The sequence below is a fragment of the Poecilia reticulata genome, chromosome 8 (assembly GCF_904066995.2).
Source record: "Poecilia reticulata chromosome 8, P_reticulata-male-v2, whole genome shotgun sequence".
NCBI lineage: Eukaryota > Metazoa > Chordata > Actinopteri > Cyprinodontiformes > Poeciliidae > Poecilia > Poecilia reticulata.
The window spans coordinates 2,572,423-3,149,138 of NC_088837.1; the positions used below are offsets into that span (position 1 = coordinate 2,572,423).

The 576,716-nt window shown below is 39.9% G+C and overlaps 14 protein-coding genes and 4 long non-coding RNA genes across 54 annotated transcripts in view; 9 read left to right on the forward strand and 9 right to left on the reverse strand.

Moving 5' to 3' along the window:
• Positions 1 to 510: 510 nt before the first annotated feature.
• On the forward strand, positions 511 to 110,257 carry caskin1 (CASK interacting protein 1). Of its 8 annotated transcripts, none has more exons than XM_008415294.3 (24): positions 511 to 1,494; positions 64,372 to 64,423; positions 70,385 to 70,482; positions 71,507 to 71,652; positions 72,721 to 72,816; positions 72,908 to 73,038; positions 76,433 to 76,541; positions 79,190 to 79,298; positions 79,404 to 79,498; positions 80,758 to 80,875; positions 85,478 to 85,723; positions 91,127 to 91,231; positions 91,876 to 91,994; positions 93,934 to 94,015; positions 94,450 to 94,559; positions 96,923 to 97,033; positions 98,616 to 98,717; positions 99,595 to 99,733; positions 100,151 to 100,303; positions 100,463 to 101,667; positions 102,518 to 102,829; positions 103,063 to 103,627; positions 104,829 to 105,333; positions 106,052 to 110,257. In XM_008415294.3, the coding sequence occupies exons 1-24, from the start codon at positions 1,401 to 1,403 to the stop codon at positions 106,146 to 106,148; spliced, it is 4,899 nt and encodes a 1,632-aa protein (XP_008413516.2). In that variant the 5' UTR covers positions 511 to 1,400; the 3' UTR covers positions 106,149 to 110,257. The 8 variants fall into 8 exon arrangements, with proteins under 8 accessions (XP_008413516.2, XP_008413518.2, XP_008413517.2 ...); XM_008415296.3 differs by having other exon boundaries at positions 512 to 1,494; positions 103,087 to 103,627; XM_008415295.3 differs by having other exon boundaries at positions 512 to 1,494; positions 100,151 to 100,294.
• On the reverse strand, positions 55,158 to 55,796 carry LOC145552434 (uncharacterized). The gene is made up of 2 exons (XR_014088482.1): positions 55,688 to 55,796; positions 55,158 to 55,617 (listed from the first exon to the last, which is right to left on the reverse strand). It is a non-coding gene; the product is annotated as an uncharacterized LOC145552434 (long non-coding RNA).
• Positions 110,258 to 110,787: 530 nt separating the features above from the next.
• traf7 (TNF receptor-associated factor 7) lies at positions 110,788 to 124,903 on the reverse strand. Of its 2 annotated transcripts, none has more exons than XM_008415306.3 (22): positions 124,756 to 124,903; positions 121,331 to 121,501; positions 121,016 to 121,067; positions 120,835 to 120,923; positions 120,598 to 120,714; positions 119,735 to 119,827; positions 118,352 to 118,385; positions 118,060 to 118,273; positions 117,840 to 117,974; positions 117,675 to 117,770; positions 117,473 to 117,594; positions 116,783 to 116,856; positions 116,199 to 116,247; positions 115,997 to 116,124; positions 115,817 to 115,899; positions 115,673 to 115,712; positions 115,475 to 115,591; positions 114,255 to 114,377; positions 113,044 to 113,163; positions 112,648 to 112,779; positions 112,348 to 112,467; positions 110,788 to 111,732 (listed from the first exon to the last, which is right to left on the reverse strand). In XM_008415306.3, exons 2-22 carry the CDS (start codon positions 121,439 to 121,441, stop codon positions 111,718 to 111,720), a joined length of 2,064 nt encoding a protein of 687 aa, XP_008413528.1. In that variant the 5' UTR covers positions 121,442 to 121,501; positions 124,756 to 124,903; the 3' UTR covers positions 110,788 to 111,717. The 2 variants fall into 2 exon arrangements, with proteins under 2 accessions (XP_008413528.1, XP_008413527.1); XM_008415305.3 differs by having other exon boundaries at positions 120,835 to 120,926.
• A 16,024-nt stretch (positions 124,904 to 140,927) lies between these two features.
• On the forward strand, positions 140,928 to 159,669 carry gng13b (guanine nucleotide binding protein (G protein), gamma 13b). The gene is made up of 3 exons (XM_008415307.3): positions 140,928 to 141,398; positions 154,278 to 154,404; positions 154,701 to 159,669. Exons 2-3 carry the CDS (start codon positions 154,307 to 154,309, stop codon positions 154,804 to 154,806), a joined length of 204 nt encoding a protein of 67 aa, XP_008413529.1. The 5' UTR covers positions 140,928 to 141,398; positions 154,278 to 154,306; the 3' UTR covers positions 154,807 to 159,669.
• Positions 159,670 to 179,670: 20,001 nt separating this feature from the next.
• Positions 179,671 to 199,744, forward strand: LOC103468512 (lysine-specific demethylase RAD23A). The gene is given in 10 exon segments (XM_081609630.1): positions 179,671 to 179,947; positions 181,879 to 182,040; positions 183,650 to 183,761; positions 183,764 to 183,863; positions 184,715 to 184,758; positions 193,063 to 193,190; positions 193,474 to 193,561; positions 194,611 to 194,741; positions 195,096 to 195,257; positions 197,120 to 199,744. Coding segments are annotated over 10 exon segments (1,107 nt in total). The 5' UTR covers positions 179,671 to 179,881; the 3' UTR covers positions 197,234 to 199,744.
• A 1,390-nt stretch (positions 199,745 to 201,134) lies between these two features.
• nfixb (nuclear factor I/Xb) lies at positions 201,135 to 400,701 on the reverse strand. Of its 22 annotated transcripts, none has more exons than XM_008415310.3 (15): positions 399,855 to 400,701; positions 380,006 to 380,089; positions 366,002 to 366,037; positions 328,675 to 329,206; positions 245,769 to 245,834; positions 243,066 to 243,140; positions 241,714 to 241,834; positions 240,481 to 240,516; positions 238,318 to 238,448; positions 235,035 to 235,109; positions 225,429 to 225,557; positions 218,168 to 218,343; positions 217,189 to 217,336; positions 212,331 to 212,422; positions 201,135 to 209,121 (listed from the first exon to the last, which is right to left on the reverse strand). In XM_008415310.3, exons 1-15 carry the CDS (start codon positions 399,855 to 399,857, stop codon positions 209,107 to 209,109), a joined length of 1,719 nt encoding a protein of 572 aa, XP_008413532.1. In that variant the 5' UTR covers positions 399,858 to 400,701; the 3' UTR covers positions 201,135 to 209,106. The 22 variants fall into 22 exon arrangements, with proteins under 22 accessions (XP_008413532.1, XP_081465750.1, XP_008413534.1 ...); XM_081609624.1 differs by lacking the exon at positions 399,855 to 400,701 and adding an exon at positions 384,894 to 384,968; XM_008415312.3 differs by lacking the exon at positions 366,002 to 366,037.
• Positions 387,100 to 391,357, forward strand: LOC145552436 (uncharacterized). Its single transcript, XM_081609631.1, has 5 exons — positions 387,100 to 387,441; positions 388,542 to 388,675; positions 388,900 to 389,046; positions 389,291 to 389,392; positions 390,162 to 391,357. Exons 2-5 carry the CDS (start codon positions 388,574 to 388,576, stop codon positions 390,465 to 390,467), a joined length of 657 nt encoding a protein of 218 aa, XP_081465757.1. The 5' UTR covers positions 387,100 to 387,441; positions 388,542 to 388,573; the 3' UTR covers positions 390,468 to 391,357.
• A 46-nt stretch (positions 400,702 to 400,747) lies between the features above and the next one.
• Positions 400,748 to 407,059, forward strand: LOC145552437 (uncharacterized). The gene is made up of 2 exons (XR_014088484.1): positions 400,748 to 404,794; positions 405,067 to 407,059. It is a non-coding gene; the product is annotated as an uncharacterized LOC145552437 (long non-coding RNA).
• A 53,206-nt stretch (positions 407,060 to 460,265) lies between these two features.
• On the forward strand, positions 460,266 to 471,649 carry gadd45gip1 (growth arrest and DNA-damage-inducible, gamma interacting protein 1). Of its 3 annotated transcripts, XR_014088485.1 has the most exons (6): positions 460,266 to 460,706; positions 461,525 to 461,861; positions 462,972 to 463,110; positions 463,737 to 466,075; positions 467,263 to 467,381; positions 467,505 to 471,649. XR_014088485.1 is itself a non-coding variant. In XM_008415332.3 (2 exons), exons 1-2 carry the CDS (start codon positions 460,306 to 460,308, stop codon positions 461,820 to 461,822), a joined length of 699 nt encoding a protein of 232 aa, XP_008413554.1. In that variant the 5' UTR covers positions 460,267 to 460,305; the 3' UTR covers positions 461,823 to 462,121. The 3 variants fall into 3 exon arrangements, 1 of the variants encoding a protein (XP_008413554.1); XR_014088486.1 differs by lacking the exon at positions 462,972 to 463,110; XM_008415332.3 differs by lacking the exons at positions 462,972 to 463,110; positions 463,737 to 466,075; positions 467,263 to 467,381; positions 467,505 to 471,649 and having other exon boundaries at positions 460,267 to 460,706; positions 461,525 to 462,121.
• On the reverse strand, positions 462,432 to 476,720 carry LOC103468513 (tetratricopeptide repeat protein 39A). Of its 3 annotated transcripts, XM_081609632.1 has the most exons (18): positions 476,496 to 476,720; positions 474,910 to 475,014; positions 474,333 to 474,464; positions 473,060 to 473,118; positions 472,801 to 472,868; positions 472,568 to 472,632; positions 471,734 to 471,833; positions 470,080 to 470,145; positions 469,882 to 469,990; positions 469,721 to 469,788; positions 467,876 to 467,935; positions 467,515 to 467,676; positions 467,320 to 467,411; positions 465,967 to 466,087; positions 465,773 to 465,884; positions 465,083 to 465,197; positions 463,757 to 463,873; positions 462,432 to 463,051 (listed from the first exon to the last, which is right to left on the reverse strand). In XM_081609632.1, exons 1-18 carry the CDS (start codon positions 476,528 to 476,530, stop codon positions 462,946 to 462,948), a joined length of 1,692 nt encoding a protein of 563 aa, XP_081465758.1. In that variant the 5' UTR covers positions 476,531 to 476,720; the 3' UTR covers positions 462,432 to 462,945. The 3 variants fall into 3 exon arrangements, with proteins under 3 accessions (XP_081465758.1, XP_081465759.1, XP_081465760.1); XM_081609633.1 differs by lacking the exon at positions 476,496 to 476,720 and having other exon boundaries at positions 474,333 to 474,818; XM_081609634.1 differs by lacking the exons at positions 472,801 to 472,868; positions 474,333 to 474,464; positions 474,910 to 475,014; positions 476,496 to 476,720 and having other exon boundaries at positions 473,060 to 473,083.
• A 27,376-nt stretch (positions 476,721 to 504,096) lies between these two features.
• Positions 504,097 to 511,585, reverse strand: LOC103468324 (uncharacterized). The gene is made up of 7 exons (XM_008415333.2): positions 511,242 to 511,585; positions 511,104 to 511,145; positions 510,990 to 511,010; positions 509,226 to 509,300; positions 508,932 to 509,015; positions 505,774 to 505,905; positions 504,097 to 505,654 (listed from the first exon to the last, which is right to left on the reverse strand). The coding sequence occupies exons 1-7, from the start codon at positions 511,540 to 511,542 to the stop codon at positions 505,374 to 505,376; spliced, it is 936 nt and encodes a 311-aa protein (XP_008413555.2). The 5' UTR covers positions 511,543 to 511,585; the 3' UTR covers positions 504,097 to 505,373.
• A 10,095-nt stretch (positions 511,586 to 521,680) lies between these two features.
• On the forward strand, positions 521,681 to 524,654 carry LOC103468325 (uncharacterized). 2 transcript variants are annotated; one of them, XR_014088487.1, is made up of 7 exons: positions 521,681 to 521,814; positions 521,908 to 521,949; positions 522,045 to 522,087; positions 523,309 to 523,392; positions 523,502 to 523,597; positions 523,849 to 523,980; positions 524,104 to 524,654. It is a non-coding gene; the product is annotated as an uncharacterized LOC103468325 (long non-coding RNA). The 2 variants fall into 2 exon arrangements; XR_014088488.1 differs by lacking the exon at positions 523,502 to 523,597.
• A 6,657-nt stretch (positions 524,655 to 531,311) lies between these two features.
• On the forward strand, positions 531,312 to 531,980 carry LOC145552438 (uncharacterized). Its single transcript, XR_014088490.1, has 3 exons — positions 531,312 to 531,503; positions 531,607 to 531,777; positions 531,886 to 531,980. It is a non-coding gene; the product is annotated as an uncharacterized LOC145552438 (long non-coding RNA).
• A 1,675-nt stretch (positions 531,981 to 533,655) lies between these two features.
• Positions 533,656 to 543,975, reverse strand: tspan34b (tetraspanin 34b). Its single transcript, XM_008415334.3, has 8 exons — positions 543,724 to 543,975; positions 539,007 to 539,081; positions 537,287 to 537,502; positions 535,351 to 535,425; positions 535,153 to 535,260; positions 534,933 to 535,064; positions 534,738 to 534,830; positions 533,656 to 534,121 (listed from the first exon to the last, which is right to left on the reverse strand). The coding sequence occupies exons 2-8, from the start codon at positions 539,061 to 539,063 to the stop codon at positions 534,062 to 534,064; spliced, it is 741 nt and encodes a 246-aa protein (XP_008413556.1). The 5' UTR covers positions 539,064 to 539,081; positions 543,724 to 543,975; the 3' UTR covers positions 533,656 to 534,061.
• Positions 543,976 to 548,795: 4,820 nt separating this feature from the next.
• znf653 (zinc finger protein 653) lies at positions 548,796 to 557,870 on the reverse strand. 3 transcript variants are annotated; one of them, XM_017306437.2, is made up of 10 exons: positions 557,587 to 557,870; positions 557,467 to 557,507; positions 555,921 to 556,238; positions 554,829 to 555,265; positions 553,919 to 554,096; positions 552,591 to 552,672; positions 552,383 to 552,494; positions 552,187 to 552,301; positions 552,000 to 552,099; positions 548,796 to 549,703 (listed from the first exon to the last, which is right to left on the reverse strand). In XM_017306437.2, the coding sequence occupies exons 1-10, from the start codon at positions 557,868 to 557,870 to the stop codon at positions 549,526 to 549,528; spliced, it is 1,845 nt and encodes a 614-aa protein (XP_017161926.1). In that variant the 3' UTR covers positions 548,796 to 549,525. The 3 variants fall into 3 exon arrangements, 2 of the variants coding, with proteins under 2 accessions (XP_017161926.1, XP_017161927.1); XR_014088489.1 differs by having other exon boundaries at positions 549,667 to 549,703; positions 552,187 to 552,285; XM_017306438.2 differs by lacking the exon at positions 548,796 to 549,703 and having other exon boundaries at positions 551,253 to 552,099; positions 552,187 to 552,285.
• An 81-nt stretch (positions 557,871 to 557,951) lies between these two features.
• swsap1 (SWIM-type zinc finger 7 associated protein 1) lies at positions 557,952 to 560,957 on the forward strand. Its single transcript, XM_008415335.3, has 2 exons — positions 557,952 to 558,434; positions 559,629 to 560,957. The coding sequence occupies exons 1-2, from the start codon at positions 557,952 to 557,954 to the stop codon at positions 560,169 to 560,171; spliced, it is 1,026 nt and encodes a 341-aa protein (XP_008413557.1). The 3' UTR covers positions 560,172 to 560,957.
• Positions 560,958 to 561,051: 94 nt separating this feature from the next.
• Positions 561,052 to 570,480, reverse strand: epor (erythropoietin receptor). Its single transcript, XM_008415339.3, has 9 exons — positions 570,153 to 570,480; positions 568,825 to 569,128; positions 568,588 to 568,723; positions 568,305 to 568,471; positions 565,269 to 565,420; positions 565,009 to 565,165; positions 564,113 to 564,200; positions 563,891 to 563,978; positions 561,052 to 563,780 (listed from the first exon to the last, which is right to left on the reverse strand). Exons 2-9 carry the CDS (start codon positions 568,916 to 568,918, stop codon positions 563,040 to 563,042), a joined length of 1,623 nt encoding a protein of 540 aa, XP_008413561.2. The 5' UTR covers positions 568,919 to 569,128; positions 570,153 to 570,480; the 3' UTR covers positions 561,052 to 563,039.
• A 3,533-nt stretch (positions 570,481 to 574,013) lies between these two features.
• The window catches only part of rab3db (RAB3D, member RAS oncogene family, b), a 12,624-nt gene continuing 9,921 nt past the window's right edge, over positions 574,014 to 576,716 (reverse strand). Inside the window, exons 3-5 of the mRNA XM_008415340.2 lie at positions 576,013 to 576,131; positions 575,629 to 575,753; positions 574,014 to 574,865 (exon numbers count right to left, since the gene is read on the reverse strand). Of these exons, the coding sequence (XP_008413562.1) occupies positions 574,678 to 574,865; positions 575,629 to 575,753; positions 576,013 to 576,131 (432 nt within the window). The 3' untranslated portion in view covers positions 574,014 to 574,677. The remainder of the gene's footprint in view (positions 574,866 to 575,628; positions 575,754 to 576,012; positions 576,132 to 576,716) is intronic.

The window sequence follows — 576,716 nt, forward strand, 5'->3', positions numbered from 1 at the left end:
TCAAGTGTATGGAACAATAGTTCCATACACAGAGATAACTTAAAACATAACTTGTGGAAATTAATAAAGATTTTATATCTGTAGCTGAATTTAAAATGTAGAATTGATTTAATACAATTTTGGTCTTCCTAAATTCTAGGCAATTTCATTTTTTTAGTTAATTATTTACCAAAATTTAGATTTTTTTGCTCTGTGTTGAGTACCGCATGCTAACTTGAGTGTCTATAATTTCTTTCAAAAAAGTATAAAATAGACCTGAACAAATGTAGTCATCATCCTTAAAAACAGTGGATAAGCCCTTTACAGTGGCAGCAAATGGGAATGCTAACTTAATTTTTCTTTTTTTTAAAAAGGAAATTCAATGATACAAGTGAGCTAAAGGGAAGCTAACCGCAGGTGATAAACAAGTTTGCTTTTCTAGAACATATCTGAGCAGCACTTCTGTAGAGGAAGAGCCACAAAGAGCCACAGAAACATCCAGAGAGAGAGAGCGCGCGCGCGAGCGAGCCAGAGAGGGAGATGAAAGGAGAGGCGGGAGAGGGAGCACCACGCTTCTGGTCCGCCCCCGAGTTGCCGCACACGAGCCATTTAACGGTACGAGCCGAGCCAACTGTAGAGCACACGAGCGCGTGAACGTGGCCCTTTCACTATTCCTGCCCCGCCGCCCCCTTCCCCCCCTCGCGCAAAAAAGAGGAGCGAAAATCACAGAGACTTCGAGCTCACTCGGAGACGCGATGGCTGCTGCTGCGGCGGCGGTACCGCTGGATTGTGTTTACGACCTGGAGCACGAGACTGTCACAGCCTCCAAAGGGAAGAACTCCGCGCGCGCCCGCCTTTGGAACGCACGGTCTTTCTTCACGCGCGGCGACTCGGAGCCCGTGAGGCTTCTCGCTACATCTCACGTCTCCTCCCGGCCGCTCGCTTGGTGAAGGCGGCGGTTTTTTGGGGGAAGTGAGAGCAATCACCAGACTCCAGGATAAGCTAGCCTTTTTCGAAATCGACGAAATATCACGCTGGAACCTTGAACAGCCCGACGGCGTCAAGTCCAGGCTCCATCCAGCAGCGCTGCACCTAGAGGCGGGGGTGGGGCTGTCGTGGAGGCGCTGGAGGTGGGGAGGGGAATCCGAGAGCATCCCTCCATCCCGCGGAGTCTATCCCTCTCTCTCTTCCTCTCGTTTCCGGCTCATTTTCGCCCCATCATATGCTAGAGATCTAAGTGTGTTTTGTGTGTGTGTGTGTGAGGGGTGGGGGGGTCTCATCTTGCCAGTGAGGGGGGGGGAGGGCTGGAGGGAGGCTTGTCCGTGGCCGCGGGAACAAGCGCCCTCCGCCTGCCGAGGCTGAGGCTGAAGCGCCGCTGTGCTTGAAGGATGCTGCGGGAGTAGAGCGGCTCCGAGCGGAAGATGGGGAAGGACCAGGAACTGCTGCAGGCGGTGAAGACCGAGGACCTTCTCACCGTGCAGAAGCTGCTACAGAGGCCTCGACCGGGGAAAGCAAGTAAGACACTCTGCTGCTCCGGTGCATTTAGTTTAGTTTATTATATTTTTTTCCCCTCAAAGATGACAGTAACTTCCCCCTTTTTGATCGCTGAGTTTGGAGCTTTTGCAATGACATCTGGATCATTTCAGTCACCGGCTGTTTGCCGCTGCAAGGCCGGAGTGTTGAAGATGATGGAGGGAGTGTGACAGGAGGGGGCGGGGGGTGTTCGTACGTGTATCACAAGAGATGATTGTAGTGATTGGAGACTGATAGCTCGTCCTGAGCGAGACCCCCGTGTAAGTAAGTGCACTGCACCAGAGGAAAAAGAGGGAGGTACCGCGACCATGTCTCTCAGCAGAGATAACCCGTAAAACCTCGTGAAGGTTTGAAACAGGAAGAATCATACAAAAAAAAAAAAAAAAAAAAAAACTCCTGTTATAGTCTGTACTGCAACGTTGCTCCGTTTTCTGCAACATTCTCTGGCGCGGCCCACTCCAAATGTGTGGGCAACGGCGGAGAAGAGGCCAGGCTGAGCTGCAGCTAGATCATTTTGTCAAGGGACTATAGCTGCTGATTCCCTCCACTGATATACTGCATCACTACCAGCTCAGGGATGCTATAATACAGGGCTGCAGTTGTGGCTCCGAATACTTAAGTACTCATGCAACAAGTGGCCTAATTCAGCATAAAAAATACAGCGCCTTGCCCAAGTATTCACACCTTTGGGAACTTTTCCAGATGTATTATTATTCTATGATCACAAACATCAATAGACTTTATTGGGATTTTTACTAAAGATGCACTTTTTTGTACTTTCGATGCTGATATCCGATAGAGATACAGAAAAACTGTGTTGTATTGACTTGAAACACTTTTTTTTTAAAACACAGATATAAATGTACTGAATTCACAAAAGTATTTGATAATTCTGCACCAGTACAGCTTCTCCTCAAGCCTGGGGAAACATGGGAAAGCAACTTTAATTTGTTCAGTCGGTGCAGTTAGGAGTAGAAAAGAAAATGTGAAATAAATGATAAAGAAAATGACAAAAACAAAAAGGTGGCTATTTTGATCAAACATGTAAAAAAATAAATCCAGCAAACCTTTCAAATGGTTCACAAAGTGCAATTAGGAATTCTACATATAATAAAATGAAGAAAGCATGATATATCAGAGCACAAAGCATAGAATTAGAAGGAATAGATCTGCTCTTATGGACCAGTCTAGAATTTTGTTTTTTTTCAACATTACTACTGATACGGATGATGGATCGGTGCATCCCGAATGGTTATGTGATGGAACAAAACGTAGTGCAAATTTACACAAATTTAAAACCAAAAACCTACTAAGAACATCTTATGAAGCAGTAGCCGTTCTGTTTTTTTTGGAAACAGCTCTAGCATGATACAACCCCAGACCTAACAAGACACAGCCGCCCATCTAAATTGATAGGCGAGTGAAAGAGAGCCTTAATCAGAGAAGGTACAGTGACGGTACAATATGGAGGAGTTTTCAGGTAGGAAAATCTGCTTTAAACCTTTAAGTCGGAGAGGTAACTAGAAAAGCTGATGTTGAAATAGGCACGAGAAGTCGAGTTTAAATTTGCCACAAGCCATGTGAGGGACACAACAATCATTCTCTGGTCAGACAAGAACAGAAATGAAGCTAAATACAAAATAAATCCTGGAAGAAAACCTGGCTGAAAGTGGAAAGGACCATAACCAGAGCTACAGCAGAATGGCTTAAAGAATATTTACGTTTTGGAAAGGTTCAGTCAAAGTCCGGACCTAAATCCAATTGAGAGTTTAAGGCAAACTTGAAAATAGATGTTCCCAGTCACTCAGTTAAATCTCACTTACCTTGAGCTAATTTGCATAGAAGAACGGGAACCATTTTAGTCTCTTGATGTAAAAAGCCGGTGAGGAGAAACCCCAAAATAAACTATTGGCTCTGGGGAGATTAAATACAAACACATGACACAAGTTTTAGATTTTTATGAGTAAAACATTTGGAAACAACCTACCAGTTTTTTTTTCCCACTACACAATATGAACTACTTTATGTTGGTCTATCACATAAAACCCCAATAACATAAACTGAGGTTTGTGGTTGCACCATGACAAAAGGGGAAATAAATTAATGTGCTATGAATAGTTACAGAAACCACTGCTGGCACAGAGGGCCTGACCCTTCCATCCACTTGTGTGAATTGTTCCAGTTTGGTGGTTTCACAGCTGCATCTGAAACTGCACTCACTCTGGAAAGTGTCCAACAGCAGGTGGGCCTCATTAGAATAAGAAGAGCTGCTTGTTGCTGATTGCTAATAACGGGGCGAAAATGTGGCAGCGATGTGTGGAAGGGCTGTAGAAAATCATCGCTTTCTCATCACTCATCGCTTATTTACATGCAAAGAAGGAAATGTTAGAGTAATATAAATATTTGGATTCACAAAGTAATTTAAAGTGTGGTGGCCCACAAGGGTCAAGACAATGCAAAAGCCACAATGGAAGTTACACTAATTCCTGTTCTGGAATAAAATCCATCTTAGCATAAATTTCACTTTAGCCTAGTTTTAATTTTAACATAACTTCAGCTTCAGTATAAAATTAGCATAAATTCAGTTTTAGCATAGCTTCCATTTTGGACTATATTTAGCTTTAACATAAATTCCAACTTAGCAAAAATTTTATGCTGAAGGTGAATACCTTCAGCATAAAATTCATTTTAGCATAAATTCCATCTTAATATTTTAGCACTCACTCAGCTTTGTTATAAATTCTACCTTAGAATTAACTCGGTTTTCGCATATAGCTTCCATTTTAACATTCTGTATTAGCAAAAATTCCACTTTCGCAGTATTTCAGCTTTAGCATAAAATTTGTCCTAGCATAAATTTCATTTTAGCAGGGCTTCAATATTTGTACAAATTCAGATTTAGCCTTAAATCTGGCATAAATTTAGTCTTAGCATAGCTTAAAAGCATAGCTTAAATTTTAGTGTAGCTTACATTTTTAGCATATTTAGCTTCAGCATTAATTAAATCTTGGCAAAAATTATGTTTTAGCATAAATTACGTTTTAACAAAAATTCAATTTTAGCATAAATTCAGATTTATTACAAAATCTAGCTTAGCATTAATTCAGCAAATTCTGCTTGAGCTAAACATTCATTCTGCCATTACTTCAGTGTTAGCATAACTTCCATTGTGACTTTTGCTGTCTTGTGGTTTTTGCAGCTTGTTGAATCTTCTGTTCCCCAAAAGAGTTGGTAGGGTCGAGAGTCACAGATAGAACCCAAATGTCTTTCAGAGCTTGGTGAAGCGCATTTGTATAAGAGCACATTATAAAACAACCTTTGGGCAAAATATAAGTGCACTTCGGCTTTAAGCCCGTCTCAGATTGGTGCTTAGTCCGGAGTTTTTATACATATGACGCAGAGTTGTTTGTTAAAGGAAAATCTCAGTGGATTGCAGAGCACTCAGAAAGCGACACAGATAAAAGCAACATTACATGCTGCTCGTCGGTGGTGTGTACTGTATGTCTGGAAGACTCATGCTTTCCCCATGCTGTCCCTAATTATTCAAGTCTTAATTACAAACAGCTTTTTAAAATGATCCCCTGGCTTTAACACTGAGGTTTACAGTGTTGACAGGGGACTTGGGACTCTGGAGCAGTGACTGTTACTACAGTGTTTTCCTTGGCTGGAGTTTAAAAAAAATCTAATTTTGTCACATTTCAGACATTTCTTGTTTTATATTATAAACCAGGAAAAGGTTTATGCTCTACTTTGAGGTCTACTGATCGTAGCCTCTCCAGCGGCTCCAACTGCTTCTCTCCCAACAAATGTTGGTTAGAAGTTAAAGTTTATTGATCTTTGAGAGGGCGTTCTTGCATTGTGATCTCGTTATAATTACATTAGTAGAAAATGGTCTCAAAACAACAATATTATCATTTATCGCGATAACCTTCTGGGTCAATTTATCATAAAGCAAAATTTGTTATTGGGACAAGTATAGGTATAACAACACTTTGCACCTATTTGATGATTGAGTAACTTGAAAAACAAAATAACAAGAATAAACATTTTTGTTGTTGAGCTCATTTTTCTATTTATTCAATAACTTTGCAGTGTTTTTGAATTGAAAATGTCGCGTATTTTGTCAATATATGATATATGGTTAATTGCGATAAATAAATTACAAACCCTTGAATTTGACTCAAAACTTTAATCGAGTCCCACTGCTACTTTGGAAATGTGCCATGAAATTTCACTTATGAACATGCTATACAATTAAATAAATAAACAAACAAACAAAGAATCAAACAAAAACACACATTCTGCGAAAATGGGTTCTTCCTGGTTCTGCAAATAACTGATGCTGGGTCACACTTTTAAGAAAAACTTTGAGAAAATCAGAAAAACACGGCAGGTTAATAATAGAGTGGAGCTGACAAACAGCAGGAGAGCCTAACACAGGGCTGCTGTTAACACGGACCTGTTTGTCATCCAGCATTAAACACAAAGCTTGCAGGACAGCTGAGTGTGTGTGAAGGCGAAGGTAAGGTTGCTGTGTGTGTGAGTCTGGCAGAGACCCGACCCGGCTGCAACTCATTTACTCCTTTTCTTCCCAGACACACGCGTTCACCTGCGTCACACGCACGCGCACATCTGGCCCCATCTGGAGAGCCGCCGTCAGTTTGCTGGCGCTCGGCTTGCGCGCACGGCCGAGGACGAGGTCGTCGTAACCGCGCGAGCGTGACCTCGTGTCTGTTTGTCCGAGGCAGCGTCGGTGTGTGAGCGATAGGACAGTTGGTGTAACTCATATTGATGGCTTATTTGCTGGATGTTTTTTTTTGTGTGTTTTTTTTAAAGCAGTTTGTGTAGAGCTGTAAGATTTGACTGCTCCACTTCTAAAAAAAAATGTTGTTTACAGCTCATCTGCCTCCTGAATTTTCCATCTTCGTAGCTGGCCTGGTTGCTGCTTCTCCCTTGGAATCACCTCCCTCCCCTTTCTCTTTTCTCCCGTCTTTTCTGCAATGATTTGCTAGTCCGGCCAAGGGACCAGAGCAGATTATTCCATCCACACCAGCGCACATTCACAAAGGAGCAGGCAGGGATGAAGCTTAACATGTTGTCAGCCACAGACTTTGTATTTGTTCGCTGTGTGAAGAAGCTTGGGATGATTGACACTTTATGTTTTGCTGTGCTATTCCGAAGTCCTTTTGGGTTTTTATTGTTTTGGATTCCGCTTGTATTGTCTCACATACTTATTCATGTTACAGCAAATTTAGAACGTAGATGTTTTGTTTTCAAAGAGTTGAATAAGGGCAGCTAAAAGCACACCTGTTGGTGAACAGGCATCCGATGATCACGACACAAAGCTCTGGAAGGAAGGTGTGAATTAGTTTAAAGCAGAGTAATGTTCTTAAACAACCTCACAGAGGACTCACCTACGGAAGCCGAGAGAGCGGACATTTTCTGTGTGTACGTTTTCCCAATGGTTTTCTCTAGGTCACAAGATGATTGGTGTGTGTTAAACCTGACTGCGTTTTTCAAATGCAGGCTGCCTGTAAAGGTATGCAAGTTTGTTTTCTTGCATACCTTCACACTCATAAGAGGATAGATGGATACCCAAACTGTCAGTGTATGAACAAACACAGTCAGCCATTATTGCCATGCTTTGTCTGACAATAATAATTAAAGTTATTGTAACATGTACTGGCAGTTCTTGATGGTTCCTGATGGTTAATTACTTTTCCATTAAGTTAACGTCTTATCTTGAGGAAACCATTGGGAAAAAACCTCCACGCTCCGCTTCTGTATAACACATCATCTGAAAACCGAAAGAGTTTATACAACAGAGAATAAAACAACTGCATTGTGTACATCACAAATATGACCTGTACGGAAGATTGACCAGAAGAAAGTCACTGTTGAAAGGCCATTGGTCTCCAATACATCCCTTTCGCTTATAGACAGTTGCTTGAGGGATATAGCATTTCCTGCAGTACTTTTTTAAAACAGTAGATGGAGCTGCAGATAAAATCTGTGTGAATTCAGCAACGGGTAGCAGAGGAAGAGTTAATAGCTGAAATGCTTGTGCTGACATCAGTGTTGGCAACATCTACACTGCTGCAGCATGTTTAGCAACGAGATGCAATTTTAGACTTGAATAGCTTTGCTAATAGGCTAACTCCTTTTAGCATAACTTGTACCCAACAATAATTTTTTCTAGCGTCCCATTGGAAAATGTTTTGAAACAATAATTAACCCCCAGAGGGTGAAAGAAGTGGCTTTGCGTTTGCAAATGTGGCTTGTGCATCAGTTTTATGGGTGACCCTAAAATGCAAAGGTTCTGTGCACAATCACATTTGTTTTGTAAATAAAATGATGTGTTAAAATTTGTAATGTTTTGAAATCTATGTAATTAATCAACATTTACACACTAAAGTCTATATTAAATATGCATTAATATTGAAATATATATTTATGCTCCTGTTCCATAAACTAAATAAATATATTGGACCTTTAGGTTGTTACGTAAAGTTTAAATAGCATCGTTCCCATGTGCTGCTCACAGACAGGTTTCGTTCAGAGATGGGGGAGGAATGGATCTTGCCGGGGTTATTTTTGTGGCACACGTCAACATTATTGCCACGCTTTGTCTGACATGCCACTACATCTGGAGCACCGGATGGAAATGCATAAGCTCAGAAACCCGCTCCTTAAGCTAAAAAATAATGCTAAGTAGATGTTTACCAGATGCTTCGGTTTCATAGCAAGACAATCAACTGCAGTAAGACTCGTAATTCAGACTGCATCAGAGTGATGATGATAAATGACCTGCACTTACATGGTGCCTTCTAAATTTGGCATTGTGTTTCTCTCGGAGCTTTTTATGGTACAAATCTAGCACACATTCCTCTACCAAGACTTCACATGGACAGACTGTACCGGCTTTGGGATTGGTGGAAAAGCACTCCATACCAGAAGCTTGGCCACCGATTTTGTGTGTGTTTCTGTGAAGTAGATTGTGTTCACACTCATAAGAGGATAGATGGATACCCAAACTGTCAGTGTATGAACAAACACAGTCAGCCAACATTTTTACTGTTGTAAAAACAGACATCAGTTATTTTTGTGACACTTAGTGACGTTAAAAAATAGCTTCAATGAACCAATAGAGTTAGAAACAAGAAGCGCACTAAAACAGGCAATGAGCAAAGCTAGTTTGTTAGTAGTTATTAGCATTAGCTTCTATGAGGTTTTGTTAATCTCAAAATTTAGAGCTTAGATCTCACCCAGCTCACCTTCAACTAAAAGTTGGGACATCAGTTGGTTATGCTAGTTGTTCTTGTTTTAAACATGCTAACTGCTATCAGCAATATGCCAGAAGCAAACTATTTCCTTGCACTTTATGAGCTTTAACACTAGAAAAACATGAACAAATAGATGTTGTACACTGTGGTAATGATTTGAAGGGATAGTTCAGAGTTTTATAAGTGAGGTTTTGTGAAAATTATGCTGCTTTTGTGTCTACAGTTATGTATCTACTTTTGATATGATTCCAGATGGCTGAAGCTAACGGCTAGTCCTTTGTGGGCATTCTCCATTTCCTGTGTAATATCTCTAAATAACCTCAAACTCCAATTGTGAGAAACATTTAGGTTAATATAAAAGAATTAGCAATAACTGATATGGTTTTATTTTTTGGACTGTGTTTATTTGATCACTATAGAAGACCTCTTTAAGCTAATTCCCACAGTGATTAGCTGCTAGCTTTAGCATCTTGAATTAAAAAAAAAATCTTAATTGACACAAATTCAAGACAGTAAGTGTTTAACCGCTTTAAAAAAAATGAACAGAACTTCCAACAATTCTGAACTACTGTATCTTTAACAATAATTTAATTCAGCGCTTTTGTAAAAAAAACAAACATTCTGTTATTTTGACAATATAAGGTAATTGCTGTTAGCAACACAAGCAAACCATTTCCCTGCACTTTATGAATTTAAACACTAAGAAAACATTAACAATTAGATGCTGAAATGTCATCACAGGTGACCTGTAGACCTGTGATGCTACGAGTCACTCTACAGCTCATTATTTAGTTTACTTTATCCATTTGTTTTTCTGACAAATGGAATCTTTAAATAGTTGTTAACATTCACCTGTCACAGCTTAGTGCTCTTGGTTAAGTTTCAAACCAACGTCTTTAAAATGTCAACGTTCTTAAAGCGTTTCTTCATTTTGAATTTGGACACCTTGTCTGTTTAGCGTACAGTTTGTGCCTTCCCAGTTCAATTTCCTGTCGGGGAACAGACCTTTTGGAAGACTTAAAAAATGTGTTTACTTTTCTTTGTAGTTATGTATTTTCGTGAATTATGGCAATAAAGAATCATAAAAACATTTTAGAGAATAATTTGATTTAGTTTTATATTATTTTACAAAGATTTGGTTCTGACTCCATTTGGGCTGGAATGATCTCGCTATGCTAACTCTTGCGTTACCACTAGCAGAATTGCTTAAGGTGTTAACTAAATATAATATTTAAAAAAAACAGCAACTGTGAAAGTGGCATGACACAAGCAGACATGCTCATGTTCTGTTATTTTCTGTAAATGTTTTGCTTAAGAATATCATCCCATCAATATCTCTTAGCAGTCTAAGCTGAGAAGCAGCCGCGCGAAGGATTGTTACCGAAACTGAGATTTATTCTGAAAGATTGAGCCTCGCTATATTAGAAAGGATAATATCTACAAGTCAGAGGAGTGGATTGGTTTGCCGTGGCTCCAAAACATCATCACTCTCTTCTGCTGCTGCTGCTGCCTTCGTGATTAAATTACAGCACAGATGGGGAGAGAGAGATAGACGCAGTCTTAGAGGGAGCTGGATGGATATTTTTGCTTTGGGGAAAACAGAAAAGTAGTTACAGAAGAGGGGGACGGGGGGGAGAGTGGGACATCCTAAACGTGAGAGGACGGGGGGTAAAATGTGGATGAGCGCAGATGGAGGAGGGGTGATGAAACACTGAATGATAAAACGGAGAATGAGGTGATGAAACAGAGATGTTAAAACGCCATCTTTTGCTCACACTTCTATTCCGATTGCACGCTGCTTTACATACCCCGCCTGGACAAATTTATCTGCATGGCTGATTTGAGTAAAAGTAACATTCTCATGGTTTATTTGGTCAGCGGGGGCATCTGGGAGAAGGTGAAGGAGCGGAAGGGGGGAGGAAAAGGGTGGAACTGGATGGGAAGTGGGACTGAGCTGGTGCAGATCTGACAGCAGGATAAGCTTAAGCACAAATACTTCTGTCTTGCACTGTCATTGTCGTTTGTATTTAAATGGATCTAATTTATTTGATTAAAAATACAATATTCAGTACCAGAGCTGCTGAAATAATAAATGATTTATGGCCAGAGACAGAATTTGAAATCAGTTTTAGATTAATGCTTTAAAGCTCATGGCTGGAATTGTAACTTTTTAACAGATAGTGAAATAAAATTTGAAGCTAGCTGCAATTAAGAAGTGGTTAGCAAATATTTTAAAGGGGCAGTATTACATAAAATCTTTGAGGTTTTCATTATGTTATAATGTTATTCTGTCATCAGAAATGCACGTGGAGTGTTGCTTTGATTCTATCATGCTTGTTTGAGAACTCCTTTAGTCTCCATGGTAACCATTCAGCTGTTCAAAACACTTCAGTGGGCCTAGCCCCGCCTCCCCGGGCAAAGCTCCTCCTCTGAGCCGCAGCTTCCAACTTTCTGAGCTTCCGCCTCACAGAGCAGCCCTCCCCCACTCAGCTCCTTCAGACTAGCCAGCAGCAATTAGCAAACACCTGATGGAACTGAGCATTTTACGAGCTACTTCTCAGTGTAACGCTGGTAAAGCATTGTTAAAGGGCTAATAGAAGAACCATGATACGATAACTTCCTGAAGGCGGAGTTTTAGAAGGAGCAGGAGTTTCTTAAAGAGACAGAAGCCCAATTTCAAGGCGTTAAATTAGGAAGTCAAATTTCTTTTAAGTTACATTTGATATATACAGAATTGATTGAGCTATAAAACGGCATTATGTGGCTGGAAACACATAATACTGCCCCTTTAAATGAAACTTTTAGCAAAAGGCAAAAAAACCCCAACAAAAAAACACAAGCCATGTTAATTAGAAGGTGATAACAAAGAGGGAAGAAGATCACCAGAAAGTCTGCTAATAATCATTTCAGCATGTTGGATCATGTGCATTGTGATACCGTGACAGCTCATGCCTGTTCTCTTTCATCTAGCTCTACTTTAGCTGTAGGGTGGATATATGGGGTGTGGGGGGACAGGGGGGAGGCAATTAGCTGCAGTGGGATGGAAGGGGACCGAGTGGCTCAGTCCTGATATAAAGACCACCCGCAAAACGAGGTGGGAGCTCCTTCCTTCAATCGGCATCGAGTAGAAAAGTGGCATTAACCCCCTACGGCTCTGATCTGCACACAAAGACACAGAGCTTCCCTACAGCCAGGAGCCAAGCATGCTTACACTAAAACACCACACATCGATACTCAACAACGTTAGGGAATCTTTTTTTATTTTTTTTCATTTTTAAGAAGCCATTTTATTCATAATAAAGTGTGTTCAGTCTGTGAGGGTGTGTCATCGCGTCTCTCTAACATCCTCTGGTGGAGTATTTCCACTCACACCCTGCTTTCATAACACACAGCGTGTTCTTAGTGCTGCGTATGAATGTCTGAGTAGCTTGTAAAAGCAGGAAATTATGCTTTTTTTTTTCTAAGGCTCAACTTCTAAACTCACACCAGCATGGGGCAGACAAGGTTTTACTGTGCTCCGCACCAGAGTCGGGCTGAAATGTTCCACCCAGCCCCACAGTGAATGCATTTAGCATCGCCGTGGGACTCTCTCCGAATGAATGCTGGGGTTCTGCTGCTGCTACGCGAGCGGCCGCTAAAAACAGGCCTGATGTGACACCGACACACCCTCGGGACACCGATACGTCTGAGAATATCCGCATGCAAACTAAACCAGACTAAACAGAACGGCAAAACTAAAAGTCGGATGACCTCCAGTTTATCAATCATAGACTGCTTGGTAAAATAATTACGTTAATAACATACATGAGCCGAGTGAGTGGAAGCGCCAAGAGGAAGCTATTCCTGAAAACATCGCAGAGTGCTTGGGATTGTCAGTTTTTTGAAGAACTGACAATCTGGTTTTATGTGCTTCAGGTATCTCACAATACCTTCTTTTATACTTTATGAATGAATTTAAAATGAAGTCTAACAGTGCAATTATAAAAGTACTGATTAGTTATAATAAATATTATTACAGGTGTAATAGTAATAGTAAAATATAACAATTATCCCAATTTTGTCTCTCTAAAGATGTCAAAATATAGGTAAAAGTTTGTCTGGTGGTGCTGTGGCACAGAAAGTGAGTATTTCCAACAGATGGGGTGCTGCGCTAGAGTGGGCGCCAAAATGATGGTGAAAAAATTAGTTCTAGCCTGTAATGTATCCACGTGATTGGTTTGCGCCCATGAAAGACATGTTATAGCTCAGTAAAGTTTGTCTTCTCCTTTCCACACGATTATATATTTTACAGCCTCATAGTTCTACTTTATTGCACAATCAAGTAATTATGTTACCGTCAGTTGTTATAAAAATGCTAAATATATCAAATGTGTCTTAAAAGAAATCTGACTTTGTAATTTAACACATTGAAATTGGGCCTCTGTTTAAGTAAAGTTATACTTAACTTCTAGATTTATTTATTTAGCATATGTAACTTATTTATATTGCAACCTAAACATGTTTTACTTCGAGTTGCTTTCAAAAATAAGCTTCAACTTTGTCCAATTTAATGTATGAGAATAAAAAGATCAGACTTGCTGATTACTGAGGTTGTTGAGTCCTTCTTTCATTTATTGCAGCTTTACAGAATTTTTAATAAGCCTTTAGTAACTTAAAGGCTTATTAAGATTAGAGGCGAGGTCACACTATGTGAGACATGTTTCACAAATGAACAAATTGGCATAGTCGCATATTTTATTTATTTGAGCCTTTAATAACATATTATGGGTTTAAAACAACATTGCAGTTTGTTGTATAAGCATTCAGCACTGAAAAATTAACAATCAAGGCAAACCCAACATATACTTTTATTGTTTTACTGTTATTAAAAACCTGAACAAATTTACAATTTACCCCTCAGCCCGTGCTGGTTGGTTGTGAGGTTGTACTATTGCCCTTGTTTCCTGCCTCCGGTGTTTATTTACCTGTATAATAACTAAACCCCTTCAAATGTATTTGGTTAATAAATGACTCCAGAAGCTGGAACTTTTTGTATCGAAACTTATATGTTTGCACTAGAAATATCAACATTTTATCAGCAGTCGTAAAAAAATATATCTCAGAGCTACTTTCGGCGAAACCCGTAGGCTTTAAGATATTTACAATAAACTATTCTATATACTCACCTATTAAAAACCATAAATAACTGTGTTTTGTGTGTGAGAGGTTGTGTGCACGTCCTTGTCGAGGGGGGCAATGATCAGAGTTCAGTAGTTGCTGGCCAGCAAGACAGATGTTAAGTTCGACCTTACTTGTGTGTGTGTGGGTGTGTGTGTGTGTGCGTGTGTGCGTGTGTGTGTGTGTGTGCATGCATGCGTGTGCATGTGTTTGCGTGTGTGTGTGTGATTCTACACACTGTGCATTTAGTTGAACAGATGGTTTGTCTTCTTTAAAAGCACATTTGCAGAACATTCCACCAAATACATCTGAACCTAACCGTTTGCATGTGCTTAACAGTTTGTACAGAATGCGGGGAAGTGTTTGTGTGCATGGGTGTGCGTGCGTGTATGCATGTGTGTGTGCGTGTGTGTGTCTGCGTGCGTGTGTGTGTGTGTGGAATCAGACAATATTAACTTCAGTTTTAATGCTTTATGTCATTGTTTTGGAAAAGACTGCTGGCTGTTCTAGTTTTAGTTGAACTATTTTCCTTAGTTGGCTGAGGAGAAAGAAAGGTACATTTTTCAGCTAGTTTTGAATTATTTCAAATAAAGAGACAGTTAAATTTAGTGGAACATTTTCTTGGAGGAAAATGTATTTAATTTGTTTAAACGTTCTAATTTATTGAATACCTAATTGAAGGTAGGTCTCTGCTATTTCTGAATGTAACTTTAATACCCCCATCACAATATTACCTACTTGCTTCATGAAAAAAGTGCTGCTCTAAGTAAATTAACATTCTAGCATCACCTTCTTACGCATTTGATTCAATAGCATGGAAACTGCAGCTAAGGCTGCAGATTAATTTACCGATTTTCCTGGTAAATTATGCAGCTGTTCTGTCTGCGCAAGTGAAGATTTGTGCACTTCAGCATGCCAAATATTGGAGTGGCAGCACTGGATGTGAAGTAATAATAATTTTGCTGCTGTAAAATGACTGTAAAGAGTTTTCATTTGTCATCATAAGATATTCAAAAAGAAAAACAAAGCTGTTGACCCCATAGGAAATGTAACTATCCTGAAGCAAAAGACAGCTATAGTTAAGCCAGCCTTCATCCCTGTACACATACCCCAAAATTGTGCTGTCATAAATGACATGCAAACTTCAAAGACGCTTGATGTGTCACAAAATGTACCTAATTTCTTAACTACACCCAAGTAAGAATCATTTTTAGACATACAAACGTATTTGTTGCCATAAGAAATTCTTAGGTTTAAACTGTATTGTCATCTAGATACATTAGATGGGCTTTTAAAATATGATTTATCTAGAAAGAGAAGCTGGTGACACTGCAAACACCCAGTGCTTGCACAGTTTGTAAACTACAGATGAAAGCAGTTGTGAAGTTGGCTATAACTGCCTTTATTGGTTTCATCAACTCATAAATATTTCAGATGTCGCTTGTTAAGTCTCTTTGTCTGACATTAACTAAGGTTGTCTGGTCAGATTTATTCTCTTGGAAGTCTGAATCTGCGTAAAATATTGACATGCAGTTAAAGAGGAAAAGCCAGCTTGTGACTTTGACATGAGCTCAGCTCTAGTCTCCTTGGGAAAACTTGATTATAATGAGTAGCTGTAAAAGGTCCTTGTCTCCTTTAATGAGGGAAAAATGGAATCAGACTGACTGAATGGAAGCAATGAGAGGCTGGGAAGGTCAGATTCATAGTTGTGTCTTTATAAACTGATAAATATCTCTTTGTGTGTTAACTTGCCACAGAGCTCATACCAGGACATTGGAGCCTTTGCTAACAGACTCAAAAAAGCACATATGTGGTCATATAAACACATTTAATTATACTGGCACTTGTTAAGTTATAGGACTTCTGAAGCTACATGACATGAGTCAGATATTTAAATTATCTGAAAGCAGAAAAAGCACAAAAAAAGTAGGGTTTTACCATCTCATGGTAAAGAGATGGGTACCAGATTTTCTTACAGTTAATTCCTTTGAACATTAGTAGGGAAGGATGAGCCGATGTTGGAGAATGTGGCAGCCATCATGATTTGTCTGCCATGGCAGTAGAAACATTCCTCCACTGCTGGTCTTTGGGGTGCTGTCAAAGGTGACACTCAACAAATACATGTCCAGTTCTACCATAAGTGTGTCCAAGTCCTTTCAGAATGATTCTTTTTAGGTATTTGGGTAGCCAGCTGGAAAGGCTTTTTCATAACACCTTTCTCAAAGCTTGTACTGTTGAAGTTGATTGGAATGGAGATCAGTCAGTCAGTTATGCGACTGACTTCAACAATAATTTCTCGAAGACTTGCAGTCTACCACAACAACTGCCGGCAGAAGTAAATCTTAAGTGTAAGTCCATTGTATCCCCAGTGGTTTTAGGTGTGGATCCGACCTAACCTGGTAAAAACCAGCCCCTTGTTCTTAGCTTTGCTTCTTACAAAGGGTCTGGACCCTCATCAGTTGAGAAATTATTGCTTCCTATGGGCGTAGACGCCCAGTGGCTAATTTTTTGCTGCGACGTATGTAATGAGCCAATACTTAATTCAATACTTTGAAGCGTGGCCAACACAGACTAAATAACTTTGTTCACTTCCTCTACTGTCATTGCCAAACTAAAGGCAAACTACAATTCTAAAACAGCGCAGAAAATCAATGTCACCGGTTGAAATTCTATCGAAGACATTCAGGTCAATTGGGGGAAATCCGAGACAGGGCCTTGAAAGGAGATGAGAATTGAGCCATGTTGCGTAGAAAGGCAATGGCCAGGCTAGGTCCGGTCTAGTTGGTAATACGATATCAATCCGTCAGGCTTTTGGTCAGTTCCAATGCCTGGCCAGCAAGGGGCACCAATGCTAAGTGAGAATAGTCTGGTCTGCCACTGGAATCTGTTCTGTATGATGCCTTGTTCATGGGGGAAAACCCCTGTTCACTTATTGCAGTGTTAATGGACATGTTGGCTCAAGAGTTGATTCAGCATTGCATATCAATGTGATTATTAAGTAACTCCAATCGATATAGTCACATCCGATGTTGAAGACCCTCTTCCAGGTTCTCTTCGGTCCCTGTTGCCCTGCTGGTGCTCTATGGACGAGGCGATGAGGTTTTTGGCAGCCTCAACCAGAGTGGCACAGAATGCTAAAAAAAAATTCTCAAATGTAAAACTGGTAGAAGATGTCGGACATTGATTGCTGTGTCCTATGGGAACACATAAGAGGAAGTATTCACAAAAGGGTTACAGTTGAAATAAGACCCATCAGAACTGGACCACAAAAGAAGAAGATAAGAATGGTCCGATGTGATCACTTAGGTATGCAACAAGGGTGCTTAGATATATTTGTAATTGGAGTAAGATGTATAAACTAGATGGGCTGTGAAGGCATCACACTAACTTTTAGCCCTCTATAAAGCATTAAGTGCCACATAACACCTACGCAAACATTATGACAGATGATGCATTATTCCTTCATGACAAATGTGTTTCCTGATTGCAGTGACTTCTTTCAGCAGGATAATGCAACCTAGCAACCGAGAGCTTTTTTTGACTGCACAATGGGGATGTAAGCGACATTAGGCAGGTGGCTATGTAAGACAAAACCAAACATGTTCAATGAAGCTTTTTCTGTTGCACACAAATATACATGGCAATTAATCATTATTTTCTTATCCCAATCTCATCAAGCTCTGAGATTGATTTCTTCCACTGTTATATAGATATGTATTATACAATAACTTTCCACAGTCCCTGCAACTCATTTCTCACCATTCTATTGATCTGTCTCTAAATAATAACATTCATCTTTATTTTCTCACATTTGATGTACATATTTCTGCTGTCAGTCTTATGACCAATAAGGTCTTCTCTCATTAGAAAGCACAGGCCCTTGTGATTCACTTAATTAATTCATTACATGCACAAACACACAAACGTGTGAGTATCTCAGTATGCTAGCATCTCATTTGTTTTACAGATAGTAAAAGAGTGAATCCCATAGATTCACTCAATTTCCCTCGTTATATTTGGTAGCCATTGTTATCTCTGGTATTTTAAAGATATTATTGCCTTTATCTGGCAGCGGTGGGAGGCCAATGAAAAGATTTAGGGACGCTTTAAAAAAATAACTTTCATACAGATGCAAATGTAGCTCAAATCAGGAAGTGCTGCCTGATTCTTGAAAAAAACCAACTACAGTTGTGGTAATAAGTATTGTCCATAATGTCTTCAAATGACACATCATTTTATCTAGACATATTTTTAAATTTCCTGTAAACTTTTAATGTGTTCAGCTCAAAAACAGTGGGTCACCACTGGACTGCCCTTACGCCCCTACAGCCAGTCTTAGCTAGTTTTCTAAGGTGTATTATTTTCCCTCACTTCCCAAAACTCTACATGGCTTTCAGCAAAACCTCCAACCTCCTTATGGGTTTCTTTGATGGTTTTCTTCTGCTCACTCTTCCGTGAACGCCATCTTTGCAAACCCATAGCTTGAAGTTGTTCTGTCAACAGATTTTCTGCAGCTCCCCCAGAGTTAGCATGGCATTCTCAACTTCTTTGATTGCATGGTCTCTATTTCCTAAGAAGGGGACTTAGAGAAGCATTTATTAGCAAATGCTTAGACACGCGAATACAAGTTTTACAGGTAAAAAAACAATAACATAATAACCAGGCATCATTCCTTCCTGTCTGTCTTTCTATGTGTCGATGCTTTGCATGTCTTGCTGTATCAATTCCTGCTGATCATTAGCTTGTGCCTCTCCCAGTGCAGCTCTTTCTGTTTCATTCCGGCTGTCGCAGCCCTCAGCGCCCTCTCTCTCTCCCCGGTTTGTCCCTGACTGCCCCATGAATCAGTCTGGCTGGCAGAGTGTTGCTGTCAGGGAACCGGTGAAAGTGATTAGTCATTCTGAACCCGGCCAGGATCTGGACGGCCCGGGTTGACGAGAGAAAAGCATTCTGGGATTATCTGCCAAAGCACCAGCTGCTCCCCCTTTTTGTTTAAAAAGAAAGGGGGGAAAAAGTTTTAATCTTGCATTTCATCTTCTTGGATACAGTTTAAAGGAAGGTGCTCCACGTCTGATTCCTATTTAGTCCACCTTCTGACCATATGAGCTGTCGACTTGGTTCATGTTACCTTTCCTTTGCTTTCTTTGCACCTTTTCAGCCACAGTATTGTCAGGGTTTGTAGCAGGACATCAAATAGTTGGTTTTCTCCACATTTGTTTGTGAACTGAAAATCCTTAAGAACAATTAGATTGATTACTAAAATGTTCTAGTCATGCTATAGAGATTATGAGTCAATTTGTTCTTCTGCTTAAATATATCAGCAGTCAAATGGGTTGTAATGAAATGAAAATGTAATGAAACTATGTACAAAATGTCATGTTTCTCTGGTCATTTTAATTGATATTAAAATCATAATATCAACTCTGGCATGAACAACTATGCTTTGTATGCTTTAATTTATAAGAATAAGAATTTGATATTAAGTAAATTCCTAAAGGTGAGCAGTAAGTTTCAGTGTGTTTAGTCTACAGTTCCTTAAAAAAATATTCACAGTTCTTTGCATTTTGGCATGAAGCAAAATGTAAGAAAAAAAAATTACAACTTGTATATGTTATGTTTTACTGAGATTAAGGTGATGAAGGAACACAACTTAACGGAGAATTGTACATAAGATGGCAAAAGGTCACAGAACACCAGTTGTATTTTGGACTAAACTTTGACTGGACCTTGACTTTGACTACAGTGGAATATACTTTGAAATTCCAAGTAGGATTTTTTTTTAAGGTACGTTATTAAAAAAAAAAAAAACCTGGACTACCCATTGATCGATGCAGACTATTACTGATCATCCTCTGCCTGTAGGACCAGGATATTGTTCCACAGCAACCTTGTTCTGCTCACAGACTAGCTTAATATGCTCAGACATGGCCAATGGCCAGAACAAAGGTTACAGCAAATATCAGTCTAATGAATCGACTGGACAGTTCTGGTGTTGGACCACTTCTCCTTTTAAAGTTTCTCATAAAGAAGCTGCTCCAATGGGTCTCTTATGCATTCAGTTTGTTTTCTTCAGACATTTCTGTAACAGTGCATAACGGTCTTCATAAAACTTAATACCAGTGTTCAGCCTTACATTACCCTGTAAAGCCTCTAAGCCGAATGTAATCTCCTGATTTAAGAGCAACCAGAACAACCTCTTTGACTCTGCTGTGGTTTTATCATTGCTGTCATTGATTTATTTATCTGTACGTATGAAGCATGACGTTTCCGTCCTTTCTGTAATGAACGCCACTGAGCTGCTCAGTACAGTACATAAGCAGCATAGCAGCACCATATCAACGTCCTTTGATCCTCCTGCTGCAGTGTGTTTGCATGCGACCGCGGTCCAATTAGGCGGCTGCACTGCGGCGCGTCGGCCAATGACGGAGAAATAGTGGCGCCTCTGAGCCAATGAGAGCTGCTGTTTGTATGTTTGGGCTAATGGGCCGCTTGCATGCAGCTGTGTAACACATGCAGCTCATGTGGTTTGGCTGCCCGTGCTTGTGGAGCTGCGGCCGGAGCCGGCACCCCCCGTCATCCTCCCACTCCCCCGGTTCTGGTCTCAGTTTTCTCTCATTTTGGTTTTCATCTGCTCTCTCTCTCTCTCTCTCTCTCTCTCTCTCTCTCTCTCTCTCTCTCTCTCTCTCTCTCTTTCTCTCTCTCTCCCAGTTTTCAGCGCCATCACCATGGCAACAACAAGCAGTGTAGGCTGGGAAATTTCTGGATCAACGCTGAATATTATTCCAGTTCAGCACTGTGGGGTCCGGTCACACTCTTCACCCCTCACACTGACTGAGTGTGTTATCATGGGATTACATCACTATAATCTGACAGTACAGATTCTTGCCCCTGGCTATTGTGCACTTAATCTCTGTTTTATCTTTTATAATGATTATTTTTACTCCTATTTTCCAGTAAAAAAAAGTCAACAATTGACCATATTTGGTGTTTAGCTTCCATATTTCCTATTTTATTGCTAGTTTACAGTAAAGGAAAACTCAACAAATTTCCTTGTTTGTTGTTTAGTCACAGTATTTCTTACTTTTATTCATATTTTGCAATTTTGCAGTAGCGAAAAGTAAAAAAAAAATTACCATATTTTGTGTCTAGCTTTTATATTTCCTATTTTTATGACTATTTTCCAGGTAAAAAAAAAAAAATCAAATCACCATATTTGGTGTGTAGACTCTATATTTATTACTATTTCTATTTCTATTCTTATGTTCCAGTTGAACAAACAAACAACCACATTTGGTATTTAGCCTCTTTATTTACTATTCTATTCCTATTTTTTTTAAATAACCTTATTTGTTGTTAAGCCTTTATAACTCCTACTTTTATTCCTATTTTTCAGTTTCAAGAAAAACTCAAAAAATGATCTCACTTGGCCTCTGTATTTTTTATTGCTAATTTACAGTTAAAAAACAAAACAAAAAAAGACCATATCTGGTGTTTTCCCCTAATTCCTTTCTAATAGTTTTTCTCCAGCTCTCTCTTTCATCCATCATCTGTCTGACTGTCATCCGAAGGCAAATTTCCTTTCACACACTTCTGCCTAATCACTCTTGATCTGGAGACGTTTATCTTTGTGTGTGTCATCTCTTTTCCAGTTCCCATCCTTGTCCTCCTCCCCACAACCCCACTACAAACCCCACAGCGCTGCTATGGTTGCAGGGCTGACTGCCAATGCATTGGGGGGGGTGATGGTGCAGGTCGGGTTCAACTCAGTGCCGCTGTGCATCCAAATCTTCCTCAATGGATTGTTTAATTGGTTGTTTTTTCAATCTAGTTTGGTGGAAAAATAAAAAGCAACTTCTTACTGGTTAAGGAGAGGATTGGGTTTTAAAATGTCCAACAAAAGAGTCAAACAAAAGAGGACTAATCAGCACAAAGCAGACATTACCAGCAGACAGGTACAATAAGACTATTGTTCTCCATGTAACTCTATCACACACTTTCCCTCTTTCTAGCTCTACGTCTCATTTACACACACTTTCACGCAAACACACACACGCACACACATGTGGTGCTTCGCTTTTCTCAGTCCGTAAAATCACACCAGTACACACGGGGCTCAGAAAGAAACTAGGACATCTCTGTTACATGTACACACACACACACACACGCACGCACGCACGCACACACGCACACACACACACACACACACACACACACACACACACACACACACACACACACACACACACACACACACACACACACACACACACACACACACATATACACAAACATATATACGCATTCTCCCGGTCAGCATCATTCCAGAGCTTTCCAGTTAGTGTGTGTGAACGGGCGAGATACAAAGAGACATTTAATAGGTTGACAAATCATGAAGAGGAAGAAGGGGAGAAAAGGGGTGACGTGTGCGTGCGTGTGTGTGTGTGTGTGTGTGTGTGTGTGTGTGTGTGTGTGTGTGTGTGTGTGTGTGTGTGTGTGTGTGTGTGTGTGGGATGGGGTCTGGTTTCAAAGAGCTCAATGTCCTTTTTAAACTGAGGATATATCATGTTTAAAGGCCCGCATCCTGAAATCACGCAGATTTATAAATTCTAATTAGACTGTCTGTATTTTGCGGCTGCCTGTTCTATCCTGACTATTTAAAAACGGTTTTAAGCGAAGCGTAAGAAGTAAACAGGAGAAGCACTTCATACTATAATAAACCTGTAGGAATGTGCCAAGACCCAGACTGGAGTTGTAAAAACAGACATCTGAGACTCGACATACACCTGGGGAATAAAGACTCGTCATTTGACTTAGACTCGTGGTGAGCGGCTCAAGTCGTTAGATGGTGGTTTGTTAAAATCTCAACTCTCGCATGTGATCTTAATTGTGTTTCTTATTTAATGGAAACGCTGCATTTGCGAAGTCGTATTTTTCGACAGTAGCTGAATATTGACAAAGTTTTGCGTTCGTTTGTAATGGAAACGTAGCTACTGCTGTCTCTCCAGCTGAAAGCTGCATTAAATTAGGTTGGGAACTTTAGAACTAAATAAACTTAACTTACCTTCATCTTTTTCTCACTATTATGCTACTGCATATTTCCAAGGACTCTTCTGGCTGGAGATATCTAAATAAATGCACTTCAGTTTCAGCTTGAGCTCATAGTAGACTATTGTGTTGAATTTCTCTCATATTTGTAGGACAGCATTAATTCTTGTCTCATTAGTCAGACTTAGTGGGTTTCTAAAGCTTCAGTTTGATCAGGGTAACAGCAGCTAGCTTTAAGTCACTACAAGGACATTATTTTACCACTAGCTCTGTATCCACTAGCATCCACTCTCAAACCACTAATGTAATTACGTCTTCTGTGGTGCTTTGACACATACTTATATCAACCTTTTTTCTTTTTTTACTTAATACTTTTTGGATGCAGCGAACTTTACAAAGATACAGCTTTGTCTTATAATGGAAGAAAACAGATTATTATTATACATTATATATGACATGGTTGGTGGATGCCACTGCATTATTGAGTCACAACCTCCTGAAGATACATGTTAAACATAGTAAATAGTAATCATCATTTGCTTCATTTTTTGGAAAAGTTGCAGGTTTAAACATAAATAGATGAAAGGAAACAAACAGATGTGACCTTGATTAATTGCAAAAATGAAATTGATGGTCAAACCTGTTACATTTTGTTTTATTAGAATGCCTTGAGCTTTTCTTAAGCACTTTAAATTGAATGTTTTCTGGATTACATGTTCAAATAACATGAACTTATCTACTTTAACAGAAATAAGAGTACATTTTAATAATTCCTCTTTCCCATTTATCCCTCTTCAAGGGGAAACTAGCTGTTAGCTGCTCATATAAATATATATGAGCAGCTAACAGCTATATATATATAGCTATATATATATTCTTATAAATTACAGCATACAAAGCATAGCTATATATATATAGCTATATAGCTATATATATATATATATATATATATATATATATATATATATATATATATATATATACTGTATATATGAGCAGCTAACAGCTAACTAGCTGTGTGTGTGTGTATATATATATATATATATATATATATATATATATATATATATATATATATATATATATATATATATATATATATATATATATGTGTGTGTGTGTGTGTGTGTGCGTGTGTGTGTGTGTGTACATGATTTAACTTGCTGCTGCTGAGAATGCATAATTTGACTTTATTAGACACCCCCATGGACTCCACACACACCGTTCACATCACCGTTCTCTTTCATGCATACAGATCGTATAAAAGTCCTAAATCTGATCATCTACATGTAAAAACTCAAGTTGAATTTTCACAAATGAAGTCTAGGTCAGGCGCAGTGCTGTAGTTACCGACGGTAGGCCTTGTGTCTGTTGGACTCGGTTCAGACCGGGGAGGGCTGCTGTCGGTTCTTTGTCTGCACTATTGGCTTCCTGTGATTGTAAATCTATTCCCCTCTCTCTTTAATGGATGTGTGCATTTGTGTGTGAGATCGAGAGTTCAGGGTGTGCCGAAAAAAGAAAAAAAGAAAAAAAAAGCCCTGAGAATAGCAGATCAAACTCATGACCTGAATTGATTTATCTCTCATGTCTGAGGTATGAGGTGGGTTCTAAGGTCCCAGTCAGCCTGTTTTTAACTAGATTCATACAACATTATTGTAACTTAATCCTCCCCCTTGTTTATTGACTGTTGGACTCTTTACTTTTCTACATTTTTAGGTGTAAAATACTATTCATTTTGTATTTTCAAAAATAGCATTGTCAAAATAATAAATTCAGGCACCAAAGGAACCAGAATTTCCTTTGGTGCCTGTAGTAACTACAGTTACTAGTCATTACCAATGACTAGTAACTGCCTTACACTAGTAAGACAGTTAAAGTGTCTAGTTTGCCTAGTGTAGCTAATATTAGTAGTATTTGTAATTAGCAGCTTGAATTGATATTTACTTGAATATCAATTCAAGTAAATATTTACTAATGGTGGACCCAGTCTGAAGCTGACAATTAGGCCAGAAACCAGTCAGAACCAGCGCTAAGCTAACCTGCTGACTACATGGCTGCTGCTGGATACATTTGCAGTGACCAGATCATTGTTTACGCTGATTAAAAACTATTTTAGAATATAATAAACCTTAATTTGTCCCCTAGTGGGAAAATTTCAGTGTATCAGCAACAGGCAGTTGGAAGCACAGAGTAATACACTAAAATAAGGACTAATGATGAAAATACTCTAATTGCTCAGCGAAATCAAAGTTGCATACTTCAATGGAGGATATAGACACAAACGGTCAAAAACAAATTCTGTATTTTCTCTAAAACAGGGCTACATTTCCTTAAATCAAAAATGAATGACTAATGAGTTGTCATTCACCTTTAAACATGTTGAACGTTTACAGGGGTTTGCTAGGTTATCAGATAACTAATCCAGAGACTATCATCTCTAGAGTTGCTACCCCATTCCTCAGCAGACTGCTGCACTGCTCAGTTCTAAGCTCAGTTTCAGTCTCTGAGGGTTCAGACCGTTTAGAGATGGGACAGAAAATCATCTTTTTACAAGGGCAATGTGATCAGGTTGTGGGCAAGTTGGCTTTACTCTAAATGGCTCTTTTTTTGTTTCTTTTTTGCCACTATTAAAGTGTTTTTAAATCCAAAGTCTCAAAACATTTGAAATATTATTGTTTCACTACTAAGTTTACCTGCTAAGAGAAATGATTATCACCATATCAATCAGTGAATGCTTAAATCCAAAGTTTTTAATCTTATTTGCTGTTTTTATTCTTCAGCTTCTCTTTCAAGTGCTCTTCCAGTCTTCCTTTGTTCCCTTCTTCAATCTTCATCTATCTGTTTGTATCCCTGTTTCCCAGCAGACAGACAGAAATAGAGCCGTGTGTACCAGCAGTCAACTGGAATAGATCCATAGCAGGATCTGACTACACACATAAACACTCACACGTTAGAACACACTAACACACGCACATCCACACACACACATGCACGCACGCACACATGCACACGCACCCACACACACGCACGCACGCACGCACGCACGCACGCACGCACGCACGCACGCACGCACGCACGCACGCACGCACGCACGCACGCACGCACACACACACACACACACACACACACACACAAAGGGATAGACCCTCTCCCTGGGCATTCTCTGCTAGACACCTGACATTTGCACTCTTAGAAGGCTGCGCCATCTTGCAGATCAAAGCCCTCCTAAACCGAGCCTTTCTGTTTATCTCGCACTCTTTCTTTACTCACATTTAACGGTAATTTGCTTCTTTTGAAACACATTATTCTCCAGTTTGGATTTTATCTAGCCGTTCAGGGTGAAGATTGTTCTTTAACGGCCTATTTTGGTGTTTGGTAATCTTCCTCCTGGCTGAGGGATGAATTTGCTTTAAAAAATGCAACGTTTCTACACAGAATTGGCTCGACGTGTTGTGTATATTCAGGTGTTTTGAATTTTGCAACTGTTTGTTAGCTGAGCATAAGTCGTTCTGTTGTTGGATTGTAAAGATCGTTATTACCTGCCCTATTCAGGCAATACATACTAGTCATGTTACCATCAGCGTTGTTTTTATGCACATTTTGCAGTATCTCATGCAACAACATTCGAAATAACTACCTCAATTTCGCAAAAACATTTTGACAAATACTTGTCAAAAAATTTGAAGAATAAGTTCTGATGTCTTTCTCTACGTCTCCAGGCAGCATGCCACATCGGCTGTCCTAGCTAACCTAACAGAACAATTAATGATGTGCAGTCTGCACTAGTTAGCGACCTCTACTTGCTGTTTATTACAGCTATTCGTAACGTCAACAGCTGACAAAATCGCACTTTGCGTAGCTTGGTAGATTCGCTCCAGACACAGCTAATTCGCATTTTCCCTCATTTTCTTTTTTGCGACATTTAAAAGGTTTCTCAATAGTCCTGTAATTGGCTGACGTTCTTTCTTTCTTAGCTGGAAATAGTTGTTACGTTCAATGCAATGTCAGTTATGTAGGAAAGTGAAGCAATTTTTCAGTAAATTGCATTTTTATTTTTTTTATAGAAACGAATACTTCTGTCCCTCAAATATATCTTGTATGACAGGAGTGTTCGTTTTTATTACCTTCAGTAATCTTTGCTTTGGGGTTGTTTTGAGCGATCAGCATGTGGTCTGCCGTTAAAGACTCTTCAAGCAGGAGTTTGCAGATGGTAAACAAATTATTGATGATGATCCCAGCTGCAGCTGGAAAAGAGGAGTCCTTCTGCTTTTGCTCATCCTCATCGTACATTTGTTTGTGTTTGCAGCAAGACATAAGATTTAGAAAAGTGCGCCAGAGATACCAGCATGACCCCAATGCAATTATGGAGCATGAAAAATCTCCAAAGAGAAAGAGAGAGCCAGTATTAATCAGTCAGCCTGGTTTTGGAGCTAAATAAGGAACCAGATTTGGGAGTCGCTGCCTCTCTGCTGAAACTGTGACTAAAATAGTTCAGGGAGTGATTTTAGTGATGTAAAACTTTCATGCGTGTCCATCCCATGTTAACTGGGTCCTTTTCTAAACCATTAAGACAGCAAATAACCACTGCGTTTAAAACAGATAAATAAAAAGGTTCACTTTTTAATCCGGCATAAATCCAGCCGTTCTGTGATGACCCCAGAGGTTTGTTGGAGAACATTGGTGATCATAAATCATCATGAAAATAGTTTAGAAAATTTGTGCAAAAACTTTGATATTCTGCTAAAAAATAACTCAGAAAAACACAGATTTGCAGTTGTGGTTTTTTCTGTTAAATAAGAAACTAAAATCCCAGACATGATAAGTCATTGAAAAGCATGGCGGCATCATCTATCAGCCAATCAGAGGAGACGCCAACATTTATCTACAACCTGCCACAGTACGTAAAAAGTGTTTCAATTTTGTTCAATGCAGTAATTTTGATACGACGGAAAAATCTACCTAATCACAATATAAAAAAATATTTTTTAGCAAAAAACTTGAGTTCTTTTGAAATCGACAACTCACAGTTTTCATGAGTTTACGTAAATAATTATTTACTAAATTATTTATTTATGAAAGTAACAATGTACATTTAGTTGTTACGTATTAACTAATTGCATAAACAATAAACTATGTAATTAATACTTTTTCAAACAAAAAATAATTAGTTATTCGCATACAAATTGTTAATTTGCATGTCAGTTTAGTTATCTGCAAAATGCAAATAACTCATTTGCATTTCACTAATTATTACATTACAACTAGCTACTTAAATAAAAATTTAAGTAATTGAGTAGTTAATATGTAATAACTAATTATATAAATGTATACTTCTGTAATTAAATATTTAATTATTTCACATTTTTTGTGAGTTTACATAGATTATTTACTTAATTATTTAATTATGTAAACTCATGCTTTTTTATCAGGTCAAAAAACTCATTAAAATTTTTTTAATTATGTAAATAATAGTTTACATATTTACGTAAACAAATTCAATTGCACAAATTTATATAATTACAATTTGCGCAACTTTACGATCAGTGGAAACGCAGCTTATGAATGCTCAGCTAAAAGAAAGTCGTTCTCTGGTAGTCTGTGATGTTTGCATCATTTGTTTATGGGATAGTATGTGCGTGTGTGTGTGTGTATGAGTACATAATATACGCTGTACGTTACAGTGTGTGTAAGGGGAGGGAGGATAACGTTGGTGCTGTGGTTTATGTCTTGGCCGTTTTCCAAAGCCAATTTCCGGCCTGAAAGGCAGAGATAACGCCGCGGCGCTCCGAACGGCAGTAAGAGGATGACTGGGAGGTCGCTCTGGAATCAAAGAAAACACGAGTTTAAAAACTCATCAGAAAACGAATAGGAGGATGACAGAGCGAACTAGAAGGGAAAAAAAAGGGTTGCGACTCTGGGAGAAGAGGAGAACAGCGTTAGTGCAGAGATCTGAGAGCAGCAGAGGATGGAGGGATGATCGGTGATGAGAGAGGAGGAGCAAGCAGAGCTGGAGGCGTGGAGGGATGGTGGAGGGGGGCCGCTGTGAGTCACGCCCATGGAGGCTGCACGGCCACCGGGGAAACTGCTCACTGGCAGTCCCAGGCATGAAAAGGCCTTCTGGATCTGGAGCTGTACAGGGAGTCATAAGGGACAAGAGGAGCAGAATGACAGATAGAGGTCAGAATAAATCTGGGACACCACCGTCCTCCTCTCTCCTCTCCTCTCTTCTCCTCTCCTCTCTGTTGAACAGAAGCATAAAACACATCCACTGTTTTCTGCGTTATTAACTCCCCAAGGTTAACCACGGTAACAGTAAAGATCCTGCGCCTTCTCTTTCTTTTTTTTCCCTTTTAATCTCAGTTTATCTCTTTGTGTTTCCGTATCACCTCCCCCATTCTTCTCCTCTCACTCTCTGACTTTAGAGAGCAGTCACAATATTCCTCCGCAGCCGGAGCCCACGCCGCCGGGGTATAATGGAGGACTGGAGATGAGAAAGGCGGAGGGAGAGTCTCATAGAAAAGATATTGACAGCTGATGAATAACTCAGCATACAGAAAAGCAAGAGAGGGGGTGGAGAGAGAGAGGAGCGGCAGTGGAAGGCACTGGGACTGTTTTCTCGCTAGCTTATTCTTGACTGTACGACCGGCACACCTGTGCTGTTATTGCGCTTCTACTGACTGGCGGTGGTGGTATCATGCTGTGGGGAGGCTTTCATTCAGTCATAAATATATTTCTCTTCTATGAGAACATATTCCAGTCATGAATATTTTGTGCTTGTAAATCAGATGCTGTAGTTGTGAATTGAGTTATGTAACCTTGTAAAATAAAATGGCCGAGACGTTCTGCTTTGTTCATGTGCAGATGGGAACGTGTGCATGTGAAATATGCAAAGTAATTTACATTTTACATTAGAATGACGCCACACGAAGCGTTTGGGTTTAAGAGGAACAAATAACTTTTCTCTTAGGTTCACCAACACCAAAGTTAGGTGGGCACAAATTTTTGGGCCGCATCACATTTAAAGCTACAGTATGCAACTTTTATGAAGAATATATATATATATTTTTTTTACATATTTGTAAAGGCTGTCACCATCTTGTGACAGTATATAATATGAGACATATAATCTGGCTAGTTCTCTTTTTAAAAATTGTCAATATTGTTGGCCACATTAAACCATATTATCATCCTGCCCTGTTCAGGTGATGTGTGCTGCTGCTTAGGCAAGTAATGTGTCTTATGGACGCTTTGAAGTTTTTCAGCATTTCAATTCAAAATACATTACAACAATCTGACTGTTGCCAGTGTTGTTCCATAAAGCGATGATCTGCCACAAACCGATCACCCTGATTTGCCCCTTGGAGCGACATAGCAGAGGTTTGTCTCACTTACCGTTCAAGGTTTAAGGGAGGGTTAAAATAGAAACGTCTACACCTCTGAAGTGTTGGTGTGTAATGCCAGTGATATACATTTAAGTTTGTTGTTGTAAAGTGAAAACATCTGAACAAGTTGAAGCAGTACGGATCCTTTTGAGAGGCACTTTATAGAAATCCAAGATTAGATCCTCTACACGTCTTACTGTAAGACTTCCCGGAAGGACTGGAGGTGATGTAACGTCAGAGTGTTTACTGGTTATAAGTGTTTAACCTTGTTTTTCTTCATCGTCTCCTTCCTCCCCCTCAGCCTGTACTTTATCACTTAACTGATCCCTTCTTCTCCCTCATTTCTGCTGCCAGACTGGGCTTTTGCTCGATGACAAACATGTGGCTTCAGTGGTGAAGGAGGGCATAATGACGCCGTGTGACTAAAACTGCCCTGCAGGTGTAGACGGTGGACCGGTTTTACCAGAGTTTTTCATTGGGTGTCTTTAGTGTAATAGATGACCAACCATGTGTTTGTGCAAGTCAGAAAACACGTCAACTAACCAATTAGCATTGTGAGTGATTGCGATGGTGTGTTTGTGTGTGTGTGCGTGTGTTTGTGTGTGTGTATGCGTGCTATCAAAGTGGAAATTTGCCTGGAAGTGGCAGTCTTTCTGGTGGCTTTGGGGCGAGCGGAGGGGAAGCTGTGGCTTGACGGTGTTTTAGTTGTATGTGTGTATGAGATGAGATCTGTGGGCTGTAATCACACGCTTGCCCTCAAGTCAAGAGTTAACTGTGGCACTCACCAAAACAAACACACTCTAGGAAACATGCAAATGCTTCAGAAAATGGGGGGAAAAAATAGCGTCAGAGATAAACTGAGTGAATACAAGAATAGGTTTTCAAAAGATTTTCTTCATTGAATGAGGAAAAACTATTCCCGACCTTGTTCAAAGAAGTGTAATAACTGTTGTGCACCCCGTAGTTACAACATCCGCAATCAAGGGTTTACCTCAACTGGCAATGCGTCTTTTTGGCCCAATGTTTTTTGTTTGATTAAAACACAGTGATTTTTATCCAACACTAAAATCCTCAGTCAGATGTAAGTAGGAGCTTTGACTTACTCCAAAAGTAGATTGTTGTTTTGCTGAAAATGGATGGATGAACATTCTTTCAAGTAATTGTTCCATCAATTACAGCAATTCGTTTAGATCACGAAGCATCACAATACCACCACCACGTTTGATTTCAGCTTGTTCTTCATTTCTCGTTACTTTTACACCAGATATAACAGGGCATCCAACTTCCAAAGAGATTTACTTTTGTCCAGTCATAGAATATAGTCTTGGTGTTTTATGGCAAATGTGAGACAAGCCTTTGTGTTCTTTTGGGTCAGCATTGGCTTTTGTCTTGCAACATTCCCATTTTTGCCCAGCCTCTTTTCCTAGAGTTAAATTAAACATCAAATGTCAATAGCTGCATTTCCATTGACCATATCATTGCATAATTTGACATTAAAAAAATAGATTTGCCCATTAGAAACACGCCAATTTTAAACAAAAGTTATGCCGCTAGCATGGAGTGGTTTTTCTCCTGTATCAGTCTGGTTTATTTTGAAAAACTGCAATGAAATCATTTTGTTTGCATCAGATGTTACATGAACAACAACCAGATGATGCCACTGGCACAAACCAAGAAGAAGAAGATGACAGGAAGTAGTTGGAGGATCACTGCGCTGCATTTTTTTTAAAAATTACTTATCGCACAAATAAACTTATTCTTGTGTGATTTTCATTGTGTTTCTAATTCAATGGAAACACCGCAATTGCGAGATTGTTTTTTCTGACATTAGCGTAATATTGACAAAGTTTTGCGCCCATTTGTAATGGCAGCTGGTGAAAGGAGGGCTTTTCACCAGCTGTGACCTCCTAGATGAGACGTTGATGTGCTCATGGAATGATTTTGTAAGCCAGTATGAACTATATGTTATTAACCACATTACTAATAGTAATGCAAAGAGTTACAAGATCAAACACTATTTCCATCAAGAGAAATAGTGTTTTGGAGGTGGTGGAGGAGCAATAATACCTCAGATTTCACCTGGACACCATGATGAACTTGAGACGGAACTGTGAAGAAGTCTATAAGAAAGTTGGATGGTATGAGTTATTTAATCTCTCTCTGGGATTAATAAAATCATTTTTAGCTGCTTTTTCCATGAAATCTATTTACTTCTTTCTCAATATAAAATCTTGACATCGGATGATAATTAGACTTTCTCAGGTCAATGGGCCACATCTTATCTGTGCCGGTATCACCAGGACATTTCACCCTGTGTGACTTTTTGTTCGTGTCTGTGTCTGTCTGCATCATTAAATAAAGTTATGACACTGATCTACATGAATGTGTGGTCTGGAAAAGTATCAATCCATTCAAAGATATTCATGATCTTTTTTTTTTTACAGTAACCTTTGCAAATGTCGACCCATGACTCAAACCTGTTCTAGTTAGGGTTGATGCTGTATGAAATGTTCTTCTGTAGTCAATCTGTACACTAGTCCAACAGAGCTGGGGTTGAGGTTATGGTAAGGCATGTGGTCGTAATGATTCCTGGAAAAAGAGGTCAGAACATGAATGATGTCAATGGCGGAACCCTTGAGACAAAGCAAGTCAATGATGAGTATGTGTGTGTTATCTGTGGGATGCGCTGTAAGGCCTTTGCACTTTGCTCCTTACCGTTCCACCGCAGGCAGCAGTTGGCCTCCAGCCTCCAGTTGATCTGTAAAGGTTGTGTTTGGCAGTGTTTTAGGGTGATGTTAAGTCCTGCAGACAGTGTTTGTTTCACTGCAGTTATTGTTGTAAGTCCTTGGGGTGTTTGGCTCTAGCGTCTTCGCACATCTGGAGTTTCGATTAGTGGCAATTTTCAAACGTCAGTACAGATTTCTGAGGGCTTGAATGCATAGTCTTCAGTCTTCAGACTTTAACTTGTCAAAGATTTTTAAAAATCAAGCATAATTTTCCTTCCATTTTGCAGTTTTTCTCTACTAGCTGTTGATTACAAATATAAAGTCCCACTTAGAGAAATTGAGGTTTGTTTTCTTTTTAACACAACAAAATGTAGAAAAACTGTTGGTTTCCACATTTTTGGTGGTAAATAATATCTTTGGCACCCCATGAGCCACTGGAGATATTGGACAATAAGATTTAGATCCATGTCCATTATACATATACACCAGGCTTGTGAATGCTGTATTGCTGTGTAAGCAGAAAATCCTCTCACCCTTATTATGAGAGTGAGTGATGTGAGTAATGCAGGATCAGCAGTCCTATTCTGGGTGATTTAGCACTCGCTGGCCCAGATTTGCTGTCAATTATCTCCCACAAAGTTATGATTTTTGGGTTTGAGACACAGCACCTCATTACTGGAGCTAATCTGCTGCTCTGAAGATGGAGAAGGCATCCGGATTACGCCTTGTGAATCAAGCATCAGACTCATGTATTTTCTTTCCTCCATGTTGTGGAGAATGCTTGGGGTTAGGTCTAGAGTTAGGGTTACCGTAATTCTTGTCTCTTGTGGTGGAATTATTGGTAGACTACAAGCTCCGAAAGCAGAAAGTGAACTATTGCGCATGGGATTCTGGGTAAATACAACTAAAATAAACGTGCGTGAGTCTATTGTTGGCAGGAGAAATTACTTGTTCCTTTCACCAAAAACAAATGAGAAATCCTACAACCACTAAAATTTGTCACCACTCCATTTTTGTTCACATTTCATAAAGAAGGAAGTGGCGCTCAGTGTCTCCTTTGAGGTTTTTGTGTTGTTTTCTTAGGGGTTCCTGGTGCAGCGCCACCACTGGTGAGGAGGTAAAAAGGCTGCTTAAAGGTTTTGGTTAATTTGAAACAGTGCAGCGTGAAAGCAAATGGTGGCAGCTGAAAATGTAACAATTGTTGCAACTTTGTTCCCAAATCGCATGGAGTCAACTGATCAGATGTGAAATCACCCTAGATTTGCAGGAAACGGGTCTAAAGAGAAATCATCCGACAAAGAGAACCCCATATGCTTCAGGATGATCATGATCACAAAAGAAGAAAATTGGATAGACAATGATGAATAGTTATGAAGAGAAAAACAGAAACCAGGAAAGCAACAGAATTCAAAGGAAAGCATTGAAACCAACCAGAGAAAGACTTTCCTACAGCTGACATATGGTCCCTATTGATCAGTGGGCCATGTGACCGGCCCCTGGGTATGTTCTGGTCCTGTGTGAGGTTCTTTCTGCTCGTAGTGCGCTGGCCTGGCTGTGTGGGTGTCGCCACGCTGTCTGCATGTCTCTGCTCGTTAAGTATTCAGGGATTGGAAGTGGCATTTGTGTCTCTACTTGGTATTCATTGGATTTACCATTTCTCCAGGCGTCCTATCTCAGACGTAAAATGACAAGCAAACTGCAGAGTGTGAGTGTGTGTTGAGCCTGTAGAGGACGAGGATAAATTGTTGCTGCGCGTCTCGGCCTGAATAACTTCTTGACAGCCGGGGTTTGGTCATCGACTTCATTCAGTGCAACAAGCATGCTGAGCTCAGTAACATGACCAAGTAGTGACCAATGGTTAGTCACAATCGCCTTGTCTAACCATCACTAGTTTACCTCCACTGAAATACCAGGAGACAAGGCAACATTAGCTTGTGGTCTGTAGCTAGATAGTAGAACAGGACTTAATGTTCCTTTACAGCCTGGAAAAGAATAGAATTTGATTTTGTTGTTTTTTGCAGCTGAATAAGTATGGAAAAAGAAACGAGGAGTATGGAAAATTGTTTGTATTCCCAGACTTTATTCTGTACTACACTGTTTGAATGTTGTGTCCTTCCTTCCTATGTTTCCTTCCTTCCTTAATAGTGAAATTCCTTGTTACTTTCCTTCCTTTTTTCCTTTATACATACTTCCTTGTGACCTTCCTCATTTCTTTCCCCATTTCTTTTTCCCATATCTCCTTTGTTCATTTTTTCCTTGTCTTTTCTTCTTACCTTGTGTCCTTCCTTCTTTCTTGTGCCCCAAACTTCTTTCCCGCTTCATGTCTTTACTTGCTGCCTTTTTTCCGACCATTCTTATGTCCTCCTTCACTTTTGTCCTTTATTTCTTTTTTTGATAGTTCTTTATTTCTGATGTCTTTCTTTTTGCTCTCTCTCTGTTTCCTAACTTCCATAATATCTTTGATTGATTGGTTGTGCCTTCCTTCCTGGTGTGCTACCTCAACTACGCCCTTGTTTTGACGTCTTTGTGTTGTTATTTCTATAGTCCATAACTATTGCCATTTCTTCTTCCCAGTCAGCCATGTTTGTTTACCCTGAACTCATCTTTGGTTTCAAGAGATTTTGCTAGATGTCTGAAATCTGAATGTTGGTGTGTTAAATCGTTTTGTGTGTGGTGTGTTCATCAAAATCAAATACTGTACGACCAAACCTGTTATAGCTGAAATTTTTTATCTCGCTTTTTGGGGACTGTCAGGTTTCAAAAATCTTTAAAATCTTGCCATGTGAGCCAGGCATTATGCAGTGTGAAAAAAGTAAAACATCAGTTCGCTGCCAGGAATTAAACCCACACAGACAATGTGAAAACGTCACAATGTGTTAGAATATTAACCATGGGAACAACTGGCAGAGCAGCAAGGTTACCTGCTTGTCTTCAGGAAAGCTCCTGCATTCAGATGTGTGCATCCATGTGCATGACAAACGTGTTAGCCCGTCAGGGAGATAACCTTGATAGCGGGTGAGAAAGCAGTTGCTAGGTAACTACGGGGTGCTGGTGTACCTCTTACTGAGGCAGCTGAATTGCTTCCCATCAAAGATCCGATGAGGGGTGATAATGGAGATGTAGAACACATACTTTATGATCAGTTCTCTCGTTGCCTGCTGTTGATTACATTTGGTTCTGTTAGATCTCAGTGGAGAACAGAGGTGATTGGAGGAAAGACATGACAGAGATGTTACAAGCCAATTGTAAACATGAAGGCTTAAAAAAACGCCCAGATTGATAAAAATTATGAAAAGTGTTTCCTTTCCATGATTAAACTTTGTTAATTATAGACAGGCTTTCTGCGTTATAATTTCTCAAATACAGCTTTAATCACACTTCCTAGTTGTAAAACGATGATTTCACATCATAACAAATGGCAGTAGGTAAAAAAAGTCAGAGTAAAAACTCTTTCAGCTGCACAGCATCTGAAACCAGAGGGAATCATTTTCCAAACAAGAAAAGAAAAAAAGCTAATTACAGCTGATATCTTAACGGATGTAGGAGACATTCCAACATGGTGGTGGCAGCATTATGATGAGACAGTAAGTGCCTGATAGGAAAATTGATGGAACTAGATACAGGGGAGACAGAGAAGAAAATTTGTAAGAGGTTGCAAAAGGCTTGAGACTGGGATGGAGGTTCACTATCTACCAGGTGGAGAACAAAAAAAAAAAAAAAAATCAAGTGTGTGAATACTTATTTAAGCTGCTGTAGAGTCTTTTTAGTAGCATGAGAAAATATTTACGTTTTTATTTAATGCAGACAACTTCTAAGAAGTTCAAAGGAAACTTAACACCATTGTTTTCCTCGTGGCTTTCCCTGGTTGCTCTCATCGAGGTTGGAAATGCCGCTCCAAGGTCAGTGACACGTTCTGTTCCACCCCTGAGCCCTGTGCTCGGCTCTCCTTATCTCCATTGCTCCGCTTCATTCTACCACTCTGAGATAGAGAGTCAAGATGCTGCCGCTGTGATTGGTGGAGGGAAAGCTTCAGTCGGGATGGCCTGCCGGAGATAATGTTGCTTAGATAATACGAATGTTGCTTCAGCAGGAGTTTAATTGAGGCGCGCTCTGGTGTCCATGGAGGCAGCCGCAGTAAGCTGAGTGTGTTTGAGTTGGTGCCCACAGCCGAGGTTAGAGTTTCACGGAGCGTATAAATAGGTTCTGATGAAAACAAATCAACCGTATTAAAATGAAACTACAGCTTTTATATGTAGGAACAAAGTCCTATAGCAAAATAGTGGCAAACTGTTTTAAAAATAGAATGTAACTATTTTTACATGAAAACAAATATGTTGTTACTGTTACTATTGCTGCGTAAAATATCAAAAATTGTTGTGCTAATTATTATTTTTGGATATAAAAATGTTTGTATTGATTCATTGATATTTTAATTCTGTTAAAGAGAGTGAGAAGATGCTAATAGCAGTCGTGGGCACCGCTAACTCAAAAATAAATGCTAACCCTAAATATTAGCTCAGCTGACAATAAAGTGCTACACCAACATGGTATGTAGCAGAAGCTAATGCTAAAGCACAAAATTCAACCATGTTGATACTCGCCATATTTTAAGGAAACGACGTGTTACAACTTAGCATGTCACCCCACTGGGGTAATTTGCTATTGTACAACAAGCAGTAGGTTTTCTCCTCCTGAATTTATTCTTTGAAACAGACCTTTTACTCACGGTTTCAGTTTTACAGTTGTTTAGTTTTACTTACTCTGTTGCTAATTGTGCCTTATTGACCACAGTAGTGCTTCGGTCAGAAACCACTCAGGATATTAACCGCTGTGTAAACCCACCTCAAAATAAACGCATGAATATCGACGTGAAGAGTTCTTAACAATCAATAAGCAAAACTTGAACAAAGATGTCAAACCTTATTTATTTGAATAAAACTGAAAATTTATCAACTGATCATTTACAGCCAAGCAAATAATGCTTTAGAATCTACCTGGAAAAATCAATTTAGGAGAAGCTTAGTGTGCTCAATGTTTTCAAAGTTAGCAACAATGCTCAGGAGCACATCAAAAAATTAGCTCTGCTACTAGCACATTAGCAGGTTAGCAGAAATGTGTCTACCACTGTAAATCAGTTTCCGTTCCATATACAGTGCTGAGTATAAGAATTGGCAACTGTTCACTGTTTTTGCCAACGTTTAAGATTAAAGTTAACCAGAAAAAAATTAAATGCAATTGCATAATCATTTTTTATTTATTAAGGGAAAAGGATATCCAAACCTTTGAAGTCTTTGCTTTTTTGAATGGCCCTTAGGGGTTTGACAGGTAGTCTGTTGTAAGGGTTCATAGGGCTGTTTCATATGAATACTACTGTATAATAATAGTACTGTATAATCCAGGGGATCGCTTTGTTTGTCTACTAAGCTTCCTGCTGTCCATCCCACTGGTTTTAACCTTCCCTTTGATCCAGCTCTCCCTTTTCCTCTCAGATGGCCCCGGATCCGTTCGGAAAGTCTCTCTCGTCTAATTCAATAACACTCTTCCTGTTTACCTGCTTTTCAATTCCCATTTATGTCAGTATGTGAGCAGCTGTGCAAATATGGATGGGTAGCTAAGAGCTAATCTCTCTGTCATCCTGTCCTATATTTGCTGTGCCAAATGCCATGGCTACAATCTCAACACACACACACACACACAAAGATGGAAGACTTCCTTATTTCTTATTCTCATTATCATACTATAAAATAGTGTTTACCTTCCTTACAGATTTCTTGCTTTCACTTTTTGTCACACTTAAGCTTTTCATATTATCAAACTTGTTTTGATATTAGACAACCTGAGTTAAAACAAAATAGTTCTCAAATTCTGATTGTATTCATTAAAAAAATTAAAAAATCTATCCAAACCATATTATTCCCTTGATAAATCCAAAATAAGTGATTACTCAGGCTTTTTAATTCAATGTGCTAAAATTAGTGAAAAGTTAGACCAGGACTTTAGCATGTTCATTTTGATTAATACATTTTGCAGCTTTTAACATGATAAAAATTCTAACCCAATTATTAGTTTCTTACATACAAAAGTCTCTATGGGTGTTTCTGGTACGCCCATAAATCTGACGCACAAGCGACATCCGCAGTCATCAGCGACAGATGACAAAGTTTCTTCTCTTGACACACTGGGGATTCATTCTGCTTGGATGCCGGAAAAGACTGTTGTGTTCTAGTTGTGCTAAAAATAGTTAGCTTATCAATGAAGCTATTCAAGCCTAAAATAGCTAAACATGTAGCAGCAGCACAGACATCCCCAAAGCTAACGTCAGCGTTCACAGTCCACATTTCTAAAGAGTTCCCATGAATGATCCCAAAACTTAACGTTTGTATCGTCCAGCTTGATTTTTGTGGGCAAACTAATCTATAACTTTTAGGTGCAGATAAAACATAAGATAAAAGGACAGCACAACTTTGGAAATACTCTTAAGATTCAACAGTCAGTAGGTAACAGAAGAGAAGGAGAAGCTAGTGGAAGGAGCAGAGGAGGGAAGTGAGTGGGAGGAGGAGAGGAAAAGGAGGTTAACATCAGGAAGGAAAGGGAGGAAGGAGACAGGAATAATAAATCAGGTAAAAGAGTCAAGAAGGTTCTTTCATTTCATTTTTTTTTCTGGAAGTCTTATCACACACTCCAGCAAACACACTGGGGATCACGGCCTTCACTCTTCCTCTGTTCTTGGGTTTTATCTTCCACTCCTCTTCCTCCGTCCCAGACACAGATGTGTCAGGATCGGTGATGTGTGAGGAAAACACACGGAGACGCATCTCCTCGTTATCTGTGCTCTCGTCAATCTGCGTGTGTGTGTGTAGAGTTAGTGAGGATGTGACGTGTGTGCTCACAGCGAACGAACGCAGCTGGCTGCGCCTCTGACTTCCTCCGGATTACCTGATCTGTTAGCTCACAGCCGTGTTGTGTTTACATTCTCTGCCCTGCTGCACGTGCTCTCCCATCAGTGTGTTTACACACTTCTGTATGTCATCTGATGACCAGTGTGGCAACATGCAATAATCGCCTGTCAGTCTCCCATAATGCAGCTGTGTTTTGAGAGAGCTGACCCGCAGCTCAACAGAGATGGGGTCGACCGCAGCGGTGCACCGATTGCAGTTTTTTGTTTTTTTTGTTGGAAAAGTTGCTAAGTTTTCCAACAAACTTAGCAACTGTTTTTAATCACACACTTTGTTATTGATGTATTTGTCCAGCCCTGCTCACAGAATAAATGTAACATTTTTTACATAATATTTATATTTGCATACAATTGATTAACACAAGAGGATGGACTGATTGCAGTTTTCTGGCTCAACACCAATTTCCTAAAAAAAAACAAAAAAAAACAACAACTTGTAAATTCCAAATATGACCCGTACCGATTTTTTTTGTTGATAAAGCCACAAAGTTGCTAAATTGGCAATAGTGACTGTTTTTAATCACACATAATGTTATTGATTTACTATATATTCCTGCTCACAGAATAAGTGTAAAATTTGCCCCAGAATGATGAATAATATCTATATTTGTATAAAACTGTTGAAAACCAGCGGTGCACTGATGGCAGTTTTCAGTAAAAGCCTGATCTACCGATTCCAAATTTGACCAGTACTGAATTGTTTTTGTTGGAAAGGTTGCTAAATATGGCAACAAAGTTGGTAGATTGGCAATAGTGACTGTTTTTAATTGCACATATTGTTGTTGACTTATTGTCCAGGCCTGCTCACAGAATAACATCCCAGAGTGATGAATAATATTTATATTTGTATGAAACAGTTTAAAACTAGGCAGTGCACAGATTGCAGTCTCTGGCCAATCTCCGATGTTAAAAAAGCCTGACCTGCTGATTACCATTTTGACTGATAAGAATATTTTTGTCTTAAAAGTCGCTAAATGTAGCGACAGAGTTGCCAACGTGCAGACATGACCTGATGGCCATCTGTTAGGGCAGAGCAAAAAAGGGACAGCGTCTGATTTTCCCACTTTCATCATTATGATATTTAGTGGAGTATTGAATGAGGTTGAACACAAGTTGCCTACATAAATGTCTCTTTTAGAGTGAGTGCTGATGGAAGGCGCAGTTAGACTGCTGCTCCACTGCATAAAAAGTAGAAAGCTGAGGTGGTTCTTCCATCGCATCCCAGTCATCTCCCTTTGTCGTTTTGATTTTTGCTCATCAATCCCTGCTCAAAGCCAGCTGAGGACCCGCTGAGAGGATTATTTATCCCTCTGACCACACGACGTGTCAGGATCCCCAGGAGGAGCTGGAGCTCAGGGAGTCCCTGGGGAAGCAAAGATCACAGTTTCACAGCCAAACTCTGAGACCTGGGATGACAGTAGAAACAACAAAAAACCTGGTGTGTCAGACGGCAGGATGTTCAATACTTTTAATACATTTATTGACCAGAGTACAAATCAAATTAATGAATAGTTTTACAAGAAGGTGTTTTGTTCTCTCTTCTTTTGCCCAGATTTTATATAAACCACAGCCATACAGTCATATAAATCTGCATGCAAATAAAAAAAAGTTCAGTTTCCAGTTTAGTTTCTTGTCTTCTCTTCAGGCAACTTCACTGAATGAAGGTGTGCGACAGACCTACAGTATTGGTTTCATTAGTTTTATGTTGAAAAATACTGATTTTAAAAGTGTTTCTACTTCTTAAAATATATTTTATAATTAATTTATGCTCATTATTTGTATTTTTTTTTCTTCATTTTAGTCGTTAAAATGACATTTTTACATAACTTTATATTTTTTGTCTGTCTGATGAATCATTGTAAAACATTGAACAAGACGTCCTGATCAATTACTCAGTACTTGCTTTTTACTCTTGCTTCAGTAAACATATATTACTTTTACTTGAGTAAAATATGTTTAAGTAGTGCTACTCTTACTTCAGTGCAACTTTTGTCTACTCTACCCACCTCTGGTTAAAACCAAATGACTTTATGGTATTCACTTTAGCCTTCCTGTTGTCAGATTAAAGTCTTGTTCTCTCTCGCTTTCTCACAGCCTGAGAATGACAAAGCTCATATGTCAGAAAACAAACTCATTTATTACATCACTTTGCTTCCTCTAGGTTCAGTTATAAACACCTCACTGCTGTTCAGTGGCTCATTTTAAATTCTTACTCAGTAGGAATCGTGTTTATCTAAAAAGAGTCTTTGTTAGCATAACCTGAGAATACTCATGTCTGGTTGTCAGGACTAATTAGGCAAAAAGATTTGCTGATTTTGGTCAACATCTGATTTGTCCATCTTTACTAGTGATGTTCACTATCTTGCAATGTATGGATGCACGATATATCGGCATCTACACCAGTATTGGCTGATATTTTTTTGACAAATCGGTAGTAGTAAAACGGGGCCGATATTAACAACCAATGTTTATGTTCATCTTCTTGTTGTTTGTGTATGTATTTCAGAATCAGAAAGCCTTTATTGCTATTGTGCAGAATCACGAGGAAATTTCACTCTTGTCTAAAGAAAGACAAACAGCATAAGATATGGGAAGACGGGTGCCTGAGGCTGCAGCCCATCGTGGGAGGAGCTTTCATTAGATCAGAAAATGAAACCATGAGATTGGAGGAGCGGGTTGGCAACGTGATATCTGTTCAGTCATGTGACAGTGGTGTCGATGCAGCAGAGGATTATGGGAATGTTTGACTAAAGAAGAAAAGCAATACAGACAATGTGGTGGCTTTTTCACATTGTCAACAGTGTATGGAAATGAGTAGAATACATAGAATATAATTTATCAACCATAACAGCAACATAGATGTCGGATATTAAAACTGATTATGTTAATATTGGTGCATTTTTATGGCGATATCGTGATGTAATTGAATCATGTATCAATGTTACAATTAAATGCTTTGACTGCAGATCATTAAAAAAGTACCAGGCATTCAGGCACTCTGTGACGTCATTATATTTGGTGATTTTTGTTATTTCATGCAGGAGAAAATGTTAAAGTACATGTTGTTGAGTTGCAAACAATGAGTTTCATTCATTTCCCAGCAGCTGGATGGATAACTCACAGCCTGGTCTCTATGCAGTACATCAAAAGCAGAAAAACATAAAGGTTGTTTTTGCTAAGTGGTGATAAGTTACACCGTCATTCACAAACATCACTGCATGCTTTCCTGATATCTCCAACCATTATTCTCTGCTATCCTTACATCCTAAAACGCACGCTGTGCTTAACAATCTGCACCTTATCTTTGCTTTTCATTTTATTAAATTAGACTAGAGGTCTTTCACCAACGCAGAGGTTACTAAACTCTCCATTCATTTCTCAGGTACAGACTGAACCTCTATTTTTTTATGTTTTTATTTAATTTATTTTTTAATTTTTTTGCTTGTTTGACTGAAATACTACGCAGCAAAAACTGAATTAGAATTGCCCATTTGTAGCATAAACGCTGTTGTCAATCCCCGGTGTGTTACTCCATTGCATTAATGTGCTTGTGTTTTGCTTTCTATCTCTGGTTCTAATTGCCTTCTGTTCTAAAAGCTCACTGCTTCCCTCGGTGTTGCTTTGATTTGGGATATGTAAAAGAAAACAAAAAAAAAAAAACTAAAACCGTTCATCTTCACCAGCGGAATCCCATCAAGTCCAAAGCTGGAGAGGAAGTCGATATCTGATACACCGCCTAAGGAGTTTATTGTACTAATCGAGCGGATTGTGTTGTGCTGACATCACCTGATCTGTCTGAATATGGGGACTTACCACCAAGTTGGAGTCTCTGAGGAGGGGAGCAGATGCTGCTTTAGACAGCTCATCTGGAAATAAGGATGTCACACTGTTTCTGTCACTCTCGTCACACTGATCTGGATCTGTGTGTGTGTGGTAGGGGGCATGTGATTGTGAATCCCTGTGTTTCGCATGTGTGTGGTACACTTCTCCGTGTGTAGGAAGATCTAGGATGCTTGTTACCTAGCAACCGCCTTTATAAAACCCAATATGTGTGTGTGTGTGTGTGCGTGTGTGTGTGTGTGTGCGTGTGTGTGTATGTCTGTGCTTGGGGCTGAGGGCTTTTCAGCAACATCATGAAATCAGCATTTTCCCAGAGTTCTGCTGCAGCAGACTGTAAATGTTGACTGGTTGAAGGTTGGTTCATCACAGTTTATTCATAAAAATTGGCATTATTTCATGCAGGTAACTTGGAGTTAGGCATTGGCAAGTTAGTTATTTAAGTTAATGCCTCAGAAATTTTCCAACATGCCATTCCCAGGGTTTCCCCCAGGAATCCTGCTGAGCCTGGCGTTACGGGCGCCAGGGCAGGCCACCAGCAAGCAACCGTGTTTTTGTATTAAGAAATTTTAAAAGCTCAAAAAAATTTGGAGGTTTGGGAATAATAGCTTGTGAGGCTAACAGGCAGGTACAGGAACAGTGCAATTAGTGTGCACTCCTTAACGCCCAATTCAATGCATCAACTACAAATCTAGCTTAAATTCATCTTTACTGTCACATTACTGTGTCTAAAAAACCCTTCAAAAAGGATTTAAGTAAAGCCTGGTGGCCCGCCAGGCTTGTACTACACTGGGGGAAACACTACTTCCTGTTAATGAAATGGGGGGCATCAGAGTTTTAAAAATAATGTTTTGAAATATCTTATTTTTAACTTCTACATTGGGTTTAACTATTAGCTTGTCAGTCTTGTCGTGAACCAGTGTCTTTCTTCACGGATGTTGATTGTAAAAGGTGATCATTTCCATTCAGTTTGCTATTTTATGGTCCAGTGTACTCTCAATGGGCAGGTGCGGTTGATCTCAAACGCGTCATACTAGTGTGTCACGTTATAACGTGACATCATATTAGTGCGACAACAGACCTGACACACTAGTATGATGCGTTATGTCTCGTTTTGTCAAGCAGCGATGTTTTTTTGTCCTCCAATCAATGGACTGTTGTGCGATGCCAGTAGCTCCACCCTAACCACATCGTACTGTTGTTCTATGGAGCTACAACTGAAGGGGGCCAGGAATGGTGAGGTACGGGTCGGTTCTACGAACCGCTTTCACAACGGAAACATACAAAACAGCATACCCAACTGGACAGGCCCATCCCGTACCGCAAAGTGGAAAGAAGGCATATTTGGACTTTCAATACAGCACTCTGTCAGTCTTAGCGTGTTACACACTAGTATGGGCCAAAACACGAACAGCAAAAAGAATATGTTAGAAATACTTTTCCGTCAAGTTTTGGAGTTTTATTTAATGTCTGTCACGGAGAACTAAAATAATCCATTACATTTCATGCATTCCATTACAGTGAAGAATGTGTTATTTAGGAGCCTTTGCATAAATAAAGGTGACCCATCTGACACCCCCTGTAATGGATTTTAACCCTGTTCAGTCATCCATGTCCAAAAAGCTCTAAAGGACAAAAAAACAGCAAATCAGACTTTCTTCAGATAAGCAAAGGTGTTCCCCAGGGTTCTGTTTTGAGTCCTGTTTTATTTATGTTTTAAATAAATTATTTAAACAAAGCCATGCAAGCAAAATTTTATTTGTCTGTGAATGTTGCAAAGTTGACTGGCAGAGAATGTGTGTGCTGTGCCCATCAACGCCCATAACACGTGATAGCAGAACGTCAGACTATTTTCATCATTAAAGGCTACAACTATTTTTAATGTTCAGGATTTTTACATCTAATGGTACAAAGATTGAAAGGGTACCACCTTACAAGGATATGAAAATATGTATGAATGAACAAATACTTCTAACTTAGTAAAGAAACTAAAAATTAAAATGTATTTTTTTCTAAATGTTTTATTACTTGCCAAAAAGCAAACATGGTTGAAGCTACATTTCTATCTGTAGCAAGCTGTTAGGGTTATATTCCTCTTTATTTTAATACCCTACTTAACTTCAGTTCCAGAAGTTACCATCTGTTCGTCTCCAGGTGGTTGCACTTGGATGTTCTCAGGCGTTTCATTTTGATTTTGGCAAAACTGAGTTTTCCCGCCATTCTGCACTCTCGTGGAATAATCTAACAAAACACTCTGACAGCTAAAAGCTCTCGCATCCATTATTAATTTCAAGAGTATCATAAATAATGCAGAGAAGGAAGAATAATGTAATTGTTTATTTTTTCTTGACATATGACTGTCTTTGAATATCCTGTTTCACTGTTTGTTATGGACTTTGAGAGAAGACTTTTATAGTTCTGATTTGTATGGTTGCCACGTTTTGGTCAGGCCTCACTTGGAAATGATGACACTTCGGATATTGATGTCGGCCCAAATTTTCAGATCACTACATCCCTTTTTTGTAGTCCAGAAAACGTAAAAAGATTAGCAGGAGCACCTGACAGTCATTAGAGTGACTTTAGGTGAAAACTCTTTCGGGAACAAATTGATTCCAAACTTCAAAAATGTGCAACTGCACAAATTCCTTCATCATCTGTTTCCTGTTATAGTGGCAGGTCGTTTGAGTGTGTGGGTGTTTTTTTTTTCTTTGTCCCATTTAAACAGACAGGTTTTTGGATTTAAAGCCTGAGAAGTGGGAAATTGAAAGTGAGCCGAATGTTACATCAAATTAGTTTTCAACTTGAATTGGAATTCTTTAGTCACAAATGTCGCGAACCTGCAATACAGTATCTACCCAGGTGTACACCGTGGAAAGTTCACCAGGAGTGACCCCAAGCGAGCGGACTCACCTCACTCACACTGACATCTGCTTTCTAGTTTAACATTCGAAGGAGAAAGACAGTGTAATATTCTAAATATACTGCATTCAAGATTTTGGGTCAATCGTTTGGCTCGCGGCGTTGTGACCCGCTTCCATCTAACTCTTGGTGAGCTAAATGGAAACGGCAACAGATGTGAAGCTAAATTACATCCAATTCCCATCACTCAGCCATTCCTGAGTGAGTTTGATCTCTGGCAGAACATTCGGTCCCAGAATTGATCTATCAGCCTACTTTTGCGCGTCTCTACGTTCTAGGAAAGTTGACTGGCAGAGAATGTGTGTGAATGCACCTCATGGTCACAGAAACCTGCAGTAATGAAGTGATTACATCCTGACTGCCGGTGTTCCCTGTCTTAATTGTACATGTGTTTATGTGTGTGAACTGTGAGCAGATGGCAAACGTGTGTGGGTGTGCGCATGTGGGTGTGTGTGTGTGTGTGTTTGGACGCGCCATCCAGGAAGGGTGGCTGAGAGGTCAATGGGGATCAAAAAGCTCCTGCAGTCAACCTGCTCAAACATACAAACACATGTCTTGGTCTAGTGGCTTTCTGTAGCCAATTGCTCCATGTTATGTTAAGGCTTCAGTCATGTACTTTATGGCAAGCCATCAAGTGTGTGGGCACTTTTATATATATATATATATACACACATATATATATATATATATATATATATATATATATATATATATATATATATATATATATATATATATATATATACATATTCAAAAGCTTAAAACCGGTTCTCACCTGGTATTCAGATAAAAGTAGACAAATTAACAACACATTATTAACACCAGACATTAAAATCTATCCTGATTGATCAAATCTCCTTACCTGTTTTACATGCAAATAAACTGCTGTTATCACTGTCTATTGAAGTTTCTGTAAATGACAAATACATTAAAGCTGCCAGCTGGGCATTTTTCCACAAAAAACAGCCAAACTTTCTTCACATGTAGAGTGTTTGAAAATGTACATCAGTTAACTCTGGAGGATGTGCAGAGCAGAGAGATAACCAGACTCTACTACTGGAGGAACGGCAGTAGTAGAGATAGTTACCAAAGCTTATAGTCAGAAATTAACATTTGTTAATCATTTTACATCTTTAAGGGACTCATGACCAGTTGAACATGTTGGCTTAAATATGTAGTAATTAACCTAAAAGATGCTGTTGGTGATGCATAAAAAGTATTTCAAAGATTGTTTTCCTCCAAGAGAGATCACCATTTTTTCAGCTGCACAATGCTTGCCTGGTAGGTTATAACTTATAGAGGACTGGAGCATATGAACTAAACCTGAGAGGTCAAGGTTGTGGAGGATGATGAGGGCAACCCATAGAAAAAAACGTTTGGATTCAGGCAAACTTTTTATGTGTCTGAAAGTTTTTATGAGCTTTTATACATTGTATATCTGCTGAAACAAGCTAACACGGTCAGCTTGTGAGCTACTGTTCACTATATTTGTTAGAGCTAACACCATTAGCAGTAGCTAGCGTGACATAAAAAAAATTGGAAGATAATGAATTAATGTTTAAAGTGTCAAAGATCCACTTTGTTAGCTCTGTTAGCTGGAGCTAACACCATTAGCAGAAGCTACCGTGAAAACAAACAAAAACGTGGAAGATAATGAATGGCTGTTTAAAGTGGGAATGAAGCATTTAGTATTTTTAACACACCATTATAATATATTTGACCAGAATTATTACCGTAAGCAGCACGAGTTGCCAGCTGGAGCTATTGCAACGTACACTCTCCTTTCCAGTTAGCATTTTCAAGCAGTAGTTAGTAGCAGTAAACGGCAGCTTTTTCACCCAACTCTCTTCTCTTCATCTGTTTTCTCCTCCTCAATTTCATGTCCCTTTTCAATTCTGCATTGGCTTGTAATTCAATGCAATCTGGTTCAAACTTAAAGGATTGAACGCTACTCATTGTGCAAAATTACTGGTTTAGCTGGACAAAGCTCGCTTTGTAGCACCCAGCTTATACCATCTAGCAAGGATACATTGCAGCATAAACAGCACAGCGACGACCGTGTGACGATATTTCATTCAAATTTATAAAAACTAAACAGGCTGCAGTATTTTCACTGCATTTTTCTTACATCTAAATTAAATGTTTCTCAAATAAAATATGATGTCTCACGCAAAGCCTCTTTCTGCTTTCGCCAGCATTATCGAGATGTTTTTATCAGCAGTCTCTCTATCAGAGCTCTTTATCAGCAGAAAAAAATGACAAGAATAGCAACATTTTGCACAAATTATTAGAAGGTTACATTCTTTAGAAAATTCCACAAATACCGTATTTTCTGCACTATAAGGCGCACCTAAAACATTCAATTTCCTCAAAAGCCGACAGTGCGCCTTATAATCTGGTGTGCCTTATATATGGACCTATATTGAGCCACAACAGGCCTAGCAACTACGGTAAGCAGCCGCCGACTTCATTTTCGCCCGTAGAAGAAGAAGCGCGCGGTGCAAGCTGGGATAGTTGGAACGCTGGTTTGTAATCTATTAATAAAGTTTGACGGACCTATCTACCTACCGACCGTCTAGAATCAGGTCGTCTGCAGGTCATTTAGCACCACGTTCTCCACAAACATGCTGTGCGCAAACGGAGACGGGTGACCATCGTCTGGCCACGTCCTGGCCCAGTCGCGGAAGGCTCTCCTTGCCGACCCGAGTCGGACTGTTTTGTTGACATTACCCTTAGTGCAGCTCCATCTAGTAGATGCATAACGTAACTCCAGCCTCTACTGTAGCATCTATTCTATGGGCCTTATAATGCGGTGAGCCTTATATATGAAAAAAGTTTTAAAATAGGCCATTCACTGAAGGTGCGCCTTATAATCCGATGTGCCTTATAGTGCGGAAAATACGGTAGGTGAATTTTTCCAGACAGGAAATGTTGTGACATTTTGATATTTGAGATCTTATGGATCATCTATCACTTATTGAAATTGTTAGAGACAACAGAAACATGTATCCAATTAGATTTATTTATTGTTACTGCTGAAGTCTGTAACTTTAAGAGACATTTCTCGGGTCTTCTGTTGAAAGGTAGGAGTTAAGACAACATTTTCTTTCATAAATGGGGAAAAAATATCGGTTCACTTTAGCAGCACAGGATAGAGATACATGAAGGCAGACGGTTGTTCCACTCCTGCCTGTTTTCAGTGTTTAATCAACTGCCTGTAGCGCAAAGGACGAGAAAATAATAAACAGGGAGAGAGAAATAGAAAGGTGAAGGAAAGAGCAAGAGGAGGGGAGAGTTTTGCGTTGTTTTCCACTCCCTTTGCCAGGGTCAGGAAGAGTGACAACGTACGGAGAGGCAAAAGAAGGCCAGAGAAATAAAAACACAGCTTCATGATGCTAGGATGCTTCTTCCCTTCATCTGTCTATAATTTAAGGGCTCAGACTCTCAAGTCACTGAACAGCAATTTTCCTTTTTGAAAAAAAAAATCATCTGTACTCAAGACTTAGAGATATAAGTGAAGAACCCATTAAGAAAAGCACTGATCCTTCTTCCTCCCCCGTGAGAATAAAATTAGCCTATTTTCACCATGAGAAAGAGAGCTGAGAATCAGCAGACTGTGAATAATCTCCCTTATGAACTCACGGTATCTTGCTTTACTCTCACCAACTGTTTCATATTTAGCATATGGATATTTCTGACCTTTTCTAGCATACATATACACCAATGCTTAAGAGGGGCAGAAAAAAGAGCAACCTCTGGGCTCTCAGGGATGTTTGTACGTTCCGTGTTGACTCATTGAAAAAGAACGATGTGTATAAAACACAGACAACCAATAAAAGCTACCAAGTCTTATTTAACACACACAGGCATTCAGAAAAGGTTCAAATTACTGAAAAGGCAGCCAGGATTAGGACTTTGCTCAGCTTTTTGTTATGCTGTTGAGCCCATTAAAATTAGCCCTTTGAAAACCCTGTTTCCCTCCTCACCTGTGGTGGCGCTGCACCAAGAACCACTGAAGGAAACGACACAAAAACCTCAGAACAAAACACTGAGTGCAACTTCCTTCTTCGCAAAATGATAACAAAAATGGAGTGGAATTACATTTTTGTGATTTCTCTTTGGCCTTTGTCAAATATATACATATATACATATACTGTTTGTTTTTCTTGTTGTATTTACCCAGACTGCTCTGCGCTGGCAGCATCACATGTGAGGTCTTTAACAAGGAAAGACAAACTGATCACAGTTGAACTTTAAGAATCGCAAATCTGTGATTAAACTATCTTAAGCAATTAAGTGACTATTTGACTCCCAGGAGCGGAGATAAGGAAAATCGCCCACGCTAGCTTTTAAGCCAGCGTTAGGATAGTTTTTCCTCTGTGCGTATTAATGCATGTTTAGGTATATGGCGTTTGAACTACTGAAATTCATGAGAAAAAACCTAACACAATGTAAGCTACTGCTTACTATATCATCTAGAGCTAACATCATTAGCAGGAACTAGTGTGACATAAAAAATGGAAGATAATGAATGGATGTTAAAAGTGGCAAACATCCACTCTGTTAGCTGGAGCTAACACCATAAACCCATTAGCAGGAAGACCACTGTGGGTATTAATTCATGTTAAGATATATTTGGTGTTTGAACTACTAAAACAGGCGGTTGTAACTGTTTTTAGACAGGGTCTCAAGTATTTGTGGATTTTAACTATTCGTGGGTTTGATACATGTCATATTTTGTGTTGGTCTCTCGCACAAAATCTCTTAAAATCCTTTGAGATTTATGGTTGTAACATAACAGAAACGTTCTATACCTATATGAATTACCTGGGACTGTGTGTTGAAAACTATTTGACTTTTTAGATTGTATTACTTCAAATGTAGTTTGGGTTAGGAGCTCACTGCCATCCAGCAGTCAGGCAGGTCTAGTTAAGGATCCAGGAAACCAGCTCATCCTTACAGTCACCATGTGACCCAGAAAGCTCCTGGTCTTCACTCATTTTTAATCATGCATGTCAGTGTGTGCAGGCTTCTCTGTGAATGATGTTACTCATGTGTGGCTACACTCCTTCATATGTGTGTGTGTGTGTGTGTGTGTATTGTAGTCTCCCAGCTGTTATTCTTGTTTAGACTTCTTGTACTGGAAGCCCCATTACTGGCCAAGCTGCTTACGTAGTCTGAAGGTACAAACGCTGAAATATTTATGACTAGAGACTCATTCTAGGCAACACTAACCCACATTCTTTTTTCAGAAATATTTTTAGTTGGTACTGTCATAAATAAGTAGCTTTGCTTAAAATTCCTGTTGTACTCTTCAGCAACTCCGAGCAGCAGCTGTTTCTGTGGATTCTGTTGAACTTTAGAAACTCGTAAAGACGGGGTCTGCTCATCTGATTAGTGTCCCCAGGAGGGCCTGTTTTAAATGTTCTTAATTTTTTTGGAGAACGGCGGAGTGATGTGTTGCTCGGTGGGTAGAGTGTGCTGTGGTCCTCTATGCGCTTGTCCTGGGTTCAGTTTGTGGTCTTGGGTCATTTGCTGCATGTCTTCTCCCTATCTGTCTCATCCATGTTTCCTGTCTGCCTACTGTACGATAAAGGCCACTAGTAGAAACAAAATCTTTAAAAACATGTTGTTTTTTTTATTTGGGAGCTCTGCGATTAGCCAAACTTATGTGAAAACTGGATCTTATCTACCGCCAGAAAGATTTACAAAAGTCAACAATATTTACCCAAATGTCGCCAACTTAGCTACTTTGTCGCTATACAACTCTGGAAAAAATTAACAGACCACTGAAAAATTATCAGTTTCTCTGATTTTACTTTTTATAAGTATATGTTTGAGTAAATAGAACATTGTTCTTTGATTCTATGTACTACTGACAACATGTCTCTGAAATTCCAAGCAAAAATCTACTATTTACTAGCAGAAAATCAGAAATGGTCAAAACAACTAAAAAGATGTGGTGCTTTCAAACCTCATATAATGCAAAGAAAACATTTAGAAACAATACTAATGTTTAACTCAAATCAATAACCATAAGGGTTCAGTGCAGTGGTCTCTTCATTTTTTTAAGAGATGTAATTAGCACCTTTTCAGCCAAAATAAAATCAATACCGGCCAAAATTGGAATTGATGATAGTCCAGAAGCCTGCAAATCGGTGCACCCCTAATTTGAAAGCACATCCTAGTGGGCCTAAGACTCAATGTTAGGACTATTCCCACTGGCTGGGGAAGACTTCCCAGACAGGCCGGAAAACCTCTGGAACCTGTTTTTTTCTGTGATATCTACAGACTAATTTCTCCCAAATTGCTACACGATTAATTGCCTATTATTAAATATTAACAACTGTATCAGTAAGCGTCATTTATCTACCCAGAACAAAACCTCCAACCTCTGTACTGCAGCTGGTAGCTGAAGGTTGACAGCCTTGTAAGAGTGCCGTCTGGCTCACTTACTGCTTCCTCGGTCTCCTCTGGTGAATCATGAACAACTGCAGACTTTTTTCTTCTTTAGCTCTTTATCATGCAGCCATCAAGCTGACTGGTTAGAAATAAGACAGCAGTCGAGATTTAAGCCGTAAGATGAACTATCCGGCTGAATCTGACATCTCTATGGTAATTTCTACTTGATTAGTTGGTTAAGAAGCTGTTTTCACTCAACAAACTCATAAAAGATGCCGCAAGTGTGCATTTTGGGATTGTGTGTTGTAACACATGACCTGCAGGGTAATCTGCACTAAGCAGCAGACCATCAAAGGTTCACTTGAAGGCCTTTATGATTCCTCTTGGTGTTTATGTGTAATGTGGACACCAGGGTTGTGGTAGATGACTGCTGATCACGATGCTAGGCGGTCAAGAGGTCATGGTCAGTGACTTGAATACAGAGCAAAAACAAAGGCTGCTGTGTGTGTGTGTGTGTGCACGCGCGCGTGCGTTTGTGTGTGTGTTTCCGTTTTTACCTTCTTTGGTAAGACACCAGTCATTGTGGGGAACCAAAAAAAAAAGCTTCTCCAGACTCTTTCAACAGTTTCTTCTTGCCTTTATCACAGCTTCTTCATCACACTTCAACATGAATGTGCGCATACGCAGTTGCATATCTCATACACACAGGATGCGTTATTGTGTGTGTGTGTGAGTAAACCTGTATGTGACCTATAGAGGACCATTATAACCATTTCTACCAACAGTTGTAGGTCTTTTATGGAACATAAGGACATTTTCCTGATACTCGTTTTTCCAAGTAGAATGTGCTCAAATAAGAAGGATTATTTGTTTATTAACACTGTGGCATGCCTTTAAACTGTCCCCAGTTGCCATGGTTACCTGCCGTTATCTTGCTGTATTAGCTAGTATTCTGTCACATATTCATTACCGGAATGCATTTAAACTGTCACTGGTTGCCATGGTGACCTGCCATTCACTAGCTAACATTCTGTCAGCGTATTATAACTGTTTATCACTATTTTATTACTGTTTATGAACTGTTACAAAATATTGTATGCTACATCAGTGATACGTCTTTATGACCCATATGCGTTACATGCAAGTAATAAATGACAAAAATAAAAAAGCCCCAAACATTACATGCTTGGAATATTAAAGCAATTTTCCACCCATCCATCCATTTTGTTCCGCTTATCCGGGGTCGGGTCGCAGGGGCAGCAGCTTCATTTTGTTAACAGCAAAATCATGAGCTCTCAATTAGATGTCGAGTTCCTCTAAAGAAGAAATCATATCCATGGTGTGTAAGCACACCAGAGTAGGGTTTTCTAAAACTGTACATTTCTTAAAAACTGAACTCATATTTCAGTCATTTTTGACTGCAAGAAATTTAGCTTTATTCTGGTTAAATTTATCCAACCAGGCGAAATAAAAATATGCTACTTTTAGGAATATTTTTACTATACTATACTTTTTACTTGAGTAATATGAAGTATCGCTACTCTCCCCCCCCCAAAAAAAAAATCTGTTTATTGTCTTTTAGATTTCAAAAGAGACTCACAAATGCACAGAACACCAAGCAAAACCAAAAGAAAACACATGAACAACTTAAACCTTCAAGGTGACAAACATAAGTTGATTGCAATGAGACAGAGTACTTAAACCCTTGTATGTCGAAATGGGGTCCAACCACCCCACACACGTAAAAGCTGTATCATTTTCCATAGACCTCTACGTTTGCCTCAGTCCTTGCACGCACCAGATAGGTATAAGGTGATGGCATCATCCCCCTGGATCTAAGTATCCAGACATCGTCTGATGTATAAAAACAAAAGCTAAATTTGTCATGGTGGATGTAATATTTCGAACCCACATGCGAGAACACGACCAGAAGAGACGATAATGAATACAATAATGATTTATTGAAGTCAGGGGAAGGGTGGTGAATACTGGAATGAAGAACCAGGTCGTCTACTGTCGATGAGAGAACAGAGTTAGAGGCTGCGTAGGAAAGGGATCCGGAGGTAAACAGAGAGGGCTTACTTGAGATGGGTGGATATGTGGCGTGAACTGGAAAACGTTGGAGAGCGGACAGGGATGGCGGAGTAGGTTCCGGTCTTGTACAATCCTTTCTCCGGTGAGGTTCGGACGTGGGTCTCCTGACCCGGAACACTCCGAAGGGGATTTCGCCGGAGAAGGATCCACGACAGGGAGAAGACGAGCACACGAGGGGTGGCGTCAAACCGGCAACACCGGTAGCGTCGGGGGAAGACACAGGAGGCAGGTGATCCACAACGGGGAGACAGACTCACACAGACTCGGGGTAACTGGTCTCGGGGAACAACGGGAAGACAGCTGGATATCTGACGAGGGAAACAACAAAGTTAGCAACAACGAAGATCGCAGAGGGCCTTTCTCTGGAGCATTTAGTACCGAGGTGAGCAAACACTCAGGCGATGAGACGGAGTGGCGCTGCTGCTTATATCCAGGGCAGGAGCCTTCTCAACGAGCTGCAGGTGTGTGCCCGGGTTGAACTCTGCCGCTTCCCAGGGGTGGCACATAGGTGACCTCTGGTGGATGTCCAAGGAATAGCGGCTCGGAGACCAGTAAATAATAACTAAAGGAAATGAACTAAGGCACAAACAAGGGGAACAAACACAGACCCTGACAAAATTAGCTAAAGTACATTCATCATTTATAAGTATTTATATTTTCTAAGAACCAAAAAAAACTTTTCCCATATCTTTTTGAACACACAATATTTACCCTTAATTATAAAGGTAAGTTTCTCCAAGGCAAGAAAGCTTGATAATGTAAACATTATGTAGGCATGCATGGTTTATAATGTTGACATTTCCTCTTTTGTGTTCCTCACCATAAATACTTTTGGTCGGGTCCTTCTGTCATGTTTTGTGGTGAAGGGGGAGAGGCAGACGCAGTGGACCCAGGTTGAAATGAAGAAAATTATGATTTTAATGATGTCAGAAATACTAAAGTCCAAAATCCAGGCAGCACAGATTGAGCAAGAAGGCTAAGAGCTCAAAAACTGGTAGTAACTGCTACAAACAAATAATAACCGATGACAGACTTGACAGCTGACAAGACCAGGACCCGACAAAGAACAAGGAACACAGGTGGGTTTAAATACACAGGAGAAACTAGGGACAGCTGGGGACAGTTAAGGGGTAGATAGGACAACAGGAGACTCAATTAACTGAAAACGACACAAAAACCTAAATTAACACAGAAAAAAACAAAACCATACACTTATTATCTGGCCCGTATAAAAGTCTTAAAGGCTTCCCATCTAATAGATGCTGTAGTCTTGGATTTATTAAGGGTGAAGTAATTGTCAATATTTTTCTCCAAATATTTCAGAAAGTTGGGCATTTGCAACCAGTGAGATTTTAATCGCCAAATAGGACTACGTCTAAATGAAATTAAGGGTGAAAATTTAAGGATGCTTAGTGAGTGGTCGGAGATCAATATATTTTTGTAGGCACAACTCTTAATTCTGGCAATCAAAGAATTTGAAATTAGGAAATAATCTATATGACTATAGCTATTATGTGACAAGAATATTCTTTGTTGGATTCTGTATTCTCCATAGTTCTCTTAAGTTTAGTTCAGACATAAAATGCTGTATAACCCATGGGTGGGACAAATCTAAACCTGCTGATTAGTCGATTTTAGGATCTAAAGTACAGTTAAAATCTCCACCAAAGATCACATCACCATGGAAAGCTGTAATAAAGAGAAACAAATTATTGTAGAAATCAGGGACTATTTCCTAATCTATATTAGGACAATACAGGTTAACCAAAATTAAGTTTTGGTTCATCAGTGAGACTTGGATTATGATGAATCTCCCAGCAGGATCTATGATAGCTTTTTTTAAATTATATACAAATAGGTAAAGATTTATGAATAAGAATTAATAATAATAAGAAAAAATAATAATAAGGCGTGTGATTACCGCGATGGAAAATCCTGATCTTTGCTGATCAGTCCAAAGTCTATATTACGGTTACGGATCGCAGTAAAGTTAGTTTCTAATGCGGTCTTCAACCGCGGATTGTCTTTTGTATGGACGCTTCATTACTTGCCAGCGCGGCGACGCTGTCTTCCAGTTTGCCAAAGCGGGACTTGGTGGAAAACTGGAGAAGGGAAACCAAGAAGATGACCGAGTGCTCCAAAACTGGCAGGAGGTCCAGGCAACCAGACTTGCAAGCAAAATCTAAAATGCTTGCAAGTGAGAATGATGCACTTCAAGCTCAGATCATGTCTCTTCGTGCAGAGCAAGAAAACACACAGCTTAAACATGAAGACATGAGAGCTGAGGTGCGATGCCTGGAAACAGTCCGACCGACTCAGACAGACTCCAGCGGCTTCGGATGAGCTTGACCAGGGCACAGCTGTGCACTGAAAAGCGACCCGAAGACCTGAAGAGTCTTTCAGAGCAGTTAGACGATCTCCTGAGCCAGTAGGACAGAGACTGTGAGGAGATCGAGTCCCTTAGACAGCAAAACGAGACTTTAACGTCTGAAAATGCTAGGCTAAGGGAAAGATGGACTCAACAGCAGAAGGAGGAGCAGCAGGAGACAAAGAACCAGGACAGACAGGGGCCAGTTTTAACTGTCCGAAACTTCGGTAAGAGGTAGGTACAGTTTTCCAGACCATGTCCTGAACAGGAACACTGAGGTACTGGATACCAGCGTGGATTTTCTAATCCTTCTGGTTGTTCTGGTAAAACTGGCCGCCATGTTGAAAGTGGTTCCAGAAAAACAGGTTGGAGATCGAGTACCTCAGCCAACAAAACACGACTTTAACGTCTGAAAATGCTAGGCTAAGGGAAAGAACACTTCAATTGTGTCTTTAATGTCTTGATTCGAAGTTTTAATCTCCCGTAGTTGAAATGAGTTGCTTCCATAAGGTTAGCTCCAGAAGTCTGGGAGCTAACGTTAGCCTCCTCCATCTGCTCGGTTTCCACTTCGCTGCTAGCGTCGCCTTCGGATCCTCTTTGCTGGCTTTTAATCTGTGTTTACTCGGCATCTTGAATTGAATCTCTAGCTTGTCCCACGGAGTTTGTACGTACGAAAAATATCTTGGCAGTGGTCTGGATGTCTATATACAGGGTATATTGATCGAAGCTCGAGTAAATCAGTGAAAGGTAGAAAAAACATCCAATGGATTTGGTGACTGTGTTGTAACGGTTGGATCTGTGGATTCATTTTCTTTGGTTGGGTGAAAAAAATCCTGCCTAAGATCAGCAGCTGTTAGCGGTCAGTAGCACTGCTGGCGGACATTTAGTGGAACAGGAGCAGAAAACTGACGTTTCCCCACATCAATTGGGTGGCACAGAAACCAGGATCAGCAAAGCGACCCGTTTCTCTGGACCAGTTTCAGCAGGTTTTCAGAGGGATACCAGAATGGGTTTAGTAGAGCCATTCTGGTAACCAGTACCTCAGTGTTCCTGTTCGGTACATGGTCTTAAAAACTGTACCTACCTTCTTACCAGCGTTTCGGACAGCTGAAACTGGTCTCTTGATCTCCTGGTGCTCCTCAGTCGGTTGTTGAGTCAATCTTTCCCTTAGCCTAACATTTTCAGACGTTAAAGTCTTATTTTGCTGTCTAAGGGACTCGATCTCCTCACAGTCTCTGTTGTACTGCCTCAGGATTTCGCCCAACTCCTCTGACAGACTCTGCAAGACTTTGGATCGCTTGTCAATGGACAGATATGCCCTTTTCAAGCTGATCCGAAGCCTCATGAGTCTTTGTTTCAGAGTCAGTCGAGCTACTTCCAGGCATCGCACCTCAGCTCTCATGTCCTCATGTTTAAGCTGTGTGTTTTCTTGCTCTTCACGAAGAGACATGATCTGAGCTTGAAGCGCATCGTTCTCGCTTGCTAGCATGTCGCAGTTAGCTTGCAAGACCGGATGCCTGGATCTCCTGGCAGGTGTGGAGCTTTCGATGATCCGTCGGAGATCTTCCATCAACTGGCGGAGTTCGTCGTTTTCCATCTCCAGTTCGTCAGGGGTCGTAATAGACGAACTGTTGTCCGTCAGCAAGCTAGCCTGATCTTCAGGCAGACGTTGGAAAAACATGGAAAAACAGTTTTCCATGTTTTTAATTGAATGAATCGTTTGTATAAAATGGAATAAAACAGGACTTCTTCTTTCTACTGTGTCTTCTCTCTTGGTCGCTTGTAGCACAAATGAGCTACTCTGTTGAATTCAGGAATAAAAGCAGTGATGTCACAGATGAGTGACATCACTGTCAAGAGAACGAGTGACATCACTGGTTCAGGTCAAAGCCAGTAGAAGCCTGTTGTGTGTGTGTGTATCCTGTATTTGATGCATTGTGGGGATTATTTTCCTGGCACATATTACATTGTGGGGACTCACTGCTCCCAAAGAAGAAATGCTGTTTTTGGGTTCGGGGTAAGGTTTTGGTCCAAGGTGTGAATTGAGTTTGGTCAGTTAGGGTGAATGGAAGTCAATGGAAGGTCCCCGCAAAGACAGCGAGACGAACGTGTGTGTGTGTGTGTGTGTGTGTGTGTGTGTGTGTGTGTGTGTGTGTGTGTGTGTGTGTGTGTGAGTGAATCCCTGCATTGAGCAGCCAGAAATAGTCTGTAAGGAAATCAATGTTCCTCTGCCAGTGGCACTGGGAGCTGTCTCCTCCACAATAGAAGGACTGTCCTGTTTCCTGCACCCCAGAGGGAGAGGGTGTGCGCGTGCACGCATGCGCGCGTGTGTGTTAGTGCGTGTGGAAAAAGAGAGAAAGCTAAATGAGGGTGAGTTCAGGCATATCTGTGCTGTATCCAGGTTCTGCCTCGTCAGCTAACGGCAAATATAAAAAAAAGGTTAGCGGATGAAAAATAATGAGGGTGAAGGCAGAGTCACGCTAGGTTAGCTTGGAACACCTGTATTATGAATCACTGGAGGAGATAGCAGGCAACGGCATTCGTGTGAAGCCATCTAATTGGTCTTGTAAGGGACCAACCTTCTCAGCTATTTTCTTTTTTCTTTATCATTGCGCTTACTTACTATTATAATCTTTCAGCTTATTACAGTTTGTATATTAAGTGCCAATTCACAACAAATGTCACTGCAAGACTCTCAGAAGCAAGAGATCTAGTTTACATACAATTAGACTCGCATTAACTCAGTCATATGATCAGGTTTGTTCCAGTTGCAGTAAAATGCAGTCAAGTTCAGTTTGTTATGCTAATTAATAGAAAGTTTTCCACCTAAGTAAAATCCTGTGATTTCAGTAATAATGAAATGTTGATGTGGAAGCGATTTAAGTTGCAAAAATAAAATAATTCAGACCTGGCTTAGACGTGTGCCTTAACACTCATGCTATGGTTGGCCATTTATCACATTGTTTATAATTTATTGTGAAAAATTTCTTATCATGACGGGAATTTGAATTTGTCGTCATGAGAAATCTGTTACCAGTGGTAAATTAAAACAAAACAAAATATGATCAGAAATGAGATTTTTACCATTGTCTACATCGTTTACTCCATGAGAGCATCGCTTAATATCAGTAATTTTGAAAATATGATTGAGTGCAGTTACTGTGTGCAGCTTAGTGATACAAATGATACGTTTTTAACAGATAGGAATGTTTTCCAAGAACAATAGTTGTATTTTAGACTGAATGAATGCTGTGACTTGAGGTCACAGCAAATTATTGGTAAAACATTTACCTATAAAATAAGTAGTAAATAGTTTCTCATCCTGCACAGTGGCGCAGTTGGTAGAGCTGTTGCCTTGCAGCAAGAAGGTTCTGGGTTCGATTTCCGGCCCTTGTCTTTCTGCATGGAGTTTGCATGTTCTCCCTGTGCATGCGTGGGTTTTTTCCGGGTACTCCGGTTTAATCCCATAGTCTAAAAACATGACTGTCAGGTTAATTGGCCTCTCCAAATTGCCCCTAGGTGTGAGTGTGTGTGCATGGTTGTCTGTCCTGTGTGTCTCTGTGTTGCCCTGCGACAGACTGGCGACCTGTCCAGGGTGACCCCGCGTCTCGCCCGAAATGTTAGCTGGAGATAGGCACCAGCAACCCTCCCGACCCCATTAAGGGACAAGGGTGCAAGAAAATGGATGGATGGATAGTTTCTCATTATAATTTTTATAGTTATCACAATAATACCACAAAATATTGCGATAAAGTTCTAACCGCAGTCCTAACAGGACTGCCCTGATCCTGCATGCGCTTTTGGAAGTTTTTAGAAAAGAAATTCTGTGGTTTCAGAAGGTGACGTCCTTCATTATTTTGTTGTTTATGCCATACATTTGAACACCTTTATTATTTGGAATCGAGAAATAAAAAGTTTTAAGTATGGATAAAAAAAAAAAAAAAGATTTCTTAGTATTATTGTTATTGTTATTCCCAATATTAAATTCCTCAGGTCAGAGTGAGGTGAAGAAAACGCTTCAAACCTATAAATAATTATTCAATACATAATGAAGGAATGGACGATGTGAACAAAGTGTGTTAACTTAGCCATTATTAAGACAAAAATAATTTGATTTGATTCATTCAAAAATTCAACATGTTTCAATGTCTTTGTATTCCTTCTTACAAGCTTAAATATTTCTAACGGGGGAATCGCATTTGATCAATTTCCAAAATAAAATATATCAGCCTTTGACAGTTGATTCTTTGGTGACAAATGCAATGTTAAATTATTAAAACTGATAATAATATTAAGATGAATATATTGAAAAATAACTATAAAATGTAGATGTGGTAAAGCAGTACTGGTTTGGAAGCCTAAGCTACAACAATGCAGTTTGTTGAGCTGGATGTTGTGGACTTGATGAAGAAACGTTTATTCCAGTCGTTAGAAACTTGAGACAAGACTTGGACTTCTGACTGCCTCTGTCATGTGGCGACAGTGAATATCAGTAATAAACCTGCAGAACCTGGAACAGCGTGAGCAGCCATCTGCCTAAATCAGCTGGAGCTTTGAAAAGACGGAGCAGATCCTCAATAAGCAGGTCAGGAAGTGAAGGAGGCAACATGAGGTCACAGGATAAACTCAACCTCAAAGGAAAACTGGCGCATAATTCTGACTGAATTCAGAACCTTACATGCTTTTCAAACATCTTTTACAGCGGTTCATTCTTGCTGTGGGAAAGAGAGCTGAGAATCAGCAGACTGTGAATAATCTCCCTTATGAACTCACAGTATCTAGTTTTACGCTCACCAACTTTTTCATATTTGGCATTTGGATTTTTTTTTTACAGTGCATTGGTGAACAAACAGCTCATGAAAACCAAAGAAAAAGGCAGAAAATTCAAGATTCAAAAATCTGGCCTTCAAAAAGCTACCAGATGTCCTGACTGCAGTTTGCCACAAGCCGTGTTATGAAACACGGTGGTGGCAGCATCATTTCAACACAATCAAATTTTTTTGTGAATTATTTTCTTTTTACCTGGTAGATTTGACATTTTTTACGAAACCAAGCAGAAAAGAACAAACTACTGTAGGTCAGGAAAAGACCTACAGTTTGTCTGTTGATAAACGGAAGGTGGAGAATTTCTTTACTTCTCTTGGTTGAATGTTTTCTGTTTTCCACCACTCTGCAAAGATACATGGACAATAGATGGATGTCTTGTATTTTGTGGGTCTAGAAAATAGTGTTTCGTTTATGTCCGGAGACATCTATGTGAACTTTATTCAAAAACCCTAGGGCCACAAACATCTAGAGCCTTTTTTCCAATGTCACAGATAGTTGAAGGTTTTTGGTAAGATACTGAATCTCTGTCTTGTGAAGTGTTTCTGTGAGAAAGAATCCGGAAGAACCAGAACCTACATGAGACCCTGATCCGTCTTTGGACCCCTGCTGATGTAAAGTAGCTCGTTCTCCAGTCGGTGTGTTTCTGCAGATCTTTTGTAATGAAGGACAGTTTTATGATGGTACCTGCTACCAGGCTGGCCAATATTTACATTGAGTGATTAAAACCTAGATTTTTTTTAACTCTGTTTAGAATGAAAGATAATTAAATTAAAGTTTTGCAGTCTGTGTCTGCCAGTAATACACTTAAGCTGCTTCGTACATTGTGGAATCAGCAGAAGTGAAAATGGGAGAGTGTGCTGAAAGTCTGCAGTGGTGACTTTCTGCCTGGTGAAGACGTGTGAAAGGCTGTGAAATGAAACGGGGTGGCATTGCATCACTCTGAAAATATCAGAAAGGAAATTCAGCTCTTTGGGATTGAATTAATGACAGATGGAGCGATTATTAGCCCCACTGCTGTTCGTAATTCCTAACAGGACGGCTCTTAGCCTCCAGACTTCAAGCTTCACGGTCAGGGAAGAAGGTTCAGTCTGTGGCCAAATGCTTTGAACATGATCCTGCCGTAAAGACTCCATGGCAAACAATGTTCAGTTCACTGGCAGAGTCCACCACCATTTTAGTTTTCGATTAAATTCCCTGGTATTGGTAACATGTTGACAGTGCAACGAATTCTACCAAACGTCCTCAGCGTCCTGTTAGCATTAGGTTTTTATGAAGTCAAGTTCAAAGTGCTTTACATTATAAAAACAAAATACAGTGGCCAATTATGAAACAAGCAATAAACATTACATTTTGTCAAATGCTATCGTGAAAATCATCACTTCACATCAAATATGTTGATCAAAGTTCAGTTTACAGCGAATCACAGAGAAATCTACACAGGTGGGCTTCAAGCTTTGGTTTTGGCAGTTTTGCAGTTTTCTGGAAGTTTGTTCCAGATATAAAGTGCATAGAAACACTTTGTATTAAGAATTGGAAGAAACTGAATAATATTTTGTCTGAAAGCAAAACATCTTAAAATGAACTAAATAAATGTAAAGATAAGATTTTTTTTTCTTTTCGTCTTATTTTGTGATACTGAAGTGACTCAGTGTTTTGGCAGCTTTGCAGTTTTCTGGAGCTTTGTTCCATATTTGTGGTGCATGGAAGCTAAATGCTGCTTCTCCATGTTTGGTTCTGGTTCTGTGGATGCAGTACAAAAAAACCCCAAAAAACAAAAAAAATTTTTTATAAATAAATAATACAAATTGTGTTAATTCTGATGCGTCTAACAGAAGAAAAGTTGATTCCTGTTCCTCTTGTGTTTCAGAGCTCCTCGGTTCCACGAAGAAGGTGAACGTGAACTTTCAGGATATTGATGGGTAAGTCAACGGCTCACTTTTCATCTGAATTTAACAGCATGTTCTACCAGCAGCATTTTTTTATATAAAAGATTCATATAATTTTACCCACATGTTGCTTCGATGTACAGATCAAAACAGTGTTTTGCTTGACATCTATGGTAAACATTTCCAGTCCACGTTGTTCGTTCCTTCTTTGTGACTGTATTCTGCATCCATGCGGTAGGCAGTCATAATCCTCTTAATCTGATGACTGAAATAACACAAAATGAAATTCTAATCTGTCATTTATATCATCTGCAGTCATTAGATGAAAACATTGAGCTGCGTCTTCATTGAAACTTCCATTTTAATCACTTTAATTGGTCATTTCTTTCCAAACCGCTTGTACAGAATTAATTGCGAGTTGATGACCAGATGTTTGCGACGTTCTGATGGTGCGGTGCAGAAATAGTAAACTCATTTTGCTTCCCTGATAGATCCGCTTGCAGCTCCGTTCTTAATGTGCGGATGCTGTTAATGAGTCTCCACCAGCTCATTCAGTTTAGGTTCAATTCCTCCTCCGGCTAATTATCTGGAGAGTCTAAGTGAACAAACTAAAACAGAGAGGGAAAGAGAGAGAGAGAGAGAGAGAGAGGAGGGATATTTATTACTCTTCACTCTGTTACAGTTACATGGCGGGCGCACGTCAAGTATATCAGAGGGTTTGCAGGAGCGCAGACGTTTAGACGTTCAGTCGCCAAGTGGTTTAAATCGCTTCAGCAAGTTAAACATCCCATTTTCTCTGTGTTTAGTACTTTAACTGATAGGAGTGTGAAGCAGGAAATTCTTGCTCAGATTTTGGTGTTTTGTATCAGTTAGTCTGTTTTGATATTAATATTAAATCTGGGGCGACTGTAGCTGAGTTTTTATTGACAATATAGTTGCGCAATTTGAGATTTTGAAATAGAAACAGAAATTTTGAAAAAAAACTCCAGTTTTTTGCTAAATTTTTTAGCTCTAGTGAAAATTGCAATGGAAATGCTTCTTCACATCATGAGTCACACGATCAACAACCAGATGTTGCCACTGATGGAAAACACGAAGAAAAAGACGACAGGAAGTAGTTGTAAGAAGATGGTAAATAATTTTAAAATTTTATTCACATGTGAATAAAATTAGTCACATGGGATTTTAATTGCAAAATAGTTTTCTTTTTAGCATCAGTGTAATATTGACAAAATTTTGTGCACATTTGTAATGAAAACACACCTTGTGGCTCAGTGTGTAGAGCAGTTGTTTTCCAGCCGGCGGGTTATGGACCTGATGCGCCTTTGGGCAAGGCACTTCACCCCCAGCTGCTTACCGATCTACGTTATCAGAGTATGAATGTGTGCGTGTTACTAATCGTGTTTTCATCATTGTTTTTTTTATGAGCATTTTGAAGTATTGCATTAGAAAATGTTGATAGGAAGGGCAAACCTAATTTACATGGCCTTATTTTAAACGTTTGCTCAAAATTTGCATGACCTTTGGATGGAAGTATAACTATCGTCTCATGGTGCATATACAACACTGTAGATTGTTTCTATTCCCTTCTCCTGACTGATACGTTTCTACAATTAAATTAAATCATTTTTTATCTTTTGGAGCCTCTAAGCAAACTATGCTTTTGGAGAATTGAGGGGAAATTAGGAAAATCCTTCCAGGACAGCTGGATGCAGTTTTGCTTTAACTGATGGCAGGTGTGAACTCAAGAAGATTATGTTAGTTTAACCCTTGTATGTCGAAATGGGGTCCAACCGACCCCACACACGTAAAACTTGTATCATTTTCCATAGTCCGTCCTCTACGTTTGCCTCAGTTCTTGCACGCACAAGGGTTAAGTATATTCACTCACTAATACCACTGTTGAGAGCCTGTTCATTATTTTCTAAAGCTTCTTTTTTCTATTGTTTGTAATGGAACCCAACCACATGTTGACCTTGTATAGGATGAAATATTTCTTTGTAATTTTTAAAAGCTCAATAGATGCCATGAAACACTGAATGTCTGCATTTGCTGTTTCAAGTGTCCCAATCTGGCCTGAAGAACAGGAAGCATCAGATGGGTTTGTGGAAGGAAATGGAAAAAGATAAGAACAGCAAGGGAGCGACTGGAAAGGAAGCGCCAGATGAGACGTAGAAGAGAGCTTTGTTGAGAAGCACTCGGACTTTCAGACGGGCCGTTTGAGAAGTGAGGCGGGAGAAGGAAGATGTAGGGGATAAATATTGCAAATCACGTTCTACAACTTGGCCAAAGCACACACTTCCCTGTACTTTACAAATACCTGCAGCCATCTGAAACGTTGGACGTTTTTTTTTTAATGGTGGAATCCCTGTTTAACTCTGGAGGGAACAGGTGAGTCCAATGGAGTAAGTGTGCAGCATTTCTTCCGAGGTTTAAACCTAGCCATGGAAGAATGCGTTATAGTCATCGTCATCCATCCTGCAGAGCAATACAGCTGGCAGTTTTTGTAAAGTTAGACATACAGTATACGGTAATCAGAGGAACTCTGGAGACTTCAGGTTCCCAGATTTCTCTGTTAAAGGAAACGATCTTTAGTCAGTTTGACACAAGTTGATTGGGGTCAATCGGTGTCTGGGTGTCCGTCATGTTGATATAATCAAACCTAAAAAAAACAGCCTTCTATTAAAGTTTTTACTCAACAGCTGGAGTTCAAAAGTTGAAGACGATGGCGAGGAAGCTTTCTGACTGCCTCGGTTAGAAACTATTTTTGGTTTTACAGACACTCTCTTACTTTTAATTGAGGTTTATTCAGGCAGAATTATGTAACCTCAAATTTTTTGAGCTTATCATGCTATAATGTTATTCCCTCATCAGAAACATACCTGCAGTGTTGTCTTGATTCTTTCATGCATGTTTGAGAAATTCTTTAATCTCCTGCGGCAACCATTCAGCTGTGCTAAACGCCTGGAAGAACGGAGCGCCCAGTCAAAGGGTTCCAGTCGGAACCTTTGTATGTAAAACAAAATGTATTAAATGTGTTGCCATTTTTAACTCATTGAGATGTATCTAATAAGTTTATCTTAATTAACGTTTTATAGTCCCAACCTTAATTATTATCTGTTAAGAGACACTTATGTTCCCTTTTGAGACAAACTTCAAGAGAACAAGCAAATTTGAAATCCAAATTTTTCATTGTTATGAATCATTTTGGCCTTAGCCCATGTTCTGCTTTACATTTACACTCTATAGGTGAAAAAATATCACTTTTCAAACAGAGTGCTGCAGAGTGTAGCATTGCTGAAGCTGTCTAACTGCGGTTCCTCCGAGGTTGCTGTCCAGTGTTGTCAGGATTTGTCAAGCAAACAGGCTGATGTCAGCCATTCTTATTTTTGCATTCGGTTGCTTCCGGTCACCAGACAGAGGCAAACCCAGAGAACGGCTCCATTCATCGCTCACTTGACCACTTCTTTGACATTTCCACCTGATAAAACATCTCCAGATTCAGTCAGTAGGAGCTCCTGTGATGAAAAGCCAAAATAAACATCTATGAACTCCAGTGTTTCTACTCCCTGATCCTTCCATCCTTATGATAGGATGTTACTGTCCTGAAAGAACGCCCTACAGCCCATCAGTGAAAAAGCCTGTCTCAGCAGTTTTCCCAGTGTTTCGCAATAGACACACAGCTTGATTGCAGAACTGAAACCTGCTTGTTAAATACAGTTAACAGCTGGCATTGAATTGGTTTGTCTTTCTTAAACTAAGGTACATCGGGAAGCTGTGACACATTTCACAAAAAAAGCAAAATACAGAAGCATCTGTGTGTGAAAAGCTATGTCCACCCATTCTGTTTTAGTGACATATGATTATGAGAGTATGTAGCAAACAGGTGCCACCAATCAAATTTATAGTGTGAGCGAACATCAAAAAACAGGACAGCGCTATAAATGCATGCATTTATTGCAGTGTGCCGTCCCGGAGCTTTCATTAACTTAGCGCCATTGTAGCCTCTGGAGCTGTGGCCTTACAGTCACTAGCTCCTACTACATACTAGGTGGATGGATATTACTCAGCCCCCTCTTCCTGCTGCTCTCTGTGCTTCAGATTGCGTCACTCCATCACATGTACAGCAGTCCTGACCTAGCTGTGTAGATCATGCATATAAAGCTTGACCTGAAAACAACTGCTGAGTTGATCACAACATCGTCTCTGTGCAGTAGCATTCTAAAGTCCAGCAGGAGGCCATCTTTCTGATGGCTAAACATAGCAGCAAATCTACAAAACAGAAGAGGCTCAACTTTGTGAGCCAAGTTTGGCTGAAAAAGCATTTGCCCCTTTCAGATCACTATGTAAGGGCCAGACACGTTGATGGACGTTAAGTAGCAATAAAAATAAAATAAAAACGATACTAACGCTAATCAGCAAAGGTCTACTTTTTATTGGTAAAAGTATGTCCAGACACTACTGTTATATTTTTGCTAAATATGAATTCAAAATGGGATTTTACTATGGTTACCATATCCTAAGAGCAGCAGTCTTGATACGTACAATATTAAACTGACAGGAGTTTAAAAACATTATTTTTTTTACTGTCACTTTTCATGAATGTTTGTTGGAGGCGCTTACATTTCTGTTTGCCAATCTTTGTCCTTGGGTTATGCGATGCCTTTTTCTCCTTATGCTTCTCATCATGCTTGCCCATCAGAGCTGACATGACAGTGCCATCCTCAAGCTGCAGATGCACACACACTCTCTCTCTCACACACACACGCAACCCCCCCCTACACACACACACACACACACACACACACACATGTTTGTATTTCTATCCATATTAGGACATTGTATTGACTTCCATTCATTTTAGTAACTGCATTTATGCTTAACCCAGACATTTTCCCTCTATTCTTAATCCTAACCTTCACAAAAACCTCATTGACACTTTACCTCTAAACCTAACCCCTGACCCTAAACAAGTTGGTTTACTGTATTAGGATCAGGTTCTGGTCCCCATGAGGCTCATCAGTCTTCAAAAGGTTAGTAAATATGCCAGAAATGGTCCTAAATAGGAAAGGTATAATAGTATACACAAGTTTGTATTTCTACCAGTATTGGGAATTTCCATTGACTTCAGTTGATTTTAGTAACTGAATTTATGCCTAACAGACATTTTCCCTAACCCTATCCATCTATTCCTAACCCTACCTGAAACTTAATTTATGCCTTACATCCAAATGTAACCACTAACCAAAAACAGCACTTCTTCTTATGGGGCTCGTGCTTTAGGCCCCATAAGGACAAGTGGGTCCTCACAATGTAGGTGTAATGTTAATGGTCTTACAGTGTATCAAAAACAAGACCACACACATACACACAAATCCTTGTGCTTCTATCAGTCCGAGGACTTTGTTTTGTTTTGACTTCCATTCATTTAAATAACTGCATTTATGCCCAACACAGACATTTTCTGTAACACTAATCACTACTAGTCTATTGCTATCCCTATCTAGTGCCAGACTAGTCCACCTAACCCTAACCTTAACCACAGTTGAATTCACACAATATCTCTAAATCTAACTAATAGAACTGCAAAGCAAAAGTGAAGATCAGGAAAACGTCCTCACTTTCTACAAATGACTGGCCTTTGTTGGTAAAAATTGTGATTTTCTGTATGTAGTACATATATGTGCACACACACACACACACCTGAATCCTGTGCAGAATAATACGCGATTCTGCTTGTGCTAATCTCCACTACGCATTTCCATCTCTCCACCCTCTGGCCTGTTTAACAGCTCTGCAGCAAAGACATGTTTGATCCCTAATCCCCTGCTATTAAATCCATTTGTCATGCTATCTTTGTCGTTATCTCTGACCCGTGATTGTATGTTTATTGTTGTGGATGAATGGATGTGTGTGGTATACATATTAAAAATTGTCTGACCCTAAGACCTCCTGATATTTTCTGTGTGCGTGTGTGTGTGTGTGTGCCTTCAGGTTTTCTCCCCTGCATCATGCAGCTCTTAACGGGAACCTGGAGCTGGTCTCTCTGCTGTTGGAGTCCCAGGCTGCTGTCGACATCAGAGACCAGAAAGGTATGGAGGAAACCAGCCGATGTACAAAAACTCTTAACTTATCAGTGCCTCCAGTGTTTTGCTGTTCCACAATCGTTCAAGTTCACAAAAAACAGAATCCTGCATCTTTTTATGCTAATACGTAATTGTGCGTTCATTGCAAATTGCCAAAAACATTGAGTGTAAGTGACTAACACCCACCTGTCTCCCTTAAGTCCACACTAAAAACAGCTACATGGTGTATGATTTATTGAGAAAAAGATATTTCAAAATTCCTTGCAAATGTTTCTAAAGTAACGCCAAAAATCACAAAAACAATCTCAAAATTTCAGAGTGACTGCTTTATGCACCAGACAAAGATGCATGCAGCATTCTACACATTTATTTTCAGGTAAAGATAAAAACAAAAAACTTTTCCTTTCATTACAGGAGCATAATCTGACACTGGCAAATATAAAAAAATCCATCCTTTAGTTTGGATCTGTTTCTTCAGTAGTAAAAAAATTTTACATTAAGAATTTATTAAAAACTCTCAACCTATTTAACCATCCTTCTTTGCACAATCTCTCCAGATTAGGCCATTGAAAGACAGATAAGCTCACAACATCACAGATCCTCCACCGTACTTAACATTAAGGTTTTCTAGATATTCATCCTTTGTTTTACGGTGCTTGTAGCAGAAAAAGTTAAACATTAGCCTCATTTAGCACTCAAGTATGTAACAAACTCCACATGTTTATGTTCATGATGGGGTGTCAGAAATTACTTTTTCCTGGCATCACACCCAAGCAGTGAGTTATTCCTAACGGTTGCTATGGAGATGTTTGTTGCAGTTCGCCAACACTGTTTGTTGTGACATCATAAATACGGATCTTGAACATACATGTAATTAAATGTCCTCAAATTAAAACTTAGGTTTTTCTCAAAGGATTAGTTTTGATACTGCAGTAAAATATCTATTTATTTCAAAGCTTTTAATCATATTTTTTAGGGACCTAAAACTAGAACTCAGCCAACATGACTTATGTGGCTGTTTGTGGTGCAGGAATGCGGCCGCTGCATTATGCCGCCTGGCTGGGGAAGGCCGAGCCAATGAAGATGCTGCTGAAGTCGGGTTCGTCTGTCAATGGCCAATCAGACGAGGGCCAGATACCTCTGCACCTATCAGCACAACATGGCCACTATGAGGTGGTAAGTGACACTGAAGATCAACCTCGGTGCTAACTAGCTGACATAAACATTCAAGACTGACAAAACAGAAATCTTTCTTCTGACTGCTGCTGAATTTTGCTCTTAAGCTAAGCTGGACTAGTCTTGAAAAGCATTGCCTGTTTTAATAGCTCACATATTTAATTAATATGGATTAATACACACAGCAGAAAACGTCTTAGCACTACCGTAGCTAATATATACAGGCTTCCTTATTCTGCACCCTTTGTGCTTTCTTGGAATTTAATTTCAAAACAGGTTGGTAATATTACCTAGCTTACTTAGCTCAACATAGCTAGCACTTGTCTTAAAACCCATCTACTTTACTTGATCTAGTTTTAAATTGTATGTTTGTTTGTTTTTACACTGTAAGAGTTTTAATTTTTTAATTTTTTTTTAATATGTTGTGTTTTATGTACAGCACTTTGTATCAGCTGTGGTTGTTTTAAAGTGCTATATAAATAAAGTTGGTATGGTATGGTATAAAAGCTCTTTCTCTTCAGCACTTTTGTTGCTACCTCACCACTATATCCACAGCTCTATGGCTAATGGCACCTCATTAGCCATAGAACACTTGTAAACATTAAAAAAGGAGGATTTTTGACCATCTTGCTGACCAACACTCCTCAAGCTAGTCCAACAAAAAAAATCAAATGGCTCTGAAATTAGCTAGTTAACTTAAGAGTGTGTAAATAAAGACGCTAACAAAAAACATTGCCTATTTAACAAAAAAAACAACCATGTGTAACTTACACTTTTATTACAGCTTGCTGATATTAGCTAACTTACTTAGTACAACAGAGCTAGCATAATTGCTCATTCAATACCACTCTTTTGTTCCTAGCTCACACTAGCAACAAATTAGCCATACAACACTTAGAAACATAAAAAAATTAGGATTTTTAACGGTCAGGACTTGTGAAAAAAAAAGACATTAACAAAAACCACATTGTTGTATGTTGTTTGGCAGAAATATTTGTGTTTATGTATCTTTCTGGTCTTTTTCTGACATGTTTGCTTGTGTGTTGTGTTTGTCATTCTTCACTGCAGTCTGAAATGCTGCTGCAGCACCAGTCCAACCCGTGCATCGTGGATAATGCAGGGAAAACCCCTCTGGATCTGGCGTGTGAATTCGGCAGGGTCGGGGTGAGGAGCTGTACTTCATTCTGTCTGGAGAACATCGTTGGAAAAATAAAACCTTTGCTAACTGGTGATCTCTTTGCCGATGTGTGGGTAGGTGGTCCAGTTGTTGCTGTCTAGTAACATGTGTGCCGCTCTGTTGGAACCCAAAAAGGGAGACACTGCAGACCCCAACGGGACGTCTCCGCTCCACCTGGCTGCCAAAAACGGTCATATAGACATCATCAGGTACGGATGTGTCTAAGATTTGAATGTGGAAAAATCTGGGATGTGTTTTCATCTCTTCTATGTGTCTAAGTGACTGAAAATTCCAACACATGGATGTGTTTGCAGATCCTCCATTTACGACATCTTGTCTTCATAAAGTAACTGTAAGATCATTCCATTCCACCGTGGTCTGAGCTAACGTTCATTTACGCTTTTGTGGAACTTGATGGCCTCAGTGTTTAGCACAGATCTTCAGGTTAAAGAAAGCAGAATGGGTCTGCAGCTGCAGATAAACTCCCGTCACAAACGTCGTTCTCAGCTGCAGTGAAAAATGATATGAGAGAAAACTGGGATGTAGAAAAAAAACACGAGAGAGGCAGAAAGGAGAAGCAGAGGGCGGCAGATTAAAGCCTGTCACAGCCGGTGGAGCAGAACCTTCCTTTCTAGAAGTGACACTGGTAAACGATGCTCAGTAGCCCTGGCTAACTACCTGTGGAACAGACACGCTTATAAAACGAAACACTTAAACAAAAAAATAACGAAACGTCGAACATCCTCAATGTTTGTTCCTCAATGTTTGTTCCTCAGCTTTTTTACATTTCTCTGGATAAACTTTTCCTCAGCCCTCTCATTTTGTTATCATAACTTAATGAATATTGTCATCTCATGTACACCTTCTGAATCTACTGCATCACATACAGTGTCTAAAAATGTTTTTACCAAAAAAGTCTCAAAAGCGTCATGTGTGAAAAATCTTGATGAAAGTTTTTAACTTTGCAAATTCAAAAATTTCCCAAATTTTCTTCTTGAAAATTTTGAGGTTAATTTCAATATGTCGGGTTTTTTCTAGCAAATTTGTGACTTTTCAAGCTGAGAAATTTCAGATTTTTCTTTTTTGGGAAAATTTGCTAACACTTTATTTAAAGGGGTGTGCATAAGACTGATATGACACTGTCATGAACATGAGGAAATTTTCACAAATATTTATGGCTGTTGTCATGAAGTGTCAGTAAATTTTGACACTTTTAATGCGAAGTTTAGACTTTTATTGGACTTTTGATGCAAGTTTGATGCAAGCTTATTTACCGAATAATGCAAAAGTTAACACATTTAATGCAATTTCTGTTTTTTTCTAACAAATTTCTGACTTTTAAAACTCAGAAATAAAAGGGTTTTTTTTCTTGAAAATATATTTAAAGATTTTTGGACTTTTCAAACTGATAAAATATGAGTTTTGTTCTCAAATTTTTAAAATTAATTTCAACAATTTTTTCTTGCAAATTTTTGACTTTTCAAACTCAAATATTTCCATGTCTTTTTCTAAAAAAAATAAAAAAGAGATTTTTGGTGGACATTTATTCCTTATTTTTTCCTGTCTACAATGTCCCTAACATGTGATGGTTCATTTTGTATTGAACTTTGATCCAAACGAATATGTTTGATTCATTTCTTTTATTGATTATATCAAAATATTGATTATTTTGACAACCCTAAAAAAGGCTGATAGTAACTATGGAGGAGCTGTAGAGATCCACAGCTCAGATGAGACAATCGGTTGACATGACAACCATTAATCATGGCTGATCTGTTCTTTGCTACAGGAAAGCCATGTGAAGTTTGTAGTTTACTAATTTAGAGAACACTGCAAACATGTGGAAGACGGTTCTCTGGTCAAATTAAATGAAACTTTTAACCTTTAAAACACTGTAGAAACTAATACATCTCATTCCTATTGTGAAAACATGGGGGGAAGGAGAGAAGTTTCTGTCCAAAAATATGTTGATTCAAGAAAACTAAAGCAGAAATTACAATTTCCCCAGTTTGTCTTCAATACCACTTGAACAGGTTGATGGAGCAGGTGCTTTTCAGGCTTCAGTGTTTTGTTTTGTTTTTTTACTTGAAATGTGTCAGAGAGAAAATATCAGACAAAGTCAGACTGGCAGGTTCCTTTTGCTTTCTGTTTTTGTGCCAGCTGTGTCCAGACTGAGCTGTCACATTGTGTCTAATGAACAGCGATAAAAGTTGCATTGATCTCCTTCTCTGATTCACAGCCAGAATGCAAATAAGCAAAGAGAGCAAACTTGGTCACATGCACATTTTATTCTGTGGCAACTCCTGGAGCCAAGCAGCGGAGCGAGTCTAACTGATGAACTGCAGGGTGTTAAATACTGCTGAACATATTTATTGGCAGCCCTGGGAAAAAATATCTTAAAGGGGCACTGTTATGTAAAATCATCTTTTTTGAGCCTTCCATCATGTTAAAAAGTTATTCTCTCATCTAAAACATAAATTTTATTGTTTTATGCATGTTTGACAAATCCCTTAATCTCCATGGCAACTCCTGGGTGGACCTAGCTCCGCCTTCGAGGACGAAGCTCCTCCTTGGAGCTGCAGTTTCTAAGCTCCTTCCCTGCTACTTCCTAACTCAGCTCCTCAGACTAGCCAGCAGCAATTAGCAAACATCTGGTGGAAATGTAGCTCTTTATAGGAGTTACTTCTCAGTGGAACGCTGGTAAAAACGTCATTAAAGGGTTAATAGAGGAGCCATGCTGTGATGACTTCTTGAAGGCGAAGTTTCAGAAAGAGCAGGAGCTTCTTAAAGAGATAGAGGCCCAATTTCAAGGCGTTAAATATCAAAGTCAACTTTCTTAAACGTCATATTTGATATACACAGCATTTTTATAACAACCAAAGGTAACACAGTTACTTGATTGTGCTATAAGATGCCACTATGTACCTGGAAAATGCATAACACTGCCCCTTTAAAAACCCTTTGGATTAATGTATTGTCTATTTCACCACCAGCATAAAACCAACGTTTTTAGTGAAGAACATTTATTCAGCTGAAGAAACAAAGAATTGCTTACTTTAAGATTTCCTGATATTTTAAAGGAGTAATGGATTCAAACGTTGTTTATAAGAGAAACAGGCCCACAGCATCACAACTCCTCCACCGTATTTAACATCATGCTTTTGGTTGTTTAATACGCATTCTGTGTTCCGCAACAAGCCTGCCTGCAGCTGGAAAATTCAGCCTCAGTTTCCTCTTGTTACCAAACATCGTACCACTGGAGAGTTTGTAAAAAAAAAAAAATCAATGCTTTACATTTTTCTTCCACCAAATTTCACGTTAGACGTAAATGTTTCAGAGTGTAATAAAAGAGTTGTTAATTTAATGCAACGTTGAAGATTTGATCAGGAGTGCCATCACACACCCTGTTCTGTTCCAGTAAATCACACACTTTCTCTCTCTCAGTTACCAGGCTGAATGGAGTCGGTTCATTTCTGGACATATTTTCCATTCATTTAAACCCCCCTCTAACTTTCTTTCCCTTATTTTCTTTTTTCCTTCTCTTTCTCTTTCTTTATCCATCTCTCTCTGTATCTCCCTCTCTCTGTCGCCTTCTGCTGTCAGGTTGCTGATCCAGGCCGGCATTGACATCAACAGGCAGACGAAAGCCGGCACTGCCCTTCACGAAGCAGCCCTGTGTGGCAAGACGGAGGTGGTGAGACTCTTGCTGGAGGTAAGCAGAACTGCAACACAATCCTTGAAAGAACTAGAAAACTGGGACTGTCCTGTCACACTGGAATAAAAAAAAAAGATTTTACTGAAGAAAGGTTTCACTTTTATCATTTTTACACAACATTGCTCTTGAAAAGTCAGTTTGACATTTTGCAGGTTCGGATTTGTATGGAGAAAAAAATGATTGGATTCCCAGACTATTAGGACAAAAACAAAAGAATTCTTCAGACAACCTGAGCACTTTTTAGATGGGTTTTAAAAAAAGTTGTATATAATTGTTTATCTTAATCTTTATGAAGATTTTAGGCTCAGTTTTATTAGGTTGTTTGACCGACTGAGATGCCATTTTAAGGATTTTCTGTGGAAAAACAGTCAAAAAAATCTCCAAACAGCTAAATACTGTAGTAAAGCTGATCTAATGTCCTAGTAAACAACAGAAAACATCGCTAGATCACTGTTCATACTGTTGGTTATACTGGATTTTATTTAGAGGTCTCAGGGTAAAGGGAGATGTAGAATATTCATTTGTATTTATTTGTACAAAAGCAAAATCCACTTGAAAACGACATATACGTTTGGTGAGCAAATAAAAGTGGAATAAAATGCATAATATTTTGCAGTTTTGATCCCATAAATGAGGAAAAGTTTGCAAGTTTTCCCTGGAAATATCTGACATTCTCTTAAAGGGGCAGTATCATTTAAAATCAACTTTTTTTTTTGCTTTAAGTCAGTTATGATGCTACCTGAAGTGTTGCCTTGATTCTTTCATGTATATGTGAGAAATCCTTTAATCTCCCGTGCAGCAACCATTAAGTTTTGTAAAACACCTGAGTGGACGTAGCCCTCCACTAGTCGGCAGCACTTAGCAAACAGCTGGTGGAACTCAGCTGTGCTCATTATACGAGCTACTAGAAAGAGCAGGAGGTTCTTAAAGAGACAGAGGCCTTTCTTTAAAGTCGTATTTGACATACACAGCATTTTTATAACCACTGCGGTGACATAATTACTTGATTGTACTATAAAATGACACTCTGTGCTTGGAAAACACATAACACTGCCCCTTTAATGCTGCTGCCTTTTTATGAACGCATGTTTAATAAAAATCCCTGCAGCTTCATGTGATACCAGTGAGTCACAGCTATGAGAGAGATTGTGCTAACGCCAAACGGCCTTCTTGTGACGATGACGGTTTAGCCCTGAAGGTTTAAGGAAAACAAGCGGCTGTATGTTGGGACGTCTGCAACTCCTCCGGCGTGAGAACGCAGCACATTCAGGAACCTGACTCTGAGAGGCTGTGAGAAGTTACCCTGCAGCGCCTCAGCACCCAATTCATCTTTGTTCGTTTAGTTCGTGCTTGATGCCGCAGACCCCAAATAAAACATCGCTCCTCAGCCTGCAGCTGAACAATCAGATGCGGTTTGTAATTAAGAAGAGAAGCCAGAGGGGAACGCGGTTCTGTTGTGCTGATGTCACCGAGGTGCATGCAGACAGCTACAGTTATGAGTTTAAAGCACAGGAGACGTTACACTTTTATTTTTGTTAACACAGCTATAGTGCAGTGCGAAAGAAAATATGCTCTGAGTTTATTATTGTGCATTTTGTCATATAACAGCTGCAAGCATCAATGTGTTTTATCAGGATTTGATCTCATAAACACACATAAAGGCAACATTTTCAAGCCACGTTACTCTGATACTCCCAAATAAAAGACGGTAACACTTTATTTGAAATAGGTAGATAGACAGACAGACAGACAGGTAGCTCATTAGACAGATATATAGATAGGCAAACAATTTATTCTTCAGACAACCTGAGCAATTGTTAGGTGGTTTTTAAATAAAGATGTATATAATTGTTTATCTTAATCTTTACAAAGATTGTCTATCTATCTATCTATCTATCTATCTATCTATCTATCTATCTATCTATCTATCTATCTATCTATCTATCTATCTATCTATCTATCTATCTATCTATCTATCTATCTATCTATCTATCTATCTATCTATCTATCTATCTATCTATCTATCTATCTATCTATCTATCTATCTATCTATCTATCTATCTATCTATCTATCTATCTATCTATCTATCTATCTAGAGAGATAGCATATATCTAGCTAGCAAGATAGATACAAACAAAACAAACGTTTATTATATTTTCAATTTACTTGCTTATATGTATAATTTTGCATATGTTGTCAATATTATGTTTTATTATTTTACATTATTAGTACTATTTGACTTCCTAACAGTTTTTAGATATAATGTTTAGAAAAACCCATATAGTGCAAATTAGCTTATGCTATAAGCAGCATGATACCAGCGTGGGACTGCTGTTTTATTCAGTTTCTCTGTGTTATTATTCATCTGTTCCCATCAAATAAACCTAATGAATAAATAACTAAATGAATAAATATGTAAAAGCCCTCCTCCCGAAACCAATAAGGGACAAGGGCATACAGAGGATGGATGGATGGATGGATGGATGGATGGATGGATGGATGGATGGATGGATGGATGGATGGATGGATGGATGGATGGATGGATGGATGGATGGATGGATGGATGGATGGATGGATGGATGGATGGATGGATGGATGGATGGATGGATGGAAAACCTCTAACATGTCTTGCTCTGCCCTACAGAGTGGGATCAACGCAGCTGTTAGAAACACCTACAGCCAGACTGCACTTGACATCGTTTACCAGTTCACAGCAACGCAAGCCAGCAGGGAGATAAAACAGCTGCTGAGGGGTGAGACGGAGGGATAAATCAGTCTTCCATAACTGCTACAAGAACTACAAAAACCAACATCTATTTCTCAAATGATAATGTAATTTGTTGTTTGTGACCTCCCAGATGCCTCGGCTGCCCTGCAGGTCCGGGCTCTGAAGGATTACTGCAACAACTACGACCTGACCAGCCTCAACATCAAAGCTGGAGACGTCATCACGGTAACACACGCCACATCCAACCCTACAGCATGCAGCACCAACACACTAGCTGTGTTTCCATGACAGGCGGGCGCAAAATATTGTTGATGTTCCGCTAATGTCAAGAAAACACAATTGTGACGTTTAAATTGAATAAGAAATGCAATTGAAAACACAGGTTAATAAGTTTGTTGATGCGATTAGTCCTTAAAATGCACACAGCTCCATCAGCTTCCTACTACTTCCTGTCGTCTTTTTGCGTTGTTTCTGCCAGTAGAAACATCCGGCTTTTGATCACGTGACTCACATGATGTGAAAAAAGTCTTTCCATGGCAGTTTTGCGCAGTGCAGAAATTTCAATACAGACAAAAAAAATACTAGTCACATCCTACTGCAAAAATTTTTTATCAACAAACTAAATGTTTTATAATGTTAAAATGTTTTTTAAAATTATTTCTATTGAGCAAGTTTAATTTTTTAATTCCAATTTCTTGGCCGATGTAAATGCAGCAACTTATTGCAGCTCACTGAGAATGTTAGAGCTGAAAGGAAGGAGCAGGACCTGAATATCTTCATAACTGGAATTTCAAAATAATCAGTTAACATTTATTGCTGTGCTTCTTGTAATAGAAAAATCTAAAATTTTCTGAGTTTTGAAAGTCAAAAATATTCGTCTTTTGAAAAGTCATGTTTTTTTGTTGTTGTTTTTTTCAGAAAATTTCTGAGATTAATCTCTGAATTTCAGAGTATTTTTGGTAAAAATGTAATCCTGTTTTTTCTATCTACAATCACCCTATTATGCCGTAGTGAAACCCTGATGTAAATAATTAATTTTGCTGAGAAATTTGCTTGATAGTGAAAAGGTTTGCTGTTTGGCCACTGTAATGAGAAATATAATCAGAAGGTGAGGCTTTTTAAAGACCCAAAATCTGTTGTAAAAATGGCCCCTTTTGTTGAGAATATCAATAAATACAAAAGCAGAGATGGCTTCAGCCTCTCCTGTTTACTACAAGCATATTTTACAGAAACATGTGCGCGCTTGTTGCCATCGTTCATAAATATTAATGAGAATTAATTCAGCCTTTGGGTACTTATTACAGTTGCAACGAAGCCAAGCTGCGCTTGTGTGTCTTTCCTCAGGGTCTGGAGGAACAATTAGGCTGCAGTGCTGAATGTCTCCAGGGATGGAGGCAGTTTAGCCTATTTAAAAAACAACTCTGTTACATATTTCTTCACATATTTTAACCTAAAAGCTGTTTGTTAACATTCACCCTTATCAGGTATTGGAGCAACATCCTGATGGACGCTGGAAAGGCTGTATCCATGACAACCGGACGGGAAACGATCGAGTGGGGTACTTCCCATCCACTCTGGTTGAGGTCATCAGCAAGCGCACAGGTGTGTGTGCGTGTGTGTGTGTGTTTGTGCGGATACCTTTGTGGGTGTTGGAGTGAAAGGTGTGTTAGACTTATTTTTAGATGTAAATGTGCTGACAGAATCAGAAGTCGGCCATATGACACATTTGGGCTGGAAATGGAGAACTACAGTGAGGAGAGTAGAATATCCCAGTGAAACATTTCCTGTCCTTTGTCTGAAAACATTTTCAGGTAGACTAGCTTTCAAGATTTTTCCTAAACTTTAGGCTATATTGTGCTTTCCTATTCTTACTTTTCACATTTGAATCATTCAGTTGTGGTCTATACAAAGTAGAATTGCGATGCGTTGGTCTGGATTCCTTGTTATTGCAGCTCCACAAGTCGCTCTTTTGCTCCTGTTCGACTCGTTTTGGTGTGGGCTCTTTAGATGTAAATGAGGTGCTTCATTATTCCTCCCGCCCCCTTCCAGGTCGCACTTCCACCCATTTGGCCATTTTTGTAGCTTGACTGCAGAAAAAAACTAATATCTAGCAGAACAGAAACTTTTTATTTCCAAATTGATCAGCAGTGAAAGACCTGTCAATCCAACCAAGCCAGAAAATGCTACAATAATATGACTGAACACGTCTTGTAAACAAAGCCTCAATGTTGTTAGCGGGTTAGCTAACGTTAGCGCCAAGAACATGAATGTATGTGGAGGATGTGCTCCCAAGACAAAAATGGATAGAAAAAAGCCTAACTGTTTATGTAATAATACTTTTCAAGAACGGTTATGTTCTCAAGGAGCTAACAGCTAGCACACAGCGCTAACATAAGCAGAAGGCACAATGCTACTCTGCTAGCGAAACATTGGCCAAGACATCATATCAACACACAACAAATTAACATCTTATATAAAGTTTGTTGTCGTTTTAATGTTATTTGCAGCTTCCTGTTGCGTTGTCTCCGTTGTTTCACAGACAGAAGGAGCTGACCCTCAGTCAGACAAAGGTTTTCAGCAAATCCTTCTTGATACTGGCAGAGGTTGCTGTGGCACTTGTCCTTGAACAAGGAGGACTTTACCCACTGATGTGGAAGCATTTACCAAAAATGATCTAAATTATCCAGGCACTTCTAAGAGGTTCTGATGCTGAGGGACAACGTAATGGACTCTGTGGGTTGATAAACCCAACAACTGAAAATTTTAACTTGTAACTTCAGCATCCTTGAATTTGGAAAGAACCAGAATTCTGGATTCACAATATTGATTAACTGGAAGTCGATGCAGCAGTTCTGCAGTGAACACTGTGATGTCATTGTAGAAAAAACACAATAAGGAACAGAGAAAACGCAATGGCTTGAAAAGTAAGATCTAAAGTCAATGTAAAGACATCCATCGGGAGAGACTAAATTCAACTTTTTTCCACTCTAAAAAAACGAATTTGGGACAATAATGGTTTTTCTAACTATACTGTACACTATATATTGTTGGCCTTCATGGTTAAATAAACTACCCTTTTATTGCAGCACCATTATCTCACTCTGAACCTCTTTTTCCATTGGGTTAGCCTTCTTCTTTAACACTATGCAAAGTAGAGGCATAATGTAGAGAGAGCGATCTGTTACCCTCCATTGGTCCAGATTCAGCTCAGCCCTCAGGGTCTCTGAAGGGTGTAGACCTGGGGATTGATGGCTGTGGACGAAGGTTGATCTTGTGTTTGATGAATCATGTCTAACCTGATGTGCATCATTGAGGTTTTATGTTTTTGGATTCTTTTAAAATCATTTGGATGAACTGAAATTAAAAGTTGGATTTTACTGAAATTGTAAGTGTTAACACATGGTACTAAGGTTAGGATGAGTTTATTTTAAGTCTTTTAGCTTATTTACCAGGGCAGCCAATAAGAATATAAAACTTGCGATCAAAATAATTGCTAGGATTTGGAATTGCTCTGGCCTTCGTCCTTGGATCTAAATGTATACACCAAAATGTTTGAAAATATTATAATAGTTTCTAATGTTATAACACATGTTCTAAAAACAAAAAAAAGGCATCACCTCCTCTGAAACAGTCCCCGGGTGGAACTGCAGAAGACGTGAACCTCAACCATCAACCAAACTCTGTCAAGTATAAAAACTATTTATACTATTTACAATAAGCACAAAAAGCAGCAGCAGACACCAGTCATCATTTCATTGGTTTAATGGGAAAACAGAATCCAGAAAGCATCACTGCTCCAAATACCTCTGAAATAAAGCGGATAAGTGGAAACAGAACATTTTGTATATCAACTTTTTAAAGAAACTTCTGGTGAAAGCTCCATATTTGACTCACATAAAAACATCCATCATCATGTGTGTGGAAGCTTAATTCCCATTATATCAAACTGTTATTTTGAATTTTTGTTAGGTTGCATATTAAACATCCATGCTGTGTAGCATCTTAGCACTGCCGTTCATCTTCTATGAATGAGCTCCTTCTTGGTAACTTCCGCCAAGCACATTCAGATCCATCTTGTCGTCTAGGTTGGACTTAGGTACGTCCACTGAGATGTTTTAAGCTTTTCTAGTTTTATCCGTGCGTTCTGCTATGTTTGTCTAAGTGTGTATATCTGTGGTTGTGACCTTTTCATTCACTGTTTGCTGTGACGTTCTCTCTCCTGGTAGCGTCCGTCTCTCCTGCTTCCTAATTTTCCACTGACTGCGATTCCGCACGAGACATTTTTAAATGTTTAAAAAAATGCATTTAAGGTTGGCAATTTTAGCTGAAATCCATTAACAACAGATGCGCTCAGCAAAAAGTTGTGGACAATTTTTTGTCTCTTGTTTTCAAAAGCTTTGAATTACCAAATAAAGTTTGTCTTTATGGATAAACGTAAGCATAATTTTATTTTGTCTTCTTGCCATAAGTGGTCATCTATTATTTATGTTAATATTCCAGCAAGCTTTAAGTTTCAAAACAAGGTTTTGCTTTTATTTTGAAGCTAAAACATTTGGAATTTTGTTTAGCTTCTGATGTTAGCAATTAGCACCCTTAGTGCATCATCATGCACTCCTCATTTTGTGGTGATGTCACTCACCCCCCCTCTCTGCACCTCTTCATACTGACATTGCCCCCATCGCTCATGTCTGTTCCTCCTCCTAATCTCCATCCCTGTGATTTTTTTCAGTGCTTAACTATATGTTCGCTACAGAAGTTTTGCTCCTCTACAAACTGAATGAACTGGAGTCATTCTGTTAACATTTCATTTTAAATGGCTTTATGCTTGTCGTTTTGTCCTCAGGCATTATTTTAAATAACTTAATGATACTGGACATAGCTAGCACTAAGTCATGAAAATAGCTAACATTAAGCCTGACATCAGTTTTTCTGCACATCTTTCTTTACATTTATTTTTCCATCAAATGACAATATGCATAATCATCCTGTTGCTTTCCCTGAAGTTACCCAGATGCATTTGAAGAAAATGCATTTGTCTGCTTTCAATAATTTCGCTGTTTTCTAAAATATGGGGGTAACCTTTACTGGCTCAATGAAGCAACAGTCTGTCCATACTAAAGACTCTGGCATCTGAAGTAAACATCTTTAAACCACATCACAGTCTTGTGGACAAAATTATGTTTCAACTGTCATGCAATTTTTAAGCAAACTTTTGAAATGCCGCAAAAAAGAACAAAAAAAAAGAAAATTCAAATTAGGTGTGTTTCCATCCACTGGTGTGAAGTAAATATAGTTTTCTCCTTTGTGTTGGATGTTTGGACTTTGCAATTCAAAAAAAAAATTGTGCCAGTAGTAACTGTTAACTTAACTCTTTTTCCCAAAATCACTATATAGATATAGAAGCGTAATTCTTTTTTTTTTTCGAAATTGTGGAAATTATTTTGAATGTTGCCGCTTCCAGTGCGATACAAGAAAATACTCCAAAAAGTTGATGGAAACACGGCTTATGTTAGTAGTCTTGTCCTACATTTGAGTGTATAAGGACGGACATTCGGTATCACAACATAAGTATTGTAGTTACACAAACATATAACCTGTATAAAGGGACACACCGTCACACATCCAAACTGTTAGGTTGAGGCCATTTTGGTTTTCTCCACACATTAAGAATGAATACATAGACACATTCTTTACAATTTCCAATTGTTTTAATGAAGGTGTTAATGAAACGCTATGCATAAAAAAGTTATTATGCTTATTATAAGTTCATAACATCTTTATAGAGATTTAAATCTATAGTGGTTTAAATATTGTGCTGTTATAGCAAATGTGCTACCATGTAAAGAGATAAGAGTAGACTCCTCATTTTGTGGTGATGTCACTCACCCCTCCCTCTCTGCACCTCTTCATACTGTACATTGCCCCCATCGCCCATGTCTGTTCCTTCTCCTAATCTCCATCCCTGTGATTTTTTTCTCCATCAGTTGCCTGCTTCACCTCCCTTCTTCTCTTGGTTTGATTTCTAACCTCAGTCTTTGTTTTTTAATTTCTATTATTCCCTCCTCTTTTTTTCTTACGTGTAATTCTCTGTTTTGTCGTTCGTCTGTGACGGTGGTTCACTGTTGGCTGGTTGTGTGTGTGTGTGCGTGTGTATGTGTGTGTGTGTGTGTGTTTCCGTGCTTCGTCACGGTGGGTGTTGTCTAGGTTTGGCCAGCACAGTCATTTGTACTCAACAATTTCAAAAGATACCGCTGGTTCCCCCGGCGACGGTTGCCCCTGCCAACGCGGTAGTCAACGGCAACGACACCACGTTCCATCAGATCCATATCCTGCCTCCACCGCCTCCTCCTCCACCACATTCCCATCAGCCACTGCTTCCACTTTTCACTTCCTTTGGGTATAACAGGTCGCCCGTGACAACCCCACAGGGAGACACACCCACTGCCCCAGGTATACACCCACTTTTCATTATTATTATTATTATTATTATTATTATTATTATTATTATTATTATTATTATTATTATTATTATTATTATTATTATTATTATTATGTGTTACTGATGAAGCTTTAATGGATGCTTTCCTCTTGTGTTTACTACAAACTTATCATGCTGAAACTGAAGTATCTTAATTGATCAATTCAAATTCCAATAAGTGTTTTAATATATTTTCTGAGAAGGCAGCCATTAAACTTTTCTGTTATAGATCATTATTTATCTAATTTTCTATGTTTGTCATGCTGTTTAACTTTTGTTCTTTACGGTTGTCATCCCCATTATTTAGAGCTTGGTCTACAAAAGACGAGCGGTTCTTAGTTTATGTATTCCATTATATCCCATTTGAAAGCATGCAATTAAAACGTAACATAGTTTAATTTTGATACTTTAGGTGTTAATGAGAATAAGGAGCTTTGTTGTTTTTATTAAACACTGATGTGAAGGTACATATCTTCTGGTAGTCTTGGTTTTTGTCCACCAAACAGCAGTTCCAGCGCTAAATCAGACCAGTTCTTTCTGCTGCCGTTGAACCTGATGAACATCTCTACCATCACTAAACGGTTTCTGTCTTTCCATTTTATAATCAAATGTACTCATTTTATTATACATCCAGAAACAAGTGTTGACCAATGAGATGAACATGTCTTGCTAAAGATTTGAATTACTTAATTAATTAATTAATTCTAATTATGTCAGGCACATAAAAAAAGAAGATATGGGTATTTGAATGTATGCACTCGGCAAACTAGGTTAGAGGCCTCAAAGTTTAAGAAACTGTAATAATAACTGAGCACATAGTTCCGCCCTGCTCCGCTCCTATCAATCACATATTCCAGATAATTTTCACTTCTCTCACCCTGTGGTTACAACAAATGACAGAATGGATCTGGAAGATGTTAAACAAATCAGGAGGAGTTCCACTGCTGACTCACATTATAGTCGAAAAACAAAAAGCATAAAATCTAAATTATAATAACATGTCGGGTTCATTTTTGGCTCAGACCTCTTATTAAAACTAGATGAAAATTAAAACTTGATTTAAAAAAAATGCATGCCACACTTTTCAGATTTGTATTAGTAATAACTTCACTTTTCTTCCCTTCACAATTAATAGGTACTTTCTCTTAAACTATTTAGTGAAATCACAATAAAATGCATTGAGATTCCCCTTTATAATGTAATAACGGCTGCGGATCACAATGATGAATCAGTCCATAGCTGGGTTAAAAGGTGATGGTAGCGCCATCTTTGGTCTAGCACTGGAACTGCTTTGGTGAAAATCCTGTACCCGCCACATCCTGGCTCATCTGTTTGGCGCCAAACATGTCAGGGTCAGAACTAATTTTTACAAAAATGAACTCTGTAAACATTTCCAGTGAAAAATTACATGATCACTTCAAAGAGTCAACAATTTGCCTTCTGCAATTCATGTTGCATTATCTTAACATAAATTTGAGTCTATCAGGAACCATTTATTCGGCTTGTTTATTATTATTTTTCACCACTTGGATTATTATTAGCTATCATTATTAGGATTAGAAACATGGAGGATGTTTTACCAGTTTCCCTGAGTTTGCTTGTGATTCATTTGAATGTCTGGATTTCCTTTATTTTTATTTACTTTTTTAATATTTTTTGCTCTTTTTCCCCTGCTTACCACCACTTCCACACACAACTTTATCCTGACCAGACGGTGTTTTCTGTTCTGTCCTCGTCTTGTGTTGTCGTCACGCTGGATCAGACTAACACTTCTACCCACCTTACCTCTGCACCATAATATGTGTGTGTGCGTGTGTGTATGTGTATACATGTGTGTGTATGTTGCAGTTATAGTGAGTCTGCCACAGTATCAAACCATTACCCTGTAATATCCATATTAGACGATACCAGTAAACTTGGCCATATAAAAGAGAAAAAAAAGACGCTTTCCATTAAAAAAGAGAATTTCTTTAGTTTTTTGCGTTTTATATGCTTTCGTGACTTATGAACAAAATATTCATCTTTGTAGACTCGCAAGTGCAAATTACCTCAATGAAAACCTGCTGCAGGGCTGCAAAAATTAACAGTTGTGAAGGTGTAAAGTTTCACATGTGGTGTAAAACATTGCTTTAAAAGTATCACCTATGATTTTCAGGTAAGGCATTGACATCTTATAACCGCCTCTGTTGCCTGGTTACCATTTTGTCACCTCCAAGAGAAAAAAAACTAATTTGAGAACAAATGGCTTTGTCTTATTTTAATTCAAAAGCGACGTTTGGATCGTGATTCAGGTGGAAGCGATGCTTTTCTGAGGTCACTTGGAGGAACGCAAAATGACCACAAGAAGGAGCTGTGTGATCACATGAAAGGAAATCAGACTTTATGATGTGTGTGTTTCCCTGGAGCGCTACTGGTTGCACATATAAACCATTATTAAGCCCTTAATGAAGTGGCCATAATGGTTTATAACACTCTCCAAATGCACTACAGCCCCATTCTTAAAAGCTCCGACATATATAATCACACACCAATGGATGCATTATATATGTATGTGTATGTACATTTTTTGGCATATATGTGTATATACACAGGTATTATATGTGTAAAGAATTGATGTATGCACAAGGAGTATATAAATGTTTTCATATATTTATATATATATGCTGTCTTTTTTTATGTGTGTGGGAGAGAGGAGGAGGGAGTGAGAATGTGTGAGGATGAAGATGTGCTGCAGAGGTAGATTTGAAACCTGCTGTATCTGCTATGTTCATTATGTCTGCACTAATTAGGGATCGAAAATCGTTGCTGTTCACTTCCTAAACATATTTTGGGAATTCAGAAAGATCAGACACGTTGGTCCGTTTCATGTTTTCAGACAACTTTGACAGATTACGGCACGCCGAAAGATGAAATTGTTTGTCTCACATTAGGGTATAAATGCATCAGTTGCTAAGTAAATGTCCTAACGAAGAGACTGGTGAGCTGCGACGGTTGGCCCTTAGTGGGGTGTTTTTTAAGGTATATTTTCCCACAAAGTGGGAACATACAGTGCCTTACAAAATGATAAGCTGGGGACTTCACAAACGTGTTATTTAAGAAGGAATGGTGAAAGGAAAGAGCTCAAAGAAAGTCAGATGAAGTTCTGTTTGACGTTTGCCAGAAACCGTATCAGGGATAGAGAACATGTGGCTTAGAAGATGCTCTGGTCAGATGGGATTAAAACAGATTTTTTTCAGCCTAAATATCATTTTTTAAAATTAAATTCTTGTTGGAATGTCCCAATCAAAGTCCAAAGTCAAATTAAGCTCCTTGATTGGCTGCTTTGCAAACTCCAGCATGTAGCACACAAAGTAGGATTGTTGTTAGACATTTCAGCTTCCCAAGCTGCATTTCCTTTTGAATATTTTAGATATACACGACCAAAAACAATTGTGAAAAGATGAATTTTCCGTAAATAATCCAATGTTATGTTTCACAGAAAAATCTGTGAATACTGAACTGGGAATAGGCAGGACTCAACTGTATATTAAAACTTTTGTAAGGAACTAAAAAAATAAATAAATAAATAGACTTTTACAGTAAATAACGGAGTTCTAAGAAAAATAATCCACTTATTTTGGCCCAACACAAGTTGCAGTCGCTAAGGAAAATGATTGATAGCCATAGCTATAACTGCACTGATGTTATGAGACCAGGTATTTTACTAGAACTCAATTGATGGGAGATCGGTGTCCAGTTTCTGATTATCACCTTTACCCTACGCTTAGCCAGTTCCTAATTGTCTTTACAAACCGTAATTATAAGTATTCATGATATTTTCTTCCTGATGTAAGCATTCATATGAGGAACGACTGTCTTTAGCATTCAGTACTGACGGTTAGCACAATTAGCACAGGAATGAATCTAAATCCATACCTTAACTGCGAGATTTCCAAACAACTTCCAACATTTCTAAATCCAGCATGCTCCATGACATAAGGAGATTCAAGGTTCCATACAATATTCCCATTTCCATACATTGTTGAAGCATTGCTACAATGTGGCCAACCTCTGTATTATCAGCTAAAGCTAATTCCGGACCATTCCGCTCCCCTGCCGATTAATCAAAACGGCCCAAGGTGGGTACAAATTAACGTCAAGTGGCTACTTTTGGTACTGTAAAAACATGGATTTATATCAACCAAAACTCCAAAAATAAGAAATGGTAAATCTAGCAAAATGACCAACCACCTTCTAAGGTTTAGCTCAATGTTGCAGCAACATGAAACAACAGCCGACATGCGACCATAGAAAACACAGCCAACAGTTAGCTAGCACTTCAGTGTCATATTTATTGAGTTTTTGACCAGTCCAGTCATAGCCACTAAAAACACAATCCTTCAGACTGTTGGTTCAGATACCAATGGCACATTTTTACTTTAATCTGTTTTAATAAATACTGGAAACACAAGTCAAGCTAACATTTGATAAATAGGTTGTTGCTAATAAAGCTGTTCATACCTAAACCTTGTGAGACTGTTCTCAAATTATGACAGACTGTTGGGGCCATGCTAAGATAAAAATAACATAATAAAGTTATAAATTTACGAGAATAAAGTTATAATATCATAAGAAAAAAAAGTTGAACAGGACTAGTTGAAATAATGCAACATTACAGTCATATTTCAGGAACAAAGTCATAATTATTCAAATTCAAATACTTTAGAAATACTTTATTAATCCTAAAGGGAAATTAAATGTTGCTGTAGCTCATTAATTCATATTCTTCAAAGAGTTATTGAAGTTAGTTACTGATATAAAGACATAATATTATGAGACGAAAGTTATAATATTACAGAAATCAAGTAGTACGAGAATAAAGTCAAAATAATACAAGAATAATGTCAATATTACAACAATAGCGTTGAAATAATACATAAATAAATTCATGTTTCAAGAATGAAGTCATAATACTATGAGAATAAAGTCATACAACTTAATTCTTGTAATACTATATAAATATCTAGTAATACTACTACATAGCATTACGAGATTAGTCGTACGAAAATAAAGTTGAAATAGTACAAGAATAAACTCATGTTTCAAGAAATAAGTACTAATATTATGAGAATAAAGTCATAATATTATGAGAATAAAATTTTAATATTATTTCTTCACATAATAATATGACTGTATTCTTGTAATTTTTTTTTATTACTATTATTATTTTCTCCATCAGGCTCAAATTACCCATCCGCCCCAATAAAACAAAATCCTGAATGTAAAAAATCTCAGTTGCTGCCGCTGTAAAGAGCACGTCTCTCTTTGGAAGTGAGCCGCTCCCTGTGCCACTTTAGGGGTCGGTTAGCGGTTAACGGTGGTGTTCTGTGTTGAAGGTTGTCGAGGCTCAGAGGCAAGTCCTCAAAGTTCTCCCACTCCATCCAGCGGGCCCCATGGAGGCTCCAACGAAGAGATCTGGGTTCTGCGCAAGCCCGTGGCAGGTAAATTGAGCCGCGTTGCGCTGAGCCCTCAACCTCTGACTCCTAAAAAGTCTGAACAGGGCCAAATAGTATCTGACGTCTGTTGGTGAAAAACCCTTCCTGCCCAACGGTCCCCACTGTTTGAGCCGAAAGAGGATGGTGCTTGAAGGCATTCAGATACTTTTTGACCTGCTCCTGACAGTTCCCCCCTCCCATGTCCTGCTTATCCCTCCATCTGAAGCCTAGCTGAGCTCAGTAGTCGTTTGTGTAGGCTGCAGGCATTTGCATCGGTCTACAGTCTGTGTAGAGAGCGAAAGACGAATAGAAGGAATAGTGTGCGTGTTTTTGATGAGCGTGGAAGCAAGAGGCATGTCTTTTTTCCCACTTTTGTGTTGGTCACTCAGTCATCTGTCTGTCCGTCCTGTCCATCCAACCACACGCTGCCCAGTGCATTTCAACGGAGAGTCACACCACGAACACATCAGCGCCGGATATCAGCTAAACCTTTGTCTGTGTGTGTGTGTGCGTGTGTGTGTGCGTGTCTGCTGTATGTGTTGGACGATACCTACGCGCAACGATTGGGCAATTGCATGGGTGCGCGATTGATTGCACATGTATGTTCCTGTGCGCGCGTGTGTGTGTGTGTATGTGTGTGTGCGTTTCAGGTGGAGATCGCAGCAGCGTGGGGAGTTCTGGGAGTGTGACCAGTGTAAGGTCTTCAGGCAGCGGTCAGAGCGCCACCAGCGCCGCGCACATCCTTCACGCGCAGGCCGAGGGCGTGAAGGTGCGACACACACACACACCATAACACACATCTGACGCCACAGTTACAGCTATAGTGTCTAACTTTTATAAAGTTTTTTTTTTTATATTTGCTAAAACGGTCATCATGTTTTAGCAACATTATAATATACCATGGATAAGTTGCTACGCTTTGCTGTTTCACCACAAAATAGTCTGCCATGAATGCTAAGGCTAGTTAGCATAGCTTTAGTAGTATCGTTAGATGACGGCAGATAAACAGTTTCCCTGGAACAGTAAGTTGTTTCTCCAACATTAAGTAGCTCATTGACAGTGCTAAGACCCGCCTCCTGGCTCTGATTGGTTGTTTTTGGTCGGGAGCGGTGCATTTATTCAGGGCACTAGTAGCTCAGGAAGGAGGTGGAATCTTTTCTCATATTTTCTGTCTCATATTAACTATCAATACATGGTGACAGTGTCAACAAATGTGGAAAAAAAAACAGATTTTCTGAAATGTTACATATTTAACCTTTAAAACTTTATAGTAGCAGTTTGATTATTTATATTAGCAAATTTGTAATTTGTCCCAAAAATGTGCACCAAATAATTGAACAGCATGAAAAAGCAATTGTGTTAAACTAGCAAATACCAGTTTTAGTAAAACTCTTTCCTGAGGATTTTAGGCTCTTATATTTCTGATTAGCTCAAGCAGCACTCCTAGCATAACTAGCTATCACCAACAGACTTTGTGTTTATTCTAGGGCTGGGGCTTTGACGCATTAATGTTGATGGCTATTTATTTAATAATTTAGCAGCAATAAGGGTTTTCTTAAATTTCATAGATATATTTTTGATTAAAATGCAATTAGCTGTGATTAATTAACTACAGACCTTGCAAATATCCCGATTAAAAATTTTTACTCTTGTCCCACCAAGTTTACTCTCTACAGAAGATAGAACATAGAGCCAACTTTGGGAAACTGAGAATTTTAAATGACAGGAAATTGAAAACTCAAAGAGGTTAAACAGCAGATTTGCTGTAAAACATTCAGAGCTCCTCTTATCTGCTCAAGTTGATCAATACAGCTACATTTAAATAAATCTTATATCTGCTGTGCTCCCTCTTAAACAGTAAACTTTGAGTATATTTTACTCAGGCGTGGTAATAACCACCTGGTTTGGTGAGACAGGGGTGTAACAGCAGCAGGTTGAATTTATAGCTCCCTGTACTTTCAAAAAATATAGGAATATGGCAAAAATACTTTTTAATTAGACTTAGACATATTTTCTGAAGGAAAAAAAAAACTTCTTTTAAGTCTGCTTTCCTCAATAACACCTTCACTGAAGAGTGTTTTTGTAACCATGACCTTAATGTTTTTCCAAACATTAAGATGACCTAATTTTTGGAAAAAGATTACCAAGTCGATGCTTCTGTAATTCACAAAGATGTAAAGCATCTGTGACACGGTGAAGAAGCAAAAAGGTTTCAGTGTTACATTGTTTAGACTTGGAGTACTGCTGTACACAGTAAGATCACAACATTCTCATAAAAATTGAATGTAACATAGTTACTTTAATGTGCTATAAAATGCCACTAAAATACCAAACTTTGTTTTAAATGGAAACTGACCAGATTGCTACGAGTCGTTGACTTGCAGCATTCACTCCTACTGGATGTAACAACAGTAGACAGGAGACATTGTGTTGTCGCTTTACAGCAATTCCACATAATAAACATGTATGTAGTGACAGTGGAGAGGAAGAACGCCCCTTTAACAGGAAGAAACCTCCAGCAGAACCAGAACCTGGCTCAGCACAAGCGGCCATCTGCCATGACCAACTGGAGGGTTGAGAAGACAAAAAGAAAAGAAACAGAAACTTTCAATGTGAATGGAAGTAAAATGTTAAAAGCATTAACTTGTGAGACAGCCTTCCTTAATACATGAGCTTTAATGAGTCTCTCTCTCCATGTGTGTTTGCAGCTTTTAGCCACTGTATTGTCCCAGTCTACAAAAGCCAAGGAGCATCTGATGGAGCAGTCCAAGTCGGTGGACCAACCTGCAGGTTAGAGGAAGCAAATATTGCTGAGATTTTTATACCAACTTGGGGAAAAAGGTGGAAACATAAGAATTAGGTTTAAAAAAAATTATTTTGGTTAGATAGCGAAAGCCTTAAAGCTTTGGCCTTTTACATAATGTCATCATATCACTTCTAAACACACACAGCTCTTGGCTTGTTCAGCAGACAGATGGCCAAGGCAGGGGATGTAGGAGGAAGTGTAGAACGGTATAATTGGTTCAGATTGTGTTTTATATCTTGGAAAGCAAGAATCTGATTGGTTGTTTGGTGAAGCAATCAGACAAGGCAGATATTTGAGCGTGAGGAGAAGGAGGGTAAAGGTCAGAGACCTATCCAGAGAAGTTATCTGTTGATGGACAGCGGCGTCCAAAGATTGGTTGATGGCTTGTCACCGGCCAATGATTTCTCTCCACCATCAGGCTCTGCCAGCTCCTCTAGGACGTCCAGCCAATCGGGCTGTCCGCTTCACGAAGCGCCGCCTTACGATGCCACGGCAACCAGGAAGGGGGAGGTTCCATGCGAAGGGAAGGTAGGACAGTCCTGATTCCCCACAGATTCAGTCTTCAGAAAAAAAAAAAAAGTCCTACTCAGTCAGTTGCCACCATGGGCTTCTAACTGCATCGTGATGAGGATGTAGCTCCACAGTCACCTCGAGCCCACTCGTTCACACACACACACACACACGCATGCATGCACGCATTAACACAACACACACCAAGATGTCCCAGCGGTTTCTCTCGCAGCTGGCTTCGTCCGTGCTGCGAGTTTTCGGATGCAGCCACGACACGGTGAGTGTGTGAGTGGGTCTCAGATGAATCTCTTCTCTATGATTCTAGCGTGTTTGTGTGACTTCATCATCCACTCCTTTCAGTTGCAGCTTCTCTTCTTTCATTGCAGCGTTTGTTTTCTTTTACCTTTGGAAAGAGTCTTAGAAGTCACTGCGCCACAGGCAAACAGAACTTTAACAGAGATAATGGTTATTGCTCGCTTGTGTGTGTGTGCGTGGATGTGTGTGTGAGTTATGGCAGGTGCCCAGGAATTGTGGGAGGACTCTCGGCACAAAAAGTGTGAAATCTGATCTTACACTGTTCAGAATTGGATGCCATTTTCTGACTTAGTGTTGATTTAGCTTCAGATCTAATTGCATATTATTATTTTAAGTTCTGAAACGACACAGCAGATTTTTGCTGGCGAATGTGTGCGTTACTCGCCTGCAGTATTTCTGTGTGCTGCTATGTAAGCCATGTTCTGATGACCATCTGTTAGCTACAGTGGAATCCTGACTCCTCGCTGGCCAGCCTCCCGATGCTCCCATCAGCAGGGAAACATGGCTGAGAGATGAGAGGGAAAGCCAGTCGTGATATATAGGGAGAGTGGGAGAGGAGATACATAACAGAAAGAGAAATAACGAGTAGAAATGGCAACTACAGATGCTGACAGCAGAAATGGACTCTAAAAACACTAATCAAGTCATTTCAGAACATCTTGTCATTTTCAGACTTGTGGCTAATACATATCAAATGATTCTTTCATTTTTGACTATTTTCTAAAAACTCAGAAGATCCAATTAGACAAGATCTCATTAATTGCTGAGAATACAGAAGTTTTTTTTTGTGTGTGGATTTAACAGTAGTAGTTCCATTGCCTTTGCCAATATTCTGCTAATGTTGAAAAAATACAATTTTGCAATTGCGATATTTCCACTTAGAAAGGAGTGCAGCTAAAATCACATGTGAATAAGTTTGGTCACACAGTGTCATTAAAAGTCATGGTGGCAACAGATGTAAACATGAGATATGCATTTTAGCCAGATACAAACTGGTATGACTCGTCTGATAACCCCCCCCCCGATTGACCATAAAATTGTAATTCTACAATTTTATGGTCAATGGAAACACAGGTGGTCAACAGCATCTCAAATTTTGCGTACATTTGTCTACAAACACACAAACATATCAGCTGCAGTTTTTTTGCAGTGTGTGTGTCTTCCATCTCTGCTTACAGAGCACACCTCTATCTACATTAGAACAGAAATCAAGTAGTTTAGGCTCATGGACTGTCTCTATATAAACATTAATTTTACTGATTGCAATTTTCTAGAAGACAAAGAAAGTTAGGTAGGCATGGGTAACGATTTTGTGGAAATGTCTAAAAGTTTTATCTTGAAGCCTCATAGTGAAGAGCACCTGGGCTGCATGGTGCACTTGCTAGCACCCCGGGTAACACAACATAAATATTATACTTATATCTGATAATGAAAACTGGTCCTTCTATACAACTACAACATATTTATGGCTGGTGTATCCCACTATGTAGAATGGTCTGTGGTTTGAAGACACATTCCCATTCCCTGAAGACACACGCTAACTAAGCTAACAGAGCATATTCACTTAAAGATTTGAAACATCTCTTGCTTGTGTTTCATATAAAAAAAATTGTTATGAAGCTAAATTTGACCCAGGAAAAGTTTGTTTTAAAGTTATTTAAAACTTTATCAGCATTGTTAACACTAATTATAAGTTTTAGAATTACTGCAGTCAGTCTAAATACCAAGGAAGAAGAGTTTGGTCTCTCCTCTTCCTAATTTTAAATTATTTTTCACTACATTGCCAAGAAAGCCTGCCTTGGGCTAATTTATCAATTTAGAAGGAAGTTATGTTAAAAGACCAGCCACTTTCTATATTTATCTAAATCCGTAGAAAACATGGTACCTTTTAACATTCATAAACTAGAAATGATCGCAGATTCGATCTACTAGCTAGACGTTGAAGTGATCATTCGGTAATAACTAAGGAGTGGCCGCTGTATGACCCCGTTTGGCTGATGAGAAGTGGCTGTGAAGAATCAAACACGGTGCCAGTGACCGCATGCCCCCTGTCTTCTCTCCTGTAGAGCTCAGAGGCCGTTGTCCAATGGCTGAGCGACTTTCAGCTGCAGGTCTACGCTCCAAACTTCCTGGGCGCGGGCTATGACCTGCCCACCATTAGCCGAATGACTCCGGAGGTAAGGCAACTGAACCCTGAACCCCAGAGAGCTCACACCCCCTGCGCCATGGACCATAGTGGAAACAAGTCTGACAGACTTTGCTTCGTGCATGCATGTATATGAACTCCTACCTTTGCAAAAATCTCATGAAAACAATTAAACATAGTTATGAACGTGACCCCCCCGATGTTCTCTGCCTCCTGTCACACCTGCCCCGGGTCATCTTTTGTTGTTTTACCCGTTAGCTGGTATTTTTCTGATTTTTTTTTAATTTTTCATGTAATGTCGTAGCTGTCATGATGGCACTGGCAAAAATAAACAATAAATCACACTTAAAAATCAAAATAAAGTCCATATAAATATTAGAACACTTGCAGATGAATTTACAGATTTATTTGCGTGAGTCAAATGTGTTCAAGCCAGTTTTACTTTTGCATCAAGCCTTTAAACCTCACACAAAGGAAGCTACCTGGCATGCTGACCTAACTTGCCCCTATTTAAATGACTCTTGCATCTAGCAGAAAGTTTGCCCACTTATGAAAATTACACTTTGACTTTTTTCAACACCACTGATCTTTGCAACTTGCAGACTGTGCAAAAAACATTTTGTCTGCTGAAACAATTTTTTCCCCACAAGAAGGATAAAGGATAAATATAATTACTGTCTGTACAAAAATTATGTTAGGGATGTCACAGAAGGTGGAATTCATGATCTTTTTTCCAAATGATTTTTCTAATCAAACAAATTCTTTTAAATGTATTTCAAAGATTACATCAAGTGTAATAGAAGCAAAAGACTCCTCCTGACCTCCTGACCTTTCCCTCACCTTCTACCCTGTGGCTGCTGCCTCCATAGCAACCAGAAAGACACTCCTCACCATGCATGCCACTATATAAATAATTGTCAGTAGTTCTGAATTATTTATATGTATATGCACTCTGTATATGCTGAAGGGTTTAGAGCTTAGATTGAACAACCTTTCTTAAAAAAGCTAAAGGATTCCATTAGAGGTTAGTTTTCTTGAGTTGTTTTATCCACTCAAAAATGAGTTGTACAATCGATGTGTGTGGGTCTGTGTGAATGTGTGTGTTGTTAATGTTTTTCTGTAGAAGTGTCTCCTTGTGTGTTTACAAAAACTACATATGAGTTCTGTCATCAGAAATCAGGCGAATCAGGACTTTTAGACGCTTCCTTTCACTGCAGACGTTTGCGCTCGTCTTCCTTTGCCTTTCATTTGATCTGCAGACATTTGCATCATCACGCTATTCCTACCAATTTCCAGAAGCTTCCATCAGGTGTCACGCCGTCCCATGTCTTTCCTCTGTGAGAATGTCTGAGTGACAGAACTAGAGAGAAGCACTGCTGGACTCCTGGACTGATGAAACTGCAATGCTGTGGAGGAAAATGCAATCGAAATAGGATCTTAACGCACTTTTGCTTGTGTGTATGTGGGTGTGTGTGTGTGTGTGTGTGTGTGTGTGTGTGTGTGTGTGTGTGTGTGTGTGTGTGTGTGTGTGTGTGTGTGTGTGCGTGGGTGTGTGTGTGTGTGTGTGTGTGTGTGTGTGTGTGTGTGGGTGTGTGTGTGTGTGTGTGTGTTAGGATCTGACAGCTATCGGAATCACCAAACCTGGTCACAGAAAGAAGATTACATCAGAGATCAACAAGCTGAGCGTCACAGAGTGGCTGCCAGAGCAGAAACCTGTGAGTAACAGCCTTTCTTTTGATAGTTATGTTTTTTATTAGCTATTTTTTTTATTATTTTATGCTTTGATGCTTTTCAAACTAAACTGATTAGATTGTATATTTCAACAAGGTTTTTAATCTGGTTACATAAAGGTTGTCATCATAAGTAGAAAGTAGCACACTTGTTTTCTGAACATAGAGGGTGAGGTATATGTTTTCATACTTTTCACATTACTTGTCATGTTACAACTAACAGCTTGGAAGGAACCAAATTAATTGGTTTTTTTAAATTAATAAAAATCTGAAATGTGGCTGGAATTTCTATTAAAAAAACCCAAAAAGTATTATATCTCTTATTAGCTTTCCATATATAGAAACAACATAAGCGCTGTAGGCTGAGTAGGTTTTGGTATTATATGGTATTACATTGTTAATAAGCCAGGGTTTTGTGTTTTCGTACTTATTTTTAGAATTTGTCACAGTGAATTGCGGCTCAATCAAAACAAAATACACTCACACAATGATATTCAAGAATAATGATCTAGATTGATGAATGCGGGATCAAGAATGACGGTCAAAAGAAAAGTTTGCAATAAAACTCTCACCCAGCTATCTGTTAGCCACGCCCATCTCTGGTAAATGACATGTGACCCCGCCCCTTGGTAATCACCTGAGGTGTAGGAAAACATGAACAAGTCGCAAAAGATTTTTACTTATAAAATAAAATTGGAAGCTGTGTTAATTTTTTCTTCCTCTTTACAATTACTGTATTGGCTGCTTTCTTTTGCCCCATCACATAAAACGCCAATAAAAACACACTGAAGTTTCTAGTAATATGACAAAATGTTTAAAAGTTAAACTGAGACTGAAACTGTCTGATCCACCATGAATCCAGAGCAACCTGGGGGAATGGTTGTCGGCCATAGGTCTGAGCCAGTACCACCAGGTGTTGGTGCAGAACGGCTACGAAAACATCGACTTCATCACGGACATCACCTGGGAAGATCTGCAGGAAATAGGCATCACCAAGCTGGGTAAGATATGTTAGCATGTTTCAACAATCTATGTTTTCATTCTGGTGTTTTGAAGACTTTATGCTGAGGCGTTCATGTACAACAGATCTCTGTAATCTAAAATAGGTACAAATATTGCTAATTAAAATTAGCATTGTCAATTTGCCTTATAGTATCTTAGTTTCAGCTGGGTGGCCTTCTGTAAAGGCTGTGCAGGTTAACCGGTTACTAAAGAGTTAAAGGAATATTTAAATAAGTAGGTTTTGTTCTTATAGTATTTTTATTAAACTGAACCGTAACGCCAAGCTCTAAGCACATGTTCCAAGATGCTGGGATCAGGTTGATCAACAATAAAGGAGAGGAGCACGACACCATTACCACACGGCTGCACAATGAGAACTTTGAGGTGACATTAACATGTTAATGTTCATGTTAAAGGTCACCAGAAGAAGCTGATGTTGGCCGTGAAGCGGTTGGCTGAAATGCAGCGCAGCTCAGATGGGCGGGGCTCCCTTCGAAAGAAGCCGCCACCAATCACACAGCAGCAGGAAGTCATCTCCATGGACAGCCCGCCTCCAGATGGTGAGCACGGTAAAAATAGATTTTAGTTTGTCTTAGCGTCTTAGTTTCCTTTAAGCTGCCTTGAGGTCTAGCCATCACAGAAGACACAAGGCCTTTAGAACAACACCCAATCACTCCTGTATCCTAGGCAACTAAGAATTACTAATGAAAATCTCATTCTCCTTCCAGAGGTCATAATGTCTCCAAAGATGAGTACCTTCCAGGACAGTGAGTTGAGCTCAGAGCTGCAGAATGCCATCATTCACCCAGGTCAAGAGGTCAGAGTTCAGCGAACTCGCACCCTAAGCAAGGACCATGATGACGTGATTACTGGAGGCGGTGGGCCGCCGAAGAAGGAGGCACGGACGGTGAGGCAGCAAAGCAGCCAGGGAAGCTCCTCGTCCCACAGAGGCAGCGTTTCATCGCAAGGAAAACACCGTCATTCTCACAACCAGCCAGCACCTCCCTACACACCACCGCACACACCCACCAAGACCAGGACTTCATCCTCCTCTTCCACCTCCTCCATTCAGAGCAGCGCTTCCCCACAGAGCAAAACCAAACCATCACCCCCGGCAATACAAGGGGAGCAACCTCTGCTGCACTCACACCAACCTCAGTCTCCAACCCACCGTGGAGCCCCGTGTCAAATCCCCCAGCAGCAGCAGCAGCAGCCGCAGCCTCAAGTTCAGCAGCATCAGCCCCATCCTCATCACCACCACCCACAGACGCAGGTAATGGAGGTCAGAGAAAGCCCACAGCAGCAAGTTCCACACCTCTGCCTACCCCCCGAAGCTGAACTGGAAGAGGATGAGGGAGCAGAACCTTTGGCCCTCAAGAAGAAACGTGCCCACAGCCTCAACCGATACGCCGTCTCAGACGGGGAGTGTGATGAGAGAGTAGGAGGTGGAGAAGGAGGAGGAGGTGGAGAAGAAAGGGAAACAGAAGTAGCAGTAGTTCAGACCTCTGTGACTGCGAGAGCGGACGGAGTGAAATATGCTACAGTGACCCACCGTGTGAGCCGCAGCCATTCAGTCCGCAACCAGGAAAAGACTGCCGGCCGCAGTCACACCCAATCCTTCGCTTTGCGTCAGAAGAAGAAGGGTCCTCCACCGCCCCCGCCCAAACGCTCAAGCTCTGCCATCTCCAGCTCCAACTCCAACTTGACGGAGGCAAACACACAGCAGCAGACACACACCACCACTGGGGGGATGCTGGATGTGCCTTACCACCAACAGCGGAGGGCCAGCGACCTGGGGGTCTCCGTGGAGACGGCTGCAGTGGCAGTGGAGACCAACAGCATGGGCAGTGTGAGGAGCATCGCTGCCATGTTAGAGATGTCTTCCATAGGGGGCGGGGCCAAAGGCATGGCACTGCAAAAGAATTACCTGCAGGTATACATCTGCCTCTCTATAGCAGATTACTTATAATGTTTTGGAAAAACATTGATAATTTTTGACGGGATTTGCCATGTTGCAACTGGTGACGGCCAGATTGGCTGGCAGTGGTGCCTTCAACATATTTTCTATTTCTTTTATGCAGGTAGAATCATTGGGAAATTTGTGACCCCTTATGTTGAGTTGGTTCCTCCTCCTTGCTGCAGGTTTATATCTGCAGCAAGTAGACGTATATCATTGGATCGCTAAGAATGAAGAGACCAAAATGTAACATTTTGATCTCTATCAAAAATTCTATGTGTAAGGATAGTCTGAACACACCATGGTATTCATTGGGGTTATGGATTACAACTGACCTTGAATAACTGAAATTTGCAAATACTTGAAAGATGCTGGAAAGATGCTTATATTTGCAGGTGTTATTAGTTCAAGCACCAAATATGCCTAGTAGAAACTGTCTTAACAATACCACAGAAGCTGACATCTTTCTTATCTCTGCTCTTTAGGGTGTCTAATCAGCACCAAGTTAAATGAATGGTGCTCCTGGATAGCCTGCTTTGCAAATGACAGCCAATAGCATGTTAAGTAGCAGAGCGTTTTGGTAATTCATATGGTCTATGAAAATAATCCATTGAAGTTTGTAGTTACGTGACAAAATGTGGAAAAGTTCAAGAGTTATACAGTTATATATACAATATACAAGATATATATATATATATATATATATATATATATATATATATATATATATATATATATATATATATATATATATATATACAAGATTCAGATTCTAGATCCTAAAGAACAAGTATGAAAACGTTTTAATCTGACTGCTGTCATTCAGGTGGGAAAAACCCGGGAGGCCATTGGTCTGGACGGTGAAGTGGTGAACCGGCGACGAACCATAAGTGGACCTGTAAGCGAGCTGGTGGAGGCGGCCAAGCGGGAACAACCGACTCCACTGGATTTCGCCCCGTCCTCCACCCAACCTCAACCTCAATCCCCCCCTCCCCTTGTGAACTCCTCCTCACCTCACCCTCCATCTTCCCCGGTCCCCTGCTCAGGAGGCAGTGGTAGCTCCTCAGAGAACCTTCCGTTCGCAGAGGAGGGAAGCCTCACCATCCGCCGCCAAGCTCGAGGAGAAGGAGAAGGACAGGTAACTATCTAACTATCTGTATATATACCTGTTTGTCTACTCGTCAGTCAGTCTTTTCTACTCTACATTATCTGCGTAATGTTCTAAAAGTCAGTGTGCTCTAATGTGCAAAGCTACAGTTGAAACTAAAGCGCTTGCTCAGCTTTTATTGTCGTTTCCATTTATCTTTGTTCACGCTTTGACTGTTTGTGCAACTATGACCTTTTATCATGAATGTATGAACTTTCCGTTAGTGTGTATTTTGTGTTTGTCTGCAGGGTGACGGCGACGCCTCCCGGGAAGACGGGGGCTTCACCCTGGAGGACACCCCCGAAGCCACGGGAACCTTAAAGCGACGGCCTCGCATTTCCAAGTCCCACCCCAATGGTTCGGATTTCACCCTCCAGGAGTCGTCCACCGTAAAACGGCGACCCAAGAGCCGCGACAAGGAACCCGAAGGCTTCGCAGAAATGGCCGCTGCCAATGGGGAGGTGGTTGGCGCCGGACAGCCCAACACCACGCAGCCGATGCCGTACCAGAACGGCACGGCCACCGTAAAACGCCGCCCGCCGTCTGAAGCTGGAGTGACCGAACAGCCGCAACCTCAGCAACAAGTGACCCCAACCCCCCGCAGGGACAGCACGGACCAGGGAGCTCCTGCAGTAAACGAAGCAGGCCCTATGAGGAAACCAAAGCCTCCAGTCTCCCCAAAACCCATTGTTGCACAGATAAAGAGACAAGGAGGCCCACAGACCCCACCACAGGCCGCCCTCAATAAGAGAGTCCCCCTGCCAGGGCCTGGAACCCCTGGAAGTCCAGGTACTCTGTGATGTACCATGCCGTGATTTTCAGAAGTTTACTTGCATGTCATTTTCATTGAGGCTTTTAATTGTGCATTACTATTAACTTTCTAACCTTTATAAGCTCCGTTTTGAAGCTGGATTATATACAAAAATATGTTTTCACATATTTGCTAAAACTGTCACTATGTTATGACCGGATAGCAAGAGAAAAATCAACTGTGAAAAATCAAGCTGCTCTGCCTTCTCCCAATACTAACTGGAGAAAGACATTGTTTGGTCAGAAACAACCAATCAGAACCAGGAGCAGGGTCTTGGCACTGCCAATCACCTTATGCTCACACCCTCTTCCTTGCTTTCTACTAGGCTGCAACTTCTCCCCTGCAACTATCCTCTTATGAAGAGGATAGTTGCAGGGTAGAGGCGGAGGAGCTTGATCAGGCTTCTTGGTGTCTTATGAATGCTTAGGATTGTTAGCATGGATTTGAAAATTACAGTTACCTGTAATGATAAGTTGGTAACGGTAAGTTGTTTCTTTGCCATTAGCATCGCTTACACTACCATGATTGACAGCAGTAAGACCTGTCTCCTGCTGCTGATTGGTTGTTTTTGACTGGCGGTGGTGCATTTCTTCAGATGGTAATAGTAGTTCAGGGTAGAGGCGGAGGAGCTTGATTCTTTTCACGATATCTATATCTAACGTTATACTGTCAGGACATGGTGACAGTTTTAACAAATACATAAAAAACTTTTTATTAAAATAAAAGTTACGCACCCGAGTTTTAAAGAAAGGACACTAAACCTTTTATGATAATTGGAAAACCAAAAAAATAAACAATTTTGGAACAATAACTTACAATTTAGCCTATAAATTTAGACAATCAGCGATAAATTTATGCTTCTGTACTAAAATATTTTATTTAAAAATTATTAAAATTGTTTATTTAATATTACATTCTGGGGAAAAAACTGTTGAATTGAATGATTAAAAGTCTAAATGGATTCAATATCCATAAGGTGGATCAGGGCTTATAAAGTACTGACAAGAGCTGTATTCTCTACGTATACAGCTTTAGCAAGCAGTGGCACTAAATGTTATTGTACAGCTTTTCTGCTTTGCAATGTTGATTTTCATGTATTGATTTTATACAAGAAAATTTTCACAGCACACATTCCTGCTTTATTCTCTTGAAAATGACTTTTTTCTCCTCTGTGTGTAGTGGAAGGAAAGAAGATCCCTCCACCGGTCTCACCGAAACCAGCACCCCCACCTACGGCACCAAAACCGGCCAAGCTGATCCACTCTATGACAAGTCCCGCCTCCCCAACCTCCGTTTCCACCCAGGTCAAGCAGCACTCTGTGGTGGCACGGCAGACCAGTTCACCTACTTCCTTCTTGCCGTGCAACACCTCCAACCCTCCTGTCGCCAAGCCGACAAGCCCTTCTTCTCAAAGCCCCCACACCCCGCAGACCCCCACCACCCCTCAGACACCTCAGACCCCTGCTACTCCCAGCCCTACCCCGCCGCCTGTAAAGCCCCCCCGCTCCTCCATTGGGGGCGTGTCAGTGGACAGTGGGATTACAGGAGGAGCTGTCACACCACAGGCCTCCACAACAACAGACTTTGGTGTAGACTCTTTGGTGCATCAGAAGCTGGAAGAGACGAGCGCATCCCTGGCTGCTGCTCTGCAGGCCGTGGAGGATAAGATTCTACGGCAGGACGAGTATGGAGCACACACACACTCATACATGGATTTGTAGTTTAGGAGACCATTTTGACTTCTGTGATGTTTATGGAGACATACCTTTCCCTTCATCTGGTGAACACAAATAGTATGTCAAAAAAAGAATTTTACCTATAAAATACAAATATCACTTCAAAAATACCACTTACTTTCAGAACATACATACATTTCATAAATGACATTTCACAGCCCTTTGAGGTCACACTGCTGATAAGTAACCTCATAATTTAGTTTTGTAATCCATGTTTTCATGCTTACACACACATCCACATGATAAGTGCGTGCATATGCACATTCTCATGTTAGATTTCTCCATTGTACTTCTATCCAACTGAGGGCTTTGTATTGACTTCCTTTCATTTTAGTAACTGCATATATCCCCAAATCAGGCAACAATAAAAACAATATTGAACTGTTAAGACATTCAGTAAAGATATTGCACTTTTGCGTTTTCAGACAGTCTGAGTTATTGGTTTTGAGTAATATATAATGGAATAATATTGCAATGTGTTACTGAATTTTCCAGGCTAGCTTTAACTACATTAGCTTGCTAGCTACAACGAACAAAACCTCTGAAAACCATCTGTTTCTTAGCAAGGCTGGATGCTTTATTGTAAAACCACGTCTTCATTGTTTATGGATATGAATTCTCTACTAGGTGCTGTAATCTTCTGCCTGTGTTTGTGTTGGCATCCAGCTCTGTGGCTGAGCAGAAGACAACGGTGAGCATCCTTGATGACATCGGCAGCATGTTCGACGACTTGGCCGACCAGCTGGACGCCATGTTGGAGTAAAACGGCAGAAACCCAGTCGGCGAATCTCCACGGCAACACTGCATCAGAACTGAATCAGACGGCACAAAGAGGCAACCCTCCTCTCTATCTCTCTCTCTCCTTCTCTCCATCCGCCTCTCTCCTCTTCGCTCCGAAACTGCTGTCCGTCCATCTGCCCAGAAGAAGCTCGACTCTTCTCTTCTCTTTCTCCTTTGCACGATGCAAAAAACAAAACAAAATAAAAACAATAAAGGTGATGGAACAGCAGCAGAAGCCTGGACAGAGATCACGGCACTGAAAAAAAGGATAAAAAGAGAGACTAAAAAGCTAAACTATCGGGAGAGAAAAAAAGAAAAAAAAACCCAAGAAGGATTAATAAAGAAATGTATCACAGTCAAGAAGACTGCAATCACAACGTGAGTCTTTAAAGAACTCCACATGAACAAACACTAATACAGATTTAAAAACCAACTGTGTAATGAATCATAGTACGGTATGTGTACATTCTAAAGCATGGAGAGTTTATATCTACTGAAAAAGTCCTGCATTAGCACAGTAATATATGATATATGCCGATAAATATCAATCTCTAGCTCTTTGATTTGATGTCCTGGTTCTGTGTGGAATGGTGACCTCTGGTGTTGTGATGATGTAAATGACTTGGTGGAAAAATTATTCTATGTGACCAAATTTGAGACTCTTGACCTCCCGATGGGTGTGCGTGTGTGCGCCGTTCGTGTGGGTGGATGTGTGTCACGGGAATTTTCAGGATCCCCGTTCGGTTCCCTGCGGTCGGATCTGAGTCGCATCGCCCCACATATGCACACACACATGTAGACAAGCCCACTCGCACACAGCAGAAGCACAACGACCCACGCAGCACATGTATGCATGCACACACACATGCATACGCGCAAACACACAAACTGGAACCTTCATAATATGAGCAAAATGGTGTAAAAGCGGGACCACAGCAGGTCATTTCGGGGATATGGCAGGTAGCTGAGAACTTAAAAAAAAACTTTTTTTTTTTAAAGGCAGAGGTAAATGAGTGACATTTCCCTTATTGTGTACAGTTGGATGGGTCTGAGTTGCCCCCAAAGCACCTTGTGAAGGTCAGCACAAGCACCACGGTCAGAGCTGCGCGTCAACAAAGAGGGCTTCAAAAACACTGCTGACCGATTAAAGTGCAGCAGCAAACTTCAGGTTCCACTGTCCATCCTGCTACCACAACTTCAACTTAATAATAATAATAATAGTAATACATCAAACTTACATAGCGCTTTTAGGACACTCGCAGATTTATAGATAAATCCAAAGCACCAAAACCTGCTCCTTCATTTCAGCAATTGGAATTATTGATACTTTAATCCCACTGAGTCAAAAATAAATTGAATGTTTTCTTTTTCTTTTTACTGATTAAGTGAATAAGTTTCACACTTTTTATACACCAACAGAAACATTCTGATTTAAATTTGAAGCGTGATACTAATTAAGGTGGTGAAATCATGACACCACCACTACCGTGCCTCAGGCAAGGAAAGCTTGTTACTGATAATGGTGCTTCGTATAAAGATCCACCAAAGAGAATTTCAGTCACCCGAAACAAATAAGCTTTTTCCAGCTGACCTGACTTCTCATTGGTGTTATTTGTAGTTAATAACCCCCCCTCCCCCTCCTCCCCCTCCTCCCCGGCTTCCTGCTCTACACTAAGGCACCTTTGGCTCAGTGAGAAGCACTATTCATGCCCTGACTTGCAAACACACCTCCACATCTTGAACTTTGCCACATTTGATCATGTTACAAACACAAATTTGAATGTGTTTATTGGCATTTATTTGATTGACCAACAGAAAATAGTGCACAGCTATGAGGTGGACAAAACAATGTGATGATGGTGGTAGCAGCATCTCATTGGCTTTTACCAACACACCCCAGCTATAATTTAGATCAAAGCATATTCGTCTGTCGGAATGACCCAATCTAATTCACAAAATATAAGTGACAAAAATCTGTATTAAAGGTTTAAGTAGCACTAATGCTTTTGCAAGATCACAATTCCTCCCAGCTCTTCTGAAACTCATGTAAAATATTTAATAATCCAACCAATCAGGCCTCAAAACCCACATCACCCAATTTTACAATCACGTTAAAACTAAAAACTAAAATAAAAATGAAGCTACACTGTACTCACCAACATTCCAGCACTTAACTCTTACATTTTCCATCCCACACGCCTACAAGCCCCTCATCTCGTTTCGCCATGACAATCTACTGTACCGCATCCCCATTTTTTACTGGTTACAACACGTTACCATGATTTTTGTGTAAATGAGACGGAAATCAAAAGGTGTTGGGGGGGGGGGAGCGTGAGCGACAGTGACCAAGAACTGCTAAGCATGACGGTTTAATTTCTGTTATATTTGACCAAAAAGAAGAAAAAAAAGTGCAATACTCCAGTATTTCATATGCTCCCCGGAAAGGAAATCAGTCTCACAGCAGCTGCACTCTTTGTCTATGAATAAATAATAATTCAGAGAATAGTTGTGGTATTTAAATTCTGATCACATAGAGAATATATATATGGATATTTGCAAAAAAAATAAACAAAAATAAGAAGTGTATTTATGATGTGTGTGTCATCCTGAAGAGTATTTTTCAAAGTAATCAGATCTAATCTGAGTATTCAGAATCAGTTTGCTTCTCCATGCTTCGGTGGTCCCAGCTAAATGAATCATTGTAGGATACCATGTTGGGTAATTTCAAGGAAGTGTTCTTTTCTATTATTATTATATTATTTTATTGTTATTGTTCTGCATACGTGTGTCAGGATGTGGCGATGTTTATATTACAAGCAATTCTTGTTGTTTACTCTTTTTTTGGTATGATTTATAATTGTTTTTTTGTCTTTCAAACATGTGCCTTGCTTTGTGATTTTTGGTCTGACTTCAATACAGTAGATGGGTATGTAAAGTACCAGGGAATCGCTCTCTTTTACTCTTCACTGTCACAGGTGCATTTGTTAGAGTCATGAAACTGATTGCTTCCTCATCTGGACAACCGGAAAACATCGCGTTGCACTTGGCTTAAGTTGGCTGCATGCTTCAAATCCACATTAGCAAACACAATTTGTCTCTGAACTTAAAAAGTCACTTGGGGAAAAATGCACACTTTCCTGCTAAGACTAAAGCGACTTCATCAAAAGCAACTGGCTTCCTAATGTAAACCTCTGACACACATATATGTTTATGCTTTGTGCGTCAGTTGCGCAGGATAACATACCTTGGCTTTTGGTAAATAATGCTTCAGCATCACTAGCTGTCACAAATGTACGCCAAACTTTGTTGAAATTCCTCTAAATTAAAAAAGAAAAACACACAAAAAAATGATCCTGTTGAATCTCAAAGTCCAGGTGGGGAAATAAAGGAAAATTTTAGTTTGAAAACTATCCAGGTGTATCTGTGGGCCAATGACCTATAACCCCTTGTGGAGTCGGCGTTGGGTTTGCTGCTTAGCGATCAGGTCTGACGCCTTTTAGCATGAAAGTGAAAATTCCCAGTATGTGAAATACTGAATCACCAGAGACAAATTGAGCTTATAAATGCTGATCTGCGGCATTTTTAAACTCACTCAGGTGTCGTTTATTAGAATCTGTTTAGTGCATGTAATAAATCCACTGGTTAATCGCTAACTTTCAGCCACTCCTTAGAAATGTCCCCTTTCTCCTAGTTTTGAACCTGTGCACCATCGCATCATAGACAAGTTTTGCCTTTTAATTTTTTTTCCCCATCTTCCTCGGTTTGGTCGTCTCTCATCTTGTTAGCGTTGTGTTACAGAGTGATGGTGTGGTCATGGGTTGAGGTCAAAAACAGAATTCTGGTCCATCTCTTCTTTCTTAAAAGATGAAGCTTTTTATTGGATCTTCTTTGCTCTGCAGTGACTGTGTGTGAATGCTTGAGAAAGGGCCAAAGTGTGTAAAGTGTTGCTCTGCTATCGATTGTGTGAAATCTGTGTGTGTGTGTGCGCGCGTGAGTGTGAGAGTGTTTTACTGATTGGACAGATGTGTGCTTGCAGCAACTGCATCTTATGGCCATCTGCTCTCAATAAATTAATGTTCTATATAAACATAACTGTGTGCTGTTTTGTTGTGTATTAGTAAGGAAGATTACTTAACTATTTAGTATTTATTTACTTGTACTCCTAACAGCGGTTAGCTGGGTCACTGGGTTTTACAGATAGCAAGATTTGTAACTAGAATAAAAGTGATGTCATTTTCTAAATCTGAAATTCAACTTCCTTAATTTTATAGATTTACAAGAATAAGTACAACCTCCTTTATAGTCAAAATAGGACTAAGATAAATACTTTAGTAGCCTGGGACAGTCAGGATTTGTATGTTTGGTGTTGTGTTGATTTGTTTTTCCTTAAAGAAAAATAATGGAGGCTGCAGGTGTGGAGACACATTTCACACATGGAAGAAAAAAACAGTCCACCAGGAGTTTTAGACACGATTACAAAAAAATCTAATTCATAATTTTGAGAAGTCAGTTTTGACTTTCAAATTCATAATTATGAGACTGAAGGTCCTGGTTTCAGCTTCCGTACACTAAATGGAGCCAGCTGTCAATTATATCCACCTTAAACAAATCAGCAGCCGTCAAAGAGTACAACCGTTTTATTGATCAGCGATCAAGTCGACCTTAAATGATTACAAGTTAAGACACTTTGTCTCATTCTTTCCTTCTTCTGTACCAAAGCTACAGTCAATATGAGCTGAAATAAAAACACTTTCAAAACGTTATAGCTAAAACGTGTAATATGCATGATCATATCAACAGTCTGTATTTCATATTCTTCGTTACTGTCAACCCAATATGGGTCCTCAAACATTAAGACTTGAGATTAATGTCTATCTCTGCCTTTGTTTAGTTTTTTTAAAGTTATTTACAGTTAACTACTTTGGTGGTGTTATTCTGGAGTTTGTTCATAATTCTTTGAGAACAGAAAGGAGTGTAAGACGTATCGATACAACTCTAATATATGGCACTCATTTAAAAAACAAAACAAAAAACAAAACGCCTTTAGGCTTCGACAGGCACATCACATGCATGAACAAAGACCAACGTTTCAGCTGTACAGGCGCTGAATACAACCTCATCATGGCACTAATAGATCCTTCACTCTAAACACATTGCTGTTTTATAAAGGCCGCTTAAAGAAAAAGACAATGCACTGAAGATGAAACCGATGCTGTTGACCACTTCAATGTTTGCAACTTGAGTGGTCGAGTTTAAAGTTTACAGTAAAAACCACAACATCTTCAAAAGCCACGGAAAAGTTTGATATCTGGAGTGAGACCGGTCTTTGAGCATCAGGCGTCGTTAGTAGAGCTCTGGAAGCGACGGGCGGGCGGGCGTCCACTTCCTGCTTTCTGTCCGGTTATGTGCGGCTGTAAGGCGGCCGGTCCGGTCAGACCCGGAGATGAATACGGTGGAGGGAGCGAGTCGTCCTTAGAGATGTTGATGGAGCGTTTTGGAGAAGTTACTGGAGCGTTTCGTCTGCTGGACGCCTGAAGAGCCGAACGGTTTGTTCAGCATGTCCACACCTGAGGCAGACACACGACTGGTTACTTTAATCCGTCCACTTCCAAATTCCAAACATTTCCAGACAAATTAGCTGTTTGGCTAATTTCTTTAGTGGAAGAAAATCATTTCACCATGAATCTTGTTGACATACTTCTGCTGAGGTGAAGAAACGAGTTTTACTGGACAATAAATTGTCCCAGAAGTTATTTCAATAAACGATAATGTTGTTTTGAGATTATTTTCAAGTAATGATGTCATAATAATGCAAGCACTTATTCTGAAAGATAAATAAACTTTAAAATCCTAACGAACATTTAACCCTGAAACTGGAAGACATTTTAAATATCCAACGTAAATAAACAAAACAGAAACAACAAATAAAATGAATCATAAAGTCTCTGGAAACAAAAATGTCCTTCAAAAAAGGTTTAGTTGAGACCAAAGCATCAGATTGAAAACATCCAGATCATTTTTACAGAGATCATTTTTACAGAGATCAGCCATGAATGGATCTTGGTGAATCAGATGAGTTTCATCAGGAAGAGGAAGCTGAAGCCTCAACAGAAGGAATCATTACCGAGTTTCATCATGAGGTTACTGATTGGGTTGCTCTGTGGCAGCCTGACTGGCTTTACCTTAACGGTGCTGTCCACCGCTCCGGAGAACAGGCGCCCCCTGGAGACGGCCAGTGCCGTTACACTGCCCTGGTGTCTGAGCAGAGTTTGGGTACAAATCATGTTGTCCATGCTCCACACCTGCAACACAAGCCGTCAAGTTAGAGTGTTTTCACAGGCTTCCACTTTAGCTACCTGCCAGGCTGTGTTACAGTCAAAACTCACCCTGTGTACTTCTAGCGCACGCACACACACACACAAACACACACACACATACACACACACACACACACACACACACACACACACAGTGTGACTCACCCTGAGGGAGCGGTCATAGGAGGCACTGAACACTTTAGTCTGGTCCGGAGTGGAGATGACAGCCAGAGCATAGACGGTTCCAACATGGCCGGTCAGGGTTCGGACCTGCTCCTTAGACTCAATGTCCCACACCTGCAGCAGACACACACCGTCAGCAACAACGTCTGTCACCCAACAGGTTCCAACGTCGCCACTCTGGTGCTACATTTAGCAACTTTTCTGACAAAAAGTAAATAAATAAAAAATTGATGATTGGCCAAACTCGGCATCAGCAGGTCTCCTGTTGGAGATCAGTGATCGGCCAGAAAACTGCAATTGGTTCTAATCAACCAAACAACATTAAGTCTGTGTGTGTGTGTGTGTGTGTGCGTGTGTGTGTGTGCGTGGGAGCCTTACATGGATGAGGTTTTCATAGGTGCCGCATACGATGTGGTGGTTGGTGACGGCGATGGAGTAGACGCTGCCCCCGCTGGTCTGGAGCACATGAACACACTCCAGAGAACGGATGTCCCAGATCTGCAAACAGAGTTAGACCAAAACTCAAACCAGTGGCGCAGCGTAACAAACCAGTAAAACTAAGACCAGTTGAACCAGTTAGTTTGTTTTACTGGAAGGAAAATGCAACCAAGCAGTGATGGACACATTTCTCTTAGCCACCAGGACGGCAGAGACATGCGTCATTAAATCAAGGTAAGGAGAGGGTTAAATAAGTGTTCACTTCCTTCTGCTTCTTTTCAAAAAGAAAAAGTGAATTATTTTCTTTGTTTTAAAAACCTATTTGAAGTAAATAAATAATAAAATTCCATCTGTAGTAGCTCAGAGCTGAACGTGTCCACATGTCCACATGTCTCCTTCTAAAGGACGGAATCAACTGGCCTGGTTATTCCCCCCAACAGTCTTCAACTAAAAAAAAAACACATCTCATGTTTTTATTGTTATTTGTATGGACAGAAGCTAAAATAAAACCACAGCCAACCCCCACTCAGATCTGTCCCTGGCTCATAACCATGCAGCTCCACCTGCCAAGCAGAACATTTCCAGACCGTCGGCCTGCTGCTCTGAAAGCAGAACTCAACTTCAGATCCACGTCTAACTGGACCCCATTTCAATGAACGGTGGAGGATAATTACATATGTTAACATATTAACATATTAATCACATCCTGGGTAATAAATGTCTACATTTATTCTTAAAAGTCAACCTAAAAACAAAACAATAATAAAAAATACTTTAATGCTGATGACATCTTGCTGATGTTTTTCTATTGCCTCCATGAAACAGATGATCTTTCTGAAGCTCCGCCTTCAGGAAGTCATCACAACATGGCTCTTCTATTAACCCTTTAATAAAGTTTTTACCAGCGTTTCACTGAGAAGTAAATCGTATAATGAGCCAATTACTGCTGGCTAGTCTGAAGGAGCCGAGTCGAGGGAGAGCTGAATGGTTGCCACGGGAGATTAAAGGATTCCTCAAACATGCATGAAAGAATGAAAGTAACACTCCTGGCATGTTTTTGATGAGGAAATGACCACATGACATAAAGCTAAAAAAAAATAGTAGATTTTCTGTACGGATTAGTGAGGTCACCTGGACGTGTTTGTGCGTACCTTGATGGTCTGGTATGAGCCGCTGTACAGGTGGTTCTGGGACGCCACCAGTGCCCTCACCCAGTGGTTCAGCCCCGTCAGCTCCTTCTTCAGCTTCAGCTCCGTCCCAACAATGTCCCACACCTGGAGAAACCAAAGAGACGCAATTAAACACAATGCAAACAATGACAGACAATATAAAAAAACAAACTGGAAAGACCGTTGTGAAACGAGCTTTAAAGGCCTGCTCTTTTACTGCTCCTTTTAATCCGAGTTTAGAATGAGTCACCAATAACTGCAGTCAGACACATTGAAACTATTACAGTGATGTAAGAGCAAAACCACGCAGAGCCTGAACCTGAGCGTGGACACGCAGGGCGCTGAGCAACAAGTCTGACTGAGGGGAGGAAGTTGTGCAACATAGGAAAGTCCCTCTGTAGGAGCAGCAACACAATGGCCCTCTGCCCCATGTCTTGTATCCATGGCAACAAAAAGTCAAGGCTAGACATATCCTGCATTCGGCCCAGTCACGGGAAAACTTGTCCACAATGTTCTTCTACTTTATAGAGTCAAAACTAACATTGATGGCTGACTGAGAAACAGCGTTAAATAACAGACCGTCATGTTTCCATCAAGCAAATTTATTTTTGGAATTTGAATTTACGTACTTTTATGGTCGAAGACGGAGCTACTGGATGATTTTCAGACTTTTACAGAAGACGTTATGGTTGATTTCTCATGTAAATATCGGCTAATAAAACCCTTAATATGGCCAGGTTCCCTGTGACACCATCACTGTAGACATTAAACATTTTGCAAGTCATTTAGAAGGTTGAATAAAGATGTAAATCTGTTATTTTTATTACTAAGTGGGCAATTTCTGACTGTTGTGCAAACTGGATTTTGTTTAGAGGTTTAACTTTAAAAGAGGTTTAACACCAATATTAATTACTAAATATTAAATGCCAGCCACACTTTTCAGATTTTTATTTGGAAAAGAAAAAGAAGTGTAATCCATGTACAACTCATCTCTAATCGTGAACTACTTACGTTTTAGGAACCTGAAGCAAATACATGGCAGGCTGTGGTTGTAACATGAGAAAATGTGGAAAAGTTCAAATGATATACACACTTTTACATTTGACCCTCGGATGATAAAAAGAAGTTGTTTTTTTTCCAACCAGCATGTCAGTAGCTCAGTAACTGATCCCAGGTGGGATGAACAGAGTCGTCCTCTGTACCTTTATGGCCTTGAGGGAGCCGCTGAACAGCATGTTGTGGGAGGAGACCAGCGTGCACACGGGGTTGTCATGGGCACGGATGGTGTTGACCTTCTGAAGGGTCTGGATGTCCCACACCTACATGACAAGCGAATGCAACACACACTTAGTTCCTGCTGGCTGGGATGGTGTCTGATGCTGGAGGTGAGTGATTCTTACTATGATGGTGCAATCAGCAGATCCACTGTACAGCTTGTTACTGTGGCGACAAAAACACAGCATGTCATATTGCTCCAAAGATGATGGAGCTAAAGGATCAGAAGGTGTGTGTGTGTGTGTGTGTGTGTGTGTGGGTTGTATTACCCCTGAATGCACAGGGCCAGCACGATGCCATCATGGCCTTCCAGGGTTTTCTGACACTTATAAGTAGTGCAGGTGTCCCACACCTGGACAGACAGGAAATGGTGCAATTCATAATAAAAAATCAACCCCAGTATGAATAAATAAAGGGAGGTTTAGTTTGATTGAAGTGGTATTTTCTACCTTAATGGTTTTATCAGAAGAGCCAGAGAAGAGCAGGTCGCCGGTGGAGTAGACACAGAGACACCAGACCGGACCCTGGTGGCCCACGAACGTCCCCTTACACTTGAAGATCTGCTGCGGGTCGTAAGCTAAGAGACGGAACAAGCTGGGTTTGTGTTTGTCTTTGGAAGGAGAGCTAAAGTGTAAGGAGGCGGATTCTTACAGCCGAGGATTCCCATGTTGAGCCTGGCGTTGATGTGAGACAGCTCGTCCTGAGGAGAGACGGTCAACATTAGATCGCTGCTTTGATTAGAGAAGCTTTGAGAAATCTTTTTTCCCTAAGCGCCGTCTGGTTGGGAAACATCAGGAGTCTTTCACATTTAAGCTAAAGCTATTCTTACTCTACAGGGAATGCAGACAGAGTCGGCTATTAGCAACGCTAAATGTGCTAATTAGAGCAGCTTAAAATTAAAGTCTCAGATTTTTCTTATACCAAATTTGATTTTAGTCAACTATTCTTCTCACTTTGTTTTCTTAAAAAGAAATTACAAATGACCAAAAATTCACAAACTTTCTTTCATTCTGGGAATTGACCTGAATTTAAAGTCTAAAGAAATAGGAGCCGTAAAACAAGACGCTATGATGCTAAACACAAAACACTGAGATACTCTGAAACCAAACGTCTTTGTTGATGGCAGAGCTGTGTAACAGCGACTGCTCTCTCCGTCACATTGCATCTGGTACATTTATATGAACCAACAAAACTTTACTTAAAAAAATGGTTCAGAAAATCATCACTAGACTTACGTTCAGCATGGAGGCATCTCTACGAAATTCCATCAGGTCCTCGCTGAGTTTACTCTGATTCTCATCCAACATATCTTAAAAACACACAGGAACACACACACTAAGACGAGAACAAATCTAACATTAAGCATCATGTCATCTACAGAGGAATTAGGACAGGAGACCTGATTATCTCTATGAGGAATTAGCATTAGCTGCATTTTCATTGCTAATGTGCACAAATCTCTGTCTATGCTCAAACAAGTTTGCAATTGCTTTGTTTCCATGAAATAAGAAATGAAATTAAAATCACACGTGAATAAGCTGGTTCATGTGATGAGTCATTAAAATATCATGGCAGCGACTGATGAAAACAGTTGCCAGGAGTTATATTCATAATTCAGCCATGATGCTAGCGGGGGGAAAAAGCCCCCAAACAAAAACAAACCATCATCCTCCTATCACTTCCTGTCATCCTCTTTGTCGTTTCTGTCAGTAGCAACACCTGACTGTTGATCACATGACTCGTATGATGCAAAAATGGTGTTTTCCAAAATTCATGTTTCGATACGTCTGAAAAACCTCATCCTGGCGCCAAAATGTATCAAGAAATGTGAGTTTATTCTAAATCGCCATGTTTCCATTAAGTAAATTTATTTTCGTTTCAATTTGCACGATTTCATGGTCAATGTAAACTTGGCGTCTTCCTACCAAATTTAAGCTCCAGGTTTTTCTCCAGCTGATCCAGCTTCTCAGACAGTTTCCCCAACATGGAGCGCAGGAAAGCGATATCCTGGTCCTTCTGAGACAGAGCCAGCTGCATCTCATGAAACCTGGACACGAACCCAGACAAAAGCTCAAACCTCTTATTCCACAACCGTTCAGGCGACACGACGTTTGGAGATGGGCTCACCTGTCGTCCGTCTGCTGCAGGAACTCCTTCAGACCCTCGAATTTGCAAACCTCCAGGTGGGTTTCGTATGTGTCCTGGTTGCCTATGAACGTGCAGCTGTTGGGAAGACGACATGTTGAAGTGTTTTATCGAATTCCCGCTGGATGGAGAGGTAAAGATGCTCACCCATATTTGGAATGCGGACATTTGATGTGCTCACACTCCTTGAGGTGAGCCTCCAGGTTCATAGTGAGGAGAGGGGGACATGAGGGGTTGTTGGGGCAACGCACCGGCCGGTAGTCGCAACTCGCCTCATGCTCTCTGCGCACAGGAGTTGAAAATGCCACTGAAATTTCAATCTTAAACGTAACGGAAAGCATTTTGCCAGACGTTTTTTGTTGCGTACTTGCGACAGGACAGTTTGATGGTGAAGGGGCAGCCTAGGGGGTCCACCTCATGGGCCCCGGGTTTACCGGCCACCGAGGCTGCCGGGGCCACGGCGCCGTTGGTCACCGCCCTGCAGCCGTATTTACAGTGGATGAACAGCTCGCCAATCTGCTCAGCGACAGCGATGTTGTTCACGACGACGGTTAGCTTGGCTGCGTCCACGGGGCACTTATCTGGGACCGGACGATGCCAGCGTTAAGACAGCGTGGGCTAACTAGATCGTAAAAGACAAAAAAAAACGCTGGACTCACCTGAAGTCAAGGCGCAGCGTCTGCAGAACGTGTGCTGCAGAGGGAGGAGAAAGAGGGAAAGTTGACATGTTTTCTGCAACCTCAGCCGTCACTAAACTAGGGCTGCATCGAGAAATCAGCACAGATTTTCCTCAATTTGAGAGATCAACCAATACTTACATGTAACTCTGTTAGTTATCTACCACCACAAATGTCTGAACATGAGCAAATAACAGTCACCTTACTGTTACCAAATTAGTAACTCTGTCGCTATATTTAGTGACTTTTCTATTTAAGAAAAGTCGCTCCATTTTTAAATTGGTATCGGCCAAAATAATTTTTTTATAGATCAGTGATGGGCCAGAAACTGCAACTGGTGTAAGATATGTACTGTGCTTCTTATTTTATTACAAATACCCACAAGTTTTGTTTTTTCCAATTACAAGTTACTATCAAAAGAAGATTTCAAGACAATTATCCTTAGTATCGGACAGGGTCATACATTGAACTCTTGTAAAAGATGCATGTTTTTTTCATGTTATGCTGATATTTGTGGAGAATTATGTAAAAATAATTTCCTTCCATCCATCCATCTTCCCAAACACACTGACCAGCTTCCCTCTCGCTGCTGAAGAAAGGCGGCCCACAGCATGATACCTCCACCACAGTATTTGACCTCGTTTGAACAGAGTGATCAGTTCAGTGTTAGTTTTCCACCACACACCACGTCTCACATGTAGGCCAATAAGTTCCGTCCTGGTTTCATGTGACCTCAGGTCGTTCTTTCCCACGTCTGCTGCGCCCCTAAACGCCTCGTTTCAACCTGCAACCAGGACTTCCTGTTTGATTTCTGATCGGCTTTCTTCAGCTAATGAGGAATCTCTGAAGGCACTAGCTTTTAGGGGTGTCAGAGTAAAGGGGGATGAATTTTTATCCCACACTTTTTTTGGATCTGAAAGTAATTTCAAACAATGTATTATTTGCCTTTTACTTTGAATTGGTTTCACAAATTAAATCAGAATAAACCAACCATGAAGTTGGATGCAATGTGACAAATTGTGAGAACGGCTGAATATTTCTGCAAGATGCATTTAGTATAGAACAAAAACAATATGACTTAATATGAAACATAGGAATAAGTCAATCTAAAAATGAAAAAAAAAAACTTAAAATGTATGTTTCAAAGAGAGTAAAGACACCAGGGTTACTGATGCATCTCAAACAGCATTAAAAATGAAAGACAAGTGAAAAATTGCCCATTTCTTTTTATTGAACTATCCAATTACAGCAGACAGAAGATAACTTTAGTTAATGCAGTAATGGAGGGTTTTTCTAGTGGTGTTATATTTAGCAATTCTTTATAAAATGTCATAAAAACACAGAAAAGGTGGAAACTAAACTCACCCCGCATGTTGTGATGACGGGATCCTTGAAAACGTTGCAGCACAGCTGGCAGCACAGCTTCACAGACGGCGGCTCAGCGAACACCTGCGGCTCCTGTTCACAGACACACCGTGGTTTGTGAAGGTGGGACAGCAGCATGTGACAGACCCCACATGTCTAAATACACTGAAACAACACATCTTACCAGGTAGTTTGGACTGGTTTCTAGTGCAAATGTTTTGGTAAAGTTGAAATGGAAAAACAAAAAAAAAAGAAAAACAACTTGCGAATAACTTTTCAGCAAGATAAAGAAGCTCGTTTTTTTAATTCAGCTCATTTTGAATATTGAAAAAACAAGTCATGACGGAGTATTAGAGCCTTACTTAGAAAAATGTGAAAAAAAACCCCTGTAAACTAAATTACAAAAATAAAGTCCTAAAATTACAAGAACAAACTTGTATGAGAATAAAGTTGTACGAGCAGAAAGTTGTGATATTATGAGATTAAAGTCATAATAGTATTATGAAAATAAAGTCGAAATGATAAGAGAAAAAAAAGTCCTATTTCAAGGATAAAGTATTACAAAAATAAAGTCATAATGTGACTTTATTCTGCTGTTATTTCGACTTTATTCTTGTACAACTTTATTCTCGCAATCGTATTTATTTTTTCTTAGTGTGGATCCATTACAGAGTTGTAAAATGTGAAAAAAATCTTCCAGTTAAACTAGAAATTTTTACCAATATTCAAAAGTTTTTGACTGAAAACCAGCGCCTTCATCTTATAAGTGCACAAAGACTTTTGCACTAGAATCTAGACTACAAAATACTAGGTAAGAATGTGTTTTTCAGTGGAAAGGTGTTTGCTCCAGGGTAACGACGTACCGTGTCTTCCTCCTCTTCGTGCAGAGAGAACGTGGAGCGCAGCGACATGTTGGACTCGGAATGAAGCGAGCGAATGGAAATGGCTGAATCAGACCGCCGAGGCGTGCCGATGGGAGGCTAAAGAGGAGAAGAGAGATAAACAGTCACGTACGTTACTGCAAAATGAAACGCAGGGAGGATTTCAACCTCAGACACCAGCTAATCTAAAGCCGCTCTGGGAGGGTGTGACCCGTTTACCATTCCGTCGTCGTCGTCACGAGGGGAGTACGTCAGAGTGCTGGAGGAGGACGGGGTTCTCCTGTGCTGCTTGTAGGTGCTGGAGCTCTCTGCTGAAATAATGTCAACACAGTTTGAACGTCTGAGCTCGGAGTAAGAGGCAGAAATGGGAGTCCAGGAAAGGCGGCGACTGGTGTCTTACCTTTAGCTCCAGAGGAAGAAAAGGTGGGGCCAAAGGTCGCCTCCATCATGTTCTGCAACATGAACAAGACAGTGAAGAGATGGGTACAGAGCAATGATCACCTTCCATCAGAACATATAAAACTCTTTTGTTCAGACTATTTTCTTCTATCTAGTTTTCTGAATGTTTTACATCTGGGAAGAAGGTAGAACATTTTCTCAGGCTACATATTATCTTTTGGATTTTTTTGCATTGTGGTATTGTTACCTCTGTTCCGGTTTTCTCTTTCACTTCTCCTAAATTTAAATCCCAAAACAAACCCAGGTTACATCTTACCCCAACACTCGAGTCTGCAGGGGGGGAGGAGGGGCTGCTGGAGATGGATGTTGTGGCGGCGGCGGCTCCTCCAGAGTACTGGCTGTAGCGGGGCGTTTTACTGCTGCTCATAACCCGGACGTCACACACACACAAAGACAGAAACACAGGCAGCCAGCTGGACTGCTAGGCCTGGGAAAAGCAGGAAGAAAATGAAGAGTGTTGGGTTAATAATGGTGGAGGAACGGAATGAAATCACATCAAACACAGAAACATCTGCAACTAAAAACAAAAACGATCAAACTGCACCAATTGCAGTTTTCTGGCCGATCACCCATCTGTAATAAACCCGACCTGCTGATTACGATTTGGGGCGATTTCACTCTAATTGTCCTGTCATGAACTTTAAAATGCTAACTGAAGGCTGTAGGTTTTGAGCTCAGGCTAAACGTTGCTTGTTTTTATTTTAAACTAGTTTTTTTGTACACCAGTAACCCCTTACTGCATGCGTCTTCACTCCACTGCACACTACACCAGCGGATCGGAGTTGTTCCTGAAAGATGGGTTTATAGTTGAGGCATTGAACAGGGCATGAAGCCAGAGGAGCGCACCAATCATACCGTTGGCCACTTCGCACACTGCAGCTGGTGCATCTCTGAAGTTCACCTGAGCGCCGATCGGACGCACCACCTCTCACTAAAACTGGACAATTTGGAAGGTGTTCTTGCAAAGCATTGACATTTATATGAACCCCCTGTGGGGACTCATTTTTTTGTGGACAATACTGCAACAAGGCAGGCATCAACTTTAAAAGCCACCGTAGCAGTCCATAGCAGGTCTAGCGACCTGGTCTAGCTTGTGCATGCTCAATGCAAAACGCAAATGGTGACGCTTTTAGAGGTGCAGGTTGAGCGTGCTGTGAGGATGCTATATCTTTCTGAACCAAAACTCCTGTCTGGTGTGTGCTTTTACATCTCACACATGCTCACCAAGTACATGTTCTGGCACCACATGGCTCTGTGTCTGCATTGCAGCTTGATATAGTTTTTGTATGTGTTCCCCGGTAAGCTGGTGGTTCAGGAGATGTCACACTCACACTGTAGTCATGGAACACGCAGTATTTTTGTGGCGCTACAATACCTCAAACTGCACCATATCGAATGCCTTCTCTACTTCTGCTCCGTTTGTCCCTGGCGTCCAGCGGGGACCTATGCAGTGCAGCGGCTCTGGCTCGTCATGCAGGGCCGGCCCACTGTTGTATGGGGACTTGAGAAGAATTTCACTTTGGGGCCCATCTTCCTGCTACGGACATCAGCACCACTAACACCATTTCAATATAGATTTAGAGGAATCTGGGAGAGTGCCCAGTTTAAGCTTAAAAGTAATCACTGATCATTCTAATATGGTGAGATGTATAAAAAAAAACAAACAGAGCTAAAATACTAAGATTAAACTACTAAGCATATTTTTTCCCCGTTGCCATGTTAAGTTTTACACCAAAAGCATATCGTGGTATTATATCGTTACCGCCACCCATCACAATAGATTATGTCATACTCTAAAGGTCTAGCCAAAAGCTGAAGCATCACATTTTATTCAGTTGAGGAAAACACACAGTTTGTACAATTATCTCCATGAACACAACAGGCACAGGACTGTCAGATGGGTAATGCCAACAGCAACAAATGCAGTCTGTAGAGGCCTGACCTTGCTTCACTGGCACAAGTACACTAATGTTTCACTTCCATTACAACAACAACTTGGATATGTTAATGAAAAATGTTTCCAGACTGTTTGAGTTGTTTAGTTTGAAGGCATTTGTAGCCTTAACAAGTTATGCAACAAAGGGCTAAGCATAAATGTAGCTGGAACAGGAAGTTCAAAGTTCAGGCAGTGTTGTTCAGTGATCAAGAAGAAAAAGCTGCAAAGATCATATTAATTAGGACCATAAGGTGTGTTACCATAGTATTTGTACGCTGACTTTGACATCTAAAACTTGACAATGTGTCATCATGGTGAAGGTGTGTTGAGAGGCAACTAATCTACCACTACAAAAAACAAGAACCACTTCAACCACACTTGCCGTTTTCTTTCTTTTTTTAATCATCAATTGTTTTCCTTCTCATTCCTATGACAGTTTATATGTTTGTTTGTTTGCAGGGTTTCCTCCAGTGTATATTCATCCTGGCGGGTCACCAGGATTTAATGCTCTCCCACAGGTCAAGTTTTCTTTGTTTATCTTAAATATTTTTTTATACATCAGTAACAGTAGCAGCGTTTCCATTGACATTGTACCCGCGAAATTTGACATTTCAAAAATAAATTCGCTAAATGGAAACACCTCAATTTTAACGGAATATTTGCGCACATTTGTAACGAAAACACAGTAATTAATCCGACAGCAAAAACGGATTAAGCTAGGTTTATAGTTGACGCATTGAAGTGGGCGCGAGGGTTTGCGCCGTCCCTGCACCTGCCCATTGGCCCCACGCGCAATTATTCCCAAATTATGACGCCTGTAAGTGCACCTCCGAATTTTTTTTAACTTTTAACATTTCTTAACCTAATAACTCGGTGGGCCGCTGGAGGACTGCCCTAGCGCCTCTACGTCCTGATATGTTACTTTCCTCACATCTCATTCTTCTAAAAAAACAACAAAAAAAACTTGGCGCATAAATCGATTAGGCTACACATGTTCAAAAATATGCAAATTAAGGAGTAGCTGTCTCAATCAAAAACCTGTAGGAAATGAACATTAGCAACTCTTAATATAATAAAGATTCTGTTGTAACAACAACAATAAAAGACGGAGGCTGAGTCTTGTGAGGCCCAGCCTGTCGGCCACATGTCGGCCACTTCGTGAGGAAAAGTGGCCGACATGTGCAGATCCTACATTCCAGGGCTGGATGAGGGCAAAGACAGAAACACAGGCATCAGGGAGAGGGAGGGGAAGGGTGACAGCGACCCCCAGACAAACCAGACAGTCGCTGATGTGTACAGAAAGGTATGCGGACTATCTGCCCCTGCTGTAACTGGCCGCAATCAAGATCTGTAATCTGTTATTGTCACAATCCTGGAGGTGAAGGGGAAAGAGGTAAAGGGGAAGGGGGCGGAACAAAGCGAAACACAACCAAACTTCTCTAGCTAAATGTGCAGGCCACATGAATATACACGCATTTAGCGACAGATAAGTCGTCAAAAAACACAATTTAAAGCGTTTTCACTGACCACTAACTTTTCACTAATGATTAAAAGTTGCTCGTCTTGACAAGCTAAGATGTGTTTGCTAGCTTAAGCAAGCTAATTTCTTCTTCTTATTAGCAATCACTGCTACTGACGGACTTTGACAAACTCTGTCAGCCACTACAACACCACACCAGTCACATTTTAGTCAGACAAAAGCGTTTTCTCTAATATGTATTAGTAAAAAAACAGTGAAAACCTGCCATTATTTGTTTCCGCAGCGACGCTCCAAGTCTGAAGGCGAATTCTGAAACGTTCCTCCTTTTTGCTTCACTCGCAGCTCCAGCTCTGAATGCCGCGGTGTTCTCTGGGAGGTGTAGTAGAACGCGCGCCGCTTTCTCTCAACGAGTAGCCTTAGCGCTGCAGTCGGACTACATTATCCATAATTCAGGATGAGGAGGTGAGTCTGGGCTCGGTGGCTGTCTAAATTGCGCAAACCAAAGTATAGCGTAGCCTTTCCTAATATATACATCTTTTTTTCGGTGCCGAGTGGTTATTGGTTCCCGGAGAAACCGAACCATCACGAGACTGCCTGCATCACCTTCTACGTCTAGCGGGACGGACGGACAACACGTTTTGTATTGTTGATTCCAAATAAGGGGGAAAAAACATTTTATTGAGAAAGTACAAGTATAACACATAAATTATGTTTAAACTCAAATTCATGTAAACTTGAAATAACAGTTAGAAAGGACTGGGACTGTAATAACTAAATATCAAGAGATGCTCGTAAATGAAACGTGCTCAAGTTTTCGAGTCGAACTTCAAGATGGCTGCTGCATAAATAATACTGTTTTAACCGTAAATAAGATTCTGACTTAACCCCTCAATCTTTTTCATATTGCCAAGTTTCCACAAAAAAAAAATCTGTATTTTGAGATTTTATGTGGAAAATCAATACAAAGGCTGAGAAGAGGAATGGAATACGTTCAATTCAATTAAAAAACACATTACTAGTAAGAGAAGGAGATTAAATGTAACTCATGTTATACAGTTTCTTTAGAGTTGTTGTCAATGCTGATGGCAGCAGTCTGTGTTACAGCGATTTTAAGAAGCCTCTGACTGAAGTCACTATATTATATAACAGTCTCAATTAGAGAGTGCTCAAGATTGTCTGTAATTTTCTTGATTTTATAAAAAACAGAAAACATAAAGATAACATTTGAAATAACAGCAAATAATGCTAATTGGAGAGAAGTAGAGGGAGGTGGTCTGTTTGTTCTTCAGCAGCTTAAAGGACTCGACACAAGGGAGACAACGATGCTCACTCTCCATTCATTTCCTACAGAACATGCACGTTGAGGGAACGATGCCTTCCCCTTCTCCAGCGAAGCGACCGCCTGACTTCCTGCATGTGAAATTATGTTCTAATGGCTGCGTACATCTGTCGACCCGTTTTTCCGCCAGGTCCGATGTGTTTTGGGGCCATCAGAGGATCAGGAAACATTTGCAGGTGTTTGGAGTTATTTATCTGAGAAGAGTGTGACTGACATCATCAGCTTTCCAACATAGAACCTTTTCAAAATATACAAACTTTTTGAGGGAGAATGAATGTTGTATTTTCATTTCACTTCGTATGAATTGAATACATACACTATGAGAGTTTCACTTTCTGAAATGAGTAAGAAAAGTATTTCATTTTTTCACAATAATCTAATTTTCTGTGGCTGTGAATTTGAGCTTACCAGTATGAGTGAGCCATAGCTTTACAAAAACTACATAAATTACCAATACTTTTTCCCACATAAATCACAGTACATGATGGTGGATATCTATAGATATAAAATTACATCTTTTTTGGGACATATAAACAATTACATTATATATTCATGTTTAATATATTGCAATATATGAAAAGTGGCAATAATTTGTATATTTTGCAATATAATATCTTGTATAAAATATGTATCACCAATACATGATTTCATGTATTTACTATGATATACTAGAAAATCAATCAATCAATCAATCAAATGTTTTTTACATCATTAAAAACTAAACAGCGTAAACAGTGAGAAAGAGAAATAAAAAGAAATTAATAAATAGATAAAAAGTAAAGATAAAAACATTAAAAACATTGAAGACATCAAAACCCGCACTCTAACCCTAATTTAGCCATAAGCAACTCTAAACAGGTGGGTTTTAAATGGGTCCGTCAGTTTTAATTTGAGATTTAAAGGCACCCAGTGTTTCAGCTGTTTTACAGTTTACTGGAAGTTTGTTCCAGATTTGTGGTGCATAGAAGCTGAATGCTGCTTCTCCTCGTTTGGTTCTGTGGATGCAGAGCAGAACCAGAACCAGAAGATCTGAGGGGTCTAGACGGTTGGTACACCAATAACAGATCTTTAATGTATTGAGGTGCTAAACCGTTTAGTGATTTATAAACTAACATCAGTATTTTAAAGTCAATTCTTTGAGCTACAGGAAGCCAGTGTAGAGACTTTAAAACTGGTGTTATGTGCTCTATCTTCCTGGTTTTAGTGAGAACGTGAGCAGCAGCTTCTGGATCAGCTGCAGCTGTTTGATTGATTTGTTAGTCAGACCTGTGAAGACGCTGTTGCAGTAATCAATGCGGCTAAAGATAAACGCATGGATGAGTTTCTCTAGATCGCGCTGAGACATAAGTCCTCTAATCTTGGAGATGTTCTTTAGGTGATAGAAGGTCGACTTTGTGACTGTCTTAATGTGGCTCTGAAGGTTCAGGTCAGAGTCCATCACTACTCCCAGGTTTCGGGCTGATCACTGGTTTTAGTTGTAATAACTGAAGCTGTGCATTGATTCTGGTTCGCTCCTCTTTAGGTGCAAAGATAATAACTTCAGTTTTGTTTCTGTTCAGCTGGAGAAAGTTTTGGCACATCCACACATTTATCTGTTCTAAGCATCTATTCAGTGATTGGATGGGTTCAGAGTCACCAGGTGACATTGTGATGTAGAGCTGTGTATCATCCGCGTAGTTATGGTAGCTGATCTTATTTCCTGTTACAACCTGAGCCAGTGGAAGCATATAAATATTGAAAAGAAGGGGTCCTAGGATTGAACCTTGGGATACCCCACATGTGACCTTTGACCTCTCTGATGAGAAGTTTCCGATTGAGACAAAGAAATCCCTGTTCTTTATGTAAGATTCAAACCCGTTGAGCACTGGACCGGAGAGTCCGACCCAACTCTCCAGTCGATTCAATAAAATGTTATAATCAACACTGAGGTCCAACAGAACCAGCACTGTGGTTCTCCCACAGTCTGTATTTATATGGATATCATTGAACACTTTTACAATGTCTCTGGAACATAATATTTTTAGAATATATTTCTAGTGATACTTTGGCGATATTTTCCTTTCGCAAAGGTAATCATCAAAATTACAAAAATTAAAGGCTTGAAATATTTCACTCGTGTGCAATGAATCTGTATAATATATGAGTTTCACTTTCTGAAATGAGTGACAGAAGATTTTCTAATCTTTTCTCTATAATCTATATATTTTTAGATGAATTCCATACAGTGTGACGAGCTGTTGAATGTTGCATTCATGTCTCCACAAGAGGGCGCCACTCAGCTAGATGTAGTCAGAAGAAGTGGCTAGAAGCTTCATTGAATGTCAATGTAAGTACAATACGGAGATATTTCACTTAATTACAACCTTGAAACTGAAAAAAAAGAAAAAAAAAACATTTTACACTTTTTTAAAAATGTATTAATTCTTACAGAAGTCCTTTGGCTTTATTACAGTAAGAAACATCAAGAAATGTGTCACTGTGCAGGAAAGGGTACACTAACTGTAAAGTAACAAACAAATCCTGAGAAAAACAAGGGATATGGGGGGGTAAAATCACCAGACAACATTTTATTTTCGCCACTTACACTTGAATATTGTTCCACATATTGTTTAACTTTCTGATTCAGTGACACGTTTCTCATTTATAAAACCAAATGAAATGCAGAGACAATCAAGATGAAAGGGTGCTTGTGTTCAGAACCAGAACTGTTCCCTCTCTGCTGGAAAAGCAGAGCAGACTTTTCTATAACAACAACAGCAGCGGGGCTGTGGAGTGCAGCTCTGTAGCCTGGAAACAGTAGGTGCGACTGAATAGATGCCTGCATGTACAGACACAGAGGCTGAGCTGTAAATAGAAGGGAAAGAAAAGCTGTGCTTGAATGTGGCCATTAATAAAAGATGCAGCTTTGTTGATGCGTGCACACATTCACTACACACAGACACGCACGGCTCGGCGTTCCATTAGTGGAAACCCATTCCATTAGTGGCTTTATCTTCTTTCTATGGGACAGCGCAAACTTGCAGGCGGGTCCGTCTCTGTCAGTTGCAGATTTATGTGGACAGGGGTGATCTTATTATTATTGTTTTTTTGCCTGTTTTGTTGAACATTTATATCCACCAAGGAAAGACAGGAATCTACATTTACTGTGTGGACAGTACAGTAGGTGAAGAATTCATCTTACATATTTTGTTTCCGAATTGGTCATAACCACAAACTAGTGAGATAGGACTGCAGCAAGAAGAAAAGTTAGGATTAGTTAGCATTAGCAGCAAAAAAGAGTCTAGGTTAGCAAAGCCTGGCAACAAAAAGGGTTAGCGTTAACAAGTGTAAAAGGTATAAAAGGTAATTATTAAATATGTGTTTGTCTTAGCAGTGTGTCAGGTTCACTTGTTGTGTAGTAAATTATTTTTGCATAATTATGTATTATCCTGATAATACATAATTTCTGATGTATTATCAGAAATTATATTAAATTTGAAGGTTCCATTATATAAAAAAACATATGCATTCCCATTTATGAAAAAATTTGATAATATCTGTTTATTTTGTTTGTTTTTTTTTTTTCATCTAAAAATAGTATAAATGATGTTGAAGAGTGTGATTTTGTTGTGAGGGATCATATAGCTTTTGGGGCTTTAAGCAACTTTGCTCAGCTGGACCAAAGGTAAAAATGACTAGTTGCTGGTCTAGAACTAAATTCAAATGAGAATCTGTGACAGGACCTGAAAACTGATGCTCACAAAAGCTCTCTGTACGATCTGACAGAGATTGAGCTAACTTGTGCAACATCTTGTGAACTTTCTTATTGTTGGTCTACCACATAAGCCCCTCCAGTACCCCAAAGGTTTCTGGTTTTTATTGCAGTGGGACTGAATTTGAAAAAGCGGGTGTGACAAATGAGGGTATGAATACATTTCCGAAGCCCTGCAGCCCTGCAGTCATCTCTTGTTCGCGTTTCATTCTGATGTTTGGAACAGCTGACGGCGTGGACAGGAAGCGTTGCCAATCTCTCAATGTGTAATCACAGAAGGGTTCAGAAGTGTGTCCGCCTTCGTTGACCAAACACTTGTCTCCCTTCTGTACAAATAAGCCTGCGTCTGACAGCTGAGAGAAGACGCCACGACACACAGAAAACCTTCGTCAAACGCGACTTTTCTTACGTTTATCTCGTCTTGACCTCTTGTTTCATTATTTCAGCTTCCCAAGCTGCGTTTTTCTTCAAATATCTCACATATGCTCTACAAAAGAGTCCACAAATGGACACGAATATTTAGCAGTCTCACTCCACAGAGAAACTGACAAATAGGTACATTTGTGAATGCTGAACTGCGGATGTGTACTTTCAATTCCTATCATCAAATTGGTATCATGCAGAATTATTTATTCTACCTGAACTTTTCCACAAGTCTTAGGTAACAGCCACAAATTTTAATGTCAGAATCACAGATCCAAAACTTCAAATGGTTTATTTTCTTGCTAAATGAAAGTGTTTTTAATTTAGCATTCGATTGAAGAAAACTGGAAAAATATTTAGTCTACTCTCATAAATAAAGAGAGAATCTAGGTCAGCATTCATTTGATGCTGACTGTATTTAAACAAATTTTACCAGAGCAGTTAAAAGCAGATTTGTGTGCATCACTGTGTACTTTAAAATATAAGTCAGTGAGAGGATGTGCTCCTCTTTACCATGAAAATATGAGGCAAACAAAAAACTTGGAAAAGATCATCAGTTTGTGTTGCATCTAACATTTTTGCAAGCAGATTTTAATTTTAAAGTCCTAATTTTATTCTAATTTGTTTAATTTTGGGGGGGATCAGAGCCACACAAAATCAGTCCATGGGCCACAAATGGCTAAACGAAATAACATAGCGAAGGATATGTCACAAAGGGGCATCTGAATATAAATGCAGGTCTTTCAAATTACTATATAAAAAAATGTTAATTGTAAAATTCTTACAAGAAAGAAAAATAAAGAATCAAAGTTGTTCACACAGTCTGAACATCATCGGCCCTCTGAACATTGCAGGAATCTAGAATCAAAATGCCAAATGTAGCGGCGGATTAGCTGGACATCAAACTCGACTGAGATCAGTTGCAGCCTTTCAAAAGCCGCTTATCTTTCTTTGCAAACGTGCAGCGCCGCCATTAAGCACACATCCAAACAACAAGCAGGCCAAAGAAAAAGCTGTACACACAATCCTCGAATCTGGCCACCATCCAAAACCACACAAACACACACACAAACAAACACACACGGTCACATTTGACCTGGATAGATACAACAGGGTGGCAGTTCGCCCCATTGACTGGGTCCATTAGGGGCCAAAGTGCAGCTTAGCAACATGCTGTACCGCTACAAAAAAAGACACAGTGGATTACAGAGGGACAGCCGGGTGGACAAAGGAAGAGGCCTGGTGGGGGGGAGGGGGGAAGGGGGGTGTGGGGCAACAGCAGAATGATGGAAACAGCTGGAGGGAGAGAAAGGTAGATGGCGAAAGCGCCTCCATTTTGTTGTTGCTGCTGCATTAAAAATAACTTTTTCACCGTGAAACCGTGGACTTATTCCTTTGTGATTTAAAAATATCCGACAAAGAACGAGGGGAGCCGCAGAAAAACGGCAAAAAACTTCTGACTCGTCATGCCGGGACGTCAGCTGAGGTCAGGAGCTCGGGCGCCTTTGGTGAAAGAGAGCAGAAAAGAATGATGAGAAAGATTTGAAGCTGGAATGGGAGAGAGAAAAAAAATCTCCCTTTATGGGACATGATGTGGAGGGAGGTGGTTATTTTTAGAAGTCACACACAGAGAGAGAGAGAAACACACACAATCCTTCCTCTTTAAATCATCCCCCTCAACTAAAATCTCTCTTTTTCCACCTCCATATGCCTGATGTATGTTTTTATCCGTCGCTCGGTTGGACGTCTGGAGGAGAGCTGAGGTTTCTGATGAGAACTTCTAAGAGGAACGTCATGAATTAATGATCGGTGCTGAGTAAGGACCTGTCTCTAAGTGCTGCTGCTGCTCACTGAGAACTCGCATCTGTGCGTGTGTGTGCGCGTGTGTGTGTATACACTGTCTGTTTTCCGGTTTTGAATAAGCCCCGCCTCCCTGCACGCAAGCAGAAGCAGTTCACTATTCATGGACTGATTTGTTTTTCAGTCAAATTCCTGAGAAAGAATGCTTCTCTGAAAAAAAAACTGCTTTTATTGGAGATGGATGAAGTACAGAGATTGTTTTAAATAGAGAAGTGAGTCGTTCATAAGAACATATTCAGTTGGATTAACCAACTTTACTCAGTTGGAAGCAATAAGGGCTCGGTTTAAAATGTGGAATAAATGGATTAAATGTAAAAAAAATAAGTCAATTTTTCCAAAGATTTGAACAAAACTATTTCATTTTAATCATGTTTGAAGGGAAAATGTCACTGGTTATTATTTTTCTGCATACATGGAGTTATGTTGCAGTTCCAGTAAAGTCCAATAAAAATGGCTGCACTTGTTCTGAATGCACCTGGATGATGTTACGCTATGCTGCGCAAACTTTTAGATTTTTAGTGTTTTTACTTCTTTCCTTTTACTTATGTGTAGCCATATTAAATCTTAATGTATTTATTTTTGTTCCCTTTTAAACAAATACATTATTAATCTTGATGTTACTAAAATTTCATTCACCACATTGAACACAAAGAGTTCTCATCCAATCTCATCCAGAGATTGGATGAGATTGGATGAGAGTGAGTGAGAGATTAATGATCTCTCACTCAAGAGATCATTAATCAAATATATCCTGCCTTAACTGACATCAGAATAATCCATTTGTGTAATTTCTGTAACAGATTAGATGTTTCAATAAATCTTCACCAGAACATTATTGCAAATGTATATTTACAGCAGACATCAGAGTATGCTTTCACTTTATTCATGCTAGCAGCTCTGACCTATGTTTGCAGAAGTTATCCAACATGCCAGCATGTTAGATAACATTAACTTGATCTACTTAGTAAGATAACTTCAGTATTTAGGTCAGAAATAGCTAAAAAGCGGAAGTTAGCATAAATGCTATAATTTTTGGCTTACATGAAGGTGCTGGGTAATATTTACGTAATCCATTCAATAAGTCAACTCTAGCTTTTGAGTCAAAATTGACTAAAAACCTAAAATTAGCTTAAATTATATCATGGTGTTAGCTAGAAAAATTAACTATATTAACTAAGTTCAGTAAGTAACTAATGAATTCACTTAATTCACTCAGTAAGCTTATTTTAGTTTTTAATTCAAAATTAGATAAAAAGCTAACGTTAGTGACAATGCTAACTTTTGCATGCAACAAAACAAAAAACAAAATTAAAGTTTTGAGAAAACAGTTGTTTTTTCTTCTTCACAACCTAATTGTGGTCGTCCATCGTATAAAATCCCACATAAAATGACTGTAATGACAAAACATAAAAAAGTTTGATGGGTATAATCATCGCAAAATAAATTCTTATTTATTCTCTTCTTCTAACTCCTACACATTTTTGTATTTTGTGCATTTGTGTAGCTTTTCCTTGGTTAGTAGCGCTTTGGGATCCTCTCTGTACTTGAGAGTAATTTGTTTTTTAAAGTAAGGATTTGGGTCTTTTTTTCTTCGCCTCCACAATATTGCCAAAATTAGAAACATCCTGTCTCAAAGGGATGCGGAAAAGACTGGTCCATGTGTTGGTTATTTATAGACTGGACTTTAACAAAATTTTTGTCATCAGGAGGTTCCAAAAATTCACTGTAAAGTCCCCAACTGCTCCAAAACGCTCCAGCAAGAGCTCTGAAGAAAATCTGCTAGAGATTACATTTCAATCAGCTTAGCCTTGCTTTATTTGTTTCCTGTAAATTGAAGTTAACATTAGAAATGTTGATCCTTACACAAACTCAATGTATTAGAATATGTGCTTGAAATCAGATACTTCCATATCCTCTATAAAATGGCAACCATGTTTAGTAATTTCGTCATTAAACCACACTGAGGTTTTCTTGTTTTACATGAATTAGAATTACCAAATGTAATTATATTTACTGAAGTGTATATATATATATATATATATATATATATATATATATATATATATCTGCATATTAACAATTTAGTTAAAAAATTATGTCATGGCTTTGAAAGGTTCAGATAGCTTTCAGTTTGTTTTCTCTTTCTATTCCCTTGATTGCTTCTATCATCTTCTCCTATTTCCTTCTTTCCCTTTAAATTTTCCCCTCCTTTCTCCCTTTCTTTTCTGTCTCTGAGTCCTTCACTTTTTAAATAAACCCAAAGTAATTTCTAATAAAGCTATATATATATATATATATATATATATATATATATATATATATATATATATATATATATATATATATAGCTTGTGGAAGGACACCTATATATATATATATATGTCAAGTGTTGAACCGAAAGCCATAATGCTCGGTTTATGTTTTTACAGGACATGTAAAAACAAAACAAAATCTGACTTAATTGAACCAGTTTTGTCAAGAGGAATGGGCCAAAATACTAGGGAAGCTTCTTGTCTGATATTCAGAAACAATTTAGAAAATACACTGGGTGAGCACCAGAAATGATCAGAAGAAAAGAAAAACATCTCAGACACACCAGCAAACCAGAACCATGAAACATTTGTGGAGAAGCTTGTGGAAGGACACCTAAAACGTTTGAGCCAAGTCAAGAAATTTTTCAAAGCTAACGCTACCAAACAACAACAAGGACATGTATGTCTGCTTCTGAATTTGAAGTTACAAGAATTTTACTCTCATTGTTGTGGTTTTTATTTTGTAAAGGCAGGTTTATTTATATAGCACGTTTCAGCAACACGACGGTTCCAGGTGCTTTATGCCATTAAAAACATAATACAGTAATTAATTATGAAACAAGAGACACGTCACATTTTGTCAAATGCCCCTCATCAAAATCATGAAGCAAATACACATCAAATATGTTTATCAGTGCTCCTCTTACTACTAATTAAAGGCAACTACAAACAGGTGGATTTTAAAGGAACTCATTGTTTCAGCGTCTTAGCAGTTTTCTGGACATTTGTTCCAAACTTGTGGTACATAGCAGCTGAGATCTTGATGGTGACATTAGTCCTTTAATCCTGGAAACGCTCTTCAAGTGATAGAAGACCGACTTTGTAATTGTCTTTATCTGTCCCTGACAGTTCAGATCTACACCCAGATTTCAGACCTGATCACAAGTTTGTTTGCAAAATGGAAAATATTTTGATAATCCTTGCTGATCTAAAGCAGGAAACCTTTAGAGTAATTTCCTGTCAGGAAGGGAGAAGGAATGGGTATGCGCCTGGTATCTGCTTTCAACTGTAGCTGTTCTGGAGCCAGACACTGCGTCTACATTTACTTGTGATAAAGCTCATAGTTAGGGTATTCTGGTACAAAGCAGCCAGTCAAAGAAGATGGCACCCCTTCCAGAAGCAATCAGGAGGCGGATTCTACCAATGACTGTTGTGCGAACGCATCATTAAAACGACGGTGGACATTTCTGAGATTCATTGTGATAAGGCAATGTTTACAGGATAGAAAACAATTACAGAGTTATCTAGGTTCTGTGTAAAAACAGACATAAATTAACAAATTACCACCGGGAGATGTTTCAAATTCTTTTGTAAAGTGAATCTGTCAAGTCTTATTTTTTATATGCCCACCTTGAAAATAATAATTAACAATAAAAGTGTGGAAAGCAGGACTGCAAGGAGAAAAGTCTACCAGCTCGGGTCAATAAAGAAGAAGGTGGTTGTCAAAATGATATTGGGACTTTTGAGAAATTCCATGTTTTGACTCAGATTAGAAACACTCAGCTTTAAACACACAGCTAGCGTCTTCTTCTGGTCATCAAGCATGCTCCTGTGGTTGCTGCCATGATATCATCGGAGTATACAGCAAATGACTCTCAGCCTGGATGGTCCAACTAAGTGTCCAGGCTGTGCTGAATCAGCAGATGTCTGTAAGTTGGCACCATGTCTCTGCAGATGTCTGGTAATATGAGAAGCTGGCCGGGAATTCAGTTTGAAGCCTTCGACTTTGATGAGGCTGCACAATCAAAGTTGTGAATGAAAAGTTCAAAAAGGAACATTTTGTCCCAGGGATTTGGCACTATATGATAAAGTTAATATCTAGACAGCAACTTTATGTAAAGAGGCATGTTAACTGCACTTCTATACCAGCTGTATCGTGTCACAACTGTTTTTTTGTTGTTGTTTTTTTCAAATAGAGCTCAGGACAAAATTGGTGCCGAGTGTATCGATCGGGTGAGATATGAGAGGAGGGTGAGAAGTTTACAAGTCTGGAAAGCTGTAGAATTAGATTTAGGTATTTTCTGTATCTGAACAAATACATCTCATTGTCTTGTTCCATTAATCAATCCATCCATGGAAAATGTTTAGGAACACTGACTTATTATGGGGTTTTTCTGTTGTAAATGTTTGGCACAAACAGACAAATTACCTAATCTGTCAGATATGTTGCTACGGATGAAATGAGAGCTGAAATACTAGCTGCATGAAAATAGCTCCTCGTGTTTCTGCACTTTGGTTTTAATGTTTGTTTGCCTGATGTTGTTTTATTACACACATCATAAAGCCCTGTTGAGATATTATTGTCATTTCCTCCCACCCTCATATTTTTTTTATGTAAAATCTTTTTTTTTTCAAATAGTGCCTGCTCAGAGATACTTCAGTAGCACTCTGGTGTATTTTTGTTACTATTTTATTATTTACAGTTAAGGCCAAAATTATTCATATTAATTTCATTTAGCCTTGATGTTATCTATCTATCCATCTATGGATTTTGGTTAGCTATTTTTCTAGCTAGCTAGATAAATAGATAACCAAACTATCTAGAGAGCCCTAGATAGCTGTCTATTTAGATAGATAGCTATCTATCCATCTGGCTAGATAACTTGATAGCTAGCTACTTAGCTATCTAGTTAGCTAATTAGCAGTCTATCTATCTAGCTAGTTAGCTATGTATAAATGTGTTTAATCCTACTTATTTCTGTTTTAGAAATGTTTCTATTCAGTGGTTGGCTGTACTATTCTGATCTCAACTGTCATCAGCTATAAGATGAAAATAATAATTAACAGAAATAAAGACTTGAGTCTGTACGTATTCAATCTACAATGTATTCCACTTAGTGAGTTGAGTCTCTCAATGTAAAGGATGTACACACGCACACATGTATAGTTTGTATTTCTATCTTCAGAAGGAGATTGAATCGGCTTCAATTCATTTTTCAATAAATTGACCCTAACCTAAACTCAGTTCACACCTTACTCCTAAGCCAAACCCAACCCCCAAACAGCACTTCTTCTTATGGGCCTTGGGTTTTGAGGCCCATAAGGTACCATAGGTCCTCACAACGTAAGTATTTGTTGTAAAAATTGGCCTTGCAAGGTGAGAAACACACACATGCACGAGCACACAAGCCTAAGCCTAGAGTCGCTTGCAACAAAATCCATTCATATTGGATGATTTACTTTATTGTGCTCAGCGTGCTTGCTTCTGGGAACAGAAGTGGTCAGGCACTTTCACAGAAGGTGTGAAATATCTGGAAATTGGCTGCTTCACTGAGCTACAAAAGCCTTGAAATAGCTTGTAGTTTCTTTTTTTTCTCTTTTGTCCATTGATTTCCAACAAGGGAAGGTCAGCAACAGAAAGACACTGCAGAGTCCTTATTCAATGTATAAAGACAGAACAGGAAGAGCTTAGAGACTTACATTTCAGTAGACGTAGATTTTACACTTCCAGTAACTCAGATTATTACATTAAGGTTAATTGCTGGATGGTCATATCACAATTTTCCACATAGTTTTGTTGGTTTCCATGAAACATTTGCATGTTCGCCTTGCATTCCTATAACTATGAGGACCATTGCAATCCGGAAGTGAAGGGGGCGCTATTTCCTACACTTCCGTTTTTATTTTCTTTTGAAATCTGTGATATATTTTCACCTTTAGGAAGGAGTTTCACTCTCAGAGTGTATTTGAACTTCTCTCTTTTATTTACTTCAGCGCAGCTCACAGTTTTTAGCAAATTCTGTAGCTTTCGGTGTACTTCTAAATCTGCTCCTTAGTCGCATCTTTTCGGGCTTGCTACTGCCTCTAGTGGCGTGGAGGTGGTAACAAAACTAATCTAATTATATTACTAAATCAGAAAACCGCAAAGTCTTTATTACTTATTATTAATTCTGGCATTACTGGAACAGTAAAAGATAAATTATCTTATAAAACAATATTTTTTTTCATTTTCCTAAGGATATAGAGCTAATTAAATGACAAACCATACTTTTATATATTATAAATAATATCTATATATCTCCATCAATTATAGGAGGAACAAAAGACATAAGGAGACATGAAAGACAACATGATCAACTATAATAAAAATACCATTCACAATGTATACGTAAGAAATTTAATTAAGCAAAAGTCAGTAACAAACAAATGAATTAGATACAGCAGAATAACAACCCCTGCGACAGACTGGCGACCTGTCCAGGGTGACCCCGCCTCTCGCCCGGAACGTTAGCTGGAGATGGGCACCAGCAACCCTCCCGACCCCACTGAGGGACAAGGGTGTAAAGAAAATGGATGGATGGATGGATGGATGGATGGATGGATGGATGGATGGATGGATGGATGGATGGATGGATGGATGGATGGATGGATGAGAATAACAACCCAGGTTGTTACAAGCAGGGTTGTTAAACAGGTAGAAGGAAATATTCACATTTTTGTTTTTACAGTGTCGTGTATATTATTGAGAGACTTTTTGTTGGTAGAGTCCTATTTATAGGAAAAAATAAGATGAAACTAATCAATCAACGAGGACATTTTCCTTCGACCCTAAAACGATAAATCATATTCTTGAATCACATTATTAGGCCCATCGATGGCGACGATACAAATATAGTAGCCTCCAGAAACTTTATGTGGCCTACAATGATGTCATGAGGCTATTACTCAATGTGCCTAGATGGAGATGTGCTAGCCATATATTTGTACATTATGCTGTTCCCACATGTGCAGCTGTGCTCAGGAATCTTATATATAAATGCATGTGTAGATTATCTACACATGCATTATCTTCCTCTTATTTTATCCCAGCAAGATTACCCTGAATTATATTGCAAATTGCAATCTTAGTAAATTCTGCTTTTAGTACAGTGAGATTCTATTCAAGATTATGGAATTATTGGCGTCACCATTTATTTGTGACTCTGTGAATAATATATCATGTTTATTTTTATTTTATTTTGCTTGTTTTTACCTTTTTTCTATTAACATTCTGTGTGTCCGAAACAAAGATATGATTGATTGATTGATATGATTGATTATCAATAATTTGTGAATAGAGCAAAACACTAAGCAAATGTTATTTAGTTTGGTGAAGAATAATTATTGCACTGTCAATAATGACTTCTAATAGATGTTCTTAGTTGCCAAAGGAACACAGTAACACCTTCATGAGCTCAGAGGTTCAAACTGATAAATAATGAGGATGGATGCTCCCTGCTAAAATATTTCTTGCCGTCTTTCATGTTCTTTACGCAAACAGTTGAGACAGAGTTGTCTTTGGTTTCACCACTTTTTACCTGCTGTTATACCTGCCATTCAGTTTCAAAGTATTCTTAAAAGATTGTCTGTTAGTCTGCAGCTCATGTGACCAAACCAGCTGAGGAGATGAAAAGTTAAAACTTGAGTTAAAATGTTGTTTTAACATGAATTGAGTTAAAGTTCAAGTTAGAATGTTAAGTTTTAACATTTTAACTCAACAACCTCTACCTAACTATAGGTTGTACACTGCCTCAAGCTGGATCTCAGACCAGTTCTTAAAGATATAGTCAGTATTTTCAGCAAAGTTGAGCTGACTGTCCAGGAATGACACAAAGAATTTAAAATTTGCCACAGTTTCAACAAGTTGGCCATTAAGTAAAACTGGAACCACTTTCAGTTCTCATTTATCTTACTAAATTAGCTCTACTTCCTTAAGAAAATGAAAAGGTGTGTTCTTTTGTGAGGGAATTGATCTTTTACTGTTCCATTAATGCCTGAATTAATAATAAATAATAAAGACTTTGTGGTATAACATAATTAGAATAGTTGTTACCACCTCCACGCCACTAGAGGCAGTAGCAAGCCCGAAAAGATGCGACTAAGGAACAGATTTAGAAGTACACCGAAAGCTACAGAATTTGTTAAAAACTGTGAGCTGCCGTGAAGTAAATAAAAGAGAGAAGTTCAAATACACTCTGAGAATGAAACTCCTTCCTGAAGGTGAAAATATATCACAGATTTCAAAAGAAGATAAAAACGGAAGCGTAGGAAACACCGCCCCTTTCACTTCCGGATTGCAATGGTCCCATTTCCAAATAAGGTATGAAACTGACAGTGGTCCGTCCCCGCCCCTTTCTGTTTGCTGCAGCGAGGTCCTTCTGAAAATCGACGGGCGTCAGATTTGAGCAGTTATTGGATTCCTCGAGCTAGACCTGCACGTTTGTTTTTATTTACCCAGAATGCCCTGTTGTAGTTCGCTTCCTACAGTTTGGAGAAGGTTCCGGTACACTTTGCATTCCTATTTGCATTTAAACCACACCACAGCTCAGCTTATCCGAACTGAGATAAGTTTATAGGTGGACCAGAGTTCGTTAGCTTTTTTGGTCAGAGGTCAGTTGCTCACTCACACCTCCTCAAACGAACTGATGGTCATTAAAACGGACTAAACAACACTGGTGTGAATGCACCCTTAGGCTATTTTGCAAAGAAGATCTTTAGGTACAAAACTGGTAGCTACGAGTCTCACTGTATGTTGCTTTCAAGACTTCCCTCAGTGAAAACCTAATGGAGCCGGTGTCCACATTAGGCAGGAACTAAGAGTGTGGCAATAAAAAAAAAATCTCTGCAAAGCGCAGAGAATTCAGACACTTTAAGGTCTGTCCGTCCTTTAAATTGGTGAAGCTGGTCCACTCTCCACGCGCATCCTCGGGGACCACACATGCACCCTCCCAGTATCTCTCCTCCTCCCACTCCCTCTCCCTCGCTCTCGCTTTTCTCTTTCTCTCTCAACACACACACACATAACGGACTCTCTCATATAGGAGGATCCCGGTAGAGAGCCGGAGATTGCACATCAGAGCGAGCACCGAGGCGCACTACTTCTTTAACTTCCTCCTCCTACACTCACACACACACACCTCAGCATCAACAGGAACCTACAAACAAAAACGGGCCAGCTCCAGCTTCATCCTCCTCCAGACACTGACACACTGCCCATCATCTGTTTCACTCCGGAAATCCTGCGGATTTTTTTATTTTTTTTTACCTTCATCTTTCTCTCAGCGGATCAATTAAGGCGCACGCACATTAGGCTGTGCTGCACGGGAAATTTAAAGCGACGGTGTGTTTTAGTGTGCTTTGTAGTGTGTGTGTGTGTGTGTGTGTGTGTGTGTGTGGGTGCTGCAGTGTTCACCTGCATCCTTGACTTGGAACGGAGCAACAGCCGCCGCCGGCGCATCAGTGAGGTAAGAGATGCGACCACCTCCGTTTACCCGCATCATCCCTTCACCGTTCAGCTCGGGCGGTTGTTTTATTCCTTATTCCTGCAGCGAGGAGTCTTTTCTCTTTGCGTGAAACGTAATATTGGAATTCAGTTTGATTTCCATGCTTGTCTGAAGGCAAACCGACGCAAACTCTGCGCAGGATTTGGAATCATTTAGGCGCGATAGTTACTTTTTTTTTTTAAGTGAATTATTGGTTGATGGGGTTTTTTTTCTATTTCCTGTCCTGCCCAGTTTCAGCTCCTCCACGATCTCACCTTGTCTGTGGGCCCTGTGGAAGCCACGGCTGTTACATAAAACTTACACTTATGTTATGTTCATCCTTTCCTTCCATCCTCTCTTCCTCGTCTTTCTCTTTGGCCTGAATTGTGAGGGGAAAACTCACAGATATGATCAAAATGTCCAGGATACACTTATAAAACAAACTGTTAGAATTTAACCCTTCATGTAATAATTTATTTAGATTTGATTGAATTTTACTTTAACTGATTTTTCTAAGAAGTTACGAAAGAGACTCCTAAATCTACTTACTCAACAAATTAATTTAATTCTTTTGACATAATTTGCTTAAATTCTTTAAATTATTCAAATCTTTTCTAATCATTCTGGCGTCTACTGACTTTAGAGTCAACAAGTAAACAGCTATTTATTACTTTATACTGGAATAATCAAATTGAAATACAATACTTTGCAACAATGCTCTAAACAATGAAACAATGTACCGTATTTTCCGCATTATAAGGCGCACCTAAAAACCTTCAATTTCCTCAAAAGCCGACAGTGCGCCTTATAATCCGGTGCGCCTTATATATGGACCAATATTTAGCCACAACAGGTCTAGTAACTACGGTAAGCAGCCGCCGACTTCATTTTGCCCGTAGAAGAAGAAGCGCACGGTGCATGCTGGGATAGTTGTCAGAATTCTGGTTTGTTAATAAAGTTTGACTGACCTATCTACCTACGGACCTGATAATCAGGTCGTCTGCAGATCATTTAGCACCACGTTCTCCACGAACATGCTGTGCGCGAACGGAGAAGGGTGACCATCGTCCAGCCACACCCCGGCCCAGTCGCAGAAGGCTCTCCTCGCCGACCGAGTGGGGTGTTGGTGGGGTGGGTGCGGGGAAGAGAGACAGAGACTGCGGCGGCAGCGTGTCGGTTGGTCTGTGTTACCCAGAAAGCAGTTGGGCACAATATCGCAATACCAACACCGTGAGTGAAACAATGGACCTTACCACAGGGGCTGCATTTCATTGGCCAATGCCCATTTCACGTCACAGCGCAGCTACCACGTGCGTGAACGTCTCACAAACACAAGCTACTGTAGTAAACGCATGCTAATGTACATTGTGGATTAGCAGACCGGCAGAAAGTTTTTGCGTCAAGACTCGAAAAAGAATGGTTCTCCACTGTCAGTGGGGAATCTGTACAGGCAATGTCGGGTGTCCTGATCGTATTTGTGGAACTAAAATTCACAGATTTCCAAAATGTGAAACGGAATGCCTTGCTTGGATCAAAGCTTGTGCACAACCGCATTTGCAGCTCAACCGTCATAGGATCAATAAGAACAAAAGATTGTGTGCTGGTGTAAGTATTATTGCTTTGCTTTCTTTGTGTTTAGTGAATGAAAAAAATAAAGTCAATAATAAACACATCCATTATGAAAACCTTTTAGCCAAGTACAGCATAATGGCAGTACCGATACAACTTCTATACCTTGAAGCCTGTCTGTTACACAGTCTTCCGTTAGCTGAACAGATCAATATGCAATGTGTACTGTATCTGACATACATTAAAGATTTTATTTTACCTGAAAAGGCTTTTTACTGAACTGTAATCTTGTTAGCCACTCTAGCACCGAGTACAGTGTATAAGGCCTAGGCACATTGGACCATTTACCAACAAGAGAAATCAGTGATTTCAAAAGTAACCCTCAAAACCATGAATGCCCGACTTACCCAGCCTTGCAAGAACAATAGGCATCAGTGATCTTGTCCACAGCTATATTTATCCTGAGGGTCTGAGGATCTGCTGTTTTCCTCATCAACCGGTAGCATTTTGCTGTGACACGCACAATGTTGGAGGCATCGCGTGGCTCAAACACCTTAATGCCGTCCAAAAAAGATGACATGAACTTGTTGGTTCCCCTGTCCATTGTTGTGGCTGATATTTTTAGAAAATCTGGCAGAAATGCCACACTAATCGACTCAGAAATACTCTGCAGAGTCAGTCAAAATGAAAGACGCCATGTTGACATAGAAACTAAGCACCGCAAGGCTTTGTTTGTGAGACATGCAGCCACGTGGGATTTTCGAGGAGCGTTTCTGGGCAGAGCTTGGTAAGGTCCATGACTGGGGCAGCCTACTATATAAAGTACTCGGGGACCACTTCTTTATTATTACACATCCACATTTGTACGGGACGGGTGGCAACCCTAACTGTAGTGTCTTTTCTATGCGCCTTATAATGCGGTGCGCCTTATATATTAAAAAAGTTTTAAAATAGGCCATTCATTGAAGGTACGCCTTATAATCCGGTGCGCCTTATAGTGAGGAAAATAGGATATATGACTAAATCCAGAACCATCTCCTTAAGTATAATATCATTCAAAATAGCTAATATTTTCTGTTGACTTTAGCTGTAAAAGATTTCAACTAGTTGTTTTTATTTTTTGAGTAAATCCTTCATTGAGCGTAATATTTAAACGGTTTGAACCATTTGTATTTTGAGGTCCAAATAAAAAAAATGCAAACCTTGTGAATCATCAACAAATTTGTGTCTGTGAATGCAAAAAAAATTATTTGACTTAAAAGTAACTCTAGTTTAGTTTTAAAGTGTAACTGCTGTAGGTTTACCATAATTTAATGGCTAGAAAAGAGACACTAAATCCCAGCCACAGCTCTCTCCTGCTCAAAGTGAGAGAACACGGAAGTTTGTGTCAATAAAATTCCTTTCAATTTTGCCGCCTTTCCATTCCTGACTATAGACACGTAAGGTGTAGTCGCTGTGGCAAAGATTTTGCTTGTATTGCTTAAAATCATGCTTACAAAAAAGATCTGCGTGTCAAAGGTGAAACACATCTTTATCCCCAAAGTGCTTTGTGGATAAAAGTAAAAATTAACAAACATTTTTATTAAACTAAGTTGTCTGTTTTAACTTTCATGTTAAAAAAGACCAAGACACAATTGTTTTGTGGTTAAGTCATAAAACTGTGCTGAAATGGTTGTTCTTACAAATTAAATTTGAAAACAACTTGTTAAACCTAACATGTAATGTTGTAACAATCCCTTTAAGTTTTTATCAAGTTTTAGGGATTGTTACAATCCCGAGAACGAGACAATACAGGATGACTTTCTTTTTCTGATTTTTTTAGATCTCTTCACACCTTTAGACAGCGCTTCAACTTTTCATATTCTGCAGTACAACTTTTACCATTTCTCTGTTGCTATTGATAGGGTGCGCTGTGATTGTGATGTATCTCAGCGTACCCCTAGTGATGCTTTCTGCCTCTTTCAGCATCTGAGCAACTTGCAGTGCCTACATTTTGATCATGTCTTGTCTGTCAGTCCGTTGACATTTTATCGTCTCTATCGGAAACATAAAATGCCAAACAAATGACTAAACAGTAGTTACTTGTTGCTAGTTATAACTCCTACTAAAACCCCTGCTAAAACGTTAGCAGGCGAAGCCATCCTGACCACAACTAGCTATTGCACACGGGACAGCGGTCATCTCAACGAGAAGAATAGTGATGTTTATATCGCAAGATCTTGTACGACCACATCTTGTTATACCTCTATCAATCTTATAAAAAAAACACAGCTAAAATGTGTTGTTCATCGACACCAACTTCAATAAGTTTATGCAGCACAGCAAATATAAGCTAATGCTAATTTTAGCTAATTTTAGCTAAATTTGACTATAGCATTACCTCTGTTACAAAACTAGCTAAAGCTTGATAAAAACTTAAAGAAACCTTCTCAGCCATAAGTCTTATGACAGTTATTAACTTATACTATGAATATTTTTTAATGATACGAACCATAAATATATCAGGCTTGACATTTACTTATAGACTATGTATACAGAAAATTACTTTGAGTCATCAGCTAACAAAGTGTACAAAATGTCAATCTGGTGGGGACATGAACATGGTTGGTACTAAACATACCTTGGCAGATGGCTCCATTTCTGACCAGAAAAATTCAGTTGCAAAGTGACATGGGTTGAAATGAAAAAGAGCCAATTTCTGAGCACTTTATGCTTATTTTGTCACCGTTTGTTGTAACATTTCCATTTTTTAATAGTTTGGTAACATTGTACTTTTTGGGGTTCAATTTGAAGTTGTAATTTTGTTTCTTTGTTGTAGTCTTTTAACACTTCAAAAAAACATATGCTTCTTGTATTATTTTATTACTACATTGAAGGTGTATACGGTCTATTTCAAGTTGTTTTGTTACACCATAAGTATTTAATGTCCTTATGAAAGTTTTATTACACCGTAGGCATTTTGGGTTCTTTGGAAGATGCTTTGTTATTTAGTAGGTGTTTCAGGTTCTTCTGAAAATGTTTAGTTACCTTGTAGACACTCAGGGTTCTCATGAAGGTTTTGTTACATTGCAGGAAGGATCTTTTAGTTGTGGTATTAGTAGCAGGTAATTATTTTGTCTTTGTTAGGGTTGTTTTATAGCACTTTATATTTAGCTAGCAACTCTACAAGTTTGTTCAGCTTTACTGAAACTCTTTTGTTGTGTCTGTTGTACTACATCTGTCCATGGTTATTCCCACTTAAGATATGGTTGTTCTACGTTTACGGTTTATCTTTTTTTCTACTGTTTTCTGTCATCATCACCATTTTACATTTGTGTTCATTCGATTGATTTTTTTCTTAGCTAGCCGCATTGACAGACTCTTGGTCTGCTATGCCCTGCATGTGTACTGCGACCTAGCATACACACATCATTCCATCCAGGCTAATTCCATATCGATTAGACTCTATTGACTAGATATGTCTGAATGCAGACTGATGTGATATCATCTGTTTTGGTTTTCAGGCGCTCGGTTCTCACCAAAGAGCTGAATAGATGAGCTGGCTTTAAAACCTCAAGCACCGTTTCTAAGCGTCAAGAAGTTTTAACCCTTAAAGTCATCTCCTTACCAGTTTAATGAAGAGAAACATCGTCTTTCTTTCTCCGTTTTCACTCTCCGCTGGTCAGAAGAGCTCTGCCTCTTCCTTTCTATTTTTAGCCTCTATTTACAATGCAGTAGCTATAGAAGCAAGAATATCTGCTCACTCTGATCCAGTCTTTTGTCTCTTACATCTTATTATTGTTCCATATTCTTTATTTTAGCTTCCTTTCTTCACTCAGACTCAGAGCTTTTCTGCTTCTTCCTCTTTTTGTTACCTGATACATCCCTCAGAGAACATGTTAAACCCTGGCAACACGCATATCCCCACACACGCGCACACACACACACACACACACACACACACACACACACACACACACACACACACACACACACGCGCACACACACACACACACACACACACACACACACACACACACACACACACACACACACACACACACACATGCACGCATACAGTAAAAAGGAGAGCTGGGAAGTTGGTAGAGTAGAGGGGAGTAAAGGTTAATCTCTGGATGCTCTGACCCAAATCACTATCTGACCTACATATCACCCCCAAAACAACCACCCCACTGTGCCCTCCTATCTGACACCAAAACTCAGATTATTGCTTTTAAAGCAACATATGCAGTAATACTGATACAAGCTATACCACACTTATACCCAACAAAAAACTGATCTAAGAGACCAAAAAAAGGAGGTTTATTAAATAAATTGTAACAAACTAATGAAAAGTCCAAGTTAAAGTTGCTCTTCAGGTATTCATTTGGTTTCTGTGACTTGCCCACAGACTCATATTTATAGTACTTATTTTGTTCTGATTGATTCACAGGTGTAAAATTTCACACCATAGTCCAATATTTAGTAACATTGCACTGATTTGCAAACTATTTACATATTGTTTTTAAACGTTCTTGAATGATGTCTTTGTCTCGTATTCCTGAAGTCTGGGCCTCCCTTAGGGATGGCATTATTTATCTCCTTAAGGCCTCACCGCCTAATAAATGTTAAAGACTTAAGGAACCCTGTGCAATCAAAAATTCTATATATTTTAAAAGAATTTTAAGCTGTACAGTAAATATGCGTGGATAAATTCTCAGGTGATTGGATTGTGAAGATTTTCAGCTTAATTGTTATATTAGGGGAAATAACTGCAATATGATGTTAGTAGTATCCATGGCTTCCGTCAAAATGTGCGGTGATGTATCTTTCATATTAATACCCTGTACAGGACTGCATTTTGTTATTATGTGGCTAAGCCACATTTTCTACATCCGATTATCAGAAAGACTTTTTGAGTGATGCTCTTTGGTGAACTCCATCTGTTCTTTGATACATAAATCACTTCATCCTCCAATCATCCGCCTTATTTCTGTGTCTTGTATGTATGGGCCTTTGTGGGACCTTAACAAAAAGGTGCTTTTCTAATACACATATAAAATCGACCTCCTCCTGGCAACCTTCCCAGTTCTTTTAGCTTTCAACTGGATGCTAGACTCATAAGCCTCTTCTATACAAAACTGCCATCAAAGAGCAGGAGTGGGTGTTAGACCACTGCCATGTTTACTTATGGTCTGACATAAGATGATTCCCATTTCTATACAAACTAGACTTATAGATTGCATCGAAGGCGTCAGACCACTGGCACAATTGAGGTTGGTGCCAGAGGACCACTTTGAAGAAGTGTGGTTGTAAAAAGTCCAGCAAGGGGAATCAGGTTTTCCACCATAGCAGTTACACTACCTGTTCCTTCTTGGCTCTATTAAAGAACAGACTCAGAGACCATAAAATTGTGCAATGGAAACTCGTCAATTTCACAAAAAACTCTCATTTTTCAATGAAAAGATTTTGCACTAAGATGAGGTGGTTTTTGTGGCAGCTGGTGATCAAAATGTGATCAACAACCAAATATTACTACTGGCAGAAAAACGAAGAAGATGACAGTAGGAGGACAATGGCGCGGCATGTTTTTTAATGACTCATCACATGAACAAACTTATTCAGGTGTGATTTTAATTGCGTCGCTACTTTAACGGAAACACTGCAATTGCGAAATTGAGGGCTTTTTTGACATTAGCGGAACATCGACAAAGTTTAGCGGACATTTGCAATGGGAACGCAACCACTGAGAACACATTCAGAAGTCCCAGTTTCGGGCACAATTTATATATTTAACACTACAGTCTCATGGAAGTGCTATAATGGCTTGGTTTGTATGCTACTGACTAAGAAGAGAAGAAGAAAAAAGGAACCAAAAAAGAAAAAAATACTATGCACCCCAAGATATTCATAGGTGACAGGGAACACAATGATGATCGCTAAAATCCACAAATAATTGAGACCCTGTCTAAAAACATTAATAACTGGCTGTTACAATAGTTCAGACACCAAATACTGTAGAAACTGCCTTAGCACTACCTTAGGAGATAATATATACAGTCTACATTGTCTCTGTTCTTGGAGGTGCAGCCAGTCAGTGAGAAGGAAAATGAATTTCAATCCTGGATTTGCTTTGTAAATGAAAGAGAGATTTTCTTCCAAAATTTTGTAGTGATGTTCCGGAAGACATTTGTGAATAGGTGAGTATTAGTTTGATCTGGCAACTTCTCACCAGGATATCAAAGCAGTTTTTGTCTCGAGAGATAAATAATCCAAATGGAGAAAATTTTTTGGAAAAAGATTCTTTAGTTTCTCGCCAGCAGATAACAAGGATACCATCGTCCGATTCCGGTCATCAGTCGATTCTTTGGGCACCTCCAATCTTTTCTTCATGCTGGGAAAACAGGAATCAAAGATTTTGAAATGTATTAGTATTGGACTGGAGATTCCCAGATGGCATCGCAGACGTTTAACTTCAGTACAGTTGGAAAACCTTTGAAGAGGACAGTTTGCTGATCAGATTAGGGTATTTCCTGTTACTGATAATCTTTTTAAATCCCACAACTGAAAAGTTTCGACAGTTCCACAAAGACCTCTCTAAACAAATCTTACACTGACTTAGTAACGGTGATCATTACAAGCAACTGGCTGGACCTCACTGAAAGAGAATGTGGAGAGGCTACTAATGCATAGAGTAATGGATTAACTGTTTCAAATGTGTGTAAATGCACAGAGAGCACTTAGCGAGAGGGCATTTGTAGAAGACAGCAGGAGACAGACGGACATCGGAAATTTGAGCGCAGTGAAAGGTACAAAGTGAGTCTGCAGCTGAAAGGAAAGCTGAATCGACTAATTATTTGGTCTTAAGCTTTACAGCGTATGACGACACTAAACCAATGACCCAACAATAATCTTTCCTTTATTAACATTGTGTTGTGTTTGAGGTGGTTCAGAACATGAATATAGGCAAATTTACATGGCTGAGTTTTCAGTGACTCGGCAAGTAATCTGAGACGGCAAGGGAGAAAGGACAATAGAAAAGCAAAGGGAGGGTTATATTATATACAGGTGGAAGAGGATGAAAGAGAAAACACTGTTTAGATACCACATCTTTAGAATTTCATACTCTTGTTTTGCGATCAAAAATTCAAACACACTAACACATTAATATTGTAATATTTAAGCTCCTCTGATGTGCAACTTTATACATTTTCTTGCATTTTCAATCCCTAGAAAGTCTGGTCCGTTTTGAGGCATAATCGATGCTGACCAAACAAGCAAACTCTGGTCAGCATAAAAACCTTTTCGCTCAGCTAATTTGAACTCTGTTGCGGTTCAGATGCATATGTTAACACCAAGCGGACCAGAGGATGCTCCAAAAGCAGGAAACAGACTATGGGGCACAGCATTCTGGGGAAATACAACAAAACAAACAAAACAAATGCGTGAGTCTATTGCTAGCAGGAGAAATGACTCGTTTTGCCAAAACCAAAATAGAAATCCTACAACTGCTAAAATTTGACCCTACTCCATTTTTGTTCAGATTTTATTAAGAAGAAAGTTGCGCTCATTGTCTTCTTCAGAGGTCTTTCTGTTTCCGTCCATGATTATTGGTGCAGCGCCACCACAAGCGAGTGGCTGAACAGGCTTTTCAGAGTGTTTAGTTCGTTTGACATGGTGCAGTGTGAAAATGAACCACAGCAGCTGAACATATAACAAAATTGCAGTTTTGAACCCCAATTTTGAATCGAACTGAATCTACTGGACAATCGGGTATAAAAATACTCCTAATGTCCACACTGTTAACCTGGGACTACTAATGATATTCTAAAATCACAGCGCCATCACGTGGCCTGGCATGTGGAACTTTTTCCCAGTCAGCATCTGAAACTACAGGAAGTTTCCAGGCAGCGTTCTCGTGTAAACCTAGCCTCAGAATCTACTGTGATTTCAGTGACAGGAACACGTGGGCAACCTGCAATGCAGCTAAAAATGTAGCAGAAAGTAGAGAAAAGAGAGCTCTTTAGATGCATATGGTAAATAAATATTTGCCAGTAAGGAAATAGGGGGTAAAGTGCTAACAGAGGTATGAAAGAGAAAATGATCGATGGAGTCAGACAAAAGAAAACATCCAGTCCTGCTGCTGTCTCCGGAGGATGCAGCTGAAATCTGATCTAAGGCAGGAAGTAGCCATCACTCTACCTCCCTGTCTGCCGAACACTAGAAGGAGACACACATCATGGTGTAATATTGCATCTGATGTTTTACTCCTATTAACTAAAGGACACACGCGACTGGCCTATTAATTCTCTGCTGTTTTAATCTCTTTTAGTCGCAGTCCAGCCTCTTTTGAAACCACTTTTTTCCTCCCTTCCTGTTTAATTGGATTTTACAACAATGTGCAAAAAAAGGGATCATCATTCTCTTTTAGGTAATAAGTAGTCACTCTTGTTTTATAGAACAGGAGTCACAGTTACAGCTCTGGGCTTTTTGCAGCAGTTGGCAGCAACAATAAAAGTTTTTATGTAGAGCAAATGAAAATAAGAATAATGGGAGAAAATCCATGGATTTGTAGAAAAAAAAAGGAAAAAAATTGTTCAGCACATTGTATCATTCTTCAAGTGATGGCTCAGAGTTTTAAAAGTGAGGTTCTGCTAAATAATGAAAAGCTGGTAATATCTTACCAGATAACTATTTATGTTTTTATTTGGTGTAAAATCAGACCAGAGGCCTAAACTGAGAGAAGTTCAAAACAATTTCAATATTGATTTATTGTTGTTATGATGATTAATCTCTCTCTTTCTCACTGATTATTTCTGTTTTTATTTTAATTATGTAAAGCACTTTGAAATGCCTTGCTGCTGAAATGTGCTATACAAATAAAATTTGATTGATTGATTGATTGATACTGATTAATGATGTTTTTTTTAAAAACTGTCCTTATCGTCAGGATTGCTGTTTTTACCATTTTCCTCAAAATTTATCCAATGATACAAATCTCACTTCCTTATATGACTGGCATCCAAAAGAAAAGTATTACAAACTAAGTTCTATATTTGTGCTTATGATTGCTGTACCATGCAGTCACACCCAAATCATTTTATTGTTATCACAATACTACCAGGAAATATCGTGATAAAACTTTTAAGTCCATAACACCCACCTCAAGTTTAAGATGAAAAAAAAAATGGAGCAGTTTTGAAACCATATATTTTTAAAACCAGTCATGTTGACTTTCTATTACTGGAAGGAAGTTTATATTTTCTTATCAGATTTTTTTACTGGGTTTTGTAGTTCTTTTCGGTCCAGATTAAGAGGGAATACGTTGGAAAAGGTAGGATGTGGCTGCTGAAGGTGTTCAGTACTTGACTCCCACTCGGAGGTTTGGGGTTTGAGTCCCATTGGAGACCTTCTATTTTTAGGTTTTGACTATGCCGGAGGTTTTGTGTGGGAGGAGCTAAGCGGGCAGCAGGACATTTATCCTCCGCATTTTTAGTTGCTTTTGTCTTTACCAGAGTTCTGCCTCAGCTTTAACATGGACTCAAATGAATGATAAAAACAATGAATTTAAAGATGAAAAATATGAACTATGAAAGTTTTTTTTAAATCACACTTCCCATTCAGTGAAATAGAGGGTAAATTCAAAGCTGCTATGTTCTGCCTCTGCATTCACTAAATCCTCAATTGCATAAATTACAAAGCCTAAAAAGTTGTTTTTTTCTGTGCTGAAGCATCTCAGTTTTTAGTGCATATGAGATCCCCTATCATCTGAAGCTCGCATAGATATGGTTGTGCATATTGTTACACAAGTAGAAGGAGAAAGACAAGAGGGGCACAGTGTTACTGGGACAGTTTAATGGCTACAGAATGTGGGTGTGGAGTGGGAACAGAAGTCAGAAAAAAAAAACAGCAGAAGAGGATGAAGGCCAGATTATTGTGAGGAGATAACCACAGCCATGTTTGGCAATCTGGAGTTTTCTAGCATGCTGTTAATATTTCTTTTATTGGTTTTTGATGTTCAGATTCATGTATGTTATAATCTTAAAAAGGAGATATTGTACATATTTTCTAGCGTCATTTTATAGCACAACAGAGTAACTATGTTGTCTTCAGTTGTTATAAAAATCCAGTACATATCAAAACTAACAAAAGAAATTTGTCTTTGCAGTTTAATGCTTTGAAATTGGCCCCTGTCTCTTTAAGAAGCATCTCACTATCTGGGAGCTGACAGAGTTTCATTTCATTTTATTTCGTTTATTTGTAGCTAAACAATAAAGGTTTTTTTGTCACTGTGCTGAAAAATTCCATGTATTTATTTTTCAATTATCATCAATACCGACTGATATGAAATGCTTATATTGCTTTTTTTTCTTTTTTTGCCTTGTCACCCAACCCTACAGAACGCTTTAATGGTTTGGAAATTATTACGTTTTGAAACCTTGGTATATACTGCAGTGGAAAAGTATTTGCTGTCTTAAAAAATGTATTTGATTTTAGTTTTTTTTTTGTGACACATTGAAATCTTAAGCAGATATAATACCTGACATAAGTAACCTGAGAAATACAAAATTCTGTTTTTAAATTATGTCAATTGATTTAAGTTATCAAAAGAGACATCAACGTAACATTACCAGCACCATATATGATTCTGTACCATACCATGCCACGCCGCGCTACGCATCTCGTTACTAGTAACTTGACTTGAAAAGTAGACATAAATTTCAATCAATTATTATCTTACATGTCACTGTTTATATGCTGACTTGATGCCTACAGTCAGTTATACTTTACTGACATCAAAATGTGAAAGACAAAATTGTCTATTAAAGAATCAAATCTAGCCACCGGATGTTCTGTTTGCCTTTCACACGTTTTTCTTGCCTCAGTAATCTCTCCAGTCTCAGTGGATGTAAAGGTGAGAGGAAGATTCGGTCACACATAGACTTCCATGGGAATTGGGACAGTGCAAAAGTACATGCTGTTCTTTCTCTCCTTTCTGGCAGGAAAATCCAAATGTTTTCCAGTTTCTCTCTCTATGTCTTCTACTAATCTACTTTATCATAAGTAACCCTGATAGAAAGAAATTAAAAGTGTTTTTATTTATAAAAAAAGAAAACAACATTTGAACAAGATTACTAAAGGAAATGGATTTTGTTTTCCAGTTTTTTATGGAGTAGCAATTGTAACTGCTCAGCAGGAAGCCAGTTGTTCTTTGTTGTGATCTTGCCGCAGGGCACTGATGTATGGAGTCGGCTTTCTGTTTGAACAGTGTGCTATATAAATATAACTCTGGTCTCATCTCTATATGCGCAGGTAGAACAACCATATATCAAGCTGCAGCCATGGATGAGATGGACCTGCCCCAGATGAAGAAGGAGGTGGAGAGCCTCAAATACCAGCTGGCCTTCAAACGAGAGAAATCCTCCAAAACGGTCACAGAGTGAGTATACAGGCCTCAGCTGCAAACCCTTACAGAGAAATGTCTGCAAGGTCTGACTGCACCATACCTGCATTCATACCTGTTGTACACATTACAAATGCCATATCATGTTATACCATATTGCACCACAACATAATATGCCATTCTATACTACCATACCATACCATACCATACCATACCATACCATACCATACCATACCATACCATACCATACCATACCATACCATACCATACCATACCATACCATGACATACTGGGAATAAAATAATGTTTTTCATTTCTTTCTTTCTACAAAGTTTGGTCAAGTGGATTGAGGACGGCGTTCCCGAGGATCCCTTTCTAAACCCAGAGCTGATGAAGAACAACCCATGGGTGGAGAAAGGCAAATGCATCCTCCTCTAGGGAGAAGAAGCATCCATCCTCCCAGGACCTCCCGTGTCAACAGTAACCCTACAGATGACCCCTGAATCCGACCCGGACTGTGAGGGCAGTGGCCGGACAGCGCCCAATGTGCCCTCACCATGAATGTACTACAGCTGTTACCCCCCACCTCACCCTAGACACATGCACACACACAACCACAAGGGCACAGAAACACTCACTGACACTCGCACACATCATCGCTCTAAACCTTGTCTGACTCTTTCTCTGCAAGTTTATTCCTGCCATAGCAATCTAGCATTACTATGATATGAGAGCAACAATCATTACTTGTACTACACTGGTTTGTATGAATATACTGTTTGATTATTTATTTATTCTGCTGCCATTTGCAATCTTGTTTTTTTTAAGTCCCACTTTAATGCGTTAGTCATGTGTAATACAATGTTGAATCACATTCTCACTGCCAGACTGACTGCAGGTCGAAGAAATGTAAGACTTTCATTATCATTAAAAACATCGTCATATTTACTTACTTTTAACTAAAATGAGAGATTTCCCAAGTAAAGAGGTTAGCAAAAGAAAAAAAATGATTAAAACAGAGAATTCACCAATAACAATGCTTAACAGTGAGTAAGTAACTCTTTCAATACAAACATTTGCTTTTATTTGTAATTGACGTAGACAGACATAAAAATACGAACAGCAGAGAAAGACCTTGTAAATCTTAGCTAAACGTTATCTGTTAGCAAACAGTTCAATTTAGGTCCAATCCATGCTAACAAAATAGTTTGCAGAATGGAGCATGCAAATGGACATGTTGAATGACCCTTTTCAAAGTTTGGAATAAAAAAGTCTGATTTGAGTATACTTGATGATGAAGTAGCCCAGTTCGTGCAGATTGCTTTCCAAGCAAGACCAACAAATCAGCCATTATCATGGGTTTTTGCTTCAGTTTTTTCTCCCTCTGCCACCATAAAATTCAACTGCAAGCTAGAAATTGAAACCATGAGCTGTCTGTATGCTAGCCCTACGTTAGGCGTAATGTTAGTCCTTTAAAATAATTGACTCCTCCTAGCATGGCATTGGTAATTAAACTTTTCACTAGATTTGTAAAATTTGTTTGGTTAATTGTTTTTGAGAAACTCTTGTTTTCTTTCCAGACTGATGGATGTTAGCAACATTATGTTTTGCTTTTTGAGTTCTTTTAGCCTAATTTGTGTTGTCAGAAAGGCACTACTGAAGTGATTTCTTAATGCTACAGATCTGGCAGTCATCACGCCTAGAGCTGAAATGAAGAAAAAAATATCTATTTCAAAAAATATCCGTAGAGGTGTAGTTTGAGTTTCAGTATAAAAGCTAACTTGATAATTTATTAGCTGTCCAGTCCTTATAAAATGTAACAGCGAAGCATACTGAAATACAACAAAATGTCTCTGGGTTTAACTCTGCTAGCATATTAGCAAAGTTAGCGTAGCATAAACGTGAAAGTCATGAAGTACAGCTTTTTTAAACAACAAAAAAGAATGAACTTTTGGACAAGTGAAATACAATAAAAATTTAAAAAGCACCCCTCACAAATTGTAAAAAGAAGTTTTGTTATAGCATTATATTTAGACACCTCACACTATAACTGTAGCCCCCTTGCTGCAGCACTCACAGTAACATAGTTTTTTTCTGGTCACCAAATTATGAAAACACAAGAGCAAAATGAGTCAAAATGACTGGATCTACAATAGCTGCCTGGACTGGGGCAGAGGGTGATTAATCTGCTGCTTTATACAGGGGCTACAAAACATTTTTACAATTAGTTAGGCTGCCCAAAATGTATTTCATAAACATAATGAAAACATTTGTCGTAGGTGAAGATATCATATAGAAACACAGCAATCAATGTAAGTGTAGCTAGCAGCCTGCTGCTTGCTAAGTGTGCTGCTACAGGTCCAAGTAGCTAATGTTTTCCTGTGGTGTAAAAATCTGACTTTTGCCCTATGAGACTGACAAGAAATCTCTTAAACAACCACTTTAGTTGTAACACTCTCCTACTGAATGTGGCTACTACAGCTGATTGAAGAATACCTCCGTGAGTATACTTAGCAAAGTTTGTGCAGACTACGCTAGCACCCAAGCTGCTTCCAAAACTAGCTTCCTGTTATGTATGACTGCTGCCCTTTTCAGATTAAAAAAAGCTTCATTTCAAGGACAATCATGATATTGTGATTTAGCTTGAATGTCATGACGCCGGTAGTTCTCCAAGCGTAGTCATAGCAAAGTGAAACTCTGGGTCTCTGGGGCGGGTTTAGGTTTCTGCTTCCTCTCATCCTGAACCGCAGCCCCTAAAGACCACGCACAACCGTGGAGACCAACACAAGAAACCTTTCACACGCATCCCTCCTCACATGTATAGACGGACCCCTTTAACTTATTAACTTATTTATTTATTTATTGAAGAGAACTTTCCTTAACCTTGAGCTTTTTTATATAGTTGCAACCTTTCCTCTTTCTGTCCTCCTAAAAAAAAAAAACGAATAAAAAAATAAAAGAAAATCACAACAAAAAAAAGCTTCACCTTGCCAGATCACCATCTACTACTGCCTTGTACACAGTTTCCTTAAAACGAGAATGTAAATATGTGGCATGAGGTTCCGACATCACTGCTGACCTCAGAGGTGGCCTGTGAGTGCATGTGACTGCAATCTTATGTTTATGTGTGCATACTTTCAGAAACAAATCTGGGCAAGAGGCTCCCATGTGGGCTGCGAAGCGCAAATGCAGCTGCATCGCACACGCGCGCACACGCATGGGAGGCAGAACAGATCTGCAACAACACACACTCACACACACAAACACAAATGCACGCTACTCAGTGAGAATGTGTACCAAGGGAGGCTTGGCAAGGACAACGGAGTCTGGACGCGACTTGGGACAGCAGAGCTTCACATCTTCTATGTACTGTAGTAAATCAGATTCAGTTTGTGTTTCAGCGGCTGCTCCTGGGAGTTTTACTCTACTTCCAAATGAGTTTGAATTATATTTTAACTTTTTTTCTTTTTTTTTTGCTATCATCAAGAGTTGCTAAGTAAGTTTAATCTACCCATGGGCTGTGAAAACATGTTTTACAGACCAAAAAATTGTTAGCCATAACAACAAAACTTTAAAAATAACCAGTTGTGTTCAAAGTGACAGGCCTACACAATGCAAGCAAGGTCAAAACATAAAGAAAAAAAATGCTATATTTGTTATTCTACAAAAAGTATCAGAAAAGATATGTTTAAGTACTCCAAGGAATTTTCTCTTCTGTAAAACGACCTCTTGACGCAAACTGACTCATGGTCCCTATGCAATAAATGGGCCAGCACCGTAATATGAGTAACATTTCCATACCACGACAACACCTACCGCGTTTCCATCAATGTTATTTTTTTAATTCTCATTTTAAAATATCTTATATGACTGAAACAGCAAAATTCAAAATAACTTACTCAATTTCACAAAAAAATGTTTTTACACTTGCTTGAGGCGGTTTTTTGGCTTTTTCAAAAAAAAGAGACAATGCGCTTGAAGGGAAGACAGAAGAACATTTGCTGATCCGTTCTGATGTAGCGAACTTTTACCTCACTTGACTGATCATTTGTTTCTGCTGTCGGCGTTTGCAGTTATTTCTCCAGACATCATGTAACATCGCAGATACCAGGTGACAAGACAGAACATTTAGCAACACATTCCTGAAAACCTCTCTCTATTTTTCTGGGACGTGTGGTCCATGCTAGTTCACAACCTCTACTTCCTCTTTACTACAACCATGTGTAGCGTTAATATCTAACAAAGTCACGTTTTGCGTAGCCTGGTTGATTCGCTCCAAACCAATAGTAATAAAAACGCCTATTTTGCTTTTTTGGGGTTTTTTTGCGACATTTTAAAAAGTTTGCTCAAAATTCACATGATAATTGAACGGAAACATAGCTACTGTCTGTACCTCCTAAACTCAAATAGACTAACTTTGCGTGGGCCTTTGTAATCTTTTAAACACATAATTTTTTTCAACAGTGATATTTGTTTCTTCATCTTTACATAAATGCTGCCTCTTTGATGCCATGTCAATAGTTGAACTCCACACAGCTTCAAAAGGACCGCTTTCAGTGATTCTATTGCACTGAGCCAGCAGACTGGCTGTTGGGTCTCTTGGTTTCTACTACTATACCACAGCTGCTAGTAAACTATTCGTAATGTGTAACAGTTTGTGAATCAGTAGTCCAGTGAAAGCAGTCATTGGACTAGTGATTGGAGTAGAAGTGTTGTTACTTTGAACACAACTGAATCCACAAAATGACATCTCAACAAAGATCTAGAACAATGTTCCTACTATGGAAGAGCTTCCATTGACTTTCAATTTGCTTCTGGGCTTCAGGGTTGTAGCCTTTGTACCGTCCATCAGAGTCCTACTGATTATGGTCTTCAATTCTGTAATTTAAAATAACTTTAACATTGAAAGGACTGAAACGTGCTCAGTCCTAAGGGGATCACATGGAAAAGCACTAAATTGTCTGGACTAAACCGACAAAAGACGTACATGAGAGGACTCCTGCCTCTGCCTGTCCCTTGTCTGTTTCACGTCCTGCTTCTGTAGCTTTACTTGTTTGGTTTGTTTTTCGAAGATCTGAACTTGGATGTGGATGTCTACTATTATAACATTACGACTGTATAAGACCTTGTCTAGATATTTAGCAACATATTCTATGTGGGAGTGCTTTGGAAAAATTATGCATCAGATCAAAAAGTCCTAGTATAAGAATGACAATGAGCAATAAATTATAGACCGTTTTTTTATTGAATGTTTTACAAAAACATTTACCTTACTGAATAAAGTAGAAGATTTTTAGACAATCTGGTTGTCTTGGCTGTTTTTTTTATACTATAATAAATTCCTCTGTTGTACTAGAGATCTGCCAGCTGACGCAGAGACGGCCCTCAAGAACAAACGAAGTCTGAAAACTGAGGCAGGATTTTTTATAAGACTTGTTTTCATCTTTCAGCAGGACAAAAGCATTAAACGTTCAATCAGGGTAACATCGAATTGGTTTAAATTAGAGATGCACGATGTATCGGCATCAACATCGGTATCGGACAATGTTAGTCGTTTTTTGAACATATCAGCATACTTCTCATAAGCAGACCCCGGTCAATGTGAACATGGTGGTCATGAAGTAGCGTAGGTGATGTGGTCGCTTTTACAGAGTCAAAATTTTATAAAAATATAGGATATTAGTAAATATCGGTTGGCCAAAAGAGCAGTGATAATATCAGACATCAATATTGGCTAAACTTTTTATATCAGTGCATCCTTAGATTAGATTAGTGCCTATCCGTGTGACAGAATAGCCCAGTCAAAGTCCAAACCCAAGTGAGGATTTATGGCAAGACTTGAAAATTAATGCTGACAGATGTTCTGCACCCAGTTTGACACAAGCTGAGCCAATTTGTAGAGAAAAATACATGCTGTACTTTTCAGAAATGTTAACGGTATGCACTAGATTGTGTTAGTCTTTCCTGTTCGATCCCGATAAAATACACGGAAGTTTGAATTTATGGTGTGACAAAATGTGTTGAACTTAAAGAGGTGTGAGTATCTTTTGCAACCACTGCACCCACACCTCAGATGATGGAAAAGGTAGGAATCATTGGAAGGAGTGACGGGAAAAAACGAGGCGGCTGAGAAAAATAGAGATTTATTGCAACTGATCTGCAAGAGTTCCTCATCTGCTGCAGCCGTCGTCTATATTTATAATGATAAATGTTTAAATGAATGTGTTAACCTTATTTTTACTGTAGTAGATCAAATGTCGACACAAGGAAAGACTGAAAAACAGAATGCCGAGCAGGAGAACAGACCACAAAGAAAGAGACAATGCAAACACTTCCTCCACTCTACAGCTTCTACAGATCATGAATAATAGAGAACAGAATATATGGAAGGACTTTTTACCTCCTGTCAGAACTTTTTGGTCTCTATTTCTGTCCGACTGAGGTTTTTTCTATGCCCTGTACATTCCTTACTCTTTACTCAGTGTCAGTCCACACAGTGGATTTTAAAATATGAACTGATGTAGCAAAATATAACCAGCTTCTATAACAAAAAAATGTGTGTAATAGATTGAAACATGTCATTCATTCCACATTTAATTTTGATGAAGTTCTCTCTCCTTGAACGTTCTTCTGAGATGCACCATTGTTCAGGCGAAAGGTCACTAAAAGACAATGTAGTTGACTTGTAATTTGACTGAATTTGACTTTTTAAAGTTGCATTTAAACCTTGTGTCACCAGCCAGGCTTTCTGCTCCATTGTGTAAGACCACCTGATACCAAATTAGCTATTTGTTCAGTCAATGGTTAAAATAAAATTTTTTAAAGCATATTCGTTGTTCTCTACTTAAAAATTCAAACTTCCTTTTTTCCATCATGAACTACTTTTATTTACATTAACTTTTTCTCCAGCAACTTCCTAAATGTTAGTGGATCAACTCTCAGAAAACGGATAAGCTAGCATCTGCTATCAGGTTTCTGCCTGCATGTTTAGGTCTGCTTCACTCATGAAACCTGCAGGTGAAGTCTGCTACAGTAGAGTGACTGTACTAGCTTATTTTTTTTTCAAAGCTGAGTCTGGACTGCATTTGCTTAAAACTGCATATCCAAATCTGTGTGAACTCGATGCATTAGCTCAGGTTTACAGGTTTAAGCCTGACTCCACCGTCTCTCTGCCCGGCTTTCTGACCAAACAGCTTTAAAGAGGAGCAGCGAAAGCTAACGAGGTGGATTAGCAGTGCTTCTAACAACTGATGATGTCATCCATTACATGATGCTGTGAAATGTTTCTACTGCCTGCAAAATGAGCTGTTAGCAAGTCAAGACGGTCATGTATGACATTTACTGTTATGCAATTGAAGTCTTCAGTCAGAGGCCTTTTCAGATTAGTTGCAAGACTGACAGCTGCCATGTATCCCTCCAGTCCACAGCATCACTATCCACAACGACTATTTGAAGATACTTGGATGATATGAGTTGCAACAACATTTAATTTCCTTTTGGGACCAATAAAGTTTTTTTGAAATGAGTTGAATTTAACTTGTGATCATTTTAGTCTAGCTTTAATGTGTATGTTTTGGGCTGTGGGCCTGTCTGCTTTTGAACTGCAGCCTAGATACATATTCTCAGATTTTTTTTTCAGAGGTTTTCCCGGTTCTTGTCTTGAGTTTGAATGTATAATTTTGATCTTGTGTGAATTTCTGAAAGTCCATAATAAATTAAAACTTTGAAAGAAGTTGATGATTGTATGACCAGTCCAGCCTGAAAATGCAGAGTTCAGATCTGCATTCCCAGATGGTTCACTTCTCAGAAAGAGAGAGAGACAGAGAGAGAGAGAGAGAGAGAAAGAGAGAGAGATAGTGGGAGAGAGAGAGTACGCCTGAATGTTTGTATTTGCATCCAAATAATCTACGCCATATTGTTTTCATTGCCAGATGAGCAAAGACTGAGAATACTTTGTCAATCTGATTAGTTCAAGTTTGCTTAAACAAATTTGAACAGGCTGTTCATCCAAATTTCAAACAAATTAGTTTTGAAAAGTTCCTGCCCACGTTTTGAATGGCAGCTAACGATGACAGCACAGAAACGACTGATTTAAAAGAGAGTAAATATATAGCAAAGTGAAGTTTGGGAAAGTTTATGTGTTCAAAGCCGTTCAAAGATAAAAACATAACACAACAAACAGAAAAGAAACATTACATAACAATGGCAAAATAAAGAGAAACAAAGGAAAGTTGTAATCCAGTCTAAAATTAATCTGTGTTCCAGTTATTATTAATCAAAGCCAACTCTAAACAAATGGATTTTTAGACCTGCTTTACTGATAAACACAGTAAAAGGAGACTACTTATATGTTTTATAGTGTCTTCTTTCCTCCTCCCTCTATCAGGACATACTTGGGAGGATATATGTTACATGAAAAATAGATATAAAAAACATTTACAATAAACTACACAGAAATCCTCTTTTAAGGTTGGAGGAAGACATCTAGATTCCTGTAAGGTGGGACAGCTAACTCTAACTCAGGATCTGTCTGTCTGCTTTTAATGGGTCAGATCCCCTCTATCCCTTCCACACACACCAACACACTCCCTAATGCACTCAACCCCCCATCAACCTCAGTGCTAAATCCTAACCCTGATTGTCCCTTTTCCCTAAAATCCTGAAACCATCACATCTCCTACACACACACACACACACACACACGCGCGCACACACACACACACACACACACACACACGCGCGCGCACACACACACACACACACACACACACACACACGCACACACACACACACCAGATTCATCCTCAGTCCGTTTCCCCATCCTGTCTGCAGTCAGCGCTAATGCATGGGTTAATGGCCCTCTAACCCCCTCTCCACTCTCAGATTACACTCTTGCACACACACACACACACAAATGCGTGCACCAGTGGATTTGTGAGTACACATTCTGGTCCATGAGTAGACTTACACACACACACGCACACACATGCACACACACACGCACACACACGCACACGCACCCCCCCCACATACACACACACCACACACACACAACGGAGGCACTAATGGCCTGCTGGTGCTCTACACAACCCTTCACGAGTGGATTAGGATTAACATTCCACCTGCAGCACACACGCAAACACACCCCAACATACAAAGAATGAAAAATGAGAAGCAATCGCTAATGAAAATTCAGCTGTTGGTAATAATCTCTGTCTCTGCCACACACAACCACACAAACAAAGTACACTTCCAGGTGATTTCTCCACAACTGATCAGGTGTGGTGCAGGAACTGGACCGAAGCTCGAGACATGTTGAGACTCATAATGTAAGTTTAATAGAATGGAGATGAATAATTTACAGGGAGAATCTGGTGGAAAGACACATGAGGCAAAGAGATACGCAAAACATGGAAACCTGGAAGTATGATGGAGGAACCAGAGGAGAACAGTGAGATAAACAAAGCTAAGTACTCTGAGGAAGTAGTGGGGAACCAGAGCAAAATGGAAGGCAAAGCAAAAACAAAGAGAATGGAAGAGGAAAAGAAACCTGAACAGTAACAGAAATGAATACTTAATCTAACAGAACAAAACCAAAAATCACAAACAGTCCAAATAAGTAAACTGAAACACGAGATAAAGTAAAATGGCAAGATATAATAAAGCAACAAAGAAACCAAAACAGAAAATATCTTAAGCTGTAGATTCGAAACACTTATCGATAATAATAGACAAGTTGTTCAAAAGAACGTCTCCGCTGTATGATGTTGCCAACGCTTTCAGGACCTGGATTGTTTGTCACAATTGTTTAAGATTGTTGAGTAGTTTGTCCTGTTTTAGTTTAGTGTGAAAATCTTCTGTTTTGTTTCATAAGACCAGAGATTGTTGTTTGTCCTAATCTGACAATCTCTAAGAGAAATGAACATCCTTCATCTGGCCACTTTACGATAAATGCAAAGTGGCACTGACCTTCTGGATGCTTCTAGTTCCTCAAGTTAACACTAGACTATCGCCTTAGTAACCATTGGGTTCTTGGTCACCGAGGCGCTTCTTCACCGATCTCACTTGGCCAGATGTAGGTAGGGTCCTGGTGGTTCCCAGATTCTAACATTTTAAACTAATGGAGACCACAGTGCATTCTGGGATGTTTAAATCTGCCTAATTATTGCTTGTGACCTTCCCCAGATCTATGCTCTGACGCAATCTGGTCTCACAGGTCTAATAACTGTCCCCATGACTTCATTGCTTGGTTTCTGCTCTGATGCACACTGGCAACCAGATGGCCTTAAATAGACAAGTGTGTTCCATCAAAAATCACGTTCAGTCATCTGGATTTACCAAAGGGGGCAGAGGAGGAGTGACATCTCAAGAAGAATCAGTGAAAGCAAGATGCACCTGGTTCTATATCAGAATGATGCTCAGATACTGATTATGTTTAAATGTTTCCTTTTATGTGTTTAAAATTCATGTCCCCCCAAAAAAAACCTGCCCTCGGATCATTTTTTTAATTGGTTTGGAGTATTTATACTATAATTATATTAACTTCTCTTCTTAATCTAAAATAAGGAACACCAGCAGCATCTCAATTTTGCCTTACCTTTTAAAGGTAAGTTGGTGAGTCTGAGCTCTACAGAGCAGAGCTACAGAGGTCTGTTTGTGTTTCCTCTCTCAGGTTGGCTATTTTTGGCCATCGAAGCAGTCCGTCTCCTCTCCGCTCTAGCTCCCTTTACACAAAATATTTTTCATCTTTCTCCGTCTCACATCTCCCAAAGGAGATGACCGACGGAGGATCTGTCTGGATGCCAGGTCCCAGAGATTATCGAGCTGATCTGCTGCAGCGAATGATTCTCCGGCCTTCAGGTGACCGCACCTCATCGAGGGTTAATCCTCGAGAGCTACAGCTCAGACTTCCACAAAACACTCTGCTGTATCCAGATGGAGCAGTCGAGACACCCAAACATTTTTACAAGTCTGCGCCAGCTCGGGTTAGTTTCAGTGGCTGACACCTCAAACGGCAGCAAGATTCTGGCGAACATTTACTGAGAGTCTGAGAGAGATGATTTTCTGCTCTATTGGTCGACTTTAATGCTCTTGGACAAAGGAGTAGCAGACATTCAGTCTGAAAACATTTATTTGGGAGCAAAGTTTTAACACGATTATATGCAGTGATAAACTTACAGAAAACTCATGAATATTAACTCACTGCCCAGTTGCTTGGCCCACAGCTCTGCTGCCGTTGTTCCCTCTCACTGCTCTCAAAGTCTAGTGTAATGTTCAGCCACACCAGATGGCCCGCAAACATAGAAAGGGCTGGTGGATGATAAGTGGCATTTCACAGCCCCATACTTCCTGGTTTGTGGAGACCAAGCCAGAATATTCCTAAATTAACAAAGTACATTAGACCTGAGAATGGAAAGTGAGCACTTTCAAGTTCCTGTTAGCATAACCACAAAATTCAGGAGGGGGGGTTGTAGCAAAAGCAATGAAGGTGCTGCTGTTTTAACACCAAACCTGGTATATATTGAGTGGAAAGGTATTTGCCACACATAAAGGTCCTTAACACTTTTTTTTTGTTCAAACAAAGGTCAGATCCTCAAGTAAATTTTAAAAATCAGACAAACTTAGACTGATTTCAGTATCTTAAATTTAAATGTATGTGAAAAGTATTTGTCCTTTAAAACTAAATGAAACTGGTAACAACTGGCATCATACATTGATGATAGTTGGAAATTGTCATAATTTTCTTGTTCCTGTCATGACACATACTGCTACTGAATCCTGATCCTGATTGCTCCAACCTCATCATCCTTATCACAGCCTTCCATATCTGACTTCCTGAAGTATTTTTAACCTTCTAAGCATCACCCTTGACTCGGTCTCGACCTCCCTTGGTATTAATCTCGACTTGGTCCCAAAAAGTCTTGGTCTTATCTGGATCTCGATAAGCACTGCTAGCTTACTAACATTACCAATCTGATCTTGGTCTTGACTTGCTCTCAGCCCCTAAAGTCTTGATCTCGTCTCGGTCTCCATACACTGAGTTACCTTAGTTAGCTAATGTCACTATTCTGGTCTTTGTCTTGACAGGCCCTGAGGTCTTGGTCTTGTCTCAATAAGCTCTGTTAGCTAACTAACGTTACCAATCTGGTGTTGGCCTTTACTTGGTCTCAGCAACTAATGTTTTGGTCTTGTCTTGATACGCTCTGTTCGCTAGCTAGCATTACCAATCTGGTCTTTGTCTTGACTTGGTCTTGGATTATGTGGTCTTGACCATTCTCCCAGTTTACCTATTGATCTCACATCCTGAGCAGGAATATGGCGACAGTGTAGAAAAAAAAACTTCCAACAGGAACAGATGTCCAGCAGAAAGTAGCAACAAAGCACAACCATCTACCTGGACAAGTTCACTTTAGGCATAGAAGTAAAGATAGTTCCTGAAACATGGAGAACCTCTCTGGATTAGACCACTTAGACTCAGATTAACCTTAAAAGTCAGCATCTGAGGAAGGCACAAAGTTCATTATGTGCCTTCCTCAGATGCTGAGGAAGGCATCTAATGAAGTTTCAATGGTTGGTATAAATTAATAACTAACTCTTATAAATTAACCCAGTAATAATCCCATTTGAGCTCTACAAGATCAATAATTTTCCATCAAACTACTCGTTTGTTCGGTTCAGATGAGGCGTGACGTCATCTTAGTGCTGAGAGAACTAGCAATAATATTATTTATGGGTTGTGCTAGATTACTGTGATCATTCTTTGTTCTGTATTTTGGAAATGTATGTGAATTCATTATGTTCAGGAGAACCAAAACCTTTTTTTTTTGTCTATAAATTGCACAAACCAGAGATGCACAAGAAAAGTATCAGAATCTTTGGTGCATTGCGCTGCTTCGTGCATCATCTTCCTCAGTGAAAATAGAACATGGTGGGTTGATGCTGTATTGAAGATTTGCCAAAGGACAGACATGTCAGCATTTATATGTGGTTAATCCATGTAGAAGTGCTGTTCCTCGCAGAGGATAATCCTGATAAATTTCACAGCCATCCATGTCTGCCTCTACTAAGATCATCTGGGTTAGAAAGCGACTGGTTGGGTTGCTTTAGACGTCCACTGTCCTCTGTTGACATAAATGTTCTCAGAAAAAAGACTATAATGCGCACAGATGAGGCTTTCTCCAGACAAACCCTCCAGTTGTATTCTGGAGGGTAAAAATGTATTATCACTTTATAACCAGAATGTTTTTTTTAAAGATGCCATGATATTATTACCTATGTCCCATCGGACAAGGATAATACAATCATGATGACGCAGAGAGCCAAAAAAAAAAACAACAAACAAGGGATATGATGCAGCTGAGTAACTCATTATTTAAAATGCAGACCCGGAAACAAGGAAGTCTAATGTTGATAAATGCTGGCAGCATTAAATTCTCCGTCCTCGTGTCTGCTGTGCACATATTGCTCAGATGTGAGGCTCCATGTTCTAAGACACGAAGAGAAAAAAAGAGGGTACAAGGAATGAAGACCCAATGTGTCTTATTATCCAATTATTTTATTAGCTGGTGTTGACTGGCCATTTCTCATACTCTATCCCCTACATGTCCAAACATTTTATCTCTCTCATGCTTGTTAAGCAGCATAAATGACATTTTTTTCTGCTTTTTGGAAGCAGCCAAAAAGGTTAATTAAATAAAGGTTGCATATCTTAATTTTTCACCCCCCTACATTATCCTAATGTGTATTTCTAATTAGCTACATTTTTACCTACAAAGTACCTAAAAAGTCAGCAAAATATCCTTTTTTGATTATCTCTTAAAAATCATGTAACAAATCAGTTATATTAGCAGAACTCAGCATTCATATGTAATTTTTGTAAATTTGACATTTGAAAAGTCATGTAGTTATGGAGTTCCACAAGGCTCAGTGCTAGGGTCAATACTTTTTACTGTATACATGCCTTCATGGAACACTGGCCAGCACTGGATAACTTCCATTGTTATAATAATGATACAGAGATATTCATATATTTAATAAATCCTGATAAATCCAACCAGTCAATCATATTATCAGTAAGACGTAGAGATATAAAAGCTTGTTCTGCTTTAAAATTCAGAAAAGATAGAGGCTGTTTTAGACTTGAGGTACTGGATGCATTCTGCTACTTCTCTTGATGGCATTATAGTAATTGGCCTCCAGAACAAATGTAGATGCATTTGGAGTTATCTTTGACCAGGACATGTTATTTTAATCTCACGTAAAACAAGCTTCGTAAACTTCTTTTGAAATTTTGCCAAAACCAGGACCATCTTATCCCATTATACACCCACAGTGTTTAAAGTTGATACAAGAGAGGAAATTAGAACTATTCAAGGAGACAATGTGAAATAAACAACAACTTGCTATTCAGAGCAGACAAGTATTCTTGTGAGAGACAGTCAACCCATGGTGACCATCCCAAAAAAAAACAAAAAAAAACTGGGATGACAAGTATCCGCTTAACTCTCTCAAAGCACGTTCAACTGCTCATATATCACAACTCGACTGTAGGACTTTTGAAACTCTGGAGGTGTGAACTGTGGCTGATGTACCGATTAGTCAGTTTCTGCTTTTAACACCAACCTTTGTGTCCATGAGACGAGGATGTCAGGGCTGAAAGACAGCCAGTCCCATTTTCTGATAGATGTTATTGTACACCTATAAGCAAAAGCATTTATGCTTTTTTTACACCTTATAGTCCGGTCAAGTGGTGGTTGGGGACCACGACTGCGACATTTCTTACATTTTCAGCTGGTACGGTTTGCTTTCATACTGCACTGTGTCAAACAAACCTTTCGAAAAAACAGTTCCCCCGCCTCACCTCAACTGTGATGGCGCTGCACCAAGAACCACTGAAGGAAATGACACAAAAACCTCTGAAGAAGACACTGAGTATGACTTCCTCCAATAAAAATGGAGTGAGGTTTTAGTGGTTGAAGGATTTCTCTTTTGCCTTTGGCAAAAGACCATGAGTCATTTCTCCCACTAGCTCTAGATACATGCCCTTGTTTTGGTTTAATTTACCCAGAATTCCTTGTGCAATAGTTTACTTTCTGCTTTCGGAGCAGTCTTCTATACAACACTAACACTTAGCATACATGTATGCATTCGAACCACACCAGAGTTCACGTCAACTGAACAGAGAGACCTTGGCTTTTAGGTGGACCAGCTTTTCTGGTCCGCATCAAAGTTCAGTTACGCATTTCCACAAATGAACTGGACTTTCTAGGCAAACGAACTAGAGTTTGATAAAAGTATAATAACCAAGGCTGGTGGAGATGCACCCTTAATTTACCACTGACATGAGAAGTTTGACTAAGCTACAGAAAAAGGTGAACGGCCATAGATGAGACCACTTCAATCCAACAGAGCACCTTTGGGATGGATAATGTACAGATTAAAATCTGAATAAACTATGATGCTATTATTTCAATACAGACCAATATATCTGAAGAATGTTTCCAGCACCCTTTTTCAGTCTCTGCCATTTAAGGCATTCTTAAGGGCAGAAGCGAGTCCAACCCGATACGACCTAATAAAGAGGTCAGTTGACCTGGTTCTCTCACTGTGCTTATTGAGGTGGATCTATCAGTGTAGGTTAGAATAGAGGACTCAGGATAGACACTAACTTGAGGGAGGATCACTAGCAGTTTCACAGCTGTCCTGGAAGTATTGCAGTTTATGGAGCGGAGATCAAGGATGTGCTTCATGAAGATCTTCATTAATGATCCGACACCAGCACTGAAGGACTACAATTGGCCTCATCTCTTTCCCTTACATGGTAAAGTTCAACTCTGACTCGCTTGGTGCACTCATCTCTCTCTCTCTCTCTCTCTCTCTCTCTCTCTCTCTCTCTCTCTCTCTCTCTCTCTCTCTCTCTTTTTCTCTCTCTCTCCCTCTCTCTCTCTCTCTCTCCCCGGCCTGACTTTGTCGCAGTCCCTTGTCCTCCTCTGCCCGTTTCGACGTTCCTCGTGTATAAATTAACGGCTGTGCCCCTTCCACGTAGTTTTCGTCTCCCTTCCCCCTTGTCTCTTGCCACCCAAGTGCGTCGGGAGATGTGGGTCGCTCAGGGGGCAAACTTCATTTCCGTAAATGAGGACAGAAAAAGAAATCCTGACACGCCGGTTAGTTAACAGCACCCTGACCCGCTCTCACCCCAAACACGCACACACGCTGCAGAGCGAGCCGAGACCTGTTTGTGGAGCTAATTAGCATTGACTCGCTCCGTGCGCGGGTATGTGAGCCCACGCACGTGTGTGTATGTGCTTTCCCGTGAGTGGAGCTGGGCTGCACTCAGTGGCCCAGTTTTGGCTGAATAAGGGAGAATATTGCAGGCCGGATGAAGAGGCAGGGGTTACAAAGGACAGGTATAGATAGAAGTGAGGAAACCAGAGAGTGGCGGCGGGAGGGAGGCGGCCATGCAGGAGTCGTTAACAAATCAAGCGCCCGTGTCTCTGGTGGCTTTAATGTGTGTGTTTGTAGATATGTTTTTTTTTTTTTTCCTCTGAGGGTGTCATTACCGGTTGTCCCACTCTCAGGGGAGCCCGTGTTTACACAGCATGGTCTCTGAGCTGTCACTGTGGGAGTCACGCATCCATAATCACCATGGCAACCAATAGATGCACTGTTTGCATTCGGGCTGTTTGGATGCTCTGAAGTCTGTTTTTGGCTGCAGTAATTCACATTTTGGGGCGTTTTTTTGCTAAACATTCCGTGTTTAGGCAGCTGCTTTACAAAGTTGAATTTGATGCCTGAGATGTTAAAGTTCTTACTCGATCTGAGACAATTAGCTTGATGGTTGCATGTAAATTACAGTAAATTGTTCAAAAAATTCTGTATTCTACGAGTCAGTTGAATACTAAAAGTCTTTTTGATACAATATAAGGTTTTTCCAGGTAGGCTATATTAATATCTCGTTAATGTGATATCTGAAGTTTTATGTCTTTATTTAGGATACAAATGAATGACAAACTTATGAGCAGAATGAAAAAATAAAACAGGTCAGTAATGAGCTTTTCATCTCTCTCCATTCCTTCTTAGATGTAAACAGAAACTTTCCACAACAAGGAAAGAAACATAGTCCAAAGTACAAACGATCAGCCTCTTCTTATGACCAGATTTTTGCTTGTTTCCATCACCCTAATGTTTTGCCCCTCCACAGGTTCTCTATCAGACTCAGAAGTCAAACCGTTGATATTATTTCCACTCAGAGGAAATAGGAGTGGTGAAGGTTTTGGAGCTCTCAAATTCTCACATCAAGAATTAGAACCCCACCGGGTTGTGTACATGATCGACTCATTGTACCAGTGACAGCAACAAGGTGCATTTTTCACACCCGGAGCAGCGTGGCATATCATGGCTATGCAGATGATAGCGTGCTGTGTGGGTGTTACCCTGCAGAAGAATAGAAGGATTTCTCTCAGAGGACACAGACACAAAGGAAAAGAGGAGGAGGAGTGACACAGTCAGCAGTTGCTCTGCCAGTTACTCCCCAGTTAAAAACGACTTTAAACACAGGCTTTCTCCTTCTCTTCCACAGAGCGTGTTTATGAGTATGTTCCCCCAAGATTTCAATGAACACATCAAAGCTTTCATTTTCCCTGGTAACATTACATTTCCTCTTTTACTGCTAATGTGGACAAAGTCATAGTGTCAGCTCCTTGACCAAATTCCTCTCTGACCTTCTTCTGATGCTTATGTAAGAGAAGATCAAGATAGTTCAAGCCAAAGCAAGTATTGAACATGAAATTCATACTGGATGTTGGTAACATCCCAAGTAATCCACACATTCAAAGAAATAAAAACAAATTAAGTCTGTTCATGTGGCTGTTTGTTCTCTAACAAACCTCTGAACAGTGTTGGGCACAGCTAGCTAAAAAAGTTAGCTGCGCTAACCTTAGAGCATTAAATATAGATATTAGGGTAACACTTTATTTGAAGGGGTGTGCATAACTGACATGACTCTGTCGTAAACATGACTTAACACCTGTCATGAACATAAAGAAGTCTTTATGAATGTTTATGACAGTTGTCATGAAGTGTCGTTCGATAAATAATGAAATTTTTAAATCAAAGTTGCTCTAAAAGTTGCATTGAAAGTTCATTAAAAACGCCAACTTTACATTAAATTATCATAATTTACAACATCATGCAAAGTTGGCACTTTTAATGGACCTTTAATGCAACTTTTAGAGCAACTTTGCATTAAAAGTGTCATTATTTACCGAATGACACTTCATGACAACTGTCATAAACATTCATAAAGACTTCTTTATGTTCATGACAGGTGTTATGTCATGTTTATGACAGTGTCATGTCAGTCTTATGCACACTCCTTCAAATAAAGTGTTACCAATATTAGTTTTGCTCACACTAAAGCTTTATGTCAATACAGTATTTAATAGAAGCTAATGCTAAATTGCTAACTTTAGCATTAGTATAAAGTTAGCTAATGCTGAGTTAGCTAATGATAACTTTAGGAGCATTAGCAGCATTACTACTGCTGAAGTAAACAGTAGCTAAGGTTAGCTAACTATAGCAGTAGCTAAAGTTAGCTATTGCTTTAGCATTAGCTTCCACTACATGTCAATGGCAAAACATGCATCAAAATACTATATCATCCTCAACAGTCACATTTGTTATTACCTGTCTATTTGTACACTTTGCTCTTAATGAAGCGATTATTTGGAACAAACTTATCACTGTTTTATTGTTGCTCAGTTTTGCTATATTTGTTGCTTATCATTGTTTTTTTTTGTCTTTGATCAGATCTGGCATCATACTTTCTCACCAATGTACCACAAACTACTAAACATATTCTTTACAATATGTTGGAACAAGCACAATTTAAAATCTTAGAAACTCACAAAGCATATTGAATACAATCCCCAGGAGCCCCCTTACTATCAGAACCAGAATCCAAAGTCTCCACTGTGTTTCTCTGCCGTGCTCTGAAACGCCCCCAGGGGTCCTGTGAGTCCTCACATGCATATGTTGGAGCTTTTGCTTTGGCAGTAGGTTGCACACAGCATTAAGCATTTAGTTCAGATTTCCCTTATAGCCATTTGGACCTTTGACAATACTGGAGCTCCTGTTTTATGCTAGCTCCTGCGCAGTCCGATAGTACCAAAAAGAAGCAGCTGTACCTTCTTTAAGAAGCAGAAACTCAAAGACAATCGACAAATCATGTCAAAAGTGTGAAGAAAAATCTTACAACACTCTTGTTCAAGATTTTCTTCTTTTCAGTATTGCAGCACTGCAGCAAAAAGCTGTTTCTAAAGAAAATAGGTTATTTTTGCCAGGCAGATATAAACCCTGCACACAAGAGCTCATATTTAAGTAGGTCTGTGTTTTGAGCCATATGCCTGTGAATGTGGCTTGTCTCAATAAAACATGGTGCTCTGTTGTTAATCTTTAATAGTTCTGTCCTTTAGAATTAACCCACATGAACACACATTTAGGGCACCATCCTCACTCTTGCTCACATTCAGCGTTCTCCCAGAAAAAAAACAACAACTGTATTTCAGTGGACAAAAGTATTTACTCACTTACAAATTTTTTCTCATTTTTATTTATTTTTGTTTTACATGTTATCTGGCAGTGTGGCACTCAGAATTGTGGTCAGAGTTCCAAGGTGAGGCTCGACAGATTTACTTTCACAAGTGGAGCATGATGGCTTTCTCTATGACGTTCCACTTGACAAATATACGTAACTTAACTTTATTTTAAATAAACATGGATGTGGAGATGGCAATACTGGGAAGAAAGGTGAGGAAAATTTTTAAAAGGAGAAAGAGTAGAGAAGGGAGATGAGGATAGAGAATACAAGACATTACCCTAGAAGTCTGCTTCTACACCTGCAGAAAGAGGAAAGAAACAGAGTATATAGAAATAATGACTACATCATTGACAAGTACATGGTACGAGCTAGTATAAGATGTATTTAGTAGCAATCCAACACATAGTGTATCTGAACACACTTGAATCTAAACACCTAATTTTGTTTTCACACTTTTAAATGTTTCAGAGAAACATGAGAAACTGTATCAATAGGACAAGTTGATCTTGGAGGTGTAACAACAAAAACAATAACCTGGATTGGACATAAAATAACAGAAATGAAATTAGTAGCTGGGAGAAAAGGACCAACATTGAGGGAGGCAGCAAATCTGGCAACGCGTGATGGATCAGAGGATGATTCCATGAAAAATTTATGGCTGGGAGGTTTGACTGGTGCTAACAGAAGGCACAGTGTATGCGCTAGGTATTGTGTGAGTGTGTGCATGAATATGTAATTTACTAAATGGCTTTCAACAAGAAAGAGGCCGAACAAAATCATGCAAACAGGAATAGGTTTCCTTGGATTAAATCAGATTAGCGTGGCAACAATTGTGGAAAGCTTTAAAAAGTCAGTGTACAATGGGCATATACGAATATATAGTGTGAGAAACCAGATCTGTTTCCTGTCCATTTCTCTGTTGCATAAGTTTCACTGAGTCCACCCACTCGCCTCTCCATGCGGCCCCTCTCTGGTAGAATATAACCCCCATGGATGCATACACAATGTTCTCTCCTCTTCCAAAGCTCCGAATAAACGGGCAAAGCGCTGACAGAGACCAACACATCCACAGACAGGCTGGCTGTCATCACTGAGAAAAATACATCTTTATTTTCCACGGTCCCTGGATCCCTGTCGCACTCTCTGTGCGGTGGGGTGACTCTGCCCCCTGCTGACAGCTTTAGAAAACTGCACCGATGAGGATTAGGAACATTTCTATACAGAATGGTTTTCAAATAGCCTTAACTTTCGAGTTAATGTTTGTTTTAGCTCTTTTTACTTTTTTACTTTTGTGAGGATTTACTAATAAATACAGTATACTATTTTTGAAATGTTTAACTATTTTATCTATTGTAAGACAACAGCCACCAATTTCAGCAGAATTTATTGGGCGTTTATATGACAAACTAGCATGACGTCATATGTTATGCTAAGAGCATATTATGTCTGATTTGCCCTGTCTCGTGAATATTGTTCAAACACCTGCACGTTGATGACAAAACAGATTGAAATATGAATGTTTATAAGTTTTCAAAGTTTGGGCTCTATAACCACTTCATCAATTTAAGGTAATGTTTTACATTCCCATACATTGTTAAACAAGTCCAATAAGATTCACTTTGGATTTTCACTGAGTTCACTTATCATTATGTAATTGATTTTATAATTTCCTGGAGCTGACATTTTAACTTTCCTCAAAACAGGTTTGAACTCAAATTCTGAAAAATGACACTATCTTGTATTATTGTCTCCATTGCGCAATCATATTATTTATATATTTTAGAAAATGTATCCACTAACATTGTTGCTTCTTCATTACTTACTGTTGCTGCTCCATTACAAATTAAAACAGAACAACCAGACTCTCTTATTCCTCCATTCATTCAGTTCATCATCTTCCAGTCTTTCTCTCTAAGTCTCATATTTCTCTCTCTTTTTTCTGCTCAAACACACCTTGAATCTGAGTGGATCCAACGTCTGCTGAAGGTGAAAGCTGATTGGCTGCTGCCTCTCTGCTCTGACATGTGACTCACAGGTCAAAGCTCAACCCAGTTTCTGTTTTCAGGAAGTGAATCTCACACAGTCACTGTGACCGAGAGCAGAATCAGCTGGACAGAGAAACTTTCTCCTGTTCCATCTGTCTGGATCTACTGAAGGATCCGGTGGCTATTCCCTGTGGACACAGCTACTGTATGAAGTGTATGGCATTTTATTGAAATTCAAAGGGGAAAATGAAATTAAATTGACCTTTAAGTTGATGCTGTTTTTATTCTCTATTCTTTAGATTTAGGTTAGAAAAATAAATGTTTATTGTTTGTTTGGCTTTCTTCAATAAAACAACTTGATTACTGAAAAACTTGAAACACTTTCTCTTAATTTTTACCACAAACTGTGAGTTTTTGGTCTAAAGTGTAGAAACATTTCCTTCAGATGCTGCAGAAGATCAGATTCAACCTGATGTTTACAGGAGCAACAATCTGACCTGAGTTAAAGTGGTTTACATTTAGCTTTAAGATCAGGTTCTGGTCCTGGTTCTGCTCCAGGAACCGGAATCAGTTGTCAGGACAACAATTTTGAAGTGATTCTTTACATTGACTTGGATCACATCAAAACCTTTTTTACACCTGGAGATCATTAAGTGCAGCAGAAAACAGACACATTCACCTCCACACATCACTCACTGTGAAACATGGTAGTGGCAGCAGCATGCTGTGGGGATGCTTTTCTTCACCAACAATCATCTAAACCTCTCATAGTTTTGAAAAGCCTTGATGCTTTGATGGAGTTTCAGCTTCCAGCAGGACAGAGATCCACACATCCAGCCAGAGCTCCATGAAATGGTTTAAGAGCAGCAAGAAAGAAGTCAGAGCTGCTGGACAGTTCCTTCAGTCTTTCTCTGGACTTAAAGTGGTCCAGTTCATGATCGCTATGCTAACTAGAGGAGCAAAGCAGCTTGATGAATTCAAGATGAGCACAGCAAACAAGATTTCAGAGTTATTTTAACTTATATTTTATAATAATGATTTTAAAAAATTGTCAGATGTTTTGATTAAGAAAATTACTATTCCAAATGTATCATGAATTTCTATTAATTCTTGTTACTACTATTGTTTTTTTTCCTCCCCCTAATCTGCCTTTCAGTCTTCTTAGGTCCTCTATCGCCCTCTGGTGGCAGCTCAGTCACAATGTTCCAAAGCTCCAAATAAACAAACAAATTGCTGACTCAGACAAACATCTGCAGACAGGCTGGATTTCATCACTGAGAAAAAAAATTAAATGTCATATTCTACTCTCCCTGACATCCTGTTACAGAGGCTTAAAAAAATTCATACCTCTTGAACTTTTTCCATGTCTCACTAAAGATTCACCATGAGCCTATTGGCTGCATCTCTGATCAGAGCTCTCCTTGTTCAGCCTGGAAGTTTAGCTGAAGTTTGACTAGGCCTTTTCTTGGTCGGCTTAATGTTGTTCCATACTCTTTCCATTTCCAGATGATGGATTGAAAAGTGAGATGTTGTATTTTAATATTTCTCTGCTTTATTCTTCTCCAGGTCTTTCTCTCTGACCCATCTGCTGTGTTCCTTGGACTTTATGATGCTGTTTGCTCCTCAATAATTTCTGAATTTCTGAGGCATCGCAGAGCAGCTGGATTTGTTCTGAGCTTAGATTACACACAGATGGACTCTGTTCAGTCAATAGCAATCATCAGGCGACTTCTCAGGGCAACTGGTTGCTCTCAGAGACAAGAAGGTTGAATATTGTTGCAGATGAATCAAAAGTATTTTATAACACTTCCCGCTAAAGAAGAAGACCATGCTAGCAGCTTTAGTGGAGCAGCTGAAGAAGACTGGACTCCAAGCTTCTGCTGCTGACCACTGCTATGCTGGACCTGAAGATGTGGCCTGTGATTTCTGCACAGAAAGAAAACTGAAAGCCATCAAGTCCTGTTTATTTTTGTCTGGTTTCCTACTGTAAGAATCACCTCCAACCTCAACTTGATGTCCCTAGAATGAAGAAACACAAACTGCTTGTGTTTCTTCTTTAATCTGACATTAAATAACATCAACTAAGTGATGCCGTTTTCTTCTAAATTCCTTAGATTTAGAGCAGAAAAATTGCCTATGGTTCTGTCTCATTGGCTTTCTTCAATAAAACAGCTGGATTCCTGAGAAATCTGCTATTATTACAAGAAATTGTGAGATTTGTCCTGCAAAGAGCAGAAACATTTCCTTCAGATGGAAATTCTGCGGAAAATGAAAAGCCAGATTATGTTTAGTTGATTAAAGATTCAACTTTATCAAGAGCTCCTCCTGTCTGAAAGGTTACTAAGGTTTCTTGAGCTTTTGAATTTTCTAAATATCTCTTTAAGAAAACTTTGAGAAATTTACGAGAGAGGTTCAAACAGAGGAATGGGTGGATATTGAACACATAAAAAGAAATCTTTATTTACTTTGACCATGTATAAAAAGTGTCTGAAAAGAAACTTAAGAAGAACAGGAATAATACTCAAAGATGAAAACCAAGACTTTCATATTCAGCTTAAGCTGCTTTTCCCAGTGTATTCATTATGCATTTCAGTCCAGAATGTGGGATGCTAATATGTCCATAAACATTTCCACATCTCATTTTCCTTCAAGTCACAATTTCTGTTTTTCCTTCAAGTCACAATTTTTGCACTTTTGTAAAATTATCTGTACAATAAATTCATTACTTCATTATTATACATCCTGTATTTTGCTTAGGAGGAGCATTTCTTTTTATCTGTAGAGAGAGTTTCATAACATGTAGATATCGCTCTCTGGATGAGAATGTTACTTTCTGGAGCAGTTTTTCCTCCTTTAAAGTCGACTGAATGGACCAGGAACAGACATACCCAGAAGAGGAACTAACTTTAAGGGCCGTTATTTCTTATGTATTTACATGCGTCGAAGAAAACAGTTTTCGCAGTAAAAGTTTGTCCAATCAGAATATTGATATGTGTCTGCATATGTATACGAATAAGTGCTGCATGACCGAGATCAGTGTTTGTGCACTGAGGCTTGGAGTTCAGGCCACACATTTCTAATGTGGTTTTATCAGGCCAGCTGATTTTGTTTCTCCTGGTCTTATGTGCTCTAAGGTGGCTTTTAGGAAGAAGTGGCTTCCATCTGGACGGTCACTATGCTATTATTGGAGAAAAACATTAGCATTGACTGACCTTTTGGGTGTTTTTGTTTTTATGTGCACGAAGAAAGACTGAAACAGCTTTAGTGACTATTGGATTCCTTGTCACCTCTCTGACCAAAGACCTTCTTTAATCACCATCAGTGGATAGTTCCGTTGGTTTCCAACTTCTTTCATTTCCAAATGATGGAGACCAGAGAGCTATTCTGGTCTCCATTAGGGTTAGGGTGAATCGTTTTGGTATCCCTCCCCAGATTTATGCTTTCATACACTATGTTCCTATCAAGATACAGAAAGCTGTCTAAAATGAATACATTCAAATTATATTATATATGTAAAAAAAATGATTCACAAAAGTTTTAAAAACAACAGCCAGAAAAGATAAACCACATTAAAACTTAAAATTAAAATGACATAAAGGATAATAAATAAATACATGAAGTTTTGTTCTACACGTGTTGTGTCTTCTCCAACTCTCCATATCGTTTCATTACTGTAGCGCTGCCTTCACAGTCCCGATTCGTAATCGCGTCGTTCTGCAACGAGATCTCGTGGCTACCAGCTCTGCCTCTCTCACTGCTCCACCAACTTGTCACCAAAGATGGCGATTTGCTGAGTGCTCATGGATACACACATTTGTCGGTTAGCTCCCATCTTACCCGAAACGCCAACTTTTAAAACAAACTAACTGCTTAGCGAAGCATCTGTTTCTCCATCGGAAGGAAATCTGACAGGACGTCAGCCGTCGCTACCATGCAGATCACGCTGAAAACACTGCAGCAGCAGACTATTCAGATTGAGATAGACCCCGAACAAACGGTGAGAGGCTATTTGCTAACTAGCGCAACTAACATTGCTAGCTGTATTACTTGTGTTTTAGTTTGCGGTGGACCATGCAGTTTTGAGTGGTTTGTATATTCGCGTAATTTCGGCAAAAGTGGGGCGTATTTACCGCACATTTGGCAGCCCTCCTTAAATTCCGAAACAACGCGACACCTCAAATGCATTACGGGCTAACTTTAGCAGGCTAATGTTGCTACCGTTAGCTTGACAGCATACCGACAAAGTCCCTCCGACGCAGCCATTAATGAGTTATTTTACATTTTAAGTTTGTCGCCTGGGTATGAGGTGGTTGTTGCTCATTTTGTACCACGACTTGATGTAGTTTTTTACCCTGAATACCAAATACTTACAACATGAACTAGGGGGACGCTAATGCTAATGCTTATGACTCTGCCAATTATGATTAGCTGTACAGCTAGCACAGTGGGAAGCTGGCTCAGTTTAACATGCTCTCGAATGTGGGGTGTATCATGTGAGTCAAATGCTAAACGACCAGTCGGCTTCTTTACTGTGATATTACTGAGAGTTATTCCTGTATTCGAACTTTATAGAAATGCTAAGCTGGGACTCAAAACTAAAGTTTTTATTGGGGGTAGGAAAAAAAGTCAGTCACTACTCAGTCATTTCAGAAATGTAGTTGGGCTGTTTTGAATGAGCCTTTAGCTAGCTTTTCAGTTGCTCTCGTTTGAAGAACTTTGGCACTAAGCAGAATGCCTTGTAATCAAATGCTTTTCTACTTTTTCCACATTATAATCCAGTGAGTGTAATTTTATTCAATTTTATATCATAGCCCAAGGCAAATTAGTGCATAACTGTAAAGTGGGAGGAAAATTAATTTTTTTTATAGTTTTCAATTTTTTCATAAGCAAATTAGTGGAAGGTTTTTATATTTGTATTTATTCTGATACATCTATGTCAAACTTTGTGTTCAGAATAATTTATTTTAATCTCAGCATAAAGCCAGCTGTTCTGTGAAACCTTGCTAGTTTGTTAGTGAACAAACGCCATCATGCAGAACATGGAGTACATTAGCACAGATAGAGCATAAAACAATATGTTCAGCTTTGAACAACTCATAATTTGCGGTTCAATCCATCATCCAAAAATAGAAATGGTATGACACAACTGCAAATCTGCCAAGCTATGTCTGTAAACCTCAACTAACACACTAGTTGAGGAAAACGTTTATCCAAGTAGCTCATGGTAACTCTGGAGGAGCAGCAGAGATCCAAAGCTCAGTTTTATTGACCAGGTTACTAGTCTCTTTGGACTTCATGAAAAACATTGTGTGGCTCAAACTAACAATGCCCGGTTGGGACAGGGTGCAGAGGTAGAGCGGGCGCCACATGTTGGCTACTAGGCGTACAACTCAGCCAGTTATTTCCTGGCTGAATACTGAAAAATAAAGGCCATTAGAGCCTCAGAAAAATATTTTTACAAAACCTAACAACTTACCACTTTAGTGCCAATCCTCATGAGCCTTTGCTCTGCAACTTTTAGATAAGTTACTGAATTGCTTACAACTAATGTCCTAATTATTTGGCTCGTGTGCTGAAGCAAAGACACATGTGATGGGGCCAGATACATGACAGTCTGGATTTGAGATGAGATGAGGGCCGAGGTTGACTTTCCAGCACGACGGCATATTTATGTTGGAACGGCCCAGTCAAAGTCCAGACCTAAATTACAATTGAGAAGGTATTGATTGAACAGGTGTCTTACAAATGCATAAAATATTTTTTTCCCTGCAGTATCTGTTTTCTTCTACTCACACATAACCAGAATAAAACTCCATGAAAGTGTTTGAAACGTGACAGAATGAACTGCAGGTCAGATGTTCAGAGTTAACAGAAGATTTTGGATCTGTGTCTCTACGGTCATGCGTCACGTCCGCTCTCTTCCATCAGGTGAAGGCCTTGAAGGAGAAGATCGAGGCTGAACGGGGAAAGGACAACTTCCCCGTTTCTGGACAGAAGCTGATTTATGCCGGGAAAATCTTGCAAGATGACACGCCTATTAAAGACTACAAGATTGACGAGAAGAATTTTGTTGTAGTGATGGTGTCCAAGGTGAGATTAGGGATTAATTCAAGGCTGATGGTTCATTTCATGCTACTTATGATGGTTAGAAATGAACATGGATTTTCTGGACTAAAAGGCTGCTTTAGCACAGCGTTCCTGTATAATCTGAGATTATGAACTATAGCGCTAATTATTCTCCGGATTTTGATGATAATGGGTAATTGAGAAATGGCTTTTGAAACTTTTGTGGATTTTTTTTTTTTTTTAATGCAGTAGTTTTTCCACAATGAGATTTATGTTCATATTTTTATTAATCAGCTGCCAGTGCTCTTGGTTGATCCAAAATGTTGTCACCAGACAGCAGAATGGTTTCTGCCCTCCCCACAGTGCCCATGTCTCTGAATATGCTGTTCTTCTCCAGGGCACAAGTTTATGGAATATGACTGAACTCAAACATAATGGCTTCCTGGTAGCTTCACATTGATTCTTCTCAAATCCATGACAATTAATTTGTGTTTTTTCTTTCCTGCGTTTGTTTGAAACAAAACATTTAACGCTTCTGTGATCACACTCCAACACTTTTAGCGTCCACTGCTGCATCCCTCTGAGAGACTTTTTTTTTTTTTTTTTTTACTTTTGACTTTTTAGACTCAGCTTTATCTCAATTTTTCTGGCCCATTTTGCCTAAAAAAAGAGCCTTTCTAATAATTATACACACATTGATATATGATGACCTATTTAGACCAAACCCTGCTTCATTACACAGATTTTGTGCTTAAGTTGAGTCATTATACCAGTTAGTATAGGCTATACAAAACAAGTTCATGACATTTTTTGCACAAAATTAATGATAATTTAGTCTTTGTTCTGCCTATTCTGATCTCCTTTCAGAATGAGCTGTTTTAGGGCATCTTGTCACTTTATATCCAAATAAGTTGCTGCTGGCCACGCCCCCCTGCCCACAGATCAGCGTTTACACTCACGTGAAAATGGATGCAAACACATTATAAAAGCGGACATCTTTGAAAAGCAGAAGCGGAGCCTCCCGCACAACCAACAGCGAGGCAGCAATTGGTTTCTGGATGGCAAGTCAACAACAAAACACTTGTCTTTTGCAGCAGCCGTTGTGCAGCAGCTTCACTAGGTGACTCGGCAATTAGGAGTATTTTTTTTTTTTTTGAATGGCTCATTTTCAGATACCATGTAGCACCAATTTGTTTCCAAAAAACAGCTGTTTGTTTTTAAAAGCTTGGGCTGTTTTTAGAATCAACAGAAATACTAAATGGAAAGCAAAAAAAAAGGCAAAATATGAATTTTGCACAATAGTTTAATAGGTCACCTTGAATCAATGACGTTTGTCCCTGTTGGACTTAGAAAATGTTCCTTATGATGACATGGTTAAAACATCACCTGGTTGATAATTGTGTTCACAGTATAAATGTTGTAGAAATAAGTTTGTTTATTTAGGGAACCTAGAGGTAAAACTACAATTCAAACACAATAAAGGTAGAATCTGCAAACAAACATGGAAAATTGTGACAAAAGTTTTGATTTTGTTACCAGAACTGATCGCTCTCGTGTGTTAGTATATTTTCTTTTTGTTTCAATTTAGTTTTCTAATATTTTTCTCTTTTGACTGTTTTTGAATTCATGAAAGGCTAAACCTGCAGCTCCAGCCTCACCGCCAGTCTCAGAAGCCCCCAAGCCGCCTGTACAAGACTCTGGCTCCACCTCCACCCCCGCCCCGGCTACAAACCCCGCGCCGGCCCCGCCCCGGCTCCGGCCCCGACCCCTGCAGCTGTCCCCATTTCCTCAGAGGAGGCCAAACCGGAGCCCAACACGGCAGCCACAGAACCGCAGCAGCCAGCCAGGTACAGCTGACGTGGAAGAGAAATGGGAACCATTTCACATTTCATTTCATTATTAAAAGAACTAATTCAATTTCCATGACGTTCTGAGAACGATATTGAGTCCTACCACGTTACCGTTCCACTCATGTTTGATATTAAAAGGCTGCAGGAGTTCAACTCATCTGATAAATTGGTTTGAAAAGTCTCTGGAACAAACTGGTTTATATCAGTAGTTTTCTGCTGAAGAAACTTTTATTTGTTCTCCATCTCTTTAAAAAAGAGGTGAACCAGTGTTGTGTATGTGAAGGTAAAGAATCTAAGAAGGAATGAATATACAGGAACAGTTTTATTTTAAGCAAATCAAAGTTGACTTTTTACCATCCACATTCAGACGGTAACTGCAGCCTGCTTTAGTTAAATATTTTCTTTAGTCTCGTTTTGTCTCTAGTCAAAAGTTGTTGTTTTTTTAAAATCTGTTGAACTGAATCTGAGCTTATAATATTTTTTTAACAAGCTTCTCATCTGTGTTTTAACCATAACCATTTTATGTGTTTTTGTTCATACAAAAAAAGCATATCTGTTTCTTTTTAAAACATTTGAATTTGCTGAATTATTTGTATTAAATGTTGAATTCTCCTCTTTCTGAATTTAGTTTAATAAAGTTTTTAAAGCGCTTTCAGACATAAAATCACAAAGCACTACGCAATAAAAAAAAATCAACTAAGTTGCACAAAGAAAAAATCAAGCATTTTAATTGCTCTTTAAAAAGAAAATCCCACTTTGTCTTGTAAGGGATAACAAAGTTAGAATACTCTTTCTGCCATTAAGCTCAACTCTTCCTCTAAAATCTAATGTGTGTTGGTGTCTTGCAGCTCCAGTGGAGTCAGTCAGGGCCTGGACGCCTCCTCAACACTCGGTAGGTACCTCACCGCTTAACGCCACGCTGCGTACAGCAGCCGCTGCCGCTCGTTCAGCCCAACAGCTTTCTGACCTCGTTATTGAAGGTATTGTCGCGCTGCTGCGTTTTTCTTTCCACATTGTCGGCCTGCAGCTGTTGCTGCTGTCAGTCGGGGGACTTTACAGGCTGCGCTGCGTTGCATGCCACTTCTATCTTTAGAGGCTGACAACAGCGAGCCCTTCCTTGTTGCGGCGTCACAGAGAGTGATGAGGGGGATTCCCGTTTCATCCTCAGACAGAGAGGGGAAGCAGGTCCGTCACGCTGCCGGCCCACATTATGCTGGGGACGACTTAACATGGAGTTTTCTGTTACACTTTCAGTGTTTCCCCCAGAAAACTTGCTAAGCCCGGTGGTTGGGGCGTCGAGGCGGTCCACCGTGTGTTTGTATTAAAAGATATTAAATTGACAGGAAATATTAAAGTATTACTGTGTAATTATATGTTACGGGAAAAGATCTCCAGTGAAATGCTATTTAAACCCACAACTAGTCTATAAACAACAAATTTGCACTTCTGTTTAATCCAAATTAAGTCAGGGGCTCCATCAGGGCTTCAAGGGACATAAACGCTAATACTTTAAAACAGACCACAGATACATAAATGTAACATTTGTTTATTGAGATTATCAATGCTGTTAAATTTTATTCAATTGTTTAGGCATAAATTCAAAGATTTTAAATTGTTTAATATTTAAATACAAGATTTTAAGGAGCTGGCAAGTTTACTTTGTAAAACTTCAAATAACAATATTCATAGTTAGATTGTTTTGTTACCATAGCAACAATCTGATGCTGTGAGTTTAATCTTAGAATTTACAAATACAATTTAGTAAACTGCAATTATAACTTATTGCTTTTTAGGCTGGCCATTTAAACAACTCCCTTCTCCCATATTTTACTAAATCTAACACAGAAGCTGTTAGAGGTGCTGATATTTTTAGGAACAAAAGGGGCCCCTAAGTCAAAATCTTCTCCAGGCCTCATTCAGCCTTGGACCGGCCCTGTAATCTGCTGCACTGCACAGAGATGCGCAACAAACGGGAGATTTAATTCAATGCTGTTAATGTGGCTTTAGTAGCTCTTCCATTTAGTGTCTGTTGAGTTTTTAATCGTCACAGAAACTATTTTGGTTGGTCGAGTTTATAGGACAGTTGGTCAGATCTCCGTGCGGCCGCGCGCATTAACTCCAAGTAGACAACGCATTTGATATGGTTTGATGCATCGTGTAACCGGAAAAATAATGCTAAAAATAATAATAAAATAATATAAAATCAGCGGGATGTGTGACTCCAAGGAGAGCACGAAAGCTCCTCACCGGGCTGAACCTGCATGATGAGGTTAGAGCTGCTCGGTATCCACAAACGCTCTGGCCAACCGGGACCACAGACATAAACTTTACAGGGAAGACAGACACAGAGCCACAAGCTGGGCTGTGTGTTGAGATGTAAACGCCCCATATAATTGTTTGTTCACAAAGATAAATCATTCTCATCACTCCACAACGCGCACCTCTGAATTCGCTACAAGTTATTCCTGCGGTTCACATTGAGCTGCGCAACCAGAGCTAACGCGACAGGTTTTAAACTCTTACCTAGAGTTCTCCAAAGGATCATAATTCCTCATAGTAAGTTGATGTAAATATCCATACAGGTCCGCCTGTGTCCAGTTTGAGTGAAAGGAGCTGCGCGCGATCCCGCTGAGGTAAAGCAGCGGCAGCGCGTGAGGCAAAGCGCAGAGGCGCCAGTGGTGTGATTGGTCCGCTGTCGGCTTTAAATGCATAAACTATAAACCTATCTATTATAAACCTGTCCTTTAGGATAAATCTGCTCTGCTAGTGAAATGGTAAGACCAAAAGTCCGGTTTTAAAAAGACAATTTTTTTTTTCTCCTAGAAACGTTAACAAGCAACGCTTAGCCTGGCGGCGGGGCTAATAAGCATGGCGGGTGTTAGCAGAATCGCTTTTCGGCACAGCGTTCAACGTGACATCATGAGACTCAAACCGTTTTGCTTTCGTGTTGTTCCCCTTCTTTCAGTTGTTTGAAGGACACACCCTTTATTATACACGAGTGTGTTCAATTAGACAGGTCACGTGATGTGACATACAATAATCCAATAATGAGAAAAACAACAACAAATGAGAGCACAAAAACATTCATAATGTCAACACCCCCACTTGCTCACATTTGGGTAACTTCCTGACCCTTAACATTTCAACCTAAATACATTCATGATACACCAAACATAAACACTTCATATTTCTTTAACTTAGTCTTTGTTGCTGGTTTCGTTAATACATCTGCAACCATTTCATTAGTTGGACAGTACTCTAGAGAGACTTTTCCTTCTATTACAACTGATCTGACAAAATGATATTTAATATCAATATGTTTACATCTTTGTCTATACACTGGATTTTTGGCTAAGGATATGGTACCCTGATTGTCCTCATAAATCTTAGCTAAGTAATCCAAACCATCCATGTTGAACAACAGTTGTTTCAAGTATAAGCATTCCTGTACAGTAGCAGCTAGTGCCATGTACTCTGCTTCACATGTAGATAGAGCTACTGTAGGCTGTCTTTTAGTCTTCCATGAGACTAACGGACCGTCTTTATTTAGACTCATACAGTAACCTGTTGTACTTCTTCGATCTGATGCGTCACCTGCCCAATCTGCATCACTGTATGCATGTATAAGGTTATCACAGGCACCCCTTTTAAAACATAGTTCTTTATCTTGTGTGCATTTTAGATACCTGAAAACATGCTTTACAGTATTCCACTGCTCTGTGGTTGGGTTTGCAAAGTACTGTGCCAGTTTACTTACTACATAGCTTAAATCTGGTCTTGTACATGTTGACAAATAGATTAAGCTTCCTACTACCTCTCTGTATTTTCTGGCATCACTCATTATTTCAGCATTATCAGCATAGTTAAGTTTCTGCTCACAAGGGGTAGTTCGCGGCTTACAGTTCTGCATGTCAAACTTTTCCAGTATTTTCCTCACATACTTCGATTGTGACATTTTAATACTGTCAGCATTTTTCTCAAAATCAATGCCAAGAAAATGTGTCAACTTTCCTAAGTCCTTCATCCTAAATTTGGATGCAAGTTTCTCTTTTACATCTCTAAGGATATTCGTATCACTGGCAGCAATAATCAAATCATCGACCCATATAATGATAAACACAGTTTCAGTATCAGTAATCTTTGTGTAAACACAATGATCAGCAGGGTTTTGAACAAATTTGTTTTCACATAGGTAGTCATGCAGCATTTTGTTCCAGTTTCTGCCTGACTGTTTAAGTCCATAAAGAGATTTTTGCAGTTTATACACCAGTCTTTCTTTTTCTTGGGATTCTTTCTTGTAGCCCTCTGGTTGTTCAATATAAAGTTCACATTCAATTGGGGCATGTAAATATGCTGTCTTTACATCCATCTGGTGAACAAACATGTTCTCCTGTGCCACCTTTTGCATCAGCACTCTGATGCTCGTCATGCTAGCAGTTGGTGAAAAGGTTTCATCATAGTTCACACCTTTCTTTTGACTGAATCCTTTAGCAACATATCTAGCCTTGTATTTGTCTGATCCATCACTGTTCCTTTTGATTGCATACACCCATTTACCCCCCACTACAGCTTTACCCTCAGGTAAGTTGGTCAGGGAAAAAGTAACATTGTCCTTTAATGACTGCATTTCCTCATCCATGGCTGTAACCCATTCTTTTGCATTCACAGATGTTACAGCTTCTTTGAAGGTTTGAGGTACTCCACTTATCAGTCTGTAACAATAATCAATGTTACCCATCTGCTCTTCATCAATGCTACATACATAGTCATCTAAATAACCAGGTTTCTTTCCCTCTCTGACAGGGTATCGCCTCTCAGGTTCTTCACGTGTTGTTGTTTGACTGGTACTCGCTATTGGTTCTTCTTCTGTCCTCAGTTTATGGTCAGAAACATTTACTGGATCAGCATCTGAACTTTTGGTTGCTCTAGAACCAATTCTAATATCATCATCATCCAAAGTTACACCCGTCTCATTTTTCTCTTTGGATACAAATTCCACAAGCCTGTGTTTCAGGATTTTCCTGCTGTTTGGATAGTAGACCATATAGGCTGGACTGTTCTTGTCATACCCTATAAAAATGCCTTTTTCACACCTTGAATCCAGCTTCCCTTTCTCTCGTTTATAAGTGTAACAAACACATCCAAACTTGTGCATCCTAGAAATGTTAGGCTTCCTGCCTGTCAACATAAAGTAGGGCGTTTGCTTTGTGCGATTATTAAAACATCTGTTTCGCACTACAGCAGCTGTCTGAACTGCATATGGCCATAACATTTTTGGTAACTGACCATCGATCAACATACATCTAGCCATGTCAAATAGAGTTCTCCAGTTTCGTTCTGCCGTACCATTTTGATGTGGAGAATATGGTGCTGAGGTCTCGTGTCTGATACCATTTCTGCTCAGTAATGACTGGTACTCTTTTCCTGTGAATTCTGTACCATTGTCTGACCTCATGCATTTAACCTTTCCATGTGGGGCCATGTCAGCAATAAACTTTTCAGTAGCTTGTACTGTGTCACTCTTGTTTTTCAAAAAGTATACAAAGACTGCACTGGAATAATCATCTGTGAAGGATAATGCATATCTGTGACCACCTTTAGACATTGGGTCTATAGGTCCTGCTAAATCTGTGTGGACCATTGCTAGTGGTTCTGTAGCTCTTGCATCTGGTCCCTTGTTCCTAGTCTGAACAAATTTTCCTTTTGTGCAAACTTCACAATATGGCTCACTTCTCCCTTTAATTTCCATGCCATGAACAACATTTTCTAGCTTCAGTACATCTCTGTAATTGCAATGTCCAAGAATCTCATGCCAACTTTGTAAGTCATAGCATTTTTTACACTGATCACCACATTCATTGTCCATCGTTTGTAAGTAATACAGTTTGTTACATACGTGAATGGGGAACTGGGTGTCGTCTCTGAGAAGAACGTTCTTTCCTTCTTTGAAAATCACCGTTGCTCCGCTGGATGTTGCAGCTTTCACTGAGAAGATGTCTTGCGGGTATGAAGGGATGTACAGTGCGTTCCTCAGCACTGTTTTAAGACGTCGACCTCTGCTGTCGATCAAACACACTTCCGCGTCTCCTCGTTGCTTAGCAACTCCAAAACACCTGGATCCATCAGCCAATTCCACGCAGTGCGTCTCGGCCTGGAAACTTTCATCAAACTTCCGAAACTTACTGATGTCAGTGATTATGTGCGATGTCGCACCAGCGTCCACCATCAGACCTCTCCTCTTGATGCCGTCCACTCGCGTGTCCGCGTCGCTCACCCGGAAAGCAAACTCTTTGTCGCCGCCCGTCTCTTCGGCTACTTTCCGCGCGTTGTCCCGTTGTTTTCTCCGTCTGCAGGTCGCGTTGCTGTGACTGTTATTCTTACAGTAACTGCACCACTGCTTCCGCTGGCAGGTTCTGCTTATGTGGCCTTTCATCCCACATTTAAAACATACGATCTCAGAACTTCCTGCTCCAGGATCATTTACGCCTCTTGGTGCGCATTTGGAGCCAGAATGTGCTTTAGCTTTCATCACGTTGTCCTCAGATACTGTGCCACGCATATTTTCAATGTCTTCAAAACTTCTGAGTTTAGTCTTAAACTCTGCAAAAGTCAGTTTATCACCATCTTCGCTTTGAGAAATATAAACAGCAAATGGCTTAAATGTCTCTGGAAGTCCTTTCAGAACCATGGCGATCAGAAGTCCGTCGCTCAGCTGCTCACCTGCACTCCTTAAAGCGGTGATCGCGGTTTCAGCTCTGATGATGAACTCGGTAACCGACTCACAGGGTGATTTCTGCAGTGAAGTCAGCTCAGTATACAGGTTAATCACTCTGGGCTTTCCTTTGCCGGCGTAATGGGCCCGCAGGATTCCAAGCGCCGCACGTCCGTCATCTGCCGCGTCATGCATGACTAGTGATAGACTCTTGTCATCCAAAAACTGAATGAGCTCTGCATAAGCCTCGGCGTTTTTCTGTGCGTCTTCCTCTTCATCGTCTTCATCAGAGGGGCTTGTCAAAATTGTCTGTTTCAGCCCTTGCAATCGAAGGTGTCCTAGAAACTTTGTTTCCCACAGTTCGTAATTTTTCTCGTCTCCATCAAAGAGAAGTCTTGACCAGCGGCTGTGTGCCATGTCCTTTTCTCGTGTGGTCATTTTCCTTGTCTCATAATTAATTCTGGGCCCATAACCTGTTAGCAGAATCGCTTTTCGGCACAGCGTTCAACGTGACATCATGAGACTCAAACCGTTTTGCTTTCGTGTTGTTCCCCCTTCAGTTGTTTGAAGGACACACCCTTTATTATACACGAGTGTGTTCAATTAGACAGGTCACGTGATGTGACATACAATAATCCAATAATGAGAAAAACAACAACAAATGAGAGCACAAAAACATTCATAATGTCAACAGCGGGCCACCAGGCTTATAATACACTGGGGGAAACCCTGGCTTTAGAAGTGGTGTTCTCATAGATTGACTGTTATTAACCATAAACATGTAAAGTGAATAAAATTCTCCTTTGCATTGCATATTTTTTTGTATAACAGTCTATTTAAAGCCCGGGTAAACAGTTGTTCTCCAGGCATCTTTGCTGTGAATGCAGCTTCTAAATGCAACATTGTAGCTTCAGATTGACATCACACCTGATTGTGTTGCTGCTTTTGCAGCATCTGAAAGCAAACAGGAGTCTTGAAAAGTGCTGAGATAGACATTTAGAAAAAAATCTATTTGCTCTGGAACTGAGTAAAAATCAAAGCATCTGACTTTCCGTTTCTGCCTGATTAGAAACAACTTATGTCAACAACAGATCTGTAGTTTGTTAAAAAAAAAAAGAAACATCAAAAGTATTCCTGTATTCATTTCTCAGAAAAGCTTTTGGTTTAATTTGGTTATGTCATTGTTGAGCATTTCAGTCCTTAGCTAACTTGTTAAAATGTCAGTTTACAGTTCTTGTACGTTATCTTTTAATTTTTTAAATATCCGCAGCTGTGTGATTTCTGGCTAAGGTATTAATTGTGTGATGAAACAAACCTCTGTGTCAGTAGGTAACTTTTCATCAGAGCTGACAGAAGTCACACACGGGGCACCACAGGGGTCCACCTTGGGCCCCTTTGATTTAATATCTACTCTCTCCATTTAGCTCAAATTATAACATTATAACAAGCTGCACAGTGGCACAGTTGGTAGAGCTGTTGCCTTGCAGCAAGAAGGTTCTGGGTTCGATTCCCGGCCCTTGTCTTTCTGCATGGAGTTTGCATGTTCTCCCTGTGCATGGTGGGTTTTCTCCAGGTACTCCGGTTTCCTCCCACAGTCCAAAAACATGACTGTCAGGTTAATTGGCCTCTCCAAATTGTCCCTTGGTGTGAGTGTGTGTGTGTGCCTGGTTGTTTGTCTTGTGTGTCTCTGTGTTGCCCTGTGACAGACTGGCGACCTGTCCAGGGTGACCCCGCCTCTCGCCTGGAACATTAGCTGGAGATGGGCACCAGCAACCCTCCTGAACCCACTGAGGGACAAGGGTGTAAGAAAATGGATGGATGAATATAACAAGCAATAATTGTTACCATAGCTACGCCGATGATACACAGCTCTATATTAGGGTGCGACGTCCAGGTCGCCTTTATCCGAACTGAACGTCACTGATTCTCAACAAATCTCACTATTCTGTTTCCTGATACGTGCAAGCGGGAAGAAAAATAACAACCATGATGGACTATAATGAGGATTATGTTGTTAATATGTTGCTCTGGTTGGACAACTTCAAATATGTAAGCTAAGCTCCACCGTTAGCCTCCATGTTTACTTCTGTAAACACTGAGCACTACTTCTTTTTATGGCGGTTGGCAGAACGCTGACGCTATTGCGCCCTCTAGTGCGCATGCGGGACACTTTCAGGTCTTTTGCCCGTTCACACTGCAGAACACATACAGGTCGCATTTACTGCGACTTGTATGCATTTTATTAAATCAAAGAAAACTAAAACAAAAAGCAAAAAAAAAAAAAAAAAAAACTTTTACTGAAATCTAAGATGTAAAAAGCAAAGTTTAGTTGGAGTTCATATAATTTTAAGGTGGTTTTATTCCTGATATCAGTCAACAGTTCATTTTTGAAAGTATTTCAACAGTTTTTGCTGACACATGCCTGCCGTCGTGGTTGATGCCAGTAAAACAGAGCCGTTGTTCCTGCTGCCGTTGTGTCTGCAGTGACTGGAGCCGAGTACGAGGCCATGCTGACAGAGATCATGTCTATGGGCTACGAGAGGGAGCGAGTGGTCGCTGCACTACGGGCCAGCTTCAACAACCCTCACAGAGCGGTGGAGTACCTCCTCACTGTACGCCTCACACACACACACACACACACACACACACACACACACACACACACACACACACACTGAACTACTCTTACTATTTTAGGAAGAACTCCAGATTGGTCAGAATGTGAGGGTTTTTTTTCTGACCGTGTAAGCAGGTCAGAGGTCAGACTCGATCTGGACTTTGACCTCTTTGTTCTAGTTAACGTCGGGTGTTTGAGTGTTTCCAACCAGAATCCAGGACGTGTGCAGCTGTGAATGCGTGTGTGTGTGTGATTGATGTGCATTGTTTGGTTTTCAGGGTATCCCCAGCAGCCCGGTTCAGGAGAGCAACCCACCGGCCCAGGCCCCCACATCTGGCCCCACGGAGCCTCCGTCTCTAGCAGAAGGTACGATGCAGCTCTTTGTCTTCTGACTGAGAAACCAAACTCATTTCTGTTGGTTTATCTGTATGGTGGGATTAAAAAAAACATATTTCTGCTTGAAATGTGTGATAGCCAGCCTTTAGGTGTGAGCTTATAATAGTCAATGCTCTGGTTGGTTTTCCAGGAAACCCTTAGGAAGCCCCTCAGTTTGCTTTAAAAGATGGATGATGCTGCTGTGCATCCATAATGCAGGAAGAACCAAAGAGTTGTGATGAGGAAAGCTTTGGGTTTATAGGAAACGCCGTTAGAAAACGTGTTTCTGTTCATGTCCTGATGTTTTAGCTGGTAAATCCTGTAAATTTCAACACACTAATAATATTTTTGACTTTATTGGGTCATACTGATTCATCAGAAATATCTTCTAATAATATATTTTATTTGTATAATGCTTTTCTAAACAGACAATTTAGAGAAATCAAGTAAAATTCCAAATGTAACTCCAAACCATAAAAAGGAGAACATGTAAATATTAAAAACATCTGAAATAAAAAAATAGAAATAACAAAAGATGATGCAGTACGACGGTGAACCATATAAAGTCTCAGTTTCTGCTTGTGCTGCTCAATTTGCTGATTTGAAGTCAGAACTCGGTTCTGGGAATGACATTAAAATTAAATTGGCAACGTTCCAACTCCATGGAGATTTCTGACTTGTTTTGCCTGGTGGCCATGGCAACTACTGTTAACAAGATACATTTCTTTATTTTAAACTCTGTAGCGAAGCTAAATTAGGTGTGTGGCCTTGTGTTTGTTACATTTTAAGGACTAGAAGAGTTCCAGTCTATTTTCACTACTGATACAGATATTGCAGCTGTGAGTGTTGACCAATACTACACAGAAAAATGTTTTTGTGTTTTTCAAAGAATGTTGGCATGGCAACCCTGGCAGTGTGTGATCTACTCATCCTTGTTGTCCAGGACTGTTGGATCGTTCATATTTTCTGTTTTGACGTTTCTCAGCGGTTGCTTGGTTGTGTTGTGTGTGTGTGTGTGTGTCGTGTGTGTGGCCCAGCAGGTGAGAACCCACTAGCATTCCTGAGAACTCAGCCGCAGTTCCTGCACATGAGGCAGGCCATCCAGCAGAACCCGGCTCTGCTCCCAGCACTCCTGCAGCAACTGGGCCGAGAGAACCCACAACTTCTACAGGTAACCCCCTCATGCTGGGGTCTAAAGGACACACACACACACACACACACACACACACACACACACACACACACACACACACACACACACACACACACACACACGCACACGCACACACCAGTGTGTTTTATTGTGTGTGAAGTGGAAGGAAAATGATGCATCCTGTTATGTATTGATACACTAAAATCATGCCCTACATATATCTCCTAAAGCCAAAAAATCTAATTAACTTAAATTTGTCAAAGTTTGCTTGATGTGCCTTTTCTTTTTGGCAGCATTTTAGTAATGGAGTAGAACGACTAACAAAAGGACTCAAATGAAATTGGAAGTAACTCCGCCTCTTTCTGTCGGCAGCAAATCAGCCAACATCAGGAGCTGTTCATCCAGATGCTGAACGAGCCGGTGGGAGAAGGAGGCGACGCCCCGGAGGTCGGCGAGATGGGGGCGGCGGGCGAAGAGGGCGCGCCCGTCAACTACATCCAGGTCACACCACAGGAGAAGGAAGCCATTGAAAGGGTGAGTCTGATGGAGAAACCAGGAAGCCACTGGCTGAGCACTACGTCACAAATGTTTCTGGATGATAAATTGTACCAGAAGTTATTGAGACAAGCGATAATATTGTTGTTGTGAAACCATTTTAAAGTAATCTATTGGAGACTAAGAGCACATTCTCAAAGATCAATGAACTTTAAATTCTGGTGAACATTTAATACTGGAACTGGAAGACATTTTAAATATCTGGAATAAACAAAACAACAGAAACAACAAATGAAATGAATGATGAAGTTCAAATTGTCCTCCAAAAAAATGCTATTTGAGGCCAAAGCTGAAGACTTTCGTCATGTAGTTTTTAGTTGAAAGTGAGAAAAGAGAAAGACAATAAATCATCTTCACCAGGGGTGTCCGATACGTCGACCGGTCGATTGTGGAAAGGTTTTGAGTCGATCTCTTCAGTGACAAACTGAACTCTGCCAGAACGCTGAGGCCAGCACTTCCTCCTCTGATAGGCTTATCAAAAATATTCACTAAGATCCAAAACGTTTGTAGCTCCATTCAAAAAGAATAATTAGAAAAAGTCAACGAAACATGTTAAAATTAATAATCTCAGTAATTATTGTTTCAACAAGTTGTAGCGCAATTCAGTGCGTTTCGGTTCCGTTAACAAAAAAAGAAAAGAAGAAAAGGCGACTCAAACACCGACTGAGAGCAGAGCAGGAGTTTAAATTAGCTACTCAACCACCGCTGTGTTCATGAGAGGCTTATTAAGAATAGAGAAATAAATATCAAGCCTGGAAACCTGATATTGTAACGGACTGAATGTTGTGTTTTTAATGTAATCTTTGCTCGGCTTGCCACGGCAACGGGTGTGCTTGAGAGAGAGAGAGAGAGAGAGAGAGAGAGAGAGAAAGTGTAGGAGTAGTTTTGAGTTGATCACCTGTTCAGGTTATTTTACCTTTGTTTGCTCATCACACCTGCTGTAGTTTCTGAATGTTCAATAAACGACTAACTTGGACTAATGACCTCGTTCGTTTGTGAGCTTACGTCACAACAAACATCAAATAGGACAAATATATTTCATTAAGTTTTAACAAATTCTCCTGCGATAATTATGTGAAATTAAATTAATTATATCCCAACGTCAGAAGATTTTCCTTTACCTTCACTGGGCTCTTTGGTTCCTCTATCAGTCTGTAGTTTCTCATATTTCAGTCATCAAACCAAATTGCAGATCCACCAGGACTGACTGACCTGCTGGCCTCAGGTTTGCAACCACACTTGAGGCCAGCAGTAACCTGGTTAATCAGTAACCAGGTTACTGGTTACTGAGAAACCAGTAACCAGTAACCAGTAACCTGCTCCCAGTGTCAGAATCTCACTGAGGAAGAAACTGGATTAGGTTTTCTGTCACTTTATTATTTCTGCTATAACTGATGTATATTCACATATAAATTAAGTCAATAGAGTTTAATTTGCTATTTTTATGTCTTTGTGTCATGAGGTAGATCTCAGGCGGCTGGTGAGAGAAAAAGTAGATTTTGGTCTCAAAAAGTTTGAGCACCCCTGATCTGTAACATTAATTGATTTATTGCTTATTGCAACAGGCCCACCGATAACCAATCTTTAAAAAACCTGACCATTCAATTCCAGTTTTGGCCAATACCAATTTTCTTTTTCTTTTTGTTCTGTCTGAGAAGTCACAGTCGGTAACAGACCTTTACAGAGGTGGATAAAATCTGTTTCACACACAAACTTATGTCGACCAATTTTCCAAAATGAAGGAAATCAGCGGATCCCTCGTTAAAAACACCAAGTCCCATATTGCACTGCTGCTTCCTGGTGCTAACCCCGCCTCCCCCTCTGTCTCCTCTCCACTCCAGTTAAAAGCTCTGGGTTTCCCCGAGGCGCTGGTCATCCAGGCCTACTTCGCCTGCGAGAAGAACGAGAACCTGGCGGCCAACTTTCTCCTCAACCAGGGACTGGAAGACGACTGAACGGGAGCAGAGCTCTGCCCCCCCCCTGCCCCCCCCCCCCACCACCACCCTCCTGCCCCACCCATCCCACCACACCCCCTTCCTCAGCTCAACATAAAGACTGCACCCCCTGATCTCACTGTACGACCTCAGCTCAAGCAGACAGGAGGGGGAGGGGGGGCTGGTTGGGGGGTGGAGGGTTAAGTGCAGAAAGGTCAGATTATGGGAGTAGTGGGGGGAGGGGGGGAAAAGTGTGGAAGAATGATGAAATCCACGTGAATTCCAATGGAATGAGTGGGGTCAGCTTAGGGGAGATCTGTAATTTGATTTTAGGTGGGCTTTGTGAACATTAGGGGGGTGGAGTGGGGGGGGGAGGTGGTGGTGGGGGTGTGTGTGTGTGTGGGGTTGCGTGCTCATGTCTGCGTGTGTGAGAGTACATGTCTGTGTGCCTGTGCAAGATGGATGTGACACAGTTAGGCTGAAGAAGAAAAAAATCCAACTACGTAATCAATCTGGCATCCTCTAAGGTCGTTAATGCTGTAGTGCGGTCAGTCGGTTGGACGGTCGGTTGGACGGTCATACGGACGCGCTGCGACTACATCATCAGCGTGTGTAAAAAGAAAAAGAAAAAAAAAAAGAAAAACACAAAACAAAAACAACAAAAAACAAACTGCTTTGTGTGTTCCTCTGTAAGCCTCACGTCCGACAATGAAATTAGAAGAAGTGACGGACTGGACTGTGCTGCCCTTTTATTTTTTTTATTTTTCATTTTTAAGATTTTTTTTCTACATCTGTCTCTCAACATGTTTCTGGGGTCATGAAGTGAAAATAGGAACAAAACCATCACAGAACAGGATCTTTAATAATCAGTTGAACTCCTGAGCGGGATGTGAAGACGGGCCTGACTCTTCATCACATCCGAAACTTCCTGGTTCCTTATGACACCACACATTAAATACTGACTGCACTCGCTACTCTCCTCTGACAGCTGTGGTTTCATTCTGAGCTCAACATTATGATTAAACATTATTAATGACGGCAACTTGATCCAAAAATGGACATTTGATCAGAAACGGAACAACCAGCCGTGTGTCTCAGCTGGGCATGGGCCGACGGAGCAAAACTCCATGGATCATCAAGATCACCGTTCTAGAAAATGGCTTGTGATTTAAAAAATAAAAATAAAAAAGGTCAAATCGAACTTATTGCAATAGCTTTATGAACATCCACTCTTTGTATTCAGATCTTGTTGGGAATACACCCATCAGGTCTATTTCAGTCTGATCCCGATTCCGATTTATTTATTTCTTTCCCCCTTCAGACTAGCCCATTAAAACGGAAACATGTGCTCCAGGGTATTTGAATGCATCAGCAAACAAAGGAATTGCAAAATGTATTCATATTCATGGCTCTAATGTTGATCTAACTTTTAGTTTTATATCTTAAGAACTTGCTGCTTGTTTCTAGACTGCATTTAATCAGCGGTGTGGAAAACTGGCAGGTTTCAACGACCTGCTGGTCAAAGGAAAACCGTCACCTCAGGTCTTTTTATTCAGGATTTAGCGTCAAACATGCTTAGATTAGCTGGTTAATTAGCCTGCGTTCAGCTGATTTTACTCTGCAACTATTGTAGTAATACAAAAAGCTTTACCTGAACAGGAGTGATGGATGACCCTTTGATTCCAGGCCATGTCCACGTTTTCATTCAGGCATTTCTTCAGCCACCTTACTAGCATTTTGTAGTAAGCTTTAAATTATAGAAGAGCAAAATGAACCTTTTTGTTGTTCATCTTGATTCTGCTAACGGCCTGTGCCCAGTTTGACCACATGAAGTGTTCCCTAAAGAGAACCATCATCAGTGTAGGACCATCCTGCTCTAAACTTCCTCCTTCAGTATCTAGACTCTGACAGCTCCAGGCTTTGGACTGAGGGTTTTGCGTAACTCCCCATAGGCTGTTTCAGCTGTACTCTTTAAATTCTATGGGTTTTATTTTTGTCCTGGATCACTGAAAGAACTGGTTGTCACTTTCAAAGTGGGATAAGTGCAGGAACGCGCTCTGTCGTACCATCATGAAGGTTTGGAGAACCTGTAGGCGACCCGGGTTCTGTTCTTCCACTCAGCGTTAAGGACTATCTGTAAGAAACGTATGATAGTTTTACTTTTATTTTTGAAGACTTTCTCACCCATGGGATTTCCAGTCGAGGTCCGATCCTAACCCGACCATCGGTGAGCGAGTTCGGACTTGGAACCCTCTTTTTTTTTTCTCTCTTTTTCAGAACATGAAATATTCACGCCAACGTTCTTATTGTAGATATCTAAGCATGAAGGACAAGGCCCTGGTTTGTTTATGGGGTTCATGAATAGATGCTGTTACCAGTAACACAAGTGCATTCTCTCTCTGTCTCACAGTGTGTGTATGAATGTGTGTGTGTGTGTGAAGGCAGCCTGTACTGATTGTTGTCCTACAGCATCAACATGATCTTAGACTATGCTGTGCTACATTAAATATCAGCAGTCTTTCAGCTCCCTGACTCTGTGCCTTCACATCATTGCCATCCGCGTCTCACTGATTAAACAGATTCAACTCAATTAGAATTTCATCCAGCTTGGGTTTACGTCACTAAATCAGTTGTGAAAGAGAAACTATTTAAATTTGCAGCACAATAAAAATATTTTAATTGCATAGATTCTGATGATTGTTTCACAACTCGGAACCCAAAATTCAAGCACTGGAAATTAAAATTGATAAAACCTTCAAAGGTTGTGACTCCAGAAGGTGTACTGTGTAGGTTCGACACAGATGGACACCTTTTCATTTAGTACAGCAAGACTTTTTACAGATATCTTCTGTAGCTTTGGAGTAACTGGAACCACAAACGGCGACCAACTTTTACCCGAACTGAAAGCTTTCAGGCCAGATAAGGAAATTATCCACCACAAGAAGTTAAAAATCTCTTATAACACCATCATGCAAAACCTTTACATATGTATCTACAACAGTGTAAAAGATTACTTTGTTTCTGAGCAGATCAAATAAAAAAGGCACATGAAGTTTTTAAAATACTTTTGTTCTGGTCCAAACTGATTTCATGTCAATGATTTTGGTCCTCATGGCAAACAGAACAGCACTGGTGTAAACACTCTGGAATCCTTTTGGGTGGATTACTGCATCAGTGCGGTGTGACGTGGACGTGATGCGACGGTGGTTATGAAGGCATTTCTAAGGTTTTGGGATGCCATCAAACCAAGGTGAGAGCCATCATCATCATCATCATCTCTATCTGGAGGAAGGATGCAGCCCTGGTGAACATTCCCATGAAGACGTGGATCCGATGTTATTCCAAGAGTGCATCGACCCAACCAGGAGGTCACCAAACCACCCAGAATATTTCAATCTCTGCAGGTCTAGGTTAAGGTCAGAGCTATTTTAACTGTAGTAAAGAGACATTTCAAGGCCTCTATTAGAAAGTTTAATGGCCAGAACCACTGCTGACCCAAAACAACAAAGGCCCATCTCGCATGATCTAAAAACGGCATATTGATGAGCCTCAAGAATGAAGAAAAAACAGATGCAAGCATGGTGGGCCGCCAGGCCCAGGATTATTTATTTCATTTAAAAGGTCTATTTAAAACACCAGTTACAGAAATAGCATGGGTTAAGCTATGCTAGTTAAAAGTTACATGCTATGTTAGGCGAAAGTGATTTCACTTTTTAAACTGGATAAACGTCTACCACTCTTGTTTTTAAAGAAGGTAGTTGGGTGATTTGTTGAAGCGCTCCAAGAATAAAGGAACCGATGCGACTGTGTGTGTGTGAGGTGCTTTAAAAAAAAACAAAACCTCAACCACATTCTGGTGCCCATCACCTGGAAATCTTTCCACCACTGCTCCAGACAGAGTAAAGAGCCAGTAGACCAAGGGTTACAGTCAAGAACATCCTTTTATTCAATCAGGTAAAGGCATTGCTCTTTTCAAACTGCTTTTTATTATTATTATGGAAAAGAAACTGTAATTAACACATGCATTTCACCACGGGCTCTGGGAGGGGGCCTGTGAGGTTGGGCTGCTGCTCTGTAGACAGGATGGGGGAGAGGAGAGGGGCGCTCTGCTGGAACTGGGTAAGAAGTGAACGGATAACCAGGCAGGTTGGAGTCACTAACCGCTAATCTGAGCCCAACAGAACATGTTGGAAACGATGTGTGTAAAACAATAAAGACAAAAACGGTGGATGGTTAGTGCTGGTGCAGAGGCAGACCCTCCAGAAACACTCCTTAAAAACACACACACACACACTGCTCTCTGCAATATGAGTCTCTGAAATGGCTTCTTGATAATAGCATGGTTGATTGTTTCATTAGCTTGATTACAAAAACAAGATCACAAAGTGCCAGGTTTAGAAACCAGTAAACTAAATCCTGTAGCAACTGGACTAAATGTGAACCTTTCAGGCTCTGACTTCATCAGTTGTGATGTTTTTCTAGAATCTTCTTCAGTTAAGCTACAGCTAACCTGTAGCTAAACATCTACTTTTAGCGCTCTTCTGAAGGAATGCTGAAATATCTACAAGTGTCAGAAACATCGATTATAAACACTTTGCTTCTCTTCCAGAGTTGGACTCTAATCGAAGTTGATAAAATTCTAGAAAGCTGGTGCTTTTTCCTAATTGTTGTAACACTAAAGCCAGTAAGAAATGCCGTTTTATATTATTGTGTTTCAAAAACTCAATGAACATGATCACAACGTGACTTTATACTGGTTTAATCAGACATTGTGAGATGCTCTGATGAATAGTTCAAATGTCAAACTTTAAATACATTTAACTTATGTGCAGCTTTGGACTCAAGATCTCACACTTTTCTACCTCTAGAGGCATAAATGTTGCATTTCGAACTTTAGTCAGAAAATCCGACTTCAAAATACAGACAGACAATTTCTAAAAGCCCTAATCACGACACTATACTATTCCCTAATAATTAGTCGTTGATTAATAATTATTCGAGCGTGTTACCATTTCAGCTCCTTGGTTAAGTTTTTTTTTCTTTGTAACGGTGAGATAAATGTAGAAAACTGGTAATCACGGCTGTTTGTTGCCATTGTCTCTCGTCACGTTCAAAGTAAGCTGTTCTTTCCTCAGCTTTTCAAATCTTTATTGGCCAAATCTGTATTGCACTTGGAAATATGTCTAAAAATCAAGATTTTCCACTCATGAATGGAGGCGGGACAAAAAAATACCAGTAAAATATTTGCATTAATATGGGCAGAGCCTTATCATTTCTTTCAAATACCTGATCTCACACACCCATTATTCTAAAAATGTCTCTACAATAGGCAGAGACAAAACAAAGAACCCCCCAAAATGTAAACCATCTATGCTAGCAGTCGTGCTGGTTATCACAGCTGTGTGTTCTTACCCCTCCACCCCGAAACGGCCCCCTCTCGTCGGCCCCAAACCCCCCATGTCCTCGGCCCAGCCCAGAGCCTCGTGGTGTAACTTGTTCACTTACATTAGCTGTTGAATGGAGAAGCTGGAGAAGATGGGGTATGGTAATACAATGTGAAGCGTACAGACAAGGATAACATGTGAGCTAATTGCATTCTGCTCAGACAAAAACAAAACAAAACAAAAAATCTTTGCGTATTCTTTTTTTTTTTTACATTTTTCTTTTTTTTAAACCGCGCTGTAGAGAGAATAGGGAGGAAAGAAAGTTGAGGGGAGAGAGAGAGAGGATACGCAGCTACAGACTACTCCAGTGTCCAAGATAAACAGACGACAAGATACAGAGGAAGAGAAGCAAGACAGAGATTTTTTTTAGACTTTTTTTTTTTTTAGCTTTTCTATAGTATTGAACAATAAAAAGAGCAACTAAATCACACCAATTTCCTTTAGTACTATGTATACTGCTTGAAAAAGCTTCAAGAAGAAGAAGAAGAGAAAGATATAGAAATATGAGGGAGGGGACTTATTTTCTTTTGAGATGGGCACTCAGGAATACAAGATGGAGTCTGTGAACAAAAGGCACTTTTTAGGGACAACCTTTAAAGATGCTCTGAGTCTATAACACTACGTCACCAAACAAATATTTATCATCATTTACAGCTGGTGGGTGTTCGGGGGAGGGGGACTTGGTGGGGTGGGGTGTGGTGGGGGGCTTTTGGGTAAACAGGGTTCGAGTTGCCGCTGACTCGGATGACTACAACCCCGCTGGCCGAAAACGGAGGAAACCCTGGAAGTGAGTCACAAACGAAGACGTCGTCATTTACAGCATGTTTATCTTTTTGTCGCTGTTGTCGTTCAGAAACAGGAATCCAGACTCGCGCATCTCCCGGAATATTGGGAAGATCTTGTCTCTGTTCCACGTTAGGATCACTGGTAGGTAGGATAGAGTCCGCAGGAAACAAATGACAATTTTTTTACAAGTTTTGTTGTTGTTGTTTTTTTTTTTTACAAGAGGATGTGTGTTTTCTCTCTGCTGTGTTGTAAAGGTTTGGGAGACGAAAAATGCCTTTTGTTACAACAACCTTTTCGTACAATGAACACCCCCCTTCCCTCTCCCCGGTAAATACAAAGAAATAGAGTAATGCATGATTTCCTAAAAATTAGTTTTTATGATAACACTTAAGTTTGTTTATTATTATTTATGTATAATAGAGACTGAATGTACTTTATTCTTTTACGAAAGCACCAGTTTTCATAATGATATATATCTTACGAGCTGCGAAATTGTTCCTTTAACTCCCGTCAATAAAAATGAATTTCTTTTCTTGAAAAAGTGATAAAAGGAAACAACGAAAAAAAAAAAAGAAAAGAAAATTAAAACAATGTCCCCCAAACTTTTTTTTTTTTCTTTCTCATTTTTTTTTTTTTTTATCTCACCGCTCGTGTATTTAGAGTCCCGGAGCACGTGGACTTGAAAAACAAACGAACAAACAGAAAAAAAAAAAAAAAATCTTAAGGAGGATTTCCCTCCATTTTTTTTTTTTTTTTTTTTGCATGACACCCTCAAACATTCTCTAACAAACACAATTCCTCTACCAAGGCATTGCACATGGCTCAATCAACATACATCATTTAGTTTCAAGAACAATACTTCCCATCGAAACAATAAAGAAAAACAAATCTGTTCGTTTAAGTTTTAATCCTCATCTACGTTAGCCGATACTCTACGTCTCTACCGATGGGTCTGCGATGGATTTCCGACGGTCGTGGGCCTCGACTCTGCTCCGATTAGCGATTTCCAGATGCATCCTATGACTGTGCGATGTATGCCACGCTTCAAAAAATAACTAGACTGCCACAGAGCTTATCTTGCAAACTAAGAGAAAAAAAAAAGTATATATCTATAAATATATATAAAAGTGTATTATATATAAAGATGCTTGAGATTATCTAGTGAGCTGTCATTGTTTTTTTTTCTCTCCATTCCCTCCTGACATTTTTTTTTTATTTTTCATTTTAATTACCATTCACTATAGCTTATATGTGAGAAAAAACAACCTGAATTCATGTTTGACAAATTGCATAATGGGAATACAGAGGCACTTCCTTTGATTCGAAAAGAAACCAGCCTACCGCCTTCGTCCAGCCGACCCAGTCCTCTCTACGAAGCGGGTGAGAGGTCGCCGGTCAGCTCGGCCAACTACGACTGCTTTCCCTGCGGTGAAGGAACACGGCCAGGCAGTCCAGTTATTTTGTGAGGAACGAATGGGCGTTCGGACTCAACGTGGGAGAACGTGCTGCGCGGGGGGTTTATATGTAGAAGAAGAAAAAAACAAGGTGACTGAAAGCGTAAAGGCCTCCACAGATTGTCTCGATTTAAGACTTCCCTTTGAAATCTGTCGTGTGGCGTCGTTGGGAGGATCGGGGGGGAAAAGACGTGATTAATACTGAACGGTTGTCATGAGTCGGATTTAAAATGTGACACGCTAAGTAGTGATCTATCTACCGTCATGCTTACAAAATTTTTTTTTTGACTTATACGATTGGCTGGCATGATTGTATCAGTGCAGTTATTTGATCTATAAGGGCTCTTCCATTTAAAATGGCTTCGGGGAGGAAGGGGGAGTGCTGGTGTGTGTGTGAGTGCATGCATTTGTGTGGGGCGTAACCATGACAACTATTAAATTTTACTGTCACAGGCAGTTGACAGACAAACTGGCACAACACACATTTGACTCTTGACCTCGTAGGCCTCCGTTAAAAAAAAAAAAAAAAAGTCAGAAATGTGACGACATAATTTTTCTCCGCAGTGTGGCCCCCTCAGCTCTTGGAGCAGCAGCCTATCTGGGAGTGTAAACAACAGGATAAACTTACAATTTGTAATATTTTTTATACACTCAACAGATTGAGATCTCAGAGTGTTTTTGTTGTTGTCTAACTGGTTCAGCTCGTCTGTCTCCAGGAATAATACAAATAAAAAAATCCTGTGATTGTCAGAACCCCACTCGTTTTTTTTTTTTTTTGTTTGTTTTTCCTACAGTAAAGGGCCTCCTGGTAGAAGAACAATTAAATCATGTCAATAAAACAATTATTTGGGATAATATGCTTCTTTGATTGCTGGATGAGAAAACTGGTAACATTAATAGGAAGCTACAGCTGGCAGCTGTTAGATCAGTAAACACCTAATCTAGTTGTATGTGAACCGATTTCCTCAATCACACACAAAAGATTAAGAGTGTCCCTTTTACTTTCCACAAAATTAACTCAAATCCAAATTAGAGGATACTGATTTTTTTTAAGTGACATCCTGCGTTGACATCTTCGTTTGTTCCAGAGGCTGAAGCTAATACGCTTACGGGGCTAGCATCATAATCACATCTTCATAAAAATGATTATCTCCACCACATTGTTTTTAAAATATCGTAGACGCCGGATCGTTTTCAGAAAGCCTTTCATCCACACCAAATCCCACAGTGAGCGTTGTTTTAAACATGCCAAACACACAGCGTAGCACAAAGCTGAAAACTGTCAGCCGACCAGAATCCATCCAAACAAAAACCACTTCTGGTTAGGAATTAAACATGGCACCAAAAGGTTCATATAAAGGTTGAACTACTTTTAAATATCGTATTGGAGTACAAACGTAATAAGACACAAGATCATCTCAATTGGGATATCGCATCGCATTGTTTGTCGTTGACTGTAATGTGTGGGATCCTGAAACTCAGTTCACGCAAACACAAATACAGTTTTCTGAAATCTGTACTTTGGTCGGAGTTTTCCTCAATTATTGGGGTTTTTTGGGATATAAAATTGAGTTTTTGTTCACACAAAAGGCCAAAAAAAATGTATAAAAATGTATTCGTTTCTCCAGATATCCGGCTAGGTGTGGACTAGGCCTTAAAACAACGGCAATTTCACAAATGTTTTAGTGGTTCTTGCCAATTGTATTTTGTGAAGCTCTCAAGCAGAGGAGGATGTCCACCACCAGCGATCATCTTCAATTCAATATGTACTGAGAACCGGTGATTTTAACTACCAGTTCAGTAAGCTGCAAAACACAGTTTACTGAAACCACAACAATATTTTTACTTTTTACTATCAGAAGGTTATTTGGACCAAAAGCCATTCATGTGTTTCAAGTGTTCAGTGTTTCATTCAGGAGGATTATCGAGGGCGCACCACCTCCTACTTCCATTTCCTGTTTGAATAAATGTCTGCCTGATTTATTTTTTTGGGTGAAAAGATCGGAATCAGGCCGTTCAGACTGATGTGATGTGATGGTCACATCCGAGCCCCAAATCAAATTTGGGTTACATTTGTGTGAATGAAGCCTAAGAAGACCCTGATAAACATCGGTCATTTTAACGTTTTTGTAAATATCCACTGGTTTCATTCAGCAAGTGTTTTTTCCTCTTTAAGAGTTTTAATTTGGTCAAAAATATTTAATTATTTCTATCTAGAAACATTGTTTGGAAGCATCAAATAGAATAAAAACAAAAATCCCTTTTCGGATTGAAAAAGATGTTTGACCATGGATTAGCTGCTAGCTTCAGCCTCTGGGGCTAACATATCTGTACCAACTCCAGGTAAGACACTACCTGCTGACAAATTCTGAACATAATTATTCTTTAAATGTTAATTATCACAATCCACTGTGAGACTAATCATTAGCACTGGCAACACGTCCATTAACTGTAATCCAGTTCATTTGTCCTGCTTATGTCTCAAACTCTGCCCTCCAAGTGGAAATGGACCACACAGTCAGTCAAAATGTCAAGTAAATGCTAAGTGAATTAAAGTGCAATAACACCTGCAGCCACTAGGTGCTTTTTCCTCACAATCTCAGACTTTAATCAGTCAAGCACTGACAAATAGTAGGTCAAACATATTTACTGTTTGACTTCCTTCTTCTCAAGCAAGTGATTGTCATCATTTTCCAGGGATTTTTAAGAATTAAAAAAATCGAACTAAAACCTCACGTTTTTGTTCAATCTAGCTCCAAAACCGTTCTCCGTTTCCGCCATCATGTCTAATACAGTCACTTCTTAGTAAACACCCAGAAATTTAAAGTTAACATGGCCGTATCCATCTCTTTACATCGTTTTGAATTAACTCCAGTCTAACCAGCTGCTCACTGTAGCTCCCCATGGGTGTGACACCAGCTCCACATCTAAAACAGCAGGTGGGCATATTCCTCAAGTTTTTACAAGCACTATTTTTCTCCGGGTTAGCCAGCCGCTCCGTGTTCTTTGCCCCCCAACATATCACTTCTTCTTCTCTCGCTTTAAGGTGCTGCCATTCAAATACAAAAACAATTAGAAAATAGTACAAATCCAAAAAGGAGTCAATTCAAATAAGAAAAAAAAACAAGCGAGGGAAAAATAATTAGTCAGCGTTCGTCTATGTTACAAAAAGGGGACGATTGGGGGCGAAACTCATAGCTGCTGCCAATAGCGGTGACATTGCTCAGCGTCCAGGACGCCGATTGCTTCGTGTGTGGAGGGAATTTACTGAGATTATCGGGTAAAAAAAAAAGGAAAGCTTTTACATATACATATAGAAATATTATGACCTGAAAGGTGAGAAATCCTGCAGTCATGGCACACAGACTGACAACGTTATGAGCAAAGGGGAGACCGGTGATTGGCTGAATCGAACCATGCCAGGTGGAGGACGCCTGAAGGCTTCTTGTACCTTGTGGTGTGTTTCCTTTTCGTAGAACGTAAAAATCATCTCGGCGAGTGTGGTTTACCTCCCATGCCTCGTAGGTAAATAGTGCACATCGTTAAGGGTTAGTGTTGACTGATTCAGCTTGTAGTGCAACTTTAAATCAAGATATGGTTTGGCATGGTCGCTTGCTTATTGGTGGCCAGGCAAGAGGAGCCAATCGGGTTTCGCTCTGGGCAATGATGAGATCCTGGGCCGCTGTTCTCACTGGACGCTCATCGTCTCATTTGGGTTTTGAGTTTGTTGTGGGTGAAGTTTTTTGTAGCTTGCTGGACTGTTGATTTTTTTTTTTTCTTAGCCATTTGTTTCACAATGCGTCCTTGGAAAGCAGGAGAAGCTGACCGCTCCCCCCACGTCCGCTTGTTGCTGCCGCATCGCTGCTGTGGTTCCTGGGCGTGAGGAGGCCCGCGTACCGCGTCCTCCTTCGCTCCATCTTCCTCCCAGCCTCCTTCGAGTCCATCCGTTCGTCTTTCCCTCTTCACCCAAATCAGGTCCTCCCCCTCCGAGTGCGTGAATGTGTCCAGGGTTCCACTAGAAGTGTCATGCGACTGTAATTTCCTGCGTTGCTTGGTTATATTTCATATCAGATGAGACGTACTGTCAGGGCTGGTCGGCGGGTTGGTAAGACAATTATTGTCATCCTGCAGGTTGTTTCTCTGTTCTTTTTTTTTCTCATTTTGAATTGTAAAGAAAGATATCTATTTGCTGGTTTGCGCACAGACCTTGTCAGAGGAACCAAGACTGGAAGAGAAAAAAAGGGAAGGGGAAAGTAGAGATGCGGTTAGTTTTGTCTCAAATGCTTTTGAAAATGTAAAAACAAGGTGAAACATCAATTAAAAACTCAAAAGTCCAATCATTTTCTGGATTAGTAAGCACCTCGTACTAAATGTTACAGTAAAAACAACACTTAGTGTGGATGTTACATAATAAAGACAATGTGAAGGATAGAATTTGTTTTGTTTCAGTCGCTGTACCATCGTAAATTTTGAGCAAACTTTTAAAATGCCACAAAAAAAAAAGAGAGAAGGCGAATTAGGCGTGATTGGTCTGCTGGTTTGGGGCGAATCAACCAGGTTACACAAATCAGGATGTTAACGTTATGCATGGCTGTAGTAAACAGAAAGTAGAGGTCGCAAACTGTCATGGACCACACATCTCAGGAAAATTGAGAGAGTCCTTCTCTCTGTGCTGAAGGTTTGGACCAGGAAAATTTTTTTAAGCGTGAACTTATCTGGCATTTACAGAATTAACTCCTTTTTGCAAAACCTGAAAACCACTTTAAGGGAGTGTAAAAACTTTCTTGCGAAATTGAGGAAATAGTCGACCTTTTTTTAATGCAAAACATCAAAATGTATATAAAAAGATGGATACAAGTGTGGCTAGTGAGGGATCAAAAAACAAAATCACATAAATGAGACGTGAAAATATTCTTTAAAAGGGAACTGAATTATCTCTGACACGTTGAGACGGGTTTATTATTCATTCAAGCTGTGATAGAGAACGAGACTTTAAGCAGACAACAGGAAGGCTAAGCAGAGTACAGCAAAGTGGGCTACATTAATCAAAGTGCTTGCAATGGATTTTATTTAGAGTCAAGAGAGCTAAATCCCAATGTTTTTAGATTTTATCTTAAAAAAAAATGCTGCAAGCAATTTATAATTTCAATTCAGTTTGTTTCCAGGTGCTGTACATTTACTAACACTATGGTGGATTTGGGGATAGAAGTCCAGGTGGTGTTGTTCTGTCTTTCTGTAGCAGCAGCAGGGTTACAGCACCCTGACCCTCTGTGTCACTCACACCGTCTTCATGTCTGGTGTCTCCCAGTCAGTGTGAGCAGGGGGCAGAACTGGGTCACTGCTGCTGAAGTTGGCTGCCCTGCTTGGCCTGCGGGATCTGCCACCGATGGCTCAAGTGCCAACATTCTAAAAGTCAAGCCTTGGAAACTCCTCCGCTCCTCCGGGAAAGCGGTCCTTTTGTTTTGTTTGACTCTAACAGGTCGCATGAATACCACCCCTTCCCCCTCTGCCCTTCTCAGCTAGCACACTCCCCGGGGCGGTGGGGGCACCGTCCCAGCGGGCCCATGCCATTGTAACTTCCCCCTTCTTAGTTACTCTGCCTTCCACCCATCTATCTCTTGTAAGCATTGCCTCTAAATCCTTGGCAGTAGACAGTGACCACTCTCTTTTCTTTCCCTGGATCCCTCTCCAGCAAAGCCCTTCTCAAATTCAAGATCGCCCAGCTATGACATCATGTCTGGTCACCCGGGGTAACGAGACGACCGAGACGTGACTTTGAAGCGGGCTGAAACTCGGGTTCCCTACATTGGGGTCTTTAAAAGTGGGGGCCTGCCCGGGAGTGCTGTGGGGACCTCCGAAGGTCGGAGGGAAGATGAGAAAAATAAACCGCAAAAATAAATACATTTTTTAATCTTACATTTTTTTGAATAATTTTTTTCTGCTATTAAATCTTTTTTTAAAATCTAAAATATGAGTAAGAATAATACTCAGAAATGTTACTTCTGATACTCATTTTCTACCGGAGCTCACAAGAAATGGAAAAGTTTCCAATAAGGACATTGCTGCAAAAACCACAAAAACTGTGGGAATTAAATAAAAATAATTATGTGGTTAATATAAAACATCACATGTTTTCTTATGATCAAAAAGAATCGTGATGAAAAATTTTATTATCTGATAAAATTTTTCATGGTTATCTAAAATCAGATCATATAAGGCAGCATTTATGCTAAATGAATGTAATAATTATTCAACACTGACAAAAAAAAAAACATTATAAAAATGTATGGTCCTTTACATATTTTGTATCATCGTCAGATACAAAATCTCTTTGGGGTCTGTGGCTCGGAAAGGTTTGGGAACCCTGCTCTGAATATCAAGCATTTGTCTGCACTGTTTGAGATCTTGTTTCTTTTCTCTGCTGGTTGTAGAGCAGCACATTTGCCACTAGAGGGCACAAGAAGGCCACAGCTGGTAGCTGAAGCTGTCTGTGCAGCCTGACCTCTGGTCTCCACGTAGACACTTTCGCCCCAAACCTTTCTGCTGTTTTGTGGAGACCTACGTTTTTATCCTGCTTAAACGTTCCAGAGCCCAAATTATCCCAGCTTCCCGTGTTAAAGACGTGTGGAATATTTGCAATGTTCAGGACGTGCAAGCAAATTTCAGTAATAGTAGGGTAAAAAAATATATACTGACGGGCAAATGAGTGGAAATGGGACAAAGAAGAGAAACTGAGAGGAGCAGAAATGAAAAGCAAGACAAAGCGAGAGAACGAAGGGCAGAGAAATAAGGGAGGGAATCCTGAGATGGTTTCCATGTGTCGAGGTGCGGGGCTGAGCTGGCTCCAGGCGGGTGTGGTTAGACACTAATGAGAAAAGTACTGGTGGTAATGGTGGAGGCACAAGAAGGGGGGGAGGTGCGGAGCGGCGATGGGAAGAGAGCGCAGAAGGTGAAGGAGGCGTACAGTAAAAAGAGGAGAATTAAATATGAGCGAGGGAAGGGGAGCAAAGTTTGAGGAATGAAGTAGGTGAAGTGGAAAAGTGGGGGATTGGGTGGAGCAGGGAAAGGAAAAGGTAGAGAGAGAGAGAAAGAGAAAAAAAGGCAGTGAGGGGAAAAGGGCCGTCTGCCTTGAGGGCAGGCTGCGTACATGCCAAATAAACAGTTGAGCACATATGGTAAACCACACACGTACAGTAAAATACAGATGTACAAATGCACACTCTGATGGTGCGCTGTGGGTTGGTGTAACTGGAGAGGTGGAGGAAACCCTGCAGCAGGTTTCACAGAGTGAGGGAGTAAGGAGCTCTGGCTCACATCCACTCACTTAATAAGTTTCCTGAGTTTCACCAGTAATTACAGTCGAGGCAGATGAGCTTCCTCTTACGGTTTCAACACGGAGAGCGGTTCTGGGAGTGGACGTCCCTCACGTCTTACCTGTGTCTGCTGCGGGATGTTCAGAAAGTTGTTGTCCCGTGATCCGATGCCGACAAACCTGTTGGGAGCTGTGGCGCCTGGCGTGGAGTATGCTGTGGAAACAGAGCACACACCACGCTGGACATAAGTGACCTTTCGAGTAACTGGCCCCGCAACGTCAAGTTCAATTCGGTCCAATTTGGTGTATTTATATAGAGCCGAGTTACAACAGATGTTATCTCCAGGCACTTCACAAAAACAGGCCAGAATCACTATATGTAGTTCTACAGATTACTGTAAAAAACCCTGACTGTACAGTCCAATCACAGCCAGTCAGATCCAACTACATCCAGCACAATTTGACCTTAATTATAAGACTGGATGATAAACGTCTGTTCATCATGTAATGCCAAATACCAACGGATTGACTAAAGCAACACTTTACACTTTACTAGCTAAATTGATTCACTTAAACGTTTTTCACTCCAAGATTCCTGGGCAGCCTTGTAAATCTGCTATCTACCCTGCTCAGTTTTATGTCCACAACATCTTTACGCATCAGATTAAGACAAGCCTTAACAAGTTGTACTTTTTAACTTACAGAGTCAAAAATGATACATTGATCATATATTGAGATGAAAATTTGGAGAGTAACGTAAGTTTATCAACTACATTTGTAGGGGCAAAATAAATAATGTTACACATAAGATCAGTAGATGGTTACAAAACTTGCTCGACTCAAATGTACCATTTTTACAGCTAATTTTCCTTCCTATTTTAACATATGACTACAAAAAATTATTTCGAATCGCAAAGCAGTTAAAATCAAGAGCAGTGTGGCACTAAATGTGCTATGAAAACAGCTTTAAAAAAAACCCCAGACATTGAGGGAGTTTATCTTAATGAGTTTATTGTCAAAACACTATTGATTTAAGACACAAACAAAAAACCCAAAGATGAAGGCGATTTTGTCCAACTTTATATAGAATAGGTGTCAAAAATGTTCTGGATGTTTAAGGTATTTTGTTGAAAACTGGAAATACATTTCATGTTTCATTACTCTGTAATATTTTTCTAGAGCTATCCAAGCCTGAACACTAAATACAAACTTAGCATTTTTCCAGACTATTTGAGAATGCGTAGGAACCGCGCTTTCTTGAATGTGTGAGAGGGCGATGTTTGTTCATGGTAATGCTAGTGCTAGTGGTGATGCTAATGCTAGGGCCTTGTAAAACTAATTTAGCTTAATGACAAGAAAAAAAAATCTAAAGTTTATCAGAAAAACACAATTAGAAGGAAAACTTACTACTTTAATACTATTTTGTTTCATCTCAACATAAACATTTATTTAACCAAAAATGCATCCTTAATATGAAGCTTAAAATATGCAACAAGATTCTATTGAAAGGGAAAAAATACTATGGGTAAATGTAAATGTATTGTTTTATTTGACAGGTTTTGAATGTTGTACACAATATGTGCTTCTCTTGTCTTGCCCGTTTTTCCACACAACCCGAGAAATTTCCAAACACAGGCTGCTAGCTGAACCATCTCAGCTAGCTTCCATATCTTAGCAGAACTGATAGTTACAGATGGACTGTTATGGTCAGAATTAAACTTGTAGTAGTGTAATAAAATAGTTTTATGTAAAGGTATGGAGTCTGTTTCTGCCTTTAGGACCTTGGTAAAAGTCTTAGACTATTTTCTTGTCTGTATGTTATAATGCTAATGCTAAGACTACGTAAACCAAGATTAGAAAAAGAATAGCAAAAAAAATACAATATTAATTTCAAAAAAGAACATCTAGTAGATGTACAATTGCTCAATTTGAACTTTTATTTTATTTCGGAATAAAAATGTTTCCTACTTGCTGCAACTGCCGTCATCTTTGATACCTAAGCTACTTGCTAGCTTTCCTGCCTTTAGCATTTATCATAGGGTCACTGAGATCTCAGTACACAAAATAACAAACCTGGCTGTTTGTAGTGTTAATTTTTCTTGAGCATTAAGTGTTCTGAGAATTAACAGATATATGTTGCAGCCAGTCAAAATTCATAGCAGATGGTTTTATGTGAATACCTACAGTGTGTCTCTATTAGTATTCGGGTTGTCAGGACATCTACATTAACCTGCCAGAGAAGAAACCTGAGCGATACAGTCTTTCTTTTTAATGAATTCAAATGGTAATCTTTTATTTATCTTTTTTATTTACCCTCTCTTGTTCTCTGATGACTCTGGCACCATAAAACCAGAATTGCCTTATTATACAGTGTGCGATACAACTAACAGCCCACCAGCTGATCCTTTTGCTGAGAAATCTGGTGTCCATTTAGTACTCCAGTCATAAAATGTCATCTCTGCTTTTGTTTCTTTATACTCAGATACACCGTGGCAAACTTTACAGCACCGCGGACGCAGCGTTAGCAGTCATTAGCTAACATCTGGAAGTCATCAGCAAATTGCACAGTTCTCCATTTATTCTCCACACACCACAAATTTATTTCACTCTGACGGACACTATTTCTCCGAATTCTTGGCCCCTTCTTTCTCTCTGACACTTCTTAGAATAACTCTAAAGCTGCGGTCTTCTGTGCACTCCTGCATTTTACCTTTTAGATCGCTGTAGCAAAAAAAAAAGAACCCACATATGGAGACAAACTTTTCCAAGCTTTTCCTGCTCTCTTTAAAACTATTATATTTCTAGCCTCTGTTTTTTATGGTGGACAAATCACTAATAAACTATCTCTTTCCAAGATAGTAAATTGACTTATAAAATTATCTATAATTTGGATTTCGGTAGAAAGATGGAGGCAAAAATATAACACACCATAAATGTTGTATTGAGTATGCAAATCAGCTAAATTAGGCATAAGGGAGCATAACTGCAACCAATAAATCTAAGTGCATCCATGCATAGAAAATGCAAAACTTGCACTTTGCTGTTACCTCAGTGGCATTAAAACAGGAGAAATGGCTTGAGGCAAATTTGCAGGGCTAGTCTAGAAGGGGTTAGTTAGCTAGTCAGGCTATCTGCTCAGGTCTGCAGCCGGTTGATGGGCTGACATACGGTACTTCTCATAGTTTTGTTTTTAAAAAGTATTTGGCGTCCTCACCATGACTGACTGTGTTTTTCTTGCCCAGGAATATTTCCAAACCTACAAATTTGTCTTTTTTGGTAAACATAGGCAATGCCTAGTGGCAGTTTCAGCCAGCTGAGTGTTTCTGTCAGCAACAAGTCGGAGAGGGGCACCGTAAAATTCTCAATGTTACACACAACCAGAGACAACCCAGGTCACTCCAGTGTTTTAATCTCCATCTGATTAAAACCACTCTGAACTCTTGTGTTGTTATGACGGAAAAATGGAGTAATTTTCAAACCACAACTTTTTGAAACCTTGAAACACCTTGACGACGTTAACCGACCCATTTCTAATTTTATCATCTCATTTTACACATTTCTGACAACATTTCGTACCGTCCTGAGAGAAGCCTTTCAAATATCCAACAGATACAAATGCACTTGCAGATGATTGACAAAGAGTTAATCTCTGGAGTCTAAGGATCAGATTTATGAAACTCTGATCTATATAGATCAGAGTTTTATAAGAGTTACAGATTGCAGCTTCACATATTTCACAAATATGACTTTAAAAATAAAGCAATAACACATGTAGAAAACAACATCTGTTAAATATTGTAACTACTATTTATTGACTACTTAGGGTATTTAACTACTTAATAAATAAGCTAAAAATGAAAATTAAATGAGACCAATAACACCAGTGAACTTGGTTTTAATCAAGTACTGCTACGCATATCATTGAGGTCAGTAAAACCCAGTGGAAATGTTTGTCATAATCTGATATGCAAACTCAGATCTCCCTGGGTGACAAACTCTGCGCTGAGAGACGGAACACAGCTGAATCCTGACGCTGAGGATCAGTCGGGGATATTTAAAACCAACTGGCATCAACGTCTCTGACAAATTTAGGGCAGTTTGAGGTTCCCCCACGGACTCCAGAGACCTAAACTTACTGAAGGACTCAGGGAAGCTTGTGTGCAGACTTTGTGTGGTCTGTTTGTGTGCAGGAAAGGGAGGAAGGACAGCAATGAGAGACACAGGAAGGAAGGTACAGTATACATCCATGTGTTTCTAAGAATTGAAATAACATACAAAAGACATTAAAGACTTGCAGACGCTGACTGGGGGTGAGGGAGGGGAGGAAAACACTAGCTTTGAAGAAGAGCTAAAAGTTAGAAAATAAAAGAAAAGGTGCTCCATCCAGTGCCCCTCTACCGTAAGACTGGCAGACATATTTCTGTCATCACTCCCTTACCTTAAAAACTTGACTTATTCTTCCTGTTTCACACTCACCAAGCAAAGGGATCCACAAAAATTCCACTAACGTCCCAGTTTCTGCTTTGGAGTCCATATAACATAACTGCCCTAAATTTGTGCCCCTCTGGAGACAGCAAGTCAACACTTGAAATCAGACAGTTTGCCGATGAGTCCTTTTAGGGAGGAAAAGAGGAAACAGAGCAGCAATGACGCTTTCGTAGCATGACACGTGGAGTGGCTTCAACTTGTGGTGCCACCACAATTCAAGGGGCCTAATAAAAAGCCATGTGGAGTGCCACACATGTCTGTAATGACACATAGTCAAAACCTCTGAGGGCCTGGGACTGCACCTTATTTTCTCTGCTGGTTTCCAAATTCTTCTGCAAGGAAGGGAAAGTGAGATGCTGGAAACATAATTACGGCACGAGGTCGGAGGAGGAACAACACGACACTGGTCTTTTGTCACTAGAGGGAGGTTTCTCTCTTTTCTTTTCTTTTTTCCTGTGTTACTTTGCAAACGGTCTCTGCAGGGTCACTTACACGGAGATGCGGGCGAGGAGAGTCCGCCGTCAGGGGGCGTGCTGTTGGGTTTAGAGTCGGGCATGGGGAGGGGCACTGGGCGGGCCACTGGGGGAGGTGGAGGCAGCAAGAAGGAGCCTGGCATTTTGCTCTGGCCGCTCCCGTTCGGCTGCGGACAACACAAATAGGGTCAAGAGGGCGGCATGCGACAACCCGCAGACACGGAATGGAAAAGGGGAGCGGCTCAAGAAGGCCGGGCCCAAAATATAAACAAATTCATGACGGAAGGAGGAAGAGATGGGCGGGAAAAAAAAAAAAAAAAACTAAGGGAATGAGGTATGCGGACGCCATCTTTAATGAGGGTGTGAAAAATAATAGCCACCACAAGAAGTGATTTGGTGCGGGACCAGGGTCCGCCGAGGCGGTCCGTGTTGGGTGAAGGAGGTTGTGGAGGCAGTGAGAGAACTCTTTGACTGGGCTCATCCATCAGATGGCAAGAAATCAAAAGCATGGGAGAACACTCGTCTACACAATCACAACACCACCAACCAACGGTACCAAATCCCAAGCAACCAAACGGCAACTGAAATCGGAACAGCTAGAGATGAAGACAGTAACACGATGACACAACACAGGACTGGTGTGCTCGACTTGAAGCGTGCCGTGACTGAGTCCCTCTCGTGCTGATGGTTGTAAGCTTCTGAGGGGGGGGGGGGTTGGGTGGAGCAAAAGAAAGAAATGGACAAGAGGAAGAGAGGGGAAGACGTTGGGGTCCAGAACAGGAAACGGCAAAAATGACACCGACAAGACAATACGAAGATTTCTAGACCAGCTTACTGAACCAGTGTCTGGTGTGTTGTTTGTGGGTGTGTCTCTGGTGGTGTGAGTCCTCGTGATGTGAGAGGTAATTGGTGGTATCTTTGTTTTTCCGTCAACCTGCCTGCGTGCTTTTCTGTGTTTCAGGCAGCTGCTGCAGGTAGCAGCGTCTCTCCTGCCTTACCTGTCCAGCGGCCTGCCCTGAGCCATCGGCACAGACGAACTGCACAAATTCCTTCAGGGGGTCCTGTCCGGGGTGGTGGTGGTATCGTATGGTGGGGTGGGTGAAGTAGGGGCTAGACTGCTGGATGATGGAAGGGGACGGGAAGTGCAGGGCCGAGGCTGACGCACGGGGACTCCCTGCGAACACAGATATCGGCATTAGTCGGACAGAGGCCAGGAAGGATAAAATAAAGATGTGAGAGACAGATGCACCCGTTAAAACGAAACACAAAAGATCAGGTGATGAATGAGTGACAGCAAGAATGACTGTTACAGATGTCTTTTTTTCCAGTGAGATATAGGAAAGTATATCAATACTCCTAAATTTAAACAAGACAACATTTAGAGATCATTATGGTGTTTAAAGCCACAAATTTCATATTCCACTTGATCCAAGAGCAACTTCAGCACACACACTTCATTAAAATCAACTATAAAACATCTGGATAATGACTGTTTTGTAAAAAAAAAAAAGATTTTTAAAAGTCATAAAAATTCAGAGATGCAAGATCAGGCATCGTGATTTGGTGATGATGGCGTGTGACGCCAACAGGCAGGTTCAGGGACCACGCAATTGGTGTGTACCACTCAGTTCAATACGTCAACTATAAGCTTAATCTGTCTTTTCTGTCTCTGTTACTGGTGTATAAAAAACACACAATAATGGGGGGCAATTAATCTGTTAGCTATCTGTTGGAATATCTAAATGCAATTCACTGTGTCACTGTTGGAAAAGTACGTTGATAAAAGTACTTTTCCAACTTTTTTCCAACTAAATATATTTAGCAACTAAATATATTTAGTTTAGCAACTAAATATATTTAGTTGCTAAATATATTTAAATGAAAACCTTTTTTTTTTTTGAATCTTAAAAATATATATATTTTGCAACAAAACACTGTACTTTGAACGTGTGTGTGATCTACAATGTGCCAGGAGTTTGGTTGATTCCTGACTCCTCAACATAAGGCCTATATCTATCAGTAAACCTGATTTGTATTAAACCCCCCTCCACCCCATACGAGCCCACCAGCACCTTGCTCTGGGCTGCCTGCTCCAAAGTGAAGTCATCTTCCTGCTCCTATAGTCTACCATACTAATCCCTTTACAAACTGGGAGAAAGCCAAGTGCAGGGGGTATGTGGGTGGGTTCAAAACAGGAGGAGAGGAATGGTTGGGACAGAAAGGATACAGCTCTTATCTCCCTCTGTGACTTTCCTCATAATCTCCCCTTTCCCCCAAAACCCCCAACTATCACAAAATGGGAATGCTTTATTTATGAGTTCTTGTACATTTAAACCAGCTGCGTTAAAAAGACAGAAATGACTTTTTCAGTCTCATACAGCAAATCAGAACTAAAATCTAGTGTGAAAGATGAAATTAAAAAGAAATGGCAGGAGGAATAGAATAAGTAGCAGAAAGGAAGACATTTTTATTCCCTTCTAAAAATTGTGGGTAAGATGAGGGGAAACATCAAGGAGGAGGAGAGAATATTTTATCAAGACTTTGATTTGGCCATATGTATTTAAATTCTAATTGAAAAAGAATAGGAAAGCATTGTACAGGAGTTTGTGACTGTGGCCAATCACTGTAGACAGGTGAACATGTACTGATGGATCGGACACAATATTATAGAGAGGTGTTCTTCAAAATCGACTTCACGAGCAAAAAGTACAATTTATTTTAGTTGATTTACTTTGCTTAAATTGAAACCACATTTGAAGTGAGGCGCTTTTTCAGTTTCTTGTAAAATCAGAACAACACTCCAGTTCAGTAGGTGGCGATAAAGCACACTGAAAGCTGTTTGCCAATTGCCAGTAAAAACAAAAGAAGAACCAGTAGTGTTTGTATATTCTGCTGTAGCTTTAGCTAACTACTTGTGACTAGTTCACTATTCACCTGAAATGTTATTGAGTGACAATAACATTTATAAATTATACTTTTTTGTACACTTTGGCTTTATTTTTGACTACTTTGACCAGTTAGATAACCAGTTAAATTATTTGGCCATTAGTGCTATTTCACATTGTAGCTAATGACAGTTAGCTCTTACTTCCTTGTTAACACAGAAAGCTCAAATCTGTCCTTAAAATAATTATAGAGCAAGAGTTTTTGTTTGTTTTCTATTATGTAGCTATTGTAGCATTTATAATCGATGCGTAATATCTAATATTGACTAAATAATAGGATTAAATATGTCTTTAGGTGAAAGTTAGAGGTTTTAACCATATATCCCGAACTTGGCGCGTTGTAGCTCAGTTGCAATGTTCTGTACTACACAAACATTTTAACCAAATGTTAACATTTGGTTAAAACATTTATATTTAAGAACAACTCACCAGAAGTTCTTGTAGCTATTCAACATTATTTTTTCCCCCTCAAGAACAATTTAGTGACACAAACCTGTAAAAGACAACTCTGCCTTCTGTCGAAACAATGTAAAAATAGGACTTAAAAGTAAAAGATGACAAGACTTCTATAAAGAACACGTATGTTCACTGAATGTGATTGAAAGGTCAGAGTTAATCAAAGTCAATGCATTTTTTCTGGGCTAAATACAGAACAGAAAAGACAAATCTTAAAATATCCTGGTTGTGCAGAATTTGGAGATACATGTGCATTTATACCAGGTGTTACAGAAGCTAACTACTTGAAGTTTATGCTAAATATTTCCACCAACATCACACTTCTTCTACTACTTCTTTCTCATCAACATCTAAAGGTTGATACATACTTTACATAATGACATCATTTTGTTCTTACAGCTCTGCTTTGGGAAGTTCTTCTAGCTTCTATACTTTAGTTCTTGTAAACTATAAAATGTCCTTGCTAGCAGGAACTTTGTTCATGTTCGTGACGCCTTGGGTACCGAGAACCAATTTATCTGTACTTACCCATCACTTTTCACCATGGCTCTCAAAAGTGTTCACAGCCCTGTTAAAATGCCAGGTTGTTGTGATGTGAAACAAATGAAACGTTTCATAAATTATTCCAAACCATTTTTCCCCATATAATGCAGACTTTCCCAACACAAACCTACTAAGCCTGGTGGTAGGGGGCGCTAAGGCAGCCCACCATGTTTTTGTGTTGAAAAATGTTAAAAGTTAAAAATATTGAGACCAACTGGCAAACCAAATTTAATCTGTCTTTACTTTCAATGTTACTGGTGTACAAAAATCCAGTTTAAAATAAACAAACAAAGCTTAGCCTGGCGGTACGGGAGCAAGTACAGTCTGGTGGCCTGTCAGGCTTATAATACACTGGAGGAAATGCTGTAATGTGACATTTATGCTGTATTAGGAAATGTATTTATTTAAAAACAACAACAAAAAGGAAAGCCGGAACAATGCAGAGCTTCGGGATCAAATGGATCTCATTCAACAAATGTATCACTCAGGGACAGGCTATAAGAAATTACACGCACACAAACGCACGGACGCACACACACACACATGTACTTATACACAAAAAGCGAGTGCTCCTTACCAATATTTATAGTCATTGTTGCCTTGCTAATGGGATTAGACCATACAGTTGTAAAACTCTGCTATACATGGTCTTTAATAATTTGGTGAATAAATACAGTTATTATTCAATAACTTATTGAAAACAAGCATTTCAGAGAGGTTCATTCTGTGCAAGAAGATTCAGGGGTGTGTCGAAGTATTAGTAGTAAAAAAAAAAAAAAGTTAACGTCCCAGAAAGGTGAAGAGCTGTTCCTTTAACTGATGTGACTGATTGCAGCACCATGACAGAAACACGTTCTTTCGCTGCAGCATTTTTTGCACAATCCCGATCCGCCTGCCACCGAATTCCTGCGGACCCCGTCTGACATGCAGAACAACAACAGCGCTTATGATGTGGTAAGCACTTTCACACTAAGCGAGGCACCAAATGCATTGTTGAAGTTTGCCGCCTGGAAAGAAATCATAACTGTATATAAAAAAAAATATAATAATAAAGAAGCAAAAAAAAAAAAAAAACACACTACAGCTCACCACTACAGCATCGTGGTGAGAGGGTTGGGGTAGAGAGGTTGTCCCGCGATGGTGTGAACGGGCGTCCGTCCGCACGCAAAGCGCCGAGATCAGATTCGCCGTACTCACGTCTGGAGAGGCGCGGGGGAACGTCAACAACCGCAGGGGAGGGAATAATGACACAGTGGTCAACCTCATCGCCTCACATCTGCTCCATGGCTTAAAAATGCTTTGAAGCTTCGCTGCAGAACTAAAGCACATGTGTAATTATCTACAATGAGCTCCTTCATTGGGTGAGTTTACAAAAGAAAAGCAGAGAAAGTCTCATAGTTGGTCTGCGCTGCGGTTTGAATAAATTAATAAAAACAGGGGAGAGATGATTTATGCCTATAACTTCTTTGCTGTGATAGAGCCGGGTCGGAATCGGAGGCGTTTTGACGCAGGAATCAGACAAAAAACTGCATTAAGTCGTATTAGCACGCTAGAAGTCACGCTGCTGATAATGAATTTGGAGAACTGTGGTCTTTGGCAAACAATCACTTTGGATGTTTTTTTGTTTTGTTTTTTTTTGCTAGAATATTGGCACCAGTGAAGGGGGGAGCCTCAGAGATTGTGTAAAAATAAATATGCAGGACTCACAGAGGACTAATTAAAAGTGAACAGAGTAAATAGCAGCAGCAGAAGATGAAGTGTTCAGACTTTTTGTTTCGTATTGTAAGCAAGGCTCTCTCCAAAGGCCTTCGATTTCGGTTTAATCCAAATGTTTCTCTCTTTAAAATCCCCGTTCATCCGTTTAGTCATGCGAACTTTCTGCTAACAATTTAAGATGTCAAGCTCCGGCTGACGGGATGACGGAATAAATATGACATCATCTCCGCTATTTTGTTTCAATTTTGGGAAGTGCTTGTCAAAAAAGCCTGACATGTAGTACACATCTGTTCTACGGAAGAAAAAAAGTGTTCATAGTTTGAAACTCTGCTGTAGTAAAATAAGTGGAGAATTTACAGAATTTTTTTCAGACTCAAGTAAAGAATTAGAATAAAATGTTCAAACACTAATTTTATCAAACTGTAAACATCTGCTCAACCAGTCAAAGACAGCGCCATGGAAACCTCTCAGGCTTGTTCAGTTTTTTTTTTCTTCCTTTTTTTTTTAGTAAAAGAAGAAAGGAATTCTGCAAGCGTTGCAATCCAAAGAGCTATTTTTATTTTCAGTCCAGGTCATTAAAACTCTTTTATAGCTGCAAATGTTACTAAAAAAAGAACAAGTCAACTTAGAGCATTTGATAAGCATCTACCACAAGAAATTTGGTCATATTTTAAAAGAACCGCCATTTTATTTCTTTTATTAGGTTTTATGAGTAAAAACTTTAGCAAAAATGGGATAGATTTTCTTCTATGGGATCTTGATGTTTGTGGAAAATTATGTAAAAACATAAAAAATAAATAAAACTATGTTGTTCCAGTCTAATGGCTAGAAAAGTAGATAAAAATATTTCTATTTTTCAAATTCGGTGCAATTATTCCATTAAAAGTCTGAAAAAATATTAAACACCTGCATTTATTATAACATCTATATTTCTTTCTCATTTTTAGCTTTAATTTCCAAAGAAACGCAAAAGAATTCCAATGTGGTTACATTATAATGAGTCTGTTAAACTGGTGATGAATTCTGCTCTAATTCTGCCCTGATGCAGCATCTTTACACTGAAGCACGGTGGTGGCAGCATCATGATGAGATGATTCTTGCCCAATGAGATTGGGTAGAGTCGATTGGAATATGGACAGAGCTAAAAATGGGGCAATTGTGAAAACAAACCTATAGAAGTGTGTGCTAGAATGGCCTAGTCAAAGTCTAGAAGACTGAAATCTGGTGGAGAATCAGGGGCATGACTTGAATTTTGCTGGTGCATCAACAAGGGATGGACTGAGCAAGCTTAATCGACTCACGCCGTTACATTTTTAGAGATGTAGCTGTAGGAATTGTTGAAAACTCTGTTTATTTTTCCTTCTACTCTCCAATTAGCAGCAATTAAAGCAACAACAATTTGGGAGTGAAAGTTTTTCCTCTGTCTGTGAAGAAAATCCTCTCCACAGCATGATGCTGCCACCACCATGTTTCACAGTGAAGATGTTAAAAATGCTGGATTTTCCGTTTACTTCACAATTACATATGACATTGTACTGGTTCAGCGCTTAAAGGGGCAAAATTATGTAATATTGACTTTTTTGAACTTTATATAATGCTATACAATGTTATTCCCTCACCAAGAATAACATAATTTCTCTTGCACGTTTGAGAAATAATTTAATCTCCATGGCAAAGATTGAGCTGGGTAGATCTAGCTCCACCTTTGAGGTGAAGCTCCTCCTCGGAGGTGCAGATTATAGGCTTCTGCCTCACAGAGCAGCTTTCCCCCATAGTACCTCCACTCAGCTCCTTCAGACTAGTCAGCAGCGATTAGCAAACACCTGGTGGAACTGCAAACCTGCTGAGTTCATTACAGGAGCTGCTTCTCAGTGAAACACTGGTAAAAATGTTGCTAAAGGGTTAATAGAGGAGCCGTGTTGTGATGACTTCCTGAAGGTGGACTTTCAGAAAGAGCAGGAGTCAAATTTCTCTTAAGTCATATTTGATATAATGTTTTCATAACAACTGGAGTTACCAGTTATGTGATTGAGCAATAAAATGACACAATGTGCCTGGAAAGCACATAATACTGCTCCCTTTAAAATTCTAACAGAACACACAGAGGTTTGTGGTTGTAAAGAATTCACAAAAGCTGAAGCGTGAAAACTTCTGCGTGGCACTGCAATCGAATCTGAAACAGATGTTAAGTTCAAGTTTCAAAGAAGAGTAGACAGATAAAAAAAAGACATCCAGAACCACTTCAATGCTCTAAGAAATACACCGAGCAGCACAGATATTCCACCAGCAACCGTCCACCAGTAGCCAGGCCCAGAAAAGGTCCAAACAAAACCACACCCAGAGACCCCAGAAGCTCCGCCACCAACACCACCTGCACACGACAGAGCAACGTGCCGGCTTCAGATTCCCAACCGCTCTCATGCCACCCCACCTCTAAACCGCAGTAAGGAGGGGGAGGGGTGGGTGTGAAAGGGTAAGGGGTGGGGAGGGCCTGGAAAAAAGTGTGGGGTAGGAGGAGATGGTGAAGAGGAAGGAGTTGGAGGGGGTGGGCGATCAGGGAGCTGGGGGGGTTTTGTTGGTTTGGTTGGGTTGGTCTCACCTGGTCTCACTCCCGCCAGCATTGGCAGTGGGTGGTGGGTGAACGCCATGCGGGGGGACCTCGTCTGGGAGGACAGGGCGCTGAAATCGAATTTCCCCAGCTTCTTATGAGAACCAGGCGACGAGAGTCCTGGCAAAAAGGGGATCAACAGAATGGCAGAACAGAGACGAGGTTTTAATCAAACATGGCTGCTTTTTGCTTACTTCGACTCTACTCAAGAAAAATCAGATCAAGTCAAAGATAGAAAAAAAAAAATCAACTACTGGATCAGATTTCCTCAATTTGATGAAAAGAAGCAAATAATTAAGATTGTAATCAACGGACTGATTGATTGACTGACTGATTGGTTTGCTCATTGATTCTGACGTCCATCTTGACATACATAGGGATTCCTTTAGGTTGGTTCTCCGTCCGTTGGTGTTCAGTCAGTGGACCGTACCAGACGGAGGAAGGGGAGTGGGGTGAGGGTCCGGTGAGAGGGTATGTTTTAAAGCAGCAGCGTGAAAAAAGGTGACGGGAGAGAGGGGAGGAAGGTTTGGGTTGGGGGGGAGATGGAGGTCAAGAGACCAGGGGCTTAGCTTCAGGACAGAGGAGAGCTGGAAGAAGCCCACCGATACGGGACTCAATAACACAACATCTAAGTATCGTGTTTCTATCCTCACATTCGTAACTTAAAAAAAAAAAAATCTAACTAGCTTAGAGATAGAGAGCCTTGCAAAGGTTTTCACACCACCTAGAACTTTATCACACTCATTCTTCATGTTACAGCTACAAATGCCAATGCTATCAAATGAGAGATCAATGCAAAGTAGTGAATAGTTGTTAAATGAAATGAAAAATCATGACTGCTTTTCAAAGAATGTTGGCATTCAGACCGCCTGTAATACTTTGAGAGCAGCTTTGGTTGAACTAACAGCTACAGTTTGGGGCTGGGTGCTGCATCGATTTTATTGCAATTTTGTGGGCGATAAATGGATTTCATTGATTTATCCACTTTTCTCTTTTTGAAGATTTGAGTTTGTGGAAAATGGGATTTTTTTTTCACACCAATGCACTTCTTAGGCTTCCACAGTTTAAACTGAGGTCAGCCCTCGTCTTATTCGACAAGAGTGTTTTACCGCCTGTATTTATTTTGACTCTGAATTCAAGCCAACCTGCAAAAGGAACGATTGACAAATTAGCAAGTTTTTAACTTTTAAGCCGCATCACCCAGCATGTATCGTATCATTTATTGTTTATTGTGATACATTTCTCATAAGAATTTTTATTTATCGTTCCCATGATAAATTCCAAGCAGTGATGTTTGAAACCCCCCAGAAGTGTTCTTACTGTCGGGTCTGTTTTTTTTATTTTTAGCCACTGTTTGTTCAATGATGTGTCAATAAATATCAATACGTTTATACATATAATCAAATACAGTTACTGTGTGCAGCTATAAACACATACTTTTGTGTGTTTTGTGGGGCTATGATTGCTGTGCTATGCAGTTGCAACCATAAAATTACTTAAAAAAGAAGTAATAAATGGTTTTTAGTGCCACTTTTATTATTATCACAATAGCATCTGAAAATATGGTGATAAAACTTTAAGTCCATATGGCCCAGTTCTACTGCAGGTCTTTTAGGATAGATGGCTACCAGATTTAAACGGACGGAAATTGAAGTTTTTCCCTTTCATCTGAGCAAAATAGTTCAAGTTCAATCAGACTGGATGAAGATCATCTGTAAACATCAGATTTTTTTAGAAGGTTTTATTGGCTCTAGTGGCCTTTATTTAAAAGTAGTCCAACAGGAAAGAGGGGAATGAGAGGCGGACATGCGGCAAATGTCGCCAGGTCAGGAATCGAACCTGCAACCACCGCCACAAGGACTAAGGCCTCAACAAGTGGGCTGCCCGCCACAGCACCCCCATGAACATCAGTTTTTAAGTGTTGGCACAAATTTGCAATAGGATTGTTGTCTGTACTTTAACTAGCCCATCCTAGCATATCTTTCCATGGTTATGGTCTGAATTCTACTTAAGGCTACAAACACAGAACCATCTTCTGTTTGTGCTGAAAACACTCATCCCCACAGTATGACGCAGCCACCGCCATATTTTACAATGTGGACGGTGAGGTTAGGTTGCTTTATTTTTAGTGAAATTACTAAAATCTCACTAAAATCTCGGTTTGATTTTGGGGCCTAAGAGTTTTAGGTGTGCTGAACATAAATATACAAAACACTTTTCTGAGTTTTAACAGTCAGAAGCAGTGAGAACCATGAATAATCGGCACCTCAAAATGATCCCCTACTTTGTGTTTATATGCCATAAAGAAATTGCTAATAACACACTTTAAAGTTTCTGGTCATAAGATGAAAAAAATGGGGGGAAGTTAAAGGGATGTGAATCTCTTTTTGCAAGGCACAGCAAACCGCAGCGTTGCTACAGAGAGCCTCAGGAACTCGAGTCAAAACAAACATGCCCGACCAGTCAGCTCACTACAACGCTTTAGAAATGAATGGGATCCTGAATGGCCTCATATCTGGGGCAGGCTGCGTTTTCTGACTGATGGCAGCACAACCTGTGCAGCTACATATAGCTGCAGAGGAGCCTGCCAAAACAAACACCGACTGATCCTCTGATGCAGCCCTGACTGTCAGGCATTGTACGCAGCCGCCTCGAGACATGTTGTATTTCATTAAAAGTGCTCCAGCTATTTTTTTTCCCTCTACTTGCACACCTACACACACACACACACACCTACACACACGTACGCACGCACGCACACACACGTCACTCAGACGGAGTGGCGAGCCCTGGGCATGCTGCCAGCAAACGCTTCGTGGGGGAGCCAAAGAAAAATGGAAGAAGTTAAGCGGGAGAAGAGGAGTGACGGCACACATTGATGAACACAATAAAGTGTCCCCGGGCGTCTATAAATGTCAGAGAGGCTAAAAGGCTGTGTAAAAAGAAAAAATTATATATATAAAAAAATGGGCACACTAAAGTACAGGCTTGGCTCATCGGGGGACCAGAAACATGTCCATAAGTGTGAGCGCCGCAGATAAAAGAGGTTCTCTTCTGTGATGAAGGGCTGGTGTGGTCCATGCTGAGGGAATTTATTTTGATGTATGGCAAACCAAGGGCACAATTTAGACTTCCTGGGTTTAAGAAGGAGCTCCAAATGGTGTATTTGGAACCACAATGTTTAATATACGCTGTCATAAAAGCCCCAAAACAAGAGCGATCCCTTACACTGGGAATATTTAGAAAACACACACACACACACACAAAAAAATCCATCAGCGACAACGAATGAAAAAAGGAAAATCAACTTTCTCCCTGAAACATGCTGAGCTCATGTTGCTTCGAATTCACTCGAAAGAATACAGTGATAAACAGAGAAGCGAGAGGCCCGTAAACTACTAAATGGCCCAATATTCACACATATAAAACAAACAGAGTCAAATAAAGACGGCGGGCAACTCCAACACGACCCAAAGAGATGTGGAAATAGACTTTACGAGCAGAGCGTATAAAGTCTAACAGCAGATTTCTGTGAAGCTGGAGCTTTTTTTAAACGTTGCGCTGGGAATTGTCGGTGAGACCCAGAGCGTTCGGACGCGGCGCGGGCGCAGCTGTTCCTGTGTGGGCACGGAGGATCAAGGAGAGGGAAATAAAATAAAAAAAAGTGGGAGCCGACACTTATGCTCGGCCGCCCGGTTATCTCCACATGTAGGAGGGGAGGTGAGGCGCAGATTATACATCTTGTTCACTGGTAGCATGATAAAACAACAACAGAAAAAGAAAGAAGGTGTGATCAGACTTAAACACTCACAAAAAAATAATAAGGTGACATCCATCTGGTTGGAATATTTTATTTTAGTCTGTGTCATATTAGCACGTTATGTAACGAATAGTGTGATGATAGCATGAGAATAACTTTTTAAAAAAGCAACGTGTGAAGGGAAATGTGGGAAGTTTGCATAAGTAGAAAAAACAAGTTTATTATACTGCTAAAGACGCCAATCAAGACGAGAGCTCTGGTCAAAGGTTTACATTTGTGCATCGGGTGTCAATCATTTCAGGACTTTAAGTGACTTTTTGACCTCCAGACGCCCACATGCGCGAGCAGAAAGCCTGAACAGCTTTCAGGCTCAGATGGAAACAGGCTGAGTTTGGACCGAGACAAACTCCTGATGCACCAACGTAGCAGGTCAGCTCACTGGGACACTGGCGTTTGAAAGATGTAAAGTAAAAAGAGTGTTGGCGACGCGGAGGAAGTTGGAATTAAAACGAGGAACATCAAATGAAGATGATGAAACGGGTAAAAAGCAAAACGTACTTTACTTGCAAATGACTGTTGAATTAAGTCAACAGTCGTTTGCAAATATATATCATAAATATATATTTATGATATATTCCCAATATCATAAAAATATTTGGAATATTTTTATGATGAGACGCCACATGACTGGGAAACAGTGTCTTGTTGCCCCTCAGTCAGTCTACGCCACAGGTGTTCAAACCTTTTGTGACCCAGGCAAAAATCAGCAAATTGAAAATTATTATTATTTTTCCCCATTTAACAAATCATTTTAAAGATAACTATTTTCCCCTTGCCGGTAACACTTTATTTGAAGGGGGGTGAATAAGACTGTCATGACACTTTCATAAACATGACATAACTCCTGTCAAACATGAATAAGCCTTCATGTAAATTTATGACGGTTGTCATAAAGTGTCATTTGGTAAATTATGACACTTTTAATACAAAGTTGACATAATTCAAAATGTTTGTTATGACAACTTGACATTAACCAAGAAATCATTACTGTTTAAACTTTACCTTTAATAACATAAAGTTACCTAATTTTTAAAGTTCAATCAGTAATACTTTTAGAACAAATTTATATTAGAAATTATTTCTTGGTTGATGTCAAGTTGTCATAACAAAGACATTTTGAATAATGTTTGGGACCCTACTTACTATGATGTTTAAATGAAAATAAAAAAGAAAACATGGCTTGTGTTTAACTGCAAATTTTCTATTTAAAAGGACATACATTTATAATTACAATATGCTCCTAAAAGATTACAAAAAAGCGTCCTTCTGCTTCAGCTTCATTTGCAGTAGTAACGCTAGCTATGCTAATTATGTTAATCGCAGATATAAGATGCTAAACAGTATAAAATGTCAACTCCATCATTATTTAGTCTTTCTTTTAGTCAGTACTCTTTTATGGCATTTACTCTCTGACATGGTGTGATGTCACATCCTGGGACGACAGGTCAAAAATTCTCAATCCTGTTCTTTTTTCAGCTCATGTTATGATGCTTAAAACAAATTTTGAATCTGCTGGCATAAGCAGATCAAAACCTAGAGATCTGAGATAAAAAAAGAAAAACACAACGTCTAAGCAAACACATTTGATTTTACTTCTTGCATACCTTTAGCAGAAATCAGTATTTATTTATTTATTTATTTTAAACGCCACGGCTATCTGCATTCCGGTTCGTTGTGAAAGCCCTCATCTGCTGTGTGATGCGTTCAGTGCCCCGAGGGAGACATTTGCAAAAATACGTAAACTCTGATGATGTAAAAGTGATGCCATCATGGTTGGCTGAGCTTGGATTTGAGAGGGGAAAAAAAACAATCTTCTCCAACTGGAGGAGTGAGGATTATACCGTTGCATCATGGGAAATGTAAGAAACAGTGTTTATGCAGCTCATGCCAAACTAGACATTCTAAATACTAAATATGCTATAATTTCAACTTTCTTTCAAACAACCAACATCACACAGAATCATGCAAGAATAATAATTAAAAAAAAGTTTCCGCTCGCATGTAGAACTTTGATCAAACAAAGAGGGAAAACTAAATCCCACGCACCCAAAAGAATTACCCGCTAGCTTTCAGTTCCTCTGCGACTGCAGGTTTCCGCGTGCCAGTGCCAATTATAAGCAGCCTATTATTCATAAATAACTTTAAATTATACATACTGTTTTTAGATCCTGTGATAATTCCTAATTAGTCACTATGTTGATGAAATATCTGGTGGTATATCAGCGAGGAACAGCAAATGAGACCCAGATGCCCAGTGAAAGCTTTGTCTAATAAAGCTAACAGAAGTTACTCTGATCTCTCTCTCTTACAATGTGTATGTCAGTGTGTCTGTACACACATACAAAACAGTTGTTTGTTCTTCATTATTTCTGTGTCCTGCTCCTGGCACACTGCACAGGCAGCCTGGCAGCCAATTGCTCCCATGACCCTGCAGTCTTGCCACGCTAACAAGCTAGCGACCACACAAACCGCCGCTGAACCGGTCGGCTAGCGAGCATGCTCAGAGAGAAACAGCGAAACAAATAAGCTTCAGGTGAATAAAAGCAACAGTGTATGTTGGACAGCTGCCGTTCCCTCATGGCTTTTGTTAGCAGGCGAGAAGATCAGGACAGCAGTACAGTCATTGAAACATCACGTTTTCTGCAAAAGACATATTTGCTCCAACTCTGTCAATATCACAAATGCACGGGGGAACCTGAGCCACTCCCTCTTCACCCAAACGCTCCGACTTTCCCCACCACAGAGCAGCAAGAGCGAGCGAGGCAGAAGGAGAAGCGGAGCAGAGCTGAGCGGGACACAACAGACTTCATGATGAATTACATGATCACCTGCTATGCCTCAGAGCCTTTCATTCAGGTAGAGATTCACCTCCGGAGCAGGCAGAGGCAGAGGCCCTCCTCTTCCCTCCTCCTCTTGCCCTCCTCCCTTCTTCTCCTTTTTCCACATCTCTCACTCCCAACACCACCACCACCACCATCTCCAGAACAGATGTCTGCTGTAACCCAGTAGCTCCCTTTGCTGTAGACACATGGAGTTGCCATCTGGACCGGAACGCTGTTCCTCTCCAGACTGGTGTGGGGTGTGTGTTTGTATGTGTGTGAGAATGTAAATCAGTTAAAGAGCTCTAATGTAGTTCTTTTCTGTGTGAGCATGTGTGTGTCCGCGTGCGTCAGTGAGTAAGCATGGCTCGGAGACAGAAGGTGCCTTGTGCACTGATGACACACCTGAGTACCTTTGGTTTTGGTTTGTTTGGATCTTGTGTTGTTTTGCTCTGTGCTGCCTCTCTCAGACAGATGAGGCAGGCCTGGGGCAGGTGGCCGCAGCACCCAAACAGCTCTGTCTAAACAACCAGCTGGATGAGGTGCCGAAGAAGCTTCACTCACATCCTCGCTACCTTGCCGATGTCTCTTGCAGGGCGCTCTGGCTTTCTCACGTCTCCTCGTGTTACAACCACAAACTTCAGTGTAGTTTTCTGTTTTATTTTCTGTGCATTTTTGTTTTCCATTTATTCTGACAACCCTAACTGAAACCCAGGTCGCTGAATCGCCTTCAGAAATCTTAGTAAGTAGAGTCTGCCTGAGAAGTAATCGATTAGTTCTCTGAAGGCCGCAAAAGTTTGTCTAGCTTCTTCTCTAATGTTCTTTAAACCAGTTCTTCCCCCACTCAGTGACGGCCAGATTTGTCTCCATTTGCAGATCCTGAACAGTTCATCCATGATGGATCTAGCTGAGTATTATGCGCAAGCAGTTTGATTGGCGGCAGACTACTTTCCTTTAATGGCCTGTGGATTAAACGACTGGACGGGGCGATCAGCAACAAGCAAATATAAAGAGAGATTGAAGAGAAAATGGCCACCCAAGGGTATATTGATTAGCGGCAGACTGCAATCAATGATTTGGCCTGTGGATTTACGTCAACAACATCTCGACCACAATTGCCAATCTACATCAAGACTGTAGTAGTTGGGCGGGATGGCGAGGTGTAAATTGATCATTCCATGGTGAAACCTTGAGGTCTAAATCTTTCTATTAATTGTGGCAGAAGAGCACACAAAGAGTCAAGTGGATGGGACAACGAACAAATATACTAAGAGATTTCAAAGAAATTTCAGAGAAATCTCTTGGTAGACATTTTGAGCATCTACCTAGGGGTGAACGCTTAAAACTCCACAGGGATAGCTGTGGAGTTTTGACCACAGTTCCTCCTTGCTCCTCCTTCCTCCTTGCTCCTGCCCACATTCACACCCACTGAGAGGAACTCACTACCAATGGAGACACGGCCAATTTGGCTAAAACTGAATCAAACATTAACTGGCTTGAGTGAGACTTGACAACGGAGGAGAAAGGGCTTCAGAGAACAAGAGTGAACAAACAGCTGAGGTAAAAGAACACAACAGACAAGTCAGGGAGAAGAAGTTAATCAAAGAAGTAGACAAGAGGCCTGTGATCACTCTGGAGGAGCTGCAGAGATCCACACCTCAGGTGGGTGAATCTGTTGACGGGATGACAATTAGCCACAAATTCCACAAATCTGGTCTTTATGACAGTCCAACACTGTGTAGTGTACACAGCATGTGGAAGAAGATATCCTGGTCAACTGAGACGTTTTACATGCAAAACACAATAGAAAACTAATACTGCATATTAATCTAAATAAACCATCATCCAGGTGTAACACTGAGACGGCTGCATGACGCTGTGAGGAGGCTGTTCTTTAGCAGCAACAACAGAGCCAGTCAGATGTAACGAGAAGATGGCTGAAGCTAAACAGAGCAGCACTGGAAGCAAACAAGTTAGAAGCTGCAGAAGACAAGAGACTGGGACGAAGGTTGACCTTCCAGCTGGACAATGACCCTACACATACAGTGACAACTATATAATGACCAATATCCAAGCCCTCGGCTATAATCCAAATTCAGAATCTGTGGCAATTCAGAGTTACTTTCCATGCCATCCGGCTCAACTTGAGTTATTTTGTTGAGATGAACGGGCAAAAATCTTAGTCTGTAAAAGTGTCAAGCTGGTAGACACAAAGGCCTAATAACTTAGAGCTGTAATTACACCAAAGGACATACAAGAACATACAAATATAGTCATTCCATGTATTATGTTTCCTCTATTCCTCAAAAGCATTTCACTGGTTTGTGTTGGTTTGTCATGTAAAATCCAAATCAAACACGTTGAAATTGTGGTTGTAACGTGACAAAACATGGAGACTGTTATCTAATTTTATAAAATGATAATAAAAATACTAAACCGCTGAGGCAAATGTTCGTGGAAACTTTACTTCAGAAGCATGTGGTGTGATAACAATGTGCTGTTTGGACACAGTGAAACAAATACCAAGAAAAATCACACTTGCAAAAACACCAGAGCATTCACATATGTTAGAAATGTGCTGGAGATACATGTGCATCCAGCGCACGTTTGCGTTCTTTCCCACACACAATCACAGCGACGTCTCTGAGGCGGACAGGTGGTGGACGTTATGGAGCTACTGGGCTACCAAGAAGACGTTTGGTGAACCCACAGTGGACAGCAGCAGACATCTGGTAGAAACACAACCCCACCCAGCAGCAACAGAGCCAGAGAACAGGACACATAAATGCAGGGAGAGGAAGAGGAGCGGAAAATAGAAGGGGAAAGACGGGATCGAAGAGCACAGGAGAGCTCAGAGACAAAGGCAAACAGACAGAGGTGCATACACAGGCTGAGGGTGTTGTGAGCGGAAGGAGAGCAACGTATACATGTACACAGTAGAATGTTTAATGTTCTAACCATGGTAAGGAAACTGCACTCCATCGCTCTCATGCTTAATCTTCCTCTCCTGCACACTGGCCAAATGGTGCTGCACTGAAAGGCCAAACAGGGGAGAAAGGGAAGAGTTAACAATGGAAGAGGGGAGGAGAGATAATGACAGACACACAGAGAGAGAGAGAGGTGGAAAGAAAGAGAGAGAGGGAGAGAGAAACAGGGCTGGTTAAATAATGAGCAATATGGGATTTTAATGCTATAGAGTGCCTGTATGTAACCATCTGTAAAACGGTTACATCACGACTGCTGGCAGTATCACAAAGGAAGCGCAGCAGAGGGAGTTTCCTGAAGCGAATCCCTTCAGTCAAATACTACACCAGTGAAGTCACATTGTAAATACATTTGATGAGATAGCCATCGTGACGGTTGAGAGTGCTGTGAGCAAACAGAGCGAAAGGTTAGAGCTTCGCACGAAAGTGGAGAGTTAAACTGGTGTTGCTTCGGTGGGAGGCTGGACAAAGGAGACGGACATGAATGGTGAGACTCAGAGGGCGTCTAGAGCAGCAAGAGGGAATTATGATAGAGATGATTACGGGTTTATGTGAAAATTATGATTAATAATGAAGACTGCCCAAGATTTAAATTAATAGCCAATCTATGCTTTTATATGATACAGAACATCCTGCTATTCCTGGTGTACATCTGCAGAGGAAACAGATACATGTTGCTAACAAAGCTTAAATAATTAATATAACAGATGAATTAGTAGTGCAATAATTGTTGCTTTTTATATATTTAAACTTAATAAATAAACCAGAGCAATTTAGTCATGTTGTGCGTTTCTTTTTCTTTCTTTTTTTTTTTTTATTTTAATAGAAATGTTTTTAACATCAAAATAGAAAATACATGGTGTGGTATATTACATTAATGAAAAAAAAAAGTTTTTATTTTTTTATTTTAAATATTTTTATGAAACCATTAGATTTTTCCTCAAGGTCATTTAAAATGTCAGACAATCTTTGCTAATATCCTTGCTGACATTAGAGAATTAAATGGTTAAATATTTTGCTACTGGAATTACAGAATGTAACAATTATGTTGCATCTCATGTATGTTGAGTGCTACTTTATCATCAACCTAGCTTTTTCACATCACTTTCAGAGTTTGCACTAAGTATGCTAACTTAGCTATGCTAGGTGCTAATTTAAGATTAAAATATTCTTTAAATAATGCCTTATACACTTATATACACTTATATTTGCTTTCCACATTTTAGAGTGTTTAATTGATGGGGGAGACTTTGGAGTTTGCTGCTTAAGATTTAAAGCTAAAGACAGTAGGCCTATTTATTACTCATTAGCGTATACCGCCAAGAAAGTTTTCCTAGCTTAGCATGACTGGAAACTGGAAATTAAAACCACATACTTGTTTTGAAAAGAAAAAGCTTACTAAAATTTATTACTCGCCTGAAATTTTAAGGTAAAGTGAAGTTCCACCGAGGGAAAACATTCGCTTCAACCCAGCCGTTTAACGTCACTTCCTGTACTTAAAAGTTAACTAACTTGGGTAACTATATTAGTTTTGGATGTAAGCTATAGACTTCAGAGTTGTTTTATTACATGGAAAAAACTTAGGGAAAAGCATTCAACACAATGAGACCTAGTGTTAGTTCTGCAGTTTACTACACAGTATTAAACTATTTTCCACCCGATGGGTTTCTACTGGTTTTGATTTACTGTGTTTCAGAAATAGATGTTAAACGTTTAAATAATTTAAGGTGAAAAAAAACCCCTTATCAAATCAACCCAGCCCAATGTGAAAAAGTTACTTCCCACCAAATCTAATAACTGGTTCTTCCACACTAGCATTGGCAATTAGCAATATATTTGACATTGTAGTTTACATTGCTGTGGAGACATTTTGGCAAACCCCAATAGCAGAATAGTTCTGATTTAGCCACGTTGATTGTTTTCTCCAGCTCTTTAAGGTCATTCCACAGAGTCAACATCAGATTTAAGTCGTAGCTTTGACTAGGCCATTACAAAACTTTCACTTTGTTGTTTTTCTGAAAGGTCTCAGGGATCCTTAAGTTCTTTTTTTGCGAATCTAAGAGCAATAACTGAAGAAAACTGTATATTTCTTATGCATGAAAAATATACAGAGGACAATTAATAGTCAAACCCACTCTGCCGTACTGTTGCAAGATAAAAATAACTTCACTTTTAGTTTATGGAGATCTTGGATAACAAACTGTGTGATTATATAAAGTGTGACATACGACACATTTCCAGATATCTCAGCAACTTTTGTATATCTAACTTTTCCTTCATTAGAATTGTGGCATACCTCTCAGCTGACAAAATCGATTTGTTCAAAACATTTGGCAAAAAATCTGCACCATGAAGGCTAAGCGCCTGCAGTTGGATATGTCAGTGGGGTAAACTGTGACAAACAGACTGATCCTCTGGCTCTGGAGGCTCTTTGATAGAAGTTTAGTGGTTTGGAGGTAGAGAATGGGAATGATGGGGAAGTAAAGGTAGAAAGAGCGGGGGGCAATGCAACACAAACACAACAAAACAATTTCTTTTTTCTCTGGCAGAAGGCAAGATGTGGTTTCTGCTTTAGGATTGAAACATATAAAGAAAATATTTCTACTGAGATTTAAGGAAACATTTGACATTTCTGGAAGATTCTCCCTCCCATAAATTATAGGAACACAAGTTACTATAAGTAATAAGTAATACTTTCAATTCAAAAACATTTTTTTGCTACTAATTGTAAATATAGATCTGAGCTCAACAACAAAGATATTTATCATTTTTAAATCGGACAGTACTTACTAAAAACTTTTTTGAATACACTTAAAAGTTTGATTTGCTAAAATAAACTCTGTCAAGACAAGAAGTTAAATATCCAGTCAGTCAGAATAATCCTGGAAGCTTGTCAGTGGCAAGAAGAATGTGGTTAAAGTAAATTTAACAAATATTAAATGGAGTGTGTGTATATATATATATAACTGCTTGAAAGTTTGAAAGTTTGAGTTTTACTCTAAAATTTGTCATTTTCGGATCAGTGGCTCACCCAGAATCGCTGTTTCCGTTTCTAAAATATATCTTTTAGAGAACTTACAGAACATGGAAATCACAAACGTGAAAAAGCAAATCTCCAAAAATGTCAAACTATTCCTTTCAGTCCAAAAGAAAACCCCCTCTGAGCTTGAAAAAATTTTTTAAAATGACGAGGGGAGCTAAGTCTCCCGTCGAGGCCTCTAGAGGCGCTCAGAGTAGCAAACTTCCAGAACCAATACCTGCATCCACGTCATTGGGCCAGCCGCTGGACTGGGAGCTGCTGCCGGCGGCCGGGGAGCGGCCCGAGTAAAACACATCGTCCACAGGGCTCTCCATCTCACTGTCGTCGATGGACTTACGCTTGTTGGAGCTGAAAGAGACGGAGACGAACGTGACTACACACCGCTTTCAAAGTGTTCAAGAGGGAACCAGGTGAAGGTGCTATGTCTGTGTGTGATGTCACTGCGCATTGCTGCCCACGATGCCTCGCAAAAGTATTCACCCCCCATTGTGACATTCAAACCCACAATCGGGTTTACATATGATACACAGCATGTGTGAAATGTAAGGAGAAATGTCTTTTTTTTTATTTTTTTTTAGCAATTACAATCTGAAATGTGTGGCATGCAGCACCAAATCATGATGCTGGTACCTAGAGAAAAGGATTAGGACCGCTGGGGAAGAAAAAAGAATTCTGGCTTTTTTCTCAGAAGATTAAAGTCAGAATTCCTTTGTTTTTTATTTCATTTATTTAACCAGGTAAAAAATGAAATTCAAATCTAATTTTTAAGAGGGACCTGGGCAGAAATCTGCAACAACTTGGTTACACAAACGTAAAACTAATTCATTTTCTGAGGAAAAAATAAGAATTGTGAAAGAAAAAAGAACTCTGAGAAAAAGTGAGAATTTGGAGAAAAAAGTTAGAATTCCAAGATTAAAGTCAGATTTTCTTTCCCAGAGGCCCTAGTCCAGGAGTGCAATGGTGGGGAAAAAAAATCCAGCTTTTCTAAAAAATTTTATCTTCATGGATTGTTCAATAAAGTCAATATATCGTCCAAGCTTAACTTATAGATGCTCAAAGCTTGGGGTATTGTATTATAGCATAGCCCTGCTGTTTTCCAACAATTCTCTAAAAGCAACTTGTTGACTTTTTCCATTTCTATCTAGGAGTCCCAGAGTAATCCACACAAAATTTTTAGGGACGCACCGATCCACTTTTTAAACTTCTGATCCTGATACCGATATCTATATCTATATCTATATCTGAGGTTCAGTATCTCCCGATCCAATGCAGAAAAATGAAATGAACTAAAAACATAAATTTACTGAATTACACATTTATTTGGTAACTCTGTACCAGTACAGAGCACTTTAATATACCAACAGTTTCACAAACTTAGTTAAACATGCAAAAACTATTTTAATTTGTTCAGTCGGTGCAATTAGGAGTATTAGGAGTCAAAGTTAAACAAATAACAAACGAACTGAAACTGACAAAAACAAAAGGTTGACTACCTTGGACATGTAACTAATAAACTGCAACAAACCTTCTTCCTCTTTGAAACGGTTCAGAAAGTGGAATTAGGAATTCTAAATGTAATGTAAAATAATAAAGCATGATGTCACTCAGAGCACAAAGCACATAATTAAACTGAATAATTATGGATCAGGCACATTGTCACATTTAGATTTTTTTTTCAATAAAAAAATCTAAATGTGACGGATCGATGCGTCTCCAGTTGCTTCGAAACTCTGAGGTAGTTTTTTTCTCTTCACTTCAACATCATTCACTCCGATAAGCTGGTCCATTTAATAAAATCCTAATAAAAACATCCCGTTGGTGACTGTACTGCCATGAAAGGCAGGCGAATGCTTTCTGTGAGGCATCGTGCTTGAGGTTCTAATAAATGTTCATGCATTATTCCCGGGATAGTGGAGGGCTGACGTGGCTGCGTAATTCCCTTGGAGTTAGAACGGGGGTCTACATAAAAATCAAGAACAATAAAAAGTCCCTGTGTCAAGATTTGTGTTTAGTGTGTTGTTTTAATATTATGTTGCAGCCAGGGGGATTTGGGGGTCAGAGAAAGCCAGCTGGAGACAGTGTGACAAGAACAGGGCAAGAATATTAATAATATGTTGGCCCAAAGTGGCCTCCCATTAGAAAACACACAAGTGGTTGATCCTGAAATGCATTGTTGTGCGAGTTGGCGGCTTCTTATACATCTGTGACCAATAAAATAACGGGGAGTAAGGGAGTGGGAGTGGAAGGGGGGATTGCAAATGTACAGCATGCAGATGTATGAGTGACGGCGTGCGTGTTGTTGCGTTTTGCTCGAGTGCGATGGAGGGATCTGTGTTACATTAGTATCGGGGGAAGAGTTCTCTGCAGAGAGTGTAACTACCTCCGTGGGAGACTTGCATAAAGCTCCATTTCAGTCCTGCAGCGTAAGACGAACGGGAGGAGAAAGTAGAAGAGAGCGAGAAGTAAAAACAGACACAAACACAGACGGGCCAGCAGACAGGTTGGCGGGGGAAAAGGAGAGGCAATGAGTCGAAATTAGTAAGGAAGGAAGGAGAAGGGGAAAGAAAGACCACAATCAGAAGCAGAGCAGGAAAAGTACTGAGAAGCTACTAAAGAACCTGATGATGTTAGTGCTAGAGACACACCAAGACATCAGCTAAAGGCATCCGACAGGCTGGTTGGAAACTCAAGAATCCCATATGTTCCTGAAAGCATTCCTTTCGACAATCTGCACACATTCATATTGTGATTCGTTGCATTACAGAATCGGGGTGCACCTATTGTAATTTTCTGGCCGATCAATCTTTAAAAAGTCTGATCTGCCCATGCCGATTTTTTGGATTTTAAAAGTCGCTAAAAATCCTGGTAGCTTTTTGTAAAATCTCACAGTTAAAGGGGCAGTACTAAGTATAATTACCTTTTTTGAATCTTACGTCATGTTACATACCTGGAGTGTTGATTTGATTCTTTCATGAATGTTTGAGAAATCCTTTAATCTCCCATGGCAACCATTTAGCTGTGCAAAACCTCCCGGGCGGACCTAGCTCCGCCTTCAAGGACAAAGCTCCTCCCGAGAGCCTCCGCTTCACAGAGCAGCCCTCTCTCACTCAGCTCCTTTAGACTAGCCAGCAGCAATTAGCAAACATCTGGTGTAGCTGCGCATCAGCTGAACTCATTATAGGAGCTACTTCTCATAGCAAAGCTGGTAAAAATTTTGTTAAATATTTAATAGAGGAGCCATGTTGTGATGACTTTCTGAAGGTGGAGTTTCAGAAAGAGCAGGTGTTTTTAAAGAGACAGAGGCCCATTTTCAAGGCGTTAAATTACCAAGTCAAATTTCTTTTAAGCTATTTTTTTATATACACCATTTTTATAACAACTGACGGTAACATAGTTGCTTGTCTGTGCTATAAAATGGATCTATGTGCCTGGAAAATAAATAATACTGCCCCTTTAAGCTTAGGATCTACAACCATGTTAGCCGCACTAACTAAAGAAAATGTGGCCTATGTGTTCATTTTGCCTTTACCAGAAAATCTAGATAAAAAAAACAACAAAAAAACATTTTGAGTGCTGCTCTTAGTGAGCAGGAGTGTCTTGCAGATGGCCGTACCTGGTGGAGGGGGTGGAGGTGATGGAACGACGTCCCAGGGTGACCTGGTTGATGTTGTAGTAACCTGGGCTGTCCAGGTCTGCCAGAGAGAAGTTGGGGCCTGTCGCCGTGGCAACTGGAGCTGAGACATGCAAACACAGGAGTCCATCACACACATTCTAAACTTTATTCTAAAAAAGCTATATTTAGGTAGGGTTTTATATGTACAAGCAAGTAGATGACCTTCTCTACAGCTTAGGGCTGTGGCTAATTATTATTTTATCAGTTGAGCATTCTGACGATTAATCGATTAATCGGATTTAAAAACTGCCATTTTCTGCAGATTTTTCATTTAACCACTAATGCTTACCTGACACAATGTTAAAGATACAAAAAAATGCAAATAAACATAGAATTTAATTCCTTTTTTAATTCAAAGAAAACATTTTATTGAATAAAATGTAACAACAGCATTCCTTTATGGAAATTGTATTTATTTTTCTACAGCTTTGGGTTATTTACTGCTCTGACTGTATTGTTCTATCAGTAAAATGACTTCCTCTAGAGTCTGTACACTCTAGTTGACGATTACTTTAATAATCGATTGATGACAATTACTTACATCAACCTGATTAATTGCTTCAGCCCGACTACAGTTCAGACAGACAAAACGTCTTCCGTAACTTTGAGTCGGATGGCATGGAAAGGAAGCCTGAGCTCATGGTTCTGTGAGGAGGTTATGTGTAGTCAATAACTTCCCTGCTCTTAACAATCTGAGATGATTGATTTTAGATAAACACATATTTCTCTTCCCTCAATTTGTTTTTTTCCCTCCTTTTGAAATGTTGCAAAAAATATTTTCAAGTCTTCTGGACTTTGACTGGACCATTTTGACACATGAATAAGCCTTGGTCCAAGCTATTCCATGGTAACTCTGGGTGCATCTTTAGGGTTGTTATGGTTTTGCATCTTCTCTGTTACTTTTAGTTGTTTGGAACAGCTAAATAGCATTTTCTTTCCAAAATAAAAGCATATAAGAGATACCTAGTGCAGGAAAGATATTAACAGCGTGTAACCTCTCTACAGAACTCCACCTTGAAAAGGTTTGAATTATTCCTTTAAAGATGCCACAGGGGAAACACATGTATTCTCTGAATCACAAAGACCGATTGTTGCAAATATTTTTCTTACTCTGTCAATTCTCTAATAGTGCATGATCATTTCTGGAGCTGCTTTATTTTGAAACCTGCTTTTCCTCAACTGCACCCAGTTCCCATACACAGGTTTTACATTAAGACGCTGGACGTTTCGGAGCAGGTCCTGATCAGAAACAGAGACGGCGGCTGATATTAGAAATCACAGCGATGACTCACTCTGCGACACGCGGACCAGCTCGGCCACGTTCCACACCCCTGAAGTCACGAAGCAGTCCTGGAAACTCAAGTGGCCTGCGTAAAAGACGGGAGAAACACGTGTGCATCGTCAGTGCGGCTCGTCTGCTGGATGCAAAAACACCAAACATGGATGAAGTTTCAGGGACTTTCGAGACGACGGCGGTAGAAGAGGAAACGGCGGACAGGCTGCTTTTTTTTTTTTTTTTTTTTTTTTTGCTGTAACCCAATTTGGTAAAATGTGTTTTCTATAAAGTTAGAGGTTCCAACGTTCCTGAATGTTGACATTCTAACATGCACATCTAATCAGGTCCAATAGGTGGGTATAATCTCCAAACGTACATCTATATGCTGTGTGACACATTGTGTAATGACTTCTTCATGTACAACGCCTTCCAGAGCCCTTCATTTCAACCACAAACCCCAGCTTAGTTTTAATGGAGTTTCATACTAGAGAACTTTGACTGAAAGTGATAAAGAAGCAACTATTGCCTTTAATTGTACATTTAATAATAAATATGAACATGAGAAGGAGCTACAGTGGCCAATACAGTCGCTCTTTCACTGTGAATGTTGTAATTTATGAAACACATTTATATTGCAAAGGAAACTCCAGATTTACTCATCAAAATAATAAAGTTTTACTTAGTACACACATTGAGATAAGATATGATTGTTGCAAACTGAAAATTTTAACTAGTACACTCGATTCTGGTAATAAAAATGCATATGAAATACCTAGAATTTTCAGAAGTTGCACATTCCGAGATTTAGCACTTTTTTCCAGAATTTTCATTCAATAATCTTGTCGAAATTTCACAACAAAATTACAATAGAGTGCCAATATTGTTTTTAGTTCTAAATTTCTTGTCAAATTTTTTTTCACAAATATCAACAACCAATTGACGAAAATGTATCCATCTTCTTTTTTTTTTAAAGTTTTTTTTGTTTTTATTTTAAACCTAAAAATAGACACAAAATGGTGGCTCTTTAAAACTTTAACAGTTAATAGTCAGTTCCATCTTCCCTCGCTCTGTCAAAGTTTCAAAAACTTTTATGCGTTTGTTTTGTTGAACGAGACACGAGTTGGCTGATTCCTCTCGGCACTTTTACTAGGAACATCAAGGCGGGTGGTCCATCTCTAAACGATGACCGACTCCCGGCTGGAAAAGGTCCTGATACCTTAGAATGACGTCAAGCCAGATAAAAAGTTACTTCCTGCCCGAAATACATTCAGTACTGATATATAGCATAATCCATAGTGTGACATAGTTGGTTGATACTCCATTAACACATGTCATTATCAATATACATAGACTGGGAACCATATGCACTGAGGGAGCCATCTTCTCTCTGATCCTTTTGGTGTCTGAGGTAAGTCGTTTAGTTTCCTGCTTAAGTTCTGTCCGGTCTGACCCAACTGGTCATTTTGATCTAAACCACAGAGTCTCAGCTGATTTTCCTCACACTTAAAAAAGTATTCATACCCTTCTGGGCCCCCTCCTGCATGATAAGTTTCCTATTTTACCCATTTCCCACTCAAGAGAGCATTCCCACCACATGATGCTGCCACCACCATGTTTCACATTGGGGTTTTGTATTCAGAGTGAAGTTAGTTTTTATTGACATTGTGTCTAGGCCAAACAGTTCTCCTTTGGTCTCATCTGCCCGGTGCAGTAAGTCATTGTAAATACAAAACATACAAAAGTACAAGACAGGCCCAGAAATTCTAAATTTTTGGGGTTGATTCTTTATTCGTGTTACAAGATTTGCTTTCGAGTCAAAGCAGATCAATATTTGTAGCTTTGGTTGCTCCAAAATCTAGATGAATGCAAAAACTTTACAACTGGGAGTCTAGTTTTTGGCCCTAATTTTTTCAAGAAGACGTAAAAGATGAAAAAAGTGACAAATGCATCAACAACTTTTCTTGTCAGATTTGTCCCTGGGTTGTACATGGACTAGAACACCTTGTTCCACATGCTTGCTCCATTGCCTTTGTGCCTTCCTTCAACAAGTGCTTCCTTTGACCCTCTCTTCCAAAAAAAAAAAAAAAACTCCTTCCGCCTGAGGTGTGGATCTCTGCAGAGTTTCCAAGGCACCTCAACTGTTTAACGCTCTATTTGGCAAGTCTAAAGTTGTTCCAAACGCTAACCCTCATTGGTTTTTATGATTTTGTTTGTTCACTAAAATTCTCTAGCAATGGTCCTCACAAACTAGATTAAACCACAGGATTAATTCAGTGACTAATTCTCTTCTTTTACATTTCATCCATCGCTTCTTCTGTCCATCACGCGCTCCCTCTCCTCCTTTCATTTTCTATCCACTTCCTCCGTTCTCCTCACTCTCCCTCTCTCGCTACCTCGTCCGCAGGTTAACCGCAGCAGGGGCAGCGCATGAGGTCAGCGCTAGGCTCAGCGTCGACCATGTGGTTCCCATCTTCCAATAACGTCAGTGTGATTTATGAGCAGCCCACCGCAAGCCGAGCCCGGCCCCCTCCACGGTACAGTACTGTCAACTTTCCTTGCCATAATAAACGTAGCCCCAAATCTGCCCAAACACACTAACACACGGAGAGGACTGCGTGGTGGTGGTGGGGAGGTGTGTGAACATGTGCTCGTCTCTTTTCAGCATCAGAATAGTTTTTTTCAAGATTGCTTGCATGAGATTAAAGCACAGTACGCTTACCGTTTGCTGGGGGTTTGACGTCTGTGTCTCCTTGCTGGTTTGAACTGTCTGATTGTCCTGATTGTTCTGAAAAAGACAAAGAATAGAGAGAGAAAACGGGTTACTTGGTCGGTTGCTACCAAGGTTAAAGGTTCTCTTTAAAGACTTTGACAAGAAATAGCTTAAAGCCAAAAGCAAATCTCCACCCGAGCTGAATTTCAGCTCAAAGCCAATAGATGCCAAAACAATGTCAGTCTCTCCTTCTGGACTCCGTCTAAGCGGAACAAAACTTTTATAGAAGTGTTTTAGTGCATTTTTGTCACGTTGTAGGGGAGAAAAAACACCTACGAAAATATAGACACACACCATCTCGGTTTTGGTCCCGTGTAGGAGGGACGAAATGCTTAAAAAAATGTGAGACGGCATTTAGTTTTTACATGGAAGTTGATGGATCTGTGGGGGTTGAGGGGGGTTTTGACCTACGCTCTCAGCATCGGCCTCTTCCAAGAAATGCCGCGCACATTCTGGGTTTTGCTTAGAGCAGGGGTCAGCAACCTTTACAATCCTTACAGCCATTTTTTTCACTTGGAAGCAGTAAATTTGTCTAGTCGTAAATTCTCCACAACCTGCTGAGGTCAAAGCTTGTCGTATTTTATAGACACCTGCTAAATAAAGTCTGTTTATTCCATGTTTGCAGAAGCAAGATGTTCTGCGTTACAGTAAGGAAATACCTTTAACTTCATGTAAAGTTATTAGGAACCTTAAATGATGGTGTTTTTTGAACATTTACTATTTGGAGAAAACAAAGACAAGAAGATATACTTTGATGCCTAATGACCTTTTTACCATCGGCTATTTTGTTGTACATAGAAAATCTGCTAAAATGACGTGTTGTTATTACTTATATACTTACATGCTTATGTCTGTGCTAATCTTCTTTATGGCTATTTGAGTTGACAAAAATATTTTGAGAATTTCCCTTTTTAGACCTGAGCAAATTAAGCTAAAATAAAGATGTTAAACACCAGGTCTGGTTAGGATACTGGATCAGTTCCACTTACATTTAGGCATCAGACATTGTTCTATGGATGTTTAGACAACAATAATCTTGTCTTTTCTTTCTCCATTCAATGAAAATTTGCTTGGGAGAAGATAATTTTGAGTCAAAGTTATGACGACCCCCTGTTTGTGATTAGACAAAGATGTTTTTTTTCCACTCACTTTACCTTTATAATGTAAATAAGATTGAACGTTGTCACATTCTGTGGCTCTGACGAACATTTTCCACTGCAGCAAACGTAGTTGGACTCTACATTGTCAACTTGTGAAGCATGCATTTTTAAATTTTGTGTCTAACTTGGATTGAGTCTCGTGTTTAAGTCGACCTCAGAGTCCATCGAGGCATGCAGGAGTGCATGAACTGCCTACTTCAGCGAGTTTTTCTTGGCCCCCGAGGGCTGCCATTCTTCCTCAGATGTGTAATGCAGCCTTGTTGAGTTTTATGGTCGTATCATATATGCTATTTAGGCCAATTATCCCACAGCGCTTAGCTTTTAAGAGCGCCTTGAGCCAACACTTCTTAGGCAGAGCGTGACCTCCCTTCCAGCCAGCGTCAGGCCCCTCAATCTCAACATCTCCTAAGCCTAAATCAGAGCCCTGATCTTGGGTGGCAGCAGCACATGCCAGCAAACTGCTGCCCCATTCAGGCCATCTGCCCGTTGCCAAAACTAAGAAAACAAAAGGAGACACAAAATCACTGCATCGTCCGTTGGCCAAACAAAAAAAAAAAAAAAAAAAGGAGAATGGCTTGAGGATGGGGTTTCTTCTTCTTTCTTTTTTTCTAACACAAAACACTCCTGTTTCATTCTACGGTAGTAAGAGTCCAACTTCAGGTCTTTCTCCCACAACGTCTCTCAAAGTCGTTGTGTCTCTGATCCTGTGTCTCTCCCGCACTGTCGCTCCGTGGAATCCTGGCAGCCATCTTAGGGCTTGGCAGCCATTTTAGGTTTGGCGGTACCCGTGCATTCCTGCTAGCTGACGGCACACCCACACATACACACAAAAACACACTCAGACGCTTAGCTCGCTTTCTCTTGCACACAGCCCCAATGGTCTTAAAGATAAAAAGACCTACAGAGGATATGCAATGCTAATGGAGTAAGGATATGAACCGCTGGGTTGTTTCTCTGCAGTCCTGTGAGTGTCCTATGCACTTACAGTCTGTCATAGATGGCAGTCAAGTTGAGCAGAGCAACCAGACCTACTTGAACAGGAGAAAGATGATGCTTCTCTCCGCAACGGAATCTGTTAAAACCTTTGAAACCCCAAGGCTCCCAAGCTATCGCCCGTACACTTTGTGACAGCTCCCAAGCCAAAATTCAGTGCCCAGTTGTCATGACAACTCAGATGGAACTGTACACTTAAAGTCCCTAATGATGAGTGGTTGTTGAAGCCTGTGTGTGCATATGTGTCACTGTTTGGCCTCGCAATTAGTCGAAATGGAGATAATAATATAGCTTACTGGCACAAGCTCAACGTGTTGTTTTGTTTAAGATCTCTTGGCAGCGAGCAGACCGGGAGCTCAGTGTGCTACACTATCACAAGGCTGATTTTATTACTATATGAGTTGTTTTCCATTTGAGGGTCTTAAAACTGCTCGTGGTGTAAATCAAAGATCCTAACACGGCTCTATGAACTTTTCTGCCTCCCTTGGCAACTTGAAGACTATAAGGTACATGTGCTTAAGTGGGGGATTGTAAGACAAATGTATATATTAGCTGATGTTTGAGAAATGTTGTATCACAGTTTGAGTCTTTCCCTTGGTTCGTCCAACAATGCAAATCATTTACCGTTTGAATATTCAAAACTTGAATTTAGTCAATAGGCTTTAAAGCTTCGTGGATCTCAGAATAACATAATTGCTTGTCCCAGTCTCAGTTGACTACTGCCTTGTTTCCACTGAGAGGTACGGCATGGGTAATTGCGGTTTGTTACCCAACCGTTCAATTTTAAGTCTATAGGACTGTGGTACGGTACGGCAATAGAACTACTAGTGTCACACAACACAGTCCATTGACTGAAGGACAGAAAAACATCATCGCTTCGGACAAGTACGAGACGTACTAGTGTGTCACTTATGTCGCTGTACTCGAGAGAGTCCAACTGGCGCTGGAAAGGCTCTCCTGCATAGACCAAACCATAAAATAGTGCACCGAACCGCACCGACCCATGCTGTACTGTTCAATGGAAACGAGGCATATGGTAATTAAATCACCTGGAGGGTTTTACGACAGTAATGAGATCCAGATATGTAACTTAAACTGTTATGTTGCAGGATAAAATATGAGTCCTAGTTCTCTTCAATGCTAAAGAAGAGTGGTATCTGATTTGGAACCATGTACTGAATGTATTCAAAAGAAACATAAGGGAGAAAATTTTAATTTTAGGAAATGCATTTTCTTTACAAGAGAAAATATATCTGTGACATTTCAATCAAAATATTACAGCACCTATTGTCCAACCTATCTTTAGAGCTATATCAACTTTTATTGGACATAATGAGCAAGACAACACCACAAGTCTTCAAGTTGAATATGTGTAAATTTCTAAAAGGTTTCTAAGGGTTTTGAAGATAAAAATGAGAGGGGAAGTACTTTTGGGATGTAGGAATGATGTACTGTTCAAGACAGCTTTAAACCTGAGGGGAGCAACACAACGTACCCGAGTTGTATTTTTTCCAAGTTAGTAGTGACATTGCTACAACACGCCTTCCAAAAGTACTTTTCTGTTTTTTTAGTTGGACCTTGAACAAGATCCTACCTGAATAAATGGTTTGTCTGGACCCAGACTGGTTGGAGGATTTCCACAGAAGTATGTTCTGATTACCTTATTCTGGCTGTTCCCTGCCTCTAACTCATTGACTGCTGGGTAAAGTGGGAAAATGGATAAATGGATGACTGGACGGACAGACGGGTTAATCCTCCTTACATCTTACATGGTGAGACACAAAATCAAAGTTTCTCTGTGCAAACTCGTGAGCAGTCATACCCAAAAAGATCACAGAAGAGGTTCAGAAACTGTGTGGATAAGGATAGGGTTGGTTTGACAGAGTGGGAAGTTAAGGGCAAGATATGATGTAGGCAACTGTGTTGAAGCTCAGGAGCGTGTTGTTGTAGAATTGGTTTTGTCTTGATTGATATTTATAAATTTAATATGCACAAAGCTGATCTTCTCTTGTCGTGAGATCTCACAAATACAACTGATATTTCTTAAAGGCCGTCTCCTGAATCACAAGTGGTAATATGTAACTTTATCAGGAGAGTGTAAGCTACTGTTACTGGGCTCAAATACAAAAGTGAGAGATATGAGCTTGACACCTTGTAACTGTTTTTGTGGAACTTTTCTTTATGTATAAAAAAGTAGATTTTAGTTTTCCATAAAAAATAATACTAAATTTCTGCAGTCATGAACCTAGTAAAGTACTTTTCTTTAACTTTTTATAAGCCGGTCCCAGTGTATAATAAGCCTGGCAGGCTACCAGGCTGTACTTGTGCCCCCCACCAAGCTAAGTATTGCTTATTGATTTCAGTCTTTTTAAAATGTTTGCATTTTTAAAGAATTTTATTGTCGAGCATAATAGAAACATTCTAAACAAAATGCATCTTGGGAAGCTGTTGTCCTTACTTCATACCTAACTAATTGGTATGCTGAGGGTCATTATCTATTTGGAAGTCAATTTTCCTCAACCTTCAAAGTCATGGTTGATGTATGGAGATGCTGCTTCAATATTTCAGCAATAATATATAATTTTTTTTTGATGGCATAAATGTTAGCCAATCTCCCCCACAACATGATATCCCACAGATGAATGTGAATCTTTCAAACATCTGCAAATCATAACCGCGGATGTTCACAATTCTCTCGAATGATTTCTAGAGGTTTAACCACAATGCCACATAAGGAAGAATGTGCCTTTGTGGCATTGTCCTAAACTACATCCACAGCTCTGCCTCCACTTCATCAAGATTTTAAGACTGAACCTGTCAAAAGCTTAAAAAGACAGGACCTCATCATCTGTGCTTTTTTTATTTTTATTCTTTAATGATCTAAGTGTATTTAAACTTCTGACTGTTTAAGCTTACTCCTTTTTTCTTCTTCCTAATGATACTCCTCCCTACGTTCATATGCGTATGAAATATTTTCTGTGTTAGTCCTTGGCACAGTTACAAATAAATAAATATATATTGTGGCTGAGCTCAAAAGGTGCCTGTACGGCAGTAATTGTGAGCACAGAGCATGACGGTTCCAATAAACGGAGATGCTTCACTCTCAGGACAAACAATAGAGGAGCTGTGTATTATTATATTATTATATATGCTCTATAGACCACCTGCTGGAAGAAATCACTGCCAGCAGGCCTCAATCTCCACAAGCCCCTTTGTGCGCGCCCACACCGACAGCGCACGCCTGACACCGGCTAAGGCGTGTGTAACCACGTTTATTTAACGTTCAAGTGCTCGCGCTGAGCACACACACACACACGAAATGTTCAAATACAGATGAATCACCCTTATCTCCTGCACACAGTCGCCCCAAGGCCCCCTGCACATGCCCCACCAGAGATAATGCACCACACACACCATCAAATACACTATCCAGTGTCTCTAATCACACATACATACACAATGTGAGTTCATTTCAGTGCCTGGTCAACACACTATACAGTAACTACTGATATACTCCAGAACTGCACACACATTTATCACACTGAGGATGCAGACAGAGGCTAATAACTCACACCCAGGGCTAATGTACACACACTTGAAAGTCAAAAGTTACGCAATCGCTCCACTCTCAGCTAACGCACGTGAGCGAGAGGACGCTCAAACGAATCCGCGTTTACACTGGCGTCAATCATTATGAGACACTTCAATGTAAAAATCACACACACGCTCAGAGCGCCACCGCCGAGCTAATGGAACTGTTTGCCGCCTGTGTGTGCGCTCGCGCTCACGTATGAGAGCGCAAAGTACAAGTTTTGCTAATTTACCGACCAGTCTGGGGTGTTTGTTTGGGCATCGCAAGGCGAGCAAACAGGCAGTGTGTAATTTAATGTGAACAAAGAGAGAGGGGCTTCTGCAGACTGTTGACAGCCTATAAAAATCCCCTTTCCCCCGTTGTAGGACGGAAGATTTAATTATGACAGCTTTTGATGTGGAACTTGACAGCAGAAATGACCGAAACGGTGTTTTTCACAATTGGTTAACACTAGCATCTATCACAATCATTCCGTTCAGTCAGAATCTACTTTATTTTTCTGTAATTCACTTGGGGCCTGTGGTAAAATACCACATGACTCCCCCTTCCCCTACTCAGATTAATGCAAAATAAATAAATAAATAAATAAATCTGAGAGACGGTATTTTTAGCAAGGACAGAAGGTGCATAAAATACATGGAGCAGCTGTCCAGATGTAGCAAAAACATCTATGAGTCATGTGTGCGTTTCTAACAGTGTGAGCGTGTTTGTGTGTGATGGCAGATGAACGACAGAGGGGGATCGGTCTGTTTAATAGATTGCTTCGGTTTAATAAAGTAGATGACTTATGGATTTAAATGTTGTTTAGACAACCCATAAATTGAGAGGAGCTAAGCAGAGATCAACAAACAGTAATTAGCTTGGAAACTACAATGAGTTTCAACGGTTTTCTCAATGCTGGAAACAGTCTGAAGCAAAGAGAATGGACCATAAGACAATAAAGAAATGTAACGCTCTCTCAATTTGGAAGATCTAATGTTTGTCACCAACATCAAGCACAAAATCAAATATGGCTACTGCTTGTACACAACTTTGTGAAAGTTGCATGAATAAATAAATATGATGTTGAGATATTCCTGGGCTTTAGGGAAGACAACAGTCTAACAGCCTGTTGAAATCCACTAAATACTTAAGATGCCTTCTAACAATTCTTAAAACTGTTTCAACTATTTTAATAGTCCAAAACCAACTATACCTTGTGCAAAATATGCTTGTAGAAATTGGTGAATTTTCCACAAATAATTTGGAGTAAAGTTCAGCAAAAAAATCTGTGGATAAGTGAATCTGAACTGCCAACATTCACTATAAAAGTAAACAGCACTCTTCAGTGTGGTAGTTGTTACTGTGTGAAGAAAACTCATTTTCCCCCATAGCATGTGGGAAAATTTTCCATGTTTATAGTTTTGATTGTTTTACAGGAAGAATAGAGAGAAACAGCTTCTTAATTTTGCTAATTACAGTTCTTAAGAGACAAAATGGAACAGAAATTCAAATAGCTTCTTGCATCCTGAGTCTTCATTTTTTAAGCACATTACTGAGCATGAAAATAGTTGGTCTTGATTGTTCTTCACTGAGGAACAACTTTCACAATGAAAATTTGTTGTGGTGAACTCGATCTGCCAGCACTTAGTATGTTGAGTTGATTGTTGAAAACGGTCGTACATCGATCTTTTCAGCAAAGTCTGATAAGGAAGGAGACTGAATAACAGCAAAAAAAGGAACTTTAGAATATTTGTGCTCTGCATTTCTTAAAAACAAGTACCAGTGTTTGTCTTCTGTTCGTGATCTAACCTATTGTTTTTCATTGCCTGCTGTTTGTTTGGCGCCACCCTTTGGATGGGAGTAGTAACATTCTTGTCTTCATCTTAGCAGTCACAAACATCTGGGCTCTAGTGAGCAGGAACAGAAAAAAATTTACATCACATATGTTGAGGTATGAATCAGGTTTTATACGACAGAAATAACTCATCCAACAGTGACCTGAAGTTTTACGATGTAGTTGTTAAAGAAATCCATGCAAGATGGACGTAAATTTGGCCTCCCTATTGCTTCTGAATATGACACGAACATGACCTCTGAGGTAAATAAAACCTACAAAAGCCACTGTCTGGTCAATATTAATGCTTTTAATGTTTAAACACTGTAGCAATATGTGCTGTTTCTGAACTACTAGCTCATTTGTCGATAAGCTTAATGAGGAACAAAATTACAAATGCACTCAATATTTTCCCTGCATTTCTCACCACTTTCTAGTTGGAATATGAGAGGTTGGTGATTTATTACAGCTTCCTGGCTTGGCATAAGTCTCATGGGGGGCAGGCCTTTTGAAATAGAAACCAACTTCAATCAAAACAGGACGAACACATGCGAATGGCTTTTCAAAATTAGAGTTTTAGGGCTTCAAAAGTCTTTCATGTTTCTATTTTATGTAGGATGCCAACAACCCAGAAGTTTAGTAAAAAAAAAAAAAAAAGAAAGGAGAAAAAGAAAAAGAATGCGTACATCTTGCACAGATTTGATGGGTAATATACTTGCAGCCTCCAGCTGGTGACCCTTTGGACTCGCGCCGTGTCTCCACCCTCCGTCTGTGGTGTCATTTAAGGATAGCTCCTCCAGACACGGTTCAGTTCACAGTCAAATGATAGGGGGCCTCTTCCAGTGACTGCTCTAGAGGTCGGCATACAGATCTACCACTGTTCTCTCTCTCCTTAATCTCCACCTCGCTTCTGACTCGAGAGCTGTAACCTTCAGCTTTGTCGCCTGCTTTTGCCTTCTCCTCCTCCTCCTCCACCTCCATCTCTTCTGTTTCTTGTATGAAAAGCGGCATTCAGGTCCAACCCTGCCATTCCTTGCGCCGTATGTGGGAACCGATGACCTCAGGCTCGGGGTTTAAGTGGGAATGCGGCTGAGGTGTTACATTCATCTCCACCCAGTCATCATCGGAGAGGCATAAAAATAGCCATGAGCCGATGTGAGATTCTCACGGTATCGTAGCCTTCAAAAAGGTACCAGATATTTCGTAGCACTGATACAAAAATTTTAATCAAAGATATGTAGCAAGATCTTATTGCTTCTATTTAAATAAGAAAACAGACAAATATTGTTACAATAGCTAAAATAATGAAACATACAACAAACAAAAAATAAATCTTATCATTTTAAGTTATAACGTGTATTATTATTTTTGATTTTAAATAAAGAACGACCAAATTTAACAGAAATATTTTCATATATCCAAATATATATTTGCGGTAAGGGCTGTTTTCCCACCTGATAGTCCGGTATAAACTCCGGTAAACAAATATTTGTTGTTACAAAATACAAAATGCAACATTTGTAACATTTTCAACTGGTGTGATTCGCTTTAATTTTGTCAAATAAAACAAAACCCCTGGAAAAGTTTGTTCCCCCTCTCCCCTGTGTTGGAGCTGCTGTACCAAGAGCCACTGAAAGAAACGACACAAGTGCCTGTGAAAAAAACAGAGCACAACTGTCTTTTCATGAAATGTAAACCAAAGCTGTGGCATCAGATTTTAGAGGTTGTAGGATTTCTACTTTGTCTTTGGCAAAAGGCCATGATCCATTTTTGCTGCTAGCGCGAGACACACGTGATTGTTTTGGTTTTCTTTACCCAGAATGCCTTGCCCTATAGTCTGCTTCCTGCTTTTGGAGAGCTGTCCTGTCCACTTGACATTCATATATCAGAGGATTCACTACCTTATTCTATTCTCCTTTCAACTGGTAAAAACTATGATTGCTTTCTCTTGCACTGAAAAACTTCACACCATAGGAACAATGAAAATAAAAACTGTAACATGTGCAAAATTCTAACCTCTCTAAATCTCATGCCTTGAAATACTGCAGATTATAAGTAAAGTCACACTCCGTCTTTTGATCTCAGACAGGTGTTTAGCAGAAAGGAGCCAGCACTTTCTGATAAGTGTATGTGTGTGAGTTTAAGTGTACATAAGGATCTCTTCCTTCCACCCGCACCTCCACCCATTCGGCAGCCTCTGGATAAAGAAACCAAACAGCCTCCCCAATTGGGTTTCGCTTAAGAGGTTTATCGGTATGTTGCTAAACATTCTGACCTTTTTTTTCATCTTTAATGCGCTTAAAATGTTCCTAACCCTCCTAATCCCCACGGCTATCCCACACAGATGTTCACCCGGCTCTTTTATTGGACTTCATTTCAAGCTCTTCCTCCCTGCCCCCCTGCGTTTAGCAATTCTTTTTCAGAAAACTACATCTGATTACTCTGCCATTAAGCTCCTCCCCTTTCAATCTTCTACTAGTAAATCTTGATGAGAGGCCTGGTCTTTAAGTCACAGGGGGTCCTTATTGAATACTGTAGCTCTGAAACTCTGGTGTGTCTGCGTGCGATTGTGTGTACTTATACATTACATATAAAGGACTATATTAACCAACAAAAGGAGGTCATTTATGGAAAGCGAGGACATTTTCCTTACTTTTTTTCCTGAGTTCTACTGGGCTCTACCAGCGAGGTGTAAAGGTATGATGTGAATGTTTTGGTAATAGTTGGGAAAAATGTCTGAAACATTGACCAGCATATTTGATGTGTATTGATGTTTCATAATATAAAGCACTTTGAACTGCCTAGTTGCTGAAATGTGGTAGACAAATAAACTTGACTGATTAATTGGGCTGGGCTATAAAAAACAGAAAGGAAGTCAGTGCAAAGTCCCCGCAAAGATAGAGAGACATAACACAAACACACAAACATCCTTGTAATTCTATGATCTAAGTTCGAGGACTTAGATTCATTTTAATTACTGCATGTATGCCCAATTCAGAGTCCTACCCTACACCCAATCAAAGCTCAATTCATACCATATCCTAGACCTAACCCAAAAACAGAAGTTCTCCTTTGGTCCCCACAGGAACACTGTGTCCCCATAACATATGTGTTAGCAACAATGTCCTTATAATGTAATAAATACAAGAGAGTGTGTGGTGATGGTGTGTGATAACTTCTGTTCCAGTGGCCCTGGATGTTTCATGGGAATTTGTGTCATTAGATAATGCCCAGTTAAGTGTAACAAGATAATAACAGGGACGGGGAGACCATTGTGGTTATTCCTGCTGAGCTAGTTGGACATCTGGAACAGCCACTTAAGACTCAACACACTGAGTCATGGTGCTGTATAACTCTGCTTGAGAGACTGTGTTTTGGAACTTTCATTAAGATGATTCAACCCTCTATTTTTTAATAATTTTCCACACAGGCTCGGATCTTTCTGTACAATCTCTGCTTGTCTTCGCTGTGCACGCCTGGCTTGTACTCCGTTTTCTCCTCACAGTCAAATACATGCATGTTTTGGTATTCATCAAAATTCTAAGTTGACCCCCATGAGTAATCATGTCAGTGACTGTTACGCTCTGTGTTGACTCTGTGGTGGACTAGAGACCTATCCAGCATCTATCCCAGTTTCGTGACTACAGATCCCTGCAAAGAGGCACCAACAACTGTTTTCATTAGGGATATGATGGCAAAGAAAAATAACGATTTATGCGTACTTTGGTTTTAAAGTTGCAGTTCAGTAAGTTTTTAGTTTGCATCAGTTACGAAACCACTTGAAAATAGTCACTGTTGTTATTTAGGATGTTTTTAATAAGACTGTTGAGACAAAAAAAAGTTTAAATCACTTTGGAGTTGTTTTGATATTCAGATCTCACACCTCATATGCATGAACATTTTCAGTTTGAGTCATCTAAAATCTTCTAAAATGAGAAAACTGACTGTTAGCTTCATACCACTGTTTTCTACATATTTGGAGCAAAATTACATATTTCTACAACAGGCAAAAGACTTATTAATAGGGATGCACAGATAAATTGGCCTCGATGTCCTTCAGTTTATGAGATTGGAGATCAGTCGATACTCATGAGTAACCGATCTTGTCTACCTGTGCAGTTAACTCTAGCCAGCCCACCGTTGTCAATTTAGCAACCTCAGCTCGGAAAATTGGAATTGGCAGGTCAGGCTTTTTAAAGAATGGTGATTGACAAGAAAACTGACTGGTGCACTCCTACTTACCACTGGTAATAATGTCATAGGACATTATGTCAAAAGATTCAAACTTTTGCTTTATAGCCTATGACCTGTATATCCAGGACCCAAAATATTGCAACAGTATACTCTTGATTCATCAAAGTCCAGTGATTGTGAGGCAGACATCTCTTTACACAGATAATTTGGCATTACAGGCTAGTACAAGGAGAAGTACTGCTTAATCAAACTTTTCACAAAAGTACTTAAAGACAAATTGAGAAGGCCCTTAAAAGATACAAATTACAAAATTGACATCTGATGAAAAAAAAGAAAGAAAGATGGGGAACATGTTTGATCGTTTATAATGGTTAAGTTTCTAACAAAAGACTCCCAGAATTCCATTGTTGATGACTGGAGCGGTGGTCCATTTCCCCTGACTGCAAAGCACCTCATTTTTCCTCCCAAATGGACGCCGAGCTCTCAGAAATGGAAGGAATAACACCAAGGTTTTTCTTTTTTAAAATGGATTTTCCTTTCAGCTATTTTTGGCGCCTTCCTGGGAAGTTTATTTGGCTTCCCTCTCCACACCCTACCTATTAAAACCGGCAGCTCCGGAAAAACCTGGCACTTTCTCCGACACGGTGGCGGCGGCGGCCCTCAACAACGAGGCAGTTACGGGCGAGCGGACCCTCGTGGTTTCTCTTCTTTTCCTCCCCTCCCTCTTTTTGTTTTTCCCCCTTGGATGCGCTTGAACGCCCTTCCGCGTACCCGTGAACAAATCCTTGTGCCTACATTCGGCGGTAAAAACGCGACAATGGCGCATCTCATCGTCGCTCCGTGAATGTCTGGCATGTAACTCCATATGACAGCCCAGCACGGAGCGACGTGATTAATTGTGAAATGTGTTTCTGTGCTAGTAGTCCTGAAGTGTGAACGTGTGGGTGCCTGTCTATAAATACATCACTCGGTCGGCCGTGGATGTGTGATTGTGTATCATATATATATATATATATATATATATATATATATATATATATATATATATATATATATGTTTCTGATCGTCTGTGTGAAAAAATTTTTCTGGAGAGCACATGTTGAGCCCCAGTTGGAGATAAGCGTGTAAACATCTGTGACTGACAGGCTGAGCAGCGCAGTGTGGGAGGGAGTACGGTGTTTTATTAAAACACATAAGCATGTGCAGCATCTATAGTGGTCTGTGGGAGCATTTGCATGTGTAGTCCCACCAACATCCCCCTCCACCCCCCACCAATTCTCCTAAATTCGGTCTATATGTGGGAAAGTTCAGTAAATTGAGAGAGATAAATCTGCGTCGGATCCACATCTGTGTTTGTGTGTGTGTGTGTGCGTGCGTGTGTGTGTGCTGCGTGGCAGACTGGCCCGAGCCCTGTGCCAGCAAGGAGCAGGTGTGGGGAGCCAGCCCTGCATTGCCCGTTGCCCATCTGCGTGGCCGTCTGTGTGCCGCCTGCGCCCTATCTGTGCCAACGCTGCACAGAGCCGGGGAGCCAGGGGGTGAGAAGGGGTGAGGGGGTGGGGGGAGGGAGGCGGCTAAAGGGAGTAAACCATGGGAGAGACTGGAGGGCAGGGGGTAGAAGGATGGAGGAGCTGGCTGGCTGCCCATGCGTACCCAGCAACCCCTCCTCTCTCCCTCTGCCCTCTTTCTTTTATCTCTAGCTATGCTGATGAGCTGTGATGTTCAGGAGGTTTGGGGGGGAAGGGTAGGAGGGGTTCTCGGGGTACAACTGAAAAAAAACTTTCAAAGCTTCAACTGTTTATTTATTAGAAAATATTACTTGGATTTGAAATTCCCTCTTTGCATGTTTGATCTAAAACAAATGCTCATGGGGAGGTGCTGTTCCTTCGTTCGGCCTGCAGGTGTCACTTTTTGGCAGCCGGAACATGGGGAGGTACTGGGGACTATCACAGCGGCAACACATGCTAAAGAAATCTGCCTCTCATTGGGGGGGAGATTTCAGCAAGAGGTTTCAACCAGAAGGGATGAAGAGCGGAAAATTTGAAGATCTTCAAATTCTAGCAGAAAACCTTCACTGTTGATGCTTTCTATTGAGTTCCATGCTAACGTATAGAGCTATGAATGAAACAGCCACCCAGCTGCACTCCTGTGTTGTTGTATACGTACATGAATGTGTGTGTGTCTGTGTGTGTGTCTGAGCAGCAGGGTCTGGGCACAAGTGGGAATTTAGTGGATCATGTGATGCCACTCTCTGCCAGGGAATCTAGGGGGGCGGGGGGAGTGTGGGACACACAAGTGTGAGGAGGAGGTGGGGAGATGGATGCACAGGCCAAAATAAAAGGAAGGGAGGAGAGAAGTTAAGACAAGACAAGAAAAAAAGACCTGAATGAAAGAGAGGAAGAAGGGGGGCAAATAAAGTGGAGATGACTGTGCGGGGGCGTTTGTGAGAGCTGTGGGAACGTTTTGCCTCGCCGAGAAAGACGTGAACGGAGATAATAAAAGGAGGAACGACAGACAGAGAGAAAGAGAGGGAGTTGTTGGCAGAGCAGAAGAGGGCACAAAAGGGGGCACCAGGCAGGGAGCGGACATGATCAAAACCCCCCAACCTGCCGGGAAGGGGAAGTGCTGGAAGAAGAAAACACACGCCACGGCCATGGCCACCACCGGGCAGTGCCATCGCTCCGCCAAAAGGTCAATAGTGCAAAACTAGCCTCCCTGTAAAACCAAAATGATTTATCACTTGTCTTCTGAACGTGCCTTCACTCGGCCGAGACCTCCTTCATACCTGCCTCTCTTACCTCAGGTCCTGGATGTATGAAAGGCAGCAGGTGTACTGGGAGGAGAAAGCGTGACCTTATGAACTGCTGACTTGGCACTTTGTGCTCATCCCCCATTGTGCCAGAATCCCTGAGGATGAAGTCAGTGAAGCCACACTGGAAACAGTTCAAACAGCTTAAGAAAGAAGCCGTGCCAAACAAGCGAGATGAACGGGATGTCCACAACGAGACCGGCATGACTTACTGCAAACTGACTGAAAGATGTGAACATTATCAATAACCTGTCCGAAGTGTTGCACCTAGGCTAGGGTTGTAAGATAGATATCATTGCTGTAAAAACGTGAACTTTTCACTTTCGTATGTTAAATCCACAACTTTAATGCATGAAGCAAAGGAAAATTACGTTTCTTCTCCCAGGATTTCCTTGTGGTCACATCCATCTTGACCAGCATCCCTGACCCAGCCGTGGAAAAGCCTCCCCACAGCAAGTGTGTTTGGCTAGTTTTTAGTGAAAATCTCTGTACACTTGAAATAAGACAAAACTAGCCTGCAAGGAACTTCTCTATGAAATATAGATGCTTGTTTTAAGACAAAAATACTAGAATAATGATAAAAATGACTCTTTCCACTGGCACTTATAACAAGACATTTGAAATAATCTGCCAGTAGAACTATATATATTTTTAATTAATACTCATGAATTATTGACTTACAACAAGCTCCTATGCCTTGGCGATAAGTTTATAGTAAATTATTCTTGTCTTATTTCAAATGTACAAAGAGGTTTCCACCAGAAACTAGACAAAAATACTTGGTAAGATTTCACAGTTTTGCATTGTTCCGGTGCCACTATCACGTCTCACCATTAGACTGGTGAGTTCAGGCCTTGTGAACCAAATCCGGCTTTTTCATGGTAGTCTGAACAGAACAATTCAAATATTTTCAACAACAAAAACGGATCTTTGCAGCTTCCATATGCAGTACTTAATTGGACGTGTGAAGCGACTGCAGTCTGACCAATCACGTCTCATTTTATCCGATGTCATTGAAGTGAGACATGCATCAACACACCAGAAGAAGCCAGAGTGGACGCAAACAATCACTGGAAATTATGACTTTATAAATAAAGCGCACCATGCCACAACGACGCCAGAAAAAAAAAAAATCTAAATAATGCATTAAGTCTAATAATTTTCCTATAGATAGATCCATAGATCCTCCCACCTAAGCTGTGGAGTTCTGCAGCTCCTCCAGAGTAACCTTGTGGCTCCCGGCTGCTTTTCTGATAACTCCTTCACTGCTCAGATGATACTTTTACCATAGTCAGATGAAGGCCTGAGCAGAGAGCTCTGTGAGCTTAAAGCTCGGGTTGCTGCGTTAAATTTCTGTCTGCTGTTGTTCCTGGGTTTTCATGATGCTATTTATTCCCTAATGTTCTCTAACAAGAACAGCTGGATTTATAGAGGGATCAAATCCTTCACAGGTGGACTTTATTTACTAATTGGGTGCCTTCTAAAGCCACCTGGATGTACTAGATTTTATTACGGCTTATCAGCGTAAAGTGGGGTGAAATACATAGTTTTAGTAAACTCATTGAAAAGTTTGGTTGTAAAATAACAAAATGGGAAAAATTACATCAGTATTTTCCATGGTAATGCAGTTTACCACTTCGCTTATTTGCTGACACAGATAGACTCTGTTAAGACTTTAGGAGGAGTTGATATCTTTGCCCAGAGCAAGACAACTCTCTTATTGTCCCACCTTTGATGAAACAGATTCGTTTCAGAACTAACCAAAACCAATTTCAAAAGTCATAAACCAAGTTCCATTCCCGAAATGCCACGCAAATGATAATTTACTGACATTTAACCAACCGAACTGAGCTGTGGAACATCACAATCTTGCCCCGAGGCCAGTCTTCAGTCTTTTAAACCTCACATAAAGGACATTCCGCTAACACTCTAATACGAGAAGAATAGAATAGGATCGAAAATGACCAGATGATTTACACAAACAGGCCCTCAGTCTGATGTAGCGCAGGCCAGAAAACATTGAAGCTTTTTTTGGGTTTGTGAACTATGCAAATAAATGCTCCCAAAACTATCCGGGGCTTGGAGAACGTGTTTTATGAGGGCAGTAAAACTCCACACAAACACATAAAAGCGTGCCTGTAAAAATAATGTGTGCTCTGCAAAACTGCTCATTTGGGCTAATGAATTAGGGGCAAGCGATGAATGGCTGCGTAAAACTCCACATCCTCCCTGGATGAGGCCAGCGCCGGCTTACTGTATGCTGTGGATGATTTGTGAATTGGCTGAATATGTGTGTTTATTTTTTTTTCTCTTTTCTTTTTTGCACTGTGGTGTATTGCAGCATATTCTGCTTATGTCTGTGGTCATTTCGGTAGCACCACATGAGGGTGCTTATCTTTACCCTTTAGACCCCCATGTACATACACACACACACAAGCACGCATACACACATGCACGTATGCATGCACACACACAGAAGCGCCAGGGGGCAAGTGAATAAAACCAGAGTTTTATGCTTAAACTTTTATATACATATAAAGATCAAAATGTGCATTTGTGTTCTTTTCTCAAGCTTTACAAAGCTCTGCATACGTACAGCTCTCAAATAAACTAATAATTTGCAGAAACCGTTTTTATATCAAATGCACATCAGATGGGGAATGGAACCGGCAGATTTTCAGCTCGATCCACCTTGCCTGGCAAGGAGCTGATAGCAAACCGAGCAACACTCTTCACTATGATTGTAGCTGACGAATTAAAAAAAAAGTAAAGGATTAAAGGTGTCACAAAAGAAGTCAAGTCAAAGAATGCCTGTGATTCACCCAAGCTACAACAGGAAGGCTACAGTACAACACAACGTAAAACAACAAAACTGCTGTGTTTTGTGCTTAACCTACCCAGCAGTGCACATAGGCTCCTATTTAAGTTCACTGTGCAAATATAACTTATAGAAGATGCTAAAAATGTTACCAGCCCTTAACCTCTATCTTGTAATGCTCTTTGGGCTAATCTTGCTGTTTTTGCGTATTTTCAGCTTGGTCGGCACATTTTATCAGCTTTCACTATCTTGTGCTGCTATTTGGCTAAACTTGCTAGTCACTAATTAAAAGATGCTAAACTTTGTAGTCATCTTTTCTCTGAGATTTTTTGTAAATTTTCAGCTTGACTGCCATATTTTATTTTGTAATGCTAGTTGGGCTAATCTTGCTAGTCATCCATAAAACTTGATAAACTTCATTGTTGCGTTTTCTCTAAATCTTTGTGTCTTTTGAGATGTGCTGGCACTAACTAGTAAGAAAACACGAGACAGTAAGAACTTAAGTAGTAAACAAGCAGGTTGACTTATTTCATTGTTTGGAGTTTTTAACTGTAGTGCTATTGTGGCTGATCTTGATATCTAATTTTGGCAGACATGTTGTCTTTGACTTCACGTTTTAGAAACCCTATTTTAGAGCAGCTGCTCTCTCACAGGTGGTTAAACATTGTCTATTCTTCTAATATTACTAATTATGGCACCAACAACAGTGAGGCTTGTATGCCACATTTTAGTTTAGAATTCTTAAAAACAAATTAGAATCAGTCAATGTTTGTATAGTAGCAGATCAAGTCTTTCCAAAAAGTGATCGGACATCAGCTACCAAAGTCTGATGGGTTCATCTCTAGTTTATATTGTCAACAAACCAAAATTATTTTTGCATAGTTGAACTCATAGAGGCTGCTGAATCTGCCCTGTGTACAGAGGATACAGTTGGCAATGAATGAACAAATGAAAACACTGTGAAAACAGCTGCCTCTAAAACATTTATCTGCAGCTAGCTTGACTCCACCATGAAAGCCTCTTCCTGATTCTCCTATGTGAAACTGCTGACAGCTGTCTAATGCATGACACTGACCATTCTCCAGACTACCACATTGTAGAAAACCTGAACTATCCCTTTTTAATATCTGTGTGTGTTGGAAAAGGTTTGTATGTGAACAAGCTCTTGAACAGACTGGAAGTTGTTTGCACACATCCTCCAAAGGTTGCTTTGGCTTTTGCCAAGTGCACAAAAAAATAGAAATTTGTGTGTTTCTTGAGAATGAACAGCAAGATTTTGCATACCTACAGAATGAAATGAAGATTTATTTTCTCAGCCACCAGTGAGAGAGAGAGAGAGACAGAGAGGGAGAGAGAGAGACAGAGAAGGCGAGGAAGAAGAGATGGGCAGACGGAAAAAAGCAGATGATGCCTGAGAAAAAACAATCAGCTCAATGAGGGCAAAGATAGCAAGGGAACCTTTGACCACCAGCTGTCTGGGAGTCACTGGCCAGCCGCATTTGTCAGTCTGTGTCCCCGCATGAACCGACCCGGGGGTCAGCGGCTTCGAGCGGGAATGTGCGCGGGCGGCCGCAGTTCCTGCGCGCGCACGGCCGGTCGGCTGCCGTCTTGCGCACAGTGTAACTAATGAGTTTTACAGTGTTTGTGCGCTTGACCGAGCGTTCGGGCTGCCGACTGTGTCAAAGCTGGCTTTATCTGTCGGGCTGATAAGGTGAGTAAACAGCAGCCCCGGTCTTCCTGTCTTTGACATGCCGGCTGATAAACACACCAGCCTCCTGCCTTCACCAGCTTCATGGGCGACTCACCGCGCAGGCTCCACAAATATGGTGGAGATGGTAACCCTCCAACCTTCAGAAGAAGGAAAAACCTTGTGTATAACATGAATATACAAGGTGCATGCGTTACCCCGCTCAGATCAGCATCCAAAGGCATGCCCATACATTTCAGACCCAGAGGATTAGCCCCAATTCAGACAGCTTACGGCTCCACTCAGGCCCTACTTCGGCAAAGCTGATAATTGGAGATTTATTCGTAACATCTATCAATCCATCTATTAACTTATTAACCCAGATAACGGCTATAAAACCCTTCTTCCGTCCTCCAAATAGAATCGACATGATCAAGTGAGATTAAACTCAGCAAAAATCCACTTAAGCCAAAAGCATCCTCATCGATAAGCACCGCTGACTTCAGCTTCATTATTTAAAAGTGAAGCGCTTTTAGAGTTTTTCCACATTTTAATCACATTACAGCCGACCAACTCCAATGCGTTTCATCAGACAGATGCGACGTAGTGGTTCAGAAGTGGATGGAGTTAAATACAGAAAGCTGAAAGACACAGTTCCACCAGGAAGGTGCGATTGTAAGCATCGACGCAAATTGATTGCAAATTTTGCACAGGCTTGTGGTTTTCACCAGTCATCGCAACTTTTCCATTTTCAATTCAGTTCAATTCAAAAACACTTAATTGATCCCAAAGGGAATCAATAACCATCAATAATTCAAAGTTCTTCATACTATTTTGATGTTCTGTGGGATTTTCTTTTGCTGTTAATACAGTTCATGTTAACTTGAACCACTATATGGAATTCTTCTTTTGCACTTTGACAACTCCTCAGAATATAAATTTAATTATATCAGAAATGCTATTTCAAATAAGATACTTGAAAATATTATTTACACTTTAAACATGAACTATGTTGAAAGTCTTTTTTGTGGAAGGTTATGTGCAGTGACTTCAACATTTTTGTAAGATTATCTTATAACAGAAGTAAAGCTTTAAAAAAATTGCCATTTTGACTGTAACTTTTTGAAAAAACAGCTGAAAAATCAGTCATTTTAAGCAGTAACATTCACCGTAGACCAGGGGTGCAAATGGTCCCCATTTCCTTAGTTTTGGGAGTCTGGTGACTGATATGATGGACTCGGTCACCAGGTCATGTCTGCATGTTCATAGTTAGCAATAGTCACTCCACTGTTGCCAAATCAGTGACTTTCTTGCTATATTTAGCAACATTTCAGACAAAAAATTTTTTGGTACGGCCCAAAATTAGTCTTTTTAAAGATCAGTGATCAGCCAAAAAACTGCAATCAGTGGACCAATACCACAAGCCATGGAAGACCCAAACCGTGACTTCCTGTAGGACAACAATCGGAAACATACAAGCAGAACTAAAATGGAATGATTCAAATCAACACTATGAGTGTAAATCACAGGGTGAAGGAACTATTCAGATATTTTTGCGGTAATGTCAGTGACGATGTTCGGCTAAACGAGAGCTCCTGTCAAAGGTCTCTGCCAAAGTCGTGAAACATGGGTGGCTGCCCCGCTGCGCACGGCTCCGTGGCACAAAGCAGAGAAGATGTTTTGCGTTAAGCGGGAAGGCCAGATGAGCCTGCATCTGTCTGGCCGGTGCTCAGAAATGTCTAGCGTTTCACCCACACGCCTGTGGGATTGCTGGCTCCGGCCCAGCTAGGGGTTTATGAAAAACAGAGAGAACGAGGGGAAAGGAGGACAGAGGAGGGAAAAAAAAGAAAAAGAAAAAGAAAAGCGCAAAAAACTGGAGGCGGGCTTCGGGGGGAAAGAAAGATGAGCTGGATGACATGAGAAGACAGAGAGAGATATAGCAGAGAGGGGGAGTTTGGACAGCTGAAATGAAAAAAGGGAGCCGTTTGAGATGATGATGTGATGTTTTCCACTCCGACCGCAGCGCCTGTGTGTGCGACTGCCGAGTGAGGGTTCTCCTGACGCCCCCGAGGAGCCTCGGGGCCCCCGCTTGGATCTGCGAGCGGATTCAGGTGAAGAACAGGTGCAAGAACAAGTTTCAGCGCATTTAAGCGGCACCCTCCGGCCAAGGGGCAAACCTGTTTATAAATGAGTTTGAAGAAGCTCTAACTGTGACGCGGCGTGACTCTGCATGCAGGTTTTAGAGCGAAGTGGTCGGATTAAGACGCGACAGTCGTTCCTGCCTACAGAGAAAATACTGCAAACTACACCCAAAACATAAGGTTTTAAAACACAACCAACATTCACACCAACCTGAGCAATTTTATCTTTGTCCAGCAGGTTGACCAGAAACATGGCTTCTGGGAGTTTATTGTACATTTAGAAGGTTGTTTCTTTGGGAGCAGAAACAGGACATAAAAGGTAATTTAAAAGGTTTTATTTTACAAAAGTAATTAGGTCTGGAGTTAAATTAAACTACCTTGAGATAAGATATTTAAAAGAAGCTGAGTTCAAAAGATTCCAAGGTTTTCTTGATTTATTTTGAAGTTGTTTTTTGTAGCTCCCTTCCTCACTTTTAATCCCGTCCTTGCAACAATGTTTGCTTAGTTTGTCAGGCTACTTTGTTAAATATTTAGAAATGTTTCTTTTTTTGGTACATTTTATCTATAAAAAAAGGTGAAAAACTTTGAAATAAAATAAAATAAAATGTAACTTTAGCTTCAACAAGGTGATCCCAGTTAGCTGTTAGCCAAAGACTGTAAGATTTATTTATTTTTACCTAAATGGATAGTTCAGAGATTAAGTTGGTTAACTAATAATATTAGTTGAGATGATGATTACATTAGTTAACCTAATTACATTAGTTAACCTTGTTAGCGTCCCTGTTTTGTTCAATTAGTTGCTTCTGGATGCTAATGCTAATGGACGGCTAACCCAAGGTGGGCTAAACTTGATAAGTGAATCATTAGCATTAAAAAACCCCACTTAAATTAAAGGATAAACTATTGATGTGAGAACAAATTATGGACAATTATGTAGAGAACCAATATCAAGTCAAATATATAACAGCTTGCCACTGTGAAACTTTGTTTACATTTATCTAATTTAATCTATTAAAATAAAGCAACTTTGACAGGGATTTATTTCAGCTCTGATACGATGAACCTAATTGAGCTATAAGCTAACTAGCTAGCACGCAATGTTTGGCCTTATTTTTAAATTTAATGAAAACATTTTCTGTTGAGGAGGTAAAGACGGTTCATAGCTGATGTACCATAGTTAGCTTACCTTCATGTTTTTGTGTGAATAGCAATAAATTTTTTATGTTGTTTTTTTGGAAGCTAAAGCTAAAAGCTAATCCAACCTGGACTGTTTCTATCATCTCTAAACAGCTCCACTCTCAAAACTGTTATAGAGGTTACTCAGGTCTTTAAAAATTTTACTTTACATATTTCCAGCTATTTAAGGAACATTTGTTTCATTGTTAAGGCACTTCAGTGATTCACATTCATTTAAACATGAGAAGCACCTATAAAGCAAACATTATGAACAACCATGTTGAAAATCTTAATTCAACCCTATTAAAAATGTTGGTTAATTAAGTTCAGTTAAATTTATGTGCAAATTCACCAACTATTACTATCCGAAGACAGTGAAATCAGCTGGTGTCTGCTGATTTTCAGCTTGAATGGCGCTTAGCGATTGCTGGCCGCTCAGAAACCAAACTGTAGGATCTTTTTCTAATCAGCAAATGCGGCAAAAGCTATTTAAAAGGAAATTATTTTTTGCGACACAGTGACCTATGACTGCGTCTCTTTCGGTCAGAGTGAAAAAGAGTTAAATTTTCAACAGACAACTGGAAGGATAAACAGACTGTAGCAAAGTTGCTATGTTGTAACTTTTTAAGCCATCATGAAGCTTGTTGGATTTGGAAATGCTAACAGCTTTTAGAAAATCTGAGTGAAGAAAAAATCCATATTTTCTCAGGAATGTATACAAACCATGTTTTGCAAACCAATAAAATAATTTTAACATATTATTACTTTATCAAAACATTCGTTTGGATGTGGTATGACTTCTCCGACGACACTAACATATTGATTAGTGAGCTCTACAACGATGAGGTTAGAAAAATGACTTTAAATGGTGTTCTTCCTCTGACTTGCACTCTTCCTCTCCACTAGCCCTCCTCCAACCCCCCTCCACCCCCCAAAAAAAAAACAGACTAAACTGTTGGGTTCTGAAGATAAACGACTTTTAGAACCTTTGGAGCATAAACTGCAATACCAAAACGATTAGACAACCGCTGGAAAGAATCTCACATGCAATTTGTTTTGGTTTCCTGTGAACCTTCTTGACCCAAAGCGGATGCAGTAATCCCCCATCCATCTGGTATCTGAAGCAGGTCAGAGCATCTTTATGTCTGCGTACGACCGCGCTCCAGTTGCTTTACATTCACGTAATATGGCTTGGACTTGCATCACGTGAGCCTGCCGACCCACGCTCGTCCAATAAAAACAATGGAGGGAATATATTTAGGAAGACTGCTGGAGCCTCTAAGGTTTGGAGCAGCTGCTAGACCCTCCGCAGTGAGGCTGTGTGCGAATTTAGGCCTGCAGGAGGGAGGTGGCAAAGTGTTTATTTAACTGTGGGCTGTATCTGGCCATCATTATCTCACACTGCAGAAGGAGCACTGTAAACAGATGCTTGCGGCCCACTCAGCTGCAGCGTGTCTGGCTGAGGTGGCGGCGGCAGTGGGGACGAGAGGGAGAAATCTGAAGTGATGCTGAGGTCAGAGGCAGAAGAGTGGGAACAGACCGTGGCAGAAATCTGCAAGAACACGAGTCGGAGTTGTTTACTTACACTATAAAAAGCAATTTGGGAGAGCGGTAAATTTTAGACGTTCAAATAACTAATCTGTGTCAAGAATATCTGTTTGTAAATGTAATGTTCAACAGTGCTTCAAGTCAAACACCGCTTTATTTTGGTAACAAACGGAGCTAGGATTAGATTTGTAGCCACCTTCAACTACTTCAGTGACAAAGCTAATGTTGAAAATGGGTTTGAAAAGCAGCCTGTGACTAGAAAACCTTCGTGCAAAACAGCGGATGCCTGTTTTTATCATGCAACAGGAAACTGTTACTTTACTTTGGTAACAAATTGAGGTGAAATTTAAGGTTGTATTCTGCTTCAACTACATTAGGCACAAAGCTAACGCTAAACTTGGGTTTGTAAATTTACCTGTGGCTAGAAAACCTTCGTACAAAACAGCAGTGGTCTGTTTATATCATGCAACAGGGAACCATTACTTTATTTTGGAAACAAATGCAGCCAAACTTCAATTTGCAGTCAGCATCAACTACATCAGCGACAAAGCTAACGCTAAAGTTGGATTTGCAAATTAGCCTGTGGCTAGAAAATCTTCATACAAAACAATTGTTGCCTATTTTTATCGAGTACAATTGTTCACTCAGCTGTGTGAGTGAATAAACTTGAACTGAATTTAAGTCTTAGCTTGCTAAGCTTTAGTTTGCTGTCATCAGAATAATCAGAAATAATCATCAAATATACTGATCAATGTTCCAGTTATTATGAATTAGAGGAAGCTTTAAACAGGTGGGATTTTAGCCTTGATTTAAAGGAATTCAGTACTTCAGCTTTTTTGCGGTTTTCTGGAAGTTTGTTCCAGATTTGTGGTGCATAGAAGCTGAATGCTTTCCTAAACACATTTAACATCTAATGATTTAAAATGTTTATTTTGATTTCAGTGCCATTTTATGTCTTAATCACTAACAGTCTCACTTTCTTTAGTAGGACAAACCAGGCAATCAAATAAATTTTAATTTCATGAGAATTTGTATTCTCATGGGCACGATTTCCTTCATTTTGGGACATCGGTCGATCTTCCTTACCAACACAACACAAAGTCTATATATCAGCCACTGTCCCCTTTTGCTCTGCCAGATTGCGATTGACAACACTCACCACATTGTTGCCAACTTGGCAACTTTTGAGATTGAAAAAAAAAAATCGGTACCGGACAAAATCGAAATTGGCAAGTCAGGATTTTAAAGCTGGGCCAGAATACCGCAATCAGTTCACCTCCAGTAAAAACATAAAAAAAATGTTTTAAGGTCTTAAACTTGCATAAATTCAACTTAGAATCACTGAATAAGATCAACCTAAAACAAGTCCCCGTTTTATTGGTCAAATTCTAACAGTTTGTTTTGTCAGTGCATTCCTGCCTGAGCCGTGGCGCATGGCACTGTGGGATTCAGGCCGGGGTTTACCCTGCAGCCGGCTTTCACGCCAAAGAGAAAGATTCCCTTTGTAGCGGTCAGAGACCAGGAGGGGAGCAGCATGAGTTCAAGATGCTCCTGCCGGAAAGCTCAACAAACAGTTGAAGGGGAGTTTTTCCAGAGCCGCGTGGCCTAAACAAACGGCTGCAGAAAGCAGGATGAAAAAAAAAAAAAAAAGGGAGGAGAAGGGAGTTGGGGGAGAAAAATGAAATGGCGTCTCAGTTAGTTACAGTGGAGAGCGGGTGAGAGCCAGGTCTGCTGCTTTTTCGAACTTTAATCAAAAGCAGAGGCGCCCCGCGGTGGAAAGAGCGTGATGAAAAAAAACATCGTTTACATGAGCTAAAAGCTTAGAGAGCGGGTTGGGGGGGTGGGATGATGGGGGACAAACAAACAGACAACTACTGATGAACAGCTGCAAAGTGCACTTCAGCGACACAAAGGAGGAGAGGAGGAGAGAGAGAGGAACCCAAAAATGGAAGGACCACGTTTCAGCGCAATATGGAAATATGGTCCTCATTTCATGATTCAGTTCCCACTCCTTCCTTTTTTCCCGCCCTCTCTAAATACCCCTTTCCCAACGTTACTCTTTTATGCAGCTGTGGCCGGTTTATAAAAGCCTGTTAAAGCACAGGGAGAGCAGTAATAAAAGGATTGAAAAAAAGTAGAAAAAAAATATAGCAGCAGTTACAAAAGTGAGACGCTGAAAAAGCTCACAGATTCAATCGGAACTTTACGAGTTCGCTCTGACTTAAGAACGTTTAACCCAATCTTCATCAGCCTTCGCGTCCGTCCTACGCTTTAATCTCCAACTTATCTTTGCTTCATCCCGCAAAGTCTCTTCTGGACTGCCTAAAAAAAAAAAAAAAGAAGAAGAAGAAGAAAAAAAAAGGGGTGGGGGGGATAGCGACAGGCTACCCGGTCAGTCGTAGGCTGTCCAAGCCTCATCCCCTCAGTCGGGCCTTAATCCCAGCAGCTTTACATTTTAAAACTCCCCCCCTCTTCCGTGTAACTGCTGCTAAGCATCTGCACTGGGGGCAAATTAAAAACCCTGCCTCGAGAAGCTCAAGAAGCCGGTCTCCGAATGTACACATCGTAAAAAAGATGGAGGACTTTCTGCTCCTCCGCTGTCCTGGGATGACACCCTCCGCCGCTCTTCGTCCGCTCCGGTTATCCGTCAAGGCTGTTCTCTCTCGCGACGTCAGGCTGTACCCGGCCCGTCCCCACAACTCACCTTCCTCTCCGCTCGGCCCGCCAAGTCCAGCCAAGGCACTTCATTATTTTAAATTTACAGCCTGTCCGCTTGGCTTGGCTTGAGGAGGAGTAAAAAAAGATTTTAAAAAATAAATAAATAAATAAAAAAGTCAGGCTTCGGTCAGCATGGAACGAATCCAAACCTCTCCTTTTACCGTTTTTACTGTTTAATATAAAGTCGTATCATAATTACACTCCATTTTTAAAACGTACTCCTATTGCCAAAAGAAAAAATACACGAAAAATAATAATTAAAAAAAATTAAATACACACAGCTCAAGTTGGTGCACAAACATCGAAAGGCCTGCAACGTTTAATGGCCCTTTGCCCTCTTTGGAGGAAATAACTGAATTTGGCAAGAGCCGGGGTTCAGTGGAAAAATAATAAGCACAAACATACTTACAAAACCAACCAAAAGCATTTTTTACAGCGTAAAGTGCTGTGTGTGGGTGGCAGGACAGCAGGAAATATGTTCCGAATCTGTGGCAAGATTTGAAAACCGATGTACGCAAACGTTCACTATCCAGTCTGAACCAGTTGGAGCGATTTTTCAAGAAGCTACTGGCAAACATTTCAGAAAGTACCAACAGCTAAGATTGTCGACTGCAAATTGGAAATCCGAAAATAAATTTGCGTAATGGAAACACTGCAATGCCGATAAGAAAACTGAACGTTTTTCGCTTAAAGGTTTTTGAGATAGGATGTTTCATAGAAAAACTCTCGGCTGTTGAGAAATGATTCCTTCCCGAAGTTTAAAATTTTATCCAATTGCAAGCGTTTGTCCATGATGCATGTCATGCGCCAGTTTGACGCAGTGAAGCTTACTGAAAATTTCCTGTGTGTTAATAACCATCCTCCACTGCAAACAGAAAAGTGCCAGGCAGAACAAGGCGATTCAATATTTGAAAGTGTGGCCAAAACGCTCCTTTCACTTCCTCTGCTGCCATTGTTAAAACTACAGACAGGCTGAAATTCAAAAAGCATAGAGAACTGATGTCATCGTTCACAACTTCTTCTATTCACTGATTGGCCCGGTTGAAATTCTGTCAGAGAAATCCTTGTCAATGGGAGAAAGCCCAGACAGAGCATTGAAGACAGATGAGAGTCGAGTGTAATTGTACAGAAAGTTAATTGTCAGGCTAGTATTTCACATAAATGCAATGGAAACACTTTTTTCTGCATTACACCATTTTGTAATGGTGCTTATTAGTGTGTGATTTTTTTTTTTATTTTTAAGGTTTTGTTGGCTCTAGTGGCCTTTATTTGAAGGTAGTTTGACAGGAAGGAGGGTTATGAGAGAGGGGGAAGGCATGGCAAATGTTGCCAGGCTGGGAATTGAGCCTGCGACCACTGGCATGAGGACTGAGGCCTCAATGCATGGGTTGTGCTTCACCCCTGCACCACCACAGCACCCCTTGTGTGTGCTTTTAAGTGCACATTTTTTTTATAAAGATGCAACAGCTGCAAAAATGTACATAATATTGAAAAGGTTTTGCGCACATTTGCAATGGAAACGCAGCTACTGTCTGAAAGCTGAGGTTAAAGGCAGTTCTCCAAAACACTGACTCAAGAGGGCTGCATACAACAGAAGCAAGCCACACTTTTCAGACTTTCATTTGTTAAAAAACAAAGTATTAGTTTTCCACTTCACATCTACTACTTACTTTATGTTAGTTACATAAAATCTTGAAGTTTGTGGTTATAACTAATGAGATTTTTATTTTACTTTTTATTTTTTGAAAGGCACAGCTGAAACGTCCAGAGGAAGTTGCTTGTGTGTGTGTGTATAAGTGCATTTTGACCTACTTCTATTTACACATCTCTACCCGACAGAAAAAAGACGATGCTGGTGTTTTTAAATGGATCAGGCTCCACGTTAATACAAAAATAATGACGCTTGTGCTTTATCAAGGCCCTCAAAGCCTTCCTATCCCTACATGCTCATTGGCCCTTTGGGGATTTCAGCTATTTGAAAATATTTTAAAGAGGCCCGATTGCCCCCAGCTCAGCGGCTCAGAGAAGCCTTAAAACCCTGCAGCTAAATCCTAGGGTTATGTAAGGTAAAGCCCTAAAGCTCACCACGCCTGATGTTACATATTACTGTAATTGCAAATGAAAAGAGGAAAGGAGAAAGAGAAAGGGAGAGAAAGAGAGAGAAAACACAGGGTAGGGTGGGGTGAAGAAATGTGGAGAAAAAGGGGACTTTGGGGGTTTGTGGAGGGTTGGAAAAAATGGAAAGAGAAAGGAAATGAGGGAGGTGTGACAGGATGGATGAAGTTATTGAAGGGGGGGGATGGAATCGGGTTCTGATCTGATGAGTTCTGCTTTGATACACCAGGTGCCTTCAATCTCCTTTTTCCCTGACATTTGTCCCTTGCAGGAGACAGCTGGAAAGAAAGATAACAAGCAATGTCCAAAATTCTGACCCAATAAAAGACAGTCTGCATAAATCATTCGTTCATTTTATAGCATTGATCTGAGGGGCTGATAAAAACAGAAACACATATGTCAGCTCAAGAATTAAAAGAGGAAAAAACACTGCGTGTTCCGATGTGCTGAGTGAGAGATCGTCCCTGAATACATGCATTTTTAAGTACTGAGTACTGGAGGAGGCTAGGACAGTTAGCATCATGATGATCCTCCATGATGCAATCTTTCGTCTGAAGATGTAAGCAGGGTTTAGAGACCCTCTGAGGAGTTGCTGTAAAGCAAAACAAGAAAAACTGTTTGGGTTCCAACATCTGGAGATGTTCTGGGTTGAATGCGCCAACATTTAATTCTGCAAAATTAGCTTCAAGTGTTACATCTAATAACAACATGAAAAACTGTGGTCTGAGAATATGTGAAAAACATGCTGACAATGTTGCTTGTAAGATTGAGCCAAGATTGAAGCAAGTTTCGTTCTATAGGTTGAGAGTAATACAATACAATGACGCATTACAGGGTAAAATCAAGTCAAATAACCTTTCTGGATGTTGTCATTTTGTTGCAAGTCACAGGTAAATGTGAAGACTTTCTACCCAAGTCTTGATACAAGCCCCAAGTAAAGATGAGAAAGTCTCAAATCAAGTCAAGAGGTAATGTTGAGTCAAGTTGAAGTACTAGACTTTTAATTTAAACTCTTAAACACATCAATTGACCAAAGAGGTCATTTAATGTTATGAGTTAGAAGGTGATTCTGTTTGACTGAACAACCAACTAGAGGAACTTTAAAAATGTCTGGAAGTCGATACTAACACTACATTTTACAGTAAGCATAAACCAGTGCTTACTGTAAAATGTACCAGTGAAGCTTCACTGGTACTAAGTGAGGCTTCTTCACTTAGTACCATCATCCACACTAGAGTGTTGATTTTAAGATCTCCTAATAGCACATATTGTCAATTTTTTGCTGAAATGTTGATCTGATTTCAGTGGAAGGATACTTTCTCTGCATCTTGTTCCTTTAGCACTAAAACAACAAAAGAGCTCAAGCTCCTGAAAAGAAATTTTTTGTTGATGTCATTCAAAGTAGGGGGAGACCAATAAACTGGGCACCCGGTGCAAAAACGAAGGCCACAGCTGGAACAACACGTCTTAAAAGGAAGGGGTAAATATTGGTTGAAGGCTGAGAGAAACCCACTGGGAACCCGCCTGAAAGCGGGACCCACACACCATCACCGCCATGTAACCCAGTCTGCTGCTATGCCCATTAAACACCATAATGAAATTAAGCCCGCATTATCACCGGCACCAGGGACTGGATTATACCTCGCTGTGGATTAGAGTCCCGTTGGGGGTGCTAACTCAAGGAAGGGTAAAAGTGAGTGAGTGAGGAATAAGGTTAAAGGAGGGGAAACAAAATGCCGCTCACGTAGATCACTTGCACTGTGTGTCGTTTGGCTGCCGTCCAAGAGGAGAGCAACAAAGGCGCTCTGAAAAGAGGGGAGATTGCAATGTGCGCTGGCTGGGTCTGTCAGGTAGAATGAGCTGCAGGGTTGTGTTTCAGCAGCGCAGAAGTTGGAAGATCAATGGAGGTTTCTGTTAGATGCCGCAGTTACAGCTGAGGACAAGCCGACAACAGACAGGCTGCTGTAAAATGTCTAAGGGATGAGTAATGGCAGGCTGATTACTATGCTGAATTCCCTCAGTTAGCTGAGAAAATGACAAGCAAACGCAAAATTTCCCCATAAACGTTGAACATACATGCAATATGTGGAGGCAAACGTCAGCTCAGGATGTGGCGTGGATGCATCCCTTACCGTGTGATGGCTGGAGGAACCTAGTTCAGCAGAAACTTTGAGCTTCAAAATGATAATGTTTCCTCTTCTTTTTTTTTACGTAGAAATGGCAAAAAATTACAATTTCAAAACATTTTAAATCTTGTTGCTATAGTTTAACATGTCTTTATAGAGATGGGCAGACTTTCTTCTAGATTTCCCAATTGTCACTTTGCACTGCCTACCAACTGGATGACAAAATGTATTACATTACAAGGAGAAAGAAAAATCCTGGTCAATGATGGAGTGAAAACTTAAGAAGCGAATTATTTCTAGCACCAAAATTGTGTTTAACGACAGTTGGACAGCTGCATTGCAGACAAGCGTTCACCCTCTATTGCTTTTTACAAATCAATCGTGAAGAAAATGTGCCTTTTTATCCTGAAGCTAGCCATGGAGGAGTTATGCTAGAATACAAGTTATAAAGTGATGAAAGATTTTCTAAGTTTAACTGAAGCTAGCCATAGACACATTGTGCTAGCACTTATGTTAAAAAGTGATACAGGACAGCATAAGTTCACCTGCAGCTAGCCATTAAAGTGTTGTGCTAGCACACGTTGAAAACTGACAAATCTCTCTAAATTTAGCTTTAGCTAGTGATCAGAAAATTGTGCTAACAATGACGTTAAAAGGTTATAAAAAGGATAGCGTAAGTTCACCTGTAGCTAGCCATAAAACTCCATAAGTTTAACTAAACCCAGCCATGAAAGTGTTGTCCTGTCATGCACATTAAGAGTGATGAATGACTCTCTAAGTTTAACTGAAACTTGTCATGGAAATGTTGGGCTAGCACTTTTGTTAAAAATTGACAAAAGACTGTTTAAATTCACCTGGAGCTTGACACTGAAGCCTGAGTGCAAAAAAAGATAACCATACTGCTTACAGTTGTCTGTTGACAAAAATAATTGCTACATATAAGCAAAAACAAACAAAAAAACTGTTGGCCACTGAAGAAATAAACTAAGATATACAGTATGACTAAACTACCAAAGCCCACAAACTTAATAAAGATGCTCTTAAATAATTCTCATTTACTTCCTAAATTTAAATGCCAGCTTTTATTTTGTATAACTGTTCTCTTCTCTGTTTTGTTCTGCCTGGAACTTCCTTTACTCTCTTATTGCTCCTCTTCTGCTGTATATTTTCTCCTGGAATGGCTGCCAACATGTGATTTCACTTATCTCGGAGAGAAATTAGAGCAGAGAGGAACAGACTAATGGTCATCTCCCTGTCTCTACCTCTTTTCCTCCTCTCCTTCGTCGCTCTGACAGGGCTTGATGAAAGAACCTGTATATTTTACTTTAGTTTCAAATTCCGCTACCCAAAAAGACGAGAGGAAAAAAACCCAGATGTGGGCTGTTAACCACACCTACATAAAAACGTTTGGGCCCGACAAAGAAAAAGCGGTAACTTGGCAGCACAGAAGAAATAAAAAAGGGGAAAAAAAAAGAAACTCTTCTCTAATTTTCCTGTAAAATGAAGAGAAGCTTTTGTCTATTTCATGGTGTTATTTTTCTAATGTCTCTTTAAGACAAGGACTGTGTCTGCTGGAGTCATCAGCTGGACCGGTACTGAGCAGATCACAAGCAGCAGGAGACGGGCTTTCCCCCTCATCCCACTAACTCCAAGGTTTGCTAGTATAAACCTTTTAAGCCCGACTGGCTGCAGTAAAACTTGTCTTGTGTTACTACACACCCCCCAAGTCACAAATTAAGTCATCAGTTAATCAGCACCTCTATGGCCACTGCAGATGTAGTACTCCCAGATGTGCATGCAAACATGCTGAGCCAGCACAGTCAGTTTGGCACTTGGGAGCTAACACTAACATGTCCGTCAATCTTGGTCCCAACAACTGCCGTTTTCTCAGCACCCCCAGTGTGGGTCGGTGGTAGTGGTCATTGTCACTGTAAAATCCTCGCTCTCTCTCCAGTCTTTTCAACTGATACTTTGGACCTTTCCCAAGATTTAAGGACTTGGATCTTTGAAGGAAATGTTGAATAACTATCCAGACAGGCCTTCTAGAGATCCAAGGGCCCACCCTCCAAACACTGGGTTCCCACTAGCTGTGTTTCCATTACAAACATGCTTAAAACTGTCAATATTATACCAATGTTGGGAAAAAAAAAAACACAATTTTGGTCAATTAGAAATGTAGTTAAAATCACAAGTGAATAAGTTTGTGACAAATGACCATACAACTACGTTCTGTTGCATTCTTCTTCGTGGTTTGCGCCAGTAGCATCATCCAATTATTGATCATGTGACTCATGTGATGTGAAAAGTGTTTCCATTGCAGTTTTACAAAATAAACCAATTTTGATACAGCCGAAAAACTACTGCAACCTTGCACCAAAACTTTTTTTTTAATTTGAAATTATTTTTCTCGAAATTGCCGTTTTTCCGTCAAGCAAATTTATTTTTGAAATGTCAAATTGCAAAACTATAGCTATTGACATCAATTATATGGTTATGTAAGGTTGGAAAAGTCCTTGTCTTTATTTAACTTAGAAAAATGTTTTAAGCACTTTGACCTGGTTAGTAAATAGATCCTGCCCAAAAATAACCTCAGCAAAAATGTTGAAAGTCAGGCTTATTTAGCCTGTTTGATCAACCCTTACTACTTTAGACATAATTTCCCCTTTCATAATTCAACCCCAATTTCTTAAATTTTTGTTGATGGAACGGAACATCAACTTTTCTTTGCGTGTTTAAGAGGTTTTGCTCACTTGGACATTGTAGAGTGCCTTCAAATAAAGGTTCTTATACAAATATTATATTTTTAAACACAAGAAAAAGATCCTTAAGTCATTGAGTTAGCACAAGCAGCCATAACTTTAACTTGACTCCAGGCTAAAAACAGAATTCCACCAAGGGTTGGTTGTTGCTCATTTTTAAATACTCCACAGCTTGTACAAAACTTTTCAATCCTATTCTTCCAAGTCTTTTAAGTGGGCTATTGAGAGGATCATTTTGATTTAATAAAAAAAATAACAATCAAGTTTTAACACCTGCAACTTATCTTCTCATTAGGAGTAATCCCAACAGTGTAAATCCATTACATTTCTGCCAGAGGTGACAAGTTTCAGAACCCAAAACCTCTCAGTTGGATTTGCTGCCATCACTCTGTCTGACACCATGAAAATGGAGGAGAAACATATTGCAGACGGAAATAGATTTAAACATGGACTTACTGTACCGAACAAACAAAAAGAATCTCAGTACAATACATTTGATGTCACACTGTTTATCTTGCCACATCTGTTGGCATATATACAAATGATTTTTATGTGGCTCTGAATATGATGAGAATAAAAAGTACCCTTGAAATGTCAAAATGTTCCAATTATCAGCCATGTACATCAGAAAATAGGTCAGACTGTCGTCACTCGACGCCACTTTGAGCATTTAGCATGCTGATGTGAGTGAAACTTTATCAGAGTATAAAGTGTAATGTCATTTAGTCAACCTAGCAACATCTGAGTAGTACTTGCGTGAACAGTGATGTGTACATGTCTCAGTAGACTACGATGCTTTTTCTACATAAACCAGGACGATGGTGGCAAAGGGTGATAGGAGTTTGTCTCTCAATCGGTGGGTTGCTGGTTGTAGGCCCGCTCCGGCCACCTCTGCCATTGTGTTCTTGGGCAAGACACTTCACCCACCTCACCTGCTGCTGATGGTCAGAAGGCCTGGTGGTGCTGGTGTATGGCAGCCTTGCCAAGGCCAGACTGCCCTGGGGCAGCTGTGGCTGCTATCCAGTAGCTTGCCACCATCAGTGTGTGAATGTGTGTGAATAGGTAAATGACTGAATGTAGTGTAAAGTGCTTTGGGGTTTTATGGACTTGATAAAGTAATATAGGAGTACAAGCTAAGTCCTATGTATTTACCTAAGTCATCATACTATATTATCTCACAAGACAAGTGATCGATAGCGTGCGGAGCGTAAAAATGTTTGCCACAAAAATACAGCTGCGTTGCTGATAAAATCTGAATTACTTTTAAAAGCTGAAGTCTCAATGTTTCAGTTCTCCATCACAGTTTTGTGTGAGAGGAAAACCTACTGCAGGAAGTACCTCACCAAGAGTAACCCCTCTGGTATCATAACACAAAATGGGAAAAAAAGAAGACAGAAAGAAAATTATAAAGCTAGCCAAAAAAAAAAAAAAAAAGAAAAATGGAAGATGACTGTGGAATGATTGCTAATGTCTTCTGCAGAACCTGGCTCCCAAACGTTGCTGTAATTGGTGCAAACTTAGAAGCTGGATCTTTCCCGCTTCACCCCGGTTTGTTTTTCCCTTCTACTCCTTTTCATCCTTCGACCTACAGGGAGCCCACAGCCTGTTTGTCTGTCTTTAAATGCTTCTATCTCCTTCATTCGGCAGACCGTGGCAATCGCAGCAGTGAGTTGAGAACTGAAAACAACGTTAGCGTTGAGGGAAGGCCTCTGGTTGTTCCAGTCAAAACGTTAAGTCAGCACAGTTTCTAAATGAACGCAGTCGAGCCAAGATCAATGTCAGTGAAGAAATGCAGGTGGTAATTTCATGACCACTGCCTGCCAGACTTTCCACATCTGATCCTCCTTTGTACTTAATGTGCTGCTTACTTAGCCAAAAACCAATGGTGCGAGCCTGCTGCAGTAGTCGTTGTCATCTTCTTGTGCATCCAACTAGATTATCGTTCAAGGTGCAGTGCCTCACCTGCTGAAAGTTCATATGTATGAGTATATTTCTACACACATCCAGTCAGGTTTAACATCCTACAGAGGTTGCGCTGCAGCAGCAGGTTCTGAGGGCCTCTGAGGCATGAGCACCTTTAAGACCTATGGATTTACAGCTGAAAGAGACGAGATAAGCTCGCTTAGCAGCACATAAAGACTGGCTACAGGAGGAGAGGACGCAGCGACTTAGACGGATTATTCGCCAGCTATACGATCCATTCACGGCCGCCTGTGCAACAACGAGGCCCGCTCACCTTCCTACACTGTGGGTGTGTGTATGTGTGTGCGAGGGTGGGCTTTTGTTCTTGGAGGTCTGTGAACAGAGGGGCTGATTTATGGGATGAGTCTGGGTCAGGGAACGTATAGGAAGGTGACGTTGTGAGGTACGGAGTAGATACGATGTTTGCAACCAACGTTTCAGATTGTACAATATGTACAATATGATCCAAGGGCTTTGTTTTTAAGGTAGGAAAATGACATGAAATAATAAAACAAATTAACAGAGATGCAACATATTTACCATGTAAAAATGGAAGATTTTTCCACAGTCAGAATTCCAGAGTAATCAAGTTTTTTACTACCAAGCTTTAAAAAAATATGTAAGAATCCACAAAATGAAAGGGAGGAAGGGAGCAAGGAAATGAACGAGGGAGGGAATAAAGAATGAAGAATGGAAGGAAGGGAGGAAAGAAGGACAGAAAGGAAGGGTAGAAGGAAGGAAGGAAGGAAGGGAGTGAGGGAGATAGAAAGAGAGGAAGGAGGGGAGGGAGGAAAGGACAGAAAGAAAAGTGTAAGGAAGGAACAACAGATGAAGGGAGGAACAGAGGGAATGAAAGAAAGAGAGAACAAACAAAAGAAAAAAGAGAGAAAAAAGACAAGGAAAGGAAAAGGAAGGAAAGAAAGGAAGGGAGGAAAGAAGAACAGGAAAATAGAGGGAAGAAAGGAAAGAAACGTGGAAGAACAGAAAGAAAGAAGGAAATAGAGGGAAGGAAGGATAGAAAAAAGGAAAGATATAAGGGATGGAAGAAAGGGAAGGAAATTAAAGAAAAGGAAGGATAGAAAGAAGAAGGAAAGATAGAATGAGTAGAAGGAAGAAAGGAATGGAAGATAAAGAGAAAAAAGGAAGAAAAGAGGTGAGGGAAGAAAGGGGGGTAAGGATGGACAAAATGAAGAACGTGTGAATGGTGATATGGCTGCTCAAACATTACGACCCTTAAGTAAATAATCCAAAGATGTGAATTAAATGTTGGGTTTCGTATCCAGGCCTCCGCTGGTCTGTGTGAACAAGCAGCTGCACGTCTGCAAGTCGATTCCATGAAGGATCATCAGAACAGGCCTGCCTAACCCCTGGCTCCCACTCTGTGCCCAATCAAAAAAAGCACAACCTCATCTTTTTTAATCCAGCCCCATAATCACTACTCTGCATCGGCCCCGCCCTCACCGGCTCTCGGGGCCCCACCGAGCATCTCGAGAGAGCATTACGGCAAATAAATATCTCTGCTGATTAAATCATTAAGAAGCTTTTATTGACAAGCCCAAATAAAACCCTCTCCACTAAATTTGCCACATTTCCTCTTACTCTGGAATTAGCAGAAAGGATGTGGCAGGGAGGTTTCGTGGTGGTGGGGGCGGGGATTAACTTGTTTGGGCTGTCCGCAGGCTCAAACACTAAGCGCTCAATCAGTCAATCACCGAGATCCACACGCTCTCTGGGACTTAGCCTCCCAGATCCCCCTGACATTGACCGGGGCTGGGCCGATAAATCTATCTGCTCTCAAGCTGACCCGCGCAGCTGCTGCTGATGATCCTGTTTCTCTGTACGACCGCGCTGAGCCACGATTTCTGCACCAAAAGCAGCTTGAGGTGGACCATGATATCAAACGCATGTCTTCCAGCCATATGGAGTCGTTTTATACCACCATCAAGTTGCCTTTGGTTGTTAGAAAAATGCTCTATCAAATATGACTTAAAAGAAATTTGACTTTGTAAGTTTAACGTCTTGAAACTGGGGCTCTGTCTCTTTAAGAAGCTCTTGCTCTTTCTGAAACTCCGCCTTCAGGAAGTCATCACAACATGGCTCCTTTATTTATCCTTTAACAACGTTTTCGGTTCCAACCAACGTTTTGCACAGCTGAACGGTTGTCATGGAGATTAAAGGATTTCTCATACACGTGTTTAAGAGTCAAGGCAACTCTCCAGGTTTGTTTTGATGAGAGAATGACATTATAACATGACGTAAAGCTCACAAAAGTCGATTTTATATACTACTGACCCTTCAAAGCACATTCCTACCATGTAAAAATACACAAACCTTTGCTGAAAAGGAAAGCTCAAACTATTCTTTCATTTACCACAGTTCTTGCTTTCAATTTAATTTGATAGTAAATAAGACCCCAAACTGCCAGTGACTTTTAGGATGTTATTCCACCTCATAGTCCAGTAGATTCAGCTCAAATGGGAACCAAAGTTTGCAACATTTGTCCATTTTTAGCTGACCAAACCAAACAAACCCTTTCAAAAAGCTGTTCCCCTCCCGGCCTGTGGGGGCACTACATCAAGGACCACTGAAGGAAACAACACTAAAACCTCTGAAGAAGACACTGAGCGCAACTTCTTTGTTCACGGAATGTTAACAGAAATGGAGAGATGTCACATTTTAGCAGTTTTAAGATTTCTCTTTTGTCATTGGTAAAAGACCACGTCATTTCTGCCGCTAGCATCTGGGTAAATTTAGGTTGTATTTTCCCAGAACTCCTTGTGCTATAGTTTGCTTCCTGCTTTTGAAGCGGTCTGTGGCCCATATATGCGTTGGAACAGCGCCGTAATTCACGTCAGCAAAGGTTTTAGGCGGACCAGAGTTCACGTTCTTGGTCCCCATCTGAGTTTGATTGCGTGTTCACACCTCCATAAACGAACCAGACGTTTAAGGCAAAGTTGGACTAAAGCGGACTGAACAGGGATGGTGTGGATGCTCCCTTACTCAAAAGCAGGCTTGGCACACTCAATTATTAAATTAGGTTAAATAAAGCACAAACTTCTGAAGAAAGTGGCCCATTTCCTGTTCTTGTTACTGAAAAAAATACAGGGCAACTATGCAAGACCACTTTTGTGTTTCAGTTCTCCAATGAGTTACAGATAATTATTCTAGAAAAAATATTCAAATATTCTGTATTTTATTTGTGTATTTGAGCAGGAAAAACAAGCAAAAAAAAAAATTTTTTTTAATTGATTTTATGTTGTAATTGTTGAAAATGTGGCTACTTTTAACTCAACAGTTTTGGCCCCTCTGGTAAAATTTAAATTTAAGTGAACAAATGAACAAAAAACGAGATGTCTGAAAAGACCAGTCGGTACAGCAAGAGGCTCGAAGATGGAGGAAGTTGAAAAAGTGGCCTGTGAGCAGGTCAGTTTTCACGAGGCCTTATAGTTTTATGATTGGGCACGTAAAATACTCTTAAACTTTGTCCAGATGGAAGGTTTCATCCTGGAAAGTAAAGTTTCTATTACTTTATGGCAATTTCAAAAGGAAATGACTAAACCCCGACATCCCCGGTTTAAGTTTGATTTCAGATGTTTGTTGAATTTCTCTTCCTCAGTTTTTTCCCCTCCATCTTCTCGATTTCCTGCATATGAGATAGAAATTAAGGTTGCACCGATTGCGGTTTTCTGGCCGTTTGTTGATCATTAAAAAACCTGACTTGCCGATTCTGATTTTGGCTGATTTTGGCAGAAAATCTAGTTTCTGATATTGGAAACTAGATTTTGGCTGTCTAGTTTCCCAGGTATAGTTTCGTGAGTTTTGTGTCTGAAAACTCACAGAATGTAGTGACAACATTGCTAAATTAGCAACAGTTGGGGTGACTATTGTTAACAAGTGGTTGATCTTCAAATATCGGTCGGTATCGGCCAGTCAAAGATAAGCCAAAATTATGGTACTGAGGGCTGATTTATTAGTTGGTCACACACCTAATAGAAATATCCAAAATAATACTCAACTGGCTGAATAGAGACATAAAGCAACATTTTGGAAAGATGCCTGTCACAATATACTGGACGATAAATTGTCCCAGAAATTATTGAGATAAACAATAATATTGTTGTATTGAGACCATATGGAAGTAATATTGATATTGGGAAAATAATCAAAGTTCACCCCCTGAAGGTGAACAAACTTCAGCAAACGTTTTGACACTGGAAGTGGAAGATATTTTGAATATCCAAAATAAAACACATACAACCAAAACCATAAATTAAATGGATTATGTCTCTGTAAACAAGATTACTCTTCAATAAATATTAACAAACAGAATGAAAATGATCAATTTCATTTATAATGCAATTAGTTGATTAGTTGTTTATTGCGACAGGATTACATAGAAAACCCTTTTCTCTTTTTCATGAAGTCTTAGTGAAAACATAATGAGATTAGTTTGTACATAAACGCGAATAAGATTCTGTCATGATGCTGCCACCACCACCCTTCCCTTCCCGGTGAGGATGACGTGTTCAGAGTCTAATGGGGCAGATCCCAATCAAACATTGCTGCTATGGGTCACCACACACACACACACACACACACACACACACACACACACACACGCATGCACACACACATATACAGGAACCATACGGCAATGATTAAGCTAATGTAGCTCTCTTACAAGCTGTGAAATACTGACAGCATTTCAGCAGAATGACGGGAGTTTTCACTGTCCAAAGCGCAAGGAAAAATTATCCTGATGTGAACAAACTGTTGATTCAGAGCTGAAGGAAGCCATGCAGGGAAACCCAGCCAAGTTAGACAAACCTGCCCAAATTTATTTTCTGTTAGGACCAAAGGTTATTATTTTATTTTTTTTGTCAACAATGCCTCAATAGGTATGCAATTTTATGTGTGATCACCAAAACTTTCTACCTCTATTAGTCCATAAAAAGTGTCAACCGGGGGGCTACTGCTGCAGCTGTGGGAAGTTAAAAATGAAGGATTTTTGGTGACTTTCTTTGTCTCGTGTTTGCAGCTTCCAGCCAGTTATTAATAAATATTCAGAAACGTAATAAATTAAAGGGGAAACATGTGCGGGAGGGAAACAAATCCCGTGGAGGCCGAGGTGAGAAGAGATCACGTCGAGGCCGAAGGCTTTTGGAGGAGACGCGGCGAGGTGGAGAGCAAACGGAGCGATGCTGGTGTCTGTTTTCCCTCTGGCTGGCGATGGGCGGCTGCAGCCAGCATAAACACATGCCTTCATGGCTCACACATTTCCTGCTTCACTCTGCATCCCAGCACTGGGCCACACAGGCTCAGGACACCACAGCAAGCTGAGCATGTGTGTCCGGGTATGTGTGCTAGCTAGCTAGCTGCATACATGTTCGCTGACTCTGTGGTGAACTTGAGGATCTTTCTGTTTATTTTACGGACGCGATGACACCAGACCTTAAAGACTTTTAAGTACTTACCGATAATAGTACTAATAAATCTCAATTCACTCCTCAGAATTAACTGTTAAACTGATTTGTTTTATTATTCATGTACAAACTATTTATCTACTTTTAGTAAAGATTTCACACACACAAAAAAAACACATTTGGTTTTAAACTCACGGTATGTATTATAGAATAATAGCTTTTAAGGATTTAAGCATCTTAGTAGGAGCACTTTTACGCAAACCAAAGGAGGAAACGAAGCAGACTCCCACCACACTGGTATTGGGTCCAGTAGTATCTGAGCACATTTAGGAATACCAGTACACGCACTTGGAATCGAATAGATACTCGACGTTAGTAACACATGAACACACATAAGAAGAAAAAATAATGCCCGAAAGATTTATTTAGGCCGTAGAGGATAGAAATCGTCATCCATGTTCTCATCTAGTTGTGGTTTGAAGCCTTAGTGCTATTCACTTCCTTACTTGTCAGCATACTCCCCCCTCCTACGGCCAACATCTCCTAATGCAACGGATTTGTCTTTCAGTTTTAGTCACATGTGCGTCAGAGAGAATTTGTGGAGCGAAGCAGCAAGATTGTCTGATGTGTTGATTCTACACAGCCTCTTTGGTCTATAGAAAGTCTGTTTTCATCCATAAGACAAATCTCACAAGAAAAGAGATTTAAGGCACAATGTGACGGGTAGACAGGAACCAGGGGAATGTTAGAGATTGAGCGACGACGGAAAAGAAGGAGATAAATTAAGTGGAAAAAGACGGAGGTGGTGATGTATCATTCTAGAAAGACGTTTTCCAAGAAGGGTTTATTTTTAAAGTCGGTTTTGTCTTGAACGTGCTAATGCCAGCTGGACTGTCTAGACTTGAATGGTACATGACTGACTTAAGGGTTTTATTTGAGTGATGGTCCATCCGTTTCCAAGGAAACATTTCCCCTCTCGTCCTGATGTATTTGACGTTAAAAAAGGCAGCTGAAAATCATCTGAAGCTAGTTCACAGATTGTGGGGCACCGAGTTTCCGTTACGGATCATTTCAGACTCTAAAAAACAACATAAAACTGAACAACGGTTGTTACGGTAACAGGCCTCGGTCTGTTCGTCATCCATTCTGAATGAATAATGGACCTCATCGTTTATAAATCAGACCAGGGGAGAACCAGGAGGACGTGCCGAACGCGTCCATTTAAAGCGTTATGGAAAATCATTTTTGGGATGATTTTCCAACCTCTCGTGGAGCTGCACTGTAAATCATTACGTTTCTTTCTAAGCTACCTGATTTCAACATGTTCTCAACTGGAGTCCCTCAAGGTCTGGTCCTCGGGCCATGTGACCACCAGATGACGGTGTGATCTTTACAACAACAGTAAACACTTACAAGCTTGTTGCATCCTTCATCCTCCAAGTCATGACCCAACCACAAAAAACACTTTGTTGAATAACAAAGAGCTCAAATCAGTGTTTGAGTACATGTTCCTTGTGATATTTGCTTACTTGACCCTATGTCTAAAGAGTCGGGTCAAATGGGTAGCTAAGTCTGCGATGTTCCATTTGCTGAACTCATTGTTACTGAAAACTTGTGCAGTTTTACATGTTGCACAAGTTGTGCAAAATAGTTCATATTCTATCGTTCATTTGGCTATTTTCACCTTTGATTTGATGGGGGAACATAATTGCAACATTTGTTACATTTTCAGCTGGTGTGGTTTATCTTCTAGACTGCACTGTGTCAAGCAGACCAAACCCTTTGCAAAGCCTGTTCCCTTCTCAATTTGGAGAGACCAATTAACCTGACAGTCAGGTTTTTGGACTGTGGGAGGAAACCGGAGTACCCGGAGAAAACCCACACATGCACAGAGAAAACATGCAAACTCCATGCAGAAAGACCGGGGCCGGGAATCGAACCCAGAACCTTCTTGCTGCAAGGCAACAGCTCTACCAACTGCACCACTGTGCAGCCCATCTAAAAATCCCCCTCTACAAAACAAAAAAAGTCAACCAGGAGTTATCTTGGGGTCGGCAGGATTGCTTTTTCTCTTTACCTCAATAGCTAAAGAAAAGAGGCCCGTCCTGAGTGAACTGTAAAATAAATATTCTTCTCAACAGCTATGCTTGAATACACTTTCTATCTGAATGTTCTCTGATTTTAGAGGATGAAGAGTTAGTAGCAAAGACTGAACGCTTAAAAGAAAGTAAAATAAAAAGAAAACGTCCAAACGGCAGCGTTCTCCAAGAATAATGAACATAAGACTGTGAACTTGGAGTTACTATGAAATACGCAGCTGTCTCATTCAGCTCAGAATGAAACAATTGATCATATTTTTCCCTGCATTTTTGAGGCATGTATCCTCAGTGGATGTCTGGCAGCACAAACTCCAGGTCTTACTGACCTGGCAGATCGAACTCAAGGTCTTGAATTTAGTTTTATTTCCCAAAAGTTGAATTACTGAAATGATCCGCTCTTTATTTTCAGAATGTGAAAGGGCCCAATCAGGACGGACTGATCATATTTTAGACTATGTGCAGATGCAAAATGAGAAAGCGTACATGTGCACATTTACATGTGGCAGATTTAAACTAGTGCTACACATTCCCCCCTCTTGCTTAAAACTAATCTTTTACCCAAATGTTATTTAGGAAAAAAAGTGTTTTGTTGTAACTTGATGAGACATTGACTGGAAAAAAAAACCTGATCAGACTTTTAGCCTTTGGTAAACACAAATGCAAAAAACAAAAAAAAAGGGAGGGGGAAAGACAGAGTCCCCTGGCCTGTGCAATCATGTGTAACACCATGTGGTAAGTACGTTTACTAAGGTCATTATTGTACACAAGATGAAAGCTGATCATCAGCGATCCTATCAGCTTACACGGAAATTAATATGCGTGACAAACTCTCATGTGACATTTTGCCTTTCTCCTCCCATCATCCCTCTCTCTGCCTGTCTGCTTTTCATTCAGCCTGCAGCCTCCAAATGGCTCAAATGAGGTCATTCTTTTCGCAGAACGCACCGAGTAACCCTTCCCGGCGTGTATGCTTTTGCATATGTATCTGAGCGCATATATCTTGATATATGGTATATGCCTGAGCCTGCATGGCAGTGTATAAATATGTCTGTTTTTCTTGCTCAAACCCCAGAGCAGGTTCTGTGCCGCTCTGTGCTTAGCAGTGGGCTGTTTCAAGCTGCGGTCTAAGTTCAATAAGCCAGCTTTGACATATGCTAGCGTTCTGTACAAACTGTCCAGTGGTTGGCCCTGCACTCTAACCCGTCTATTATTACTGCATGTGTGTGTTCCCGCTGGAGAAAGATGAAGAGTAACAGAAACGAGGGTAAAACAAAAATACGGAACGGACAATGTGCCGCCTAGACCAAATTAAGTTTCCGGAACTGCGAGGCTGAAATGCAGCACCTTAAAGTGAAGACGACAGTGTCTTCAGAGAACAGCAGTGGTCGTGTTTCCATCAATCATCAATGCTTTTTTTTTTTTAAGTATCGCATTAGAAAAAAGGTTAATGGAAACGGCAAAAATTAAAATACAATCCTCGATTTCTCAAAAAAGCGTTTATGCTCACTAACGCGCTAACGTGGAGAAGGAAAAACATTTTCTGAATAAGTTCTGACGTAGTGAAAGTTTCTTTATTACAGTCATAAGTAACATTAACGTTAATATGCGTGACAAACTCTCAGGCATATCTCACGCATTTGAATCAACCAATACTCCAAACCAACCGAGCACGCCCAATTCCCATTTTCTTCTTTTTTTCCCAAAATTTTAAACGTTCGTAATTTTAAACATAGCTAATGGCTTTGAGATGCACCGAGAAATCAACTGGTGACTGTAGATATCCAATTTTAAGCATGTCTTGTCAAAAACCCAACAATTCTACTATCTTTTTCAATTAGTGAACACACACACACACACTGTAATACTCTTCGGTGTGGACGTTGTTATTGTGGGAAGAAGTCTCAGTGATTGTCTTCTTTAGCGAGGCGTTTAAAAAGAACGTCAAGAGGGAACAAAAGCTTTAGCAATCGATCTGAAAACATATCGGTATTTTCAGGGGAGGTATGACGGGTGGTCATTCACGTTGTTAAAACAGAAAAAGATTTTAGTGGGTTCAAGTTGTACTTTTGCGGTTTTGGTCATTTCATACCTATCAACGAGATGCTGTCAAGTTGTATCTGCCCTGGGAACACTTTATTGAGCTAGCAAAGCATTAAATTGACCACAAGCTTACGTAAGCGAATAGCAAGAAGGTTACAGAAAGGTTGCAACATCTTATTCTTTTACGATTCAAAACTCATTGGAAATTTGGAAATGCTGACCACCTTTTGGACTTATCCATTTTAAGATAGGGTTCTGCTTTCTCGAGTATTTAAACTCAGAGACTGGTGTGTAGAGATACAATGCCAACCCGGCAAATTTGCCCTTTGTTTTTGTTTTTTATAGCAACTGCTCTTGAACACACAGTGTGACGTCGCCTCTGCTCCTCAGATATACATAACAAATGACAGCAGGATTTTTTTTAACACTGTCAGCTTTTATTATTATAGAGAAATATGAATAAATTCAACTAAGATCAATTTCACCAGGTCAAACATTTAGCATGTCTGATCATACTGTGGTCTCTAAGTTTTGCCTGCACAGAGATCACAGTGTGAAATCTGTGAGCGGCAAGATAATCTAGACAATCAACAAAACAATGTTACTGTCATGGATGCTTTCACCAAAGCTTAATTTATTGCCATGGAAGACAATCGGCCGTGGCGAAGCCTGGATAGCGTGTAATGAATTTCACCAGATTGGAAAAGTGAAGCGGTTTAGTGGTCCGAGAAACCAGCGATGACTTTAATCTGGAGAATTGAGCCAACTTCGCTGGACGGTGCACAAATTTAATTGACCGGCGACGGACTCTTCGCCTTCTTCATCCCGCATATCTTTCATGACCCTTCCTCCTCGTTACCAGCTAGTGCCCACTTAATGCTTGGTCTACCGGCTCGTTTAACTGTCTGACGAACTATCTGCAAATAAAACCCTTCCTCTACGCCGCTACACTTGTCTCAGGCTGCACTCTGTCTTACTGGTTGTTCTCTCATAAAGAGCTGCCAGCTTGCAGCTTCCATAAAATGGTAGGAATGAGGGACCAATCTCATTAGGGGGAAGATTAGGCCAACATCTGTTTTCTGTCCCGACGCTGCTGTTGCCGCCGCTGCTTGTGGCGCTGCGACGAGCGGCGAACTGTACCAGTTAAACACGCAAAAACACCCTCCGTCCACAAAGTCTGACAAGTGTTTCTTGATACTAAGCACCGCTGTCATTGGCTTGGAGTGGAAGTAGCCTGACCAAGTTTGTGTGTGTGTGCGTGTGTGCATCACCGTGCTAGTGCACCGTCCAAGCCCACAAACAAGTCCCAAATCACCCAAGGGACATGAGCAACAGACCGAAGACGGAACCCAAACAGCTAGGAGGGAGATAGAGCGAGCAACAAGTGAGTAAGAGACAGAACAGGGAAGGGGTGGGAAGAGAAGCTGAGAGGAGGGGGGAGAGGGGGGAACACGTGAGGAGGTTCGGCGTAACAGAGGGTTTATTGTTTGCGGTTCTTCAGGGAGGGAACTAACCGAGCGAAGGAGGGAAAGGAAACAGGACAAGTGGAGGAGAAGAAGAGGAGGAGGAGGAGGCAGACGGTGGGAAATGTGCACAGGCAGAGGCCAGAGCGCCGGGCCGCAGAACGGAGCCTCCCTGACAAACAAGCGGCGAGATAATCAGGCTAATGCTGCTCAGGAGACAGTCAACACACTGCGAATCAAACGTCAATGGCGCATGATTAAATACTCAGCGAGAAGGAGGTCAAACCTGCGAGCTCCGGTCTTTTACAGACTAAACTCCACGTCACTAAGCAGTTTCATCTCTCAGAAGAACTGTCTCTGACAGATCAATGAAGTGGAAGCCAATTCAAATACAGTGAAAAGTACAAATCAACAAGTGAAGCACACAATCCCAAGAGAACTCATTTGGCATTGATGGAAACACACCAATAGTTTAAGCTAAAGATACGTGTTTTGGGTGCTGGTCATTTCCTCCCTTGGTAGTTTTGGACATTTAGTAGTCAAATTTTTTGGATTCAGGAACCCGGCATGTGGAACATCCGTTTCATAGAACCAAACTTCAATATGAAGCCATATTTTGTACAGGCTTTAACAACCACTTAATATATATTATAATATATATATTACACCTAATATATATATTATACTTAGTAATAACATTGTAAACTCTACTTTAATTAACTGTAAGGAAATCTGGATAGAATAAACAATATATATCTACAGTGCCTTGCAAAAGTATTCATACCGCTTGAATTTTCCCATATTTTGTCCCATTGCAACCACAAACAAAAATATATTTAATAGGAATTTTATGTGAATTTTCATTGTGTTTTATGTGAAACACAAAGCAGTATGCAATTGTGAAGTAAAAAGAAAATGATACGTATTTCAAAACATCTTTAAGAACAAAAAACTGAAAAATGATTTGTGCAAAAGTATTCAACCTGCTTTCTCTGAGTGCAACCAGTTGCCCTCAGAAGTTGCCTGACGGTTGCCAACGACTAAACAGAGTCCACCTGTGTGCAATCTAATCTCAGCTCAAACACAGCTGCTCTGTGATGCCTCAGAGGTCACCGTTTCCCTTTTCTACCAAGTACTTCAATACTTTCGTAACTGAATTTTGTTGGTCAGCCCAACTGTCAACAGAGCAGCTCGTAAAAGAAGTTCTCACAAAAGTATCATTAAACTCTGTTTCTTTTCCTTTTCTCCCCACTAATGCCAATTTTATGACATTTTGTTTTGATTCCGAATGATAAAAAAAAAAAAATCTGATTTCAAAAAGTTTTATCATAACGAATGTGATGTCGGGGATTTTCCCAGACCTAGCAGAGTATTTGTCGCAGACTTAAAAAGTATATTTCCTAGTATCGGCGTCAAGTTTGAAATGTTTGTATCTCAACAACATATCTTAGAGTGGATGTGCACCAGTATTTTCAAAGTAAGAATTTAAATATAAAAAAAACAAAACAAAAAAACAAAAAAATACATATTGGATTTTTGTTAAACTGAGAAACTACTTCCTTTCTTTACTTCAGGACAAGAGTCTGAAACCCGGAGACAACAGGATGGCACCGTCACTTCCAGAGCTCATGATGATAAATTCCACCCGCCAGACGGAGTCACATGCTCTCATCTTTCTTTCTCCTCACTTTTTTATTTTCAAGATCTTATTCATTTTCTGTCTCCATCTTTGACAGATTTTAGTAAATACCAGCAAAACAAGCAATTATTTCTGGCAGGCAGGGGCTGTACTCCCTTCCAAAAGACATGGAGCAGAGGGAGCGGAGGGGGGGATGAAATCACCCAAGCAGATGTGATTCGAATCAATATTACATTATATGTGCCTATATTAAAGGGAAAGAAAAAAAAACACAGGGAACCAAACCAGAACGGGCCCAATGACGACTGCTGCCCCTCGCTTGACAGAATAATTGCTTTCAATACATCAGGGTTTTTCATATTTTAATTTCCTTTATACCCCCTGCTTGTCCTTCATCTGTGTTCTCCCAGGTCTGAGCAATTCCCCGACATTAAAATAATATCAGGGAAAAAAAAAAAAAAAGCCAAGCTGTCAAACGTTGAGTTTTAACACAAACCATCTGGTGGAACGATCGAGGTAAACAGGCCCAAACAGAACCGGGCTGGGAGGAAGAGTGGGGTGGAGGAGGTGAGGGGGTGTAGAGGGAGGAGAAGAGAAGCAGAGATCTTGAGAGCAGAGATTAAGCAAATGTTACAGAGGAGGAGTCAGGAGAGCTAAAGAGAGGGGGGGGGGAAAGGCAGAAAACGTGGATGCAGAAAAGGTACGAAGAGGAGGTGGAGAAAGAAAGAGAGGTGATAAAAATTTGAAGTGATAGTAAATTAAGGGGCCGTTGTCAAGACTTAACAGAAGGAGAGGAGGAGTGAGTTTGGACCACAGAGTACAGGACAATGACAGAGTTATTGCGTTATTGCATCTCTAAGCTATGAAGATCTGCCTGCTAAAAGTTACGAAACTCTTTAGATGATAAAAACAAAGTGATTAATTTTTTCCAATCAGTGAACTCATCATGTCGAAGTGCTACAAGCCAATCAAGACATTTAGACCCTCTTCAGAGGGCAAGTTGCTACTGAGGGAGGAAGATTCAAAGTTTTCAGCCATTGTTTTTGATTCCACATGTGGACGAAGAAAGTCAACAGAATGTGACTCTCCTGTGTGACGCTGTGTCGAAATTTTCTGAGACTGTTTGTGATTGGCTGCTAGATTGTAATTCGAGTCCCCATTTGAGAACGGGAGGGACAAATGTTTGTGCCTGTATCAATTATCTAATTCCCGTGAATAACAGAAAATTTGCACATTATATACACTCTGATGTATAGTTTCTCCCTGCACTGATATGTTTTATAAAACAGTCGAGGACTGTGAGGCAGCTACTTTGACATGAGAAATCTGGTTGTGGGAACAGGTGTCATCAGGTAATCAACAGATTTTATGGGCCAGCCCCTTTTTTTATATATTATTTTTAATATTGCGAAGTTTAGGTCACTTTGTACCTGACTTTTTCCAAGTCTTCCACAGGACATTGATTTGCACCGCTCTCAAAGACGATTCATTAAATTTCCCTAGAGGTCGGGAAGAAAGCTTTAATGTCTCGACCCGAAAAAGAACAATGGAGAGAAGCTTACTGGATGGAAACCCAATAGGAACCTCCGACAATGCTTGTAGAGTAAGATTCTACCAGGCAAGTACTCCTTGTGGGTGGGACTGAGAATTGAGTCTTCAGCCACGACAGATTATAAATGGACCTCAGAGGCCAACAAGCATCCGGCTTGTTTCCCACTTCTCACTGGGGATAAACCATGATATAGTTTATGGTAAATGTCTCATCTTTGTATGAAGTAAAGAAATCCTCTGACCAATCCAGGGAAATAGTGCTGTAAAAAAATGTATCGTCTGTCACATGCTGATGACGGTTTTGTACCAACAACCATGACTTAATGAATGTCAGATATTTTCCTCCTTATTGACATTGTTATTTATATAGACTATTATCCACAGAAAAGTCAGAAACAGAATCATCCCAATCACAAACCGACATGGCCACAACCTTTATAACACTTAAGCTACTTTATTGCGTTACCACAACTTAGTTATACAATCTAATTATAAAAAGTTAGCTATAAAATTAAATATTGTAAGTTCCCAACTATATTAACATGAGAATTATGTCCAGACAACAATAAAAATAGTAAATGTCATTTCTTTTAAAGCAAGCACTCGCCACAAAAACTATTTGTTTTACAACAACATGGACTTGAATGACTAGCTAATTTACTCAGGAGAAAACTGAAATGTTTTTAAAAACAAAACAAAAAACAAGTAGATTTGTTTGAACAGAAAAATCTTACCTATTGTTGAGACAACATTGGGTCAGCAGAAGTAGGCATGAAAGAAAAGAAAAAGGAAAACCATTAAAATCATGGGGCATACACTGCAGTTTGTTCCTGTCGGGTTAAACTGTAAAATTAGGAAGTATCACATCATCATATACATTTTACCCAAACAAAACTGACAAAAATATTACACAATGTCAAGTAAAAGCTTTATACATTCTTTTGAAAACTTTTCAACATTTCAGGCTTAATCTGCACAAGTAAAAAAAAAAGTTGAAATAGCCCTTTAGTTTAGCCACCAGAGGAAGCTACAAAGCAGACTAAATGTTAGCATTGTTAGCAACTAGCAGTCCGCACACACTGACAGAAACAAGATAGACCTTAAGAAGACCAAACGTTACGGATAAACCGTATTGTGGATTTTAATATTGCTTTGACATTTCGAAACTATTCACTTAATAGAAACGTGACAATTTCAAAAAACCTTGTTTGATCAAAAGTTTTGGCTCTAGAGGTGTTTTTTAAAGCCATATAAAAATTGGTTTATTTCACAAAACTGCAACAGAAACAGTTTTTTGTTTTTTTTTTACATCACATAAGTTACATAATCAACAACAAGGTTGTATTCACACTGTCATTAAAAGTCCGCAGAAATTTCTACCTCCATGTAAAAATATGTACAACATAATTTAATGAAATCCCAGCCGAAGTGAGATCTGTCAGGTGCCAGTAACTCCTCTGAGATTACCATAGAGATCATTGAAATGGTTGACAATGGCTGAATGATAAATAGAAATGTGACTAAGTTTACAAGAGGCTGTGTGTTAGTGTAAGACCACAGAGGCCACACCACAAAGTGCTCCCAGCCTCTCAGGTTTCACTTTCAGTCCAGGCCGTTGCTTGTAGAACTAACAGGGCATATAAGCACAGGATGGATTCTATAGAGAACCACCAGGAAGTCAAGTGATTAACCTTCCTGCTAAATTAGATCTCGACAGTCTGACTGTGTTGACTTTAACCCTGTAGGTATGTGAGTCAGCTGGGTTTGGTTCACAGTGCCTATTCTCATCATAGGTTTACAGTCTTTGGCTTCCCTGTTAGTCTTTGCCCTGGCTGGTCCCTGGTTCCTTTTCTTTACTCTGTGTTCAATACTCTGTATAAATTGAAAGGAAAGTAGCAAGGTTAAAAAAAACAATTTGTGATAATTATAGCCATATGTTCTTATTGTGATTCTGCATATTGCTGCATTGACTCATTAAAACTGAAGGGAAAAGTAGGCAGGTATTGGATTGCAGTCAAAGAGATGCCATAATTAATTCTGATAAGAGAAACAAAAAATTTGATTCCCCTGAATATGTTTGTCTGAGAAAAGTTCCAAGAGGAACACCACTAGAAGAAAGACAAAATAATAACAGTAGGGTTCCTCCACATTTTGGAAGCAAGAATTCAAATTCCCTTTCCACACTCACATTTCCAGAGATTGCTGTTCTTTTTAGGTTATTTTAAAGTGAAGATTGCAATTTTATTTTAGATATTTCTACAGTGGTGAGGGTTTTAAATTTGGAACCTGTATGGGTGATTAAATAGATGTTAAATGGTAAATGATTTTTACTTGAAGGATGCTTTATCAGCGGCTTACATAGCACTGGATAGATGATTGTTTTATCATCTGTCTGTCTGGATGAATGGATGTTTGGACGGAAACAGAGTTGGATGGATGAATTGACAGGTGATTGGACTTATGGAGGGATGGATTGATGGAAGGATGGACTAATGAACGGACTGATGAAGACTTGAGGAAATAAGTATAATCTGTTCTCAAACAGCAACAGAGCACTGAACCTCGGGGCCCCACCTTACTGCTTCTTGCTCCGGCCCCTGTACATTCTCTGTGGTGGTGGCATGGCCCCTGTCAGGTTACAGGGAGCTCATGAGGCCTGACGGTGGGTCAGCGACCTCACTTCCTGCTCTAATTGGTCCTGGGTGATAAACCGGTCCCCGGGGAGGTGGAGAGCTGTGGGCCTGCAAGACGCAACGAGGGGAGTGAAGGAGGGGCTCAGTGAGGCAGGCTAACCGGGTTAATGTGTGTGGTGGGGGGACTCTAACTCAAGCATTCGGTAATGCGCTAATTAATTTTAAGAGTTCAACATTCCCTTTTTCTTTTTCTTTTTGGCCCTCACTGGAAACAGATGTTGAACTCGGAGCGGGAAGGGCTGGAGGGACGACGCTGTAAACCCAGATAGGCATCTGCGGAGCGGCGACGAAACGGGCGCACAGTGTGTCGCGGATAATCGCATTCAGTGAGCGTTTCCGAGGATCTGAGTCACTCGGCTGGCCTCTGCTAGGTGAAGTGGATGGCGGTGTAATTTCACACCTCACTGAGCGAATGACAGATCCGCGTGTGTTAGAGGGGAGGAGAACAAAAAATAAAACACAATGCGACAGGAAACACAAAGGCCCATTCAAGGACCAGGGGTGTGCAATGACACAGCGATGAGGATGATGATGACAGTTTAGAGTTTAAAAGTGAAGATGTCTGTTTGGCGTTGGGGGGGATTGGAAGGGGTGTCTGGAAGTGATCTGTAGCGGTGTATGAAAACAGAAGTGAGCGTGTGGGTTAACAGGATTTAAGGGGGTTGGGGAGGTGTTCCTGGGAGGCCCAGTTGTTGTAACCCCTGACCCCCGCAGCACGCTCTGGGGCCTCCCAGAAGCCACTTCAAATACACCCCACATGGAAGCCCCTCGTGCCACACAAAAATATAAAAGGATCTGAGCAGCGTGGAACGAGAGGGCTGGTTGGGAAGAGGGGGACAAGTCACCGCCGTCATCGCTGACACAAAGCGGCATGTACGCTAAAACCTACAAACACTACAGGAGAACTCTGCATCTGTTTCTGGGTTCATGATCACCATGAATACAGAGCGACAGGTTTCTGCCCGACAAGCAGGAGCTACATATGTAGCTTAGAGGACAACATACTCAGACTTACTTTACTGTCGTTGTTGCATGCCTACCAGAAAACGATAAGCGTGACTATAAATACACAGGTAAGAAAAAAAAAATACAGGAAATTAATTTGTATTTTTTAAACTTTCCAGTTGTTGTACAGTTTGTTCAAACTCCTCATGTTTATTCACACCAACAACAAACTTTTATGAACTTTATTAATGATTTATATCATAAATTGTGTTTCCATTGATAATAATTGCGCAAATAGAACATCCGAAATTGCTATGAAAGTAAGGCAATTTTGAAAAAAACTTTTTCACTAAAATGTTTTTGCGCTACCATGAGGTGGGGGGTTCAAATTAGTAGGATATCGGCAAAGTTTTATGCACATTTGTAATGAAAACGCAGCTACTGATGAAAAGGTAATGGATAATTTTAAATTGGATGCATTTCTAAATCCATCCATCCATCCATTTTCTTACACCCTTGTCCGTCAGTGGGGTCAGGAGGGTTGCTGGTGCCTATCTCCAGCTAGCGTACCGGGCGAAAGGCGGGGTCACCCTGACAGGTCGCCAGTCTGTCGCAGGGCAACACAGAGACACACAGGACAAACAACCATGCACACACACACTCACACCTAGGGAGAATTTGGAGAGGCCATTTAACCTGACAGTCATGTTTTTGGACAGTGGGAGGAAGCCGGAGTACCCAGAGAAAACCCACGCATGCACAGGGAGAACATGCAGAAAGACCGGGGCCGGGAATTGAACCCAGTACCTTGCATTTCTAAATATTCAGTTCAATTCAGTTTCAAAACACCATATTTATCTCAAAGAGAAATTAAAAATGGTTGTGGCTCGTGTCCTCCAAGTGTTCGAGTCATTCTGAACGGCCATGGGCAGGAAATATCTCAATTAGCAGTCAGTCAAGCTAAAAAAGCCTCTGACTGAAGATTATTGTTGTATGACAGTCTCCAAACATGAGTTTTATGTAGCAGTGCACTGATTGCAGTTTTCTGGCTGATCAGTGTGACCTGCTAATTCTAGCTGGTCTTGACAACGTCACCCTACCCTTCGGGCTTTTTTCACACATTTGTAGATGAGATATGTTTCTTATATAAGTATCAGTAAATCGCCGATCTCTCAAAATTAAGAAAATTGTGGACAATTTATCAGCTGGCCAATTTATCTGTGCACTCCTTGTGTCAAGTCATTCCAACAGGTCAGTGTTGGGGCAGGAGAGATGATATTCCATCTGTTGTTGGCAGTTCTCGTAATCCACCTCATTTGCTTTTGACGCTCCTCTTTAAAACTCTGCCTGGCCGTCTGATTAGGAAGTCGGACATTGGAGCCGGAAAGAGTAAACAAATCCAGTGTACAGTATGTTATAGATTTTTCTTTGGTTATGTAAAGTTTCTCCAGCCTCGGGGTCTGTCTTCGGAAAAACGTTTGGTTTTCCACCATTTTTGATCGCATACTGCTGGTCAAAGGGGCTTTACAGGATATTTTCCATTGAGCATCTCCTGCTGAGCTTTTTCCTAGAATTCATCGTCCTAATTAGCCCCATTGGTCTTGTTATGTCGCTCTCTTCCTCCAGCTCTATTTTTATTTCTCCTCCCGGATCTCAAAGATTTCCGTCCATGCGCCAAGCACTCTCACCCGGGACCTCGGCTCAGCTCTCCTGTCCTCCTTGCTGCCCTACAGTGTTACACTGCTGTATTAACCGCTTTCCTCCTCTCCATATGCGTGTGGTCCGATTACTCAGGCTCCTGCGGTTTAGTTTTGACCCTGGGAGTATTCATCCAGGCAGACCTGCATGGGTGGATGGAAGTTTGAGGTGGGGGATGAGGGGGTTGCTGCAGTTTGATGAGCGTGATGTGCCTGGATAAGGAAATGTAATATCATCTGGAGGTTGTCAGCCTCCAGTCAGCAAGCCGGCCCATGGCACTTTTATTATACCAGCCTTATTTTACCACACTTGATCTCTCAGTTCTTCCCATAACCCGGTGTCTATTTCTGACCCCGCCGACGCAGTTGACAAGAATCTGTCATCGGCCATGTCGACGGGTCGCGCGTGCACGCCCAAAACTTGTGCAAAAGAATAACCGCAGGTAAATCAAAAGTAGCGAGCGTGACCTTAACCCAGCAAAAAATCGAAGGAATTCCCTTCCAACTTTGGCCTGCAACTGCATCAGATAACCATTCCAAGAGAGTGGGTTGGAGTTGCTCATTTACTTTGGCAAGGAGAGCAGGGAGCAGCCATCTTGGCCAGACTCACTCTTCCTGGGTCTCTGCTCGTCCCAAGAGTTGTAACTTCAACAAAGGCAGGGAGGTGAAGACAAGGGGAAGAACAACCTACCGGAATCCTTCACTATAGCTCCTGTATTGCATTTCAACTTGAGAATGTGTCATAAATAATGTAGTCTATGGAGAATGACACTAGAAATAACTTTTTATTGAATCATCTGTACTGTTGTTTGTTATCTAATCTCTGGAGAAACCAGTAAGTATCCGGATGGATGAATTGATGTCTTACAAACCAGACAATGAGGATTAGGCTGCAAAAACAAATTTTTTTCTACATATTTCCAACAACTGTGAGTACAGTGTGTTTTGCAGTGTCAAAGTGTACAGCAGTGAGTGTCAGTCTTGACCCACAACAAGAAATTTCATTGTCCAAAACTTAGCTGAAGCCTTTTCTGATTAAGCTTGTCCTCCAAAGCTTAAAAGGTTCTGTATTGACCCTTAGGACTCAGTGCTGGTTCTACCAGAACATGAAGGTCTGGAAGAACGTTCAGACCTTTCTAACCAAATACTGAGAATTCTTGTTTTGACATAACAGCAGAGTTCTGAAATTGTACCAACGTGTGTACTTGTGAGAAAACTAACACCCAGCTTCACTTTGAACACTTAGTCAAAGTCCAAAAGACTGAATTCAATTATGAATCTATTACAAGCTTTAAAACATGCTCTCCATCCAACCTGACTGCAGTTGAGTCTTTAACAAATATGGACGAGCAAAAAGTAGCAGTTTTAATAAAACTGAATGGTGGTTCTACAAAATGGTGACTCAGAAAAACGCTGTGAAAACTGTGAAAAGTTATAGTGGAAGTGGAAAAGTATATTTTCACTTCCACTATAATTATGAGCCACCGTGTATTGGTCTACCACATCAATCTAAATGAAAAACCTTGAAGTTTACAGTTGGGACCTAGTCTGGGCATTTCTTTCCTATACAATTTCACTTGATTCTCATCTCCATTCAGTGCCTCCATGAGATTTTCTCCCATTGAGTTTGATTTCTCTGGTTCAATTTAAACCGGGACAATCAGTGAACATAAGTAGGAGTTGTGAACGATAATGTCAATTTTCTATGCTGTTTTCTGCCTATGTAGGCTTGTAGTTTGGCAATAGTAGGGGCGGAAGTGAACAAAGCCATTCAGTCTGTGTTGGCCACGCTTCCAAATATTCAGCAATCAAAGTCAGAGAAAGAGGAATGTTCCTAGACATTTTATTGATGGCAAAGATGTCGTGGCCCTAGTCCTTACAGGGTTGTTTAGAGCGCACCCAACTTCCGGTAAGCTTCATAGAGCTGAGGCATTATCTTTGAAACGTAACAGCCAAACATTAGCAATTGGGTAAAATCAGATCTAAATATTTAAAACTTCAATAGAGTCCACGACTCTACCAAGCAATAATTTCTCAAAAGCCAAGGGTCGAGATCATCTGTACAAAGCAAAGCCTAGAACAAGGGACTGATTTTTACTTGACGAGTTGTTAACGTGACAAAGTGTGATCAAGTTAAAGGGGTTTGAATACTTTAAGTCCAGACTGGCCCTGAAGGGATTTTACGCCTGACGTCAACAGGACATCTGGACCTCCGGAACTCAATCCCCAGATGTTAAAAACAATGGTTACAACGTGGTCAAGATTTTGGCGGACAATGAGATTCTTCTTGTCACATTGTGACAAGGCAGGATTTCAAACCGCAAACTAAAGTGTGTGGGACCATTTCTTTCTCTTGATTTTGTGGAATTGAAATCTGTGACTTTCTTTGGCTGTGATACTGAGACTGTAATCTGCTTGTTCAGACAAAGGGTAAAAATACATCCACAACCAAAGAAGCAGTATCTCTGCTTCTTTAGGCTGATAAAGTTGAGACCTGTCCAACAGAGGCAGACACACTCCAAGAAGAAGAAAGGAAGTTTCATCACTTGGTCCTTCATTTCTTGCAACGGTGTACTTAAGAATTCAGTGATTGTGATGCAAATGCTTCACAAACAACTGTCGGCCATATTGGTAATCACAACTGGTAAGTGCCACTTCCCTCCCCTTGCTCCAGCTGGGTTGATGTGGGCTCTCGACACTTAGCAGACTGAGCTGTGTGAATTTCTGTGTGCTCATCATCGCACATGTTCTAACTGTCATATCAGTCATCTGCTCAGAGCTCTCTACCGTACACAGGGCACGCACATCCACCAAGTGAAATATTGACACAAGCTGCTGGAAACAGGCCTGTTTTGTGCAGCAAGATGCCAGAAAGGCCTCGTCTTTCAATCATTTCAATCTTTTCAATCGTTTCCGCTATGGTTATGTTATGGTTAATACGAGTCTCTGGGAAGGAGGGCGGCGGGAGCTAAATGCATACCACATGCTAAACATGTGCACTTGCACCCCGTTTGCTTGGTCTGCTGGGTATGTGGGGGGGGGGGACGCTGTAGGCTCCATGAGATTTAGAGGAAGCGGGGCTTCAGCTCGACCTCCAGATTATCAGTTTCTCGGTAAGTGCAGGCCCTGGAGAATATCCCAGCAACCTATAATGACAGACACCATGAATTCTGGAGTCAATGAGCCTAACAAATGTTAACAATGCAGCCCCCTCTCGCCGTCATCCCCCTTTTCCAGCCCCCCAACCACTGGGACCATTGTAGCAATTAGTATAATGAATGTGGTTTTGCTGGTAGGTAATCACATACTGTATGGGGCAGCCCCCTCTCGCCCCAGCCTACAGGCGCTCTGCTTTGAAAGCTTTGGTTTCAGCACCATCCTACCCAAATTAAAAAAAAAAGAAGAGAAGCTCCCTCACTCCCACTCCTTCTCCTCCCTGCAAAGCTCGCCTCCTGACTCCTACACCCTTCCTTTCCGCTTAGTTCAAATCTAAACAAAAGACACATCTGGTCTGTCTCTCAACTCCCCCCTTTCCTGCTCTCTGGTTTTCTTTCTCCTCAACTCCCGACTTGTTTCAACCCCAACTTTCTATCGACAAAGGAGAGTTACATTGTGAACGAAAAGACCAGCGTAGAGGAGCTTTGTTAGCCACTTGACTCAACAAGTTAATCCAGTCTTCCATGAAGGACCGCAGTGAAATCTTTGGTGTTTCAGGAACTTTCAACTCTGTTAGAACTTTGAACATTTTGTCTCGGTACAACAACAAACTTCAATGGTATTCATTGGGATTTGATGTGACAGATCAATACAAAGTAGTTAGTATCTGTAAAGGGGAAGGAAAACTTCCAAAATAAAATAACAATCTTCAAGTGTAGAAAGCATCTGTATTAAGCCCTCTGAGCTCGTCCTCTGTTGGACACTCTTTCAATGCCATTACAGCTGAGGGTCTTTTGGGATGTGTCTCTAGTGAGGTGTTTGCTGTGAATCTTTCATGGCTTGTGGGATTCTACAAATGGATCGTCTCCTTTCTTCTTCAGGCCAGGTTTCTCAATGTTGTCCTGTCGTGCCTCCAGAGTTACCACAGCCCTTTTGGCTGCTTCTCTGAGTAATTCTCTCCTTGCTTGACCTGTCAGTATTGGCCCTTTACACGTGACATCACAGTCTTCAGAGAGCGTTCCACTTCGCCATGACAAATGTCAAAACAACCTATGCACACGCTAACTTCTGTAAAACAGACACTTGGTAGCCTGATATCGCTTTTATTCAGTTGATTTCACAATCAAACCAAACTTGTGATTTTATCGTAAACCTTTTGTTGAGAAAAGAAGACCGCGATGGATAACAGCTGTCAATCATAAAGACTGGTAGCTCCCCATGTATTCACAAATTTGCAGCGAACCCTTTTACAAGATATGAATATTAACTACATATGCTTCAACAGCAAGTAAGATTAGTAAGACGCAATCAGATATCGTATTATGGAGAAGGTACACATCTAATTATTGGTCACCATGGAGAAAGGGTCCCAATAGTCACCATATACAAAAAAGATTTCCTAGCATCTAGATTTTTTGTAACTTTTATGTCCAGTGTAAGAGGAAACGTTGTTTATGACATAGTGGTATAAATCATGTGGCATGAATTCAGGCGCAGTCTACGATTTTATCAGATCAAGAAACATCAGGAGGGAACAGGTATAGCACGGTTTCTTAGCTAGCTATTTCAAACTTTTGTAAATAGCGTTGTCTATGAGCTGCAACTAGGTGTGCTACTTCCACAGACAACTTAGCTGAACTTCAGCAATGGCAGCTGCTATGTTTAATACTGCCATGCCTCTCGTCTGGCCTGGCACCTCAAATGATTGACGTAGTTGCGAAGGGTCAATAGGTGAATGACCATATCTTGATAGATTTGCAGTTGAGTCATATTGTTTCTATTTTCAAATGATTGATTGACAGTACTGAAGGAGATGTTCAACGTTTGGTATACTGTTTTGTGACCTAACTCCGGTTTGAACATCTCCATACGTTTCTCCTTGTTCCTTGATCTTCATGATGCTGCTTGTTCACCAACATTACATTTTCCTTAAACTCCACTGTTAAACACTACTGTAACAAGTCACTACTGTAACTTGTAATGTCATAAAATAAAACAACCCGTAATAAAAGGAAAAACAAGCAAAGTGAACATGGCTTTTTTTTTTTTTTAAGTTCCACAATTTCTCAAGTTTTAAGTTTAAAGTAGCACAGATTTAACTAGTGCTGTTAAATCCATGTCCCAGACAGTGAAAGAGCCGAGTTGCTGCTCAAATTTAGAGCTATTGATTATTTTCCCAAAAGATAACCCCCTCCCTTTCTCATCCGTTGTGCCTAGTCAGCCCGCTTTGGGAGTCTCCGATCTCCACCAAGCCCACTTACACCATTACACACACCCAAGTGGTGCGTCAAGTATGCAGAGCATGTTATGAAAACCCCTGACAACTACATGCAGGTGATTGCTGTTCCTCCGCAGATGTGTGCAAATGCACGTGTCAAGTTTTTTTTCCCCCTCCACTGTACATATGTGTGACCCTGAACTACCCTGATTACACTCGAAACCCACTTCCAGCTCAGGAACCCGGTTGTCAAACTGTCTGTCCCTTTGAAAAAGGGTCATGCGGTCATCGTGACTCACAATCTGCTTCGCTTTTGGCCCATGAGCTGTCAAATTACAGCCGCTTTACATCTGGTGCCAAGGTGTTGTTGTAAACCAGCCACACAGCTCCTCTCTGGATATTTTTGTTTTTCCGATTTGTCAAACTATTTGAACCCAACTTATTAAACATATTGAGATTTTCTCTCTCTCTCTCTTTTTCTCTCTTCCTACCCCTCCCCTTGGTTTTATATAGAAAAACATTCCTGGTGTTCTGCTCAGCTCCAGTGAAACCTGGTGCTTATTTTCAGTGCCCTAAATTGATAGCAAATGTGAGGACAGATCCCTCCTCTCGCTCCTCTATGCCCCAGCCACCTCCCCTTTTGGCTTTAAAAGCGAAGAATACGTGGAACATTTTCACGACCATATTGAACCCTTGGGTTTTATGTTTTTGAAGGTGTTCTCCTTCATATTCAATGGCATGTGTTTTTGTTGAATTTCTGAGGTGAGGGAGAGAAAAAGAGAGCAATAGTCGACTGGCTGAGAGTCTCCTTGAAAGCGGGGCTGAGTCATAGACTTTCTGTTTTCCAATAAGCCCCCCACTGCACCGTGGAAACCAAACCTGGTTAGCCTCAGCTGTCTTTACCCATAATTCAACGAGCCCTGCGAGTTTGTTTTCTCCTTGCGACTGTCTCTCCCTCCTTTGCTCACTTTCTCTGACTCTGGAAGTGAAACTCTAACTGCTCCCTTTATTTCGAGCTCAGTTGGACCAAAATGCCCTCTATTGTTATGAATGTGCGCCCAGAGAGAAACTGAGCCTCCAAGAGAGACTGCACTGAAGGTGAAGTTCTTAAGGGGAAAAGAAAACAAAGTCAGCTCCACTTTAAGACAGATTTTGTTGCTAAATTCTGTTGTCTTTTATATATAAAAAAGGGGAAATGTAGCAGTCTGAAACCTAAACTCCCCAAAATAACAATGGGACCTTCGTAAAAAAAAAAAAAAAAAAAAACTCCATGCTAACCCGCTTCATCTAACAATGGCCTTTATTTGAGGCATAGAATTGTTCAGGATTCATCATCCTAAATGTCTTTGATTTTAAACTTAATCTGATAAATTCTAAAATGATACTTTTGACTGTAAGCTAATTTTAGCATAATTAGCAACCAACAGTTTTGCCAGTTGCAGTGGGCTCAAAATATTTTGGCACAGGAGGTCAACTCAAGAACTACTTCCTGTTTTACTTGAAAACAGAAATCTCAAGGTTTCAAACTCGGCCGCATCATCATATCTTTAGCTCATAACAAAAAAGCTTCACAGGACTAAGTCACAGGCAGAGAGCAACTGGCTAGCTTTCCAGTTTAGCAAGAAATTGTGCAGCCTTTTAATTATGTAAGATGTACCACAATACCTTATAAAGAACCCATTTTACAGACGATATACAATTATAGAGATAAATGGTCTTAAAGAAGTCAAAATATTGTGTGCAATTGAATTCAGTTGTGAATTATTATCCAAAAACATATCTTAACTATTTCCGTTTGTTTTGGTTATGATCCCTGAGGGTAGCATTCAGAATGTTTATTTTATTTTTATTTTTACTGAAGTCATAGATTCTCATTTACCTAAAGTAGACCATGACTAGACTATAGAAATGTCATTGATTGTCAAAGTGGGTACAAACCGTTCTCCCAGAGAGTATAAACACAGTAAGTAAGGAACAGTGGCACAAGGCAGCGTTTTAAACTCTAAAAAATCAAATATAAAACAACCAAAACCAGAAAGCCACACGAAAGAAAAAGGGCAAATTAACTAGAATTAGGACTGTAACATCCATTTGGGTTTACTAGAAAATAACACTGAACCTTCAAGGATGTGATCAAAAAACTGGCTATAGGCAGCGGAGGGCACACTTCTGCTAATACACTAATGTGCCAACAGAGGCGCTAACTTTTTCATTTAATGTTTTAACTAACTTAATGTAATTAAGTTAAACTAAAGTTTAAGATTGGCACTTCACGGTTAGTGTAACTAACCTTTTAGTTGGCGGTGCCCACAGTTAGCCTTACTGTTTATAGGTATGGCTAACTTTCCAACTGCAGTACATGTTCATCAGCAAAGTGAACAGGTGGAAGGAAAATAAGCAAGAAAAGAGCAAAATCATGTCTTAGAAACACACCCACTCACAAAAACAAGGGAGATAAAACCCAGAAATCAAGGTACTTGCCATCAATACGAGTTCTTGACGGTAACATTCCCTACATTTCCTAATTTCATCTGTTGTTTTAGGTTTGTCGATAGCTTAGATGAGTTTAGCAGCTAGCCCACAAATATCCATATAATCAGAGGCTAATGTGGCAGCACCTTTAGACAAGGTTAAGCCTTTTAGACAAATATCCTCAGCATGAACGTGACTTATCAGCGGCAATATTGACAACTGGGACCACGAGAGTAGCAGTGAACATTATTAGCCATAGAAGAAGCCTTGCAGACTCAGGTACTTTGTTTGTAGGAGGCTAGGCTAGGTAACTAGCCAGCAGGCCGGTCATTCTCCTTTCACCACTGTGCTGAATGGAACAAATCCAGTCATTTGCATACCGATGGCTGGTCTACATGTGCACTGAATTATGCCCAAATAAGATGATTACTTCTGGCTGTTCAAATTGGTTAGTCTAAGTGGTATTTATCAGCTGGGGTGTCCTTACTCTTACCTACAACAACTGCCTTGTAATAACTTCTGATTAAACGGACAATTGCCGCTTTTGGTGTTGTGAAACTTTCCGAACCTTTTCATCAAGGTAAGGTGCTACTTACTTTTGTTATTTCTCAACCAGATCATTTGAATTACCTAACTGGAATCTCTGACCTACATGCTAACTTCGTTTTTCTGCTGTTCTATTAGTCAAGAGGTGAAGGCAAAGAAACAAAGATATACATTGATATTTTTATTTTATGGCCAAACTTTTAGCTATGCAGCTTTTTTTTGTTGCTTTCTGGCCTTGTAAAAAGACAGTAGTAGGCAAGTTTGACGGTTATTGAGCTCTGCATGGATGGAAAGCCAGGCCTGCCTGTTTGCATTGGCCAACTTTCAGCATTCCACATGTCTTTGTGATTTTCAGCTTCCTGACCTCAGGAGACCCTCCATGCTACTGTAAGTTATCCGCACACCAGGAGCACAGATGGATCAGCAAGGAATGCTGAAGTCCTATTGGTTCGGAGCGGCGTTATAAATACGCTTGTAATGAGAAATACTGGGAAAAACACCAGCTCCCACAGCCGCACAGACATATGCGGCAAATATTCCTGTAAATGTTCTGATCACTGACATCTGCCTCTTTGGGGAAAAAAGAAAAAAAAAGTCTGCTGTAGTCTGAAGTGGAAGACATTTTAACCAGCTTTTCTTGGTAGTTGCTATGTTTCTTAGAAATGCAGTTTCAGAAATCAGACTGAATCCAGCTGATATTAAGGCTGATTTTTAGTCCACAAGTTCTTCATCTGAGATCTATAAGGAGGAACGGATCGAAGGCAGTAGGGTTCTGGTTAGCAGTATCGTTCACTACAACGTAGCATTAGCTAGGCTAGTCATGGGTTTAGCACTGCAAATGAAATTAGCAGCGCTAACAAGATTAGAGGTGCTAATTACAGAGCTGTGCTGATTGATACAGAAAAAGACTTTTTCATTTAACCCACATTTGTACAGATTTAGCTTCATTTTAGATTCATTTCCCCTTCACTGTTTTCCCATTTTGTTATGTAATGTGAAAAATATTATGAATTTTATATTAAATGCTAACAAAGTTTAAGAAAGTGAATGAATGGCTCACATATCCTCATCTTCCTAAAATAAAAGGGCAAAGTAATTTTTTGCCAATAGTTGATTTTTTTTTTATACATCTAAACTATCTTTTGCCAAAAATATAAATAAATAAAAAGGTGATGTTTTCTTAAATCACTTTTGGCAAAAAAGACTAAGGGTGTTATTTTAGGAAGTTGACAATATATTATCATTTATCTTAACTTCTGGGACAATTTATCATCCAGCAACATTTCTCATCATGAAAGCCCTATGTATTAAACATATTTTTCATTAGGCCCACATTTCTGTTTTAAAAAATAGTTTTTTAGTAGCCTGGTGTAATATTCTAATTTTAAATGTTTTCATTAATTGTATGTGGAAAATCTTTACATATAACAGAAACTAACGCCTTCAAACATCCATCTGTGTGCTGTTATCTATACAATGAGCTTCACTTAGTGATAAAGTTACTAAAATAAACGGAGTTTTCAATAATATTCAATTTAATGAATGGGTCCGTAGAACGGTCCAGTCCAAGTCCAGATCTACAGTAAATCCAGTTGGGGAATTTGTGGCGGTGTTTGAGAAAAATGTATCTCCTATGAAGCCACGTGTGCGATAAGCAGCATTCTGAGATAAAGGCGGGATGCAGCCGGTCCAAAAACGGGGAGCGGGTGCACACTCAGATTACAGCGAGGTGCCGGGGTGATTAAGGTGAGAGCAGGGAGGAAAGAGTGTGTTCAGAGCCAAATTAGGGAACAAGTGGCACCTTGGGGCTGATCTAAACAGGATTTACTTGTTGCTGTCCCGAGGTGACTCGCTTCACTCATTTACCCAACACCGCTGCAGGCCCTAAACCCCTAAAGACCTCGTTAATTAAGGTGCAGACAGGCAAGACGCTCTGGGTGTGTATGTGTGTGTTTGCTTCGTGTGCAAATGTGGCAGAGTGGATACACACACACACGCACACACACACACACACACACAATCTTGATTCATTTAGTGTGGAAAGTATTTCAATTTTTTTTCTGTGGAATTATGGGATTCTGTCACCTCGAATCAATTTCTCATGTAAACACAGCGTTGATTTCCTAAACATTCGCAAACGTAAATGTTTCGATTTCACTGCAACAGAGATGTCTCTGTGACAGGAGCGAACCCCATAAAGCAGCCTCCTGCCTGACAAGACATGCTGGATGTTTAATCACTTTAACTTATTCAACCTGAGTCAGTAGAATAATAAATTATGGTGCAACCGACGGTTAAACAAATCAGGAGATCGTCAATTATGAAAGTAAAACAGGAAAGTGGCAGATGGAGAGAAGGGGGTTGCAGAGGTAAAAATGAAGACATGTTAGTAAATGTCAAATTAACCCAGAGATAGGCTTTTAGAATGGGTATGGAAAAACTATGCGACAAGAAAGACCAAAACCTTCATTCAAAATAAATGAATAAATAATGTTGCGGAAAACTGACTACAAACTGCAAAGTTTTGAAACAGTGAAATTCAAAAGTTCGCAGTTAGGAGGCCGAAGTGTCCGCCGTCCCCGCCGCCTTGACGGCAAATATTCCCATCGCCGCCCTTTGGCCCCGGTGGACGTGTGCCAGAACAGTTTACACTCTTATAACAAACAGGCATCCCATTGCAACAGCCAGAGGAGTACATGTGGGTTTTGGAGACGGAAAACGGAGGGATAGAGGCAGGAAGGCGGGCTAAACAAGACAAGCGGAGGGAGGGAAAACCGAAGGGGGAGAGAGTGAAAGTTGTCATAAAACAACAATAATAGGAGGCCTCAGTGCCACCCAGTGACCACATCAAGGCCTCTGTGATGACAGGCTGTGCACTGTGCATGTGTGCCTGCGGGAATGCATGCGTGTGTGTGCGAGTGTGTGTGCCCTTTTCTTGGTTAACCGAGTAATAGCTATCACAGCATGAACACTTGCTTGGTACATCATATATCCCACAAAGCATTTGTATAAATACGGCATAAATTACTAGGAAGCGCTATTAGCAGTTGACCATTAAGTGATGGGCTTTTGACACAGGTCACTTAGAAATGGATATATTCACTGCTAGTAGTCTTTGTATATACATATGTATATCTAAATATACATTTAAATAGGTTTCATTTTTGCCAAATTCTCCATTTTGTTTCCTAAATCTTAGCTACGTCTATATCTTTGGTCTAACAATCTAAGCTAGCATTTGGGCTAGCATTTTTACTTTTTTTTTTTTTTTTTTACAAGACAACTTGATAGTCTTTCTGTAATTTGAAAAATGTTATCTGTTCTATCTATATAGCATCATGCTATATAGATGCTTTTCTTAAGCGATGACGCAAACATTACTGAAAGTTAAGTAAAAGGTTAGGAAAGATAAATGCTAGGATAGTCTGTTAGAAGCTGGAAGCTGTTAAGTTCCCACCCATTTGTACCTAATGGGACGCACTACAGCCTTCATTTTTGTGACTTTAATAGCAGCAATAACACTTCCTCTCAAACGGTGGCGCTAATGAAGAGGATAAAACAGAGTCAGCTCACAAAAAAGAAGAAAAACAATACGCCAAGTACAAACTAGCAAAAAGCTTGAAATTTTGCAGAGACTTTGTCATGTAATTGTTTTTAATTAGTTAAATTATGAAACTTTTTTTTTTTTACAAAATTATGTTAAAAAGCAGATCTGACCACCAGATTTTTATACGCTTATATTTTAAACTGTGCTCTACATACAGAACGGCGTTTTGTCTGCCATTGAGTTCAAATTATCATAGATGAGGCAAGTGCAAAAGAAACAAGCATGTCAAGTATTTACTTTACTGTGTGAATACATGTGATACAGTTTCTGAATTATGTAACACAAAGAAAAAAAAAATTGAGTCATATTTAATACACAACATCTACTTAGACATTTACAGATTGAGTTAGCTAGCTGACGAGTCATTTAGCTTAACCAAAATAATGCATTTAAGAGCTGTTACTAACTTCCCTCTAATTTTAGCCTTTAACAGCTGGTTTTAGCAAAGGCACTGACCTTATTTACTCTGTAATGCTTTCCTCTTAAAGTTAGTAACGGGTTAATCTTCTAAATAAAAAGCAGGCTAAATGAAACCAACGCGGATGCAGTAAAAGGCCTCTTTAGAAATGTTTTTCATTGCTGTGGAATTCCACTTGACTCATGAGTGAAATGCATGAGCAGTGTCCAAGAATCACTTCCTAATAACCCCACACTCGATGAGTGCTTAGCTAGGAGCACCTGTGAGCATTAATGTTATCTCAAGTGCAATTCTCTAATTTTCTCTTTTTTAGTGGAGACTTTTTAGTGACGCCATTACTTCTGTATTCTGTTAACTACTGAGATAGTAGGCTTTGGTACTGAATTAGGAGATTGTTGTTTTAATTACGAACTAAAAAAAGTGTTCTAAAATATCACACTTTCCAAATAGAATCATGGGGGAAATTATGTGCATTCCATGATTCAATTGTCTCAGCAATTTCAAACTTTAAAACTTGATTTTAAATAAGAAACATACAGTAACAAAATCAAACACAGACAATTGAGAACAAGATATAGACATAACTACAATATACAAGGGCATTATATAACATGTATATTGTCTAAATGAAATTGTTGCTTGAGAGTTGTAGTCTTTCAAAGGCAGATAAAATGTGTTAGTGCTTTAGCCTTAGCTTCTGCTAAATACAGTCTTGGTGTTGTACTTTAGAGTTTGTGGACCTAATGTTTATGATTAGTGCTTTAGGGTTAGCACAACTAACTTTTTTAGATAGCACTGTCTACCACTGATTTTCTCCGATTAAGGACTGCTATTACCTCAGATGGGATTTTAAAAGCCTTCCTTTGACTGATACCTTTGTACAAAAGATCATTTTGATCCTTTGTAATTTCTCATAATTTTGCCTATTACAGATTTGAATGCCTGTCATTTTAGAAAACGTATTTATCTTGACATTGTCAAGCCTGATATTTCTAAGACGAGTGTGGAGACTTTTTATATCCACTGCAAATTTCCCCTCTATGTGTTGTACAATGTAAGGAGTGTTAACCAAGCCAAACCTGGACCAAGAGAGTGGAACCATGTTACGTCCGGAGCCTGGGAGAGAAAGCTTGGTTCTTTTTCACACACACTTTAGGGAAAAAAAAGGGGGCTGACCACAAAATGAGTACTGTGCTTGGAGCTATTTTATTTCGGAGCTCTACCCAGGGAAGTCCGCTGAGAACACATGTAGATGGAAAGACGGAGAGAAACTGAGCCGAATCACTAATGGGGAAGAATGTGTGTAATTTGGCTCTGTTTGTTTTTCATTAGGATATAGAATATGTTGGAATTTCCTCATCACACATCTAAGGAGCGATGAAACAGAGATGGGATGGAGGCTAGAAGCTAAGGGGAACCACAGTTCTGTTTTGGGTAACGTTTCAAATCCGTCTTTAGAGAGGAATGATGGTGTCAGCATGGTACAACAAAATAAATACGTCAGCATTTTGTTGCAGCCCCAAAAATCAACATCAGTTAACAGTGACGGTAAACTACTTGACAGGCAGATAATGATGTACAGGAGTTGTAATTTAGCTTTTTTAAGCACAAACTCAAATACATCTCAATCAACACCACCATTTATTTTCACTGTAGAGTTAGACAATACAATGTGAAACACTAGTTCTTATCCGTAAAAGTCTACAAACAGTCTGTTATCCAAAATTATTTGGAAGTTTGCAGCGATGGTCCAAATTGTTAGGAAAGAGGATCGGGCAATTAAATTATTGGCAAACCCCAGTTCGACCGGTTGCTCTAGGTGTTGGAAAAGAAACTCTGAACGATTGTCAGGCCACAGATTCAGGAAGAGCAGTGTAGCTTTAGTAAAGGTTGTTAAGCAGCGGATCAGATATTTTCTCTCCTAGAATTGATGAGGGAGTTGCACAATCCCATATGTTTCGTGTGCCTTTTGGTATTTTGTGGTGATTGTTGGAGGAGAGACTTTTAAGAATTGATTCGGCCTTGAATCCCTGAAGCAAGAGCCATGTCCACAATCTTGCCACAAAACCAGAATTATTCTTCTGCCTCTTGTCACCAGTACTGCTTTTGTAAAGATCATGTATTGCATCTCCAAGGCATAGTCGTGAAGACGTGATCGTCTGCCTTTGGAACTTCAAGGTTGCATCTTTGTTTAATGCAGACGATGTGGTTCTGTTGTGTTTCACAACTGAAAGTGAAGTGGCTTCAATGAGTGGCTGTCACTTCCCATAAGTCTGAGGCCACCGTTGTCAACCATAAAAAGGTAGACTCACCAGGTCAGTCTCTACCTAAAGTGAAGGAGTTCAAGTATCTTGTATCAAAGTACCCAGTTAAGGATCAATGGAAGGCTAAAGCAGAAGACAAATAGACTGATTGAGACCATGTGATGAAAGAGTTGAGTCAAAAAGAAGCTCTTGATTTACTCTGTAAAGAGACTGAAAGGATGAGTGAAATCTCAGATTCAAGTGGCTGAGCTTCATCCATTGCGGGGTGGGCTCAAAGACATAATTGAGGAGCTCAACTGCGCTTGGCATCGAGAGGAGCAAGTTAAGGTGGTTCAGGCAGGAAGGAGACACTGAGGAAAACTAAGAACTTGCATTCTCTTGTGGCCTGGGAAAACCTGAAGAGCCCCGCAAAATAACCTCCAGAGTATCACTGTAGAGACGGAAGGTTGCACTCCTCCCCATGATGGACACCAATAAGTATTTTCACTACAAGTGAATTGATAATCAGGCAGTTGGTCAAGCAAGAGTGAGTCAAAAAGCACCACCTCACAGAGGACACTGTGTTGGCAGGTTACTTGGCTTTACTTGCACTTAACGAGCTTGAAAGGATCTAAATCTTTGTGTTTACATGAAAGACGGTGGTTGTATTATACAACTTCCCAGTATGCAAGGGAAAGATGCACAGAAAAACTGTCTGGTGACCAGAATGGGTTTGTTTATATGTGGAAAGGTGTTAAGTGACTCAGAAATCAGATCCGATTGACAAGTGAAAGGACAATGCTCACCGTTTGCGCTTACTATTAGAAGATTTTGCTATTTTCAGTGTCAGTGATGTTTTTACAAATGAAGGAAAAGAAGAAAAAGTTGTAGCAAGTTATTTAAATGGAAAATGTGTTTCTATGGAATTACATCCACTTCCTGGATGATACAACAGAGATGCGGTTTCTATTTTTGAAAGTTTACATCATTTCCTGCATGACACTTTTGGGTTTGTCTGCCACTAGAAGTCAGTTTGTGCAATTTATACCTTGAGGATGTTTCATGAAAGTGGTAAAAGGGGCTTTTGAACTTTTAACTTATCTCTCTTATGCATCATGCTACATTTGGAAATGTTGGCAGCCTTTTGGAAATCTGAGTGAAGGTCGTGGCTAGGTTAATGCTAATTGTGACTTTATTTTGGTATTTCTCCAATTTGTGAAGATCCACCACCATGTTTCACTGTAGGGACGGTGTATTCCAATTGATGTGCATTGTTAGCTAACTATTCAAAAAGGTTCATTTTGGTGTAATCTTCTTTCTTTCTTCCTCTTTCTTTTCATCACAGACTCTTCTAGACACTTTTAGAGTGCATGACTAGTAGTTATCGTGTCATTACTATCTACCGTCAAAGCTTCTGACCTTTACAGTTAAATATGGAAAAGTTCAAGGTGTATGGCAGCAAAGGCAATTCTGTCCCAAGCCTACAGGCAAGAAAGTTGTATCATAGTCCCTACTGGAGACATGTTTAGCTTAATGTTTAAAACATAATCTCATCTTCAAAGTGGAAAAGCTTGTGAGGATGTGTCATTTGTGTCTATGCCAAAAAAACAAACTAACTAAAAATCCCTTTAGTTCATGTGACAGAGCAAAGCCTGTACAGACCTTACAGTAATCGCACTTGTGTTCTTGTTTGTCTCAGTGGTGTGAACAGAACTCCTTGCGATGCCATTTGGTGTGAGCCGTATCTTGTTAAGTTCTGTTTTACGGCCCGGCCTGAGGGGAATGTAAACCCAAATGAAAAGAGCAGAAACAACAATAAAAGAGCAGACAGGGAGGGAAAAAAATGGAGCAGAGATGCTCCCAGGGCCAAAACCGCAGATAGAAATCTAACCGCAGAATCAAGGCCAGATTGCTCTTATTCACTGTTGTCTGAAGACCGAGAAGCAAGATCCCTCCGCATCCACCCACTGCTCTTTCCAGATTTACTGCTCTTAAATTGTTTGCTCTCTGCTTTAAAAGTCATCTCCAGATCATCAGCTCTTGAAAAAAAAAAAGAATCGCCATTCTGCTGAATGCCCAGTGGTGATGGCAGTGACAGCGCCTTTGCTCTCATTACGTTTGCCCTTAATGCGAGCCTTCCTGTATGTTTGGCTTTCTGGAGGAGCGCCCGACATTTTAGCCAAGCAGCAGAAGAATGGAAATTCAAGTGGGGGCTCAGAAACCGGGTGGTCTCAGCCTAATAATACACCAATCAAACGTAACCGCACAAAGGGGACAATAACAGAGCGGATCAGCCCCCGTGATATAAGAGACGTTCAAATCCTGAATAATAAGCAGAATTTTTAATACTCTGCACCTTGGAGTCATTTGCAGATTGCTTCCTTCTGGGTGAATTTTTCAGGAGATTGTGCGGCTTTAAGACTTTCTAGCGCTGCGGTGACAGATTGCACCCAGTCGAAGACCAGCGAGCGCAGACCCAGTTGGGTCTGGTTTGTTTCCAATCCCTCCCAGTCCATCTCAAGCACAGTCTCCAGCTGGGTCACGGATCCTTTCCCCTTTTCATGTGTTTGGCATCAGGTGCGAAGGGGGGTCTCAGGTGCTTGGCCCGTCCGGTGAGGGCTCTCTAACGTTCCTGTTTGTTGTCACTCGTCCTGGTTTTTAGTTGCACAAATGAGGATCTGCACGCACTCCATTTGAGAGCATATGCAAACACTTGAAAGGGTTCCTCACACACGTCACCTCTGTGAGCTATGGAGCCTCCGGGGATCTGAGTTTATCTTTTAAACGTGAAAATCAGGCTACATGAAAATGTACTTCCCACCAATGGCGTTAAGACTATGACAATATTGAGCTTTTCTTAAATAGTTTGCTCATTCATCATTGAATCCCATTCAGCCAGATTGAATGGGATTTTGCTCTTGACTTTGACTGGGACATTCTAATTCTGTAATCTAAATCATTCAGTTGTAGCTTGGGATAATGTTGTTATCTTGTTGGAACACGAACCTCTGCTCAAAGGCATGTTCTGATGTTGAAACTCAGAAACTTATTTCCAGGAACTTTTGTTTTTGGAGCACTTCCTCTGTGGTGTCACACATAAGGCCAGAGCCCGAGTCGTAGCTCCACTGCAGCGATGTCAACCAAGTTGGAAAAAGACAGAGTTTTGTCTGTCAGAAAACACTTATTTTACACTTAAAATCTATGCAGTCACTGTAACTGCCAATAAAAGGTTATGTTTTAGTTAACTGCAACACACATCAACGCATCAAAAAAGAATCCCTAATTATTATTTCTACAATACAATACATTTAACGTTTAGTTGCAGGCCAACAATCCAAGCAATCCTTTTCAAACCGACACTACTCAGGATTGTGGCGTCAACTCGACTGAGTGAAACACAAAGGCTTTGGTAGTTTTTCTTTTGTTTCAGGTGGGATAAAACTTTCAAAATGAATGAGAAAAAAATTTATTTTGACTTCAAAATATATCTAAATATGACTCATAATAAATGGCAAAAAGGTTTTGTCTCATGGTTTTTTCTGCCGTTGCCAGTTCTGGTGAGAAATCTTGTTTAATGAAGACACAATGAAGGAATCTTAAGCTAACATCTTTAAGTTGTCCAAACAATTTTCATAATGAACTTTTTATGGCTTTGCTTGTCTCTTGTGGGCTTTGCCACCTAATGGCATAACTGGATAACTGCAGTAAGCGAAAACCTACAAATCTGTCTTGAGGCCATCAATGTGGGCTAAGGGATTAAAATATATGCCGCAATGCGCATTGACCTTCAAAATTGGCAGAAATTATGAGTTGTAGATTAATTAAAGCCAATTCACCATGTATAACTGAGCTACACTGGTTTTTTTTTTTTATTTGCAAAAATGTTGAAAACCATGTATCATTTTCCTCCCATTTCATTTCATGATAATGTTTTGCTTTGAGTTGGTGTAACGCAAAAATTCCCCCAAATACATTGAGATTTGGACTTTTAATATGATAAAATATTTAAAAGTAAAAGAAGTATAAATATTTTTGCAGCTATGCTGAACTGCATGAAATGTGGTGAAATGCAGAGTATTTTCATACAGAGTTTATATGTACCTGTAAATATAGATATTTGTACATGTATATATACGTAAAAGCTGGACAGAGTAACTGACCACAAAGATCTGTCTTCATAAAAGACAGCATTTTTATTTGTCTGTAATTGACCCTCCGGCAAAGGAAAGGCACGCATGTTTTCCTGTAAAAATTTATCACCACACATTAAGCAGGAAATATTTCCCAAATTGGTGTAAAATCCTGATTTATGCATTTCGAGAGAATCCAAATCCTCCCGCTACATGCAAACCACTTTAGGTTTACGAGTAACAAAGCGCGACATTGAAGCGAAACTGACAGTAGGAAAGGGAAACGATACGACTTTGGCAGTTTACGGCATAGTAACGTTTTTACAAACCTAAACAAAGAAAAGGGTTAAATTCGCAGATATCATTTCGACATACACCAGCTGGACGTCCCAACAGGGAGGTGGGAGGGGGTTAAGCCAATGTAAGGTAAAAGCAGTTCTGTATTTTCTACTTGCTGAAGGGAAACTCTATCCGAGCTGCCATGTCAGAAGCCACTTCTAGCGTCTTAGAGGAATAAAAAAATCTGCTGGGCCACGCCGAGCACACTAGAATGTGTGAATAACATTTTGGTTCTAAAATTACCATGACATTTTTACGCGTCTCACTTTGTCCATGTCCAATGACAAGTGTTTAAGTTGCTCAGAAATAGCATTCCATCAGAGTATCATCGTATCCGTCCTTATTTCTCGAAAGATAAAGAAAAGTGTCTTTATCGCGTGTGATGACTGTTGTTTTTACAGCCTCCATCTAACTCGACTGTATAGGCATCGCGTTATCCATTCGCATGCGGGGGATGCCCTCTATAGAGCGAAAATGATCTGAGTGGATTCCTCTGGCAGAGCCGCACGGTGGCCACGGAAACAGCCCAGCACTGCAAGGCCACTGCCTGTGCCAAGCAGGCCAGTCGCTGACACTCCTTGGACGGAACCCAGGAAAGGTGCACCGAGGAGGGGAGGCAGTGTGGCCATGGAAACGCCATTCACTTTACCTTCTGAGCGTACATAAATAAAGAACTTCATCCAAGTATTAAAATTTCATCCTCAACCTTGGTTTATTCTGATAAGTGAGGAAAAATCCAAACCATGTAATTTCAAAATATATATATATGTTTTTTGTATAACCTCCTCCTTGTTTCTTACTCATTAGGAAAAACGGTGAAGAAAGAGCGGGAATTTTTCCCACCTTCTTACAAAATTCATGCCCTGAAGCTGCGAAAGAGAATACAAGTGAAACTGGCAGAAGAATTTAAAAACAGACAGCCGGCGAGAATGAGAACCGTCCAACTAGTCAAATGGGGATGGAGGACAAAATCAGGCAGGGCGGGAAAAAAGATGGGATTTTGTGAGAGGTTGTTTTTCTCAGGCGGACACTAACCTGTCCTGGTGAATGTCCTTAAGGGACATAAGGGGAGGTCAAAACTGCACTGGAAAAAACACTAAATCTTAAAGTGTTTTGCATAGTTTCTAGTGAAAATCTCTTTGTACACGTGAAATAAGATAAGACTAACTTAAAAGGAACTTTTCTGCAAGATTTAGAAGCTCGTTTTAAGTCAATAATTCTTGAATACAGATTAAAATGACTATGTCCACTTGCAGATGTTTCCTATGATCTGTCAGTGGGACAGGAATTTTTAGCAGTTATTGACTCAACGAGCTGCATTATCTTTCAGAAAAGTTCCTTGTAAGCTAGTTTGTCTTATTTCAGATTAAAAACCAGATTAAAATACTTGGTAAGATTTTGTGTTTTTGTAGTTTTACAGTTAGACCTATACATTGTCTGTCTCTATCAGCTTTGAACGTCATTCTTTTACCCGAAGCGTATACAACATTTGTCTCTTTACACTTAGAAAGGGCCAACAGTGGCAGTAGCCCAGGGTACCGAGTTTTGGGGGTTGGGGGGGATCAAAGATTTGGAGTGTTTCTGTAATGAATGCATGTTTTACAGGTTAGGGAGGAACTTGTAGAGAAGTTTAAAGTGGATTTAGGCTACAAAATAATCCTGGGCTGCTGTTCAACCCAGAAAGAGGATGGGACACCTGCTAAACCTAGTTAGTGACAACATGTTAGGAAAGACTGTCAAACCAGTCATGAAAACAGACAAAAAAACAAACAAAAACGGAAAGATTGCTGCTGTGTCGCAGTATTAATCCAAAAGGAGGTCAGTGCTTGGATTGGATGTGACGAGGGAGGAAAAAAGAAAGGAGGAAAAAGAGGAACACAGCCTCTTTATTCCCTCGACTGGCTTGTGAAGTGTAAATCCCTCTTCGTCGTTTCAGTTGCTCAGAGACAACTTTATTTGTTTTTTCGTTTGCTGCTAATTAGGACGTTTGCGCCGACAAGCACGGAAGCCGGAGCCACCGCATTAGCACCTAGTTTGCACCCCGTCCCCCCACTAACACCCCGACTGCCGACTCTCCGGATGCGGAGAAGAAAAGGAGCGCTTTAAGTGCCGATAATGGAAGAAGAAGAAGTAAAATAAAAAAAAAAAGACGGACGCCCAGGTGTTCTCGCAGAAACACTTTAAAACCCGCTGCCAGCGTTTCCGAATTGAGCGACGGCATCTCATGTAAGCACATCAAACAGCTAATTAGGCGAGTTAGAGTGAATGAAAGTGAGGAGGAAAAAAAGCCAGCTTGTTTTGTAGGTGAAATAAGTAGGGAGTCATGCTTGTGAAGTACAGTCAGGAGCCATATTCCATACTGCGCTCATGACACGGGGGAGCAAGCGGGACCCCCACTTCGGCAGCCCCCCATATATTCACGCTGTTATTCCAGGGAACAAAAGGAGGGGCTCTCGAGGCCGTGGGTGGATCCATGAAAGGAAGAAAGGAGCCCTGCTCCAGGTCCTGGCTGAATAGAGGCCTTTCACACTTAGAGAGGCCTGTTTACTCTCCCTTAATAATGGCTCTAATTTTCTGATCATTATTGGGTAATTCCATCCACCCCCACACCCAGCGTTTAACGCTTTCTCCCGTCACTCACAGCGCCGTGCGTCCTCGCCTTGTCCACTTCGCATTCCCCTGGAATTAAACCGAGCGTTTCCTGAAACTGTTTGGCCGAAGTCAAAAGGAGGTAAAAAAAAAAACAGGGAGAAACGAATCCGAACCCCGCTTAGTTGTGTTTAACGTTTCTTATCCACATGTGGAAGCGTTCTTTGCTCTGATTGGAGAGGAGCCGTGCTTTATCCTCCATTTTGTTTTTTTGGACCTGAATCCACCATCACAGCGAGTAACAATATTCGCTCCGCTAAAAATTTGCTGGAAAATGACTTTGGAAGGAAAGAAAAGGGATCACGGAAACGTGATAGCCGTTTTATTCAATCTTGGTGAATTTATATGAAAGAAAATATCTGTGTATATTCTGGATATAAGAGACGCCGAAGGGGGTCTGCGGCACCCGTAGGGGCGCGAAGGGATGCGTACAGCGTTAAGGAAAAACAAGGATGTTTGGGGGGAAGAAAATGTAAAAATGAGTGAGGGAGAGAAGGAGGAGAAGAGGAGAAGTTGGCAGGGTCTGTGTGTCGGTTTGAAAAGCTGGCACCTTCTAAACAGAGCTGCAGCTCCGGGTGCCAAGCGCTGCCAAGCAGCCCCGCTAGCCTGAATGTGTGCCCTCCCTCCGTCTTTGTTTCCTGCATGGCATTTTGCATTATCTTTATTCTACGCTTTTCTTTTTACTTTATATCAGCGCTCAGCATCGTCCCAACAGAAATGAGCGGCATTTAAGACGGCCGAGAGAGAACCGAAATAAAGCGAAGGCAAAAACGAAAGAGAGATTAATTTATTAGAGGGTTTCACTTTGGTTCTTTTATCAAAGATGATTTTTATTTGTGTCTAATTATCTGTTTTAAATGCAGATGTTGGTTTTATTTAAGTCTACGGAAAGGCTCCGGCTCGTTCCGGTGTGCCAGCTATGTGGGTTCACTTCGCCAGACCGCGGGAACGAAGCCGGTCGGGATCTCGCTGGAAACCGCCCAGAAAAAAAAATTAATAAATACATTTTTTTTTCTTTAAATCCGTTCCTCTTCCCTCCTTTTCGACTCGTCGGCTCACCTCACCTCTCCGCTCCTGCTGCTGCTCTCTGCCCCTCGGCTCAGGCGGCTCGGAGAGCCAAGCCGCCCCTCCTGTGCGCGGGGGAATACGTATGTTTTTAGCGGACAGACAGATTTCAGGCCTGGCGCCTGTACAGAGGGAGGAGAGGAGCAGTTGCAGAGAGATTTAACAGTGTTAAGACAGTAAAAAAAAAAATACGGACAGGAGAATATATAGAGGAAAATGACAGGTTTGCTAATTTAAGAGGGAAGGAAAATTTTTGATTCAGATTTATTTGCTGTTTTAAGCTGCAATCGTCTTAAATACATTTTTTCATACTTTCAGATTAGTTTAAAAAGCTAAATTAGTTGAGCTGCTACAGAGACTAAAAATTAATTATTACTCTTAATTGCAGAAATAATTAAAAATCAGTGTACAGTGAAATTAGGGAATAACTCTGCCTCCGTCAAACACTTTCTGCAACAAAGAATTTTTCAATTTCTGAAACAGAGACTTTTGTTTGAAAATTCAACCTAATTCAATCATTCGCTTTAGTCTTGTGGGTTCTTTTTTTCTCCCTCAACGTTATTCACTAAACTGGATAATTACAGTGAATAAGAAGCAGGCTGGCCGGGTCCCAAGCCCGAGATCAGCCCATGGATCCAGAGAGCGATGGAAAGTTCTGGACGAACGGTCAGCGGAACCGACTGAGGAGCGATCCAGTCCTTTTACCGATCCACACGAAATCTCAGCTCCATACACGTCTTTTTTTTACACACACACATGTAACTGAAGGAAACTGAGGACTTTTAGAAAGAGCCAACAGAGGCTGACCAAGGCCTCCACATGTCTCTACGTAGAGCTACGTAGAGACATATGGAGCTCTGCTCTTCACAGCACAATCACGGGGGACAAAAAACGAACAAATGCACCTTCAGCAGAGCTGATTTCTGTTTTCTTCTCTAGTTTTAACCAGGGAATACGAGGCGCTTCGTGTGGGGAAAAAAAAAGCCTCAAATCTTTTTTTTCATTATGTAACCACAGACCTGATAATGGTATCTCCATTTGAAGCTCAGGATATTGGGCAAAGGCGATAAGACGTGTTTGATGGATTAGCGTGACGCGAGAAGGCGCTAAGTCTATCGGTCTCGCTGTCCGCTTCCAAGTCCCCTCCCTTTGTTTGTCTCTTTTAAAAAGAGATTCTCTTGGTCATTTGTAATGTCGGCACCGCGCACAAAGACACCCCGACGGGTAAATGAGCGTGTGGAGAGACGGCGCGAACGGTTGGCTTTCGGACCTGGCCCGGGCAACCTACGCGGCCCGTCTGTCTCCAGTGCCGAGAGCAAAGCAAACACGGAGGCTCTCAGAAACAGCTTTTCATCCTCGCAACCCCCCCCCAAGTAATGAAAGCCGCATGAGGCGGACCGCGCTCCAAACATGACTAATGCTGGAACCGTGTGGCTTTATCAGTACAGACAAATACGGAGCAGAGGGGAGGGACCCAAGGCAACATGATGTCAGGCTTGAGCCCCTGTATGTCTCCACAAACCTGAACTATTAGGAGATTCAATGAAATAAAACAGACATGACGCTTATTCTCTCACATTGTATCGTTGACTGAGAATGCATGTAGCGACAGTGAAGAGGAAAAATAAAGCTGTAACAGGAAGAAACCTCCATAATGGTGTGGAAAACACATGTTTTAATTCAAGTAACGCTGTTTAAAAGCTACTGAGTTACCACAGTAGACAGATTACTTTATAGAGAGCAAAACAAAAAAGGGATAGTATTCTGCCCTTTAGTGTAACTTGAACGTAGACGATGTTAATGTTATGGAAATTATAACGGTAAAGATACACTATAGCCAGAGTGAAAGTGTTTATAAGGACTGTATCAATAAATTAGAGGAAATTATCTTCGCTTTGTGTGATCGAATGATTAATACATGAGAAACCAACATTATCCACCAATTTTATCTAGATCTACAAATGTGAAAATCATCCACAGTTCCCTTTTGCTCTGCTGTGGTAGAGTGCTGACCCATTGTTGAAAATGTATCAACTTAGTCACTATGCTTAGTAACTTTTCAGTCAAAAAAAGGAATCATTATCAGCCACAATTGGAATCGGTGAGTCAGGGTTTTTAAATATTGGTGTTTCAAAACCTTCAGTCGCTGCATCCCCAGTACTTATTTTCTGTTTTAACTCATTTAGATCATTTTCATTCTAAATCTTTATAGAGTATCGCAATATCGTGGTGTTTCTAGTGAAGGCTCTCATACTGCATAAATCTCAAACAAGCCCCAGTCTTCTAGAAGGCGCTAAAATCTATAACTGCACAAAGCAGAAACACATCGTATGGGCAGGAGAGGGAGTGTATCTCCTGATCTGTAAGTCAAATCCTGACCTCTGATCGGTGGCAACAGTGACTTAAGCGGGTGGGAAAAAAAAGAAAAAAAACACCAGAGGACAGGAGCAGAACGGCAGGTGAGGCAGCTGCGGTCCAATCGTTGGGCCCATGGTAACTGACAGCTTCCGCCAAACACAGTCAGACACCCTGGAATGGAGAGCTAAGAATAAAACTGTAACACTGCCACCCGAAAGGTCAGAGTGGAGCCACTGTCTGCCCGTCCTCTTTAAACTCTGTTTAACCCCGCCAAGTCTCTGAGACTCTGCGGCTCGCTAAATCCCGACATGCACCCGGCTCTGTTCAGGTCCGGTCGTACGCGCAAATACGCTTTGCGATCGAAGTTTCAAACACGAACAAGTCATTTGCGAGATGCTTTATTTATGAACCGAAGAAGTAACAATGTAAAGAGAGCTGGCGTGGTGTTGGGAGTCAGTGGATACTGGCACAGAGTAGACAGAGAGGAGGGGGGTGGGAATTAAAAAAAAAAAAGGCTTTCCTCGAAGGAGGCACCAGGCTGCGCTCGGTACTGATCTGAGCGCCGCTTCGCCACGGTGCATTGTGGAACAGGAAGAGACGCTTTAGAGAGGCAGTGCGAACTCAAACAGAGTTACACGCTGGCCTGAAAGGAGCCTGGGGTTGGAGGGAGGCCGTGGGGCTCGCGGGGAGCTCCCCACCTCCCCGCCAACGGGGGGAAAGGAATGAATACCTCCCGGCGTCTATAAAAGCAGCGCCACGACGTTGAGGATTCACACCTGACCTTCTGCTCGACAGCTGGAGCGACGCTAGAGTGGAGCAATGACTACAACAGAGGAGCTGCTCCCGTATATATGCCAGCTAACGTACTGACAACTGGATACGTTTTCTTCTAAATTCAGAGAAAGCCGGTTCAGAGTAGTGGTGGGCGATATGGACTTAGAATTTTATCACACCCTTTGTGATAACAATAAAATTAATAAAAAAGATGATTTTTTAAATATTGTTTAAGGCGACTGTATGGCTGCCTGTGGGTCCACAACACAGATTCTGCTCTTGAAAAATATTCTCATTTCTTTTCAGGTGTCTTCATTAAAGAAACAGGAGTGATTTATATCACTAAGCTGCACACAGTGACTGCACTTAATCATATTTTCAAATTAGTGATATGTATTGATGCTCTCATGGAACAGTTGAAAAAATATATATATTTCCTATAACACTGTCAGTTTTTTTTTTACATCAGTTGAAATTTATCGAGACAACAGAGAATCAAAATTCCTATCACAAATTTAGTAAGAAATTTGTCCTGATAAATGTTAAACGATACAATACATTCCCACCCCTGGTACAGACTGGCTTTATTTGCAAAAATGAAGCAGCTCACTTGAGATACAATAATTATTTTAATAATTAATTAATCCTATTACCTCCTGTATTTTATTTTATTTTATTTTTTTTTTTACAGTTGCCAATTCAATAGTTTCTTATATTATTTTATGTCTTTATGGTTTGGCTTTATAATTTTAGTGTAGTTTTGAAGTGTGTACAAAAAAAATCAAAACAAAAAATAGACGTTAAAATGAAAAATATGAACTGTGATGCGGTTTTCATTTAAATTATTTCATGCTGGTTTGTATATTCGATCGACTTCCCGAATGAATCTGGAAAAATAAAATGCGTAAACAATGAGAAGTCTTTGATCTGTACGATCCAAAGAGTAGCGAGCGGAGCATCCGGGTGTTTGCGAGCGAGGTGCAAGGGTGTGCAAATGTGTGTGTGTGTGTGTGTGTGTGTGTGTGTGTGTGTGTGTGTGTGTGTGTGTGTGCGTTTGCGTGTGTGTGTTTATGCGGAGAGTGCCGATAGGCTGAGGCGATCGGGGATGGGGTCGGGGCGCTGCAGACTGGCTGCCTCCTAAACTACCTGGGACTGGGCCAGCTGTCACTGCACTCTCCAGACCACCACACACACGCGCACACCAGCAAACACCATTCTCCCATTCGAAGGGATTACAGACACATGACAAACTGCCTCTCACGTGCGCGCACGCGGAACCGTGTGCGCGCTCGCCGGGGATAAACCCGCTTGCAGATGCTTTTGTTTACTGACGGCGCCGCAAAACATGCACGTTTGGATTTAGTTAAATTTGCACACAAATGCTTCTACAAATGTACCAACGCAAACATATCTCTTAGCAAACACAGATTCTAAGCCCGGACTTTCAAAACTGTCGGAAACGCTTTAAAGCAAAAAGAAACAACTATCAGCAAAGAAGACGTTTGTCTTTTTTTTTTTTTTGCTCTTTCGGTGTGGGGAACTGTTTTCCGCATACTGTCCCTTTAAATATTTAAATGTGGCATTTGTCTTGGCATCGAGGCCATTTGGCACAGAATCTAGAGTGGGAGGCTAAAACCGAACCTGACCTCTGCGTCTGCTAAGGGTGCTCTCAACAAAAATAAAAAGCCCCGGCTCTGTAACATATCGGTAACACATACCTGGTGTGTGGACGAAGTAGGCCAGGTAGAGATCCAGCTCCTTTACCGTCACGCCGATGTGGTGTGGCTGGACGCACAGGCCGTGGTTGGAGCACTGGGGCGACTTGACCAGTCGTTCTCCGTCCGTGCTCTCCAGGGGGCTGCCCTTGAACAGGATGACCATCACCAGGTCCAGCCGCCACACCTTGTCGGCCTGGCGGAGGCAGTCGATGCGGCGGATCTTCCCCTTCTGGTCGGGGTTGGACAGCACGCAGCAGGGGGCCTTCTTGCCCGTGATGGTGAGCACAAAGTCCTCGCGGAACTCCGGCCGGATGTCCTTGCGGAGCTTGGCCAGCAGGCGCGAGGCCCACTTCTGCTTGATCTCCGGCTTCTCGCCCAGCAGCTCGTCCTTCACGGCGCGCTCCTCGTCCTTGCTCATCCTCTTCTCGTGCTTCTTGAAGTACTTGCGCTTGCGGGCCTGCAGGTTGAACCAGGTGTAGGAGAAGGCACGGACATGGGGGAGGAGGGCCTCGATGAAGGGGTGAAATTCATCCTGAGGACAGAAGGGGAAAAATGTTAAGGGGCTATAGGACGGAGATTTGATTTAAAAAGTGGAACTAAACATTTTTTATTCTGAAATTATTCACAGAAAATATATTTCAGATAGCAGTCTAATACGTTTTACACATTGACATTATTCCAATTATCAGTAATTGTTCATTTCTATTCAGTTTTGGTAACAAAACCCATTGAATTTAACTGGAAACGTTTGCTAATTCAAGCGTTAGGTTTTTGTCATTCCCTGTGTGAGAATATTTAGGCTAATAAAGTGTAAAGTGTAAAAACTCAGTAAAATGTAATAACTGTTACAAGATCTTTGTTTGGGAAAGTTTCTATAGCAGTAATCAAAATTGGTACCCAACTTTAGCAATAGCGCTGATGCTAAAGTCAAGCTTGCTAGCTAACACTAAGGCAGAAGTAGTTAACAACACGTTAATGATGGTTATGAGAGTAAGGCCTCGTTTGTTGCAAAGCTTTTTTGGGCTGAATCTTACTATTGTTGGAGCAATAAGTAAAATTTTAATCCAGATTTAACCAGTTTAGCAACAACACTAGTTATAAAGTCAAGCTTGGTAGATAAGACTAAGACAGAGGTAGCTAGCAAAAGACACATTAGCCATGATTCCAAGAGAAAAGTCTCCTTGTTTGTTACAATACTTTTGTTTAGGAAAGTTTCTATTGTTGAAGCAATTACAATTCATATCAAAATTTAACAGCTGTAGCAACAGCACTAATGCTAAAGTCAAGCTTGCTAGCTAACACTATGGCAGAGAAGTAGCTAACGAATGACACATTATCCATGGTCATGAGAGAAAAATCTCCCTGTTTGTTTCTATACAAGTATTATTATTACCTTACCACTGTTCAATTCTTCTCTTTTTAATTTTTTAAACCTGAGGGGACAATCAGTTTGCTAGCAAGTTGTTTAGCGCTGCAGCTAAACAAGCTAAAACTTAAATTCTCTCTATAAATCAGAAACCTTTTCAACCACAAGTCCATTGGCAGTCCTTATCTTTTACTGAGCTGATGTAGGTATTCACAGTGCATCCCACAGGCTACGAACATATCAGCTTTTCTCCTCGTGTTCAACCAGTGGACACCACGCTATGAGAACGACGGTAGTTTCAAAATAAATGGTTCAGGCAAAATTTGTTACCAAAATGAAGCAGCGAATGATCTCAAAAATGCACTATTAGCAAACCAACGTGCTTGATTAAAATGAAAACAATTTTATTGGCTAATATTGAATACTCTGCTAAATTCCTTTTAGTTTAATACAAGCTTCCTAATCTTTAGGCAGTTGCTGCCAAAAAAACAGCACGATAGTTTTGGCTGTCAGGGAAAAGATGCATCCTTGTTAGAATGAATTAAAAATTACTTTTTACTGTTTCAGTAATAATTTCATGCTTTACTCGCAAAAAAATATTTATTTTTTTTGTTTCTTTTAAACATGAGAAGAAACACCACAGGCACAATTTAAGTAATTTAGTCATTTTAGATTTTGGTTACAATTTAACACATTTATTTAGTTGAAAATTAATTACAATCTATCCAAAATAAAATATATTAAATTGCTTCACTTATTAATTATGACAGTCTATGTACGTTCTCAAAATTTAAATAACCAGCAAAGCATTACGTCTGAAACGTTAAAACGTATGTTTTTAATTTTCCTGTCATATAAAATCACGCACACATTCAAACACACAGATATATGAATCTTAATAAGACACAACAACGCAACAAATCATCCTGCTCGTCTCAGCAAAAACAACAACAAACATTCAACAAGAAAGAAAAAAAAAAGAAAAGAAAAATCAAAACGCATAAATCCAAAAGCAGAAGAAAAGCTGAGCCAACATACACTCCCGGTTCTCTGCTGTTTGGACAGGGGAAGGGGAGGAAAGAAAAAAAGGTGGCACAAGGTATTCTAATACCTTCACTACATATCTCTGGGCAACAAAGCCCAGATCTCGCCACAGCGCTCCCGTGCCAGGGTTGCCACACACCGGCCGCTCACCGCCGCCAAGCTTTGCCGCCACAAGCCCGCCGCTGAAATGCGCCGCTAAAAGCTCAGCCATAGCATTTCCTATCAGCGCTATACACACACCATGCAGGGGAGGAATAAAAAAAAACTAAAAAAAAAAAAAAGAAACCAAGGGGAGCTCCAACCAGAGTCACATTTCCACAACAAACTGAAAGCAGACACAAATCACCACAGATAACCACACTGCAAGAGGAAGACAGACGGCCTGGTAGTTACCATTTTGCACTCTCATCATAAATTTGGCACGGCGTTTAAAGTGAAAAAAAAAAAGAGAAAAAAAAAACCTTCCTGCACCAGTTATTTTTTTTTTTCTTTTGCGCTCCCCAATGTAAAGCCAGAGCTGGTTTGGCAAAGAGAGGAGAATTAGGAGATGGGAGGAAAAAAAACACACTTGGAAGCGGATTGTCAACTGAAAAAAAAAAAATAATTAGCTGCTTTAAAAAGTTGAGAATAATAATAAAAAAATTGGGAAAATTAAATAATCAGCAGCACATTCGAAGAAATATTCAGAAATATAAAGAGAATATTTAATAAAAATAGCAGTTTTGAACTGTTAGAAAAATCATTTTAAAAAAGCACAAAAAATAAAAACCTTGAGGGGAAAAAAATCCTTGGCAAAGTACACCCTAATTGGTAGCGGTGTCTGTTCTGATCCCTTGGCCCGCCTCACACACACACACACACAGACACGCACGCACACACACTCACAAAAAACACACACACTCTCTCTCTCTCTCCTACACACGCGCGCAGAATCGAAGAGGGAAAAAAAACCGAGAGCCGAATCAATGTTGGACGAGCGCACAGGACCGCTGGCAAAGCCGAGTGCTGCCTCTCCTTTTTTCTCCTTTTCTCTCCCTCTCCCTCTTTCTCTCTTTCTGGGTCTCGCTGGCCGTCTCTCGTCCTCTCCGCGTTCTCTCCCTAACCATCGCTTGAGCCTCTGCCAGCGCGATGAGAAGGCCCACCTATTTGGCAACGAGATGCCCGCAGCCCAGCCAATGCGTTCGCTTCCAGAGCCGAGAGGGAGGGTAGGAGAGAGAGAGGAAGGAGAGAGAAAGAGAAAGAGGGGGCAGAGAGAGAGAGAGAGAAATGGTAGCGAGAGGGAGGGGGGGCAGGTTAGGTTAGTTTGGTATGGGGAGCAGGTGGGGGTGTGCGCGAGCCAAAACGACAACTTCCAACCCTGACACGGCGGGAAAGTTCAGGAGAAGAAGCCTAAAAGTCCTCGCGCGCACCCTCCTCCATCTTTACTATGGCCGCTGCTATCCCCCTCTCTCGCTCCCTCTATCTGCCTCTCTCTCTGCTTGCATAATGCCACCTTGGCAGAGGATGGCAAAGAGAGGACACGCAGCTCCAGAGTCCCTCCAGACCCCACCACCGCCGCCGCCGCCGCCACCACAGCCGGCAGCTGCTCCGGGGTTCAGCGCAACAAACAAAAGACGAAGGGGGGGAGAGGGAACGAGCCACACTCTCCTCTGTCTGTGCAAACAAGAGTGAAGGATGGAGAGGAGAACACGCTAATGTTTACAAGAGTGAGAGGTGGGCTACTTAAAGACAGCAAAGCAATCAACTCTAGGACCCGTACAAAATATTGCTTCCTCGAGGAAGGAAGGAAGAAAGGAAGGAAGGAAGAAAGGAAGGAAGGATGCATCGATGAGGCCACTTCGAAGGCTGCACCTGCTCCGGCACATGTGCATGGCAGCCAGAGATGGGCCAAGGCTGCATATGGATGGAGGGTGGAGGGGCAATACTTGATGTGTGTTGGTTTCAACTACCTCAAACACCACAACTCAACAAATACTGGAAAACCTTTTGATAAGCATTTTATGACGGTTTATCTGGATATTCCATGGAAATGCTAAATTACATGCAAAACTGACACAATTATCTCAGTACATGGATGTAAAATAATCAATGAAAGCTGAGAGTGAACAGAATATGGGTCTGATTTGCTTTGTAGCTTAGCATTTTCTTGAATTATACATATGATATAAATTGTCATATGTTTTTTTTTTACCTTTACCTTAGAGCTGCTCCTCAGATAGGCCAGCTGATTCCGAAGTATTACAAATTATGACCCCTGATTAAATTATAAAAACTCCAATAAACTTAATCTCCACTCATTATTTATTAATGACTGGATATGTCATTGACAAATATCAAAATTTCATGGAAATATAAAGAAAAGCGATGTGATATTCTGAATATGTGATATTCAACATGTCCAGCAGTTGATTTAATTAATTAATTTATTTTTTACATGTGGTTCACCACCCAGGGTGCCATTCTGTTAGGGGATGACTGATACATTGGTACATTCCATCCATCTTCTTGACACCCTTGTCTGTCACCAGTCTGTCGCAGGGCAACACAGAGACACACAGGACAAACAACCATGCACACACACACTCACACCTAGGGGCAATTTAGACAGACCAATTAACCTGACAGTCATGTTTTTGGACTGTGGGAGGAAACCAGAGAATCAGGAGAAAACCCACCATGCACAGGGAGAACATGCAAACTCCATGCAGAAAGACCGGGGCCAGGAATCGAACCTAGAACCGTCTTGCTGCAAGGCAACAGCTCTACCAACTGCGCCACTGTGCAGCCTATTGGTACATTCATGGGATTCATTTTGAGTGCAAAATTTGAGGGCAATTGTTTAAAAAGAAATCTGTATTGTATTTGATCATCTTTTCGTCCATTTTTGAAGAAACAAAGAGAACAGGAGGAGACAAAGACCAAAATGTAACTTTACCTGTGAACAAACCGTCACAAAAACTGGAGATATGTAGAAATGATTGTCAAGCCTCCAACAGAGAAAATGCTATTATGAAAAGAATAAAAATACATAATTTATATATATATATTATATATATATATATATATACACACACAGTTTTTTTCAGTCTCAATTGATCCAGTCCAGTCTAGGCGTTACCAACAAATGCAAAAGTAAATGGTAGTGTTATTTATCAGCAACAAATTTCACATTTAAAAGTTACACTATGTATATATATATTTTTATCAGTGAAACTATTTCATTCACAACAGTTCTTCATAACAGCATACTAATAACTGTTTTCCACAGTAAAACTACTAAATCCCCAGCAGGTTACCACGACCTGATCTGTTTACGGCACATTAATGTAGATTTGCAAATGTGATCTGGGAAAATTCTAATCTCTCATTTATTTAATTTACAGTAAAATTTAATTATGAAAGAAAAAAACGGGCCAGTGTCCATCTTGGATTTCTGTTTTCAGTTTAAGTGGAATTTACTCTGAGGCTATCAACTAAATCTTCAGGCGGTAATTTCTTCAGGGTTTTGTAACATTTGGTTTCATTTTAAATTATGTGTCATACAAGAAACTTCAAAGGTTCTTGTAATCTGCCATCTTTGAGGCTAAAGTAGCTCATGTTCTTTTAGTTCAATACAGATTCCACACCTGGTTACTATCTTAGCTAGCTCAGGTTAGCATAAAAGTGGCTATTCTGTTAGCTAGGAAATAAGCTGGAGGCTAACAAAAACAGATGGCCACAGCACTAGCTGGTGAAATCTATGTTTGATTAAAATTAATAATGAAGGTTGAGGATTCTAGGAATGGTGTTCACCATAATCTATCACTTTATATGTAAAGTATAGCATCAACGGAATGCTAATGCTAAAATTAGCTGCAAAGACAAAAATGTGACTTTATCTGTATGTTGACTTAGTTCAATTAAAAAGTCGTGAATGTGACATGTTGTGTCTGGAGCCCAATTGGAAGATGATTCACTCTGTTAACAGTTCGGCTGTTGGTTGGGTTTTTTCCCCCCAACATTTCTTTAATTAGCCATATAAAGCAAATATTTTCCAGCTGGCTGAAAGTGGAACAAAAACGAGACATTTTCACAGATTTCACAACAATTTGGAAAATTTGAGTTGAAAAACAAAAACAATGTTTTTTTTTATAGATGCTGAAGATAAATAAATAAACTCACACACTCCGCACAGGCAGGGGTGAGGGAGGCTATGAGTGTTTTTGACATTCAACTCACAATGCAATAAAAATGAGTACAATAAAAATATTTGTAACACACTTTTCCTTATTTAAACTCATCTATATTTTATGGACTCATTTTATTTTTATAATAATTTGTATACTAAAGAAAACACGGAACAATCTTTAACTGAGGTAAAAGTCAAATCTGAGCGGGTGTCTTTGTTCGTTACTTGGGAATAATGTCCGCTGTTGCTGCAGCACAAAAATAAAAAGCGTACAATGAGAAATACATTTTTTTTGTTTTTGTTTCGACGAGTTTGCATCCTAAATTGAGGATCCTTCCATTTCCCTCCCTTCTCCTTCAACTGCAAAAAACACCGAAAAGCAAAAAAGTCTCTCTGACACACACCAACACAGCCTTCATTAAAGAGCCGTGAACATGCAGCAGCCCGGGTCCACACGCCTCCAGCCTGTCTGACTGCAGCCAGAGTCCGATCCGGGGTCAGATAAGAGCGTGCGTCCGAGTCCGACGTATCTGGGCTCGGCTGCACCTGCAGGAGCTTATGGCTCGCGCCGCAGCGGGAGAAGATAACTGGCACTTGGATGTGATTTGCCGTGTCTCTGCTTTTCACGATGAATTAGAGCTCGCTGGGTTCACCTCTCTGCTGCCAAAATGCAAATACGCCGCCATTCAGATGTCAGCAGAATTCAACTGCAAGGAGGTTCGAGTCATTTCTCTAAGCCTCCCACAAACAGAGACAGTCATGTTTGTTTCCTATAAATAACTGGAGTCTTTAAAGATGACAAATCTGGAGGAACATGCACTGTAAAAAAAGAATTTCAGAGGGTGTTAGATGATAAGTTTTAAAAAAAATATCTGCTTGTGAATATTAGCTTCAATAATAGTTGGATTTCAACAACAGTTAATGTTTTCTTTTGATGACAAATCCATCCTAAGCATTTCCTTCCAACTTCAGTTATCAGCCAATTTTAGTGTAAAACAACAAATATTTTATATGGGTGGAACTGGAAGTTTTGGAAAAGAAATGATACAAGTTAAACAGCTAACAAGCACTCGTAAATAAACTAGCGTTGTGTGACATTTGACTTATTTCAAAGGACTTAAAACGCGCCAATGTTGACCAAAATGCAGAAAAACAAAGCTGAACATAAACAGCACTGCTTACAACGCAAAAAATACAGAAACGAGCTGCAAAAGTTGAAAAGAGAGAAATAAAAAAACTTGAATTATAAAAAGAAAACCAAAAATAGTACAACAGCATTTATTGGTCTGGTGTGAAAGGCAGAGTAAAAGTTACTTTTTTTAAAGTGTGATTTAAATTTAACAAGTGAAGGTGAAGGAATGACATGCAGTGTGAAAGCGTCGCACCGTTTTGGGACGGCAGCAGCTAAAGTTTCAGATTTTATGATGTCTTTACTCAGCAAAATCAAAGTAAATACTAAGATCACGCCGCTCATTTTTATGTTAAGAAAAACTGATCAGGGCATAAAATGTAGGCAAACAAAACTAATAAAATGCATTCTGCCAAAGGCCTTTAGCTCATCAGTAGTGACGACTACAGAGGTAGCTCAACTAGCTAACAAATTTCATTTAGCATTAGCGCTAAATTTAGAGCTTTTTGTCAAGCACAGGTTACAATAACTGCAATAAATAACATTTGCAGTTTAGCATTATCTAAAATTCCTTTTTATAGTGCATAAACACCAAACACTTAAAATGTAAATGTTAACACTTGTGGATGAGAATATCTCTGCGTTTGAGCAAAAGTTGAAGCTTTAACTATTCAACCAAGTCAGTTTCTTAGAAAGCTGTAGATTCAGTGGTTGCCATGGAAATGCTTTACTTATGAGCTACCTTGTAAGAATAGCTTTCTTATTTATCGTTTCAATCATCTCTATTACACCTTAATCACAAACTAATTCCTATTTTTGTTCATTTTTATAGAATCAGATTAGTTATATTATTAAAAATAATAATCAGAGTTGAATAATTTCCTGAGTTAGAATTTTATTTTTAAATGACAGAAACTAAATGTATTCCTGTAACCCATATAGGCTCAAATCTACCCAAATAAAATGCAACCAAATTTATTTTTTGTTAAATTCTAGCAGTTCATTGTGATAAAACCCGCAGGTGATATCTGGTGCAGGTTGCTGCCCTTTGCGCTGTCTGCCGCGTGGCGCAAACAGGCCTGCGGAGCTGCGCGTTTTAAACACTCTCCCGCCCAATCATCCTTCCTCAACTCGAATTATTTTTTTTTCAAAACGCGGGTGGCCTCGCGCTCAATAACACGGGTTTGTTATTTATTAGGAACCAGATCAGTGGCGCGAGTTTCCGTCTACACGGCTCGTGCTCTCTCTGTCTCTCTCTCTCTCTCTCTCTGGGCCCTGTGGTGCGTTAAGGGGTCACCAGAAAGAGACAAACAGTCCCGAAGCGGCTTTTACTAGCAGACCGATATGCTCCCAATTAAAGCCATTGATTATTTTCCAAACATTAAAAAAAAAAAAAAATAGATCACCCAGACCCCCGGTAATAACTAAAATAAATATAAAATAAAAATCACAGCCAAAACAATTAAAAATGCGTGTTCTTTTTCTTCTTCTCCGAGGGCGCTTTAAATATGGATGGTCGGGAAGAAAGAGGCGGAAAAAAAAAGAAAAAAAAGATGAACTCTGCCAGGAATCGGGAATTCCTGCAAACAGCACGTTTAGACGTCTAAAAGGAGACTAAAAGTTGACATCAGGAGGGGACAGGCAGCGAGCAGACGGTTCAAATGTTGGGACTGAAACTCGAACAAGGCCCCGAATGACCGGGGATCATTCCAGCGCCACATCTGGAAACCCCTGCGCATTTTCTCCTGCTAAATTCTCCCGATTTATCCTAACAAAGGGAGGGGGGTACATTTTAATATGCCCAATGCCATTATCTTGTGTTATGGATGCATCAGAGATCACATAAGAAGAAACATGCCACCCCACCGACCCGCCCTTCTTTCTCTCCCAACTTAAATTTCCTAAATTGATCCGACCATTAAAGGACAAAAGACGTGATTTTTTTTTTTTTTTTTTTTAAAGGCGTTTATTTTGCGATTCTCCGCACGTCCGACCGAGACTGCAGGAGTTGGCTGCCAACTTCAGATTAACTCTTTCAGAGAAAAGAGGAGAGGAAAGGCTCTTTACTGTGGAAACAAAACAAGCAACAACAAAAAAAAAACATAACTCCATCATTTCCAGCTCAATTTATAAACGATCAAAATGAATCGTGTTTTTCCCCCCTCCCAGCTAATTAATTTCTATCAGCATTTCTATTAATTTGGATGAGTACAATGAAGAATATATTACATTCGGACACTTATTACCTCAGTAATCCATGTAAAATGCACCTTCTTTGTATAAAGTTCAGATGGATTGTGAAGAAAACTGCTTTCAAATTAGCTGATTGGAAACGTAAAGGAACAACATATGATCCAGACAGGGTTTTATTTAAATTTGAAAAACACAAACACATTATTATTACAATTTTAATTTTTTATCATGGTTTTTAGAATTTTCATTTTCAAACATAGAGTCAAATACATGCGTTTGTTCTGATTTTTGAGACGGGTCAACTTATAGCCAGGGCCAGACTTTGAGGGGCAGTAGCCCTGGCCTACAATTGTTTTTTTTGGAGGGGGGGCAAAGATTTTATTTTATTTATTTATATTTTTAGTTTTACTTTATATAAAACTCATAGGCCCAAATGTCAAAATTTTCCCAACATAAACAATTGTTTAATAATTTTCAAGTATTTGAAAGATATTACGTTTTGGTCGATTTCTTTGGGAACAACATGGAGTTATTGGCTGGAGGTTGTATCAAACACACCACGCATCAATTAATACCTGCTGACGTACAGCACTACCTATTACTGTAATTTGCATGAGTAAAGGACTTTTTTCTTTAGTGAGTAGGGCACCAAAACTGTCTCCAGGCCAGGGGCCCACGTCCTTGTAAATCTGGACGGTGGAAATGTAGTTTGAACACAGCGTTACCTTAATTTGACTCATAGCTTGCACTCCTTTAAATTCCACATCCTGACTGGAAATGGACTGCAGGCTGACAGCATGTAGTAACATGTAGCTGACGATACTACCTCTTTATTTATCATTCAAAAAAAATTATTTTAAACACAAATGTATTATTTAAATATTGCAATATATTTCAGATGATGTTCTTATTCTCATGAATCCAGCTGATTGCACTACGTTGTATTTAGGGGCACCAGAAAGGTAGGGATACTACAAAAGCATGCCTCACTTTTCAGATTTTTATTGAAAAGTGAGGCGTGTGGTTGATATTTAATACCAGATCAATCACAAATAACCTCTTTATAGTTGGAAAGTTCTAAGAAGTTACTGAGATGAAGTGAGATTTAAAGTCCACATCTTCAAACCAAACAGGGGGAAAAAAATGCATTCTGGGCCAGACTTTACAAAGTGCTTACAGGGGCACTAGCCCAGGGCTTCAATTTATTGGGGACGCCAAATTCTTTTCTTTTCTTTTTTTTATGTATGCATGTTTTGCAAATGATCGCATTTGTTTTCCAAGACAAAGCTCACATTTATTCTACTTTGTTCCCAAAAACACAATATTGTTTCAAATAAATCATTTTAATCCATCTAAGTGGACCTAAAAATCACCTCCATTTGTTCAGAACAGCCAATCAAAGCTCAGAGAAATTCCAAACTTTGTGGCTCCCTCTGACCCGGCGGCAGCCAATCGTCCGTCCTGCGGCGCCTGACCTCGCAGCAAATGCGCCACATCTCATCAGGCCAATTAGAGTGGGGGTCCGCATAACCCGGGGGCCTCCCAGCTGCCGGGCCCTTCATTAGCGCAGCCCTTGTTGTCCTCTCCTTCCCCAGCTGAGTGTCCCTGACACCGTCTCCCCGACCTGCCTGTCACCCCGGCGCAAGCTGCTGACACCCAGCCAGGCCCACGGATCAGGACGCCATCAGATGAGAGGGGGGGGGGGGCGGCTTTAACAGGCTACATCTGGATTCTTATCGATTTCCTTTTTTCTTTTTTTTACTCGCTTGGACTTTGAGAAACAGAGTTGAAGCTCACAGAAACACGTTCATCCTTCTCCGCTGGATCAAAAGAAAACTGGTTCCTGACGTGATTTTTGTCTCTGCGTTGGATTGACCCCTTTACTGCTCCTGTCCATAATCAGAAACAGGCACTACGACTTAAATAATAAAGGAAGGGAGACAGTGACTAAGAATCCCCCCCTCATCCCACTGACCCACCCTTTCCGTTGCTCTACCGTGCAAATATCCACGGAGCTTGGTGTCCTACGCTGGTTGCACTTATCCCAGTTTATAAAGCGGCACGTTACTATGTGTGAAAAGTCTGCAAGCAATTTGTGGCAACTGCGTGCTAAAGTGCCCAGAGTGGGTGGCTGTGCGGGGTGGGCCGAGGAAGAGGCACGCACCGTGCATTCCGATCCGGTCCGGGGGGGTTCGGCGGGGGGAGGCCTTCGCCGACCGATGTGGCTCTCATCTCGACTTAAAACGATCAAATTTGCAGAAGGGGCAAAAATCGAGCACATCTCCCTTTTAAAAACAGCAGCGTATGGAGAAATCTAAGAAAAAGTAGATCATCTGTGGGAACAATTAAAAGGAACAAGATCGAAGGGGGTGAAGAGATGGGATATCGCCTTCATCAAGCCGTTTCCCACCTGAAAGACCTCTACACAGTTAGCTACACTATTCTCTACACAGTTAGCTCAAGGCATAAGCAAATAAAATAAGCAGGATATTCAAACCAACACAAAACAGCTTTAAAAAACATTAAATCTCAGTCCTACTGATACCAGGTTGCCTGCAGTCAAATTTAAGACCTTTTTAATGCCATCCTAAATGAAATTTAAGATATAAAACTACTTAAATACCTCTAAAAAACATAAGATTTCAGCACTAATGATATCACAGTATCTACAACTTTCAGCAAGTGAAATTTCAGACTTTTTAAGACTTTTTTAAAGTCACAAAAAACTATAAACACAGGTGTGGTTGGGGGTCTTGCCACATTACAATAGCTATCTAGCAAAAGCATACCAGCATCTAGCCGTCATTACCCTCAAGTGTGTGCAGCTCAAACTTTTAAATGAGAACAGTCCCAGAGAAAAACATTATATCGTCCTGCCACGACAAAATTTAAGAACTGTGATTAATGTATTTAAGGCCAACCTATATTTTTAATTAACTTAAGACATTTCTTAAGACACAAATTTTAGACTTTTAGAGTATGTGCATCTGAAATAATTGAACAAAAAGAAAGACATTTGACAAGTATCTCAAGTGAAAAATATTTTTAGATGGATGGGCTAATGCTCAAGATCATGTTACACTCTTAACCTTTATCACAGAAGTGCAAACTAGATAAGCATGCACTGATTGGAGTTTTCTATCTGATTATCAACCTTTAAAAATCCAGACCCACCATTGCCGATTTTGGCCAATACTGATGTTTTTTGTCTGAAAAGTTGCTAAACATTGCTGGGGAATAAAAGATTCCCACAACAGAGTTGTTAAGTTGGCAACAGTAGGGTGACTATTACATGTGTAGATGTGACCTGATGTGTCTGTCAGTCAAGGCAGATGAGATGAGTGGATAAGACCAGTTTCACATGGAAGTATAGACCAACTGCTCATGTCCCAAAATTAAGGATATCAACCCGATTTATTGGCCAGCCGATTTATCGGTGCACCCCTAAGCTAAAGCTATGCCACTGTCAGGAAGGATCCCAAACACTCCCCAAAACGTTCTGGCTGATCCGTTTTCACCGGATCAGGTAGGACGTGGGGCCTCAAACTCCTAGTCTACAGTCAGACCTGAAAAGGCCTTTTGTGTACGACGTAAAAACACGTTCAAGAAGTAAGAACAGTCCGCCGGCCTTCTGTTTGATCACTCTGAATTATCCCATCCTGGAAGGTTGGGAACCAACAAAGATGTCAGACCGAAGTGTTTGGCTCCAGGCTATTTTTGTTTTAGCGGTTTTATAGAACAATATTTGCTCGTGCTTGAGGTGGAACGCCACATGCAGAGGCTTGCAGACGCAGCTGGATGACAACCGTATTGATGATCACACCGCCGGGAACCTGCTGCTGTATCATTGGGGTGTGATGACAATGAGTGTCTACGGGGACGCTGGTGATGTCACTGTGACCTGAGAAACAAAGACCTTTGAAGACACAGTTCCACTCAGCACCTCGGCAGGAATGATGGTATTTTCTCGTGTCTGTTGTTCACACACCGGATACTCTGTCCAAAATGTTTTACTGTCTTTACCCTATTGTTATTTGTCATATAGAAATCAATGGAAATTCTTTCTGTGAATGAAAGTTGAGCTTTTTCCAAAGATTCCCAAATTGGATTCAAATATAAACTTTGACTAAGCCACATAACTATAATTTGAACCAAACAAAGGTAGCTTAGCTGTATGTTTAAGAAGGTGAAATTAGTTTTGTTTTTTGTTTTTTTGTTAAATGCTGCACAGTTGTCTTTTGTTCTGTATTAAACCAAGAAAACAATTAATTAAAAAAAAAATCAAAATTGGACAAAATTGGCTTCTATCTAAACAACAAAGCAATTCATGACCACAGAAAAGAAATCAGTTCACTTTCAATAACTTCATCAAACATCTGTCAGAGAGGAGTGCTTGGCTGCTGGTGGACGGTCGTTTTCTCGTCTGCCTTAAAAAGCCACCCGGTAATCAGTAAACACTCGTGACCCACAACAAAGAAAGTCCATTCTCTTCCATAAAGCTTTCATATTTTTATCTCACAAAATAAGGAAAGAAAAAAACCCCGCAAACTGTTTTTTTTGGTTTTTATGACCCTGTCGGATGTGTTTTATCAGGTGAAGCATCTCATCCGGTGAACAGCGTCCCCTTCAAGGTACATCACAGAGATTCCCTGATTTATCAGCACGCTCACAGTAGACGGATGTTACTCCACAAGCTTCTCGTGGAAAAAAAAAATCCTCTTTTTTTTTGCATTTGAAATCAGAATTTTGACATGACCCAGATTGAAAAAGGATCTTCAGGTTCATGTGTTAACTTGCTGCTCAGCAGAGCTGTAGGGCTTTACTCCTCTTTTCAAAGAGATGAGAGCAAAATGCCCGAGTCAGCTACTTCACACACTGCCGGGCAGAAAGACATGAGCTGGAACAACACGGGTGTGTTTTCGAGCCTGAGACGGCGGCGTCTGTCGCCCATTTAAAGGCTAAAACCCGACTGCAGATAACAGCTCGGTGAAACTGGAAGCACTGCTGCACAGTAAGTTTGGTTTGTGCGCCTCCAACCCTCGATTCTCTACGTTGAACATCGTTTAGGTTCACAGAGATTTACGACCGAGCGCAAGAGCACCACAAAGCCTCTGGCTGGAGTCGGATTATATTCTAATCTACTTCATCCTAAAGAAAAACAACTTTCCAACCTAAATGTGGTTCCTTTTAATTTTTAATTACTGCAAAAAAATCTATTGTTTACATCTCCAGAGGAAAAATCCACTTTTTTTTTTACCTTGTTTTACTTTGAACATGTTCACAGAATGAGTTTCTATTTCTAAACTCTGGATATAAAGAGATAAGTATTTTAATCTGGAATGCATTCTTTAAGTTAGGTTCACAAAAAAACTTTCCAATCAGAAAAATACTTGTGTGGGAGTAAAAACCTGAATTTTTTACACTAAAACTGTGGAAATAATCTCACTAAATTTAGCTGAATCCCAAGAACAGCTTTTGTAAATCTCATAAATGATTGAACTGACTATACAACTTCAACGATTAACAGATGAAAGACTGGGTGCACAAGAAGAAAAGTATTCCTCTCCACAGGGTCAACATTAAGCATACAGGTCCAAATATACACATGTAATTAGTTTTCAGGTGGTGAGGAAAGTTCTAGAAGGTACTTTGACTTCTCGATTTGAGTGGCACAGAAAATATTTTGTTTGATGGTGCTTGTACAACTGATTCTCAGAACAACTTGAAGGGCTGAAAAACTGAGAGAAGATCAAACACAGGAAAAAAATGTGTACATTTACACAAGTTGGGAATGTTTTCAGGAGCTATTTGGAAAAGAACACAACATGTAAGTATTCTCACCCCACACACCAACCACAAGACCATAAGATGAAGGATGAGGAAGACAGCTGAACATGTGTGGGAGAAGGTCATTTCGTTTCTTTGCCATTTTGCACTTTTTCAGATTTTGGTGGTTTCGTAGCCAACGTTTCTGGGTATGTGAAGTAGGTACCATCAGAAACCAGATCTTTAAACTTTCAGAAGCGTGGCGTGTCATAGAACATGCTGGATTTGGAAATGTTGGCAGCCTGTCGGACATCTCAGAGTTAAGGTAAGAGTCTACATTTTCTAAAGAATAAGCACGTAGACTGCTGCTGACCACCAGTAATGCTAATTGTACTAACCACTACTATTAACTCTGGAGTAATTTTTTCTTTATGTTAAAACTGGGACTGCTCTCTCACACATGTGGTGTAGCACTGCCACGACTCATAATGCTGTTACATAATTAATGACAGCCCTAGGGTAGGATGGAATATTTTGAATGCTATTAATTATAGTCTTTGAGAAACAATGAACTAATATTGGTACTGGAAAGCTTCTGAACTGGGAATGTCTGATGGGAGACATGAAATGGCTACAGTATCAATGCTAGTCAACATTTTTAAAGCTGTGGATTCAAACCAACAAAATTTGACATAATTCATAGCTTGAAGTCTTTTTAATGTAATATCAACGACAGTGCTGGACTGACTCGCCATGTTTCCATCAACATGTGCATTTTGAAGTATTGCTGATGGAAATAGCTACATTTTAAATAACTTCTTCAATTTTGCAATAGTATTTATATGCTCGCTTGATGTGATCCGCAAAAAAAAGAGTTAATGCACTAAAGGGGAGATGGAAACACATTTGCTGAATACATTTTGACATAGTGAACATTTACCTCGGATAGAATTATGTTTCTTTCGTTACGTCTTTGGAAGGCATGTAGCATCCCCCAATACTTGACATGACAGAACCAGAACAATTACATCTTTCTCTATAGCAGCACATTGCTGAAAACCTCTCTCCATTTTTCTGAGACATTTTTCTGAGTACTGTCTATGCTAGCCTGCAACCTTCAGTTCCTGTTTATTACAGCCATACGCAACATTAACAGCTGACAAAATGGCGTTTTGCGTAGCCATTTTGATTCGCTCCAAACCAGCATAAGAAAACACAGCTAATTAAAATGTTCAATTTTTTCCTTCTTTTTTGCAACATTTTTAAAATTCACACGACACCTGGACGGAAACATGGATCCTGGATTTATCCATACGGAGAACAGACCGACAAAGCCCCACCACTTCTCAATGTGTGCTAAGCAATGCTAGTCAGCTAGCTAAAATATGCCCAACAACAAGCCCACAAAAAATATAACGTTCTGGTGAGTATTTGGTTAATACTTCAAATTTAGCCCCTGGAGAATGTCCCAGACTCTGTACTTTGTTTGAACGGCTTTTGGCCTTAATCTATGATATTTTTTTTCAACAATTTTGTTCACTATCTGCTGATCTGCTCAGGAAGGAAAGATGTCTTTGATTAAAGAGTTGACGAAAAACTTTGCAAGATCCAATCATAGTGTCACAGTTTGTCCTCTCAGTCAGTTTCCTCGCAGCCGTGACTAAAACAAAATAAAAAGTTACTGATGTTTTCGGGCACTGAGAGTTAGGAAGCTTCACCCTCCCAGTGGTCGTAATGACAGCCGGCAGCAAGCGATGTGGACAGCAAGTCTCTATTCACATTACTTATGGACTGAAGCACAGAAACAACATGTCCACATGAATAATTGTCTCTTTCACTCCCAGCTTGCCATCACACTGTAGGAACCTCAGGAGGCGGCGAGGACAACAGCGGCGCGGTGACTCTGAGACACATGGAGTTAGACGGCGAGTACGAGCCGGACAGCGGCTGGTCGCCTCCCGGGACATGTGTTTATCCCCGAAATGACACGTTGTGGCTGTGGGGCCACAAGCTACGTGCTTGACAAAAAAAAAAGAAAAAAATCAGACAGGTCAGACAACTTTCCCAAAGTGCCTGATGCCATGATTACATTCAATCCCAACTCTGGGACATATGTGCGGAGACAATCACAAAACGGGCCAAGACGGGACAAAAAAAAACTCTCGCCTGAATAAATTCTACAGAGAAGTAAAGCCCACTTCTAAAGCAGTGTTGAATGCTTTGCAATCAGACAAATAAAGGGCCAATCTAGCACACAATCAAACTGGAGATTTGGCCTGCTCTCCTGCCAACAGCAAGGGACCTCCTCTTTCTGAACAAGGGATGCACTATTGACTACACCCCCTCTTTCTCTGTGTCTCCCTCTCTCTCCAGTCCTCCCTATCTGCCAGTCTGAAAGGCGTGATGCCAACCTTTTCCACCACTGGGCATGCTGCCCTGCCCTTTATGCAAATGCTTTGCCACCATTCCTAGCTCACAACCCCCACTGTCTCAGCCTGCAGGTCTGCGCACACATCCCTTGTTGCTGCCTATGTATTCTTCCAACTACTACGTCTAAAGGGAGCTTTGACCCTCGTCATTAGACGGACAGTCGCCTAAACCAGAGATAAAAGCTTAAGCCATAGGTAGATTGTTGATGGTGAGAGAGGTTCATTTCCTGGCAAAAACAGCAGAATAAAGACAAAACACAAGAGGGGGTGGGTGAGGAAATTGTACAAGAGCCATGAACTGAACAATAGGTTCCCGAATTATTTGTCTGTTTTTTTTACTTTTATTAAATTGTCTATGTCATCATATCTATTAATCATCTTGCTTCGAGATAATATTTGGTTTAGAAGAACAAGTCCACATTCTAGCAGCATTTCTACGAAATCAATCCTCTTATTTTTTCTAACAGTGAAGGATTTAAAAATTATAAACTTTGTTTTAAACAATCTATGGTTACAAAAGTTTAGAAGACTTCCCACTAAGTTTGCCAAAAAAACAACAAATGGAACGTGCTCCCTTTTATATTTAAAAAAAAGTAGTGTAACGTTTCCACAAATGTCAATCTGTGTCTTTAAGGATGTTTTCACACCTCACATAGTCCAGTAGACTCGGTTTGACTGGGGAACAAAATTGTTACATTTGTTCTATTTTCAGATGTTGCGGTTCGCTTCTACACTGCACTTAGTGAAACAAACTAAACCCTTTGAAAGACCTGTTCCCTCCCAGCCTCTCCCCCTACCTGTGGTGGCGCTGCATCAAGAACCACTGAAGAAAACAACATGAAAACCTCTGAAGAAGAAACTGAGCACAACTTCTTTCTTCACAAAATATAAACAAAAATGGAATGGAGTCCTATTTTAGCGGGTGTAGGATTTCACTTTTGTCTTTGGCAAATGATCACAAGCCATTTCTCCCGCTAGATGCGCGTTAGTTTGGTTTGGTTTTTTTACGCAGACTGGCCCCACTTTATTCCAGTTCCTGCCTTTGGATCAATCTCCAATCAAATGTGCATTCAAATTGCACCAGAGTTCACTTCAGTGTAGGTATTTAGGAGATCCAGAGTTCACTTTCTTGGTCCACACTAGAGTTTGATTAGGCATTTACATTTCCCACAATGAACTAGACTTTCTGATTTAATGTAAAACCATTTTGATGATTTTTACTCTTGATATAAAGATGATCAAGAGTGATCCCAAACTAGTCAAAAAATGGTCATAGAACTTGAGATTAACACAGATATGGAGTTACAAAGCTAACCGCTAGCTGCTTAGCTACCCATTAGCTGTTTAGCAGCCAGCAGTTGTAAGTGAAAAATTCAAGAGCAAATGGTGTATGAAGCAAATCAAACTGTATCTCGTCTGTCACTTTGCTGGTTCGTTTTCCACTATTTATTCAAAAAGCAGTTTAATAAAATGTTTAAAAGAGTAAGATACTACTTCAAAGAACAAAGTGACTGGAGTTATCTGTGCCTCTATGAAGAATATTAACATCTGAAAAATAGCTACCACACTGTAACTTTGGAAATATCTCACTTAAAAAAAAACTACAAGAAGCTAAATAAACAAACATTTTTTGGTGCTATACTTGGTTCAACATGTGTCTGCAGTAAGAATCCTTTATTTAGAAGTGTCAAATGAAATTCCAACCACATGAACAGAGTCACCCAAACCCCAAGCAGTCTGAACCAACAGCACACATCGCCACAATCGTCTCCAAATACATCAGACTTCAAAGCCTTATTTCTCAATCTGCCACATAATGGCGTCTCTAACCTTCCTAAGAAAGCATGGGCAAATGAACAAAGCCAAACAGGTTGGTTGTGGGAAAATTATGATTTTACAAAAGCTGTTAGTCTACTTGATAAACAACACCACACACACATACACACTGCTACCCACCACTTCTGAGTGAATTTCCCTTCCGTTTGAATGTTTCTGTGACAGACCAAACCAGACATTATAATCACCTAGCAGTGCCAGTGACAAAAAGCACAACATTCTTTTGGGTTTTCCCCTCCCCCAATTGTACAAGGTTTTAAATAAGACGATTCCAAAGACAGAAAAAGTGCATTTTCATACTTTCAGACACTTAACCATTAGCGAGCCGGACTAAATGAGGGCGGTCTGGTGTTTTATTAAAGACTCTCTCATACTTCATTCGACAGTTGGCGGGCGGTCACGTAGTTGCGGGATGTTCATATTGGCACACACGGCAGAGACCCGCTCCCGTTTTGCTTTCATGAAACGGTCACAGAGAGAGCACCACACCCTTCTGCTCACAGTCTCCTCCTGGGACAAGGACTTTGCAATTTCAATTCAGGAGTTTCAGCCATTTGTAGTGAATTTTTGAAAAGAATCATACAAATGTACATAATTCCTCAAAAGTATTCATGTTGCCTGCGGATACAAAAACCGGATACTGGAAGTTGAAAAGGAATGTCAACATTGCTGTCTGAGTTTGTGGGCGTGTCTTATGGAGACACGCCCACAAACGTCTGACCAATCATACAACAGTTCGCACAGAGAAAAACAGTCAATATAAAAGATGACGCAGTTTTTCTCAGCTGACTACACCAGTGAGCGTTAATTTCATCGCTTCGGATGACGTATGGAGAAACCTTTTACTCTATGCGCCGTGTAGCTAAAGAAACTTCCAGTCACTTTCTCTGAAATCTCATTAAAATTACTTTAACACATAAAAATACAATGATCGTGTGTCATTTTTTAAAAACGTGAGCATATCTTAATTCTGGAATCTGAGCCATGCCAAACTGCATAATGTTTCAACGCCAAGAAAAACACACATCAAGAGAAATGTCATCCATAAGCTAGCAATTAGCTTCTATCAGGCTGAGCCCAAACTGAAAAACAAGAGCGAGGACTTGTACATGTGTGTCCGTGCATGTGGCGTGGACGGAGGGAAAGAAATGAATGAGGCCTTTTCTTATAGCAGGGCCCAGATCAGAGCTCCTAACTATGGGATTTGATGCTGTTGCCTTTCTCCCCCTGGAGGGAGTAATTAGGTTAGGGAGGACAACTGGCGCATTGTTTTAACAGAGAAGGGATTGTGCGGGCCAAAGTCCCACCAGCAACATGCTTCCTCTCACAACAAAAATGCCAAACGGACTCTCTGAGACGCTCCACGCACATGTAGACAGATTTTTTGGGGGGCCTCCTCTGTTGGTTTTTTTTTTTTTTCTCGCAGAGAGAAAAATCTGTATTTTAATGCAGAGCTCTTAGTGCTGTATATTCAATGAAATGTCAAATCCAGTCCAGTGGTGTCAAATATCCTCTCCTGTTGTTGCAGTTGTGGGATTCTGACTTTTTTAGAGACCAAGATCTCCTCAGACAACGTGTGTATACCTTCTGCTGTATCCACTGGCTTGGCAACACACGATGTTTCTAACTAGAATAATATGGTTATGATGCATTTGCATTCCTTCCAGTCCCCTAGGAAATACAATATGCCTATATCATCCGTTTTAATCACAGTCTGCTTCCAAAGGAAAGAAAATGGGAATACAAACAGCCAAGGCTATAAAGAAGGCTTTCTCAAATATGCTTCAAGTTGGTTTAAATGCACACACTGCTAATTGATACGGACTTTATCAAACAAACCAGCAGGCTGTGATAGAAAATAACGGGACAGAATGATTCCAAGTGTACCGTATGTACAATGAGCAGAATACAGTTTATTTTCCCTCCCAGTTTCCCATACTTTGATCCTCTCTGTTCTCTTCCTTTTTTATATTCTTTCCTAAGTAAAATAGGAAACAACTGTCACTGTTTGTACGTGTTTTTACAAAATGCATGGGTGTCACTGAATTAGGGCTGTGTAATAATGTCGATTTTGTGATATATATCAATATTTTCTTTTCTAGAAAAAAATCGATATTCATCCGCAAGTATCGTAACATCCAACTGTCACCTAGCTCACTCACCGCTTGCTTCGCCGGGAGAGTGATTAGGTCATCCGGCTTAGAGTGATTCCTTTAGATGTTAAGTGTCAAGGTTAAAAAGGTATCAAACTATTCAGAGCAGGGTATTTGGTGCACTTTATTTACTTTACAAATGAATGTAAGCTACAGTTTGTACTGTTTCAATTAAAAGAAACATGTTTTCTCACCACTTCTTTGATTTATTTTGTCCAGCTGTCGACTTTAAGTCTGTGTCCATGTCCAACCAGAGCCAGGTATTGTGTAGTTGGTGCTTTAAATCAGTTTTCAGTTAAATTAATTGAATCCAACTCTATAACAGTCACAAGATGTCACCAAAATCACTCTGTCCCTCTAAAATCTTTCAGAAAATCACCAAAGTGTATTGAATTGTATCGTTTCCTGAATATCGCTATATATATATATATATATATATATATATATATATATATTGGTCCCATGATTTTTTAAAGTAATGACTTTTTTATATAGTCACAAAGAACAATTAAACCGTTTAAGGAATTTAAAACTGTAGTGTTGTTTCACTGACCCTAAGAAATGCAGACAGCTAATGTAACAGTGATCTCGCAAAATATTTCCCTCTGGCCCTGGCTAATGTTGTAACAAGGTTAGTCTTTAATAAATTAGGGGTTGTTTTAAACTGGTTTTAAATATAAAAAAATTATATGCGGAACTAAAGATTTTTAAGACGTAACGCATGCTGCGACACTAAAACAAAACGGTATCTGACAAATCAGAGCTTTAGGCATCATCTTCATCAATAAACGTTTGTGTCTGGAACATCAGCGGGAAATGTTATATCATAGTAAGTTTTGTAATTTTCCTGGCATCTCATTAAAAGGACATTTAGTTTGGTGTAGTAGAAAACGTTAACTCCAGTACGGTGGGAATCGTAACTCTTGATACGATAGAGTGTTGTTAACTCCGGCTAGTCTGTGTTTTAAACTGAGGCAGTGACACAAAATCCTCATCCTGTACTGAATTTTTCAGCTAAGTATTACAACTTTACAGTGTGCCACACACTAATCCAAGAGTTTCTACACATTTTCTAAGCAAATATTCCTCACTTTTCCAAACCGCTCAGCTTTCCAGTGATCTCAGCCACTGACGTCCATTTTGAAACACAATAAAGCTAAAGTTCACTATTAATTTATGGTTGATCATTCAGTAGTGTGTGGCCTCTGAGTAATAAAGCTGTAACACAAACAATCATGAAAGGAGGGTCGAGGGAGGACACAAAGAAGGAATGGCAAAAATGAAGAAAAGGACAGAGGACACAAGGAAGAGCATGAGGGCATGAGAAAGGAAAGAAAGAAAGTACACAACCAAGGGAAGGACGGAAATAAGACAGGTAGAGCACAAGAAACTAAAATAAGGAAACAAAGAGGGGATTGAAGTGGGACAGAAGAAAGGAAAGAAATTGCACCGCTCAATGTGGCGACATATTGGAGAAGCTGATTAGCATCTCAAATTCTCCAATAGTACACCAACTACCACCTCAAATCCAGGAGGAGTTGAGGAGAAGGCTTTATGGAATCAGAGCAGAGAGAGAAGGAGGAAGTTCTAACGTTCTCCTCCATCAATAATAATGGATTCCAACGCCTCTCTTCCCCGCTTCCTAACCGTACGGACAGACACAAGAAGGAAAGAAAGGGAGGACACGAGGAAGCAAAGACTATAATGAAGACTATAATGAAGAGCAGCAAGAAAGGCAGGTAGGACTCAAGGCAGGAAGATTGAGTCACATTTTCCTGACTCTCTTTCTCATCCAACCATTTATTTTTTTGAGCTTTAGCATCACAGTCACAACAAATATACATCAAGTGGGAGCATCAAGGACCATGAAAGCAAAATGACTGGAGCCTGAAATATTGTGAAGACTCATATTGTGATGCTAATTGTGATATGTGGAAGGAATGAAAGAAAAAGAGGAGGTATGCAAGAAAGGACACAAAGGAGAGTAACGAGAGGACTGAAGACCACAAATAGATATGACTAAATCTGACAGGGAATGAAGTTTGTTAATATTAAATAGTGCAGATTGATCGCATTACCTACTTTGACCTAAAAGCCTCTCTCCCAAGGAGTGCTACTTAGTTCAAATCAGAGTGTTATATAGTCTTGTACTGTGGTCAACAATCCAGAGGAGAGTCAGACTGGTGAGCTCAGTGGCAAATTTCACGTTAAATAACAAATTATGTTTGGTTTGAGAAAATAAAACATTTTACTTATTATTTTTGAAAACAAGCATTTTAACATGTCAATTAATCACGATTAATCCTTGTCTTTATTGTGATTAGTCACAATTAATAAATAAATTATTAATAATCACTACTAATCAATTTAATCTGCTAAAATTTTTTTATTTGACTGAGAGCACTACTGGAAATATATATTACATCATAATACTAAAATCAAATTCCACACGAGTCCCGACTGCGTAGGAACCCTGTAATCCTGACTCTGTAGTTGACGAAGCCAAGAAGAAAGCCCACACAGTCGTCTAACCTCTAACCCCTGCTGGGCCTTGACCTCTGCTCCTCAACTCTGCTCTGATCCTTGTTCTTTCCCCCACCCCCCCTTTCTTGTTGTCAGGGGTCTGTGTGACTCTACTGTACTGTAGCCCCGCTACTGAGGGTCGTCTCAAACCGCCCAAGGGTCCGGCAAGTGCAGGCTATGAGATGCAAAGGCCCCGCTCTCACACCAAACACAGACACGTCCACGCAAACACAGTCGGTTAATAACAACCCAAACTCCCGCCCTCCAGCGCCGCTCGCTCACAGCTGCCAAGTCTCCTCAGAGTTCATGCGAGGTAAAGATATGCTATATTATGCAACCGAGTATGGATTTTCCACCCTTGGTCCCATGCCAACTTCCTGCTCTGAAGGAGAAGAGAGAAAAAAAAGGCTCCAGCACTTTGTTCCCCTGGGTGACAGCTATACTTTACAGGACACGGTGGCTGAAGGAGAAACACAGAAATTACTAAAAAAAAAAAAGTGAAAATTACTCCAGCAGAAAGTCAAGAAACAAAAAGAGAAGGCATGTTTGGGTCTGAAAACAAAGGAGCTTTATCAACTGACACTAAAGTGATCTTCAGTCTGTATCTTCAAACCCTTCACTGTGTTTTCTCCCACTTTGTGAAATCAGGTCACAACTGTTTTCATTCCTGTTTGGCTTGCGGGTTCATGAGGCTCCAAGTGTCAACGTTCCTCCACCCACCCCCAAGACAGGAAAAGATTTTCCCTCCAACATTAACCCAATAACTGCCTACCAAAGCCCCATCGCAACCTGCTGAATGAGAGAGAGAGAGAGAGAGAGAGAGAGAGAGAAAGAGAGAGAAGAAAAGTCTAGCTCAAATGTTGACGCTCAATCAAGGTCCCAATCAACGCTGGGCATAGAACTGCAATTGCTAAATAGCTGAAGCTAAATTACACTCCTGCATGGTCACTGAATTGACATACACAGGGCTTGATTATTTGGTCGCTTCTACAGCATGAGGTAATGCGGACGAGATGATGAAAGAAAGCCCCGGGTTATTTGAGGTTCAATCAACGAGCCAAACAATGCCTCTTTATCCCACTGAAGCCAAAAGAAATGGCTTAAAACGGCAGATTGATATGACATCACGGCGAGATGTCATTCCCCGTTCGCCATCAGCACTTCCACGTAAACGGTGATCTTTGTCCCATGAGAACAAATGATGGTAATTTCCTCCCTGGCCTTCGCGAGGTAAATGGAGTTGCATCTTTTTTTCTTTTTTGTGGTTGAAAAGTATGGATGGATAGAACACGTGAAAAACCATAGATTACCAGCTGAGTGTTTTTGTTGCTGGCTTCCTATAATAGTGATTATCATCCAGGGGTACTTATGCCTGGGGGTACATTTGCCGTTGCCAAGAGGCACATGGAAAGAATGCAGAGTAGCTGTACTAATTTGAGAAAATAGACATTTGAATAAAATCGGCGTATTGAGTCCGCAGTAACACCTGAATACTAAGGCCTTGTTAAGAGCTTCAGCCAAATTCTTTTTTTTTTTTTTTTTTGACATTTCCAGAATGGATCCAGGTGGATTTGATAAGGTCTGGATGGAGAACTTCAACTAGAAATCCAATATTCGAAAATCAAATCGCATTTGGTGGTACCTCCGAATGCAATTCCAGATGTGTCCCAGCTCGGAGGCTTGGTGGCTGAAATCTAAATGTTTTCCCTGGTATCTATAGCAACCAACAAAGATAGATGTCCAAGTATAATTTAATGTAACCTCTAGTCGGTACAGCAGAGTGTATTGTGGCAATATATCTAGGCAAATAAAACTTATTTTAATTATTTTAAGTTCACAAAGTCAAGGTTTAGCTAACTGCTTTCACTGACTGTTGTAGCTAAACAGTTAGCTATAGAGTTTAGCTAATTTCTTTAGCTGAACAGTTAGCTAGAAAGGTGAAAGCTGATGCTAAAGTTTGGCTAGTCAAAGATATCGATATTGATAACATCCAACAGATTGCCGTATGAGCAGCCTGCGGTCCGAAAGGTACCGCATGCACAAAAGAAGCACATGGTGGCCTCAGGTTTTAACGAAATTTTTGTACAATCTGTGCCGACAAACTTAAAAACTGGCTTCATCAACAGTGTCTGCCCAGCTTGTTTCATACACCATTTGCGCTTGAATTTTTCACTTACAACCCCCTAACTGTTTAGCTAAATAGTTTGGCAGGTTCAAGATGTAGAATATTGAAGGAAAGGTGAAAAACTTTTTTAACCGGTTTCTCACATTACAATTTAAACATAGCATCCATCAGAATGCCGTATGAACGGACTACGGTCCGGAAAGTAGTGCATGCGCAAAAGAGGCTTTAATGTCACGTGACCTCACGAGTTACAGTTGTCAAAGACATTTAGAAAAACATAAGACACATAGAAACTTTAGAACCACATATGAAAGAATTTTGTCTGATTTGTACAACCAGACTTGTCATGAAAAATCACATACAGAGAAAAAAAAATCTGATTTGGGTCACTTTTGCAGTGTATACACATAACCTTACACAACATTTGTAACAAAATAGTTACTCAAAAACTACAAAATGTTCTACTACAAAATAAAAAAAATATCACTGATTTTCAGTATCAGAAGACATCCTGGCATAAGATCTCATTAAAAAAGAAACAGCGATTAAATAATCAGCATTATACAACAGAGGCTAGTTGTGCTATACTTTACAAGAGATAGCATCAGAATTTCCGACCTCTTTTCAGCAACACTGGAAAGTAACATTCTTGCGTTTCATGAGCACGTTCGTCTGACAGAGTTGTCAGAACACATCGCATTCAGAACACACACTGTTTTCTGCTCTAAGGCAGTCATAATGAGTATGATTTGTTTTCCTGAAAGAATGCACACCTGTGCCTCATGCGATTAAACATGTGCAGGTGCGTTATGCATGAAGGGACACAAACCGTAGCTAAAACTGAGACCATGCACACCTTTCCTGCAAGTGTGGAGACAGATTGTTTCAGGGAGAAAAAAAACCCCGTCAATCTAGCTCATTTTGGGGGGTTTTATTGCAATTTATGTATAAATCTGTATTTGCAATTCTCTGCTTTTATTTTTATGAGTGACTGAGCGTGTGCGGACATATATGAAGGCAAGCTGCAGGCTGAGGTAAGCTCAGATTTCATCTAGATTAATCCGGATACTTTGTAATGAGAGGTCTACTGTATATATTTAGCAAGCGCAGTGAGATGTGGGTCAGACACACAACAAGGCAGAGCAGGCCAAACGCCACAGCCAGATTGCCCACACTAAAGTGACCTTGAGTGGGCCACTGATGATCCGCAACAACAACTCTCTATCTGTTTTCTGCGGCTCTCTGGCAGACGGATTCGGTGGCTTAGTGTGGGACATAATCATAAACTGTGGATTTCGCAATGAAAGTTCAACATCGTCGCTGTTTCCGCTATGGCATCGACGGTTGTTTAGTTAAAATGAGAGCGCGAAGAATGAATTGCTGTCAACGATCGCCACGACTGTTGACGCTGGCGATCGTTCAAATGTACTCCGCTACAGGAACAAAGCGAGCTCAGAAACATTTCTCGCCTGGTCCTCTGTGGGTCTAGACATGAAATAAGACTAAGCAAGCATGAGGAAATGTGATTTTTTTTTTTTCATTACTTTACAAGGTGCAGCATGACTTTGTTTCCACAGATCTGCTGCAACGTTGACATTTTAGGAGTCTAAAATCACGTAAACTAGTCTTAAGAAGATGCAACAACTTAGTATACTCCATACAGTGTCTTCAAACGGTAGTTTAAATTCATCAAGAGGAAGGAAAGTATGACACGGATTAATTGGATTTAGGTCTGGACTTTGATTGGGCCATTCAAACACATGAAGATACCATGATCTAGAATGTTTTATTGTAGCTATCATTGGATGTTTGTAATGAGAGGTCTACTGTATATATTTAGCAAGCGCAGTGAGATGTGGGTCAGACACACAACAAGGCAGAGCAGGCCAAACGCCACAGCCAGATTTGTTGGAGTCTCCCAGCGTATCATAAGCCTGGTGGGCCGCCAGGCTTTACTTGCCTCGTCCTCCATACTAAGTATAATTTTTATACTCCATGGGTTAAGTTGGTTTCCAGTGCATCAACTATAAGTATTTAGGTAAGGTAAGGTAATTTTATTTATATGGCACGTTTTCAGAACATGGCAGTTTAAAGTGCCTTACATGAATTGGAAGGAAATACAAACAAAACAAATTAAAAGAAAGTCTAAAAATTTAAAAACTACATATTGGTTCCCCATGTTTAAGGATAAAGAATAAGTATCCCGCAATTTATAAACGAGTAGGAGTTTCTCTGGATTCTTATTCTTATAAAATTATATGTTGGTTCTCCATGTTTGATTCTAGAAAGTAGATGGTACTTTCTAAGTTTATCCTAGATTTGTAAAAAAAAAAAAAAAACAATTCTCTAGGTCTCACTCGGATAATATAAGTTTAATGCTAAATATTGATCTAAGGTAATGAGCAGTTTCTCTACATAAACCAATATCTAGAGTGCGTTCAACGCTAACCTTTAAAAGAACTGTATTTGCACTATTAAGAGGTTTGTGTTGACCGTGCCGGAAGACTGATGTGAGCTCATGCATCCTGGTGAACAAAAAAATAACTTGGCATCTGTGTTTACACCTCACACACACTGGCGCAATACATGTTCTGGCACATGTTTGACTCTTGGTCTGTGATTGCAACTTAATAAATCTAAATGAGCCACACTACCAGCCAATCGCATACAGGTCTTTTTCATCCAGAGTCTTCCCTGCAAATACTGCACTGGCTTGGATAAACAGCCAATCACAACCAGCAAAGCAAAATATTATAAAGCAAAATGGGTGGATTTAGGAAAACGCAAGAAAACTTACAAAAATGTTTAGTAAAACATATGAATATGCTTACTGATCATTGTCCATTCTAGGTTATACTTCTTTTAATTTAACTTTTAAAGGTGATTAGCATTTTATAGCTTTTTTAAAGATCCACTGGATGAATAACTAGAATTTAACTGTAGTGCAAAATGCCTATATTTTAGCTGCATTTTTTCTGTGTAACCTTTTAAAAAACTCAGTAGTTGGTGTTTAAGTATTTCCAATAACACATCATTACCTAGTGAAATTTCTTGTCAACTTTTAACATTTTCTTTAACACAATATCCCAATAGATTCCACTGAGCGTGGTGAAGAACAGAAGAAAAGCCTCCCCACAGCATAATTTGGCCACTACCATGTTTTATGGCTACTGTGTTTTTTTTTACAACCTAACCCTGCTGTTTAACTTCTCCACAACTTTATCACAGACTTGTACGATCTGTTCCTTTGGTTTCAAGATGCTGTTTGTTAATTTAATTAAAGGGTAGCAGAGTAAAGATGGCCGCACCTTTCACCGTTCTCCTTTCACTTCACAACTATGTGCTCCTTTGTGTCGATGAAATTCCACTTAACTTTAGGAGTATGAAAACATTTTCAAGGCACGGCATAGTAACAGATAACGTTGGGCTGAGACTACAAAGGTTCTGCCAGTTCTCTTTTTCAATTATTAAAAAAAACGCCATGCCGAAAAAACCTGACGAGGTTTACGGCTCATCTGTTTCTGTTTACCCGATAAAAATCAGCGTTTATAACATAAAGGTCTGATTATGTGACATTTCAGCTAACCTCTGAGCTTCAGGTGCAATGTCAGGGGAAGGGCAGTAATTGCAGTTTTTAGGAATTTTTATGTCCTCGCATAATCCCAGCGGAGGGTTACGTTACTGCTAACAGTTCATCAATCGGAAACGATACCCCGGCTTCGAGAGGTTTGATGATGTGAAACCGAGAGCAACTCTGAGAGCGAACTCGTAGACGGAACTATAAATTGCCGATTGTCTCGCACTGTATCTGTATAAAAACCCAGCGAGCCGCACCCTTTGCCTATACACCCTTCTACGCATGTACTTTGTGTGCGCTCCAGTAACCTTTTCCTTTTCCACAACTAACCTCTCGAATTCTTGCTTTTCAAAATTAGGAGTAACCACATGATCTTATTCGCTTTTATGGCCCAAAATCTGGGGACAGAACATGCTGTGCTCGAAACCCAAAAATGACAGAGCTCTTAAATATTCACGAGTTGATCTGCTTGTGGTTCATTCTGGTGAAATCAAACTTTGTTATGGTGGTTTCTCCTTTCTTCCGTCCACACACACAAGCACGCACACACGCATTACCTTCTTCCTCTCCTGCGTCTTGTTCTTGTGGTTCATTGCGCAGAGAGAGGGCCTTGCAAAAGTATTCCTACCGCCTGAACCTTTTCCCAGTTTGTCAAGTTAAAACTAAGAATGCACCGATTTGAAAATTTGGGCCGATATTCATATCCAATATCAATATTGCTGTTGTAACTGAAATTTACCGAATTCATAGTCCTGGTGCCCAATCCATAGGTAATCCTATACATGCATTTTATTGTTTCCCAATAAAGGTTTCTACAACTAGGCCTGTCACAATAACAAGTTCTGCTGGATGATAAATGAGTCAGAAATTATTGTGATACACGGTGGTTTTGAGACCATTTTCATGTAATTTAATGGCAATGGCATGATAATGCCAGCACAGCCTCTAAGAGATTAATAAACTTTAATTCCTAACAAAAGTTTAACATTGGCAGTGGAAGACATTTTAAATGCACAAGATAAATAGACAAAGCAGCCAAGACAACAAATAAAATGGCTCCTGAAATGTCTCTAGACAAAATTGCACTTCAAAAATGGGACTAATTGAGACCGATGCAGACTTTTGTCATCCAGTCCTTGACAGAAAGAGATAGAGGCACAAGAAAAATCTATCTTGTTTGAATTTGCAATGGAATTAATGGATTTATTGCTTATTACAATAAGCCTAGCTACAACAATGTCATTTTCAAATACTTGACTATTGTTAATTTTCCTATTAATTCCAATATACTGCTTTAACTCATCTGATACAGCAATTGCAGAACACACATTCATTAAAAAAAAAAAAGTGGAGTCACAAAAATGAAAAATTTGGGTGCCCCCAAAAATTGTTGCCCTGGACTTCGGCCCAGTAATGCAAAGATTAGGAAACTAAATGATGAAGTAAGTGAACCAACACCTCCCCCCATTTTAAAAGGGAAGAAACAAACTTATGTTTCTGATCATCTATTTTTAAATGCATCACACATTACAAATCTGGTAAAATGAAGTAAAAAGGTGTCCACAGAAACAGCATCCTATTAGTTTTTGTAATAAACTATATGTAAAGTTTACTAATGAACTTATCGAGGGTATAATCAACACGGCGGAGTAAAAGAAAGAAAAACAGAGTAAGAAGCCTTAAGATGTTAAAAGTCGAGTCCACAAATATTGATTTATCGGCGGTTACATTTCTGGTTAATATCCGGGTGGAGGAATCACAAATTTATCAAACAGAAAATCATATTAATTTTATCTGATGGGATGTTTTTTTGGGGGAAATGACATGGTGTTGATAGTTTGATAGTTTTCTGAAACTGCTCCGCAATTTTTTAACATACTGTGGCGTCCAGGGGCTGTCTCTAAATCAGCAGCTATCTTGATAAAAACAAAAAAAGAAAAAAAATGCTTCGGTAACAGCAAAGGTGTTGATATTCATGACGAAGTACATCAGATTCGATTACTGACCAGCTAATTGTAAAAAAAGCTCTGGAATACTGTAGACATTTACCTGGTCAGTCCAAATTCATTCCACAGTCGTATAATTTTTGTATCTCGTTTTGCTTTACGGTCAAACAGAGTTGCCATGGTTTCTGACAAGTTTCTGGTCTACTTTTACCAACATCAGACTGTGTTTAAAATTTATTTATTTTAACTAAACGATATGTAAAATCTTTAAACATAACCAACGTACTACCAACACAGCAGACAAAAAAAAAGTTTGGACCCATGGAGCCTTAGAGGCAGCGGTCTAAACCTCGATGCCGCCACATGCAAAGTTATAACCTAGGTACATGTTAACTGTTGACTCCACAAACGTTGATTTATTAGCTATTAAATTTTTGGTTAATGTCCGTGTGTGGGAATCACATCCATCAAACAGAGAATCTTATTAATTTTATTTGATGGGACCTTTTCTTGATGGTGCTGGTGGGTAAATGACATAGTGGTAATGGAGCTGCGTTTGCTACTTTTATAAATCGGCTCCCAAATTTTAGGACCTAATCAGGCACCCTGAAGTAGTGGGTAACTCAGCAGCGTTGTTGATAGAAGAAAAAAAAGTTAAGTTTAAGGTACGTAAGAAAACCGTAGGTTACTGAACAATTTTGCAAACAAAGTTTCTTAACTGATCCAGCCAAATGTATTCATGATCATTAACATTTTTATATCACATTTTGTTGGATGGTCAAACAGTCAGTGGGTTATGTTGGTTTCTGACTTGTTTCTACTTGACTTTTGTAACTTCAGGCTTGGTTTAAAAAGAAAACCCTTGAATCGCTAACTTAAGGCTGTTTATTAGCATTGAATGTGCACCACATATAAACAAGAGCTAAGCTTAAGCTAATGTAATGTACACATCAACTGCCGTTTTCTGGCCGATTCACCATTTTTTAAAAAGCTCTGACAAGCCCATTTTGATTTTGGCCGACACTTATGTTTTTTGCCTGAAAATTCCCTAAATACCCTATCAGTAGATTGTAGTTGATTGCATTTTGTAGGCGCCCCTCTGCAGGCAGACTCATATTCAGGCTTCATCAACAGCCTTTGATTTTTCCTGTTGGTTTACTTTTGTCTTTTTGCTTAACACTCATTTATGTCTACAGTGATGTTTTTCAAAACTGTTCACCAAAGTTTTGGTTTTAATATAAATGAGCATGGAAAAAAATATTATCTTTAGCATTAACTATATTAAAACATTGTGACACACCTAACTTATATAAATGTTTCTGTAGCATCATTTGATTCAACCAAAGCTAGCAGTTTAGACCAAAACATATATTACTGGTGCAATGATAAATGGGGATGAATCGTATAACCACCATGTCACATCTGCACATTCGTGATTAACAACAATTACTTCAATGTTGCCAAATTAGCAACTCTGTGGCTATATTTAGCGACTTTTCAGAACAAATAAATCAGTATTGGCATTTCAGGCTTTTTAAAGATCAGTAATTGCCCAGAAAACTGCAGTCAGTGCAGCCTTAGCACATGTATGTGTTAGAAAGGCCCAGTCAACACCGAGGCCTGAAAACTACTTGAAAATCTGCATGACTTGAAATTTTGCTAAGAAATTCCACACAAGACTTTCAGATTCAAACAGTGGATCGATAAAATATTAATTTGATGGGGTTAAAAACAAACAGGTTCATTTGTGTCAAACACCAAATCCCACCAAATACACTAAACTTGGTAGATAGGGGTGGGCAATATGAACTTTAAGTCGGGATAATGACAAAAGTGGCAATAAAAAGCCATTTATTTGACCTTTATTAGGTATTTGTATGGCTATGACTGATTGGCACAGCAATCATAGCCCCAAAAAACAGACAAAAGAGTGATTTGTATCCCTAACTTGCACAAAGTAAATGTATTTAATGACATTTTCAAATGTACTGATATTTATTGATGCTCTCATTGAACAAACTGTGGATACGAACACTTTTGGGAGAGTTTAAACATTGTTAACTGGAATTTATTGTGGTTACGCTAAATCAAACTTCTTTTTAGTAATTTATCGCGATAAATGATAAAACGATACGATGAATGTAGGAAAAGTTCAAAGAGCGAATATTTCTGTGAGGCACAGTATTTATTTATATTTTTTGCTACCCTGAATATTCTAGCTCAATTATGTAATTTAGCACCCATGTGCGTGTTTCAAGCAACCATGGCAACGGCACAACATATCGGGAAACCGCAGAGCCGCAGCAAGGCCGCGGGTGCAGCCGCAGTCGTGCCAAAAACTAATCCGAGCCAGAGGTGACATGAGCGATGGAAGACCGAAGCAGGCGGAGACGACACAGAGACGCACACACGTAAAGGAGAGGAAAAAAAGAAGAAGGAGGGGGAAAAAAACATATCCCTCTCCCCTTCTCTCCTCTCGCTCCTCGCCTTCCTTTTAAACCACACAAGCGCACACAGTGGATATCCTCCCATTCTTCTTGGCTGGAGCCTCCCGTGGCAGTGGCAGCAGGAATCCATTCTCCACGGATGCTGGGACAGCTGTGCTGATACTGAATGGGACACAGTGGGCTCTGCCTCTCTATCTCTCCGCATGCGGCTCCAGATAAAAAAAAAAAAAAACTACATGCTACTTAATTCAAATCTATATCGCCGGCTGCCAACGTGCGCCCGGCTCATCCCATCTTTGTCTCTGCCGCCGTGGAGAGCTCCCGATGTCTTTGCAAAGTAAAAAAAAACAACAAAAAAAACTGAAAAACGGCAGTAAATTTCCTACTGCTGACACATGGTGGCCTGCAGTCACCAGCTGACAATAAACATAGAGAATTTATGACTGACAAAGACGCTAATTACAAAAACCTTCATAAGCCTTTCAGTCGCATGCTTAATGTAGAGAAGTCACAACATGCTACCAATTTAGAAGCAGCAAAAACAAAGGAAAACGCTCATATTGGAAGCAGCGGAGTGCCTCCTTATGGTGTCAGAAAATTGGGAAACTTTACAGCTTAGTGGTTTATTCTAATCCATATGCTTTATTTTATGTGTCCTGACCTCTTGGTGGCCTCAGATGGAGCTAAAAACTGTATTCACATGCAATAGATTAGACCCGCATGTTGACAGAATGTCCGATAAAACTGAATCTCTTGGGAAAGTCCAGAAGCAAAACGCTTTATTTGCTGCTGAATTAACTGTTTGGCTACTTAAAACTGTGACCGCATATGTCAAGTCATGAAAGGCAATCCAGTCGAACCAGAACTTGCAGGGATTTGACTGTTTAGTACATCTAACTGACCTATAAGACTTTCAGAGCTTTAGACTCAAAAACTCCAAAGGACGGATTGTTCAGATGCCTAACAGGCCAGGCTGCACATTTAGGCTATAGTCAACACATGATTGTTTCATGTTTAGGATGGCTCCTCAAAGGTGGACGTGACTGTGTGTTTAACTTGATGTATTTATCTTTATAGAGTATTTACACACCTGATAGTCCGGTAGACTTGGACTATTAGGTTCAAAATGTTTCGCTGTAATTAAGCATAGATAACAATAAACTTGGTTTGACTGCGGACAAACCACCTGTAGTGGCACCGCATTAAGAACAACTGAAGGAATAAATACACTCATGTCAGAAAAAGACATGAGTGCAACTTCCTTCTTCACTAAATATACACCGAAATTTTAGTAGTTGTAGGATTTCTCTTTAGTCTTCAATAAAAACTACAAGCCTTGCTAACGCTACACATTTTTATCCAGAATCCTCTCTGCAATAGTACACGGCCTGCTTTTGGAGCAGTCTCCAGTCCGCTTGGCGTTCACATACTCATTCAAACTGCACCAGAGTTCACTTCAACCGAACCGAGATATGGGTTTTTAGGCGGACCATAGTTCGCAAACAAACTACAGTTCAATTGAAGCGTATTAAACAGGGCTGGTGTGAATGCACCCTTAATTGCAAACCAGTGGCCTTTATAAACTAAATAGGTGACCTTTTGAGGCATCATTAGATTCTACTTAGTGGGATTGGAGTGAAGTGTGGTACAAATGCACGTCACACTTTTCAGATTTTACGTCCTTCCTGTCCCAGCTGGGGAAAAAAGCATTCCCACAGCGTACGACTGCAGAAAATTCCAATCAAATGCATAGAATTTTGTGGTTGTAAAATAAATAAAATTATGGAATAGTTACACACGAGCACACACATACACATACACATACACATATAAAAATATTTCCACCAGATTTTGTTTAATCCTCTCAACAGCTGTTCCAACTCAAGCCATGGGAAGAGAGAGATGAAGACGTAATGACAGTGGAGAGAACTGCAGAAATGTACATTTAATGCAGCGCAGTAAGTCCAGATAACAATCACATAAATTGAATAAGATCTTAACAAAAAAGAAACTAAGCTGTGCTTTACCGCTCCACACAAAGTTTTTTTTTTTTTATGTTTTCATTCAGAGCGCTGCACACTAATAACGCCAGATAACGGCAAGCGGTGAGCTACAGCGTCTAAATCTAAAACATTCCCTCACAAAAACGTAAAGCCACGTGAAGTAAGCAGAAAAACAGCAAAGGGTCAAGCTGAGCGCAGAAACCAAAAAGTCACAAAGGGGAACGTTTAAGAAAACGGGGGGGCTCTCAAAATTTTTCCGACTAAAACGATCAGCCCAAAAACAAGGCCTAACCAGTAAAAGAGAGAGAGAGGAAAAGTGAGTTTAATACGGCTGAAATTTTTTTTACAAGGCACGAAGATTTAGCAGCAATATTTGTGACGTTTTAACGCTTTCAGTTTTTCTTGCTTTTGTTTCTCTCTGCCGCTTTGCGCCGTGTTCTCTGCTTAAGCTGTGAAACATATTGATTTGTGTGTGGAGTAAGAACAAAATACAACGAAATCTCAGTATGGAATATAGGTGCAAAAATATGGATAAATAAAGCAACAACAACAACAAAAAATAATTAAAATAAAGACACAAATACCTGACGTTGAATAAAAAAAGTGACTCAACGGGACTTACCACTAAGGCATTGTTTAGAAGGTGAGTGGGGTAATACTTTAGAGTTGAGAGGGTGTTAAGAGGCGAGGAGAGCAGGGGTCAGCGTCCAGGCAGGCAGAGAGATGCGGCAGGTAGGGGTCAGGGGTCAGGGGTGGGGGGGTGGGGGGTAGAGGGAAGGAATAAGTTAAAATGTCGCAGCAGTGAAAACAGACTCAGATGACAACATTAGCGTTGACACACATGAAGGAATGACACACAGAGCGGTGGGCATAAGGTTAGTGTGTTACAAAGAAATAATGATATGGATTATTAATGCAAAAGTATAACAATGACTTTTAGACGGAGATGGGTTAGGAACACAAAACCTCAAACAGGTGAAAGTTCAAACTGCTGTAATTATGCATAGATAACAATGAACCCAGTACATTTGCAACTGAGCTTCTCTACAAAACGCCTGTACTGATTTATAGATCATTTCTTTCTTTCACTTAGAAAATCAATTCTGTTGCTGTCAGCCACCTAGCTAGCTGAAGAAAATAACTTTTTTCTCATTTTGGCTTGGCTAAAAAAAAAAAAGAAACAAAGAAAAAAAAAAGCTGTTTGGAAATAATTTCAGTCAGGAAAATACACGGACAGCCATGACTCAGACGCTAAAAGTGTTGAGCTCATTCCTTTTTTTTAGGTAAGGGTTTTAAAACTAAAATTAGCAACAATTTACAAGTGCTATAGTGTCGGTAAAATAAACAGCCTACAGCAGCGCTGTTCTGGAAGCAGGTAACCAAGCTAGCTAATTACTGCTCATTAAAATCTCAGTATAATAAGCATGTTTAGTTTAGAAGATTATTAGCTGGGTTTTTATTTCAGTTTCGCTCAGGTCTTCCGTCACTGTGCGGTCCATCCAGCAAACACGCTGCTAGCTCTCTCGGAATTTAGCTAACGTTGATCTTAAATTTATATTTATGATTGAGACTGACTTAAAATCCCATGAGAACCATTTCATAGCACCGTGAAATGGCTGATTCTTTAAACAGACACTGTGAACATTTTCTCACTATGACTATTCGCGTCTGTGTAAGTGATGTATTAATTATGGTAGCTATAGTAACAATGCATTAGAATTGTGTGATACCATTTAAGCAGCAATCCTGGATGCAGTTTTGAGCAACATCTAATGTAGAAATTGTTGGTTTAAATTGTGTTATTCCACAGTGAATACTTAATACATTTGCTACTATACAGCATGTGTCAAACTCGAGGCCTGTGGGCCAAATTCGGCCGGCCATAGCTATTTCTGTGGCCCTCAAGACCACAGAAAGTTGTTTTTTTTATCAATCAAATGAAGACAATTTTTATTTGTATAGTGTCAAATTACATTATTTTGAAAAGAAAACGAGTTTGAAACTCCTATACAGTTTCCAAGTGAATCATCAGTTCATGAGCGCTACAATGTCATACCATCTAGCATTACTGTAAACAAGATAACACACACACCTCTCATATCTTCATAGCATGTTGCCAACAACTGATCGATGAAACTTCAATTTGTCTAAATAGTTTTTAAAAGCCAGAGTTTGATCTATCACAATTTGGGTATTCTCTGCAGAGAGCTGCGAAGAATTTCTATATGGCTGTTCTTTTTCTGATTTAGATCTGGACATAAAAAAGAAAGCCCTTCAAATTTCCTTTTTTTTTAAAGACAAAATATGAAACCCCTTCCATGCCCAGTCAGTGACATTTCTGAAGGTTCTGTGCAACATGTGTCCTAGATTAGCCCTTATGTGAATCTGCTGCCAATTAATTTTAATTAAGGGGAATTTATGTTGCTGAAAAGAGCTTTTGTTTGGCCGTGGCAAGTTTTAAATCAGATAAAGTCTTGTTTAAAAGGCCTATTTAGAACAGACAGACACTCAAGCAAAAGCCATATTTTAAAAGTAAACAACCTCAGAGCAAATCATAAGCCATAATAAAAGACAACACGAAGGCTCCGTGGAAGCTTCTATTTTCTTTCCACTGCCATCGATGCTTCACCCCTTTTGGACTCTTAAAGTCAGCACATTACGCGGCCTTTTAACAGCTTCTGCAATAAATGGAAGAATTAAAGTGGAAACAATCAGAAAGAGGACGAACATTATGATCGCAGCGCCGCGAGCGTTCTCAAATGAAAACCAGACGGCAACTCGCGCCCGCACGAGAGGAGCCGAGGAGTTGAGGAACGACGGCGGCAGCGGGGACCCCCTCGGCCGAGTCGAGTTGTCGAGGAGACGGGGAGGAAAAGCTCCTTTTTTTTTTTTTTTAAATAAAGCCACTGTAAAAGGCAGGGGATGAATTACGGCGTCAAACGGAGGGCCCCGGCGGTTCGCTGTCAGGAGAAGCCAACTGGGGATAAACAAGTCGGCTTTATTGGAAGAAGACCTGCAGCAGCTGCAGAACACGAGAAGGCCACAGTAAAAGCAGATCTTTCAAATCTTGAGGGGGGTAAAGCTTAGGGGTCTGGAATTTACACCGACAAAGCAAACTGTAAGATATTTTGCTCAAATAATCTCTATAATGATTTCCATGCGCTTCGTTTGGCTGGTTGTTTTTACCAAGGTTAAAGAGGTAATCATGACCAACTAACTGCATGAATAAAATTAGTTACTACAAGCATTAAGCTTATTAGCTAAAAAGAAACTAAAAATAAGTTTGTAATTAGGGTATAAAACAGTGTGGAACTTGTAAAAAACATACAAAGTGGCAGGTGAACAGCTTCCCTGACAACCGCAGGTAAGATCATTGGGCTAAATGCCTCAAGGTTAAAAAGGATGTTAGCAGGTTGAACTGTAGCATTAATGCCGTTGGTAAACTAGTTAAATGCTCAAAGGAACACAGAAACATTGTCAACCATAGTTATATTCCATTACTTTTTTTCAGTTCATCTATTTATTTATGATACACCCAAATATAAAAGATAAGAATTACCGTTCTTAGCTCCTAAAGGGAATCGCTAAACTGACATCTTCAGTTAAATTTGAATTTAAATGCTAAACCAGCATTTAATCTTACCTTTAAAATATTTAATATATTTGATTTAAAACTAATTATTTTTTGGCTAATATTTAATATCCTCCAATGTTTTTTTGTGCAGTGTTCTAAAGAAAAACAGAGGAAAGCGCAAATTATTTAACAAGATTTAGAGTGGAAGCTCGACTAAAATAGCTCTACGGTCACTTTGTCTCACCCTGAAAATTCCTGATATTAAAAAAAAAAAACGTTTACGGATAGTTCTTTGTCTTCAAGACAAAGAACTATTATTCCTGAAAATGAGACGAGATACAAAAGACAGTAAGAAGGAAAAATGTTAATCTGACATTTGCTGCAACTCAGATGGATCTTAGCATTAAAAATAACTGAGGGAAAAAAAAGCAACAAGCGACAACAGTCACAAAAAATTTACCACATATCTTACATTTGACTGTTTTATTTCTAAATAAGACAACATGAAGATTAAAATGAAAGGCGTGGAACATGAGGGCCATATCTTAAGCTTAGGCAAAAATATGAAAAGCAGGTAATATTAGATGTTTAACTTAAAAAATGTGTATGAAAATTTTTTTTTTTAAAAAGTATCCCACAGTCACTGAATGGTAATATGACGTCAAGGTGCCTTATTGTAGTTAACGTGTAACTGCAAGTGTGCACGTGTTGCATTCAAGTGTAAGCACTTGGAAAACTGAGCATTGCAGCAGATAAGGAAAAAAAAAACCCAATCGCAAGGGACCGTTTATTATTACACACGCACACACACACACATGCACACGCAAGTTCCTCAGTCTCACGGTCAACATCCCAGTCTCAGAAGAAAGTGCCCCACGCACGGAGCACGGTGGGCCGGGTCGGGCAGGGCGTTGTGCGCCCCGCTCCCCCGCGCTCACGCTCCTCTCACCGGTCAAAATCTAGACCCGCCTCGTCGCCTGGGGGAAAAAAATAAATAACTCGACTGCAATTTTTTTTTCTCTACGTTCTTTCCTGTCTTTCCTTTCTTATTCGGACTTATCTTCTTCAATCATTAATACTGTTTTTAAAATATGAAACACACATAAGAAGAAGAAGCGCCATTTTCTTCTTTAAAGAAAAAAGAAAAAGCCCTGCGGTGCTCAGGAAAGTTTCCTGCGGCGTGGAAGCGCGACGAGCCGGGACGGAGAGCCGCGGCGAAGTTTCGGAGTGAGTCAGACAACAGAAACAAGCTCTGACAAAACTAACAGACGTGTGGAAAATAATAGACAGAGGCAGCGCTTTTAAAACGCATACGCACACGCATACACACACACACACACACTGAGAGAGAGAGCATAGTAGGTCCCCAAACAATGAAATAAGAGAAGCGAGTTTACCTGTGTTAAGCAGTACGGAGAGTACATGGTTATTTTTAGCGGGAAGGATTGGAGAGCTTATTTAAGTTGGATGGAAGCTCGGTATATAGTGCTGCATGGCAGTCGCTCGCCGTCCTGTTTCTCTCACTCCATGCTGCTGCTGCTGCTGCTGCAGCTTACAGTAACCCCGCCTAGAAAGTGAAAGCTTGCACAAACTTTTCAGGGAAAAAACTTTGCCTCCCTCCCCTCTGCTCTCCTCTTCTCTTTCCTTTTAGCAGGACTTTTAACCGCTTTCCTTTTAATTCTCCGGAAAGACGATTCGGTTTTACCAAGCGCGCGCTCGCAGATTTCGCGGAAATATATAAGACAAAGTGTAAATCCAAGCTTTATTTATTTATTTTTAAAAATGTCATTTTTGTTATTAATTTGTGGTCGGCGCGCGTCGCCCTTCACAGCAGCGCACGCGCTTCCCTCCTCCGTCTCTTAAAGTTGCGTTTAGTGACCCGTGCATTCGGTTTTGCCTTCATGTGATCACGGGGTAAACGAGTCGCTCTGTTCGTCTTTAGTTACTGTTTGAGGTGGGAACAGAGCCGACCCGAGGTTTTACAGAGCCCTTGGCAGAATTAGATTTGGGGGACCCCAGTTAAAGGAATAGCTCAGATTTTTTGAAAATGAGGTTTTCGTGAAGTTATTACCAACAGTTTCCTCGCTTGCATTAGAAGTTGTGACGTCTCACTGAGTTTGTAGAAAATTAAGACAAGCAAACAGCTAATGAACTATTTAAAACTATCTAAAAATATGCATGTCAGCATATGCTGACATGCATATGCACATGCAAAAATATGCACAAATTTGTACCCCTTTTTTTGTACACTTTGCCATTTTATCCATTTCCACTTGAACACAAGCAATTTCATCCCCATTCACTTTAACCATTCCATTTGAAGTTTATCTTTAGTTTTAGGTTAATATTGTCATGAATTATGAAAATAAATTGTGTGGAAAATGCTAAAATCTCACTCAGACTTTGTGTTCTTATGCAACATCATCTTACACTAGGTTATAATTTATTTCGGTTCTCAAACCTCCTGACTATAACCTCTGATCAAATCAAAATTACTCTCAAAAACTTTCTGCTGGTAGGTTTTTTAATTTATTTTGAGCAATTAACTACACTTCTTTACAGTAGAGTACAAAATATAGAAGGTTCTAAAAAAATAAACATCCAAAGCGGCAAAAAAGCAAAATAACCAACTTATTTGTTTGGGGGAGGTGGGTTTACAAAAATAATTCTCAAAATGAAGATTGTGGAAGATTGTGTATGTAACTGTAAAGGAAGCGTGATAAAGTCGATTCAAGCTTTAATCCTTGAGAACAACATTTAAACACTTAATAAATACTTAAGCCTCTCCTTTTAACTCTAGCCCAGGTTGGCACTGAAATAGGAGCAGTTTGTTTGGACTTGCAAGAAAACTTAATAGTTTATGAGTCCGGAATGTCTAAAAGATGTCAGATGGTCTGCTGATCGTAAAAGAAACAAAGAAAAAAAAAAAATCCACAAATGAGGTATGCACTGATCTACTAAGACCAAAATCGGAATAGGTTGATTTTTCCCTGATCTGTTCTGACTGTTGATCAGAAAAGTTGCATTAAAACAATTTTCAATGTACTTTGATGAAGTTTTGCATAAAGATAACGCTTAAGGATAAATGTGTAGATGCCAGTGTTGTAGTACTCGAAATCGGTTTTGGTCTCGAGACCCTTTTTTGATGGTCTCGTCTCGGACTCGACTGCATTTGGTCTCGGTCTTGTCTCGGTCTCGGATGCTGAGGACTCAGCATTTTATTTCAAGACCAGTCGAGACCGCAACTGTGAAAATATCACTAAGCGTACAGCTCACTGTCCAGTTTATTTGTTAACATCTTTGTTTTCAGTGGATGCAAAACGCACCGATTACAATCCAAGCAATAACGTGTTTGTTACTCCCCTTCCCCACCTTTCACTCGCACACAGATCTTCTGAGCGGCAGAAGATCTGTCTAATCGTCAGTAATAGAATAGCGCTGCATAAATCATAAGAAATCCGATGGCCACAGCTAACTCAGCAGCGCTTCGCTTTCACAGACGGTGAGGACTACGTCTAACTTTTTTCGTCACTTAGAAAAGAAGCTCAAAGAAAGGTAAGCTCCATTGACGTGATGTTAGCAAAGCTAGCTGTACAGACACACATAAGCATTTGTGATGGAAAAAAGTTGTCACTCACTGCGCTGAATTATTGTGCAGAGGTGTTGACTGACTTATCGCATATATGGGACAAGGCTGTGTCCAAAAGTCTGCAATATAGTGATGTGACATTCAGGAACAGTCCGATTCTTCTGAATCGCTCTTAACTTAGAAAATAGGACTGGAGTATCACTGAGAGCCGTTCTTTGTTCTTGTAATGCTTTGCGTACACTGCAGTAGTTATCATTTTATTTAATCATGTACATTGATATTTTTTTAATTAACAAATAAATAAAACACAAGAACGAAAGAGTATGCAGAGCATGCACATTGCTCTATGATTGTTTTCGTTCAAAGTGACAGGTGTAATGTCTGCCATGGTGTCAGACTACCTGGCTTCATGTAGCCAGAGAGGGTGAAAACAGTCACAGTGAGCGCCTTGTGCTTGGTTACTTCTTTGTTGCTCCTTGGTCAGTGTTCATAGTTGAGCTTTATTTACCGTCAGGGCATTGCCTCAATTGCTATGTGTAATGGTGCAGACAGTGTTGGTTTCTGACTTGAGCAATATGGGCAAACACCCAGGGTGTTATCTTTTTAGGGATGGCACGAGACCACCGTGGATTGTAGCACAAAGATGGAAGCACTTCATTTTAATATTGGTAAAATCTATTAAGTATTTAATATCTAGGTGTTTTTATGGGAATATGGATCTTTCAGATCAATTTGTGAAGCAATTTTGATAATATTTCACATTTTATTGTGTCATTTAGCGCAGGCTGCTGGTCATGGTCTTGACTCGGTCTCGACTTCCCTCGGTCTTGGTCTCGGGTTAGGTGGTCTTGACCACAACACTGGTAGATGCATATATAAGGAACAATGTTGTAATTTCTTCATTTTCTGTTGTATTCAAAAATACCACTTCATTCTAAGAACCTTTAGTACACTTTGTGTGTTACAGTTCTTAGAATAAAAAAAAAGGAAATGGAATCTAAATCAGATGGTTAAAAGTTTAAATTAGAAATTGGTATACGTTCGATAAAGAGTTTGATCGGTGCATTTCTACTTACAGTTAGCACATTTTTTAACGTCTCCTGTGAAATTTAAAGCGTTCTTACGGGCTGTGCGCTGCCCCATCATGGTTTCCCTTTGTGTATTATCAGCCTGGCGGGCCACCAGACTTTACTTGCCCCACACCTCCCACCCCTCTAGGCTAAGCATTGGGTTTTTTTTAGTGCTTGCCTTTTTTTAAAACTTTAGTTGGTGTTTAGATATTGTTAATAATGTCTTTCAACAACACCTAATGACATTTTCAAATTTCCTGTCAACGTTGACCATTTTTTAACTCAAAAACTCAGCAGTCCCGCTGGACGACTGCTCTGGGGCCAATACCACCAGGCTTAGCACGTTTTCTGGGGGAAGCCCTGGCCATGTACTGCTTCTGACTTGGGCCGGCTCTTTGCAAGTGGGAAAAAGTTTAAGGCTTCCATTATGAGGACTTGTGCAAACCTCTGATCGTGCTGAGGCTTCTAATTAGACAAAATGACTTTGTTAACGCTTGTTGTGGTCACGGCCAGGTTAGAGCGCTCAGCCTCGGCAATATTCTGTTTCAGATTGCGAGGACGCCCTCTCCAGCCCCCGGTTTACATTGGATTAGGCACTTGAATTCATTCGCAGGCATCTGAATCAATGCGTCTCCTCATCGCGGCATGCAGGGTTAAGTCTGTTTGTTTGCTGAACCCTGGTTGACCCAGTCTGGAGGCTCAGAAACCAGCAGGGCAAGTCCAAGCCAAACAGCGACTGCAGCATTCACTGGAGAAGAAAAGTAGCACACGGCGAGGATGGACGTATAATCACAGTCTCTGAGCTGCAGTGGAGCACCATACGCTGGGGCGTGTGGGGTTTGTGAACTAAAACATTTTCTGAATCTGTTTCCGGTGTGAATGAAGGTAGGACCTGAAAATTAAAACTAAATGTATTAAAAAAATAAATAAAAATAACACGGAGCTGAAATTTTTTGGGTCTGACAATCGGAGTCCCGCAGATTTACGAGGGGCCTGCCGCTTCTGCGTTTTGCACCACAAGCCTCTGCAGGCGAAACAAAGAGATCTGGGCTCTGTGTGGCCAATTACCGCATGAGGCCAGAGACGCGAGCCAGAAACGGCTGGAGGAGGCGGATCGCGGGGGGAGGAGGGAGGCAGGACGCAGGAGCGAGCAATACGACCGCCGCAAGAACCCCAACCTCATGTCCTCACCGGTGAGGTTACAACGCCGGCATTTCTCTCTGCGAATACAATAGGTTACTAATATGAAAAGCACATTCACAGACACACCCAATAACACACACATATGCAGATACTTGTTTGTTTTTTTTGGGGGGTCTTTTCATGCAGGTGCACTGACTTCCTAAGAACTCCCTGTAACTTTTCAGGGGTTTTTTCCTTTGTTTCTCGGTTAACTTTCGCAGCTGTCATCTGAAACGCGAGAGTGCAAAAGGTTAGAGCACGTTCTCGCAGCCCTCCGCTCGGCTTTACGCATGCAGCACACGCAATAACACTCCTCTGCCGCGGCTCCTTAAATGAGCCACACATTTAGTGGTCTGTGTGAGTAAATCTCTCATTAAGTAACACATGGTAGAGCCATATGCTTCGGTTGGTGGGTCTGCTGTGGCTCTGCTTTTTCACACGCTTCAAATATACATATTTACCACTGCTCCAGAGCAGCCAGCCCAGTAACAGCTTCACCCACCAGCTTGGTGCTGTTGTATGGGAAAGTCACATCTGAAGCTTTTTATTTAAGAAAAAAAAATTTTTTCAGAGAGCCGTCCTCTTCGTACAGTGCCATCCAAAAGCGTTCGGACCTCTTGAACACACAGCACTGTTAACTGAAATGTAAAGGATTTGCAAAAATATGTGACATTTTGTTTAATGTTATACCCAGGGTTGGATTTACAAGGATGCGGCCTGAGCTGGAAACTGTTTTGGGGCCCTAAACACCAAGAAAAATGATTTTGCTAATCGGATTACAGTACATTTAGGTGGTTCTATACATAATTTGGTATGAACTGATGGTGGTAGGATTAATATACCCCTTGGCCAATAGCTCCATGTTGTTCTTGAAGTAAATTACAAATACTCTAATCAAATACTTGAGAATTGTTTATTTTTATAAAAATCCCCCAAAATTATTACAACTCACCTGATATGGATTTATGACTAATAAAAAAGTACAATGTCTGCAAAACATGAATTTATTTAAAAGGAAAAAGAATATGTGAACGCACCCCCAAAAAGCTGGAGCCCTGGGCTAGAGCCCCTGTAAACTCTAACGTTTCTAAAGTACAATTTGTTTATTGGAAGATGAAAGATTCAGAAGTCAGCTGGTTCCAAGGGATCAAAATAAAGGGGACCCAATACAAATCCATGGAGTACTTCTTAGATTTATAATTGCTAAAAAAAAAAAAAAAAAAAAAATCCCACATCCTTTTTCATGGTTTATGACATAAAAGTCCTCTGACGTTGTGGAGTTTTGGTGACAAAATGGGAATGAGCTCAATAGATGTGAGCACATTTTGTAATACTGTGTAATAAAGAGGCAGTTTTGGTGCGTGAAACAGGTTATTCAAGGTAGCCAACCTAACATTTGCATAAACTGCTCATCCACACACAGTATTGCGCTGCCGACGCCACACCTGTGCGTTGGGGTGTAGAAGGAGATGGGATAACAGTAGAAAGTGGAGATAAGCAAAAGTGCGGTTGGCTTGTTTGGCTGAGCAGATGTGAGCTCCGCCAGCCCATTGTTTACATACCTCACACATGCAGGGCTTTTGCTTAAAGTGGTGGCTCTCAACCGAAGGGGAATCCCCGGCTAAGAACTTTTAAATTTAGTTACCAGTTTAGTCGAAGCCTTTAAAGTCCCGGTTTAACAACTAAAAAATTAAAAAGAAGGGACATGTACGGTACGAATTTCACACAGGAAAATTAATAGTGTCGCCCAGCTTCCAACTTTCATTGTGTGATCAATCATCAGCTTCTCTGTAAATATCCATCCAATGAAAACGTGACAACTGTTTAAAGATTACAGAAGTAGAGCTTATACAAATCACTGATGTTTCCGTGGCTGGGAATTATTTTTAAAACTAACCAACTGATCTGGATATGTGTTAAACAAAGAAAAAAGTTAAGAAAAAATGTAATGCTTTTACTTTTTTTTTTTTATTAGAACCTAATTTTAGAAATCCTAAACTATCACTTTATGAAAACAATTTTACCAGTATGTCTTCACATTTCTACTCAGCTACAGCTTCATTAAAAAACAAAAACAAAACTAAATTGTTAAAGCCTGGCATGTGACAAGCCAGCGGAGGGATTTGTTTAACACAGAAACCACGCCGTGACTGGACAGGCGTCTCCTGGTGGGATCTGTCCTGCGGGACAATCTTGATTGTAGTGACCATTTGTCTCTAAACTTAAATTCAAAAATCAAAAAACTCAAAACTCAAAGGTGATCTAAAGAAAAGGTGAATCAAACTCAAATAGTCACCTGATGCACCGTGGATTCTGGTTTACGCAGCAAAAAAGGATCAAAAGTCAAAATATAGTTCTTTGGTTTTATTCTTTGGCTGATTCTGTAGGCTGGTAAAAAACCTTATGACCACCCACGTGCATAATATGCTACCTAAGACCCACCTATTTATACCGTGAAATACCCACATCCCAACCTGAAATTAATTAACTAATTAAGTGAATTCCTAATCAAAGAACTTATTCTAAACGGCAAATTAAACAAAAATTCTAATGATAAATCAACTAGGAAATAAACAATAAGAATAAAACAATTTAAATTCTAAGATTTAACCAAAAGAAAAAAGGGGAAAATGGCTCCTACATTGATGTTTCTGATCACCTTGAATCCTAAACTTCTTGAAACACTCTTCTGCAGCTAAAAAGGTGCTTTTCTGTACACTGAAAGACACAACGTGGCGCAGCACTCGCCGTTGGTGTTTAACTCAGGGAAACAAAGCGAGTTCAGCCGTAGAAAATGCGTCTCAGATCACGATTCCACCAGAGAAATTCTGTACTACTTCTTTTTTTTTGTAATAGAGACCACTTGCTGTCTTAAACTTTTAATCCCTTTCACATAACATGGCAAGCTGCACATTAGCATTCTAGATTTTTAACCCATAGGGGCGAAGAAGCCTGGGCAAAATTGCAAAGCTCCCTTTTTATTCCTCTCTACCTCTTACACGAGCACGTGTGTGTGTGTGTGTGTGTGTGTGTGTGTGTGTGTGTGTGTGTGTGTGTGTGTGTGTGTGTGTGTGTGTGTGTGTGGAAATAATAATGGTAATGGTTTGCAGATGAGTGGAGGGAGCTGTGAATGACATTATGATTGTAGTGTAATTACGAAGAGCTCGAAAACAGACGGACAGAGTTCAGAGTAATGACTTGAACACATTTAATACTAGAGGTGTAACGAAACATCCAGTTCACGAGATGAAACGATACGTGATACTACAGGCTCACGGATTAACAGGATTTTTTAGTAAAACTGAGGGAAATTAAGATTCACTGTTTTTTTTGCCTTTCAAAAAGCGGAAAAGTTTGTCAAACCACTTCGGTATTTAGTGTAAAATATTTTGGTCCAAGGTTAACTCTCCCATATATTGTGGTTTTAAAATAAAACTTGAACCTCAGACTCTGAACTATAAATATAAGCAGTTATACATATTTTGACAACACACACCAAATATACTGTATCATGCATTAATAAACGCAGTGGAAACTGTTTAAGCTACTAGCACAGGTGCTATCTTCCTTATTTCCAATCTTGGATGTTCAGTCAATCAGCACCAAGGAAAGTAAAAGCCTGGATTGGCTGTTTCAAAAACCACAGCTAACAGCATGTCAAGTAGCAGCCTCACAAGCTGGAATTCAAAATTTTCTTCTAAATAACTCAAATATGCTCTAAGAAAAAAACATTGCAAATAGTCAGAATTTATGTGAATAACTTCGAGTCACATTGAAAAGAAAAATTAGCAAATGCAAATCAAATAGATCCAGACTAGTTTTTATGTTTCTGGTGGTGTTAGTAACCTTTCCAGCCCATATTTGTCATGATAAAGTAAGACTGATTACCAAAAAAATAAATAAATAAAACATAAATGGCTGCATTAAGTTTTTTTTAAATATTAGTTTTTCCTCACTCTTGCACATTTTCACTCTTGCACAATGCACATTTTCATGAAAACTGCAACAAAACAGAAGAGAAATGTTCAAAAAAACCCATGTTGGTGAAGTAAGCAACTAACGTTGTTTTCACACCTGATAGTTTGGTAGATTAGGCTTGACTGGGCACCAAAATTGCAACATTTACATTTTCAGCTGCTGTGTTAAAGGAATACTGTGAAAAAACAGTTCACCTGCCTCCCCTGTGGTGGCGCTGCACCAAGAACCAGCAAAAAAAACAAGCGCAAAACCTCTGAGGAAAACAATGAGCACAGCTTCCTTCTTCACAAAATGTGAACAAAAATGGAGTGGCCTCAGATTTTAGCGGTTGTAGAATTTCTCTTTCATTTTTGACTTAAGACCACGACCCATTTTTCCCTACTAGGCATAGACACCCACATCTGTTTTAGTTGTATTTACCCAGAATGCCCTGCTCTATGGTCTACTTCCAGCTTTTGGAGCAGTCTCTGGTCTGATTGACGTTTGTATACGCATGTGAACCACACCAGAGTTCACTTCAATTGAACTGAGAGCGCGGTTTGCAGACGAACCATAGTTCACTTTTTTGATCTGCATCAGAATTCGCATTCACACCTTCCCAAATGAACCGAACTTTGTAAGCAACAAACTAGAGTTTGATAAAAGCAATCTAAACAGGGCTGGTGTGAATGCACCCTAAGTGAAAGAGTTCTTAATTTTTTTGCTAATAAGAAGCTAAAAAACAGATGTCAACTTAAGCATTGTTAGCACCTAACAGTTAGCCAGTTCCAGCTATTAAACAGCTGGAAACTCCAGTGTTGTTAGCAGCTAAAGGTTTGGTAGTTGTGTTCTGAAAGCCTTCATATTGTATCTTGTCTTTCATATTCTCAATGTTGCTTCTTATATCTATGCATCCATATCAAATATGTTTAATGTGAAAGTCAAAATTATTGTTCATTGATGCTAATGTGAGAACTACTAGCTTGAATTGCAACAGCAATTACATAGCACTTTGCGAGAAAAACCTCATCTTGATAAGAAATATCCTAAGATTTTAATATAGGATCTCGTGCTATGAAATCTCGTTACATCCCTAATTAATACCAAAACAAACAATCCACACACACAAATGCAAACGTGATAATGGTAATAATTCCACAAATAATGTTAATGGCAATAATAATAATAATAATAATAATAATAATAATAATAATAATAATAATAATAATAATAATAATAATAATAGATGCATACCCTGTATGAATCTGACACTACATAGCACTCAGGCATCCCAGGAGCTCTGGAGGGTTCTTCGTTCAACAGAAAGGACTCCGTTGCCTGAAACATAACACAGCGGTCATTCACTCACTCACAGTGACAAGGCATTTACAATCACGCAACTTAAAAAGACACAGGAAACCTGCTTGCAATGCTGCAGAAACAGATTTTGTAAAAATCCTCCTCATCCCTCTTGACCTATATAACCCACCCCAACCCCCCTGATCCCTCCATCCCCGTTTCTCCAAGTCCCGCCAGCAATCTTTTCATCTTTGCAGTCCAGACGTGTTGCACAGATAGAGCGCGCTGCCCAGCCGTGCCCGTGTGCGGAGCGGTGCCGTTCCGAGGCCTAGCCTCGCCAGCCGTCAACTCTTACTGTATAATGAGGAGAAAAGTGTTTCGCTTTGGCACAACTCGCATAATGCTCAGACACAACAGCATTTCCCGTCGCTATGCCATTTCACCTGCCTCGTCACTTTTCTGTTGCTGTGCACTGATTCAGCAAAAAGCATTCACACACACAGTCTGATAATACACAAACTCAGCAGAAAGCCATCTATACAATTCTTTGCTAAATTATTCACAACCAGTTTTTTGCTTATTTTTTACATTACAACAATGAATATAAACTTATTTGGATTCTATGTGCCATCGTTTACAAGGCCACTGGCCCATGGCCACAATTTTTGTTAAAAATTTTTGTAAAAAAAAAATCTTCATGAATGAATGGTTTTCAGATTCACTTAATAAGCCCATTATCAAGTGGCATTATTATTTTGGGATTTTTATGAAAATAAACAATACTGCAGTATTTGAAAATTACAAAGTTATAGTCATTTTTGGAGCTACTGGCGAAGGGACGTATTAAACCTACCAATCGATTCATAATGAATTATGTATAAAACTACCCATTATTGTACTGTAATTTGCATTAGAAAAAACATTCTTTAGTGAATCCCAGGGGCCCACATCCTTGTATATCCGGCCCTGGCTCGCTCAACACAAAGCAGCACATCACAGTGAAGTGGAAACAAAACATTATTTGCTGAATTTCTAAATCTGAGAAGTGTGGCATTCATTGAGACTCTTAAAGAAAATTGTTTCAACCAATTGCTTACAAATGGAAGTGGGTAAAAAGAGCCCTCCTGTGAGTAAATAATCGTAGCCAGGTTCTTATAAAAACAAACATCTCCGCCACACCGATGTGAAAAATAATATTGTACACATGGAATCGGTTTCAGCAAAGTTTTCATCCACATGAACCCACACTAACACGCCACTAAGCATTGTTTTAAACATGCCAAACCTGAAGGGGGCAGCATAGCACAAAGCTCAAACCTATGTTAGCCAATCAGTTGCTTCAAAGCATAGACATAATATAAGTATAGACACCTCATGGACCGCTCTCGCCTTTTGTCGCTGACGAGACTTAGGGCGGCCATCTTGGAGCGGTACACCGCTCCACTCAGTGTTATGTGTTTAGCAGGCACAATGACGTATCAGCGCATTTAATCGATCATAACAGCCTTTTTTGTTACTGGAAACCATATTCAAACATCTATTAAAGCTACATTTATAAACAATTGTATTATTTAAGTATGTTTTATATACATAGTTCAGCATATTTAAATATGCTTAGTGTCTATAACAATAGAATAGGAATGGAATATTCTGATATTGATGTATGATGAGCATATTACAAAGCACACAGCCGTTCATAATTTATTTAATATTTAGTAATATCAATACATATTTATATAACTACAAACACAAATAAATAATGATTAATACTGAATAATATATATTGGATACATGTTTATATGTATGTAAACATGTATCCATACATCCATACATACATATACATACATATTTATAGATCAATATATATAGATCAGTGACATGCAGTCAGGGGAGGCAGGTGAGGCAGAACCTCACCTGTTATCATGGAAAAATAATATACAATAATAAAATAATTTATATTGCTATTTTCACCCTGTGGTTTGTACTATAAAGTACCTATTTTTTACTTAGCTTAACCAATTCTGATGATTTTTTTCTTCAAAATTGCTGGATTTTTGCATTTTCCCATTCAAATGCTCAGAAGTGAAGCCGGTGAGGCAGCAGCAAGCTGAGTCTCACCTGGGATTGCGCAACCTCTCGCTAACTGCACTTTCTGCCATTCTATGAAAGCATGTTCGTCCTGTCTGTACGCCGGCAATAAAATGGCTAAAAAACATTTAATATATAGACTGATTTTCCATAATCTAGCTTATGTCTATAATGTACAGTGTTTTTTGTCACTAACTGTGTGTGTACCGTGTTTTGTGTGCGGAGGAGCGATAAGAAACGGCAGAGAACAGACTCGAGGTGAGGCAGGCAGTTCTCTTGCCTCATGGCAGGGGGCGCTCATGTTCCCAGACAGTGTGACTGCACAACTGCAGAGTAAGACACAGTGAGCTAGCCATGGAGCTAGCCATACAGTAAATAAGTAAAGTACAGCGATACATTTGTTTTCTCCTCTCTTCCGAGGTCAACATGAAAGACTACATTTCTACACTTAAACTGTTTTCTAAAGTGGATTTTCAATTGAAGCAGGAGATGATAACTAAAGGAAGCTCAAAACCGGAAATGAAAGTTTTGCTTCGAGACAGTTTGACGATATTTATAAAGAGTAGAAAAGACATGCCGAGGATAGACTTGACTTTGGATGAACGGATATTTTTGTGCAGAATTAGCAGTGCATGGATTTCATTGATAAGTAAAGATAAGACAGCAATAAGATGTTTTTATTTAGTTTTTTAATGAAATGTGCGTTTGTATGTCTAAGTAATTCAGTAAAGTAGAAGCGGTAGCTAATCTAGTTTTTTTGGTGTTAAATCCTAAAACATGAAGTGGCATTGTTGTCCGTTGCTATGGCAATGAGGCTGCTTGTAGCTTGGCGGATACAGAGGGAGAAAGTGCTTTCTCGCTCTTTCCCTTTGCTGTGGATCCTATCACGAAATTAATACCTACATTTCTTAAGTTTCACTGAGTTAACGCGGCTATGGATGACATGTTAAAGATCAGTCTTTTTGCCCTCCAGCATTGTATATCTGCGCAAAATTTCCATACGTCCAATAACATGCATGGTGTCTATAATCGTAAGTCAGTGCCTCACCAGCATTGAACCTCACTCATATATATATATATATATATATATATATATATATATATATATATATATGTCTCTCTTTAAAGATATCTCCCTCTTCTTCCTCACATTGTGTCTTTAGGAAACTTTCAACACAAAAACGGTAGATTTGGGAGCTATCTTACTAGTGAAAGAATTACATATAAATAATAGTCTTTACCACCTGTGTAAACTTTGCTGGTCAATGTTATAACACATAATATAAGTTTTATGTGTTACATTGTTTCATTTGTAATATAGGCTCTTGTGTCAGATAATCTAAGTCAATGTTAGAGAATAATAAATTTTTTTAGATTTACGGAATCTCAGTTAGCCTTCATAGCGGGGCTTAACCCTGTATTACACCAAGCACTGTAGCTAATATTAGCTGGTATCTCGCTGGTGGACATAAATACAGTAAAGTAATCACAAAATATACACAATAATTTGTCCATCTTACTGGTGAAATGTTGTCTGTGGAGCCCTCACATCAATAGTCTATCGATCAGAACAACAATATCCCTCAGTGCTGAGGCATTTTCTCCTGTTTTGATTGAGCAAAGTATGAGGGTATACCGCTCCAAGATGGCCGCCATATTTCCTGCGCGGAGCAGCGAATTCGGGGTCTACTCTTATATTATGTCTATGCTTCAAAGAACCCAAAACTTCCTGTTAGGAATTACACATGTCTATAAGAGGTTCATTTGTGTGGACAGATATATAGGTTGAACTACTTTTAAACAGTGTATTGGAATATAAAGTGAATTAGACACAAGACAAGAAACACAAAAGTTTTCTCAAATCTCCACTTTGGTTTGAAGGTTCATAAATAATCGTTTTTAGTATAAAACAAGAGTTTTCATGTGGATGAAGGGCCAAAACACATAAAAACGTATTTACTTTCCCAGATATCCAGCTATGTGTGGACTGTATATAAGTATAAATAAAATTATTCTATGAGAATTGTTAGAGAATATTTGTAAACAAAGAGCATAATGAAGACTTAAGGAACACAGCAAACGGTGATGAAAAATGGCCCAGTCCAAGTCCAGACCCAAACCCAACTGAGAACCTGTGGCAAGACTTGAAAACTAAATACAGGCACTCTCCACCCAATCTGACTAAGCCTGAGCTAATTTCCAAAGTGCAGGTTATTAATACAGAGTCATAAACCAACAGGCATGCTGTGAGAAATAAAATGACAGATGATCAACTTTACAAATATTCACAACTTGGTGTGCAGCAGGACAGGAGGGAGACCACGCATCTGCCATCATCCAGACGCACCCTGGCCACACTAAGGCCTCTGTGTTGCATAGCTAAAGTGTTTATATCCAGCGTTTGTTCCTATTCAGTGCAGTTCATTTGTATGCTACGGGATGCACCGGCGGAGGCTCTGAATGAGCAACCAGGGCAGTTCTGAAGTCATTTGAAGCAGGCAGACCAGACAACATGGAAGGCAGGGAACGTGGAAGCAGGGAAATCTGGGTCAGGGTGGGAGTTCTGCCTGGCTCACAAACCACCAGGTATTAACTTTGCATCTAAACTGGTACAAAGTGAGCAAATTTAAATCCTTGGAATCGAGTAAAAGAAAAAACCTGTTAGGTTGAGGCTAAAAATCTGCAGGGAAATGAAAATAACTCAATCAGCTGGAGGTGAGAAACTTCATTCGTTAAGTTTTACTCTGCAACTTACCGGAAAGAGGAACACAGGGGGAAGTAATCCTGTTTTCCAGAACTTTCCTAGCGTTACCTTGAGCTGGAGCGAACGTGCACCCTCCCATCGCCCCCCTCCAAAAAAAAAAAAAAAAGAAAGAAATAAAAACGGGAACAAACTTTGCTCGTAGAAGGCAAGAAAAAATGTAAACTTATTGAAACTGGCATGTGCGATAAACAATTCGGAGGGAACTCAAACAGACATTAGCTTGCTTAAGCATTAACATATGCACACAAATACGCTCGCGCGCGGGTGTGACACGGGATTGCCCTTGAACAAATACATGCAGAGACACATGCATAAACACAGCACTATAATAAGTCCCAGACTTAGGCTAACCGAGCTGCGGCTGGAGACACAGGCTATTCATATCCTTCAGAATGAGAGGTTACAGCTCGAGTCCTTTCCCTTTTACTGTAGCAAAAGGAAGGACATGTGCGCGTGTGATTTCCCTCTGAGTTTGTGGCCAAAGGTTTCAGGCAGGCTGATTAGCATAAGAATAACACAGATTTCACGTAGCCCAGAGTTTAGCACGCGCACACACGGTCGGAGAAAGTTAGAAGTGGAGCCGTCCGATAATCTGGGAAAACACCCCCGGCGTCGCATTCGGCCTCAGCGCCCAAACTTTCCGGCGATGTCACGGCTAATACGCGAGGAAACACCGGAGGAAAACCCATTTGTCCCACTAAATGGTGCCCTTGTCAAGCTCTTCGGGGCTTTCTGTTAAGCTCTTAAAACTACCCAGTCCAGCTGAGGGATATATTTTACTCTGCTGATAATAACAGAGCAGCACAAAATGTGGCACAACGGTAGTCCTCGCCGCCTCGTGTTTTCTGGCACGTTTCAGTCATTTGAAGATGAAAAATGACCTGCGCCGGATCGGTGTGGCTAAAACACTCCGGGAAAATGACAGGATAAAACACGGATAACTAGCAGAATGGGGAGTCTTTCTCCACACCGCAGTGTTGTTCGAGGTTGAATATTTCAAAATACTTTATTTCCCCTCTCTGTCATTTCTCAATTTACAATTCACAAACTGAGTCCTCAAAACAGTATTAGTCCCTTTACAGATTTCTCCTATTTTTTGACACAGGTAAATGTTTAAACTACCAAACTAATTGTATTGTTTTCTTTTAGACGTGGATTGGATTTAGTAGGAGAAAAATATATGCCCTTATTAAATCATCAATTAACTTTGCTGGACTACATTACTTTTGGCTGAATTTTCTCATCCATACACAGAGGCCTGGTTCCTGCCTGACCCACAGAATAAAGAAATCACCTCACTAGAACCTGTCAACATAATTAAGTAGGCAAAAAAAATCTCAACCTAATCCTCCAAGCTAATAAGGTTTATGAGCAGATGAGAAATTCAACATGTGGAGCCCTCCATGATTTGATTAATAAGATGAACTTTGCAGAGACTTCAGCGGACAATGCATCTCCTGCAGTTATTCTTTCTTTGGTACTTTGAGACTTAATCTATGTTTACATAGCAGGCAAATGTGACCCAAATTGGATTTTTATGCCCTTATGAGACCCATATTTGACTTTTCTATGGCAGTATTGACGGGACGGCCCAATCCAGATTTTTTTTTCCAACATCACTCTTGGCTCTGACTATGCAACCAAACAGACTGCTCTACAGAAATTGTCATCAATGCTAGGGCCGTCGCTGTCAGTTCTGCTGTCTTTTTATTAGCTTCCTTCGTCTTGTCTCAAGACTGGCTACAGTTGCTGAATAACTTTCAAAGTCAATCCTGTTATTTCTGTTAACAGAGTGCTGCTGTGTGACGTCAATCTTCTTCTAGGTATTAAAAGAAATGATTTCAGCAAAATTTGAAATTGACAGAACTAATGTAGCCTTAGTTGACTATTCACTATGAGAAATCGAATTATTATTGCTCCTTCAGGATTCCCAGTTGTTTTATCTGTGCACACAAAAATATTTTTTTGCTAACAAGATCATTTGGATTTGGATAAAAATTATAATGATACCTCAAGGGGTCATCCAATGGCATATCTAATTAAAATGAGGTGACTGACTCAATAATAGACACTGGTCAGGATTTAAAACCCTGAGGCCTCAGTCAGCCAGTTTTCTGCCTGACTTACTTGACTTTCATTTGTCGCTTAAAGGAACTGTGAGCAAACTAAGAAAAACAACTTCTATAATTAAATTTCCATTACACTGAAAAAAGTGTGATCAGGGTTAAGTAATATTTACTAAATAAATAAGAGCAAACTATACATAATAAAAAAGACTGTGTGCAGTTTTGAATCTCACTGAGCTGAATTAACCAAATTTGAATATTTTTTTAATTGCATTTTACTCTGTTTTTATTTAAATATAATCAGCAAAAAAACAATAAGTATTATTTATTTATTTTCATTGGTAAAGTCCAAAATGCAGAAAATTGATACATTTTACTCATTTGGGAGGCCTTGACTTTTTCCCGCCCAAGGCATTTTCATCACAGGAACATCGCGTCTGCTCAGCATTTCGTGGACTACCGTTTGCTTAAAGGTAAGACATGTTTTAAGTGTTTTTAGTTAAACAATTCAAGTGTCTGTAGCAGTTAAACATTGTCTTAAGTTACTGCAAATTAGCAAACATGGCAACTTTACTGTACAGCAAGTCAATTAAGTTATATTGTGAAGGATTCGAAGTCAGTCTAGTCATCTTTGATTTGACTAAATGCATTGCAATGATTGAAAAAGTAGTCTCAATGTCACAATTTAATGTGACTAACGTAACACCGTTATATAGTGGCCGTAGAATACAAGCTACTCTTTTATTTAATTTAGTTTCTTGGTCTCAGCCCAAGCTTCCCCTCCCCCACCTTAACAAGCTAGCTAGCATGTTTGGGCACCATAATGGAGGAACAGACTTTCAACGGTGAGATAATCAATGAGCTAATCAACTCAGGAGTTTCGTTTAAAGTTACTGCATGTAGTTTTTACAATTAAAATGTACTCAAGTAACATTTTTACTCAAGTAGCATGTTAAAAGCAGATTTCTAATCAGTTTTTATAACGGTACACATTTCGAAAGAAAAATCAGCCGTTTTGCATAGTTACATTTTCAGACAAAGTGCGCTGTTTCTTCTTTCTTCTTTTAATTTGGCGTGTTTTGAGCGCAATGGCTGGTGTTTTGCTAAACCCCAGTTCACCGGCTCTCACTGAGGCTCTCCATTAACATTACGTTAGTTACATTCAGTTGGCACAAACGGCTTCCTCATTTTTCCCGTTTTCTCGGAAAAACGTTATGCTTTCAAACTGTGGCTGCAGCTCACACTGACAGATAAACAGTTACAGTGAGATGCGTCTATGAATGTTGGGTTGAAATCAGTATGTAGCTTCGTACTGACTGAGCTGCGACAGAGAGAGTGAGAGAAATGTTTCCTTAGTCCGTTTTGGGCATCTTTGATTTTAATATTTATTTTTTGGCATTTGTTGATGTGCATATTACCTTAAAATCTGTTTCATATTTTTGTCTTAACATCTTAAAACGATAGTTCATTTTTTTAAGTAGGATTGGATGAGGTATTCATCCATAGTTGACATATTATAGAGCTGGATGATTTAAAAAAAAAAAAAAAAACTTAATTGTGATGATCTTTTCAGTGACATTACAGTTGCGAAATGATTTGGCCAAAATGGCCAAAACATTTGCACACAGAAGAAACAAAATCATCAACCAATCACACAGTATAGAGGACATCAAAGCCAGATGGCCCGCTCTATTTGAGACATCTCACGTGAGTTCTAAGTGCATGCCAATCAGAAATATTCCTAGTCAATGTGAAGGATTGCATTTGTGATTCTGCATTTAGCAATTTGATACAAAATGTGTTACGTTACTGTCATCTTTTTTATAGATCAAATTTGATCCATCTTCTTGCTTTTGAAAAATGTCGTAAGAACAGTATGTATGTTTGTAATATTTGATGCTTTAAAACTGGTTTCATGATTTGTCTTTCAGATCCAGGATGAGTTTCACAGAATCACAATGGTGCATCTTGAATCAAAGTTCATGTCCAAACTGGATGAATATACTCCTCGACTTGTGAACCTCTTCCACTCGAAGGGCGGAAGCATGGGGTTGAGATTGCAGGCTATCCTACTCAAGGTATCTTTCATTGAGCATTATCGGTGCTAATATTTTATTCTCAAAGTTTTGTGTTTAAACTTCTGGAATATCATTACTTACATTTACTGGAGGTTAGCCTGTGATTGTCTTTATAAATGGAATATGAAATAATCGCATGAGAATTTGTATGAGTAGTGTTTTATTACACTGGTCCCCAAGACGGCACAGGAACTCAATATTAACAGTAATATAAACCACCTGGTGTTTCTTTTTTTCGTTTCAGACTCCAAGCAATCCTGACATCAACATGACCAGAGATGTTATCATTCGATGTTTGATGATGTACCTTGGGGAATCTACAGATGAACTCTTAAAAGAGTACGATGTAAGTTGAATTAGATGTTAAAATATAAAGTAGGTGATTTCTCTCATCTCTTGTACTTGTTATTTGTTGGAAAGTCAAATCACAAAATAGTCATAACTGTATTTCTCCCAGTAGTTCTTGGCAAGGTATATTATTGTCCTCTGTTAAGTGTGTTTAAATTCTTATTTTCCATTAAGTAATTTTTAAATGCTAGTGCAGAATGCTATCTCAATTTGATTTCACCAACTGGCATAATGTAAAACTTGTCAGTAATTTATGTAATTTTTTTCCTAAGAATGCTTTACCTAACCATAACTTTTTTATTTTTAAGTCTTGGCAATTTGTCCCTAAAAGTGAGCTAAGAAATTATGGCCAAGACGCTGCTTTGTGAATACAAAGACATTTTTACAGAAAGTCTGAGGCAACGCAGAATAAGATATTAATCAAGACGGTGCCAAGAAGAAATAATAGTGTAATGGATTGATTTAATTTCAGAAACTTCATTTAGAAATATTTGTAACTGTTCAGCTCCTCATTGCATAATTGATTATAGTATAATATATTATTATGATTGATTTATATATATTTTTTTTCCTTTATAAATTATGTGTGGGTTTTTTTTGTGTGTTATCTCAGATTTGTCTAAAACACTGACATAAATAGAGTGCATTACACGCAACGGCTGACAAACTCCAGATTTTCTTGTCCAAACAGTTGCAAGCAATTTGGGAAATGGAACCTTCTCCTTTGGCTGCACTGTCTGATATGCACAATGTTCTTGCTATTACAGGATGCTGATGAAGACAGTGTGTCACAGGACCTTGCTGTTCAAAGCCTGAAGATCTACAACATCAAAGCTAACACGTCAGAGGATCCAGACATCGGTATCGTGGTGGACGGCATGAAAATTCTAACTGCTCTGGGTAACTTTCCAAGGGCTTGCTCCCTGCTTGTTGGGTTGGCGTATGCTGTGAATCTCGCCTATCCAAAGGAGCTCAGATACACGTTTGAAGTGTTTCAGAAACTTCTCCTCGGGCTGGATAGTTCAAAGCTCTCCCCAAAAGTGAACAGCCTCAGGAATAAACTACTGGCTTAAGAAAACGGACCCTTGCTAAACAAAAGGGAATAGACAAGTCACTGTCAAAACCAACACGCAAAACTTTGTGAAATGCTCGGTGAAGTTAGTTAAAATTAGGGTCATTTTCAGTTCAGTGGATTTCTGCATGTGTATTTTTTCTTACAGTACATTACAGTTAACCACCCTTTCTAAGGACTGACCCCTTGTTCTCATATATGCCTGTTATATGGCTTGGATCTGTTCAGGTCTGTCACATGAACCCTTGTCCCTTTTATACAGCATAGAGCATCCACTATTGCCTTTTTGGAGAGTCCTTGCAGGCTTCACCACTGAAGGGTGATGATCTGCAGGCCGGAAAACTTTGTTGTGTTTCATTTGCACTTTATTTAATATGTTTTTTTCCAGTTCTGTCTTTCAACTTATTTTTTGAAAAGGAAAGTAAGTGTCACGGAGCCAAGGGCCCCAACACAGTGACAAGATGTAGCATAAACATACAAAAAAAGAAAATGGAAGTTTTTATGCCTCAAAGGTCTCGCCCAGCTCTCACATCTTGTCATGCGTTTTCCCCAGGTAAGTTTTATGTGCATACTTGTTTTGGGCTCTGCATGCCTTAAACATGCAGAGCACAAAAGTGAACATAAGAGTTCACTTTAAACATAAAGTGAACTCTTATGTGATTGATAAATTGTTGAAGCAAGTTTAACTGAGTCCACGTTGATTGTTGTTGATGTGATGGTTCTAAAAAATCATGTTAACTACTTTGAGCAGAGTGGCACTATGTTTTTGACTTGATACTGATGTATATTGCCCCTTCTCTGTTTTATTGTTGTATTTAGGAATTTTGCACTAGTTGGTGCTGGATAAACACGTTTTATAAAATTGCACAAATAAATGCTGCTGCTGTTTTATGCATTGTAATTTGTTATTTTTTGATGCCACTCAAGTTTGGTCAGGATATTGTGTAAATTAGACACAGAAAAATTAGGGCAACAAAGTGACATTCAATATTATTGAATAGATTTAAAGTGCTATGATACAAATAAAAACTTAAAATTGATCAATTATTTTAGCTACAGATTAATAAGAACAACAGTTTTAATGTGTTGAATTAACCAATAATGTGCTACAATATGAATTGATATTATTTGTATTATTTACTTAATCCAAATAATTTTATGTTGATGTTTAGTAAATGTAAATCAATTTCACCCATTTAATTAATAAATATAAGTTAATTTTACCTAGATTATTAGTAAATATGATTAAATTTCCCCCAGATATTTAATAAATCCACATCATTTTTGCTCAGATAATTAGTAAATAAAAATTAGTTTTTCTTGTAAAATTGACTTGGATTTACTAAATATTTTTGGGCAATATAAATGATCATTTGCATTGATATTAATAAATCAAACACATTTCAGCTGTTGCTTTTATTAAGATGTACTTCATTTTTTTAAGTTAAGTTAAGTTAACATATTCAATACTTTTTAATCAAAATTGTAGAACTTAAATTCTATTCAATTATATTACGTGTCACTTTGTTGCCACAATTTTTTTAAGTAACCATTGGTCAAATTTTTCTCAGTGTAGCAGATTTATCTTTCTAATCAAGGAAGCTGTACTATCAGTTAGCACTCCCTCCATTGTCAAAATATAGTCACTTTCTTGTTCACGAAAAAGGCAGAGGACAATGCAAAATGACAAAGGTGCACCAAGAAGTTTCATGGTGAACAGAATCGGTTGATTTTTCAGCTTGACTGGCTCTGACCTTTCATTCAGCATGTCGGAGAAGAGAAGAATAAGCACCGGAAGGATCCATAAAAAAAAATAGCTCCAAAGCAAATCACGTTGCATGACATCTAACATAACTAAATCTAATGTAACTTCACATTTTAAAACTTGATCCAGAGATAAATCAGGACTTAATACAGACTTTGCAAAAGATAAACGCTAACCTCAGAAAACAGGAGAGGTACACCTTACTTTCAACACACGTTGAAACATGTAACTATTGGCAAGAGCCTTGATGCTTCACAAAAATATTCATAAACATTTTCCCCATTCTGTCACATTCCAACCACAAACTTTTGATTTATTTTGTGGGGATTTACATGCTGAATTTTTTGCCGGTTCTTCCTTCCAAAGTAGCCCAAACACAGTCAAAATGGACAGTGAGCATTTTGCAAACACCAATTTTCCGGTCATGCAATGGATTCTCAATTAGATTTATGTGTGGACTTTCACTTGGCAGTTCCAACACTTGAATATGTGATGCCATTTAATTCAAGTTTGTAGGATAAGTGACACCTAAAAGTTGAAGGACGCTAGTCCATGAAGAATGCAGTTTGAGGCCGCTGACCTAAAACCATGCAATTGTAGCTCTGGCTGTGGGTACAAGGTCAATGTCCTGATAGAAGGTGACAATCTTCTCCAGTCTTAAGTCTTTTGGAGACAGGTTTTCTTTAAGGATTGCCCTGTATTTAGCTCCATCAATCTTCTGATCAACTCTGACCAGCTTCCTCATCCCTGTGGAAGAAAAGTATCCAAATAGAGTCATAATGCCGTAGCCACAGACGGTGTGTTCAGAATGATACACAGCATTGCTTTTCTTCAACACATTGTCATTCTTGAATAGTGACCAGATTTGTTGCATAGACAACCACTAGTTGTCTAGTTGACAGATTCTCGAATCTGTCAACTGGACAGGTTCAAGAATCTGTCCAGAGTCTGTTGATCTCTGCAGGACCTCCTGAGGTAGCTTGTGTTTTTCCGTAGCGTTTCCATTTCCGGATCACGGAATAACCTCTTCTTGTAATATGCTGAAATCGTGGGTTGTTATTTTGGAGTCTAGACTCCATGACTTGTTGCAATCCACACAACAGAAGTGACCGGAGTCTCTCACACCAGCACTTTTTGAAATCAGGTCTCAGAGTGTGAAGTACTCCACAGGAGCGAAAGCGCACATGTGCAGGACACATGACTGTTGGGTTTATTCTACGTCTGTAGATAACTATAAAACAGTGGTGGATAGCATTGTGCTACATTGTGCTACTTAACCTGTTCAGTTTAAAACAACTTCTGATAAGGAATACATGTGTCACATTAGCACTTTGCTCAATGGAGTGCTAATGTCCAATGAACGACATTAGCATTCTAAAGCTAATTGGAGCATTGGGTTACTATTTACAATGAGGTAGAAGCTAAGGGTCAAAAGTGCATTAGCATTCAATGACATGTTAAAATAACAGCGCTAACTCAAGGTGTCTTGGTGGTGCCGTCTGAACGTGGAACTCTTTCCCAAACAACATCCAAAAATACCAGCAGCAGTCTCATGCAAGCACACCCTAAGAAACCTCTGAAGTCTTCACAGAACAACTGGAAGAGTTCAATGGCTGTGAAAGCTTTAGAAAGGAGCTGTATTTTAGGACACAGCCACAGAATTTGTTGGGATTCTGCAGGTTGAGAAATCAAATCAAGTCAAAACGAGCTACTTCTCAATAGCTTGAGGCGACCTCAGTAGTGATTTTGTGAATAAGAAACTGACCTGCGCAGCACCTTTTCTCAACAGTGCCTGTTCTGTTTTCCTCCAACAACCAGAAACACAATAAGTCAGTTCTGGAGAGGAGGGCTCGGTGCCGAGGGTTGGCTCGCTTTCAAATGGATTAATTGGAACACATATACATAATTCCCGCCTTTCCCTGTCTCGCTTATTGTCTTCTCCGCACCGAAACACAAGGACAGAAACCACTTGGGTCTCCACATTTCTGATCCGTGCAGGAGAGGCGGGTATCTTCACAGTCGCTGATTAACAGCCTTCTCATCACTCCGCCGTACCATCCTAACCATTAGCAGCATCGACATGACCGATGGTTTCTGGAGCATCAGAGGCTTTCCTCCGCTGAGGAAGATAACCGACCTGAGTCCCGTTACATTCAGCCTTTAATTGTATCCTCGTTTTTCACCTGGTAACGAGCTAACAGACCTGTGCAGATGTGGCAGGCACATCAAAGAGTAGGAGGGCTGGGGAGGGGAATGGGGGAGAAAGGGGGGGGGAACTTGTTTGTAGAAAAAAAAATGTGCTGGAGAATATGAAAGGGGAAATTTACGTTGTGTGAGTCCAAGCCAGCGTCACCTCAGGGAGAAATGCTGGAAAAATGTGATATTTTACACCTGCATCTCAGGAGGTGCAGAATATGAGGAGACATGGTGGGAGGGGTGGGGCTGCGGGTGCAGTAATTATAAGAGTGTTTGTGTGCATGTGTGTGTGTGTGAGTGTGTGGGTGCGTGTACGTGTGTGCGTGGGTGTGCGTGTGTGTGTGTGTGTTTCACAAGGATCTGTTTGTAGGTTTTCGGGGCTCGCCACCGGTTGTTTCTTTTACCAGCATTCGGGTTGGTATGATCCATTCGCTGCTGTGTTATTAAGAATGCTAAACCTGGTTCCAAACACTCGGAAAACAGCTGAAAATGGAACAAATATGCTAATGTTTTTTGGGTTTTTTTTCCCAGCGATAAATAGCTGGCAAGCTCTGTTTAATGAATAATGCTGTCGGCTCTCCTTCCTAATTAAAGCCTAAAAAGAGGAGAGCAAACGGAGGACATGCACGTATTGTTGTGATTTTTCAACCCGGTTTTAAGTAAGTCGACACAAACACCTTCACAAATTAAGTTGACAACGTTAACACACAGCAGAATACAGTCAAATGTGCCTTAACCAATTCATTTGAGAATTTAATAACAAAAATGAAGCATAATCAAAAGTAATATTGGACTGAGTTTGAGCCATATAAAGTAAGACTAAATGTTTCATTTACTAAAGTGTAGCATTGCTACAGCACCTGTATTCAAACCAAAATCGTTCTGCCAGTCTTTCTGTTTCGTACACATTAGAGCTTTAACAAGATCTCCTGTCTGTAACCTTAAACAGACAGGAGGTCCTGGAGAGATCGCCTGGGTAAGAAACGGGCACATCTCAGGACGCCCTGCAGTTTGCTTATGTGGAGTTGAAGTTCAAGACGATTTCCTTCAACACACCCACTGTCATCTGGACTAAGCAGGCAGCACTGTGAGGATCGCGTCCTTTGATTTCATCAGTGCATTTAATACAATTCACCCTGATTTGCTTTGTCAGAAACTCCAGAAGACACAGGTGGACGCCTCAACAATCACCTGGATCTATGACAGCCTCACAAACAGACCACAGTTTGTGAGGCTGAAGGACTGTGGGTCTAATCAGGTGGTCAGTAACACAGGAGCACCACAGGGGACTGTACTCTTGCCATGACTCGTCATTTTGTATACTTCAGACTTCTAGGACAAAACAGACTCCTGTCGTCTACAGAAACACTCAGATGACTCTGCAGTTGTCGGGTGAATCAGAGATGGACAAGAGGCTGAGTGCAGAGATCTGGTGGAGTGCTTTGTGTCACGGTGTGGGAACAATCATGTCATTTTGAATGTAAGCAAAACAAAGGAGGGTTAGATCAAAGCCTACTTCCATCACAGGAGGAGAAGTGGAGGTGGTTGAGGAATATAAATACCTTGGTGTTCACCTAGACAACAGACTGGACTGGAGACGCAACAGTGAAGCCGTTTATAAGAAGGGACAGAGCAGACTGGACTTCCAGAGGAAGCTAAGATCCTTCAAGGTTTGCATCAAGATGCTGCAGATCTTCTGTAAGTCTGTTGTTGAGAGCGTCACCTCTTCTTCCATCATCTGCTGGGGCAGCAGCATCAGAACCAGGGACATAAAAAGGCTCAACAACCCGATAAAGACGGCTGGTTCTGTTCTGGGGACGACTGTGGAACCTCTGGAAAATTTTATGTGAAATCAAGACAATTATGGACAATCCTGAGCATCTTCTTCATGAGACTGTCTAGAAAAACAGTCTTCAGCCAGAGGCTCCTTCAGACCGGCTACAGGAGAACCTTCTTACCCACATCTATGAGCGTCTTCAACAACTCTTTGTAACAACGTCATTTTTCCTTTGGGATCAAAAAAGTATTTTTTGAATGAAACTGAATTGATCAGTAAAATGTTTCTTCAAAAATTTCTTAAAAAAATAAAATTCAAGTGAACAAAACTTCACTGAGTTCTTTCAGACCAAGTCACAAACGAGACAAACAAATTGTGGCTCTTTAAAAGAAAAACCCTCATGAATCCTGTCCAATCCAACAACTGGAGATGACTTTACAAACTTCATACAAATTTTGTCACCGTATCAACCTATAAACTTCATCAAGGGTGATTCCTTATGCAACTTCCAAATGAAATCCAAAAAAAATACCCAGTTGATTATCTCAAAACCAATCAACCTTACAAGGCGGTCTGATCTCACCATCCTGAGATTTGTGCCGTTTGAGCTTATATCAGACTTTCCATCTTTAAGCTACACGCCACATAAGCTATTCCAGCCGGCTTTGGGCCTTATTTATTTTTCCAAGGAGACGTCGGGGCCAGGACAAACAGAACGGCATCATATTCTGTATATACAGTGAGAGATGACATCACAGGCAACAAAACGGCCAAAACCGAGACACACACGACTGAAAAAACCTCCAGCCTGAGCATCATATGGACCACTATACACACACACACACACACACCACACACATGCACACGCACACGCACACACACACACACGTTGAATATCACTTTTCAAGAAAACTACAGGATTAGTTATGGATTTTTCCCTTTTATCTTGCATTAAAGGCAAACTCAACATCAGCACGTCATTTACCTCGATGTTTAAAAGAGAATAAACCAAATCCAAGGTCTAATTTATGTACATTTGCGACTTAAAAGATCATAATTACCTCTGATGGTTTACAGGAACCACTTTCTGTTTACCTTGCGGCAATTACAAAGATAACATCTAGAACTTGCTAATGTCTCAGATAACGATCCCGTATGCAAACGCGGGTCGGACCTTCGTCATCACGGGGAAAACGGATTCATCTCGACACTGATTGACAGGCGGCCTCCAGTGCATCTCTGACTAAACCGATGTACAGCTGGAATGTTTTGGCACAACTTCACCACCCAGGATGTCTATAAAAATAATAATAATAATTAAATAACTGAATAAAGAAGAGCTGGAAGTAGGAGAATAACAAGTGGAGATAATCCCATGTGAGGCCTGTCCTGAATTCTGTATCATTTTTAACTGATGAGCTTTCTTGGGCGACTGCCACGCCAAGCGAGGATGCTCATAAACAAATAATTATTCATCCTAATAATCTTCCATATTCATGTGCAAATAAGATCCCTCCCTGGTATCGCAGCGGCTTCAAGGTTGTATGTGGGAGGTTCCTCTAACTACTGCCTGACTCGACTCATTTCTTGCCAGGAACGAGTCCGTCTGAGGGTCAAGGATATGTTCTGGCCAGATATGAGAGTTTTGCCTGAGCAGAGTTTTTTTTTACTAATAAATGGAAAAGCAAAAAGGACGTTCTCTGAATATTTGAATATCTGCTCACAATGTATCCTATGAAACAGAATATTAAGACGAAAACTATTTTATAAAACACCCTTTAAATAGTTTATATTTTGCCATATTCCAACTATAAACTTTAATGTGTTATATGTGATAAACCACACAACGTGGTGTTATTTGTCTTTTTTCAGACATTCAAGGGACGGATTAATTTAAAGGGGCAGAACAGGGACATAGTGCAATTTTATACCACAATCAAGTAATTATGTTACCTTCAGTTTATATAATATACTGTATATATCAATAAGACGTAAAAGAAATTTTACCTCGTAATTTAACATCATGAAATTGGGCCTTTGTCTCTTTAAAAATTCCTGGTCTTTCTGAAACTCCGCCTTCAGGAAGTCATCAAAGCATCGCACCTGCGTTACCCTTTTATTAACGTTTTTTTTTTACCAAAAAAACTGAGAAGTAGCTAGCATAACGAGCTTAGCAGGTGCACAGTTCCACCAGGTGTCTGCTAATTGCTGCTGGCTAGTCTGAAGGAGCTGAGAGGGGGAGTTGTTGGCGAGCGGCTTGGAAGCTGCAGCTCCAAGGAGGAGCTTCACCTTAACGGTGTAGCTAGCTTCAACAAGGCGTTTTGCACAGCTGAATGGTTGCCACGGGAGATTAAAAGATTTCTCAAACATGCCTGGTAGAATCAAAGCAACACACGTTCTTGAAGAGGGAATAACATTATAACATATCTGCTTCGAACATCTAACAAAACTCTGGTCAGTTCACTGTCGGAAAAATGGGAAGAGACACAATCAGTCGCCTTCCTAAACCACAGAATAATTGTTTAAACCTGGCTCCTTATGGAAGAGTAATAATAATAAGATGACCAACAGAACTTTCTGGCCTTCATGCAAAACGCTGTGGAAGAGAACTAACAACAAAGATCATCCTGAACACACAATCCCCATAGTGCAACACGGCAATGGCAAAAACAAAGATTATCTGCAGCATGGACAGGAGAGCCGGTCAGAGTTGATGGGAAGTTTTGGTTGAAAACTTGTTTGATAAAATCATCACCCAAGACCAGGAAGCTCAATTTCCTGCAAGGCAACCAACCTAAAACATACAGCAATGACTTAGAGTGTCCCACTCAAAGTCCAGACCTAAATTTGATTAAGAATCTAAATTATTTTTAGACCTGCAGCATTGACTGATTATGATTTTTATTGGCGAAATAAAAAAAATTAGCAAAGCATTTTTTTCCCCTTACATTTCACAGTTATCCACTACTTTGCGCCAGTCAATGACAGGATTCCCAATTAAAACTCATAACTCATTTTAATGAATTGATAAAAAATAGAAGTTCAGGCTGTGTGAACTTTACTGTGCACGAATCTTAAGTAAGTTTTCGAAATGTATGACAAAAAAAATTCAAAATAAAAATCATTACGCCAGGTGCCGGTCTCTGACGGGTAAAAAAAAAAAAAAACAAAAGAAAAGTCTCAAGCGCTGTGCGTAATTACGTGCAAGTCAAACTGGCGCAGGGCAGAATAGCCCATCTTTTATCTAAGTTTTCCAAACTAGGGCCCCCCTCACGTAGCACATTGTAACCTAAGCCCATCTTTCCTCACTCTGCATGACACGCAATAGTGCGCTTCATATGTATGTATGGCTATAAATAGCGCAGACTGTCTCGCTTCTAGGACTCCTCTAATGAGAGGAGTCAGGTTCTCAGTGTGGATGAAACAGCTCTGGGTTGGCTGCTTGGACACTGATTTGGGAAAAAGTTTGGAAATCTTTTTTTAAATTCAGTTTTGCATGATGATGATGAGGCTACTGGGGGTGGAGGGCTGGGGGTAAGGGGGGGGGGAGTTTGGCACACAAGAATGATCTGGATTTTTATATTTCAAAATTGTAAAAGTACAATAAAGTGCAGAAAAATGAGCAAATTATTAGTTTACACAGCACGTACCATTGTGGTGTGGGGAAATGTGCCAACACTCTCAAAGAGCCATTTTCCACTTTCCAAAGTTCAGCTTCCAGAAAAAAAAAAGAGGAAAAAAAAAAGGTGGGAGATAGAAAAGTGCCTGGTTCTTGTTCTGCTGGGCCTAATGCTCGGCCTGCTGCCCGGTAAACATTCTACAATGCTGGGGGAGTCTGCGGGTCAACTTCCCCCCCCCCCCCTCTCGTTACTTATCCGAACCGGCTTTCTTCGTGTGGAGAGTTTCTTTCTGTTCGCTTTCAGCTCCTCTGTTTTCCTATCACATTCCAACTCCCAGCTGAGCGCGATGATCGAACCTCCGTCGGTCCCCCGGCAGCGGAACGCAGCGACCGCCGACCCGGCCGCCGTCACGAGCCCCGAGGCGGTGGAGGCGGACAGTAAGTAGCCTTCTCTCCCTCTATCTCTCTCCGCGCTCACTCGATCAGCTGTTGCTCCTGCAGATTCGGACGCTTTTCTCTCCCCTCATGCATGCACTCAATCCCTCGGCTTTTTCCTTTCTTTCCTTTCTTTGTGTGTGTGTGTGTGTGTGTGCTGATCTGAAAGCGTGCCGTTTTTCCTCCACCTGTTCCCTCAGAGTCCGCGGGCAGACCGAACTCTCCGTCCCGAAATCATAGACACCGGAGCGGGCTCGCAGCCTGTTACCAGTCGACGGAGACGTGACCGCGGCGTGTGAGTGACACCGAGCAGCTGAAAACGAGTAAACAAAGTGCAGGAAAGTAAGGGGGGGAAAAAAACACGGCGCGGCTGCACGCACGCACGCACGCACTCAGCCAACCAGGGGGAAGGAAAGAGGGAGCGTTGCGGTATGTCCCGCGGCCGCGGCCGGAGAAGCGGAGCGGCGCTGCGCGCGTGGAGGAGAGCAGAGCCGAGCCGAGCAGAGCCGAGCAGAGGAGGCTGGTGAATTATTAATAACCGCAGCGGTCCGCAGTCTGTCGCGTTCAGTGAGTAAGCAGGGCGGCAGCTGGGGGTTTAGAGGAATTAAATACGGGCTCAGAGTAAACCGTGGACGCAGGGGATTAGAGGCTCTCACCGGCTACAGTGTAGGGGCAGCTCGGGCCGACGGCAGGGGGGAGGGAGGGAGGGAGCCGCGCGGAGGAGGGGAGTCGTAGGTTGTGGGAGATGGTTTTCTTTTGCAAACCTGAGCAAACTAACTTCTAACATAAAGAGCCGCTGAGCTGAGCGGATCAACCCTCTGAGCTGAAACACGCTGATAAAACAAGCTGTTAGAATTTAAGCAATCAACCTGCTGTGTGGGGAAAAAAAGGCACAAAACTTCATTTTGTGGGTTTTGTTCAATAAATTTGGGGGGAAATTTCAAGTTCGCAGCTAAAACACGCAAAATTCCAAGTATATATTTTTACTCTTTCAACTGAATCAGTACAATGTTAAGGATTTTTTAAAAAATGGAACAGTTTTCTTAATCAAACCTTGATGAAATGTTTATTTTAAAAAATATATGCAACATTTTCCCAGCAGGGTTGAGATGCTTACACTATAAAAATGAAAATTTGAGAATATTAAATATTAACGTATTGAATTATTCAAGTCCCACATTAGCTTGTTTTTGGAACAACACTCACCTGAAATTTTTCATTAGCCAATTAGCAGCTATTCTCAATCACATGATGCCCAACAGCAGAACGGCTTATATTATAAATGAATACATCAAAATAGTGTCGCTAAGAAGAGCCATGTGACTGTTGGTAATCATTTTCTCCAAATGATAAACTCTGACCTGCTAACAAGCTAGGCTTTCGGTAATTGCTAATAAACAGCATATCTTAGTGGTGGTTGTCAGGGTTACGACCAATATACCTCCTTTTGTAGAATGTGGTTAAAATGTTTGTTACTAAATTATTAACCTTTTTAACCGTAAACCAATTCTTTATTTTTTGTTTCTTTTAATATGAAAGGATGAAACAGCTTGCTAGTAAGTTTGACTTTAGCCCTATAGCGGCTAGCTAAGGTGGGCTGAACCAACAAATATTTTGGCTGGATTTGTTAGAAAAATGAAGTCATTGTTGTTTGAAATGAACCACAGTACGTGTACCGATGTGCCTGAATCATTTTTATTTTATTGGGAAACGTCAACACCTTCCAAAATGCATTTTTTCAGTGCAGATAACAGGTATTTTCATCTTTAATTGTTAATTTCATCGTTTTACAGGTGGAGTAATTTGCTTAACTTAAGCAAGAAAAAAAATGCACAATCCGTTGACTTGATTATGTAACATATTTTAATAATTTGAGTGTTTATTTAAAATACTTTTCTGATTAATTTAGGCTTTTTTTTTTGCAGCATTTTTACCCACAGCCAACCCTGCGAAGTCATACTGCGGGGCCCAGGAGTCCATCTGAACCAAATCCGAACAAAACAGCCCCGCCTCGTTCCAACCATGTGTTTTATTTGGTCACGAATAAAGCGAGCAGTCTGGGCAAGAAGTTAGAGGCGCAAAAGTGTATGCGCAGGTGCGCAACTCCTGGCAGGAGAACAACGCCTCTGGTAAAACACGATATTAATTCATCACAAATAGCCAAAAAAAAAAAAAAAAAGTAGCTGGGGAAATTAGGAAGAATTTCCGCAGAGATGAAGCTACCGTCCATGCTGTATGCATGAATAAATCACCAAATCGAAGCACTTGATTTTTTTTTTCTTCCTTTACCTTTTATGGAAAATACAGCACTTTTTACGCACGTGCGCAACCGCCGACGTCATATTTGCGACAATGATGAGTAAAGTGGATTCCTGCCGCTGCCAGGTTTACTGAAACAGCAAAAGAAAACTGAAAATAAATGTAAAAAAATATGTTTTTTGCAAACGTTATATAAAGAAATAAATATTGTTAAGTAGAAGCATATAAGTTATTTGTACCAAACAGCATATTTGCATGAACATGAAACATAAAACAGGTTTTGTATTATTAATATCAACAAATGACTAATAAATAATTTACTGGCGTTTTTTCTTGTTTTATTCATGTTGCCATGGCAAACCTAAATGTTTGAAGCTGATTCCGAACTGTTTTTTTTTTGTTGTTGTTGTTTTTGTTGTTTTTTGTTTCCAATATAATTTTAACAACACATGACCAAATGTCAGTAAACGTATTTAGAAACACATTTTTATGACTATATCTTTGATGCTTCCAAAAACACAACGCTACCCTAACAGTTTAGGCTTGAAGTATAAAAAAAAGCACACATAAAACGCAACATAAATAAGAAAATAAATAAAAATGAAATAAAAGAAAAATTTCATAGTTCGATTCAGTGGATTTATTTATTTATTTTTTAGTATTTTCTAACACGAAAAATTCACTTTATTTTTTTTAGTACTCAGACTTTCAGTCATTTTCACATCTGTTTATCTGAATGCGTTTGCTGCCGTCCAGGTATTTCGTTGCTCTCGGCTGCTCTGATTTGCAGCTATTTTTATTAGACGCAATGAATAATTTAGGTTAGTCAATATTAATGTGTGTGTGAGGGCGTGGGGCCTTTCCTTTCCGTTTCAGTGTGCGGCCTGCAGCTGCGGGGCCTCAGTGGGAGAAAACAAGCTGTTTTGCGCCTTTCCGCTCTTAATGAGCTCCGTGTGCGGCCGGCCGGCCATGTTGCTGCCCGCCACGAGCCGCATTTCCTCGTTTTTAAGCGAGTCGATCTAACATTTCGTCTTATTGTTATTTCAAAAGCACAGCGAAAAAAAAAAAAAAGCTGGAGAGACGTGGCGCATGTCTGACCCCATTCTGTAACTCTGGTTTACGTTCTGATCGAAGAGTTCCTTCATCATTTTTTTTTTTTTTTACTGCTATTATTATTTTTTTCTGTTTGTCTCGTTTATCTAAACATGCCTGCGAGTTTGTGTTTATCTTCTGTTTGCTAACGGCGCCACTTTTTGTCTTTTTTTTTTTGTAACTGACTCTTTGTAACTCTTTGGCCAGGAACCAATTGGATCAGACTAATTTTTAGAACTGATTCATTGAAACTGATTTTTAAAAGAATGCATGCATTTTATTGGTGTAGATTTGAATGAATGTTTCTGTGTAAAAAAAAAAAAAAAAAATGTACTTAACTTAGTTAAATTCTTGAAAAGTTTCTACGATTTGTGACAAAGTCAGAAAATGTCCCTGGAATGCTGTGAAACTGCCTCTCGGCCGTGGTTGTCACAGAAAAGGGTGACTTTCTAAACAGTTATAAAATTTCTATTAAAAAAAAAAAAGTTTAGAACGGCTTAATTATGAAGCAATTATTAGTTTTTGTTTCTTTTCAACTTGCTGGCAAGTTCGACTCAAAAGCCGTTGTTAAAACTTGGGTCCTTGTCCCAACCCAGAAACTTTCTCAAACACAAGTATTTTAGTTCTAAGTTGACATATTAATGCATAACACAACCCACATAAACATATCAGCCTCAGAGTTATCGCCTGAACAGCACATTAAATGTTAATATCCAACCAAAATGTTTAGGTTGGACATTCTACCAAAATAAAGTAGCTAATAGTGCTAGTGTTTACACATCGATTTAACGTTTTAAGAACTTTTCATGGCTGATATTTCATATCCTCCAAAATCCTTCTTTTGTTGTTTAACATATAGTGCAGCATTGTATGTCGAAACCAGAGAAGCATGAATAAAAAAAAAAAAAAAAAGCAAAAGCTGGTGCAGGAAATTCTTGTGTTTAAACATCCAAACGTCCTTCATGTCTTTGCTCATGTAGCTGCTGTCTCGGCCTCGGAGGTTTACACTAAACAGAGAAACAAAAGTTCCGCCCGGCAACAGCTCAGAGAGGAATGCTGACCTTGGCAGGGCCACTGGAACCCGGCTCCTGCGCCACAACCTTTTTGTTTTTTTTCCCTTTGGGTTTGAATCCAGACGCATTTGAACCTGCAACCAGTGTCTGGATGGTGCCACTGAGGTCTGAGGTAATCATGGTTATATTTAAGAGGCTAAAATTAAGATTAAGAACTAAGAAAAACATCTCTAATGGGGCTCATAATAATAATAATAATAATAATAATAATAATGATAATGAAGAGTAGTTAGCTCCTGAAACAGTCCAGAATAGGCTAAAGTCAATTTTATATATAAATTTATATCATAATTTACTCTAACTGCTTTTTTTTTCTTTAGAATTTTTATTCTGTCAATTTACTGAATGGCTGCTGCATTTATTGTCAATTTCACCTCTATTCAGCTTCAACTCACATGTAGATACTGACTTGGACAAATCTGTTGGCACCCCAAGTGACGCCTGCGTCAAAGTCTGGGAGAAAAAAAAAAGTCTTCTTCCTACAGTGGTGTCTGAATAAGGGGGGCCAGAGGGGCCCACGGCCACTCCTGGAAAATGTTGGGCACCCCAGATAATCATGTTAATGTCACACAACCACACATATGCATGTTATTCAACAATGGTATAAATGTAAAACCCAATAAAGAAATAAATACATATATAGTTTTTTGTTTTGTTTTATTCCTTAGTTGTTGTTGTTTTTTTGCCATTTTGAGTAATAATTTTTATGTAGTAGCTGAAGCAATTTGTGTAGCTTTACTTCACTTTTTGAACTGGATGAGAGTTTTCCTTCTGATTAGAAATGAACAATGTTCTGTGTTTGTGAGGTTTAAATATGATGCGACTCCGAGGCTCGTTTCTTTAAGCCGCTGGCCACTAATCGGGATTCATGTTCGCCACAAGTGAGCAGGATTGTAAGGGAGTGGAATAATCCTCCAAAGTTCAGTGTTTGGATGCCTGCTGCAAAGTGTGACATCTTGGCCTCACCAGGTCTCCATAACAACAATCATCTAAATGCCAGCCCACAAATGTAAACATGTGGAGTTTAAATATTTCAAAGACTAAACTGGAATCTTTTGGTCAGATAAGACTAAGACTGAGCTTCTTCAGCTGTAAACACTCCAAGTGGTTTCCACATGATTGTGTGGAAAGGACCCTCTAGACACTATTGGGTACGATGGAGGAGCTTCTTCTATGCTTTTAGTGCTCAGACCTAAATCCTCTGGAAAACCTGTTGGGCTAGCTAAATCAGGGCTCTTACCAACAAACTGGTATAAGGAGATACTGGTTGCATGCCTGTTAACAAAAGATGGTATCATTACCAGCTGATGTTAGTAACCATATCGGTATAACTCAGTTAAACTTCCCACAGTCCTATCAGATGGGGTTCATTGGACCCTGCAAGCTTTTTACCCTCTGCACAGTCCTGGCAGCCACACTGACCCTGTGTGCGCTTTTATGAAGTTTTTCTGTTTTTTTGCGTAGTTTCGGAAACGGACAGGCTGACGGGACACCCCCGTCGCTTTCATTTGTACAGTGGTGGGCACTGCTAACTGGAACATCAATTCTGCTAACGTGAGTTCTGTTAAAACTAACGTACCAGTACTGTATTTAGCAAAAGCTAATGCTAAAGTGCTCACTTCAATTCTGATTATATCTGCCCTTGTGAGACCACAACCCTCAATTTACTTTTGACATGATTTACATATTTTAAATGCAAATAAAATATGTAAATAATCATATTTACACTTATATTTTACATATATATTGTTCTCTATTGTTCTTCTCTACTGCCTAATGTTTTATTTTGTTTCTGTATGTTTATTGTCTGAATTAAAATTATTGGGGGTGGGGGGGAAGAGAGAACATGAGAAAACTGCTGCATAAACAGTTTTTGTCCATTTCAAAATAAAACCATGGATATAAAAGTTCTGAAGTTTATTCAGCTGAAATTCTACAAAGCAGCCAAGTGAACGAGCGCTTTAAAATCTAGCTAGAAAAATGTGTCTAATGGACTCTAAGTACACTACACTCTTTCAAAGTTAGCAAAAGTGCTTGACAAAAAATGAGCTCCACTTACACCACATCAGCAGAAACGTGCCCACCACTACACTTGTGATTGTGATGAAGCTTAGGATTGTGGGACATTTAACGGAAGCACAGTAATGTGGTCAATTTTTTTTTCCACAGGTCAAAATGGTAGAGAAATGCATGTATAATATTGGCAAATATCAGTTAAAATATAAATATCCATCCATCCATCCATGTCATATAAATATCAGATATTGATATCGGCCGAAATTGTCATACTGGTGCACCTGTAAGCCTTTTATAATTGTCCCACTGGTGATTTTGTTAACATTTCATTCTTTAAGGCATTAAACTGAATTTGCCCCTGCTTGTTTTTTGAGTGACATGTGTTTGATTGAAGAACAGGATTTGACCGTCAAAGCTGCTTGACTAGAACATGATCTCAGTGTTTTAGTGCTTTCTGAAAGTACTGGAGGAGATGTTGTACCGCTGCTATTCCTTCCAAACATTCTATCACTGCCCCAATTATGTCTTTTGATCTGAAATAACCCTCCAAGAGCGCACTAGCATCTGTAAAAACCAACATGGTAGGTCTTTTTTTAAATCACCAAACAGACGGGGAGGAAGTGTGTCAACTCTTGGTACTTCAAGGTAAGAAAGTTCAGTTTTGTAGGATTACGCTGAAGCCTCTTAAGAAGTGTTTACTGATAGGATGGAGGGAAGAAAAACTGATAAAACAGTTGCTAATTAGCTTCCACGTGCACCTTAAAGGGAGATCTCATTTATGCGTGGTACGTTATGATTCCCAGATGCTGTTGAAACCTGACTGATCGCCTTTTATCACGCTATCCACTGCATTAGCAATTAACCATGTGTTTTCACACACACACTCGCACACACACACATCCACACACACACACACACCCAGTTCACGCACCTGCAGGCTCGGAGGTGACGTTAATAACACCTGATGGCGACGGACGATTGGCGCTTATTGGCTTTTCCTGGGAATTTGGGCTAACTGATGCTGAGCGGAGCGCGCATCCCTCTCCGGGGGAGGGAGGGAGGGCTGTGGGGTGTTATCCCGTACTCCCCGGCCTTATCAGGGCCGCTCCACGGCATTGCTGGAGGAGCGCGGCTCTCTGGAGGGCCAGGCCTGGCAGCGCGGCGCTTATCTCCCCGCTGCCAAGGAGGGTTTATAGGTCTGATTAACTCACACCGCGTCTATGCGTCATGCGTGTGAGAAACGGAGTGAGAGCGAGGCTGTAGAGCTGTCTATTGTATAGACTAATGGCTGCTTTGTGTGTGTGTGTGTGTGTGTGTGTGTGTGAGAAAGAGAGGAAAATAAAGGCGTTTAGCACTTGGTGGTGGGAGGGACTCGCATCCAAAGCTCTTGTTCCGTCAGTGAGTCGCAGCCCTCCAGAGGCTTCCCGGAAGTGTCCCAGCAGAGTGCTGTGGAGAGCGGCCACCCTTCAAACACCCTCTCCTGGTGATGAATTACAAAGCTCCAAACTTAAAGAAAAAAACAACAACAACACTCTTTTATCAAATCTATATGATTGGAGCAAACGCCCTTCCGCCGGCAGAGTGCGGCCGAGGCGATATGATTCGCTCTGGTTTGGGTCCAGCCGGTACCACCAGAGAGTGTCGCCTGCATTCGGGGGAGGTGGGGAAGGAGGTGGGAAAGTGAAGAGTGGGCCTCCCTCTTCATCCCCCCTACATAAGGAGAAAAGCACGGCTGCTATAATCTCTTTTCCTGGCTCTCCATGAAAGTGAGAGGAAGAGCCACTAGAGCCTCGGTCTGTTTAGATCTGCTGCCCCTCACCCCGGCTCACTATCTGCTATCTCCTTGTTCCCCCCTTTTCTCTTTCTTTCTGTCTGTCTGTCTGTCTGTCTGTCTGTTCCCCCCAAACCCCCAGGCTGCTGAGCTATCTGTCCGCCTCTTGGTCCTCATCTCCATCCGTCGCTTTTCCTCTCTCACTCAGAAGCCGCCTGTTGTCACACTCGGTTGCTCATCCACTTTGTTCTGCTCGTTCTGATCGTTTCTCACACATTCAGCTGTCTCTTGTCAGATCTGCAGAGTGTGACTGTACTTGTCTTTTTGACTTTAACCTTTTTGTGTTTTTTCGCCACGCAGACACAGACGGGCTACAAGCAGTTGTTGTCGTCTCCCTCGGTCCTCAACCGCTGGATGAGTTCATTCTCTTTGTCACATTTTGTCACTTTGCAGCCTCACACTTTAAGTGTAGATACTGGCGTCAAATGAACCAAGAGCTGTTCCTCCCGTCCTTCGCCTGCTGCATCTAAAACCTCTGAAGGAAACGAAACAAAAACTTCTTAAAAGTTGACTTCTTTGAGCTTTACATCTTGTTATAATGTTATTCCCTCATCAAAAGCATACCTGGGGTGTTACCTTGATTCTTTTATGTATGTTTAAGAAATCCACAAATCTCAGGTGGCAACCATTCAGCTGTGCAAAACGCCTGGGTGGACCTAGCTCCGCCTTCGAGGACGAAGCTCCTCCTCTGTGCTGCAGTTTCTAAGCTTCCACCTCACAGAGCAGCCCTGCTATGTGACTCCCAGACTCGGCTCCTTCAGACTAGCCAGCAGCAATTAGCAAACACACCTGATGGAACTGCACATTATAGGAGCTACTTGTCAGTGTTAAAGGGTTAACAGAGGAGCCATGTTGTGATGACTTCCTGGAGATGGAATTTCAGAAAGAGCGAGAGTTTCTTAAAGAGACAGAGGATCAATTTCAAGGCGTTGAATTACATTTCTTTTAAGTCATCTTTGATACATGCAGCATTTTGTAACAACTGAAGGTAACATTGTCTCTTGATTGTGATATAAAATGGTTCTCTATGCCTGTAAAAACACATGTTGGTGCTAAAAACAATAACATCGGCTTGTTTGTATTTGGAGGTAGCCATCGCTAACACAAGGAAAAAATTGTCTCAACCACATGCGTTGCTCTTTTACAGTAACCAAGCTACTAATTTTACCACACCAATAAAGAAACTACCTATTTTACCCCCTTTTCTCGTACTATTATTTTCCCGTAAATATCTCGAGTTAAAAACTTGAACGATATGGTGCTGAGACAGGACAAGGCAGTAATTCGAACCCGATAAATCCCGATACTTTCTGAATTGTCGTTGAACGCAAATGCTGCAAACGAGGATCATATGGTTGATGACGCCGAGTGCTAGCTTTAGCACCTCTTTGGTTTTTCTTTTAGATCTGATTACGTCTAAATTACGTAGTTCCAAGCGAGATCCTGTATTTACTCTTAAATAGTACAGAAAGCCTGCTCCAGTTTATATCAAGTTTGCTTTAATCTGTGTAATTATCAGTATTAAAAGTGCAAAGCAAGCGTAGGGTTAGGTGTGTTTGGATGATAGCTGGGGTTTTGTTGAAGGTATAATTAAAGTCAGAGAGGGAAGGCCTGTTCTGATAGCATTTGATGGTTCATTTCACCATCGTAGAACCACAAATTGAAACAGTCTGCTCCCAGACAGCCATGTGAGCTGTAATGGCAGCACTGGACAACTCTTCAGAAAGGAATGTGATGGCAAACAACAATTTAAAAAAAAAAAAGTCTGTTGTAGCACTTTTCTAGGATCAAGTTTCTTCTTTGTATTTGCTTTCTTATTTCATTCTTGTTTTGTTCTTTGTGCATTTCTGTTGGTTTCCTTCGGCTTTTTTTCCTGCTATGTTCTCTTTAGTTCCCCTCATGTTATTTGTCTGCCTCCATTTTCTATTGTATCCATGGTCACCAGTAAGTCCTCATTTTCTTCACCTGCTCTGCCTCGTCATCCTCATGCGTTTCACCTGAAAGGCTCCTGATTTGTCGCATGATTCTCATCTAGCTCCTCCTGTCCCAGAGATTTTACGTTTTGTTCGTTAAATTTCTCTGAAATGCATCAAATCTGTGTGTGGAGTAAATTTCTGCCAAAAAAACCTGACATTTTGAGAGTAGTCTCAGAAATTTCTTTGCTGTTTTTGTAGAAAATGTCTGAGTTTGAAGACTGGAAAACGTGCTAGCAAAAACTGACATTTTGAGGTAAATCTGAAAGACTCTTAGAAATTCTTGAGCTTTTTATAAGTCAATCATTTGTCACTTAACACATACAATTTCTGGGCTTTTTTTTTAGAAAATAACTGAAATTAATCTCAAAATAGAGTTTTTTTTCTAGCAAACCCTGGACTTTTGAAACTCAGAAATTTCTGTTTTTTACTAGAAAATTTCTGAAATTCCTTGGCAAAAATTTACTCCTTTTTTCCCCTTATTTACAATACCCCTAATATTAAATTAATACTGTTCATACTGACCAGCAACATCAATACTGTTTGTTGCCTTTTTTCTTATTTGTTCATGTTACTGTTTTGTTTTTTCACAGCTTCTTAGTTTTTTTTATACTTAACTGTATTTGATTATTAAATTAGTGACTTTATTGATTAAATGATGTTAAATTATTTGAATAATTTGAATTGTTAATAAACTTATATTTTGGAGAGAAGTAGTCTGAGCTTATTTCTATAGAACAACACCTGCTTATTTCTCCAGGGTGTTTAAATTGCTGTTAGAAAACATGAGTGTTGAACTGAAATCCTTCATCTGTTGTATTTCAGACCCAAGACCACCAGAAACTCTTGACTTTCTTAACATCTTACAAAATGCACTCTTTGATAAAAGCATTTGAGCCCCGAGAAGGAAAAGTCGCATCCATTTTCCATCCATCCATTTTCTTGCACCCTTTTTCCCTCAGTGGGGTCGGGAGGGTTGCTGGTGCCAATCTCCAGCCAACGTTTCGGGCGAGAGGCGGGGTCACCCTGGACAGGTCGCCAGTCTGTCGCAGGGCAACACAGACACACAGGACACACAACCATGCACACACACACCTAGGGGCAATTTGGAGAGGCCAATTAACCTGACAGTCATGTTTTTGGACTGTGGGAGGAAACCGGAGTACCCGGAGAAAACCCACCATGCACAGGGAGAACATGCAAACTCCATGCAGAAAGACCCCAGGCCGGGAATCAAACCCAGAACCTTCTTGCTGCAAGGCAACAGCTCTACCAACTGCGCCACTGTGCAGCCTAGGAAGTCAGACGTATTTGGTCCACATGCAGAGCAGAGAGTTTGATACATCACTGGACTTTGTTGGCTTGTGGTGTGGTTGGCGGCCAGACATGCCTGGTGTGGCCTGCTATAGTTAGGAGTAAATAAAGGAAAACGTTTTGTAACATCACAAGCTGTTCAAACCGTCCTAGAAAAGGAGACGTCTAACACGCATTTAATAAGTTCCGTTTCTACTCTGCTGCCCATAAAACTGCGAAAGTTGGAATGCCAAAAATAAATCGGCTTAATGGAAACACATGTTTTTTTCCCGGTAAACGTTTTTGTGCTAGGATGATGGTGGCTTTTCGGCTGTATCAAAATTAGCATATTCCCCAAAACCGCAACAGAGACACTTTTTCGAATCCCGCCAGTCACATGATCAACAGCCAAAAGTTACTGCTGATGTTAAGACGACAGGAAGTAGAAGGAGGACGATGGCGCGGGATTTTGTTTTATTCACTTATTGTGCGAACAAACTTATTCAAGTAAGAGTTTGTGTTTCTTAGTTAGCGGAAACATTGTAATTGTGAAATTGTGCTTTTCCGACATTAATAGAATATGGCTGACAGTTGTAGTGAAATCACAGCGTGTGTTTGAGCCATGCTGGAGTCTGATTGGCTCTCACCTGAGTGGTACAGAATCACGAATGCTAACATTAGCTCTCACTTCAGCCTCCTCAAGCCTGTTTTGGCCTTCAGCTCCAACATGTCTTACTTTGATATCGCGCCAAGACGTTTTTGAAAGCTCTCAAAATACAAAAATGTTCTAATGTCATTGCCTAAACTCTCATTGCGTACCATCTCTCATGCGCCACTTTTCCCGTTCACCCTCTTTCACATCTCTGTATTGGTATGGTTTTATAAGTCCCTACCAGCCAGCTTCTCCTCTCTCTCCATCTGCTTTCATTTCCTGTACGTTTTCTTTGCTTCTCCTCCTATCTTCAGATCCGTCCTTCCTGTTCCCCCCCTTCGCTCCCTTCATCCATCCCCCACCGGTCTTTGTTAAATGGGTGGAGCCTCTTCTGGGTTGCCATTTTCTGTTTGGTTGTGGATCCAAGAGAACATGAATATTTATGACTAATCCACTCTCACCACCCCTCCCCCCCACCTCCGCTCGGCCCTGCGGTGGAGGCAACACTTGGTGGTGACACATGGCGAGACAGCTGTTGCAAAGCAAGCCAGGCATCTGTGCAGAGGGAGAGTACGAGGAGAGGACGGACCGATGGAGCGAACGAGCAAAAGACACACGACAGAAGCAGATAAAGAGGACAAATATGAGGAGTTATTGACGGGGTAGACGCACAAAGGTGTACGACGGCTTGTTGGGGCCATTGTAGATAGAAAAGAAAGGAAGAGTAAATTTCTGCCAAAAAAACTCAGAAATTTTGAGATTAATCTTATTAATTTTCAGGAACAAACAAGGAAATTTCTGAGTTTGAAAAGTCAAAAATGAGCTAGAACCCCCCCCCCCCCCCAGAAAGGTTGAGACAAATCTCAGAAAATTTCAGGGAAAAAATTGAAAATTCATGAATTTCAAAAGTTAAAAGGTAATTTAGCTTTTGGAATTTTCTACGTTTCCAAAAGTTGAAGATTTTTGACTTTTCAAACTCAGAAATTTCCAAAGTGTTTCTAGAAAAAAGTTTAGATTTTTGGGCATTTCTGTTTTTTGATGGACATGTGCTCCTTTTATTTCCCAGGTGTGAGACAGTGAGCGTGTTAAAGAATGGACAGTGGTTGGAGTTATTGGGGTGAAGTCAAATGGAGGAAACAGGATCTGATGGTAGATTATGTCTGACAAGGGAGAGGGAAAGTCTTACTGAGTTAATTTGGGGGCAGCACATTTTCCCTTTTTCACCCCAAAATATATGTCTAATTGAAAACAGATGCAGTTTACAACCTTAACTTTGCTGTAATAATGAATTCAGAAGATGTGCAATGTCCAACGTACCCGCCTAATGCCAGCGGGGCACGTTGGCATTAGACGGACCGCAAGACTTTCTAGCTGTGGTACAACTTTTATTGGAGGCTCAGAGTTTGAGTTTAGAGGTATTGAGATGAGATTTGGGGGTAAAACAAAAAAGTTGCAGCTGCCGGTACACTATTTCCTATCTTATTTACGGCTCTGGATTGAAAAAGTGCCATTATCTCGGTTTAAAACTTTTAAAGAGGTTTTGTGAAACATCATGTCTGATCACTTAACTCGTAAATGTGGATCACCTGTGTGTGAATGTGCATGTATTGATATAAGCCGTTTGCTTGTGATGTAATTATCATAATTGTCTTGACTTTACTTCCCCTCTTATGCTCACAGGAGGCAGTAGTTGGAATCTCAGGAGACGGAGTGTTTCTCAACCCTGGTCCTCACTGCCCCCTGTCCTGCATGTTTTATGTATTTCCCTTCTGCCACACCTGAATTGTATCTCTGGGTGATTAACAGGCTTCTGCAGTACTTGATGGTCATGTAATCATTTGAATCAGCTGTTCTGGAATAGAGGCACATCTAAAGCATGCAGAGCAGAGCAGGGGGCCGGTGAGGACCAGGGTTGAGAAGCACTGATCTAAAACAAGCTGCTTTTACTTTTTCATTCTTTTTATTTCAAATAGCAGATATGCACATCAGTGATTCTTGAGAATAGGGACAAAATGGGTTTTAATTTTCCCCAATTTTTTTGTATTATTTCTCAACCTTATGTATGCAAATATGACAAATAATGTTTTGGAAATGTAAAGATGCTAAAGTGCAGGCTCCCAGTTGCAACATTTTTTTAAAAATTAAATTTTTAATCGACCTGACCCAGAACTTTGTCATCACCATCTGACAAAAATAAATATAAAATTATTTTTAAAATACCCTATTAGTGATATTTTTACTCAGTTTTACAGACAAATGCTTCTCAAGAAACAAACAAAAAAAATTATTTAAAACAACAAAAAGTCCATCTGACGGAGTTGACAGTGCATGACGGAGTTGACACAGAACTGAAGGTGGTGACAAATGTAAAGTAAAAAGAAATATTTGATACATGTGAAGTAATGCAATTTATGTAAAATACATTAAAATGAATTAATTGCACATTTAAGTGAGATTTGTAAACAATTTCACTAAAAGAGTCTCAGACTCTGATGGAGTTGACATCTGACGGAGTTGACAAAATGCCAAACTACTTCAATTTATATGATATTCTGAAGGAGGCCATATTGTAGCTCATCAGGTCCATGAAATCTTTACAATATACCGAAATTAAGTTTTTATTTCACACAATGTCATCAAAGTTTTGTAAGTTGTCAGTTATGGTGTTGACACATCATGGTTGTGACAAACAACTTAGGAATAAAACAGAAGAAAAAACTAAAGAATAACATGAGGTAACCAGAGCTAACTAGCCCTCTTAGCAAAGGAAGAGAAAGGAAGTGGTCATGGGGTCCTCAGAAGTTCTGGTGCCCCCCAATAAGGCCTGATTGTTTTACATTCTTTTCATTTCTGACGGTGTTGACAAAAACTAGGGACAAATTTCAATGGAGTTGGAAAATATATAAAAAGGATTTTTAATTCAATTTATTAATACTTTTATAATTATTTATATGACTACTTGTACGTGTCATATAATTTTAGTATTCCTTTAATTGTTTTAAACTATTATAATGTATTGAGTTCTGCTCCAGGACAAAGGGATTTTACAGGCATCATCCACTGACTACAATGTTTAAAATAAAAAAATATTCAGCAAACACCAGGAAAATATACACTGTTGTGCTCACATGACCCAGGTTATTTTAGTCAGATATTTGAAAAAAAAATATTTTGTGCATATTTTATTCAAATTTTGTGCTTTATCCATAGGATCTGCCTTGTCCCTATTCTCAAGAATCACTGACATACGTAAATAAACTGCTTCTATGGATGATCCTGAGTCTCTCATTTATGACAATGGCATTTTACGGCACTACAGATATTTATGTCTCAGTGATATTTCCTACTATAGATTATTAAGGAAGGACAATTTGTGTAATTTCCTTCCTAAAATCTGAGTCCATCTGTGACGCTCCTTTGATACCCAATTATTTTACTGACCTGTTGCCAGTTAGCCTAATTAGTTGTGAGATTTTCCAGCTGCAACTTTGGAATCAAATCCAAATGCATCTTTCTCACAAACAATATATTGTGTTTTTTTATTTTCATTTCTGAACACAAGGTTGTTGTTTTTCTATTAAATAAGCCATTGGCAGCCATCTTCCCTCCTGCTTTACCAGTTGCAGTACATTATATTATCTTTTGCTGAAATATAACGGACTCCTGCCTATTCAAAGTTCAGTATTTGCGAATATTTCTGTGGAACATGACTCCAAGGAAAAGACAGCTGGGGTAGTTGGGATAATTGGCCAAAATGCAACTTGATGGCCTATCCAGGAGCTGTGTTTATTTTCCTTGGTGCTGATTGGCTGCACCTTCAAAAGAACCGTTGGGTGGATCGATACAAAAATATTGTTGACATCCAAACCAAGTCAGTTTTGGATCAATACTAGCGTGGTAAGATCAATACTGTCGGTATTACTGATTTTTCTTGATGACTTTTTACACTTTACAAGTTTTTGTTTGTCGATTACTGTTTGGTATGTTAATATTTTTTATGTAAAGTAAATGTCTATAAGTTTTGTGCTAATTTTAGGTTTGAACAAGTTATGGAATAGGAATGACACTTTTTAAATAAGAACTATCCAGGGGCGGATCTAGAAAAATATTTATGGGGTGGGATGAGGGGGGCAGGGATTTTTTCAGGGGTGGCAGTATATATATATATATATATATTGTTTTTAACTTTCATTTCAAAATGAGCTTCATGTAGCGCAAGACTTAAATACAATTTCTTAATATCCATCCATCCATTTTCTTACACCCTTGTCCCTCAGTGGGGTCGGGAGGGTTGCTGGTGCATCTCCAGCTAATGTTCCGGGCAAGAGGCTGGGTCACCCTGGACAGGTCACCAGTCTGTCGCAGGGCAACACAGAGACACACAGGACAACCATGCACACACACACACACTCACACCTAGGGGCAATTTAGACAGACCAATTAACCTGACAGTCATGTTTTTGGACTGTGGGAGGAAACCGGAGTACCTGGAGAAAACCCACCATGCACAGGGAGAACATGCAAACTCCATGCAGAAAGACCGGGGCCAAGAATCGAACCTAGAACCTTCTTGCTGCAAGGCAACAGCTCTACCAATTGCGCCACTGTGCAGCCCAATTTCTTAATATAGTATAGTTAATTATTTTTATGTCTTTTGTACTCCTGCTAATTGTTTACTGGACTGGACAGCGCCTATTGGTCGCTATGTGATTCATTGTGTCCAGAAAACCATTTTATCCCAACAAGGAGAAATCTGTCATGAAAATATTAGTAGCGCCATAATTTGTTATTCGATATATCTATTAAATACGACTTAAAATAAAGATTAGAAAACTGATGTTTGATAAATTCTCCATGATATAAATCTATAAACAGTTTAGTTTCTGTTAGTTCTGTCAAGATGCAAGAAGGGGCAAATTTCTATTTATATTGGTCAGTCGTTTTATTTTAAATATGCTGTAGGAGCCGTAGTTTGACAACTGTTATAAATATCACCATGTTTTGAGAACACAGGGGATTAGCTTGTTTTTGGGAATTGCAGCGGCTGCAGTGCGCCGCAATAAAGGTACAATAAAGCTGATAAACAGGTGAAGAACCAAACAGAACCACTTCTGACTGTTTGCAAAGCCAAACATCCAATAAAAGTTCCACCAAGCCGCTACTAAGGCACTGGGGTCATGATTCTAGCAAAACAAGGTTCAATGTCCAAACTTATTGATTGTTCTTGGTGATTTATTTTCCTCTTTCACCAAACAATTACAGAGATCAAACTTTCATTTGTTCTCATGCTACCTCTCTTAAAACCCATCGGCCCCAAACCCAAATGCCTGCTGGTCCTTCTCCAGGCTCCTGCACTTATCTATGTGGACTGACCCAGATTACTTCCTGTCTAAATTTAGAAAATAAATAAGAAAAATAATCAAACAAAAAATAAATAAAATCAATAATTATCAAACTCTGTAAGTAATACAAAAAGTAGAAAATTAAGAATAAAGTAACAAAATTCAAATGGATAAAGAAAAAAATAGCTCCAACAACTTCTATTCCGCCTTTTCTCGCTCTGTATGTCAGTATTACGCGGACCCGTTGCCATGGCAACCGACGGACAACAGCTCAACGAGCACATAGAGCAGAGATTACCGATCAGGGGAATCAACACCAAAAAACAAACATTTCCCACACAAAAAAGTAGCAAAAACACTAAAACAGAACATTCAGTCTGTTACATTATGCTGTCAGGCTTAATGTCTAATTTATGATTATTAATAAGTTTTCGCCTGAGCACAGCGGCGGTTGATTAGCTGATTTAAACAGCTGCTCTACTGATGACGTGGTGGCGGGTTGACCTGTTTTAGCGCTAACGGAACCAAAACACACCGAACTGCGCAGCACATGCTAAGGTTATCAAAGTCAGTAGGAGGCTAACAACAGTTAGGCCAGAATAACTGACCCACTGCTCACTTGTTCAATATTTTCTTTAAATTAAAACGTTTTCCTCACCTGTGAAATCTGAAGCCCTTATTACCATTATCTATGGTTGAATTAACTGCTAAACATTGCGTCCGTTGTTCTGGTTTATTTGCGTGATTGTAATAGTTTCCTGACCACCGATATTCCTGACTCAATGGACAGCAATGGCGCATGTGTGACTTACAATAAATCACTAATATCCAGTCCAGTAATATATCCATCCATGCTGCTGGCGCTCTGTCTTCTCGCACTTCCCACTACTTAGCAGTGGGTGTAAGGTTACATTGTGTTGCATTCAATGTTGTCGGAAAAAAGAGTTTCATGCGCTTAATGTCCGATTTGCCACAATTATTTATTGAATTCATAGTCGCCAGCTGGGGTGGCAACAGGAGTGGCATGGCTCTCGTTTGGGGTGGCAACTGCCACCCCATGCCACCCCAGTAGATCCGCCCCTGGAACTATCATAATTGGATTGGGCGATACAGGGCCAATATCTACTTGGTATTAGATCTATACCCAAATATGCAGTACTGCACACTTCTACCCTAGAGTGGAAACAAGAAAAACTGCAGATGCAGTAAAATACTCAAAACGATGGAGGAAAAAATTCATCCTTTTAACATGCCGTCTGTAGCCGTGCTGCCGTTTACGAAATGAAACTTGTGCATGTAGATATTATTATTAATTTACTGCGGTGCACCACAACAAAGGAAAGATAATGCAGAAAACCCATTGAAGAGCAACTCAATACCACGCGTATATAACTTTCTTCTTGCTTTCTGTGTCAACTACGCTACACACAAACCATAGCAACTGACTGACAACAGCTGCACTAGCAAAAATGTGCAAACATTTCCCACACAGAGAACAGAACATTCAGTCCACTACAGAAATATGTTTTCAGGCTTGTTGTTTATTTTACGATTATTAATACGTGAACACAGCTGTGATTGATTAGCTCATTTAAACATCTGTCAGAGTTGGTTTGAGGGACGCTTTCTTTTTTTTTTTTGGTTGTCAAAGTCAAGCTAGCATAGCTGAAATACTTCCCTCTCCATCGCTTTTTTCTTCACTAAAACTTTTTTCCTGATCTTATCTATTTGTCATAATGTCAATTAGTAGCAAAGGTCCCTTTTTCTTTTACACATCACATGTACATTTAAGATTCTGCGTGTTTTATTGTCAACCTGAGAGCTAAAACCAACCATAGTCATCGTCAGTGAGCAGTTTTTGGGATCTTGCAGGGGTGAAAATGAACCAACTGGCATTTTAATTGTGAATTTTGGAGAGTCACAATAAAGGTTGGAGTTTTTGTGACATTTTATCACCATGAATCTGCAATAAAAGATGAATTTATATAAAGGCTATCTTCACCAGGGGTGCATATAAATTTGTTCGGCTCTATAGCGCCGGTTGTGTTGGCGATCGGCCTGGAATCTGAGATACGATAGATAAATCTGAACGGATGTAGAAGGAAATTAAAATCTAAAGCAGCTTCATGGCAGTCGCTCACCTTTTTCTTTTTAGTTTCAGAAAGTCACACCGTGCAACTTTTTCCAAGCTAAAACTCAGTAAATCCGCGTATTAGTAGATCAAGAAGGTTTATTCCCCTGGTGCTTACAGGTTCTATCCACTCTTCTTGTGACATGAACCCAGTGCTACAGCATTAATCACTTCAAGGTTGGATTATTGAAATGAACCGTACTTGGGCGCCTTCCAGTTCCTGCTGTGTGTCATCTGCAGCTGTAAGTCTTCTGACTGGTACCAGAGGCAGAGACGGCGCCGACAGCAGCGTCCGCGTCGCTGAACGCCACAGTCCACGTTTCTACAATCGGCAGTGTTCCTCACAGATTTCAGATCTTGAAAAGGTTTTAATGACGTGCGTTTCCTCATCAAAGTCGATCGCAAAAGCAGGTCGATAAAACAGTATCATCACTATCAGATAATAAAATGCTTGCTAATGAATTATTCAGGGAAAGAAAAAGGAGATGGAATCAGTTTTGGCCCCGTGTTGGCTCGTTTCAGGACGGAGCCGGTTAGAGCAGAAGGAAATGTAACAATGTTTTTGCCGCCCTTAGAAATTTCTTTTTTTTTTTTTTTTTGTCGTGATTAAATGTTTCAGATCATCAAATCTTAATATGAGACTAAGTAATGAGAGTAAATACAAAAAACAAATCCATACCAACCCGTTACAATGTTTCAACTGGATTTAAGTCAACACTTTGACTAGACCACTCTTTGTTTTTCAGACATCTTGCTTCATAATCCTGCTGTTTCACACCAGAGTTCTTGAGTTTGAGGCGATTAAAATTAGAGCAGAATTCATGGTCCCCTGAATTACAACAAGTGGTTCAGGTTCTAGAAAAGCAAAGCAACCCCAGATCATCATACTACCACCACCGTGTTTGACTGTTGGTTTGATGTTCCTTTTGTGAGTCTAACAGGACACACAGCTTCAAAAAATTCTATATTTTTCTTGTCTCTTTAGTCCACAATAACTTATAAACTTATAAATTGTTTGGCAAACATTTTAGGTCATCAAGATGTTTTGAAAGAGTTACAAGTTCAACTCAAGTGTCTCTGTTTCAGTTTACAGATGTACAAAGACTTGAACCTGTAGCTATAATGAATGGAGGAGGTTTCTACAAAGTACTGACTCGGATGGGCTGCAGTTTCCTTTTCTTTGCAATTTTTGCATGAACTGTTGTTTTTGGAAAATTCAACCAAAAGTTAATATTGTATGTCGTTCCCCCCCCAAGACTGAGACATTGTTTTTATGTCCTTTCTTTCACAGATATTTTTTTAGCAGTGGGACTCTTCACTTTTCAATTGAGTTAATTGCAGAGTGTGTAATTAATTAATTGCATTTTAATCAAAAACCGCACACAGACAAAATAAGCAACATTTTCAATGCTAAAATTATTGAAGAAATAGACATATGAGCTCAACAACAAAGATATATATATATTTTTAATCTGTTATTTAGGTTATTCCACCATTAGATTGATGCTAAGTGCTGTTGTGCCCATCAGTTTAAAATGTTTCAGGAACTCCTGATCATTCAACAAATTTCTTTAGAAATGTGGACAGAGGATGCTAATATTAGCATTAGCCACATGTTAGCATTGAGATGCTATTTTAGGCTTGAATAGCTTTGGACAACTTGAACACAACAATACTTTTTTTCTAGTGTCCAATCAGAAAGTCTGCCAGTGGAACTAGAACCTTTTTTAAAATCAGTATTTTTTGAAGAAAAAACCTGAGCCCCATTTAGGCCAAGAGAAGCGAGCTAGTCATCCATCGCTGCCGTTTTTATCAACGTGCGTCAGATTTGCGGACGTACCTGAAACGCACAAACACAATGATTCCCGCCAAAACTTTTGCTAGTAAAAAAATTTAAAAAATAAAAATTAAGATTGCTTCAAACATTTTGCAACACCTTCAAATCTATGAAATTAACTGATCGAAAATTATCAACACTACACAATTTTCACCTTTTACTATTTTCATTGTTTTTGTGAACAGTCACTTATCAAAAGAAAAACTGTGGTTTGTAACTTAAGCTGATTTCATCTGAGCAGCAGCACTGTGCATCTCTCAGTGAGCCCCACAGACGGAGGGAATGCTCCTTTGCCAGCCGTGCCCTGCCCGCGCCCCCGTCTCTGCCCTCTGTAGCACCCCATAACCCCCACATACAGCCCCCTCCTCCATGCTTTCTCTTGCATCCCTGCATGGGGCCCCAGTTCTGGCTGCCATACCTCCCAGTATCACCCACCCTACCCTCCACCGCACCCACCCACCCAGGCAGAGGGCCCAGCTCTGCCCTACATAGCAGCGAGCGCAGCAGGCTGGCGCTGAGAGGAACCCTCGGGTCTACAAACTGTGTCAGGCCTCGAGACGATTTCTGTGATCGACGCCGGCCGCCGCCGCCTGAGAGAAAGCAATAACAGAGCCACTACCCAGAGATCCGCTTGATTGATGCTGTCAATATGTAGAATGTGGAATAAATTAGCTCTCTGATATCAGCCAAACTGTTGGATGCTTGAGTTAAAGGGAAAAATATATAAATATATCTGGAGGTCAAAAGCTCAGAAGACTGCAGCTGCAGCAACTTCTTTTCACAGCGAACTCATCGGAAATGATAACTCAAGATAAAAACACTACAGGTAAGAGTGATTAGGAGAAAGTAGGGCTAATCGTGAGGAAAAATAACTGCCTCAAAAAGTCTGTTGTGGCCTTAATAAGATTCAGAGGCATTTCCTCTGGTGGAAAAACAGGTTTTAATTAAAACTGTCATCCGCTGGGATGAGCCCCAGATATCTCTGAACGAGTCAATCAACCAAATGAACTTGTTGTCAAATTCAAGTAGAAAACTACAAGTGTTTAGGTGAAGAAGTGGCGAAGAAGTGGCGAAGAAGTGGCGAAGAAGTGGCGAAGCAGCGCCGTTTCGTTCAGGTTTGCGCTAACCGACACCTCCAGATTACGACACGATCGTCTCAGCAAGGAGGAAAATCGATTCATCTCAGTCGTTCGCTCCCTCACCCAGCTGTTGACTTCACAGCAAACTCCAGACTCTGTTCTGAGTGCTGAGTCCTAACGACAAGCGCACTGCAAAAACACAAAGTCTCAACAAGTAGTGGTGTGCAACACTGCTTATAGTGGTATCGATCTGACACCAAACAAACACAGCGCTAGTATCGCCAATACTGATACCAATACTTATTATTTAAACTTCTGACCTTTGCAGGTTTTTATTGTTTTTCTCTTCAAGTTATTTTCTTAAACCCTGGGATGTAATTTAGGTACAGTTTACAGGTGTCTACAAAATACTTTAACAGCATTTTAACATAATAAATAGAAGCAATAGAAAAAGAAAACAATTTAGCGTCAATTGTTCTCTAAATAAAGTGTAAAACATTTGAGAGCAAATCAAAGCAAAAAATATTTTATAGTTGAGAATCTAAAATAACAAAATAATATAAAACTGAAGCTAAAGTATCGAACTTATTACGCTGGTATTAATCCGATACTGGTATCGATATTGTCGATATTTCAGATCAATCTGCCCACCTCTATTACCAAGTAGTTTGTCTAGTTTCTAGTGAAAATATTTTAGCACACTTGAAATAAGACGAAACTAGCCAACAAGAAACTTTTCTGCACGATATAGGGGCTTATTTTAAGTAAACAATTCTTGAATATTGATACAATTTACAAGTTCCGCTGCCTCTAACAAGACATTTTTCCTGAGTTATAAATGGAAAAAATCTGCCAGTGGAACTAGAGCCTTTTTTAAAATCAGTATTCAGGAATTATTGATTTAAAACAAGCTCCTAAATCTTGCAGAGAAGTTTCTTGTAAGTTAGTTTCATCTTATTTCAAGTGTACGAAGAGATTTCCACTAGAAACTAGACAAGAAATACGTTTGTGTTTTTCCAGTGCGCTGGGTTCTGATTAGATGAGAAGAATAGCCTGTAAGTGAGCGTAAAAACCTGCAGATAAACGCAACAACAACAAAAACAGATGGCAGACAGCGAGCGAAAGAGACGGGAAGCGTCCATCCTACCATCCACCATGACCTGGCAGAGAAGTCACAGCACAGCTGCCACCTGAGCCCGGGGTCACTCTGCCTCTCCCACGCCATTCCACACTCTTGCCACGCCGCCTCTCTCAAGCCAGAATCGTCTTCCCAGGAGTGCTGATAATTAGATAAGTAAATGTAAAGAGGGGAGAAACATGGCTAGAGTCACCAATCTGAAGGTACGAGCAACCGGGATGCTGCTGCTGCCGTGTGCGCGATAAAGAGGGTGTGCATTTATGGGTGCATACAGTACAGTGATCTGCTCTGTATATGTGTGTGTGTGTGTTTTTGTGCGTGTGTGTTGGATGGAGAAGGGGCTCAGAAATGCCACGCAGGCCCTCTCCAAGCAGCTGTGCCTCTCCTTCCACCGGTCCAAACGCTCCCGCTGCCATGTGCGAGCCACCAACTCCCGCACTGCAGACTGCCGAACGCGGTTAGCATGAACGTGTAGCGCCACGCACATTTCTCATCCGAGCAGCACGTATGTTCCCAAACACTGCCAGTCTGTGATATCTATCTGCCGTGACCCCGATATACGTGTTCCAGAGGGGGGTGCAGAGGGGCAGACCTGAGCCAAGCTCAGATGTTTGTGCCAGGTTGCTGAAGGGGGCTTCAGTGGACGGCCAACATGGCAGGTCAAAGCTAAATACATGCTTGATACGAGCAGCTTACTCTGTTTTATGGGGATCTTGTTGTGGGAGTTGGATCTGTCAACCACCATAATAAAATAAAGATAAAAAAAAGTCTGAACTGTAATAGAATAGTGTATGTGGTGTCAAATTCACTAATGTTGATGTTGAAAAGGATTCGTGGTTTGCCTCATTTTTTGAGAATTACAGAAATGAAAAGTGCGGCGTGCCTTTTCAGTGAGGCGGCCCAATCAGGTCGGTAGAAAGGCGGGGGTAGCACAAAAAACAAACAAACAAAAATGCACATATAAACGTATTTTATATAATTTTACTATGGTGGCCAGCTCTTTCAGGTGTTGTCTACGCAATCAGTTACCTGATCTGGTACAGCACTGCTAAAACCATATTTAGATAACATCATTTGTAAAAGGGATCCTCATTTTCCTGTTCCTTATTTATTTCCCGTTTTGAGATAAATCTGAGATGTTATTCTTTTATCAGCTGTCCCCTCTATTCTAGTTTTGGATCACAGCTCCAATGAAACTGACTGTCCATCACGTCTCCTGTTCCTCTTTAAAGCCCTTGGTATTTATCAATGTTCTTTTCTGCTTTGTACATCACACTTCTTTCAATCAGATTCACCCATTCACACACACATTCACTGATTGTGCCATTGAGTTGTTCTTACTTTTCCTCTCTTGGATATGGTTTGGTCAACCCAAATGACAACACCGTGTCCTTTTGGTACTTCCTGGTTTGATGGAACAGTGAAATAAATCGATACCTTTCACATTCTTGTCTTATAACTTGATAACCTTTGTGTAAAGGAGGTGACCGAGGGGAGCTCAATTTAAGATGATGTGGTTTTCAGACCTCAAGGTCACAGCAAATTCCCATCTGTGCCATGCTCATATATTGACTTGTACCTCGTTATCTTGTACCTGTGTGGTCTGTTAGGAGAGTGTCCATGCTGTACAGAGGCATAGATGGATAAATAAATACTTTGTCCCCATGGGGAAATTGATTTGTGGTAGAAAATTAGGCATAGTTTTACACGACCACTCCATCTACAACACAAGGTAAATCACAAGTGCCTACAAACCAACTCGGCATTCCTTCAGCTACACCATATACCTTAAATTAGTCAGTATTATTAGATATCTTTTTGTAATTAGGTGGAAACAACCTCAGATAATAACACAACACACTGCGGTGTAAGAAACCTAAGGCAAAATAGATGTGGCTAGCTCAACACGAGCCTTTCTCTTCATGCCTAAGTGGGCTGTCAGGGTTTTCATTCCACAATCGGAAAACATGCGTGTGAGTTTAACTGGTCATTCGAACTCAATTTAGAAAAGGCTGCTTGGCGGTTTTCATCTTGTGATGAGCTGTCAGAAAATTAGTCCATGCTCCAGTGTAGAAAACAATAAAATCCACAAGGGGTTGCTTTTATTGTCCTGTGACTGCAATAAAAAATAATGTGACCCTTAGTTTGTCTCGAAGTTTGTGAGAAACATGGGATGATAAATGTCACATGGCTGGTTTTGTCCTCACTTTTCGTTGGGTTTCCTCCTCACTCTCACGTTCTCATCCCACAGTTTGTGAAAATGTGTGTCAGGTTATTAACTGGTGATTCAAAACTACTTCAGTCTCATTTTTTGGAAGGATGTTGTCGTCACCTCTGAAGACTAGTCTCCACTTCCCAATGATTTTTTTTCAGGTCCTCTTTGCCAAATAAGAACTGAGTATCTTACTTTTACTCAGTTCTTTTGATGAATGGCCTTGGAAATCCTTCCTGTACTGATGGGCAACTTCTCCAAGATCATTGCTGATGTCTTTCCATTGCGACGTCGTCAATTTTGGAAGAACTGGATCATGTCTTCCACTTTTGTATACTTTTTGTTAACCCATTTGCATTTCATTCTTTGACTGACTTGTCCTTATAAGCTTTTCCAGATTTATGGGAAGCAATAATTGATCCTTTGAAGTGATTGCTGATCTCTTTCCATCTTGACACTGTCACCTATGGGAGGACCACCTTCTGGCCAACTTCTTCCACATCAGAAAAAAAAGTGCATTTTATTTTTGTTTTAGTTAAAATGACATTGTAACATTTTTCACACTGTCTTGCACATCTACTTTAAGCAGGTTGGTTTTGAAAATGAGATTGGGACTCGGTGACATTTACCTGTATAATAAAGATGAAACAACAAAAAATAAATAAATAAAAATCTCTAATTTCCAGATCAGCAAACTTTCTACATGTTGTATTATATTACAATTAAGGTAGAAAAGTGATTTTTTTCCCCCCAGACTTTACTGAATAATAATAACTTTCCAGGATGATTTCTTTTGTGTAACTGATGAATTTTCTATATTTTTTAATATCACAGCAAGACTAGGTGATTACTTGCAGTCATATTGAATAAATTATTCTAAAGCTACATTTCTGTATTAAAAATGGTTGTTTTTATTGGTCTGATGTAATATTCTTTTTTTTTTTAATGTCATGTTTGCATGAACTGAAAAATTAAGCCATTATTAACAGAAATAAAATCTTTCAAACATTCCTCTGTGTGTACTTAATCTGAAATGAATAAACTTCTTGATAACATTCTAAGTTATTGAATGTATGCAGGCACGTGAAGAGGGGGGGGCTGGGCGCGCTTGAGCACCTGCCCCTTTTGCTCCTTGCCCCCAAGTGCCCTTTTGGTCAAATTTATTTATTTATTTATTTTTTTGTATTATTATTTCCTAAGCCCTCTTCTGACACATAATGTCATGTACTAAAATTATTATTATTATTTTTTTTTGTACAACATAATAAGCCGGTCACCTTATTACCTTTGACCTTTTTCCCGTGACGCATGACGCAGTTGCCTCTCGCGCAGTGAGATAAGGCGGCTAACTGGAGCTCAACGTAGCGAACGTTCCAGATTACAGAACAGTTTTTGGTGAATTAAAAAAAACGTTTTTGGTGAATAAAGTGGAGTAGACTTGCTACTTGTCAGATGACGGAAAACGTTGAACATATTGTTTCTGCTTCAGCTCGGAGTCGCGGTTTAAGCAGAGAGGTAATGAAATACAACAGACACTGACAGGCCTCTGCGTCTGCCTTTCTCTGAAGAACCACTGAGTGGGAGGAGACAGCCAGGTGAGGACAAACTGTTATCTATTGATTCAGAATTTTTATCATACAGACATTAGGCTGCTGATGTCATTAATGAAGGGGGAAAAAACTCAACCCAGACTTTAAGTTTAGGGTCTGGTTTGCAGAGAATGCAGTTAATTTCCCCGCCCCCCCCAATTATTCAATGAAAAGAAAACTAACCTCATTTAAGTAAAATAAGACTGTAAACAAAACTTTTGGAATTGTAATGATTTCTTTTTAAAAAGAAAAGTTTTGTTAACTTAAAAAAAAATTAAATAACAAATTTTTGTCTTGTGAACTTAAAAAGTTATTTGCTAAACTTTCATTTGCACACATCAGAAATCTTTTGTTGCGATTTTGGGTCCTGCCCACGACTCATGTGTGAATCACAAGCAAAACTTCGAGTCACTAACAAAAATTTAGACTATCAAGAAAAGATTTCTGACATGCACAAATTAGTTTGTTTTGCAAACAACTTTTTCACTTCATGAGACAAAAATGTGTGATTTTAATTAAAAAAAAAGTTTTTTAAGCAAAACGCAGTAGGTTTTTCTCATGGTGACATGCGTTAACAATTCAATTTTTGCTTTTATTTTTTTCTTTTTTCTGCAGTTCCACATTAAAGTTTGATGCAGCTCTGCTTTCCTGAATGGACCATCTTCATCTCCACTGCAGCAAACAGGCAGCTCTTTGTTTTATAGATTACTGTCACTAAAAGGTTGCATTGTGCCCTTGTTTATATTTTAATAGTGTAATTCTGTAAAGACATAAAATGTCTGGTGGTCCAGCTCTGATTTACATATCTTGCTAAATTGCGGGTTTGAATATTGCAAAACTTTCCTATAACAAAATAGACCTGCAGAAAGAAGTTACTAATAAAATATCTTACATATGCATAGTTGTATGCTCTGTATAGATATTTCCCTTAGCTTTGATTGTATATCTCACAATTTTGTAATTTATAATTGTTTATTAAACTCTGAAAGCTGTGTGGCTTTGTTAATATTCTGTCCTAGAAGGCGGTTAGATGTGCCCTTGTTTTTTGAGCACCTGCCCCTTTAGTGGTCTCTGCACAGGTCTGTCTGGAGGTGTGTAAATTTCAGAACAAGATAGTAAAAAAATATATAAAAATTGAGAGTTAAAGATTAGAGAAAATGTTGCTTTTCAAATGTTTATAAAATCTGAACAATTTCCTGCCAGAACCAAAATAATAATGGGGAAAAAAACATTTATAACGCAGCAGGTAAAGAAAACCAAGCTCTAAATCATGTTAAATAAATGAAAAAGATATTACTAATTAAATATTTAGTCATTATTGCAGTTTGAATCAGGCTGAACTGATCTGATTGTTTCCATAGCAACCATCAGAAGCAAGACCTTGCTCCAAAACTACAGCAAGCTCACTGATGAGGTCATAGATGACATCATGTTCATCACAGCAGATCAAAGACTTCTGAGGCTTTGAATACTGGAATCTCAACACATCAGCCAGAATCCAAACGCTTCTCTGAAATTCATATTTTGTGTGTATTGACTATTGTTTCAAAGATGCCATACCCTTTTGTTCTCCCACTCGGATTAGGAATTGGATATCTGGTGACGACTGGAATGAGGAAGGTATTTGATCACTTCTTCCCAGGAAATGAACCAGACGAAAGGAGAATAGATGAATCGGACGAAAGGACCACTCAGGACGATGAAGAGAAAGATTGGTTCTGGGACGGACTTCCATCCCGTCCTAAACCACAAGCTGACCTGGATAGAGACGATGAGAGAGATTGGTTCTGGGATGGACTTCCATCCCGTCCCAAACCACAAGCTGACCCGGCTGGGAGAGTTTGTGTTGAACAGGCGGCAGATCCTGAGTCTACAGAGACATCACAAAACAGGACTGCAGATAGTCAAACTGATCAAACCGACCCAGCTGGGGAGGTTTCTGGGAACGTCACAGCTTCCAAGCTATTTTTGGGAAGTACTGTTCCCAAAAACAAAACGACCCCGAACAAAACAGATCACTCAAAGGATCAGGAAAGACCAAACCACCCCGGACGGGGTGGCTCACCGTCGGAGGAAGACGACAGACTTTGGGGCCTGGTCGTGAATGGTGCACGAAAGAAGAACCCCCCCGGACGTGGTGGCTCACCGTCGGAGGAAGAAGACAGACTTGGGGCCCAGGTTCTGAACGGTGCACGAATGGACAACCACCCCGGACGGGGTGGCTCACCGTCGGAGGAAGAAGAAAGACTTTGGGCCCTGGTCGTGAATGGTGCACGAAAGAAGAACCCCCCCGGACGGGGTGGCTTACCGTCGGAGGAAGAAGACAGACTTGGGGCCCAGGTTCTGAACGGTGCCCGAAAGAAGAACCACCCCGAACGGGGTAGCTCACAGTCAGAGGAAGAAGACAGACTTGGGGCCCTGGTTCTGAATGGTGCACGAAAGAAGAACCCCCCCGGACGGGGTGGCTTACCGTCGGAGGAAGAAGACAGACTTGGGGCCCAGGTTCTGAACGGTGCACGAATGAACAACCACCCCGAACGGGGTGGCTCACCGTCGGAGGAAGAAGAAAGACTTTGGGCCCTGGTCGTGAATGGTGCACGAAAGAAGAACCCCCCCGGACGTGGTGGCTCACCGTCGGAGGAAGAAGAAAGACTTTGGGCCCAGGTTCTGAACGGTGCACGAATGGACAACCACCCCGGACGGGGTGGCTCACCGTCGGAGGAAGAAGAAAGACTTTGGGCCCTGGTCGTGAATGGTGCACGAAAGAAGAACCCCCCCGGACGAGGTGGCTTACCGTCGGAGGAAGAAGACAGACTTGGGGCCCAGGTTCTGAACGGTGCCCGAAAGAAGAACCACCCCGGACGGGGTGGCTTACCGTCGGAGGAAGAAGACAGACTTGGGGCCCATGTTCTGAATGGTGCACGAAAGAAGAACCACCCCGGACGGGGTTGCTCACCGTCGGAGGAAGACGACAGACTTCGGGCCCAGGTTCTGAATGGTGCACGAAAGAAGAACCACCCCGGACGAGGTGGCTCACAGTCAGAGGAAGAAGAAGGACTTGGGGCCCAGGTTCTGAACGGTGCACGAAAGAAGAACCACCCCGGACGGGGTGGCTCACCATCGGAGGAAGAAGACAGACTTTGGGCCCTGGTTCTGAATGGTGCACGAAAGAAGAACCCCCCCGGACGGGGTGGCTTACCGTCGGAGGAAGAAGACAGACTTGGGGCCCAGGTTCTGAATGGTGCACGAAAGAAGAACCACCCCGGACGGAGTTGCTCACCGTCGGAGGAAGACGACAGACGTCGGGCCCTGGTTCTGAATGGTGCACGAAAGAAGAACCACCCCGGACGAGGTGGCTCACAGTCAGAGGAAGAAGAAGGACTTGGGGCCCAGGTTCTGAACGGTGCACGAAAGAAGAACCACCCCGGACGGGGTGGCTCAACCTGTTCTTCGGAGGAAAAACTTTGGGACAGGTTCTGAATGGTTCACAAAAGAAGAACCACCCCGGACGGGGTGGCTCACCATCGGAGGAACAAGACAGACTTTTGGCCCAGGTTCTTAACGGTACACAAAAGAAGAACCACCCAGGACGGGGTGGCTCACGGTTGGAGGAAGAAGACAGACTTTGGACCCAGGTTCTGAACGGTACACAAAAGAACCACCCCAGACGGGATGGCTCACCGTAGGAGGAAGAAGAAAGACTTTGGGCCCAGATTTTGAACATTTCACAAAGGAAGAACCACCCTGGATGGGGTGGTTCACCATTGGAAGATGAGGAGAAACTCTGGGACCCGTTTTTACTGTGTTCGCCACCCAACCAGCTAAAGTGTACTCTCAATGGCAGGGTAATAACAACAGAGCAGACCCACCCAGGCTGGAGACTGAACAATACTGGAAAGGCATATGGGAAAGGGAGGCGTCCCACAACAGCAATGCACAGTGGCTAACCTCTCTACGAGAGGACCACAGCAACCTCCCTGAACAAGCCCCGGTAACCATCACTGTGGCAGATGTCCAAGACAGAGTCTCGGGTATGAAAAACTGGACAGCACCAGGACCTGACATGATCCATGCCTACTGGCTTAAGAAACTCACTGCCCTCCATGAGCGACTGGCAGCTCAACTGAACCAGCTGCTACAAAATGGGACTCACCCTGAATGGTTAACTGAAGGGCGCACAATCCTGATACAGAAGGAACCCTCGAAGGGTTCAGTCCCATCCAACTATCGGCCAATAACCTGTCTCTCTACAACATGGAAGCTCATGTCAGGCATCATAGCGGCTAAGATAAGCGGGCACATGGATACATACATGAGCAAGGCACAGAAGGGCATAGGCATAAATAGCAGAGGAGCCAAACACCAACTCCTTGTAGACCACACAGTCGCCCGAGACTGCAAAACCCGACACACCAACCTGTGTACCGCTTGGATTGATTACAAGAAAGCCTATGACTCAATGCCACACACTTGGATCATTGAATGCTTAGAGATGTACAACATCAATAGGACTCTAAGAGCCTTCATTGCAAACTCGATGGGGCTGTGGAAAACCACCCTTGAAGCCAACTGCAAACCACTTGCACAAGTGTCCATCAAATGTGGCATATACCAAGGAGATGCTCTGTCCCCACTGCTGTTCTGCATAGGCCTGAACCCTCTCAGCCAAATCATCAACAAGACTGGCTACGGATACCGACTCAAGAATGGGGCTACGATCAGTCACCTCCTCTACATGGATGACATCAAGCTGTACGCCAAGAGCGAGCGAGACATCGACTCACTGATCCACACCACCAGGATCTACAGCACTGACATTGGGATGTCATTCGGACTAGAGAAGTGTGGTCGGATGGTTACAAAGAGAGGGAAGGTCGCCCACACAGAAGGGGTCTCACTCCCAGAAGGAACAATAGCAGACATAGAGCACAGCTACAAGTACCTGGGAATACCACAAGCAAATGGCAACCTCGATGAGGTCACAAGGAAAGGAGCCACAGCCAAATACCTCCAACGAATAAGGCAAGTCCTGAGAAGCCAGCTCAATGGCAAGAACAAGATCCGTGCAATAAACAGCTATGCCTTACCAGTAATCAGATACCCTGCCGGAATAATTAGCTGGCCAATGGAAGAGATGAAGGCCACGGATGTTAAGACTAGGAAGCTACTAACCATGCATGGAGGGTTCCACCCCAAATCCAGCACCCTGAGACTGTACACGAGCCGTAAGGAAGGAGGCAGAGGACTAGTGAGTGTGAGAGCCACTGTCCAGGATGAAACATCCAAGATCCATAAATACATCAAGGACAAAGCCTCAACAGACGATGTGCTCAGCGAATGTCTCAGGCAATGGGGAACAGAAGACAAGGTGCTGGAAGTACCATCATGGGAGGACAAGCCCCTACATGGGATGTACCACCGACAAATAACTGAGGTGGCTGATGTCAGGAAAACCTACCGATGGCTGGAGAAAGCTGGACTCAAGGACAGCACAGAGGCTCTCATCCTGGCCGCCCAGGAACAGGCCCTAAACACCAGAGCAATAGAGGCTCAGATCTACCACACCAGACAAGACTCAAGGTGTAGGTTGTGCAAGGAGGCCCCTGAGACAGTCCAGCACATAATAGCAGGGTGCAAGATGCTGGCAGGGAAAGCGTACATGGAACGACATAACCAAGTGGCGGGCATAGTGTACAGGAACATCTGTGCAGAATATGGACTGGAAGCCCCAAGATCAAAGTGGGGAACACCCCCAAAAGTGGTGGAGAATGACCGAGCTAAGATCCTGTGGGACTTCCAGATCCAGACAGACAAGATGGTAATGGCGAACCAACCGGACATTGTGGTGGTGGATAAAGAACAGAGGAAAGCCGTTGTGGTGGATGTAGCAATACCAAGTGATTACAACATCAGGAAAAAGGAGCATGAGAAATTGGAGAAATACCAGGGCCTCAGGGAGGAACTGGAAAAGACCTGGAAGGTGAAGACCACAGTGGTGCCTGTGGTCATCGGGGCCCTCGGGGCAGTCACCCCCAAACTGGAGCAGTGGCTCAAACAGATCCCAGGAACAACATCAGACATCTCAGTCCAGAAATGTGCAGTTCTAGGCACAGCCAAGATACTGCGCAGAACCCTCAAGCTCCCAGGCCTCTGGTAGAGGACCCGAGCTCAGAGGATGAAACAGACCACCCGCGGAGGGTGAGAAGGGAATTTTTTTTTTTTATATATATATATATATATATATATATATATATACACTGCTCAAAAAAATAAAGTGAACACTTAAACAACACAATATAACTCCAAGTAAATCAAACTTCATATTGCAAATATTGCAAAACTTTCCTATAACAAAATAGACCTGCAGAAAGAAATTACTAATAAAATATCTTACATATCCATAGTTGTATGCTCTATGTAGAGATTCTCCTTAGCTTTGATTGTATATCTCAATTTTGTAATTTATCAGTTTATTAAACTCTGAAAGCTGTTGCCTTTGTTAATATTCTGTCCTAAAATATGGTTAGATGTGCCCTTTTTTGTTGAGCACCTGCCCCTTTAGTGGTCTCTGCACGGCCCTGAATGTATGAATATTTTGTTTGACTGCTGATTAATTTGTTTATTAGATTTACTTCCCCCCGCCCCCCATGTCTTTAAGCTTTGAACCACACACCGTGGTAATGTGTTTCAAGCTAGCATTAGAATTTAAATCTTAACATTTATTCATCATGTAAATGTTCACAAGCAATACACAAAATGTTCCACTGAAAGATAATTTCGGGGCACCGTGTGATTGTGAAACTCGACGGTGTTTCTTTGTGTTTGCTAGTGAGCTAGCCAAAATGTTTCCCTCCGGCCAACAGAATAATCATCTTTTACTATAGTCCCACGTGGTGAAAATGTATCTGTTCATACCCAGGTTTAAAAAAAAAAAATAAAAAAATCAGAGTGATAACTTCCCCCAGGCTCTTCTCAGCGTGGCGAACATCGCCTCTTCTCGTCGCGCTGCGCGCGCAGACCAGGGGGAAATCTGTTGCTGATGAACGGAGTAAAAACAAACCAAAGTCGTTTTCTCCTGCGGTATAAACAGTTAGCCGTCTCACATGAGGACAGCATTATTGTGGATTTTTATTTAGTTCTGCCTGTTATAGAAAATAAAAAGGAACGTCTGAGAGGAAAATTGGGTCTGCCCCCTTTGTTTGAGCTCTGGACTCGGTCCAACGGGACGGAAGATTTTATCTGTCTGTCTGTTTACAGCCGACATGTGATGCTGTCGTTCTCTGTCTGTCTCTGTGAATCTGAGCTCGCCGTCTTTGCCGTCTGTGTGTGTTTAGTCTCTGCCGTCCTGTTTGTCTGCAGCTTCACTGAGAGGCGCTGACGGCTCGTCCAGGCGGGAGCCATTAACGCCGCCTTTCACCGTGATGTCGCCGGAGAAGGTTCTGCTCGAAGCCTTGGCAATCAGGTTTAAAGTGGAAGATTTTCAGTTCTGTTACATCGCAAACGCAAACTTTCGTGTGTTTCTTACTGCCGTTTTAGGTTTTAGATCGATATAAGGCAACGTATGATTAAGTGGAAAATCTGAAAAGTGTGGCGTGCACATGTGGCTTTGAACATCTCCAGACTGAGATCTTCTGCTTTTTGCTTTTTCCCACTTTGCAAAAATAACTCAATATCAGTCAGATTGGATTAAATGATTGATTTTCCAAGTCTTGCTTCAAATTTTCACTTTCTTTGACTCCATAAGTAGGACTCTAAACTTGAACTGGATGTCCTCTGATCATTTTCTTTATGGTTATTATAGTAATACAGATGTATTTGTTCTTTATGTTGCTCCATCACATCAGATATCAATGAAGTAGATTATCGTTTCTAGTATATATAAGAAAGCAGAAACCTTTTGTAACTGGCTGTAATATGGCTAATAGTGTGAGATCCAGGCAAGATTGACTAGAATTCCTGGAATTTAAAAGCACTGGATGGGAGACTCCATAGAGCAACCCCAGCTATAGACCTCCTCCTCTTCCTCCCTCCTTCATCATCATCATCAGCAGCAGCTTCCAGCCATGAGTCACTCCTGCTTTTAATATCAGCGAGGCCTATAAGCACAGGTACCGGGCGCCCTGCCTGGACAAACTGCAGGGATATTGGAGTGGACATAGCAAACCGCACTATTACATGCACACACACACACACACACACACACACACACACACACACACACACACACACAACAAAACGTTTGATTTTTGTGGAGGAGCTCTTCATCTAAAATCTTTCTGCCGACACTGCGACACACTAACTTCCCTTAAAGGAGCAGCACTAATTTGTATTTTCCAGGCACATAGAATCATTTTATAGCGCCATCAAGTAATTATGTTACCTTCAGTTGTTATAAAAAATGATGTATATAACAAACATAGCTTAAAAGAACTTTGACTTCCTAATTTAGCTCCTTGAAATCGGGCCTTAACATTTAAAAACTCTTTAAAAACTCCTGTTTCTGATGCTCCGTCTTCACAACATGGCTGCTCTATTAACCCTTGAAGAACATTTTGAACAGCGTTGGACTGAAAAGTAGCTCCTGTAATGAGGTCAGCTGATGCTCAGTTCCACCTGCTGTTTGCTAACTGCTGCTGGCTAGTCTGAAGGGGTTGTTTGGGAGGGCTGCTCTGTAATCTGCCATGTGCCAGGGTAGATTAAAAGATTTCTCAAACATGCATAACAGAAACAAAGCAACACTCCAGGTATGTTTCTGATGAGGAAATATTATAACATGACGTGAAACTCATAAAAGTTGATTGTACATAATACTGTCCCTTTAAAAACCACCTCTACTTTAGCAGAACAGGCATTGTTAGCCGCTGACCATCGCTCGTAACTCAGAAAAGTTCCTATTCCATCAGTCTTGTTGCAATAAAGTCGACTGTAAGAACTCCATCTCTTCGTATCCGAGACATTTTTCAAAGTGCGTAAAAACCGGGGTGGCCGTAGAGACATTCTGATATTCCATTATGACTTTTTTCCCCCCCCAACTCCAAACCGAGACAGGATACACTAAAATGTTTACTTTCTCCCCCAGGCTCTCTCCTTTCTCTCTCTCTCACACGCACACACACACATGCACACACACTCTCCCGTGGTAATTTGTCTGCCCACTGGTTTCACTTATTAGGTTTCAAAAGGTTTCTGGGCAACGTGGTTGGAGGAGAGGGTGGGGGTTGAGGTGGGGGCAAAAGAACTGGCATTTTTTTGGCACGCTGCTCTGCCCGCCTTGCCCAGAACGAAGGGGGTTACCATGGCATCAGTGGGCACCTCATAAAGCAGACCATTGTTGCAGCCTGTGTGTGTATGTGTGTGTGTGCGTGTGTGAGCCACATTGAGTTGCATGGCAACAACCTCTGGGCGCCACCAACACGAGCGAGACGCTGAAATCTTCATAGGGCAGTGCCATCCTGCAGCGACACGTAAACGCCAACTTTCCTTCTTCCTTTATTTGTTTTATTTCCCCTCGGCACCTTTTGTCTTTATCGGCCCGCCGTTTCCTTTGGATGAGCGCGAGAACGGATTTTTTTCCAAAGACAGTAAAAAGTCTGTAGGCACCAAAACTTACAACCGGAGGTCCGATCACAAAGCACAAAGGATACAAGACTGGCATTGGGCTACAAATCAGAAATCATGTGCTGTTTGGGGGGGGGGCAGGTTCACCTCTTAATGTAAGGATGGGAGTGTATACTTATTACAGCAAGGAGATGATGAAGAAGGAAGAGAAATAAACCAGAAGGAAATCAAGAATATCCTTTCAGATCCATTATCTGACTAGATTAGAACATGATGAGTTCTAATCCTTCTTCTAAGTGTTTCACTTAGAAGAAGGAGGTAAAATCTAAATATAAATTCTGGTTCAACATTTATAAAAAATGAATTTTCACAACAGTTTTAATGAGGGATCAGCGCGATGGGGTGCGGGGGGGTGCACCTTTAATGCACGTGTTTCCTTTAAATCCTTTGCACTGAAGTTACAGCCATTGAGCCAGGAGCTCTAAAGACTGGAATAGATGACGTGGCAGATGCGTGTCCTCTGGCACCCTCTACTGACGTGATTGTGAATTACATCGAAAAAAATAGGCAGAAGCAAATGGTTGATTTCTTTTTCAGAAATAAATTACACTCATCATAAAATATGAAAAACCAAATGAAAAAAAGAGGAAATGTATTCATAGACTGTTTATTAATTTGCCACAATAAAAAAAATGGGAAGGTAGAAACTAACAGCAATTTAAATTATTTACATTGTAACCCAGTGTTTTAGTTTGTAAACTTAATATATTAGAACATTTGCTACTTTAATTTGGTTGACCAAAAAGTGCTAAAAATATAGAATTTGTTTGTTGTACTGCAGCTATTTATTGTGTTTCAAGTTTAGCAGAGAACAGTAAGCCTGAAATATTTCTAGAAATTGTTTTGTGAATGATTACCTAAGTGCAGTAAAAGTTATGAAGCGCCATAAGACTTGTGTTTAACAGAGCTCTGTTTTTGAGCAGCAAGTTTGTTTACAGCTTTAGCTAGCTTAAGCCAAAGCCAAACTTGCTAGCAACCAATTCTTATTTTCTGCTTAATTTTAGCAACACGAGAGCAAGCCAGGTGAAAAAAAAAGAATTTTAAAGATTGATAAAGCTAAATAATTTAGTTATTTTTAAACACTGGCTGGAATTTAACAGGCTTATTAAAGCACCAACAGTTAGATTTGTATCATAAATACAGATCAGGATGGACCCAGTTGAAGTTTTTGGCAATTTTGACGTCAACTGTGTCAATTGAACTTCCACTTTAAGTTTGGGAGTCAGTTTATTTTAAATTAACTCAGCAAATTTAGATTAAAAGCTATTCATTACATTTATATAAGGCTTTCCTGGTCCTGCTAGCCATTCAAAGCTCTTTACACCAGAGTTGTTCACTCACACATACGCAGACCAGTAGGCAACCTGACGCTAAATGCCTTGCTGAAGGGCGAAAGGTCTTAACAGTTTGTACTTCCTGAAACAAATGCTTCAAGAAGTACAAACTGTTTTTAAAAAAATGCATTAATTGATTCAAACATGATCTACTTTTAAAAAATTGATAAAAATGTAGCCACAACTATTTTCACTCACAACTAGAAAAGAGAAATTTTAGATTTGTGCCAGATGGGGCTAAAGTGAACATGCAAACATGACTAATATAAGTAGCCAGCCAGCACAGCCATTAACAGAGACTCGGCCAAAGTCTTCTTCTGTGGCTGCATTTGTCATTTTGAGAACGAACAGTGCCTTTCTGACCGTGGCGTTTCAGCTGTGGGACGCGTTTTGGTTTCAGAGCGGCCTTTTCCTCCTGCGGTCCGCCCCGTTTCTCCTCCACAGCTGCGCCTGTGGCCGACGTGCCACAAACAAAGGCTCTGGAGCCAGGCGGCAAAACAGCTCGGCGTCCATTTGGACGAGGAGCGAAAGCTTCGCGTTGCTGTGACTGTGCTTCAGAGACTCATTTGTGCCATCTTCTAAATATGTCACGAAGACGCCATCACTTCTTAATTGGGAGAAATGTTTTAAAAGTGAAACATTTTTCAGTTTAAATTACTTTTATGGACAAATCACAGAAATAAAAAAGAAAAAGTTGAATGGGCAAAAATAAAAATCTGCCATTTCAGAGCAAAACATTTAAAAAAAGGCTAATTTTTGATAAAATATTGCATAAAAATGTTGATTACATTTGAATATGTGCCTGTCTTTTACAAATATATTCTGCATAATCGGCACCAATCAATAAATAATTAGGTTTTCACGTATTCTATGAAAAACACTTGCTTTTGTTTGTCAAAAACAATAAAACATATCTTAACTTGATTTAGCATAGAAGTTTATTAATCGGCTGCAGTTCACACACACACACACACACACACACACACACACACACACACACACACACACACACACACACACACACACACACACACACACACACACACAGAAGGTAAAAAAAAGAAAAACAAACTGAAAGACGACAACTATCTGGAAAAAATGTAAGTAACTTTTTGTCAACATACTCAAAGAAAGAAGCAATAAAATGCAGATTTAAAACAAAAAAGCAGCTGATATAGTAAACTCATTGATTTTCATAGAAACTTTTGAAAACACTATCACAATTATCAAACTTATTAATAATGAAATAAATAAATAAATAAATAAAACAGATTAAGTAATGGACTTCATGCGGTTGTCACAATTTTTGTCCATAAAGTCACCTGATCATGGAATACTCCGTCATTTTTTAAAGCTAATTTCTAACCTTGCATCTTTGAGAAGTTCTGTGTTGTTTGTTTTAGGCCAGAGGAAAATCTGACACATGTAGACTGTGGATGTATTGTGGTTCCCGTCAGCTGGTCATTTTCAGTGGCATAATGACCACTAAAATCCCAACCCTGCTGAGGGGTCCACTGCAAGAACACAACATATTACCAAGTATTTTTTGTTTGGTTTCAAATGTATCAAGACAGAGTTGTGTCTTAGTACATCTGACATGAGGCAAAATAGCTTACAAAGAACTTTTTTTCAAGACAAAGGAGCTTGTTTTGCGAAAATAACTCCTGAATATGATTAATAAAAAAAGTTCTAGTTCCATTGGAAGAATTTTACGCTTATGACATGGAAAAATGTTTCGTTATAAATGAAAAACTAGTAACTTTAAGTCAGTATTCAAGGATTATTGATGTAAAACAAGCTCCTGTGTCTTGCAGAATAAATCTTTGAAAGCTAGTTTTGTCATATTTCAAGAGCACAATGAAACCTTAGTTTTTTTTCACTAAAAACTAAGGTTTTGTGTTTTTGCAGTGCAGTTGTCATCTCCTTTGTTGTTACTGTCAGTACGAGAGATTGCTAAGAATCCCAGCAATCATTTGGGTTTCTTTAGAACAACCTGTTTGAATGACAAACTGAAACTGTATCGTTCCATCACTGTGTGAAAACACCTGAATCCGTCAGTGTGAGTGGACTGAGCTGACTGCGTGTTTTTTGTTAAAGTGCCTTGAGACATTTGTTGTGAATTGCCTGTGTGAACAAACCGCATTGAGATGAACTGAGATTAAAACAGCCTAGTTACAGCTTTGAATAAAGCCCATTTTATGCTGTAGTCTGTCAGACAACCTGATTAAAGGCCTCTAAGTCACTACTCATTTCTTTCTTCCTTTTTTTTTTTTTTTTATACACATACATTAACGGAAACCACCTTCTGTCTCACGGCAAATCTGCTGACTCTCCCCTCCTCCGCGCCCTCCCCCCTGCCTTTACTGGATCTACAGTAACTGCTCTGTCTGTAATGGGAAGTGCCTGTGATTGGCTGCAAACAGCCTGAGACATGTAAAAACACCAGAAGGGTCCTGGTGGATGAGAGTGACCTAAGAGGGTTCAAACTGATTGCAACTTCTGTATGCAGCCACCTGGAACCGAGTTCGTCTCTTGCCAAACACATGCCATGTTTAGACCCGGGTCGGCCTGGCAGCTCAGAGACAGAGAGAGAGAGAGAGAGAGAGAGTGTGTGTGTGTGTGTGTGCGTGCGTGCGCGTGCGAGCTTGGGCCTCTGCCGTTGTCGAGCATGTGGCCTGCAGATTAAGGCTTTAAATGAGACTCTCTCCTGTTCTGAATGCGCCCTCTGTTTGCTTACAAGACCCGGGTGAGGCGGCATGGAAGGATCTGAGAGCAGCTCCTCCCGTTCACAGGGGGGCGTCCCATTATGGCCGACAAGCTAAAAGGGAGGGCACAGTCACAAAGGGTTAAAACCAGAAAGTGTCTTTTTCTGGCATGCCATGCAGAATTGGCTTTTTTTCCCCCTCTCTCTCCTTTTAAGACATGTGGAAAACAGCTCCAAACAGATTTCAGAGGAAGACAGGTGCCAGCTCCGCCATCTGCTTTCAGTTTTACCTCCCTCACTACTGTCTGCTCTCATCTTTCTGCTCCCCTCCTCGCTCCCCCACTCGCCGCAATTCATCCATCTATCTTTTCTCTTTCCGCCGATCGGATGGGCTCGACGCCCTCCCCGTCGCGGTCTGGCACCGTTTAGTGTACCTGGAAGGATTTGAAAGTGAGGAGATGTCAAATCAAACTGATATTTATTAGGCTGCAACGCTAAAATCTCACAGAACCGGGTAGAAAACGGGTCAGAGTGGATCAACTCCAGAGGCAACGCCGTGATGCTCAAACCTAAAAGTAGCTCACACGTTGACTTGGATGAAAGAAGTGGCGCATTTCTGATTTCATTTAAGGTTTTGCTTCCACTCTGTCACACGATTAAGCCAATTAATTCTGTAAAATGACAACGGTAGAAAGAAGGAAAGAGAGAAAGAAACAGAAAAAGATAGAAAGAAAAATAAGAAGCAAAGAATGAAGGGAAGAAAGAGAAATAACACAGAAGCAACAGAAAAAGAGAGAGAAAGAATGAGCAGAAACAACCAAGCTAATAAAATAATAAATATGAATTATTTATTGGTTCTTGAAGGAAGGAATCTTTTAAAAGAAACGTTAAGTATCCTTAACATAAAATAATGTCGTCAAGGTTCAGGTGAAGCTTTAATCTTTTGCACGATCTCAGATACTTTAAAACTATAATTGATTTACATATTTTCTCTTTTCTCCTTTTTCAAATCCTGTTTTTACTTGAAAGTACCAACACTCAGGTTTCTGGCACGCTGAATAGTTGTTGCTTTTTTTCAATCGTTAATTTCCACAGTGATTTTACAATCAAACAAAACTAACTTGTGTCTCGATTGTTGACGGAAACTCCGGCTTCGTCCGCTGATCGATGTGGTGGAAAAGGCTGGTGAGTCACGGTGAGGGAGCGTGTTGTTGTGGTCAAAGTAAAATGTAAAGTTGTTGATCATCAGCGTAGTGAGAGAACCTGCAAAATTCTGCGTGTTTCTTCTGATCTCCAACTGCCAAAAGTCACAAAGTTGTTCAGATCTGCTAAGATTTCAACTAACTAAGCGCTACATCGTTCTGTACAAAGAGAAATAAAACTGGAGGTGCAATAGACGATCAAATCCTGCACAAGTAATGCTTGAAATGCAAGTCACGGCAAACTACATTTTCTAACTATTTATTAGCTTTTTGATTTGTGCAGTTGTTGTTCAGCGTTGTTCAATGGAGGTCTGAGTTTCTGCCAAAATATCTAGTGAATCAGTATTCAGTATTGCTGATACTGGTTCTGATACTTATCCATCTCCAATTTCTGACTTTCCCATTTAATTATTTTTGTTAAAATGTAGGGCAGAATTTGGACAAATTAATACTTAAACAACATATTAATGTGATGAACAGAAACAATAAAGAAACTAGAATTTCTACGTTCGCACTGATTTATCTGTGTCGATTTTCTTCATTTTGGGAGATCGGTGATCGGCTGATACATGCAAAACCGATTTTTTCGAAAGTTTAAAAATCTGACTTATAAACCGGCCCATTGGGTCATGTCTGGGCATTTGCAGTAAACAATAGTGAACCCACTCTTACCAACACAACGACTTCATTATATCTAGCAACATTTCAGACAAAAAAAAATTAGATCAGCCAAAATCGGAATCAGCAGGTCAGGCTCATTAAAGATCAGTAATCACTGACCGGCCAGAAAAGTGCAATTGGTGCACCAGTTAGAATTTTTCTAAATACACCCAGTGCCAAAAAAAATAAAAAATAAAAAATTTGAGAGCAAATCAGGTAATTAAAATTTTATTTAGGTAGAGTTGATAAACTGCAATATAAAAATAGAAAGAAAAATCGTCAAGCTGGAATCTGAAGTTAAAGTATGGATCATACCATGCTAGTATTGACTTGGTAACAATATTAATAATATTAATATTTTTGTAGCTTTTGTGCTGCAAAATGAAGCTCCATGACGTGGTTCCACTAAAACCACTGGGTCCAATCAGGCCTAAGGACGATCTCTTCGCTGCAAATGACTCCAGGACAATTTTCTCATTTATAGATGAACACATTTTGTCTTCCATTTCTTTTTTTCTCCCTTGATTTATTTTTTAGATTACAAGTGCTGACTTCAAGTGTTTCAAGGAAAAGTCTTTATAGAAATGAGTAATAAAGCCAATTTTAATCGACTTTTTGAAATTAATATACGTTTTAATGTAGATGTGTTTGTTCAGAGTGTAGTAACTAAACAAAGGCAAAACCAAAACTTTGTTTATGATGCTGAAGTCTTTGGACGCGTCACTTTTGCATCGCATGAAGCTGCTGCTGTATTTTCCTTCATTTCGTTCCAAGACTCTCTCTCTCTCTCTTGACCCAACGTGCCAGATGTGGAAGCATCTGGATCTTTTAAAATGATATTCTACGACCCAATCCTGCTGCTGGATGATTGTTAAGCTTACATTGAAAGTGATCCGAAGAAGAATAGAGACGAAGCATATCTACTGACTGTTTGAAAAACACATTTTCTTTAAAAAAAAAAAAGTAATCTTTTATAAAGTCCAACTAAGTGACCTACTCCTCTCCCTGCAGCTAGCCAAGGCTCATTTAAAGGCTGGCGCGGGATCTGCGTGGCTCCGTTCAGAAATGTGTGGATCTAACCTTCTGATTTAGTTTTTTTGTTTCCCTGGAATGTGGCTGTTTGCTAATGAGCCCATTAGGACAAAGGTGACTTCTAGAGGAGAGGAGAGGAAAGTAAACCATCCAGGTGACGAACTGCGAAGCGGTTGAGTTGGCGATCCCGGGAATAAATACAAAGTCAGAATAAAACGGGTGGAGGGCGTCTTTTTGTTTGGCAGGAGTCTCGTCATGTGCAGGTGTTCTTTTCAGAGGCCAGGCCTCTTCAGCAAGTGGCATCCACTTACAGTCGGCCGGTTGTTGCGTTTGTTTGGGTTTTAGCCCCTGTTGAGAGTTTAGAGAGAAAGTATTCATGCTCCTGTTTTGAGCCTCCCACACATTTCTCTGTTTAAATGTGATTTTATGTAAAAAAAAAAAAAAGTGCCTAATTGTGAAGTGACAGCATATAATACATGTTTTTCAAGATTTTAATAATAATAATAATAATAATAATAATAATAATAATAAAAATCTCAACTTCAGCGTTCACTGCATTCGGCTTTACGTTTTGCTTTAGACAGTTTCTTCACATTTGCCTTAGTAAAATAACTCAGGCTCAGTCAGACTGGATGGACAGAGAGCGTTTAAATTGGTTTTTAAGATCTGAATCAGGTTTGGTTGGACTTTGACTGGACCACTCCAACACATGTGCATTGTCTAAACAATGTCTTCAGGTTTGTCCTGCCAGAAAGACCTCCACCCCAACTTCAAAAACCCATTCATTTCAAAAAATGTTGCTCCTGGTTTTCCCTGTGTGTAGCCACATCCATTCTCAAAATATGAACACGTTTTTTTGTTCCTGCTTAAAAATAAAAATAATAATAATAATAATAATAATAATAATAATAATAATAATAAATAAATAGCAGGGCCCCTGGGTTGGAGTCAATTTTGGTGTTCTGTCATTAACATGACATTAACATGACAGAACATTAATAGGTAGGCCCATATATATGCAGATACAAATTGATGTATGGTTGGTTTAAAACATGGCATGTTGATGTTTGTGGTTGTTTTAAATGGGTAATATAGGCACAAAGTGCCATTTTACAGTATAATCGAGTAACTATGTTACCCAAGGTTTTATAAAAATGCTATATACCAAAGGTAATTGAAAAAAAATTGACTTTGTAGTTTAACTCCTTGAAATTGGGTCCCTGTCTATTTAAAAACTGTTGCTCTTTATGAAACTCCACCTTAAGAAAGTCATCACAACACAGCTCCTCTCTTGACCCATTAACAACATTTTTTACCAGTGTTGCACAGAGGACTAGCTCCTATAACTAATGAGCTCAGGTTTCATCAGGTGTTTGCTAATTACTGCTGGCTAGTCTGAAGGAACTGAGAGGGGGAGTTGCTGGGGAGGGGCGCTCCGTGAAGTGGAAGTTTGGAAGCTTGGAAACGGCATCTCTGAGGAGGATCTGCATCTTACAGGCAGGGCAAGGTCCACCCTGGCGTTTTGTTCAGCTGAATGGTTGCCACGGGAGATTCAAGGATTTCTCAAACATTCATGAAAGAATTGAGACAACACTCAAAGTATGTTTGTGATGAAGGAATAATGAATCATGATGTACAGGTCAAAACAAAAATTAATACCTCCCCTTTAAAATGTGAAAAATATATTCATAAATTCAAACGATGAGAAGCATTTCAAATCTGGAGTCACCCAACATCAACACAACCTCCTTTGCATCTGAACAGAAGTTTTCCGCCATGTAGAAACATGTTCCGTGATATTTATTTTTGGGGCCCAAGAGCATCCATCGCCTCTGTGTGTGTGTGTGTGAGAATTTATTAGTGTGTCAGATGGAGCCCGTGGTGCCAGGCAGCCAGGCAGCAGCGGTGGCCCTCTGTGTGCTCAGGGCACACTGTGTCCTCTCAGCTGCTGTTTTGGGATCCGTGGCTAACTTTTAACAGCAGCATCCTCGCTCTCTTCCACGCGGCAGATGGCGGCGAGCTCGCCTGTGTTTGCCCGCTTTCTTTCGGCGAGGCAGCTGCAGGGGAGGCAGAGCTCCGTCCAGAAACAAAGATGGGAAACGACAAGCAACACGAACTCTGAAGAGAGAGAGAGAGAGAGAGAGAGAGAGAGAGAGAGAGAGGGGGGACGGAGAGAAAAAAGGGACGCTTCCTGTTAAAGCTTGCGGAAAATCTCCTGCATCATCCAGAGAGGCTTGCAGCCGGTTTCCTCCAAAGGGTAATCCTTGAGATTACGTCCCCGCGCGCTGGACAATGAGCATATTGTTGTTATCTTGTTGTTGTAATCCAGCTCAGCGCCATATGCAAGCAGATAGCAACGCTTTCTGCTGCAAACGAAAAAAAAGAAAAGAAGAAAAAAGCCCGTCCAGCTTGTCTGTTAGCGGGTTTTTCTGCGTGTGAAAACATCCCAATGAGCAACAGCCACACAACCCCCCACCCCCAACAACAACAACAAAAAACAAAATGCAAATATTCTCCCCCAATCTGTATTTCTTCATTTTTCATTCAGCGCAAGCCACTAATTAGACCAGACCGTCCAAAATCTCCTGCAGTCTGAAACAAATCTGATCTCGTTTTTTTTTTCTGGTCATAACACCAAGGAGCAGGGAGAGACGGTAGAGATTAAAAACAAGTGAGCCATCTGTTTTGTGGTAGGATCAGACAGAAGAAGAGGAAAAAGAAGAAGAGGAAATAGATGAAGAACAAGAAGAAGCGTGTAAGAGCCAAAGCTCATAAAGAAGCGGCAGATTCGGGGGCCAAATCATCAGGCAGTTAGTAGATGAGATGTCATGCTAGCCAAAACATGCTAGACAGGCAGGCGGCGTAGCCTGAGGAGGAATCCTCGGCGACCCAGCTGATTCACCACTCCGCCATCCAGTCTAATAGGTTTTGTTCTGGTGAATCACTCCAGGTTTCCTTAATGGAAAAGCCAAACATCCTGCTCTAACATTGGGCGACAAGGGCACCTTGGGTTTGCAGATGTTCGCCCAGATGACAGATGGTGCCGGCGCAGCGAAGGGAGCAACGGGAACGATGTCTGCGCCAGGCTGGTGCCACAAACAAACCCCTCCCTCGTCCCCCCCCCGATTTTAAATTTCCTCTCCGTACCAAGCCTCGCTTGATAAAATCTAAATGAGAGGACCGGTGAATGACTGGCTGTGGACCTGCAGGTGAGCATCTGAGCCCGCAGTGAGTCAGCACCGAGGTCGGGATTCAAAAATGCTCAGAATTGGTTTTGTTTCTGATTTTCTATTGGCTAAAGGAACATTTGGAAAGTGGCAACATAATCAAATGACAACTTTTTGTCGAACGGACAAAAAGTTACCAACAACCCCAGAGCTAGATTGGTCTTAACAGCTGGGTTTCCCATTGACCTTAAGATGACGCAAACAGGAAATTCTGAAAATAAATTTGCTTAATGGGAGCACGACAAGTTTTGAAAAAAAAACACGTTTTTTTTTTTCAATAAAAACTTTTGGCGCTAGCATGAGGTGGATTTTAAGATCAAAATTACTGTATTCCGCAAAACTGAAACGGAAACACTTTTTTTCGCATCACGCGACAACTCGCCGTTACTAGCGGCGGAAAAGACAACAGGAAGTGGTCGGAGGCGGGTTTTTTTAACGACTTATCGTGTGAGCAAACTGATATTTATCCACTGTGTGTGAAGTGGCACACCCAGTTAGAGCTCATAGAGAATATGAGGCATTTACAAAAGTTTGAAATGGCTGGCTAAGAAACCGATCCATACCTTCTCCCTCCTGATGTGTTTCTTGATTTGATCAAATCCCAGACTTTGCCTGAATTCATGCCACATGATTTATACCAATACCATAAACAATGTTTCTTCTTACACCGGAGCAGATGTAAAGGTGTACAAAAGACTAGATGCTAACCAGATTTCTTTGCTTATTTTGCACATGGTAGACTACATGAAGGTAGGATACTTTCTGCATGGTTACTAATAAATACAGACCTTCTCCACAATGCAATATTTGATTGCATCTTAGTAATTTTACTTACTTATGAAGTATATGAACATTAATCTCACCTTACTAAAGGTGTTCACTGGAAATCCGCGAATACACCGATGGCCGCCATTCCTTTTGACTGACAGCTGCCAACCATCTGTCTTCTCCATCGTCCTCATGAAGGTTTGTAATACTTTTCGTTTTTGTCTGTTTGTCCAGCCGACCCCGCAGCACCCTATGACCATTTTCACATTGAAATTAACTAAATAAATGCGACATTGTGCTATCAACTGTCTGTTTTTGACATGCTGTACATGAGTTAACCCGCGAAGTGGTTGTTTTGACGTCCGTCATGGTGGAGTGGGCCGCTTACTGAGGAGTGGGACGTCTTCTTCTTATTCTTGATTTTTACTGGCGGATGGCAAATAACGTACCTGTAAGCATTAGCGCCACCAATTGGTAAGATGTGTGAATCCCATGACAAAAACGAATAACAAGAAAAATGAAAATAAACAAGTAAATAAATTATTTAGACCCTAGAACTTAGTGTTTAAAAAAAAAAAAGAAAGAAATATAGCCTGATATCCTCAGCTTCCTGAATCTTTCTGCAATCAATTATCAATGTCCTTTTCATTTACATATTACTAAGATTCTTCAACTTACTTCTCTGAAAGGAATCTGGTCATGTCTGCCGATTGTGACGTCATGTTCAAAAGGTCAATAACGCGCCTGTACAGCCTGGAGGTCAACCATCGTTGTGCTAGTGAGAACTTTCTGATAACTTACCTCATGTTCCTCTCATGTTCTCCCTGGAAGGGATTACAGTTCTCCAACAGAATGCACATTAATATTGGTTATTAATATCAACCCAGTTTTAGTTATGGGACTGACACTAATTTTTTAAAACACACATTTAATTTCACTCGCACAAGAATGCTAACTTATTTCAGTATTGATCAAAGGAAATAATCCAGTTGAAATCACTGAATGAAGCCGACTAACACATTAATTTCTGTAAAACCGGGTTTGTTCAGAAAACTGATGCATAAATCACTTTTTTCTCTCTACCAGCAGTTTTGGCCACAACTGTATAACCTTTCAGCGACAAATAGTAAGTAAAACAATGAAATCCTTTTCAGTCTGAAAAACTCTCCAGTGAATCTGGACATAAATGTGGCGTTCTTTTGACGGCGGAAAAATAAGGATGATAAGTTAACTGAAGAAATGACGAATCGTTTTCCCGCGTCAGGATGATGAATTGAACTGTGGGAACAGCAGAAAAGTTTTTTTTTATCAGAACCGATCCAGGAGAGCCGAAAAACATTTCAGCGAGGTGATTTATCGTGGGGAACGATGACCCGAATCGTTCGGGATGTGTCAGAGATGGAAGAAACAACGCTACGCTAAGGACTAGCTGGCTCGTTTCATAACCAGTACAACATTTGATTACATCCATCCAACACATGACAGTAAGTACACCATTGCTCTTTTTGTTCAGTTTGAATATTTCTGGTGCTTCTCATATGCTCTCGGAGTCATGCGGCACCAGTTTATCTGAATCTCTCATTTGACAATAAAAACTCGCCGCAAACTTGGATGAATAAAACTTGTTTATTTGCTTGGAAGGGACAAACACACGGCCTCTCAAAAGTATTCACACACCTCAAACTTTTTTTTTTTTTTTTTTTTTTCAAATTCTGTCCCGTTGTAAAGTTTTATTTGAGACAGTGTGGTCATATCGGTTTTTTTTTTGTTTTTTTTGCCAGTAAAGATCCTAAAAGTGTGGTGAGCACTCACTCCTGATGCTTTGGTGTTGATTGAGATTTCACGAAAGCCTTGGTGAACGTTTGACTCAAACTGACTCACGATAGTCATTTAGAAAATGTTTCCTTGTGTGTGTGTTTGAGGTCCGGGCTTTGACTGGGCCACTCCAGAACATCCGCTTTGTTGTCTTCGAACCAAGCTGGATGCTTTGATCATTGTCTTGGTGGAAAATAAATGTTCTCTGAAGCCGTAGAAAATAATCGCTGTTTATTTTCTGTCAGTTTTATCTTAGAAATAAAAAATAAAGGGACAAGTTTAAGTGAATGTTTTTAGTCACATTTTCCATTTTAAGCATGACTGAAACGCATCCCCACAGCATGATGACACCACCGCCATATTTCACCCCAACATGTTGTGTTCCGGGTAAAACTGAAAGTTAAACTTGCAATACTGTGCAGTGGAGCAAAAAGTGGCTATGCTCTACGAGACTCGTACAAAAAAAAATAAAATAAAAAAATAGAGTGGAGCTCCAACTTAAAAAAAAATGTAGTGAGTTTGTCAAATTGGATTTATTCATCACAACGACTTAAACTTAATATTACTTGGATAAACTTGATTTGATGACTTGTAACAAATTAACTTTTTTTTTAAAATAAGTTGTATCACCTGTTTTGTTGTTTCAGTGTGAGGGCGCCGCTCTTGAGGGGGCGCCACATGTGTGGTGGAGAAATGATTTATTTTTGGGGGGGGGCGAGGTTCTTTCCCTCCCTCCTACACACACTAGAGGCTTCGTGGAGATGCGCCTTATGATGTGTGCGTGATTACAACTCAGACAAAAACACATTTGCGCTCCTTTTACTCTTAACGGAAGAGAAAACGATACATTCTGAGCTGCTTTCTGTCTGTCTGAAGGGTCTAGTTCTTCGGGGCCTCTCTCTCCTGAAGCAGCTCTGCTTGGCCCTAGAAGTGGAGAGGACTCTAAAGGTGGTTCTGAAAAAGAAATAAAACTGTCACACTATCTCTAACTGCTCTACCAGGGCTCGGTACTCTGCTAATTTGGCAGCACACTCTGCGCCTCTGGGAAGAGATTTCATGGAAATCGCAGACATTTACAGCACTGCCAACTGGATGTGCAAACAGTAATAGCCTTGTTAATAGCACTAGTGCTTACAGTGCGACTATATCAAGGCTTGGTGATTACTTCACTCGGTGCCAGTGTGCCGAAAAGAGGCATTCATCGGGGCACTTTTGTGTCACATGATTGCCACAATACGGCTGCATTAGTATAATGCGAGATAATCACCCTTCAGACTCAGGCGGAGATCAAGCAGCAGAGAGAGAGAGAGAGAGAGAGAGAGAGAGAGAGAGAAAGTCGATGCAAACAAACGCGTTACAAGTCCTGCAGCTCCGGGACGCGGACAGGTAGAGTCGATAATTACCGCCATTCATCTTCGCCGGACCCCGGCTCCGCTTTACGAGGGCCGCATCCGAGTGCCGGCCCCCACGTTTGATGGATCTCCCCCCTTAAATGAGCAGTCACCAGCGGATAGAGAGCCTCCATCAGTCCGTATTTTGCTCCCATTCATCATCTCATTAGGATCCTAGGCCGGGCAGTGAAGAAAAAAAAAAATCCCTTGGACTCCCAGAGAGCGGGAAGAAAACCACTTTTTTTTATTTTTATTTTTTTTACAGCTCAACACTTTGGGGTGGAGGGAAGGATGTTTGATAGCTGCTGATGACAATTTTTTTTTTTCAAATTGGACACGTGCACATTTGTCAAGAGCTGCAATCTGTTCATTCCCCACAGCTATTTTATCACAGGCTAACAAGAAAAACAAAATAATAAAAGAGAGAAAAACAACAGTAATACCTCAAGGACAGTGGTTTACCATCAGGGGAATCCCCTGCGCCATTACTGACTGGGAACAAATGCCAAAAATCCTTCTGCGAACCTGGCGCGTGTGTGTGTGTAGGTGTGTGTGTGTGTGTGTGTGTATATAATGATGTTGTTCTGCTCAGCTGTAAAGATTTGTGATGCAAAAAAGAAAAAAGCAAAACTGTCCCAGGGAATGCAGCAACAGCGGGGGGAGTCCCAGCTTGCCGCTTGCGCTGCTCTCTGCCGCAAAGTGAGCAGAAATGATGAAAGCTCTCCGGTGATTCCAGCGGCGCGCTGCCGTCATCCCGCTCTAACCTCTGCGGCCAGCCGGGTTCATAAATCTCCTGGAAAGCCAGCTCTTAAGAAAGAAAGCAGCTTGGGACATCAAACTGAAATATCTCCTTCTGACTCTGCGCTCTGCTCTCCTTAAAGGGCAGTGAAAGCCGCAGCGTGCAACTGTGACAAATGGTTTTTACATTACTTGCTAAAACTTGCATCGTGTCGTGACAGCAGGATGGCCTATTAGGGCCATATGTAGACATAAAAGGAGTACATTTCCGCCAAAACCTTTCTTGAAAAACAAGAAACTTTGAAACTCAAGAAATTTCTAAGTCTTTTTTGGGAAGTTTCTGAATTTTCAACTTACTTTTCAAACTCTACAATTTCATTGGGGGGGGGGGGGGGGGGGGGGGTTGTAGAAATTAATCCAAAAATTTCGGAGTTTTTTGGCAAGAATTTATTCCTCCTTTTCATCTACCCCAAACCTCCGTCACAGGAAGGACACAGATAATCTTAGAAAAAAATTGAGCTCCTCCACCTCCTCCTACAGCTACTGTATGTGTGAATAAAAGCACCGCTCTGATAAAAAGAAAACAACCAATCAGGACCAGGAGGAGGGTGTTAGCGATGTCAATCACCTCATACTTGCTGCTAAATGTGCTAATCGGGGAGAAACAACTTACTGTTACAGAAAAAACGTTTATTCTCATTTGTCTTTAATAGCAATGCTAACTAGCTTTAGCATTCACAACAAGGTGCACAGGGAGGGGTGATTGACAGAACTAAGACTTGACTCTGATTGGTTGTTTCTTAGTTGGCAGCAGGGGAAGGCAAAGGATGTTGAATTTTTCACAGATTCTCTGTCTCATATCATACTGTTACAACATAGTGAGAGTTTCAACAAATATACGAAAAAAAAAAAAGAAAACAAAAAAAAGGTTACCGGTACATAATGCAACTTTAAAGCTTCATGAAACAGTTTACAGAAATCCCTCTGAAATGTTGACACCAGAGTTGTTTTAGGATTGTAGAAGTCCAGTTTGGTCTTCATTTAATCAGGAAAACTTCTTTAAAAAAAAAAAAAAAAAAAAAAAAAAAAAAAAATATATATATATATATATATATATATATATATATATATATATATATATATATATATATATATATATATATATATATCCTTCTATAGAGCAGATGTGTCTCCACACCTCCCCAAAAACCCAGAAACTCCTCCACCCCAGACTGCTGTAAAACTGCTTACTCTGTCGATATACAGCTGGGAAGAATCCAAAGAAACAAAATCAGCAAAGATGATCACATGCATAAAGTAGAGGGAGAAAAAAATCTATGAACTATTCTTCTTAGAGCATAAGGATTGGAAATGGAAAAACCAGCAATATGGGGATTTTAAAAAATGTTTAAGGCCAAAGATCAAGCCGTCTTTTGGCAACTAATACCCCTGCTGCCAAGAACAACAGTAGTTACCTTTGGACTATTAATTTCAGTGTGACGTTCCGGCAGATCGCTGTAATTCATCACCAGCACTGTGGGGACTTGTCCCACCAGTGAGGCCGACCCAACCCCTTCCAGGTGCTGATGCAACAGGAAACAGAGACGTTACTTCAAGGCACCGTTGACTTTTCTACGGATCTGGATCCTAATCTGTTGTTGTGGAGAAATGCTTACAGATCCCAATTCTGGGCAAAATCCTCTGCTGTTGTTCAGGGCCAACAAAGACAGGCTCATTACGCCCAGTTAGGGAACCATTATGGGTTCATAGTTTCAACGCATAGTAACGCTGAACTGGCAAATTTGCTTTTAATGAAAGAGCGCGAATAAACCTTGCCTCTGCCGGACTGTGTGCATGTGCAGCCATGTAAATAATAATAATAATAATAATAATAATAATAATGAAAACTGCCCTGGTAGAAATGCTTTGATTCTTTGACAAACCCGGACATTGGATGCTCTCTGAAACGGTCAGTACTGACAACTGTAGCGTATAAAACACAGAAGTAATTATTATGTTGTTGTGTTGACTTCTAAATAGAGGAGAAAACTTTAAATTAGGTCCGCATGGGGATAACACAAGCAGGGATTTGGCATCTGTAGAGTTTATTTTGTGGCCATAATTAAAACGTTCATCCACGAATTGTCCGTTCAGGGTGGCAGGAGAGCTGGCAGTGATTGGGTGAGAGGTGGAGATCGCCAAATGCAAATAACAGGCAGTCATGCAGACGCACTCTGAAACCTTAGAATGATTTTACAGAGACCAGCTAACCTCATGGCTATCAGTCTGTACCTTCCTGTTTTAAAACAGGTGATTGGACTGATGTTCTGGGCCTGGTTGGTTTCCTATAAAGGCCAGAACAAGCTAGCAGCACTAGGTGGGTTATGGCGTCTGAAGAAACTCGGATTCTGCTCTCATCTGTTACAGCAGACAATGAGCTGAGCCCATGCATCACATTAACGTGTCCTAAAAGTTAAAGAATAGACCACCGTGTTTCATGTGTGAACAACATCTCAGTGTAGTCAAAATGTAAAAAAACAAAAAGCTACTTTGTTCAAAAAGATCTGTTGTTAACATGTTGATGTCCAAGACTTCTATATTTAGATATTTGTTGATATCCGGTGGAATTTAAAAGTTATTGGTGTTATTAGGGCAGAATCACATAAAACACTTCAATCCCAGCCTCTACACCAGGGGTCCCCAAACTTTTTCCTGTGAGGTCCACATAACTTTTTCCTTCTCTGGTGGGGGCCGGAGTCAGTTTGTAACAGAAAAAGTGTGACGATTGCAGGAGTGCCTAAATGTAAAAATTTATTGTTTTCCAGAAAACACAATCAAATAACCCTCTCTGGGTTCTTCACAGAACAAGTCGGGAAATAAATAACACTATTAATGTCAGTCAGAACAGTCAGATAATGCTTCTGCATGTTGGTGTTCCCACTAAATACTGAATGTGCCTTATTTGGGTTGTCTTGGCCCTTTTATCGCAGCCTGTGGGTTTTCCCTGACTTGAAACGAGAATACGACCTGTTGAATGTGACAGGTAGCCAATCAGAAAGCGCGGTGACGTAAGAACAGAGGGGAATCCCAAACAGCTGACATATGAACAACTGAGAGTCTGGTGGACATCAGAGATATGTGGACATGTTTATTATTAAATCTAAAGGTCATTATTATGTTTATTCAGTTAAAAATGTTAACTATGAAAAAACATAGTTACCTCCAAATCATAGTGCAGCAAATAGAGCGGCTGCTCCCGTCATCTTTTATCCACCGCTTTTTTGTTACGTCTTTTATCTCTTAAAATGACTCCACAAACTATTACTATTGCTTCTACATCATCATCCGTGTTTGGTTATTCTAAATTCCCGCTATGTTGGGGGTTTTACTGGATTATCCTCTGGAATCGGGATGTTCGTGACTGGAATCGGTTCGTGTTGCTCCTGCCTTGGACACACGAACCGATCGAACCTGTTGGACTTTTATCAGCTCTGTGGTCACAGAGGTTTGGAGAATCGGCCGACAATTCTTAAATCTTTCCGTCTAAACCAGACTTAAGACTCACAAGCTCTACTCATCTCCTCTCAACCACTGCCCAAACGCTCTGACTCTAGTCGCTATGGTAACATTTACATATCCCTTCAAAATAACAGAAGCGCCACAAAAACGAATATTTTACTTTCGTGAAATTTTAACTCACGATAATGACTAATGGGAGCCCTGAGCTTGTTTCTCTGCAGCGAGACGGTCCCATCAGGGAGTGATGAGAGACAATAACACCAGAAGTGTTGCTTATATCCACAGCCTGCTCGGTCTCTAGGTGGCAAAGCAGCTTGAAGCTTCATTGCCTCATTAGCAGCTTGTAATGTGGGACTCACCTACCAGTCTGGGATAAATCCATTCTCCTGTCTCTTCTCTGGGCCTTTTCCCCTTTGCAAATAAACTTTCCAAAGGCATCTGATCTGTTTCTTACTCATTTTGCTCCTTGTGGGCTCAATGTTGGCGCGTAAGTAATCGAGACTTCCAATGATTCACTTCCTGCTAAAGAGCCCCCTGGTGGTTGAAGAAAAATCCACATATAAACGACTTATAGTCCGGAAAATACGGTAAATAAAAAAAAAATCTGAAGGCTCTCTGGTATTGTTCAGGGGGCCGGACCAAATGTGGATGCGGACCGGATCTGGCCCGCGGGCCGTAGTTTGGGGACCCCTGCTCTACACCTTTGATGTGGGTGAATCGGACCAGACATATGGCCTAAACAAAACCTAATTTTGACATATGAATTCCCCCCCACCCACCCCATCTCTGAACACAGAAATGAGCCACGTAATTTCTTACAATGTTCATATTCAAAACAAAAGACAGAGATATTATGTTATGAAAAAATCTCTGTAGGTTGCATTCAGAGTAGAAATGTTTTCCTGAAATCGTGCAGCCCTTAACTGGGAGCCAAGGAGACGTCACACTGTGTGTGACAGAAAGCAGTTGGTGTTGCAAATGTACAGATTTTTGTTGTTACACCTAAACGACGGCAGAATGATTACAGAGTTGAGTTTTTGAACTGATTTCCACATCTTATATATGCAATCATAACCGTTAGTGGTTTAACTGTAAACATTAGTTTTTGGTTGTATTATGTGTTGAGTTAGTCAACCTCTACCCTTAATTGTTAGATTAAAAAAAGACCGTCAATCTTTCCTAATCCAGCAGCTGTTCAGTGACCGATAGATTTAAACTGTACAAAACAATAAAACGCGGCGAATTTGTCATAACATCTTACTTTTCCATTTATTTGTAAAAATCTTATTTCTAGTTTAAAACTAGCAGCTTTCTTTCTAGAATATTCTTGCAGGTTTTGATGCTGGAAATAACCAATTTTTAGTCCTTTTCCCACAGTAATAACTTCCACTCTTAAGGTTGTTGTGTTCTGTGTTTTCTGTGTAGTTATTTTTGAGGTTTTCTGTGTTTAGTCCTGTCCCTGTCCTGTCTTTCCTGTTCCGTATACAAATAATCATTAGCTTCATCTTCATCCTGGCCTGCCTGCGTCTCATCTCACCTCACCAAAACCTCTAATCATGACAGTTGTAGCTATGGCAACCTGTTAGGTCTTGGAGTTAATTTGTAGTAAAGATTAGGATACTGGCACTTTGAGCTCAACACAAAAGATGAATGGCCAAACTTTACAGTGAAATCACGCAAAAAGGTCTGCAATAAGAAATGGCTTGATAGTAATAATGCAAATGTTTTATTTTATTGATTATTGAGAAGGATAACCAATATCTTTCTCTTCGTCATGCCGTTTTTGTGAAAAATGTGAATCAAAACTGGTCTTTTTTTTTTGTTAAAAAATACTTTCCCTTATATGGTTCCTATTTTCCATTAGTAAAAATACCTTTCAGTCTAAATTTGCTGAGGGTTTGAACAATCCTGAATCAGAAAAAGATTACATTTTAGCTTTTTGACAGACCAATAATAACCAGTTGAGTGGTTTCGCTCATTTCTGGTTTATTGTTTATTAAAGCATGCTGGTCATTTCTGCTTCAACATCCTATCACGTTTTGAACCAATTGCTTTTTCCCCCAAAATTGTTGTAAATAAATAAATAAATAAATAAGTACAGTTGTTGATCATTTACCAAGAAAACTAATTCAGATAAACTCCATCCACCGCTTGTCATGCAGGATTCTCTACATACCCAAAGCATTTCCAACACTTTTCGGTACCATTGGGAGAAAATCCAAATTAATAAAAAAAAAAAGATAAGATCCAAGAAAACTTTTTTATTTATTTATTTTTTTTACTTTGAATCAACGATATGTACCACCCGGCCAAAATGTGGCTGTGGCTGGCTCGCGCGCTGAGCCTAATGAGTGTAACCAAACCCTGTCAGCAGAGTTCCCGCACCGCAGTAACTAGAACAACGCAGTGCTCCCAACCAGCTGAATGCACCTAGAATCATGTGCGACATAACCGAGTCACACTTCAGGTGTTCTATATAACTTCCTTTAAACACGTCTCAACACCTCATCCCTCCCACTCACGCGCTCACTCAGAAATAGACCTGTCAACGTGCCACCATCCCTTATCGCCTAACTGTTAACAAGCCTATTTGCCTGTGACTGACGTTGACGCGATCCCTAAAGCCTCGGCTTGGCACCGGATCGCTCCTAAGCCAAATTAAGCCTCCGTCATGCCCACCCCCACCTTCAGTCTCGAGCTCGCCGCCCCTCTCCCCCCCCTCCTCCCCCCACCAACCCTCGTGCCATGGGAACCCTAAATCTTTAATGACGATGGAGAGCTCCGCGCGCTCCCACGATACAAAAGCGGTGACATCTGTCTCTGTAAGTGCCGCACTCCAGAGCAACTCCATTTTGTTCTCGTCTAAAAGTCCTCCAAAGAAATCAAATGGAGAAGCTGAGGGAGAGGCAGAGAGAGAGTGGAGACATTTTTCGGGAGGACAGAAATCTTTATTTTTTAATTCCGTGCCCGTCGTCCCCCAAATGCTTCAGTTTCTTTTAAAAGCTTTTCAGATCGCCTCCCCTTGTTCCGGTGCTCCGACCGCAGCCCACCTGCTCACGGCTACTTCCAGCTCAGCTCGCCGGCACTTACAATTAAATTTAACCGCACCGCTGAACGTCTGATGGAGCCCCTGTGCTTTGGGTTGAAAGTGGAATGGTGGTGAAAGTAATAATAATAATAATTTAATAAAAAATCTAGTTTTATGAGAGCGAGTTTGCTCAGTGCAACAAAGCAAAGCAGCAAGAAAAATGAGTGTGAAAAACATTTTGACCTCTTTACAGATTCCTTTGGTTTTTGCTTTTTTGTGTGACATTGAAATGTTTCATATCAAACGAGAAGAAAATCTATTGCTTTGGATAAATATTGTAATAATAAGGCTTTATCACGATATTTTTGTGACTCTATTGTAATAATGATAAACTATTCACTTCTTTTTTTAGACAACTGTATGGCTGGCTGCAATCACAGCTCCACAAACAGAAATACTGCTCTTGAAAAACATACTCAATTCACTTATTTAGAAAAGCAGTCATATCAAGAGGTGATTTGTCTCGTTAAACTGCACTCAGGATTTTATCATGTTTTCACATTTGTTGATACTCAAAGCTAATATTTTCCCTAAAAGTTTTGGAACTCATTCGTAAGTTTTTTTTGTTTGTTTTTTTTTGGCATATATATGTTCCTTTCGGTCAGCAGTGGTTTTGCCCTTACTCTCCCCTGTAAGCAGTTTTTGACCAATCATTTTCTCATTGTTGACTCATAAACTTCAGATGTTGTTCTGGGTTCTTCCATGGCCCCCTGGATCCATTGTTGGTGTGCTCTTGGAGTTTATGTGGTTGAAACAGTTGTTGAGTCATTCTGACAAAACATCTAAAACTGTGACTCGGTTTGTTTGGTAAGAGAAGAGACTGTAGAAGAAGCCACAACTAATCTTTACAAGCAAGAATTTGAACTGGTAATCTAATGCTCAAGTACTCTGAGAATCATTAAGACTTTAGTTGACTTTACAAAACTGGTTTGTTTACTTAGGTTTACCGCAGAAGATGTTAGCGCAAGCTAGCTGTGTTCAGCGTTCATCGTTTTTACCAAAGAACTGCTGATCTATCTATCTATCTATCTATCTATCTATCTATCTATCTATCTATCTATCTATCTATCTATCTATCTATCTATCTATCTATCTATCTATCTATCTATCTATCTATCTATCTATCTATCTATCTATTATTAAATGCATAATAATAATAGTTCTTTACAATTAAGGAAAATGCATCATAACATTATGTTTTATGAGTTATGTTTTCTTTATTTATGTACAGCAACCCAGAAACTAGTATTTTAAGTACTCTATAGGTTTTTCATCTTCTATCGGCCTTACAGAAACTTCATTCGTTTTTTTCTTGTAATATTATTCCAAGCAGTTTGCGCCATCTTGCTCCAGTCCACTAGGCGGCGGCAAAACACACACAAGAAAACTAAATGTAAAACGTTTCGGAACCAGAAGAAGCAAACAGAAGAAAAGATGGCGGCGTCCATGCTGGTGCAGAGGACGGCAGCGTTGTGTGGGACTTTAAAGGGAGCTTCCCTGTCCAAAGCCATCCTTCCTGTACACTGTCGCTGTGGGTTTGTGTTGCAGACTGCAAGCTACAACCCCAAACGGCTGTGGCTGAACCTCCGGGATCCCTACATCCCCGACAAGGAGAGCAACAAAACCCCGGAGTGGCAGAAGACGTCTCGGTATGACAGGAAGCTGTTCGGCCGCTACGGCTCAGCCTCGGGCATCGCCCCCGAGTCTCTGTGGCCGTCTTCCAAGGAGCTGGAGAAGATTATAGCGGAGGAAAAAGACTGGCACCCACCTTTGGAAGTCATGCTGAAGAACATAGAGGCTAGAGAGAAGGAGGAAACCGAGAAGCGGCTCGCGAAGTAAGTCACAATACAGCTGCTCTGATTGGTCCGTTTCCCTCCTGTATGTTTATTCTTCACATTATGAAACTTTTTCTGTGAAGGACGTTACAGCGCGTTGCAAAGTATTCGTACCCCATGAATCTTTCCACCCTTCATATTTCAATCATAAGCTTGAATATGGAGTGGAAAGTAACAAGTTACATTTACTCGCATTACTGCAATTAAGTATAATTTGTCTGTACTTCGCATTTCTCTGTCATTCATAAAACCCGAACTTTTACTTTTATTTCAGGACACTTTGTGTAAAATTTGAAATATCAGTTAATAAGTAAAGACAATAATTAAGTAAAATAAAACGTCAGAAAAAATGGTATTAATCCGTGTCCTGGATTAGTAATCAGACCGTGTGGAGTTGGACAAACCAATCAGCATTGTTCATGGTAAACAGATTAATCTCTTGAGATATTTGTCACATTTATCTGTGGTGTCTCTCAGCGCGTTTTTTTAAATTTATCGTTTGAAACTGGAAATGGAAACTGTAAGGTTCTGCTCCAAACCTACCCATTGGGGAAGCACGGTGGTGGCAGCATCATGGTGTTGACCAATATGCACCACAGTTTTCAGATATTTCAAATTATTAAAGTAAAACCATTTCTTCTTCTTGTTGTACTATGACAAAAATGAAAAGTCAAATATAATTTAAATGTAATATGTTTTGTCAGTGTTATGTGATTGAAGAATTAAAGGGAAAAAAAAAGTCAGCTCTAGGTCTGATGTTGGCTCCAGCTGTGTTTATTGGGCGGCACCGGCTGATTTCTTTCATCTCTTCGCCACAGGGAGAAGCTCATAGCGGCGAACATGGCCAAGATGCCCAAGATGGTGGAAGATTGGCGCAGGGAAAAGCGCGAGGCCAAGCAGAAGCTGAAGGAGGAGAAGGAGCGGAAAGCCAAGCAGCTGGCCGAGGCGCAGGAGCGCTTCGGGTACAAAGTGGACCCCCGCAGCCCCAAGTTCCTGGAGATGGTCGCCGAGATAGAGAAGGAAGAGAAGAAGAAACGGAAACTGCTGAAGCGCAGACAGAAGGAGGCACAGGCTGCAGCGCCCCCTGTTGCAGCGCCCCCTGCTGCCCAGCCCTAGAACTGGAGTTTTCAGCAACACATGCTGTCAGTTTTTAAGGTAGAAACAAGAACAACAAAAAACTCAATTCAGGTTTAATCCCTCATGGCAGGAATTGTGTTTTTACAAATGTATATAATAAATGGGCAACATGTTGCTATGTTTGTATTTATTGCGCTGGAAATTGTGGAAATTGGACTTTATAAGCCAGTGCAGTCCTTCTTTAGCGATGGAAAATAACTTTTTCTTTCTGTTTTTATGTATTTTCACCATCTTCTCCTTTGTACAGACTTTAGAATAAAATATAAGTCTTCCGAAACTTTAAAGAAAGGAGATAAACACAAGCTAACTCACAACATGTCAAATATTCTAATAAATCTAAAACTTACTGATGGTTTTAGGACAGTATTCAAACTTATAGCTTTATCACATTTTCTGACAACCTTCAGATTTTTTGTGTTATTGTGAAGTAGGAGGATTTTTTTTGTCTTTAAAAACATCTAAAAAATATGGCTTGGATTTGTATTCATCCTCTTGAGTCAATTTTTGATAGAACCATCAATTAGAGCTGCTCTGTCTCCTCGAATGGTCACAATGTTTGATTTTCTTCTCATCTGATCAGAGGAGACCTTCTTCCACATGTCTACACTGTATTTTATTAAGGTGTATCAGTGACCAACAGTTTCCCACAATGCATCACACTATTAAAAATGACACGTCGTCACTTTAATGGTACCTACTACAGCTTACAGAAGCGGATGTTCCCCACTGATTCTTCCCTTCTCTTCAGGAAGGAACACAGCACAACTATATGTTTGAATAAATCTTACAATGTGTTTGACTCTTCTAAAATAAGTTCAATTAGTGAAGATTCATTGTCATTATAAACCGTAAAATCTCCTGCGTTAAATAAAATAACTTGCATATGTACACTCAGGTGTGTGTTCGCCTGTGGCAGGTAGTGAAAATCCCATCTTTGCTGCTGTCAGTCTGAGCAGCGCTCCTCTTTAAATCACAGTGACGGCACAAAAAAAAAAACACCTTCGTGAGTGGAACCCGAATGTCTGCTGAATTTAAAAGTCGAGTTTGCTGTAAATAAACTACGGGTTAGAACGGTCCGTGACGAGCAGTCTGGTCATTTCCGTCACATCTGGCTGTCTTCCTCCTCAGGGTCCGCCTTGAGTTTGGCCAGAGCAGCGTGGATCCTGAACAGGGTCCTGGACTCCATGGAGTAGTCCTTGTAGTTGTGCCTGAGGGACACAAGAGCAGGTCGAGCTAGTGTCTAAAAAGAAATCCCTGCATCCTGCAAGTAAGTCCTGATGGGCACAAGTTAGTGTTACTCAGATAATTAATGTCATTTTAAATAGAGGAGTAGGTAGCTTATACTGTTGAGGAAGGAAATAAGATAGACGTTCATTAGATTGTAACAAGCGCAGCGCGCCGCGCTTGCGGCTTCACCCTGCTTTGCTCCTCAGTCAGTCACAGTAAAAGTTTAACCGAGTATTTTCCATGTTTGATATGTTTTTTAAAATGGTAACGGAAAAATCTGACAGCCATTTTTTTTTTTATGGAAGATCAGCAAATAGCTAGTTGGTGTATTTCCATCACCACCTGGTAGGAAATGTGTTTAGCATCTGAGCGGATCGGTTTGGAGTATCGACTTGTTTCATGAGTACGAGTATTTGACACTGGCATCGGGCCCTATACGGTATTTGGACACCACTAATTTTAATTAATGGAAAGTTCTCTAAATTCAAGAACATCGATAGTCAATAAATATAGATTATTGCAACAAAAATATTCTATATGTTACAATAATTTGACAGCAGTAGGACAAGTGTTGCTTTTCTGTTTAAAATAAAATGAGTTACGTCCTGTTGTATGATCTTATGTCCAATATTTGTAATAATACTATGAAACCATGTTATTTTTCAGGCTGTGGATGTCTGACTTACTTGGCTTTATGGAGTATCTTGATAGCCGCGTCTCTCCTGCCTTGGTCGATGTAAAGCAGACTGAGCTCCACCAGAGCGTTGGGCACCAGGTAGTGGTCAAACTTAATCTTCTTTTCACTAAAAACACAAAGAGAGCAGCACAGACAATCTGTTGTAAACAAATGTTTTAAACGGAGACTCTAGACCGCAGGGATTAAAGACATCATTGGTTATGTTATGTTGGGAGCAGAGTTTTCATGCATTCAGATACGCTGAATAGATTGTGTACTTCATGGGCTCAGGAAGTTGGTCAGAGTTCATAGGAAGACAATAGAGGTTGAGAAAAGACTCGAGACTTGAAGAGTCGTCTTCCAGCAGGACAATGACCCTAAACATATGACAGGAACTGTCAAAGTCCTGCCTGAGATTCTGGGGCCAGACTCAAAATTTGATGTGCCTGGACCCTTTCCAGTCAGCCTAGTCTGGTTTTTAGAAGAAAAAAGAGCCTCTTTTTTTTAAGGTTTGCTTCGTACAGAGGATCCGAACTCTCGGCTATTGAGAAACGATTTCCTCCTGGAGGCATTGACTCTGTTGAAGTTTTAAATTTTACCCAGTTGCTAATGTTTCTTTGTGACGTATGCAACGGCCAGTTCATTGCTAAAAAGAAACTAACCAGAAATCGCCTGCGCTGTAAACAACAGTCCTTAACGGTGAAGAGAGTAAACCAGACTGCTGTTTATGCTAATTCAGTGTTTGGAAGCGTGTCTGACACAAACTGAACAGTTTCACTTCAGTCTGCTGCCATGGCTAAAACTACAGGCAGGACACGATTCTAAAACAGCGAAAATCAACATCAATGTTCACAACTTCTTCTGTTCGCTGATTGGCCCGGTTGAAATTATACCAGAGGATCTACATCAACGGGAGAAGTCCCAGACAGAGCAGAGAAGTGAGATTAGAACAGAGCAGAATTGCGTAGGAAGGCAAACGCCAGACATAAACCTGATAGTGACACACTTTACTGATTTTTATTTCTTGGAGGAATAAAATAATCACGAGCTACTTTGAGTTGGTCAACATAAAATCCCAGTAAGATGGATTCAAGCTTGTAACTTACACGAGGTAGAAATGCTTTTACAAGGCACTGCTGCTTTTAAAAGCATCACACGCATCCATGTCGGACGTTGACATCAGGCTAATATTTGCCATGCAAATATTTACAGTGTGAGAAAATTCAAGCAGGGAAAAGCTGCTTTCATTTCTTCTGAGTTCTCTCATCAAATAATCTGTCAAGATTTCAAAGAAAGTTGCTCTGGTTCTGACGGTGAGAATCCAAACTGAGCCCACCTGGAGCAGACCTTGGTGAAGCATTCCTCAGCAGCCTGCAGGATCCCCTGGTTCTTAAAGCACAAACCCTTCAGCATGTGGATCAAGCAGCGGTCGTCCATCAGGTAGTCGTGCTCTGCAAAATGAATGAGAGCATATAACCAAAAATGGTACTCAAGTGAGAGCAGGACTAGTTTTAACACGTGTTTACTCAAGTAAGAGCAAAAAGTAGCCGTATAAGAAATTAGAAAAAGTATTTGGTAAAAAGTCTCAAGTACTGAGTAACTGATCAACTTATTAGTCATTTGGTATTTAAAAATTACATCATCAGGCACAACAAAATATAAAGCTAAGTGGAAATGTATTTTTTTAAGGACGAAAATGATAATTCTTAAAACGCTAAAAAAAATAAAAAATTAGGCAAGATAATTTTTTTCCCAAATCAATTCTTTTGACAGGTGTGTGTCTGCATCTGGTGATTTTTTTTTTGGTTAAAATCTAGACATTTTACTCAAGAGTAAAAATACTTCATAATAAAGTCACTCAAGTAAAAGTAAAAAAGTACAGCATAGTAAAAATATGGAAGAAAAAAAGTACTTTTTTTTTCTTCCAAAAAAGTTATCAAAGTAAATGTAATTGAGTAAATGTAACAAGTTTCTCCCCAAACACTCTATAACTAAAAATCCAGTGATGTGTGACAAGCTGCGATACCGGTAGATTCCAGCAGAGTGCGCTCTGCCTCCACCAGAGTCTGCATCATCCCTTCGGTCAGCTCTGGCCGCTTGCTGATCATGCTGAAGCCGTTCCACATGTACATCATCTCCTGTGATTGCGCAGGCGTGATGTGAGCCAAACAGAATTCTCCGTGTGGGTTTCTCTGATCCTTTTCATGCTGTCTGACTCACCAGAACCGGCGCCGGCAGCCTGACCGGGTTGGAAGACTTGTAGCGTCGGGCTTTACGGATCGCAAACTTTTCAGTCGGAGGAGACTTTCCTGCTATCTTCTGCTTGAGGGTTGATACTTGTCTGAAGAAAAGGGAAGGAGGTTGAAACAGGAGGTTACTTTAGACTGGGGGAAAATAAAAAAAAGTATGGTAGGCATTTTCTGCCATGAAAGAAAAACGATAGCCCAACAAGACGTCATAATTTCGACTTTCAAAATCATAATTATGACATGCAAATACATTATTATGTGATTCAAAGTCATAATTTTGAGTTTTAAACTAATCACGAGATGGAAAAATCATAATTTTGGTTTTCAAGGTCATAATTATAAGATTCGAGATCATCATTTTGAGATACAAAGTCACGCTATTTACCTAAGGAGGCATTCTCCAGGTTCTCATGATCATAACTTTGATTATGCCAATCTCATAATTATGACTTTAAAACTGCAGCAGTATTTACAGAGAAAAATGGTCAAATTGACTCGGGGGCTGAAAACTACGGAGCCCCCTAAGGGACATGGAGCATTGTGTTTTCTTTTCTGTTACCTTTCAAAACTTTTGCATTTAGTCACAATAGGCTCTGATCCGTTCATGCGGCATAACTGAACATTGAAAGTTTCTTACGGTGACCATCGCACTTTCTGTTATAATATCAGGCTTTCCTGAGTTTTTTCCATGTATGTTAATATCTCGTTGTGAAAGATCTGAAGTTTTATACATCTTTCTTTAGGATAGAAATGCACCACAAACCTATAAACAGAAACTTCACATAGGTAGAAAGAAAGAAACAACTCATCCAAACTATTAAGACTATTTCTGAGTTATTATCACGGGGTAATAAAATCATCTGACAGTTTTGGTTGTGTCTCTTTTGTGTTGGTCTGAATGGTTATTAAAGGGTGGTTTTGGTGTGCAGTTCCATCTCAAACTTACACAAAGAGACAAACATGCAGCAAATAAAATGATTTTCAGTCATTTCTTTGCACCAAAGCGTTAATAATAATAATAATAATAAACACATTTTCACTGAGGATCTGTAGGCTATATGTGTATATATTTGAAATTTTACATTGACATTTGTGACTGTATGCAAAATGCTGTATTGCGAGGGAACGCGAAAGATTTTGAGGTAACGCAAAAGAAACATTTTTCCTCATGGGGTTCCGTAGAAAACAAATGCAAACCACACTTCTCTTTTTTTTTTATCTAAAAAATAAAATTCTCCCTCATTTCAGTGCATGTCTTTCATCTCAGAACTCTGTGATTGTACGCTCGCTGCTCAGTCTTTCCAACAAAAAACACAACCCTGACCTGAAGAGCTCCACCTCGTTCTCTCCAAAAGGCCGCGCCTCTTCCTCCGGCAGCATGCTGAGGTAAGCAGCTTTCATGTACACATACATGGCCTGGAAGTGCAGCACAGGGAAAAAAAAAAATTAAAATAAAATAATCTATTTCTATCTATTTCTTGACAAACAATTGAAACTTCTCCTGTCCAGAGTCGGACACCTTGGACCAGCGGCTCTCCTGGCTCAGCAGGTCTGCGTAGAAGTAGGCCATCTTCCAGGCGCGCTTGAAGGTGAAGCACCACATCAACTCCCAGTAGCACATGTGGTGGAACTGCTTCCACGTCTGCTGGGCCTTACAGCCGTCTTCGAACAGCGCCACCGCCTGGCAGCACGGCGAGACGGCGCCACAAAGGAGAGCAATGAGGAAGCAGCAGCTAACTGTACTTATTAAACATTAACACTGAGCCTGGGTAAATAGGGGAGGGCAGCAATATCACCATAGTTACCGTTCGAACCCAAGAGAAAGGGCTGCATTCACACATCGTGTGATCAGCTGACAAAATGGGCAATTAGAAACAAACCTCATCGATGTTTCCTTTAATCTCCTCCGTTCTGCCGGCGAAAAAGAGGAATATTGCACCCTGCATGAAGAGAAGGAGGGGAAAATGACACATGATGCAACTGTAGCTACTGGTTTGTTTGACTGTTAGATTCACATCAGTCCTGAAGGATGTAACAATCTTTCTTCACTGTGTTTGATCAAGACGTTTTCACTCAGCCACAGCACTAACTGCGTCACAGTTCAGTTTGCTCTGTGGGATGGGCTGGCAGGTGGAGACAAGGTGGGGTGGGAAACACAGCTTGTGAAATTACAAGATAGACAGAGAGAGAAAGAGAGAGAGAGAGATGTAATGGTTTTGGATTTTTCATTATAGTTGAGTTTTATTTCATTGTGACTTTTTGTTTGTCTAATTCAGTTAGCTTCAATGAGATTTTACAGCGTTTGCTAGTTGTTATTAGCTAAACGTTGCTTAGTTTCAGTTTAGTTTGGAGGTTACGTTTTAGGTGGAGAATTCAAAAGGGTCAAAGTATTGTATTGTGATATGTTTATAGCGATTGGATAATGAATGCTGAACAAAAGACAAGATTATCAAAAAATGGATTCAATTCTTGTCGAACAACCATCTGACTGGTGTTTTATCCCAACTTTTCTTTTGCCGTCGCCGTTTTACAGACTAGCATAAAAGTCCGGAGAGCCGTCATTTGTCGACAGCTGACATAGGATGCTTGCATGGGGAAAAAAAATAGATTGATAAACACAAGAATGAAGTGTATTATTTCTAGAATTTCAGTATGTTTTAGTTAGTTTTATAAATGGATGATATAATCTAGTGAGGTTCTCCATTATAATTACCATTTTTATTTATTTAAGTTAACAACAATGTTTCCTTAATGTCAGTTTTCGATGTTTTGTTCATTTAGTTAACTGTAATAACCCCGGAGAGACAGAGGTGTGGTGAAAAGAAATTTACAGCTCCGCTCCGAAGTTTACTCAAAGACATTGTTGGTCTGGATCTCATATTCATTTGTGGTTGCACAAAGGTGAAGATGCCACCCAGCGACTTTAAGTTGCACCTCAACCACGTGCTTCCAGTTTCTTGAGCAAGGTGCTGGCAGAACTCTGACAGGATGTTGGACGTCTTTTCTTGACAGAAGTTAATCTAAAGTGTTTGGTTAACTCCCTTTGACCCAAAAGTTTAAAATGGTTGAGGATGTTTGGAATCACAGAGTCACTCAGTTGAGTTTAAGCTGAACCGTCTCTCCCAAACTCCAGTCAGCAGTGAAGTGAGTCTAACACACAGCATGGAATGAAAAAGTGCCGACCGAGAAAGAAGCACCTTCTACTCCAACAGGAATTTGCATCGCCTCGCATGAACAAGCCAAGTCTCTTCTGGAGAAAATAAACATGGTCGCATGAGACAGAGATGAGCTGCTAGGTCATAGTGACAAAATGTATATTTGGAGGAGTTGAGGTGAGAACAGTTCAGCATGCTAGCATTAGCATCAGGCTACAAGTCTATTCCGCTGTGCATTAGAAACGTCGAGTACAATCCTGATTAGAAATTTGAATGCTTTTGATATCAGAGGTGGTAGAGTTAATTAAATGAGCTAATTTTCAGACATTTTCAAAGAGCTTGAGGTGGGAGCCAATCCACGAGTTTAGTGTTAGCCTGGTCACCTAGCATAGCAATTAGCCACTGGATTTCCAGCTTCCAATTGGAACACAGTTAGAACATTGATAACATTTTAAAAAATTTGTTCCAATGCTTTCATGGTAAATGGATCACTGTCTTTTAAATTAATTTGCCAAGGCGTTTTTGGATATTTAAAAAAAAAGAAGCAAATCCTTAAGCATCAAGTCTTACCCGTGGGTATCGGAGCCGGAAAGGTTTCAGCAGTCGCTCAGCCTCAGAAACCTCTCCCTCCCCCGTTCCTGAGCAGATAAAAACAGGAAAATGAAGCCAAACGGAAACATTAACGTTAATGTTTAATGAAACCATCACACAAACCCGGCGGCAAAAACTACCGAGGACAAATGTGAGGAAAGTGTGGTAGCAGAGCAGCAGCAGGGCACACAACATGGAGCGCAGGTTCATCCCTGTGGCTCCGTCACAGAGCAGAGAGAGGCCGTATTCCTACAACAGAATAAATGAGGAAAACGTCTACCGGGCTGTGAGATTCTGCTGAGTCGATGGAACCATGGCAGAAATGATCATTGTCACACCTTGTCACCGGAGAAACCCGCAAACTCCAGCATTTTAAGAATACGAGGAGGAAATAGAGACAGCGTCTGAAAGAAAAGGAAATCTGATTAGTATAAGAGCATATATATATATATATATATATATATATATATATATATATGTAAAATCCTTGTAAAAATGAATAGACCATTAATTATTTTTAGCATTATATATTTTAGAACAGGAGTGTCAAACTTGCTTTAATTTTGATCATGAAAGTCTTTAAAGGGCCAGTTAGAGAATTAGAGAATATATTGATAAAACTACATCTAAACAAACTGTTCAAATATTATATCTTTCTTTGCATTTGAAGAGTTCTTCCAATTTACTAATCTTTAATATGTTTTCACGTTGATGCAATTTGGCAGAATATAAAAAAAAACTAAAAAACCCCCCTGATTTGTTGTGACTGATAAAGTAACATGTAAGCACATAAGTGTTACCTTGAAGCTCTATTTCATCAAAAATATTTATGGAGGCTTAGATTTGAAACTTCCAGAACCAAACTTGAAAATAAAGTTTTTATTTCCATGCGTTTAACAATCTCGTACACAGTTGATAAGGAATTACTTCATTATTTTTTACAGCAATGTTTTCATTTATTTATATTTTGCCAAGTGTAATGGATAGATGGGCCCAAGTGAGTTTTTAAGTAAAAGTCAACAAATGTTTGTAGTCCTGCTTTCTATTAATTTAAAGTGACAGTAAAAAGCACGGATAATTAAGCCTTCCAGTTTCAGAAATAATTCATTTGTCTGTCATAAAAGTTCATCAGGATGTCAACATGATGACATTCAGGAAGTCAGTGAAGAGATTTCAAACTTGGAGTCTTGTGCTCATGCTTTATTGTTGCAGTTAAAAACGTCAAACAGATTTGTACGTGTATTTGTGAATTATGGCCAAACATCTTGATTTTGTCTACTCTGTCCAAAGAAGATCGCTCCTTAGTCAAACAATGTGGCTTGTTTGAGAGAAGGTGGCGCTTTGAAAGCCTAATCGTTGTTTGTTTAAAAACAAAGAGTTTCATCTGAATACGCTTACGAACAAGGAAATGGATTTATGACTCTTCACAGATTGATGGGCAGCAAGATTGTCTTCGCTAAGACCATTGAGGAAGTCGTTCTGCCTCAGCATGTTAATATACAAATGAATGATGTAAACAGTCAAAACACCAAAGTGTTGATAATTACTTCATGATCATCTAATCATTGGTTAATGACAAGTTCATTAGTTAATTATCATCAACTTGATTTGTTAATCATTAACTAATCATGAGTAGTTCATGATTAACTCATTAGTTAATAAGTGGAAAACCATTAACTAATCATTACTTAATAATTAGCACATCATTAACTAGTCTTTCCGTCATGATTAGAGCATCATTAATCAACTAATCATTAAATAATGATTAGTTAATCAAGTGAATGTGGTGAGCTAGCATCAGCTAGCAGATAAATGTGGTGATTTTAGCTGCCTAAGAGGAAAATGTAACATTCTGTTTTCTTATCTGAGGTTGTACTTCATTTAAAGAACAATTAAAGACCAGATTTTTTTTAAAATGGAGCAGGGTTTTAAAAGAAAAAGAAAAACAATATTCTTATTTTTTTAGTTATCTGTGCATATTCTGTACCGTACCAAGTTAAACGCTCCCACTCCGAAGGAAATGCCTCCCTCCAGGTGAATGTGGCTCGGTCCTTTGACACAGCTGTAAGATTTGATGAAGTTGTGCAGATCTCTGGGTCATGAAAGAAAAGTGAAGGAACAGCTTAGCAACAAACATCTGAATGAAATAATCACACATCTATGTTACAAAACAAATCTTCATATTAAAATCAGCATGAAAAAAATGACGCATAAAAACATCTAAGACGCAGAAACAAGCTGAAGTGAATTGTTGTTAGACTTTTTTTTTTTTTAGAAAAAAAAATATCATTTCTTCTTTTTCTGAAATCTTCAGTCAGAGGAAGAGGAGCTTAAAATCTGACCTCTCACCTTCATACGCAACATAAACACATCTCAACGCAAAATGAGCCAATAGTGGAAAAGTATTCAGCTTTTATTCTTTCATGCTTTATGTGATGAAACAACACAAATTAATGTTGTGTTGTGAAATAGAAGTGAAATTCTTTTTGTTTTCTAAATATCTTATTAGTGTACATCTAAATCCTCAAACAGACTCAGTCAGATTTAGGGCAATGATTTTTATTTGTAAAAAGACAACATGTAAATTTATGTACAACTTATAATTACGCTCTTTGTTTTGATCTATCTTTGTTTTTGCTTGTAAAATGATCAAATCTGGAAAAAGGTTCAAAGTGTTCTTATACAATGCAATGCAGCAGCCATGCTGGTGAATTAGTACGTCTGTCTTCAATAAAGTATATGGCCATTGCTTGTCAACAACTACAGACATTAAACTTTAGAAAGCATATAGAGTAAAAACATTCCCTTTTCTGAATAAGTACTTACTTGTATATCATGTAACTGTTTCTTACTTTGATCCCACCTTTGATAAAACTCACCATGCTCTCATCCTGAAGGAACACAAAAAGGATCAATTTTATAAAACACAAGTGCACACATTTACACTAAAGTAAAAGGATTAAGTTTGGTTTCTGAAGCAGCCAGCTTTAACTTTAGCCGTCATGTCGCCGAGTTTGTATTTATTGTCTGTTTTAATAATTGAGGCAACTTTAGTTTACCTGGAGGAAAGTGAGAGCAGCTCGTTGGAGTTGGCACTCTGCATAACACACCTCCGCATGGAGCTGCACTGCAGAAACACACACCAACACACACATCCAGCAAAATGTGAAATAACTGCTCTAACACCATCCTCCATCAACAAAACCGGATGCGTCATTTTCTCCTTTAACGACTTGAAATATTCGAACCGCGTAGCACATAGAATGTAACATGATGAACAAATCTTCCTCAGTAATGTGTAACAGCTGCATCTCTTACCTTCAGAAAGAGACTCTCCGACTGACTTGTTTGCCAAACCCTGGGATTTCCGTCGAAACCTGCAACATTGTAAAAAAAAAAAAGAAAAAAAAAGTAAACATTCAACGTACAGAAATGTTACATCATGAAGGATTCAAAGCAAATATGAGCTTATATATTCTCCCTCAATCATTACAATCAGGGTCAGGTTGGGATCAGCAACATTTTTTGTCCTCCTATCTAAAATGGCATCATTTGTTTGACAACAGGCTATAAATTTAAACCAATTTAAACTTATAATTTAAATTGGCTTAAATTATAATCAGTTTAAAACATAATTTCTACACGTGCTTCATATAAAGGTACAGTATAACTTGTATGAAATGTTTTTTTTTTTACATATTTGTTAAAGTTGTGAGATAATTTGTGAAAAGTTCAATCTTTTCCTCCTTCTCCCTCAGCTGCTATTGCCATCTCAAGAAGCTCCTGGACAAAAACAACCAATCAGAGCTGGGAGGAGGGGCTTAGCGCTGTCAATCAACTTTGTGTACGTGCTGGTCAATATGCTAATAGCAGAGAAACAGGAAAACTGTTCATCTGTTGTCATCAGTGGTTATGCTAATTAACCTGAGCCTTCACAACATGCTATGCTAGCTGCAGCGTAGCAGAGAGAAAGGAGGAGGGATAAACAGCAGCACGTGGAGGATGGTGGACAGCGATGAGCCTCTCCTCCTGGCTCTGATTGGCTGTCTCTTAGCACTGGTAGAAGACATAGGGAATTCTTTCTGGATTATCCGTCTCACTGTAAAAAAAAAGTATGTTTTTAAAATAAAAGTTACATACTACAGCTGTAAAGAAATGGGAATGCAGGAACCATTGTGCCTCAAGGTAAGAATGTCGGTTTGAAGATGATCAAAACTGACAAAAACAGCTTGAATGCAGGTTCAGGTTCAGAGCTGAGAGACATTTCTCTCTCCTCACTGGACAAACTGCTGATGAAGTTTCAATCTAAATACAGTTCTATGACTATCCAACATTTACCTCTGCTCCTCTGTATTTTTATTTTTTTTGCTAGTGACTTCTTACTTTTTGTAATAGACCGATTAACCAACAATTTATGCTTATCTCAACAGGGCAATTGTGGCTCCCTGCATGCAAATACAAGTTTGCATGCATGGTCACAGCAAAGCAATGAATGTAATTGCACCTCTATGCTACAGCGTTGAGCTAAACAGAGAAATAAAAGAAGCATTGTAACTTCTTGTGTGCATGTGTTTGGATGAACCAGGCTGACCTCTGACAGACCTCCTGGGCGCTCTTCATGGTGTTCCCCGCGTTGGAGATGTCGTCGTGCTGAAAGGTCATCATGGCCTGCATCTCCAGCACCGTGGCGTAGATCAGAGCGTGGTACATGCTCTCCTGGACTCTAAAGAAAAGGGAACAGAGGACCACGGGATCAACACCCTCCACCTGTGGCTGTGAGCAAACTCAGCTCGGCTCAGCCGCATTTTCCTGCAAAGGCCAGATAAGAGGCCAGGTATCTTTCCCCTCGTTGTTCCTTTCTATCCGCTCCGTCTTGTGCAACATGTTTGCATTGCACGGCTGACGCTCCGCAGCCTTGTTGAGTCAGTCGGGCCTTGGGCGTCAGCTTCAGCAAACACTCGATATCCTGGAGACCTAAAGCCCGTCGGCCGGGCCCCTGAGTTTCACGGCTCACGCCACAAAAAAACAGAAAGAGTCTGAAGTCGGCAACAGAAGCTGAATACTTGCTGACATCATGCTGTGAACACACAACCACGGGGTTTAGATGTGGCTTTTATTTTAACGGTGAGAGCCAGCCGACGGGGGACCTGACCGCAGCTTAGCGTTACCTTGGCCGCAGCCTGTCCAGGCTCTCGTTGAAGTGGTTGTTAAGGAAGAGATCCAGGGCCTCCATGCACTCATCCAGACACGCTTTCAGGGTCATCTCAGAGGAACTGCAGCACAAATGGGTGCAAAGATGAACAAGAGAGATATGACTGAAGTGAGAAGGGGGAGGAGAGGAGGAGGGCGGTGGTGGTGCAGCAGTATATGCTCTCATAACAAACCTGCAGGATGCCAGGTTTATTCAGCGGCTGTCACAATAAGCAATAAATCAATTCGTCACATGAAAAATTTAATCGAAAGCACTTTTCTTTTTTCTTTATTTTCACAACAATCATCAAAGAAACTCTTTCCTTTAATATCGTTGAAAAAATGTATACTGTTAGCTTAGCCTTTCAGACGTATGATATTCACTTCAATTAAAAATACTTTATTGATTCTGGAGGAAAATTAAATTGAAGTTCATATTTGATCATTTTCTTCAAACGGTTGTTGGTGTTGATGCTGATAGATGTGTGCAGGAAGGAGCTCCTGTAGCGGTCAGTATTACAGCAAATCTGAAGAAGCCTCTGACTGAAGGCACGGTTGTTTTCTCATAAGGAGGAAGTCTGTCATTTCCTTGAAAGAACACCTTTAGCTTTGGTTGTCAGGGAAACAGTTGCCTAAACACTTTGTTAGGATAGATTCAAAAAGTTCAGAACTGTGTTACAAATGTTTTGGGATTTAATTACAAAATCATTCAATTTTTTTTCCTTTAGTATTTTTAACATGGGGGCACAAACCAAACAAGTAATATGAACAGTGAGGATTAAATTAGGATTGAATCATTTTATATAATTTCATATCAAAAGTGTTATCAATCTACCAAAAATGAAATAATTATGACATTTTTACTTGAAAAATATAGTAACAAATTGTTGCTATAAAATGTAATAATCAATAGAGATTTACTATCATCGTTAAGTTTCTGAAATCTTTGGTAGAAAATTTGAAAATAGGTTAAAAAAATGTATCATCTTTAGCTTTTACATCTATATTCAGAGTGAAATGTCAGCCTTTTGAGCCACTTTAGCTTGGGAGCCCTTAGCAGCACCTTTGATCGGTTATATCGAATATAGGTATAACCGAACCGAGCATGCGGTGCTTTAAAGTACCGCATAACACCAAACACGCAGGGTCGCATGCAAATAAGGCAATGATGCGTTAAAACACATCTATTATCAATTCTCTCCAACTTTGTTCTCTTTCCTTCCTGGCTTGTTCCTTTTTGTAAACACTTTCTGCTCCACTAACTAAAGGCACACAACCAGTTCTTATTTCCTGGAACAGCAACTCCGCTTTCTCTCTCGTTTTTAATAGTTTAATGAATCGGTATGCGGGATCATGAGGACGGAAAAGCTTTCCTGTTGTTTCCTGGCAGATGCCAGTGATGATTTTCTCTGTATGTCGTCAAAAAGGAGTTTTTTCCCAAAGCTTGAACACAAGAAAGCTGTCAGCGAACTCAAGAGCGCAGGAAACGTCAAAACTTTTTCCACCTCCACGCCCCCCACCCAAAAAAGTTTTTCTTTCCTTCTCCAGTGAAGTCTGAACTTACTTTCCCGCAGCATTTGGGTCTTTCCCATTGGACATGTTCCTTCTGCGGGCGGCGCGCCGCGAACACCTGTTAGGAACCCAGCAGCAGATCCTGTCCGCATTCAGGAAGAGTTACGCCGATCCGACTAGACGCGGAGCTCTGAGGGTGACATGGAAACAGGTTTCCTCTCGATCAAATTCTGGCAGAGCAGTCAGAGGTGAAGGCACGCACTCATCTGTGCGGATCTTACTGTTGGAGCGTGCGCATTAGAGGCGAGCTGACTCCTCCTCGCTGACTCTATTGACACACACACACACACACACACACACACACACACACACACACACACACACACAGTCGTACGCTACTATCCAACAGGGGACATTCCATTGACTTCCATTCATTTCTACAGCCTAACCCTAACCCTTTTCCTAACCCTAACCATCACATACCTAACCCTTTTCCTAACCCTAACCAAAAGTCAATTCACACCTTAGTCCTAACTGCAACCCCTGACCCTAAAACAGGGTCATTTCCAAGAGGGGACCTACAAAATGTCCCCTCTTCAACGGTGAGTCCCCTGTTGGTCAGTGTAAAATGACACGCATGTCCCCTGTTGGATAGTTACACATGAACACACACACACACACACACACACACACACACACACACAGGAGGATCAGGCGTTCATCCAAATTAATGAGAACATTTTAACAAAAAAACAAACAAACATGGAATTTCTGCTTTAATATTAGAATCAACTGCGTAAAAATACATTTTTAATTTCTTTTATTTTTCTTTTAGTAAAATAATTTTGCAGCTTTCATTCCTGTTGGGATAATTTAATTGGTTGAAGTGAAGTTGTAATAATAGCTACATGTAATGTAAGAAAGCTGACGCAGCTTCTGACGCCTAAATAAACAATGAGGCGCTCGGCGGTTCAAATGTAATTTCGAACTGCAAACACTTGAGGGCGATGTTGTCACATCTATGCGATGAGCGACAAGGCTGGGTGAAGCACTGATACTGACTCAGTTTTCATTTTAGTTTTCAAAACGAGGTGGAATTAAATAATACACGTTTCTGAGAAGCGATAGAATAGAACAGAGACGTCAAACTCAGTTTCATTGTGGGCCATATATCAAAAATCTGAATATTCTTAATGGGCTAGTTGTACTAGAATGCACTGATAAAACCCATTAAACAGTAAAATATTAATACATATCTGTGACTGGATTTTGTGACTATTTAGTGGTTTTTTGTAATCAAAATCCCAGATTTGGTGGTGCTAATTTAGAAATATTTGTAAGAAGTTTTTAGGATATTTGCGCTAATGATGTTTAATGTGTCTCGCCCGGAACGTTAGCTGGAGCACCAGCAACCCTCCCGACCCCACTGAGGGACAAGGGTGAAAGAAAATGGATGGATGGATGGATGGATGGATGTTTAATGTGGCTTTGTGATGGACATCAAGTAAGGCATTGCAAAATTTTGCAATGAAATCAGAAAGAAATGTGGGAATCTGTTGACTTTGTGGGAAATTTGCGGACTTGTGAAAAAATTGATGTAATTTGGAGTCCTGGTGAAAAATCAATATACTAAGTAGATAAGCATACTTGAGGATACTTGAAGCCACGCTAATCATCAGTATACTTGAAGTGTGTTATTTTGGAACAACTAATTTTGTACTTAGTGTATTTTAAAAGTAAATAAATTGTAGAAAATCACAATTTAAAGCACTGAAACATGCTTTTTCGGAACAGCTAAAGTTATACTTTGCATACTTTAAGTATACGGCTATTTATGTCATATAAACAAGCTTGATTAGTATATATTAAGTGTGCTATTTCTGTGATCAAATTACATTTAAAATATATTTAGAATGTATTCTAAGCATTGCATATTTTATATATTAGTAGTGTGATTACAGTATGCTCCAATTAGACTTTTGGTTTACTGGAATTGCTAATGAAGTACACGTTTAGTTTCTCAATGTCTTATTATTGTGGTTTTCCACAATACGTTTGTACGTTTCTGATGACAGAATAAAAACAAACTTTGGCTTAAGTACTGGGAGGCCTGGAGCCTGATACGAGTTTGGAGGAGGTGTTTTTGCTTTCCTTCTGAAACTCCCTGAACCTGGACTCTGGTTCAAGGCCACAGGTGTTTCATTGTAAGAAGCCTGAGAGAAACTCCCTGAGATGGCGAAAGGAAAATGGGAGCAGTCATAGACTTCACTTCTTCCTCTACTTCTCTCTCTCCCTGGCTTCCTCTCTGAGAGTCAATGCTTTTCTTTTTATGCTGATATTCTAATTAAATATCTAAAGGACAAATGCGCATTTCTCTGATTGACTCAGTATTTCATTAATTATCAAAAGAATATTTTATTTACACATTACATGCTTCATACACTCTACAGTACTGCAAACATTTCAGCTGCCAGAACACAGAAGGATCAATTACAACACACTTTCCAGGTGAAAAAAAATTACATTGTGTATTCAATATAGTCACATTTTCAAGAATACATTACCAATATACTATAAGAGAATTGTACAAATTGTCAATACATTCAAAGTTTACAGACAACATGCTTATAAAAATTAGGACAATAAAACAACAGGTATAATTTAGAGGAAATGTGAAAACTGTTCCACCAAGGACAGAGTATTGTTTTAATACAATGTCACAGTATTCCAGTATTACTGCAGACAAACTGACATTTCTCCCTCCTAAGAACAGTGAGGATCAACGACAGAACATTCCCATTCACTGGATCACTGCACTTTACAGAAACCTGCAAAGAAAGAATCAAACAGTAGAGGAATTAAACAGGAAACGTACTTGTATTTAAAAGAGTACAGAAAAACTGCAAATAAAAAAAATAATACTTATAATTTTAAGACATTGTGAACTTGCTGTGTATGTGGCATCATCAGAACTGATGATGATTGGGACCGGATGCCAGATGTCGTCTTTGCCTGTTTATGTTTATTATACACTTACTGTTGGTAACACACCAGTTTTTGCTGTTAAATCTGTGGCCAGCTGCTCAGTGTAAAAAAAAAAATACTTCCACCATGAAGACGATGTGGATGTTCATCCTCAGAGCTGATTGGAGATCTGGTGGAGCCAAAGCCTCTTCTGAGACAGAAAAGTCTTTAGTTTTCCTAACACCTGATTTCTCTGGCTTCCTCTTTCATCTTCATTTGCTTAGACTGCAAAAAATATAAAAACAATGATGAACGAGTTATAGCAGCAGCCTTACAATGTCAAAGTGTCTTTGGCACACTGAGCTTAATTAAAACCAGGTTAAGTTTATGAAGAAAACTATATTAAGTCACAACAAACAGCCTTTATGCAGTTATAACATGAAGCTGAATGAATGTTATAGTAATAATCATGAAAGTCACAATAAAATGGATAAAACACAGAAGAGAGCGATCATTTTTCAGAGATTATCTGTCTTATGTTAGGACAGCTAAAGTTTTAATACATATCTAAAATCTTTTTTTTTTTTTGTTAAGTTACCTGCTGCAGCGTTAAGCAGACGTTCGGTGTGAGAGTTCACTGCTGGGTGGAGGTTGAGTGACTCCGTCTGTGAAATAAATACTACCAGTAGTGCGTAGCGGCGGTCCAAGAGTGAGAGCAGAACCAGCCTGTTACACCGCCAGCTCGAAGACTTAATTATTTTTCGGTTTATTTGTTTAGCTTTCCGACCTAATACGGGTGAGTGTTGGTAGTTAAGCTCTGCTTTACTGGCCGCTCCAGATGTCATTTTGTTTCTGCATTAAGCCTCGATGTAGCCGAACTCCGTCAAGTGCTTGTTTTTTAACCCTTGTGTTTACAAATGGGGTCCAACCGACCCCACACCCGTAAAACTTGTATCATTTGCCAGTCCTCCACGTTTGCCTCAGTCCTCGCACGCACAAGGATTAAATGCCATATTATATTCGTTGTGTTGATGCATTTTGATCTGCTTCACTTGCGAGGTAATTTTCAGCCGTGACACGCAAACGTCCCCATTCACTCAGCGTTAAAGATCCACACGACAGGAGGAGACGCTAAGGGAACCGTATCTGATGGGGGAACGCGGATCAACGTAACACCGGAAATGAAGGGGGCGATATTTTCATAATCACTAGTAGAAACGGGGTTGAGAGGTCGATTAAGAGAAGTTTGAGAGGTTCTTTTACTGATGTTCGGCACACGATCCACAATGAAATACACACAAAGTCAGCAAAAGGTATTTTTTACCTTCTGAAAACTTTTTTCACATAGTAAATCAATACGCTTTTCTAGATTAGGTTGAAAATACAATTAACAGCTGTAAACTAGTGAAATTCGTAATTCATACAGGGTAAGATTAAATTGAGCATGTAGCATAGTTAATTATTTCCCTGCAGGGCACCATTAGATAAAAATAGAAAAGTAGATAAAATGTATAATTGAAAAATGTGTTTTGTACTCAAACTTTGCTTTTTATTTTCTTTATTCAGATCCATATTTGCAACATTCGGAACGGAGAGAAGATTCTCCTGTAGTGCATGAACGATAAATATTGCTGTCCCCTTTGCTCACACAGTGCCGAAGAGTCGTACAAGGTACTGAACCATATAGCAAAAACCGCTATGGTTCAACATAATGGCATGTGAAACTACACTTACATTCTAATTTTTATTTATGTCTTTCTTTATTATTATTTTACATCCTTACCAGTTTTCTAGTGTTTATTAAAATTCCTAATCTTTTTTGAAATATGTTTTTGTACACCAGTGCTAAATTTCTGAAAAGTCTAATATTTCTTTATATAAACTAAAAGCTGCCATCATAGGTGGGTGTAGTATCTAGATGTGATACTCTATTGACGAGCATCACTACTTCAATATATTTTTAGTAGTAACTAACTCTGCAAGAAACACAAGAGTAACAAAGTATTTGGTGAAATGGCTATTATTAAGTATGGTTTTATAATGTGCAATATAATATTTATTTCAGCAGATATGAATAAAAATAAAGTTATGTGCACTGTTGGGTATTCTAAAAAACAAAAATTAAAAATATTAATGCAAGCCAACAAATTAAGGTTAGTAGAAACCTAACATAAACAACATTTATCTGTGTCCTGTTTTTTTTTAATGGATTAAAATATGTTCTTCATGCAGTTAAATTACTCGCATTAAGCTGCATATCAACAAAATTTACTCAAGAGTATAGCGTATGGCAAAATAGTCCTAATATTTATTTTGTTTTGTCAAAAGTTTGAGTAATTGAGTAAATCTAATGAGTTAATGCCTGTATTTGGCTGTTTGAGCAATATTACTTTTACAATTTCAATTCATTGCAGAATATTTATTATCTGGAGGCCATTGTGACTTCTAAAATGAATTGTTGAACCCTACAAAACTGGAACAATAATGTTAAGAGTCTACAGTAATTAATTTCAAACATGCCTCTTTTTAATATTTCCTGATGTATTATAAATTTTTTTTTAATGTTTGTAGCTATTATGCTGTGTCCTTGCTCTATTTTGAGCGGGAATAAAACATTTCTTGTTTAAACATATCTGCAATTTATATAGAAGTTGTTTTTAATTTTATTCATTTCTTTTTGTTACAACAGAATTCCATATCTTCAGATGTGGCCTACCCTGTAGAGACGCGTCTCACTTTCATTGCCTGTACTGTTTTTGAACCACTGACGGAAAGGAACAGGTTTGGGAATCATCTGGTTAACCACACAAAGACTTTCAACATGGTGTCCAGCTGTGCATCAGCACAGGCTCCTTTCCAACCAGCAGCTACCAACATGCAGGCAACACAGCTACCTGTCCGCTCAGAAGAGATAATTACATGTGAAATGTGCAATCTGTGCCTGAGAAAAAAGTATCTTCATATTCATTTGAATAGAAAATACCAGGAAAACGTGGAGCTGGTTTCACAAAATCATGTGTGGGTGCAAAAAAGGTGTTTTTGCTTTTGTGAAGTCCTTTTATGGTCCGTCCAAACTTGTACCTGTAATAAAAAAAAACACCTGGTCACAATTTCACAGATCAGAATGTGAGCTTGGCAGGTGTAATGTGAAAGCACAGTTTGCCAAGAGAAGTGGGATTTTGCCTTTTGAGTGCGAACACATTCAATCATTCCCCTTTTGTCCACGCACCAGACTCAGAAGGACCTCCGTCTGAGTCTACCCTCAACATCCTGGTTGACAACTTATGGTTCAGTTTTCAAAGAAAAGAAGAAAAAAACAGCTCAAATAAAATGCCGTTTCCAGTTCTTCTTTTTGTCAGACACAACTTTTCACGTGTCTGTCTTTGAACCTAAAACGGCGTTTTTCAGCAGACTTGGAAGGGAAAATAATACCTGGCATTGTGCATGTACAGAGGGCAAAAGGTCCTGTACGCACAAGGCTACAGCAAAGTGGCACTGGGGGAACAGTATATGATGGGGAAGCGCGGTTTGATGTAACACGTGCAACAAGAAGAGAAACATCCAGAGCTGCAGGTGGCGCATCAAGGACACAGCTACAAAGAAATATCGCCTGCGCCTCTTTGGACGAAGGAGCCGCTCCACGGACAGAGGTCCCAGCAGCGGCGGCATGGCTCTCCTGGTGAGGCAGGCGGGAATGAGCAGCAGGGCGGGGATCCCCTCTGAGCACCAGCGCTGTTTGGAAGAACGGCACGGCTCTGAACTTCATAAAGAGTCACCCTGGTTCTGCTCTACCTTTTAAACACACAAACTTTATAAATGTCAAAATTTTTTTTATCTTGTTTTAGTTTAATTTAAATGATTAATTGTATTTATTAAGAAAAACGTGAAATTGTAAAAAATAAATTTCTGTGTAAGCTCGTAATGCCATGTTTCAAATGCTTTAAGTATCAATAAACTATTTTGAAAGAAAGAAAAAGAAGAAACTAGAAGTACATCTAAGTTTTAATGTCATGACCGTTTATTCACATTTTCTCATTACACCACATCTTTCTCTGTTCAGCGCTTTGTCATGTGACTTGGACTTTGACTGACTTTGAGTTGGACTGTCTCAGCTTGATACTTGAGTTGACTGGCTTTACTTGAGACTTGATTCGGGACATGAAGATAAAGACTTGAGACTTGCAAAACTCTGAGTTGCTCCCACCAAGTTAATTCACTTCCAGAGGAGGTCTTGGAAGTCTTCAGGGATGGAGTCATGCAATTCCAGTGCAGCTCAATTCCTCTGCCTCCCATAATCACCCATATCAGCAAGTAAAGTTTATTTATAGAGCACTTTTCACAAACATAAAATCACAAACATTTACATTCACTGGTTCAACCTGCACTTCTACGATCGGTCCACTAGATGGAGACATGGAGCAACATTTACATTCACTGGTTCAACCTGAACAACAGAAGGATTTTAGTTCACAGTCATTAAAATCCACAAGTGGAGAAGATTCACTATTTTATAATCTGACTGAATAAAACACATTTTAACAATATGTTTTATTTTGAAAGGGAGCAACAGAAAACTGATGATTCTGACTTTAATGGTGGAGACAAGAATTTGATACCAGGAAACAAAACTATGAAGCAGTTTGTTCAGAGAAGAAAACAGAGAAACATCAGGTGTTTATCATGCTGTTTGATTCCAGTTCATCTGTAATATAATAATCCTGTAGATTAACTTTCAAAAGGAAGAGAGATTAAACTTTGAGTTTAAATCAGAAGTGAACATTTTCTCCAAACATCAGAGAGAAGAAACAAGCAGGAAAATTCCTGAAGACAAAGTTCAAGTAGAAAACAAAGCAAATTTACAGTTTGTTCAAATGACCCAAAGAGATGAAGAAGAACATCTGAACAACAGACTGAGGTCATGACCCGGTTGGATGGTAGGACGGTCCAGGCAGCAGCAGAACCTCTGGCTAAGGATCCACCCGGATCAACATCATCACATTGGCTTCTGGAAGAGATGACATCAACGTGATCATGACACCAAAATACTTCCATACACTTTAAAAGTGACCTGAAAATGTTTGGGTCGGTCTGTGGGTCAAACTAAACATGTTCATTACATTTTTATTCAAAATCCTTCTTAGGTAATGAGATTTTAGTCTGTTCAGTTCATAATGAGATGTTTTAGAGCATCTTCTCAACCCAGAAGTGATATATATATATATATATATTCCTGAATATATATATATATATATATATATATATATATATATATATATATATATATATATATATATATATATATATATATATATATATATATATATATATATATATATATATATATATATATATATATATATATATATATATATATATATATATATATATATTCCTGAATATATATATATATATATATATATATATATATATATATACTGCTCAAAAAAATAAAGCGAACACTTAAACAACACAATATAACTCCAAGTAAATCAAACTTCTGTGAAATCAAACTGTCCACTTAGGAAGCAACACTGATTGACCCGACGAGGGTCCCCGTTGTCAATCAGTGTTGCTTCCTAAGTGGACAGTTTGATTTCACAGAAGTTTGATTTACTTGGAGTTATATTGTGTTGTTTAAGTGTTCGCTTTATTTTTTTGAGCAGTGTATATATATATATATATATATATATATATATATATATATATATATATATATAGAGAGAGAGAGAGAGAGAGAGAGAGATCATTATTAATGATAAAAATATTAATAATTATTAATTAATTAATTAATTAATTAATTAATTAATTAATTAATTAATTAATTATGATTATTTATAATTGATAATTATGGACCTGGAGAAGCAGAAAACCTTATCCAGACAGAACCAGGCTCGGATTAAAACCAAGGACTTTCTTACTGCAAGGCAGCAATGGTACCAACTGATCCAATGTGCAGCCCTGATGTTTTATTCACAAAATTAATGTTTTATTCACACCAAAGGAAAATTTAGAGACTAATCAACCCAACAATTATGACTTTAGATTGTAGCAGGAAGCCGGAGCGCCCGTAGAGAAACCTGCAAACAGGATATTAACTTTTTATAGTTTATTCACAAAATTCAATGTTTCCTGCTCCTCTCCAAACCCAGCTTGGTTGTTTTTGAGAGGAGTGGCAGGAGTAGCTAGGATTTTCTGCAGCGTGGCGTTTCTCTTCATGTGTTTACTTCTCATGATGAATCTCCTTCTTGTACACGTCGTCTTCAGAACGCTTTAAAAACTGGCAACAATTTCTAAGACTGTTGGGAAATTTGTACAGAGGTTGTCGTTGTCCGTCGTTGTTATGAGGCTCCCATCTTTACAGCAGCTGTAATCACAAAATAATCTTTTTGTTCTAGAAATTCATAGAAAACTTCACCATCTGGATCAGTTTTCCTGTAGGGAACACAGTAAAAACTGGTCCCAGAGTTTCTCCTCATCTTCCAATGGTGAACCACCCCATTCAGGGTGGTTCTTCCTTTGTGAAATGTTCAAAATCTGGGCCCAAAGTCTTTCTTCTTCCTCCTACGGTGAGCCATCCCGTCTGGGGTGGTTCTTTTGTGTACCGTTCAGAACCTGGGTCCAAAGTCTGTCTTCTTCCTCCTACGGTGAGCCATCCCGTCTGGGGTGGTTCTTTTGTGTACCATTCAGAACCTGGGTCCAAAGTCTGTCTTCTTCCTCCGATGGTGAGCCACAACGTCCGGGGTGATTCTTCATTTGTGAACCATTCAGAACCTGTCTCAAAGTTTTTCCTCCGAAGAAGAGGTTGAGCCACCCCGTCCAGGGTGGTTCTTCTTTTGTGCACCGTTCAGAACCTGGGCCCAAAGTCTGTCTTCTTCCTCCGATGGTGAGCCACCCCGTCCGGGGTGATTCTTCATTTGTGAACCATTCAGAACCTGTCTCAAAGTTTTTCCTCCGAAGAAGAGGTTGAGCCACCCCGTCCGGGGTGGTTCTTCTTTTGTGTACCGTTAAGAACCCGGGCCAAAAGTCTGTCTTCTTCCTCCGATGGTGAGCCACCCCGTCCGGGGTGGTTCTTCTTTTGTGAACCATTCAGAACCTGTCCCAAAGTTTTTCCTCCGAAGAACAGGTTGAACCACCCCGTCCGGGGTAGTTCTTCTTTTGTGCACCGTTCAGAACCAGGGCCCAAAGTCTGTCTTCTTCCTCCAACGGTGAGCCACCCCGTCCGGGGTGGTTCTTCTTTCGTGCACCGTTCAGAACCTGGGCCCCAAGTCCTTTGTCTTCCTCCGACGGTGAGCAACCCCGTCCGGGGTGGTTCTTCTTTCGTGCACCATTCAGAACCTGGGCCCCAAGTCTGTCTTCTTCCTCCGACGGTAAGCCACCCCGTCCGGGGGGGTTCTTCTTTCGTGCACCATTCAGAACCAGGGCCCAAAGTCTGTCTTCTTCCTGCGACGGTGAGCCACCCCGTCCGGGGTGGTTCTTCTTTCGTGCACCGTTCAGAACCTGGGCCCCAAGTCCTTCTTCATCCTCTGACTGTGAGCCACCTCGTCCGGGGTGGTTCTTTTTTCGTGCACCATTCAGGACCTGGGCCCGAAGTCTGTCGTCTTCCTCCGACGGTGAGAAACCCCGTCCGGGGTGGTTCTTCTTTCGTGCACCATTCAGAACCTGGGCCCCAAGTCTGTCTTCTTCCTCCGACGGTGAGCTACCCCGTCCGGGGGGGTTCTTCTTTCGTGCACCATTCAGAACCAGGGCTCCAAGTCTGTCTTCTTCCTCTGACTGTGAGCTACCCAGTCCGGGGTGGTTCTTCTTTCGGGCACCGTTCAGAACCTGGGCCCCAAGTCTGTCTTCTTCCTCCGACGGTAAGCCACCCCGTCCGGGGGGGTTCTTCTTTCGTGCACCATTCAGAACCAGGGCCCCAAGTCTGTCTTCTTCCTCTGACTGTGAGCTACCCCGTCCGGGGGGGTTCTTCTTTCGTGCACCATTCAGAACCAGGGCTCCAAGTCTGTCTTCTTCCTCTGACTGTGAGCTACCCCGTCCGGGGGGGTTCTTCTTTCGTGCACCATTCACGACCAGGGCCCAAAGTCTTTCTTCTTCCTCCGACGGTGAGCCACCCCGTCCGGGGTGGTTGTTCATTCGTGCACTGTTCTGAACCTGGGCCCAAAGTCTTTCTTCTTCCTCCGACGGTGAGCCACCACGTCCGGGGGGGTTCTTCTTTCGTGCACCATTCACGACCAGGGCCCAAAGTCTTTCTTCTTCCTCCGACGGTGAGCCACCCCGTCCGGGGTGGTTGTTCATTCGTGCACTGTTCTGAACCTGGGCCCAAAGTCTTTCTTCTTCCTCCGACGGTGAGCCACCACGTCCGGGGGGGTTCTTCTTTCGTGCACTATTCACGACCAGGGCCCAAAGTCTTTCTTCTTCCTCCGACGGTGAGCCACCCCGTCCGGGGTGGTTGTTCATTCGTGCACCGTTCAGAACCAGGGCCCCAAGTCTGTCTTCTTCCTCCGACGGTGAGCCACCCCGTCCGGGGTGGTTGTTCATTCGTGCACCGTTCAGAACCTGGGCCCAAAGTCTTTCTTCTTCCTCCGACGGTGAGCCACCCCGTCCGGGGGGGTTCTTCTTTCGTGCACTATTCACGACCAGGGCCCAAAGTCTTTCTTCTTCCTCCGACGGTGAGCCACCCCGTCCGGGGTGGTTGTTCATTCGTGCACCGTTCAGAACCTGGGCCCAAAGTCTGTCGTCTTCCTCCGACGGTGAGCCACCCCGTCCGGGGTGGTTTGGTCTTTCCTGATCCTTTGAGTGATCTGTTTTGTTCGGGGTCGTTTTGTTTTTGGGAACAGTACTTCCCAAAAACAGCTTGGAAGCTGTCACGTTCCCAGAAACCTCCCCAGCTGGGTCGGTTTGATCAGTTTGACTATCTGCAGTCCTGTTTTGTGATGTCTCTGTAGACTCAGGATCTGCCGCCTGTTCAACACAAACTCTCCCAGCCGGGTCAGCTTGTGGTTTGGGACGGGATGGAAGTCCGTCCCAGAACCAATCTATCTCATCCTCCCCAGCCGGGTCAGGTTGTGCTTTGGGACGGGATGGAAGTCCGTCCCAGAACCAATCTTTCTCTTCATCGTCCTGAGTGGTCCTTTCGTCCGATTCATCTATTCTCCTTTCGTCTGATTCATTTCCTGGGAAGAAGTGATCAAATACCTTCCTCATTCCCGTCGTCACCAGATATCCAATTCCTAATCCGAGTGGGAGAACAAAAGGGTATGGCATCTTTGAAACAATAGTCAATACACACAAAATATGAATTTCAGAGAAGCGTTTGGATTCTGGCTGATGTGTTGAGATTCCAGTATTCAAAGCCTCAGAAGTCTTTGATCTGTTGTGATGAACATGATGTCATCTATGACCTCATCAGTGAGCTCGCTGTAGTTTTGGAGCAAGGTCTTGCTTCTGATCGTTGCTATGGAAACAATCAGATCAGTTCAGGCTGATTCAAACTGCAATAATGACTAAATATTTAATAAGTAATATCTTTTTCATTTATTTAACATGATTTAGAGCTTGGTTTTCTTTACCTGCTGCGTTATAAATGTTTTTTTCCCCCATTATTATTTTGGTTCTGGCAGGAAATTGTTCAGATTTTATAAACATTTGAAAAGCAACATTTTCTCTAATCTTTAACTCTCAATTTTTATATATTTTTTTACTATCTTGTTCTGAAATTTACACACCTCCAGACAGACCTGTGCAGAGACCACTAAAGGGGCAGGTGCTCAAAAAACAAGGGCACATCTAACCGCCTTCTAGGACAGAATATTAACAAAGCCACACAGCTTTCAGAGTTGAATAAACAATGATAAATTACAAAATTGTGAGATATACAATCAAAGCTAAGGGAAATATCTATACAGAGCATACAACTATGCATATGTAAGATATTTTATTAGTAACTTCTTTCTGCAGGTCTATTTTGTTATAGGAAAGTTTTGCAATATTCAAACCCGCAATTTAGCAAGATATGTAAATCAGAGCTGGACCACCAGACATTTTATGTCTTTACAGAATTACACTATTAAAATATAAACAAGGGCACAATGCAACCTTTTAGTGACAGTAATCTATAAAACAAAGAGCTGCCTGTTTGCTGCAGTGGAGATGAAGATGGTCCATTCAGGAAAGCAGAACTGCATCAAACTTTAATGTGGAACTGCAGAAAAAAGAAAAAAATAAAAGCAAAAATTGAATTGTTAATGGATGTCACCATGAGAAAAACCTACTGAGTTATGCTTAAAAAAACTTTTTTAAACATTTAAATCACACATTTGTCTCATGAAGTGAAAAAGTTTTTTGCAAAACAAACTTATTTGTGCATGTCAGAAATCTTTTTAGTTTTTGTTTGACTCAATGTTTTGCTTGTGATTCTCACATGAGTCGTGGGCAGGGCCCAAAATCACAAAAGATTTCTGATGTGTGAAAATAAAAGTTTATGTTTGGCAAATAACTTTTTAAGTTCACAAGACAAAAATTTGTTATTTAATTAAAAAAAGTTTTTTAAACAAAACAATTTGGGTTTTTTTAAAAAAAGAAATCATTACAATTCCAAAAGTTTTTATTACAATTTTATTTTACTTAACTGAGGTTAGTTTTTTTTCTCCATTGAATAATTGGGAAACAAATTTAACTTCATACTCTGCGAACCAGACCCTAAACTTAAAGTCTGGGTTGAGTTTTTTCCCCTTCATTAATGATACACTTTTTATTACATTCATTATATCTATCATGGTAGTTCAGGGTGAGTTATTTTTAATTCTAAATGAATATCCTTGTTGGACTTTTGTGTAATTGTTATTCTCCTTCAATATACATTTACGTAACGCCAGAATAAATGCAATGTACATTATGCAGCAAAGGAAATTAGAAGATCGGACATATATCCATTATGGAGATGATCGGTTTTGGACGGGTGATGTGCCCCCATTGCATAAGCGATACTAAAGAATGACTGATATCATTAACGGTACAGGGGAGAAATTTTTTTGTTATCTTGCTTTGCTAGCAAAGTCGTTAGCTAGCAGCTAGCTAATAGCCAGTGGTGGGAAGTAACGAAGTACAAATACTTCGTTACTGTACTTAAGTACAGTTTTTGTGTATCTGTACTTTACTTAAGTAGATTTAATAATGGATACTTTCTACTTTTACTCCACTACATTTTACACTAAGTATCTGTACTTTCTACTTCACTACATTTCTACAAAACTGTCGCATTACTCTTTACATCCAAGTCGCGCTGAGCTTTTTTTCCGTTAAAATGTGAAGTTCAGGGATTTAAGGTGGCGCCGTAAAATCCAAGCAATAACGTGACTTAGTGTCTGTTGTCATCCATCGGCTCCACCTTTACTTGCACGCGGAGCTCCAGACATGCGCAGTGGTTTCCTCTGAGCGAGAGGAGATGTCTGGATGTCTGTCTAACCGTGAGTAATATAATAGCGCTGCATAAATCATAGATATGGCGACATGTAAAATCAGCAGCGCTTCGCTTTCACAGACGGCGGGACTTCGTCCAACTTTTAGAGTCACTTGGAATGAAAGCTTAAAGAAAGGTAAGCGCTGTGGACGTGATGCTAGCCACAGAGACACATGTTGCATCTGCGATGAAAAAAAGTTGTCACTCATGCGCTGAATTATTGTGTGTTGACTGAGGTGTCGCATATATGGGACAACGCTGTGACCAAAGTCTGCAATATAGTGATATGACATTCAGGAACGATCCGATTCTTCTGGACGGATCTTTACTAAGTCCTAAGGACTGAAGCTTCACTTAGAGCCGTTCTTTGTTCTTGTGTACACTGCAGTAGACATATATATATATATATATATATATATATACACACACACACACACAAATTTATTAATCGCTGAATAAGTAAAAGTTGAAGTATGAACACAGAGCATGCTCATTGCTCATTGCTTGATTTCGTCTCCTGTCATGGTGGCAAACATTGCAGTGGGAGGGAGGATGAAAACAGTCACGATGCTCATTCTGCTTAGTTACTTGTTGCGCCGTTGGACAGTATTCATAGTTGAACGATATTTACTGTTATTGCAATGTTTCAGTTGTGGTTTCTGACATGTGCAATATGGTCAACCGCCCAGGGCGTTATTTTTCTAGGGATAGCAGGAGACCTCTGCGGATTGTAGCACAGCGATGAAAGCAAAACAGAATGAAGTGAGTTTTAATTGATACTGGTTAAATATATTTCAGGTCTAAGTATTTAATATCTAGGTGTTTTTATGGGAATGTGGATCTTTCAGATCAATCTGAGAACCAATTTTGATAGGTAAACTTAATTTTATTGTGTCATTTAGCGCGGGGCAGAGAGTAAACACAATAAGAACACGTTTAATCTGTGGTAGTGTTCATTCTGATGTATTAAAATTAAATACGATCGGCACACTTAATGATATTAGCTTTTAGGTAATGCATTCAGCAAGTACTTTTACTTTTAATACTTAAGTATTTTTAAAAGCCAGTACTTTTTTACTTTTACTTAAGTAAAATGTTAATGTGGTACTTTGACTTTTACTTAAGTACATTTTTTGAATACTTTCTCCACCACTGCTAATAGCACAAGAACAACAGCCTAATGTCTGTATGATAAAAATACTGAATCGATAGATAAGAACAGTTTCTCCTCACCTGGCTGTCTCCTCCCGCTCAGTAGTTCTTCAGAGAAAGGCAGACGCAGAGGCCTGTCAGTGTCTGTTGTATTTCATTACCTCTCTGCTTAAACCGCGACTCCGAGCTGAAGCAGAAACGATACGTTCAACGTTTTCCGTCATCTGACAAGTAGCAAGTCTACTCCACTTTATTCACCAAAAACGTTTTTTTTTATTCACCAAAAACTGTTCTGTAATCTGGAACGTTCGCTACATTGAGCTCCAGTTAGCCGCCTTATCTCACTGCGCGAGAGGCAACTGCGTCATGCGTTACGGGCAAAAGGTCAAAGGTAACAAGGTGACCGGAGGGCTTATTATGTTGTACAACAAAAAAAAAAGAAGAAGAAGAATTTTAGTACATGTTATGTGTCAGAAGAGGGCTTAGAAAATAATAATACAAAAAAATAAATAAATAAATTAAAATTGACCAAAAGGGCACTTTGGGGCATGGAGCAACAAGGGCAGGTGCTCAAGCGCCCCCAGCCCCCCCCTCTGCACGTGCCTGCCATGCAGAAAGACCGGGGCTGGGTTTTTCTGCTACCCAACCTTGTTGCTGCAAGGCAACAGCTCTACCAACTGCGTGCAGCCCCATTGGAATAATTTGTTGGAGGAAAATAATGCGAGAGGAAATCAACTGCTACGGGAACAGGCTGAGAACAGAGGCAGCGATTCGACAGAAGGTAAATCAATGTGTGTGTGTTGGTATATGCGTTTGTGTTTTATGGAGTATGAAATTATTTTTAGGCAACTCCTTAGTTTTTGTTCATATGACAATATAACCCCAACCCTAACAAGCAAAAAAAGGAGATTTGCACCAAAAAGCTTAAAACCTTGTAGAAAACAAGGTTTTCTTTATGTGCAATCACACAAAGACAAGTTTCCTTCAGAGTTCACAAACCTTCTGCTTCTCTCTTCAGAGCCTCCACTTGGTTTCTAGTGATGTTGACCTTGACTTTAACAGCAGCCAGTTCTGCTGCCTGAGCTGGAATGAAAAAGTGACCAAAGAGATTAAATCAATTCAAAGATAGGATTTTCTTTGCAGTAATTAATTTGAGATATTGATAGTGGAATTTTTTTGGAACAGAAATCTCTTTGATTCCAAAAGTTTTATAGTTCATAGTTCAAGCCATACATGACATACAAATGGAACAGATAGTTACATTCACCATCCAGCACTGGACTGGACGTATGGATGAAACCAAGTGAGGCAAAGACTGTAGCGAGTTTAGCTTTTTTATTCTTCTCTGCAATCTGCTCTGTTCCCTCCCTAAAGGATAGTCTATTCAGTTTCAGTCTGTTTTACATATGACTGCCGGCAGTCACACATAAACATGGTTGTATAAGCTGCAGTATGTGCGTGTAAGTAGATAAGAGAGGATTTTTTTTCTTTCCAAATAGTTTATTGATACACAGGACATTTTAAAACATGGCATTGCACAGTTACACAGAAATTCTTACATTTTTTGCTTTTTTCTTAAATACAATTTGTCAATTAAACTAAACTAAATGAATGATATCTGAGAATATTAAAACAAACTCTCTGTACGTTGAAAGTTAAGAGAGGATAAAAGAGATGGAAGAAACAATAAAATCCATAACAATGTGAAGGGCCATTGTGCTCTGTTTGCTGAGCTGTGCTTTGGAGATTTAAACTCTCCTGTGGAAGTGATTGCTGCTTGCAGGGCCAGCCCAAGTGTTACGACTGGCTCAGGGTCGTAACAAAAAACATGAAACCATACCGTGGTTAAAGTGAATAAAAGTAAATGTTTATTAACAAAAACAACTATCAAAACAAAAGAAACTCGAAAGTGCAAAAGACGGGGAGCTGGGGCCTGGCAACTAACATTGCCTCTGCAGAGTGGATGCTGAGGGCCACAGGCGACAAACCACCAATGACCAGCAACCAGCGACGAGCCACCCAGCGCCCCCGAAAGACAGAGACAGCCAGGTTTAAGTATCCTGCACTCCAATCACCCGATCAGGGACACCTGCAAATGGGAGGAGCACAAAGAGGGACAACAAGACCAGCCTACAAGGCCCAGGGCCGTCACACCAAGACAAAGCAGCCTAAGCTGCTGCTTCGGGCCTTGGAGTCACAGGGGGGCCACCTAAGTAGAGCTGATTATTTATTTATTTATTGTGGTGATTTCTATGTGATCATGTAAACAAAAGCACACAATTTAATTATAAAGTTGTAATTTGTTTTACAATAATGTAGAAATTATTGTTCATATGGGCAAAAAAAAAAACATGGTTTAAGATGTGATGCAGTTAGTGGAATAGACTAAAATTATACACACATTTAAAAGGAAGCCATTATTACGGTTTCTACTATTTTGTACATTTTAAAAATAAAGAAACAACCAGGTTCAAATATACAGTTTGCTCATCCAGTTTTCATAAAAGTTGTAAATGATACTTTAATTCAGATGATCATGATCGGTTTTTATCTTCAGATATAGAATTAGACTACAGCAACAATCTCCAACAAATGTATTTCTTAAACTACTGTAGGAAAAAACCAGCTCATTTAACAAAACTGTGATCAACTTCATTTTACAAATGAATCATTTCGTAATTAAGTCTTTGATGCAGATGAGTTTCATCGTGCTCCTGAAACATATTGTAACAGAAAGATTATGCTAAATGTCTCCACATGGGATGAAATGCCATTTCATTATTGGGTGAGTCAATAAACAGGGTGAGACAATAAACAGGGACATTTCTTAAGAACAGCTTTGGGGGGGTGAGGGTCGGCAAAGTTATAGTGAAATGCAACGTAAAATTTGGTGAAAGCTGTAAAAGTTTTAAATGTGTTTAAGCTGCAAGACCAAAAATGTAAGTGGGAATGCACATCAGACATGTTTTTCTCAGTTAACAAACTCTTGTAGAAGTCAAACTAATGTTTAAATGTTGTTTAGATATGAGTTTGGCTCAGTGTCACTGATCTAATCTCTGCTACACCTTTAGAAAAATGTAAGGCTCTGACTAAAATCAATTTTAACGAGTAGCTCCATTTGAAAAATTTCCTCATAAATATTGATTTATTGTGGTGGCTCTAAATGCAAGTCATACGTTATTTAAATTAGAAATTAAGTGCCTTTATTTTCAAACCTTTTTTTAAATCTCCTGTATAGCTGAGAACCAATAAGTGTGTAGAAATAATGAATATCTTGGCGTCATAACTTAAACTTAACAACCAATCCTAGCAGGATTTTGTGTGGGAAAAAAAAATCTGATTTTTTGTGTGAAGACATTAAGAAATAAAGGCATAACTTTCTGTTTTTCTGCCCTCTCTCCTCTGCTCTCGGCCCCTTCCTCCAGTTTCAAACTCTTCTTGTTAACATAAAAATTAGAGAGCTAAATAAGTTTGAAATACCTTTGACAAAAAAAGCTTTAGTAAATCAAAGCTATGCTGCCAGTTTTGCTAGTTTTGATTTTCAAGGCATAACAAGGCTGTTGTTTAACACGATTCAGTGATGGGGGATCGTAGAAATTATTCTTATTTTTTATTTAAGATGAATGTCAAATGTATTTATATAGCACTTTGAAAACAGGTTTAAAACTGCACCAAAGTGCTGTACAAAAATGATAATAAAATACGTTGTTGAAAAGAAAAGAAAATAATACAAGCGGAAAAAAAGTACAATGTTAAAATAATAAGAGTAATAATAAGTAACCAAAACAAAAGAAACCCCATCACAACAGAAGAGCTACAGTATCAGGCCTCTATTAGATGTCAAACAATAAAAATTGAGTTTTGAGAAGCGATTTAAAATGATCCAGGCTGTGGGCAGATCTAATCTGGAAATGTGGATTTTTCCATAGAGTAGGAGCAGCAACAGAGAACGCCTGATCTCCTTTTCTCTTAAGTCAGGGGTGTCCAAAGTCGGCCCTCATCCTGCATGTTTTAGGTCTCTCCCTGGTTTGACACACCTGCGTCAAATGATGGCTCATTAGAGGCCTAAGGAGAACATTGACTTGCTGAGGAGGTTGTTACAACCATAGGGAGAGAACTAAGACATGCAGGATGCCGGCCCTGCAGGACCGACTTTGGACACCCCTGTCTGAAGTCGAGTCCGAGGGACTTTGAGTAGCAGCTGATTATTGGATCATAAAGTTCTGGACACAGAATGAAGTTTCAAAAGATCCTGAAGATAAGGAGGAGCTAACCTATTTAAAACTTTATAAGTTGTTAAAAGAGTCTTGAAATCTATTCAGTAAGAAACAGGCAGCCAGTGTAAGGAGGCCAGTACAGGCCTTATACTGGTTCCTGTAAGACAGGGATGCCCAAAGTCAGTCCTCGAGGGCCGGCATCCTGCACCTTTTAGTTCTTTCCCTGGTTTAACGCACCTGTATCAAATGATGGCTCGTTAGAAGCCCTAAGAGGAATATTGACAAGCTGAAAAGGTTGTTACTACCACCAGGGAGAGAAGTAAAACATGCAGGATGCCGGCCCTCGAGGACTTTGGACACCCCTGCTGTAAGAAGCTGAGCTGCTGCACCTGGGATTTATCCAGGCCTTTATATAATGAATTACAATAATCCGATCGAGATGTAATAAAGGCGTGGATAATTCCTTGAAAATCCTTAAAACAAAAATAAGATTTCACCAAAATCCATAAGTGATAAAAACTTGATTTAACAACAGAACTAACTTATTTGTCAAATTTTAAACAACTATCAAAGATAAAACCAAGATTCTTGGCAGAGGTCTGACAAAACGGAGCTAAAGAACAAAGAATCGAGACTGGATTTTTGTGTGAAGGTTAGTGTGAAATAATATGACTTGAGTTTTACTATGATTGAGGTGAAGAAAATTTTGCTCCATCCATGATTTAACTTCAGCTAAACAATCTACGTATTAATACCTGTAGAGATTAATTTTCACCATTCAGTAGTTTTATGGGCATAAAAATCTGGACGTCATCCACAAAGCAGTGAAACGAAATGTTGAATTTTCTAAAAATCTGACCAAGAGGCAATAAATATAAAATAAATAAAATGGGACCTAAAATTGAGCCTTGGGGGACGCCGTACTTTAAGAGCCATATGAAAGAAATGAATGATTAGTGAGGTGATGGGAGTGCATGCCTTTGACACCTGGGTGGTGGGTGTGTCGAGGTGGGCGTGGCCGTCGCTGAAGGTATGAATGGGAGCCATACTGGCGTGCTGGCTTATTATGTTTGAAGAAGCGGGTGCGCCAGGTGGTCATAATTTCTGTTGACCGTGTTTAATGCCGTTTATTGTGAGTCTATTGAATGGTTTGGCCTGGTCAGTCAGTGTAAGATCTGAAATAAGACAATCAAAGTGGAATAAATAGATGATTGCAACAACAAAGAAGCGGCCTGGACTTTTTTGAAGCAGGCGTCGGACAGTTTATAATTCCCCGAGTTATCCCAGTGCGGCCCTCATACATCTTTAGCTTTGCCGCACATCTACCGTACCTTTAAGATGGCCTGAGAAAGTTCTGTTTTCTAAATATGATTTAATCCATTAAAATATTGGGCCTCTCAGGCCAACACAATATTTTAATCTAAATAAGAGAATCTGGTGATCTACAGTATCAAATGCGGTGCTCAGATCTAAAAGTAATAAAACAGCAACATTGCCGTTAAAAAAATATTATACACTCGAAGCAATTTCAGTGCTATGAGCCCCTTTAAACCCAGACTGAAACTTCTCAGTTATATTATAACCTTTTAAAAAGGTTTCAAGCTGAATATAAACCAACTTTTTGAGGACCTTAGATAAAAAAAGGGAGTTTAGATATGGGCCTAAAATTGTCTAATACTGTTGAATCTAGATAGCTTTTTTAAGAAGGGGTTTAACCACAGCATGTTTAAGAATTGATGGGATGCAACCTGACTGCAGTGAGGCATTTATCACCATTAAGATGTAAGAACCAGAGGTGACAAAAATGTCTTTTATCAGACGGGTAGGAAAGTGAGATTTGGTAGATTTATGTTGTTCTTTATTTCTTTCGATTTTTCATTTTAATATCGTTTAAATACTAAGATTCCTTTTATGTTTTCTTTGGGGAGGACAATTCTAGATTTTTCCAGGATTGGGGGTCTGGACCCCACCACCAACACCCGGGATTTCCACCCATGTGCCTACATGGTGAAAAGCAGATGACCACTAAAGGTAGTATGATGATTTTGGCTGTCATAAATCCGTGAATTAGCAAACATGCGCACAAATACAACATCTCCAGTTTCTAACAGCAGTGAGACGCCATTAGAAGCTTTTTGATCACCAGCAGGCTGAGACGTCCATGCTGTAAAGATTTTCTCTCCGTTCTTGAATAACATGGTAGATGTAGGATTAGTAGAACTTCCATGTCCATGTATGTGGAACTCAAAGTGATAGACTCCTCTTACTGGTGCAGTGAACAGCCCTGTGAAGAATTATTAGCAGATTTATAAACATTTCTGATATCAGACTAACTTTACTTTCATAACACATTTACCACATTTCAGTTATGATTGTAAACATGCAAATGAAAATGTAAGGAGTAAATTGCAGCACCTGTATTTGGGTTGTAGGCATTTCCAATATTGGTAAAAACATTTCTGAAGACCAGATTTATATCAGTGTTGAATGGTCCAAAGTTTCCGTAATCCGGTGATGGCAACAAAGAGGCAGAGAAAACCAGTTGTTTGGCTGAGAGACAGACAGACAGACATCAGATAAGCATGGGACATTAGACAAATACGGGAGTTATACGGGAGGGAAAAGTAAACATTGGTACATTTGCTGCAGTTGATATTGTTTTAACAAGCCTACTGACTAATAAATCCAAGTAATTTGATTGGATTTTTTTGTACCAAAAACATTTTAAATAATTTTGTCCAATAGTTATTTTATTAGGCATGTTGATAGGTCATCTCATACTTTTAGGCAAAATCCACAGACAGTCAGATTGCACCAGAGAGCATTTAAATGATTCACAGTAGATCTCTAGTACAGTTTCTATGTGTTGGTAAGTGAGAACCCCAGATGGAGCATTGTTTTGACCCTGATGGTGATTCTATGACTGACTTTGTATTGCACGAGTTGAAAATTTGCATTTTGAAGAATTCTAATAAATGAAAAAAGTGCAAGTGGAAGTGTCCTGCTGCCTCTGATGATGATGCCACCTGGGCAGTTGCCCATATCACCCATTTCACTGTGTGTGCGCATGCCCTTGTTGTTAATACAATACAAGGATCATTTTAATAAAAAATGCTACTTTGTAAAGACTCACTGCTCCTTACGGGGGTTAAGGTTTTTGACTAGTTAGGGGTTCCATGTTTACTTGTTTAATCTCAAAGACAAGTTTCCTTCAGAGTTCACAAACCTTCTGCTTCTCTCTTCAGAGCCTCCACTTGGTTTCTAGTGATGTTGACCTTGACTTTAACAGCAGCCAGTTCTGCTGCCTGAGCTGGAATGAAAAAGTGACCAAAGACTTGGCATTAAATGAAACTTTTTGTCTCTGCAGTAATTACTCTGAGGTTTTGCTTTACTGATGTCTTCTCATGTCTAGACTGTATTGCATTAATATAACAATAAGTTATAATCATTGATAATCAAAACCACTAATATGGATGTCAGTGTTGTCATTAGAGTTTCCTTCAGAGTTCACAAACCTTCTCCTTCTCTCTTCAGAGCCTCCACTTGGTTTTCAGTCTTGTCTTTAACAGCAGCCAGTTCTGCTGCCTGAGCTGAAATGAGACGATTAGCAAAGATATGAAATCAGTTCAAAGATTTTCTTTACAGTCATTAATCTGATTGCTTAATAGAAAAAATACTGTTTCTGTTTGGAACAGAAATATCTTCTTGCTTCTAAAGCTGTTGTAGTTCAGGTAAATGTATTTGCAGTGAAATTATTGACATTTATTATCCCTATTAACTACACAGTCATTAGAGTATTGGTACAGTGGCTTGACAGAAATACTTATAATTAATATTTTCCAAATTTCATCTAATTATGATCACAAATATCTTACATGGTTTTGTAAGGAATTTCATGACAGATCAACACAAAGTAATGTGTAGTAATATTATGGTAATGCATAACATTTAAAACAAAACCAACAGAAAATAAAAACTAAAAATCCTGAATCAATATTCTATTAGTTCACAATGAAGTGTAAGTCTGAGTTAGTTTATCAAATACAATCTAAAAAGATATTACAATAAAATTTGTGGCTGTAATGTGAGGAAATCAGTAAAAGTTGTGGGGTGTAAATACTTCTGCAAAGCTCTGTAGCAAATGTTTCTAGTAAAATTTTTACTAAAAATAAACTACAAGAAACTACTTGAAATTTCTGTTTTGGTAATTTTGTATGTTTTCTATGGTAATGTAGTGTTTTGGGTTTTACAGTCTATAACTGTTGGTATTTTATTTTTTTCCGCCATAAACTTTTTTACCTGAGTTTCTTGTACTAAAGAAATGAAAACACAAACATAATGTTTTAGTTGATTCAGTCATATATTCAAAATAATCTTAATTTAGAACTTTTGCTCTAATAACATCAGTACCTTGGTACCGTTGGTTCAGGGATTGCAGCTCCGTCGTCTTCACTGGTAATGATAAAAAATTCAAACTCTGAACTGTAATGATCATTTGATCAATAATGATCAGTTGATTCAAACACTGTAACTCTGTAAACATACCTTCATTGTCTCTCTGTAGGTGCTGCACCTCCACCTTCAGTGCTGCCACCCAGGCGCTCATCTGTCTCAGAACAGCATTGATGTCCTGTGTGCAGGTCTGATGCTCAGTCAGAGGCTCTGCTTCTCCCACTTGGTCCTCTCTTTGCCGTACATGTGACAGAATGTCATTGTCAGACTGAACTTGCAGCTCAGCTGTAGAGACAGAGCAGACTAGCAGCAGCAACGGAAGAAACATTTTCATTTCCATCCTCAGTGTCTCTGGAGGTCCACTCTGCTGTTTGAGACTTAAATAGGAATAGAGTTTATTACTGATTAATTATTACCATACTATTATCAGAAATGAGATGATAAGACTTGTTACTTTAGACTTGACCTATAAAAAATCTAGGATCATACAGAATATTATATAACCTGTTTTCAGGAATGTGATTCTGAATATGTGTTTGAAAAGTTCATATGGTGGGAAAATAATGACTTAAAGTTCAAAGGATTAAATTGTTGTTCCAACTTGCATGAAAATAAATATTTGAGTAATGCATAAGAAGCTAAACAAAAACATAAGAGGTCAGTATTGATAAATAATTCCAGTACTTATTAAATTCATATATTGAACCTGTAGATAAAATGGTTTTAATTTTACAAGTGTCAGTATTTTAAGATAAATGGTTTAAATTTACTAAAATATCTAATAATTCTGTGTAAAGGGTTTCCCAGTTAGACGTTATTTCACTTTTATTATCAGAACTTGTTCAGACAATCCAGACCAAACATTATAGTTTATCTGTTGATACAGTATATAAATAATATTTCTGTTCATTCTCTGCTGCTCTGTTTTGGAGTCTTTGCATCCTGCATAGTAGAGGACTTTAGCCATGCTCATGTCAGGTATCAGGTTGGTTTGGATTTCAATTTCAATTTTTTAAAATCTTTTGTATGTAAATCTGTCACAAAAATATTTGTAGCACCATTATTTCTACCTCAATTTCAATAACACATGGCTTGAATTAAAGCTGAGAAAACTGCTGATACCTTAAAATATCTCTGAGGAGTCATGTCTCCAGACAAAAAAACTACGAACAGAAGTTTTTCTTTTTATCTCTCAACTTTTCCACTGCTTTATCTTCAGTGTTGTGTCATGAAAAGATGTAATAAATTACTTCCACAAATAGACACAATGTACTTCATTGTGTTGACACACCTTCCAACCTGCTTACTGTCAAGCAACCTTCAGACAGGAAACAGAGAAAAAACCTGATATCGTGCCTACTTTCTGCTCACTGATGATATGTGGAGTATGTTGTGTAAAGAAACGACAAGTACATTTTTATTTTAATGTCATGAAACTTTATTCACATTTTTTATTACATTACATCACATCTTTCTCTGTTGATTCACCTCCATCCAGTTGAGGCTTCCAGCCTTCAGTGGACAGAACTGGTGGTGTTGGAGTGCAACTCAATTCCTGTCCTTCCCATATACTCATATCAGTAAGTGAAGTTTATTTATAGGGAGCTTTTTAGAGACATAAAATCACAAAGAGCTGCACAATAGAAATTAACCTTAAAACTATACAAAACATAAAACAAACCTAGGAAACACTTTAAAGCCAAGAGATCAAAGCCTGTTTAATATGTATATTCATCAAGAAAAATAATCTTACCAAATTCTGAGGAAGAGTTGAACGATCGTCCAACAAAAACTCAGACCTACTTCAGCTGTATTGAGGCTGGAGTTTGTGTTTTTAAATAGCTTCTCCGACTGAACACTAAGATTCCATTAGACGTGTGGAGACATAAACTCCAAAGTATTCTTTGGATTTTCAAAATGGTTCCAGCTCAATTTTGACTGCATCCTTTTCCCCTTTGGTGGGGTTCACTCTACGCTCCTTTGAGCCGCGTTGATGTTGCAACTTAACATCAGGTTAAAGATCTGCGCTTGCCTGTTCCTCATGATGCGCGAAATATTGAAGATAATGAGGAGCCTGCCAGGGCGTTCAAAACTCAGTCATATACAGAAGCAAAAAGCGAATGAGGCTTAACTCTGATCCAAATATACCTCTCCTGATTTCATCCATGATGCAGCCAAGAAATACTTAAAAAAAAAAAAGACGACAAAATGTCTTCAGTGGCAGAGTGTCGGTTTAAGGAACAAGTGAAACATTCTTCCAGTTTTATTACCTACCCCACACTCCTTACACTCCCACAGGGAGGAGCTGAGCTTTATTTCCTGAAAGGTAAATCTATTTTTTCTTCTGTGGCCCACAGTTCTTCCTGCTATGTATTTCCAATGCACTGACGTTATGCAGCTCTGGGTAGAGTATTTTTATTTGCCATGATAGCTAAATGTATATTTAATTTATGAAGAAATATGACTTTATTGATTACTGTGAAGTCGGTCTCAGTAAGAGAACAGTTCTAACAGTCACTCCCTGTTTTGGTGTATCTCCTAAAATACAATAATGTTAGTGGCTAAAATGTGAAAAAGTTATAAAAGTATGAATACTTTGTGAAACTTTTCTTTATTCCATTCTTAAATAAGCATGCAAATGGTCTATTCACATGGATAACATGAAAATACTGTCATGAGTTTTATGAGGCAGAGAAAAATGAACAGGAATTGTTTAACTTTGTCAAAGGTGTAAATCTTTATTTGTACTTAAGAATTTTAAAATGTTTTAAAATATGACAACCAGAGAGAACTGGCGTCTGAGGCCAGCCCAGGCCAGGCTTCTCCTCCAGAACCACTGCACATAATCATTGCAGGGTTTCCTGATTTTTGTTTTATTTGATAAATAATTTTTTCTTGTACCATCACCTCCAGAGATTCCACAGTTGATTGCTTCACTAAATTGAGTTAATGTGTTAACTTAATTTCAGGAGCTGGGCCCAAACCACACCTCTAATTATCCAGGCAGCTTATTTATACTTTGCTCACCCACTCATCTCAGTCTGTTACGTTTTGTCAACTGTCAGACCCGTGACTCTTGTTCAGATTAGAAATCTACAAATTCAGCTCACCACGGAAGACGATGTGTCTTTTTAGCTCTACCGTTCTGATTCAATACTCCATCTGCTGTCAAACATTCTCCTGTCCCAGTAATTACACAAACTCCGTGATCTTCGATTCTTGAGCTCCGTCTCGCACTGCAATACCGTCAGTTCAACATCGGTCCGAGGTTCATCCTTCACCTCCAACAACACTCCACAGACCACTAAGAGATGTCAGACATCAGGCTTGTTCCCCCGGGCCACCGCCGCCTTCTGGAGTTTTGTGGAAAATTTTCTTTAAACCGTTTGAAAACTCAAAGAACCAGAGAAAGAATATATTCTTAATTGGTATTTATTCCAAGGCTCTAGAGCGTTCGAAGATTCTGCTCGACATCACACTGAGCAGTCAGGAGAAAGAGCCCTGAGCAGAGCACAGCTTACAGTTTTATAGGGAAAGTTTCATTCCATTCACATAGTTTGACAATCTACTTGATTACAGAACAGACAGCAGGCACACTAAGGTCATGAGAGAGAAAGAAACAATTCAATGATTTCATTATAACGATAAGACCAATGATACTGTTATGCACTAATTCAATTAATAATCATAGTAGCCTTATAAATTTCCACTACATTATGCAAACATGCAAACAAAACAAATGTCATCTTAAGATGTGATACAGTTAATGGGATAGACTAAAATTATACACACATTTGAAAGAAATTCCGAATTACTGTTTCTACAAAGTGTTTCATTAGAAAATGGGGTTTAAATAGACAGGTTTCTCATCCAGATCCCATAAAGTTTGTAAATGACACTTTAATTCAGATGTTCTTGTTCAGTAATTATGTTCTGATTTAAATTCAGAGTGCAACATAATTGTAATAAACTTTATTTTACAAATTAATCCTCCATCCATTTTCTGTATACTCTTATTCCTAGTGGGGTCAGGAGAGGGGATGGTGCTGAACTGCAGCGAGACATTTCAGGTGAGACAGGCCACTAGTCTGTCGCAGGGCAACACAGAGACAGACAGAACGATCCACACACATGCACACATGGGGAGAATTCAGAGAAACCAATTAACCGGACAGTCATGTTTTTGGACTGTGGTAGGAAGCCAGAGTACCCAGAGAGAACCCACTATGCACTGGGAGAACATGCAAACTCCATGCAGAAAGACCCCAGGAATCAAACCCAGAACGTTCTTGCTGCAAGGCAACTGTGCTACCAACTGTGCCACTGTGCAGCCCCAAATGAATCATTTTCATAACAAAATTTTTGATGCAAATATGTTTTATTGTGGGTCTCTCTAAATCCTCCCTAGGTGTGAGTGTGTGTGTGTGTGTGTGTGTGTGTGTGTGTGTGTGTGTGTGTGTGTGTGTGTGTGTGTGTGTGTGTGCATGGTTGTTTGTTCTGTCTGTCTCTGTGTTTCCCTGCGACAGACTGGCGACCTGTCCAGGGTGACCCAGCCTCTCGCCCGAAACGTTCGCTGGAGATAGGCACCAGCAACCCTCCTGACCCCACAATAGGGACAAGGGTGTTAAAAAATAGATGGATGTTTTACTGTGATCCTGTCAATTTATCAGAAGAAAGAAATCATGTTAACTGCCTACATGGTGAAAAGCAGATGGCCACTAAAGGTAGTGTGACGCATGTAATTGTCATAAACCCATGACTTGGCCCACATACGCACAAATACAACATCTCCTATTTCTAACAGCACTGAGGCGCCATTAGAAGATTTCTGACTACCATTAGACTGATGCGACCAGGATGTACAGATTTGCTTTCCGTTCTTGATCAACCCAGCAGCTACAGGACTGGTAGAACCATGTCCATATAGGTGGACCTCAAAGTGATAGACTCCTCTTACTGGTGCAGTGAACAGCCCTGTGAAGAATCATTAGCAGAATTACAAACATTTTCCCAACTTTACTTTCAGAACAAATTTACCACATTTTAGTTATGACTGTAAACATATATAAAATATAAGGAGTAAATTGCAGCACCTGTTTCTGAGTTGTAGGCATTTCCGATATTAGTGATAACATATTTGAAGACCAGAGTTATATCGATGCTGAACGGTCCAGTTTCTTTGCCACCCGATAACACCAAAGAGACAGAGAAAGCCAGATGTTTGGCTGAGAGACAGACAGACATTGGACATCAAAGACTGTTATACAGCAAGAAAAAGTATTAAACATTGTAACATATTCCACAGTAAATATTATTTAAATATCTCTACTGACTGATAAATCCAACAAATTCACATTTACAAAAAATGTAAAAAAAAACAAAAAACCTTTGTCTTCTAAGACTTGTTGATAGGTCCTCACGTTGTTTTTGACAAAATCCACAGACTGCCTGTCTGTGAATATTAGTCTGTCTCTGGATTGTGTCAGAGAGCATTTAAATGATCAACAGGAAAATGCAATTTTTGGGTCAGGGGTTAGGTTTAGGATTGAAGTGCATGTGTATGTGTGTGTGTGCGTGCGTGCGTGTGTGTGCGTGTGCGTTTGTTTCTAATACCTTATGGGGACCATTTTCCTGACACATACTACATTGTGGGCAGTGGCGCAACTACACATTATTCAGGTGGATGCGAAAACATAATGTCCCATGTCTGCCCAGAAACGCCCTCTAGAATCCCACGTGGCTGCATGTCTCACAAACAAAAGCCTTGCGGTGCCTAGTTTCTATGTAAACATGGCGTCTTTCATTTTGACTGACTCTGCAGAGTATTTCTGAGTCTATTAGTTTAGCATTTCTGCCAGATTTTCACAAAATATCAGCCACGACAAGGGAACCAACAAGTTCATGTCATCTTTTTTGGACGGCATTAAGGTGTTTGAGCCACGCGATGCCTCCAACATTGTGCGTGTCACAGCGAAATGCTACCGGTTGATGAGGAAAACAGCAGATCCTCAGACCCTCAGCATAAATATAGCTGTGGACAAGATCACTGATGCCTATTGTTCTTGCAAGGCTGGGTAACTCGGGCATTCATGATTTTGAGGGTTACTTTTGAAACCAGTGATTTCTGTTGTTGGCAAATGTTTGAGTGTCCCTAGGCCTGATGCTAGCGTGGCTAACACGATTACAGTTTAGTAAAAAGACTTTTCAGGTAAAATAAAATCTTTAATGTATGTCAGATGTGGTACACATTGCATATTGATCTGTTCAGCTAACGTAAGACTGCAACAGACAGGCTTAAAGGTGTAGAAGTTGTATCGGTACTGCCATTATGCTGTACTTGGCTAAAAGGTTTTCATAATGGACGTGTTTATTATTGACTTTCTTTTTTTCATTCACTAAACACAAAGAAAGCAAAGCAGTAATACTTACACCAGCACACAATCCTTTGTTCTTATTGATCCTACGACCGTTGAGCTGCAAATGCGGTTGTGCACAAGCTTTGATCCAAGCAAGGCATTCCGTTTCAGATTTTTGGAAATATGTGAATTTTAGTTCCACAAATACAATCAGGATACCTGACATTGCCTGTACAGATACTCCACTGACAGTGGAGAACCATTCTTTTTCGAGTTCTGACGCAAAAACTTTCTGCCGGTCTGCTAGTCCACCATGCACATTAGCATGTGTTTACTACTGTAGCTTGTGTTTGTGAGACCGTCACGCACGTGGTAGCTGCGCTGTGACGTAAAATGGGCATTAGCCAATGAAACGCAGCCCCTGTGTTAAGGTCCATTGCAAGCTGCTGTTGAAATCTAAAGAAGAAGAAGAATGTGTCCATTTTCTTTTAGCACAGGCTAGTAGCAACACGAAGGATCAGCACTTTTACTGTTACAGTTACCGTTCGGAAACTACTGTAATCAGTTCAGTTAAATCTAAACTTGGCAACTTTTTCTTTTCCAATGTAATAAATGTGATATTCAATTGACCTGTTATGACTAAAATTTTGGGTGTCCGCCCCCCTCTGCTGCTGCTGCATCGTTGTGGAAAACCTGGAGCGGCAGAGATATCTGTGGCTTAAATGTTTATGTTTACTAGTTTAAAAAAAAAACTTTGGGGTCATAGTTCGGAAAATACAGACTATAATCCTTCCTGGATATTTTCTGTGAAGAACCCAGAGAGGATTATTTGGTTATTTATGTCATTAATTGTGTTATTATTTATTTCCTGACTTTTGTTCTGCGAAGAACCCAGAGAGGGTTTTTTGATTGTGCTTTCTGGAAAATGATACATGTTTACATTTAGACTCTCCTGCAATCGTCACACGTTTTTTGTTACAAACTGACTCCGGCCCCCCACCAGAGAAGGGAAAAGTTATGTGGCCCTCACAGGAAAATGTTTGGGGACCCCTGCCCTAAAGAAAGGTACGTCAGGTCAGGGTGAAGGAGCGCCCCCCTCCCCAGGTGACGATACGTGAAAGGTAAAACTCGCTACATTTACCTACATTTACCTCGTTATGTGCGCGAGGTGAAGGAGCGTAAGGCGCGCTGAAGTGTATGGGAAAACATCATCGGCACGCCATCTCCTTCAGACGGGGTTTTGACGCCACCTCTGGTGCTGCGCCCCTATGCGTTGCATGCGCTGTATACCCACTTTCTGCACCACTGATTGTGGGGATCCACTGCTCCTTGTGGGGACCAAAGCCTGGTCCCCACAAAGGGAAACACTGTTTTTGGGTCAGGAGTTAGATTTAGGACTGAGGTGTGAATTGAGTTTTGGTTAGGTTTGAGAATGTTCACTCTCGAGGTACGCGGGAGGGTTAGAGGGTTAGAATAAGGGTAAGGATAAGGTTTAGGCTGTAGAAATGAATGAAAGTCAATGGAAAGTCCCCACAAAGATAGCCACGCAAACGTGTGTGTGCGTGTGTGTGTGAAGGGGGGTGTGTGCATGTGTGTGTGTGTGTTTTATTTTTGCTATATCTAACCCTCTGAAGACTGATAGGCCATACAAGGACCAAAGCCTGGTTCTAATACAGTGGTATTATATATATATATATATATATATATATATATATATATATATATATATATATATATATATATGGTAAATATGGTTTTGTTTCTTTCCACTTTTTTGGGAGTTGAAGTTTAAGGAAGCTAGAAGCTTTAAAGTTAAGGTTTAAAGCTATGAGTTCCATGTTTATTTGTTTAATCTAAAGTGTTGCAAAGACAAGTTTCCTTCAGAGTTCACAAACCTTCTGCTTCTCTCTTCAGAGCCTCCACTTGGTATCTAGTGATGTTGGCCTTGACTTTAACAGTAGCCAGTTCTGCTGCCTGAGCTGGAATGAAAAGTGACCAAAGACTTGACATTAAATGAAATTTTATGCCTCTGCAGTAATTACTCTGAGGTTTTGCTTTGTTTTCTTGCTGATGTCTTCTCATGTCTAAAATTTATTGTATGGCTATAACAATAAGTTATAATAATTGATACTCAAAACCACTAATATGGATGTCAGTGTTGTCATTAGTGTCCTTCAGAGTTCACAAACCTTCTCCTTCTCTCTTCAGAGCCTCCACATACTTTTCAGTCTTGTCTTTAACAGCAGCCAGATCATCTGCCTGAGCTGAAATGAAACAATTAACGAAGAGATGAAATCAGTTCAAAGATTTTCTTAATTAATCTTAAGTTTTGCTTAGTAGAATAAAAAACTGAATTTGTTTGGAACAAAAATCTGCTTCTGCTTCTAAAGTTCTAACAGTTCAGGTAAATATATTTGCAGTGCATGTATCGCCTTTTATAATGTTTTTTTAATGCACAGTCATTAAAGAGTTTTGTCACAGTGGCGTGAAAATAATGAATGTTTCCACATTTCGTCATATTAATGTCACAAATATGTTCAATTTTTGTGACATTTTATAAGACAGATCAATGCAAAGTAATGTATAATGTATCATTTTATACTTTTTCACAAATTGCAATTTTAATGTTATATGTATTTGATTTCTCTTAACCATAATATGCTTTAATAAACTCCAGAGCAGCTTGAGATAAATCTATATCTTGGCTTTCTTCTATTCTTCCTCTTTCTCTTCTCCCTCCCTGAAGGATAAGTGCAACGTTTAGAGAAACTTTGCTGTAAAGTTGCTCTAAAAAGTGTCATTAAGTGTCATTATTTTAAAAAGTGTCATTATTTACCGAATGACACTTCATGAAAACTGTCATAAACATTCATGAAGACTTCTTTATGTTCATGACAGCTGTTATGTCAGTCTTATGCACACCCCTTCAAATAAAGTGTTACCCACATAACTTTGTTATAAGACAAATAATATTTGTTTTAGCCACAAAATGATTATATGCTCACTAGCAAACAACATATCACCAACTACAGCTTAGAGCAGCTCATCGATGTAGCAGCTATGTAGCCTGATGTAGAAACATTTTGCTAGACAATGTCAAACATAGAGAAGATTTAATTATTATCAAATGTTATCAAACACTGCATTTTTAAGCCAAAAATACCTCAGAAATATACAGAGAATCAACAAATTTAAAGTTTAACTCAGTTTCACAAAAATATAAACGGTGTAGCATAAATGTTTAGCTGTTGAACTGGACCATTCCAGGTCGCTATCAAGCTAATTTTCCATTAGCAGCTTTACAAATCTTTTACATTACATTACCAAGGCATATTAAAACAAGGTTATCTTGGCTTTCTTCTATTCTTCCTCTTTCTCTTCTCCCTCCTTGAAGGATAAGTCCTTTTTTCAGACTGTTTTGCTAACTTAACTTCTGACTGGAGCTTTGGACGTTTGGATGCTCTGCACATTCCACGGCAGCTCATGTTGCCGGGGAAGCATGCGATATCTACCGCGGTTACCAGGGAGCCCCCCAAGAGCAATTTATTTTTTTCTTTTTATCCATAAATAATGATTTCTACATACATTATTATTATTATTATATATATATTATTGTAAAAACAAATCACTTCATAGTGAAATTGTGTGTTTTTGATATTATAATGACATAGAAATAATTACTTAAAAAGAAAAAATCAGCTCCACTGAGGGGGCCCCTTAGTAGCCTTGGGGCCCTAAGTAGCTGCTTAGTTTGCTTATGCCTTGGGCCGGCCCTGGACCCAGGACAGATGTGGCTACTATCTAGCAGCTTGCTACCATCACATGTGTGAATGGCTGAGTGTAGTGTGAATCGCTTTGGGGTTCCATGGACTTGATAAGGCGCCATTTAGCATTTACAGTGTACATCTACAAAAACCGTAGCTAACATTTCTACTGAAAAATAAACTACATACCTTTAAGCCGAGTTTCTTGTTCTAAAGAAAAGAAAACACAAATACAAAGTTTTAGTTCATGACCTGTCATATTTAAGATAATCTTTATAACTTTTGCTCTAATAACATCAGCACCTTGGTACCGTTGGTTCAGGGATTGCAGCTCCGTCGACTTCACTGGTAATGATAATAAATAATTCAAACTCTGAACTGTAATGATCATTTGATTAATAATGATCAGTTGATTCAAACACTGTAACTCTGTAAACATACCTTCATTGTCTCTCTGTAGGTGCTGCACCTCCACCTTCAGTGCTGCCACCCAGGCGCTCATCCTTCTCAGAACAACATTGATGTCCTGTGTGCAGGTCTGATGCTCATGCTTTGATTCTCCCACTGGTCCCTCACTTTCCTTTACACTTTCCTTTACACTTTCCTTTACACTTTCCTTTACACTTTCCTTTAGAGGTGACACACTGTCATTGCCATTGTTTTTGTCAGACTGAACTTGCAGCTCAGCTGTAGAGACAGAGCAGACTAGCAGCGGCAACAGAAGAAACATTTTCATTTCCATCCTCAGTGTCTCTGGAGGTCCACTCTGCTGTTTGAGACTTAAATAGGAGCCCAGCCTTTTTATTGCTGACTAGGTATTGTCATAGTCTTATCAGAAATAAGATAAGACTTGTTATTTTAGCCTTGACCAATAAAAATGGCAATCTAGAATCACACAGAATGTTACATTCATTTGTTGCAGGAATGTGATTCTGAATGTTAATTAGAAAGTTTAGAAACAACTACTTAAAGTTGAAAGGTTTTAAATTTTTGTGTCAACTTGCATGAAAAATAAATATTAAATTAAATAATTCATAGCAAGCAGAAAAAAAGCATAAAAGGTCAGCATTGATAAATAGTTACTAAATTTACATACTTAACATGTCAGTAAACATGTTTTTTATAGTGTCAGTGATTTGAGACAAATGGTTTAATTGAGGTTTTACCAAAATAACTGAGATTTCCTTATAAAAAGGTTAAAATCAGGTCATTTGTCATAAATTGTTCAAACAATCCAGACCAAATATAATAGTTTGTCTGAGGTATAAATAATATTTTTGGAATATTGGCAGGTAAACAATGACTAAAGGAGTGGAGATTACCTGATCACTGTTCTAAGACCGACTTCACAGTAATCAAAAAAGTAACATCTATTCATAAATTAAACTAAGCAGTTGGATATCTTAATCAATAAAACTACTCTAACCAGAGCTTTATAATAAATGATTTTGCAGAAGTGCAGCGGAAATTAGTAGGAAGGACTGTGGGCCACAGTCTGTCGCCAGAAAAGGCTTTTATTGTGCTAAGAACAAGGACAAAGCTTACATGGGAAAGTCATGCAGAATTAGTCAATAACCTAGAATATACATCATGATGATGCTTGTCAGATTAATAGTCCTTATTGAAAATAAAAACCTTTTCGAAGGTATTAAACATACTCAGAGATGTAAAGATGTTGAAACATCAGTCGTTTAATTAATCTGTATGACGTCTTTCACCTGGTGATGAAATTACTAAAAAAAAAAGACATTTTCAGTCATGTTCTAATTTAAGGAATGAGCCTGTATATCTGCTCAATGCTTACATAAAGATGAAAACAGGTACAAAATTCAGCTCATGCTGTCTCCACAAGTTGCCGCCCTGGGTGGTTGCCCATGTCGCCCATAACAGAAACCGCCACTGCAAGCCATTGGCCTTTTAGCCGCTACTGACAGTGATATGCGCCTGGGGACGGCAGAGGCCATTCGTCATGTCCACAAAACCACTTACTGTTCAATGCAGGATCTGTCACAAAAAACGGTTATGTCCTCCATATTGCTGATCCAATGTTTTTAACGTATTATTTAATCCGATTTTATGAGGGCCCAGGCCTGGCCAAAAGCCACGGAGCCTGGCTGATACAGCTCTGGAAAAAAAATCAAGAGACCACTTGAAATGATCAGTTTCTCTGCTTTTTACTCTTTATAGGTATATGTTTGAGTAAAATGAAAGTTGTTCTAACTACTGACAACATGTCTCTGAAATTCCATGCAAAGATGTAATATTTATTTGCAGAAAACGAGAGATGGTCAAATTAAAGAAAAAGATGCAGTGCTTTCAAATCTCAAATAACGCAAATAAAACAAAAAAAAAAACAAGTTTATATTCATTTAGAAACAGCAATACTAATGTTTTGACTCAGGAAGAGTTCAGAAATCAATATTTGGTGGAATAACCAGCAGGTTTTCAATGGAGTTCAGTGAAGTGAACACTGGAAAAAAGTATTTTTAAAAGTTTACTTCTAAATCCTAATCAGAAACTTTAACCTTTGACTAAAGGACCTAATTAAAGGACAACAATTTCTTTAAAAAGCAACATTGTTTTATGTCTTGTCCCTCCTAAAATAAATTTAGAAAAATAATAAAATGAAACTTTATTCTTTCACTCCTAAGTTCCGACCTTCAGGATGGGACAAACATGATGATCTCACATTGCTTTGACAATATGCAATAATTCCCTGCATAATATTAGAATAAATCTAAATAAAACAGTAATCAATATAACTATTGATTATTGTCTATCCCTAGTTGACACTAAAAGATATGCAATATGCAAAAAATAATTTTGCATATTGGAAAGAAGTAGATGAGTATGAAATATGAGTGAAGATGATGGTTAACAAATGAAAAGAAATATGCCGTCACCAATAATATAATGGAATAAGTCTAGTCTTTTTTATCCATCCATCCATCCATCCATTTTCTTCCGCTTATCCGGGGTCGGGTCGCGGGGGCAGCAGCTTCAGAAGGGAGGCCCAGACTTCCCTCTCCCCAGCCACTTCTTCCAGCTCCTCCGGGGGAATCCCAAGGCGTTCCCAGGCCAGCCGAGAGACGTAATCCCTCCAGCGTGTCCTGGGTCTTCCCCGAGGCCTCCTCCCGGTGGGACGTGCCCGGAACACCTCACCAGGGAGGCGTCCAGGAGGCATCCTTACCAGATGCCCGAGCCACCTCAACTGGCTCCTCTCGACGTGGAGGAGCAGCGGCTCTACTCTGAGTCCCTCCCGGATGACCGAGCTTCTCACCCTATCTCTAAGGGAGAGCCCAGCCACCCTGCGGAGGAAACCCATTTCGGCCGCTTGTACCCGTGATCTCGTTCTTTCGGTCATGACCCAAAGCTCATGACCATAGATGAGGGTGGGAACGTAGATCGACCGGTAAATCGAGAGCTTCGCTTTTTGGCTCAGCTCTCTCTTCACCACGACGGACCGGTACAGCGCCCGCTTCACGGCAGACGCTGCCCCAATCCGCCTGTCGATCTCCCGCTCCCTTCTTCCCTCATTCGTGAACAAGATCCCCAGATACTTAAACTCCTCCACTTGAGGCAGGACGACCCCCCTGACCCGGAGAAGGCACTCTACCCTTTTCCGGCTCAAGACCATGGCCTCGGATTTGGAGGCACTGAGCCTCATCCCGGCCGCTTCACACTCGGCTGCGAACCGCTCCAGTGAGAGCTGCAGATCACGTTCCGATGAAGCCAACAGGATCACATCATCCGCAAAAAGCAGAGATGCGATCCTAAGGCCACCAAAACGGATCCCTTCAACACCTCGGCTGCGCCTAGAAATTCTGTCCATAAAAGTAATGAACAGAATCGGTGACAAAGGGCAGCCTTGGCGGAGTCCAACTCTCACCGGAAACGAGCCCGACTTACTGCCGGCAATGCGGACCAGACTCTGACACCGGTCATACAGGGACCTGACAGCCCGTATCAAAGGGCCCGGTACCCCATACTCCCGGAGTACCCCCCACAGGGCCCCCCGAGGGACACGGTCGAACGCCTTCTCCAAGTCCACAAAACACATGTAGACTGGTTGGGCGAACTCCCATGCACCCTCCAGGACCCCGCTGAGGGTGTAGAGCTGGTCCAGTGTTCCACGACCAGGACGAAAACCACACTGCTCTTCCTGAATCCGAGGTTCGACTATCCGACGGACCCTCCTCTCCAGGACCCCTGAATAGACCTTACCAGGGAGGCTTAAGAGTGTGATCCCCCTGTAATTGGAGCACACCCTCCGGTCCCCCTTTTTAAACAGGGGGACCACCACCCTAGTCTGCCAGTCCAGGGGAACTGCCCCCGATGTCCATGCGATATTGCAGAGTCGCGTTAGCCAACACAACCCCGCAACATCCAGAGCCTTAAGGAACTCCGGGCGGATCTCATCCACCCCCGGGGCCCTGCCACCGAGGAGCTTTTTGACCACCTCGGCGACCTCGTCCCCAGAGATTGGAGAGCCCAGCCCAGAGTCCCCATGCTCAGCTTCCTCAACAGAAGGCATGTTGGTGGGATTGAGGAGGTCTTCGAAGTATTCCGCCCACCGGCCCACAACGTCCCGAGTTGAGGTCAGCAGCGCACCATCCCCACTATAAACAGTGTTGGTGCTGCACTGCTTCCCCCTCCTGAGACGCCGGATGGTGGACCAGAATCGCCTCGAAGCCGTACGGAAGTCTGTCTCCATGGCCTCTCCAAACCCCTCCCACGCCCGAGTTTTTGCCTCAGCGACAACCCGAGCCGCATGCCGCTTCGCCTGCCGGTACCTATCAGCTGCTTCTGGAGTCCCACAGGCCAAAAAGGCCCGGTAGGACTCCTTCTTCAGCTTGACAGCATCCCTCACCGAAGGTGTCCACCAACGGGTTCGAGGGTTGCCGCCGCGACAGGCACCAACAACCTTGCGGCCGCAGCTCCGATAGGCCGCCTCGGCAATGGAGGTACGGAACATGGTCCACTCAGACTCAATGTCCCCCACCTCCCCCGGAACGTGTTCGAAGTTCTGCCGGAGATGAGAGTTGAAGCTCCGTCTCACAGGGGACTCCGCCAGACGTTCCCAGCAGACCCTCACTACACGTTTGGGCCTGCCAGGTCTGACCGGCTTCCTCCCCCACCACCGGAGCCAACTCGTCACCAGATAGTGGTCAGTGGACAGCTCCGCACCTCTCTTCACCCGAGTGTCCAAGACATACGGCCGCAAATCCGATGAGACGATGACAAAGTCAATCATCGAACTGCGGCCTAGGGCGTCCTGGTGCCAAGTGCACATATGGACGCCCTTATGCCTGAACATGGTGTTCGTGATGGACAATCCGTGACGAGCACAGAAGTCCAACAACAGAACACCGCTTGGGTTCAGATCGGGGGGCCGTTCCTCCCAACCACGCCTCTCCAGGTCTCACTGTCATTGCCCACGTGAGCGTTGAAGTCTCCCAGTAGAACAAGGGAGTCCCCAGGAGGGGCACTCTCCAGTACCCCCTCTAAGGACTCCAAGAAGGGTGGGTAATCTGAACTGCCGTTCGGCCCGTAAGCACAAACAACAGTCGGAACCCGTCCCCCCACCCGTAGGCGGAGGGAGGCTACCCTCTCGTTCACCGGGGTGAACCCCAACGTACAGGCGCCCAAATGGGGGGCAACAAGTATGCCCACTCCAGCCCGGCGCCTCTCACCGTGGGCAACTCCAGAGTGGAAGTACGTCCAGCCCCTCTCAAGGAGACTGGTTCCAGAACCAGAGCCATGCGTCGAAGTGAGGCCGACTATTTCTAGCCGGAACCTCTCAGCCTCGCACACTAGCTCCGGCTCCTTCCCCACCAGAGAGGTGACGTTCCACGTCCCAAGAGCCAGCTTCTGCAGCCGAGGATCAGACCGCCAGGGTCCCCTCCCTTGGCTGCCGCCCATAGCACAATGCACCCGACCCCTTTGGCCCCTCGGACAGGTGGTGAGCCCATCGGAAGGGGGACCCACGTCTCCTCTTCGGGCTGAGCCCGGCCGGGCTCCGTAGGTAAAAGCCCGGCCACCAGGCGCTCGCCATCGTGCCCCACCTCCAAGCCTGGCTCCAGAGTGGGGCCCCGGTGACCCGCGTCCGGGCGAGGGAAAACGCAGTCCAAAGTTCGTATTCATCATAGGAGTCTTTTTTATGTTTTTGTTTTTTTTTTTTTACAAAAGTGGCTTTTTTAAAAAAAAAGAAAACACATTTTACGTCCCAAAAGATGTGTTGGGTAAAACAATAATAATAATAATAGTAAAATTCACTTTTGATCATCATGTTAAGATGTGATACAGTTAATGAAATAGACTAGAATTATACACTGTACAACATTTGAGCCGCATGAAGTTGTGTCTACTGTCTTCTACTCTTCAAGTCAAATACATTTAGTGAGTTTTAGTTTTTGAACCTAAATGTGTGAGTTTGTGAAAGATAAACTTACAGTAGTAAGTTGTGTTAACTCTTCATTAATTTTGTCAAACCTCCAAGAGTTGAATAAACTAGTTTTTAGGGCAGCACTTAAAAAAAACTGAAGAAGAAAAAGACAGGAGTGGATAGTATTTCCCAGTGTGCTTTGCGGCGTGTTTACATATCCTGTGTTGGACCGTGAGTGAGATGGAAATGTTTTAGAGAAAAATCTCCCTCGTCCCTTTGAACGAAGAAGCCGGTGCAATGTTAGACCATGTTAGATGCCTACATGGTGAAAAACAAATGACCACTGAAGGTAGTGTTATGATCTATTGCCAGAAATCCATGAATTGGCCCACATTCGTAAAAATACAGCGTCTCCAATTTCTAACAGCAGTGAGACGCCATAAGAAGCTTTCTGACTATCAGAAGGATGAGACGTCCATGATGTAAAGATTTGCTCTCCATCCTTGACCAACACAGCAGCTGTAGGACTCGTAGAACTTCCACCTCCATATATGTGGAACTCAAAGTGATAGACTCCTCTTACTGGTGCAGTGAACAGCCCTGTGAAGAATCATTAGCAGAATTAGAAAAATTTTTCTAACTTTACTTTCAGAACAAATTTACCACATTTTAAAAATTTAAGAAGTAAATTGCAGCACCTGTATTTGGGTTGTATTCATTTACAATATTAGTAACAACTTTTCTGAAGATCAGATTTATTGGGGTGTAGAACGGTCCAGTGTGTCCATCACCCGATGCCAGCAAAGAGGCAGAGAAAGCCAGTTGATTGGCTGAGAGACAGACATGGGGCATCAAAGACTGTGATACAGGACAGAAAAGTATTAAACATTGTAACATTTTCCACAGTTTAAATGTTTCTACTGACTAATAAATAAAAGTAATTCACATGTACCAAAGTGTGCCGTTCTTCACAGTCACTTTGTTTCATTTCTCAGAACAGAAATGAAAGTATCAATACTAGTTCAATCCTCAAAGTAATGTGTCATTTCTGCACAAAAAAAAACTCACAAAGTTGCTCATGTTTTTATACATGCAACAAACTATGTACACTTCTCTACTTTTCCCCTGCATTTTCATTTGCTTTTGTCTTGTTGCAAAAGACAAAAGCAAATGTGTTAAACAAGTTTCTGTTGAATTATCTTCTCCCCCACATTTGAGCATAATTTCATCTTTGTCTTAACGATTTATGTTTTCGCATCCACCTGAATAATGTGCAGTTGCGCCACTGGTCCCATGTCTGTCTCTCAGTCAAACAACTGGCTTTCTCTGCCTCCTGGCTGGTATCAGGTTATGGACACACTGGACCGTTCAACACCCCAATAAATCTGATCTTCAAACGTGTTGCTACTAATATTGGAAATGCCTACAACCCAGAAACAGGTGCTGCAATTTACTACTCATGTTTTTCTTTTATATGTTTACAGTCATAACTAAAATGTGGTAAATTTGTTCTGAAAGTAAAGTTAGAAAAATGTTTGTAATTCTGCTAATGATTCTTCACAGGGCTGTTCACTGCACCAGTAAGAGGAGTCTATCACTTTGAGTTCCACATATATGGACATGGTTCTACTAATCCGACAGCTGTTGTGTTGGTCAAGGATGGAGAGGAAATCTTTACAGCACGGACATATCAGACTAGTGGTGGTCAGAAAGCTTTTAATGGCGTCTCACTACTATTAGAAATTGGAGATGTTGTATTTATGCGCATGTTTGCTAAGTCACCCATTTTATGAAAACTGGCTGAGCAAACTGTATATTTGAGCCCCAATGGTTTTATTTTTCAAATTAAAAGAATAGTGGAAACAGTAATAACTTTTTTTCAAATGTGTGTATAATTCTAGTTTATTACATTAACTGTATCACATCTTAAATGGTTCAAAATATGACATTTGTTTTGTTTGTATATGTAAATTAATGATTTTTAAGAAACATACAGCAGAAAATCTGCAAAAGAATGATTGAAAATGATACCAATTTAAATCTAGACTTCTAATTATTTATATGAAACAGAATTTGTGCATGTGGGCCAATTCACTTCCTTTTTGTTTAATGAACATTCACAGTATGGAGTTTTGTGTGTTAAATACACATGACGGCATAATGTAACATAACTGAATGTTATGTTTTGGTGTTTTTGCTTCTTTTTTGTGTGGGAAATTTTTGTTTTTTGGTGTCGATTCCCCTGATCAGTAATCTCTGCTCTGTCTGCTTGTTGAACTGTTGTCTGTCGGTTGCCGAAACACACAGCGAGAAAAGGCAGTCTTCACCTGTGTGTGTATATATATATATATATATATATATATATATATATATATATATATATATATATATATATATATATATATATATATATATATATATATATCCCTAAAAAATCCCTGCCATCCCTAAAAAATCCCTGCCACCCTCTTGCCACCCCATAAATATTTTTTCTAGATCCGCCCCTGCCTGGACTGCAACAGGAAGGAGACGCATGTCGCTTTTTATGCGAGAAAAGAACAAATAAATGTTTATTCTGACATCACAGCAGTTCATTTAAAAGTTTGTCATTTTATTTCGCGGACGTTTCGCTAGTGGTCAGTCAGTATTCAGTCGGCTGGTCATTCTTCCAGCCTTCAGCTGAAAGAGCTGCTGATGTTTCCAATCAGGTCAGGAATCAGTATCAGCTCTATGATCATCCTGCGTTTCTTTGATCAAATCGATAGCGCGAGTCTGCAGCTGAACTCACAGACCTCTGACAGACCAGACTACCGGTCATCATCGGTTCTGAAGCGGGTTCAGTAAAAAAGAACCGACCGGCTCCAGCAGCATGCAGTCAGAGGTCTGGGCTTGGACAACTTTTCTTTTTGGCGTTTACAAGAAAATCTTTCCGAATTGATGAAGTGTTTCTGTTTGTCCACCGATATTAAAACCAGTCAGTTCGCACTAACAAGCTTCTCTCTCTCTCTGTTCACTGTGTCCTCCTGATCTGGGTCCATGTTGACCTGTAAGGTGAAGACGAGGCTGTCGGCGCGTTCGTAGCTGAAACGAAGCCTGAACGAAAAGCCGCAGAAGAATCTCAGGACGTTCAGCTCAAAGTGGAGCGGTTCAGACCGAGACACCGTTCCTGTCCATAGCAGGCTGACGATTCCAAAGAGCAACAAGTATTTTCAGCTCGAGAGAGAGAGAGAGAGAGAGAGAGAGAGAGAGAGAGAGAGAGAGAGAGAGAGAGAGAGAGAGAGCGTCAGATGACGCACTGAGACAGAAAGGCTGTTTCTATGCCTTATTCTCCTCCCCTGCAGGAGGAATTTCACTTTTCCGATTTAATTCGGGTTTTTGCGAACATTTCTCGTTTTTGCGATCATTAAATCGCAAAAACCCGATTCACAGGGAGGTACCGAGGTTCTCTGCTTCACCTTAACCCCAACTTCACCACCAGGCGGGTTCGCACCGCAGAAGCAGAGCGTGAACAGGGAGTGGTGCAGGACTTACAGGGGAGTGTAAGTTGAATTCTCCCCTGTCTGGATCATTTTCCTCAGAAAAAGCTCCTGAGTCCTGAACAATTAAGCATAAGTACTAAAACCTTTTTCCAAGGAAATAAGAAGGGAATCTGCTGTTTGATCAGTATTAAATGAAATGGTGACCAACATTTCCTCTGCTTCTCAAAAGTTGGTTTTAGTGCAGCTACCAGCAGAATATTCCTAAAACAATGACCTAAGTCAGATTCTTCCAAAATAGATTTTTTTTTTTGTGCCTTAGACATCTTTTGGAAAGATGATACAAAGATGATGAAACATGATAAAGATATTTATACCTCAACAGACAAACAATAAAGTTTAATCTGGATCATGTGAACAACTTATGATAAATGACCTGATTCTAACCTTTTATACCTTTTATCATTGTCTTTTCACTAAAATCTCATTTAAACCATTTATCTTAATTTACTGACACTAAAATTAAAATATTTTCTATCTACATGTTAATTTAGTAAGACCTATAATTATTTATCAATGCTGACCTTTTATGTTTTTGTTCTTCTTCCTATGAATTATTAGATTTAATATTTATTTTTCATGGAAGTTGAAATAAGAATTTAAAACCTTTCAACTTTAAGTAGTTGTTTCTAAACTTTCAAATAAACATTCAGAATCACATTCCTGCAACAAATGAATGTAACATTCTGTGTGATTCTAGATTGCCATTTTTATTGGTCAAGGCGAAAATAACAAGTCTTATCATCTCATTTCTGATAAGACTATGACAATACCTAGTCAGCAATAAAAAGGCTGGGCTCCTATTTAAGTCTCAAACAGCAGAGTGGACCTCCAGAGACACTGAGGATGGAAATGAAAATGTTTCTTCCGTTGCTGCTGCTAGTCTGCTCTGTCTCTACAGCTGAGCTGCAAGTTCAGTCTGACAATGACATTCTGTCACATGTAAGGCAAAGAGAGGACCAAGTGGGAGAAGCAGAGCCTCTGACTGAGCATCAGACCTGCACACAGGACATCAATGCTGTTCTGAGAGAGATGAGCGCCTGGGTGGCAGCACTGAAGGTGGAGGTGCAGCACCTACAGAGAGACAATGAAGGTATGTTTACAGAGTTACAGTGTTTGAATCAACTGATCATTATTGATCAAATGATCATTACAGTTCAGAGTTTGAATTTTTTATCATTACCAGTGAAGACGACTGAGCTGTAATCCCTGAACCAACGGTACCAAGGTACTGATGTTATTAGAGCAAAAGTTCTAAATAAAGATTATTTTGAATATATGACTGAATCAACTAAAACATTGTTTGTGTTTTCATTTCTTTAGTACAAGAAACTCAGTTTAAAGAACAGAAACAACAGAATCCAAGGTATGTAGTTTATTTTTAGTAGGTATGTTTTATACAGTGCTTTGCAGAAGTACACTGTAAAACAAATCTGTAGAATTTACACTACAGCCATATCTACTGTGCTAAATTGTTTTCAACCACAGCTGTCGGCATTTTACAGAAATTATTCTCATTATTTTTACAGTGTGTTTACACTCCCTGAACTTTTACATATTTTGTTATATTACAGCCACAAACTTTATTGTTATTTTTTAGGCTTTACTTGATGATCAAACACAAACTAACACTTCAGTGTGAACTAGAAAAACATTGATTCAAGATTTTTATTATTTTTGATTTTGTTTTAAATATCCAAAATTCTACCAGACTGGCTACATGACCTTCACTCTTTTATTCACAATTTCCTTTTGACTTGTTGGACTCGTTTTAATTTTCTCTCCACTCTATTCTTTATTATTAAACAGTTGTTAAGTTTGGTGGCAAAACATGAAACTGCTCTCACATATTCAGGTGAACTGTTTACATTTTGTAAAATATGATTCAATACGCGCTGTCGGCAGATGGTAGCGATTTCCTCCTAGAAAAAAGAATACCCACAGGATGATACTGCCACCACCATGTTTCACTGATGTGGGATTGTGTTCAGCTGGACAAAGATGGTTTCTAACCATACATCACATTTTACATGTAACCTAAAAAGTTTTATTTTGGTCTCATCTAACAAACTTCTAAGCTCTTGACAGAATAGATGTATTGATGCTGATGTTACACACAGATTAACTCTATTTACTGTTTATCTTCTCAAGCTGCTTTGGGGTTTATTAAAGCCTATCAGAGTTAGGAGAAATCAATACAAATACATATAACACTAATATTGTGAAAAAATATAAAATCCATGACTGATAATGTTCTTCTTGACAATGATACGTTACTTTGTGTTGATCTGTCTTATAAATAATACATTCCATATAATACTATGGAACATATCTGTGGTTAGAATGTGACAAAATGTGGAAAAATTCAATTATTGTCAAGCCACTTGTACCAATACTCATTAATAACTGTTGTTACATAAAGATAATAAAAGACAATAAATGTACTGCAAATATATTTACTTGAAGAGATTTTTATACTGCATCTTAATACAATACATTTTAGACATGAGAAGACATCAGCAAGAAAACAAAGCAGAGGCATAAAGTTTCATTTAATGTCAAGTCTTTGGTCACTTTTTCATTCCAGCTCAGACAGCAGAACGGGCTGCTGTTAAAGTCAAGGCCAACATCACTAGAAACCAAGTGGAGGCTCTGAAGAGAGAAGCAGAAGGTTTGTGAACTCTGAAGGAAACTGATAATATTAACATCCATATTAGTGATTTTCATGACAATCATACTGTTGGGAAAATCTTTATCATTATTCTTTGTCATCTACTAAGAATCAAGTTTCAGAATTGTTCATCTAAAGCAAATGAAAATGTAGAAAAAAGCAGAAGTCCCTTGGAGGAATAAAAACATTTGCAGCTTCCTCAAAGGTGAGAGAAACTGATGTGCAGAAGAGACACATTAATGTGAAGATTGAACTAGTAGTTTTGAGAATTTCAATTCTGTTCTGAGAAATGAATCAAAGTGACTGATAAGAACAGCACATTTAGGTACATGTGAATTAACTGGATTTATCAGTCAGTAGAGATGTTTAAACAATATGAATTGTGGAAAATGTTGCAATGTTTAATACTTTTCCTTCCTTTATAAGTGCATTTGATGTCCCATGTCTGTCTCTCAGCCAAACAACTGGCTTTCTCTGCCTCTTTCCTGGCATCGGGTTATGGACACACTGGACTGTTCAACACCCCAATAAATCTGATCTTCAAACGTGTTGTTACTAATATTTGAAATGCCTACAACCCAGAAACAGGTGCTGCAATTTACTACTCATGTTTTTCTTTTATATGTTTACAGTCATAACTAAAATGTGGTAAATTTGTTCTGAAAGTAAAGTTAGAAAAATGTTTGTAATTCTGCTAATGATTCTTCACAGGGCTGTTCACTGCACCAGTAAGAGGAGTCTATCACTTTGAGTTCCACATATATGGACATGGTTCTACTAATCCTACAGCTGTTGTGTTGGTCAAGGATGGAGAGGAAATCTTTACAGCACGGTCGTCTCAGCCTGCTGGTGGTCAGAAAGCTTCTAATAGTGTCTCACTACTATTAGAAATTGGAGATGTTGTATTTATGCGCATGTTTGCAAAGGCACGTATTTATGACGATTTAAATTGTCACACTACCTTTAGTGGTCATTTACTTTTCACCATGTAGGCATCTAACATGATTTGTGAGCATGATAAAACCCTTCTGTCTTGAAAAACTTAATTATGAAAATGATTCATTTGTAAAATAAAGTTGATCACAGGTTTGTTCATCCTGCTGTTTGGTTTCTACAGCAGCCATAAGTAACATGTCTATATTGGAGAAAATTATGATTTTTGCTGTAGTCTAATCAGAACATAAAAGCTGAACAAGATCATCTGAATTAAAATGTCGTTTACAACCTTTATGAAAACTTAATGAGTAAACTGTCTGTCGTAACCACATTGTTTCTTTACTTTCTATTGAAACACTTTTAAACACTAATAAGTAGAGATGTGCCGGTCAGGTTTTTTCCTGCCGATTCCGATCACCCAGGAGGGCCGATCACCAATACCAATCACATAATTATCTTTTTTAATCATAAATACTACCAGTTACATTATGTAGAAAAAGGAACCATGAATTCACCTTAATTTAGACAAAAACTTGTTTTAATAACTTTTTCCAAGAAGAAAACTAAACAAAACAGACATTGTGCAAATTGTACTGCTATCAGTAATACTTTCTTTAACAGACTGATAACATATGAAGGCTCTGAAGAGGCTAAATAATGCAAAAAGTCAAAATAAAACCTCAACATTGCCAAAACAATTCAAGTATAAAACTTAACTTTCAAAGGCAAATGCAGGTTCCATTACAATAAACAATCCTGAGTTACTGAATGAAAATTTCCTGAGAGCATGGCGGCTAGCTGATTACTGCTAGTTCTGATTGGCTGTTTCTGACTGAGCGGAGTAATTATGCAGAACAGGGAGGAGATCGATTATTTTTTAGAGATTATCTGTCTCATGTTAGGACAGCGAAAGTTTTAATACATATGTAAAATGTATTTTTTAAGATGGATCCTGCAGTTTTAAGCAGAGGTTCGGTGTGAGAGTCACTACCAGCTTTCTGACCGTCATGCTAATCCAGTTGAGTGTTTGTAGCTGTGCGCTGCTTTACCTATTATCTGATCCTCCATGTCTTTTTACAGCAGTGAGCCTCGATGTAGCCAAACTCCGTTAAGTATGGCATTGTTTTAATGATATATTAGATTTGTCGTGTTGATGCATTTTGACGTGCTTCAATTTTCCGCCGCAACACGCAAACTACCCCATTCACTCAGTGCGTTATAGTTCCTCATCGCTTAGGATTTGTTGCTGCGCGTTTGCGCAGAGTGAAGGAAAAAGGACACCAGCTGCACAGGCAGGCTGCGAAATGAGATGCAGGTGATCAGTTTGTGTGATCGGCAAAAAGAGGCCGTGTTCACCGATCATACACTTTTTCACGGAAATCGGCCGATTATGATCGGTGGCCGATCGATTAGCACGTTTCTACTAATAAGTACCTTTTGTACAGTTGAGATTAAATATATATTTAAAAAAAAAAGGGAAGAATCAGGTTAAGAAAAAAAATGTTTTTATTCTAGCATAAAGTCCCAAAGTTAAATGAGAGAGTGAGTTTAACTCTCCTCTGTCTGATTCAAATTTTCTGAGAAAGTCGACTGAGTCCTGAAAAATAAAGCATAAGCCCTAAAAACTTTTTCTGAGAAATTAAGATGAGAACCTGCTGTTCTATTATCAATATTAACTGAAATATTGGAGAAAAAAAAATCATGATTCTCTTAAAAGTTGGTTTTAGTTCAATTGTTCAGCAGCAGAACCTTCATAAAACAAGGCCTAAGTCAGGTTTTACCAAAAGTATATTTATTTATTTGCCCAAGACATCTTCTGGAAGAAAGAATTATTTTTATTTATTTATTTAGCTGAAATCGCATATTAATTTTCATTTAACCATCATTTTCACTCATATTTCAAACTCATCTATTTCTTTCGAAAATACAAAAATATATCTTTTGATGTCAACTAGGGATAGACATCAATAATCAATAGAAAAAATCTATTGATTATTTCAATAGATTTGAAAATCTAGTTTTATCCCATTATTATGCATTAAGTCATGTTAAAACAATGTGACATCATGATGATGATCGTAGCTTAGCGACCGTGGCTCTGTGGGTAGAGTAGTCGTCTTGTGATCGGAAGGTTGTAGGCTTGATTCAAGCTTCCTCCTGCCTGTCGATGTGCCCCTGGGCAAGGCACTTAACCGATTTGTGTATTGGTGTATAAACGTGTGAGCATTTGAGGGTGCAAATAGGTGAATATGACTCTAGTGTAAAGTGCTTTGAGTGGTCAAAATGCCTGGAAAAGTGCTATAAGTTCAGTCCATTTACCATTTTTTGAAGTACACTAAATGATTTCAGTAAGACTGACTGAAATCTGTTATCTTAAACATACTTAATAAATTTGTTAAAAAATTAACAAATTGAGTTGGATGATTATAATATATTGAATTGGTTAAACTTAATAAATGATGTTGGATAAACTTAATCGTCTCATTCCAGCTCAGGCAGCAGAACTGGCTGCTGTTAAAGTCAAGGCTGAAAACCAAGTGGAGGCTCTGAAGAGAGAAGGAGAAGGTTTGTGAACTTAGGGTCTCACACACACACACACACACACACACACACACACACACACACACACACACACACACACACACACACAGTTAGCAGAGAGGATTAATAACTATTGCTGAGTTTCAGGTGACAGATGGAGGGCCAGAAGTAAATTCAGCCCATTTATTTCTGTTGATCCAGCATCAAAATGTCTAAAGTTTGTGTCCTGTATGGTTGTTGCAACCGTTCAAATAGAGAGAAAGATAAACGTTATTTTTGTGTTTCAAAGGTAGTTGGTCACAAAGGAGTTAATTAAAAAAAAACTTACTGAAAATAGAGGCGAAAAGTTACGGAAGCGCATTGCTATCACGCAGGAAAAAAAAAAAATTCGAGTGCTATCACGTTATAACGTGATACGTATCTTGTTAAAACGTGATACATATCACGTTATAACGTGATACTATCTTGTTAAAACGTGATAGTTATCTTGTTAAAACGTGATATGTATCTTGTTAAAACGTGATAGTTATCTTGTTAAAACGTGATATGTATCTTGTTAAAACGTGATAAGTATCTTGTTAAAACGTGATATGTATCTTGTTAAAACGTGATATGTATCTTGTTAAAACGTGATAGTTATCTTGTTAAAACGTGATACGTATCTTGTTAAAACGTGATACGTATCTTGTTAAAACGTGATACGTATCTTGTATAAACGTGATACTTTTATGTCCAGGAAGTGGCGATATTATGCTAGGCTTTTACAGTGGCTAACATGAATTGGTCAGGTTTCCCTTCATGTTTGGTCTACACGGATACGGATGCTGCTTTGCACTGTGGTTAAAACCATTAATAGCATGGTACTCTTAGCAGGATCCTAAATAGAACGGGGCTGCACAGAAGGAAACGTCAATTCGGTTCTCTAGCTGTGGCGGCGTTCCTGACTGTCTGGATCGAAGCTGAAGTTGGCTTCCGTTTGTAGCTTCTGATTCGGGAAATGGCTAAAGAGCGATTAGAACGGAGGCTCAGATGTATTTGCTGAACATTTTCTGTTCAGATTTATTTTTTTTAACAGTACACTTGCTGAACAACGGCAACGGCTGTTCGTAACCAAGCAACCGAAATCAACAGAAGGCTAGATAGTGGCAAAAGACAAAACTAGATCCTGTTAAGCATTCTTCAAAATAAAAGACTTCCTCTCAAGTTAAAATGCATCCCTGTAAGCCACAACAGCCAAACAGAAAGGCAGGTGCTCTAGGACAAAAAAATGAAAGAAAACAGAAAGCTAAAATAATAGCGTTAAGGAAGAATTTTTATATTACAATTAAATTTAGCAAAACTCTGGCTCTGATTCTTCCTTTTGATCCCGGGTTCTCTCGAGTGGTCACGTGCGGGGACAAAAACACAACAATGCGTGTTGACGTCACAGAATTACAGAATTTAATCCAATCAGAAGAAAATATAAGATAGTACAGGAAACTGAAGAAACACAGATACAAACATTGTTACCTGAGACAAGAAGACAAAGAAATATCAAGGACGTCCTTGGAGAAAGAGCTGGTGCAGAAGTAAAATAAATCAGCTTTTTTCTAAATTGTTTCCCTTGTGCACAAACTTTTATACCTGTAGGTGTGTTTTCCTCTTTAATGTATTCAAATAAGGCGTATCTCTACTTGACCAATTGGAAGACATCTCTGGCCTTTTTAAATTTAGAAAAAGTCCCTGCAATTTGTTCACAAGATCAAACACCTTTTGTTAAATAAGGTGTAAGCAGACTCTCTGAATTCATGGTGGTTTATGGCTTTCACAGATCAGTGTGAAAAGCTAGAACTTCCTACTGATTGTTTCCCAGACAGACAAAGAGCAGATCAGAAGATCTTGGCAAACAATCTGCTTTAACTACAGTAAAATATAGATCAATAGGTCAGAATATGTTATAAATTTTAAAACTATAATTATGGTATTTCAATCAAGTCATGATAAATTCTAAAACTAACTTATTTTAAATTTATTTTCTTAACGCTATCCGGCTCTACAAGCCATCTGGGCAAACAGAAACAAATGAAGGAACCTCACAGGTAGCTGTGAAATTCTGGTTTCTCTTCTGCTCTGCCAGGAACAAACCTTTAATACTGTATTTTAATTCAATGAAAAGTTCTCCAAAAACCCAATTTGTTCTTCTGCACTCAGCATCTCCAAAGTTTAGTCCTGATATCAAACCAAAAGCAATAGATAATATCAACAGAAAATAATGAAGTACAATTCCTGTTTCAAATTAGGAATTAGAAACAAATAAGAATTAAGACATTCATTCACCATAAACCCAAGTATTTTCTAATACTAAACAAAACATTTTCATTTGATTCTAATATAGTCAGAAATAATACAATTTCAAATACATTCATCATTGACTAAATTAATTCTAAAACAAGATGATACAATTTTTAGTCAAAACATGTTATTAATAACTAAGAAAAATGTCTTACAAATTAAATGTTAGTGATATAAAACATTTTATGTTATATTCAGTTTTTGCACCATGTCAGATGTTAGTTCTGGAAGACTTCTCATCCTGGTTACGTGAACCGACCAAAGTTCCCTTTCTCACAGTAATTCAAGTGATACTGTCCTCCACCTTCCTGCATATGTTAATTTATGACCTGCTGTCTTTAATGATAAGACCCCAGGGGTCTGAGCCGAAGCTCTCCTGCAGATCTCTATTCTCCTTTGTACTTTAAATGCTTAACCCAGCAATAGTTCTTCGGGTTTTAAATCACTAACACAAACCTGTTCAAACTTAAGAAATTCGTTCTAAAAGGTTTAAACTGTGTTAAAAACTCAAAATAATAATTTTTCTCAACAATAGCAAATATTGTAAATGTGATAGTTCATTTATAATGCATTCCAGATACAAAAAGGTTTTTAAATCTCTCATGTTTGAAGTTTCACAATTCAGATAAAGGTTTCACAAATCACAAACTAGGTTTGAAATATTCTGCCATTGGCGTAGAATAATCTACTCCAGATTTGAAGTGTCGATGTATGTATGTTTGTTTTTAAAGCATATCAGGTGATTTCTTAACACTTGCATGTTAAATCTAATTCCATGATTAGTTACCTAATTACAGGGCTGCACAGTGATGTAGTTGGTAGAGCTGGTGCCATGCAGCAAGAAGGTTCTGGGTTAGATTCCTGGCACGGGTCTTTCTGTATGGAGTTTGCATGTTCTCCCTGTGCATGCGTGGGTTTTCTCCGGGTACTCCGGTTTCCTCCCACAGTCCAAAAACATGACTGTCAGGTTAACTGGCCTCTCCAAATTGTCCCTAGGTGTGTGTGTGTGTGTGTGTGTGTGTGTGTGTGTGTGTGTGTGTGTGTGTGTGTGTGTGTGTGTGTGTGTGTGTGTGTGTGTGTGTGTGTGTGTCTCTTTGTTGCCCTGCGACAGACTGGCAACCTGTCCAGGGTGTACCTCGTCTCTCGACCAGAATGTCAGCTGGAGATAGGCACCAACACCCCTCCGGAGCCCACTAACATACAAGGGTGTAAAGAAAATGGACGGAGTTACTTAATTACAGTCATATGTTAAGTATAATTTAAATGCTTATTATTATTTACTGAATGTAACTTGATTGTACATAATTACAAAAAGGTGATGTGAAAAATAATTATTTATTTTGACAAAAGGGAAGAGAGAGGAAGTCTTTTATTTTGAAGTATGCTTAACAGGATCTAATTTTTTGTCTTTTGCCACTATCTAGCCTTCTGTTTATTTTGGTTGCTTGGTTACGAACAGCCGTTGCGGTTATGCACCTATTGTACTGTTCAATAAAAATGTTTTACAGAAAATGTTCAGCAAATACATCTGAGCCTCCGTTCTAATCGCTCTTTAGCCATTTCCCGAATCAGAAGCTACAAACGGAAGCCAACTTCAGCTTCGATCCAGACAGTCAGGAACGCCGCCACAGCTAGAGAACCAAACTGACGTTTCCTTCTGTGCAGCCCCGTTCTGTGTAGGATCCTGCTAAGAGTAGCTATTAATGGTTTTAACCACAGCATCCATATCCGTGTAGACCAAACATGAAGGGAAACCTGACCAATTCATGTCAGCCACTGTACTAGCCTAGCATAATACCGCCACTTCCTGGACATAGAATTATCACGTTTTAACAAGATACTTATCACGTTTTAACAAGATACATATCACGTTTTAACAAGATACATATCACGTTTTAACAAGATAACTATCACGTTTTAACAAGATACATATCACGTTTTAACAAGATATGTATCACGTTTTAACAAGATACATATCACGTTTTAACAAGATATGTATCACGTTTTAACAAGATACATATCACGTTTTAACAAGATATGTATCACGTTTTAACATTATACGTATCACGTTTTAACAAGATATGTATCACGTTTTAACAAGATACATATCACGTTTTAACAAGATATGTATCACGTTTTAACATGATACGTATCACGTTATAACGTGATAGCGCTCGAATTTTTTTTTTCCTGCGTGATAGCAATGCGCTTCCGTAGTCATGACTCCAGCACAAAACATGGTTAGATATTAAATCTGATCAGTTCTTGGATAAAAACGGAACAAAGTTACTTCGCAGATTTTGGTACATATGAATTATTTGGATTTATCAGTCAGTAGGCTTGTTAAAACAACATTTACTGTGGCAAAAATTTCAGTATTTAATACTTTCCCTTTCTGTATAACAGCCTTTGATGTCCCATGTCTGTCTGTCTGTCTCTCAATCAAACAACTGGCTTTCTCTGCCTCTTTGTTGCCGTCACTGGATCATGGAGAAACTGGACCGTACAACACTGATATAACTTTGGTCTTCAGAAATGTTTTTACTAATATTGGGAACGCCTACAACCCAGATACAGGTGCTGCAATTTACTACTTATATTTACAATCATAACTAAAATGTGGTAAATTTGTTATGAAAAGAAAGTTAGAAAAAATTTTCTAATTCTGATAATGATTCTTCACAGGGCTGTTCACTGCACCATAAGAGGAGTCTATCACTTTGAGGTCCACATACATGGACATGGAAGTTCTACTAATCCTACATCTGCTGTGTTGATCAAGAACAGAGAAAAAATCTTTACAGCATGGACGTCTCTACCTTCTGGTGGTCAGAAAGCTTCTAATGGCGTCTCACTGCTGTTAGAAATTGGAGATGTTGTATTTCTGCGTATGTGGGCCAATGCACGGATTTTTGATGATCAGAATCGTCACACGACCTTTAGTGGTCGTCTACTTTTCACCATGTAGGCATCTAACATAATTTTTTATTACAATTTGTGATAGTCTAATTCTAAAATCAGAACATATAAACTGAACCAGATCATCTGAATTAAAGTGTCATTTAGAAACTTCATGAAAGCTGGATGAGCAAACTATATATTTCAGCCCCATTGTACTTTCAATTTTTCAAACATAAAAAATAGTAGGAACAACGGCTCTCTTTTAAATTTGCATATAATTCTAGTCTATTTCATCAACTGTATCACATCTTAAACGTATTTAAAAATTACCTTTATTTTGTTTTGATATGAATATAACACTGAGTGACTGTAAAGAAACACACAGCAGTGAATCTGCAATAGAATGAAATGACACCGATCAGAGTTTTGAATGGGAATAAATCAAAATCTAGACTTAAATATCCAACAGGGTTTGCATTTTGGCTTCCATTTTGGTTAAATATTTACAGTGTGGAGTTTTGTGTGTTTTGGACACTTGAGGTTACATAAAAAAAATGTCAGAATCATTTAAAAATAAAATTGTTTTTATTCAGGCATGATGCATAAAGTCCAAGACTTAAACGACAGTGTAACTTTAATTCTCTCCTCTGTGATTAATTTGTCCTCAGAAAAAGCTCCTGGTTCCTGAAAAATAATGCACAAGTCCATAAACCATACAAAAATTCAGAAGAGAACTTGCTGTTTGATCATCAATAGGTAAGAAAATGAATATAATGGTGAGAAAAAATTTTACTTTACTTCTGTTTCCCTTAATAGCTGGTTGTAGTCCAATTACCTACCACCAGAGAGAGACATGCACGTCTTTTCATTCGCTAATAATTTTCTCATACTTATCTTTAATATTTCTTTTACTCAAAAACATTAATCTTGATGTCGACTGGGAATGTAGACAATAATCAATGTATTTATTTATTTTTTTTATTTTAGCTGTGCATTAAATTACAGCATTGTCAAAAGTAAAGTGAGATGACCCGGTTTGTCCCATGACGGTGAAAGAGTAAAGTTTAAAAAAAAGTGACAAAAAAACCTGATAAATCTGACCTCTTCACCTTTCTGCTGCCATGGCTCTCACTCACATCTCCTACATTGAAGATCTTTGAGGAAATCAGGAGTGCTCACTCAATCCAATAAATATTCGCAGGCCTTTTCAACATACTAGAGCACTCAGCGTTCTCAAAAAATAGATTTGTTTTCTGTTCACAACAGACAATAACAACTGTTACATTATGTGACATCTTCATCCATATATAGCAGTTCCTTTCTGTGGAAATGCTATATATGGATTATGGAAGATTTACTCAAAAACCTTTTTATTTTTTGTCAAGGAATTGAAATTTACTGAACTACATTCAAAGACAATGGACAGGTTGATTGTGATTTATTTAGATTTTTTTTTTTTTTGCTTTCAGGACTTTTAGTTTTAACCAGCTCTGACATGATACTTTCCCTTTAAACAAATTCAATAACTTCATGGCAGCAAAATAGTCAGAGCCCTTTACATGTAAATATATGATTTTATTGCAAATATGAATCAATTTACATCAAACAAGCAACTATTGCTGGACTACATTTATCATACAAGAAGCTCTCAGACATCATTCACCTCTAAAGCACAACAACCAGCTTTTGCTTCATTATTACAGAAACTGCATCATGTAATTCCCCAACAACTGGATACGTGTTTAATGCTTTAGCTCTCTTTCATATGTACACAATGGAAAGTGGGATTTTATGATGATTTCTCAGAAAATTAATATTTTAGATCCATTAATTAAATCTACTTCATAAATCGAGATGTAGCAAAAAATATCATTCAGTTGTCCTCGATTGCACAAGACCTGAAGCTGCAGCAGGTGTTTTCCCCGATGAGGCAGGAAGAGGAAGAACTTCCTGCTCTTCGTTAGGCCCTGGTGGATTTTATCCTGCAGTACAGCGTCATGGAGACGATCATGGCACAGATCTGAGGAGAGCGGACATAATATGAGTTCATGAACGCTGAAGAGACACAACGGAGAATTATGGTCAAGCTAAGAAAATAAAAATAAATTAATTAATTAAATTATGAGAATAAAGTCATCAGGTTTTGCGGATAAAGTCGTACGACAGTAAAGCTGAAATAGTACGAGAATAAAGTTGCAGAATCACGACCCTGTTCTGGTAATATTATGAATTTATTCTCGTAATTTTATAGTTATTCTTTCTCAGTATGGCCCTTATACAACTAACATAATGAAATTACTTAATGAACTCTGAACAGATACAATACTGTCCAGGGACCATGCTAACAAAAAAATATTTAAAAGATTTGCGAGAATAAAGTTAGAAAATTATAACTTTATTCTCATAATATTAAGACTATTTGCATGTCATTACAACTTTATTCTAGTATTTATTCTTGTATGACTTTGTTCTCTTAATAATATCTTTATTGTCAGAATCTTACAATACTATGACTTTGTTCTCGTAATTTATTTTTTGATTTTTGATTAGCATGGCCCTATTCTGCTGTATGATAGTGAAGTTATGGCCTATATATAGTTTTTTTTCCCCCTATAACTTGGAAGTTGGGGTCTTACCTCCAGAGCAGCGATCCCGAGACCAGCGCCGACAATCACCACTGTGTTTTTATCAATCAGCATCTTGATCTTTGGGAAGCACCCATCTGCGTTCTTTTGAAAGTACAACACAGAAGTTTTAATTTACAGCAGATGTTAATGAATAGTAACCAAATTACTAAATATCACATTTTCTCCTAGCCTCAAAAATCCTACTTTTGCAAGTGCCACAGTTCCATTACATGGGCTGCTGTCCGGGCAGCAGTGTGGTGGATAGGAATTGATGTGCGCCGTATAATACGGGGAATCCGTAAAGTCTGTGTAGTTGTAGAATCCACAACATTTTAACTGCAGAGGGAGAGAGAGAGCAGACCAGATGAGCTGTGGGGAAACGCTGTGAAGGAGAACTCATCGTAGGTTCAGACGTCTCGTGTACCGCGTCCATGGTGGTGTTCCACAGTCCAGTAATGTCAGTATTGCTGCCATAGTCTTTCTGGATGTTCTTAACGGCTGCTTTTCCAACCTTTCCAAACAGGGCATCAGCCTAACAAAAGCGTACAATATTAGATGTTACCTCCTGTTCACGTTATCTTGTTATGAAGGACACTTTGTCTGAGTTCCATCAGTCACTTACCTGAGGTCTGAAAACCAGAATGACCACCACTCCCGCAACCTCAGCGATGAAAACCAGCAAGACTATCATGAAAAACTGGAAAGAAGGTCAGATTAAAAGGTATAAATGATGGCAGTTTATTAAAAAATATATATACCTATAAATTAAAACCTGCTTGGAACAGAAATTTTTATGTTGATAAATTAACTTTTTGAAATAAAATGCCGACACTGGGTTGTAATTGCCTCAAATATTTGAATGACAACATTGAAGTTGAGTTTCTCCCAGTTACGAGTCTAAAATACTGTAGGATTTGCTAATTGTTGTGATGCTAATCACTATTAACATCTCATCTATCTGATGTGTTTAAACACTACTGGAGGAAGACCTCATTATGAATATGCGTCAATAAGATTTGAATTGTTGTATATAGCATATACTTGGTACCTGCTACTTCCCTTACGTCTTTGTGGTGGTAGCCATGCTGGATACTAAACTCAGAGATTTCTACATGAAATGTTAATTTCTGGATGGGAAGAAAATTTGACTCCAAAAAGCAAACAGAGCTCAATATTCCTTTTTAGAAAGGTAAGACCTGAGTAACCACCGTGTAAACTTGACACTAGCTTAGCTTAGCATTAGGATGGATTTTGGTGGTGTTTTCAAGAACTTAAGCAGCATTGATGACTAGCTTTTTCTGAATGTTCTGTATCCATTACAACTCTGGTTGTACAACTCAACTAAAGCTCAATCTATTAAATGTACTATGTTATGTGTTTGCCTTATTTCCCTGAGCTTCATCTTTGTGTCTTAATGTCCGTTTCAGAACTAGAACTAGTTTTAAACTTATGCATGCCATTATGTCGCCATCTACTGGAAACAAGTGGCTATTGTACATAGCTGTCCACCACATAAAATAAATCAGACAAGGAAATATCTTGTGAAGGAGATCTCTCCTCTAAAGTTTATGAAAGTTGTAGCGTAATTCAGTAACAACAGGCCAACAAAATGCATATTACACCATAAAGTGGAGTAGCGGTTAGCACTGATGCCTTGTAGCCAGAAGGTCGAATCTTGACCTTGAGACTTTCTTTTTGGAGTGTCTATCCAAGTCTCTTTGCTTCCAAAAACATACATGCCAAATTTATTTGTCTCTCTTAATTACCCTTAGAAATGTGTGTGTGTTTGCATGTCCAATGTCCGTCTGTGTTGCCCTGGGTTGACCTATTGACCTGTCCCAGTGATGGGCCTGGGTAAGCAGGTATTTGTAATTTGATTTCATTTCACCCTCTACATAAGGAGAGTACAACTTTTCCCAGTTTAGCATAAGATAACTATTAATTATTGTTCTTTATTAGACTGTGAGAGTCAGAAATGAGCAGCAAAATGTAGCTGAGGCATCATGAGGTAAACTTCATGATGAATTTTATTTAAAAAAAAGAGTTTGAATCACTCCTAGGCAAAACTGTGTTTATTTTTGTGGTTTGAACACTTTTTGACTGCACTTTTTCCTTCCACTAAACCTTCCATTGTTATTGTTGTTAGACAAAGTATTGTGTGAGAAGCAAGCTTCATTAGGACTGACCTTTTCTGTCTTGCTGTTCTTGTGGAGGCTATCAGTGGCTGTCTGCTGGACAGCTGTGACGTTACCTATGTTAGTCATAATTGTGTTGACCATAATATAACTTTTCTATAAAAATAATCCACTTTTTAGTTGTGTAAAGTGAAATAAAGATATTTAAGGAAGTAGAACTTCGGATTATTGTTAGCTGATTCGCCAATATCAGAAAGACAAACACAAAATGTGTCACTTTTTAAATTGCACTGCTGGAATAATTACTTTCTGAGGATGTACCAGTTTATTTCATTGCACTTTTTTTTGACAAATGGGACTTTTGATCTTTTGACTTTTGAAATTTCACTATTTCTGAAATGGTGAAATGTGACAAACGCCTACCAGCAGCAGCATGCACTTGCTCTCCCTTATGGCTCCACAGCAGCCCAGGAAGCCGATGACAACCAGCAGGCCACCGATGGCAATCAGCAGGTATCCCACATTGAGCACCTGATGGATTTCCGGAGGAATGTCATTGATTTTCCCGAGGAAGCTGAAGATGGAGCCACTGTCTACTTTCACCCAGATTCCCACGCCCAGGATGGCGACCCCGGCCAGCTGAACGGGAGAGAAGACGGAGTTTTAGAGGAGAACTTACACCGCCTGGGATAACAAGGGCAAAACAAACAAAAAAAAACTGATGCAAAATTACTTGAATACTGGAACACTACTGAATGCCAACTGTGTCAATTCACTTTGGCTGTAAAAACATGAGGGGAATTTAAGTTTCTCAGTGGGATTATAATGAAATGACACCACAACCGTAAGGTTGACTAATTTTTAGCACCAGTTATCTGCATCTTTAGCCTTAGAAGCTTAGATTTAACTCTTTAAGTTCTTTGAAAATCATTCTGGTTGAACTATAAGATCAAAGTTATACACAGTCAAATTAATTAAATCAGAAAATACGTCTCGTGTAACAGATCAAAGTCTCTCTAGAAAATAACAACCTTTGTCAGATATTAAACATACTTTTCATTTAGTCCCCTTCTATGGTTATTAAAAATACTTTTTATAGGTCTGGTATAATATTCTAATTTTAAACGTCATGTTTTTATTAGCTCTAAGTGGAAAATTATCAGATTTAAGAGGAATAAATGTTTTCAAAAGTGTGTAGTTACACACAGATGGATGTTTGAAAACTTTGTAATGTTTTTTCATTTGTGATAAAGTTCCCAAAATAAATGGGATTCTCAATGATATTCTAATTTGTTGAAAGCATATTGCTAAATGAACAAAGAGAAAAGTCAAGACATAAATTAAGACATAAATTCCTTTTTTTCCACAGAAATAATATTTTGATTAAAAATTAAAGTTTTCTGTGACATCACTATTTTTTCTACTTTGTGTCATTTTCCTCACAGATCCAGTTTTAGACGACAATTTTAATGGATAGAATTTGGGATCCATGCATTCTTCATCATGGCCACCAGATGTCAGTATTTGCTGCACGGTGCTCCTTTAACTTCCTGGAAACCTGAGAGGATTCGGACTGCAGACTCTGCATCTGGCTGACTCAAGTTAAATATTTGGTTAAAACTCACTAACCCATTCAGACACTGTAACGTCCTATTCAAATCCTCCTGGGTGTCTTTCACAAGGAGGTATTGATGAATGTGTCATATTCATACGTCCTCTCTCTATATTTGTGTGAATTTTTTGTAACGAATAGTTTTGACTGCGGCATTGTGTGACACTACATGGAGGCCTCACATACACACACATACACACATTTTCATGACTATCTTTGTGGGGACTTTCCATTCATTTCTACAGCCTGACCTTACCTTTATCCTAACCCTAACCAAAACTCAATTCACACCTCAGTCCTAAATCTAACCCCTGACCCAAAAACAGCGTTTCCCCTTGTGGGGACCAGGCTTCAGTCCCCACTAGCAGCAGTGGGTCCCCACAATGTAGTATGTGTCAGGAAAATGGTTATTATCAAGTTGTTACAAAAGTTGTTACAAACAGTTATTACAAATAAATGCACACACACACACACAGATGTTCCTGTGAAATTAAAAGCTAAGTTTTAGTACAAAAAGTCGAAGCTACTTACGAAGATGATGCCATTAAAAGCAATCATCATGCCTTTGAGGAATCCAAAACACCCCATTTTTCCAGCTGATGATTTCTATAAAGGCAAAAAAAAAGAGATATTTTGACATTAGTCAAAGTTTTATTCTTAGATTTGTCAGTATTTTCATCATACGTCTTGTCATCATGACGACAGAATACTTGCATTTGAGTATGAATCATCTCATCGCTATGCTACATTGTTGAACATTTTGAGATAAAATGTGCTACATTGTTGAACACTTTAGCCTTTGGGAGAGGCCCTTTCTGCTGTTAGGTGAGAGAAACAGGACAGGAATAAGGAAAATATGTCGTAACTCTGCTTTTTATACCTTTTTTGTGAGTTTCATAACCATTTAAAGAACTTTAGTCCTTTATATAGCGTTTATTACTCTTCCTTGAACGTGTGGGAGAGGAAGGATGACGATACAGGAAGTATGCTTCTCTGTTTTGCTCACATTTTTTTACAAGATCCTTCAGAAGAAAGATATTTTATTTTTATAGGGATATTTTAGTCAGTATTATGGAAAATGTTTGTAACACCATCCTATTTATAGTGATTTAAGATTTGATCTTTATCAGTCAGTTAAGTTAGAAATAACAACCTTTTCCTAATAATCATACAACCAGATGTTCTATTAATAACCTGATTACATTTTATATATATATATATATATATATATATATATATATATATATATATATATATATATATATATATATACTGGATCATCAGTTACAAAAGCAGCTGATGAATCAATGATTCAAAGTAGCTTTAATCATTGATTAAAATGATTAAAATTAAAAGTAATTTTAATCATTGATTAAAATTATTAAAATTAAAAGTAATTTTAATCATTGATTCATCATTTTCCAGTTGTCCATTGTTAGGAATCCACAGTAGGCATTGGGGAGAGTTGTGGTTATGGATGATAAATATGATCTAAAGGCAGGAGGTCACTCATTTCTGATTTTCTTTAATCAGAAGTGGAAAATCTCTCAACATTCAAAGGAGTCGACTGCAGTGGTGGGAAGTAACAAAGTACAAGTACTTCGTTAGTGTACTTAAGTACATTTTTTGTGTATCTGTACTTTACTTATATAGATTTAATAATGGATACTTTCTACTTTTACTCCACTACATTTTACAGTAAGTATCTGTACTTTCCACTTCACTACATTTCTACAAAACTGTCGCGTTACTCGTTACATCCAAGTCGCATTGAGCTTTTTTTCCGTTAAAATGTGAAGTTCAGGAACTTAACGTGGCGCCGTAAAATCCAAGCAATAACGTGACTTATGTGTCTGTTGTCACCCATCACCTCCACCTTTACTCGCACACGGAGCTCCAGACATGCGCAGTGGTTTCCTCTGAGCGGGAGAAGATGTCTGTCTAATCGTCAGTAATATAATAGCGTTGCATAAATGATAGATATGGTGACATGTAAAATCAGCAGCGCTTCACTTTCACAGACTTTTAGCGTCACTTGGAAGGAAAACTTAAAGAAAGGTAAGCTCCGTGGACGTGATGCTAGCAAGGCTAGCTGTATTGAGACACGTGTTACATCTGAGATGAAAAAAAGTTGTCACTCATGCGCTGAATTATTGTGTGGAGGTGTTGACTGAGGTGTCTCATATATGGGACAACGCTGTGACCAAAGTGCAATATAGTGATATGACATTCAGGAACGATCCAATTCTTCTGGACAAATCTTTACCAACTCCTATAGGACTGAAGCCTCACTGAGAGCCGTTCTTTGTTCTTGTAATGCTCTGCGTACACTGCAGTAGCTATTATTTTGTTTCATTAAAAAAGAAAATATATATATATATATATATATATTTTATTGGCGAATAAATAAAACAACAGCGTAAGAACACAGAGCATGCTCATTGCTCGTTGTTTTCGTCACCTATCATGGTGGCAGACGTTGCAGCAGGAGGGAGGATGAAAACAGTCACGGTGCTCCTCCTGCTTGGTTACTTCTTGCTTATTGCGCCTTGGACAGTGTTCATAGTTGAGCGTTGCTTACTGTTAATTGCTATGTTTAATGGTGCAATTTAATGGTGCAGACAGTTGTGGTTTCTGACATCGGCAATATGGTCAACCGCCCAGGGCTTTATATTTCTAGGGATAGCAGGAGACCTCTGCGGATTGTGGCACAGAGATGAAAGCAAAACAGAATGAAGAAGAGTTTTAATTGATACTGGTTACATTTATTTCAGCTCTAAGTATTTAATATCTAGGTGTTTTATGGGAATGTGGATCTTTCAGATCAATTTGAGAAGCAATTTTGATAGGTGCACTTAATTTTATTGTGTCATGTAGCGCGGGGTGCTGGTCTTGGTCTTGATTTGGTCTCGGGTTCGGTAGTCTAGACTACAACTCTGCTATGTGGCTCCTTGCTTCCATGTCCTCCACTGCCCACCCTTTCAGTTGGATTTCTTTCAAAATAAATGCCACTAGTGGCAAAAAAAGTGAAGTTCATGCTATGTTAGGACAGGAGACCAGATGTTTCCATCCTTGAAATTATGATGCATAGAATCACATATCTAAGCCTACTTCTATGTTACAGAGTAAACACAATAAAAACATGCTTATCTGTGATATTGTTCATTAAAATGGCACATTTCTAATGTATTAAAATTAAATACGATCGGTGTACTTAATGATATTATCGATTAGGTAATGTATTCAGCAAGTACTTTTACTTTTAATACTTAAGTATATTTAAAAGCCAGTACTTTTTTACTTTTACTTAAATAAAATGTTAATGTGGTACTTTTAATTTTACGTGAGTACATTTTTGTCTGTGTATTTGTACTTTTACCTTAAGTAAATTTTTTGAGTACTTTCTCTACCACTGGTCGACTGATACAGAGATAAGAATCACCAGGATTGAAATGGAGTTTAATTAAACAGATTTAATTAAACTCCCTGACGGCCCCACGGCAGCCCAGGAAGCCGATGGCGACCAGGAGGTCACCGATGACGATCAGCCATTTTATACCATTTTGTAATGGCATAAAATGGAAGCAGGAAGCATGTATGTTTGCTCATATTTATGTACTTCTGCATTTTTAAATTGTGTCCGTTTGAAAAGGGTTAAAGGTCAGTTTGACCCTTCACCAATTCATACTCTTATTTCATTACCAAGCGTAACCAAGCTGACTCATACACTTAGACCATAGCACAGCAGCTTGTTTTTGTGTGTAGTTAGGTAATTTTATCAAACATGACAATAAGTAGTCATAAAATAAACTCAGTTTAAACTTTGCATTACAACACAATTCAGTTTAAACTCCGTTTCGCCCAGTTGACTATTTCTTAGGAACTTCGGTTTGGAAGATGTTATTTTTAGTCCTAAAATTACATTTATCACTGGATACTATTAGTATTGTATTGAAAAAAAAAACTTTAATTGGTTATCAAAGCAGGGTCCAAACGTCCCACTGATGGGTAGAAACTGACACATTGTCAGAAAACAAATGTAAATAGATGAAGTTTTAGATTTGTGTATGGAAAAAATTACATTCAAAGCAAACAAAACTGAAGTATGAAATGAAAAGGAGGTGAAAGGAAAAATCACCCCAACTAATATATAATGGCTACTGATCAAGAGTATTAAACATTTATTTTACAGGTATAAAATAAAAGTAGGAAATAGGAAGCGAGTACCAAATGGGGATGTAAACTGATCCAAAAATTATATCAGCATAAAACAAATACGGCACTGAGAGAAGCTTCATATGCGTATTTCTTATGTATCTACATTTTTCAGTGTTAAAATATTTCATGGTAACTCAGAAACACTTAAGCACTTTGTCATCAGCATACATAGAAACACTAGCCTTCCATCTCACACCAACTACTCGTCCAGAGTCACTTTAAGATTTTCTCCTCTGAAAGCTTTCATGTCTTTGGACCTCCAAGACGGGGAAACAGTGCTCTTTGTGTGGCGCAACATAACAGATAAATTGTATTCCCAAAGACAATGACAGGGCAGATCCCTATTGTCTACAGTAACAAGCTTCTTTTTAAGAACAACAATCCCCCGTGACCTCTTATCACCTAGATTGTTGTTTATGTGCCTTTCCTACAAAATGTGGAGTTTATTGTTTGGTCTCTCAGCGGAAAGCCTTGAGTTAATCATACGTTCACCGGTCGGGGGGTGTACAAAATGTAACCAGCTGTTACCTGGACAGCCCCCGAAACTCCAGCAATGTTTTTCCTGCTCAGAAACCTTTCCTGCTTCCCTGTGGTCAGCACTTGAACTCTGACACCAAGGAATCAGCTAAGTGATGTATTAACAAGTTAAAGTCTCACGGAAGTCCCATCGCCTCGGCAATGTCTGGAAAATGACCCACAAGCAGAAAAAAAAAAACAGATTAGAGATGCAAAAATGCAGGTGCTTGTTTGATACACCATTAAACAATGTACCAAGAATAAAGCACAGTTTTGCGATTGCTCGTCTGGCGTCGGGAAAACCGAACTGTCTCCTACTTCCATCAAAAACAAAGATGGATAAATCTCAAAGGGCTTCATTCAGAGGCAAGCAGGTTCCTGGAGACAAAGGATCATTGTTGGATGGATCCCTCACCATGCCGCTTCAGATACCAAGACTGTAAAAACACCAATCGCATGAACCCCTTCCTTCCACAAGCCTAAAGTCGCAAAGTTGGGTCGCTGAGAGACTCACCTGCTGAAGTAGACGTCCGGTGAGAAGCTCTGTGGTTTGCTTCAGTCTCTACCTTCACTACTGAGGCTGGTTGGCTGTTGCTGTGGGAGAACACAGTGAGGTCACAGGAACACAAGATCGCTCTGTCTTCAATAAATGACCCAGAATATGTTCACTGTCTCTTTAGTTTCCCTCTGCCTTTGTCACTCTGTTGCGCACAAAAGAGCCTCTGGAGTACTTTCTAAGCAGTATCATGTTATTTTGAGGCTACTGACTGGTTACAGCTACTAAGAAGGGGAGGGTGGGTGGAGTGGGTGTGACCAAAGCAGCTGAGTAATAACACATCACCATGGAGCTGGCCGCTTTTAATTCCACAGGGAGGGAAGGAAAGAAGGAGGAAGGTAAAACTCACCTGTGTGCCGCCACACAACCTATAGCGGGCATGCAAATGACCAAAGGGCATGCAAACGATGAAAACATATCTGTCTGCTTTCCAGTGGGCTCCATGAAACACAGCTTTAGTTTCAGACCGAAGTTTCAGGAAATATTAGACATGTTGTCTATTAGACCAGACCGGTAGATTTTAAATGCACAACGAAAAGAAAAGAGGAATGTTCGTGTTCGAACAGTTGTTGAAGTAATGGTGTCATGATGGAGTATTGGATAGCAGGTTGTCTGTGGTTTTTTTATTACTATTGAATGTACCCACTGTCCTCCGTCTCTTTTGATCTTTTTTTGTTCAGCTCTCTCAAAAATAGCAAAACCAACTGCTATTACTGCTGTTGAATTGGTTGGGAATGTGAAGGGAAGGGTTATTTTCTTTCCCATAGTAAGTTCCCCTGGTCCGGCGCCTCTGGGATGAACCTCCTAGAGGATTGGCCGCTGCCATAACCTTTGTTCTCTCCTTGTTGTTCTCTTTCATAAAAAGTACCCCTGGTTCAGTGTAGCCTTTATGGGTTTCCCTTCAATCCCTAGACTTCTGTCCTGGTTCTGCCAGAAGTTTCTTTTTATAGAAAATAAGTTAAGTTCTACTAAGGTTGGGCGAAGAGGAAGAAGTGTGATTTGTATCACACATTTTCAAATTTATTGGTATTTGATATGATATCCTCATTGAACAAATGGTAGAGAAAATAGTAAAATTAACAATCCTGACAGCGCGGACAGTTTTTTTTTAATTGTCAATTAGAATTTGTCGTGTCAATGATTCATGAGAAGTCTTATCACAACAAGAAATGTATCTTGATAAATGATAATTGATATGACAAATGATCATGCCTGCTTTCCACTTCGATCAAATTCTTATTCAGCATATGAGATCACAGTGAAAACAATGGCTTTATGCAATCAGCTCGACTTCCTGAAACAACTTCCTACCAACTTTAAATAATTTGATTATATTCAGAGGCTGCACAGTGGGGCAGTTGGTAGAGCTGTTGCCTTGCAGCACGAAGGTTCTGGGTTCGATTCCCGGCCCCGGTCTTTCTGCATGGAGTTTGCATGTTCTCCCTGTGCATGCGTGGGTTTTCTCCGGGTACTCCGGTTTCCTCCCACAGTCCAAAAACATGACTGTCAGGTTAATTGGCCTTTCCAAATTGCCCCTAGGTGTGAGTGTGTGTGTGCATGGATGTGTGTCCTGTGTGACTCTGTGTTGCCCTGCGACAGACTGGCGACCTGTCCAGGGTGACCCCACCTCTCGCCCGGAACGTTAGCTGAAGATGGGCACCAGCAACTCTCCCGACCCCAATGAGGGACAAGGGTGAAAGAAAATGGATGGATGGATTATATTCAGATGGAATATAATTTGATTTGAACCTGACAGTAGCACTGGTATTGATTTTTTCCCATGTTTTTGATTTTTTTTTCTATCACAATCTGATTGATTTGAATGGAATTTGAATTGAGTTCCACTACATGGATAAGAATTGAAACTTACTCATCCTGAAAAGTCCATTAAAATTGCTATATAAACAAAGACAACTATATAATAATTTGACTTCAACATCATGTGCTGCATCAAATACAACACCATCATTCTATATATCCAAAACCGAACGGAGGAAAGTGGTCAAACAGGTTAAATTGGCAAACAACACAAACTGGGATGGGTTTGTCTTTCCACAGCGAAGGGAAAGAAAGAAAGAAAAAAAAGAAAGAAAGAAAGAAAGAAAACTGTTTATGTTGATGACGTTTTGGAGGTTTAGTAGTACCTCAGGGCAGGAAAAAGTTCTGTTTGATGTATTATCCACACCATGAAAAGCGCTCTGCTCTTTTATTACAGATTTATGCCCATTCAGACGCATGGCTTCCAGCAGTGACATTAAGTGGAAGACAATCTTTTACCCTTTTTTTCTGTATATTGATGCAGTATATCTATTCTTGCTGTGCGTGTTTCGCATCAATTAAGTGCTAAGTATACAGGTTTTACACTTGTATTTAAGGAAGTAACACCTTTAACAGGAAACAGTTGCTCATTCAGTTGAAGTTAAATATTTTTAGACACTGTAAAAATGGACCTATCTTTTTATTTATTTTTTTGCTTACGGTCTAATTTTAAATCAGGCTGAACGGTTTCCATTTTCATCAGAATTTCAATTAGCAAAATGCCAAAATAGTGAGAGAGAGAGAGAGAGAGAGAGAGAGAGAGAGAGAGAGAGAGAGAGAGAGAAAGACAGAGAGAGAAAGACAGAGAGAGAGAGAGAGAGAGAGAGAGAGAGAGAGAGAGAAAGACAGAGAGAGAAAGAGAGAGAGAGAGAGAGAGAGAGAGAGAGAGAGAGAGAGAGAGAGAGAATTGTTTTGGGTATCCTCCAGTACTTTACTGGATCTTTAGTCCGTTCCTCTTGTAACTGAGTTCATCTGGGCCTGTTGGTCTTTTTGAAGGATGAGGTTAAAGTTTTGTGACAAAGACATTGACTTTGAGACAATTTGTTGCTATTCATGAGGAAAACATTTGTGTCCAATCTTTAACTCGGGCTGATACTTGATGATACTGCCTCTGCTGTTCTGTTTCTGGGATGATGTTCTCCAAACGGTCATTATGACCAAACACTTAAACTCTAGATTCATCAGACTATAGAACATGTTTGCAAAAACTAAGATTTTTGTTATCTGTGATCTGTTTTTTTTTTCTTTACTATTTTTAATGACTTCTTCAACTCTTCCAGTGTCACTCTTTTGCTTTTTTTTCCAAGTTTACAAAACATGTTCATGTCTGGAACAAAGAACCTGTCTATTTCTTGGAACAGTTTGATCACTGGATACCTCTTGGTTTTTGTACTTTGATGTTACTGTTTGTACTGATGAAAGTAAAATGTGTATATGACCCGGGTGTATGGAGGTCCGTGGCTCTTCCTGATGTTTTGTCTCATTTCTTCAGATTTTGTTTGTCCCATGATGTCACACCAGGAAGCAGTGTGTTAGATGTGCTGACTTAAACAGATCAGGTGTAGAGCTAACCTTTTAGAACCTTATATAGGCCTGGCATCATCTAGACTACTCCCAAGTTGCTTAAAGTCACAGCTATGTGCAAATGTCTAAATTTGAAGGACGTAACAGATTCAGTCATTTACTAACTTTTGTTCATCCTAAATCTGTTGATTTTGCGTGGGTTACAAAGATGTAATGGTAGACAATGAGGGCGGGGTTGTGTTGTGTGTTTTTCCTACAGTGTAGGCAGATATCTGGTTTCATGATTTGAAGTGACCCATCCGGTTTGACTTGGTGAGAATCAGACTTTTACACAACTTTAGCCTCCTGGACTTTGACCTAATCATCCTGTAGTTACTGTGTTATATTTTAACTTTTCCAACTCACAAATGCCATTGAACTCCATAAACATGACCATTAAACTAAGTGGAACAGTTCATTTGTAAAAAAAAAAAAAAAAAAAAAAAAGCAAAAAATTTACCTTAAGTTTTACGTCCATATTTCCTCGTGATGTGATGAAGTCAAACACAATCAATAGATACCTGGAGCGCATTACTAACTAAAGAATAATCACTCCTTCAGTGGGAGGTACAGCTGGCCCATCACTTCTGTTTTCACACTTCTCTCAGTTTATGGGGTATTTAGAAAGAGTTAACAGAATCAACTTTTTTTTTCTTTGGAAGGCATTCCTGGTCCAGAATTTTGCATTGTTTCTCTTTTGGTGATGAGGGCTTTGAAGTAGAGCTTACCGTGATCGACTTTCCTCCGTTTTCTTTCCCATAGAAAGTATTTCTTTTGTATTCACCTCTGTACCTTTTCTTAAGCTGCCATTACCATCAATAACACCCAATTTTTCACAAAAAAAACCACGCAAAATCAACAGATCCCCACATTTTTCTAATTTTACTGAAATTGTTTTGTCAAAATTGGCCAAAAACATTTGGTTTAAGTGACTGCTGCCTCAGCTTTACTTGATGTCAAGTTATAGTCTGTGACCGATAAAGCGATTAATAAAAAGTCACATTTAACATCATATATTAGCACAAATATCGTGAAAATTTGTTACATGCATTTCTAAATTAGCAACACAAAATGTGTGATTTTGACTGCAGGAAAAACACAAAAACCATCACAAAATCCTGGATGGACTGATCAATGTGACAAGATAGTAGCTAAAGAAACTTGTTGAATGCTAAAACTGCTATTTATCGATAATTTAACAACTTAATGGGTTTTATCAATACATTCTGGCACCACCGGCCATTTAAGAGCAGATTTTTGATGAGCCCCAAAATGAAAATGAGTTCAACACCCTGATCTAGAAGGTGCACCTGGCACACTTCCCATTTCACCCCTCTCTTTCCCTACACAGACACACTATGATTTGCCTGTGTTGGACCTCTTTACTGCGTTTCCTTTTAAGCAAGCAGGGTCATTTTGTTGAAATCTTGCACACACGTTTTAGCTTCAACAGACTGCAACTCCGACATCCACGACTGATTTTATGATTTTAGGAGTCACAACAGGTTTAATGGTGTTTTTAGTGTCTATAAGGACAAGACACACACATTCCCAGAATAAGATGAGGCAGAAGCACACTGGACCATGTATAGGAGAGAAAAAAAATATCAAGAGTTTCAACATTTTATATAAAAACTCAACGCAACGGATTGATGCCAAAAAGCAAAAGTGCATTTATTTAGGTGGTGAAACAGAGAAAGAACAAAAAGGATTTTATGGCTGTTTTCCTGAGACGTGTTGCTAAGCTCATACATTTATGGGATACACTGACGCTGCTCATGTGACCCACCACTTCGCTATAATTAAAACATAATGTAACGGTCCAGCTGTTAAAGTCACAGTCAGGTCCTGGAACAGCCACTGGTTGCTCACCAGACCTTCGTCACACTGCTTTAATATTAAACGAACCATAACCCTTATTAGTTGTATATTTATTATTTTCTGTTTTAGCTGCTTAAACACAAACAATACAAAAAGCAAATCCTCCCATTTGTAGAATTGCTTAGACTTTCACAGGTTAGAATTCTCTTCATTTTTGACAGTAAGGCATCCCGGCGTGGCCTCCGCATGTCAGACTGTGATGTTCAGCAAAAACAAAGAAACAATCTGAATCACCCTCCCTGAAAGTAATAGTTACTGCTGTAGTCAATAAGGTAGTTAGTGGTTATTAAGAACATGCGGAGCCTCCTTCGCATTTTTTCCTGTGGAAATCCCACAGCACCTTCTGCTCTGTGACAGCCTGTGTCCTGAACCGCCACTGGGTCCGCCTCATTTCAGCTTCATCCCAGCGACGAGATGCTCCCCGTAACCAGGCATTAGCCGTGCAGATCCGAGGAGAGCCTCCGTTTGCCTGCGAGTTGCCACCCTGCACCCTGGATCTCAGGTCGCCTGCTTTTCCGGGTGACTCTTCAGTTTATGGAACTTAACGCTGTCCAGCTTCTCGAACCTCTTGTCACAGAACTCGCAGGTGAAGTTGTAAAGGGCCTCAGGTGTGTGCTTCTTCATGTGCCAGTTCAAGGACGCACGCTGGCGGCACTGGTAGCCGCAGATTTCACATCTTCACGCAGGAAGGCAGAGGGAAAAGAAAGACGGGTCTTATGATCATGTAGGTGTAATCTGAGGCGCTTTAGAAAAGTATTCAATCCCTTCATGCTTTCTTTTGAATTTCTGTCATGCTACTTTTAACATTCTGACATGCTACAACTGTCGAGAAAAGTCGAGATCATTCTACTTCCCCAGGCTGGAGATTTTAGTTTAATAGTGACAATAAATAAAGTTATCTTTGAAATTAATTACACAGGTGACATCAAGACCCAACAGTAGAGTCAGACTGTAATAAAATTTATCTGGTTGAGTGTGTTGTTATTGTGTCCTGCAAACTTTGCTTTAATTCTTATTTTTTCCATCTGATCATAAAAATTCATAGATAGTTTCATGAAACAGGAAGAGCAGGTTTTCTGAAGAAAGAGGAAGTGAGCTTCCAGCCTGCAAAAGTATAAGAATAGAGTATAATAAATAGACTATTCCTTGTTTCAAAGCATAAAAGGTTTAAAGAATGAAATCTAAATTTTTTGAGTGATTTGATAAGACCCAAAGTAAAATACTTACATTAATATTTCCTGATTCGACCACTGCCCTGCTCTCTGCCCCAAAGACCCCACTCTGCTGCAATGGACTTGGTGAATGGACAAAGGTCACTGATTGACTGGGATCTAAGAGTCTGAAGAATATAAAGGACTGGATCTGCTTTGTTCCATTTTTAGGGGATTTTTGTTTCATCAAGACAAGATCTTGACCAAGGATCTTGACAATTTCGTTGTCCCTTGGCAACGAAATTTCTGTTGCCAAGGGACATTACATCTACTGGGTATGAGTCCAACTGCTCCCCAAAGCCTCTTAGAAAATCTAGTGATAGGATAAAGAAGGGATAGAGAATATGGTTGTAATTTGATATCTAAAAATTGTTAATTGTATTTGGTAGATCTTTTGAATCTTTCTATGTCCTCTTAACCCTAATAAAGCTACTAATAAAATATATATTAAATTTTGTTGACGATTGTGGACATTGAAATTAATTCTGAGTCCAGAATTACTAATGTTGCTTCTGATTATTGTAAAGTCTATGGTTCTAGGAAAATGGTGGCTCCATAGGTTTCTTTGGCGATGAGTAAATAATCACCCTGGGGTTCGAGCCGAGCCACTAAAATGTATCTAGTCTGCAACAAGTGCAGGTTATTATAAGGGATAGAGAGCTTCCGTTAACAAAAGTGATGATTGGGGTTGGGTAACCGTGAGAGCTACTCGGTTAATTGCCTTAATATTTGAAAAGGGCGATAACTTTTGGACCATAGGCAGTCAGAGGCTAGACGAGTCCTCCTGCCACCAGCTTAAACAGAATGTTTTCTAGACTCTCCATGGAGTAAAAGCTCTAAGATCTATAGACTTTCCTGACCCATTAACTGGAGAGCTGGTCAATAGTCAGTCTATGAGAATTAAGAGGGTTTAGGTGGCGCTGGCTATTGCGCAATAACAGACAACTTCCATGTATTTTATGTGATGGATCAACACACAGAATGTAATAATAAAACATTACGCTCAGACAAATGTTCTTGTTCAACCATTTTTGGTCTGGATAAAGTAGGAGAGGCAGATTGGGAAACTGAATCAATTTAACAGGAAACATTTAAATATATTGGATCTAATCTTGCAGTGAAACAAAAACTCAGACATCTAAATATCACATCCTCTTTTCTATGTATGTATTCTAAATGTACACATTCCAACACAAAATAAAAGGTCACATTTCTATATATTGTATGTAGATCAGGGGTGTCCAAAGTCGGCCCTCATCCTGCATGTTTTAGGTCTCTCCCTGGTTTTACACACCTGCACCAAATGATGGCTCATTAGAGGCCCAAGCAGAACATTGACTTGATGAGGAGGTTGTTACAACCACTAGGGAGAAAACTAAGACATGCAGGATGCCGGCCCTGCAGGACCAACTTTGGACACACCTGATGTAGATGATAAAGATCAGACATCAGCCGATACGTCAAAAACCGATAGTTTCTACCTCAGCAAAGGTCTGAAAATCAGCTGCTGTCAACTTTTGCTTTGCTGTGAAAGAGGCCTGACTGACCGGCGCACGTCTGCATACGACTGGTTGGCACAATAATCACCCAGCTGTTGCCACCTTAGTGACTTTGTTGCTATATTTAGTCATTGTCGGAATCAGTAGGTCAGGCCTTTCAAAGATCAGTGGTCTGCCAGAAAACTGGAATCGCTGCAGCCCTGGTCATGTGGCGTTTCAAAGTATTCATTGGTAACAGCAGGATGTGACATCAGTAACTCACTGGAGCGGCGTTTCTCCTGTGTGTGTCCGCCTGTGGACCTCCAGATGATTCTTCCGCTTAAATGACTTCCCACATGTCTCACAGATGAAATCTCTGACCCCTGTAGACACACACACACAGAAATACATGTGCTGGTCTCTCAGGAAGCAGTTCATCAGGACGTGTCTCTGATGCGTTCACAGCCCACCTGAGTGGATGATCATGTGACGGTGCAGGTGGTTGGACAGGTAGAACTTCTTTCCGCAGCCGGGGTGAGGACAGACCTTGGTCCTTCCTTTCCTGTGAACTAGATTCACGTGATTCTAGACAACAAACGGTTACTTTTAATCTCCCCAGGGAACTCCAGGTGATCGGTAAAGAAGGAACAGGTTGTGGCGTTTTACCTGAAAACTGCTGATGGCTACGTAAACTTGACTGCAGCCTTCGTAGGGACAGTGGAACATCTTGAGCATGCCGTCGGCTTCGATGACCGGCCCACGCCGGTTTCTCTTTGGCCTGAAACGGAGAGAAAAAAAAAAAACACAACAGGGAATCACCTGGACTGCAGGACCCGCCAACGCCAAGAACGTCAGCAGTTTGACCGCCACGTACCGGCCGAGACTCCGCTGCAGCTCCCTGCTGCTGCTCAGCTCCAGGTTATCGGAGTTCTGGACCAGCTGTGCTTCACTCAAACCTGCAGAGAATCGGAGGGATTAGAAAATGTTTCACAGAGCCGGAGCGCTCAGCTAACAACCCAGCTGTTTGGAGTCGATTAAAAATTTAACAATGGCACTTGACTAAATGTAATGTTTCGATTGTTGTAAAGGTAGTTTTAAAAACTGAATGTTATTAACATCTGCTATGGCAAAACTTTGTATTATTTCAATCGATCAAGTAATCAATCAATTTGATCTATAAAGCACCTTCATGTTGGATTCAGATCGCTGGAAACACATAATAAAGGACATTTCTGAAGCGTCCAAATACCAGAGTTGTGAAGTAAACTGAAACTGGTGGATCCTCCCGTTTCCTCCCCTCTTTGTAAGAGAGCTGGTGGATATTAAAAGCTTTGTACTTTCTTTTTTTCGCTCCCGGGTTCTGCCGGGAGTCTCAGTGGTCATTTCTTTCTCTGCTTGACCCTCGATTAAAATACATATCAGAATGCATTCTGTGTCATTCTTGATTCATTTAACTGAAACAATGTCTCATATCAAAATAAGATCAATTTATTCCTTTCCTTAACACATCACGCTACACTTTCTTTGACTTTGTATTGCACAAAACAAATGACTAACTTAATGGCCCAGAAAAAAACTAAACAAAAACAAACACTGGTCTATTCCTCAACTGTTTTCAGGAGCCCAGATCTTAACAACCATGAAGACATAATTTGCATCCAGCGTTCCGGATCCACCATAAAAGCCGAACTGCCGTTCTGTGACGGCGCCGGCTGGTTACAAATCTCCCAAGGACCCAAAACGAGGATGCTTACTGCTCCCGGAAAACACCGCCGGGAAAAATTCACACTGATAATTTTTAACCAGAAATGTCAAAGAGCTGGTTAACGGGAAAGAACCGAAACCGTCTGGACATTATTCCCCCGATCAAAACTGTGGAATGGTGTTTCATTTTTGTGGATATACTCTAATTAGAAACTGAGGTAACTGATTTACTAAATCAGTTACGGGAGGGAAGTGTTCTGCTGCTGTGCTCCACTGCCCTCCATATGCTGATCAGGACATAACGAGACATCAGGAAACAAAATGTAATGATTTAGATAGAACAGTGGATTTTCTAAGGTCTTTTTGGGAAAAGAAGAACAGAGAAACTATTACTACCTCAACAGTCATAGTCCAGGTTTAAAACTCCAGAATGCTTCCTTAAAATAAAAGAAATTTCCAGCAAAAACTCCATCTGGTTTATCTTGGAATAGTTACTACCTGTCAGGGAATCTTCCTCTGGCGCGTCTCGGACTTTGAAGTCAGGCGAACACAGCTGGTTGTAGGCGACGCCGCCAATCACGGTGCAGGTGACTTCCTCCATGTTTCCACTGCTCATGTTGAGCTGGACTCCTTCTGAGGCCAAGGCCTCATAGCTGGGACCAGTGATGATGATCAACTGGGAATGGGAGGAAGAGGACCAAGAAAGATTTACGTGTTTATCCACATTCTGCATTTCACATTTCCACTTTTCTAGACTTCACTTTGCAGAATCATCAGTGCTTTGTGTTTATTGAAAAATAAGAAATGCTGAAGTTCACTTTGAATTTATGAAGGATCTTTTTACAGCAGAGAAAGAACGAAAGACAGAAGAAAATAAATGAGAGAAACAAGAAAACATGGAAGAAAAAAGCAAGTAAGCAAGAAAAATACACAAAAAGAAAAAGAGGAAGAGAAATAAATAAGACAAAAAACAAAGAAAGAAACAGAAAGGAAAAAATTATGTGAACAAGGAGGAAAGCAAAAAAGAAGCAGGAAAATGGAAGAAAACAAAACAAAAAGAAAATAGAAATGTAGAAAACAAGGAAGACAGAAGAGGAAGCAAAGTGAGGAGTTACAAGGCAGGAATGGAAGGAATCGATGACGACAAAAACAATTAAAAGGATTGACACGAGGAAGAATGTAAAGATGAGCTGAATGGAGGAAAGACCAAAAGGAAGGAAGGAAATTAGGGAAAAAAAAATCATTAAGAAAATCCACCTCTAGGCTATTTTAGACAACGAAGCAAACCTGGCAGATGAGTGAGAGCGCTTTTACTAGCCTGGTGGCCCGCCAGGCTTATCATACACTGGGGGAAACGCTGCACGGTCCTCAAGTAATAAGCAGTCCTTGACATGAGGTGCAGCCCTACCTGGGAGCCTTCCAATGCCGTCCGCTGGTTGGGAAGTTCGCAGCCGGCCGCCGCCGTCTGGAGAGGCTGGAACAGCTGGGTCTGATCCTGGGCCTGCGCAGGAGGCAGGTGGGACACCTCCAGCTGAGAACTCAGAGGGACGGATCCACTCAAGCTCCGATTGTCCTCGTTCGTTTCATCGGGTAAAGACGCTTCTGCTGCAGTGCTGTAGTCGTAATCAGGTGCTAAAGTCCTCAGCTTCTCTCCCTCTGCTTCTTGTTCTGTACCTCCTTCTACATCCTTCAGCGCTGCTCCCTCCTCTTCCTCAGCAGAGGCAGAGTGTAAAGACGCCGCGTCCCAGGCAGGTTGTCCTGTCAGCGTAGATGAAGCCTCTATCCTTGGCTGCTGGTTTTGGCTTCCATCTTCTTCCGTCTGGTTCATGGCATCAGTTAGCTCATCTAAAAAAAAATTTTTTTTTAAATTTAATGCATAGAAAGAGAAGCTAGAAGAAGAATCACACTACCTGCATTTCCACTAATCATAAAATTTTACAAATTTAAAGTACCAAAATAAATTTGCTAAATGAAAGCATATCAATTTAGAAAAAAAAAAGAGTTTGTGCTATAATGAAGTGGTTTTTCGCTGTATGGAAATAGATGCATTTCGCAAAACTGAGATAGAAACACTTCTTTTGCGTCACACGAGTCACGTGATCAACTGCCGGATGTTGTTACTGGCGAAACCATCGAAGTCGACGACAGGAAGTGGTAGGAGGACACGTTTTGTTTTGTTTTTTCTCGGACAATGAGCAGCTATCTCCACCAGAGCTCTCACAGTTCATAAAAAGTGGCGTGTCGTTCGAAACTGTTGAATCAATTGAGACGGTTGTTAACGCCATGGCTGAAATATGAATACGTCTCAACTAACTGTTTACATCCGTCGCTGCCATAATTTTAATAACTTATCGCGTGAATAATTATAATTTTATTTCATATTTAATAAGAACACCGCAATTGTGAAATTGTATATTTTCGACATTAGGAGAATACAGACGAATATTTGCGCACATTTCTAATGGAAACCAAGCTAATGAGGCAGATCAGAATCCAGCACCTTTGCACTTTTTGTGGCCTTCCTTTCTTCTCTGTCTGCCCGCCGCGCCTTTAACCGACAGCGGCTCCGTTTTGTTTGCCGCCTCTCCGTCGCTGTCGGGGTTCCCTCTCTCCTCACGCTCCGAGTCGCTGATCTCCTTCGGCGGGGAGTAGAGGTACTGCACAAAGGAGTGGTCCGATGCGCAGCGCCACACGGCGGCGGTGGAGAGGTTCGCCTTCGGTTCCAGGGCTCTGAGCTGAGGCTCGTGGGGGCAGGAGGCCGAGTGCTCCCGGTACCAGCTCACCAGACTCTGCAGGCTGGAAACGCGCTGCTTCCTACCTGATGGACAGCAGACACAGCAAAGATAACCACATTTTTCACACGCACACACACACACACACACACACACGCACACAAAAGAAAGAAAGAAATGTTCTTATCGGGATAGGATGCAATAAGCTTCGACCTCTTCCTACTCCTTTTCTTGTTGTTTTGTTATTGTTGACTAGGTCGGTTACAATAAGCAATAAATCAATTAATCGCATGATGAATTTGTTTTCCCTGTCTAGGATGAATGATTAATATTTTTAGTGCAATTTTAGTTAGAGACTTCACAATCTATTCTAATTGTTGTTTTGCTTTTCATTTTGGAGATTTAAAATATTTTTTCCAGTCCTAGTCCTTTAGAAATTAGCGTTTTTTTTAAATCTTTGAGTTAGTATATTTGCTTTAATAATATGCCACTATTATTATTACTATTGTATAAATTGAAAGTTGTCTGAAAATGTGTGTTTATCACAGTCATTTCTGAATAAACAGAAATGACTGTTTATCCAGAAACAGTCATTTCTGGATAATGGCTGTTTATCATTATCCAGGCCTGTCACAATAATTTCTTATTGTGACAGGCCTAATTAAAACATGTTTTTATTTTCTTAGTCATTTTATTTTTTTCTCTCATTTTACTTTTTCAAAATAAAGATGTCATTTCAAACTCGTAGAGATGTAAAAGCCAAAGCAAAATTGTATTGATTTTTTATATATATATATATATATTTAGAAAGGAAAGCAATGCATTTCTGTCTTTTCACTTCAATTTTACATAACACTTTTAAGTCCCATAAATGTAGGAGTAAGCTGATTGCAGTTTTCCGGTTGATCACTGATCCACTAAAAGCCTGATTAACATTTCGACTTGGCAGATAGAAATTTTTTGGTCTGAAGAGTTGCTAAAATAGCAACAAATTTCCTAAGTTGGCAACAGTGTGCGTCAGTCAGTCCCGTCTCATAGCAGAACAAGAGGAAAGTGGCTGATTTCAGACCTTGCGGGGGTGGATAAGATCGGTGGAAAAGATAAGTTTAAGATAAAAGTAGCAGCCGGTTGTAGATCTTCCAAAATTAAGAAAAACTGGACCAATTTATTTCTGTACTCCTACATAAATTCCAATCAAGTACAGTCTGTGCTTGGAATATGACAAAATAGTGGAACGTAGGGAGGCGCCACAATCCCAAAATAGAAACGTGAAACTAACCTGAAAATATTCCCAGATAAGCAAAGACAACACACCTCCTTTCTGTTTCCCAGTCACCCCTGCTGTGGTCTTCTTTCTGAAACACAACAACCATCTTTTTCATAAGGGATTTAAATGCACCCCGTTGTATGTGCGCTTCGTGTGCCCCCTCCTACCCGGAGGACTCCTGCCGGTACTTGTCTCCATAAGTGGAGTTGAGCAGGATGAGGTACTCGGCCAGCCCAGCATCACTCAGGCTGGTCCTCCTGCGGAGCTCGCTCCACAGCTTGTGCGACTCGCCGAGGTACACCCTCCTCACGTCGTACTTCTTTCGGGATTCCAGCCGTCTTTGAGCTCGGTCTGAGTCCGTGAGCCTCGGCCGGCCCCGACACCGCCTCGGAACACCTCGGTCCCCGGCTCGGTCGGCCTCAGAAGGACAATCTGCCGGACAGTGCGCCATCTTGGTATTTAACGCCGACAGCTGATCCTGTGATTACCGGAAGTTGCTTTAAACCTCGCAGGAAGCACGATATTTTAGTTTATGTTGATCTTATCATTGAATAGAATCAGCGCTAAATATATATACGCAAGAGCTTATTTGAAAATAAACCCTAGATACCATAAACAAAATTATCTATATGGTGACAGTTGCTTGTTTTCTATCCGGACCATTTTCACTGTAACACCGGTGTGCCACCTGAAAACAGCCGCGGGAAACTTCGAGTGTGAGGTGAATTCTGTTTGGTTTCTGATGACAGACATCCTGACGTTGGTGTTCAGGACCTTGTCGTCACAGACAGGTCAGAACAAGGACCCCACTGCCGGTCCTCCACCCCCAGCACCCCGCTCCAAAATCCTGGTAGTGGGAGAGCACCGCCTTAGCCGCTCCGTGCTGCTACTGGCGGCCGTCACCGCCGCCTCGGAGCTCGGCGTCAGGGTGGCTTTCTTCGCCCAGAGTCAGATTCAGAGCCTCCCGGAGTGTCTGCAGAGATGCATCGCGACCCAGAACCCGGAGGGTCTGAAGGTAAACCCTGAAAACCACAACCACAACGACAACCAGTGAGAAAAATGTAGCAGAATACCTGGATCTATTTACACCTTTGTCACGTTGCAGCGACAAACCTCTGTGTGTTTTATTGGAATATTTATGTGACACACCAACACAATGTAGTGCTTGGAAGAGATATTGACTTTAAAAAAAAAATCATACACCCTTAAATAAACTCCAGTGCAAATAATTGCATCCATAAGACCATGTTTAAAAAACAAAACCGGCCTATGTGTTGTATAATCTCAATTTAAAACAGTTCCGTGAAGGCTGCAAACAGTAAAAGAAAGCTCTGATGGTGGCAAACAAAAAGTACAAGACTTCAGTCTAATTAAAAACAGCGACACCTGCAGGACACCTCAGCTCATAGCAACCTTTCAGTAGCAAATACAAGCTCAGAAAATTCTGATTTTTACTTGATTAAATCTAGATTAAATCAATAAAATACTTTAGAACATTTCGAGCCAACGAGGCAAGCTCATTGAAGCATTCGATGAGGTTTGAAGTAGGAATACACTTATCCACTTTTTTTTTTCTTTCAATATCTGAGGTTTAGTATCGGATGATACCGATCCAATGCAGAAAAACAGTGCTCATTTGACTTAAAAGCTTTAAAAAAGAAAAAGGAAAAAGAAACATTGATATTTGTACTGAAGTACAAATGTATCTGATAACTCTTCAACAGTACAGCACACTAAAAATACACCAGCAGCTTCACAAGCTTGGTCAAACATGTAAAATCAACACCACTTTAATTTGTTCAGTCAGTGCAATTATTAGTACAACAGCTAATGTAAAATAATAAGTCATGATGTCGCTCATAGTACAAAATATAGAATTACACAGAATAGATCAACCCCGATGGACTGGCCACATTATCGATACCTGAGCTAGATTTTTTTTTTAATATATTATAGCGACATTAATATCGGATTGGTGCCTCTTTAGTTGTAATTTGACAAAAATATGGGGGAAAAAACAAGAAACTGAAACCGGTGATGTTCGGTGTGGGATTGCATATGTTTGCTCATCTAAAACGTAAGAAACTATTAGAAACTTATACATTACAGCATGTCAGGATTATCCGAGTTACAGTCTCAGCTACTGTCTGACGGTTTACTCTCACCTCATTTGTAACTTTTTATGATTAACTGTTACTGTTATTTGAAGAAAATCACATTCAGCTATCCCCGGACCCTGGAGGAGCTACTCCAGCAGGTCGCCAGCCTTCATGAGTCCCCCTGCCCGCCCTCCCTCATCATCATCGACAGACTGGACGGCTTCCTGCGGGGCGCCGTGGCCGGCAGCCATGTTGGCTTTCACTCAGGAGACGAGTCTCGCGCTGCTCATCTGGCGGCGCTGCTTTGCGACACCGCCGCCTTTCTCACGGAAGTCCTGGAAAAGAGGGGCTCCAGCTCGGCCCCCTGCCGCGCCATCGCCTCCTTCCTCTCGGACGCGGATAGCGGGCAGGAAAGCCGGGACCCCTCAGCCACGGATTCCATTCTGGACGTTCTTGACCGCTACTTCCAAGCTCGCTGCACTCTGGACCGGGACAGAAGCTACGAAGCTGCCGCAGCAGCAGCACAGGAGGCCTGGCACGTCTACCTGTCTGGAACTAAAATCCCAGATGACCTTGAGGATGGACCCGCTTTGGCACAGGAGTGGAAACTCTTCATTTTTCCTGAGGGTTTAATGGAGTTTAAGTTAGTTTGAAAGGCTTTGGTCTCCCGAAGTTAAAACCTTTAATTTTTATTTAGAACCACCACAGCTGGCTGAGAGGTAAACTATTAATGGCATCAGTTTAATCAAACTTATATATATATTATATAGCTGATCTGTTTTTGGTCACTAATTTATTGGCCAGAAATGTCCAATGTTTTTGCCTTAAGAAATGTGTGATACATCCTCAGCTATGAAAAGGTAAGGTTTAAAAAATATTTCAAAATTGTTTATTCATTTTATTTTTTATTTGTTTTTTTCTTATTCTGTATTAAGTGAGACAGAGAAAAATGTTTAAAAAAATTTTCTTGCATATAATCATACGCTTATTTTTAAAGGCGCACTGATCTGCTTTTCCCAGCCAATACCGATTTCTGGTTTCCTTTAACAGTAACGTTTGACCAACTGATTAGATGTTTTTTTGTTTTTTTTAAATACTACATGACATAAAAGAAGAAAAATTGCACCAGGTTCCTTGATTGAGGTCATCAAGGCATTTCTTCGTAACCTTTGAGTTCTACTAAACTCCTAAAAAGTTCAGGAAAGTACACCATCGATGTGTGTATAAACAAACACATTGAAGAAGGTTTGATGAGTTCGATGAACAAGGAAAAAAGTAGATTTTTTTCAGGGTTTGACTTGTTGATGAAGGGAAAGCAGATTAAATAGTGGTGCTAAGCGATGTATTTTCAACTAAGTTACACTGTGAAGTGATCTTTTCCGTTCTCTTCTCCAGATGTTCTTGTTTATATCAAAAATAAATTTTATGCTTTGTAAAGATTTCTGTGGGTTGTTCAAAGTTTTAATTGTTTTATGTGAAAGACTTCATAGACAGGTTTTAGGTTCATTTTTTTAATCAAAATATATTCAAAACTTATGAAGGCAAATATGTATTTATTTTAAAGCAAATATATCAAATATTTCTTTGTAAAATAAAAAAAATATATAAAAAGCTTTTAGACTTACAAGATGTGTCTAAGTTTGAGGAAATACAAATTTGAATGTTCAAGTCAGTCGTGATTTAAATGTGATTGATTGAAAGGCAAACGGTTGCAGATTTTTCCTCCTACAAATCTGCATCTGTTGCTTCATGCACACTTTTTACAAAAAAAAAACAATAATGGTTTGAAGTTCAGTAATACAATTCAATTTACAATTACAGCCGCAACAAGTTTATCATTCACAGCAAGCAAATAAGCTTATTAAAAGGTTAATCAGAGCCGCAGTAGACTGGAAAATTCTAGTCTGCCAGGTTCTGTTCTCTAGGGGGCAGTGTTGGCCCAAAGATGTACAACAGAAGAAATTATTAAACAAGTACAGTTCCCTAAATATAATTATCTTAAAGCAATGCTGCATAGCCTACAGTAATGAGAATTCCACTGAATATACTTTAATTTACTTGTTATTGATAAATGATTAAAAAATACAATCTTTATCTGAAACAACAGTGCTATTATTAAAAATTTTTATATTTCACACAAATATTCTAGATTTTAGATTTAGAAATAACCCGACAGTGAGCAATATAAATATTATGTATTTTTGGTGTAGTCGGTAAATCAGTATGATGGTAAGTGAACTGAACTTCTATAGCATTTTTCCAACCATACTCGCGACTCAAAGTGCTTTACGCTACAGCCATGTTAATCCATTTGGGCTCACAAACACATTTTTACACCGATACCAGATTGGCAAGCAATATGCCCCTGGCCTGCACATCACATCAACGTATGACAGGAGGGAGCTGGAAATGAACCTACGACCTTCTGATTAAACAAAATGAGAGGAAAATGTACAAAAATATACAAAATCCATGTCGTGATGTAGGTCTGCTACAATTAAATTTAAATTATCATTCATTTTTATGTTGCCTTTCTAATGTCAAAACCTGCACGTGTATAATTCATGAATATTTTGACCACCTTTTCATGTAGCACCAACTTTCCAAGAAGGTTTGGATGTTGATGACAATGTTGTTCCTTTGTCTTAACGTGAAAAGGTAAAAAAAAAAAAAGTTGAATTCACAAACTGAGACTTAATCTCAGTTTGTGTTCTGTGCTAATAACAAAATGTTAGCATGCTAATACATTGGATAAACATCGTATGTAAGGTACATCATAATCTAACAAACTTTAGCATTGTGGGCGGCGTAAGCATATTAGCTAGTTAATATTGTTGGCTAAGAGAAATTGATGCTAGCATTTAATCCAATCTTTTGAATTCCTAATAAAATGCAAGTGTATAAAACAGATTTATAAAAGTATACAGATACAGACTCTCATAACCACTTCAAGGTTATGAGAGTTGTTTAACAATCAGTTAAACAACTAGAAAAGGACTTGGGGGTCAGAGAATGATGCCTGCACCCTACAGATTTAGATTTAGGTTAGGCTACTATAGACAGAATAAAACTGAGGTAATAATAGCGTGTTTATGCTTTTGTTAATAAATTTGTTCACAATAAAGTAATTCCAGAGAAAGACCTTCTAGAGCAGTCTTTCTTTTCACCATGCCTTAGGTGTTGTAGCAATCCTGTCACTGAAGGATAAACAAAAACATAATTATTTCAAATATAGAACACTGGAAACACTTTTTTCCAATCTAATCTGGAAGGTTTGGTGGATAGTGTCGAGTATTAATATTTGCTATGAATCACAGTTGATATTGCTTCAAATGGAAGTGTCATGTCCTTTACAGAATATCCAAAGTGTCTCTTTGAGTCTGTTAGCTGGTGTCTAACAGACTCAAAGAGTCTATTAGACACCACAAATATTTTCCTAACAGTTGATGAGAGGCTATCCTTAGCCTGCGGTGAATATCCAAATGCTGCTCTCCAGTCCTCCGATTCAAGTTGGTATCCTCTCAGACATCATCATGGACAGGGTACTGCCTTACCAGGAAAGGTCTTCTATGAGGAGGAATCTCATTTTTGTAGTCATTGGCATAGATAACCACTTTGCCAATGTCATCAGCTCTACTCATAGGGCTGTAATCCATGGAGACCCCAGAGTCTGCAACTGCCATGTAGGTGTATCCAGGATCTTTGGCCATCCAGACATTGTTTGGATACTCAAAGCTGGATTGAGACGAAAGGTTCCCAGAACCAGAGCTTTGCTGCACAGAGCCCAGGTCAGAGTGAGACTCACTTTTGGGTGGCTTTCTGGAGGCAAAAAGCACCCCAAGGGGTAACGCTTCCTCGAGAGTGTCCTCCGTGTGCTCTTCTTCAGTGCGTTTGTTGCTGCTGAGTGTGATGTAGGTGTCTTGAGATTCCAGTAGAGAACACTGGGACCTGGGGACGGGGTGCTGTTGGAACTCCCTTAGACGATCCAACAGCCAGTGGTCGTGTAGTGGGGTCCTCCATCCATTTGTTTGAAGGCCATCAACCCTGTCCACTGACACTCTATCAAGAAGACCTTTGCCCAAAACCCTGTCCTCATTTCTGACAAGGGCCAAAGCCTCTGAGGCCTTTGGTGGAAGAGGTGGAGAGGACAGCGGAGGACAAAGGTTGAGTTCAGAGAGTACTTCCAATGGAGAAGGGCATTCTTCAGAGAGGATGAAAGGGGAAGTCAGCCATAAGCTTCCACTGGTCTGTCCTAACCACTCCTATGCAAAACAACAGCGAAATTAGGAGATCAGGGTCATGGCATTTGACCTCTTTAGGCCAAATGCCTAAAGAGGTCACAGAACTCAGAAAATGTTTGTCTTGTTCTTACCTTGAAGTCCCCACCATAAACTGTGAACAGATCTTGGAACTTGCTGTCAGGCGTTGGAATAGCTGGCCAAAGTTTCTTGATAAGGAACCTAAAAAAGAGCAAAGATTTAATGTAGCGCTCTCTAATGTTTCATCTGATAGTTGTGCAGATTTTTAAAAGCAAGCAACGTAATGTTGTGGCTACAAAATAAGCCATATGATTGTATTTTCATAGTGCACTGACCTGTGATGGGACAGAAGCATGGTAAGACAAAGCAGAACAAGGATGAAGGAGATGATGATGGTCAGGGACACAATAAGTGGGTCAAGTTCTGTAGGGTACAAAGCAAGTTGTATCCCAGTTTTTAGTCATGTCCAAAGTACTCGCAGGCCACAAAATGACAAGTATGAAAGCAAAAATGATTGTGATTCCTCCTTTTTTCACTGCTCATCAATAAACTAAGAATGCAATATTTTAACAATTCTAACATAGTCAGATTCTTGTACGGAAGTTATTTTTAAATAATCTTAGATACAAAACAGAAGGGTTCTGCACATTTGTGGCGTCTTATTTGAAAGGCATCCAATTTGGAAAGTTTTGGCGGACAAATTTTGGCTCTTATAAAAAACAAAAACCTGATTCGGGTTGCTTTCCATGATAACACTTCATTTAGCCAAGTTTAATAAATGAATGCAAATCTGTGTTCACCCAAGACAATTACAACTGTAAGATATTAACAAAAAGTCTCCAAACTGGTAGCTTTTCAAAATGACCACACAAAAAAATCCATCCAGGGGCCATAGTGGCCCCCAGAACACACTTTGGACAACTTTCAAAAGTTGTAAAGATGTGGAACTGCAAACAGCATGATCTTTCTTGGTTTAGGACCATGGTCAGAACCTACGTGTTTTAGTTCTTTCAATGGTATAACGCACCTGGATCCAATGATGGCTCATTAGAAGGCCTAAGAAGAACATTGACATGCTGAACAGGTTGTTATACCACCAGGAAAAGAACTAAAACATGCAGGATGCCGGCCCTGGAGGACCGACTTTGGGCACCACTGATTTAGGATATTTCAATTTTGAAGGCGTACAATGCGTATTCCATTATAAACACAACATATGTAGATCATCCACCTGCAGGCAAAGTCTCTGTGAACACAGGGTCACTCCAGGCGCTCCAGTACCCGTCATAGGTGATGCCATCCAGGTTGACCCGGACCTGAACCCTGTACTTTGTACCCGTCTCAAGGCCCCTCAGAATCATCTCGGAGCAGGCTTGTATCGCCTCCACCTGCAGCAAACACAACTCTCTTCTTCAGTACGGAGCTTGAGACATGCAATGACAATTCTACAATGTTTTGTCTACTGGTGGGGTCACTAAACAACCGTCATACCTGCCCTACGTGACTGTCTGCCGGAGCGTAGAGAACCTCATAGATCATGCTATCGTCCATGTACTTCAGAGTCGGCGCCACCCAGCTCACGTTCAGCTGGCCCTGATGGCCTGTGGTGCTCACTGTCACATTCTTAGGAGGGTCGAGCAGAACTACCAGAAAAAAACAATTCAATGATTTAAAAAAAATAAAGTAAAACTATTACAACCTGACAAATGTTCACCGTTTTGTTGCACACAGAGTGCCTTTGCAAACGTACTTGCATTCCCCAGGACTCTAAAGAGTGTGCTGTGCTTTTCTAGGCCCTACGAGTCGATACTGTGCTGCAGTTACATCTGCATGGGCGGTACTAGATGGGCGTCAGCAGGGGTCAGTGCCTCAAATGATAATACTAAATCAATTTCTGATAATAATGTGGCACAGAAACTGTAACTAACGGTTCCTTTGGAGAAAATAAAGTTTTTTCACCTTCACAGTTTTACTTCCACAGTGAATTCAAAGTTAAGCTTTCAGTTTTAGCCGTGTTGAGATAGGATCACGGTTTTCATCTGCTAATCAGGGGGCTGCAACGGCTCTGCACATGGCTCTGTGGCCTGTGACTCACTTGATATGTAAAAACAAAAAAAATTTGAATATTCCCGTTTTTTTTTTCCATATTATCCTTTTGTTCTGTTCCCCTTATGAAACAAACACTGCCTTCCCTCCTCTCTCCCCTTGTACATTTGGTCTACATCTGCCACCTGCAGCTCTTTGTTGTGTCTCCTTGCACCAGCTTTGCAAGACAGTAGATTTAGACTTTTGAGCATCATTCTTTACACAGATCAGTCAGATTTCATGGAGAGTTCACCACGTTTTAAGTTTTGCAACAGATTCTCCATTGGATTTGCAGTGAGTCAGTGTTTGGACCGGGTCATGTGATCCAGTTTTGACATAAACGTCTCCTTTAGCAGGTCTGGATGTATGTTTAGAGCTGCTCTCCTGCTGAGACTGAGACGCTGGAGACTTTTGTCCCAGTCTCAAGCGTCTTTTGAAGTTTTTTCTACAGCATTGTCTGGTATATTTCTGCTCCATTCATGTTTCCAGGGCCGGATTTACAAGAATGCGGGCCCCTGGGCTGCTGACAGTTTGGGTCCCCTATCCTCGAGAGGAAAATGTTTTCACTAATGCAAATTACAGCACATGAATAAGTAATCTTAGACATCAGTATGAACTGATGAATGGTTTAATATGTCGCCTGTCCAACAGCTCTATATTGAAATCAACAATAACTTAATCAATTTTCAAAAAAAAAAAATGTGTTTTTTTTTTTTTAAATACCCCCCCAAAAAAGTGATCCATCTCACCAGATGTTTGAATGTTATATAAAGATCATATTTTGCAAAACACACATTTATCAATAGAAGAGAGAAAAAAACAAAGAAAAATCTTTGGGTCGCCCCCAGAAAATCGGGGCCCTGGTTTGCCACCTCTTTCTAAAGTTTGGCCCAGCATGTCGCCATCAGTTGTGACCAGCTCCTTCCCCTACTGATCACCACAGCCTGATGCTGCCACCACCATGTGTCCCAGTGGGGATGGTGTGATATTAGATCACTCCTAAAGACATTTATTTGCACTAGATTTTCTTTTGGAATGTCACAAACGCACCTCAAACTTTGTAGATTCTAATTAGTTGAACGTTTGTTTTATTTTTAGGAAAACAATCAGTGATTCTTGAGAATAGAGACAAAACAGATCCTATGGATAAAGCACAAAATTTGAATAAAATATACACAAAATATATTTTTTTCAAATATCTGACTAAAATAACCTGGGTCATGTGAGCACAACAGTGTATATTTTCCTGGTGTTTGCTGAATATTTTTTTATTTTAAAAGCTGTAGTCAGTGGATGATGCCTGTAAAATCCCTTTGTCCTGGAGCAGAACTCAATACATTATAATAGTTTAAAATAATTAAAGAAATACTAAAATTATATATTATGACAATTAAGTATAAGTAGTCATATAAATAATTATAAAGGTATCAATAAATTGAATTAAAAATCATTTTTATATATTTTCCAACTCCATTGAAATTTGTCCCTAGTTTTTGTCAACACTGTCAGAAATGAAAAGAATGTAAAACAATCAGGCCTTATTGGGGGGCACCAGAACTTTTGAGGACCCCATGACCACTTCCTTTCTCTTCCTTTGCTAAGAGGACTAGTTAGCTCTGGTTAGCTGAAGTTATTTTTAGTTTTTTCTTCTTTTTATTCCTAAGTTGGTTGTCACAACCATGATGTGTCAACACCATAACTGACAATTTACAAAACTTTGATGAAATTTTGTGAAATAAAAACTTAATTTTGGTATAATGTAAAGATTTCATGGACCTGATGAGCTACAATATGGCCTCCTTCAGAATTACATCATATAAATTGAGGTAGTTTGGCTTTTTGTCAACTCTGTCAGTTGTCAATTCCATCAAGAGTTTTTCTGACTCTTTCAGTGAAATTGTTGTCAAATCTCACTTTAATGTGCAATTAATTCATTTGAATGTATTTTACATGAATTGCATTATTCCACATGTATCAAGTTTTTCATTTTACTCACTAGTTTGTCACCACCTTCAGTTCTGTGTCAACTCCGTCATGCAGTGTCAACTCCGTCAGATGGACTTTTTGTTGTTTTTGTTTTAAATAATATTTATTTTGTTTGTTGAGAAGCATTTGTCTGTAAAATGAGTAAAAATATCACTAATAGGGTCATTAAAAAATATTTTTTATTTATTTTTGTCAGATGGTGATGACAAAAAGTTCTGGGTCAGGTCGATTAAAAATGTAATTTAAAAAAAAATTGCAATTGGGAGCCTGTACCTTAGCATCTTTACATTTCCAAAGCATTATTTATCATATTTGCATATATCAGGTTGAGAAATAACAACAAAAAAAAATTATGGGAAAATTAAAACCCATTTAGTCCCTATTCTCAAGAATCACTGGTTTATATCCTTCGCCTTCGAGACAACAATCCCAATAAAAATGCGGCGTCTCACTCACACAGAAGCTCGATGAGAAGGCTGCGGTTGTAGATCTGGATCCCCTCCCGATAAACTTGGATGTCCAGTCGGGCGAACATCTGGACCCGGTCCAAACGGCACACGAAGAGCCGCTTCCCACCTGCTGACCGCAGGACCTGCAGCGCGCACGTGCTGCCGTTCTCATTTCTAATCGGAACAGAAAAAGCGGATGAGAGGCCAGAAATCAGTGGGGTGTCATTAGCTGCATTTTATATAGCCTATTATTTATTTATTTTTTATATATATATCGGAAGCGGACTTACTGGTAGGCATATCTGAAGGAGTACTGATCCACAGAGCCGGCTCGCTCCTCGTCTTCCTCCCAGAAACACACAAAGTCCTTCTTGGTCTCCGCAAAGCATTTCGGGTTCTTTGGTTCTTCCTTTAGAAGAATGGAAGCTGCACAGACAGGAAAACAAAACAAGTGTTGTGAATAATTTCTGTTTATATTTAACGGCTCAGCCAAAAAAAAAAGACAACTTTATAAAAACTAAACTCACCTTTTCGTTTAAAATCCTGAACGTCTGCAGCAGCTGCGGCGGCGCAGAGCGTCAGGTAAAGAGCCAGCAGCCGGACGAGTCGCTCACATGTCATCCTTTAGTCTGAAAGACTCGGATTCTCTGCCGTCCAACCTGCATCCCTGGACGAGCAACTGTCAGAAACAGGCGGCAGCCAGCAGAGAGGCTTGTTTTCTTTTTTTTTTTCTTCTTTTCTTACTTTTTTCTTCAGATACGACTGCGATGGCGCAACGCGGCTGCGCGCCTGCTGGACAGCGATAAGACGCGGTGCAGAGCTGTTTACGTTCTACATGCGGAGGGACAGGAGGTGGAGCGGAAAACAAACGTAAGAGAGCAGTTTTATTCCGTTTTTTTTTTTTTTTTTGAGTCGGGAGGCGGGATGTCATTGATGTTTACGAGTCTGTGGCTGAGATCCAAACTGCGCGTAAAAATGCACCGGACGGATGGATGGGTATAAAGCTGCTACTAATCCTTGGGGTTTATTTTAGAATTTTATTTTGTTTTATTTTACATGCAATGCGATAATGACATTAAACAAAATCTGGTTTTGTAAGACATTTAAAGAGGGTCTTTACAAAAATAAAGGCAGTGATTTTTGTTTTATTTTATTTTATTATCTTGGCTCAATTGTTTCCTATTTTGTTGCTTTAGAATATATATTTTAGTCTGTCCACATGATCAACCACACACTCTTTGTTCTGAAACAAAGAGGGATTCTGCAGTTCGCCTTTTTTTTTTCTTCCTTTGGTAAAAATCGATAGATGTCTGCAATGAGTTTAAAATTAAAGTAAAAGGAAAAACAAGATTAGTAAAAGACAAGCTGTCATTTTCCACCAAAGGTTGCCTCTTGTTTCAAGAAAATGCATATTTGTGAGTTAGAACGACCCAAATTCAGGCCGAAATCCGACGATGATAGAAAATTAAAATAGCTGCAAATATCGATTTGCAGCTATTATTGCACCGAAATGCGTAATGACTGTATCGATACAGGCACCGATTTATTATTATTATTTTTAGATATTATTTGAAAACAATTTTCCTTTCACTTCACAATTACTAGTTTCTTTGGGTCAAATCTGTCACATAAATACCAAATATACATCATAGAAGTTTGGTGGTTATAATGTAGCAGAACACAATAGATAGATAGATAGATAGATAGATAGATAGATAGATAGATAGATAGATAGATAGATAGATAGATAGATAGATAGATAGATAGATAGATAGATAGATAGATAGATAGATAGATAGATAGATAGATAGATAGATAGATAGATAGATAGATAGATAGATGCTCATTGACTGACCCTTGGCACCTTGGGAAACAGCAGCGTGCTCTCAGTCCCAAAAGAGGAACTCTGAAACGGTTCCTTATCTCCTCTCTGCACCAGCATGTTTTCATCGTCTGTGCAGCATTATCAGAGCTGCAGAGAAACATGTTTCTGCACTCGTGATAAGTGGTTTTGATGTGCGCGTGTGTGTGTGTGTGTGTGAGGGAGAGAGTTTGGCGGGATAGGTGGAGGCGTAGCAGCCCATCCCCATCCAACGCAATTCAGGGCATCTTTACATCACCTGATGTAAACAAAAAGCTGAAGTAGCTACGACAACATCCAGCAGAACTTCGGACTTAATGCTCAAATCCACATTTTACATGAAAGTTAGGTTGAAGTTTAAGAGAAGTTCTTTGGTGGAATTGGTTCAAAAAGACTTGAGTTCCCAGCTGTGCAGGAAAGGTAGTCTAGTTGTTTCTGTGCTGACAGAAAGAGGAAACCTGAATTACTGTGGTTTTCTCTGCTATTTCAGATAAAAACATGAGAACCGGGACTTCATGCCAAGGACAGAGAGCTAAAAATCTGTGGTCATAAATCACATTTGATTTGGTGCCGCCTTGGGTTTAGCCAGACTGCAGCACATGCTTCAGACCGTCCATTCATCCATCTTCTTACACCCTTGCCCCTTGGTAGGGTCAGGGGGGTTGCTGGTGCCCATCTCCAGCTAATGTTCCAGGAGAGAGGTGGGGTCACCCTGGACAGGTTGCCAGTCACAGGGTGAACAACCATGCACACTCACACCTAGGGGCAATTTGGAGAGGCCAATTAACCTGACAGTTATGTTTTTGGACTGTGGGAGGAAACTGGAGTACCTGGAGAAAACCCACGCATGCACAGGGAGAACATGCAAACTCCATGCAGAAAGACCGGGAATCGAACCCAGAACCTTCTTGCTGCAAGGCAACAGCTCTACCAACTGCGCCACTGTGCAGCCCGCTTCAGGACCGGTTTATAGAAAACAGACTGGAAACTGCTAGAGCTGGTAATGATCTAGATTTCCATGTATGTTGTGAGAAAGTATTTCCTCGCTTTAGAGACATTTACTGTTTATGTTTTCTTTTTGGTTAAATATTTCAGATCAAACAAATTAGTAAGTTCAAAAAACAGGTTTCAAAATATGAATGAGAAATGAAGTCAAAACCACGTGACTAAGCTTTTTCACACAATAAGTTATTAAAACAAATTCATGGTGACGACAGATGAAAACTACAATATTCATAACACATAAAGCCACTGGCGCTGGCGCATATCCGCCATGAGACGAGACATCGAAGGGACAAGGCCTGTACTTTGGAGCTGCATGCAACGTTTTGGGAAAATTGTAGTTGGCGATTTAAGTTTGACAAACTTAATTAGATTACAAATTATCTCCTTTTTTCAGTTGCAGCGTCATTCTCAGTGTATGGATTCAACGTGTTCGAATGACACACAGCTTCTAATTAACCGTGCAACTCATTGTCCGAAAGAATCAAATTATCTCCCTCCTTCTACTTCCTGTCGTCTTCTCGGTTGTTTTACCAGCAGTAAAATTGGGCTGTTGATCAAGTGAAAGCGAAAAATTGTTTCCATTGTAGTTTTGCAAAATACGTCTTATTTCATTTTGGCCCCTCAAAAAAAAAAACTTCATCTTATGATAAAATGTGTTTTTTTTCATGTTTCCATTAAGCACATTTAGTTTCCTAATTTCAATGTCTGTGATTAATGGAAACACAGTTAGTGTTTCAAATGTTATTTTTACACACACACATATATATATATATATATATTCCATCAAAGCTCAGTGACCAGATAACATTTTGGCATTAGCTATGCATTATATGAGCATTCTATCATTATACTAATGGAGGACATGTTTGGCTACATGCTCACGTTAGCAGCGTGTGGACTGACCGCTGCTTGAAGGGAAGAGCTGCTCAAACAACGGCTTATCATCACACATCTGGTTCATAGTGACAGTTAGTGGCCAGCACATAAGACAGTGATAACAGTTTAGTCACATGGTACATTGCAACTACAGACCTGAAATGATCCAATCAATGGTAAACTTTAATTTCCTTACATTTTTTATATATATATATATATATATATATATATATATATATATATATATATATATATATATATATATAAAGAGTATATATGCAGAAAGATTCAGAAAGGGGAAAGTCATTAATGCAGTGAAGGAAAAAGTTGTGATTAACTTAATTTTCTTCAAACATAAATGAAGTTCTAACAGTAAAGAGGAAGAAAAGACAAGAGAGGCTGACGAGTGTGTGTGTTTATCTGAGCTCACACACACCGACGGTTTCACTTTTAGAGGACAGTAATTATGCCAATAACAAGATCATTTACCACATTAGTACTCAGTTAATGCAAATACAGACTTATTTTCCTCAACTGTTTTTAGAGCAGCAGTAACATGATGTGTCTGAGACACACAGCCTTGAAGAAAGCATGGCAGCTGGACGACTAAGGACACGAAGCAGGTCATGTGACTGCCAGGTTCGTATATGGGGAGGTGACTAGTGGATGTCTGTGCAGTAAATCTAATGTTTTTACAATCAGCCAGAGTTCCTGTAGAGTAGGGGTGTTCAAAGTGGGGCCAGGGGACCATTTGCGGCTCCTAGGCTGACTTTGTGCGGCCCTGCCGACCACAAAAATGAAATAAATCAGGAGAAAGCAGACTTTCAACTTAAAATCTACTTGAATTTTTTTTAAAATGCTACACACAGTGTGGTGTTCTTTTCCAGAAAGCACAAGTCATTGACCTATGATAAAGTCCACCTTGGTGCACGCAAACCTGATTTTATTTGTTGTATTAAAACTGTCCTAAATACAACTATGAAAACACAGCAAATAAATGTTGGACTAGATCCTGTTTCTATTGCTGAGAACAGATTAAATATTTTTTCAATTTTCTCCAAACAATGCGAAAATAATAACCAAAACTGAATCTGGTTCATTAAATATTTTAAAATAAAAAATATTTTATGTTTTTGAACTACTATCCTGTTTTTGTACTAATATATATATATATATATATATATATATATATATATATATATATATAATGTTAGTTATTTGTTTTTAAATCTACCTGAAATATTAGTGGACACCGGTAGAGAATCTTTTAAAGCTTAAAATGAATCAAATGATGTTTTTCTCCTTTATAAAAACCTTTAGTACATACATTTTTAAAGATACTTAAAAAATACATAAAATTTCCGGTAGCAAAAATTGAAATTTGAAAATTTGGGATTTGATATATTTTCTTGAACAGGATGAAAGAAAATCTAATGTTTTATTTTTTTATTAATATAAACAGGCCCACAGCATCAGCCATCCACCCCCACACTTTACTAGTTAAAGTCCTAATAGAGTTTTAAAAACGCCATATTATGCTTATGAAAATAGGATGAAAAAAAATACATTTCTGGATTCACTTCAAAACAACTGGTCGGCGTTTCGATAGTGTCTAATGGTTGCCATGGAAACGTAGATGCCTAAGTAAGCTCAGGTGATTATCTACGTCTGTTTTCAATGGTTGTCGCTGTGATGATTATGGTTCCAGTCAAGCAGAGTCTAACAACTGGGCCTGTGTGTCACATCTAATTTATACCCCAGTGAAACAAAAAGTCCTAAATCACCAACTAGAAGTTCCTAAGTTTTCCGATCAACTTAAAAATATAAGTTTAAATTTGAAAACATTTTCCACTATTTGTTTTAAAGACAAACTTTGGGAGGGGATTCCTACAACCAGTGCTTTACTCAAAACTGATCATTTCCTAACATGTTACTTATTTTCCCACACTGAAAACATTTTAAGAGTAGGTTGGATTTTTGCTGTGATAAAAGATTTTATTTAATTTTTCATACTCAGCTTTACCATAGGTGCCAACAGATTTATCTACATCTGTACATTTATTGTATTTGATCCACATTTTGTGTAAAAAGAAAAACAAACAAAAAAAAAACCCAACAAAAAACAGATACAGGTTCATGAAATTAATGCAAATCTTATATTGGCAGATGTTAAAATCCATAAGGTAAAGTGACTTTGGTACATGATGAGGTTTCAGTTTTTTTCCTATAATGTAAAATATATATTAAATAAAATGTATAGCAAATATCTTATTCTGGTACAAGTGTTGTTGGATGTGTCAATCATTAGATTGGTGTGCGGTGGTTTCCTGATGGTTAGAAAACCAAATCCACAAAGCAGGCACTGGAAATATTAAATGCTTATTGGCCCAGGAGAGGCTTCAGAACACAGTTATAAGTTATAAGAAAAAGAACAGAGATAGAAAGAAACGCTTCGTTTGACAGGAAACAGCCCGGTTGGAGAGGCCAAACCTAGATCGTCTAAGGTAGCCACTTAGCCAGTTAGCCTCTTAGCTAACTGCCTCTGTAGCCTTTTCCACAGTCCAGGCACAGAGTGGAAGTTGTTCTTCATATCAGTGTGTGTGTGTGTGTTTGGAGATGTTCTATAATGGCCCGCTGCTTAGCAGGCGCAGGCACCGTTGCTTTCTGAAGAGTCTTTAAAGCCCTGGGGGTTCGTGTGATTGGCTGTGAGGTTGCTCTCTTCCTCCATGGTCTCGTTCATCTTGTCACAGATGACGTCGACTAGACACTCGAACACATGCTTGACGTTGATGTTGTCCTTGGCGCTGGCCTCAAAGAAACGGAAGCCTGGGAGCAAGCAGCAGAAATGCCTTAAAAACAAACTACCCATGCTAAGTTTTTCATATTCCGTGTGCTCCGTGTTTTTATGTTGTTAATGTTGCTGTTCATATCTGGAGGTTTTTTTTTCCCCTTATCTAATGAAAGAAAAGCACCTCCCAGGGCTACAAAATAGTGGCGTATCTCTTGCAAATAAAAAATGAAGACGTGTGACATGCATGACAATATCTTTGTAGAACCACCTCTTCCTACACTAGCCGAGTTTCCATTGCAAATGTGCACAAAACTGTCAATATTCTGATGACATTGGGAAGAAAAGCAACAGATGCAATTAAAATCACACGGGAATAAGTTTGTTCACACAATAAGTCATTATAAACAAACCACGTCCTGTCTTCTTTTTGTCTTTTCCTTCTTGTTGTTGATCACATGACCCGTGTGAAGTGAAAGAAGTGTTTCCATTGCAGTTTTGCGAAATACAGTGATTCCGAGAAATCTTTTGTGAAAAATGTAAAAAAAATGTCAAAGTTACCATGTTTCCATTGAGCAAATTTATTTTTGTAAATCCAATTTGTGCAATGATATGGTCAACAGAAGCACAGCTAATGACAACTAAAAGTCTTTTGGGGTGAGTATGTGCCTGTGTGCAAACAATCCTACTTCAAACATCTTCACATCTCTGATCTGTCTGCTGCGTTCTTTGGGTATTTTCTCAAGGTACTGTAAAACAATGCTCTACTAATAAATAGTAATGTGCTACTGCAGTCATTACCGAGCTCCTCAGCCAGTCGCTGGCCATCCTCTGTGGCTATGACCCTTTCATCCTCAAGGTCACACTTGTTACCGACCAGGATGACCTGAGTGTTGTCCCATGAGTACGTCTTGATCTGTGTCGCCCTGGAAGACAAGATCCCACTAGTAAACAGCCACCGGAGTTCTTCAGATGCAAATAAGAAAAGAGGAAGAACATTTAGCAGAACATGTATAGCAGAAGAACATTTCAGCAAATGTGGGAAATATTAAATAAACACGAGGAACAGATAAATCCAAAATAAAGGACTGGGAGCTTACATTTACAACAGGTACTAGTCGTTCACAGGATGAACGCTTTTGAGAAAGTAGAACAAAAAGACGAAGATTAAACTTGTTTACTCACCAGTCCTGCACCGCACCGAAGGAATCCTGGTTAGAGACGTCATACATGAGCAGGAAGCCCATGGCTCCTCTGTAGTACGCTGTGGTGATGGTACGGTAGCGCTCCTGTCCTGCTGTGTCCTGTGGGGACATGAACACAGAAACACCATCAGAAACAATCAATCGTCAAAGTCAGGCTGCGTTTATTCTGGTAAGAGAATAAATGTACCCAAAAAATGTACTCCAGTAAGAGTAGTACTACTTCAACATGTTTTTACTCAAGTAAAAGTAAAAAGGAGCCAAATGAGAAATGACTCAAGTAAGAGTAATAAAGTATTTTTCAAAAAGGTGACTCAAGTATTGAGTAAGTCATCAAATTATTATTTAATATTTAAAAGTTACATAATCAGGACCAAAATATAAAGTTCAGTGGAAATTTTGGCATTTTAAAGATGAAAATGACATCTTAGTTTTTTTTTTTTTCCAAAACAGTTTCTTTCAAAATAAAACTTATGAAACTAACAAAAACTGCAGGTATGTGACTAAAACAATCTTGTTCTTCACTCAGTGAAGTTACTCAGAGTGGATTGTAACTGTAGCGATTCATCATAATAAAGTTACTCAATTAAAAGTAAAAACGACAGCGTAGTCAAAATGCTCCTAAAAGTACATTTTTTCCCAAAAGATTACTTACAGTAACTTGTTACTGCTCAACTCTGATTCTGG

Bases quoted from the DNA above. Each gene is read 5' to 3' on its own strand.
- caskin1 (XM_008415294.3), top strand. From the start codon at position 1,401: ATGGGGAAGGACCAGGAACTGCTGCAGGCGGTGAAGACCGAGGACCTT. The intron at 71,653-72,720 runs GTAAGTGACACT...TCTTCACTGCAG, and splicing joins AACATGGCCACTATGAGGTG to TCTGAAATGCTGCTGCAGCA. The intron at 100,304-100,462 runs GTAAAAATAGAT...TTCTCCTTCCAG, and splicing joins GCCTCCAGATGGTGAGCACG to AGGTCATAATGTCTCCAAAG.
- traf7 (XM_008415305.3), bottom strand. From the start codon at position 121,441: ATGAGCAGCAGTAAAACGCCCCGCTACAGCCAGTACTCTGGAGGAGCC. The intron at 116,248-116,782 runs GTAAGTCTAGTG...GTCTCTCCTCAG, and splicing joins GAGATGCCTCCATGCTGAAC to GACGAGCTGTCTCACATCAA. The intron at 114,378-115,474 runs GTACAGAGGACG...TGGTTTCTCCAG, and splicing joins GCTCCCTCAAGGCCATAAAG to GTGTGGGACATTGTTGGGAC.
- gng13b (XM_008415307.3), top strand. From the start codon at position 154,307: ATGGATGAGATGGACCTGCCCCAGATGAAGAAGGAGGTGGAGAGCCTC. The intron at 154,405-154,700 runs GTGAGTATACAG...CTTTCTACAAAG, and splicing joins TCCTCCAAAACGGTCACAGA to TTTGGTCAAGTGGATTGAGG.
- nfixb (XM_008415308.3), bottom strand. From the start codon at position 331,295: ATGGCTGAGCTTTTAGCGGCGCATTTCAGCGGCGGGCTTGTGGCGGCA. The intron at 240,517-241,713 runs GTACGGCCATCT...CTTACGCTGCAG, and splicing joins ACCTCCACCCCCTCCACCAG to GACTGAAATGGAGCTTTATG. The intron at 212,423-217,188 runs GTAAGTGACCCT...CTGTTTCCACAG, and splicing joins CTCCTCGCCCGCATCTCCGT to CATACTCCACGCCAGGCGCC.
- LOC145552436 (XM_081609631.1), top strand. From the start codon at position 388,574: ATGGCCAAAACATTTGCACACAGAAGAAACAAAATCATCAACCAATCA. The intron at 389,047-389,290 runs GTATCTTTCATT...TTTTCGTTTCAG, and splicing joins TGCAGGCTATCCTACTCAAG to ACTCCAAGCAATCCTGACAT. The intron at 389,393-390,161 runs GTAAGTTGAATT...TTGCTATTACAG, and splicing joins AACTCTTAAAAGAGTACGAT to GATGCTGATGAAGACAGTGT.
- gadd45gip1 (XM_008415332.3), top strand. From the start codon at position 460,306: ATGGCGGCGTCCATGCTGGTGCAGAGGACGGCAGCGTTGTGTGGGACT. The intron at 460,707-461,524 runs GTAAGTCACAAT...TCTTCGCCACAG, and splicing joins ACCGAGAAGCGGCTCGCGAA to GGAGAAGCTCATAGCGGCGA.
- LOC103468513 (XM_081609632.1), bottom strand. From the start codon at position 476,530: ATGTCCAATGGGAAAGACCCAAATGCTGCGGGAAA. The intron at 467,412-467,514 runs GTGTCCGACTCT...CTGCACTTCCAG, and splicing joins AGGAGAGCCGCTGGTCCAAG to GCCATGTATGTGTACATGAA. The intron at 465,885-465,966 runs GTGAGTCAGACA...GCGCAATCACAG, and splicing joins GGCTGCCGGCGCCGGTTCTG to GAGATGATGTACATGTGGAA.
- LOC103468324 (XM_008415333.2), bottom strand. From the start codon at position 511,542: ATGGAAATGAAAATGTTTCTTCTGTTGCCGCTGCTAGTCTGCTCTGTC. The intron at 509,016-509,225 runs GTTTGTGAACTC...TTTTCATTCCAG, and splicing joins TCTGAAGAGAGAAGGAGAAG to CTCAGGCAGCAGAACTGGCT. The intron at 505,655-505,773 runs GTGCTGCAATTT...GATTCTTCACAG, and splicing joins TGCCTACAACTCAGAAACAG to GGCTGTTCACTGCACCAGTA.
- tspan34b (XM_008415334.3), bottom strand. From the start codon at position 539,063: ATGGGGTGTTTTGGATTCCTCAAAGGCATGATGATTGCTTTTAATGGC. The intron at 534,831-534,932 runs GTAGGATTTTTG...TACTTTCAAAAG, and splicing joins GAACTGTGGCACTTGCAAAA to AACGCAGATGGGTGCTTCCC. The intron at 534,122-534,737 runs GTAAGACCCCAA...CGCTCTCCTCAG, and splicing joins TCGGGATCGCTGCTCTGGAG to ATCTGTGCCATGATCGTCTC.
- znf653 (XM_017306437.2), bottom strand. From the start codon at position 557,870: ATGGCGCACTGTCCGGCAGATTGTCCTTCTGAGGCCGACCGAGCCGGG. The intron at 554,097-554,828 runs GTAGGGCTGCAC...TCCCATTCCCAG, and splicing joins CGGCATTGGAAGGCTCCCAG to TTGATCATCATCACTGGTCC. The intron at 552,302-552,382 runs GTAAAACGCCAC...TTTGTTGTCTAG, and splicing joins TAGCCATCAGCAGTTTTCAG to AATCACGTGAATCTAGTTCA.
- swsap1 (XM_008415335.3), top strand. From the start codon at position 557,952: ATGTTGATCTTATCATTGAATAGAATCAGCGCTAAATATATATACGCA. The intron at 558,435-559,628 runs GTAAACCCTGAA...TGTTATTTGAAG, and splicing joins AGAACCCGGAGGGTCTGAAG to AAAATCACATTCAGCTATCC.
- epor (XM_008415339.3), bottom strand. From the start codon at position 568,918: ATGACATGTGAGCGACTCGTCCGGCTGCTGGCTCTTTACCTGACGCTC. The intron at 568,472-568,587 runs GTAAGTCCGCTT...TGTTCCGATTAG, and splicing joins TCCTTCAGATATGCCTACCA to AAATGAGAACGGCAGCACGT. The intron at 563,781-563,890 runs GTAAGAACAAGA...TGTTTTGCATAG, and splicing joins TTTATGGTGGGGACTTCAAG to GAGTGGTTAGGACAGACCAG.